This window comes from Neofelis nebulosa, chromosome 6 (genome assembly GCF_028018385.1).
Source record: "Neofelis nebulosa isolate mNeoNeb1 chromosome 6, mNeoNeb1.pri, whole genome shotgun sequence".
Taxonomy (NCBI): Eukaryota; Metazoa; Chordata; class Mammalia; order Carnivora; family Felidae; genus Neofelis; species Neofelis nebulosa.
Window position 1 is genome coordinate 106,307,540 of NC_080787.1, and position 576,716 is coordinate 106,884,255.

Genomic DNA, 576,716 nt, shown 5'->3' on the forward strand with positions numbered 1-576,716 from the left:
TTTTCTAGTCTGGCTGCTGGAAACAAAAACTATTTCTGGCTGTGTTGAGCTCCAAGTTGTATTCTCTCTGCTTCTTTTGGACAGCTCTTTCTGTCAGCTGTCAGAAATTTGTGAGAAAGTACCTGAGCTTCTATCTGAAGCTCTCTCTTTATACACATGTACATACGTATATATATTCTGTCCTGTGAACTCTAGCCATCTGAACTCCCCTTAACTGCCAGCTCTATCTTCTCAACTCAGGGAGACTGGTGAACTTCACTTGTGTTCTTCCTCACCTGTGCTGTGACCTAAAAACTCTAGGAAGTATGTGGGAGCAATTACAAATGGCTGCCTTCTCACTGTGACCTCGGATAGTCTTTTCTCTCTATTGTGCGTATGCATGACCCTGGTGTCTCTCTGTGTGTCCAAATGTACTCTTCTTATAAGGACAAATCAGATTAAATTAGGCTCTACTCTAATTGCTTCATTTTAACCTAACCACCCTTTTAAAGACCTTATCTTCAAATCCAGTCCTACAGGTTAAGACTTCCACATATGAATTTGTGGGGTGAATGGGCACAATTTAGCCCAGAACAACATTTGTTTTCTTTCTCTCATGGATCACTACTCTGTCTGATATCTCAAAACTATTATTTCATATGTTTTGCCCAAATTTTAAGTTGTTTCAGGAGAGAGGTTAAATCCAGTACCTGTTACATCATCTCAGCTAGAAGTAAAATTCTGAAACTATTAATTTTAAAATGGTACAATTTGTTAATTTTTTTCTTGCTTATCCCAAGTTGCTTTTTTCTTGAGTATCCCAAGATATTCTTTTATATCATTTTCTAAAAGGTTTATATCATGGCCTCTCCTGTTTAAGTAGTTAATCTACCTGGAATTGATTTTTGTTTATGGTGTAATATTGGAATCCAGTTGCATTTTTTTCCTCATAAGGATATCCAATTGTGTCAGCATTATTTTCTAAAAGGTCAATTCTATTTCCCCCTTTCTATGAAGAATATTCTTATCATGAATCAAGTGTTTATAAATGTGAGAATTTGATTCTTGCCCTCTATTCTGTTCCACTAGTATAATTTTTATTCCCGTAATATTATTCCAAATAATCCTATCTGCTCTTATTTACAAATAAAAGTTTGATAATATCAACTGCTAATGAGGATGTACAGGAAAAGAAATGTTATTGAGAATAGAATCCGTATGATCACTGTTTTTGTTTCTTAAGGATGCCATAACAAATTACCATAGCTGAGTGACTTGAAATAACATTATTTTCTCATAGTTCTGGAGGCCAGAAGTCCAAGATCAAGGTTTCAGCAGGGCCAGACCATTCCTGAAGGCTTTAGAGAAGAATCTTGCTATGCTTATGGTTGCCAGAAATGTAGCTACATCACTCCAATTTCTGCCTGTCTTCACTTGGCCATCCTTCCTCTGGGTATGTCTCCTGGTCTCTACATCACTCTCTCCTTATAAGGATCCTAGTCAGTGGATTCAGTATCTATCCTAATCTAGTATGACCTTATCTTAACTTGATTACATCTACAAAGACCCAATTTTCAAATGTGGTTATATTCACAGGTATCAGGTGTTAGCACTTCGACATATCTCTTTGGGGGACAAAATTCCAACCACAAAAATTACTTGGAAAAAATAATACGACATTTATTAATAGAGTTGAATGCATACATTGCTAAGACTAGCAAGCAATTCCCTTCTTAAATATATATCTTAGCGACACAATCCCTACGTGCACCAGACTGTAAGAATATGTTTAGCAATATCATATAAATATTATATAAATATTTATGTATATTTATATATTGTATAAATATATCATATAAAATATTATATAAAAATATTATAAATATTATATAAAAATATTATATAAAATATTATATAAAGGTGATAGGGATAAACAAATTCTGACATATTTGTGTAGTGAAATACTGCAATGCCATGAAAATGAACAAACTATACATATAGTCACCAACTTAAATGAATCTTATAAACATACTGTTCAGCAAAAAAATACTAGTCACAAAAGAACACATATAGTATAATTCTACTAAAATTAGCAATCTGTGCCGATATTTCAGGCCACAAGCTTCTACGTGTAATTTAAAGAAATTCATACAAGAAGTTGGACATGAAGATGTAATTATTAATTCTCTGCTAATTCAAGCTGTCTTGAAGAGAAAAGAGTTTTGCACTTTCCAAAGAGTCTGACAGGTTGGTTCATCCAAAGTAGAGGTCAGCAAACTTTTTCTGTAAAAAACCAGACAGTAAAAGCAACCATAGACATTACATAAGAGAATGAGCATGGCTGGATTCCAATACAGCTTTATTTACAACAATAGGCAGTGGGCTGCATTTGGCCCACAGACCATAATTAGTTTCCTCATGATCAAAAGCACAGATAAAAATTATGTTGTCAACAACCATGACACCCTGCTCAAAAGCCTTTATTTTATTTATTTGTTCTTTCTGCCAAATTAAGTCCAATCTCCTTACCTTCCATTCAAAGCACAGCAAGATTTTGGGTCCCGGCCTGTCTCCAACCTCATTTTTCTCCTCTACTCCTCAATCACAAATTTGAATTTGAATCAAGTTGGGGTCTTAGGCACTCTCTCAACATTTCCCCATGCTCTTCGTCCATGCTCATACTGTTCCCATCAGATGGAATATTCCCATAAGAACAAAACCATGTCTACATCCTGCTCATCCTTCCAGAGGTAGCTCACATATGCTGCTTCCTCAGCATATGATCCAACTTTCTCTTCTCGATTTTCATAACGCTTATTCCTTTCATATCTCCTTGAAGACTGTTTTGTCCCCTTCTTTTTTGTTGAGGTATAATTTACACATACTAAAATCCACCCATTGAAAGTGCATAGTTGATGAATTTTGGCAGCTGCATACAATTGTATAATCACCATCACAACCAAGATATAAAACACTTCTAGAATCCCCAAAAAGGTTTTTTGTGCCCCTTTGAAGTTGACCCCCTCCTCCAAACTCTGGGTAAACTCTGTTCCTTTTTGTCATTATAGTTTTGCCTTTTCTAGATTCTCCTATAAGTGGAACCATAGAGGATATGTCTTTTTTTTAATATATGACTTTCAATTAGGATAAAGTTTCTGAGGTTCATCCATGCTGTTTTTGAACATATTTTGTTCCTTTCTAAAGAGATATACCACAAAATTTATTAGTAGGCAGACATTTGAATTGCTCCTATTTTTGATTCCAATGAATAGTGCTGCTATGAACATTTGCAAACAGATCTTTGTGCGGACATGTGTTTTCATGTTACTTTGGCAAATACCTAGGAGTGAAATTGCTGGGTCGGATGAAAACACCAGACTGTTTCCCACCATCGTCACATGAGAGTTCCAGTTGCTCCCCATCCTCATTAGCCCTTGGTCGTCAGTCTTTAATTTTTTCATACTAGTCGCCGTTGTGGTGTCTCAGTACACTCTTCATTTGCGCTTCCCTAATGACTAATTGTGTTGAGTTACTTTTCATGGTGCTTAGTAGCCATCTGTATCTCTTCTTGGGTGAAATGCCTCAGCGTTTTGCCCAGGGTTAAAATCGGGTTGTTCTTGAGTTGTAAGAGTGCTTTATAAATTCCAGATAAAAGTCCTTTGTCGGATAGGTTTTGCACATATTTTCTCTTGCTCTGTGGCTTGCCTTTTTGTTTCCTTGGATGTTTTTCTCCACGAAAAAGAAATTAAATTGAATGAAGTCCATCCTTCCTGTTATTTGTAAACTCCATAAGGGTAGGGGTTGTGAGTTACACATCTTACGTGTCAATATATGATAATAAGACTGGAAACTAATTATGTAATGGGCACTAAGATTTCTTTTATATATTTCTTTGCATTTGATTGTCACCCACCTGTAAGTAGGTGTTCTTGTCCTCACTGTGGTGCTGTGGAGATGAAAGCACTGAGAGGTGTAGTAACTTCATCAGTTAAATGACTAGTAAGAAATGGGGCCAGAATTCAAACCAGGGTCTTCTGTTTGACCTTGAAGTCCATGCTTTTAGACACATTAGGATGCCTCCCTTTGTTGGATGACTAGGTATATGAATGAATGAATGCTGCCTTATTTGTTCTTAAAGATTATGTGTGTGTGTGCACGTGCATTAGTAGAGGCCTTTGCACGCATTAAAAACCCTGCAACAATTCAAAGGACTGAAAATAGTGATTAGCCATGATGGTAAGAGAAAGTTGGGGAAGCGAAAGTAGGAAAGAAAGGTACCATGTTTTACATCTTTCATTTTTGAACCAGATGAATGTATTATGTAGTATATCAACCTATTAAAAGAAAAATGAAGCCCCATATTTAGGACAATGGCGTGTATTAGAGATCAATAGAAAAATAGCTTATACATTTTATTAAGGGAATAGTTACTAATGATTCTGCAAGAGAGAGAGAGAGAGAGAAAGAAACCATTACATTGCAGTGTCTTCAGAGTAGAGGATTTCTTTTACAATATTTAATTTATTTTATTTATTTATTTTTTTTAACGTTTATTTATTTTTGAGACAGAGAGAGACAGAGCATGAACGGGGGAGGGGCAGAGAGAGAGGGAGACACAGAATCTGAAACAGGCTCCAGGCTCTGAGCGGTCAGCACAGAGCCCGACGCGGGGCTCGAACTTGCATACCGCGAGATCGTGACCTGAGCCGAAGTCGGACGCTTAACCGACTGAGCCACCCAGGCGCCCCCTCTTACAATATTTTAAATTTGAAGCTTCCACATGTGACTGTGGACATGCTTGTAAATTCAGGCCAAGGGCAAGAAGTCATACCTTCAAAATTCCCTTTTCATCCACCATGTTAGTTCTTTTTTTTTTCAACGTTTATTTTTTATTTTTTGAGACAGAGAGAGACAGAACATGAACGGAGGAGGGTCAGAGAGAGGGAGACACAGAATCTGAAACAGGCTCCAGGCTCTGAGCTGTCAGCACAGAGCCCGACGCGGGGCTCGAACTCACGGACCGTGAGATCATGACCTGAGCTGAAGTCGGACGCTTAACCGACTGAGCCACCAAGGCGCCCCAACACCACCATGTTAGTTCTAATGTGTGGTAGCCAAGCCCATCTTCCTGTGGGGCCCTCAACAAAGGAAGAGTCAATTACTGTTAAAAGCTTTGGGTTATTAACATAGAATTTGTACTTGTAGTTGCCTGCTCCCCAGATTCACAGAAGGACAAAATTACAATGAATTTTGAAAGACTCCCCTGCAACTAATGAAAATACAATTAATGAAAACATAAGACCTCACTGGCCTTAATGAGAAGGCCTGAGATGGATTTAATTGCTGGGCCTACCCCAAATGCTCTGTTAGATTCACACCGTGGAGGAGCCAACATGGATATAGTGGAGCGTGGACATGACATCAATAAGACATGTCAAAGCTATTCATCACTTTGACGTTTCATGAAAGCCCTGACAGAAACCACGCAGTCCCTCCTGACCGGTTGGATATCTTGCTATGTTCCTAAGGCAGCTTCTGCAGATCTGAAAGAGCAGGCCAAAGAGTGCCAGCGTGTCTTTGTCCTCTCGCTCCAGCTCCCTGGCTGCCTGGATCACAGCATGCATTATCTGGATCGAAGGGATGACCCTTGTCCAGAAGGCTGGATGCACAGGTGGAAGATGCCGCAGCCGGCACCAGTGACACCTGAAGAATGAGCCAGGTGGAGATGAGCTAAAAAGGAAAGGGAGCTTTAGGAGTGGGCCTAGGGAGAACGGTGGTTGGGGGTATTTATATAGAAGGGATGGATAGTGAAGTCATTAATGATTCTGAGAGAGACAGAGAGGGAGAGAGAAACCATCGCAAGCACCCCACGCCCAGGGCCTACATTGTAGAGAGTAAACACTGCACACAGAGTACATTTCCCTGATAGGAAGCTCTGTGCAAAGGTCCCAAAGCAATTCCTTAAAAGTCCTATGTCATGATGAGCTTAGAAAGATCTAGACATGGAAATGTAGCAATGGCCGCAATGGGTATAATAAACCCCATTGGCTGGCCTGAGTTTTAACTCCCTGCAAATGGTGGTTCTCTTCAGATAAGGAGCCCTGAGCAACCTTTTCCTTCCTTAGGTCTTTATAGGGGTATCTTATTATATAGTAATAATAGCCTGCACAGTGCAGAAAAGCACAGTGAAAGATAAGTGCTCATAAGCAGTATGGTGCAGTAATTAAGAGCCCAGGATCTGGTAAAAATCTCAGCTCTGTCACTTTCTACCCTTAAGGTGATAGGACAAGCTAATTAATCACTTTGCACCTCAATCTTCTCATCTCAAAAATAGAAATAATAATGAAAATAATAGTATTTGCCTAGATCAGTTGTTGTGGAAGAGAAACAAGGTAAGTATATAATGTGCTTAGCATGACCCTGGAAAACAGAAAGCTTCCAATAAACTCCAGCAGTCATTGTGATTACCATTGTTATTACCAATTTTATTACCAATAAATTACCAATACCAATTACCAATATTATTACCATTAATAATATGAATATTATTATGACTCCAGCTTGTCTTCTACTTCCCATATTTAATCTGTTAACAAATCATTCACTATAAAATCTGATGTCTACCTTGGCCCAGATTTTTGTCATTTTGACTGAAAATATATACGCCTGTTGGTCCCCAGTCTCATTCTTCTTCATCTCAAACTTTTGACCAAGCGTATATCCGGAGGTAAGGATATGGCGAATACACTTGTCATTTGCATTATCTGACAGTGTGAATATTTGCTTCCCAGAAGCCTGATATGGAAAACACATAGCACCGCTAAAAGCATTAAATAAAATGGAGTTGATATGGTTACACTAATCTGTACTTTCTAAATTTATTGATGGAGGCAAAGAAAATAGGCTGGCGTGGATTTCGTACAATTTTGGATCACACTAACCTAGATTCAAACAGTTTGTTCAGCTAAAAATATTGTTTCCTCCCACGAGGTTCCCAATTTTGCAGAGAAAGATGCCTCTGAGAAGTACAGTACTTGATACAGTGAGTGGTCTTGTATTCCGGAGGAGAAATTACACAAGGACATCACCACCACATTCTCCAGAAGTAGAGATTCTTTGGCACTGAGTCCCAACCGACGTAGGGTCCCCTGAAGTACAGAACAAATGATACCAGCAGTGCAGCCAGCCTCGGTGGAGTTGACGACAGAGGGTGTCTTTGTGTGGTCAATGTTGACTTCCTTTTGTGGCCAGGCCCACTGAGTTGGGTGTGACAGAAGGCAAGAAAGAAACCAGACCCACAATTAACAGATGGCTGGCCCAAGCCCAAGGGGGAAAGAAACCACCTCAGAAGCCTCACAGAAAATATTTGCCTGGGAGGCTCTTCCTTAGAAGGATGTTGAGGGTTGTTAAATGTATCCTGCTGTTAGGCAAGTGAGAATTTTACTTGTTTCTTACACAGAAAGAAACACCAGGAAGAAAAGCCCTGCTCTTAAGAACAGTCTTTTAATTATAAAAGTACAAAACATGTTTCTTTCTAACACTTAACATCGAACTTCCTTCATCATCCCATAAGCAACCTTGCGGATGTCAGGTGGCAAGTCCTCAGGATCACCTATACCCATCCCTGTCTGCTCCCTCTTCAGCAGGGAGACATCTCAAGCCACATTTCATTTCTGTAGTGTGGAGGCAAGTGTCACACATTTCGTAGGTAATTCAGTAGATACCAGTGGGATTAATGTTTTAAAATGAAACCATCAGGGGCATCAAGATGGCGTCTGCCAGCAGAGTTGTTCAGGTAGTCAAACCACATACTCCATGAATAAGGTTCCCTGACAGAAGAGACAATCCTAAACTCAATGTATCAAAAGTTTTGAGCTCAGTAGGACTCCCATCTCACTCTTCTTCAATTTCACAGCGTTCTAAGGGCAGGAAATCACCAGATTTGCTGATTCATCAGGGTCCACCAGACACTGCAGAAATAATAAAAACATTACGTCAGAAATACAGAAGGAAACTTGTGTCTCGAGAAGAAATTGAATTTATCCAACGTGGAGGTCCAGAATAATCACTGACAGTGTGGCTGCTGTTTGTAATCAGACAAAAGAATGGTCTTTACAATAAAGCACTTCCAAAATGGCACATGAGAAATTACACATTAAACAACTTGAATAAATATTCTGTAAGGAAAAAAAAAAGGAAATATAGAAGATTTAGATGGACATATCTCCTAATATATGTATCTTGGTCAGCTTCTCCACAAACTTACCTATTTGCTTATATTCTTATTAAAGTATACATTTATAAAAATTTTTAAAGAAATTATCAGCTCTGCTGTAACCATCATCCTTATTTAAATTCACTGACCTTTATACCAAGGCCAAATACATTTTCATCTTTATACTTTGCTAAAGCCATCTATGTAAAGTTGGCAGAAAAACCTATATAGTAACTTATAGTTAGTAATAGTCTCCACGTGTATTTTATTTTTTTAACCCCAAATCTCAAGGCATTTTAGAAAGAAACATTATTGCATCTTTTATTTTTAATGAAAAAAATAAAATAATGATAAAAAATGAATGTCAATCTAGGGGCGCCTGGGTGGCTCACTCGGTTAAGTGCCCGACTTCAGCTTAGGTCATGATCTTGTGGTCCGTGAGTTCGAGCCCTGCGTCGAGCTCTGTGCTGACAGCTCAGAGCCTGGAGCCTGCTTCAGAATCTGTCTCCCTTTCTCTGCCCCCTCCCCCCCCTCTCAAAAATAAATAAACATTAAAAAAAATTTTTTTTAAATGAATGCAATCTAAATAATAGTCAATAAAAAGTTAGCAAATTCTGGTAATTGATAAAAGAGTATACTATGCAGTCATTAAAATTATGATATAGCTTTACATTGACAGAACACTATCCTTGGAAATTTTATTAAAAAAAAGTAAAAGCAGTTTAAAATATGTATAATACAATACCCGATTTTGTAAAAATATGTGTGGATGTATGTGTAAAAATATGTATGGATATGTTTGTGTTTGTAAATAGTAAAGTAATTAAAAGGTATTTAACATTGGTTTTCTACCATGATGGGGAAGGGGACACAGTACAACTGATTCTTGTTTTTGTATTTTATGTATTACTATATTTTCTGTTTTTATAACAATGGAGAAGTATTACTTTATATATAGAGAAAAATACAGCCAATTTAAAAGAATACGTAGCAACAATCATTTTTTTTTAAGTTTTTTAATGTTTATTTTTGAGAGAGAGAGAGAGAGAGAGCGAGCACGAGTGGGGGAGGGGCAGAGAGAGAGAGGGAGACAGAATTTGAAGCAGGCTCCAGGCTCGGAGCTGTCAGCACATCTCAGACTCGGGAAATCATGACCTGAGCCGAAGTCTGACGCTTAACCAACTGAGCCACCTAGGTGACCCAACAATCTTAAAATATTTTTGATTTACCCCATATCTCATGACCAATAATTATTTAATTTTTTTTCATGCTAGTTGTACTGGTTAGCTAATTTTTTAAATGTATTTATTTATTTTTGAGAAAAAGAGAGAGAGAGAGAGAGAGAGAGAGAGAGAGAGAATGAGCGGGGGAGGGGCAGAGAGAGAGGGAGACAGAGGATTCAAGATGGGCTCTGCGCTGACTGCCAAGAGTCTGATGTGGGACTCAAACTCACAAACTGTGAGATCATGACCTGATCCAAAGTCGGACGCTCAACCAACTGAGTCACCCGGGCGCCCCTGATAAGCTAACATTTTGAAACAAAGCACACCAAAATTCACTGCCTTAAAATGCTAATCTATTATTATTATAGCTGATGAATCTCTTTGACACCTGAGGATTGCCTGATCTAGGCTGAGTTTGGTTGATGTCACGGGTTGACTTGCATCCCCCCAAAAATGATATGTCAAAGTCCCAACACCCAGTACCTCAGAATGTGATTGTATTTGGAGAAAGGCTCTTTAAAGAAGTAACTAAGTTAAAATTAGGTCATTATGGTGGGCCTAATCCAGTATGATTGGTGTTCTTACAAGAGGAATGCCTCGAAAGAGAATGCTAGGTGAACATAAAGACAAGCTACAAGCCAAGAAGAGAAGCCTCAGAAGAAACCAAACCTACCAGACTTCTAGCCTTGATCTCAGACTTCCAGGCTTCAGGGCTGTGAAAAACCGAATTTCTGTTGTTGAAGCCCCCTAGTCTATTATGGCAGTCCTGGAAAACTAACAGAGCTGATAAGGGCTGGGCTCCAGCTATAGGTTGGTTCGACTACTTTACTGGGGGCAACCCACTTCCATGTGTCTAAATTCCTTTTTCTGGCACCTGGCTAGCCCTGGGCTTATCTTTCTCATGGGTGGCAGGAACACAAGAGAGAAAGTGGAAATATGCAAGATCCCTTGAGGCTTAACTTTGGAGCTAGCACGCTATCCCTTCTGCCTCATTCTATTGACCAAGGCAATTCACATGACCAAACCAAAAGTAGAGATCAAACACAACTTAAGTAATAGTCCATAAGAAGTATGCCTACTGTGGGAGAGCACTGCCAAATGGCATGGCACAGAGGGAAAGTGGGGCGGGGGGGGGGGGGGGAATTGGGTCAAATAATGAAATCTATCATAATATCTTAGCTGGTCACATATATGTTTATATTGTCTTAGGTCACATACTATATCTATATATTTCCACTTTTATTTACCGTTTTAGTCTTATTCCCCACTTTTGCATCAGATTAATAATTTAAAATTGTATTGGATGCATAATACACCGTATTAAACCCACTCTTTTTTATCAATTGCGACGCCACAGGTACAGAGTCAATTGTAAAGTAGGTTAGTGAGGAACTAGAATAAAGAAAAGCTAATTGAAAATTTGCTTCTAAAATCAGTCTATGAAATTAACACATAAGTTAACCAATATAAAAGTTTAATTCAAATGGAAAGTTCAAAACAGCACAGTATAGTGTTTTGCACATAGCAAGCATTCAATATATATTTGTTGAATAGATTCTCTGTAAATTTATTTTGAATGTGAGGACTGTAGCTAAAACACCACATTAAAAATTTGAGAAATCTCATTTGGTAAATCAAGGAAAACAACAAAAAAACATATGGAAAATACTGATGACAATATTAACTGCAAAACATTACAACCTGATATCCACCATCAACTTTCTGGTTAGAAATATGTGGAAGCATTTTATGGACCTGCTAAAACTTTTTATTCACTTGGGTGGAAGATTGGCTAAAATTTAGCAGTCCTGAGAATAATTTTTTTTTAACTATGATCCTGTCTTGTACTCCCACGTTTATACCAAAGGAATGCAAGAAGTTATCGGAGAATTTTGTTTTCTGAAGAGTAATAAGCCTCGTTTTTCTAAAAGGATCAAAGAATGACAAAACTTTATTGAAGTTTCCTTTCTAAGAGAAAGTAAATCTTGGCTCCAAGTTCGTTTTCCAAATCAGGAAGCAGAAAATTTTTTCAGGAAAATATTGAACTTGAGAAGTAGAAAAAAAAGTTTTTCCACTGGCTAATTATTTTTATAATTTGGTTCTAAAAACATTACCACTATATGTATTCCTAAAAAAGATTTTAGTGTCTTATGTAATCAGTAATGCAGTCACGTAAAAAGCATGTGGAAACTGCAGAGCTAAATAGCAGACATATATTTATTACATTCGGTACATGCCCATACTCTAGGGATAGCTAAATGTGTGTATAGTACTCCTTTGTCTCCTCTTCGAAACCCTTCTAGAGCTCTGTTATGAATTATATTGTTTAAATATGTCCACATTCAGTTTTGGGAGAGTTATTCCCAAGTCAGTTTCAAACTGAACACATGTTGCATCTGTTTTCTGTTTGTGAATACTGAATGCTTGGCACTTTAATTGGGATATTTTTCTTTGGAATGAAATAATTTCAAATATTCGCTTAATCAAAACATCAGCTTCCCTTTCCAGTTTCCATCATGGATTGTTGGTACGTTTCCCAGACCTGGTCTCCTGTGCAGGGGAGAAGGACCTACCTCCCCATGGTGTGCAGCAGGCAAAGAGGGAAGTCAGGCAATGACCGGACCATTAGCTCATTCCTTCTCCATATCCTGCTCCTCTCTAGATGCTACCTGACTTGAGGGCACATATTCAAATGCTCTAGAAAGTTATAACTGTCTCACCTTCTTCTGATAATTTATAATCTTTTTTCTTTGAAAGTATTAATGGCAGCAGAAACATTTTTTCCATAGGTGAAGTTTCCATGAAGCCACTGGACCCTCACAGCTCCCTCCCCTGCCAGATTCAAATAAGAGCTTTTGGGGCCCTTGATCTTTGGGATACATGCATGTAAGAGAAATTAGGAATATAGCAGGAATATATGGCAGCAGGAATATAGCAGGGCTAGGCGGATCGAAACAGAAAGAGACTGCCGGGAAGGAAGACAAACTAAGGAGGCTGTTGCTGTGGTGCATGGTGAAAATAAGGAAGGTCATTGAAGTAGAATTAAAATGTGCTACTGGGGAAAGCATGTACTTCAAAGACTTGAATCAAAGCTCAATCACTTATGAGTCCCTTGACCCTGATCAAGGTACCCAATCTCTCTATACCTCAGTGTCTCTACTTAGAAAACAGAGGTGAAATTAGCATCCATAATTTTTCAAAAATTAAATGATAAAGGTTTTTAAATGCCTAGTATTTAATAGAAGCTCAATGTTAATATATGATTTTATTTATTTATTTATTTATTTATTTATTTATTTATTTATTGTGAGAGAGAGAGAGAGAGTGCAGGTTGGGGAGAAGGGTAGAGAAAGAGAGAGAGAGAGAATCTTGAGGCTCCTTGCCCATCATGGAGCCTGACATGGGGCACCATCTCACCATCGTGAATGAGATCATGACCTGAGCCTAAACCAGGAGTCGGATGCCTAACCAACTGAGCCACACAGGTGCCACAGCCAGCCAGGTGGCACCTAGGCATACATTAAAATAATATATGATTTTAAATGGACACATTCGAAAAATATTATGATGGAAGAAACAAATCAATGCCAGTGGGCTGAATACAGGAGATGAAAAAGAAAGATATTCAAAGATGAGAAGGTGTCTAGCCCATTGACACATATTTCTCTACTTTATGGACCATGGGACACTTTTTTTCCATGAGGAATCTCCAAGGACACTAGTTAGAGAAGTGTGAACGTGGTACCTCTGATGGGAGATCACCAAGCACAGCTTCACATTCGAGGTTCCGGTCAGGTGCTCCTGCAAATACATTTGTCAACATTTAATCTAAAAGCTTCCCCAAACTATTTGAGAAAGGAACATGCTTCTTATTTCATCAACTATGCATATACCATGGAACTAGTGTTTTGCAAAACAGACTATGGGAGACACAGGTTTAGATTTTGATCCTGTGCTTTGTTCTGGGTTTTCAGCTTGCTCTAAAGGAGATTCAGATTGACTAACCATAGGGCAATCCCTGAAGATTGCTCTGGAACCTCTCCGAAGGGCAGGTCAGTAACCCGCCATTTCCTTTTGTTCTGTGGCAAGTCTTCATCGGGCCCGCCCCACAACAGGTTCTAGATCTTCAGCACGTGTCCTTCTGGATTTCTTTAAGATTCTAGTCGAAAATAAAACACCGGGAATCTCAAAGTTTGCTTCTTTGTGGGGACTTTTTTTTTTACCTCGAGCTTTCCCTCCGTTATCTGAAAGTTATAAAATGTTAACAATGTAACCTGCTTTTCCCTCACGAATTAATATACCTAAATATGTTTCTATGTCAACAATATAGTTTTACACCATCATGTTTATGGAATAATTAATATTCCAGTGAGTTAATAAATAATAAACTATAATTCCTTACAGAAATTTGCAAGACTAACTATTTAGGTTGTTACTATAAATGATACTAGAATGAACGTCTGGGAACTAAGTCTTTTATGTTTGCCAATGATTTTTTTTTTTTAATCAGCCTCAAAAACACTATAAAAATTTACAGTTCCACACATTATTCACATTTCCAAGAACCATTCTCTCTTGGAGAGAATGACACAAGAAGATTAGTTAGTCTCCACACTCATGACCAAAGAAGGAGAAGGGATGGGACATTTCCTTCTCCTGGGCTGTGTTTGTCATGTATATTTAAGGTACGCTGGAGCCGGTATCCTTGGGAATGGTGATACCGAATGGCCAAAAGGTTGTCGTCAAAACCTCCCAGCTTGCTTTCAAAGCACTTTCATATCTTCATTCACTAACTCTTGTCTTCCATTCCCATGTATAGTTCTAGTTGTTTATTTTTGTACCTGGAAAGTGTTTGGAGACAAGGTTATTTTAACCTATCATGATATATTTCTGTGATATCAAATTTCCAAATCATGACATACTTAATTTTTTTTTTAATTTTTTTTAACGTTTTATTTATTTTTGGGACAGAGAGAGAGCATGAACGGGGGAGGGGCAGAGAGAGAGGGAGACACAGAATTGGAAGCAGGCTCCAGGCTCTGAGCCATCAGCCCAGAGCCTGACATGGGGCTCGAACTCACGGACCGCGAGATCGTGACCTGATCTGAAGTCGGATGCTTAACCGACTGAGCCACCCAGGCGCCCCATGACATACTTAATTTTTAAAAGTATTAGTTCTAGCAACAGTGAATCTTGACACTGGTATAATATTGAGAAATTAAGCCAACTCAAAAACCACGGAGTAGTCTCACTTGCCAGATTTTGTTCTGATCTATGGCATAGAATTTAGGCATTAATAATAAGTAATATATACTAGGCACTTAAAATATGCCAGGCACTCTTTGAGCACTTTGTATGCATTCTCTTCTGTCATTCTCTCAATGGACCCGTGAGATCAGCACCATTGTATCATCATCCCCATTTTATGAATTAGGTAACCAAGGAGTAATGAGGTTAAATAACATGCCTTAAATCAGGCATTACTAACAGTGGCAGCGATGAGACTCCAATTTTGGTTTTTTGCTCATCTTATTCTCTTCCTTCACCTTCTTTCTGAAGAGATTGATCCAAAAAACTATCAGGTAAGGTAGGCCGATGTGTGTCCCCCAGCCCCCATCTGGAGGAGCCTCAAAGTAGATTATCAGAATCTGAGAAGGGTCTGGGGGTGCCCATAGAGCTGAGCTGGGCCACTCTTCTCCTCAAGGAAACAACTGAAGTCACTGAATGGCATTCACTGGAACATGGGCTGGGCCAGAGGGTCCAAGATAGCTGGACTCCCCTCTCTGGTCCCTTGGGGGTGCAGAGGGTGCCTGGAAGACTGGGTTCAGCTAGGACTAGCAACAGAAGTGTCTACATAAGCCTCTCGAGCTGGGCAGTTACAGGACAGTCAGACATGGCAGCTGGGTTTCCCCACAGTGCATATCCCTAGAACATGAGGAAGAAGCTGAATGGTCTTTTATGACCCAGCCTTAAGAGTCCTCTAGGTGTCAGTTCTGTTGTATTTTGTTTGAAGCAGCCATGAGCCCACTCGGATCCAAGGGGGAGGACGGAGACACCACTTCTCGATGGGAGCAAGGTCACAAACTTGCAGGCTGTTTTGTAAAATGTCACATCCTCTAACTGATCTCGCTGCTTTCATTCCTGCCTCTCAACAATTTGTTCACCACACAGCAGCATTTTAAAATGTGAATCATGTCATGTTACTTCCTGTTTCTACCTTTCGGTTGATAATAGCGTTCAATTGCCCTTCTCTCCAGCTCCTTCCGGTGCCTTGCTCGGTGGGTTCCAACTCTTTCCTTTTCTCAAATGCACTGCTCTCTCTCTCTCGCTCTCGCTCTCTCTCTCTCTCTCTCTCGTCTCGGGACACTTGGCGTGCTGCTCCCAATGTCCGGGGTATGCGATACTCAGTTCCCCACTAGGCTAATTCTGATTCTTTAGATCCCGCTGAAAAGACATTTCCTCAGCTAGAACTTCCTGACACTGTCTCTCCCTTCACCCCTTCCCCCCACCGCCCAGTCTAATTCAATTTCCCTCCCTGTTCTCTTCCTACAACTCCTTCTTTTCCTCTGTATACACTCACCACAACTGTAACTGTATTTGCCTGCATACCTGCTTGTTGAATGTCTAGCTCCTTCCTTATATTGGAAGGCAGATTAGATTAGATTTGGGGCCAATGCTCTCAGCACCACCAGAAAAGCATCAAGTTAGGAGAGGGCCTAACATAAACACAAATATTTATTTTAGAGGTGAAATTCATAGAACACAAAATCGACCATTTTAAAGTGACCATTCAGTGGCGTTCAGTGCATCCACAGTTGTACAACCACCACCTCTATCTAGTTCCAAAACGTTTCCATCATCCCAAAGGAAATCTTGTACCCATTAGGCACTAGTTATTATTTTACCCCTCTGTGCTAGCCTCTGGCAACTGCCAATCTAAATTCTCTTGCTAAGAGTTGATCTGTTCTGAATATTCTGTATAAATGCAGTCATACAACAGGTGACATTTTGTGTCGGGCTTCTTTTAACTTAGTGTAATTTTTTAAAGTTTATTTATTTATTTACTGAGAGAGAGAGGGAGGGAGAGGGAGAGAGAAGCCCAGGCAGGCTCCACACTGTCAGCTGGCTCTGGTGCAGGGCTCAATCTTGCAAACCGTGTGATCATGACCTGAGCTGAAATCGAGTCATATGTTTGACTGAGCTCAGGCACCCTTGGTGTAATGTTTTCAAGGTTTGTCTGTGCTATAGCATGTATCAGTATTTCACTCTTCTTTATGGCTTAAATATATATCAGATATACATAAGAGACATGGGTCTTCAGTTGTTTCTGGTGGTGTCTTCATCTGGCTTTGGTACCAGGAAAAGACTGGCCTCATAAAATGAGTTGGGAAGTGTTCCTTCATCGTCTACTTTTTGTAAGAATTTGAGGACTGGTGTTAATCCTTTAAATGATTGATAGAATTCACCAGTGAAGCCATCTGGTCCTGGACTTTTCTTTATTGGGACTTTTTTTTTGGTTTTGGTTTTTTTAATTAAAGATTCAATCCCTGGGGTGCCTGGGTGGCTCAGGCGGTTGAGCGACCGACTTGAGCTCAGGTCATGATCTTCCAGTTCCTGAGTTCGAGCCCTGCATCGGGCTCTGTGCTGACAGCTCGGAGCCTGGAGCCTGCTTCCCATTCTGTGTGTGTCTCTCTCTCTGTCCCAACCCACTTGCATTCTGTCTCTCAAAAATAAATAAACATTAAAAAAATTTTAAAAAAATATTCAATCCCTTTACTTATAACAGGTCTATTGAGATTTTTCTTTTTTTGAGTCAGCTTTGATAATTTGTGTATTTCTAAGAATTTCTCCATGTCATCTAAGTTATCAAATTGTTGGCACACAATTCTTCATAGTATTCTCTTGAATACCTTTATTTCTGTAAGTTTGGCAGTAATGTCTCCACTTCCATTGCTGATTTTAGTTAATTTATGTATCCTGGTTTTCTTAGCTTAAAATAAAAGTTTGTCAATTTTAGTGATCTCTCCAAATAATTTCCCAAATTTGATTAAATATATCTACAAACGCATGAAGCTCAACGAACTCAAGAATTATGAGTTCACGTAATGCCTGGCTGGCTCGCTTGGTGGAGTGTGTAACTCTTGATCCTGGGGTTGTGTGTTTGAGCCCTGTGTTGGGTGTAGAGATTACTTAAAAATCAAATCTTAAAAAAAAAGAAAAAGAATTATGAGTTCACAAAGAGACCTATACTCAGTAGAATCTCACAGTTTGGTATGAAGGCTCATTTTCTCAATATGTCATCTCATCTTCTATGTCTCTGAGCCCAGAACCAATCTGGCTCAATTTCTGCAGAAGGCAAATCTCTCCTAATTGGGGCGGAAGGGTGTCTGCCAGGCTTCTCAGGGTAGGGAATGGTATTTAGGGATCTAATCGCTCCTCTTAAAGACATCAGCCAGTCTTCCCATTTTCACCTCCCATCAGCACTGCAGCCTTCCGTGAGGCATCCCGTTCTAAGCCTTTTCCAAGTTCTGGCAGGAAACTGACTGGTTCCTGACTTTTTATCATTGCAAGAGTAAGTTCCAGTTACCACCTGCCTATGACTTTCCAAAATGATCACTTCCCTTTCATGCTATTGTATCCTCTTACGTTCTCCTTCTGGATTTATTTTTGCTTCTTGTTAATATACTCGTACAGCTTTGGGAAGAACCAGAGATAAAGTCGTTTCTCATTTCATCTTTGTATCTATCTGAAATTGAGATCATCCTCATTTTGTAGATGATGAAACTGAGGCTCAGAGAGTTTAGGAAACTTGTCCAGGGGCGCCTGGGTGGCTCAGTCGGTTAAGCGTCCGACTTCGGCTCAGGTCACGATCTCACGTTATGTGCGTTCGAGCCCCGCGTCGGGCTCTGTGCTGACTGCTCAGAGCCTGGAGCCTGTTTCAGATTCTGTGTCTCCCTCTCTCTCTGACCCTCCCCCGTTCATGCTCTGTCTCTCTCTGTCTCAAAAATAAATAAACGTTAAAAAAAAAAAAAAAAAAAAAAACTTGTCCAAAGTCACAAAGATAGCAAATGGTGGAGCCCAGTTTCAGTGGCCTTTAGACTACCTTATATAGCTTCACTAAACATAGACACAGTTTGCTCCAATGCCATCTGGCTTCAGCAAGTGTCTCAAACAAGTGTTGTTTTAGAGTTTCCTATGTTGTCTGGAGTAAAACTCAACATTCAGTAAGTTTATCCTCCTAGTGCTCATACCCCAAGACTAGACAGCTTCATTATTTTTACCTTCACTTACACTCGATACTCCTAGTCACAGGAATTCTGTCAGGCAATTACCAGCAAAGGGTCAAAAGGCAGCAAAGAGGAAATCAGCTGGTGGTGCCAGTGGCCGAGAGACATGTTAGGTAGTTGGGCAGAAAGAAAAAAAAAAAAAAAAAAGGATTTACTTCTAAGGGCAAGGCAGAAGTGACCCAAGCCTAGCCAAGCTAAGTCCACAGAGAAAAGGGTTGAGAATTTACTTCTCCGTTGCACACAACAGCTAACACCAAAGAGTCCTTTGGAAAGAGGAATAGACCAGTTATCAGTTTGCCTCTCGGCTGCAAATGCATCTTCCATTGCCTGCACCGCGGCGTGGGAGTTCGATCTTTTAACTGTTTCTGTTTTGCCAGCTGCCACGATATTAAGCTGTCAGTAGAGGGTGCCAGAGGGTGAAGTGGCTCCTCCGGTCGTGGTGTGCTCTTAGCGGGTCGCCGCAGGTCCACGGCTTCCCTGGCACCTACTGCCTGGAGCATGGGCAGCTTCCCTAGCTCTTGGCCCCACTGGAGGGTGATCGGCAGTGTCCAGCAGTCGGGGTCTCACCTGTACCCCCATCAGGCAGCTCAAGCAGTTTCATGGCTGAGTCCCTTTCACAAGACACCTTTCTAGGAGTAGCTTTCCCCAGCCCCCTGGAGACAGGATTTCGGGCAGGGGTTAGAGGGTGGATTTCCAGCAAGTTCCACCAATGCGGTCCCCCAGTGACTTCTGTGCCATCCAGTGAGCCATCAGTGTGCCCTCTCCAGAAGCTTGGGTGGGGGACTTGGGCTCTTCTTTGGGTACGCTCACAGCCCTAGGGGTAGTGGCTGCTCCTTACATGTTATTCCTGTGGTTTTTAAAAATTTATTCTCTTCATTTTTACTAGGCAATCCCTCAATACTCTAATCCTATTATAATTAATGATTGTTATTAAAATTTCACATTCACATTACAGTACGGTTTCTCTTTCCTGATTTGACTCTGACGCAGGGAAACTCTGGTCTCTATGACCTTTATAGTTTTCCAATAGCACTTCTTGGTATAATGAACTGATTTAAAATTTTAAAAATGAATCTCTATGGGCAAATGTTTAGCTATGAGGAAAATATTGACAGTAAAAATAATTTCTAATATATCATATTCAACAACCAAGAAATATATTGCATGCTTATGCATAAAGACATGAAGGCTCGCTCTGTTGACTTTGGGCTTTAAACATCTCACAGCACAGGAACGGCAAAAGCATTTCATCTTTAATGCCAACTCTGATTCATTGTAGGGTTTTTCTGTGTGGAGAAGAATTTTAAGGCCAGCAAAGCACTTATCAGTTTGTGATATCTGCCACAGGTAACAGAGAGGACATGGTGGAAAAGCATGGTTATTTGCCAGCTGTTACTTACCCAGGTTTACAGATGAGTAGACTGAGGCATAGACAATTGAAGTGACTTGGCCAAAGCAGAACTATACAATGCAAAGGCTGGGACTAACTTCATATTTATGATTTCCAGACCACGGCTCTTTGTCTGTTGCTACTCTACGTGATGATGGTGTTTTGAGGAAGTCGGGTAAGAAGCCCAAGCAAGTTTAAGATAAGGCTGCTTACCTTACATAACCATTAGGGTCCAGCATGTGTATATGGGAAATCAGATTTATGCCCACCATGGTCATAAATCGATCTGAAGTAAATGAGCTTATAGAGTTTTCTGCTTAACTCTAGAAATAGGATGATAAAAGAGCTTTACTATGTGCTTAAAGATTTATGTTAATTTGATTTTAAAACAGATTTTGAAAGGGTATTCACCATTTAAGGGAATAGCATAGAAATTATACCTAAGTTTATTACATGTAAACATTAAACTACACAAATAAATGCATCTGAAAAGAGTATCTCCTTTCAGTGCACCAAAAAGAAGTTTCTTTTGCATTTGGTTGATAGGGAGCATAATAGCCAATGATGGTTTGGACTGTGGATCATAGAGAAAATCTTTTCCTGAAAAATACTGTATGTCCACTGCAGGCAGATCCTATGGAAATGAGAAATCCAGCCCATTTAGAAGAGTCTAACTTCTGAAATGCTGATGAGATTAGTGCTCCCATTCTTGCATCTGGAAGGCTCGTACCCACCCCTGGAGCACACAAGGGTGCCCTCAAGCATGTCGATCTCACCTGAAATCTGGTCAAAGGCAACAGAGTTTGAACTTTCCTGCTATCCTGCAGAATAATGAGATTTTTCAAGTGTTTTTCCCATTGAAAGACATAGTACAAGTGCAGGTGAAAAAGGCAAAAGGAGAAATTCTTGTCCCTTCAACTCAAACATTCAGCTTATTGGTTGCCAGACCATGATGACCTTTTGTTGGTATCGTTAAGCAGACGCAATTGTGATAATGTTTTCTCTTTTAACTTAGGAATGCCTGTCTATACTTGCCTGCTCATTGAAGTTTTACCTGTACATCAGCCTAGTGAGTATAGACCGCATGACTGGAGGTCACCCTTGAAATGTTGATTTCTGAAGAAACAAAAAAAAGTAATTTGTTGGACGATACACAAGAGAAGCTGGAAGCGTCACAACCCAAAGGGATTAGTTTTAGATTTCAATCATAACTGTTAAACTCACCCCTACACACATACCACTTGTCACAAGGTGAGCCCGCCAAAATTTTTTTTTTTTTTTTACCAGTTCAGAGCTCTATCAATAACACAATCTAACTGGGGCGCCTGGGTGGCTCAGTCAGTTGAGCGTCTGACTTCGGCCCGGGTCATAAACGGCTAGTTTGTGAGTTGGAGCCTCACATCAGGCTTGCTGCTCTCAGCGCAGAGCCCACTTCGGATCCTCTGTCATCTCTCTCTTTGTCCCTCCCTCCCTTGAGCTCTCTCAAAAACAAAAAGGATTTAAAAAAAAAAATAACAGAATCTAACCAAGGAATATGTTCTCCCTTGTCATTTATTCCACTAGAAAAGAATTTATTAATAATCCTAATCATGACTCTGTGAAGTGCCAAAGATCAAAGAGGTTAGGTACGTAGCTTAATGACAGAAGTTGTGGAGCAAGAATCCAACGCCCCTGCATATTACCTTCACTGTACTAAGCAACATATCCTAGAAATAAATCACAATTCTCCTGTTTAACTGTATATATTAAATGATTACAACTCCCAGCACAAATAGAAAATTCTTCTTCTTCTTGTATTAATTTATATTCGACTTTTTACTAGAAAAGTCTCAATTTATTACCAGATACACTCTATTTTATTTTAGGGATATAAACTCAGGAATTAGTGTTATAATTGTTTTACCTACAGAAAATCCCAACTAAGTACACCAAATTGTAGCTTAATTCAAATAGTATTGAATCCAAGCCTGCATCCAAAAGAACCTGTTAGTGTTACTCTGCTTGTTAAATAGACCAAGTGACTACAGAGGAAAAATGCAGCTAGAAAAATATTTAAACAATGGAATATATGCCATCTTGTGGTGAGGTGGGGAAATTGCAGCAATCGTTGAGCAGCTCCTAAATACTGGGAACTCTCCTGAGCATTAGTTCTTCGCATTAATATTGCTACTCAAATGACTAGCCAATAACAATGTTTTATTTTGTCCATAATCCATTCACAACAATCTTCCCTGACAGATTATTCTCAAATCAATCGCAACAGCATTAAGATCCTCCTAAATTTGCCAAATCTTACTAGACTGCTTGCTAAACTGAGTTCTCAAAAGATTGCTTCTCTAACCTCCATGACCTAGTAGTTTTAGTAGACACCAAATTGCAACAAAAGGCTCAAATGCAATCCATGTGACGTCTGAAGAACACGTGAAGCTTTCAGGCTTTCTCCCTGAAATCATTTTGGCCCCATCTATTACCCTTTACCTGACATGTTAACAAAACCAATGGCAGCAAACACTTACTGATCGCTGTATTTCTTTTCTTTCTTCTTCTTTTTTTTAAAATAGTAATCTCTACACCCACCATGGGGCTTGAACTCATAGCCTTGAGATCAAGTCACATACTCTACCGACTGAGCCAGCCAGAACCCCCTAACAATAGCAGCTAACACTTAACTGAACATTATTCAAACCTTGTGACAACCCTGTGAGGTAGGGATGATTATCACCTTCCTCATTTTAAACTAAAAACGAATGGAAGCACAGAGAAGTTAGTAATGTACACAGGATTATGGTGAAGAAAAAGGGATCTTACACTATTGAAACGTATACTTGTGAGAGCACACAAATCGAAGTTTTCATTTAAACCTTGAAAACCCATGTCATTTATATCACAATAGAAATGCAAAGTGTTATGAATCTCAGAGAACAGAGAAGCTTCAGCAATATTTTTACTGAAGGCAATGGAAGCAGATGCAAGTACATGACTTCAGTGTAAGAAAACTCTGAAAACTCTCCTATCGACAGGATGCTAAGTAGCTTTGGTAGAAGGGCGGGTTAGTTATATATCATTACGTTGTATTACCAATGCTGACTTGGAACAAGCATTCGCCCATGTCACGAAGAAATGTGAAAAACTAAGAACAAAGCAACATCTGGGGCGCCTGGGTGGCTCAGTCGGTTAAGCGTCCGACTTCGGCTCAGGTCATGATCTCACGGTTCATGGGTTCGAGCCCCACATCGGGCTCTGTGCTGACAGCTCAGAGCCTGGAGCCTGTTTCGGATTCTGTGTCTCCCTCTCTCTCTCTACCCTCCTCCGCTCATGCTCTGTCTCTGTCTCAAAAATAAATAAACGTTAAAAAAAATAAATAAACATTAAAAAAAAATTTTTTTTTTAAAAAAGAACAAAGCAACATCTTCATTAAAGGACCGTTGTTTCGTTTTGTTTTTCCCTGAGTTGAGGTCTTAGTTGTAAAGTGTCATTAAAAAAAAACAAAAAAAACTAATGATAGTTGATAGCTACTTTACCCTGATCAGGACATGATTCTTCCAGATGGTTTATATCTCATCTTAGGCATTGGGGCTTTTAGCCACATGGCACATGTTCCTCCTCCTGGGAAAAAGTAAAACTAAGTCACTACTGTCACAACAAATGGACTGCAAGAATCTGAAAGTCATCTCAAGAATTTAAGACGTGGAAAAGGAAGCTGTAACGCTGTGCAAAATTCCTATCCCTTCGACTGGAAATTATCTTCTTGCATTTTTTAATTACAATTTTTGTGTAATGGTCCAACCTTCAAATCCCCATGGAAGCAGCCGATGCTCCAATGCTCCATTTCATTATCACCTTTCCTAGATATTTTCTTAACACACAGAGTAGTATGTCATGTGATCCACATCTGCCTTTTCCCCCTTAATGGTAGCCCTTGAAGGTTTTTCCATATTCCGTATTTCCATATTCCATATTTGCTATGGCCATATTCTTTCATAACAATCATTCAACTCTGCCTCTACTGAACATGAAGTCATTTTTAATCTTTTTTTCAAACTCTGTTGCATAATGATCTCTGAAAGTCATCTGCACATCAAGTATGTTAAATTTTCCAAAAGTGGAATTTTGAATTAGATTATTTGTAATTTTGTTAAATTAAGCTCAAGGTTATAGTGACTCACACACCCTACTACAATATGACAATTTCCTCAAACTCTTGCCAACACTTTTCAAATTTATGATAGGTTTAAAAAAATCAGGCCAAAAAATCTTAACATGCATTTCAAAGTGGTTCAGGACCTTTTCATATTTAACAACTATGTGTATTTCTTTCCCAGTTAACTTCACATCCTTCATGCACTTTAGTCTTTCTCCACTAGCTTTAGATGTTAGCCTTTTGAACGTTGACAAGTTGTGGTTCTACAAACTCCCCCTGCCATGTCTTTTCCTCAACTTAGTTTTATTAGCCTGCAATTTTTTTTCCGCCCTTAGTCGAATGTATCAATTGTTTCTTCTACGGTTTGGAGTCAGAAAGATCTCTACTCCAATTATTTTCTTCTTAAAGTTTCTAGTACTTATGGGCTTCATTTCCCCTTTCCAACTTAAATTTTTCTGGTGGAAGGCGTAAAACTTCTTCCATTTGACTATCCATTATCCCACCAAAGCAGTTAACTCTCTTTTCCCTCACCATCTCAAGTATTTTTATCCAGTATTAATCTCCAAATGCATATTATTGATCTTGACATCCTGTTACATTGATCTTTCTCACTATAAGACCAGAACCGTGGTTTCTCTGCACTTTTATCTCTAGAAATTTTCAATTGTAAACAGGGTCTTCGTTCTTTCAGTAGTTCTGTCGTTTGGATGTTGTACCAAGTGACCTGGGCTGAATTTGTTTCATAACTCTCTTGAAGCTTCAATTATACATAAAATGAACTACACTTGCAACAGGGGTAAATCACAATATAAAAAGAACCAAGTTACAGAACACAAACACATTTCCTTACTCCTTTAATGAAGGACTGAGTTCTTTAATATCTAATGTCATACAGGCTTAGATGCTGACAGATTTGCAAGAGTAAAAATATGGGTAAAATATGCATGAACTTCAGACTAGTGGTTACCTCTAAAGAGTGGGAAAAGGGGAATTACATGGCAAAGTGTATAAAGTCTTCAAACTGTATAGAATCTACTTAAAGGGAAAAAAAAAAAAAACACTTGAAGCAAATATGGCAAAAGTGAAAAAACATGTTAAACCTGAATGGGTGCATGGCTGCTCATTACCTAAATCCAGGTGTTCCTGTGAACATCTGAAAGCAGGGGCTTACACAGAAACAAACATGTTTTATCTATCTTCTAGAATTTTAGGACTTTCATCTCAAAACCATCATGTTAGGCCTGGCAAGGTGATTTCACTGGTTTTGACAGGTTCCTAAAATGTATTTTCTCTTGCACATCCTCAAGTACAAACTGCCCACATGTCTGCCTCCTACCACCAGAATGTAAGCGGTGCTGCGGGCATTCTTCCACCATTATGTTCAGTTGCATACCCGAAGCATTAAAATGAATATACTCTATAAACTGAAAGATGAACTAATTCTTTAAATGTTTATTTCCTTGGTTTGGAAACTTAGGTGTAAGAGTGGAACCTGGATGTTACGTAAATGCAGCTTAGACCAGGTTTTGTCTAAATAGGTTTTATTTTAGACAGACTTAATATGAATACAGGAAAATTCTGGTCAGACACAACCATACAATTCCTTGTCTACTTGGTACATAGTGGGGGTTGGCAACAAAGTCACATATTGCTAGTATGGAAGACAGTTTCCTTCTCTGATTATGGTTTTCTTCCAATTCAGAATTTTCATTTTTTCCAATTTTTGGGAATCTTTGGTTCAGCTCAAATATAATTCCTGGATCTTAGTCGCATAGCTTATATTAATTCAGAGATTAAATTATTATAATAAGATGTCAATCTTCACTGACACTGACTGGCCAAAGTATAAAAAACAAGATGGTAGAATCCCTAGCGCATTAATAAATATTTACTGCAAAATACTTTCTTGAATAGTAAATGGATGTCCTTGAAGCTGTTATCAGTTCCTCTAGTGTATTCTAATTGTACAGAAAGTCATGTTATTTGCCTCTGAAAAAAGATTTCATGTAAGAAACAGACAAAAGGCAATCCAAGTACAATTTTTTAATAAAGATAATTACAAAAGATGGAAAAATCAGCTCAGAAAGGCCAATTACTTCTTTAATAGATCAGTTTTTTAACATAATAACTCACATCAATTTTAAATACTATCACATAAAGCATGGTGGAGAAAGAAATTTTGCTTCATAATTAGAAAACTCACAATAAAACTTGCCAAGAAAAACAAAAACAAAAAAAGCCATTTTGAAAATAAATACAGTCCATGCCAAAGTAGTATAAAATGAAGCCAGAAGTCTTCAAAAAGAAAAAATTTTTCTTCCCGATATTTTCTCACTCTTTTATGGTTTCTGAAATTGGTGAGACACTCAAATTCAAGGGTTGCTGAGCTGTTCTGATTTGGCTCTGTTAAAAGAGGCAACATAAAATATTAAAGTTCTGGAGGGTCATGCCAAGAAACACACACTGATGATGCCTTGAGTCAATTTTTAGAGTACTGACTACCTTAATCTTTCCAGTGATTTTACAATCTATTCAAGTTATCCTATAAAGGCTAGCACAAAATTACATGTGGTCAAATGTATGCTTTCTGATGATAAACACCTCAATTATGATTTTGCCAAACATAACTAAATTATGAATCATGTTATACCAGCCCAGTGTTTAATTTACCCATCTCGGGATGCCTGGGTGGCTCAGTCGGTTAAGTGTCCGACTTCTCAGGTCATGATCTCACGGTTCGTGGAGTTCAAGCCCCGTGTTGGGCTCTGTGCTGACAGCTCAGAGCCTGGAGCCTGCTTCAGATTCTGTGTCTTCCTCTCTCTGCCCCTCCCCAGCTTGCTCTCTGTCTCTTGGTCTCTCTCAAAAATAAATAAACATTAAAAAAATTTTTAAATTTACCCATCTGCCAACACCACACACACACAAAAAGTAATCATGTATACAGAAATAAGAGCACCATGAAAAGATCACATAAAGTTAATAGCAAAAGGTCTCAGATACATTACGTACAATACAAACTGATTTAACATTCAGTTACACAACATTACTAGTCTTCAGCATTTTTTAAGGCAAGCTACATAAGTAAAAAAGAAACAGATAACACATACACTGATAGTTAAGACGGCATATATTATCTTGTGCACCACCAATACAGAGTAAAATTTAGAACACCTCATTCAACTTACTGATGCTCTCAGTCAAGTTCGGTCCAGCACTTCTCAAAAGAATACACACATAACACACCTAAAGTAAATGTATTTATTATTTTTATAGTATATAGAAATTATTAGATAAAAAACACAATTTACCCTTTGGTATCTGTTTTTTCACCACTACTGTCCTTGGATTTATCTTCTTCCTTAACATCTAAAAACAAAAATTGGGAAGAGATTAAAACTTACTTTAAAATATAAAATGTATACCTTTTAAAATATACCTTTCTTAAAATATAAAAAGCTGTCTTAGGGGAACCTGGGTGGCTCAGCTGTTTTAGTGTTCAACTTTGGCTCAGGTCATGTCTCACAGTTTGAGATCCCACATCGGGCTTGCTGCAGTCAAGACTGTCCGTGCAGAGCCAACTTCGGATCCTCTGTCTCCTCTCTCTTCCCCTCCCTCACTTGGGCTCTCCCCCAAAATAAACAAATATTTAAAAAAATTAAAAAAAAAGCTGTCCTATACAGTTTTACTATTCATGAATTCAATAACCATACAAGCTTTGTTAGGTGCTGTGCTAAATGAGAGAGGTTCAAGGAGTTAATGTCACATAGACCCTGCCCTCTGAAGTTGTTTTCCTTGCACCACAGTATTACAGCTGAGATATGCACTGTGGAGAAGTTCAGCCTACAGACATGAGCACAGCAGCACTGAGGGAGGTTGGGAAAAACTACCACAAAGAAGTGACCTTTGAAGAGATGCCCTCAGAATTAAAGAAGATGTGGCACTTGGCAATGAGAAAGAATGAAATCCTGTCATATGCAGCAACGTGGATGGAACTAAAAGGCATTATGCTGAGTGAAATAAGTCAGAGAAGGACAGATATCATATGTTTTCACTCATATGTGGATCTTGAATAACTTAACAGAAGACCCTGGGGGAAGGGAAGGGGGAAAAATAGTTGCACTTGTTGGGATGAGCTCTGGGTGTTGTATGTAAGCCAATTTGATAATAAATTATATTCATACAATAAAATAAAATGAAAGAAAAGAAAATCTTTAAAAAAAGAATAGAGAACCATCCCATTATATAGCAGTACATACAGATCTTCCTCATTCTTTTTTCTTTTTTTTCCATTAAATTTACTTATTTATTTTGAGGGAGAGAGAGAAAGAGCACATGAGCAGGGGAGGGGCAGAGAGAAAGAGAGAGGGAGAATCCCATGTAGGCTCCATGCTGTCAGCACAGAGCCTAATGTGGGGTTCGAACCATGGGATCATGACCTGAGCCGAAATCAAGAGTTGGACGCTTAACCGACTGAGCCACCCAGGCACCCCAGATCTTCCTCATGCTTATGTACCATAATCCATTTAACTGGTCCTATGTTAATCAATATTTGCTTTTTTCCAAGTATTTTGCTTTATTAATAATTTCATAATAAATAACCTTGTATAGATAAAAAAAAAAAAAGAGAGAGAGAGAGAGAGATGTCTTAAGAATGAATAGCTTTTGGGTGGGAAAAGGGATGAAGTATCTTGAACGGAGGGAAACCTTAAAAGGACTTTGAGGCAAGATGGAATTAGCAGGTTTAGAAGGAAGAAATGAAAGACCACTGGGACTGAAGTATTCTGAGAAGAGAGAATCAGGTAAGATAAACCCAAGACACAACAGAGGCTAAATCTTACTGCTTATTCACTTTAACTCTCACTGTTTAAGTACTGAAACTCTACCATTTTAATAAAAATCAATAAAATAGTAACATTACCACTACAAACTCAAGATTACTAAAACAAATTAGCCTAAATGTGAATTTCTTCTTTAAAGAAGCATATGAGCCAAAGTTGTGATATAATGACCTAATAATAAAGATACAGCGATTATACACATCATCACTAAGCATTCTACATACACATTTCAGGAAACTGGTCTGCCTTACAATACAAACATGTGTGTGACAATAAGGATGACATTTCTTTCAACTTCTGGCTTAATTTTGGATATGTAAACTTAATAATTCAAATTGCTAAAATGGAACTGGGAAAGGGAGGAGGAAAAAGAAATGGCCCCCACTTTAGAGGTTTTGATTATAGATTTTTAAAAATGTTTTCTATGGTAATATTTCTTTATGTGTAGGACAAGGGATTTTAACAATTGGAAGGTCTTACAAGAAGAGCCCCACCACAAAAGAATTTTTTTTTTAAGTTATCATTATCAGCAACAAAAGTTTTGAGGAGCTAAATACTAAGAGATTAATCCACTACCAGGCTACTAAGCCAGAGCAAAAGGTACTCTCTTTTTAGCTAAAAAGGCAATTAAAGACAAGCAGCACCCTAGTAAATGTGTTTTCCCGTTTGGAAAACAAACAAACAAAAGCACAAAAAAGATAAAGATTTTAAAATGAGAAGAAACTTCAAAAATGACAAGAATATATAACAGTGAGAGAAATGAAAAATACTAGAACAATCTTACAGCTAAAGCAAAGTCCTCCTTACCTCAAAAATAGATGGAATTTCTGGATGTCAATCAGTACATAAGAGCAGACTGGAGCCATCATTGTGATACATTGCAAAGTTAAAATTATAAAATGGTAGAGAATGGTAGCCTACAGAGGAGTGAATCATGAGTAAAAGAACAGAACTAAAAGTGTCAGATATGCTGTGGAATCCTAACCTCTCTAGTAAAAAAGAAAAAAGAACACGATAGCCAGCTTATTCATGTAACTTCGATATAATAGATAAAAGGAAAAGGATGTTGGCCCAGTATCTCTATCAGTTTTCCGCATGCTACAGGGTTAAAATTAACAGCCAGCTAAACTCATGCTCATCACCATTACTTGTATACAGGCATCAGGTATCCAATCAAGAAATGCACCAAGTGTTGAGAGTACAGATATTTAAGATCTGGTGTTCCCTAGCCTCCGGCAGCCCAATCTAGCAAGGAGATACATAAAATCCTATAACGAGGCACTATAATACAATGTGTTAAACAAAATGACCAAGGTATGTGTAAGTGCTCTGGGAAATCAGATAAAAGATAACCAATTCTGGTACTAGAATTCACCACTTAGAGCATCATTTTGTCAAAAGACAAGCTACTAACACAGCATTTTTAAAGTTAAAGCATTGAAGTATTATACCTCCTCCCCAACCCAGCTTCCAAATCCCTTCTCTTTCCTCAAAGTTTTTATGTTTTCATTCAACAACTTCTGAGCAAAGTCTATTCTCCTAGCTTTTTCACAATGGTGAAAAACTGGTCTGAAGATAATATGACTCTTCTTTTGTGTTTAATTCCCATCAAGTAAACTTTAGGTAATTAAAGATTATCTTAGAATTTCAGTTCTGCCCACAGACTACAAATGGACCTATAACCACTTGGTCTTCTCACCCAGTCTGTATCATCATAGTGTAATGTTTGCTATTTTATGCCTATGTCAGCAAGAGACAGTAGGTAATAAGGTTTTCTACATTATAGAGCAAATGTGATCAGTAACATCAGCAGAGCCTTAAATAAAAGATTTTAGAGCTAAGCACCATTTACATTGGGAAAAAAAAGTCATCTACCTAGCACACAACCCCTTCTAATACTTACTTGTGTAATGGCCTTCAGGATCTCATAAAAACTGCAGTGAAGCTCATTTTTATTTTTATTTTTTTTTTTTGAAGCTCATTTTTAAAATTTAGAATTAAAACACCTTTACCAAAAAATAAACCTGACCTGCTTTTTTGTCCTCTGTTTCCTTCTTGTCTTCTTCAATTCTAGCTTTCTTTGCTCCTTTCTTATGATCAGCCACATTTCTACGCCCTCCTTCTCCTTCATCCTCAGAGTCTGAGAATTCTTCATCACAAGCTATCCGTTTGTCAGATGCTCGAACTAATTATACAAAGGTTTTAGATAGACAACATTAAAAATATCATTAATACCAAGTACGTTAGAATGTCTACACCACAAGAGCATACTATTATGCTATTGCTCTAGCAATCAATAATAAATAGAATGAGAAGCTGGAAAGTCAAACAGAAAGTGCTTAATGTTATTCAATCCATTCTACTTTGGACAATTGGTATTACTAATTAATTCCCAAATATACATAATTAAATTTGACCACCTATGTACAGTCACATGAACTGAAAAGGTTGACACTCAAATCAGGCTTTAAGGCATATGAAAGTAAAACTATGGAAGATGAGCAATGGAAAAAAAGGCCAGTAATAATGGTGTGCTCAGGAAACACGACCCAAAGTGAAGTTCTCAGGCCATTAAACCTTCAGTTTGTAGTGATGTTTTTAACAAATCAGAAAAATGTAACAGAATACACATCAAGGCATTATCTTACTAGAAATTCTCTTGTCTGGATCTTCTCCATCTTCATCTCCGCTGTCTTCATGAACAGCATCTTCTGGAATAGCTTGCATCTGGACGCCAGGTGCATGAGGTAACATGCGTAAATTTTCAAATAAGCGCTGTCTAAATTACACGTACAAATGTATTAGACAAAATTCATTTTCTTTCAAGTTCCTCTTAAATGTAACAGGAAACATTAAGCAAAAATTTCATCTTTATCTGACTTAACCTGTGAGTTAAATTAGTAACACATAAAAGCACTGATACCTCAGACTGTCATTAACCCATTCAATCCTCAAAATTTATAATGTAGGTACTCTTGCACCCCACATTTCACTAGTGAGAAAATACAAGCCTTCAAGGCAAATGAACCTGCCACATGTCACAAAACTAATGTGTGGCAAAGAAAGAGGACACAAACTCAGGCCAGTGTACTACAATAACCCTCTAAACACTTTGTTCTTAGAAATAAAGCTTTATCAAAATGTTTTCAAAAATGAAAATTTCACTTTCATGTAAGGCAAGGAAGTATACAATTTAGAGAACCTTTGCGATTTAAAAATATTTAATAGAAAATGGAAATATTTTTGAGCTATGAGGTCCATACATTTTCATTATCTCAGGAAAAAAAAAATCAGTAATCTTAAGGTTTCAATGCTTTTGAATAAGACAAAGGAAGTATCTGATATATAAAGCGAAAGATGAAATGTTTATCAAACCAATTCAATGATTTCTTACTTTATCTTTTCCATATATTCGGGAGTATTCTGGTTTGTCATGTTTGAAGGACTAATATGCAGTTTGAAGTCCGGGCCAAAATACTCAAAGTAATCATTATATGGCAATTCTATTAAAAACAATGAAATAAAGTGGCATATTAAAAGTTCAGTTTTCGCACAAATCCATGCACAAAATCCAGATTCAAGTTGTGAAATGTTCCCCAAGAAAATATTTAAAAGTGAACACAAAGGGAATTTATTAAGTGACTATTCTATTTACATGGTTTTGGAATCTACTCTAATCATCCATCCATCCATCCATCTGTATATATATAAACAGTTCCAACCAATAAAGATATCATAATAAGAATACTTACCATTGGGAATCTCACAATCAAGGGCAACTGCAGTCTCGTATGTCCAACATCGAGCAACATTACGAATTGTGTATCCACCTCCCCCAAGCATCAGTAACGGTAAATTGAAAGTTTTTACAACTTCTACACATTTAGCGTGACCTAAGACAAAGAAGATCTGAGTAACATACAAATCTAAATATTTTAGCAGTTTGAAAAGTTTTAAAAAGATAATAAATGCAAAGTTTTACTCAACCAAAATGGCTTTTCTAAGTATTTAAAAAACATGTAAAAATTTCAAGAAATCTCTAGTCTAAAATTTACTTTTCAATCATATGCCTTTCACACAATGATTTTTAAAACACTGGCTACTTTAGCAAGTATCCCTGATAGAAAAGTCAAATATACAACTAAGATTAAAATATGAATATTTTTTATTAACATATGAAAAAGTTCTGTGATATGAAGATTCTATGTTCTTGTGAGGTTATGCGGGGTGGGGGGAAAGGTTACAATGAAACATAATCTAAATTTTCCCTCTAGACTCATACAAATTATGGAAAGCTATGTAACAAAGTTTAACTGTGGGTTATCTTCAGGTAGCAATACTATGGATAATTTTTTTAACTTATCTAAGATTATAAAATTAGTATCTATTAGTATAAGAAATACTTCAACAAACTTCTGTGTGTAGAAATTTGAGGAAAAAGTAAACCCAATATAAAAACAAAGTATTTCTTTGGATACATGTACCAGTTCAATAATCAATTATAAGTTAATTACCAGTAATTTCTTGATATATTACTTAGGTATACAAATCCATCTTTAAAGAAAAAAACCCTTCAATTGTGAAAGAAAACCATGCTTACTGGAGATTATCAGGAAAAATCAAAACAGTGCAAAGGAAAACCTATCTAAAACACCATCATTCAAAGATAGTATTTGAAGTATTTATTTTTTTAAAGTTTACTTTATTGGGGGGAGGGAGAAAGAGAGTGCATGTGTAAGTGGGTGAGGGGCAGATAGAGAGGGAGAAAAGTCCTCAGTAGGCTCCATACTGTTAGTACAGAACCTGACATCGGGCTTGATCCCATGAACCGTGAGATCATGACCTGAGCTGAAAACAAGAGTCAGATGGATGCTTAACCAACTGAACCACCAGGTGCCCCTTAAACATTTCCCTACAAATTCTGAGTTAATAAGGTTTAATTAGTTTTTTCATGTAATTGTATATTGTGAGCATTTCTAATTAAGTATTCTTCAATAGTTGCACCATATGATTCATAACCCAATTTCTATTATCACTACTAGAAAAATGAGTGTTTCTTGTAACAGATAAAAATGAATGGCAGAGATCACAATAGTAACAACATAAAGGAGGGCAGAAAGGAGATGGACAAGAGGTGACTAATAGACTTAAGAAATACAAATTGAAGTTGGCAGTGCAGAAAGCTTAGAATCAAGTTTAAGATTTGGGATTGCAAATATCCTTATGCTTTATACCAGGGAAATTGTAACAGTTGGCTGAAATGTACATTAATGTAAGAATAAAACACTATAGTTTATGATTATGAATGCTATTACTTTTCAGTATGAAGGCATTAAAGCATTTTCAAACAGCTAAGACAGGAAAATGGTCTGTTAATACCCATTTTGTACTAATATTAGGTAGATCATTTTTAAAAGAACATGTCCATTTTGAGGCCAACATATGGTTATCAACACATTAAGTCCAACATATGAAACTATTATTTGGCCACTGCTGACCTACCAAGAAAAAGGGCAATCAAGTTTGTATGGTTCAACCTAATAAAAGCAAAATAGATTATACCATAATTCTAAAGCTAACTGGTATAGAAGCAATCGTAACATTAAGTAAAATAGCCTTTAATATCTGGATTTAGTTATTTAATTCCATTTAAGCCAACAGTAATTCTGGAAAAGCTCTATTGAGAATTCTTCACATCTTACGAAGGAATTCAAAGCATCCATTTGTTACCTAAAAGTTCAAAAGGAAAACAACTACAAAATCATGGACAATAGTCATCATTATTGATCCCCATATAACAAATTTTAAGACCTTATTAAATAAAGTTTCAGATTTATTCTTAAACTCTAGAGTTAATTCCATGATGGTGATCTTTTACTTTGGTCTGGACTTCTATCACAAGTTAATTTCAACACTTGATCAAATTTAAATTTCTGGTGTAGTACTAATCTCCCACATCTTTTCTCATTTCTCAGAAAGCTACTTGAGAATGTGCGCCACCCAAATGAGACAAAAGTGAGGAGGAAGACCGAGGAAAGAGCCATAGGGGAGGGGAAGCACACAAGAGAAGCAAAGAGCTCTTTGTTCTACCATATCTATAGGGGATACTCAACCAAACAGTAACAGATCAGAAGGCTATTCTTCAAGAAGGTAAAAATGATGGAATATTTGATGCATCTGAACATCTGAAGCTATTTAGACACTGGCAGTTTAATAATGAGTAAAGAGAAAGCTAAGTAATTGAAAAACTGGGCAAGAAAAACAAGTTATGCAAAAAAGAAAAATCTGGTAACTGAAAAGTGCTTTAACGTTAATGACACTGTAAACACTGAATGCCACAACCAAAATTCTAGTATACATACCCAGATTTAAATTGTAAAAATGAAGACACTGGAGGGGTGTGTGCATGTGTTGGGGACAAAGTGGTGAAAAAGAGCTAAATCCCTCTTCTTCCATGATAGGAAGTGAATACGCAAAGCTAAAATAGAAAGTAACAAAATTTGCATGTTATATTTCTAGAAAGATAAAAACCAGGGCTGCCTGGGTGGCTCAGTCGGTTGAGCATCTTGACTCTTGACTTCGGCTCAGGGCACGATCTTGTTCATGGGATGGAGCCCCCTCGGGCTCTGTGTTGGGGGCACAGAGCCTGCTTGGGGTCCTCCCTCTCCCTCACTCCTTGCATCCCCCCTGTGCACACACACACGTGTGCCCTCTCTTTCTCTCTCAAAATACACATAAACTTAAAAGAAAAAATAAAAGATAAACACCAAAGAGAGGAACCAAAAACACTGAAAATGGCTGCTTTGGTTGAGACTGCAAGAAACTTTATAGAAGTATTCACTGATGAATGTATCAACAAAAGAAAACCTAATTTACCGAAACAAGATTAATTATAGTTAATGCATACATACATTCAACAAAACCCATGAAAATTACAGAGCATGTAACTCTGTGTAAAAATTGTAATGAAAACTAGTATGGGAAGTTCTTGGAAGAAAAAAAAATTCTCCTGGGACTATCATCCATTAAATTGCTTACCTTTGACTGTCAAATTGAAGCAACCAAGCCTATCACCAGATAGTGAGTCAGCACCACACTGTAGCACCACAGCACTAGGTTGATACATTTCCATCACTTTCGAGATAATCTATGAAGATAACCAAAGTTATTATCTCTAAAAATACTTTTTAAATTCCATTTTGATTTTATGTTTTTTTTAAAGATTTTATTAAGTATCTTTATACCCATCATGGGGCTCGAACTCTTAACTCCAAGACCAAGAGTTACAGGCCCTAACTGTGCCAGCAAGGTGCCTCTCCATTTTGATTTTGAAATAGTAATACTTACAGGCTTAAAAATCTGCCCATAGGACTCATCATCTATACCATCTCTCATTGGAAAATTGACAGCATAGTATTTGCCTTTTCCAGCACCAATATCCTAAAATATATAATTAAACAGCTCTTAGGGAGTATTTCATAGTGAAAATATTTGACATGTTTATTAAAATATTTTTCTGCAAGATTGTAAAAACAGGTAACAATATCCAATTCTGAATTCAGCTTTTAGGTTAAGAAAGGAAATAATACAGAAGAAGTACATATTCCAATATTAATGGATTGCATTATTAGGCTGAAAAGAATGAGTTCCAATTAATCTGAAATGGTTATCTTGGGAGAACAGAAATTGAACATAAACAATTAAAGGCAATATTACAGGAGACCAAGAAATAATCATCAACAGAATATGTAAGACAACATTATGAATAAAGCTACAGAAAATAAATATTCTGGGCAGAAAAACCCTGTAGAACAATTGTCTCTATAATGCAGAATCCTCCTTGTGGCTCATAATCTGGTGTAAGTTTATTTATGATGAAAGATAAGCCCTGACTGTCCTGATGTCTTGACAACTGCAGACTAAAGCACCAAAATCTGCTCTTTAATTGCACTTGAAGTAAATGTTTCTACTTGTTGAATAAATACCACTCTAGGCATTAATACCTTCCAAATGAAGCAAAAGAAACAGAGAGCTGGGTTCAGCAATGTAGACACACTTAGGATACACACACACACACACACACACACAACATATACTTATTTGTATAAATAAGTATTGGAAATACTCATTTCACGCATAGATGCGTGAGTGTAAATGTACCTCTGCATGTGCACACATATATGTTCCTTGAAGAAACAGTACAGTATAAAAAATTGCTACAAAATACTTCTTTACCTGCCACACCAAAGGATTAGGGGTTACTGATAATCAGGTGTTTTAAATTATGATACAATATACTTGAATCCTTAGGATTACTAACACTTGTGTGTAAATTCTCCCCTGATCTCTCATATAATAATCTGAGCTTGATTCATTTTAAAAAAGCATAGTTTATCCTTCAGTATTAGAGTTATTATGAGCCAACTTCCAACGAAGACAAGTAGTGGGATTACACATCTCCTCCCAACCAAGTTTTTCTTAAGAACTCTAAATGTTTATATGTAACTAAATGCAAACCATACAGATGTGGATAAACTAAAAGCACTGTGAATTCCTAAACTCCTTCATTAAAAACCAAATTCCTGGAATATATCTTGACACCGAGATTTCAGAATAGAGAAAGTTCGTCAGCACTTCTCACTCCAGCCAAAGGCTGGCAACTCAGAGCTGCTCCCCTTGTAGCACCGGGCTATATCCCTTCCATTTCTAATTCCTCAACTACTACTGTATCATACCCCTTTTTCTTCTACTTATGCTCCTGATCTAATAAATGCATACAATTCTGAACAATGATCAACGCTCAAAGTATCCTTCTTTTCTAATTTAGAATAAATTGTCACGAAGGAAAAGGAATGTTCATCAAATTAACATCTAAAGATACACACAAGTTTTATGAAACTCCAAATATAACAACATGTATGATTGATCTTGAGTTCCTTGCAAAATTTTGGGGATACCTTTTATAATAACCAAAGGGAAAAAATATTATGAGGCTATTTCATATAGTGTGTGCAAAATCTTAAGTGAGTAGAAGATATTCAAAGTCATACTGAAATCTTTTAAAAACATTCATTCTCCAATATTTTCCACCAACTTCAATCATAAGAATACTGTCAGAAATTAAAACACAGACTGACTTTTGCCATTTCTGAGATTAATTAGGACCATACTGAAAAGAGACTTTAATTTTTTTAAACTTAAACTTAGGAAGGCTTTTGCTGAATTTCTAGTGCAATGGTTGTAGGCAAAGGAATTCTAGTGATTTAGAGCAGTGCAGCACAGAATCTGAATTTCTGAGGCCTGACAATATGTTCCCAGGAGACACTGATACTGCCAGTTTAAGGGTCATACTCTGAGAATCACTAGTATGTAAGTTAAGACCAAGTGAAGAAAGACACTGAACGAGCTAACAGGCAAGAAAGTGAAAATGTAAATTTTCAATTTTAAAAGCCACATAATTTAAACAGAAATAAACCACTGACGCTCTACCTATTTATAAGATTTCACCATCACAACTCTTACTGAAAGAGCACCACCTTGTGGTCAAATAAAGAAAACTCACATATTTGAAAAACATGGTTGCTAAAATAAACTCCATACCACAGATATGAAAAATAATCTTAATAAAATAATTTAGAACTAATGTTGAATGCCATGCTAAGATAAACTTCCTATATAATCCAGGCTGAATTAAAAACAGCTATTTAAATTTTTTAATAAATTTCAACATGCATATAGTTTGGTTCAAGAAAAACTAGTGTAGAAAAAGAAAAAAAAAAAAAAACTTCAGGAACTTTGTAGAAACAAGATTTGACCACTGGTTTTTACATTCATTAAAGACCACCAAATGGAAGAAGATAACAGAAATATAAAAGAAATAGTTGCATTTAATTTAACAAGCAGGCAGGATAAGCTATGGTATTCTTTCCCCAAAGGAAAAAGAGATTAAAATTAAACCTATTAAATCAAGACTAACCATAAAAAGAACAGTGTAAGAATCTAAAAAAGATTTTATTGTTTTCTTATTTTCTTCCACCAGTCTTTACAATCAAAGACAATGTTGACTACTATCAAGTAGGTTTTGAAGATTCAAATGAACATCAATCAAGAAGACTGCTTAGTGCTTCAGGGATGTTCAAAAACAATTATTCAATCAAAGAAAGTGACCGAGCCAAAGGAAGTCCTCTCAGAATTTTTGTATAGTCAACGAAAGTGAATTCTAGCATATGTTAGATAACATATAAAAAATGACTCTATTCTGCACACAAATTTCAAATTAATGACTCAAGAAGAGTATTAGTTTAGATATATAATTATTAGCTTCCTCAGTTTTCCTAATATTTATCTCGTAATTATTTATTCAGACCGAATTCAGTCTTACCCGCAAATCTCCTGTTCCGGGAAAGTATTCCCCATACTTATGGAATGATACAGTCATTACACGATCTGTGGTATAAAAAGCTTCTTCGACACCATCACCATGATGGATATCAATATCAATATATAAGACTCTTTGATGATACCTGAAAACAAAGCCGTATGTTTTCAAAGGGTTTTAAGATGGGGAAGAACCACATGGATTCAGAAAACCTATTTTTGAGCTCTTGCATTCCAGAATGTTTAATCCCTTTTCTTACTTTACTTCCAGCTTAAGAGACCATTCATACACCTGAAATTACAAGTTTGAGCCTTAGATCCTTAAATCTTCTCTTTAGCCCCAATCTAGGTAAGAAAATGTATTTACTCTCTGTGAAATCTGTCCTATTCTACAGGTTTTAAAAACATAGCACATGTTCCTATATATTAACAACTGAAGATTATACCATACTTAGAACTGTTACTTTAAAACATCTCTCTAGTACGTTTTCAGGGTTATACAACAGTGGTTAGCAATCTATGGTTCATAGTCCAAATTTGGCCAATGGGATCTTTTTTAAAGCTTTAATGTAAGAATAATTTTTACATTTTTAAATGGCTGAAAAATAAAATTAAAACAGGAACAGTTCAGGATATGTGACAATTAAGTGAAATTCAAATTTCAATGTCCATAAATAAAGTGTTACTGAAACATGGCCACGTTTATTTGTTTACATATTGTCTACGGCTTCTTTTGTGCTTCAACTGCAGAACAGAGCAGTTGTGACAGAAACCACATTCGGTACTCTCGTCACTTCACAGTGCTGATTGGAGCACTGCAAATTGCAGCGATACAGTTATAACTTGAATGCATTTTAAGAGCCATGTGTATCATCATGATGTGACATCTTATTACTAGCACGCACCCAGGTCAAAACAAGAGAAAAGGAAGGTGAACTTTGAATGTCATCCTTTTATGGCACTATAACGTGAGGATTGTTCTGTTATTGAGTTTAAGGGCAGCACGGTATTTATTACATGATGATACCACAGCTATGTTAAAAGAAAATAATGTAAACTGACCTTATCAAACTAAGCACTCTTAGGAATAGTCTCAACTCACAGGAAAGCACCATTCAGCAAAGTTATGAAATAAAAGTAGAATGTCTCATCATAGCAGAATCTCTTCACAAAAATAATAAAGCTGTGAGCAAAGCAAGTTTCTAAGTGGTTCATAAGTGGCTTATCAACTGTCGACTAATTAAATGATCACATCAGTTAAAGAAATATGTCTAGACAAATTAAGTTAAACTTGTTTAAGAATATAAGCATGTGGGGGGCGCCTGGGTGGCTCAGTCGGTTAAGTGTCCGACTTCGGCTCAGGTCATGATCTCGCAGTCAGTGAGTTCGAGCCCCGTGTCAGGCTCTGTGCTAACCGCTCAGAGCCTGGAGCCTGTTTCAGATTCTGTGTCTCCCTCTCTCTCTGACCCTTCCCCGTTCATGCTCTGTCTCTCTCTGTCTCAAAAATAAATAAATGTAAAAAAAAAAAAAAAAAAATTAAAAAAAAAAAAAGAATATAAGCATGTGGGCAAGAACTATTACTCAAGAGATGAAGACACAAGAACCAACATCAATAGTAAATTAAAAACCAAGGCAAATAATTTCAAATGGTTTTCCCTGGCTCTCAATGAGCTCACTGAAACATTTTAGTTGTTTATATGAGGAGTCAATTCCAAATTTTACATGACTGAAAAATCAGCTTCTATGAACCGTATGCATGGAATCAACTATAGACAACATTTTCAGTACTGAGAAAAAACTAATTCACTACAATCTCAAGTGGAATCTAAGACATGTTACAACCGATAATGGTTAAAAAAAAACAAAACTTTATAAATTTCCAAATTCTTAAGTACCTCCTCTATAGATACCGCTCTCAAACTGCCATCAAGGGTAACTTTAAAACTGTTCTAGTAATTTAGAGATAATTTTATCCATTAGTAGAGAACAAAGCCCCACTGCACGTAAAACTACACAAACTCATTCAAAAAACAAATTTCCTTTAACACAACGTTTCATATTTTTGCCTTCAAGAGTTAAAACTTACAAAATGTTAGAACATGAACTTCAGGGTCATGTCATTTCTCATTAGTTGAAACTATAACCCAAATCTAAATCACTACACTATTTCTAGTATTTTTTAAAAGGATATTTAATGGGAGTTTTAGATATACATAGGCATTTCTCATTCTCACTAATCCAAGGAATGGGAAAATGTCCTGCATTTCTACAATGGTTTATAAAAAATCCATAGAAGACTCACCATAACTACTTTTAACCTACTTGATATGTTTTTTAAAGCCATAGATTCATATTGTTTTAAACTTTTTACATAAGAAAAATAACACAAATTAACTTACTTTAGTAACTCAAGGATGGCAAGTACAATATCATTAACATAACAGAATCCTGATGCTTCTGATTTCTTAGCATGATGTAATCCTCCAGCCCAGTTAACAGCCATATCAGTTTGTTGTCGGTTTAACTTCACAGCTCCAGCTAAAAAACCAGACAGGGTAGACTTTGAAAGTGTTTAAAATAAAAAACAGTAGAACTAGACAAAAGCCCTATATAGAATATGCCATGTATAAAAGAACTTAAAATTACAAAAATATAAGGATCATTGTCTAGGGCACAAACAGCAATTTTTTCTTAGATAAATATATATATTTTTTAAGTTTATTTATTTTTGACAGAGACAAAGTGCAAGCATGAGCTGGGGAGGGGCAGAAAGAGAGAGGAAGACACAGAATCCGAAGCAGGCTCCAGGCTCCAAGGTGTCAGCACAGAGCCTGACGTGGGGCTCAAACTCACAAACTGTGAGATCATGACCTAGGCCAAAGTCAGACACTTAACCGACTGAGCCACCCAGGCGCCCCTCCTTAGATAAATATTATCCTATAGCTGTGATCTGATTAAATAAGGGTATATATGGAAATTGGTAACTAGCGAGGCAGAAGAGAGAAATCTCTAAGTGAAAATATAATAGCAGTAAGAAACTGAAAACTTCAAATCATTATGACCATAAAACATGGGGAATTCATTGACTGATTTTTAAAGAAAGAATTAACTACCTTTACTTATTTTTTTTTCAAAGTAAGCTCTACACCCAATGTGGGGCTTGAATTCATGATTCCTAGATCAAGAGTCACATGCTCTACCCAATGGGTCAGCCAGGTGCCCCAAACACAGGGGTTTTTAAAGACAACTGTACTCTATTATAAACATACAGACTACTTTTTTGTTATTAAAATCCACTACCATTAAAACTTTTGCTCTAAACAAATAACCCAAAAGATACATACTAAGTTTAAGTCATTTTTTTTAAGTTTGAGAGAGCGAGCACAAGCAGATGAGGGGGAAAAAGGATCCCAAGCAGGCTCTGTGATGCCAGCACAGAGCCTGACGCAAGGCTTCAACCCACAAACCGTGAGATCTTGACCTGAGCCAAAACCAAGAGTTGGACGCTTAACCAACTGAGCCACCCAGGTGCCCCTAAGCCAATTTTTAAATCTGAATCAGGACACTTACCAACTGAGCCACCAGTTGAGAGCTGACAAAACTCAAAGAGTCCATCAAACACTGGACAATCCTCTCCAACATTAACTGTGAAAGATGGATTTCAGTTACAAGCCCTTCTGTGAATTAATGAAACTTTTTCTTATAAAAACTTTATTTGATGCAATCATAAAACATCTTGGTAGAAAGCTAAAGTTTGTTACTTAAAAATATATCATTTATCCAAGGTAATTAAAGCATTATATGTGAAACACCACCATCAAATCTTACCAGGATTATTTGTAGAACATCTTTACTCTATTACCAAAAAATCAGTAGCAATCAAAATATAAAACGTATTTGATTTAATTAAAACACAGACTTAAATTTAGGCATTTCTCCTCAAATATTCAATAAATTAAGATTCTACAAAATTGAAGCAACTTTAATTCCTTTATAATTTACTCTCTCTACAATTCCTTACATGCACAGACTATCCATAACTTTGAACTATATTTTAGCGAGTACTAAAAAGATAAAGCAGCAGGTTGCCTACCCCATCTCAAAGGAGAAGAATTAACTAAGTTCATAACAGCCAGGGTGTAGAAGAAAGGAGTAAATAAAGCACGAGAAAACAACACCTACAGATACATGACACACTGCAATATATTTAGTTCCTTAGTACAGACAGGATAAAAGGGACATATATGTATATAACCCATTCTCAAGTCTCTCCCCACCTCTCAAATTACAACTTCTTCAAAAGTAAGGGTAATTATTTTACATAGCTTTGTATATATATCCTTAATCTAACACTACAATGAATAAATTTTAGTTTCTTACTGCTCAGATATAATCATAATCATAATATAATTCAGTACTATGTATTAATAAATCAATCCTGTTAATTCATCTGTCCCATCTACTCATGACTTTTAATCTTAAGCCTAAATCTCCATCAAAAAAAATGTATAAATAGTATGTTCTATTTACATTACAGCATTTTACTGAATAAATAATCGATAGTAGAAATGTATACAAAGTTCTATAAATGTATGAGATGTCTAACAACTACACTTAATTTAGCATTATTGAAATTGTTCATTAAAAAAAAATCATCACTAAAATTGATTAATAAAAACACTGATAAGAATGAACTCCAGTTAACAAGGTTTAAAAAACTCTGGCAATCATTCTAGGATGACACTTTGCATTACACTTTCAAGCCAACCGATCACTAATAAAATACTTTTTATCTATAAAATGCTTTATAGAAGAAAATCAAAAGTGTCACTAACAATGGGAAGGAACAGATTATATATTACAATCCAGATTAACTAAAGCACACAAAGAAAATGAGATATATATACTAGGCTAAGACCAATCAAAGTATAATTACTTTTTTTAAACAGCAAGGGAACAAAGTCTTCCCACTAATACCCATTCTCCCAAAGTTAACCAAAACAAAGAGTAGAGGAACACCAAATAGCTCTTTGGCAGTTTGGCAAATCAATAGGCTTCAAGTAGAGTTTGCTTTTGTTTTTTACAAAGTAGCTTTAATATTTTTACATTGACTTCTCAAACCAATAATTAAAATAATATTTAGATCAGGCAGAATACCTAGATTTGGATAACTCTAATTATAAGCTTCTAAAAATACTCATTTACACTTATCAATACTAGCATATATTTTTAGCACAGAAACGTACATCTCTGCATCTGCTTACTATACTCAGACATATTATCGGGTCTTATTGAACGTAGAAATTTGATGTACTCATCACTGTGGTATTTTGTCATTTCCTCAGCAGTGGCTTTATGGGGCCTCTGTGAAGAAAACCAAATGTCAGAATTGTGGAATTACAACTGGTTATATGAGAATTATCAAACACAAAATATACAATTTCCCCTAACCGTCCTCTAAAAGAAATTAGGCTGGCCAGAAGAAAATAAATTTCAAAGCTAATCCAAATTTATAAATGTGTGTTTTTAGGAAACCGTATCAATTCTGAAGCTAATTTCTACTCCTTTAAAAGCATTAGACAGGTCTGGCCCCAACTATAAATTAATCACTCCTTTTATTTTAGTAGAAATGGCTCAACACTTACCGAATCCATGTTCAGAAACACTTTCTTTCATTTTCCGTCACAAACCTTCTATCATAAACCTGCTCTGCATACAGTGAGAATGAGACTCAATCTCAATTTTAAGTCTTTGTTCAGAATCTCTCTTCCTTTCCTTTGCCTATCTTAATTATCCTTGTGCCCAAGAGCTCAATTTTATTTATGACACACTTCTCCCAGAAGCCCAGAAGGCTTCCAGATAGTCTTATCCAATCCTCTCCTCTAATGTTTATATTTCAAAGAAAATAACTCGTGTATATACATACATATATATATACACATATATACATACGTACATACATACATATACACGTATACACACACACACACACACACACACACATATATGTACACACATACATACACACACCCCCAACACTGTTAACTGCTTCAAGTCTTTCTTTTCTCCCCAGATAGACAAGAATTGTGTCTTACATTTGTTTATATATACTCCCATCAGTGCAAAAACATTTAAAGCAGTTGTATCTTAAATGTTATTTATATTCTGCACATCCACTAACACATTGTTCCATATGCCAATTTTCTAGAATTTTCTACATAATTCTTCCGTAATAGTCCCAGGTCAACTCTTCAGCAGCACAGCCAGGTCAACCACTACAGTAACAAAAATATTTAGTATGCTAAACTGAGTTGTTCTCCAGAATGTGAAAAGGTGGGATATGGGAAACTTTTTAAAAGTAGTGGAGGAGCAGGGAAAAGAGAGGCTACAGTTCCCACACTCCCAGTTTTCTCTGAAGAATAAAACAAAAAGGAGTTTCTGTTTTCTTCCAGACTTTTTCATCTGCTAAATGCCCTCCAAAGGGAGTAATAAAGTTTCAGGGCAGATTAAAAAATAAAATCACTGCTGAATATTTACCAAAAGGTATACTCACATATATTTCCATTTTTCTATATAAGCCATAATTTAGCAGCAAGTTGTGGGTCATGCGGATTCTATGAGGTTTCATGGGATGACCCTGTCCATAATAATAATTCCCAATATCACCTAAAATAGAAAAACAACATCAACTGAATAATACGAACAAGAGAATCTTCACAATCTAAATTTATGTAGGTTTATCAGTAGCAGGCATTTATCACCCAAATAAGATTTAAAACCTTAAATGATGATTTTGGATTTTTCAACTTTCAAATTATATTAGAAAACCAAGATACTATGTACACGTTTACATGTGATAACTCCATTAGTATATGTTATGCTTATTTATAGATTAAGGCAAGGAAGCTTTCTGATTTTCAGCTTACCAAAATGTCTTATTTAGGATTAGTCCAAATAAAATACTCTGTAATGACTTACAAAAGTGGTTTTTGTTACTTAAATTGATAATTACTTTTCATATTCACTGGCAAGTTCAGATGCCTAATGTAAATTCGCGGAGTTTCACTGTTATTATTTAAAGATTTTACAGCAATTACTTCCTGAATATTTACTGGCATTCCAGAAATCCTTTAGAGTTAGAATTATGTGGGTTAAAACATTCCACATACATCCTTATCACAGTTTATAAGAGAAATTTTTGGTAAATGAAATTTAGATCGTAAATAAAATTTTGCTCTGATGAGACACACATACTCATGACATTTTTTAAGGTAGAAAGGATATTCTGTCTCATTCTTAATGATTAAAAGTTGTAACTGCCAGCCTACCTTTCCATGACATCTTATATACCAACGTTTTAAAACTTATACATAAGGTCTATTTTAAAATGAGCAGGTAACACCAAAACCAGATTTTCATCTATCAAATTTCAATAAAATCAATACTTTTAGGTAAAGACCTAGTGGTTTTATAATAAAAATATTAAGGAAACCTCTAAAAATATACTATTTTTTTAATGTAACAAGCACTTTCTGCAACAGACTGTATTAAATTAGAAATTATTTTAGTATCAATTCTAGTCTTTAAATAAATAATTCCGAAATTTTGTTAGGACAGTCAAGCTGACTTTAATGGCTTGAAGTTAATCACTTCAACATGAGTTTATGTAAAAGCTAGGGATAAAGAATACCATTTCCCTCTCTATCTTCAGGATCAAAAAAATCTTCCAAAATCCTAATATACACATTTGGTTAAAAACTTTTTTTTAATGTTTATTATTTTTGATAGAGAGACACACACACAGAGCAAGCAGGGGAGGGGCAGAGAGAGAGAGAGAGAGAGAGAGAGAGAGAGAGAGACAGAATTGGAAGTAGGCTCCAGGTTCTGAGGACCTGAGCTGAAGACGGCCACTTAACTGACTGAGTCACCCAGGTGCCCCCACCTTTTTTGGTTTAATGTAAACTGAGAACTCAAAAACTTGCATTTCTCTCTTCCATGTATTTGATAATACTCCAGGACAAACATTCCTGTTTTATAATGGGCCTATTTTCATAACATACCTATTTCTAAATACTACTACTGTTTTATTTTGTTGGTATTGTAACACTAATTTACTTAACTCATTTTCAATACAAACTCTCTTCCGAAAACAACATATACACAGTCATTTAAAGGGAAAGCCACCTTTCTTAAACCAAGAGCCAACAACAAAGCTAAGACAATACAGACAAGTAGCTAAGGAAGACTATGGGGATATGTAACATTCCTCTGCATATATATATCACAATTCAGAGGCCATGTATGAAATAAACTACCTTTACAAGGATATACTATAAAGCTCAGTTCTACATGGTTGGCACCACACATACTTCCTTGAAAGCAACCTGGTCTCAAGAAATTGAGGTATGGAAAGCCCGCTAGAATCACAAAGCACCACGTACCCAAATTAATGCAAGGGAGGTTACTTCTAAGTTATCACTACCAAGAGACCATGAGAATAAGAATAAAGAAACTCGTCTTCAGAGAACTTCCAAACACTTGGTTAGATTTACTAAGATGAGATGTCTCTAACATCTATTATATTTTAAGACCAAATAACTCTAGTTATAGACATACTGAGAGTCCAATGGAAAGCCACTAATAATCTAATAATAGGAAAGATGCCAATAACCTACAGAAGGGTGACTACAGTAGCAATTTCTCAGCAAGCATGTTTGAAAAAAAAATGATGGCAGCAATGAACATTTATTGAGTGCTTACTAGGAGGTACAATTCTAAGCACTTCACATTATTATCTGTTAATCTTGTCAATTAACCCTATGATGTAGCTATTTATTATTACTATTGTTCCTATAGTGAAGTAATGTGAGATGCAGCTGAGTCCAGTAATATTGCCAAGCTAGAAGAGCTAGAGTCAAATGTGGGCAGAACAACGCAGACCATCTTTAAGCAGTAGCTAGTAGGAGAGCAATGACATTTACAGTCAGTAGAAATGGTAGGGGAAAGCCTGGCTAGGAAAGGATATAATATGGTAAAGGTTTAGGGTCTTCACTAATTTCAAGAAAATGAATATAAGAAACTACCTATCTAATCCATCGCTTTTTTACCAATATAGGGTCCTCCAATTTTGTATGAATATACGTAGCTTTCAACAAGTTTTCTCTGCTACAATTTAGGCGCCCCAGACCCATCAAAAATATGTGCCCCCTACCTAAATGACACATGTCCACAAGGGCAACCAAGCCAAAGATAAGTATTAACTGGTTTATCAAGAATTCCCCCAAAATGTAAGGGGTTAATAAAAGAACCATCTCCCAATTCTTTCTGGTTTAATCCCATATCTCAAAATTCTCTCAAGGCTGCTTTGTAGCCATCCACTTTTCAATAAACATAAAATGTCTTTTCTTAGTTTTAAGAACCTACAAATTCCACTCATCTAAGTGGTGAAGTAATGCAACTTGGACATTTTATTTTAACGTTTATTTATTTTTGGGACAGAGAGAGACAGACCATGAATGGGGGAGGGGCAGAGAGAGAGGGAGACACAGAATCGGAAGCAGGCTCCAGGCTCTGAGCCATCAGCCCAGAGCCCGACGCGGGGCTCGAACTCACAAACCGTGAGATCGTGACCTGAGCTGAAGTCGGATGCTTAACCAACCCAGACACCCAGGTGCCCCGCAATTTGGACATTTTAAATGTTATCTTGATTTTCATCAAAATACATAAAAATGCTTTACCAATGAAGCAAACATCAGAAAAATTAGCTCAAGGTGGTTCCCTGAATACAATAAATTTTAATCGTCAACATGAAGAAATCCTCACAAAGAATTCATTTTATCTGCAAAATTTTAGCAACTGTTCACTCTTCAAAAGAAGCTATCAGAACAAAATGGCTACTAAGATCTACACTCTCACCTAAACTACTTGAGACTAGATGTATTTAAGATTTTTTTTCAGGTTTTATAAATGTAGTTGTTACATCTGTTGTATATTATGTGATATCCTGGGATCTACACAGCAGCCTATAATCAAACATTAATACTTTTGCAGCAAAAAAATGTGTGAAGATTCACAATATGCAGAATAATGATTATAAATATTAATTTTTTCATCTTCCACATACTGCTTAGTCCACTATCTTTAACACACTGGCCACTGGCTTCCATAAACTGCTCTCTTGGACTTTACTCCTACCCCATAACCACTCCTCCACCAACCTTTAAGTATCAGGAGCTTCTCAAGTTCATTCATTCATTTAACAAAATCAAGAGACTACCATGTGCCAGGCACTTTTCTAGGTGCTTGGACAAGTCAGTGAACAAGAGGACTGCTCTAAAAATCTTCTTCTCTTAGGAATGAGTCACCTAATCTGTACCATCTAGATAGAAACTTAGGAATCATCCTTTATTCTGTATCACCATTAACCAGTTCCAGCTCCATTTCCAATCCACCAACAAGTTTTTTTTACTCTCAAAACCTCTCTTAAATGTGTCCATTTCTGTCAGCCACAACCATGATATTTTATGTGGACCAACATACATTCAATTCTTGCTTTCAGTCTTCAATTCATCACTCTTTACCATCCTTTTTCCACTTAAAGAGTTCTATTTAGGGGCGCCTGGGTGGCTCAGTCGGTTAAGCGTCCGACTTCGGCTCAGGTCATGATCTCACGGTCCATGGGTTCGAGCCCCGCGTCGGGCTCTGGGCTGACAGCTCAGAGCCTGGAGCCTGTTTCAGATTCTGTATCTCCTTCTCTCTGTGACCCTCCCCTGTTCATGCTCTGTCTCTCTCTGTCTCAAAAATAAAATAAACGTTAAAAAAAATAAAATAAAATAAATAAAGTTCTATTTAAAAACCTTCAGTGGTTTTCTATTCCCTGAACAAAGTTAAAATCTCTTAGTACATGTCTTGCGTGGTCTGGCCCTTTACTACCTTGCCTTGGCATCCCATGGTTCCCCTACATCTTCCCTTTTGTTTAGTGTGCCAAATCCTAACTTACTTGGCCTTTGTAGTTTGCAATGTACTACATAGGAAAACTTTTTTCCTTAATTTTTTTTTTTTTAATGTTTATTTTTTAAAGAGTGGGACAGAGCATGAACAGGGAAGGGCAGAGAGAGAGAGGGAGACACAGAATCTGAAGCAGGCTCCAGAGCTCAGCACAGAGCCCGACGGGGGGCTCAATACCACAAACCAAGAGATCATGACCTGAGCTGAAGTCAGATGCTTAAGCCACTAAGCCACCCATGTGTCCTCATAGGAAAACTCTTAAAACTGGCCCATTCTCTTCCTTCAGGCCTTCCTTGTCTGAACAGCCTGCAAAGGTCCACACTTAGGTATACAGCTTTTATTTCCTTCTTAGGACTTAAATAATCTTTTGTCTACCTGGCACACAAATATTAAACCCATTTGATATGTCTATGGGCTTTCATAAACAAGTATAAGCCAACTGCTATGGAAATAGAGAGGAACAGGACTTATTAACCAGTACAAATATCCTTATTAAACTTTTAAATCTGATCTCATTCATATTTCAATGCTATTATCATTCTCTAAGAGATTACCAATTCCAACTATCTCCTTAAATACTTATCAACCGAAGCATTTACAAGTTTTTGTTAAGAAAAATAATTACTAATACTTTGTTTTGTAAGAGGAAGCCCCCGGCCCACCCTTTTTTTTGTAGGAGCCTAAGGAGGTCCACTGTTGCGTCACCAAAGGAAAAAAGAAAAATCTTTTAGGTACCAGGTTTTGACCTCTTCTTGGACATTAAAACCAGTCAATGTGGTAAAGGATAAGGAGTGGACTGAGTCAAACAGGGATACGAATCTATGTTCAAATGTAATATAGACAAAATGCCACTCATTTTACCTGTCTATAACTCAGAATGGTTTTAAGAAGCAAAGAAAATGTTATATGAAAGCGCTCTATCCACAAAAATAAGGTACTGATCATTTATTCATCAATAATTTAAAAAACCTTTAACTTTTACTTACATGATGGAGGCATAGACATAAGCAAAACAGACAAGACTCTGTCCTCACAAAGCTTGTATTCAGTGAGGTGGACAAAATTCAGGTGATATAAACAGCATGAGTATAATAGGGAAAAAATCAGTAATGAGGATTAAGGTAATAGGGAAAAGTCTCATAAGGTGAAATTTTAAAGAAATGAGTAGTAAAGAATAGCTGGGGGAAGAGGACCCAAGTATAAGAAAAACTGTTTTATTTAAATATTACACAGTACTAGGTCTAAATAGTGATGTGCAATTAGGACTACTGGCATTTATGAACTGCTGTTGTAATTCATTCAGTACTCTGATTTGCTGATAACCTGTTTTAGAAAAAATAATTACCTATTTTACAGATAATATTTATACTACAGCAAAGAACCCATGCCGTTTTATTAAAGGCTATCTATCTAACAAAAGGCTTTGGCACCACTGTTACAAATAAAAGTCTAAACAAATCTGTGAATAGTTGGCTGCCAAACAGAATTCTTATGAGTATCCTGGGAGGTGCAATCTTGATAACTTTTATATTCTATCTTTGTATAGTGGCGCATGCTTTTCATTGAACCACTTGTCTCCAAAAATTCTGATGCACACTATCAAGAGGAAAAAACAGAGCACAGAGCACTATACAGACAATTATGTAAATGACATATATATACAACCCTATTATATCACATACATTGTAAAATAGGCACTAACTGTGATTGGCCTAAAGCTTGATTCAAAACAAAGCACATTTAACATTTCTAGATAAAGTGTTATAAATGCATTGTGGGGCACCTGGTTGGCTCAGTGGTTAGGTGTCTGACTCTTGATTTGGCCATGATCTGGCCCACATATGGCTCTGTAGAAGGGACCCTGCTTGGGATTCTCCCTCTCCCTCTCTCTCTGCCCCACCACTGCTTGCGTGGGCTCTCTCTCACAAGATAAATAAGTAAACTTAAAAAAATAAAATAAATGTGAGTATCACAGACAAGGCCGTTAACACAGCTTGGTTTGCTAATTACATTTAAGTACAGAAATCACATCATTTTAAAGTCAGAAGGGATCTCAGCAACCAGTTATGTCACTTTACATAGTATTGATAATCTTGTAGTACATACAAGAATACCAAGATTTAGAAGGGAGTTTTTGGAAACTTTGGAGGCATGGGTCAACAATTGCTGCAGTTTCCTCAAAGGTTTAAGGATACCTCATCCATCAATGCCTGAAGGTTCACCTGGAACCAGCGTTCCAGCCATCTAAAGGGTATAATACTGAACACTATAAAGCATACAGAGAAAAATACATGTCTTCAAGAAGTCTCTTTCATTTGCTAGATATTCTCTCTGTGTTGCAAAGAGTGTGCCTAATGGTCCCACTAAGCCTAAACATAGGATTCCTATGGTTTAGAATTCGCTTCACTCCTGTCTTCTACTCTCTTTACCAACACATTAAAAGCAGCTAATTTAGGCGAGCAGATTTTTCGTTTCAATCCAATCCATGTTGTATACCTCCAAGTCTCCCCATTCTTTGGTGCAGAAGCTACTTTACCTTTCTCTTTCCTCACAATTAGAAAAAGAAAAATTACCACTACCTTTATAAGCTGACAAAATAGGATTTGGGGGACAATGAAAATGTAAGCTTTTTGAATTAATTGTTCAAAGCTTAGTATATATGCTATCACGTACTAATAATTAGCATAATGATACCCAGCCAACTTAATAGTTTCTCCAAAACATTTTATTAGCTCCCCCCACCCCCGACAAAAATCCAAAGAAAATTCCAAATGAAAGCAACCAAAAATTCCATTCTAAAAATGAGGCAAGAGCCTTAGATTTCCAAAAACTCAGTTACACAACTGGTGTTGGTCATCAGGTAAAGCAGTTGAATGGTATACAGTAAATAAGTGATACTCATGAGACTTGATTATTTCCACTCTACCTATCAAGCCCCGCATCCTGCCCTTGGCATCCCATTCCCTCAGCAAAGGCTCATCACAAATGGACCCAGAAACAAACAGCTGTTCTGAAAACTGCTCCTTAAGTGTACTTCCTGCTTCTACAATTCAAGTCTGATGACAAGAAGTTATAAGCAGCTTCATTAGAGCCTATCACTGTCAATAGCAACTAAGCTGCAGGAAGAGCCTTAGCACTAGTTTCCCCTGCTTTTTAAACCTTAGAAACAATATCATTTTAAAAATTAATTTACATATGGTTATTTACTTTCCAATTTGATCAGGGAATGGAGAGCAAGGGCTCTGCCAGTGACTCAAAATATGCATCAATTTTTAAAGACTGATCATTAAGAAATATAGTTCATATTAAAATTAAAATGTACTCCTATCTCTACCCCTCCAGGATGGCATAATTTCAATTTGTATTACACATATATGCAATACTCTCAAAAAATGTTTTATATCACAGCTGTTAACTACTTAGTACTAGCCATCAAACATCAAACAATTTAGATTTCTTCTGTATGATCTGAAGTTTTCCCCCAAAGACACATTTTATATGGTCATTTTATATGATCAGGCATTAAAAGATTCATCTTTGCTAAATGAAGTAATATGGTATGGCCATTTTCAAATTAAAATCAGCTTCATTCTGAACCAGATCTCTAAGGTCTGGTTCCACCTAAGATTTTGTAATACAAACAATACACCACTTGTAGGAAACAACTTTCAAGATTTGTACTGCTTGAGACACATCAAATAGCAGGTCACGGAGCCTAGCTTCTTTGTTAACTTTTCAAAATCCTTCTGTGGAGAATAATCCAGGAGAAACTATTTGCCATTAATGTCTTTGTGTAACGTCTCTGCTCAAATTTCAAATGGGAGAACCCCTAAAATTTAAGCTATCTGATTTTCGTATTTTACTGTGCCGCAAGCTCAAGCTTACCTGATTATTCAGCACTTTCCGCACGACTCCTCAAAGTTTTCCTACACCCAAACTCCCACCACCTAGTAACAGCTTTCACAAGCAAGATGCCAATGCTCTCCTAAACCTCCAAAGCAGGGTGTATTTCCTGATCGAACAAAGAGCAACAAAGAAGTGGGTGGTAACCGCCTCTCACAGAGGCAAGCCAGGACCCATCGAGTCTGATCCACGAACACAAGCAGTAACAGTTCCACGTCTCCCTAGCACCGTCATATTTCCCGCGAAGACTAACTACCTCAAACTCGAAAAACCCCGATTTTTTTCGAGGAAGTGAAGCCTTTTCGTTTGAATCCTGAGAAAGTGGCGCTGAAAGCACCGGGCGAACAAAGGAGAGGGATGGAGCCCCGGCGAAACGGAGGAGTGAGTGTGCCCCAAGGCGTCCATGGGCCCCCACCCTCAGTAACTACTCGCCAGCCGCGACCCGGTCGAGGGGTCCGGGGTGAAGCTGGAGGCGGAGAAAGGAGCAGACACTGCGGCCCGCCAGAGACGAAGAGGAAGGGAGGGGCGGGGCGGGAGCGAGCCGCGACCGGGGGGGGGGGGGGGGGGGGGAGGGACGGGGACTGGGGGCGGGGCTCTCGCGGCCGCGGGGCTTTGTGTGAAGTCTGGGCCGGGGTAGATATTTTGACCCGGGGGGGGAGGGGTCGGGGGCCGGAGCAGGGTCCCCCAACACCTCCGTTCCCGCGAGTGGCGGTCAAGAGAGGCGAGAGGCCGGACCATCCCCTTGGCCACCTCCACCGAGGCAGGGTAGGCCGGCGCCGTCCTACAGGCGGCCGCCTTCAGGGCGGCGGACCTTACAGCCGGAGGGAGAGCGGCAAGAGGGAAAAGGGGGGCGTCCACCTGGCACCCGCCGCAGAGCCGGCGGGGGCCGCTCGCCGCGGAGGGGCTCCCCCTGACGGCGTCGGGTCGGGAATGGGTTAAGATGCGGCCAGACGTCGGTCCCTCCTCCTTCCCACCCCTCAGCACCGGCGCCCACTCGCTTCGGCGGCCGCGGAGTCCGGCTCGGCTCCCGGCCTGGCTCCCCAGCCCTGCCCGCCCACCCTGCCGCCGTCCCGGCCTCTCACCATCGTAGTAGTAGCAGACTTTCTTCTTGCCGCCTCCCTGACTGTACGCCATGGGCTCCCCGGCCACCGCCGCCTCCGGGCTCCGGCTCCTCCTCCTGCTGCTGCTGCTGCCGCCGCGGCTCGGCGGGGAAAGAAAAGGGCTGGGGCGAAGGTGGGGGTGGCAGTCCCGCGGGGAAGGGCCAGCCGAAGGGAGGAGAGGAGGGGGTGCCGGGAGGACTCGGTACCGCCCGGCCAAGGGGCCGAGAGCGCGGAGCGGGGGGTGGCAGCGGCGCCAACTCGCGACACTGGGGAGGGGGAGGGGGCAGCCAAACCACCTCCGGAGGCCGAGGGGAGGTGGGACGCGCCCACTGTGGCCTTCACGGGGGGGAAAGAGGGATCCGACTAGAAAAAGAAACCTTGTCAGCCTTGAGATAAGAGGCCTGCTAATGATGAATAACTTGTGGAGAGCGGCGCCAAATGCAGTCGTGAAACGAGAAAAATAGTCAGGCTATCACTCCACAAGTAGCTAAAGGGAGTGTCGCGCCGGGTGAGCGCTCCCCCCCTCACAATCTTCGCACAGTGGTTGCGCCTATTCGGAGTCTGCGCAGTCGCGCCTCCCCAACCATAGTCTTGGCCGCCTAGACCCCCTCCGCGTCGTCCCACGCCGCTCCCCTCCCCCCACTGTCGCGAAGCTCCCGCCCGAGCGGACCACGTGCCGGGAACCGGGCGGGGAGAGACCACTCTTGCACCCCTTCCGGCCTCTTCGAACACGCCGGGCTGCAGCCCATGGTCCCTGGGCCGGGTCGCCTCAGGTTTCTCGTTTGTTCATTTATTCTTTATTTTTTGTTGATAATTGCTCCGAGGTTGCGACCTGTTAAGGGGACCTAATACAGACAATAAGTAGTACAGTACTGCCTGGTTTTGAATGAGTATTTATAGAATGCATTTACATCAGGGCGTAAAGCACAGTGCTAAGCATTTGCACTTATAATATTTTCATTGAAACCTATTTATAAAAGCTACCTGTTAGGCCATTTAAGACTCCCCCAAACGCTGAGATGTAAGTATTATTCCTATTTCTTCTTTAGTAAGGTACTTGGTCGTCTCCACTGTTGATGATCCAGGGTTTGAATTCATTCAGTCTCCCCCCCCCCCCCCCCCCCCAATCCACATATCCATACTGCTGCTGCTGTTTGGACCCTAGAAGATTGGAGCAGAATGCTAAAACACTTTCAAAACTCATGGAAGCGATAAATACCTGTGTCTGATCAATAGGTCAACAAACATTTGTCAAGCACCTATTGTAAGCCAACCACATTGCATTGTAAGGGGTGGGGGCTTCTGACAGTCTACAGTGTAGCACTCTTATTCCAACTATATCTTGTACAATTTTCTCCCAAATACCCGAATACACGAATACACACTCTTCCATAGCCTCACCAAAAAAAAAAAGGCCTTATTGAAGCAGGAGCCATTTGGAGCCACTACCAAAAATATCTTCTTGATTTTGCTATTGACTTCAAAATCCTCAAGGTATTTATACTTAAAAAAGCAATTTTCCTGGATCTCACCCCAAGAAGTTTAAGAAAAGTCCAGAGTAACCCCTTTTCCCAAGTCTGTATTTTTAACAAGCATACCAGGTAACTGATGCATTTGGTACAAGAACCACAGTGTGAGAAACATTGGCTTAAGGTTAATTACAAGGTATTGACTTTAAAGTTTTACTCTATCAAGTCCAAAATCAACTTGGTAGATTCTGAGCAAAAACTAATATTCTTCTCAGATTCAGCATAGTGAAGTCTGAAATGAGACTTTATTTACTTCAGGAAAATTTCCCTGACTCTACCTACCTCCTTGACCCCAAGTCTTTCTTTGTAGTTCTTGGGACTAGTACTGCTCTAGCTCAACACCACGTTAAGATAGCTCACAACTTCTTTTAACTTCTGATTAGAATAGAGGTTAGCCAGAGGAAGGACTATGTCTGCTTTGCATGCAATGTTATCTCTGTGCCTATGACATGGGGCAAGTCACTTAAACTTTTTTTGGTCTGAATTGCCTTATCTGTAAAATGAGGCAGGATCACTTAAAGAATACTTCCTCATATGAATACTGAGTGGCTCAAATAAGAAAGTTAATATGGGATAGTTTTTAAACAGTGAGGACTTGGTAAATATAAGGGATTATTATGATTGTTATTACAATACTGGTAATAATAATCATTGTTTGCATCCACAGCATTTAGCTTTGAATGTGTGAGATGAGCCTGGGCATATATCTTAACTGTTGAGGAACTTGTTATGTTATTTATTATTTAATAATTTTAAACTAATTGAAGCAAATTATTTTACCCTTAGAAACTAGCATTGGAGAAGGATATCTTTCTTACCCAGTGGCAAGAGCTGACCAAGTGAATTATGTGCCTAAACGTCATAATGAACTATAGATTATCAAACATTCTATCAGAATTGACAAACTCTAATTTCATTTACTGTATTCAAACTCATCTCTCACAAACCTTTTTTACCATCAGAGAAAAGAAAGTCTTTTGGGTGCCTGGGTGGCTCAGTTGGTTGGGCATCCATCTTTGGCTCGGGTCATGAACTTGCGGTCTGTGAGTTCAAGCCCCATGTCCAGCTGTGTGCTAACAGCTCAGAGGCTGGAGCCTGCTTCGGATTCTCTGTCTCCCTCTCTCTCTCTCTCTCTGCCCCTCCACCTCTCACACTCTGTCTCTGTCTCTTTTTCTCAAAAATAAATAAAAAGTTTTAGACAATATATAGGAGAAGGAAACAAGTTGAGAACAAGGTTAATTCATAGAATGTGTAATTGAGGATTGTCTTTATTCTTTTTTTTTTTTACATTATTTTTTAAATGTTCATTTATTTGCAGGGGGAGGGGCAGGGAGAGAGGGGGAGAGAGGATCCAAAGTAGGCTCCTCACTGACAGCAGGGAGCCCAATGTGGGGTTGAATTCAGAACCACGAGATCCTGACCTGAGCCACAGCTGGACACTCAACCAACTGAGCCACCCAAGGGCCTGGAGGATTGTCTTTATTCTTAAACTATTTTTCTTTGGTTTCTACTTCGTCTCCATGGACATATCTTTATAATCTTGAAGATGTTTAGTACTTTGAGATTATTCAATGAAAGGATCTGTTAAACGTAATTGGATTATTTTGACTATTTAGAACTGATTGACTAGAAACTATTTAGATTATTTAGAAACCGATTGTTTAAAAAAAACCCAGAAAACAATTGTCTCAGTTTATGCTAAAAATGAAACCCTGCTACCAACTGCAGCAGATAGTTTAATTTTTAGTTACTATAAAAGAATTGTTCATATAAGCTTGTTTCTACTCTAAGGGAAATTTAGATTTCTTGGTGTTAAATTCTATGTAGCAATTCCATAAGGTAGTACAGAAGGTAGAGAAGTAGAATTACTAACATGAGGGTGCTGTCACAAACTAAACCAGCCTCAAGCTGAATTTTGATTTCCCTAGAAACATGGTTCCTATTTTTACCCAGTACTATAAGCTATAACTCATTAATCTGAACAGTAGCACCAAATAATGAAACATTATTGTGCTATTTGAGCTGTGCATTTGTGTAATAAAATTTTAAATTTCCCATTTTTATTAAAAATAGATTTTTGAATCATAGCTTATCTACTAAATTATTCTGTTGCATTACACTTTCCATGTCACCCCTCTTAGCTTCTTAGCTGATGGGTGCTTTGCTTCTGTCCCTTAAAACATAGTATTACTTTCATCCAGCCCATCTACTTACACACATTTTCTAGAAAAATTCTATACCCATGCTTTATCTGGGAAAATGTATTTGCTAGTGTCTCCCAATCACCCAACACTTGTATCTTAATTCTTCATCTTTCCTCTCAAATTTTTTAACTTTCCTTCAAATCTGATAATTATTTCTCTCTACTCAGCACAGAACTGTACGAAGGGAGGTAGAGTATGTGTGTTGGGACCATTGAGTGAAAAGCCCAATAATGAGGATCATGGAGCAGAATGGTGGGACCTGGGTCCTTGAAGACCTCATTTATATCTGTACCAGACCTGGACTGTCCACCTCCTGACTTCTGGTTACATGCAGGGAAAAAAGGCATATCAAAACAAATATTTGGGTAAACCACTGTAGTCAGGACTTTGTTAAATGCAGTTGGATACAATCCTACTTCATGTAAAATATGCATTAGGAGTTAGTGGCTTTTGGTGATTTCCAGTTAGAAATTACAGATTTCTGTGGAGAGACAACTTTCCTTGGGTTTTGAACATCTTGAGAGTGGATGCCCTTTCTTCCAAATGCCCTTTCCAAAATGCCCTTTTTTCCAAACAATCCATTCAAAGATGTTTGTATAATGAACAGCTTTGGAAGATAAGAGAAAGTGACTCCCTCTGGGGCAAAGGCAGGGCACGCATACTACCCATTATAAAAGATTCAGGTTCTCTAAGTTCAGGGTTCATCTCCTATAACGCAACACGCTACAAGTGTGTCATCTGGTCCTCTTCCTCATGACCTGTAGGAATTGGGGCTTGGCCACAGCACAAAACATAATACTTATACTCTGGTCACTGCTATTGCTTTGAATAATAAATTACCTTTGCCTTAGGCACAGGAGTCTTGTGTCTATGAAACTGTGGTTGTCTAGCTTGTTAGCTTGCAAATAGTGTAAAATCTCAGACCCTTCACATTTCTTGACAGTTTTTAGTGATGAGACTGGGGGGCTGATAAAGACATGGCTTACTAAAAAGGAAGGATGAGAGCCTTGTCAACCAGCAGAATTTGAGGGAAGTCCATGGAAATTGGTAGCAAACATTTGACCAGATTGTACAGTCAACTGGGAATTAAATGGCCCTCCACTGTATTGCCTGTTAATGAAGAGGAACTGGGGGGCTTGCAGGCTGAATACCAACCAGTAGGTTTAAAGACAGGTGGCTGCACAGTATCCTGCTTGTGTAGCTTTCCTCCAGGTGGGGGCACTTCTTCACCATGTTGGAGACACAGCCAACCTGTGTTTTCAGACTTAGGTTGATCCCACTAGCGATCCCCAACAGTTGTAATAAATAATACTTGATTTCTGGGGATACCCTGTCCACTCCCAGAACTATACTTCTTGTATGGAAGTCAGGTATTAATTTTACCGCTTCCAAGATCACAGTAATGTGCACCCTAGCTATGGTCATAAGAGACTTTGAAGTGTTTAAGGACCCACCAGTAGATTGCATAGGTTTCAGATGACAGTGGAGATCTCTTTGAAACAGGGCCACCCTTAGTTATTTGGAGGAACTTCCCAGAAGGATAACTGACTCCTTTATGTGCACTCTGTGGTTGATTATCTTGATGATGTCAGGCAATTAGAAAAGATGGTAAGAAATTTGTCCCTGAGTTTAGCTCAAGTGATCAGTGATGCCACCGAAGCCTTAGAAAGCAGTGAGGTCTGCCTCAACTCACCAGCCAGGGTTGTTATAGATGATAGAATTACCCTAGGTGGCAGGTTTTGAACCATCCTTAATACATCAGCTGAACTGGATTAATGCCTCAGACCAGGTAGAAAGGTCAAATCAGAATCATAAGGGAAAAAGCCAGTGGCTTTCTAAGGTAGACCCGATGGTTTATGGGATTTCAGGAACCTTGGGGCATGCCTGAGGTCAATACTACAGATTGGTCTCCTCCTGCTGCTTGGCTGTCAGTGACAGGGCCTTAATTAAACGCTATATGAGACAAATTGAATGAAGCCTCTGCTAGTCAGATTAATCAGAGTAGTTAGGGGCGCCTGGGTGGCGCAGTCGGTTAAGCGTCCGACTTCAGCCAGGTCACGATCTCGCGGTCCGGTCCGTGAGTTCGAGCCCCGCGTCGGGCTCTGGGCTGACGGCTCGGAGCCTGGAGCCTGTTTCCGATTCTGTGTCTCCCTCTCTCTCTGCCCCTCCCCCGTTCATGCTCTGTCTCTCTCTGTCCCAAAAATAAATAAAAAAAAAAAAAAAAAAAAAAAAAAACGTTGAAAAGAAAAAAAAAAAAATCAGAGTAGTTAATGGTAATCTATCCATGTGAAAGTTTGAGTTCTGTCAAGAACACGTAGGGTGGATTGTTAGAAGAGGCCTGCACATTCTTGCTGAGTGTCCTGTACATTCTTGCTGAGTATGCCAGGTTGCAAGACTTCTCTGTCTCCTGAGACTAAGCAGTTTCTGTAGCTAGTCACATAGATATCTAAGTAGGAAGGTGACATATCATGACTAATGTGTAAGTGCTCACTCTCAGGGTCAGGGAGACTGGCTTGCTTGCTGCTTGCTCGGAAATCTGGGCCCTTGGTCCCGGGTTTCTCTTTTGCAGTACAACCCACTCTGTGTGCAGGTGTCATCTGGGTCGTTACGTATTCTTTCTGGGACTTAGGAGACAAGAGAAACTGAAAAAAATGGGTTGATGCTCATTCAGTTTTTCTATGCTGTGAGCAGTAAAGTACTTTGTCTCTGATCCAGGAATCTCCTGACTTCAGCCAGAGTCCATGAAACTTTAACAGGTTAACTTAACTCACTTGCAAGATGTGATAAAATCTCAAGGGCTTGACAGTTCATGACCATGTAATGCCAAAGCATTGTTAGCAATGAGAAATTTTTCCTTATACTGTGAACCCACAGATATATCCAGCCTACAGTGAATTCTAGATTCTTCTTTCCAGTCATGGGTGGAGCAGGGGGGAACATGTAAAAATTCCTAGCACATTACCTCTGGATGAGTTTTATTGGAAAACTATCAGATCGTTAGTTAGGAGAGGAAAATTGAGATGCTTTTATCCCATTTGTGCTAATGTGAATACAAAGATGTTGAAGTATTCATCAAAAGCACTTAAATAGAATCACAAATTGTTGAAGATTCAGTATCTTTTTTGTGTGAACACGGACAGGGAATGCTGACAATCTAGAATAGATATTGTTCAGCAGCAGTGAAGGTTACCTTCTCTTGCTCTCTTTTAACCATTTTTTTCTTTTTTCTAATTTTATTGAGATATAATGCACCTGTGACCTTGTTTTCTTTTTCATCCAAATTTTGCATTGCCATGCTCCAAGACATTACCACACCTTCCTTTATGTAACAATGACCAACACCCGAGTGCGCATAATGGTACAGACTGCATTATTTAGTGCTGTCCTTTTTTCTATAGTAATGTCTTCTCATTTTGTAAAGCATTAAACTTTTACTGTAGACTCCGGTCTTAGTTGAGCTAGTGGCAAATGTGCTTCACTGGATGTTCATGGCTGATGGCCTGGTATCATAATTTTGCCTCCTTGCTTTACGGGGATAATTTGATGCTAGTTTTTATAGTCTGTTGATACAATAAATGCTTACATTTGTTGGTATATTAGTCTGTTAAAAGCATCTTTCAGGCAAAACTTTTAAAAACAGTCTGTTGAGGCTTGGATTTTTTTTTTTTCTTTCCCCTCCATCACTTGCTTTCCCCTCCAATACACTTTTATTGTATTTCATTTATGATGGTAGGTTAATTACCCAAATACATTTTCATTTCTTCTTAAGCTTAAATAATAAGTATTTGTATGAGGTTTGACTCAAGAAAAGATCTCACTTAAAAATAAGACAAATAATACCTAAATTCATATAGCATTGTCCTAACCCTTCTTCCCTAACTCTCCACCTTTATCCTCCAGCATCCTATGTGCAGTTTATATGTTAGCATCTATATTTTTTTCTTATTCATACTTATTTACCTTTACAAAATTATAAGATCCTTGAGGGCATATGTATTAGTTTACTCGGGCTGCAATAACACAATACCATAAATTAAGTGGCTTAAACAATAGAAATTTATTTTCTCACAATTTTGGAGGCTAGAAGCCTAAGATAAGGGTATTGGCAGGTTTAGTTTCTTCTGAGTCCTCTTTCTTTGGCTTGCAGATGGCTGGCTTTTCTCTGTGTCCTCACATGGTCATCCCTTTGTGTTGTCTGTGACCTAACCTTCTCTTTTGTAAGGGCACCATACAAAAAGTCTTATTGGGGGTGCCTGGGTGGCTCAGTTGGTTAAGCATCTGACTTCAGCTCAGGTCATGACTCACAGTTTGTCAGTTTGAGCTCCACATCAGGTTCTGTGCTAACAGCTCAGACCCTGGAGCCTGCTCCAGTCTCAGTCTCTCTCTCTGTCTCTCTCTCTCTGCCTCTCCCCTGCTCCCACTCTCTCTCTCTCAAAAATAAACACTGAAAAAAAAAAGTCTTATTGAATTAGTACCAGACCTCACAGCCCCATTTTAACTCACCTCTTTAAAGGTCCTAACTCCAAATACATCACATTCAGAGGTTCTAGGGGTTAGGACTTCGACATATGAACTTTAATGGAACACAAGTCAGTCCATAACAGGAGGGAAACTTGTCTTATAAGTCTTCAAATTTCGGATGACTGATGTAAATGTACACATCATAATGTTCTAAAATTAATTCAGGCTTTGTAATGTATTAAAATAGCCCCACTTATGCTACAACTACTCTATAAAATACATCAAAATAATCCCTTGAAGCCTCCTAGATAAGAGTATTATATTGGTCAAGGTTCTTGGTTGCCAGTTCTGGTGATGATAAGCAAAACAGAATGTATTAGAAGGGTATAGATGGCTCAAGAAGTTGATGGGAAAGCAAGAGGAACAGGCTTGGAAAATTGAGAAGAATCAACCTGTAAGACAGATGATAAAACACAGCTAAATATCTTCATATGCGGGGTCTGGTTATGAGGGTGCTTTCTCCGTGGACATTGGAAACTGTCACTGCTAACAATCACCAAACCCAGCTTAAGACCCTGGAGTTAGCTGCCACTTTGTGCACTGTCCCTGCCTTCTCTGTGTGTTAACTTCAGCACAAAAGTCCTGGGCAGGAGCACCCAATAAATGGTTCTTAGGTTATATGCTCTAGCTGTCAGGAATCAATGGAAGTGAAGTGTGTGGTCTTTTGGTAGAAGATGGGAGCATGGCTCCCACTAAAATACATCAATGACAGACTGCCCAAACATAAGAAGAGGGTCAAAATGCTGGTCAGCCCAAAAGTGTCCACCTCAGCTATTAGCCTCTTGATAGCAAATGACATATAATTAACTCTGATGGTTTTTTTTTATCTTGTATTGAAGGTCTCATCTTTCTCTTTATAAAATAACTTTGAAAACTTAATTTTTATTATAATGTATTCAACTAGAAAATGAGCCATTTGTGTAGAAAATAAAGAAAAATTACTGGTAATCTCATAGACATCAGATCTAACATAGTCCATTTTGGTGGTTAATTTTATGTGTCACCTTGCTGGGGCCACAGTTCTGAGATATTCAGACATTCTGGATGTTTCTGAGTGATGGTTAGTTTCACCTGTCAACTTAATTGAGCCACGGAATGCTGAGATACTTGGTTAACCATTATTCTGGGTCTTTCTGTGAGGATGTTTCTAGGTGGGATTAAGATTTGAACCAGTAGGTTGAGTAAAGCAGACTGCCTTCCATAATGTGGTTGGGCCCCATCCAGTTAGTTAAAGTTCTAATTGGAACAAAAGACTGACTTCCTCCCGAGCAAGAGGGAATTCTGCCAGCAGATGGCCTTCAGACTTGAACTGCAATATTGACTCCTGGGTCTCTAGCCTTTGGACTTGAAATTCAGCATCACCTTCCCTGGGTCTCCAGCCTGCTGACCCACCCTGCAGATTTTGGGCGTGCCCATCTCCATAATTGTAGGAGCTAATGCCTTAAAATATATCTTTTTAAAGATACACACATCTTATTGATTCTGTTTCTTTAGAGAACCTGACTAATAAAATCATGAAGATAGAATGAGTACTGTGTCACTGAAGAGTAAGCTGTATACTGCATGACTGAAATCTGGTGCAGTTCAGCTCTCTTATGTTAATGCTTTCTTTAAGCTATTAGCATACCACAGAAACTAAAGAAGAAAAGAACTGCATAGGTTATGCAGTTTTTATATTTTGCTGAGTTTCCCTCTACACTGTATTTCCAAGTACTTTAAAAGTACCTATAACAGGCAATAAAGATTTTCGCTACACCCACCGGAAAATTATTCAGTGTCTTTATAATAAAAATCTACCAGAATTTAGCTTAGCTTATTTTATTCTATTAAATAAATACTTCCCGTTAAATTATTTCCCTTATTAGTTACTGCTTTCAGTTACATTACTTGCAAATACTCATTGGCTAGGTAGGATGGAATCAGCGTTAATTATTCATCTTGCTTTTACTTCCTCAATTATTTTTCTACTAAAATTTTAAGATAATAGGAAATACCTAAAATTGTAGATTCCCTAAAAATTTATTTATAAATTGAACTTTTGGTATCTTAAAGTTGCATATTAAATAATTTAAAAAGTAACCTTGCTGGAATTTTCTAATTATAAAAATGCTTGCCCTAAGTACTTAGTTGGTGCCTGGCAAAATTTCCTTCCCTTTTTCTCCCTTCCTCCTTTCTTTCCTTTTCTGTTTCTTTCTGAACTATCTATCCTTTCAAGTCTATTTTGCTAACATCATAGTTATCATCCTAGAATGGTTTCTATAATGTGAATTTTTGTGCGTTTTATCAATTTTGATCCCCAAATATTTGGAACTTATTCTGGGAAAAAATGTTGATGCCCTTAATGTAATGTGATTATTACAAAGATGTTTAATAACAACTTTATAATTTTTGATCAGTGTTCATGTTAGACAAAAGAACTGTGCTATTTTTTTTTTTTTTTTTTTTAATATGGAACGTTTCAGGATTGTGTGTCACTCTTATGCAGAGGACATGCTGGTATTCTCTGTATCATTCCAATTTTTTTTTTTTAATTTTTTTTTTTAACGTTTATTTATTTTTGAGACAGAGAGAGACAGAGCATGAACGGGGGAGGGGCAGAGAGAGAGGGAGACACAGAATCGGAAGCAGGCTCCAGGCTCCGAGCCATCAGCCCAGAGCCCGATGCGGGGCTCAAACTCACGGACCGCGAGATCGTGACCTGAGCTGAAGTCGGACGCTTAACCGACTGAGCCACCCAGGCGCCCCTCATTCCAATTTTAATGTTTTATTTTTTTTATTTTTGAGAGAGAGAGAGAACGGGGGAGGGGCAGAGAAAGAGGGAGGCACAGAATCTGAAGCAGGCTCCAGGCTCTGGCTTCCAGCACAGAGCCCCACACAGGGCTCGAATTCATGAACCATGACCTGAGCCAAAGTCGGATGCTTAACCAATTGAGCCCCCCCAGACGCGCCCCACAGTGGTCCTCTTTTGACAGCACAATTATCATTTCTTACCGAATCGCTGAGTCCAAGTTAACTAAGTAAGCTAGTGAGGCCTGACACAGACCTGTCGCCACCATCTTGAAACTGACTGCCTCCAGGCCTCATGCTAGTCTGAAATGGATTAGTACTTGCAACTAAAGTTGATGCATAAAACTTCGGATTATATAGTATTTGAGTTTTGTTTTATATGTGGTTCTATAGAAAAATAAAAAAATGTAAACAGGCCAAAGAAAATCATCTATCATTCATCTCTTTCTAGCCTGAAATAACATTTTGTTGCATGTACTGCCCTACTTTTTAAATGCATACTAAGCTATGTAAGCACATAAGAAAATACATTATAAAACAAAAGTGGTTTTATCCAACAAACCTATTGGTATACTGTTTGATAAGTGCGTAATGTTTTAAATTTATGTTTTCCCTATCAATAATACATTTCTATATAAATAAATGCAAAACTATTTCATGAATAAAGTAGGATTTGTTTAACCAAACCTCTATTAGATTTTTAAAAATCTTGGGCTCTTATAAAACCGTACCTTCTTTAAATGTATTATAATAGATCTTTGTGCATTTGTCCAATATTTACCTTAAAGAGCTTCTGATATATCGCTATGTTTAGGTCCATTAGAATTATATTATAAAAAGCTGCCTTTATCAAGTATGGGGGAGAATAGCTGTGGTTTTTGTACCACATTTTCCCCTTTTTTTCTGGTTCTTTAGGGGAACTACACCTTGTAACATCTTACTCTGCCTCCCACCTTGGGCCATGATCCTGGAAGGGTTGAATCACATGGCCTCCCTCCTTCCCTCCCAGGCATCTGCTTGTGATCCAAATTGGACCAGAGTATTTCCCCAGACATTGCTGATAGAGCAAATTGAGAGACTTGTCTATCTGCTCTTGGCTGTCTTCCCTGGCACGAAGGAGGAGGCTGTTTGTACAAGGAGCAACTGAGAGAATTAAAGAGGGAAGTAGAAAAGTGATAGATGACAGGAGGGAAGGAAGGAATGAAGGAAAGAAGGAAGGGAGGAAGGGAAGAATGAAGGAAGGAAAGGAAAGGGAAGGAAGGAAAGGAAGGAAGGAAAAAAGGAAAGAAGAAAGGAGGGAAGGATGGAAGGAAGGAAGGAAATATTTGAGCTTCTATATCTAGCTATGCCTGAGAGTTAGAACTACCTCTGGACTCTTCAGTTGTATGAGCCGATAAATTCACTTTATAATTTTTTTTTGTTTTTTGTTTATACTTCAGTTGTATAAGCCGATAAATTCACTTTATTATTTTTTTATTTTTTGCTTATACTAGTTGATTTGGATCTCTGTCTCTTATAACCAAAACAGTCTTGATAATACATGAAGCAATATAAAAAATAAAAGTAATAAAGATTTGTCTGTCTTACCAATAAATTATCTGAGTAGCTATACACACATTTTTTCTATCATGTTGTCCACTATTTTAAAACACAGAATTTCTGCTCTCATGCTTACATGACTTATCACTAGTCTCTACCTATTTAAACATCCAACTTTGAAGGAATGCTGCCCTTTACAGGAACATGACTTTTTCAGAGACTGAAAATTTGGATTAAAAAATTTTTTAAAGTCTGTAAGTATTCACATTTCAAAATGTTGTGCTATAATATATAATGGTCTTTTAAATGCTTCTCATTACAATGGAAATATGATTTCAATTATAACAATTCAGGTTACTAGCAACTTTTCAAGAACACGAATGATGCAAAAGGACTGTTACATAGCTTTGTTTTGAATTTTTCCCATTCATGAGAACTTACCGAGTTGTATTTCCATCATCTTTTCTTGGCACTTGCTTAGTTTTTGACACAGTTGTTGCACAGGAGCATACAAAGCTTAGGAAGTATGACTGGCATCACCTGGTAAACTCAGGATACAAACACTCTTACATGTCTTTTTTTTTTTCCTATGGTCTAGTTTGAAAACTCACCTGCCATATTTAATAGGAAGCGTAATGTCTCCTTAAAATCTTTCCCCCCAAATTGTTCAAGAACTCTGGGAGATGACTGAGCTCAAAGGTTAATCCTGGCAAATAGAGAAGTCTGTAGTAGCTCTTTTTTGCCACAAGGTGTCACAAAAGGAAGAGCTTGCACAGGCTGATCGCTATGCTGTGGGAGTCCCTTGCTGGTCCAGACCCCTGTCCAGAATCCATGACATCCTCTGTACTTGATGCCCCTTCTCTGAGGGTCACCCATTGTTCCCTAAAGCACAACCAGCCTGTAAGCTTGTTGGATTCAGAGAAGCCTCTAGGAGCAAGTATTGCCTTGTGCCCAAACCAGCCCCATCCCATAAACACGTATGTCCTTTTCTTCTTTTGGGGGGTTTCCCTGGGAAGAGCTTTTTATTTTGACATAATTTGAAACTTTCAGAATATTTGCGAGGATGGGATGAGAAACTTCGGTATACCGTTTCTCCAGATTTGCTAGTTACTCCCACATACATTTTTCTTTCTCTGAACCATTTAAAAGGAGGTTGGAAACATTCCTGTGTGTATTTCCTGAGGGCTAAGACATTCCCCTACATAATTAGAGTAGAATTATCAAAGTTAGGAGATATAATAGTTATGTAATGCTATTGTCTAATTCAGAGTGTATGTTAAGATTTCTACAATTATCCCAGTAATATTTTTATAGTTATTCTCCTCCCCCCCCTGCCCCAGTTTAAGATCCGGTCCAGGACCATATATAACATTTAGCTGAAATGCCTGTTTAATCTCCTTTAATCGGAAACCGGTTTTGGGTTGTTGTTGTTGTATTTTTTTTTTTTTTTTTGTCTGTCTTCATCTTGCCATTTTTGAGGAGTACAGGCCAATTATTTTATAGAACGTCTTTCTCTTTGTGTTTATCTGATATTTCTTGTTGCTAGATTTCATTGTTTGCAGAAATGCCTCTGAAGTGTTGTGTCTTTCTCAGTGTGTTATGCCTGGTGACACATGGTGTCTGTTTCCCTCATTACTGATCATGTTAACTGGCTTATGAACTTGGTTAAGGTAATGCCCACCAGGTTTCTCCACTATATAGCTTTTATTTTTCCCCTTGTGAGGAAGTTATTTCTGAGAAGATGGTTTGAGATTCTCCCTGTGGCTGCTTAGTGTTTTTCCCAGCATAGTGGCTGAGTTCTGTGAATGAGCATGCCAAAAGAACATAGTAAAAAAAAAAGAAAATGACATTTTTGTGATCTTGTCTCAGAAGTCATACATCTTCACTTCTACAGAACTTTCTTAGATAAGACAACCACAAAGACGCACCCCGGTTCAAGGCCAGGGGACACAGAGCTCATTACGCAATGGGTAAGACGCAAGGTTGCCTTTGGGAAAAAACGGATCGAGAGTGTTGGCAGCTGTTTTTGAAAGATGCTGTGTGACATACTAGGCAACCTCATGCCTACGGACTCGTGGCCCTTTTCTCCGAGCGGTGCCTCCCCTCCCGCTGTGTGTTCAATCTGTTTAATTTTAGGCCTCTGAGAACCCTGGACTGAGACTCTACCGCCAGTGGATTGGTTGGGGACCCCATCATCTTGTGTGACCCTTGCTGCCCCCCAGTGCAGCCATCCAGACGAGAGGTGGCACCTTCCTATGGACCGTGTTGGCAAAGAAGAGAATACAGATGAAAAAGGACCCTCCTCTTGCCTACTGTCCCAGAGCCGCTTACAGAGAATGGTAGATTTTATGGTCTCCTTGCTCTTCAGGTCCCTCCGGATGTCACTTTTATGCTCTGATGCTGGGATCTGTGCATATATAACAGTTGACTTCTTCCCCCTCCCTGCCCCGAGACCTAAGTGCCATACGGTGAGATTCCCAAGGCAGTAGAAACTTTCCGAGGAAATTCAACAAGTCTCATCCCATTCAAGGAATAGAACATAGGTCAAAACTCATCAAGTTGTATACTTTGACTACGTACAGTTTGTTGTACCTCAATTAATATCACCCTCAGGTGGAAACTAGAGTACCGTGTACTCTATGTATCCATCATACATGCTTATAATATGAATAGGTTTTAATTCACTGGTTGGAGGATAAAAACGATTTCACATTTCTTTTTAAGGGACTCTCATTCCCTCTTTACTTTGTTCTCTTTAGAATCCTTATTGTGATAAATTTAAGACACTGAGGGTACTTTGTCCACAAGGGCCACACCTACCATTGTGAAGAAGTCTAATGATCCATTAGAAGTGGACCCTTTGCAGCTCTTCCCGCCACTGGGCCCTCAAGGTGCTGGGTAAGGAAGGCTCTGGCATCAATCACAAATCATGGCCAGGATGAGCCTTCTCTCAGTTTATTCTGAAGCGTGCACATAATCTGTTTCCTTTAACTCTATGCAGATTATTTGTTCCATGGAAACAACCAAGGACACTAATGGGCTAGAAAAGCATTGCTGCTAGTTAATAATATAATGCAATATCAAATAACCCTAAAGGAGGGTCACCACCTAAATTTCCTTGAACTAAAAACTTTTCTCTCTCTCTCTCTCTTTTTTAAATATTTTTGAGGGAAGGACCTGACTAACTCTATACTTGATGTTTATTGTTCTCTATGATCCTTAAAACCCTAGGCTGTAGCATCTGTCACAGATTTAAGGCGACCTCAAACTAATCTCTGAGGACAGTGGACAGTTACTAGCTAGCCCTATCTTTGTACAAATAATTCCCTTAAGTTTCCCAAAATGAATGGCAGCCAACCCAAATGGCATGGTGTCTTCATCTCTAGGAACTAACACTGCCATCATTCCCTTGCTGAAAAGTAAATATTTTAAGAACTGTTCTGTAAATAAGCATCACACACAGCAGAGTTAGAAATTGGGAAGTGGCCTTGGGATTGGCAGAGCTCTCTGTACCTTCAAGGGACAGAATTCAGAGGTCCTCATGAAGAGTTTCCCAGAACCTGTCCCATCCCAGTCGTCCTTCCCCAGGGGAAGTCGCTGCATGGATGCCAAATTCGAAGTGCTGAGCCAGAAGTGGAGAGGAACCTAGTTAATGAGTAAGGGGAGTCCAGTGGTCAGCAGCCAAAGTTCTTCAGCTCCTTAATGTTTCCAGTATTAAAAATAAAAACAAAGGCAGTAGGGAGACTTGTCAGGTTGAAGTAGCCGTTGCAGGGAGTCCTGCTCGTGCCTCGGTGGGCTGCTTCCAGATGAGTTCAGTTGGCTGATAAGAGGAAGGAGTTCCTCTGAAGTGATTGCAGGGCTGAAAATGTGTGTGTGCCACCATTTGTCATCCGAAGTTGCCTAAAAATAAAGGGACCATGTGAATTCTGCTTCAAAACTGCTTTGTTATTGTTCCAGTCACTCTTCAGTGTCCTGTGTAAACTAAGTCCACTCCTCTTCTGTGACACACGTTCACCTGCTGTGACACGGGGACGTGCTGGAGCCACCTGTCACTTGTCCTCTGTCATTTATGAAAGGCTTTGAAGTGGTGGTGATAAAGGGGGTTCTCAGGAGCTCCCAGGCTGCCTGTTCCATGGATCCATCTTCCGTTTCTGCCAGTACATTTGAGGATGATGCCAGGCAGCAGCCTGAAGAAGAGTTGGGAGAGCAGTGAGCAGCTTATGAAGATGGTCCCATGTGCCTGCCCTGGCTTCTTCCTGTCCGCTGCAGCTGTGTGCCTTTGACACCTTCAGGATGGCCACATCATTCGAGGAACACAGCCGGTCATGGATCACCTAGAGGGCGTGGTCTCCCATGTCCTCATAGTTACTGAGTTCCATGAACTTAAATCTCTTTTCACAGCAGGTATGGGATTTCCATGAGAGAGCTCCCCATAGGCTACCCAAAGAAACAGTTACACAGATGGCGGCACCGTGGCTTCTAGTGGTTTACACCCTGAGGTTATCCAGACCCATGAAAGTACACTGAATCCACCAAAAAGGAAAAAAAAAATCTAAATGAGGTAGAGATGGAGCAGTCTTCATTTAGCAGGAATCTTTGCCATGGAAGGGTTAATGAGGATCTGAGAAGAACTTGAAAACCCAAATGTAAACACTTGCAATTATCTGAGTTCTATGGCCCATGACACCGATTACTTAAGTCACGTGTAATACTTTGCATTTCACAGTACAGCATTCATGCATTACAGTGTTGGAAAATCTATAGAATAGAACAAGACACTGAATCAGTTAGGATGCTGTGTGTTGGATGTAATTGAAATCCTAACTCAAAAATGGCTTAAACAATAAACACATTTATTATCCCTCCCTAAACGGGGAGTCTAGAACAGGGGGCTGTTCTTCAGGGCCGGTTGATTGAGCAGCTCAGACATTTTGTGAGAGACCAGGTTACTTAGATCACGTTTTCTGCCATCCGCAGAGTCAGCCTCCTTCTAAGGCTGGCATCACTTTTTTTTTCATCCAGTGGGAGCGAGAATGACACAGTGGGGTGTAAATCTTTCTCATCAGTTTCCTTGGCCAGACTTGATCACAGGCCCACCCTGAATTGGTAACAGTGGCCATGGGAAAGATATATATATATCTCTCGGTTTAGAGTCCAGAGCTTCCCACTTTGTGCTGGGGATGGGTCAAATGTAGAGATATTGATCCCTTCGGGCCCCAGGGCTGCCATTTGTTTCGGTCCAGAAGCTGCAGTCACATCTGAGCAGTCATCTCCAGCCAGAGTGGGATATTCCCTTTATCCCACAGCAGCAAACACTGTCATTTTCCATATTTGTCACATCATGAAAAAAATGAAACCTGATGAATTTGTCTATTTCCACATTATATGAAATAGGCCTAAATGTGGATATCTCTTATGTATTTCCATAATTTTAATACCTTTAATAAAATATTTAGATTTTCATTAAGAGTAGTTAAAAAACACTCATCCATGTCAAACAATAGCTACATTAATTCATGTAATCTTCACAATGGCCCCATAAGGAGCTATTATTTTTATACCCATTTTGCAGATGAAAAAAATCAAGAAGTACAGAAGTTAAGTAATTTGTCCAAGAAAACACACTAGTCAGGATAGGAGCTTGTGACTGAACTCAGGTAATTCCCAAATCTTTCCTCTTATGTTTGATTTGGGATTCTCTGGAAGAGATCGTGGTTTAATCCAGTGGGTATTTAACTTTTGTCTATGACATAGACTCGTAAAAAAAAATAATTTTTTATTGTGACCCAATGTATGCACACTGTAAACAAAATATCTTAAAGCAATACTTGCTCTTACTAGGGAAGCTAGCATTCTGCTATTTCTATTCCATTCCATTCTATGTTCTATTCTTGAAGAAGCTAGTTGTGACTCTCAAAATTAATTCTAGTCTTTTTTTTTTTTAAGTTTATGTATTTGAGAGAAAGAGAGTGCACATGCACTAGCAGGGGCACAGAGAGGGAGAGAAAGAATCTCAAGTAGGCTCCACACTGTGAGCTTGGAGCCCTACATAGGGCTCAATCTCAAGAACCATGAGATCATGACCTGAGCCAAAATCAAGAGTCAGACACTTAACTGAGGAGCATCTGGGTGGCTCAGTCTATGGACTGTCCAACTTTGGCTCAGGTCATGATCTTGGGGTTCGTGAGTTCAAGCCCCACACTGGGCTCTGTGCTGACAGCTTGGAGCCTGGATCTTGTTTTGGATTCTGTGTCTCCTCTCTCTGCCCCTCCCCGCCCTGTTCTATTTCTCTATGTCTCTCAAAAATAAGTAAACATTAAAAAAAAAAAAAAAAGATGCTTAACTAACTGAGCCACCGAGGTGCCCCTAATTCTAGTTTTTTTTTTTTTTTTTTTTTTATGTTTATTTAGTTTTGAGAAAGAGAAAAACAGCTCTAGCAGGGAAGGGGCAGAGAGAGAGAGGCAGACACAGAATCTGAAACAGGCTCCAGGCTCTGAGCTGTCAGCAAAGAGCCCAATATGGGGCTCCAAATCACGAGCTGCAAGATGAGGACCTGAGCCAAAGTCAGATGCTTAACCCACTGAGCCACCCAGGCGCCCCCATAATTCTAGTCTTAATGATGGGTCATAATCCATAATGGGATTGATTACAGTGAGGAATTTAGATGTTGATGAGCCAAAGCCCCAGTTTTTCAGGAGAAGCAGGGGGACACAAGAAGAAAGGTAAAGGGACAACTAGCTCAATACAAATTAATCTCAAGGTTTTCAGAGACCCTCGAAGGGTTTTGAGTTGTGACTGAATAGCTGAAGGTGCAGATCTGGGAGTCGGCAGCCAATAGTTGAAAGCCAACCAAAGCCACAAGGATGAGCTTACAGGGGAAGAACATGAAAGTGAGAAGACGAGGCCAGGGATAGAACTGCAAGGAGCACCAATACTGCTGAGGGGCAAAGAAGCACCCGCAAGAGCAGCTGGGTAAACACGAAGCCACAGGCCAGGGTGGTCTTGGAGGATCTGTATGTATGGTTCAGTGGCTGGTGAGGAATGCCATGCGTCTTCTGACTGCAGTGTTCTGTTTGAGTTTCTAACCCTGGCTAGCAGCCTTGATTGCTGTCCTAATCTCCGATTCTTCCACCAGGCGGGCTCTGCCAGGAATCCGGCATAGACTCACACACACATGCCACCAAGCCCGTGCTTGTGATGGAGATGAGTACGTATACTCAGCATCAACTATGGACCAGGCGTACATTCGCCCCTTCAGGTCATCTCACAATAGTCCTGTGAAAAGCAGGAGTCTTTCCCCTCATTTTACGGATAAGAAAACCGAGGTTCACAGAAGCAAAATCACTTGGGCCACATTTGACAGGAAGTGAATGGTAGAGCCGAGACAAGAACCCCAGTCTTTCTGGCTCCAAAGCTAGAGCTTCTACCTTACTTGTCTGCTTGCTGAGCCCCAAAGTCCCATCATGCCTTTAACAGCCATTCTCAGGCGGTCAGGCCCGACGCTCCTTCCCCAGACTCTGTTGGCTGCTGGCTAGGTGTTTCTTCCACTTTAATGGACCCTTGGACCAGAGTGGTTAGCTAAGTGACTCCAGCTGTTGTAGCTTTCCGGAATTACCTGCTGTACTTTTTCTAGGTCAGTTCAATGTTAATGCCGCTACACTGGTACCAAGTCTCCTGCGCTGTGCTCCTGTGCCTGCTGTCATTTGGCCCCTCCCTTCCACTCTCTCACCAGCCTGGCAATGGCATCCAGCATATTCCGGGCTAAATCCTCAAGGATAATGACATCTAGGGTCTAAATTGACCACAGGACTTAATGTGATGAAATTATAAACTAGCTACCGGAAAAGTGAATTACAGACTGAATTCTAAAAAATTGTGTCTGGTTAAGGTTTTGGAGTATTGAACTTATGAGACATTCGTAAATAATTCTAAAACAATGTAAACTGTGTACTCAAAGAGTCACAAAGTAAAATGGGAGGAGAAAGTGGAGAGAGACAGATTACTCTAAAAGAATAGGAGGGGATGACCTTTGAAATGGGTCCTAAAATAATGGTAGAACCCATAGATGGAGATGGAGGTCAGATATTTCCGCTGAGTTAATGGTCAGAGCAAAGACATAGAGGAAAAATACATGGCACATGTGTGCCACAGAAAGTAGGATACATGGGAGGAAATCAAAGCTTCATAAAAAAAAAAAAAAAAAAAAAAAATGAGGCCAGGTCATTACAGACCAAATACCACCACTATTTACCAAACAGGCAATATAGAAGTTGGCATTCTTGCTTATCAATCAGTCATTTGTGAGTTTGCAAGATTGTCTCAGTCCTCAGAGCCTGGATGAGCTGTAAGGATCAACACTCCCATGTGTTGAGGCTGAGAGATCCAGGATTTGTGGTGACCTCAGGGACATGCTGTGAGCCTGCCTCGGGTGTTCTCCCACCAGATGTTAGCGGGGACAGATGGAGCATCTACATAGCTAGCCAACCCCCTCCTTTTCTACCTGGTGGTCGGCTTCACTCATGGAGTGCTTTCCCCAAGCCTTTCTTAGTAGTTAAGGCTTCTTTACTACAGGTAACAGGAGCTTCTGGAAAAGAGGAATGTGTTAAAAGAATTCAGGGATGTGTCACAAAGCAAAGGGCCGGCTGCAATCCTGTTTTAGGAATACATCAGAATCAGAGGCTGGAACAGGGGCCAGGATTAGGGCTTTCTCCCTCATCTTGTTTTCTTCAAGTCTGCCTCATTTATCTCTCTCTGAAGTCTGACCTCCTCTGCTTCTCCCATCCCCATGCAGAAAACATGGCCAGCAGCAGCTCCCGAATCCACCTGGAGACAGACTGATTCTCTGTCATTCACCCAGCATCTGAGAAAGGACTCCGACCGGCTAATTTTGGTAGAGCTCACCCCAAGTTTAATCAGCCATAGCCAGTAAGGAGGAAAACTTGGATGAGCCTGGCTTTGCAGAGCCACCTGAGTAAGCTCGTGGAGGAAGAAAGGCGAAGCCAGTGAAGGCAACATAAGAACCACCCGTCACCCACCTCTAGAGCCATGCTGTCCAGTATGTGGGCACTGGCCACATGTGGTTAACTGTAAATGTAAATTTCTCAGAATTAAATAAAATTAAACATTTAGGTTTGCAGTTACATTGGCCTCATTTCAAGTGCTGGATAGTGTCACGTGGCTAGTGGCTACTGTGTTGGGCAGCACACATGTGGAACACTTCGATCATTGCAGACATTTCTGTTGCTTACCTCTAATCTAGAATTCAGCCATTGCTAGTTCTACCAGCGAAAGCCTTAGGCATTCCAGCTACTGCAAGCAGCAGACTTTTTCAGCACTTGAACAATTCAAAAGCAGTTAATTCTCTCCTCTAATAACCTGGAAAGAAATTCTTTGGAGATAACCCACGCTAGTTCTTGATTACAGTCCATTTGAACACCCCGCAGTACCTCCTAAACCTCATCGTACCGGAATTCTTAGTCTGTCTTACCCCAAAACGTCAACGGCAGTTAATTTAATCGTGCATCCCATCTTTGTTATAAAAAGTCACCAAGGAAATGGTGTACCATCCTGTCTTGCCGAGCTCCCGCAATATTCTCTGCTTCTTTGGTGGCTAGTTTCCTGCTCAGTCCTGTCTATTGTGCCCTCTCAACCTTTGTGTGGTAGATAGAGATGACCAACTGCTCCCCAACACTCAGCTCCCTTTCATAAGGTAGAGATGGCACTGGGAGGTGGCTATCCCGCCAGGAGACTGTGTCCCCCAGCCCTTCCTGCATCCAGATGTGGCCATCTGCATCCAAAGGCCATGTGATTCGTCCTCACCAACGGAATAAGATTTATGTCCCCTCCCAGATGGTTTTTAAAAAAATTTTTTTTTAACGTTTATTTATTTTTGAGACAGAGAGACAGAGCATGAACGGGGGAGGGTCAGAGAGAGGGAGACACAGAATCTGAAGCAGGCTCCAGGCTCTGAGCTGTCAGCACAGAGCCCGACGCGGGGCTCGAACTCACGGATCGCGAGATCATGACCTGAGCCGAAGTCGGCCGCCCAACTGACTGAGCCACCCAGGCGCCCCCCAGATGGTTTTTTTTAAAAAAAAACAATCTCCACCTCCCCTGTTCTCTTACTCTCAGTTGAATGGGAAGGATTCCATAGCTGTTAGGGATTGGCAGAGCCACAAGATGCAGGGAGCCTGGCTATCTGAACTACTGCGTGAAGAAAAGTTACGCCAGTGAAGATCAATCTGCAATGGACTGGCTATGAGAAAACTAGCCACTGAAAATTTGGAGTGTATTTGTTACAACACTTGTCTAGCATTACTCGAATAGATACCTAGTGGACTTCTTCACATCCTCAGCCTTCTTGCCTTAAATTCGGTCTCCTGCAACTCTCTTATGGGTCCAATTCTGTAGCTTCTGGAAGAGGCGGCTCATCCACCCGCAGTCCAGAGACCACGGGGCTGAGAGATGGTATTGACATTTTCTTAACTCTCCATTGTATCTTCCGGACCACTTCACCTTTGAAATTAATGCCATCCAACTTTTCCTAGCCAGTGCTTAACACATAGGTTTGGCATTGACCTTGTTGAATAGTTGGCCTGTGCTCAGGGAGAGACTTTGAGGAAGACAGTGACTATCAGTACCGGATGGGGTCTATGGCAACCATAAGAAATGTATGAAAATGGTGCACATCAAATGCTCTGATTACCAAGAAGAAAAACACTAATTCTCTCCCAGACTGATCCCTCTTGTCAGTCTCATGACTTTTCTCCATTTTCTCCACACATTTTCTCTCCAGTTGCCTCAGCTCAGCCATCCCATTGCCACAGAGGGTAGCCAAGGGAAATGCAGCAGAAGACATCAGTGTTGAAAAGCCCACCCTAGAAGGACCAAAGACCCAGTGAGATCCTGTAGCAGAATCTCTAATGTGTACACATATCCAAGGTATAATGTTTCTGCTTAAGCCGCTCAATTAGGTGATAATTTACTGATGATTCGCTTTAGAGCTATGAGAAAAAGATAACTTTCATGTTTTTGCATTTGTGTTTCTGAAAAGTCCTTCTTCTCGCATATCTCAAGTATTATTCTGTAATTGCTGATTTTAGGTCAGCACATTTTTGCAGGCTGTCTTAAAAAAAAACCTTACTTTTCTATAAAGCCGTCTAAGTTTCTTTGCCATTTATTAGATTTATAGCTGATTCTTTCAGAGCCGACTTTCACCTTGACCCGCAGACAATAGCAGAATATGAATTTTTTGGAAGGCAGTAGCGCTGTCTTTCATGGACAAAGTTGAGCTATTCCACCAAGAACGACTCTAAAAAATGTTGCAAATCTAATGCATCTGGTTAAAGTAACCCCCTACAACCTTTTCTCCTTTCTTCTGATTTCTCTAGATTTTAGTGCACTTGCCTCTAGCGGTTGTTAAATCTTGTGCCACCCCATCCTCCGTCTGATCACAAAAAGTGTGCATCACAAGATGGTGTTCTTGTGCTGTGGAGAAACCCATAATAAAGATGAGCATTCCTGAGAGGCAGAAACCGTGTGGGAAATGGCAGTCATTACATGTAGCGGATCCTTTGGAGAACAATTATTCCTTCAAGGTCCTGTGCAGGCATTTCCAACAGTGGCTACTAGGCAGGCTCATCATAGCCTAAGCTCAATTACAGCCCAGATTGTTGTATCTCTATGTAACAGAGAGAGGCAGGAATTTGGTATCTCCCCTCATGTGAATTTTATTTATTTATTTATTTATTTTTCAGAATGGAACAGCCTCACATATAAGTAACTGCTGGAACAGCAGAAAGCATGGTTTCTTCTAAACTGAGGATCGTATTTAGAGCACCCCAAATCAAGACACAGTGCCTTACAGAATACCAGAAAATGGAAGTGTCTTCATTAAATAGCCCCTAAGTAATTTAATTTCATGCGTAAGCGCTATTTTTTTAAAGGGTTCAAAGGAAGCCAGATCCCTGTGTAGAAATACGTAGTCCTGTTGCTCGCATACTTGTCACAGTCTTGTGCTTTATAGCCCTAGATGCTGTACCCCCGTCGGGGAATCTTTAAAAGTGTGGCTCCTGGCACAGCTGCATCAGAATCACGTGTGTTGATGACTAAAGATTCCCAGGTCCCAGGAGTCTGGAGGTGTGGGACTGGGGATCTGACTTTTTAAGCAGTTGACCTGCTTCTTCTGCTCACGACTGTCTGAGAACAGCCGCCCTCTGCTCTTTCTGGAAAGGCAACAGTAGTTATAAGAGTGCTACACCACAGCTCTCCACTGGAGAGACTTCTCATTTCTTCCCAGCCGAGGTCCCCCTCGGCCTGCTGCTTTTAACTGCTGGCTCCCCACCTGCTATCTGCCTGCAGCTCTGCTCTCTCTCTCACACAGTGGGGACCAGCTGGGAGCTCCTGGGGGCTCCAGCCCCTCCACTCCAGGGCCAGGTTTTGGTCCTGCGTTCGCATTTTTACAAGCACACCCTCTTTTTCTTGCAGAGGGCAACCATTTCAAATCTCACATTAAAACAAAAAATCACTACCACTAAACTACACCAAAGCAGGTTGTAAGCAGCTTTTTTACTCACTGATTCAGGCAACAAAAAGGGCAGTGGCAGGTGGATGCTGTGACCGTGGCCTTTCTTGCCTTTTCCTGCTTAAAGAGAAACACCGTTGAGCTGACATGCCAATTTTACTTTTGTTATTTAAAAAAAAAAAAAAAAAAGAACTGTCTTATTAACAAAATTAAACTACCTTTGTTCTCGGAGTTTTATTCTTACAGCATTTACAGAAATCTGTTGAGAGCGTCTTACTCAGTTATAAGGTTTATCAATTGGTTATCATCGCAGATCAATTTGCTTTGTAATAAATTTATAATTGAGAAACCTGATTGGATTTTAGCTCCAAAAAATAACTAAGGGTACTTGGATTTTGGGTCTCCGCCCATATCTCATGTGGTTCACTAAAAATAGACCCAAATCTAGGAGTTAGGATTTCTGGACCAGCTTCCACTGATTACCTAGGTCTTGATATTTATGGACCTAGTCATTTCCCAAATATTTTAGCTCCACTCTTCCAGTCTTCAGAAGAAAAAAGACAATAACAATAACAATGATAGAATCTCATCCCCTACAGAGAATTAGCAGGGAAATGAGAGAGGGAAAAAAGTAAATGGAAATGCTCAAATTGGGGGAAATGTAATAAAAAGCCAAATGTGAATCGGAATAGCAGTTGGCAAGAGGGGGAAAGGTGGGTAGAGGACAATTGTATCACTAGGAAACATGTAAACTGAACAGCACGCAGCCTTTTAAGAAATGTTTTAAGTCGGTTTCGATAGTAGATAAGACAAGAATATTGACACATTACAGAAAGGGACATGCCAAGACTAGGAACACATTTTAATGAAAATGGAAATGGGTTACCATCCATTATCACATCAGAGGCCACAAAACTACAGGAAGCAGATTGTTCACTAGAAGGATATTCTTCACCGCCTCTTTAAAGATGAAATACATAAAAAACATTGAAAAAAAAATTAAAAAGAAAACATTTAAAGATGAAATACACATACTTCATTCTATATTAAATTTCAAACACAAAAATAAATTAGAGTGAAATTCGTTTCTATACTCACAACCTGACACCCTTAGAAATCTGAATCTTATGCCAGCCTAGAGCAAAAAGCAAAAGTGGGAAATTGTAGCATAAGAAAAGACCATGAGGAAAGAAGATCCAATTGAGTCCACAGAAGGACAGAGAGACTTCTGGTGTATATATGGCAACACAGATTAATCCATAGTCTATGTTAATCACCATCTATAAGTGGAGACCCCGGTCTAGTTGACTTGGTGATAGAAGTTCTTTTCACTGGCAGCAGCTTTTTTCCCCCCCAGAAGTTTCATCTCTTTCTTTTCTAGTTACAGAGTGAAACGGAAGCCTGCTAGCAGAACACATCCATCCACATGACTCTGACATAGTAGCCCACATTTCCCACATTATACCACCTTCCTTTACGAGAGTTATTTTTCATTGCATTCTGGAGACAAAAGACCCTTGGTGATAATCAGTAAAGATCCTAACACGGTGGCAGGCAGTCTAACAGGTGACTTGCCGTTCCGCCTCCTATAACCCACAGGGTAGTTCCAACAAAACACTTGGCAGCATTTGGGAGAGACCCTGTGGGCATATCTTTTTCTCTTTTCCTGTGCATTTCATTGCCTGTTGTCACTTACCGAATGCATGTTGCAAGACGAAGACACCACCGGCTGCTGCTGCTGCCAGCAGGGAAGATGTCGGGTCTTGAGCCCAGATCCCCAATTCATATCACAGTACACTCCTCTACTGTGATCACAGCTTTGCTGCCTGGGGGCAGGGGTGGGGTGGGGAAAGAAGTGTTTGCCCAGGAGGAAGTGGCTGTTGCAACCATGTGGATGTAACCTGGGGCCATTAGGAATATATCCATCTGTCAAGCCCGCCGAAGGAAGGAGGGTGAATCAAGGTAGCAGTTCTGCTGGGGTGTGCCTTGGAACAGATGTTCGAATTGCCGAGTCTTCTCGGCAGTGTAATATAGACCTGAACGGTGTTGGCATCGAGTGGAAGAGTGGGGCTTTGTCTTGGCAGCCTTTTCTGTTGTGGCCCCTTGCAGGGGTGTGAATAGCACGGGTTTTATTTATTTTTTTTAAGGGAATTTAGCAATTTGTGGAATTTCTCCAGTATCGAGCACTTTGATAACAGCTCATCTACAAAGGGAGCGTTCCATTGTTTTGTTGTGTAAGAAAGCCGAGCGGGCATCGGTGTATTATTTTGCTCTCTTTGAGGGATACTCCCTCCCTAGAGATTCGTTTTTAGGTGTCACGCTTTCTCTCTCACTCCCTGTCTGTCTCGTGTGAGGGAAGCTTTGCAATATGTTTCTGTGAGACTTCTCAAAAGTGATAAATGAGATTCTCAATCTTCTCATTCAAATGGTAACTGCCTGAAAAGCCAAGAAGTAGAGTGCGGGGGTGGAGCTGAAGGTGACAGATTGATGAAGATAAGGAGAGATGCATTTGGAAAGGGAGGGAGGAGCAAACCCAGCAAGAGTTGTAAGAACTAGAAAAGCAGTTCTAAATTGGATTTGGAAATGGCAGAATGACAAAGTGAAGTTTTCTATGGGGAGCAAGTTGCTAGGCTGCCACATTTGAGGCAGCCTGGAGATTTTGAAAAGTGAGAATTCAGAAAAGCCAGAGAAGGGTGATGATTTCCTAAGAGGCAGGAATTGATCAGAGTATCTGAACAGGCAAGGCTGGGCTGGCTGCTCTGGAGACGTTTACTGGATTCCCTGTTGCGATTTGATCAAAATAGCTTGTTTGTTTATACAGAATTAATTGCACATCAATTTTGTGAGTAATACTTAGTCATAGCTGATCACAGGAGCCCTGGCGTGAGTCCGTGATTTCCAAAGGCCCCTCACTCTTGTTTCCTCAGGATGCCTTACTTCTGCCTCTGTGGCTTGTGTTATTTCAATCTCCACTGGTTCCTGAAGTTTGCCTAGAAATGAATGATCCACATGATCTACCCCCTTCAAGTCTCACTGCCTCACAAATACGTCCTGCTCTTCACCCTAACCCAGGTGGAGTTAAAGGAAAATCCATTGCAAATCTCCACTGGGACGTAAAGGAGAACACGGGTGTCCAGGTTCATTGACTCTCTGGGTTTCCATGGGGCCTCTCCTTTTGTCTCCAGCAGGAAACTGGCCGTGCACCTATTTGCCCACCGCCAGCCCTGTTGTCCTCTGGATAGTCGGACTGCCTTTGAATCCTACAGTACTCAGGACAACAGAGTTAGATGCACCGAGCTCCAAGATTTCTAGTGAGAACCAAATGAAATACTGTATACTATATGCTTTGTAAAGCAGTATGAGCATAGCCCATATGCAGGTGTGATTATAGTATTAATTCTTCAAAGTCTCACCCCAAAGCTCCTTTTCTTGCTTTTGTGCATCTCTTTCTCACATGTGTATATTTAACTGCATAAGCACATGAGTGCATCTAGCCAAGCATATTTGCATAGTTGCTGGTGCCTTATTTTTTAAAAAGTTCTTTCTATGCCACCATGACATTTTTATAGGGGTCCGCTTCCGATTAGTACCATTGTGCATTTACAAGTGATGGTCAACTCTTCACCAGTCACGAAAGTTAAGAGGAGCGCATATTGAGCAGAACAGGAAGTGAAGAAAGTGTTTTTATAATGAGCATCTTTTCCATCAGCCTCAGCATTCTCAAGACAAATTGAATCCAGTAATCCCCAGAAGGCCTAAAGATGAACTATCTTATTTTTAAAGACAAAGATGAACTCAGTGTCAGGGTTGTGCAAGAATATTATTGCTATTTCTTTTATTATCATATATAGTACCTTTCCGTTGAAAAGCCAAAAGGCATTTTACAAAATCTGACAGTGATCCTCACAATGTCCCTCTGGGCTGAGTAGGCTTCATTACAAACAATAAATAATAACTGCCCTTTATTTTGAAATGTCTCCTACAGAATTTATTAACAATGGAGTGGATAGGCATGATTCATGGATTCTAAAGGGAGTTTATTTCATGGGAGTTAAGAGAAGATAGTAGATTTCTATGGGTCTCTATCTGCTGGAGTTGTTTTGACTCAAAATGCTGGATGCATCGGAACAACACGAGTGCGCTTGAGAAGCAGCTTCATAATTACTGACATTTACTTCTAGACTGAAAGAAGTATAGACTGTGATTGTATTTGCATAAATATGGGATGATTATTCAATTTGCTTACTCACTGAAGACCTGCCAACCAGATAACAGAGCTACCTGCGGGCATGTCTTCCGACTAAGTTCTCCTGAACTTAGTCCGACTAAGTTTTGTTTTTATTTTATTTTTTTTTTATTTTTGTTTTTGTTTTTGTTTTTTGTTAGAGATGCCAGTCACACTGCCTGTCTAACTTTCAGATATTCCTGAGGGAATCACCTCATCCTCAGGCCATGGGCAGTCATATTTGATTCCATGTGTCCTTATCTATCCTGGACATAAATGGTTATATACGAGAATGGGCACTTGACCCAAAGGCAGTCAATGTGAGTTAGTTAGTGACCTGGGCACAGAAAGGTAATCTGAGCCAATTAGATGGTCTCTCTTGAGCATTTCATGTGGAATGTGCCAAGAGAATAAGGGGGTTAGCAATAGGGAGAGAAAGTGAAAGGAGTTGAGATAGAGCTGGGTCACGAGTGACGTAGACTTATATATGAGCTATAGTTATGAATGGGCAAATGCTTCAAGATGGAGTAAAGAATCAGAGATGAGAGAGTGAAGAAGCCAGTTCGTAGGAAGAGAAAACAGAGAAGGCAAGTGGAGAAGAGCTGGTGCTCTGTAGACTGTGGAGCTCTGTGGCAAAGATATACCACTTCTGAGGACTCCAGAGAAATCTTGGGTTAAGACCTGCCCTTCAGTTTATTCTCCAAGGCTTGAGCTTGAACCTTAGTCTGGCTCTTCTTTCTGTCTATCTGTGGCATTCCTTTCCTGTATCCTGTTTGTATGTTCCTAATACCTGGACCAGAAAGTTCCTTAGGACAGTGGCCTTTCCACTCCGACATGGAAAATCAGCTATGTTCATTGCTGTGTCCACTTCACCAGAATATGAATACAAACCATAGCCATTCGCTTAAAAACAAACAAACAAAAAAACCCCAAAAACCAAAAACAAACCTTCTTTCCAGGTTATCATTCAACAATCTTTGAGATCAAAGTCTGCTCTGTAGATAACTCCTAAGCAGGCTAATTGCATCTTTTTGGCTGCCAGGCAAGCTTAGGTGCAAGCCTGATAAAGGCATAAGGATGGGGGTGTTTGTGCAATCTTAATGCATTCTCTTTTCTAACCAATTGTTTTGTCCTACCCAATTACATTAGCATCAGAACCCATACTCAAAACACATGACAATTTTTGTCACACTTTGCTCTTCTCCCCAGACACCACTTCCAGAATTAGCGTTTTCTTTGGCCATCTAATATTCAAGAGCCATACAACTATCTCTCACCATTCTCTGGCTTTCATTAATGCTCTTTTAGAAATTGCTGAGTATCATTCTCGCTATCGAGAAATAAAACTAGAAGGACTCCCATAAAATGTTCACCATTTCATTAATGTTTATTCTCCTTGGGTTTATTTATTAAACAATTAAATTACTATTAGCGAGTGGTAATTGCAGGGAATAAAACGCAAATGTCTATGATATCAAATAAGTATATTTTGCTGATAGAATTTAATTTAAATACTTTTTGTTGATTGGTCCTTTTCTCATAGAAAAAAAGACAATAAGGGTGTCTATTATATTATACTTAGCTTAATTAATGCATTTATTCAAGAAATTCTAGTGGTGTCATGAGTTCATGATATAGAAAGATAGTGATTTTTGAGCATATGGTCAGTGTGAAAGATAACTTATCCAGGCACAGAACAGGCTAAGATTGAATGGCTTGAGGTCTGTAAATCATTACTTCTTGTCTCTTTAGAGAGGATAGCACTCTTGAGTCATGAGTAGCTGAAATCCTTTACATTTCCTTAAGGAAAGGAATAGTTTGGGCATCAGTGATCTCTCATGTTATTCTCAACAATAACCTTTTAAAAATTATTTTTCCTCCATGGATTCCTTGTTTCAAAAGTGTCTAGTTTTAATTTTTTTTAAGTTTATTTATTTTTAGAGAGAGCACAAGCAGGGGAGGGGCAGAGAGAGAGGGAGAGAGAGGATCTCAAGCAGGCTTGTGCTGTCAGCACAGAATCCAACATGGGGCTCGAACCCTGAACTGTGAGATCATGGCCTGAGCCAAAATCAAGAGTCAGATGTTTAACCAACTGAGCCAGCGGGGACCCCAAAGAGAGCCTTTTTTTTTCTTTCTTATTTTAGAAAGAGAGAGGGCGCATGGCATGAGTAGGGGGAGAGGGGCAGAAGGCGAGAGAGAGAATCTTAAGAAGGCTCCCCACTCAGCACAGAGCCCAAGGCAGGGCTCGATCCCACGACCCTGGGATCATGACCTGAGCCAAAATCAAGAGTCAGACACTCCATCGCCTGAGCCAAAGAGGTTTCCCCTATTTTTCAAATATGTTTCAAGTATTAATTTATTGAAAACTTTTATTAAATACATACTTAATAGGCAATATGAGTTCCCAATTGGAGAATAACGCTTGGTATACAGACTTTACAGAATTTCAGTTAGTTTCAAAAAAAATTTAACATTTTAGCCATTTTGTACAAACTTTTCTCCTAGGGTGGTTGAGATCTTGAAAACAGCTCAGAAATTCTGTCAGTATCTTCTGCTGTTTCTAGGGATCACCAGAGTGGGAACAACCACAGGTCAGTCTCTGTGGTCTTTCAGATTTCCCAGGGCAATCTGGATATCAAATATGCATTTCCACAGTCAGCTCTCACATGGGATTGTAGCAGTGTGTCTGTTATATCCTAGATCTTCTTGTCCTTCCTTGCTAACAGAATCTTGATTTGGTCAATTCTTCTCCAGGGGAGATTTGTTTCAGCCAAAGCAGACTCCTCATCAACCCTAAGGAAGGCTCATAATCGGTTTAGGTCTTTTCCCCCTTTGCTTTGGAAAAAAAATTTTTTTAAGTTCATTTATTTATTTTTAGTAATCTCGATACCCAATGTGAGGCTTGAACCCACAGCCCCAAGATCAAGAATCACACATTCCTCTGACTAAGCCAGCCAGGTGCCCCCCTCTCCACTTTGCTTTTGAATGATTTGGTATATATGCTACCTAGTTCTATCAATGAGAAATGAGGGGAGTTGGCCAATTTAAACCACTCATGGTAGGTATGTGACAAAAGTCTGCCCAGCAAGAAGCCTAATGGGGAACCTTTATGGAATTCTTTCTTCATTCCTAAAAAAAAAAAAAAAAGGGGAAAGAAGGGAAGTTTTTTTCCTTTCCCTTTGTCTTGCTTGTGGAGGTGGTATATAGTGATGTGACACCTGGAGCCACTGCAGTCATTTTGTGACCATGGGGGTGGTGTCACTAACTGACAACTGGCAGGCTGGAAAGATGGAAAGAATCTTGGCCCTCCTGATAATTTGTTAAGCAACTTTATTAACTAATTCTGGAACTTCTCTGCCTCTGGATTTCTTTTTATATGATGTGGCTTAAATTACTTTTAGCTGCATTTTTCTGGATATTTCTGTTCCTTGAAGCTGAAAGTACTTCAACTAATATATAACCATGATTATAACTTTGAAAATATTAGCAATAGACAAATATACTCATGGAATTTCAGACTTGGGAGGGACTTGAAAAGTAACATATCCAATTATACAAATTAAAAATGTGATGAGCAGCCTATAATTACTCTTAGATGTTGTGATAGTAGACTTTAACTGACACTCTGAAATTGTCACAATGACCTAAGAAGTGGCATATTATCTGTAACAGGAGACCTGTTATGAACCAAATTGTGCCTCCCCCCATTTATATATTGAGGCCCTAACCCCAAACGTGATTACATTTGGCGATAGGACGTTTAAGAGGTAATTACAGTTAAATGAAGTCATAAAGATAGGGCTTTAATTTGATATGACTCCTTTCTTGTTTTTTGGAAAGAGAGAGTGCATGCACACACATGCACATGTGAGCAGGGCAGGGGCACAGGGAGAGAGAAAGAGAATCTTAAGCAGACTCTGCACCCAGTGTGGAGCTGATGTCAAGCTTGATCCCATGACTCTGAGATCATGACCTGAGCTGAAACCAAGAGTCAGACACTTAAGCAACTGAACCACCCAGGCACCCCGTGACTGATGTCCTTATAAGAAAAGGAAGAGACACCAGGGTTGCACATACTGAGGAACGACAGTGTGAGGGCACAGAGGAAGGTGGTCATCTACAAGCTAAGGAGAGAGGCCTCAAACATGCTGACATCTCAGAGTTGGACTTCTAGGCTCCAGAACTGTGAAAAAAAAAAAAAATAATAAATTTCAATTGTTTAAGTCACCTGGTCTGTGGTATATTATTACGACAGCCATAGCATACTAATATAACATCCAAACAAGATTGCTTTAAATATAAGCAAATTCGGGGCGCCTGGGTGGCTTAGTTGGTTAAGTGTCTGACTTCGGCTCAGGTCGTGATCTCACGGTTCCTGAGTTTGGGCCCTGCGTTGGGCTCCCTACTGTCAGCACAGAGCCCACTTTAGATCCTCTGTCCCTGTCTCGCTCTCATCCAAAAATAAATAAACATTAAAAAAAAACAAAAGGTATAAGCAAATCTGCCATCCCACATAATATTGAGAGTTCCAGAGTTAAGACATTTCCAAGGCCGGCTAATTAACAGCTCAATTGTGTGAACAAGTACCTAAGCTCTTTCCATTTTCCTGTTCGGTCATCCTCAGCGTGTTGACTTTTAACCCCTAGGCTTGCCCGTGCGTGGATGTAAGAGAGCTGTTTCAGCACGAGGGTTACGTCCACTCCTAGCTATTTAAGAAGTGGAAAAGCCAGCTTCTCTCATGCAAATCTGTTTGAGTGAAAAACTTCTTCAGAAGCCCCCCCACCCCAACCCCATAGTCGTTTGCTTAGGTCTCATTAGTCAGAGTTGTGTCATAGGCTTTTGCCTAAATCATCCCTTCAAGGAGAATGGGATTACTATGATTGCTTTAGAGCAGCTGTGATTCACTCCCTGGGGCTGTGAGGGGTTTCAGGTGGCCCCTTGGTACCTGCTGAGTAGGGACTACAGGATAGGGAGAGGGAAGGAGTCTTGTATAGGCAACCAACAAGGTCCCTACTGTGTGTTCAGTCCATTTCCTGCTTTGATTCAACGCAGTCACAGTCGCCTGACTTATCTTCTGATATGTAAAATTGCCAGAGCTGGGAAGACAGGATTACAAGTAACATCCCTCAAGATTCCCCAGCTTTCTTTGACCCTGTTCCACGCTCATTAAGCAGTTTTCTCTTGATTAATTAGTCTACCTAACTGCCTTGATATCTGGTCAGAAGTGCCCTGGATCGCAGACTGACATAATTAGTACAAGAGAGAGGTGTGTCACATGTTATAAATTGATAACTTCATGTTCTGACCTCACATCACAGTCCCGCGTGTGCAATTAGAGTAAACACCTTGTTCACCATTCGTTCAATGCTTCCTTTGCGCAGGGTACTACTGGAGGTGTAAGAAATTCAGAGGGGGACAGGATGGCACTCCAAAGGCCTCTCTCTCTCTCTCTCTCTCTCTCTCCGGAGCTCACAGTCCCATGGGTAGCTGCTAGAGTTACCATTTAGGGAATGTGTGTCAGCCACTGGGGTATGTGTTTGCCATGTTGCACAGTCTTGCTTGCTGTTCCTTTCCGATCTCATTTCTGAGAGTTCTTCGCCTCGCTCGCTCTGCTCCTGCCTACTCCGGCCCATCAACTCTCGAAGTAACACTTTTGGGAATAATTCATAACCCGGAATACCTTTCCCCCGGGGATCCTTGTGGTTAATTCTCTCATTCCCTTCAAAAATGAACTTACGTGTTGTATTCACAGAGAGACTTTCCGTAACCATTCTACTGAAGCTTCCAACTTCCCAACCCTTCCCATCCCCCCTCCCTGCCTAGCCTTTTGCCATACTATCGATGACCATATAGCACGCTGTGTGTTTCATACGTTGCTTTTATTTATTGCCAGTCTTCCCCTACCAGAATATAAGCTCCTTGAGGGCAGGGATTTTTGTCTGAATCCCTAATGCCTACAATAGTACCTGACACATAGTTGGATTTCTGCAAACACATTTATTGAATAAATGCATCATCTCCTATAAGTAGAATTGTAACTTATATAAGTTGCTCTTGATTATGAAGCTAGGAAGTGGTGGAACTGAGATTCGAACCCATGTCTTTCCAGTGACAAAGTACATCTGAAATTCTCCATCGTCTTTTGAGTTCAGGAATCTGCAAAGACAAGTACCAAACCCTGGATCATGGTAACCCTTGGAGACACTATTTCCAGGAGACCTCTTGGAGACAGAAATTACACCAGCAATTTGAAGAGGGAAAATTTAATATGAAGAATTGTTACCTTGCAAAAAGTAACTCACAACTACAAGAGGTGAAAAAGGGAGTCCAAGAGGTAAAGAAGTAGCAACGACAGAAAGCAGCACCTATCTCTAGGCTGAGAGAGCGAGCGAACAAAGATTGAACTTAGACACTGAGACACTCTTCCCTCAGCTCCAGGCTGAAATTTCAGAACCTCTGAAGAGAGGGTACATGTGACCCACTAGTGCTAGAGAACCTTGCTGGAGGGCATGGTTTGAGGTTGACCACTATTGACCACACGTGCCAAATCTGCCGATTGCCTAGTGGAAACTTCACACCAGGGGGAAAAACAAGGAAAATCCCTGCCTCCTGTTCTGTCTTTGCAGAGTCTCTCTAGTACCTTCTGTTGGTAAAGCCCCTATAATCCGGCCAGCAAAGAAGATATGTTTATAGGGACCTGCTTTGGCATTGCAACGCAGAGCAAAGAAGGGTAGATTTGGAACCTCAAGGCCATCAGTTAATAATTGGCTCACCAGCTCAGGAATTGCCCATGAAGCCATATGTAGGCAGGTAATAGTGTTGGCTATTAGCACATCTGCCCCTTCTGTCTCTCCTCTCCACAGATGGACAGTTCATTGTCTTACAGCCTGCCTTAGCTGTTCTTGTACGTGATCTATCCACCTCCGATTGGCTAATAGTCGCTCTAGTCTTTTTGTCTTCTGGTCAGGACTTTCATGTAACCGGGCAGGGTGGCTGACGACTCAGCTGAGGAAAGCGATCTTTTGGTTAATATTGTCCTCCTCCATTTTTTCCCATAACCCATGTCTTCCCAGTCTTAGCACATACTTGAAGAAAGGATCCTAGAGTTACTCTTTCTGCTGTTCACACGCACTGCAACTTCAGTTTGATTTTCTAGGCCCTGGGAATCATGGGTCGTCCCAATATATCCATATCTCCTGTGGGGAATCCTTCTGTGCATGGATGTACAGACATTTGTGCTTTCCTCCTGAATGGGGCTCTAAAATGTCCCTGAAACTCCTCATTATTATTTTAATAAATATCAATTTACTAAAGTTTCTCTGTCCTCACTTCTTCAGATTGTCTGCCTGAAAATACAGTGGCCATGCTTCTTCCGTATCTGTGGTTTCATCTTGCCCAGAGTAGGAGATTCAGTCTGTGGTTCTGATGTCTGCTCTTTTAGGTGGGCCAGTCATAGTTTTCCTGCATGGGCATCACTGTAACCTTTTCGAAAGCAGCAGAGCTCATTTCAGGGGGGAGGTGACATACATGAAAGACAATAGCCTCTCTCATAATCTGAACTGAGCTACAGTTTGGGTCAGACAGCTTTCTAATTGGTTTGGATTTTCAGTCCATTAAAGGAAAGCTCTGATTACCTCTTACAGCAGGCCACTAAGCACAAATCTGCTTTATCTGCACAATGATTGTGGTTCCGTTTCATTTGACTGTGTCATTGAAAGACACTTACTCTGTGCTTGGAAGCAGATGCATCCTATGGGGGGGCCCCATCAGGGCACTGCGTCTGAGCATTCTGCACACCACAAAGCCCTGAGGGAGGACACTTAGGTGCACTGTCTGATGTTCACTTATCCGTTTCGATGCCTTCAACATCGGCCTGAGAACTTGCAAACACCAGGGTGGTCTCTGCGTTAAGAAGGCAGTACTTCCAGACCCCAGACTTCGAAGTGAGGTGGATCCTCGAGAAATCCCCGGCCCATGTGAGAAAAGGCAGCTCTCTCAACTCTAATAGCTAGCTGAGGAATAAGAAGGGAAATATTAGTCTGAGAACATTGCAATGCCCATTAGAGAGAAAGCATGCTTGCTAGTATCTGTGATTTGTTATCTGAAATGGTTAGAATGACAAAAAAATTTACGGGGAGAGGAGGAAAATAACTAGGATTTTTTTAATGTTTATTTTTGAGAGAGAGCGCACGTGTGTGTGTGTGTGTGTGTGTGTGTGTGTGTGTGTATATATATATATATATATATATATATGTATATATATATATGTACGAGTGTGGGAGGGGCAAAGAGTGAGACAGAGGATCCAAAGAGGGTTCTGTGCTGACAGGAGACAGGTGGACACGGGGCTCAAACTCAGGAATTGTGAGATCATGACCTGAGCCAAAGTCAGATCTTCAACCGACTGAGCCACCCAGGTGCCCCAATAACTGGGGTTTTAGAATGACAATCTGAAATGTTTCCTGTATGCATCAGTATTGCTACAATAATTATATTGAAAAACCACTTCTAGCCCTGGGAAAACATCATCCAAAAGTAGAGCAGACTTTCTGTGCCTTTCAATCCTTTGTGAGAGGGATTTATCTACTAGAAGACCAGTCCAAGAAAGCGTTTGTTTTTAAGTTGCCAATTTATCAGTTTTATGATTTCAAAAAATATTGATAGTTTCCTGGTCAAACTAAAGAGTCCACATGCTTTGTGAGCCCAAAAATGTATAAAAGGCATGCCTTTTCCTTGATTCAAATGCAAGTTTCTTACTAAACTCTGATCGCCTCCAGGGCTGGCGCCCTGACCTGCTTATGTTGGTTTCCCTTAATGCCAGCTCAGTACGACCCACAGCCAGCGATCAGCAAATGGCATGGAGGAAAGGAAGAGAAGAGGAAAGGAAAGGAGGGAAGTAGAGGCAAGGAGAGGGAAGGGAAGAAAGGAAGCTTGGTACAGGCGCAGAGAATGAATGTAGCGGAGAGCAAGCCCCTCAAACAAGAGTGAAAGTCCATGGCAGAGAGTAACCAAAGGTTAGTGCCTGTTTTGCACTTTCTTCCTCCAATGTGTTTCTTTCTTCTCTGAGGTTGTTTTTCTCATCCTCCGACACATTGTAGGGAGTCCCATGTGCTTTTCATAGCTTTATAGAATACATTTTTCCTGTAGTAAAGGGAGCAACATGGGATACCGAGAAGTGTCTCCTGGCTTATCCCTTTCTGTCTGAGCCGCTTTGTCTATCATGGTGTGACTGCAGAGAAAGGCGGGCATCTCTTTGTGTTGATTCTTTCAGGAAATTATCCTCATGAGGTACGTGGGAGCTGGATAAATACTTGTAAAGAAATTAAAGCTTTTTGGATTAAAAAAGAGTCAAGTAAGGATGAAGTCTTAGAGATGACAAACTCGATGCACATTTCTGAGCAAAGGATCTTTTGTGGGCAATGCAAATGATTTTTGTCCTAATAACGTTTTCATGATGCTAATTTAAAACATTCTTAAAGTCTCCATTAAAAACTAATGCATTTCTTTGACTTGTATGTTTTAAAAGAAGCCTAATTTTAAGAATGTAATTGGGGATTAATTACATGCCCCTTTTCCATAGACCTAATAATAAAATACTGTGCACTGTTTTCCACACTTTCAAAAAGAATTACAGAACTTGAGGGGCGCCTGGGTGGCTCAGTCGGTTGGGCAGCCGACTTCGGCTCAGGTCACGATCTTGTGGTCTGTGAGTTCAATCCCGCATCGGGCTCCATGCTGACAGCTTGGAACCTGGAGCCTGCTTCAAATTCTGTGTCTCCCTCTCTCTCTGCCCCTTCCCCATTCGCACTCTGTCTCCCTCTGTCTTTCAAAAATGAATAAATGTAAAGAAAAAATTGAAGAATTACAGAACTTGATTTTGGAGTGATTGTTCCTAGACTCTCTCAAAAGTAAATGATACTTTTAGTGTAATCATAAGTGTATAACAGTAATAAGTCAGGATTCCTTCTTAGGAGTGATGCTTCCTTATGTGCCTTCAGAAAATAATAGATGAATTAGTTTTAGGTGTTGACTAAAAAACAGGGGGTTATGGTTGTGGATCAAAATAAAAATAGTGCACCTTTCATATTCTAAATGCATCTTCTTCACACCCATTGCCGTCCTGGGTTTCCTGTCTTGGTGCAGGGCATTATCAACCTCTCAGAGCCCACGTGGAAGCCCTCACGGAAACCTGGGACTCTTCTTCCCTTTACACATCGCACAACCCCACCAGTTATCAGTCCTGTAGATTCTCTCTTGTCATTTCTTCTCCCCATTCCCTCCCCTCATCCCCAGTGCACTGGGGGTCCGGACTCTTATCAACCTGTGCGTGGTCTGGTGAGATTCTTTCTGGCACATCCCCATCAGTAAACCAATGCATTCAATCTCCCCAATGTATTATTGTTTATATTCGATGAAATGGGATCTATGCACTATTTGTCTAACATTTCATATATGACAGAGACACATTTTAGATACAGATGAATGAAACAGTGTATTTTTTAAGTTTATTTATTTTGAGAGAGAGAGAGAAAGCACGAATGGGGGGCGGGCAGAGAGAGAGAGAGAGAGAGAGAGAGAGAATCCCAAGCAGGCTTCACACTATCAGCACAGAGCCCGACGCGGGACCCAAACTCACAAACTGAGATAATAACCTGAGTTGAAGTCAGATGCTTAACCAACTGAGCCACTCAGGCACCCTGAAACAATAATTTTTAAAAGTTGAGTTTATTAACAGCACAAAAGGAGTTTTCTCACAAATTACGGACATGTGTTTATGTTTAGTAAGCATCTTAAAAAAATTTGCAAGTAAACTTTTTATCTAATTTTGTTTAATGTACATGGAGAAAAGAGGACACATTTTTAAGTTTCTAGCTTGATGAATGTTTGCAAAGTAAACATCAGTGTGTAACCATGTAATTTAAATTAGGTCCAGGACATTGGACATTACCAGTACCCAGAAGTTCCCCTGTGTCCTCTCCTAGTCACTACATCCCCAATCCCCTGCTGCCACGGATAACTACTAGCCTGACCTCTGCCACCACGGACAACGTTTACTTGTTTTGAACTTTATATAATAATCAAATAGTACCTCCTGCTTCCGTCTGGTCTCTTTGCTCAACGTGAGGTTTCTGAGATTTATTCATGTTTTGAGTAACAGTATACTTTTTCATTCTCGTTGCTTAAACATCTTACTAGTTTTGATGACTTCCTACTGTCAGTAGCTAGCATCTCAAAGCACAACATACAGTTCAGGTAAGGTTTTCTTTATTGATTAGGATATAATGCAGTATGGCAAGTATTATGGATAATTTAAATGATTTTGGTCATCGTCTTATCAGATCTATGCCTACAATGTGGTTGAGGAAGAGTTTGGGCCGGGAGAAGAAGCTGGAACTCTACCATTTCCTCATGCTTGAATTCGTCACATCATCTACCAATCTAATGTTCCTTTGCAGGAATCTTTTACAAACCATGTGTTCATTTTGTAAGGGCTAGTTGAGCTTAAATTAGATACCATGGGCCATAAAACGATCTGTCCGGCACACGTCAGGTGAAATACCCAATCTAAAGTGTGTGGGATGAGAAATTCCCTGCCAGCTCATCACAGAAATCTTTCTACTCTCCTGTCCCAGTAACACACAGCCCTCTGGCGCACGGAAAAAGCGAAGGTCTTCACATTAATTTATATATTAAAATGCGAGTAAACCTTAATTGGTTTAGATGACAATATATTAGATACATGTCAACAAGTTCCGGTATTCCCTTTCCATACCGTAGTGGATCAATTTACACCCCTTCTAGGCACATTCTTCCCACTTTGGGAACCGCTGATGAAATGGCTGTAAGAGCGTCTTCAGCCTCTTATCCCACTGAGGTCCACCATCCAAATAGCTGCTAAATTATATTTTTTAAATGCATATCTAATTAAGGTATTTCCATGCTTGAAACTCTTCACCCCCAACCCCCACGCCTCCTTCATTAGTTCTACAAACTGCCTCCAGCCCACGCGGCCAAGCTCTTCATTGCCGCCCTTCAGACTGAGCCGTCTCCCCTACCATCGCTTGCCCCGCCTATCCTCTAGTCAATGCTAAACTGCTTATTGTCATTTCAACATTAGCCATGCTGATACAGGTTTCTTTAACTGCTGCTGGCTTGGCTTCGTTGCCTAGAAGGCACTGTTGGAACTGGCGCGCGGGGCAAATGCTTTTTCCTCGTTGCAACTCGTCTTAAGAATCATCTCTTCCATGGAGTTTCTCTGCTTCAGCGGTGGGATTCTTCACAGCCACCTCATGTAACAGGGATCTGCCCCCCACTTCTGCCCCAGTTTCTGGCACCAGCACCTTCTCAAAAAGTACACTCTCAGCAGGCAGTGATGGTTTTCAAATGACCAAATTCATCAGACTCAAAAAAAAAAAAAAATTACTGGTTCTCAAACTTTACAGTGTAACACGATCATCTGGAAGGATTTTTATTTTTTTATTTTTTTTATTTTTGGGACAGAGAGAGACAGAGCATGAACGGGGGAGGGGCAGAGAGAGAGGGAGACACAGAATCGGAAGCAGGCTCCAGGCTCCGAGCCATCAGCCCAGAGCCTGACGCGGGGCTTGAACTCACAGACCGCGAGATCGTGACCTGGCTGAAGTCGGCCGCTTAACCGACTGCGCCACCCAGGCGCCCCATCTGGAAGGATTTTAAAAGCACAGATAGTCGGGCCTTTCTCCCAGAGTGTCTAAATCAGTCTTGTGTACTACACAGAAAACATATTCTAGAAACTTCCATCAAAGCTCCCTTACTCTAACGTAGTGGAGCAACCTGTTGAGTGTGGATAGAGTGGTGTTGTGGGAAGATTATACACCATATTTCAAAGACTAGATGCTAAATAAGGTTTCTCAGTAGCAGCACTATCGATATTTGGGGCCAGATAATTCTTTGTTGTTGGGGGGGGGTGCTGTTCTCTGTCCTGTGATTGTAGGATGTTTAGCACCATCCCTGGCCTCGATCCATTAGTTGCAAGTAGCAATTCCACACTCATCCCCTCTCTGATCTTTCCCCACAACCCTCCCCCCCAGGCTGTAAAGACCCCAAATTTTTTCAGACCGTGCCAACTGCTTCGTGGGGGACAAAAATCCCCCCCGCCCCGCGGTGGGAAACATTGAGCTAGATTTGGGGCTGTGTAGTTTGGGGGCTAATTAGGAAATTTCTCTGTATTTGGTATTATCTGTCCATTGGGTATAATGACCCATCTTGAAATGCTGCCATATAGGTTTAATAAGCTAATGTGTATGAACGTGCCTCACTGGTCTGGGCTCAGAGTTGAGCTCGCCCTGAAACTCAGTATTCTCCCGGCCTCCAAACCGTAGAATATTATTTTGTTTCATTTGCCTTTTTCTCCCTTTCATTGGCTCTTCGGTCTCCTTCAGCCTGCTAATCCTCATGTTCTTCAAGGTTTGTGTTTAATAAGTCCAGGGGTTGCTTGTATGTAGATGACTGTAAAAGCTAAATCTCTTTCAAGCTCCCATTGTGTGTCACGAATGGACTATTGGATATTTTGACTTTGACTTTCCTGCCGAAAGCTCAAATTCAGCACATATAAAAATGATTCATTCTATTCATTTTTTTTTTTCTTTCTGATTTTCCGACTTAAATGCATCATTACTCTTTCCTAAGTCAAATCCATTCAGGGGTCCACGGCGCCTGGGACAGGGATTGCACCACGTTTGAGGAAACAGAGCTGAGCAGTTAAACTGTAGCTCCTGAACTTTGTTTTCCCAAGTGTTTGGAGGTGCAAAGGAGGTAGGGCGAGGAGAGCACCTTCAGGCACACCTAGCATCTTCATAATCTTCCTTCCCACTTCCTGTTTCTCTGTGTTCCCATTGCCTCTGCCTTCTCCGCTCCCTCTTTTCTCCTCTCTCAGATGCCCTTGGGGGTGCTTTCCCTTCTTCTCCTTTCCTGCCACCACAGCACCTCATTCATCCTTAAAGTGAGGGGGTTGGGCTCCTGCCAGCCACCCCACAGCTCCTGGAAAGTGGGTGCTCCCCGCAGTTCTTTGCCCTTCCACACCCCGAACTGAAACACTGTTTCATTGAAACCCAGCATCTCCTTTTCCTTTTACGAAATATCTTCATTCACTCTGCCCCCTTTACTAGTGAAAAATCCTTAACGGAGATATTCTGGCAAGTAAAATTTCCCATCTTGCGCACAAGTTAAAAGAACATGGGTTCAAGTTTCTTGTCACCCTTGAACCTTGTCTTTCTCCATCTCTCCGCTCCAAGCGGTCATTAAATTCTACTGATCTCTCCCTTGCAGGTATTTATATATTCAGCTCTGTATTTTCCTTCCCCCTATTACTGTCCTGGTTTAAGAAACCATCGTCTGAACAGTGGCTCTCACACGTTAGTGTTCCTTGGCATCATCCGGAAGGCTTTTTAATACACAGACTCCTGGGTCCCCATCCCAGAGTTTCTAATTTAGTAGATCTTGGGTGAAACTTGAGAATTTACACCTCCCGGGTGAAGTTGATGCTTCCAGTTGGGGGGACCATACATTGATCAAAACAGTGCTTGCAAACTTTAATGTTTGTAGGATATCAAAATGGTTCATCACATGCTAAATTGAAGGCCCACAGTGGGGTATGCAATTCTGCATTTCTGTCCAGCTCTCAAATGATATGAATTCTACAGGCGTGCAGACCACATTCTAAGCGGTAGGAATCTAAAGCAAAGGTCCCAAATGCCTGGGGTCACAGGGTCCAGGCAGGTAATGTGAAGAGTGACACATTCTGATGGTACCTCGTTGAGCACAGGGCCCATCTAATGGGGATGTTAGTTTTATACAAATGTGGACCCAGTGCTGCCATGAGTTTTTTTCAGGAGAATAGTATTATTTTATCTGTTAGTCATCATAGGCATGGTACCTGCAGTTTTTCAGAAACTGATGACATATATATAACCTAGAATAAAAAAAAAAAAAAGGTTTTGACTGCTTTAAAAACAAAACTGCAAACTACAATTAATAAACATTTTAATTAAATGTCTGCAAAACCTAACATGTTGTCAACTAATCACATGCAAATCAATTTGTAGCCAGGTATAAATTATATTTAACGTGAGACTTGGGTTCACTTGGATATGTTTGGAAGAAAATGGGATTGGGTCACCAGATTCAGTGCCTAGGCCCTAAGGATTATGAAGGGTCTTGAACAGTCCTTCTGGAGAAGTAGAAAATTCAGGTTTTCATGGGAAATATGCTCATTTTAGATGTTGGCAATTTATTTCAAATTGTTTAAAAAGTATGTAGGCATTCTTTCATACGGAGAGACCTTGACAATACGGTCTTGGTAGGGTCTTGATAACACCCTTGAAGGCGTTATGCTAAGGGAGATAAGTCAGAGGGGAATGACAATGAGTCAGACAATGACTGTATAATGTCACTTATATGAGGAATCTAAAAACGCTGAACTCGGAAACAGAGAGTAGAAAGGTGGTAATCAGGGACTGGGGGTGAGGGCGTTGGGGAGATTTTGGTCCAAGACTACAAACTTGGAACCAGGAGATGAGCAATTTCTGGAGAACTAATGCACACTATACTGATTATAGTCGACAATATTGTATTCTTTAGTGTAAAGTTGCTAAGAGACTAGATCATAAACATTCTCACCTCAAAAGAGAAATGATAATTATGTGACGTGATAGATACTAACACTAATGTAGTAATCATACTGCAGTAAAGAAATGTACCAAGTCAAGCTTTATACATCTTAGACTTCTACAGTGTTATATGCCAATAATATCTCAGGCTAAATAAAGTCTGCGTGGGCCAGACTGGAGGCCCTTGGGCTACCAATGTATTAATTTGGTTTGATTGGCTTGGATTATTGAAATAGTCTTAACTGATTTCTCCACCTTCATTCTTTTGGCCCATCTTGTTCACAGATATACCTTCAAACTTTCTAAATCATCCATCCACGTATCTGCAGATTAAGTACAAATTGCCAAACCTGACTTTCCAAAGACTACATCATTTTACTTTTAATTACCTTTCCCACTTTATTTTTCATTACATCTGCACTAGGAGTCCCACACTGTATTCAAATTGGACAAGCCAAGAGAATTCGAATCAGAATTTTTGCTCACATCTTTTCCTTACCCTGGGTGCCTTTCTTGACCTTTCCAAACCACTGTTACCTTTGGTATTTGTTGTCTTTAGCATTCGTTTGGTAGATAGCTGATGCCACTTTGTTCTTTTAATTCATGTTCATATGCATTTAGGTTTTGTCTCCTCCATAAATGTTCGGAGATGGTGACAAATCTAGAGTAGTGTGTGCTGCTTCAAAGTCTAGAAAATTAAAAAGTTAACCTATCCATCAACGAACCTACCCTCTTAAGAAGTAACTTATGTCCTTGAGTAATAATATCATGATGCCAGAATGGAGAGTCAATACCTAAAAAAGGTCATTAATCCGGCCACCTGGGAGCATTCCTGACTGATGGAACTTTGGACCGAATTGGCCAGATGTTCTGCTCAAAGTAAAATGTATTTCATTTTTTGTTTTGTTTTGTTTTGTTTTTGTTTTTGTTTTTTTAGGATGAAAATCTATGACCAGAAACATCGGACATTTTTTTTTCCTCGAAAGCGTCTCTGTATGTAGTTTTGTCTGCTTTTACTCACTCCAGAAAGCCGTACAGATGAGATATAGCCCCGATTTACCAAGTTTTGTACTGGATTGAATTTTCATCACTCAGTCATGGTTCTTAGTGTCATATAGTCCATCACGTTATAAGATGGTTCTTAGTATCATATTGTCTACAACATCGTAACATGCTTTAAGGCAAGTTGTAATCTATTATTTATATTTAATAAAAACTACTCCTCAGTACATAACAAGTTCACGTGTAAGGTACTGCCACCCAGACCATCTAAGAATCTGAGGTTACAGAATCTTTTCATCTTGCTTCGGAGGGTTAACACCAGAGTGCTGACAGTGTTATCACTAGCCGTTCAGTGACTTTGACATTTGGACCTTTTACTCTAAGTGTGAAATGCTCTCATACTCTTCCTGGAAATCTAATTATGATGTTGGCTTTTCCTTTTTGTCTTCCTCAGCTCTGCTATCTTCAAATGACATCTCTTATCACTTCTGTTAGTGAGAGTGGCCATATTTTTCTGCAACCAGGTTAGCTTCCCCTAGACGGAGGGAAAGCTTCGTCCATTAGTATTCTTAATTGGTTTCTAAAAATAAAGCCTTAATACTTCCTTTAGGACAGAAGTTAAACCAGCCCATCTACAGTTTCCCGAACCTAGAGCAGCCCCAGATCTTTATTATTATTACCTAATTTCAATTTCTCAAGAATTTCTTTTGGATTCTTTAGTAATGTGACTCCACTTAAATCACCTTGGGGTTTAAATGTTGTGCTATAAGTGTGGCCAATCAGGACCTCTTAAGATGAATTAACACGAATCTTTGCCGTGTGATCAGTAAGTGTGGATGCTGCGGTCTTGTTCATTCTCTTGTTTTATGAGCAAATGAGCCTTGTGAGGAACACAAAGATGGTTTCCACTGCCTGCTCGCAGAAGCTGATGTACTTCTGATCCCCTAAAGAGTGGTTTGAAATAAAAATCAGGCAGAATACTTTGAAAGTTAGCTAGCTTGTTTATTTCTTTTGTTTTGAGTTAAACTTTTTTTTTTTTTTTTTTTTTTTTTTTCTTTTCTGTCTCATCCTTAGCCTAATGGTCCATTTCCAAACTGGAGTTAAGTAGCTATGTGTGTGTTCACTGCCATCTTCCACCCATCTGCTCTTTGTCTGCATGGGGCAAGTTTTCTAAAACAATTCCATTTTGTCAGTTTCCACCTCATTTAAATACATTCAAAAAGCTGTGAATTACCGTCCTGAAAAGTCTTCCAAACTTCGAATTAATCTGCCGTTTAAAATTCCTTTTTTTCTTCGTTTTAACTTTTGCAACTTTTCTTTCTTTGAAGCTATTCAAAAATAACTCTGGTAGAGTCTGACGCGGTACTTCTCTTACACTTGCCTTCCCTCTGGTCTTGTGCATTATTAAAAGAAAATGTATTTAACTTCTTGTTTCTTGCCTAAGCTGTGAGTTTTTCCAATGTTACTTTAACCAGTTTGCCTAACGTGGTAAGTTTTTTTGAATATTCTATTTTTTTATAGCATATAAAAATAAAGTGGAAACAATATGAGTTGAGGGTAGCAAATATCTTGATTAATGTAAAATTGTCACCAGTTCTTTTTACCAGAATACATGCAACCTTCAAGCATATAACTGTTTTTCATGCTGAAGATGTATGAGGTGTGGGTCCAAGAACAGAGTGCATTTCTGATGAAAAGAGTAACTTCTGCATAAGCCGTAGAATACTTTGATGAAAACAGCACTGAAGGGGTGTGCCTGGCTGGCTCAGTCAGTAGAGCATTGATCTCAGGGTCGTGAGTTCAAACCCCAAGTTGGGCCTAGAGCTTACTTAAAAAAAATAAAATAAAAGGCATTGAAGAAAATTGTGTACTTAGAACAGTACTAGGCACTGTGGAAGTATGATTTAGAGCAAGTCAACATTGTAGTTGGAGAATAAGACTTTGATATGGACTAATATAGGCATTTAAATGACAATATGCCTCCATGGAAAAGCCAACACTAGAGCAGCGTTTTGTGTGATAGGGAGGTTCCAGGTACCCAAAGGGCAAGGAAGAGGGTGTCTTGGGTGGGGACAGTAGTGAGACTGAGGCTTACAGGCAAAAAGCGCAGAATACATGGCAGGTCCTAAGGAGTAGTGTTGTCAGGAGTGAGGTCTAATTTTGAAAGGGCATTTGGAGCCAGATTATGGAGGGCCTTGATTGAAAATGTAAGGAATCTGGAGCTTATCTTTAGACCAGTAAGATGTTATTGAATAAATTATTAGCCTCTTTGGATTTCAATTTACCAGCACCTTAGGATAATAATAATTCCTATTGCATAGGACTCTTGTGAGAAATCACTGAATTCATGTTTTAAAACTATTTTGTTTCTAGGGACTCCTCTTGTAACTGAACAGTGACGTGGCTTATTAAAAAGTACACACCCTCACGTCTGGAGAAGAAAAAAACAACAGAATCGCAAATGTTGTAAATTAGTTGAAGACCCCGGTTGAAGCGTTACTGGATACTCATCTTTAGGTTCATTGGGGAAGACGTTGACTTGATTAACAAGGAATTAATTTTGTGAGCTGGAATTAATTTAGGGAAAAGAAAGGAAAACGAGAGGAGACCCAGAGGGGATTCCCACCGCTTCGGGAAGGGCTTCTTGCCATCCTCCTCTGAACGACTACACAGGTTAGGCTCTGCCATTTTATCTAGCTTAATGGCACTTTCAGAAAGGAAACCGACTCAGTGCCGACAACCTTACACACACGTCCGCGTTCGCAGATTCGCCGCATTCAGCGGACGTACATGGGACACAGTCTACTCTCTTAAAGAATAAAACACTTCGAGATCAAATGTTTGCAACACGAGCGACAGGGCGGTATGCTAGAATGCAGGGATGTGGAGGGTGATTAACTCATAGGTTAACTGTGTGATTCCAGGCAAGTTATTCAGCCTTTCTGTCATCCTTTTATTCATCAGTAAAATAGTCATTATTTCCGAAGATCACCGTGAGGATTAATGAAACAATGGGTCTCTCAGGACAGTCATGGCCTCCGATAGGCAGTAAGTAATAGTCAGTAGCGTGTTACGGGTGCCCCGTACCAGCTCTCAAGAACTGATTGACAAATTATCAGAAATTTTGAGAGCTGGTTGTTAAACATGTCCCAACACACCAAAAAGCATTTGTTTTCTTCCCTTTAATGTATGTAAAGGGACTGGCAGAGTGCATGCATGGCACACAAAACGAGCCGCTGACACAGAAGTCCTCATTGCTCTTGAGTGGATTAATTAATTAGACGCTTAGCAGTGGAAGGGATCTGAGACACAACCTCATTCAAGTCCTGAGGACATTGGCTAGGAGGGACTTAGGAGGCCTCGCCTGACATTTGGGCTTCAGCCAGAATCCCACTTAGTCCTTGTCCGGCTCTGCCCTGAGCTCCGGGTTTGGTAACTCATCTGGGACCTCACTCTCTTCCTCAGGTACTTAGCAGTGCCACCAAGGGGATCTCTTCCAGGGTCCCCTGTCTCGGGACCCTGGACCTCTCCCGTTAGGCCTTTGCCTTGTCCTTGCCAGGCCAGCCTTCCTCTGCCCGGAGCGGCCCCTTGCTGCCTGCTGTCACCCAGCATGAACGAGTCTCAGGATTTCACTTACACCTGGATTCACTGCCACCAGAGTCCTTCATCACGGTTAGCCTCAGCCTCCCGGACCAGACGTGCCAGGACCCACGGTCATAACAGTGCCATACTCAAGCCGCTAGCTCCCACACGTGGCCTGCCTCACTGAGCTTCTTCCTCCCAGCCCCGGTCCCTGTGGGCAAGTTCTGCCTCTGGGTCACGTTTCCTTCTAGTCTTCTCTGTCTTTCTGTGGTTGGTTGGGGCAGGGAAGACCCTGGGATGAAACCTGAAAGGAGTCGAACTCCCAAGAGAAACTAGCTCTACCAGACATTAAAATGCACTATAAAGCCTGTATAACTAAGAGAGCTTGACATGGGCTCCTCGGACAAGTGGGTCATCCCAGACCTGGGGCAGGGAAAATATGAGACGGACCTGCAAAGTCTTATGATCTTACTTAATGGGGAAACACCAGAGTCTTTTCCACTGAGATCAGGTGCAGGGGCATTTCTACCAAACTCTCAAAGACCGCATGGGTCACGTGCTCTATAAATTATTCTGGAACAGGTGTCAACAAGCCAAGGCCCACAGATCAAATCTGGCTCATTGCCACCTGGTTTTATTTTTTTTTTAATCATTTTTACTGTTTATTTTTGACAGAGAGAAAGAGAGAGGCAGAGCATGAGCAGGGGAGGGGCAGAGAGAGAGGGAGACACAGAATCCGAAGCAGGGTCCAGGCCCTGAGGCATCAGCACAGAGCCCGACGTGGGGCTTGAACTCACAGACTGCAGGATCATGACCTGAGCTAAAGTCAGACGCTCAACCCACTGAGCCACCCAAGCGCCCCTGCCACCTGGTTTTAGATTTGAAGTTGAATTGGATGGTCACACATGGTCACAGCTGCTTGTTTCCTAATTGTCTGTGGCTGCTTTGGGGAAAAGTCAAAGAGTTGCCACACAGACTGTGTGGACCACAAAGCCTAAAATACTTACTGCCACTTACTATCAACCTATTATGGCAAAGTGTGCTGACATCTATGCTAGAACACTGAAGAGAAAGGAAAATTCTCTAACGCCTTTTATGAAACAAGTTTAACATTTGACGCTGGTACGTAAGCCCGATCAAGGCAGTGCAAAGAAAGAGAATTACAGACCCGTATCACTCATGAATATTGGTGCATAAATACTAACTAAAATATCCCAAAGAAAAGGTTTTTCTGAAACCTCTTTGACACTGTTTGGAGGAGAAATTTATTAGCACTTTTGCTCAGTGCCACGCACATCTGTGCTGTCACTGGTGGTAGTGGTTTTGGATTTTTGAGGTCCCTGTGCTTCGTGTTGGAGATATGAACACAAATAAATTATAAATGATGCCGTCGATGCACTTACTGTCCATGGGGGGTGGGGTGGGGTGGGGAATAGACCCTGAAAATATTTTGCTCAGAAGCAATGATGTTGGGGCACCTGGGTGACTCAGTTGGTTAAGCATCAACTCTTGATTTTATTTTTAATTTTTTTTTAATGTTTATTTATTTCTGAGACAGAGAGAGACAGAGCATGAACGGGAGAGGGTCAGAGAGAGGGAGACACAGAATCTGAAACAGGCTCCAGGCTCCGAGCTGTCAGCACAGAGCCCGACGCGGGGCTCGAACTCACGGACCGCGAGATCATGACCTGAGCCGAAGCCGGCTGCCTAACAGACTGAGCCACCCAGGCACCCCTCAACTCTTGATTTTAGCTCAGGTCACTATCTCACAGTTTATGGGATTGAGCCCCACTGTCAGTGCGGAGCCTGTTTTGGGATTCTCTCTCTCCCTTTCTCTGCTCTCTCTCTCTCTCTTTCTCTCTCAAAATAAACAAACTTGAAAAAAGTGATGATGTTTGTCAGGAGGTATAAAAGCAAGTACCATGTCAAGGGGTTCCGGGAAGGCAGTTCCTCGAGGGTAGGCACATTGCATTGGACATTACCTTGTTCGTTTGCCCATATTGAAACTGGCACACATCGACTATGAGTAGGAACCTTGGGCTGTGTGCTGCCACATTCCTTGTGTCCAGCACAGAGCCTGGACTCCAGTCCCCTCCAGGTGACTATATTTCATTCTGCACTGTTGTGTTTCCTGTGTCTAGCCCTGAGTCTGGTGCTCAGCTCCTTGTCGGTAGGTATCTTGTGCTGTGCACCGTTCTATTCTTTGTGGCAAAAGAGTGAGCTTAGAATAACTGCTTTCTTTGTACATTGTTCTTGGTGCCCACTTGTGAGCCTGGCACACAGCTCTTTGAGGGTCAGTATTTTGCTGTGTACTTTCCGGTTCCTTGTGCCTAGTACGGAGCCTGGCACATACTAGGAATTGGAATGATTCTCAGTTGAATCTTGGAGGGTCCCCGGAGGTTCCCGAGGGTAAATGCAGGACAACAGGGTTCTGGGTAAAAGAAGTAGCCGGAAAGAGGCAGGAATGTAAGTGCTGAGCTGTGTATTTGCCACCTTCTATTTTTATTCCTTCCTCCTTTCTTTTTCCCTTTGGGTTTTTGTTGTTGTTGTTATCGTCTGTTTGTTTGGCAGTCACTAGCCAATGGCCAGTGGCCAGCGGGTCATGGAGACACGTTTCTGGCAACGTGCCGCGCCCTGTGCTTACTGTTGGGAGTCACACATTCGGGGCCTTGGTTTCACTCGTAATCAAATGTGCTTCTTTGCAATGAGATAAGCAAGGCTCAGGCAGCTTTCTTGGAGATGGCTGTGAGGCTCAAGAATAAGTAGAACAGCAACAACAAAATAAGCAGCACAAGGGGCAACTGACTTTACCTGATTCTGACTTCCACATTCCCCCTGCTCTACCTCGAAAGAGAGTTTTGTCATTTCATGCTTTTCTGATGAAAGACATCACGGGTGGGAAAATCTTCAGCAACTCTCAAAGTGTCGGAAACTTTCAAAGAGGAGGGAGAACAAGCTTTGAAAGCTGAGTTAAAACCCTTCTCTCTTCTGAATGCACTTCACAGCCTCAGGTCTGGTCTTTTCTATTTGGCTTTTGAAGTTCTGTTATCTTTCAAGCCTAATTCCTCTTGGAGTGTGACCAATTTACTCGAGAAGTTAGGTTTTTCAAAAAGAATACTGAAACCAGAGCATTTCCGTCGGAATATGGATTAGCATTCCCACACTACTTTTTCCGTTAGCATTTGCTGTTCACAAGTGCATTCTCACGCGCACCTGCGGGTCCCACACCGTTTCCCAAACTGACAAGGACAAGCGACGTGAGCCTGCTAGACGGATCCTCTCCTCCGTCCTGCCAATCCTGTTGTGAACGAGTTTAGGTCCAGATGCATGAGGTTGTTGCCTCTCGGATGTCACGGGGCCTACCACCATTTTCTGAGGTTAGAATGTATTAGAAAATGAAATATGTCAGAAAGTGTGATATGTGCCAGAGTTTTCCAGGGACGGCAGTTTGGTGTCATTTGGAGGCAGTGCCACTAGTCCAGCTTTGGCCCCTTTGCCAATGTTAGGCTTGGAGCCAAGACCGTTCTTGTACCTCCTGATGCAAGTGATGAGCCATACACGAAACGCGTGCATCCAAGAGCATCCGTAGTTGGTGGTGCCCTGGGTGGCATTGGGCCTCAGAAGCTACTTTTCGGCCAACAGTGACCTTTTGCGATTCTTGATATTATTTAAATGGTTAAGTGTTTTCATTCACAATTAAAAAAAAAAAATCATTCACTGTGGTGTAAGGAGGGAGTCTTGTGCCTGCATGGGATGGGGACGTAGAGATGACATAATACTTGTCCTAAAGTTGCTTGTGAGACAGAAGAAATGTCAAATAAAGACACCATTCTCTTAATTATGCTGCACTTATTATGACAATAAAAGCAACATTTTAGAATAGAGAATAGTGGCTTTTCACCTGGGCCGCCTATCTGTAATACGACGGATAGGAAGTGACGTGCACATTTCTTTTGGGTCTCTGCCAGAACTACTTGTGAGGCACTGAAATAAGCAGCCCAGTGGGTAGACGTTGGCTATATTATCCATCGTGCCCTGACAGGTGTAGTTCTATTGACCTAGATGGATATTTGAGTCAAGAGTTTTCATCTATTCACAGCTGCTGCCTCTTCATTTAGTGAATTTTCCAAAATCATTCGTTCACCGAATACATTCCTAAAAGGTTTGCCGGTGTCTGAATGATGTGAGCAATCAACCAAGTTGCAATTTCAATTTGCAGGTATTTCTACCATTAGTAGAAATAAATGGATCATCTGTGGTTTGGTTGTTTTACTTACACGTAGAGAGCCTTAGTCAAATAATTAGTTCAGTTAACGTAGTTCTTTCATTAAGATCTTCTAATGACTTTCTACACGTGTCAAAGTGACCGAAAGTGGGTGTTTCTCCGACTCTGTGATGCGGGAGTTATTGTGTAGATGTCGATCTGTTATTCTCCGGTGTTCTGGTGGCTTGTGAACCATCTCCTTCTCTTTGAGTCCATCATATTGTGTCCACGCTTGCCCGGGCTCAGATGCATTAACATGCAAGAAGGTAGAAGTCAAGTGTAATTAAAAACACCAACAAGAAGCCCTACTTCTATCCTATCAGTGAACTAAGCTGCTCACCTTTAGTGTTATAATCCCCTAAACAATGATATTCAGAACACGGTTTACTGGGATGAACGTGCCAATGCGTCTATTGTTTTGGCGATTCATAATTTTAATTCGTGCCTAATGAAATGTGACACTTAACTGTAATAGAGAAAATTCAGAGATCCACATTTATTGAGGAGCTAGGTCTCTTACATGAATAGAACGCCCTCACCGTTTGTTTGGGAGGAGGGCGTAAAGAAGTGGAGCGACTTGAACTGCCACGCTGCTACTTGGCATAAGAAGGAAGAGAGCAGAGTTTGAAGGGAGCCCTCGGTTCTTAGCATTTGTATCTTACAACGTGTTAAAAGCATAGCGGGCATTTGGCTCCGTGTTGGGCTCTGCGCTGACAGTGTGGAGCCTGCTTGGAATTCTCTCTCCCTCTCTTTCTGCCCCTACCCCATTTGTGTTCTCTCTTTCTCTCTCAAAATAAATTAAAAAAAAAAAAAAGCACTTAAAAATACAGTAAGTATAATGGGCATTTGGGAGCCCAGCAAAAGCCTACACTATATCCACTGGTCGGGGGCAAGTCTGGTTGTTTGGTGGGTTGACCACCTGAGGTCTATTTGCATAGAGGACCTTGGACTCTCCTGGCAGAGAACCCGCTCTAAAGGAAGGATAAGACAGGCAAACAAATTTAAGCCAGCAGCAAAGCCTCCACCATCACAATGAAAGAGGACTTATTCATTTAATCCACGCATGTTTATTGAACACTTATGAGATTCTGAATTCAACATGGTGTCTGTTACCCAGATTTGTCTTCTGCTCTTGCCTGAGATTTACAGGGGGTAGATTCGGAACACAGGGGTGGAAAGAGCTGCTTTGTTCATACTCCATAGGGAGGTTTTGGTATTTTTTGAAAGGGAGTATAACAATAAGAATAGAAGGACACCCCCTCACATGCATTCACACATTGACACACATTGAGTCTTGAGGACTCCCGGGAAGGCTTTGTGAGCATGCTGCAGAGGCTGGGACCCATAGGGGGCACGAGCCAGCCAAAGGGATCGAAAGAGAATTAATTTCACGTAAAGAATTTTTAAGTGATTTCTCCAAATCTTTCAAAAGGCATTGTCTGAAGGAGAACTTGAAAAGGTGGAAGTCACTTTTTTGAAGATGGTCCCCTAGTAACCAATAATTCGACCAATTTAACAGACTGTTTAAAACAAGGGTTTGTGTGGCTGAATTCAGTTGGGGAGTCCGTGTGTATAAACACAGATAACACTGGGTGTCTACTCCCTTTTTGGTCTTTCCCCGGAGACGGCTGTGGGTGAAAAACCAGGCATTGGGCCTATTCTGTCCGTCTGATTCTGACCATTCACCTCAAACACCTTTTGTTTTCAGTGATGTTTACGTCTTTAGCATGGAGTTTCCGAAGACATTTCGGGATCCCAGAGGGTGTTATCAATTCCATGCTGTCAGAGCTTGAGGCCCAGGCCTGTGCACCTACTAATGTCACTAATTTGTTTACCTCAGTGCCTCAGGCACAGCAGATACAGATAATAATGCCAAGTAAACATGTTGTTCTTAAATTTATCTTTAAATTTAATTGTGCTTTCCGAGAAACTTGATACAATTCCAAGGTGAAAAACTCTTGGTGGTGGTCAAGCCAAAGCAATGTAATAATCACATGGGGATGAGACACTGTTACCGAATTGCTGAAAATCACACATGCACACGTATCCACACGCACGCAACGGTGGCCATGTATAATACCTCCTGTGTGAGCACTTTCAGCATCCTTGAATTAACAAGACTTATGTGTTTTTTACCATTGCAACCTTTTATACTAGATGTAGCGACACTTTAATTGGTCAAGTTGTGTTCTTTCATAGAAGTGTTTGTTTCCAGATAAGTCGATGGGCTTTTGAAATATTAATTTATCGAGTTTTTCTTTTCTTTACGTATTCACTTTGTTTGGCTGGACTGTGACACCTTTGGAATGTCATTTTTAAAAGGCAGCTATGCAGATTTGATAGAGAATCGCTAACAAGAGAATAGATTTGATTAGTCCCACAAGGAACCATTATCATTAGCTTCTTTCAGCAGGCTTACAAATACAAATATGCCCCTACATATTGCATGTGTATTAAATGTGTGTACATTTTAATTTTAATGCTAGTTCATGGGTTTATACAGACTCAATACACGTTACTATTCAAGGTTGATTAAGTACAAAGGGTTGAAATGCAGCCAATAAGACGCGATTAGAAAGAGATTAGAAAAAAATTTTAATTAAAAAATTGCCACTGCAAATCCTTTTAAGACGTAGGCAGACATAAATAATAAATAGAACCATTTAGCGACTTCTTGACAAGCAGCCCTGGGCTGGAATTCTGGAGGCCTGTATTCTGGTCACACCTCTAATACTGGCTTTTTCTAGTGACCTTTAGTAATTGTTTACTGGATCCTTCACATATTAGGTGATCAATAAATGTCTCTGACTTTCATTAATCCCTGGAGGAAGAATCTCAGGTCTTTGTTTTCCTTACAGGACAATTTTTGAGGCCATTTGGAGGAGATCCTGGGACCAATTTGAAAAAGAGCCAGATCCTGGCTCTGATCTTTGGAGACTTCAGATATTCTGGATTGTCTAGACTCTATGAACATGTAACAAGACCAGACCGGAAATACTTTCTGTTTTCTGTGTAAAAACCTTAATGTTAGAGATATTTAAAAATGTCACATAATCTATATACCTTGTCATAAACTTATCTGTAAGTTACCATTAAATTGTTTTTTTGGTTTTGTTTTGTTTTTTTGTTTTTGTAACCTCTGAGCTTCAGCGGAGGTGTCCCAGAAGAAATGAGACCTGCTCTGTTTTTAATCACCAGGAAATTGTCTCCTTGAGGGTCATTCTGCCTGCAGTTGCCTTTGGGAACTTGCAAGGGTACATTGGTCCTTCAGGGCTTCTGCTTGCTTTGTTTGGAAGTGCCCTTTGTGACTGATGGCTATGGCCCCATCACCCTGTGGAGATGACAAAGGAGAAGCTGATTAAAAATGCCAGCACTCAGCACTCCATTTTTCCTTCTTTCTCTTACTTTTATCTATTTATTTTGGAAGAGAGAGAGAAAGAGAGCATAAGCAGAGAAGGGGCAGAGAGAGAGAGAGAGAGAGAGGGAGAGAGAGAATCCCCAGCAGGCTTCATGCTGTCAGTGCAGAGCCTGATATGGGGCTTGATCTCCCAAAATGATTCACTGTGAGACCTACAGTAACTGTGAGATCACGACCCAAGCCATGATCGAGAGCTGGATGCTTAACTGAGCCACACAGGCACCCCTCTCCTTGTTTCTTATGATCATTTTCTATGGCTGCTGTAGCAAATTACCACAAAGTTAGCAGCTTAAAAACAATGCACACCTACTTGCACATTTCTGTAGGTTTAGAAATCCAACACAAGTTCTGGAGGTTCTAGGCCTTGCCTTTTCCAGTTTCTAAACACTGGCATATTTCTTGGCTTGTGGCTCCCTCCCTCCATCTTCAAAGCCAGCAATGCTGCATCTGTCTGAAAAGGACAGGTAAAGCAGAAATCTGTGTATTCAGAATTTTGGAGGTGAGCTGCATCTTTGTAAAATTACCAGTCTACTGGTAGCCACTCCCCCTTGTGGTGGACTGCTTTTTTTTTTTTAAGTTTATTTATTTTGAGAGAGAGAGAGCACATGCGGGGGGGGGGGGGGGGTGGGCAGAGAGAGAAAGAGAGAGTCCCAAGAAAGCTCTGCATTGCCAGAGTGGAGCCCAACACAGGGGCCCAAACTCACTAACTGTGAGATAATGACCTGAGCCCAAACCAAGCACCTGCCGTTTAACCGACTGAGCCCCCCAGACACCCCTTTACTGAGCTGCCTTTGAATAACAGACACTTGTTCTTGGAATACCAGTCAGGTGCTTTCTATGGGAATGCATGTTGCTCTCAGTTCAGTTCTTCCTCTTCAATTCCCCAGTTCATTTGGCATCATTAAGAAGCAGCACTCTTATGCCTAAAAGTTACAATAAGATGTAATCGTTAAGAAATCTTTGAAAGTGCAAAGTGTAAAAACAAAACAAAACTGATTTTGTAGGATGTATAGTAAGGCACCCTTTATTAGAACCTTACCAAAGAATCCTAGTTTGGCCTAAATTTCATCCTTAGTCTAGCTATAAAGGAAAGGTTTGCTATGAAAATTGATAAACAGATGCTCGAGGGCCTGAGGAACCTACTTAGGAGAACAGACTGTTTTGAAATACTTGAGTAACACCGATTTGGGGAAAAAAAAGCCAATTAAGAGGCTTTTATTTAGTAAAGCAGGTGCAATTAGATATTTTTCAGTACGTTAGTATAGTTTTGCACCTTATCCATTTGGGAATCATTGCAATGAATTTGCTTGAAAATATTCTGTACTTTCACCTTGTTAGTCCGAATTGCTAAGATTTGGCTGTATTTAGTCATTTTTAGGGGAAATGTTTTCTGTGAACTTTTCTTTTTTTGCTTATACTGTAGACCATTCTCCTGAGTGGAAAATGGCTGCTCGGTGTGCCAAGAGAATACAAAAGTCTTTGGTGGGAAGACACTATTTATGATCGTTTGAAATTGTCCATCCCCAGAAGTTTCTCAAATTAGGCTCATGAAGAGCCTCAAATTAGGCTCATCCAATCTAGCTCACTGCTAATCGGAGAAAGCAAAAGCTATTGGCAGGGCTGGAGTTTGGGCTTCCCTTACCCTTGATTCCCTGGGCTTCCCTTTGCAGCAACATGCCTCCAGTGTCCCAGGTAAGGCTCCTCAAAGGGCCTTGCGGGCCCAATAGGGCTCTTGTACGAGGTGTGGCACCACGAACAGTGCTCTCGTGAGGCCCTATCAGCCTTAGTGGCAATTAGTGACTGTTCTTGCTGGTCCTTCAACATAAAAGGTGCCAAATCTAAGATCAGATGTGATTATGCTGGTTTACATGCCATTGCTTTATCATCCATGAGCACAGGCCCTAATGTCTTACAGGTTTCCTATACAACAGTGCAGTTAATAGGAAAAGTGCTTCTGTGAGGTGATTTCAGGTGACTAGGTGATGGACTTGAACTGGGGCTGTGTGTCCAGGGGGTTACTGTAGGTCTCTTTTTCTCTCTGATCTCTCAGGACTCCAGTTCCAGTTTATATACTTGTAATTGCAATTTCTTAGCTTCCAAAATGGTGTTATTTCAGCCTTTCAGTCCATCAGAAACTTTACCGTTGCTTAAATTTTTTTTTTTTGCTCTTTGCAGTTAGAACTGTTTCACAACGCTGTATGGTGCCACCAAGCCTCCAGGAGGAATGCAAAGATTTCACGATGTAAAAGGAGTAACTTATTAAAGAGAACCCTGGTGGAGCCAACATAAATCTAGAGGATTTCTCTAGAGGTCTGTTGCCTGTTTGATGACAACAGGAAACATTTTCCTAAACAAGGAGGTTTAAAGCCTCCAGCGGAAGTATGCGATGAAGTTATAGGATTTTTACTTCTATGTTGCTCAACCAGCAGTGGCTGTGGCTGTTTTTTTTCTTTTTTTCAGGGACATGGACATGAAACCTACCTCCAAAACATCTTCCCAGGCCAGGCCTCCTGCTTTAGGTCTCTGCGGGGAGGCTCCAAGGTTGAAAACAATTCTCAAAGTTACTTAGAAAGCGAAACAATTGGAAATCACAGAACTTTTTTTTGTTGAGAGTGAAGAAGAAACAATGGCTTATGGAGCCAAAAATAACAAATTAGCAAAGTCAGTATAAGCCAAATAGAATCTCAGAATAAACTCTAATATATATTATTGGTAGCATTAGCAAAAATTAAGAAAAACTTGGGGGACTCCTGGGTGGCTCAGTTAAGCATCCGACTTTGACTCAGGTCATGATGTCACGGTTTGTGAGTTCCAGCCCCGCATCGGGCTCTGTGCTGACAGCTCGGAGCCTGGAGCCTGCTTCAGATTCTGTGTCTCCCTCTCCCTCTGCCCCTCCCCTGCTTGTACACTCTCTCTCCCTCAAAAATAAATAAACATTAAAAACATTTTAATAAAAAAAATTATCACTGATAAATTTCTATTCCTTATTTTTAAAAAATTCCTCTGTTTATCTAGGAAAAAATTGCTGTTTTTCTCTTAACTTTTTTTAAAGTTTATTTATTTATTTGGGCTCAAACCCACAAACCGTGAGACCATGGCCTGAGCTGAAACTAAGAGTCAGACCCTTAACCAACTGAGCCACTCAGGTACCCCAAGATTGCCATTTTTCAATTTTATTGGTGGAATACCTTGGCTAAGATTTTGAAACATCACTGTTCCACTGGGGTATACTTTGATAGTTCTGGTATAAAACTGTATTAGCTGCGGTATTCTAGAAAGAGTTACAATAGAATTAATGATAGCATGTAATTATGACCTTGAACGTATCATTCGGAGTTTACTCTGATGGTTAGTTGAGAGTTGAGGCACAAGGAAATCAAATGCTACATTCCGTATGTTTGATTTCATTCACGGCTTGAGGGAGAAGGGATTGGAATTGAGACCCGAGACGCTCTCCAGAGTCGCTGGGCAGTGAGTGGGAAGCTGGCCTGTCAGCGTGGGCTGGAGTCACGTCCATCCCATGCTGAGAGAACGGCATCATTGCTAATTGAAACAGTAGAGATGATTACTAAGGCTGTAGCTTGAGAAGCAATATATACCAACACCAGAGGGGAAAGGGCTATTTATTTAGGTAAGTTCACCATCAAATCACTGGACAGAATAAACAACTCATGGAGAAAATCAACGCTTATTACAATCCAAAGGGAACCCATGGTAATTTGCTGATTTCTCTAGGCACTCTCAACGTGGTGTGGAGTAAAACTCCCCTAAACATTTTCTACTGGATGAGCAGCTATGATCGTGAAAAATCCCTCTTTTTGTTCTTGTGGTTGATACCTCTTTCCATGGTTTTCTGAATTATATTTAAGCATGGTACAGTGTATCTGATGTTAGCAAGCACCCAATTTAGCATTAATTTCTCTGGCTGGAAGTATGAGCCATATGTTTATGTTAGTAAGAGCAACAGTACGCATTTGATCGTTTCTGAGGAGACTGATATATTTTCATCTCAAAGAGGGAGTTCTGAGAGTTTGTATTCCTTTTTGGGGGGGGGGGAGTTTGTATTCATTTTTGAAGCATCAGCAGCTTTCAGTACAGAGGCCACACAAGTTTTCTGATCTTATTTTATTTAATTTCTCTACTGGCCTGACTCTGATTAGAGGTTCAAATGAAATTGTGATTCTTCTATGCCTTGATTCTGTTAAAGTATTTCTGTCTCTCTCCCCCGCACAGTGGTGAAATTGCAAGTAAATTAATTGTTACAAAGTTGCAGCAGGAGTAGCGGCTACTATTCTTTGACGTGGCTGTATTACTAGATTTCCAGATGGCTGAGATGTTTTCTTTAAGATCCTCAACCCCACTCCATAAAAGCATTTTCACAAGGGTACGGAAATCTAACTGAGCAGCGCATCTTTCCAAGCCCTTTGGCGTGCACACAAACAGCCTTGATTTGGGGAGCCAGCAGGGGGCACGTAAAACAAAAGGAGGGGGGGAATAAAAAGGTTGCACATAGAGTAATTTTAATCCATTCCATTTTTAAATACCACAATAAATTTAATTTTCACAATAAATTAAATAGCCATATTCAGTTTACAAAATAGAATTACTTAGTGTGAAACCAGTATTTACAACAATATACAGTATGTACATGACATTTCTCTTTGTGGACGTAGGACATGGAAGTGAAAGGACTTAACTTTCAAATGTGTGATTGACATGCCACGTGTGACAGACACCATGGGTCTCTACGAGAAAACAACAGTGCAAAATCACCACAGGAACTTTGGAACAGTGTCAAGTTCATGAGACAAGACATTCTTTGAAATAATAAGAAAATAGTATTTTCTGTTTTCATGGCACCAATTCAGTCTCTGAATTAGAGAGCCAGCTTTCCCTTAGAAAAGAATGCATAACTGAATCCTCTACCCCCTGACGCTTCGCAGCCATCGGTGCGTTTTCACACATAATCTTTTGGCTTAAATCTATGAAGATGGCGGGCGACAAATTCTGACTCAAAGGAAGACTAACTCTTTGAGGAGAAGCTGCAGTCACTTTCCCCCAATACCACCATCTTTTCTTTTCGTCAATAGCTTAAAAGATGCAACTACTCAGACGGCAAACTTTCGTTTTTTTTGTTTGTTTTTTTTGTCAATTTTCAATAGAAAAAGAATTGATCTTATATTTGGTCACACACTGTGTATGTACAAGTATACATGGAAAAATGACTCGGATAGCTGTGTCTAAGAAAAGTGCATATTTTTAATCGAGGGGAGACATTGTGAGTCTCCAGCCACAACACATAGTGTTATATGACTTATTATCTTAGGGCCAGTTCAATGTCCTCCCAGTGATCTGGTAAAATTTTTGATTGAAAGGGTGAAAAAATTTGCGCAATTTGGTAATGACAGAGGGGTCCACCTCTGGATGAATGCGTCCCTTGCTGCCCGCCAGGCACTTATTAAAGATAATGTTAAATCGCAAGCAGTAAAACCCTCTGGTAGCATTGAAATATAAATTGTATTGACTTATCCTCGGGGGAAGATTTAGGAACTTCTCCACAAGCTGAAGTTCTGGCAGAGGTTCCGTGATGAGGCGATCTCCGTCCACAATGTGAAATTGCTCGATCGGAAAGTATTTTAACCACCTTTCCAGATGTTTGGTGTAGATGCTGGTTCTTACCGCCTTGTATTTTGTGTTCACTTCGCAGGTATTTGGGTCTATTGCCAGCTTCTCAAACTTGTAGTAAGTTTTATTCTTCCTCTCCTTCCCCTCTAGCACCTGAGTGTAATCAGAAATAGCTCTTGTGGTTGGCTCCCTGACAATGATCAACAACTTGATGGATGAGTTCATTTTGTAAATCCTTTCCGGAACCTCCTCCGTGATAAAATATGCTGGGCTCTTTTCAATTGTGATTTGCTGTGGGTAGGAAAAAGGCATCTTTTTCCTATACCACTCAATTCCCTTGGCATAATTCTCATCATTGTCAAAAAAGTGGATTTCTTGAGAGGCTTTGACCACCGCTGGATGGAGGTTCAGCATCTCAAGCAGGGCCCTTGTGCCTCCTTTCCTCACCCCGATGATAATGGCCTTGGGGAGCTGCTGGACCAGGTCATGAAGGCGAACTTGCTCCTTGGAAGTATTGCCCTTCCGGAACTCGTGCAGCAGGCCCCGCTTAAACTGCAGGGCGCGGAGAGGGAATTCGGCCTGGCTGCGGGCTCCGAATCGTCCTTCGATGGGGCAAATGGGTTGTAGCCTGAAAGCAACAGAAAGAGGCTCTTAGAAGCTCATTGCAACTAACTTGTCACTTTTCTGCTTCCCTAGTCAGAGTAGGACTGTAAATGCATACATAAGACTACTGGTTCCCAGCCCGCTGCAATCCATAATGAACATATGTTTGGGAAATTTTATTTTAAGCAACCCTGTATTAAATGGAGCACACATAATTGATGGGATTATTTTTATTAGTGCTCCTTAAAATTTTTATTCACCAAGCACTTAATTGACTACAGCGTGTACTTATGTTCACAGTACAGGACAGACAAGCGACACCAGCCATACTAATAGCCTTTTCACAGCCCACGAGTTAGCATCATTTAGAAGACGTGAGAGGCAGGAGATTATAATCTTCAGCTGCGAGGTGGAAGGGTGGCTAGGAAGCCGCGTCTTTTGGGTTTCATGTGGTATTATTTTCTTGCAGCTCAGCAGCCTTCATGTGGCTCGTAAAAATCCCTGAGATGTAATCTGGATAGAGGTCCCAGGCTCTGCCCGTGGCTATCTGTATCATCAACCTGCAAAAATCCAATCCTGGCATTTGCTGAGCTTTTTCATTCTATGAGAATTTCTGCCGTTGGCCTTGGGGACAGCTAGACAAGTACTATATTTCTTCTGCTTCTCTTTCTCTTTCTATCTAAAGGGGCCAAGATTATGTTTCTGCTTTGCTGAATGTAGGAACAAACCCCATGCCATCAACAAGTGCTAGCTATCACCTACCCCCTCGCCCCCCCGCCCTGGACCAGAAATCAACAAGACTTTGGCAGGGCAGGAAGCCTCAGGTCCTCACCGCCAAACCCATGTAAATTATAGCGCTCAAGCTCGTGAAGGAAGGAATGCGATGGATGGAACCAGAAAGGAGGATTTCCACTTCAACATTGCCCTAAATAATGAACAACCACCACTGCTTTTTACAGAGAGAAAGCTGTGGTAACGATCATAATGATACCAGACTAGAGTCCCGGCTTGATTTGGCATGGCCAATAAATATGGGTGGCAAATTGAGTTTCCTTTTGGGTAACAGTCTGGAATCTAGCTGAAACTCATTATAACATCCCTGAGTTTATCTGAGAAGGCATTTTAGCCTTCTTGTTAAAGGGTATAGTATTAGTCAGGACGGCTGTTAAGCCAATCCTCCAACTGAAGCTTCTAGTTACCCTAATTATTTGGAGTCTATGTTCCCCTCTCTGTGGCAATGAGGCTGTCTCTTGCCTTTCCCCAGAGACCCTATTATACCGTTCTTATCTTCTCTGATGTTTATAATTAAAGGGTGAAGAGAAAAACTTCACCAACACATTCCGAAGAGTTGAGGGAAAAGGGTTTGGCCTGTCCAAACGTCTGTCATAATGCGTATGGAAAATTACACTCACATATTATTTGTGATGCTTGTTTTTTCTGATTTTAGAAACAACCCACACTCATTGTGGAAAACGTGAAAATATGGGATATGACAAAAAATAATGGGGTGTGCTATATTACATATTTTAGGGAAGCGTGAATTTTGTGTTTATAGATTCGTTAACAGGATTAATACGCTAGAGTTCTAAATGGAAGATATGAAAGTAGCAACACATACAACGATATTTTTTATTGTCACATTCACTGGGATATTGCAAATTCATCTTTTAGCTCGTCTTGGGTTCTGGTTCAAAATTAAGCCCTAATTCCCTAAGGCATCCATTGAATGTAATGGATGGACTTCTCGCCTGCGCATCCAAAATGAGGCTTGTGCCTTCCTTGGGAGAAATGAAGAGATAGTCAATCCACGCCTTTTCTGTAAGGACTTAATTCTCTTGCGAAACTCTGGCTGAGAGGCTGAAACAGGGCCATTTTCCTTCTTTCCTCCTGTCCTCTTTCTATCTTCCACCTTGGGAGCTCATACCCTGCAGAACAGTTGCTTTTTTGACTTCCTGACTCACAATAGGAGACAATATACTATTTCCCTTTCCTGAAGAGTAGGTTCTGTGCATGGGCCTCAGACATGGGAAAAACATGGAATCTTAGGACCAGGAGGAGCAGAAGTATTGGAGCTCAGCCTCCCTCCCAAAGAGCAGGGTCCTCAGTTACTAAAGGATAGGCCTAAGTAAGTGCGTGTCAATTTTAGGCATCATCTGTTCAAACTCTCAAATGAGAGGTTTCGGGAAAGCCCACCAAACAGTTCAATTCCTTGTAAAAGCTACCCCATTGGAGACTAGAGACCAAGTTAAAAATGAAAAAGTCATCAACTAAGTAACTAATATGTTAATGATCATTAGATCAATTACTCAATAAAAGGAAAATGGTTGGAAGCTAACTAAAGGTATTGAAAGACCTGGGCATAAAAATTCCAGGAGGGACCTAGGACAATGGTGCCCACCTCCAAGCTTTTCACTAATAACTAAGTACTACTTTAGAAAACTACTTGAAGTCAGTGATAAGCCTGGATACTACCATTTCTCATAGTCAGCAAACCACTGGGCGGGAAGTTTACTTAGGAATTTTGAATTGAAAAGCATCAGAGGGGTTCACTTTCCCCAAATTGACACTGGCTGAAGGAAAATAAAAACCACTGCAACATTATTTGTTAAATAACCAATTGATAAGCTCTAGAGATTAGAAAAGGAGAACTGTAAGGAAGGTAGTTTTAAGTGTGGCTGCATTTTCATGAAAAATGGGAATTGAATTCCTCAGTCTTTCCGGTGCAAGACTTGATTTTAAAGGGCAAAGAAGGAAACTTTGCATTTCAGAAATTAACTTCTCTGTCCTTTCCAATCATACCAAATGTGGGACAGTCCAGAGCCACTCAATGTCAAGCCAGCTGATATTGCTGGGACTTCTGTAAGACTAGTATCATCTCTCAACTGTTTGCTTATTTACAGCCAAAATGCTGTAAATTTCCTCTCCATGGATTTTCCATTGTTTTCTGGGCAATTACTCTGAGCGACAGCCTCCTCATCTGATGCTTTCAGCTCCCTGAAACCAGACCTAATTAACATGGTTAAAACTCCCCAAGCCTACAGCCATCTTTCCAAGGCAATGGATTCCAAACTTGATGAGCTACTTTACAGGCTCATACATAATCTTAACTCTTGTGGTAGCACACTAATTGCTCACTCATAAATTTCAAAATGAAGATAAATAAATACAACATCACCATTTTGCTATGGCTAGAGGTCAACAACCAGATGCACACAGACCACACCGAGCTCTCGTAAATGACATTTTTACTGCTTTATCCCTTCTCTGAAAACAAATGTCAACGCACACAGAATACAAATGGATCTTGACGAACACCTTGGCTTGAGCAACTTGGATCTCTTTTTTTCAAAGGCTCAATAAATCAAAATCAATACTGCAGAAAAGTGTGTTTCCTGGGAATTTTGAGAGAGGAAAACAAATGGATGGATTTAAGATTATGTCCTAGGGAAGGGTAAATCAAGAGACACTTGAAGTCACATGGGCATGAGTATGTGTTTAATTACCTACCTATCCAAGCTCCCAACTCTGGCGACTAGATACAGGAGACTCCCAACGGCAAGGCTTCCCAGCACCAGGAGCTTCTGTCTCAGCCACGCCTGCTGTTTGAATAGCATGGCCCTCCATCAACCTTCAGGACTTCTGCAGCCTGAGAGACAAGGGATAGAAGGGGACTCATCAGCAGTCATCTCTAATAGGCTCTGTGGATTGTCACAAAGCCTTGGAGGGGTGGGAGTACAGGCTGTATGGGAAGTGATGCTTCATGAAGAAAAGATCCCATACCAAACTTAACTATGTTCATGATATAACAGGTATTTACCAAAACTTGTCTTCCTTTTCCTGGCCCATGTTATAAGAGCAAATACTAAACTAGGGGGAAGAGGGGCACCTGGGTGGCTCAGTTGGTTGAGCGACCGACTTCGGCTCAGGTCATGATCTCACGGTCTGTGAGTTCAACCCCCACGTCAGGCTGTGTGCCAATTGGTCAGAGCCTGGAGCCTCGTCCAGATTCTGTGTCTCCCTTGCTCTACCCCTCCCCCACGCATGCTCTGTCTGTGGAATGTAGTGCATGATCTGGTGAGGAGGCTGGAGAAAGGAATCCCAAAAGAGGGAGGGAGGTAAGAGCCATATTCATCCAACACACAGTGAATAAATATTTATGGAACATGTCCTATGTGCTATATTGTGTACCAGGTGCTAAAGAGATAGTGGGCAACATGGGAGTCTATGGTCTAGTGGAGAAGAGAGATACTGACTAGCAAACGTAGGATTCACATATATTCACAGGCGGTAATAACAAAGGAACAGGATCCACTGAGAGAGAATAACAGGAGGAACCTATTCAGTCTTTGCTGAAGAAGTGACAGTTGGCCTGACACCCGAGGATGAGAAGCAAGGAGGACAGGGCAACGGCAGAGGAACCAGCATGCACGAAAATAGTGCGGAGGAAAAATGCTTGGCCAGTTTGAGAAGCGAAGGAAGGCTGGCCTGGATGGACACAGGAGCTGAGGGTGGGGAGAGAAAGGGCTGAGGACAAAAGCAGAGAGGAGGCAGTAAGAAGGGTCTTTGCAGGGACTCGATGAGCCTGTGGTTACCACTTCGAACATCTTTCCTTGTGTGTAGGTAAGATGGGGAAGAGAAGGGAAAGAGGTAGTTCAGGAAATTCTCAGATAAACCCTGAGTACAGCAGTGGGCTAGACCTGCTCACTGACATACAAGAAGAAAAGGCGCTGAGCCCAGAATCTATCTGCTTTGCTCTCTAGGCTGGGGGTTCTCTATCGGGAGCTTGCAGGAACTTTAGGAAATGCACACCTGCTACCACCTTCAGAGATTCCATTTTAACGTGTCTGAATTAATCTTGCATCGTGTGTGTGTGTGTGTGTGTGTGTGTGTGTGTTACAGTGGAGTGAATGACACACAAAACTTAGCCATTTTTTACTGTCTTGTTTTCCTCTTCAGATACGAAGTTTAGAAAACTCCCTCCTTAATTTCTTCCTACTTTGCCTTCTGAGGCACAGGATGGCTCCCTTGTTTCTTAACATCTGGGGATATTCTCCTGGCGCATTTCCTATGGTCCATATAGTCTGATTATTCTTCCTCACCCAAGTTATTCTGCCCTCCCGTTTTTGGTTATTTGCTGACCCAGTCCAATCTCTTCTTGAAAGTGCGGGCCCCTCCTTCCGAGGTTCCAGCTTGGAGACTCAGCTTCTGTCCGTATTATTATTACTCCCCAGCAGCAGCCTCTGTGCCCTTCAGGCCAGCGTCCTTGCTGTCTCTCATCCCTCTTCGCTCTCATCTCTCTGCTTTTGTCAGCTTTCCTCACTGGCCTGGAATGGGTTTCCTACATTTCCTCCAAGACTTTCAGATCCTGTGAATACCTTCCCACGGAGGGTGATCCTGGTGGGTGCCGATTTTGGAGGAGGAAATCCCAATATACTGCCCATTAGTGAGGACGAGTGGGTCAGGCCCATCGTGTCGGTAAGTATGGGAACAGAGGGTAACTGCTGGGCTTAGAGCTAACACGGGAGAGACATTTGCGTGTAGGGGGAGTAAGGCTGTGGAGCTACCTCACGGCTTCACTCTGCTCAAGGTTGGCAGGCAGGAAAGAAAAGGACTGAGGAATAATGGAGGCCGCTGAGGAATTAGCCCAAGATTCAGGAGAATGCCACAGCGAAGCTCTCAAAGCTCTCTACTGCAATGCACGTGCCATCTGGTAAACAGTAGGTTATGAAACCAGACTGAGTAGGAGCTACAATTTTTTCTACCGCCACTGAGGACCTTTCATTCTCAAAGGCTCCAATACTCCATCTATAGACTGTCCTTTTATGATAAGTCCAGGTGTTACCATGGAGGTTTTGCTCTGTGGGATAAGCTGTTCCGGCCAGGGCAGCTTATGTCTGAGATGCCTTAAATAGACCCCCTGGGGGTTTCTCTCTCCTTGGGAAACCTCATTCTTGACACATGTGTTTACACTGCCTCCTCTCCTTGTGGCAGGCCCATTACACGCCCTCAAGTCTACCCGGGTGCTGAGGAGAACTAAAATTTTAATTCGAGCGCTCAGCTAATATGAATGAGTCATCCATGATGCAGTGCAAAGACCATTGGATTGGGAGTCAAAGACCCCCGAGTAACACTTTGGTTTAGTTTGATAACTGCAACTCTCTGGGTTTGGGTATCCTCATCTGTACGATGAAGATAATGATGTCTATCTCACGGGGTTGTTATGACATGAGCCTTCAGTAAGATAACGCGGGACAGAACTTAATGAATGTCTGGGCACTTGACAAAAATGAAGCATAACAAATACCTTCGGGAGATTGATGTAGTTGTTCTTACAGTGCATTTTATTTTTTTATTTTTTTTTCAACGTTTTTTATTTATTTTTGGGACAGAGAGAGACAGAGCATGAACGGGGGAGGGGCAGAGAGAGAGGGAGACACAGAATCGGAAACAGGCTCCAGGCTCCGAGCCATCAGCCCAGAGCCTGACGCGGGGCTCGAACTCACGGACCGCGAGATCGTGACCTGGCTGAAGTCGGACGCTTAACCGACTGCGCCACCCAGGCGCCCCGCTTACAATGCATTTTAAAGAAGAAGAGAATGCAGTAAGTGCAGTTCTCATTAATAGTAGAATTGGATTGTGGAAAATGTAAGCCTATTTCTAATATAAATAACTTTCAATGGAAATTACTGTGAAATATGAGAATGGTAACACTATATTCTCTCCTCAAAGCAAGATGGCAAAGCAAAGAATTACCAAAAAGAGAGACAAAAAATGAAGGCTTATTGTGTTAGGTGGAAATCCCTTGGAATTCTTGAGAAATGCAGAAGCCAAATCAGTAGTTCTGAATAAGCGTCTCCAGGACACGGGAAGTGAAATCGCATTTTGTTCTGTAATCAGTCTCAGACTATATATAAACTAAGAGACAGACCCCTAGCCTCCCCTGAGTCAACCCTGCTCAGGGAACCAAAGGTCCTTGGTGAATTTCACTTTCGAGATGCCTCTTTGGTTTCCATCATGAAGTGCTTCAGGGTCTGCCTGAGTCTTAAAAGCTGGGAGTTGTTGCTCTTGGTCTGAGGATTCAAACCAAAGAGAAGCCACACCATCTAAAGTTTTACCAAAAACAGTATTAAACGGGGAAGAAGGTTAAATGATCCAAAGTTCCTTCTTTTGGCTATGCCAACTTTAATGGATATTTTAAAAATCTTACATCACAGCAGTCATACTGGTAATAGGCACTTTTTTATTATTTCTTTTTATGTATAGAGAAAGGTTAAAGACCTATAGTGACACAGAAGGCCCCCTTCATCTCCAGTTTTTAATCTCTCAGTGTTTTTCATTTGGTGTGCCAAGAACGGCACAACTATAGTTTCTCCAGACGACTAAAGCTTTAATAGACACGGTATCTTAGCTGAACAAAGCAGAGTATCTAAAGAACAGAGTACATGGCCAGAAACGACAAATTGCATAGACATCTGGCTGTTTCTTCAAAGCAGCACTAAGCAAAGAAAAGAAATGATTCCCAAGCTGAAACAAAGAAATAAGGGAACTCAGAAATAATAATAATAAAGATATGTTCAAGCGCTGCTCAAAAGCTTGTAGACATGGTTGCCACAAGCCCCCGGTAGCAGTAAAAACAATAACAGAAACAATAGCAGCGAAGTTCATTAAAAACAACCAAACTCGCAGAGCAGAATTATTCCAAGGAAAGCATAACTGTCTCCTGAGCATTAGCTCGTTTAGTAACAGCCTTATGAAGTGGACGGGAACTACATCTATTGAGCATATGCTCTCTGTTACTTTCTCCCACATTTATCATCTCATGTTATACAACGGCACTGTGAAGTATTATCTATTTTATTTTTTCTGATGGAAGCCGAAGAGCAGAGGGATGAGCAGATTATTTACCCAAGGGCATGTAGCTGGTAAATGCAAAAGGAGAATTTAAATGCAGAATTATCTGACCCCAAAGAATGTGGCCCCTTGATTGCAATGCCACTCATAGAACTCTGGATGCTCACCTGGGAGACTCTTAATAAATACTTGTTCATTGATTGATGAGAGCAGACAAAACCACTTAACTCCACCCAAATTACCTGCCATTGAACTTGAAGTGGAAGATGGGGAGGTGAAAAAAAGTAAAAGAGGAAAAGAGTTTCCATGGAGGGGCAGGCAACAGGGGCATTTGGGATGGTTTGTACCTGATAAAACAAAGGAAAAATATTAGTAAGCGATGATAATGATGATGAAAATGAAAGGTGCTGTTCTTACAGAAAAGTAATGTTTTCAATACTTTACAAAGCGGTTTTCATACTCACTGTATCATTTCTTTTTCTTTTCTTCTGCTGGGTTTTTTTTTTTTTTTTTTGGTTGCTATGTTACTTACAACTTTTTTTTTTCCCTTATAGTCCGTTTAGGTTTTTTTCTTGCATTGATGGAGAAGTGAGGTCATTTCTAACGTATAATGTCCTTCATTGATTATTTATTTTAAAATATGTACGTATGTATGTATTTCTGGTATAATTAACATACCGTGTTATATTAGTTACAGGTGTACAATATAGTGATTTAACGATCCCATACATTTCTCAGTGCTCGTCCTGAAAAGTGTACTCTTTTTTTTTTTTTTATTTTTTAATGTTTATTTATTTTTGAGAGAGAGAAAGAGAGAGAGTGCGCACGGATGAGCAGGGGAGGGGCAGAGAGGGAGACACAGAATCCAAAACAGGTTCCAGGCTCCGAGCTGTCAGCACAGAGCCCGACATGGGGCCCGAACCCACGGACTGCGAGATCATGACCTGAGCCAAAGTCGGATGCCCAACCGACTGGGCCACCCAGGCACCCCCTGATATGTGTACTCTTAAAACCCTGTACCTATTTCACCCACTTCCCCCTACCCCACCTCTCCTCTGGTAACCATCAGTCTGTTCTCTATATTTAAGAATCTGGTTTTTTTATTTGACTCTTTGTTTCTTTGTTTTGTTTCTTAAATTCCACATATGAGTGAACTCATATGGTATTTATCTTTCTCCGACTTAGTATTATAGCCTCTAGATCCATCCATGTTGCACATGGCAAGAATTCATTCTTTTTTTATGGATAATATTCCATTGTGTATCTACACCACATCTTTTTTTTTAAGCTTATTTATTTTTGAGAGAGAGAGAGAGAGAGAGAGAGACAGAACACGAGTGTGGGAGGAGCAGAGAAAGAGGGAGGGAGACACAGAATCCAAAGCAGGCTCCAGGCTCCGAGCTGTCAGCACAGAGCCCGACGTGGGGCTTGAACTCACCAACCACAGGATCATGACCTGAGCCGAAGTTGGAGGCTTAACCAACTGAGCCACCCAGGCGCCCCTACACCACATCTTTTCTTTAAAAAAAGGTTTATTTATTTTGAGAGAGAGGGCGTGTGCAAGAGCAGGGGAGGAGCAAAATGAGAGGGAGAGAGAGAAAACCCAAGCAAGCTGCATGCTCAGTGGAGAGCCCAAAGCCGGGCTTGATCTCACAACTGTGAGAGCATGACGTGAGCCAAAAGCAAGAGTTGGATGCTTAACTGAATGAGCCACCCAGGCACCCCAAAACCAGGCAAGTTCAAACTAACCTGCTACTCACCTGCTATGTGATCATGGGTAAATCATTTAACCTCCCAGATCTTTTTTTTTTTTTTTCCACCCAAGAAACAAAGGGATTTCAAGGGATGACCCTTTCAGACCTTCTGGGTCTAAAGTTCTCTCAACCTAAGGGATTCCACCAGAAGACCACTAAATGAGTGTTCTTATAATGACAGATTAATGTCTGAGGAAGTAAAGACAATTGCAGCGTGGGGAAGTTAGTGCCTGAGGTAAATCTCAATTTTTCTTATCACCCCCCAGTTTTAAACAGTTGGACCCCCTTCAAGATGGCTCTATCACATTACATTGCCGATCACCATGAACACCAATCCTCTCGTTCTAAGACATGAAATTTCTTTGGAAAGATACAGACACTTCAGAAAGATTCTGCTGATTAGCTTTCAATTTGCCCAGCTGTCAGAGAACCCATAGGAATCACATTTTGAAAAAAATTAACCAAGGGCAGCTGAGGAAAATTGTCATAAAGAATTCGCTTTTCTCCTATTATAATGATCACATAAGAGAGCTGTAATGACAAAGAAACAAATGAAGAGGGGCGCAAGAACAAGGGCATGGAAAGGAGCGTTCTGCACGTGTCAAGTCGAATGTGGAGACAGGGTGTAGATTAAGAGGAAAATGGACACCATTTGTTAGTAGATTAGGCAGAAAATGTATCAGTCAGGATGCTCATAATTGCTCTATCAAATGGCTGAGGAAGCTATTTAGCTCTTTGTTTCTTCAGTTAACCATGAAGGGTCAATGTTAGAAATGAAAAGGAAAAAAGTTGATAAATTATACAGAACTGTAGAGCTTATGACCGCGCTGTGCTTAGCACTTACGCTCCTGGGAAATACTGCAGGAGTGGTGTTGAGCAAATTCCAAATTTTCAAATGGGTTCTCCATTTCTCCCCGCCATTCAGCTTTTGATATCATGCATACATAATTTATCACACACAGCTACCATTATTGTGTTAGCTTGAGTAGTCCTCTGGCTCTCTGTCTGCAGGAAGATACTCATTTTGCATTTGTAATTATCGAACTTAAAAGGAGCCAGTTAATTCTGCTTCTGTTCAGGGGTCTCATTTAGTAGGATGATGTCTTAAGGAAAGAGATGGGAACTGAATTTTATTTTGGCATAGAATTCCAATTAGTCTTAATCTCAGTATCTCATTGCTATATGTAACTAATGTTTATAGAAGAAGGGTGTTTTTCCCACTAAAGTTTCTTTTGGCTTCATTAAATGGTTGTTGGAGTTTAATAAATCGTCCTGTTGGCGAGTTTAGAAGTAGAATCTTTCCTTCTCTCATCTTGTGTTTATATAGGAAAGTGTAAGTGGGAGAGGTGACAAGTATACAGGTATTTTAAGTTAATATACATCGTCCAAGCAGGTCATTCCAGTACTTTAGGCTCATGCTGTTAAAAAGGTCAAGTTAACTGGATAAGCTCTGCCTTGTATAGCCAAAGTCAATTTTATAGTAATATTAGTTCTACTTGTCACACCCAGTAAAATCAAGTGTAATATTCTGTACCCGACAGAAAGTCAATTTCCAAATCTTATTTCCTTTCTCACAAATGTCTTGTTTTTGGTGAGGATCAAAGAAATAACGTACATAAAATGTCTTTTAGTGCCATAACTAAATTAAAATATGGTGGTATTTTTATCATTAATTTTTATTTGATTGGAGTGCTGATTAAATGTTCTGTGCAGTGACTTTTCCTCTCTTTTAATCTCCATAATACTGAGCTATATATTTCTTTTATAATGACTGAAAATGATACTGATTTAACATTAAACATTAAAAAAATTTTTTTTAATATTTATTTTTGAGAGAGAGAGAGAGAGAGCACAAGTCGGGGAGGGACAGAGAGAGGGAGACACAGAATCCGAAGCAGGCTCCAGGCTCCAAGCTGTCAGCACAGAGCCCGACGCGGGGCTCGAATTCACAGACCGTGAGATCATGACCTGAGCCGAAGTCGGACGCTCAACCGACTGAGCACCCAGGCGCCCCGGTACCCACTTTATTGAGACATAATTCACATACCATGCAACCCACGCATGTAAAAGTATACATTCAATGGATTTTAGCATACTCAGTGTTGTGCAACCACCACTTGTCAATTGTAGAACATGTTTCCCACCCTGGAAAGAAACACTGTCCTGGAGTGGCCCCCACCTCCCCTGCATCCCCATCTCTCCCCTTAGCCCTAGGCAACCACTGATCCACTTTTTGCCTCATTCTGCCTTCTTGCATCTCATTTTCCTTTTGCCAGAAGTACAATTTCCTCCCATTCCAAAAACACAGGTTGTGATATTTCGTATCGAAGGAGGAAATATTTTCCTCAATTTTTTTTCTTCCCGGAGGGAAAAAGAGGTCGTGCTTCTTTCTTTTTGCTGTTTTCTCCACTAAGGTGATCTAATTTCTGAAGGATTTGTTAGCTGTTGAGCCCACGAGTGACTTGAAACTTAGTTTAAAAGAGTACATTACTAAAATGTTCTCTTCCAAAATCCGTCCTTTTTCAAAACAGGTTTTAGGATGTTTAGTGTTCAGTAAAGAGCTCTTGAGCTAGTAATCACCTCCAGAACAAAAGAACACAGGCGCTGGTAAAGCAGTCAGCACCAGGAGGCACCAGGGCCATGTGCTCCGATGTCATCATAAAGCTCGCGTTTATGGAGTGGTGTTGAAGAACAAAATTGGACACTAGCTAACGGTGGTAAAGACAGATTTTATTCAATGCTATTACTGCAGCAGGGGAGACACCTCAGTATAGACCTGAGCTCCACTCTGATTGGTAGAGGTGACTGGGAGTTTAAAGGGGGGGATGAGGGAGTGGGGACGGAAGGGCCCTAGCAGAGTCAGGAGAGTGAAAAATTACGGAGTGGGAAGGGGTTGGTCACTTTGACGAAGTCATCTGGGTTTGTTAATTGGTGCTTTTACCGGGAGGCAAAACAAGCTTCTTGTATCTTCAGGACAGGAGGTAGTTTTGCAAATGGGAACAAGGCACCCACCGTACTCACCCCAGGGACTGAGAGGCACAAGGGTGAGAGCTATCCCTCTCTGAAGGTCTGCATTTCTGGGTCCTTAAGGAGACAGGTGTGGGTGGTAGATGTATATCTCAAAGGGTCAAGAGAAAGTCTTTATAATGATAAGTTTTCTAAAGTAACTGCTTTAAGAGGGAGTTCATGGGCACATGGCAGGTTTGGGCAGGAATAAACAGTAAATTCCACTGACAGCCCCGAGCTGTTGCGGGCAGGCAATTTTAGGAGGGCTGGGGTCACCTTAGGCATATGGCCTTAGGCTGCCAGAAGCCTTGCTAGAGTTTGTGCAAGTCTTTTAGTGTGTGTGTGTGTGTGTGTGTGTGTGTGTGTGTGTGTGTGTTTGTGGTCGAGGGGATGGGAGTGGAGGGTAGACCAAGTCATTAGGGCTGTGTGTCTGCAATTCTTACAGACTAAGGTTGAGGCCTCAATGACAAGAGGGCTCCAGGGAACCTGACTGGAGTTTAGTCAAGGAGAGAGTCTTTGTCCGTGCCTACATGTGGTAGGTAATGGGTCACGTGCTAAGCACTTGTATGAATCCTATGGAGTTTTTGTTTCAAAATTCTCTCAGATAATCATTAAGAGTAACAGTGGTGGACATTACATATTGGGCACTTAGTATCCAGTCACACTAAGTTAATATTTAAGTATTAAGTACTTAACCTACATGATCGCTTTCAATGGCTCTGTGAAGTTGGTTACTGTCATACTCATTTGCCATTTAAAGAAATTTGCCTGGGGCGCCTGGGTGGCTTAGTTGGTTAAGCAACTGACTTCGGCTCAGGTCATGATCTCACGGTTTGTGGGTTCAAGCCCTGCGTCGGGCCCTGTGCTGATAGCTCAGAGCCTGGAGCCTGCTTCAGATTCTGTCTCTCCCTCTCTCTCTGCCCCTCCCCAACTTGTGCTCTGTCTCTCTCTCAAAAATAAATAAACATAAAAAAATAAAAAAAAAAAAAAAGAAACTTGACCAAGTGGCAGAGTCAAGAATCTTATTGTTTCTAAGCCTGGGCTCTTAACAGCTATATTATTTTAGTTTCAGCTTGATTATCATCTTAGCCTGAATTTTCCCCTTACTAATTAGAGACAGTTTTACTATTGTTATTGTTTATACAATAAACATTTGGATCATTACCTTTCATTTAAAATAGAATTGCCTTTAGGAAAAGTCTTTAGGTGAAAATTCACTGGCTTTGTGTTTAAATATGAACATCTTTTTTCACGCTTATTTTTACAAGGAAGACTGGGTATAGAATTCAAGGGAGGTGGTTATTCTCTTGAAGCACGTTCTATTAAATATATTAATACCGCTGTCTTCAGTTTCCATTGGTGCTGATTCAAAATTCACAATCAAGCTGTTCTTCTTTTTTAAAATTTTTTAAAAATGTTTTTATTTATTTTTGAGAGAGACAGAGAGACAGCATGAGTGGGGAAAGAGGCAGAGAGAAAGAGAGAGACGCAGGCTCCAGGCTCTGAGCTGTCAGCACAGAGTCTGACACGGGGATCGAACTCATGACTGTGAGATCATGACCTGAGCCGAAGTTGGACACTTAACCAACTTTTCACTCTGCTTTTAAGATCTTCTCTTTCACTTTGGTGATCTGTAGCTTTACTGTAGGTCTTAGTGTAGAAGAAACCTTTTCATTTATCCTAATTGGGATTTACTAGGTTTCCTGGTTCTCAGAATTCGTATATTTCAATAAATTTGGAAAAAAAAAATAGGAATCGTTATCACATTGAGTATTCCTCTTTTATGTTATTTCTACTACCTTCTGAAACTCTTGATAAGATTTATGTTAAACCTTCTCATTCTATTCTCTATAACTCTTAACTTACGTTTTATATTTTCTACCCGTTTGGACAGAATTCTAGTTCATTTCTTTTTCTTTTTTCTTTTCTAGTTCATTTCTTAAGATTTATCTCCCAGTTCACTATCTTCATTGTATCTAATCTTTTGGATAGTACATTCACTGCATTTTAAATTTCAATGATTGCATATTACTTTCTAGAATCTAATATTGTTCAAGTAGGGTTGGTTATTTTTTATGGTCTCATGTTCCCTGCTCTTATTTCCAAGCTTTTGGTAGATTTCATTAAACATAGCTATGTTATACTCTGTGTCGACAATCTCATTATCTGAGACCTTTGGGTTTGTTGTTTTACTCATAACGTCTTATTTCCTTGTTTGTTCTGTGATTCTCATTCTGGGTTGTTCATTTTCCAAGGAATTTTATTTTTTGGTACTCTTTGAAGCCCGGGGTGAGGTTGAGTTTTCCGAAGGAATTACAAATTTGCTTCTGCAGTTGCCAGAAGGCATGGTCCTCTGGGATCCTGCTTGGGGATATTGGGACCACACATGTAGGATGAACTAGAACCCCACACTCAAGAGAGAACCAGTTTGTGATTGTCAATCTTCAGGGAGTTCTGTCCTTTTATACTGTGCCAAAATTGATTTCCTTGTGGAATATTCGGGCTTACTTCTAATTCATTCTTACGATGGCAGTACAATCCTCTAGAATACTATTTTTATGACTGTCTTGGTTTAGACTCCTTGCACTGATCAGCTCCTGTGATTTTTCTCACAGCTGAGCCTGCAAAACCATCAAAGTGGAAGAAAAAGGATTCTAGAGTTTGGCAGAAATTCTCAGCGTAATCCTCACTTTGGAACTCACTCGCCAATCAGGTTTCCCAATTTTATCTCACTCTGGGGCTCTGGTCCTTCCTTACTTTCAAGTAGCCGTATAGATATAATTATATACTTACAGGATAGACATATCCTTTAGCTATTTCAGCATACATTTTAGTTATTTCAGTAGCAAGTGTGATACAGAGTATCTGTTTGACCATCCTGTCAGAAATGAAAGTGTCTTTTATTTTATTCCTTTTCCCTTAAACTCACATACAGTTTTAGCCCACCTACTTAATCACCCAGCCAGGAGAAAATCGGTCCCTTCACAGACATTCACAGAAATTTTATTTGTTTCATCAGGTAAAGTGGCCCAAACAGCTTCTTTCAATTAACAAAGAAAAGAAAATGGATCTATCTGAAATGTACTCTGACGAGATGGTAAAGGGCACTGTAGGCAGGGAAGGATTTTTCCCATCCCCCATGACCTTTGCCCCGATGTTATTCCTGAGATTATGTTTTGCAGACTGCAATTAAGGTTGCTAATCAGTTGACCGCAGGATAAGGAAATCATTTAGGTGGGCCTAATGCAATTAGGCGAGCTCTTGAAAAGCAGGAAGTTCTCTTCAGCTGGTAGCTTAGAGTGCAAGCAAGACAAGGATTCAACATGCTGTTGCAAGCTGGAAGATGTAAGGATTTGGAGAGCAGCCCCCAGGAACTGAGAGTGACTTCTGGCCAGCAGCCAGAAAGAACAGGTGACCTCATGCCTACAACCACAAGGAACTAGATTCTGCCAACCACAACAATGAACTTGGAAGCATATTCCTCCCCACCGTCTCCAGATAAGGGCCCAGTCAGGCTGACTTCAAGGCTTGATTTCAGCCTTGCGAGATGCCCCACAGACAATGCAGTTGAACCACCTGGACTTCTGACCTACAGACCTGTGAGCTAATAAATGGGTGCTGTGTTATGTTACCGTGTTGGAAGTCTTTTGTCATGCAGCATTAGAAAACTAATACAGGCATATTTCTCCATCATCTGTAGCTTTTAGGAAAAAAAAAAAAAACAAAAAAAACAGCAGTGGTGATTTTCCCCTGAAGCTTTCTTCTCACTGCCAAATAGCAAAAGCTCACCTCCAAGAGATACATTGTACCCCTAACAATGATAGCTCCTATGCTCAAACTTTGAACCCAGACGATAATGCGACTGCGTTCGCTATTGGCCAGAAAAGGTCAGTTTAGCAAAGTGTCGACTACTTTTCAGCGAAAAGGCAGATCATGACATCTGACACCAAGTCAGTACTCTGAGTTATAATGTGCAAGCTACTGTCTCCATATGACTCTCCTCGAAGCCGACCCCTTTGCGTTTGTTTTTCAAGCTAAAGCCTTGTTGCCCAACACACCTGTAGGCTCTGGAAGTGACTTCTCTCCCCTATGATGCTCGAGGTCTCTGTAGCACAGTGAACACTACATTTAGCTAGAGGTTGACCTTCCCCCACCCCCAATTTCTCTTTCACCTTTCCATCTTCATTAAAAAAAAAATTATTTATTTATTTAAATATTCATTTATTTTGAGAGACAGCGTGCACGCACCAGCAGGGAAGGGACCGGGAGGCAGGGAGAGGGAATCCCAAGCAGGCTCCTCACTCAGTGCGGAGCCTAATGCGGGGCTTGATCCCACTAACCATGAGATCATGACCTGAGCCGAAGTCAAGAGTTCGATGCGCACCTGACTGGGCCACCCAGGCGCCCCTCCAGCTACATTTCCTGTGATACGCCCCCACAGACCCTAACTTTGGCAAATATTCGTTGTTTCCAAGGCATGCCAGGTAGTTTCCTAATTTTTCTCATGCTCTTCCTTCTGCTCTCCTCTTTGTACTTGCAGACACTGTGCTTATCTTTCAATATTCAGCTCAGGTGACACTTCCCCCAAGAATCTTTTCTAGATTCTTCCAGGCAGAATTGTATATTCTCTCTTTTGTGTTCCCAAAGCATTCAAAAACACTTTTTGCGCTTTGTTGTGTAAATGTCCACTTTCCCCATGTTATTGCTAAATTACTGTCTTACAACTGTGTGTGTGTGTATATATATATATATATATATACACACATACACGCGTGTGTATTTATATATATGTGTGTGTGTATATATATATACACACACACATATATATATGCCATCTTTGGGGGTATATATATATATATACACACGTGTGTGTTTATATATATATGTGTGTATATATATGTGTGTGTGTGTGTGTGTGTGTGTGTATACACACACACACACACACACACACACACATATATATATAGACCCCCAAAGATGGCACAGTTCAGTATTAGATGTTTGATCCACATCTGTTAAATTGAGGATCAAGTCTAGTGAGATAAGCAAGATAATCAGGAACACTGCTTTTTCTTTAACTGTGTGCATTGGCCTATGGCTCGCTACTTTCTGCTTCAGTTGGATTGTGTAGGCTTGACATTTCTCTCAACCGTGTGTAATCGGTGAGTTGACCACCACAGTCTCTTCAAACCCAGATAATTTCAACAAGATCAATCTCCCTGTCTCCTACATACATGCATACGTACTCCCTCCATTCCTACATCCTAAAACTTTATTCAGCTGCCAGAGAAATTGCTTTCACCGAGCCACCCTCCATCTCAAAACCCAGCGGCAACTCTCTGTAGCCTGAAGCTGCACTGCACAGTATGAGTCACTAGTCAGAAGCCATAAACACAACTTGAGACGTGATGAAAGGGTTAAACATCAATGGGTTTCAAAGGCATAATATAAAAAGAATACAAAATATCTCATTAAAAATGCTTTATTTTGTGTATGTGTTAAGAAGATACTTTGCTTATACTGGGTAAAAGGAAATGTGTCACTAAAATTAATTTCATCTGTTCTTTTCATCTTTTTTAATGAGGCCACTGAAGTTTCAAAACTATATATATATATATATGGCTTGCATTATATGCTTTTAGGCAGTACTAGCCAAGGGCATAATGTTCTAGCACCTGAACTTGGCATTTTGATTCACATATGGCCTCATCTCTCCTGTCTCACACGTGAAATGTCCATCATAGCCAGTATTTTTTCAGAAACCCTATCTTTATTCTTTTCCTCTGCCCATACCTTATTCTTTTCTTTCATTTTGCTTACCAAAATTCTATTCCCTCTTCCAGGCTCATATTAGCTCCACTGTCTATGAGAAACCTTCTCTGGTCCTATTAACTGAAGATTTTTCTTTTTCCTTCTAAAGGTAGGATTCTGATATGTTATAATTTGTGAATTTATTTTGTCTCTTAGGACAGGGGCTGTTTAACATGCCTATCTGTGTATATATGCCTCCACAAACAGCATAGTGTCTTCCCTCAGTGACTCTCAAAAAATGTGTGATGCATACATCGAATGGGGGAATTTTATTTAGGAGATAGATTTTTGTCTATCTACATATATATGTGTATATATGTACTGACGTGTTTATGTGTATGTGTGTGTATACTCACAAATTATTTCAAATTTAATGAAGAGGGAAAGATCACCATGAAGACTCTGAGTCTTTGGAGAAGAATAAAGAATTGAAAATCCACAGGGAAAAAAGACTCAGCACATGCCAACTGGAAGAGACTGCAGAGAGCATGACGCCCATTTCCTTTGTTTCACAGACGACAGAGTTCCAGCTGGAGAAGTTGAGAGACCCTGCTAGATATAAGACATGTGCGAGGTAGACTGCGGTGTCTTTGTGCTCAGTGCAGGACCTGACACTTAGGAGTCAATAAACATTGGCCCAACGAATGAATGAATGAACAATGCAAGGTAAGTGCACCCAGTGAACTGAAACGAGACTCCACATCTGATTCAGAGTAGCAAGATTTCCACTCTACCACACAGAGAGGGGAAGGCAAGTTGGCAAGCCATAGGGAGCCTTGCTTCAAACATTCTTCTTAGCCAACCATTAAATTAGCCACTTAACAGGTTTTCTGACCATAGCATCTAGGCATATGTGGGTTTAGAAGAGTAAATGATATCTTCCCTTCCTGTTCAGATGACCCTTCCAAGTGGGTGGTGTTTATCTTGCTGCTCTTGAGACTATGTGCTTTCAGCAATTTTCAAAATAGCAGTGGTGGGTTTTCATTGATTTCCCTCATCCTTTCTTGTCCTGATCCCTTTGGTGCATTTGTGACTTGGTATTTTACACAGCACTCCTCTCACATATATCATATCCTAAAATTCTCAAAGCGAACTTACTAGGTGTCATTAGCACCCACACTTTGAAACGTGGAACTCAGAGGAGTTAAACTGATCAAACATCACACAGCTAAGAAGTGACAGAGGTGTATGTGTCTTCTATATCGTTTGCAAATATTCCTATTGCTTCCCCTATTATTTTCCATTATTACTTACGAAGAAGAATGCCTGTCCTCTATAGCTGGGGCAAGACGTATTATCTGAGGCACAAACAGAAAGAGGCAGTTGGTCAACATCATGACTTTAGCTTTACCAGTTAATTTCTTATTCTTCAGAATATTCTCTTTAAAACACAGCAGCTGGGGTTTAGTATGAATGGAAAGAAAATAACCTTTCTCTTAATCTTAATTTATCTAATATAATAGTAACCAGAATAACTGCTAAATTGACTCCCCCAAACTATACTGGGGGCAGGGTCCTCCTGCTATATTTCTGAAACTCCAGTGATGGGGAGACAGTTATTGACATTTTTTTGGGAACCCTGTACTTGTGGAATTTCCCTTTTGCTGAAGATTAGGAGACTTGTGAGAGCTTGCAGCTTTTGAACTGTGGGGCTTAGGCTTTAATGATTTTTCTTTTTCGAAAAAGAAGGTGAAAAGAATGTGGGCTCTGATTTCAAACAGAATAGATAAGTAGGACAAAATTAATCAATAGATCTTAGTTGAGGTTGTTTACACAGGATATCTGTGCATCTTACACATTTTCCATCTGTGTAAGGCAATTTGCTTGTTGTTGTTTAGATGTGACTGACACAATCTGACAATCTGGTTTATGAGCGTATTTTGTAAGTAATTGTATGTAAAATGCCAACAACATGTTTCCCACCTAGATCACAGCAAGGGGACTTATTCTAAAGCTGTAAATGAATGGCCCCAAGGTTCCTCCTCCCCTCTGCTCTCCATCTCTCCCGCCTTTTCTTCCTTTCTATTCTTATCTTGGACCTACTCATGAAAACAAAATTTAGAATATCATATATTATGGGAAAACTTGTACTCATGCATATTACCATAGGTATGCTGTGTTCTACCATTTTGTTTGGGAAGCTGGAGTAAATGTCAACTGTACCCTGATGGTGCAGCCCCTGCTCTTCCCACCACCCCCCCCCTTCCCTTTTGGGTATGATAGAAAGATTAAAATAAGTGCCAACGAAGTAAAATGAAGCAGTTCCAAAACACGTGGACGTACACTATGAAACCTTAGGGTCTCTTTATAGGAAGACACTACGAAATGAACAAGAAGTAAATAATGAGGCATCTTGCTAATTAAACTGGACATGATGAACATCGCTGCACCTGAAACTCAGCTTCTTTGTGGAGTCCTGTTGCATCATAATCTACTAGTTCCCTAGTGTCCACGTGTCTTGCTATTTCAAGAATGTTTGTGTCAAGTTTTTGTTACAAATGCCGATACTGAGTTATTTAGGGGAAACAAGTCACAAATACTTTCCATGTGGGAGAAAATAAGTATTGCTTCCATTTCAGGGGGCCTGGTTATAGCACCACTTTCTATTTCAGTCCTTATTTATTTTCCAATTCTTCAGGGATTGGGTAGTATTTAACAATGAAATAAGCAGTGCTCCAATGTCTAATTAAGATTTTCTTGTAGGATTAATAAGTCGTGTTTCATTAGCTCTGCTGCACTAGAGGTGTTAATCTTCACCTTGGCATTCTAATCTTGAAATAAGTTTGTGGATCAAGTATTGAAGTATTGAAAGGAGTTGAACAAACAGTTTGATTAAAGCCACCAAATGTTGTGATGCCAGTCCCATATTATTGATTCAAATGCATCTCTCTACATAAAATGCTTAACGTCTTTTCAAACGTAGAAGCAATGGTCTAGATTGACCATTGGAGGAAGCCACCACCTTGGCCTTCCCCAGCAAAGAATGTAGTAAGTATCTGCGTATTTCTGGAATCGCCTTTGTTTCTATGATGGATTCTTGTTTTTTTTTTTTTTTCTTCTTTTTTGCACATGGGGGCAAAGGCAAAGAAGGCAGAGCACAGCTGCCTTGAAGAGCTTTTGTCGGTTTTCCGGTGGAGCCGTGCAGGTCATGCCGCAGATTTTGCCACGCACATTTGCTGGCAACGTTCTGAGACGAGTGGGCTCATCGACACAGAGACATGGCGGATGGCAAAACGATTTACCTGCAAAGTCTAACTCAGTTAAAACCATCCTGGAGTTTTCTCTCTATTTTCCAAAACTGCAGTGACTGAATAGGCAGAGAAGTGGTTAGCGGAGAAGAACTTAAAAGCCAAGTGTACTCTCCTTGATCCTCAGTTGTACCTTTGTAAAATTACAGAGTTGGGCTAGACCATCTCATAGGTCCTTCCATTTTCAAGATTTATAGGGCTCTTCCTTTGGTGATACAATCCATGCCTCGCTCCAGGAAGCCAAGCCTTTGTTCTTAGTAGTGAATCACACACGGTGCATCACAGATAGTGGGTGCTCGATAAATAGTTGTTGAATGAGTGAATAAATGAAGTGGGGCCTTGAGATGCATTGTAAAAGCAACTGCTGTCTGACTCTTTATAATGAGCTTAGCAGTGGGAAGCTTGTCCTCAAGGAATTCATAATATCATTGGGGAAATTAGCTTAAATAATTGAAACTTAGCAAACCCACAGAGTAGTCTGTGACAAATGGCACAATGTGTGAAGCTGACTGAAAGGATGGCAAGAGCTTAGAGAAGGTCCTGCAGATCGCAGATACAATTCGGTAGCCATTTTGGTTTTGGCAGAGGGCAAAAAAATAAATAAATAAATAAATGATAAAAATGAACCAGTATACACTTGCTAGATGTCAGGTATTTCAAATATATATATTTCATGTAAATTAAATTAAAAGCATTTAATTTATACGTTTAATCATTATGAAGCCATAAGATTGGTATGATCACCCACATTTTGTAGATAAGTGAACTAAGGCTTGAGGAAGCTGAATAACTTGCCCAAGGTCACACAGCTAACAAATGATGGAAAAGGGATTTGAATCCAGGACTGACTGGCTGTCAAGACCATGATCCTCCACATGCATCTAGCTGTCTGGATAGGAAGTACATGGGGCACATGGGAAGCTGGGTTTCTTGCAGAATGCTGCCTCTCTTATCAAGCTATTGTCTTACCAAGTAGGTGAATATGCATCTGGCTTACCCTCTTTGCTTACCCCATCCCTATCGAGTCCAAGAAAACCCTCACACGTGAGCTCTCTTGACCCCTGGGATTTTGTTTTCTTGGATACTTTCTGCCTGCCCCTTTCTGCTTGTCTTGACTCTTGGTATTTACATTTGTCCAGGCTCACCAACCTGGCTTGGCTTTGGGGATTGGTTTTAACTTCTTGGAAGTGATAACATCACTGCTCATTATGCCTACCTTTTTCTAACCTTCTGGCTCTGCCTTGTCCACTGTCTTTTGAGTTATTTTATGCATTTGCTGTGTCTTTTTTTCCTATCGTATACATCTGGCTTTCCCCTCATTCTTTACCTGGGGTCCCCATCGTTCAATGTCTATTCATTGTACTTAGGGCAGGCATGACGACAGGGTTTGAACAGTCCCAGCTGAGGGTACAACAAAAGCAGTGACACGGAAACAGGAACAAGCCTGCCTTGTGCAGTGAGCAGGAGGGCATTATTTGGAGGGGTAAAGATGGTCTGTACTGAAGAACGTAAGTAAGATCGAATGGAAGGCATATTAGATGACAGATCTTTTAAAAGCCAGATAGGAGTGTACATAGGTGCTAGTGTAGGAAACAGAGCAGCAGCACAAATGATTGAAAAAAACTTCTTATTACAAGTTGTTTATACAGAAGAAGGATCCAGTCTGGAAAGTACTGACTGAGAGGGGAGGAAATATTCGAGTAAGGACACCAGAAAGGAGGCTGATGCTGATTTATCCAGACATGATGCAGTAGTGACTCCCTCCCAGGGAGGGGTGTGAATGGAGAAAAAGGGGTGAGAAGAACAGGTATCTTGAAGACAAGGTAATTAGAAACTGGAAAAAGACTGGATATAATATACGGCATTTTAGGATTGTCTCTAGTTTTCAAAAAATCTTGGTTTTTTGAGAAGTTCAAGAAGAGGTGCCCCCCAAAAGGATTTAAAGTCAGTTCTAATGCTTCCCTAAATATTCATGTCAGTCAAACTTCAGCATGGACAGGAAGCAACTATCAACCCTATTTAATGTCATTTAGCAAGAAGTGTTCTTGGATTTTGCTCATTTAGATTTTCCAAACCATGACCTGAGGTTTTTCAGAGGCATATGAAGACCAAGTTTTTATAGATGTATAATATAGCACCTTCTGAATGGGTGCTAAAGATCAGAAAGAATGGAGTTATACCTTCCCCCCGCCCCCCTTTCTATTGCACATACTTTCAGGACACATATGCTTATTCTCATAATCCTAAACCACTGTATTCATGGCCAAAGTTCAAATATAATGGAATTTCCTTGAGTGGACAGCTGGAAGTAAAGAGACCCAGAAATTTCCCATTTTTAAACTTTATAAAAGGGCTCATGTGATGGACTTATTGGGGTGGCTCCCAAGGTCTTTGGTGCCTGATGTTCATGCCATTGTATAGTCCCTTGCACTTGAGTACGGGTGGGACCAAGGACTTGCTTCTAATCACAAGAATATAGCAAAGAGGATGGGATATCATTCGTGTGATTTTGTTACATTATGTAAGACTGTCTTGCTATCAGACTTGCTCTAAGTCTCTTCTGCCGGCTTTGAAGGAGGAATCTTCCACGAACCCTCGGCTGCAAGAAACTGCATGCTGGCAACAACCACACTGGCAAGGAAGCACACACTTTCCTAGATGAGTCTCCAGTGGAGAGGCAAGCTCTCGCTGGCACCTTGACTGCAGCCTTGGGAGACCTGGAAGCAGAGAGCTCAGCCAAGCTGTGCTCAGGCTCCTGACCCAAAGGAAAGATGAGATAATACATGTGTGTTGTTTTGAGCTGCTAAATTTGTGGCAATTTGTTACACAGCCGATTAGACCGATAGAGTTCACTTGTGCTCCTTGTCCCTTCCTGGCTCAACAAACCAGTGATTAGAACTTCCATCTTCCCAGTCACCCTGCCGGAGGCTGAGGAGTCATTCTGGACTACTTTTCCTCTTGTATGCCCAACATGTCACATCTGGCCATGATGCACAATCTGTGGTCCCACCTCTTCCTCAGCTCTTTTCCATGCTTCACACTCTCCAAAGTTGTACAATGTCAACTATGCAACCCATGTCTGTGTTAGGGCTGAAGGCTGTGAGATGCTCACTTGAGCTCTTTCTCAGAGAGAGAACAGCAGGCAGTAGTAAGTATTGCCAAGGTCAAGGGGTGAGTAACCAAAGACAGACCTGATGGGGTGCCGAGCTGAGGCAGGGAGGTGCCAGGGCCTTAGCTCAGATCCCAGTTAATTCCACTGTTGCCTGGGGCATCAGTGGCCCAGAAAATGACCTCACGTTATTGCAGAAGCACTTTTACAACTTACAGTACCAGCTCTCATCATTTCCTGCCTGGACCAAATATTCATTCTGACTTAGATCTTACTCCTCCTCAAATTTATCCTCTGCTATGTTCCTAGACTCCTTTCCTAAAACAAATCTGACAAACTCACAACACTTTCCACTGTGTTCAGGATAAATTCCAACCTTTTAGTGTAGCCCACAAACCCTTTCATAATCCGGTTGGCCGTGCTCCATCTCTGGAATGCCCCCTATGATCCCACTTCTCACTCTGTGTTTCAAGGATATTGGTCATTTATAGTACAATTTCCAGGGCAAATGCATTCTATTTTCATCTCTATATTCCTGTTGAAGTTGTCCTCACTGTGAGGAATGCTCTCTATAATTCTGAGGGTAATTTCACCTTATCCTTTAAGATTCTGTGGAAATATAACCCCCAGGAAGCCTTCACTTGCCTATCAAGAAGGATCAGGCTAGGCTAGGCTACAGGCTCTGTGGGGATCTGGTAGGAAAGGCATCTTTTGATCCAAGGGGATGCCACCCTTCAGCCCATCACCAAGACTTCACCATAATTAATAGTAATATCAGAAAGCTCTAAACATGTTATGTGGCTGTCCCGATGACAATTCAATCTAGGTGTCATTTTGTATATCTTTTTCTTTGGCTAGATGAAAGTATTATGAAGATACAGCTCTGTACTACCATAATATTAGAACATACATCTATTTGGGGGTATGTGTGTGTTTTTATCATTTAGTATAGGAATTTTATTTCTCTATGAAAATGTTTTTCATCTTGAATCTCTAAATGGCTTCCGAGATGACTGGAAAGGTTACAAGATGAGAAAAAATGAGAAAAGATTTTAGCAGTTGCGCATTTGAATAACTGGAGATGAGAATTATTATGATTACATTTTTGACGCCAGAAATGTACACAACATATGTAGGACGTAAGAAGTAATCCACTTGGGTTTCAAAACTGGGAAAAAAAAGTCAGCAAAATACGTGTAGCTACCAGAACTGGTCCAAGTAGTCAAGAAAAGAACTAACTTTTATTCTTTAGTTTGGAAATTTACTAGGAATACAGGTACCACTAGGGGGACCCCTAATATTCCAAACTTGCTGGGAGACCTGACTATCCCAGCCGGGGCAATAGAATAATGAATAAAAATGCTCCGTAATTTAAAGTATATTCCTTAGTAACATTAACATTTGCATGTTTGTATAAAGCCTGAAAATGGAACTTTATGATTTTAAGGTTTGCCAGAGTTAAAAATGTATTTATGGTAAATAATTTAGCAATGCGAATGTAAACATGCACCTGACAGAGAAAGGCATAATGTGCTTCACCGAACTCAATTTCTTTGGTGTAATAAGAGGGGGGAAGAAGAACTTCATCTAGCTTCCTGATTACTTTTCTGAGTAATACAGAGTAAAAAGATTAAAATTTTTATCACCTGAATTAGTCTACCGTATGGATAGATCAGTATTCACTGATATGAAATAAATATCTGTCTGTAGATATAAATATATATGTAACTGGGTATTAGATTGTTGAACTCTATTTAACCAAATATGCAGAATAAAAATTTTAAATTAAGTATACTACTATATTACCAGTTAAATGAATCTATGAAAGCCTTGATCCTCTCTATGTAGACGTACTTAAGACAATTATTAGGATATACTTGATTTACTGTTCTAAGGCATGTAAAATGCAAAACTCACGTAAAACTTTCCCCCAGTAATATTAAATCATATTTATGACACAAAGTATTACTACTAGGAAAGGAAATATTGTATAGTTAGCATCCTTCATGGAGAATATTGTGATTCATGTTTGTGTCCACAGACTTTCAAATGTGTTCAAATTATGAGTACTGCATTACATATTGTTTGTTTCTATTGTCAAATGGTGTGGCATGAATATCTGAAAATGCCACATAGAACTATATTTGGAGTCTATTTTGTGCTTTGGAACGTATGTACCCTTCGAATTGAAGGAATCAGAAATACTTTGGGGGAGGTAGATGAGGGGGATGGGGGGTGGTGGTGGTGGTGAATGTCCCTAGTTCTCCTTCCTTATTTGGTTTCTTTTTATCAGAGTACAACATACATTCTCATTCTTTTGTGTTTCCCACCTCAGGTTTTTAATTCCCCACTAAAAATATAAATTCAGATTTTTAAACTAACTCTATCCCTAGTGGGCCAAAAAAAGAGCAGTGACAAAATTTTAGGGCTGGCAAAGAACTCATTATTATTTTTAGGTTTATATGTGTGTATTGTTTGCTATTTCTTCTCTACAGACAAAAACAAATGCATGACTTCTGTATAAACATTTACTTGTCTGCCTCCTTCACTAAGACTTGAAAAAGCAAAGACAGACTCTGAAAGGAAAGGATAGGACTCAAATATCAGCATATGCTTTCCAACTCTGATTCTTTTCCAAGTGAAGAACATTCAAGGTAGTAAAGTTATGATACCTGTTTAACCTGGAAGTTTTTGGCTGTGGCAATCTTGTTAAATTTTTTTTTCACGAAACTTAAAAATCAACCAAACAAAAACCTTCAATTTAGTAACTGAAGTCAAAAATCAGAAGATCAATTAGTTTATGGGGCACCTAGGTGGCTCAGTTGGTTAAGCGTCTGACTTTGGCTGAGGTCATGATCTCACGGTTTGTGAGTTTGAGCCCCGTGTTGGGCAGCTCAGAGCCTGGAGCCTGCTTTGGATTCTGTGTCTCCCTCTCTCTCTTCCCCTTCCCTGCTCACACTCTGTCTCTGTCTCTCTCTCAAAAACAAAAACAAAAACAAAAACACTGAAAACAATTTTTTTAAAAAAGATCAGTTTGTTAAACGCATACTTTTAGGCAACCTATTTGAAAATATTGGGTGGCCACTAAATCTGGAAGCAGACAAACATAAAATAAATGATTTACTGATATTGTATCACATGTAGATAATAAATATTATCTATGTTTCCAGACTTTACAGCCACTCTCAAATCATTTTACCTCATTGTCTCAAGTATATATATTTGAAAATGATATTTATATGCCTAAGCATGAGAGAAAGGCAACTAGGAATTACTTGGTGAATGTGTATATTAAGCAGCTGTATAAGCCACAAGAAAGGAAACACACTTTTCATTCTGAATAACATTTTCTGAGTTGATGTGAGCTCATCCGAGAACGAATAACTGTGTAAGGTTATTGGTATGTATATAGCTTTTTTATTTCTGCATAACTAGTGGCTAGGTAATTTGACATCATAGGGATGGCTAGCTCTTCCTGCAGTTAAATATATACATATCTAAATAAAGATATGCAGATATACACATATGTGTCTGTATATGTATGTATGTATGTGTTTATATTTGTAGATTTTTTCCTTGAGCAGTTATGAAGTTATGCACTGCTGGTAATACAACCAACTATAATGCACGATCTCTGTCTTTTTTGAGCTTACTATGCTGCCGGAGATACTTAATAAACATATATCCAAAGTTATGCCAAGGAATGGGGGGGTGGCACAGAACAGTCATGAGCTGATCTAGAACCACCACAGGCAAAGATCTCTGGGTCTGCACTGCTTTTTCCCAGCTACAGGAAGGACTGCTCTTTTAGCCTCTTTGGGGAAACTCTGGAGGATCAGCCCAAAGCCTCAGTTTGTTAATCAGACTATAGGTCTAGGAAGCCACACCTGTTTTAAGAGCTGTAGATCAATTTTAACTGTTTTAGGACAGTGGTCCTAAATAGAAAAGTCCCATCTACTTCGATCATTTCTTATTAGCAAAGTAATTGTCTTCTGAAGATTTCTGCTACATATTCCTAAATTTTAATGCAGGACGTTCAGTACAGAATGATCTCATCCTAGTAAGTCCCACTCTCTTAAGGTCTATTTCAGATGATCGTTTTTCCTTTATTCTCAAAGGCAAAGTGTATAGATCACAAAATCTAGAATATTTCAAAGGTCACTGAGCAATCAACAAAAGTTAAGCAATCTGCAATGTGGAGTTTTTAATCACATGTCCATGCCTAAGTGAATCAAACTAAATGGATTTAGCTCTTTAAGCTACCATGGAGGGAATGGCCTTTCCCTTATCAGTTTATTAGGGTTTTCTCTAATCCCAATAGTGGATTCCAAATAATCCACATATATTGGCAGACGATGACCTCTCTCCTCTTCCATACTAATTTTCCATTTTAATTGCCCAATATTAGAGTCCATGCCTTACCCCAGCTGAATCCTGAAGTGCAGCCTTAGCTAGGCAGCTGAAACCCCCACAGATCTGACCCAAAGCTGCATGATGATTATGACTCTTGGCCTTTTCTTATATTGTTCATCAATATTTACAAGCAGTGTGGTCTATGAATAAAGCACAGCTCAGGAAGTTATTCCTACACGGGGGAAATGTGGTTAGTTTTCCTATAGGCTGGAGGAGAAGAAAGCCCTGAACTTCATGTTTCTGTTTCCCCACAGATTTCAGTTCCTACCCTATATTATGGTTATCTTTGAATAGAATTTTCTAAAAATAAACATACGCTTCTGAAATGATTTCTTTTGGGACACACGGGGTAAAACTTCCTAGCTTAAGCATGTCTGTGTGGTACAAGCCACATACAAACAGGCCAACTGGTAGGTCCAGGTGCATGGATTCCCCCAATTTTGCCACACACACATCCCTCTTAAACTGTACACTCTCTTTCTTATTTTATTCCTGGATATAGGGACTCTGCGCTATTTTTTTCCAAGCAGAGATTGCAGACGGTGGACTGGCATCCTACCCTACCTCAGTTAAAGAGGAAAATTTGATGTCTGGACATGTGTAGTCTTGTGGAAAGGAACCTTATTTCACTCAGACACAAGAGCAGTAGTATGGCTAGCAGTATTTCCCCAGAGATGGTCTGATTTAAAAAAAAAAATCGATATCAACTCTTGACACATTTTCATTTACATCAGCGCATGGCTTTCAGTCGGGGCACAAATCAATAGGCAGCTTTTAACACTGCCCAACTATTTCTTCCTATTGGGCTTTAGGCAGGCCATTTGCCGTTAACATCCCATGTTTCTTGGGGAGGAAGTTTAACTGTTTTTCCCGTGACTAATCACAACAGCCTAAACTGTAGCATTAATCACATGACATTTTCTTCATCACCACTTACAGCCAATTGACTTTGTACTTAGTGAAAGTGTTTGAAGGAGGCGACAGTTGTTCTAAGGGGGTCAAGAGTCAAGTGGAAGGAGAAATATTTAGTTCCAAAACATATACAGTATATGGCAGCTAAAGCTGACATCATGCCAGACAGTCATTACGGGCCTTATCACTTGTAGGTAGGGTCTTGGAGACCAGATGGAGAATGAGATTTGTTTAAAATTAAAGTGCTAGCTAAGAGTCTTGGCGTTTGGATTGAAAACAATTAATCTGCGCCTTTCCATAAACTGAAAGTCGCATCCAGGGTCATTAGCGATTGGCAAAGTGTTTTCCCTAACTTTTGGATGTGAATCTTCTCTCTCTCTTTTTTTTTAAGCCGGCATGAAAATTCAGCGAGTTTTGCTACCACGTGAGATTAGCAGCCTCTGCAGTCTGGCGGTCTCGATTAAATGTAATATCTACTTCATTACTGCAGCTACCTCAGATTTCTAAATAATGAATCAAATTCTTACATTATTCAGAGGCCACAAAGAAAGAGGTTATTGGGCTGAATAAGCAGAGACTCACAAAGGTTTACAATATACTTATCTAGCTCAATTCCAAAGCACAAAAGTAACGGCTTTTAAGAAGATACGAAAAGGTAACCGCCTAAATTACATTGCATTATTTTTGTATTACCCCAAAGAGCAACGATAACTTTTTAGAGCAGTGCTCCCTCGGGACACTAGTCTCCTCAGACACTCCTTATAAAAGAACTGTGTGGCAAAATCAGTTTGAGGGATGATGCATATGGAGTCCCCATCTTGGTGATTTACAGTGACTAATGGCAGATCAAAGGCTCCAAAAATACCTTCAGTAGAAAAGACTGTGTATTTACTGTAGCATTTCCTTGGTTGCCTAACCATCCTGGTATCTATCATTGAACTCCCAGCATAGAAATGGTTGCACATAACCCATTATATCGCAGGACATCAGGCATTCTTGGCACATCAACTGGTTCTGGAATCTCTACATTTGGCGCTGAAATGGGAGATCTGGAGCTCTTGAGGACCCGCTGCTCGTTCTCCTCTCCCCTACCCCACGGAGCATGATGACTGGTATTCCAGACATTTTGGGTACGGTGGCGATGGGCCCTGTAGGCCTTAGGTACCCAGGAAGGACCTTTGAGTGATGGAGGAGGGTGCAGACCTGGGTAACTTGAACGGTGGTAATAAACCTTGATGGCAGTAATTATACCCTAAGAAGGAAGAGGAGTTAGGCACTCTGGCCTGAATGGATTTACACGGTCTTTGTTTCCCCTTTCATTTTATTGGATTGAATGCTTACGCCAAACAGTCACACGATATAACCCTATTTCAAATTCGGTCATTAAAATTACATCACAATGCCAGCACGCTGAAGTACAGCTAGGCCCACGTGAAGAAGTTTAAAATCTGGCTTTGCAAGCATGCATTTCAGAAAAGCCCACCCTTCTGAATGGCAGAATGTGACAGGGTGCCCTTCTGGTGAACAGAAGTTGCTGGACCAAGACAGAATTTTAAAGCCCCAAATAAAACTTTTTCTTGGAAGTCGACATTTCCAGATGACTTAGTTATTGTAAAGACAGTTCAAAATAAAATTCCAACTCACGGCAAGTTAAAAATCAATACTGCACTTTTTAGGAGGAGAGTGATTATATTTGAAAAAGGATCAAATAACAATCGCCAAAACCTTTGATAGCTTCCATTTTTTACTTTGCACACTCTCAGCCTCTGGCCTGAATTTTAAGGCCTTTTTCTCTAGCAATGTTTATTAAAGCATCATATAGAGAACTTTACTTTTTTTTTTTAGTAAGTATGCATTTATTTTAATACGTATTGCAATTATATAAGAAGCACACCAACCTCTGACTTTATGAAAATTGCTTTTAGGGTGAGACTTAAGTAAGCACAAAAGAAACAGAAAAGTGATCTGATTTATGGAAATAATGTCAGGTAAATAACAGGATAGGTGGTAGGAGGATGAAAACAGACTGCAAATGGTGTCCGTGTTGGAGAACTGTAATTCCACAGTACCGAACTGGCTTCAGAAAACAGTTGGCAGCTCATTACTGGTTGGTTGACTATATTCTTAGCCTCTTACCTAGTGTTCTAATTTCCCAAGCCCTCCTACATATTATATCCTTTTTGATATTTAGAATAATCCTGAGATCCACAGGAGAGAAGCATTTGACTTGCATTTTAAAAATGCTTAAGCCACAGAGATTTTTAGAAGTTCTAAAAATCCTATGCTAAGCAAGGGACAAAGCTTTGGAATTGCACCCAGTTCCTCTGATACCTCGTCTATGTGGGTATTTGGAGAAAATACTAACAGCTAAAAGACTACGTGCATTCAGATTTCTAGACAGATAAACTTGCCTTTTACCTCTGTAGACTAATTACAGGTTGAAGTTACGTCTTTCGAGCTACAAGTTCACGCCCATCGTCTCCTTTTCTGAGCATCAGTTAAGTGTTTAACTCTGTAGTGCTGGGTCGGTCGAGTCCACGTTCCCTGCAGCCATTTTACTCTTTGCATTTTCTCAAATTTATTCAGTTTGGGTTTTTTCCAGGATTGGTCCTAGTTCCCTAGACTCTCTCAGACCCTGCAGAATTCTACACTTCACGTCCTCTCCACAAAAGCCACTCTTGGCACCACTTAGAGGTGATTTTATCCCACTGCTTTGCTTGGTTTTGTTCAGCTCTCTCTTAGGCATGAACTATGCAGGTGGTGGTCTTGAGAAGTTAATAGATCTCTCCCAAAGGCTGGCCTGACTAATTTATGCTTCCTTAGAAAGTTTTGAAGAACTAGGATGTGGGACCGATGCAATGGAAAAGGACAATACCTTTGTCCAGATTACCCAAGGATTAAGGGTACATCACAAGACATTTTTGTGACTTTGAATATCCTCCTCCTTCATTCAGGCCTAACTAAAACCTCAGCTTTTGGCACCCCTTTTCCATTCACTTAAAACTCTGACAGATTTTGGAGCCAGTACTTAAGCTCTGGGATACCTCTCACCTTCTCAGTCCCTAAGAGAACTCGCAAAGCCCCAAAAACCTCCATAGAAAAAGTATAAAAAGTTTGTGCTTCAGACCTGCTGGATTTTTTTTATGGCCTTCCAGAGAAGTGGGAACCACTCTCCTAGCTGTCAACAGTGGCTACATTATGTTGAGGCGATTTTAAGTCAACGGAATAATTGTGAATGAAGAGTTTGGCTTACGGAGGGAAAAACACATTAGGGAAAAGAAGGCAGCCACTCAAATGTCTATGGGGACGTTTAGGAGAGTTGAAAAAGCCACATGATGCCTCAAAAGTCTTCCCAAATTCTAAGTCAAAGAAATTTTAGTAAAATTTTAATTGAAGTATTGCATTAGCTGGCACGCGACTTTCGGTGACTACGTAGTAGAGTGGTAGTGTTTGGTATTGTGAGGTCTGTCATCATCCATGAGGAACTGGTAAGTTGCCCATCTGTTTCATCGTATACAAAGGGCAGCATATTTTACTATTTGACCTGATCAAAGTTTCTCTTTCTTGCCTCTTTGCTATTGTCATATAATACTGATTATATTTTTAATTTACATGCATTTGGTCAGGAAATGTAACCAGAATGACATTTTCCCCTTGAAGAAATATTATTGTCAGCTTGGAAATAATTTTCAAGAATTAAATTGGGTGAAAAGTGTGGACTCTTTGTTCTTCTGATCACTGTTGCCCCCGTTTTCCTTAGGATGAATATATATCAATCTGCTGTTTTAACTCCTGACAGTTTTATATTAAAAAATAGCTCTGGCAGTTTTCCATGTCAACAAATGTTTCTATACAATCCTGCACACGTCTCCTCCCTTATCTGGACACATCTCATGTTATACAGCTAGAATATTTTCAGAAAATATGCCTATTTGTCTTACCAAACTACCTGAGTAAGATCAGATTAACATTGCATAGACGACACAGATTCATGAAACAGGTTATACACGTATTCTTTAATAAATGGACTTGAGTCCTTATGGCATTAGCAAAATTTACATTGATTAACCAGTAAGCTGTAATGTTGTTTTTGATCTGAACTGAACAAATCAATTTTACTTAACACTCTAAGTTTTCTTGACTTTGGGGTGTTTAGGGTAACTAGATATTGTAATGCCTGTGGGAAAACACTACCCTTGTAATTAAGCTAAGGAGGTAATTTCATGAAAAGAAGAAGAAAATAGGGCGAAGTTTTAAGGATAATGGGATTTCCAGAAAGCCAAGAACTGTCCCTACTTGAATGAAATAAATTACATTATCATCCATCATATGCCTAATCTAAAAGTAGCCATTTCTCTGTTAAAATAGGCCTATCAAATGAAAAGATAAAATACCATCATTTAGGAGAGGGATAACAAATTAAGAAATACTATTAACAAAAGAACCCTGTGTGGAGTTGGCATTCTCTAAATGTTTCTTGAATTGAATAAACAAAAAAGACTTGCATAAAAGACACTCATCCTTCTCCATCTGTAGTATGTTCTGTCTGTGTTTCTCCAGGAGTAAAAGCACGAAGTCAAAACTACACATAATGGACATATATCTGCATTTATAAAAATGTTTACTTATTTTTGAAAGAGAGAGAGAGAGAAAGTGAAGGACAGAGAGAGGGAGACAGAGGATCCAAAGCAGGCTCCACACTGACAGCAAAGAGCCAGATGTGGGGCTTGAATTCATGAACTGTGAGATCATGACCTGAGCCAAAGTCAAATGCTTAACTGACTGAGCCACGCAAGTGCCCTGATAATATATCTGCATTTTAAGCATTATCTACAACTACTTCTTTTTTTAAAGAAATTTTTTTTTAACGTTTATTTATTTTTGAGACAGAGAGAGACAGAGCATGAATGGGGGAGGGTCAGAGAGAGGGAGACACAGAATCTGAAACAGGCTCCAGGCTCTGAGCTGTCAGCACAGAGCCTGACGTGGGACTTGAACTCATGGACCACAAGATTATGACCTGAGCTGAAGTCGGCTGCTTAACCGACTGAGCCACCCAGGTGCCCCAACTACTTCTTTTATTCAATACAAAATATGTTGTCCTGATATATGACAACGATAGGTAAAATGAGTGCCCAGAAGTGGTGCCCAAATAGTATGGGAGAATATTTAGAATGAAATTAAAACTTTTTACAAAAATTCCTTGCTACTTTAGGGCTGACGCATATACCTGAGTGTAGTTGAAGTTGATACAAGAATTCACTTGTTCATGATGATTATGAAATGCCACCTACATTGTAAAAGTGGAAAATGAAGATAAGGTTCTGAGAAAGTATACAATCATCTATTCTTAGAAAATAACATAGAAAAGTGACAAACATTATTTCTGTTGTAGAAAAGTTGCAAGTAAGATACAAATTCTCTACGTTACGTACGTTGTTACGTATTTTACCAAATCTTCGTTTCTGTTACTGGTGCTAAAATTAGAAGACAAGCAGATGGCATATTAAAAATAATTCCATTAACCACATCTCAGAAACTGCACAAAAATTCTTGTGTTCAAAATCATATTGAGAAGTAACTGGCAGCAAGCATAAATTATAGTCTTCCCCAATTTCCAAATTACTGACTAAAATTGAGTAAGGAATCAAAAAGAAAACACCATATTTTCCTGGCTGGTTTTTTTTTTTTTTTTTTTTTTCTTCTCATGAGTTTCAGTTCCTGCCTTTTTGAGAAGAAAAATAGCGCAATATTAAAAAAAAACTCATCGTGACCAAGTGGGGTTTATCCAAAGAATGAAAAACTTTGAACATCTGAAAATCAAATAATGTAACTCATCATAGTAGTAGATTAAAAAAGAAAAAAACATATGTTCACCTCAATAGATACTATAAAAGCATTTGACAAAATCCAACATCCATTCCCTATGACAACTCTCAGTCAATGAGGAATTTAAGGGAAGTTTCCCAGCCCGATAAAGCTCATCTATGAAAAACCCACAGTAAACATCATACTTAATGATGAAAGATTTAATGCTTTCCCCCTAAAACCAAGAACAAGACAAGGATGTCTGTTTTCACCCTTCCTGTTCATTAGTGTTTTGAAAGTTTTAGTCATGAAAACAGAGGAAGGAAAAGAAAAGATATATTGAAAAGGCAAAGGTAAAATTGTCTGAATTCACAGACGGCACGATTACGGAGACTGACGGAATCTATAAAGATGCCACTAGAATAAGTGAATTTACTAAGGTTGCAGAATATAAGTTTAATATATAAAAATCCATTATATTTCTATATCTTAGCAATGATTGATGTGAAATGCAATATTAGAAGAGCACACAAATATGGAATATTTAGTAAATAAATGTGATAAAATGTATGCAAATATGTGAATCAAAAATTATAACATTTTTATAAAAAATTTTTTATAAAAATTGTAAAATTCCTGAGAGAATTTAAAGAAGATCCAATAATACATGGAGATATATTACCTTGTTCATGTGTTGGAAAACCCAATATTGCCAAGCTGCCAAGTTGATTTATAAATTCAACATAATCCCAATCAAAATCTCAGTTGTTTTTTTTTTTTTTTTTGGATAGAAATTGCCAAGAAGATTCTACAGTCCATATGGAAATTCATTGACTTAAAATAACCAAAGCACATTTAAAAAGTAAGAACGGGGGCGCCTGGGTGGCTCAGTCGGTTGAGCGTCCAACTTCGGCTCAGGTCATGATCTCACAGTCTGTGAGTTCGAGCCCCGCATCAGGCTCTGTGCTGATGGCTCAGAGCCTGGAGCCTGCTTCCGATTCTGTGTCTCCCTCTCTCTCTGCCCCTTCCCTGCTCATGCTCTGTCTCTCTCTGTCTCAAAAATAAATAAAAACATTAAGGAAAAAAAAATTAAAAAAAAAAAAAAGTAAGGACGAAGTTGGAGGACTAATACTACCTGATTTCAAGACTTACTATAAAGCTACATTAACTAATACAGTGTGGCATTGGTATAAGGATGGACATATAGATCAGTGGAACAGAGAGAGTCCAGAAATAAACCCACATGTATATGGATAACTACTTTTTGACAAAGGTACAAAGGCAATTTAGTGGGGAAATGATCATCTTGTAAATAAGCTGTGCTACGCAACTGGATATCTATATGCAAAAAAGAACTTGGATCCGTACCTTGCACCATATACAAATACCAACTCAACATAGATCATAGACTTAATGTGTGACCTAAAGTTATAAAACTTGTAGGCAAAACCAGAAAATTTTGGGGTTCCATCTATATAAAATTCTAGAAAGTGAATTCTGATCTATTGTGACAGAAAGCACATCAGTGTCTGCTCGAAGAGGAACAACAGAAAGGGATGGTTAGGAGATTATATAGATACGTAAAGGTATAGGAGGGCAGATCGATAATAGATAGATGGATGGATAGATAGATAGATAATAGTCCAGTTTCAGTCAAGAGAGGGAAATAACACAGTAAGTCAAACAAAGAAAGTTTAACGCACCACATTATTAAGCATACCAGGGGACTGGAGTGACCAGAGATGTCTAGTAAGAGGTAAAGAGAACCCTACAGGAATAGCAGATACAAGGAGCAATTATCACCCTGTATGGCTAAGATCAAGTATCTGGGGACAGCCCCACTGCCAACTCCCCTCCTCCTAACATTGAGATACAGCTGGCTCCCTGGATAAAAAGAGAGCTGCTGTGGTGTGGCCCGATGCAACTTGACTGAGATCTATCTCCTGGGGTGCCTGGGGAGCTGTCCATGGGCAATGTGTCTTACTGGAGGCACTCAGCTAAGAACATGCCCACGGGAGTGCTGGGGGAAGCTTCTGACCACCCGGTGAAGCTGGCTGCTGCTGGGCACTGCAGGAGCCCAGCCTGGTGCGTAGACTGGAATCCAGGAGCAACCCTCCCCTTTCCTCCTGTGATAGCTCGCCAGCACCCTCTACTGACAAAGCTAAACGCGGTGCCAGCTGCGAAAATGGCCCAGGTTCCTTTTCATGGAGCAGGCAAAGGAGACGCATTTGGAGCTGAGAGTTAAATCAATAAGGGCACAAAGGGGTTGTAAAGAAGCATGAGGAAATTTTTTTTGGGGGGGAGGTGATAGATACGTTCATTTTCTTGATTGTGGTGATGGTTTCACAGCTACAAACATACGTCAAAACTAATCAAACTGTACATTAAACTATGTGCAGTTCTTTGTATGTTGATGAGACATCAATAACGCTATTACAGAAAATGTATACAGCATTTCTCTACTTCTCTCCCAAAAGAACCTTTGAATCTGTTAGAAGTTTAGGTGGAAGGTGTTTATATGTATGTATGTTTTTTTTTGTCTTGGTTTTTTTTTTTTTTTTTTTACCACGAGACAGAATTGCTGACTATTAAGGGCCCCTTGCTTCACTCAGAGTGAAATTCTCTGCAGGCTTTACCTCTGACTTGAGTTCAGGAGCCAACTTGGACTGAGGAAACTCACCTCCACTTGCCTGTCCAGTGGGGCCAGGGATTAAATAAGTCTCCTCTGCAAAACTTCAGGGCCAGCTTTAACTGAGATTTGGTTCTCATGAGCACAGCCTCTGCCTCCAATCCCTCCTGAGCCAGGTCTCGCTTCCTGGCTTGAATGGATATCCCTGGACCCATGAAGCCCCACCCTCTCTTGGAGGACAGTGTCCACGGTTGTTGCTCATTCAGAGATTTAGACAACACACTGAGTTACATACAGTCTTAGAACGTACTGCTGCCCTTCCCCTCACTCCCTGTCTCCTGTATGGTAAAAAGCAATTTTGCATTAATTTAATTTTATTTAGTGACTACTATATGCAGGTATTGTGTTCATTGTCAGGGCTAACACAATGAACAATACAAATACAGTCTTTGCTGTGCTGGACCTTACGTTTTAGTAGAAACTGTAGAAAGCATTAGCAGACATCTCTCTCTTGACATGCCATTCCTCAAATTGAGATTATTGTAAGCTTCTTAAAGGCAGGGACTCAGAAATGATGAGTGATGGCATTTACATTTATACCACCTACATACAGAATATTTGACTTTTTGGATGGCCTCTTGCGAGATGGCTGCTTTCTGAGGAGCTGGGTTGTTTTCTCCTTAGTCTACCTTACCTTATCCTGTCTAAAAGCACTTAAAATTGTTTGAAATAGACAACTGTGGCCCAGAGTCTATACCTTGTTTTATTTCCCTGCCACTATAACCACAGCCATCACGGAATGAATCTCAAGTTAGTGGCTCTGGGGGGGGAGGGCGGGGGCTGTGGTGCAGTGGGGAGTTGAGTTGTGCAATCTAAATCAAAAAATAAAACATGCTTTTGAGCTTGACACGGTGCCTGGGGCTGGGATGGTTTGATTTGTCTTCACAGACGTTACGTTGTTAAATGCTAAAACTGGTCAACAGAGACCATTTGACTGGAGAACAGGCGTACTCACCCCAGGCCAAAAGCAAGTCTGGGAGGAGTCGTGTGTGGGTCTTAACAGTCAAAGAAGTCTCTGTGGGAAAGCTGGGCTTCGCGAGATGTTCAGAAAATTAAAAAGTTGAAAGAAGGTAGGATGGATGTGAGTGTGTGGACGAATGCGTGATGTGGGATGAGACATGTGAGGCTATTAGAGGTGTCAGAGAAATAATCAGATGAATTTTTTTAACACTGCAACTTGTATTTGCATATTCCATAATGTAGTGGCATTTGTTATTTTAGTAACATTCAAAAGATGTAGTTTCTAGTGAAAACAGCCATTTGTTTCTAAATCCTCTGCAAAAGGCATAAGGCAAATCCTTATTTTCTAATAAAATTGTTGTAATCATTACACTTAATTAAGTATTGACCTCGGAACACATAATGTGCCGTTCCATTTATTCTCTAATTTTATTCAGTAGCTTTTTCCTCCAACTCATATCCACCTCCAAATTATAGAGAACATACAGATCTGGCCTCTCGTATTCAGCAAGCTGTCATTTTGTACTGCCTGGGAAAAAGTATATGCATAGACCTGGAAGAAATTAATGATATTTTAATAATGTGACACGGAAACCATGCACTCCACAGACAATCTTGTACTGGTTTCAGTAGAGCAGAACTAATTCAGTGCTTTCTGGGCATAGTACACGAGAGAGAAATCTTTCAATGAACACTGCAATGAGATGACCCATATTTGTATTGCAAAATAAAGCATGAAACAGTTTGAAGTTCCAAATAGAAACATCCTTAGCAATTTAGACACAAAATGTTCCCTAGGTACCACAGAAGGCATCCTGAATAACTCTGCCACCCTTTAGTGGAAGCAGTTACACGTCATTTTCTGAGCCATTTACTAGTCCCCGAATAGAATGGCTCTCCTTCTCACACAGAGCACCGCTCTTCTGGTCTCTGCTTCCCTGGGTGACAAATCCCTCTCCGTAGGCATGGCTCACCCTGCCCCCTCCCAGCTGAGGCTGGAAGAGGGGCCTTCTCCTGACAGGTCCAGAGGCCAGGAACAGGATGTGAAACGAGGTTTACTTTCTCCTTGGGTCCGTACTAGGTACTTGACTTACTGAGAGGAAAATGACTCTTGATTAGTTTGTTTGGGTCCTTCAGTTTCAAAACTCATAAACTTTGCCATTTCCAATAACTGTAAGTCTCTGAAACCCCATTTTAAAATCTGTTGCCCTCTGACCATCACTTTCTGTTCTTCCAGCTTACTGATTCCAGTACTCTTCTCCAGAAATTTCCTGATCTCATTGAGATCCACCATATCTGGATATTACTAGTTTGTCCCCTTCTAAACATCCTTTTGAAACCCCCACTACTCTCCACTTACAGCTTGGATTTGATGGTTCAGCTGTATAACCACTCCTTGAAAACACTCTTAAATTTCTCACTCTCTTTCCTTCTCTTCGTCATATATCACCTATTGGCTGGCAAAACCCCAACCACTGTGTATGCTATGGACTGAATTGTGTCCCCTCCTAATTTGGTTGAAATATTAACCTCCAGTGCAACTGTATTTGGAGATGGAGCTTATAAGGAGGTAACCACAGTTAAATGAGGGCACAAGGGTGGGGCCCTGATCCCATTCAATTAGTGTCCTTATAAGAACAGACACAGAGAGAGCACTACCCCCAATCCCCACCACATAAGCAAGAAGGCAGCTGTCTAGAAAGAGACAAGACAGAGAAGCTAGAAAGAGAGTTTTCACCAGAAATTGACCATGCTGACACCCTGATCTCAGACTTCCAGCTTCCAGAATTATAAGAAAATAAATTGCTATTGTTTAAGACACCTAGTTTATGCTATTTTGTTATGGCAGAGCAGACAGACAGTGTTCGGCAGAACAATGGTTCCACAAAGATGTCCACAGTGTAATCCCTGAAAGTGTGAATATGTTAAACATATGGCAAAGGGGAACTAAAGTTGCAGACATGATTAATGTTGCTAATTAGTGAGCCTTGAGATGGAAAGATTATCTTGCATTATCTGAGTGGGGCCCAGGTAATCACACTGGAGGCAGAAGAAGGAGAAGTAGAGGGCTGGGAGCATGAGAAGGACTCAGCCACTTATCGCTGGTTTTGAAGACGGAAGGGAGCCATGAGACCGGAAATGCACTTGGGAAGCTGGAAAGGCAAAGAGATGGATTTTTCCCTAGGGTCTCCAGACGAAACGCAGCCCTACTGACATTTTGAACTTAGCCCAGTGAGACTCATTTTTGAATTCTGACCTCTGGCAACTAGGTGTTGTTTAAAGCCATTAAGTTTGTGGTATGTTTTAGCAGCAATAGCAAACCAATACCCATGGTTAAATCCCACTGTCTACTTACAATCTGCCGGCACCCACAGAGAGCTGATCGTTGGAAAAATTACACAACCATGCTAACTGGCCTCACTGCAAATACGACTACATATCAAAAAGGACCTCTCGACATTTCCAGACAATCTGATCACACTTTTCTATAAATTCACTTTCTCTCCAAGATGATTACTTCACACCTTTTCTTTCATCACGCCTCCAACACTGTCTTTCCTCAACTTACGCCCCGTTTGTGCTTGTTTCTTCACAGAAAAAATAATTATAAATAGTTGAGAAACAGAGCATCTTCCCACCATTTCCTTAACCTGCTTCCATGGCTACATATATGTTCTGTCTTCCACATGTTATAGGGGATGAAGAAGAGTGTCCACAAGGCAATCGAAAGCCAGTCTCTTCTACTGAGTCCTGGATTCCAACCTTCTTAACTTCTCAGGGGGCTCCCTACCGGTAGTAACACTCAATAACTCAGGCAAAACATGTAGAAGTCTTAATTCCACTTTCCCCCTCACACACCACATCCCGAAGTGTAAGTAATTTCTGTGTGCCCCGAGCCCCATGACTTCTCACATCCCTACTGAGGGGGCCTACTCTAGTTCACCTCCACCCCTCGCCTGGACAGATGCACTAACCTCCCTGTCTTTGCTTCCCACTCTATAGACTTAGTGATTTTTCTAAAGACTAAATTGGACTATTTCCCCACTTATCATCCTCAAAAGTCTCTCCACTGCACCCAATAAAAAAACCCAGACACTACCTTGGGCTACAAAAATCTGTGTAATCAGACACCTGTGGACTTTCCCATCTCATTTTTTTACAACTCTTCTCTTCACTTATTGCGGTCATGCTGACATTCTTTCTTCTGTCCCTCAACGAAAACAAGCTTATTTCCACCTCAGGGCTCTTGCATTTGCTGTTTCTTCTGCTTGGAACAATCTTCCTCCACCTCATTGGAGGCTGCCTTCTCCTCACTGATGTCTTGATTCAAAGGTCACCCTGTTCAGGAGGCTTCATTGGCCCTATCCAAACAAACCTGAAGTTGTTCTGTCGCATCATACATAAGAAAACTCTTCATAGCATATATCAGTACCCAAACTCCTATTCTTTCTTTCTTTCTTTCTTTCTTTTATTCATTTATTGTCTGTGTGCTCTCATCAGAATGTATGCATGGCACATATTCTTTCAATGAATGTTTATGACTCTTATGTACTAAATTCCACTCCAGAGTTAACTTCGTTGAAGCAAAATTTGGGCAGGTCAAAGTCTTTGTCATGTGATCATTTTCTTGTCCTTAGAAGTTGTGTGAACAGAGCATTCCTGTAACTCCTGCCAGTTCTGGCCAAAGTTGGCATCATTAGACATCAGGCTGGGCAGCTGCAGCACTCATTGACGTCTTGTTTCTATGTTGATTCTGTGACAGGATTATTGTCAAGGATTTCAAATGAAAGCTTATACCTAACTAAGAGCATCTGCATTTTAATTTTTTTTCTGCCATTGCAGTGGTAAGTACTGGGCTGTCTCTGTTTTTGTTGCTCATGCATTGATTTGGCTTCTCAGATTAGAACAGAATATAATCTAGGGGCACCTGGGTGGCTCAGTCGGTTGAGCGTCCGACTTCGGCTCAGGTCATGATCTCACAGCCCGTGAGTTCGAGTCCCGTGTCGGACTCTATGCTGACAGTTTAGAGCCTCGAGCCTGCTTCAGATTCTGTGCCTCCCTCTCTCTCTCTGCCCCTCCCTGCTCATGCTCTCTCTGTCGAAAATAAATAAGCATTAAAAAAAAAAAAAAAGAACAGAATAGTCTTGATGGTAGAATCAATTTACAGCTTTTTAAATCACTATAGAACCAAGTATGGACTAGATTCTCTATCAATAGTTTGATTCGTTGGTGGGTTTTCAATGTAGTCAGGAAAACTGCTTGCCTTACTGGGGCTTTCCTTTCCTCCACACCTAACAACAAACCCATATTTTACTTCATTCATCGTACTGCTATTCTTAAGTATTAGTCATGAGCCCCGGAATAATCATTCCTATTCGTGACTTACGGAAAAGAAGGTTCCTGATGTTTATTTGAGGGTAATGACAACAACTCTTAATGGCTTTTCAACAAAGGCATAGCTATTGAAAATCCAATGAGACCATGCAAAGGCTTAGCTCTTGAAGACCCAATGGGACTCCATAATAAAGTGATGTCTCAAAGAATGGGGCGCAAAAGCTGGAATGCTGTGAGACTTCATTATGTCTTTGGCATTATATGAAGTCACATATATTCACACTTAGAAAACTTTAAATCCTTTAAAATCTGGGGCGCCTGGGTGGCGCAGTCGGTTAAGCGTCCGACTTCAGCCAGGTCACGATCTCGCGGTCCGTGAGTTCGAGCCCCGCGTCAGGCTCTGGGCTGATAGCTCGGAGCCTGGAGCCTGTTTCCGATTCTGTGTCTCCCTCTCTCTGACCCTCCCCCGTTCATGCTCTGTCTCTCTCTGTCCCAAAAATAAATAAAAAACGTTGAAAAAAAAATTAAAAAAAAAAAATCCTTTAAAATCTGACTATGTCCAGGTAATAAGATCATTTTGTTATTATACATGAGTTTTTCTGATTGGTACAATATTCATACTTTGATTTTTCTTCTTTTTGACTAAATTAATCATAGAATAATATATAAAAGAATGGTAAATATTATTAAGGAGATGACAAAAAGCTTTAAAGGAAAAGCAGAAGTTAAAAGTACAACAGATCGTTGTTTTTTAAAAAAATTCTATTGACCAGTTTTTTTTGCTGTAACTTAGACTCAGCCATAGACAAATATAGCCTTTTTTTGTGTGTTAAAATGAACACACAAACAACAACAACAACAAAAAGAAATAGAAACAGATTCATAAATAAAGAAAACAAACTAGTGGTTGCCAGTGGACGGGGGTTGCTGATGGAGGGGAGAGGAGAAGTAGGTGAAGGGGATTAAGAGGTACAAACTTTCAGTTACAAAGCAAATAAGTGATGTGATGAAAAGCTCAGCATAGGAAATACAGTCAATAATATTATAATGACATTGTATGGTGACAGATGGTAACTAGACTTACTGTGGTCAGCATTTCATGATGTATATGATTGTTGAATCACTATATACAATATCGTATACCTAAAACTGACATATTATATGTCACCTATGCTTCAATTGAAAAGGTTATATGAAGGCAAAGGCCATGTATTCATTCAGCAAATCATCTTTGCTATTATCCTTGTAAGCTTTATAAATGCAGGGACATTGTTGACATGGTTCAGTATTGTTTCTGCAATTAGCCACAGTGCCTGTCCCAAAGTCAAACGCATAAATGCTATATATAATATGAAATCTCAATTATTACTCATTGACAAACTATGAAGTTCAACCACGTATATGAAGGTACATTTTTTTTTTTAATTTTTTTTTTTCAATGTTTATTTATTTTTGGGACAGAGAGAGACAGAGCATGAACGGGGGAGGGACAGAGAGAGAGGGAGACACAGAATCGGAAACAGGTTCCAGGCTCTGAGCCATCAGCCCAGAGCCTGACGCGGGGCTCGAACTCACGGACCGTGAGATCGTGACCTGGCTGAAGTCGGACGCTTAACCGACTGCGCCACCCAGGCACCCCGAAGGTACATTTTAATTTTTATGCTTTCCCAAATATTTCTCCCTTGCACAAAAAATGTATGAAAATAACACACGAACACTAGGGTGGTTAAAGAGTGTATTTATTTCCCTGAAGATAATTTATTTGAAGTCCTGATTTTCCAAATAGACTGGAAAAGTCGCTTATGGACACATTCAGAACAAGGAGCAGTGACGTTTATTTGACGATGGGGATGAAGTGTGCGCAGCAAGTATGTGTAACATGAACCTGGCAGTCTTAGAACCGCTTGGTTGAATCCCACTATTCTCTTAAAAAGCTTAACGAAGGCTTAATAGTTGGGTCCAGTTCTGCTGTTAAGAAAAGAGTAATGTCATATATCCATCCTAGCGTTAGAGCAATGATACGACATTAACCTCTTACGGAAGAGGTAACCGCTGACTCTAAAACCCTATTTTTTCCCTTATACCTCAATCCCTCTACAAATGCAAAAAGCCTAGTGTAACTAGCTGTGATCTTTCCCTACGTTGTTTCAGAGTTCAGAGAGATGCTAAATAAAATCAGAAGTTGAACTATTTGAAGGAAGTTGTCTCTCCTTTTATTTTGTGTTGGAAATTCTGTTCAGCATTGACGCAGGCTTCTGTGATTGAAGGTGGTAAATGATAGATAGGGTTCAATAGAGCTCTGTGGTGAAGGGTAAGTATTTTAGTGTGCCCGTGACCTGATCCAAAGGCTATTTCTAGCAGTTTGTCATCTAGTACAGAGAAGGTTAGTGAGGTCATGCTGATATATGATCTTTTATGCTCTGAACTTATCATGGCAGTTGAGCTGGCCCTATAATTCTCATTAACATTGAACAGTTATCTTTTGATACTAAAGAATAAAATAAAACAATTGCTTTGCTTTATCCTCAAGCTGTAATAGAAAGACAAGTCACAGCTTAAAGTTTAAAGTATGTAGTTACAAAAATTTAGAGAGTCTTTATTTTTACCCATAGAAGTAAAGATAGCCCTGGCATTCTCAGAAGAAAACCAAATACGATCACATGGATGGGTCTGCTGGTGGGAAGTGTCTAAACGTTATCATCACCACGATAAACATTTAGTTCTAGTAGAGCATGAGATTACCTTAAAAATGTTCTAGCATCTCTGTACACATTCCAAAAGGAATAGAGTTCTCTAAAGAAAGAAAATACCGAAGAGATGGGTAGTCACTGTGGGATGAGAGAGAAAACTGCCAGCCAAGGAATTAGAGAACCTGAGTTCTAGCTTCCGATTTGCCCAAGTATGAGGTAAATGGCATGCAGGAAGGACCATAAGCTCTTTTCACCTGGTCATTTCTTGCTTGAACTTCATGAGCCACCTGGTCATTTCTTGCTTGCATTTCATGAACCACCTCCTTGAATGTTTCTGAGTCAGCTGGCAGACCTATTACCAAGTCCCCAAATCCATCTCCCCCACAGATCTTTCTAACTTGGTCAGATTCATCAGTGGCTCTAAGAGCATTAAGAATAAAGTTAAAAAACTGCAGCAGGCTATACCAGGTCTTTTAAGGTCCAACCCTTGCTTACCTCTTTAGCCCATCTCCCTCCACTTCCCAACTCCTTCCCATCCTCCCACCCCTGCAGAGCCACTTAAGCTTCTGCTCTTAAAGCTAGAGCTCCATTTCCCCTACTGTTGACCCAGTAACTCTCTCTCACTTCAAGAGATTAAGTAAGTAATGGCTTAATTCACCTTAATGGCTGGCTTTTCTAAGTTTTCTTGACCTTTCCTTCTGGGTTTGGTGCCATCCTTTGTTCTATTCTAGCGCTTACTGTATTATAAGCATTCATTTACTTATCTGTTCTCCCCCTCCCTCCACCCGTTAGGCCAAAACTTCTTGGCAAATGGTGGTAAATAAATGCATAACAAATGAATAAAAATCAACTCTCCTTATTGCTATTATTTTTGGAGGGGGAAACTGGGGAATGGAGTTGAGTCGTTGGCTGATTCCATCATGAAGAAATCAAGTCATCAGGGGTGCAGGCGGTGGGGGGGGGGCTGGCTCAGTTAGTCAAGATCTCACGGTTCGTGGGTTTGAGCCCCGTGTTGGACTTTGTGCTGACAGCTCGGAGCCTGGACCCTGCTTCAGATTCTGTATCTCCCTCTCTGTGTCTCTCCCCTGCTCACATTCCATTTCTCTCTCTGTCTCCCTCCCTCAAAAATAAGTAAACATTAAAAAAATTAAAAAAAAAAAAGAAATCAACTCACCATTTTTACTGGGGATTAAAAATATCTCTCCCCATTCTGGCTGAATGTTCTGGTGGAAAAAAACTTACTAGTTAACTAAATTAATTTTATCTCATTAGAGTACTAAAATTAGTCTTGAAGAAATGCTTAGCTCCTTTTACTTCCTAAGCAAAAGAATGCTAAATTTGGATTCGAATGATTAGTCCCTTTCCATTTGTTTCTTTAATCAGTTCCCTCCTTTCCTAATGTTGGTTCCAGCTGATCATGGTTTAAAGCTGGATTGTCACCTGTTTCTGCCAGAAAACACAGAGGCAGCCCAGAACAATGGAGCAAAAAATCAGAAGCAAAAGCAGAAAAATCTAATATTGAGTTTGTCATTTCTTACTGTGGTGACTTTGGCCACACACTGAATCCTTTACGTCTCTATGTCCTCTTCTGTAAATAAGGATGATGCCCACCTTACAGAGTAACTAACAGTAAGTCTCCAATAAGATCATATGTGCTGTGAATGTACTTTGCAAACACTTAAAAGACAAACAGATATGTCATTACTCCAACTCTAAACCCAAAGCATCAATATCATTTATAACCAGCTCTCCAATCCAACTCTTTTCCTAGAGTTACTATGCCAGGCAAAAAATAAATAAATTAAATTAAATAAAAAAAAAAAAGGGACTAATTTGAGTTTGATCTCTTCTGCCAAGTGGTTAGGACAGAAACCAGAAAAACGCCTAAAGAAAGGAGGAAGATCAGTACATCAAACAGCCCAGATACAATCCACAACATAGATAAATGACCCTGCCTAATTGGGAATTCAGAACAGACATCTCTGTCCTATAGAAATACCCCTTGCCTCAGACATTCTTCTCTCTGGCCAGACATCCTCCTCGAGGAGGGGCAATGTACAGAATTCAGAGCGCATCAAATGTCTGCAGTGTCTCATATTCTGAAAATGCCTTTGGTCTCAATTCTGTACATTATGCCTCGGAAGGACCGAGAGAAGTATGTTAATATTATCCTTGGGCCAGAAAAGGAAGACAGCTAGCAACTAAGTGATTTGCTTCAGGTTTCAGAGGGAATTAAAGCTGCTATGTCAACATTCACAGGGCCTTCTCTCTGTGGCAAGGGGGATTCCTTTATTCTTGTACTTGTGGGTTTTTGGTACTATGACCAGATTTACCAATCTTTAAGCAGGTGATTTTGAGGTACCAGTGAGGGTTTGATGGAGCAAGTATACAATTCTTACTGGCTTGGCCATTCCCACATGTAGGAGGCAGGCACAATTTTCAGTGGAAAAATGATGTACCGAAAGAAGTTGATCTATAGTTAGGCAGGAAATACAAGGAAAAAAAGGACAGCAACTCTGTATTTTGTCTTCAGTGTTTGATATTCTGTCTTGGAGATTCGTGATTCTCAAACTATCGATTCTTAAGGATGAGAATTAATTATATGAAAAACAGCCTGTATATAATAAAACAATTAAATGGGGCTATTACCATTATTTACCATTGTCTTGACTACTGGTTTCCATTTTTCTTTTTTTTCTCTTAATGTTTTTATTTATTTTTGAGACAGAGAGAGACAGAGCATGAACAGGGAAGGGGCAGAGAGAGAAGGAGACACAGAATCGGAAGCAGGCTCCAGGCTCTGAGCCGTCAGCACAGAGCCCAATGCGGGGCTTGAACTCACAGACTGTGAGATCATGACCTGAGCCGAAGTTGGACACTCAACCGACTGAGCCACCCAGGCGCCCCTCCATTTTTCTATTCAAAGAAAAATTTCTATTCTGGTGAATAAATTAAGTGAACTTGAGATTTTAAAATGTGGAAGTAAATATGAGTTCCCACGGGTGGAAGAGGACTCACAATCAGAATGAATTGGTAGAAAGTTGTATGTCTCAGGCATTAATCTCTTCAGCAGTTATTTCTGTTTTTTCTTGTAGACAGGTGGTAGGAGGGTACTGCCCCATCTGCTTTTAAGACAGGCACGGTAGGGGCGCCTGGGTGGCTCAGTCGGTTAAGCGTCTGACTTTGGCTCAGGTCATGATCTCGCGGTTCGTGAGTTCAAGCCCCGTGTCGGGCTCTGTGCTGACAGCTCAGAGTCTGGAGCCTGTTTCAGATTCTGTGTCTCCCTCTCTCTCTGACCCTCCCCTGTTCATGCTCTGTCTCTCTCTGTCTCAAAAATAAATAAACATTAAAAACAAAATTAAAAAAAAAAAAAGACAGGCACGGTATAGGGCTATAGGGCTCACTCAGGCTATTGAAATATGAGCATAAATGACACGTGAAAGCTTTAAGGATTTGTGTGATATACGCCATAGGTCTTTTCCCTTCTGCCATACTGCCTAGTGTTTGACTATGTTCCAGATAGTAGCTGGTCTCTTTGTCTGAGACCTAAACTGAGGTCTAAACTGAGACCAAATGGAACAGAGGAGCACCCGACCCCGATTTGTGGGTCATTTGTAATCAAAAGATAATTGATACTGTCATGACTGATAACAGTTGACCTTATTCAAAAGGAATGGATATACTAAGGGATAAGAGTTTAGCAGAGCATAGGCAAAGGTATACAGTGAATGGATACTCACAAACCTAAGGGGAAAGGTGGAAGGCAAAGTGTCTGAGGGAAGATAAATGGAGCAGCAGAGAAGTGACTTCATAGGGATGGGATCAGCCAAATGCTTTCCTAACACAGACGGTGAAACCGGGATGGTGGTCAGACCACCACCGGGAGACTTTATCCACTTGGTCTATGTCAGAACCGTTGTTCTGACAAAAAAAAAAAAAAGGCAGAATCTGATAGATTCTTGACTTACCCAGAAAATAAAGTGATCTTTCAAAAGCAACACTGTGGGATTTTCAAAAGCCGAGGAGGCAGTCGGGGGAATTGCAAATTGGCATTAAATTGGCTCAGTAAAGAGCTACTTAATGTTAAGGAAGTAATGAAAACCATGGGAGATTACATAGCAACCCAGATAGGGAACACTGGACATAAAAAGGTACTCCAGCTTATTAGAGAAGTGAATCTTAAAGATTCAGAAAAAAGATACTAATGATACTAAAATCATAATATTTAAAAGGGACCGGAAAGCTGACAAGATCTAGGATATTACATTATGATGAGGTCACAAATAATCCTAGTGAGGAACCCTCAGTCCTTGGAGGATACGATACCGCTCCATTAACTTAGCCAACAAATGTTTACTGAGTGACTACTAGGAATTAGAAATTGTGCAAAAATGTTGGGGGGACCAAAGAGGGTATAGTTCCTGCCCTCAAGGAGCTTGCGGTAGAGTCAAATAAACAGACAATAAACCAACAAGCCCCCAGCTAGCATTGATTAAATACCTAGTATTTGTTAGTGAGGTTGAATTGGCTTTTACGTAATTTTTCCCCTGATTTTTACAAGCTTGCTGTGTAGGCGAAGGTCTTGTTGAAACTCAGAGAGATGAAGTAATCGAGTCTTATATTCATACAATAATAGGCAAAACTGGGACTTGAAATCAATTTTCTGTGATTTCAATATCTGTATTCTTTCAAACATACGCTGATGCCTTTCACGTCTAACTTTAAGATTATGCGATTTTGGGGGGCGCCTGAGTGGCTCAGTCGGTGAAGTATCTGACTTCGGCTCAGGTCATGATCTCACGGCTCGTGAGTTCGAGCCCCATGTTGGGCTTTGTGCTGATAGCTCAGAGCCCGGAGTCTGCTTCGGATTCTGTGTCTCCCTCTCTCTCTCTGCCCCTCCCCTGCTCACGCTCTTTCTCTCTCTCAAAAATAAATAAACGTTAAAAAAATAATAACAGCCATGCTATTAGCATACCTCACAAAATTAACAATAAACGGGGAGACTGCTTCAGATTCTGTGTCTTCCTCTCTCTCTGCCCCCCATCCTTGCTCATGCTCTCTCTCTCAAAAGTAAATAAATATTAAAAAAAAATTTTAAAGATTATCTGATTATTTAAAGTAGTTTTGAAATGTTAGTGTGCCTGTGTGAGGGTGTGTGCTTTAAACGGACAATGGGCTTATCAAAAAGAAAAAAAATTATCTTTTTATGTAATTTCATTTTGGTTATTTTTTTTTTTCAGTTCAAGAAACTCCAGGGACAGAGGCACCTGGGTGGCTTAGTCAGTTAAGCCTCTGGCCCTTGATTTTGGCTCAGGCTGTGATCAGGTTCATGAGTTTGAGCCCCATCTTGGGCTCTGCACTGACAGCCTGCTTGGGATTGTTTCCCTCCCCTCTTTCTCTGCCCTTACCCTGCTTGCACGCTCTCGCTCTCTCATTCTCTCTCTTTCAAAAGAAGTAAACTTAAGAAAAAAAAAACTTAAACAAACCCCAAAAGTCCAAGGACATTAATGATTTATAAGCTATATTTTGAGACTCTTTCTAGTCAGACATATGCAAAATGCTAAGTTGGTTTTCAGCAAAGAGTCTAGAAATCATATTTAACACAGCAAAAAAGATAGCCTTAGATAAAATACAAAATCTCTAAAGAGAGAAGCAGTGATCAAACTGTTTTTACAAATTTATAGCTGGAGGTTGTAATTTTCTTCTGTGACTGATTAGTTCTTTTTCTTTGAGATCGAATCCTCAGAATTAAAAAGGGAGGCCTTAATATATATGTATATACATATATACATATATATATATATACATATACATATATGTATATATATATATTTGTTTTCTTTTTTTCCAGACGTCCCGGTACCACACACCCATCATTGGAGGAAAACTTGGCATCAGAAACTACTCACCATTTAGTACAAGCCAAACGGTTAAATTGATTTTAGCATTCTGGAAGAAAAATTGCACCTTTGGTGCTGAATTGCTTCCCTATGAGTGTTGAGCCAAATATTAATGTATATTTGAAAGGAAACAAAAAGCGTTCAAACTCTAATGTACCTCAGGCTTATAAATTGGAATTCAGTCACTTTAAATTAAGTTGGGTTTCTTGAAGCAAAACTACTCTCATTATTTTTGTATTACTGCTCTGACCAACAGTTTATATACCACATAACAACGTTCTAAGTTCTCCAGATATAATGGAAATGGAAACATCTATTCTGGAGGCTTCTCTGGTAACGCTCACTCGAGAGAACACAGACACGCACTACAGTGTCAGGATATTTCTTAGGACTTGTAAAGACACACGACATTCCATTCAGATGCCTTTCTGTAATCAAGGACAAATTGACCGCTTGTTGAGTTTTTAAAAATTTTTGCTGCTCTTTTTATTTTTTTTTATTGTTAAAAAAAAATTTTTTTTTAACGTTTATTTATTTTTGAGACAGAGAGAGACAGAGCATGAACGGGGGAGGGGCAGAGAGAGAGGGAAACACAGAATCGGAAGCAGGCTCCAGGCTCTGAGCCATCAGCCCAGAGCCCGACGCAGGGCTCGAACTCACGGAAGGTGAGATCGTGACCTGAGCTGAAGTCGAATGCTTAACCCACTGAGCCACCCAGGCGCCCCTTGCTGCTCTTTTTAAAGTTTTAAAAGTAATATACGTTCATTGTATAAAAATTAAGAATTACATAAATGTAATCCAGTTACTGAACAAACACCACTAGAAATACGTTGGCCTATATCTTTCTAAACTCTTTGCTTTGTAAATGAATTACGTTTTTTTTTTTAATAAAAAAATACAATACTAGTTATGACCTTATTTTTTCATTTAAATGTTTATTTATTTTTGAGAGAGAGAGAGAGAGAGAGAGCACATGAGTAGGGAGGGGCGGGGGAGGGGGGTTAGAGAATCCCAAGCAGACTCTGTGAAGTCAGTAGAAAGCCTGACAAAGGACTCAAACTCACAAACTCTAAGATCACGACGTGAGCCGAAATCAAGGGTTAGACACTTAATCGACTGAGCCACCCAGGTGTCCCACCTTATGTTTTCATTTAATAACATGGTAAAAGAATAATACATAAATCGTTTTACATAGTTTCATAGTATTAGTGCATGATTGTCCCATGTTTTCTTGAACGCACCCCTGTAACTGAATACTAAACTTGTCTCCGGTATTGAGTTATTATAATATCATTCCTTAATGATACTTGTCACAGTCTTTGGAAACAAACTGAATGTCTATTTTTTTAAAGTTGTTATTATTGGGGTGCCTGGGTGGCTCAGTCGGTTGGGCATCTGACTTTAGCTCAGGTCTTGATCTTGCAGTCTGTAAGTTTGAGCCCCACGTCGGGCTCTGTGCTGACAGCTCGGAGCCTGAAGCCTGCTTTGGATTCTGTGTCTCCTTCTCTCTCTGCCCCTCCCGCACTCACGCTCTTTCTCAAAAATAAACATTTAAAAAAAATAAAAAATAAAGTTGTTATTATCTATTTATCTGTACATTTGTTTATGTTTAGCGTATGTTAAAAATAGCACTTTGGAGGTGGGAATACGGTTATGGATGATGACGGTTGATAAGTTAGTGACAGATCTTAGCTCTAACAATTTATCCTACCTTCTTCCTACTGCAAGTCCTGTCCCAGGCCCAACCCGGGAGCTCGATGCCAGGGCTTGCTTCCTTTTCTGTCCTTGCTTCCCCTCTTAATGAGACCGTTCTTCCTTGGCCCAGCCCAAACACCAATCCCTGCCCCTGAGGTTGAGTGTGGTTTGGGTAATGCTGAAAGGCCCACCTGGGATCCTCTGCTTAGCCAGCCTTGCTACTGACCATTTCCAGAATGTCTGACGAGCCCTCAGAGTCATGCCTTGACTGCCTGGATCCCTCAGGAGTCACCTTGGCAGGGTCCATGACATCCTTTGAGGCTGTGCTTAAACATTTTGCCGTTTTACATAAACGTTCTTTCTTTCACCCATTGCACAATTCAGTGAGCCCCTACTTTTTGGAAGATCGTCTGGGCCTGGGGATATTCTTCATGGAGTGGGTCTATGTTTCAAAAGTTCTGAGGAATTATGAGAAGAGAGGGAGAGAGGGAGAGAGAGGGAGAGAGACACAGAGCAAGCCCATTAATTGCACCCCATTGGAAAATCTCTGAAATTCATCTTCCTCTTCAATAGGGGGATAGAGCATGTCTAGTTGGGAATGATTGTGACATCAGGTATTTCTAGTATCTTTAGCCCTATCTGCTTTCTTTCTATGGTTTTCCCTTTTAAACTCATGACAATCCTTGCTAACATAAGCTTGGAAGGAAATAAATCATGTAGGATATTTAAACCACACTTCTGCTAACATATGTTGCAAATATATTACCATCACATGCAGCCAACTGGGCCTCCATCACCTACACATCCCCTACCTTTGGAGGAGCGTGTGGCCAACAGTAAAGTGTGGGGCACAGAAGCTAAGACACAGGGATGACTCATGGATCATATTATCATCATTTACATGAGATTAGAACATTTGGTCCATCAAACTCCCAATCGGCAGATACTTATTTTTAGAAATTAAATCATTAAGCAGGTGAAAACAACTTTTTCCCATTTCAGCATCAAGTGTGTACAGCGTTTTTAAAAACACTGTCTAGGCTCGCAACTGTAAATTGAAAGGGATCTCAGAAATATTCTAGGCCAAGACTTTCACTGTGGAAATGAGGAAACTCAGCCAAGGCTAAATGGCTTGAGCTTACTTCCCTCATTTCAGAGTTTGGATATCCAACAGCAATTAAAAGTTTGTCTTTAAAAAGTGAAGAGAGCAAGATCTATACCCAAGAGAAAAATTCTTCAAAACGTGCCAAGGAAATGAAAATAAAGATTAATTAATAGTTGTCCAATTAAATTAAATCCAAATTCTTCAGCTTGACAGTCAAGGTCCATTTCCTGTTTCTAACTAACACAGGTTCGTCTCTCCAGCCAAGTCAATTTTTTTTTTAACACAATTAACATTTTACCATAAGCACATACATACATTATGGCATTCAGCATGCTAATCCATGACCTTGACCTTCTTCAAACCTAGTTTAGAAATCCAGCCCTCATTTTCTCTAGACAAATGGGTCTTTCTCTCTCTTTGGCTGTGAATCCTTGGTTCACATGTACTCTGTAAGGGACACATTTACTTGCAAGTATAAAATGTTACTTTAGAAATGTAATAACTCTTTGCATATGTTGACATTTGATTTCTCTAAATGCTTTGTTCCCCCTCCCAAATTTTTTTTACAACTTGCTAGAATGCACCAGGGAGAATGTGTTGCCGTGGTCTCGATTTCTTTTTCGGGCATTACGCAAGGATACCAGCTGCCTCCCTTCTCTTTACAAGGTCACCATCACATCCACTCTCTAAGGTAGAGGTCAAAGCTGGCCTTAACAGCTCCCTCCCACCAAGAGGAAGCTTGCCACAAATAGCTCCCTCCCCTGGCTTCAAGTCACCTCCAGAAGGCTTTCTGAACTCCCCAGCTTTGATTTTCCAATTGCTGTCCCTGCTTTTTTTTGTCCAGTTCTCCCTATGACTGAAATGGACTTAATATTTCAGACTCCTGTTCTTTTTGGTGTTGCACAGAAATTTTAGGGCTACTATCCTTTTTTGAATTGTATAGAACAGGACAGGACTGCCTCCAGCCTGGAGGGAAAGGGGAACCTGGGAATGCAGGTTACTCCAAAAATGCATGCTGGGCCAGGCTGTAAGCCCTGGGGTTGAGTCAACAATTTCTTACTGTCCTTATTCTATAAGTGTTTCAACTAATCCTACCCACTTTCTGTGCCCACCCACACCTAAGGCTAAAAGAATGGATAGGTTTTTTTTTTTTTTTTTTTTTTTCCTATATGAGACTGATATTTTCATTTATGTAAACGAGTTTTGAAAATGTTTTGGCTCATACTTTTCCACTCCTATGGCTCAGTTGTCTGGTAAGCAAATCTGCCCAAGATTGTCCTTTTTAAAGAAGATCTAATGGTACTGGCCGATGAAAAATATACTCTGATAATGGCAAAAAAAAAAAAAAAAAAAGCCCACAACAACACCACAAAGGATTTAATTTTGTCATCCTTCTTTCTTGGTATCTTTGAAACAATGTAATTGAAATGCCTCTCTTTCAGAAGACAAAGGAACCGTATTATTAACAATCAACTATCGATTTTCAGATTTACATTGTTTTGGGTCATTTAGTGTATTTCTCTCCAGCAACTTGCTTGATGGTGGTAAGTATGATGTTCTATAAAACAAGCAAGCAAGCAAGCAAGACGCAGTATTTCAAAGCCTGGTCCATGGGGCGATTCTAGGTGTGGTGTAAGCAATTTGCCGGGGTGGCTGCTTTTGCTTGAAATTCCTTAAGAGAGGCAGCCAAGATATAGGTTTATTTATCTCTGATTGGCATTAAAGTCTGTCTGGAGAAAGTAAATAAAAGGTAATTGATTTTTCTCTGGAAGATATGATATTCTACTGAAATATGTAAAGTGGAATATGGCCAATAAATTAAATGATTTTATTTTTCTTTTTTAAAAAACAGAAGACTACTGAAGTTGAAGTATCTTTACAGAGAATTAGTATCTTAGCTTTTCTAGGGTCATATCAAGAACAATCTAACATATCCCTTTCAACTAAGAATAATACATACCCTCTGGAAGCTTCATGTTTTTCCGCAGAAATTCCCTTACCAATGCCTACAATTTTAAAGATGCATTCTAAAGTTCATTTAAAAATGTTTGAGCATTCTGAGAAAACTGGCTCTAAAATTCAGGGCCATCTTATCAAAAATAGTTTTTAACATATAAACCTTGATTTTAGTTCAGCAGAAAAGATTCATGAAATTCTAGAAAGCCAGCTTTCTAACATTTCATGAAAGTTGTTCAATATTGAGCAAGATCAGAATCCACTCTATTTCTGGCATCATTGATATCAAAGATGATTCTCAAGAAATTGGTAAATTAGGTATAATTTTATTTCAGTATGGAGGCTTAGATCACATATTCCTGGGAAAGGGACTAATGCAATAAACCGCGTACGTGGGACTTAAAGAGAACTCCTCCCGATTAATTGATTCCCAGGGAACCCAGAGAATATTTAGTGGAAGCAAAACCGGAATGATTTCGCAGCGTCTCAAATACACCAACTTGATGATTAGCTGACTAGCCTTTCCTGCTGACTTCTTGTCAACACACGATAGCCTAGTTGGTATTGTTTGACTGGCTCCAAAATGCAGAAATAGGCAAATTACCCAGGCTCTCCTTTGAAGTAAAATACATGCGGCATGGAAGCTGCCAGGCGTTGCCAGGAGGAACCAGGAAACAAAGCCCTCAGAGACCTCTCAGAAAAATACCTATAGGAGGCCATTAAAACAACACAGCTCTGAGGTCCAATTCTATCTAAGAAGCTTTAATCAAAGAGCAGCATGAATCTTATATTCTTGTTCTTTCTTCATCGCGATTAATATCATCAGTTCCTTAGGGCACTCAGTAAGAAAGAACATTTCAAAAACACTCCCTGGATACATCAAGAAAAAAAGTGTCAAAAACACATTCTGCACAAGCAAAGAATTTAGTGTGGAGGGAGATGTTTAAAAAAAAAAAAAAGAGCAACAAGAAAAGATAACAAAGGGGCCTTTATAAGTTTTTCATAGCAAAGGATTCCTAAGTAGTAATTCAAGCCAGCCCTAGACAAACTTTTGCAAGAAGTTCATCTCGACTCCTTTTTTCAGCCCCTTGACTCCAGGACTCCTCTCTTGCATCCCCGCTGGTTCAGTGCCTCATTAGAGGAAAGGCTTGGAAGAGGCAGTGAACTCTAGTGATTAAAGGCGCTGTCTACACAGCCATGCAGTCTTGGCATTAACAGGTTCCTCCAGTTACCTGCTGTGTAACAGTTTGTTCATCTGTAATATGGGGGTGAGAATATCAACCTCCCGAATTATTCTGAGAATGAAGTGAGGTATCTGATGAACACAGGATCCTAGCACAGAGTCAGGGATGTGGTCCAGGTTGAATCAATGGCAGTTACTTTTATTATTGTGAACTGATTCTTACTGGGTGAACTGGATGTAAATGTAGCTCATCCCAGGGCATTTCATTTGCAAAGGCATTTCTAGAAGATTGCAGAACTCTAGGGACTCAAAGATGCCCATTTACTTGAGGAATTTCAGGCACCCCAATAGACCGATGGGTGAGTTAATTTTTGTCACAGAGCCTGCCTTGTGCCCCTCAGATAAATGCTCAGGCAGCTGTGAGCACTGAACCTAGATCAGAAGAATTAGGTTCAGAGGACAGTATTGCCACTTGACAGTTGTGTGACCTTGGGCACATCGTTCCTTTATCTTTCATGGCATTGGCTTTCTCTTTGATAAGGTGGGGATCATGATATATCACAGGGTTATTAAGAGGATTTCATGACACAAGGCATGAAAATAAGTGCTGTCGATGGTCAGTGCTAAACAACTGTAAATTACTACCACAGTCCAGTCTGTGACTTTGCCCTGGGACATGCCCTAGGAGTAATAGAAATTTCCTACCGTTGAGACACATAATAATCTGACTGGCTAAAGAAAAAAAAAAACACAAAAACCCACATGTTCTAGCATTCATTTGGTTAGCAGAATTTGAGAACCATCAAAATCACCTGCGGAAACAACTATAGACAGAAGCAAATGCAAATCCATGAATCTGAAAGCATTATGCTAAATGAAAGCAGCCAGGCACACAAGCATGTACCTCCATGGAATAGCAAACTGTGACCCATACATGCAGTTGAATGTCATTTGCCTTAAAAAGAAGGAAATCGACACATGCTACAACGTGGATGAAACTTGAAGACATTATGGTAAGTGAAATAAGCCAGTCACAAAAGGACAAATATTGTAGAATTCCACTTGTATGAGTACCTAGGGTAGTCAAAGTCACAGAGACTTTGAATGGTGAATGCCAGGGACTAGAGAGAGGGCAAAATGGGGAGTTAGTGTTCAGTGGGGGCAGAGTTTCAGCCTACAGGGCTCAATTTACAGAAAATTCTAGAACAGACCAACTTAATCCATCATGATAGAAAGCAGATGGTTGCAAAGGGCCAAGAGGTGACTTTCTGGAGTGAACGAAATGTCCTATATCTTCGTTCTGGCGGCAGATATAGGGCATGCATACATTTTCAAAACTCATCTACCTGGATACTTAACATGGATGCATTTAATTGTATGTAAATTTTACTTCGTGGTGATGGTTACTTTTGTGATGGTGACTGGGCTACAGTTCCCAGCTGTTGGCTCAAACAGTGTTAAGAAGCGTTAAGATGTTGCTGTGAGGTATTTTTCAGATGTGATTAACATTCAAGTCGGTAGACTCTGAGTAAAGCAGATTACCCAGTAATCTGGGTTTCATGCAATCAGTTGAAGGCCTTAAGAGAAAAGACTGAGGCCCTCAGGAGACGAAGGCTTTCTGCCTCCAGACCTAACTTTTGACTCAAGACAGCAGCATTGACTCTTGCTAGAATTTCCAGCCTGCTGGCCTACTCTGCAGATTTTAGCCTTCCCAGCCCCCACACTTACGTGAGCCAGCTCCCTAAATTAAATCAATCTCTCTGTATCCTTCTCCTTGGTTCTGCTTCTCAGGAGAACCCTCACGAACGCACCCATAAAGATATTTTTAAAAGAAAAAAAAAATCACCTTGGATTAACTATAAAGATAAAAATTCTCAAATTCCACCCTGGATTCACTGAATCAGAATCTCTAGGGTTAAGACCTGTGCCTTATATATGGAGTTTTAAAAAGCTCTTGCAGTTTTTAAAAGCTCTTAATTCTGATACATACCTCTGGTTAAGTATTGGAAATGTTCTGCAACTGCATCTAAATCTAACTCAATAATTGACGTTGTAAGAATTTTTAAACCCATCACATTTTAGGTGCGTGCCTTTTTATTATGTTTCTGAGTATTATGTATAGATACTAAAACATTTTTAAAAGGAGGCAAAAATTGCCACCCTTTCCCCACCCCCACTCCAAATTGGGTAGAGGAACACTGCGCAGCTCTATGAATACTTTGAACACTGGTCATCATTCATCTCACAGACAGGGATCGAGAGGACCTGTTATATGTGAGGCACTGTTGTAAGGCCTGCAGATCTATGCAGAGATGAGAGAGCCAGGCCAAATCCCTGCCCTCATGGAACTGAAATTACAGCAGGGGGAGCCTTGAAGAGAAGTCAATTATACCCTGTATACAGGTCTTCATTAAAAAAAAATAAAAACTCTCCTGGGCCGCCTGGGTGGCTCACTCGGTTAAGTGTCTGACTTCTGCTCAGGTCACGATCTCACGGTTCGTGGGTTCAAGCCCCGCGTAGGGCTCTGTGCTGACAGCTCGGAGCCTGGAGCCTGCTTCGGATTCTGTGTCTCCCTCTCTCTCTGCCCCTCCCCTGCTCGTGCTCTCTCTCTTTTTTCTCTCTCTCTCTCAAAAAATAAACAAGCATTAAAAATATTAGAAAAAAGTTAAAAATAAAAACTTCAACAGGCAACACATTGGACTGACAGTAGAGTAAAAAACAAGAAAGAGAAAACAAACCTGTCGATCTTACAACTTGTATTGTCATCATTTAGTTGAGAGTGCCGAACCAAGATTAGCAGCACCCTGGAGTCATGAAGACAACTCGCTAAGAGTAAGAAGTACCGGAAAATAGAGTCAGCTCCAGTCCGGTGTGAATGCCAGCGAGTGAATCGGGCTCTTTACAGCTCGCCAGCACTGCTCTTTCAACTCCTAGCTGCTACAAATGTTAGGTAGTCACATGTGCTTTGCAGTGAAGAAAAACTGCGGCTAAGGTCTGGTCATTGCAGAAAAGGCTGCTGACAAATTCTTTTTTTTTTTTTTTTCCTGTAATGGGCAGGGGTAAACTCCAGGAAAAGGAAAAGCCAAGCTTCTGGCTTGTTTCTATGTCCGTTCATCACACATTTATTAAGGAGAGATCGTAGTAGTGTGTGCCTCGTAGATTTTGTGAGGGCAAATGAGAATGTAAATCCTGTAGCACAATGTCTGGTCACAGCAAGCTCTCGGTAAATGCTAACTATCATCACTGGTATATTGCTCTTATTACTGGCGAGGCACCCCTCCAGGAGCTGGGGATGCAAAGACAATTGAGACACGCCCCTGCAACAAGAATCGTACATCTATCAGAGGGAGGGATGCCAAACAAATGAAGCGTTCTAATTGCTATCCTAGGGTTCAGTGGTGTCGCTGAAAAGCAGTTCTCCGCAGGGGTGGGTAGGGAGGAGGGAGAATCAGGTGAGCCTTGCAGGAAGAGGTTTGGCCAGTGTTGGCTTCGGATGTAACTGGCAATTGTTCCAAGGCTGTTTCCAGAAGAAGAAGGAAAAAAAAACTTTCTGCCATTTGTGTGAAAAGTGGTGATGACACTGATCATCAAAGTTTTGTTTGAAACTCGCGTGTAAGGTCATCCTCACCGATGCTATTAAAGGCTCTTATTATTACATTTGATGTTAAGGCTGTGGTAAAATTAAAGCTGGGTGTAAAGGCTGTGATATTTTGAGGTAGAGAGGGGAGTCAGACGAGTTTGAACTGCAGGGAACATCAGAGATCACACAGTCAATGCTCTCACTGCACTAAAGAGAAAATCGAGGGGCACCCAGGGTAAAATGAAAACACAGACACGGGTTTGGTCTCAGTGGAACAAGGTATACAATGGGACACCTGCTTGCTCCGTCCTGCCCGCAGTACTAACCACCCTAGTCACATGTGGCTACTTAAAAATAATGACGATCAAATAAAATTAAACATTCTGTTCCTCAGTTGAACTAAGTACATTTCAAGCGCCCAATGTGACAAGTAAACTCTCATGTCAAACAGCATCTATGAAGATGATTTTCCTCATCCTAAAACATTCTATTAGACACCACTGTGTTAGTTTCAGGCGGTGAGAGAGAAAAGCAACGTTTCGTCACTATTAAAAGCATTCCACGATGGATAGAGAGTTGAACACCACGACCAAATTTTCCAAATGCGCTTCTAAAATTACTTACGTAATTGCCAGCCTATAGACAAATCTACCCCAGCGCAGAGATATTTCACAGGAAAAACTGGGCAGGCATCATCAGAGAATGCATAGCTTTCCAGCTGCATCAAAGTTGCACATGCAATTTTGGAAATGGGGTGGAAACCACTTTAATGTTCCAATTGTCATACATTTAGGAGCAATCTAATGCAAATATCTACTACATAGATGATCAAAAGGAAAAGAAGGGGGAGGTAAATGAAATTTAAGTAGACCGTATTTGAAGAGATAATTTCTTAAATAGGAAACAAAGTAGCAAATATTCATTTTGTTCTTAAAATGTTGCAAAAGTGAACTTTGAAAAAGTTAGTGACTTTTCCTATACATTCAGGAAGCAAAAAAAAAATTATAAAGCATTTTTCTTCTTTTGGCAATAATTTTTCAAGTATAAAAATACATAAGTTATTAGGCTCTTGAGAGATGTGCTTTATGAGTATGTTGAAAGGGGAGAAAATGTTCTTAAAGTTCTTAGGGAACATAATTTTTATATGATGATTGCAAATGGAGGGGGGCTAATTTGAGATTAAAAAAATTAAATCTTTCAGGAAATGCACTTTTGGAAGACTTTACTATATTCTACTTTAAAGTTTGCCAGAAAGCCTAAGAAGTCAAAAAGCTATCAAACAGCGTTGTCCAATTCAGTTTCTTTTCATGTACAAAAATCCATAAACTTCACTTCTGCAAAAGTAGTCTGCATTTTCCCCTCTATAGTGCTCTTTCTGACTAGTAAAATTTACTACCAGTGCTCACCAACAGCTGTGGCCTCAGTCCTTCAAGGATTTGATATTCGAGCATGTGCCCTTTTTTCGATGCCAAGGGAGGGAGTCGTGCGGCTTCCATTTGGAAATTTCTTCCATTACCATTTAGTGTGTTTGTACCTTCAGCCTAATTTTCCTTTTATACCTTATAAGTTTTCTATCTTCTAAGTATTTTGGATCTTTATCTTCTTTGTGCCCTGCCTTTTAAATTTCCTTCTGCACACTAATGAGTCACTTCTTTTCAACATTCTCTCATAGCTCATGTCCCAATGTAAAGGTTCTCAGATGCCAGTCCTCTAACTGTGCCAAGAGAAAATGAGAAAAATAAAGATGTGCAATGATCATATATGCACATGGGATAGTACAAGACAGTTGACCTGTAACCGGTAGACTTGTATGACCTTATGAATTCCTAGCGAAACTTTGCAAAAATGTCCTTCATTCTACGGCTCCCTCCTACAATGAATTAAAATGCGTTGGCAAATGTGATTTTGTTTTCAGAAGCCCCAACAGATCAGTTTTTGATACCAATTTATACATAGTGTTTACCGTTAAGTTTGCTATGTTTTATTGTGGCACGTAAATGCTGGAAATGAATAAAGATCACCCTTATGTTCTCATAGGAGCTGGCTGGCCAAGGTAGTTAGAAAGAGAGCTATTCAGAATTCGGCTAAATACCAGGCATTTTCGAAGAAGGTGCTAGTGGTCACAGACAGAGCGTTTTCCAAGCTGTGCACCTATATAATATAAGAGCAACAAGAAACAGAGCAGTGTTATGGCCTGAAGCAATGAAGACAGCCTGGCCCAATTTAAATAAGAGTTTTGGCCAAGATCCAAGGACAGAAGGCAGGTTTGTAAATGGTTATAGGCGCTGTAAATATTAAATAAGGTCTGCACCAAAGTAGGCCTGTGTACCCAGGGTGAACCAAGGCTAGTTTCGGTAGTTCTGAAAGACAGGCTACGGGCTGGACTTTCGGGCTCCTGCCCCCTTCAGAGCCCGGGCTGAAACCCACGCTCCCCTTTCAGGCTAGTCAGCTTTCAGAGGACTTGAGTTTTGACTTGTTCTTGGAGATTTCCAGGGCTGAGAAGACTGTGAATTAAATGCTGTCTTCTCTGTTCTGTCCTCCTTGTTCTTATCTTCATTATGCTTCTGTCACCTGAATGTCCAGCCAACCCTCCCAATCTCCTCTCTCTACCCCAAGCCCTTTCCTTGTGCTTGCTCCCGAGAGTCTCCTCCTTCTAGTTACCTCTATTTTTTATCCCCCCCCCCCCCCCCCCATTTCTCAGCCCCTTCTCCAATTTCTTCTCGAGCCTGCATCCAGACCTACCCTTCCTGGATTATTCTTCCCACATAGATTTTATCATTTCCTATCCTGTCTTCTGTCCACCAGGGCATGACAGTGGGGCGGCTTTTCACGGCCCCGTCCATTACGCTAACTCCCTCAGGGTCAGCTCCTCTGAACTGCCCCAAGATCTAAGCCTAGACTCTTGGGGTTCTAAATATGGAGGGAACCTGAGAGCTTCTCCCGCCCATGACCCTTTTATTCATCTGAGGACACTAAGGCATAGGGAGGGCAGGAGGCTGCCTGCAGAGGATAGTCCTTGCCCCTCTGTAGCATTGTATGCGTGTGTGTGCACACGAATGTGTAAGCACAGTTGCATTTTAATCAGATTTCTGTCCATATCGTTGGTGATTTTTGTTGTTGTTGTTGTTTAACCCAATAAATGATTCCAATGGTAGAGATTTCAGGCTGGAAAGAGGTTAGTAGGGATCTTAATAAGGCCATTGGAAAAGTATTTTAGAGTACTCATGCAGGCAATGCTTACTGAGTACTTCCACACTTGCCGCTGTTTTAAGCACCAAAAAGACAAGGTAAATACAACACTTTGAGTAGCTCAGTTCTAGTGGGGCCAGGAAATATGTACATAATTACAGTGTACTATGGTAAATGCAGAGTTAGAGCCATGTAGGGATGTTTCAGCAGCACAGAGGCGAGGACTCTGGTTCTTCTGGAAAGACAGGGAGAGGCCAGACCAGGCAGAGGGAACAGACCGGGATGTGTATGTGGGAATGCATGTGTACACCTGTGTGTGTGTGTGTGTGTGTGTGTGTGTGTGTGTGTGTGCGCGCGCATGCGTGCGTGAGGGAGGGAGTGAGGAAGGGCAAGAGAAAGAAGAGAAAGAGAGAGAAATGTAAAAATTCAAGTTTGAAGACGCAACGAAGCTGGAGGCTTGGCTAGAGACTTGCATGGGCCAGGTCAAGACGCACAACGAAGGCAGCAAATAGCGACCATCTACCGTGTGCCAGGGGCTGTGTGAGGAGCTTTAAATTTATGAAAACATGGAATCATCACAACCCCTTGAGGTGGGTATTATTATCATCATGTATCTATAAGCAAAGGAACTGAGACCGAGAGAGCTTCAACAACTCGCCCAAGGGTGGGTGCGTTGCTGGCCTGGACCCAAGTTCTGCCCCAAGGTTCTTACACAAACGCTCTGTCACTTAGCCGTCTCTTTACCTCTCTAGTGCTGTCTGGTTGGAGCCCCGTATGGGAGGCTCATGTGCCAAAGGGAGGACCAAGAGGAAGTCTGTCCCAGGCAGGCAGGCAGGCAGTCCCTTTGCACACAGCTTCATGGAAGGCTGGATCCTCAGTGAGAAGAAGGCCTTTGCTGCAGCTCCGATTCTAGCTCAGGGGTCCTCAGCCCCAGCTGCACAGCGGAGTCATCAAGGAAATTCCTGCCTCACCCCTCGGATTCTCATTTAATGGGGGCTCAACATGAGTTTTTGAAAGGTCCTCAGGTGATTCTCATGTGCAGCCAGGGCTGCTGGAAACCACTGCCTGGACGCAGGGTCTGTCAGGGCTCAGGGTCGGTCTCCTTACATAAGCCCTGTATGCATTCCCCTTTCTCCCTGGCCTCTGCCAATCGCTTTCTTTTCCTCGGGCATCCTGAATTTCTGTGTGCATTCGGGTCCCCCCCCCTTTTTTTTTTTTTTTTAAATTTTTTTTGTCAACGTTTTTTTTTTTTATTATTTATTTTTGGGACAGAGAGAGATCGGGTCCCCTTTAAGATGATCTGCAGTCCAGACCACTCCAACATGCGTGCTTACTTTCAACTGGGTTAACCACCTGGCTGTAACAGCACCAGGGACGTACAGGGGGAGAAAGCTCAGAGACCCCGTGGGGGTCACATCCACGTCTGAACGCGGGGACATATTAGTTTTCTGTTTAAGTGACTGCTAGATTGGGGGTGGGGGACAGGCTGGGTGGGGCATGAGAGATCAGAGCTCAAGACGAGGGAACACCATGACCTCTTTCTTCAGAGCCACCCCAGAAACCCGGGGGCTGTGGTGGCCCAGCCCTTCCCAGATGCTCTTCCTACAGAGTGGCTGCAAATGTCCCCTATCCCCTCCTATTCCTTCACTCATTCACAGCGTTACAGATTCTAGATTAGACCACGACACAGATGCTAACCTGAGAGAAAGCCTATTTCATTCATTCGATTTTTTTTTTTTTTTTTTTTTTAGATGTCGGAAAAGTTAAGTCAGGTGAGAAAAGAGATGGGTGATCTGGGGGGGGAGACATGTGCCCCAGAGTCAGGGGGAGCACGACCACAGCACTCCCCAGGGACGGAAAAACCAAGAAATGGATAGGATGCCAAGGGGAACGAGAGGCAGCAGGGCACTGTTTATGAGGTAATGAACACCAGTAATCCATGGACCCCGAGCTGGGACAGATGGGTCAGATGCCAGAAAACCTGACCTGCTTACACGTTCTCCTGGTACACCTTGCTCATGCTGAGCCCTCTGCGCATCCACCTTCCCCCCATACCCCTTACTTTGCCCTTGTTCTCCCCTATCTGGAATGATCTCCCCCAGATATCCTGGAGGTTCACTCATCTACCTCCTCCGTGTCTTTATTCAAATGCCATCTTCTCCTTATTTCTCACCGAAAACCAACATTATATCCCTTCTCTGTTTCGTTTGTCTCCACATCGGTCATGATTAGTCTAGCATACGATTCGTTAAAATCGCTTATCGTGAGGGCAGAGACGTGTGCGTTTGCTTTATCTGCAGCACCTAGAATCGAGGCTGACGTAGTCAGTGTCTAGGGTCTGTTGGTTGAATGTATGATTGAATCCTGCCCTGCGCTGTGACTGCCGGAGTAGCTGTCTGTCTACGAACCTCTAAGAGGAGAACTGCTCTGTATGCCCCTCATCCCTCTCACGATACCTCACACACAAAAGGTCACCTGTACCTGCTGTATTGAACTGAACTGGGCATTCACTTGAAACCCTTCAGTTCCTCCTTAACGGGCCAGTTTGTTTTGTTGTTGGCCACTGTGATGCACTGGCCTTATTATATGGTTTTGGCACTGACTCACTCACTCACTCGAAAAAACAATCCAAGGAATTTATGGCAATTTAAAAGCCTCCTTTAGTTCAAGAGGAGGTCGTTGTAGCAAATTCATTTCATTTGCATAATCCAAGTACTTAAAATCACTCTGGACACTTTCATGGAGTAAGACATGGGGGCATTTTTTATATTGAGGTCCACACGTTTCTGGCCTCATTTATGGTGCTTTTAATGATAATAATTACAAAAATGGTATTTATGGAGTGCCAAAAGTCCTGGTCTTTTTATGAAGAACTATTTTTGGAGAGAATATCGTTCTTTAATATTTTGCCTTCTCAATCGGATTATTCAGAAAACAGTAGATTCTGCTGCGGAATTGTTACCAAAGTATTTTTCCTCCTAAATGGATATGTGGATATGACAGTATAATGCATCATAGCAATCTGATTTCAGTGACTTTCTGGATAATGGCTGTATCCAAAGTAGAAACTGGAGAATGATCTCTTCTTCAGGAAGCTATCTGGAAAAGATATTTTCTCTCTTAATGAAAACCATTCCCATTTCTCCCTTTCTTCTCACACATACCGTTTGTAATTTCAAAGTACCAAAGTAACAGCATGCTGGTTTTAACTCTTGGATATGAGAAAATTATCATTGGCTGTGAGAAACTCACTTCTTTTTTGTTAAAGTGATAAGAGAAATGCACACCTATGGATGTCTCAGAGATAAGACTGTCTGTCGTCCTAGGTTAAAAATCTTGAGTATCTCATTGCTGAAGTGCCATCTACCAGGTTTTGGGCTTTGTAGTGCTCCATAAGCATCCGCTAAATTGATGTACTAAGCAAATATTTAGTTGGTCATACCAGAAAGTGAAACACGAAAGGGTGGGCAAAAAATAAGACTTTTTCCAGCTGACCACTCAAAATCCCCAAGTTGTGTCTCTCCTGTAGTCCGAGTGGATGTTCTAAGGAAAGGAGAAGTGAGAGAGGTAAGTCCCTCTGTCCCAAGTGCTAATGAGGCAGGCATTGTTGGCAAGCCACTCTGTTCCTCAACTTGACTTCCTTTCCTTGTCTGCCTTTTTTATTCGATTCTTCTATGCCTATGGCATCTCTCCCTTATTTCTTCTTATTTCCCGCTGCTTATGACTCCTTTTGGCATCCAACACTGTGTCCTCTTGGTGGCACTGACTATAAAAAGGTAGTCAGTGAATCTTTGAAGGAAAAGGCATTTTTAGACTTCCTTAAAGCTCCCAAATAATAAACACACAGCACAGATGCACTTAGCTACCATCACGTTCTTCCTCTGGACCAGGTACTGTGATAGACTCTCTACACACTTTATACCTAATCTTAAAAGTACCACTGATAATTTATAGATGAGAAAATGGAGGCTCAGAGAGCTGGGTATCTTGCCTAAAGTCACACTAGTAGTAAATGGCAGTAAAAGAAAGACAGCCAACATCCACATCTAATTCCTAAGCTCATTATATGTCCAAATGTACATTCTTTCATTTGACAAGTACCTATCAAACATCTATTATAATCCAGAGCAGATAGTATGTATTGGGGACAGGATAGTCATTGACTTCACAAAATGAAGGGCATATTGCCTCCAGCTATTGAACTTAAAAAATTATTCTTTTCACAAATCCACTTTTCAGACTTTCCCTTCTTCTCCAAAAAGGGGGACTTGTACGGCAGCAGCGCAGTTAGAAGTAGAAGGTATTTGGGTTAGTCTGATCTTGTCTGTAATTGCTGTTAGAGCAATGGCTGCTTAAAATGATGGAATGTTGGAGAGGGCCAAAGGTCTTGACATTGGGAGAGGTCAGATGAACTTCAAAACAGAAGCCAGGGTTAGGAGATACTGGGTTGGAATAAGCAAGTGACGATTTAGGGACATCCTTTACATACTCAAACTTCTTTCCTAGCCTTCCCCCCACCACCCCACCTGCCCCATGCATATGAGGTCATATGGCTGAAAATAGCACAATTCACAGTCCCTCCGTGATCCATCTACGTGGCTCTTCTGGTAAACATCCAGAGTAGGTATTTAAAGGAAACCTTCCTGCCGGCTCCACACTTGGAACGTAGAGCCCGGCTGTGCAGGCCACCAAAGATGGCAGTAGGAGGAAGACTCTCCCAGGAGCAATACCATCCAGCCCAATAGGAACAGTTTTGCCCCACTGCCTGGATCTTCTCCCACTCTTCTCTCAAAAGCACACCTTTTGTCTCTGCTGCAGTGATTGAAACTTTTAGTTTCCAATTATCCCCGAGCTTTGGTGTTGAACAACCAGGCCATCTTGAATGAATTAACGTAACAGCTTATGGTGGCCACTCTTGGGCAAATGCGGTTGAGCAAGCTGAAGAAGGTAGGAAAAGGAGTTGGAAAAGTTTGTGAAGAGCTTAGGATTTAAAACTCTTTCCAATGGCATGGGTCATAAAGGGGAAAAAATGGGCAAGGAAGGCAGCGTAGGCCTCTGTAGGCCATTTCATCTTTTGGGTAACTCAGCACAAGTAATCCCATTTATCTTTAAGTCCGATCTCTATGGGTAAATATAGAAGATGTCCAATAAATTGAAGTTGAATTTAATTGTCGAATTCAGAATGAAGGATACAAGATTCCTATCCATCTAAAGATTCAAATACCATTGCTTATTTAATATACCTTAGATTCTCAACACCATGCTAGGTTCTCCTTTGTGGAACTTGGACCCGTTGCAGAATCCGTATCCTGTTCTTTCAACTTTATGTGTCTCTGTAACTTTTCAGAACTTTATTTATGTGTCATCTTCAACCTGTAAGGCAGTATGTAGCATTAACAAGAACACTTCTGGGAGTCAAGAGACCAACTGGGTTTTTGATCATACTGGTAATAAGTGACAGGATTGGAATCCACATTTGATCCTGAAGTCCAAACATGTCCAAATAGCTCATTCATCGTTCGCTGACATCTACTAAATGCCAGGTACCAGATACGTGAGCATGGAAAACCATTTGGACTTTCTGGACCTTAGTTTCTTTTTTTGGTAAAATGTGAGGAATAGACAAGGCCGGAGTTTTGCAAGTGATGGATACAAACGACTGGTTATGCTAGAGATGACTGTAAGTGATGCACAGACATAGCCTGAAGTAACACCCAACCACCTGAAGAAAGCGTTATTTCCTTCTAAATCCTTTTTTTTTTCATCCTATTTATTCAAGGAGAAAAGTCTCAGCATGATGCTGCAATATCTTTAATATCTCCCAACCACATTCTAATACATACCAGAAGAAAGACGTGGCTATCGATTTCAGAGTTTGGGCGATACGAGGCTAGAATTTAATAACGTTACTTTGTTCTGTCTGTGTATTTATGATTAATTTCAATTTGTGGAAAGCGATACTGGTTTTCCATTTATAACAGTGATGTAAAGATTCTTGTATAAAAAATACATTTAAGGTAAAAAAAAAAAAAGTTTATTTAAATGGTATACTATAGAGTGGTGAGCCAGTCTGGCTGGTCACGAAGGTAGTATATGATTGGCTGAAATCTGAGACACATTAGAGGTTTGAGTTGAATTAGAAGGTCTCCAAGGTCTGCCTACTCTTGCTTGTTATAATGGTCTAAAATTCCTGTGTAAAACAAACGCAGATTTGGAAAGCACTGGACACTGCTGATTCCACTGCATTCTCACCTTGGCTATGTATCTAACACAGGGCACTGATAAACACGTTCACATCTGCTCCAAGGGCGTACGGAGGAGCACCCTGGAAGGTGGAGACAACGAGGAGTACTGAAAGGGGTGCTCTGGGACTGAGCCACCAGAGTGAAGTTCGACTCTTCTGTGAGAAACGGCGAGTTTGCTATTTCCCAAACGGGAACCTGTCCAGGGCAGAGGTGAAGGCATAGGGTTGAGAGCCTGGTAGCTCTCTGCATGTACTAGCTGTGTGATTTTTAGTAAGTTACTTAGTGTCTCTGCTTCAATTTCCTCATCTGTAAAATGGAGAAAAATGCCCACACGGTCGTTATAAGGATTAAGACAAAACGAGCAACAATGTCTGAAATGGATCAAATAATAAATGGCCGCTGTTATTTTTATTCATATGGGAACCAAAATGGGATTCTGAAAATACATGACGTACATGATTCTAACATCAAAAGGACAGGGAATTGGGCATCAGGCTTTACTACCTCATCAAGATGTACTCATCTACTTTACCACTGGAAGCCCGTGTCTCTTCCTGCCTCCCCAGACTCAAAGAATCTCCATTTACCCGCAAACCAAGGACAGAAACCCGGGATCATTCCCAACTGATTCTTTTTTCTCCCTTTTCACCCAAGGATTAAAATGTAATCATAGCACTGCCATGGATGGCTAAAAACAGCCCGTGTATTAACTGAAAATTTTTATCATGTAAATATAGATACTAAACTTGTTCTGCAGCATATCAGTAAATCAGCGATGGAGAAGTTATTTTTCAGATCTCAAAATTCCATGCAATATTTATAGCCTCTGAATATATTTAAAGCTAAGCATACCCCGGATAAGAAGAAGTTCCATAAGGGGAGAAATAAATATGCTAAATGTGTGCAGTATATCTGTCCTACGAGGCCCGAGCGTGCTTTATGCAGTGCTGAGAGTTTGCGAGTGAGGGCTAAGCTGCATTTCCCTGGTTGTCCTTTTTAACTATAAAGGAAGGTGATAAATTATAAATGTGCACCAGCCACCCAAGGATGACAGTTTTAATTTTCATTTTAACAATATGTACAATACCAAATGCATGAAACTCAGTTGGAATGTACGAAGGAAGCAGAGGATATTGGGAAGGCGAAGCTGGCAAGGTGAGTGTGACCTTCCCGCCCATTAGCCCCTGTCCCGCAGCCACTGGTTACAGACTTCAGGTGCTCCTAGAGCCGGGCCCTGCTGCTTTGCCACCCCTGTGCTCTCCCTGAGATGATCCTTCACCTGCCGCTTTGTACGCAGGCTTGTCATGCTAATGACTGCCAGAATATTCTGTTGGCTCTCAGATCCTTACATTATCTGAATAAAACGAATACTTCCCTGCTTCATTTTTTATTCCACGTTTTTAATCTTCATTGTCTACAGCCAGTTTTCTGAAATGTTCATGGTATTTCTGGGTTTCTGTGCTGTCTCCCCTTTCTCTCTCACAACGTAATGCCCTCCCCTTTAATGCTCCAGGTCCTGCACGTCGACTGGAATGCCATCAGAAAGAAACGCCGTCGACCTTTCTTTAGAGCCCATGCCACGTGGAAACGCTGGGTGTGGGTGGTCAGCACACGTGTCCTGGGAGAGGGGGGGCGGGGGTGGGGCAGTAACTGATAGTGGCTGAGGATAATGCAAGCCTTGGGAGGCAAACAGAATGTCAACGTGGCCATTTCTGAAAAACGTTTGTCAAGATGAATAAATTATATCACCGAGAAGTCTGATAAATTTTTTTGCCCTTACAGGTGAAACCACATCAGAGTACATGCCATTACAGAAAAATCTCCTCTATAATAAAACTATCTCAGAGTCTCATATGAGGAGCTAAGTTAACAGCAATGAGTGATCTAGTCTTATGAACTAGAATCATCCCAAGTCAAGGCTTGCCTAGATGGCTATCCATTTATAGGAGACTAGGAAGGGGGAGGGAAGAGGGCTGCACAGAACAGCATCATTTCCTCTGGATTGTTTTTAGGTAAAAGGTATGCTTTCACCTCACTCATCACTCCCCTGCCTCATTATCACAGATTCCTCCCCTAAATGTATTCTCAGAGAAAAACTCTTGGGCTTCTGGAGTCAGAAGAGAAGCAGGAGGTGGACAGTGGCCATTGGGAGCCACACAGGGACTTAAACAGTGCAGGCTAAGTGTGTGAGTTACCGAGATCGCTCTTCTCCCTGTATTAATTATTTAAAAAAATTTTTTTTCATGGTTATTTATTTGAGAGAGAGAGAGAGCAAGAGTGAGCGAGAGCGAGCGGGGGAGAGGCGGAGAGAGAATCCCAAGCAGGCTCTGCACTGTCAGCGCAGAGCCCGACGTGGGGCTCAATATCACAAACTGTGAGATGGTGACCTGAGTCGAAATCGAGACTCAGATGCTCAACCGACTGAGCCACCCAGGCGCCCCCTCCTTGCACTAATTCTAGAGCAGCTGTCAGTCAGTACACCTGTCTCATCCGTTTCTTCATACAAGGAACATCATTTTAGTAGCTGCTGAAAGGTGGCTAAAAAGTCAAAACTAGATATGCGGTCTTGGGCAAGTTGCTTAACAGTTCTACGCCTTAGTCTCCTCATCCTTAATGGTGGCATAATAACAGGACCTACTTAATAAGACTGTTGTAACCACTAAGGAGTTAATACCCATGAAGTGCACAGAACAGCACCTGGCAGAGAATAATCCGTACATCAATGTCTGATGGAACGATGCTGATTATCATTGTTACCACACATACGTTGTATTCCGTGGGAGGTCACTGTGGATAGTCATCGCCTTGCTCCTCTTCTAGATTTGTGTTTTTCTTAGGAACTGTTTCCATGTCCGAGGCAGAATAGGAGGGGATTCGGTATACGGGGTCGTTGCTGTTCCAATGTCAGAGTTGGGCAGGCAATGCGAATGCACTCGGAGTGTTCCCAGAGGCAGTGGGTTCACTACCCTCCGCTCCGTAGCTTGAGCCGACTGGCGCATAAGTGCCTCTGACAGGTTGGATGATTCGAGTGTCAGGAAAACTGCTGTCATGTATTTTGAGGCTGAAAGACATTCATTCTGTTCTGGCCTACCCAAAGACAAGCGTGCTGCGCTCCCAAACACTGGCGAGGTCCAAGAGCGGACTTCAGGCCACTTTTGGGTGACCTAAGCCCAATACATTTAATGGAGTGATTAGATTACTAACATGATTTCCCACCACTCACTGATCGAAGACTGAAAGTGCACAAATAAAATTAGAGCCTGACAAAGGCCTTCTTTCTTACATCACAAAGAAAGAAATCCGTTTCAGCTTTGGGACTGTCTTTGAAAAAAATCAGCCATAAGGACTGAACACCGAACTCTCCGGAAGTTCCTACGGTCTGACCAAACGTGACCATTTAATGATGGGAAAAATCCCTGAGCAGAAGACAGCCCTCACTTCAATGCATCTACAGCGTACAAGTGGAGACTGAACGTGGCAGGCCCAGAAAGTCCACGGAACACTTTAAACATGTTCTAACCCCTGCTGGGGGGAACACACAAAGCCTTTGGCATCGGGTAGACTTGGGTACAAATCTTAGCCTGGGCTTTTACTAGCTGTGTGACCTGACCCACGTTTCAGAGTGGTGTCAAAAGAATCAGAAGAATTCAGAAGAATCAAATGAGCAACCTTTGAATTCCTCCTATGACAGTGCCTGACATGTAACAGTAAATCTGAGTGTCCCTGGCTCACCACTCCGTTGTTCGTCGAGGCCTGAAGAGTGGGAGCCTCTAGCAGGTGAAATCTCACCTGTGCCCATGTGGTCCGTGCCCTTCACACATGCTCAGCTGATGCTCATGGACATTACCGTCCCTGCTCACCTCTTCCCCACCCCTCAAAGCAGCTCCTCTGCTCTCCAGAGGTTTTTGTCACTGACTTACCCTTCCCTTTTTGGCACCCCTCACTGTTTATACCCTGAGAATCTTGGCTTTGAAACTGATCTCGTACCTTTCATACTAGAACTATGTTCTAGTTCTCGTATTCTGTCCGTGTTCCTTCAAGTTCTAGACCCAGCGTTTGGTTTTGTGCTTCTAGGTTGTTCCTGAGAGCACATTCCAGTCCTGGCTCCCACACGGCCCAAGGACTGCCTCACTCAAACAAAACAAAACAGTACGACACAAAACAACACTTCCTATGGACCTTTTACCATCTTTTCAGGAATGGAGTTTGTTTGTAATGGAAGATTCTTTCTCAAAATGGCTTAGTGTGCTTCTGGTTTCATCTCCAGTGTTATTTATGGTGGTCCCAGCAGTAGGCCTGGGCTACGTGGACCCTGGTTTAAGGCAAGGATGAGATGAAATGACAATGTGCCTTTGGAAAGGCACGTTCCCAAATCAGAGGAGAGGAAACATAATGCTCACATGGAGACCCAGATCCTGCTTGATTAGAGGAGGAAACGAGAGAGTGGCCAGGGTGGTTTATGTGGATAAAACAACCACTGCCCAAATAGCAGAGGGTGAATGGGAGGGGCCTGGGTTCTCTTTGTCATAGCAAAGATATCCTCCTTCGTCCCAGTGCAGGACATCATCATTTCAGAATGCTTTGAGGTCAGAGCAAATAAAAGCATCACCTCTAGAGTAATTTGAATTTTTAGTTCTAGATACCATAAAGCCATTTTTCTAGGCAGTATAAATTCTCAGGTCAGCAGGAGTTTAGTATCTGGGGTATAGCACCACCCCGAAATTACATGTAAAAAAGTACAACACACACACACACACAAAAGGTTCAGTTTTTATCAAGTATTCAAAGGTAGTCCCAAATGAGTTCAAGCATGCTTCAAAATCCTGGTACTTCTGAACCCTCCAATATCAAACAGAGACAGGCTTAAAATACAGTTCTCCTTTGCTGGTTAGAGGGCCAGGTTGGCTAAAACAGGAGACTTCTCATGCCAGGAGGATGTTTTAGCCCTGCTGAGTCTCCACGAATTTGGAATAATCTGGTACGGTGGGCCTAGGTTACCTTTGGAGACTAGAATTTAGATTCTATAGGGAGTGGGCAATGGCTAATTATTATTATTATTATTTTTTTTTTGGCTGCCATCAAGCACTCTCGTTGAAAACCAGCCTTTGGCTCCTTGTTGTGAGCTAAATAGAATTAATTTAACAATAACTCCAATACAATGAGCTGCTATGGATGTCCCTGCACATTATGGGACGCGCACAGATCTAGATGCCACACAGCCGACATCCACACAATTAACATAAAAATACCAGTCAGTTCCATTCGGCTCCAGGTGTTCAGGGCACAGCATGACTGTTGTTCCCCTTTGCCTTCTTAAAGTTTTCTAAGACAGCAAATCTCATAAGCAAATGTACATAGGCCTAGGTGCCCTCCTGACTGTGTACGTCAAAATAAGTGTTTACTTCTTATATCAGAAATTATACAAGGGGCCTTTACAGAGTAGAGAACCTGGGGAACGCTGGGACCTGTATGGAGGACCGGAGCAGAAAGTCCATTTCATGTTGACTCAGGAAGCGTTTTATAAAGAATACGGGGGTTAACAACCATTCGGATTTGCTAGAAGGCGGTGAGAAAGCTTGCATTCTACAGTTTACAGTGCACTACAAAAAAAAAAAAAAAAAAAAAGAAAAGAAAGAAAAGAAAAAAAGAAAAAAAAAGACCCACAAGGGAGGTAATACCTGAGTATAGGAGGTGTATTCAGTATTACATTAAAACCCTGGAAGAAAGCATTGCTATTTGTGGTCAGATTCATTTATTCCTCATAAGCACAGAGGAAAAAGTACCCAGAAGGGACAATCAAGGTGTCTTCTGTGAATTACACCAGAAAACTTGTGTTCGGGATGTTTTCAAAGCTCAAAGTGTTTTGTTTGTTTTTGAAAGTGGAGATTCTAGTGCAACCGGGAAGATAAACATCCTTAACAGGTTTTCATCTTGAATTTTTTACTGTTTTTTTTTTTAAGCAGAAAACACATTCTCTTGCCCCTGTAAATTCTAAATGACCATTTTTCAAGTCATTCAAATGAAGGCTGAGGTGGATGGCACAAAGCTCCTAAAAAGGTTGATGATGAGGTATAGGCCTTACAAATTAGCCATGTCGAGGTAGGATTTTTTGGTACGGTTTATTTTGGGTACTATAATTTGACCCACAGAATAGCTACCTGAAACCATGTAATAAAAACCCTTTCCAAAATGGGGTTCCACTGTATTGGTTTTAAGATCAGATGTCAGTGTTCTTTGATCTTTGTTGCTCAGATGTTCTCATTAAGTGCAGCAGAATTCAGCAGGTGTTTGGTTGTTTATCCAGTAAAGGGGAAGGTGAGCTGGGATTAAATTGTTATGACATAGCTTTGTTTTAGCCCTGCTGAGTCTCACTGAATTTGGAATAATCGTGTTGCTGCAATAGCAATTTTGCTAAGTACAATAGGACACGGAAAAGCTTGGCTCACAAACTAATGGACTGCAGCTACCATCTGTGGGATTGAAACGAAATGCCTCCAAAAGAAATACTCATGAATGTAACCGGCCATCTTGTTGATTAGCTTTCTGGTGGACAGGATTCCAGTTGCCTAAATGAACCAGCACAACCTCTCTCTGGAAGCCAATAAGTAGATGAATAACCATTTGCCCCCGAATAAGCATTTGCCCAATAAATTCCAATATACTCAAAGCCCCTTTGAAAGGAGACTCTTATAATCAAATTATGTAGAATGTAGAAAATTGTATCAACACTTCGCAAACTGTAAATTAAAACAGAAAAACATAAGTTCTTGTGCCAGTGTTTATAAGGTCATTCTGTTCCAATTCAACACATTCCGCTCTGCTCTTATATCCTACTGTCTGTGGCTGGGTTAATTGTAAGCTGGCAAGTTCAGATTTATGTTGCTTAATTTATTCAGGGGAAAACTTTGGTCTCACTGTCAATATTAGCACACAAGTTTCCATTTTTTTTTTTTTTTTTTTTAGCATTTATTTATTTTCGAGACAGAGAGAGACAAAGCATGAACGGGGGAGAGTCAGAGAGAGGGAGACACAGAATCTGAAACAGGCTCCAGGCTCCGAGCTGTCAGCACAGAGCCCGACGCGGGGCTCGAACTCACAGACCGCGAGATCATGACCCGGGCCGAAGCCGGCCGCTTAACCGACTGAGCCACCCAGGCGCCCCAAGTTTCCATTTTTAAAGAAAAAGAATCGGTCTCTGCAAGTGCCTAATTGTGTTTCTCTCACTATATGTATCTGCGTGGCACACATCACTCTAAGACTTCATGGACTGTTATTAGCACACCTACAGTCTCTATTTCTTTACTTGGAACTCCAGAATTTTAAGGTTTTTGAAAAAAATTAAAAAATTTTTAATTCTTTTCTTAATGTTTCTTTTGAGAGAAAGAGAGAGAAAGAGAGAGAGAGAGCGCGCACACACGAGCAGGGGAGGGAAAAGAAAGAGGGGGACAGAGGGTCCAAAGCATGGTCTACACTGACAGCAGCAAGCCCAACGGAGGGCTTGAACTCATGAACCGTGAGATCATGACCTAAGCGGAAGTCGGATGGCTAACCAACTGAGCTACCCAGGCGCCCCCAGAATTTTAAGTTTTTAAGGACATCATTCTTCACTAAAGTCCAGTTAAAGTCAACATTTTTGATACTGAAAAAGAATTCTGTAACTACGTGAGCTAAGGAAAAAATGATTTTTAGAAAGAAGGTAGCACTTGGAACTCCCAAACAACTTACAGATTTACTTTCCTCAACTTCCTTCTCAGAATTTCCATCTTGCAACCCAAGGAAATCCAGAGACTGAAATGGATTTTTCTGAGACTTGGTCAGGTGAGAAGGGTTAGCACTAGTTCATTTCCTCATCTCTACACACTTTCTTCCTGTGGCTCAACTCCCCAATGCAAGTGCAATCTCAAGTGGCTTGCCCCTTGGTCAGTGGGTCCCCATCTCAGCCAGGAGGGATGTAGGGGCTCAGCATCATGTGGCCTTTGCTGAGAAGTGCTTTGGCCTGTGTTTTGGATTCAGATTCCAAAACTCCTGCCTTGTTTAGATGTATTGGATCTCAGTATTATCAACTGAATCTGCCTGGGAACCTGCCTCATAATTTCCATGCTCTTTAGTTGGCCCCATATTAGTTCTAGTCTCCCTCAAGCCCTCTCGTTCCATTTTACAAGGAGTAGAAGCCTTGCCTCTGAGCCCCAGCCGATGGTTGAGGTTCTATGCATTTGCTTGAATATTTCCAGTTGCTCTATTTAACTTGTCCATCAAAACTTATTGCCCAATGTCTATGGTAGTGGTAACATGGTGACTCTCATGGCTATCGTTCAAATACTGGGATCTGGCTCCTAGTCTAGACTTCCTAAGAGTACTTACAGCTGGTATGTCCCCTCTTGTATGTTCCTTGGTGATGGGGGAGTGCCAGGCCCGGCCCGAGTCTGCCCTGCTTCAGTATGGCTAACTAAACAATGTTCAACAGCCTCCCACGAAGTGACGATAGGTTGGAATACTTACGTATTCTATTAGAATTCTGTTGCATTTCCTAATTTTCTAAATGTTGTCTATCTCTGTATTTTCATTGATATACTCATCCTTCCCACCCACCAGTTGAAAACTCTGTCCTCTCTCCATGGCAGGAATTATCTGATGATCATCTTCATGTTCTCCACTGGGCGGACTCCCATGACATCATATTGATGGAGACCTCAAGCTTTTGTCCTGGACAATATATTCTGTCTTATCTCATTCTTGGTAATTCTGTGCTCAGCCAGATATGATAGAAGTGGCAGATATGATAGAAGGCCAGTACAAAACGTACGTCATTTTCACCTCTGTTCCTTCTTCTTTTCCTTTTTTAAAGTTTATTTATTTATTTTAGGAGAGAGAAAGAGAGTACGAGTAGGAGAGGGGCACAGGGAGAAGGAGAGAGGGAGAATCCCAAGCAGTCTCTGTTGTCAGTGCAGAGCCTGATTTGAGGCTCAAACTCAGCAACTGTGAGATCATGACCTGAGCGAAATCAAGAGTCAGACACTCAGCTGACTGAGCCACCCAGGCACCCCTCACCTCTGTTTCTTCTATTTCAAGTTTCTATGACCCATTTTCTCCTTGCTTTTTCTTCTATCAGATCAAGGACTCAGCTAGAATCAGGCACACTCACTTTATTAATAGCTGCTACTTCCTACTCACAACAATTCTGCAGGCTGGGCGAGATGAGCCATTTTGCCAGTGAGGAAGCTAAGACCTAGAAAGGTCAAGGTTATTTTGCTTTCAGCTGTTCGCTGTTCAGGTCCCAAGAGGGCAACAGTGAGCGGTGGGGAGCTACCTAGGGGACTGAAAGGGACTGAGTGCACACAGGGTCAGGAGGTGCTCAGTGTGAAGTAGAAAGGATCAGAGGGCATTTTAGTTTCTGGGTCAGGCAGCTGGACTGAAGCAAAGGCAAGTCAGCTGCTGGAGGCTGGGATCTTGGACCTTAATCTATTAATGAAGCAGGGTGAGGTGAAGGGCAGGGATGGAAACATATGCATATTAAAGGCTATATCTGGAATGGCTCATCTCTTGGCTGGCTCTGACCTTTTGCAGTGGACTAGAGAACTCTATGATCAGTTACTGCTTCCTGCCCTGAGGGAGGAGAAGGGAGTGGCCGGCTGCTTATTTTCTGATCCGCTCTTTTTGGATTCAGGACAAATCATCCAATTGGAACTACTTATAAGTGAAAAGAAAAACGAAAAGAAGGGCAAACTGGTAAAATTTGGATGAGGTGTACCACAGCAAGATGACTTGTAAATGTGACTTGCTTACTACATTTGACTGAAGTGGTTTACAGGGCCCTACAAAATAGGCCACCCTGCCCCACCGCTTGGCCTCTCTGATTTAGTAGCTATGCCATGCATCCTCCCTCTGGCCTACTCTATTCTGGGCTACACTGGTCTCCTTGCTGGCGGAAGGCAGCGGTAAGGACACACAAACACTTAGAGAGTTCTTGTCTCAGTGTATTCCCTGCTAAGGCTTCCTCGTCCTCAGATGCCCTCCACCCATCTGTGGCCAGGGTTTGCTCCCTGTGGCCCCTGTCAAACATCATCTCGCGTGAAAAGTCTCCCCTGACTGCGATGCCTAAGAACACACCCTCTTCCTCTCACCCCCTTGGTGCCCACACCTACTGAACTTTGCTTCCTCTCACCAAAGGCAAACGTATGCCCTTGTTACATATGTGTTAACTGCCTGCCTCCCTCATCCACCCCCCCGCCCCCCGCCACCAGAATGACAGCTTCTGGAGGACAGGCCATCTGTTTTGTCCACCGTTGTTGACCCAGCACAGAGGAGGGCCTCTAGAGAGAAGCAGGTGCTTAAGAAGTATTTGTTGAATGAATTTATGCTAATTATTTCATGGAATAATATCTCTCTTGCTTAACACTAATAGATTTGACTTGATTTGTTACGCTTTATTTTATTATGATACTAAATTTTAACAAGGCTTTATCTTGTGACTTAATAAAGTATCTCCTTCGTCATCTTCTTTTCGATTTTAAGTGGCCCACAGAGAAGTAAATAGGATATAAATATATATAAAGAATAAAGAAAAAAAAGAATAGGACTGTAAAGGGAAACTTGTGGTAGCATGGGAAGACAAAATAATTAGTCTTCTGTTAATCAAGCCAGTGGACTCTCTTCAGCAACCTGAAAAAAAAAAATACAAACCCAAAGCAAAAAAGTACACATATACAAACCTACTACTCTTGCGTTCCACTGGGCCATTGTGGAACAATCTGGGTTTGAATCCAGCTCTTACTACTTAGTCGTGGTGTACTTAGGCCAAGTATGTAATTTCTCAGGCTCTGACTTTCCTCTTTGTGAAATGGACCTCATTCTGGTGTCACCTCCCAGGGTTGGCTCTGCTGGTGAGTAAGTGAGAACAGGGTGCCCTGAGGCCCTCAGTCCGGGCCCGGCTCCACGTGCTCAGTCCTGAGAGGGGCCACTCACCCGGGATGGGGGACACAGGGATGGGGGTGCCCTTCACGGCCCTGCCACTCCCCAAGCCAACGGCTCCATGAGGCAGCCGGCTCCTCAGCTCTACCCTCAACGCGACAGAGCCCCTGTGAGAAGATGCCGTGTCCATGAAAGGACCCGTTATATCACACACCTGAGTGACCTTATATATTTTTAAAAGGAAAATCTCCCAAACATGATCCTTTCCAAAGCTCTCTTAAACACGAATCTCAAGTACTAACCTGGGCTTGGGCTTGGGCCTGGTGTGAAATGTGAAGATGGAACACACCCTGCATTTATAGATTGAACTGGAAACAGTGCTTCCTCGTAGAGCTCCTATAACCCCCTAACCTAATTTGCTGTGCTTTACCCTGGTGCACCAACAGGGACGGCCTGTGTAAATGAACGAGCGGGGCTGGGTGGACAATACTGTAAATAACAGCCACCAGGAAAAAAAAATCCTGGGGAAAATTAATTTTCAACAGTGGAACAGAGCAGGGAGAACAGCACTGGGCTTTTCCTGCTTGTGATTTATAGCATGTCCCCTCTTAACTCACAATAATGAATCACTGGCTTTTCCTCCCGGAGTTTATCCTTTCTCTGAGTTTGATTCTGCATATGTGTACATGCAAGGGCAGGAACTGTTTTTCCATTTGGAATTCCTCTATGGTATGCTTTCATTTCCTACCTCTTTCCCACATTAACAAAAAGTGTTCGGGGCGCCTGGGTGGCGCAGTCGGTTAAGCGTCCGACTTCAGCCAGGTCACGATCTCGCGGTCCGTGAGTTCGAGCCCCGCGTCAGGCTCTGGGCTGATGGCTCGGAGCCTGGAGCCTGTTTCCGATTCTGTGTCTCCCTCTCTCTCTGCCCCTCCCCCGTTCATGCTCTGTCTCTCTCTGTCCCAAAAATAAATAAAAAACGTTGAAAAAAAAAAAAAGTGTTCAAAAGGAACTTAACCCAAGAGAATTTCCTCCCCGCCCCGTTCATTCCTTGTTTCTTCAGAATTCACAGCTGAGTTTCATTAAGAGGCAAATTTCTAACAATTCAACGAGGGCATAAGATTCGTATTCTTTTACAGAACATTTCTATGATTCAAAGGTACATGTCAAACCAGTGATGCGAACCCATTAAGAAAAAAAAAATGATCAAAAGTGGTACGTATTTTGTAGTTCTGGTATTTAAGTTGTAAAAATCTGGATTCAGCAGGTCTTAGTGCAACCGTCTTACTAATGTAGTCATGTGACGTGCTTTTTAATAATATACTCATCTGGAAGGCCATCAGCTGTTAGGTAGTTTCCATTTGTTATTTGCACCCTCACTGGCTCAAAGCTAGCCTCTTCTTAAGAGAGGCTTAAGAAGAGCCTTATCTTGTGACTTAATAAAGTATCTCCTTCGTCATCTTCTTTTCGATTTTAAGTGGCCCACTTAAATCCTTGTTTAAGCACTCCTTGTTGCTAAATCTGGTGGTTACGCTCCTCAGTACCCTGCTTATTTCACACCTCCACAGCATCTGACACCTACTTCCCCTTCTTCTGGAAACGTTTTATCCTACTGGTCATCATGATACCTCCACTCTTCGCATTTTCCCACCACCTCTGTGGCTGTTCTTTCTCGGTGTCCCTTGAGGTTCTCCCATCTATATCTTGTATATGGCTTTTCCTCAGGTCTCTGTTCTCGGTCACTCTCTTCAGCCTGCTTCAGCCACCTGCCCTATGTCTATGGCTGCTGCAATGACCATGTTAGCGACATCTTCATTTAAGCTTTCTCTCCTGAACTCAAAGCTATTTATTCAACACTTACGGGCCTTCGGTATTTAGACAACACAGGCACTTCCATCTTAACATGCCCCGGTGCAACGCATCTGCTTTCTGCCTCCACCTTCTCCTCCTTCTGCATTGCTTCCTTTGCTCACTACCATGACGATCCATCCCGTTGTCCAAGCGAGGATATGGGTACCGTTCTACATTTCCAAGTGTGATACTTTGTATCACACATCCTCCTGCGGAGACCTGCAGACCACTGTTGCCCACTACCCTGTTCACTGTCTTGATGTCCTAACTGGTCTTCCTGCCCCCTGTTATGTTCCTGTCCAATCCATTCTTCACTGTGCACCAAGTGTCTGATCCTGATACTCAAATCGAAAATCTGATCGGACACTCAAAACCTCAATAGCTTCTCATTACCTTCAGGATAACGTCCAAAGTCCAAAGACCGGTTCATATGGCCTTAATGGGCTGGTCCCTCTTGCCTTTTTAGCCTTCCCTCTTTCTTCCTGACACTTTTCCTTTCCTTTTCCCCATACGTAGTCTTATGAGTTCAGTCTTTCTGAAGATCTTTCAGTCCTCTGCCTGGTATGCTCTTGTCCCCGTATATTTATTACTCTTCCCTCACCTGGTCAGCTCCTGTGCCTCCGTCAGGTATCAGTGCAGCGTCACTTCCTCCAGGCTGCCTTCATGGATTGAAGTGCCCTGCTGTGCAATCTCTACTGTGTGAACCTCCCCATCATGCCTTGTCCTACTGCCCTTTAACTGCCTGAGGACTCGCAAGCCACGTCAGCTTTGTGTGCCCAGGGGCGGTGTCTGACCTGTCTTGTGTAGTACATAACACATACTAGGTACTCAAACACATTTGTGGAAACATTAATAAAAGAGGGAATAAAATCCAGTTGTCAAGTTCTAATTGATTTTAGAGCATGTCTGCCTATCAGAAAGTATGAACAACAGAAACGTTACTATCTTTAGACAGAAGTTGGAAGAATACCCGTCTTAAAGTTAAAACAACAACAATACCCAATAGTTCCTGGGTTATCTACTGTGGACGGGCACTGTGAAAAGTGCTTCACATGTGCAGTCATTTTGTTCACATAGTGATCTGTGAGGCAGGAACTCTTATCTTCTTCACATTACAGATGAAGAAAATAAGGCAAAGAGAGATAAGCAATTTGGCCAGAGTCAGTTGTCAGAGCCAAGATTATATGAAACCCCCAATGTCTGCTCCCCCCCCCACTAAAAAAAACCCCATCCAACAAAATAGACAAATGGGTTCAACAAAATGTACTGAATACTTGTTTTGTGTGAAATACCACAAGGGATGCATCCACACAACCCGTGCGCTCTTTACTCCAGTGAAAATAACCAGGGACGTTGAAGAGAGGTACTGTTTTGCATTTGGCTAGTCATTACCATCAGCCTGGCAAGAGATATTCTATATTCCATGGAAAAATATGATTGGGCACACCAGAAAACTTTCCAGCTTTTCTGCACCAGATACTGTAATTTCATTATTTAGCATAAAATGTGAATGCTCAGGTTCATTAACAGTCAAATCCAGATGCAAATGCAAATGGAGAAATATAATGGAAAACCAAATAGCAGATTCTCATTATCTGCTTTTTGTTAAAATCAATGCCAAAGCTCTCCTCTGTAAACAAGTACTGAATTACAGTATTTTAGGCCTCATACAAACCTGGACATTATTTACTCCAATTCTCTACAATTATTTTTTAAGTTTAAGGTCTAAAGGAAAATAACTAATAAGCATAAGAGATTCCCAGGACTCGGGAAAAGTGGTCAGCAGTATCTATGAAAGCTGAACCTATACCCATCCTGAGACCCAGCTCCTCTACCCCTAGAAATATACCCAATAGAAGTGCTTTTATTTGTCACCAAATGATATATATATGATATATATCTTATATATGATATATCTTATATATGATATATACATAAGCATTTTTTTCTTTTGTAATACCCCCAACTGCCATTGATCCAATGATCATCAATAGTAGACTGGGCAAACAAAATACGGTATATTTAAGCAATGGAATATACCATGCAGTGATGAAACCAAGGTACAACTACATACAACCATGTGGATGAATCACAAAATTATGAGGAGCAAAAGAAGTTATCATTTTATCATGATTTTTATTGACGCAAATTTCAAAAAACAGTCTAACCTAATCTCTGATGTCAGAAGTAAGAAGAACGGTTACTTAGAGGACACAGCGGTGTTTGTTGAAATGCTGGTGATTTCTGCCTCTCGCTTTGAGTGCTGATTGCACAGGAATGCTCATTCTGGGCCAATCCATTGAGCTGTATACTTATTATTTGTGCATCTTTTTCTGTATACATGTTATACTTCAACAAAAATCACATCCCTTCCCCCCCAAAAAGAAGAAAGCTGGCACTCTCTTTTACCTATCTCCTCCATTATGAAGAAATTCTCAGGCACAAGTTCTCAGGGAATAACTCACGAATGTTGGGAATCTTAATTCTGCTAAAACTAACATTTGCTTCAGTCGTGTCAACAAAAATAAATACTTCAATATTGAAAACGTTTGCTAAAGAAACAAATGTGTTTGATGAGAAAACAAAAACCAGTATTTCCTTTGGCAAACATTTGTTGGATTGGAGGTAGCAAATGTAAAACTTCCAAGTTGTTACTGAATTTGCTTAGATGTTCGGTTTACTCAAGATTCAGAATTTTTGTGGAGTTGTATTTTTTAAAAACTGTAGGGATAAAAATAATTGTAATAGAAATAAAAAAGACTGAATGTCTAAAACGCTGCTCTGGCTTTGTCCCAACTACACACAGTTGTGTAATGCCTGGCAAATAATAAGCATTTGAAAAATATTTGCTTTAGGAATAAAAATATAGTACAACGTGCACTCGTGAGATACTTCTCCTCAATCTTTGTCACATAGAGATACAATGGGTATTTTTTAAATACCTGGTAAACAGGAAATGAACTATACTTCTTTGCTATTTTAGCAAGCATATAATAGAGAATAATGACTGAAAAAAATAAATATCATAGTGCTAATTATTATATAACAGTGCTGTTTTAATATTATTTATAAGACACCTGTAAATGATAGAACATCATTAAATGATTTATAGCTTCATAAATCATTTATCTTAAATCATTTATAAGAGAAAGATACTTTATTAAAAAAAACTTGAAAGTCATGAAGACCTTGGAAAAATGAACAAAAAAGTATCCTCCCACCAACTACATTTTAGAGAAAAAATGGAGAGTAGTATCACTCTCCCTGGAAGTAATCATATATTAAATTGGTGTCAAGAAAACCTTAGAAAATATTAGCTTTCAGGAAAAAACACTTACAATTTATATTTTCTACTTTTAAGTAATATATTCTTACTATGACTCTAAAATCTGTCCAAACCCCCATTAACATTTTAAAAGAAAGTTCTCCAGTTCTTACCAAACAGAAATAAATAATACCTGACAACAGCATTAGGGAGCATAAACATAAAATTACCTGTTATTAAAAACTGAGCACATTTTTTCTCAAAGAAATATATTACTCAGCTGTAAAATAGTATGTTTGCCATTCACACTAATGTTTCAACATTATGGTTCAATCTTCTAAAAAGCTGACATGGAAAATAATGGCGTAATAAACTAATTCATCATAATGTGCAAAAGAAACCGCTGGAATAAATTGTAATAACCTTTCAAAAACTAGCAGCTTTTAAAAGTATTAATTTCTACTCCAGATAATTGGAAAGGACACCTGGGTGGGTAGGCAATATTTTTTATGGGATTGCTCTGTCAGGAGCTCAGATTGTCTCTGGACTCAGCAATGATCATTTAGCACTAAATGACAGTGAATCTTGCAAATAGGTCTTCCTAGATGGGGTTTGCCATAAATTACCAAACTCAACTCCCCTCAAGGTCAGCCATATGAGAGGGCAGGTATCAAACGGCCTTCGTGGAGACCCGGAGTGGTCCTCGGGTTTCTCATAAATGGACAATAGTTGTGTTGGCTGCCATAAAATCAACTTAATGGACTGACAACATAAATTACCATCAAACTCTGACGACATTCGTCCCTAGAAGACAGCTGAAGAATGCTTTTATATCAAAGCTGAAGAAAATGGATAACAATATGCTTTGCTCTATACCAGATCATAAATATTTTTAACAATTCTAAGTGGGGAATGAATTAATATTAGAAGCTACGATATGGTTTACTTGAGGCATTAAAAACAGCATCTAAGTAATATTAAAATGGCACTTGCTTTTTGAACTATTATATATCATCGTAACGCAATGGAGTGTGTGTGTGTGTGTGTGTGCGTGCGTGTGCGAGCGCGCGCGCGCGTGTGTGTGTGTGTGTGTGTGTGTGTGTGTTCTAGGTAAGAAGGTTACATTTGCCCGGCACTGGGTATTTCCTTAAATCTAAATAACTACAAAGAGTACTGATGGCTTTCTGGTTTTATTTTATCTCTGTAGCCCACTCTGGACCCACAGAAAGATAGATTCTTGAGTTCTCCTGCTACCTGGGATAAATCATTAATTCACTTTCTCTATGGCTCAGTTTTTCCATTTGTAAAGTAAAACTGTTATTACAGAAGGATATTTTGAAGACACTGGAATTAATCCTGGCAGGAAGGTACTAAATAAACACCAAACTACTGGAGAATCGTATCAATACATTTATGAAAATAATGCACTCTGGACAATCAATTAACAGCTTTTACAAGTCAACGCGGTAAAAATATATAACAGCAGCTGAACAAGGAAACTGGAATTTTGGGGGCATATTAAACATCACTGGCTGAATTTTCATTACTCATCTAATTATGCTTCCATCTTCTTACTTCAACATAGAGCTACAATTATTCTCCCAGGCATTTTTATAATAGTATTTATTATCTCGTGGAAATCAGGACTTCACTGTAGGTTTGCTAAAAGAAACGCTACAGTAAATAAAAGCAAGATGTTCCTGGAATCCAATGGCATCTGAGACCATGAATATTATGCATAATGTCAATGAACTCGATACACTTTGCAAACTATACAAGTTCCCAAACAGAATGTGAAGTTAGTAAGTTTTGTGTCTGTCTCCCGCATCTGGTCATCACCTCTGTCGTGCCTTCCTTTGCACTATCTCTTGCATTTATTCTTTCCTTCTACCCCACCGTCACTTCTGTCTAGAACCTCATCACCTTAGAACTGAGTTATTGCAGTAGTTTCTCTGCTCCTGTTCTCTTTCTACCAATCCATCCTGCCTACTCCTGCCAAATGAATCTTTTTTAAAACACTATTTTAATTATGTCATTCCTCTGCTCAAAATTGTCAATGAGTCCCCCTCCCCTGGGGGCCAGAGGCCAGTCTTTATCTAGAATCAAAGCTTTGGGCTCTCTGGCCTCCCCTGCTTTTCTAATCTTGTCTTTTCCAGTTCTCCTGCACAAGCCTGCAGGATAATAAATACACCTGCTGCTTGGTTACTTTCACCGTAGGGCCTGCCTGGTGGGTACCATCCATCCTCCCTGCCTAGCCCGTCGCCTTCCATCTGTGAGGCCTTTTTCACTACTTCAAGCCATAGTTAGCACCTCTAGTCATGAAACTGGAACAGTCTTTTTTTTCTTTTTTGTATTAAAATGATTTATTTCACTGTTGTAATATGGCTGAACTTCAGTTTTCATTGTTTAACGGTTTCCACGTCTTTTCTCCCTAATTAATTTGTAAAGCTCTTTAAGGGTAGGGGTGTTTGTGTTCTTATTATCTGCCAATCTCCCTAGCACAGAGTTTATGAAAATAGTTAGCAATCAGTAGACACTTGTTTAATGAATGAACGCAAAAATGCTGCTCTAGGCTTCTTGCAAGATTAGGATGAAAGCTATTCAGTTGTGTTTGTAACTTGTGGTATTCCAGAGCAGTAATTTATGCATGCGAGGCAGTTTTCCCGAACCTAATAAATCTGTTTTAATTTTTAAGTTCTTAGTGAAATTCTGGATTATGAAATATAAGCTGAGCACATGAGATTTATAATGTTGAAATCTGACTTCAGTGTAAACTTGGGCACCATTACGATAAACACAAAGCAGTGCATATTCACAGAATTAATAATAATTTTCTGAAAGCTCCTTACAAACCGAAAGCTCAGTAATTTCTAAACAAAACTAAAATCAGTCTAAGAATAAACTCAGAGAAAAAAAAAAAGATAAGCATGCAGCAGTCCAGAGTCTTTATTTTATGAATCAGAAATATACTTTAGCTTGTAATATTCTGCAGAAAGAATATGGATTTTGCAACTCATCAGGATGGTCCTGCCACTTGCTGGGTGTGCCATCTTGGGTCAGTAACTCAATGTCTTTGAACTTTAAAGTTCTCACAAGGCAAGTGAAAATATTAATATCCAATTTACTTCAAAAACCAGAGATGAATGAACCCCTTTGGAGCTGTTAATTAGGTTCATGAATTAAAGGGCACCCTGTGGCACCTACCTCAGTACGTGGCACATTAATAAATGGTAGCTACTATTACTGTTTTTGTTTTACGACTTTTTCTTTTTCACTCCTTCCTTCCTATTGTTTATGGAGAAAAATGGCTTCCCTAATAGCTAAAAAGCATGAGCATAGGAGTCTAAAACATCTGGGTTTAAACTATGACACTACCATTTACTAGTTTACTAATCTGTTTATTAATGAATCTGAGCCCCAATTGTGTAAGAGGATCTATGAAGAAAACAAAATCTTGCACGGACATTCTGAAGACTAAAAATGATCTATTTAAATTTTTTTTTTTAACGTTTATTTATTTTTGAGACAGGGAGAGACAGAGCATGAACAAGGGAGGGTCAGAGAGAGGGAGACACAGAATATGAAGTAGGCTCCAGGCTCTGAGCTGTCAGCACAGAGCCCGACGCGGGGCTAGAACTCACGGACCGCAAGATCATGACCTGAGCTGAAGTCGGCCGCCCAACCGACTGAGCCACCCAGGCGCCCCTAAAAATGATCTATTTAAAAATGTCTAGCCTAAAACAAGTACTCTGTAACAGCAGGTATTATAATTTTTATGAATCTTCTCTCAGCTACTATTCTGTTCTGTATTAAAGAACCCATGTTCATGAATATTTTTTAAATAAAAGTAGTAGGAAAATTTTCCTCCTTATATTTCAGTGCTTTGCAGAAAAACATAATTTAGTATTATAAAAATTATTCTTATAAATAATATTTGTGTAGTGACTTAGAGTTTACAAAATACCTTTACAATTTAGGACTATGCTCTAAAAATATTCCCCCATTTAGCCACTCATTGCTGTATTACTCCAATCATTATTCCGGCAATCCATTCTACCATCAAGACGTTTAATAATAAACAATAATGATAAACTACAAATATTAAGAAAGCTACTTAAAAAGTAAGTTAAATGTGTTATTGGCCTAGGTCTATATCTTTAGAAATAGTTGACAGTTGAAATTCGTCAGATGAAATTAAGCAATTGATCACGGATTCTCAATCTCAGCAGTAGAGGCCTCCTCTAGGCAGGCTTTAACAAGCACACTTACAGAGTGGTTTCTTTTCTTTCTTTCTTTTTTTTTTTAAGACTACTTATTTTTTTAAATGTTTACTTGAGAGAGAGCAAGCAAGCACGAGTGAGGGGTGGGGCACGCAGAGAGAGAGGGAGACAGAGAATCCCAAACAGGCTCCTCACTGTCGGTGCAGAGCCCGATGCAGGGCTCAATCTCACAATCTCACATGATCTCACTGTGAGATCATGACCTGAGCCAAAATCAAGAGTCTAAACTGTTTCAGTGTTTATTTTTTCCAAACCCATTAACTATAACTTAATGTTTATAGCATCAATGATAATTCCAAAGCTATTTTACAAATAAAACGTTTTGATCTTCAGGGGCACCTGGGTGGCTCAGTCGGTTAAGTGTCTGACTTCGGCCTCAAGTCACGATCTCACGGTTCACGGGTGCGAGCCCCGTGTCGGGCTCTGTGCTGACAGCTCGGAGCCTGGAGCCTACTTCGGATTCTGTGTCTCCCTCTCTCTCTGCCCCTCCCCTGCTCATACTCTGTCTCCCTCTGTCTCTCAAAAATGAATAAACGTGGGGCGCCTGGGTGGCGCAGTCGGTTAAGCGTCCGACTTCAGCCAGGTCACGGTCTCGCGGTCCGTGAGTTCGAGCCCCGCGTCAGGCTCTGGGCCAATGGCTCGGAGCCTCGATCCTGTTTCCGATTCTGTGTCTCCCTCTCTCTCTGTCCCTCCCCCATTCATGCTCTGTCTCTCTCTGTCCCAAAAATGAATAAACGTTGAAAAAAAAAATTTAATAAAAAATGAATAAACGTGTACAAGATAAATAAATAAATAAATAAATAAATAAATAAATTTTAAAACATTTTGATCCTCATAATAACATCACATGAGATGAGAAAACCAAGGCATGAGGAGATTATGGGACGTGCCTGAGTCACTTGTTTCGACAGAGTTCCTCCTTCCTGACTAAATGGAGGCTCAATTCGTCCCCGTTACTGCCTCGTCATTTGCTGGTCTTTGGGGGCGCCTGGATGGCTCAGTCGGTTAAGCAGCCGACTTCGGCTCAGGTCATGATCTCGCGGTCGGTGAGTTCAAGCCCCGCGTCGGGCTCTGTGCTGACAGCTCAGAGCCCGGAGCCTGTTTCAGATTCTGTTTCTCCCTCTCTCTTACCCTCCCCCGTTCATGCTCTGTCTCTCTCTGTCTCAAAAATAAATAAATGTTAAAAAAAAAATTAAAAAAAAAAAAAGAACTTAGAATAAGGTAAGTATGTTCAAAAATGTTAGTCCTTCTAATCCCATCTCTTGGGAAGTCTTCACCTAAAGGTAGTTCCTTCAGGTATACAGAGGATCTCTGAAGTTATTCTGTAATTCAGTGGTGGGCTGGGAGAGCAGAGTATATTTAACGTATCAGTAACAACATTGCATTGAACCAAGGATTTATCCATCATCTACTATATCCCAGCTCAGTACTAAGTGCTACAGATACACAAACGGACTGGCTGCAGCCAAGGAATGTTGGCAGCGACATGAACCAGACTTGATGATTTCCTAGAAAATAAAGATATTCCAAGAGGGGCTGGTCTGCCAAGTTTAACGGGACTTCTTGAAAATTCTCCCAAATAACTTCAAATAGAATAAAATGATTTGAAAACTTCTACTTTTTATACTTTCCTCTTGAATGGCACATTCTGCCAAACCCCAAAGTGTTATTTTTGTACAGAGTGGTACTGTATCCAGACCATATTATGACAGGGGGCGAGGAAGGAAATGTGGAAGAACCAATCTCAAGGGGACCTAGGAATGTAAGTTTTACAAACGTGCGAGGTGTTTCCACTTTGTTTCTAGGACTCGAGTCACATAGGTTAAAAACCCTGTGGCAAAACTACCCATTTGGTATTTTCTCTACCCTGCGCCTGCAGTGCCTGGGAACAGAAATACTTGCTGAGCTGAATTTCAGCCTCTAAGTCAAACTAAACAGACAAAAAAAAAAAAAAAAAAAAAAAAAAGAAGGCAATTACCATCCCACCGCATTTGGATTAGCCCATAAGAAAAGTATTTACAGTCAACTAAAACTTTTCACATTGAGAAGATCTTTCAAGGTCACGTCTAGTGAAATCTCAGTATAATTTGGTTTAAACTCTACATTTCATTTTTAGCAGCAGTAACTAGGGTGTGAGGCAACGTGCAATGTGTGAAAATGTGCAGAGTGAAATAGCCCAGGATTTAAGGTCAGACATATTGGTTGTCATTCTCCCTCTTCTTGTGATTTTAGGCAATGGCCTGATGTCTCAGGGCCATGGATTTCCTCTTTTTAGAATAGGAATGATGTGTTATTATAACATTATTGAAAAAATTAATTGAGATGGACTATTCCATGTATACACAGTACTACACAGGTTAACAGTTTTTGAGTGTGATTCAATATGGATTACACTATTCTAAGCACTTTTTCTTTAGCTGATTTAAACTTTACCATAACTCAAGGGGATGGATATATTATCATACCCATTTTAGAGATAAGGAAATTAAGGCACAGAAACCTTGCCATGGTTGGGGTGCCTGGGTGGCTCAGTCAGTTAAGCATCTGACTTCTACTCCGGTCATGATCTCATGGTTCTTGAGTTTGAGCCCCGTATTGGGCTTTCTGCTGTCAACACGGAGCCTATTTTGGATCCTCTCTTTCCCTCTCTCTCTGCCTCTCCCCCACTTACTCTCTCTCTCTCTCTCTCTCTCTCTCTCTCTCTCAGAAATAAACATTAAAAAAACAGAACCCTTGCCATGGTCAGTTACTAGCTGGCTGAGCAAGAACTCAAACTCAAACTCTGGCAGTCTAACTCCAGAGTCTGTGTTCTTAACCATCTCGCTTTGTCCCCTTGTTTGTCATGGCAGCTCATGACATGCCCACTTCTCCTCACCCTGGATTCTGGTAAAAAAAAAAAAAAAATACAACAGTTCCCACCTTTCCAGAAATAAATAGGCACACTGAGGACACAGGGCACACGCATTAGGAGAGACAAAGTAACACACGGTACAAGCTGTCAAATGTCAGAGAGGGGGTATAACCTCAAGTTCTATGGCAGTTTGGAAGGAAGGACATAATTGGGATGGAAAATCAGCACAATTTTGTAATGGAGGTGAAGGTTGACTTAGGTCTTGGAGGAAAATCAGAACTGAAACCAGCAAAGAGGATTTGGGGAAGGTTTTTCAGATAATCAGAAGGCTTTCTGTGTTTGGGCAATAAGGCTCGGTGTCAGTGGGGAAGGTTTCTCTACAGGAATTCTGAGACTGGGGAACAGGAGGCAGTTTAAAGTCATTTTGTAGAACGTTTGAAAAGCCGGGAGAGGAGGGAGGATCTCCTGTGGGAGAGCCACCAAGGGTGTCTGGGTGCACATGCGTGGTGTCACTCCAAGCAGTGCTTTCAAAAGGCTGAGGAGATGGCAGATGGATAACACACGGGGTAGGGGTACGGAAAGTTCGAGAACGGAGAGCACAGAAGTCTTCAGCGCACATACCTACATTCAGACACTTCTCAATGATCCAGCGATGCTTATCTGGTTGGTGGACATTCCATGGTGTCTTCTCACCTACTGTCTGTCCTTTTGGCTTGTTCCCTGCTTGATGGCACCTGGGGGTGGAGACACAGACGAGTGATTTCCCAGTTAGTCTTTTATTTTGTTGTAGTATTTGTTTGTTTGTTTGTTTAATTTCTGCTCCTTAGTAGCTGTGGTTAAAAATGTGTTGTGCTAAGAAGAAGAAGAGGTGTAGTTTGGATGATCAGACCATTTCTTTCCTTCTTTTTTTAAAAATGATACCTTCGGTTCTTTATGAAACAATTTGCTGATGAACAGCAGCAGGGCTCATATTTGAGCCTAACCCTGGGAGAGGTCATTGTCAATTCCCTTTGATTAGAGATGGTCTCACAAACTGGGGGCTACCCAACATGCCTTTTCAGATAATGTTCCTGCAGCAGAACCTTGCTTCTGATCTGGCTGCTGAGGTTTTTTAGGTGAGAGAGGTTCAGCATACGCTTCTTTTTTTTTTTTTTTTTTTAATTTTTTTTAAATTTATTTTATTTTTGAGACAGAGAGAGACAGAGCATGAAGGGGGGAGGGTCAGAGAGAGGGAGACACAGAACCTGAAACAGGCTCCAGGCTCTGAGCTGTCAGCACAGAGCCCGACGCGGGGCTCGAACTCGCGGACCGTGAGATCATGACCTGAGCCGAAGTTGGACACTTAACCGACTGAGCCACCCAGGCGCCCCAACGTACGCTTCTTAAGACTGCTACCCATGGTGTATCTCCAGACTGCCTTTTACCACCAACATGATGATTATCCATATCGATCACTTTCACCTTTGCAGCTACTTGAAGATATTAAGCAATTGCTGCTTCCTCCTAAGTTGAATAGAGAATACCAGGCGACCTGAGTAATTCTCTAGCTGCAGAGTGCATGTTTGGCTCTAGAACTAAAGTGCTGTATTTAAGAGATTAGAAGAAGAAGAAGAAGAAGAAGAAGAAGAAGAAGAAGAAGAAGGAGGAGGAGGAGGAGGAGGAGGAGGAGGAGGAGGAGAAAGAGATGAGAAAATGAAACAGACTGCAATGAAAACAGGTTGTCAGTGCCAAACTCTTTTTGTTAAAGTAATATTTCCTTGTTTTTCCAGGCTATTATAAGAGTGTATATAACATCTAAAGAGATTGTAGGAGCCCAGTCCCAGTACATCATTCTTACTAATGTTTATTTGCAAATAGTAGACATGAAGATTAGTGTTGTCCAAAATGGCTAGAATATTCATCTTTACCTGGGTCCCTTGTATGCAAATGTATTTAGGGTGCAACACACGCACACACACACACACACACACACACGCTTTTTCAAGAAAAAGAAAAGACCTTAAAATTGTATACATTTGGTTAATAGCCAGCTACCGAATCTCTTGTATTCTCTTCTCTGATTAACACACTTTCATACATATTTTTTCTAGTTCTTCTGCTAGAATCCTTGCTCGCTCTTCACCTCACAATCCCATTATCAGCCAAACAGTCCTAGAGAAACCAGAGAGCTGGTAGAAAAAAGTACATTCGGTTACTTCAGAACATGGCACACATCAATAGTGTCCACTTATTAGCCAGAAAACTGGATTCCGTTGCTTCTGAGAACTTCTCACATGCTCACAGGCCTGCTGACCTCAACAGAAGACAAAACAAAACAAAGCTCCACCACAGAAACTAGAATTATTTCCAAAGTTCTCAAATAAACAGAAATCACTGTAATTATGAATAATTAAAATGCTAAACTCAAGAGGGCACTCAACATTCGTTACACTGCAGAACTCATCCCCTAAGGGTGGTGCCTTCAATTAGCTCAGTTTTTGCAACAGAAGAAAAATGTGACAATCAGTAATTGCAGGTATTTAAGCACAAGGAACAAAACAAGCCAACTTGCCTTTAAATCACTCCTTCTCAGCCAGCAGAGGCATTGCTCTCTTTCAGATTCTCAATGTCTATACTAATTCCAGAATACAGAAAAGCAATTGATCGCAGGACAGCGGAAAAGCATACCGCCCTCAGAAGGTTAAGTCGATGCGCTTCATCTTTATCTGCTATTTGGAGTACGCAGGAGGCATGATATAACGATTTCAAAGGTATTTTGTAAAATGTATCAATATATTTACACAATCTAAAAATGTTTATTAAGATCTACCACGTGTCAGGGTTTATGCTAAGTGACAGTGACGTTGCGCCATTAAAAAGTAGCCGCTGTTTTTTTCTTTAAACATATACAAATTACTATAGACAAATTTGAACATAGCAAGATATTTTTATGTTCTTACAAATATATAGTTTGGAGTATATAGCTACTATATATAAAATGAAACTTTTTAAAGCATTATTTCTCATTATTTATTTCTCATTATTCTTGAATTGTTATACATTATTATTATAAAATTAAATCACAAATTATTCAGATTTTTCTTCCTCAGAGCCTCCTCTATTAAAAGTATAATTTTTTTCTGCAGCGCCTGGGTGGCTCTGTCGGTTAAGCGTCCGACTTCAGCTCATGATCTCACAGTTTGTGGGTTCGAGTCCCACATTGGACTCTGTACTGACACCTCAGAGCCTGGAACCTGCTTGGGATTCTGTGTTTCCTTCTCTCTCTGCTCCCCCTCCACCCCCCCAATCATGCTTTGTCTGTCTCTGTCTCTCAGAAATTAATAAATGTTAAAAAAATTTTTGATACAATTTTTTCTTACAAAATATATCCATTTTTTTGCAGTAACAAATGCCATTGCAGATATTATGTTTTTTCTTAGATGTTTATAGGACTAAAATATAAGTCAAGCTGGAAATGGTTTAGCAAATAGTAACTACAGTTTTGAATCTAAGAGACTGTAGCAAAGTAAAAATTTTTTTTTTCTTTTGCTTGGATTCAATTTCAAACAGACAACGACTCAAGAAAGGGTTACCTTTTACTAGCTGCCACTTTGGGGAGATGCATTTTGTCTTTCGTTTAAGTTAGAGGAAAGAATTCATTAGAAATGTGGTGCAAGTAAGTTTCAGAATGATAAATCTCAAGTTACCAATTCCACTTTTAATGATTAGTTGCCTGAGTCTTGTATTTAATTAAAATGGTTATTTTAAATGCTTATATTTAATTCACACATAATTAGCTAAACCTCAGTGTTACTGCTTCATCCATTTTGAAATTAATTAATTTATAAAATAGCTCAAAAAGTGCTGTACAAATTGAATATTAAGATAAATCAGGATTCGTTTGCATCGTTTGTTGGTTTCGGTTGTAACTGCCAGTGAGCCATTTATATTAGGGTATTGAGGATGACTACTATGTAGGAGAATCCACGGTCGATAGGTCATCGGCGTTACCTTTGTGCAGATGATAAGCACTTTCACCTCTTAGGTAATAATAGCTTATAGTCGAGGATACGAGTGTCTTAACTTAAAAAGGGATCTAAATTTTATAAATGACTTTTGGCTTTAATACATTTAGGAGAAACCACTGTGTTTAGCAAATGATTCAAAAGTGTGTTAACGATCTGTGTTAAAAAAAAAAAGAAGAAAAGAAAACCTTCTTTGAGTCAGTCTGATATTGTAACCAGAAAGTGTTTTCAAGGAAATGTTCTGATTTTAACTTCTGTTTAAACACACAACATGATTTATATACCTAGGAACCAAGAGAACAGGTGGTAACGTAGAACAGTTTTTCCCGGCTCCAAGAATATGAGGGAATTTTAGCCACCCACAATAACTATCGAGCTGGGTTTCCTGGTGAAGTGAAAAACTACATCCATGAATATTCTCCTCTGGGGTGTGGTTGCTGGAAACACTGCTAAACTGTGCAAAATCCATTAATGATATCGCTACAGTTTATTAGTTACTCAATACGTGTCGGCACTGGCTTAGCTTAAATGCCTCACGAGGCGGTATCATCAGGCCCCTTTTACAGGTGAACAAAGTGAGGCCTGGGGAGTCTAAGGCACTGCCAAGGGCAGCGTAATCAGTAGAGATGGAGGCAGGATGCAGAACTTCACGCTGTAGCTCTGCACCTCACTGTCCCGACTTGCCATCGCAGAGCTCTAAGGAAGGCATCGTCAGTTGCTCATAACAGTATACACAGAATTTTCTAGTATTTTATTAAAACCTGGACCTCCTACTCTCCAGTGAACCCTTCCGGCGGGGGCATCTGTTCCTGCCATGCTCTGATACGAGCTCAAACCTTTTGCGTCTCCTTCCACCCTTGAGGAATTTTCATTCTGAGCAGGCTCAGCTTACATGTGAAATGAAGTTGTGCAGAATATTTCTCTTCTTTTCACGCTAGTACTATTAGGGGGCATTCCAGGATGCCTTCAAGCTATACCGTATCTCAATTACCTCAACTGCCATCTGTTTCTATTTCTTTCAGCCCTTCTCCATGGTACCCTAAACAATGAACGATAGTCCCACTCAAGAGCTAGACTTAGTGTATTTCTCCGCCAAGGACGTGCGTTAACATAGACAGCCATCCCTGCTCTTTAGATAAGATGATACGAGGTTGTGATCAAAGCCAATTATCTATTGATTTTCAGTTTAACATTCCAACTATCACCCATTATCTGACTTGCGGAAATCGTCAGAAGATCCAAAGAAGGGGCTCCGTCACCAATCAATCATAACGGGGAAGTACTATTTGAGACATGAGTAGGGGTAAACGTATAGGCACGTCTGCTTGGTTAATCTTGCTAAGGCCTTTAAAAAAAAATTTTTTTTTTTAACCTTTGTTTTATTTTTGAGACAGAGAGAGACAGAGCATGAACGGGGGAGGGTCAGAGAGAGGGAGACACAGAATCTGAAACAGGCTCCAGGCTCCGAGCTGTCAGCACAGAGCCCGACGCGGGGCTCGAACTCACGGACCGCGAGATCGTGACCTGAGCCGAAGTCGGACGCTTAACCGACTGAGCCACCCAGGCGCCCGGCTAAGGCCTTTAAATACCATCTGTTTTCCATTCATTCCTGGCTACCATCTTCCCTAGGTTAAAAGATTTTAAAATGACTGGGGGGCGAAAAAAACCTTGAAAAGGAGTGTGAGATTTTAATTCTGTATTTCATCTGCCAAACAGTGAACTACAGTTAGCCTCAGCGAGTGTTCCTAATAGATAAGGGAATTGTTGCTTCGCATATAATTACATAGAGTCTAACGGTAGACATAGCCAACCATATCATCTTCATGCCATTAGAAGTGCTAGGAAGTCTGAAAAGAATCCATTTCGAGGAGGGTCTAAGCTACTTTTATTTTACTTCAAACCAGGGTTATCATGGAATAAAACTGATAATTCTTTGGAGGAACCGTTTTTTGGAATGTGAAAAAAAAAAGTATGAAAGGGGAAATGAAACTGACAGTCGTGACTGGCAGTAGGTTCAGGCATTATGTGTTCTTTTGTGTTTGCTTTGGAATGTTAAACAGGTCGGGTTCTTTTCAAAAGAAAACATTTTATTCAGAACATTCTCCCATGAAAGCCCTCTTTGACAAAGTGTCATTTTTTGATATATTAGTACATGTCTGCCCACATTTTACATTCAAAAAAGGCAAGCAATGTTTTAACAACTTTTGACAAGCGCAGGGGATTAAACTTGCACAGAATCAACTCTAGGTGTGATGCTATAAGCTGTTATATTTGCCATTTTGTACTTCTTCATGGCAGACCACAGCATTTTTAAACATACTAATTTCTGGTTGCAAAAACGTGGGGAAATTCAAGATGAGTAGTTAGAATAGGAAACATTTAATTCAGCAACAAAACGTTTTAGGCATGGAACTCTAAGATGTGTTGAGGAAAAGAGCTACGGCAACAGTATTCGGCGAATTGTAAATATGTAACAGGAACCAAGTCAAAGAATTTTCTAGAAAACTAGCTAAGGAATCCTAAGAGATTTAGCTACCTCTGAATTATAAGTTCCCTACTAAGTCATAAATTTCAAAATCAAATCATCCTTCGTTTTTTGCCAATGCAGGCCCTGCCTACTGAAAACCTCAGTTGCACACCCAAGGGTACCTCGAGGCAATAAACTGCCCTTCATCCTGTGTCCCTCGGACTGGGAACCTGCGCGACTGCTTTCTAGCCTCTTCTGTCTCTACTCCACCCTGCGCCTGCTCATTCATTCCTCTAGAGCCTTTTCCATTTCCCTGCACAGGCCAGATTCTCTTTTGCCTAGATCACTATCCCAGTCAACTCAGCTAATTTCTCTTCTTTTAAATCTCAGCTTAGATGTCACCTTCCTCCAGAAGATTCTTCTGACAATTCGCTCTCTCGGCATCCTTTCTCTAGATCCTGTAGAACCCTCTTCTCTCCAATCTGAGTCCCTGTGATACAGGGGTGTCACTGCCTCCTTACTTGTCAGTATCGTCAACAGACCATAAGTTCCAGGTCAGTCTTGTTTACTGTTAAATCTCCACTGCTTAGACAAGTGTTTGGAATATTCTAGATGCTCTCAAACCCTTTGTTAAACAGATTAATGAATTATTTGAGCGAAAAGTTCCTATGTGACCAATACATATATTTTTTTTTCCTCTTGGTGATAACACACGTTGTTAAATATAACTACTTTAAAAGATATATTCATTTACTTGCGTTGGCATGTGTTACCATGAATGTTCCCATTTTACTATTTCATCTAGCTGGAATGACAAGTTTCACATTTTGGCTCAAGGGTTTCTCATAACATTTCTCCCTACACAGAAAGTCCAAGGTGGGTAATAGGAGCCACTCAAGAAGGGTAAGATCTGGAATGCCATGCTTGGTTTTGAGTTTAAGATACAGAATTCTAATGGCAAACATGAGGGTAGATTGAAAGGGGACAGAAAGGATTTATGGAGAGTAATGAACGACCTCTGAAAGAACTGAAGGTCTTGCTTTATATCGCTGTGTCATTATGAGCCGGCAACTTCTCGGGGGATGCTGTGCCTGGAAAAGGAGAACGGTGGAAACCAGTACCTATTAGTGAGTCAGGCGGAATGGAGCTGGAGAAGAGGGCATCTTATGAATATTGTTATTAGATAATCGAGAGCTGTAATAATCAATATTCTCTTGAAAGGACCTTAAATCTAATGAAGGAGCTGCGGATGACTAAATTATGATTATGTGACAAATTCAGGGAATTGGTTCAGGGTTCTTTGCATCCAAAATTCAAATAAGTAATCAAAGTGAAATTGCACTAGCTGACCTCCTCAAACCACCTCTAAATACAGGAGGCATTTATTAAGAATACCCCAACCAAATAACAGCACGACGTAAGTGCCTCCATATTTCACAAATGCCTTTGGCTAACGGGGAGGGTGGATGGAGTTGGGTGTGGGAGGGCGGCTATGAGGGGAAGGACACAGAAGGAAGAGAAGGAGTTCTTGCAAAGAGATAAGTGGAACTCTTATTTTTAAAATGGCCATAGCAGTTCTTTTCTTAAGTCAAGATTAAAAACATGATGAACTTATGGAATGCTACCTTCCACAGCAAAAGTTACATAAAACAATTTTTATTCCCACATAAATTACTTAACACAGGTGTCACGGGTTTTACAGAATAACACTGGCACCTATGGACCATCATATATAAAAGAGATCCTTTCTCTGTATTTTTTAGCCTTCAGCTTGCAGTATTTGTCTCTTTAGTAAGTTCTTATTTCTTACTTTGAAATATATTCAAATATATTGAAATAGTTCACCAGGAGCACAGGTGGAATTGTTTCCCTTGGCTCTCTGCTGGGCTTCCTGGGGCCATCATGTGGACGGTAGCAGAAAACAATTTCAAGGACAATAACAGTGATGAATAAATTAAAGTACAGTGTATATAGTCCCCATCAAAGAAGTAAAATTGTTTTACTGAATTGTATTTTCATCTCAAGGACTGTTTCCCCCCACCTTCACCTCTTTCCAAAACACTTCTTTACAGCAATTCTCATTTCAAAAGGGTGCTTCAAAATTGATTCTGAGGAATTTAAGTTCTCCACACTCTTTTCTGGCAATATGCTTTTTATCAGATCAGCAAAAACAATGCGAAAACACCTGTCACAGTAATTTCAAATGTCTGTCATCTACCAAATTATCCATAAATGATCTACGGTTGCAGTGTGGTCCTTGAATGAAGGACATTTTCAAGAAAGCCCAACCAGCGTTGTTGAAAATATAAATGGGTACATTGCAAGAAAAAACACTTGTAGCGTTTGTGGAAACTTACAGCTTTTATTTTTATCTTTAATCAGAACCAGGAGAACATTTCTGAAAGAACTAATTTTGCTTCTCATTCACACAGAGCATTATATACATGCACACCTACTCTCAGGTATAGACATCGTTCAGCTAAACTCCATAGGGCTGTGGCTGGAAATGGAGTCAGATTGGCAACAAAGCACTTCTTGAATGCCTACCTGGGGTAAATGGTAAAAAATGTAGACCTTACCTGCCCCCTACCCCCCCAAAAAGCCAAGAAAGGTATAATTGTTGAATATGGACAGGCTTTTTAAAAAACATAGAGAAAGGCTCTGGGTTATAAATCTATTTTTATTTCTATGTGCCAATTCTTTAACTTACGTGCTACCCCCTCTCAAGAACTGGTGTGCTCCAAGATGATTCTATTGTGCAGCCAGAGCTGAGAATCTTGGTCTCATGCCTTCTGCTCGACAATGTGGCGACAAACCCCCTTCCCATTTTTCGTTCCAGTCATCTGTGCACATCTGCCTTCTCACAGCCAAGTAGGCCCTATACCATGGCTTGAAGGTTCTATCTTCCTATCCCATCGTGCCTTCTGTGCTCAGAACCATAATGCAAATCTACTGTGGTCTGAATGGGAAGCATTACACATTTTAACATCCAGACTTAAAGAAACAGGTATAGATCAAAACCGTGTTTACATTCATTATCTAAAAAAAAAATCACAATTGAAATAGCTGGGTCTTTTGAAATGGGGTTGCAATTTTATAGGAAATAATATGGTATGAAAGGCAATGGAAAAACATACCCTTTTACTCTTTTAGATTCAGTATGTTTCAGACTTAAACCAATGGGAACATAATGGCAGTGTATTATAATCACTCCAATATCCTTAAAGGTCTGACATTTTTAAAGAGTGTATATAGTATTCAGGTGGGGCTCGAATGAATGTAACCATCCTGCTGCTGTTTTGTAAAGTGGTAGCCTGGCTAAGGGCAGCAATAAAGAACACTCTTAAATGTGACTTATTTCTAACTAGGGTGACACATTATAGTACTCTTTGTCAGCACTTTATTGCTTTCACAAGAATAAAAACAAATACTGAGGTCTTTATTCTGAAATCCACTTCTAGAGTTTATCTGACTAACAAAGGACTTAGTCCTGTGAAAGGTGTTCTAGTTATAAAAGAATTTTTCTTTGTAAGAGTTTATTTGCTATTTGAAAGGCTATCTTTATTTGGCACTACTCATTTATTAATTAGAGGCAACAAACTCTAAAATCCTACCTTTCCATGATCTATGTGATAAACCAGAAGAAGGAGACTTCCTAAAATAGCAATACTTTTCGGTAGTGGGCAAAACTGTACATGTATGCATTTACGTGGGAAGAAAAGAAATCCCAAATTTGTTTAAACATGAAAAGAATTTTCGACTCAGTCCAATTATTTTCAGCATTGTTCCTAGTGGTTATTTATTTACTACAATTGGGTATTCACTGAAGTTTTGCAAAAACACTCGTACTTTTCCCTTTCTTTTATTTAGGCATAAAATGATGAGCAGCTGATCTCAGTACTTCCCTAAGCTCTTTTGATTTTGGATTGTAAATATGTGAACTCAGGTTGCCGCAAAAGAATGAAAGAGAATAAGACACATTTCCAAAGCAACAAAGGAACAACTTGTTTTACTACACTGTTACTGCAGAGAAGCATCTTGGAGAATGGGTTTTTGTTTATTTACTTATTTTTTATTTATTTTGAGTGAGTGAGAGAGAGAGAGAGAGAGAGAGAGAGAAAGTGAGTGGGGGAGGGGCAGAGAGGGAGAGAGAGAGGCAGAGAGAGAATCCCAAGCAGGCTCTCTGGGCTGTCAGTGCAGAGTCCAATGAGGGGCTCGAACTTATGAACCTGGAGATCATGACCTGAGCCACAATCAAGAGTCAGATGCTTAACCAACTGAGCCACTCAGGTGCCCCGAGAATGGGTTTTTAGATACAAAAAAAATGGTTTATTTATTTATTTATTTTATTTTTATTATTATTTTTTTAATCTTTATTTATTTTTGAGAAAGAGAGAGAGACAGCGTGTGAGCAGGGGAGGAGCAGAGAGAGAAAGGGAGACACAGAATCCGAAGCAGGCTCCAGGCTCTGAGCTGTCAGCACAGAGCCTGACGCGGGGCTCGAACTCATGAACTGTGAGATCATGACCTGAGCCGAAGTCAGACATTCAACCAACTGAGCCACCCAGGTGCCCCCCACAAAATGGTTTATTTATCATAACCAAATCCATTTTCCGATTAGCTCTGCATATGGATGACAAAAGAGTGAAACACCCACAAATAAAACAAAATCTACTCTGCAAGTATTTATGCAGCAAAGTCCACATGTTTTAGCTTGCCTTCTGAATCGAGAGGGAAAGATGAATGGAAAAGGTAGATCGCACATACACCCCAACACTGGGAGGTTCCCCAAACTGTCTTACACAGACTTCCACAAACATTAAGAAAGGGAGCTGTCAGCATGAAGGAGCCCCTTTCAGAAAGTATCATTGCAAAGCTTTAATTTCCCAAACTGTTTTAAAATATGTTTTCCTTTTTGCCAAGCTAAAATTTCTTAGAAACAAGATTCAGGAAAGCAAATGAAACATTATGGGACAATGGATAGATCAAAGTATACTTCTTTCTGGTACAAGAACACCGTGTTTATATAAAGCCTGTCTTTTTTGAGGGAAGAGAGAAGGAGAAGAAAAGCTTTTAGAGAATGAGGGTGATGATAGCTTTCTACAAGATGCCGTGTCGAACAAGAGTCCTTCATGTGGTTTTGAAAAAGAAATTAGCAATATTTATCACATGTGTGACAAGCTATTTGGCAACATACATTTTGTCTCTTTTTACATGTATTAAGCCATTCCCAGGGACTGTGTGAGTTGCCCAGAACAAGACCTTTTTGCACATGGGACATGGCTGGGGACTCAGGAGCCTGCCAACTTCAGGTTCTGGCCATTAGACTCATTAACTCTCCAGAATGTAAGCACCATGAAGGTAGATTTTTTTTGTCCCTCACTGCTCTTTCTCTGGCACCTATAATATTGCCTGGAAGATAGTAAGTATGCAGTAAATATCTGGAGTAGGAACACACGAATACAGACCAGTTTAGACCCCCAAATTCTCGGACTTTGGCTACTATATGTGGTTACCAATTCAAAGAGATGTGAGTTAGCCTGGGCCAGACACTGCTAGATACTAATCATCTAATTCTCACAATGGCTATGTGATAAAGGCATTATTATCCCCACTGTAGGATTAGTGGTGAAGTCCCAGAGTGAGAACGAGGTAGTTACATAACTTAAAGTCCTGCAACTTGTGGATGGTAGAGGAAAAAAAAAAAAAAGTTTTGAACTAGTTAAGTTCAAAGCCGAAGCTCTTACTCAACTACGCCAAATCTTGGTTCAGTGCCTCTTGGTCGGAGACTCTGCTCCATGCACAGCCCCTGTCTTGTCTTTATTCTGTTCCCTGGTCTTATCTAAACTCTGCCCTGACTCTGGTCTGGGATCCTGCACTGTACCTGATGCACACTTTGCTTCAACATTCCCATCTCCCTGGTTCGCTTTTGTGGTGTTGTCTTAGTCAGCTCGGGCTGCCACAACAAAATCTCATAGACTGAGTGGCTTAACAAGTTATCTCACAGTTGTGGATGCTGCAAGTCTGAGGTCATGATGGCAGAACAGTCAGGTCCTGGTGAGACCTCTCTTCCTGGCTTGTAGAGGGTTGCCTTCTTACCGTGCACTCACGTGGTCTTTCCTGGGTGTGTGTACGTGGAGAGAGAGAGAGATCTTTCTTGCTCTTCTTGTAAGGCCACCAATCCTATTGGATTAGGACCCTCATCCTTATAACATCATTTAACCTTACTTAACTCGTGAAAGTTCTATCTTCAGATACTGTCACACTGGGGGCAAATTGTGAATTTGTAGAGGATACAATCCAGTCCATAGCAAGTGCCCTGAGCTAAACTATCTGGGACAGTAACAAACAAATACATTTCATTTCCTTACTTGCAATCACAGGATTCACTCTCCCACTTACAGAAATAACTTTTCTGTCACCTTTTCTGTTCTTGCCATATTTGCCTCAGTAATCTAGAGATTAAGTATGCATATCTCAGTCAAATATGTATTGGATTTGAAGAACTGTTCAAATTCAAGTTATCCTGCTGATGCAATCTTCCAACAATAATCCTTCGGGGGCTCCTTGAACTTTCCAGAGCCTTCTAGAGCATTACAGACGAAAACACAGATGAGGGATCATACACCTGAGTGCTAACCTTCTTTCTAACTGATTGACAAAGAGAACATGGTAAAATTCTCAAATATATATATATATTTTAAAATTATTGTCCAAGTGTACCCAATCATAGGTACTTCCTGATTCCCAAAGGGAAATTTCATAGATATCATGCGGTCCAGTTGATCATTTCTAATGGTCATCACATCGATGTGCTACTTCCCTATATATCATTGAGAATCTCTGTTCTGAATGGACAGTGATCACAGGGTCAATACAACCGTAAACTATTCTTTGGGACACCCTGAGTATTTCTTGGAATTTTCCAGTCAGATCTTAGAATCAGAAATCATATCCAGGCCTAATTATTACAAAGCTTCCTTACTGCATGAAAGAAAAAAAATTAAGCCTACAACAGTCTCTCTTTGATAACCATAGTCTTGTTCTCTGAACTTGTAGTAAGCTTCTACTGGGCGGGGGGTGATAGTGAATCCTGTATTAGAGTACAAGTACGTGATATCACGATCCACACCAAGATTTCAAAATGCTGTTGTAGATTTGACTAGCGTAGACATGACTAAAATGTCAGGGTTCTGGTGCAGCCATGTGAACATTTTAAAAAAGAGCTTTCTTTTGGTGAAAATGGATCTCCTGACTCTGATCGTTCTTTTTTTCAGGGAACTCCAGGGTCTGATTATGTGTGTGTGTGTGTGTGTGTGTGTGTGTGTGTGTGTGTGCGTGCATGTTATGCACATGCTGTCTTGAATTATAAGGTTCCTCTGGAGGGGAGATACTTTTTTATATGTTTCATTAACATAATTAAAATTTAAGATACATAGTATGTTTTCTACATATGATCAGCTACAGTAAATGCAAAGCCATTATTTAAGACTGAATGAGAACGTGTTCAAGTCATATGTATTGCAGTTTTTATAGGCATTTCTTGGAACTATTGTAACAAGTTATCGCCATTAGATTTTCACCTCATTACTGATGAATATAAAGTTTACATTTTTTATTTTACAAAGAAGAGATTGATCATCCCTAAGCTGCTATCAGGTACTAAATTTAGACAATAATGAAAAATTCAAATAGAGAAAGTAATTATTTTTTGTAATGTTTTCTTTCATCATTGAACAAAGAATATGAAGTTTTCTGTTGTTGGGCAACACTATGATAATTAGTTTCATTTAATTTCAGCTTCTCTAACAGGTCAATCTATATGTTTTTCTATAATTGTAGAGAAGAGTTCTAGATAAGGTACTTGGAGATCCGAATTCTTGCTTTGGCTCTGGAATTAAGTGGGTTTTGAGGCTGGGGCAGACTGCTAAACCTTCTGGGGCCTGAGTCTTCCTGGCTGCAAAAGGAGAGGATAAAGTTAAGAACAGATGAGCTCTGATGTCCTAACAGGTTCTCCTGGTCGGTGACCCCAGGTGGTTATTTCCATTACTAGGGTCCTAAAGTTAACCTCCATGAACAGAGCAACTAGGGAAGGTTATTCCAGGCGAATATGATCCTTCACATGGTCACAGTGGCTGACCTTGCCATTATTAAATAGAGCGCTCCAGGTAGCATCTCACAGTTAGTTACCCCAGCCCAACAGAAGCCACATTTGATGGTTCCCTACTCTTCTCTGAAGTTCATTACTCATAATGATCTTTCACCAACTACTGGGGTTGGTACATTCCTCATTAAGAATGGGCGCCTTCTCATTCTTTCAGTGTTCACACAAGATTAAACAAGACATTTCAGTCACAGCATTTAGCACAACTGGTAGTTATAGTTATATATCTATGTAATTATACCATATCCCTCTTTAGGCTGTAAATCCCAAGAAAATTCTACGACTAGCCTTTTTTTTTTTTTTTTTTTTTTTAATTTGCTCTTTATTTTTTCAAGGTAACAATGAACCTATCTTAAAGAGGCCACTTTATGGGGCTTGTTAGGGAAAACAGCTGCTCCTTGCACACTCCAATGCCATTTTCATCTCCCCTGAAACAACTACTTTCAATTCTTCCAGCTGAATATTTTGGCATTTCTGACTATTTTTGTAAATATCATGCTCATATTACTTTCTCTCGAGTTTTCAGTTTTAGACATTGAATACTGAGTTCCCTCTTGGAAGAGAAGTTCCCCCTTCACACTCCCCTGCTAGCTACGCTTACTACACAAACTCTTAACACATGAAGTCTGTCTGTGAGCCCATTCTCCCAACACAGACCAACGGTGATTGTTATGAGAATTACCAATGAATCGTTATTATGTATTATTATATATTCTCAGCTGAGTCATGGAGTATACAATTTTCGTGCCCGCCATTTGCACTAATCCCCACTCTGAGTTCATAATTATCTTGTTCAGTTGGTTTCAAATAATTTATCACTCTTTCAATCCTCTTTTCTAGTTGTTTAAATCTCTCCATATGTTTAAATATATTAGGTTTTCTGTAAATTTTCCTCTTTTTGGAGAAATGGCTTGGAGCCTTCTGCCTGGTTGCATTCTAAACTAGTTGCTGCACAGATGTTACCCTGGAATTTCCAAAGCTCTCTTTTGGATTATAGTTTATGTTTCCTGATTCTCTAAATCCTTTATATCCTACTTTCTTGGTTTCTCTCTTTTTTGGTGAAGTACACCCTCCATAGGTTTATTGTGAAAGCTAGAGTTTTCTGAATCTTATATATTTAAAAAGTATGCTATTGTGAGGTATGTCTATCCTAACAAATAATCAGTAGGGCCACTGGGTATAGATTCTAGATTAGAAATGATTCTCCTCATTTTTGAAGGCACTTACTCTCCTCTAGCTGCCCAGTATTGCTGTTGAGAGAGGTCTGATACTATTCGGGTACATTCTCCAATCTATGAAATTTGTAGTTTTGCTACAGAATTTCTTAGGTATTTTCTTTGTCCCCAGTGTTGTAAAATGTCTCAATGAGTGTGGTTTATTTTTATTTACCGTCCTGGGCATTCCATGACCCTCTCAGTAGGGAAACTCATGTGAATTCTGAGAACATTCTTTTGATGATTTTTTCCTTCATGTAATTTTTTTTCTCATACTGAGGAATTCTTGTTATTCAGAAGTAGAATCCTTAGACTAATTTTAAAAAACCTTCTCACCTATTATTCATCTCTTTAACCTTTTTGCTGTCTTTGCTGGGAAAATGCCTCAATGTTATCTTCCAATCTTTTATTTTAATCATGTCTGCTATTATATTTTTAACTTCCAGGCATATTTTTTGTTGTTCTCTGAATGTGCCTGTCTTTTAAATTTTTTTTTTTTTCAACGTTTTTTATTTATTTTTGGGACAGAGAGAGACATAGCATGAACGGGGGAGGGGCAGAGAGAGAGGGAGACACAGAACCGGAAACAGGCTCCAGGCTCCGAGCCATCAGCCCAGAGCCTGACGCGGGGCTCGAACTCACAGACCGCGAGATCGTGACCTGGCTGAAGTCGGACGCTTAACCGACTGCGCCACCCAGGCGCCCCTGAATGTGCCTGTCTTATAAGCACACTCTCCTCATTACAATGAAGCAAAATCTTGTCTTTCTCTTAGTCTCTGCTTCCTGCCAGGTATTACCATCTGTTTTTGGTCTGTATGTCAAAGTAGATACCTTCCATAAAACATGCATCGATCCACCGTTGTCTACTCACAATTATGAGTAAAGAGCTTGTGAGCATACGGAAATTGGTCAAATATGCTCATTATTCTAGGGTGACCCAGCTAGGCTGTTCCCTTAAGGAGTCCCTGATCCCTAATCTTTTTATCCTTTGGTTTTTCATTTCTGGACTGACCAAATTCCCCCAATACTCTTCAAATATCTCTCCTGCAGAAATCTGATTGCCAGGATTCTCTGAGTCCAGTGAGGAAGAAGGCTGTGGATCTCAACATTCCATATGTGAACTCTCACTTAAATCCATTATTTGTAGCGTGGTACCACTGTTCTCCCTTCCCCCTGATGGTCCCAAGTCCACTGACTCTCTGTTTTGTCCTAATCATGGAATAAAACTTCCGGGTTCCGAATGTATGGATAAATGAAGGACTCCGGAGGGTGTCCAGGATTGCTTTTTAGTCAATCTTCTAATGGTTAGGCTCATGTTCACTTCCTAGTTCCAGACAGAGATACACACAGAGGCCATTTCCTGAGCCTTTGGGAGTGCTTTGGTGGAAACGGCATTGCTTCCAGACTTTGCCCACTGCTGGTTTTAGGATTCAGCAATTTGGGGGTTTGCTTAATCAGTTTCTACATCTACATCCCCTTTCCAGCTTAAACGATTTGTTGCTATTGTCCGCTATCCCATGCTTTTATCCTTATACACGTGTGCCTTTAAAAGAATTCTTTTTCAGTTGTTTCATTAGGGCTTGGAAGGTAGTTAATACACTGTAACTACTTTGGTCACCATGGCATCCTCATCAGAGAGTGCCGTGCTTGGCACTTAGAAAGTCCTTTATAAATATCTGCCAAGGGAAGGAATCATCACCATGTATAATTCTTTTCAACCTCTTCACATACATAAGCCTCTACCAATCGTACCAATTTTCTGTATTTGTCCCATGCAGATGTCTCCAAATATTGTGAGATATTAAATATTCTTTGATATTCTAAGAGAAAACCATGTATGGAGCTCCTTGGTCTCCTAGAACATTGATTATTACAGTGAAGAGATTTTTTTGGAGCTAATGCACCATCTAGACTAGAACTGAATACCAGTCTCCAAAAATGACAAAGAACTCTGGGGCTGATATTGCCATCTGTCCTGGTTTCCACTTAACATGTATATTAGTTGTTTGAATAGATTCTTGGATGGTGAAGGTCACTTTATTGCTGCCCTTTGAGTACGGGGTCATCATGAATAACTTCAAACTGCAGCTGTGGCCAAAGAGAAAATGACTTCAACTGTTGACAAATGCTCTTGGTCCAGACTTAATGGTGGTCTAATAACATTAAATATAGAAAATATGAGACAAAGGAAAACATGGACTTACAAAAGGATCCCACCGCATCCATCCCGATAGGTTTTCTTCCCCGCTGAGAAGAAGTTCTTCAAAATGTATTGTCCATGTATTTCCGTGTTCTTTCTTTGGCTCCCCCTCCCTATGTTATTTTCAGTTACAACGTAATCATTATTATAAAATGAAAATATATTTAAGATTGACCATTACTGTCATTCAATCCTGCCTTACGGTTTATTAACACACATACTCTACACATGAAGGTGAGTTCTTTGTTTTTGTTAGGGTGATATTTAATAGGCAGCCTCAAGCTGCATTTATTTATGCTGAAATAAATGTCAGGTGAAGGGCAGGGAAAGAGAATATGAGAATCAAATTCTGTGAGAATCAGTTTTGAGGCAGGTAGCTGCTAGGCTGTGAAAATAAAACAATGGATGTTGGCTAATGGCAGAGGCGTTATCTCCATTTTTCATGCCAGCCCTGGGATGCATGTGGGGGCTCCTCAGCCTACAGCCCTGCACCATCAAACACCCTCTCGCTCAATGACTTGCCGCATCAAAAGTGGGGGCTTCACAGTTACTCCGTGTGGAAGGGACTATTTTCTGAGGAAAAGCTCGCCCCCATCTTCTGCGGTTCCCTGGCCCACCTCCACTCTCAGCTCCAGTCGGCCATCTTTGAGGCATGCTTTCTGAATAGACTCCTTAATTTCTGTGAGCAAAATGGAACTCCATTTTCATCGGGTTATCACAAAAGCAGATGTATCGTGGCAACACAGGCACTTACATTTAAGTTTTCTCCAAAGGTTGAAATGTTGGATTCTGTTGGCAAATTCTTCCCCACAGCTAAAGGGGGCGTATAATTTTCAACCTCATATAGAAAAGGTATCTGTTCTTCAAGAGGGAAAATATTTTTCTGGTACTAAATTCAACACTGAAGTTTGCCATGTATTCCTTGTATTAGAAATAACGTGGGGCGCCTGGGTGGCTCAGCAGGTTGAGCGTCCGACTTTGGCTCAGGTCATGATCTCACAGCTCGTGAGTTCGAGCCCCACATCAGGCTCTGTGCTGACAGCTCAGAGCCTGGTGCCTGCTTCGGATTCTGTACCTCCCTCTCCCTCTGCCCCAACCCACTCGCATTCTATCTCTGTCTCTCTCAAAAATAAATAAACATTAGAAATTGCGTAATGAATATTAAATAACATAATGAATATTATTTTGGACAAGGAGTTTAAGACTTAGAGAAATGTTTTTCACAGGGTTATTTGTATCGCCATCAGCAAGTGCAGGGCATAGTATTATAACAATTTTTGAAGGCATTTTTGTTGAGACCTAATGTATATGCATAGATTTCTCAATGGCTTGATGATAATGACCACAAATATTCCCAAGGTACTTACCATGTGCCACACACTGTTCTAAGCACTTACATGAGCTCATTAATCTTCTGAGTAACCTTAAGAGATAGACACCTATTATGATCCCATTCTACACATGAAGGGACTATTTCACAGAGAGGTGAACATCTTGCTCAACATTACACCGTTCAGTGGCAAGAACACAAGGCTAAAACCTGTCCGTCAAGGTAAATTCCACTTCTTTTGGCCTACACTTTAAAAAAATATATATCACTTCTTTCAGCTAGGATTTTTTTTTTTTTTTGAAGAAGCTGAATAGTGAAAAATTCAAAATTACACTCCAAGGCCAGAGCCTACTTCCTTGTAATTCTAAAGTGTCAATTAAAAGAACAATACCCAGGAGCAAGGGTGACATTCCATTTCTGAAAATTTAAGAGACTGCCTGTAGTCTCAGAGGGAAGACCACAGGTTATTCTGCTAGAAACCAAAGTTATATAATTTGGGGGGGGAATTGGGCCTGGGGTAGAGCTTTTACCCTAGGGTTATAAAGAGAAATAAATCACTACAATGTTAATAAAATAAAAAATGCTATCACAGTTTCTCTTAAAAAGTTATATCATGAGGGGCGTCAGGGTGGTTCAGTTGGGTAAGCGTCTGGCTTCAGCTCAGGTCATGATCTTACAGTTTATGAGTTTGAGTCCCGTGATGGGCTCTGTGCTGACAGCTCAGAGCCTGGAGCCTACTTTAGATTCTGTCTCTCTCTCTCTCTCTCTGCCCCTCTCCAGCTCATGCTCTGTGTCTCTCTCTCTAAAATAAACATTAAAAAAAATAAAAAGTTATATCATGAGCTTCTATGCCACAGAATATGATTTGATTATTTTTTATTCAATGGCTATATCCATAGTTTCCACGTAAGATTATTATACTCAAAATTGTCGTTTCTTCTTCTTCTTCTTCTTCTTCTTCTTCTTCTTCTTCTTCTTCTTCTTCTCCTCCTCCTCCTCCTCCTCCTCCTCCTCCTCCTTTTTTAATTTAACCTGATAGCATGGATGTGACTGCTTTTTTCTTTTCTTTTCTTCCTTTCAGATTCTATCTGATAGTTCCGCAGCAGTATTAATGGAACCAGGAATAAGTGGTTAATGCCCTGTTTGCCCATTCATGAAACACATTAAATCAGCAAGCTCCTATTAATCACTAATGTGTAGGACAGTGGAGATCAAAGCTACCCACTTCCTGATTTAATCAGCTTCGTTGGAAGAGCAGACATATAAACAAATGATGTCTGTTTAAAATGGTGCAGGCCCAAAGAAAAATATACATGTCCGGGTGGGGGGAAGGCAGAGTACGTGTGTGTGCATGTGTGTGTCATAGGAGCTTAGATAAGGAAGGAAAACTAACTCTCCTTGGAAAAGTCAGAGAAGCCCTCATAGATGGGGTGATATCCGAATCACGTTTTGAAGGATAAATAGTCACAATGGGGCGCCTGAGTGGCTCAGTTACTTAAACGTCCAACTTCAGCTCAGGTCATTCTCTCACGGTTCGTGGGTTCGAGCCCTGCATCGGGCTCTGTTGCTGACAGCTTGGAGCCTGGAGCCTGCTTTGGGATTCTGTGTCTCCCTCTCTCTCTCTCTTCCCCTCCTCCACTTGTGCCCTGTCTCTGTGTCTCTCAAAAATAAATAAATGTTAAAAAAATTTAAATAGTAAGTCACAAGATGGACATGGTGAGTAAAGGTATAATCGACAAAAGGAAAACCTCATGGAACCAAAGAGCTTGGTGTTTTGGGGGACTGGCATGGCTGGGGAATAGCATGTACATGAGGTAGTGTCACATGGAGGTAAGAAGGCACATTCTGGCATCATTCTGCTGCATGTGAACCCTGGTGCTGACCTTGGACAAGTTCCTTATTGACTTCTCTGTGCCATAATTTCCTTATCTAGATAATAGGAAACATAACAATACCTAAACTGTAGGGTTTGGGGAGGCTAAATGGAGTAGTATTGTGCCTGGCACATAATAAACACTCGATAAACATTAATTATTATTATTATTACCCCCCAAGAGACAACTAATTCCTAAACAATCAATATCACTGTTAAGGGTAAAATTTCCTCCATATGTGTCCGCACACTAACAATAAGCAATATTAGATTATGCTTCTAGATTCCTCTCTACTATTAATTAGAAAGCTATTCCTGGAAGGCAGCTTCCCAACTCAGGAATTCTGAGAGGTGCCTGAATAGCTATTTCATAGCTCACCTAGGCATTCAGATCTCCTATTATGAAGTCAAATGACAAGTGGGCACACACACACAAAATAATTGCGAGACACTCATACTGTCCCTAGATACCGCATGTATATACTTTAGAAAGAGAAATGTGTTTGTTGACACATAGAAGGTTTACCTTTTTGGGGGAGATAAATCATACTGAGAAGAACAAGTTCTCATTGGAGGCAGATAACTCAGAAATCCATTCTCCGATTTTACTTGAATTTGGTTTAGACATCTTACCCTTACGTTGACTAAATCTGGGCATTTGAATGGAAGAAAGACTTGACCAAATTCATTTTCTAAAAGCTGGCTCCTTCTATCTGAATAATATTAAATGATTATGATCACTTCAATAGACACCACTGAGAGACACAAGAAAAGTTAACAGGACACATAACATTTACATTTAGATCTCATATCTCATCGCTTTCCATGTGAGTTTCAAGTCATTGTAAGTCTAGAAAACCACTACGGAATGGCTGTTTGGATGACATCAACAGGTTTAAACGGACCTACTCCTCCAAGCCCAAATTTAGTAGAACAAAGTTCAATAGTTAGGGAGATCTTTTCTCGTTTCCTAGATCAGGCCAGTTTGTTGTTAGGATCTCCTATGTTTAGTCTGTGAGTTGGGGTTAAGGTGGGGTGAACAAAGGAATATAAATATCTTTCCCCCAACTGTCCTTCCACTGAATGGGGCTTTTGTGACAGAATAAGACGTTACATCCTTTAAGTAACTTTTCTTTTAGTATTTACTAAAAATAAATACTTTTAGTATTTTTACTTTTTAGTATTTTTTTTTGTATTTACTTTTTACTCTAAAATGGCAAATAGAAAATGTATTGCCCAAATTCCAATGACAAAGCCAAAGAATTGGGGAGTGGCCCTTTTGAAAATCTCACTTCTTGGCCCACAACTGAAATATCAGCATCTTTCCTAGTACCATTTGGCCAGGCTGAGGCACCATAAAAAGATCCCAAATTCTATGGAATTGAGTATCAGTCTATAAAGTGGCAGTCACTAGATATGGATTTTAGTACATGAGATGACATCACAACTAATACACGAATACACTACTAAAAGAGTATTTTTTCAAGTTGTTTGTTTAATGATAGTTTGAAAGATATTTAAAAAAAGTATTTTTTAACGTTTATCAATTTTTGAGAGAGAGACAGAGCATGAGTGGGGTCGGGGCAGAGAGAGAGGGAGACACAGAATCTGAAGCAGGCTCCAGGCTCTGAGCTGTCAGCACAGAGCCCGACGCAGGGCTCGAACTCACAAACCATGAGATCATGACCTGAGCTGAAGCCAGATGCTTAAGGGACTGAACCACCCGGGTGCCCTGAAAGATATTTTTTTAAGGAGAGGGTTTGTTATCATTAGAAAGGAGAGAGTAAAGTCCTGGAAACTTTGTAAATGAAAAGGAGCATTTAACAAGAGGTAAGAGAGGACTAACTGAGGAAGGACAATTAGTTTCCTTGAAGGGCAAAGAAGTGAAGCAGGTAAAGTTCTTTTTTTAGTGGCTGTTGCCTTGAAAAGACAAGATAATTTTAGCTGCAGGAGACAGCAGGGAAACCCCAGGGCTCCAACCAGCTGGCCAAGAAACAGCCGTTTTTGGATGAAATGAGTCAGGACTTCTCTATTCTACAGAACAATCAGAGTTAAAGGGAAAGGTAGGAGGTGAGTTTAAGGGGCAATTAGCACCTTCTTTCCCACACACCAGCAGGGCTGACACAGCAAGTGATCGGTCAGGTTGCAAGAAGAAATCGGGGGAAGGTCCTGACAGTGCACAAAATTCAATGCACAATCAAGCAAATTAAAGAAATGACCGAGTTTACTTGGAAGCATTCTGTATTTACTGTAGACTTTGCTTTGCAAATCATGTGGATTTAGAAAGAAGTTTAGTAGAAATTAGAGATTAATGAAAATAGCAGCTAATTAGTACAAGTTCTTGTTTAAAAAAAAAAATAAACGCATGAATGAGATAATTATGGGTTGTATGCCTCATTCTCACAGGTGGCCTGTGCCTGAAGACAGCTCAACACATGTCTATACACACCTATGCCTCCATTCTCCAGGAGCAGTTGCCCAGTGTCCTCAAGCTGTAAACTGGCCTATAAAGGGTTGCTTTCAGAATAACAACTATTTTACAGACTTGAAACGTCACAAGTGATTTTAAATAGATATCTAGGTGCTTCCAAGATACCAAGCAATTTTCCAGAACTAGAATTGAGGTAGTGCTAGGGGAAAAAAACATTAAAATAATAAAATATTAATGCCATTACTACCAGAGAGATAAAATGGGAATATAGAATGTTCGTAGTTTAGCCAAATGCATATATAGGAACATAAAAATAGCACAGCATGCACCAAAATAGGGGAAAAGAGCAACATACCACATATCAAAATAAATAGGGGGAAAAAGCAACAAATTAAAAAAAACTCAAGTGCAAAAATGACCTAAGTTTGGTGACTACGGCCATGAAAGATACAGGCATGGGACAAGGTATTAGAACAAAATAAATGCACCCAGTCTTTATGGAATTGGTCAGGTTGTGTTAGGTCAGCATGGCATTTTCCAGTGTCTTAATTTGAGGAATACTGGTCCTATGAGATACTCCATTAAAAAAAAAAAGTTCTGGGGCACCTGGATAGCTCAGTTGGTTAAGTGTCCGACATTGGCTCAGGTCATGATCTCGCGGTTTGTAAGTTTGAGTCCCACATTGGGATCCTTGCTGTCAGCGTGGAGCCCACTTCGGATCCTCTGTCTCCCTCTCTCAAAAATAAACATTGGAAAAAAGTTCTATGGTCAAATACATTTGAGAAATAACGCAAACCATATTTCTCCCTTGGAGTTTTATAATTCATGCAAGCAAATTAAAAGCGCTGAGAAGTCCTACAGGAAAGAAATGTTTATCTTCATTTTATACCTAGAGCTCACCATTATAAGGGCAAAGAAAAATGAACAATGAGATGTTTAATTCTCTCTGTTGAAAATTAGCAAAGAGACTCTCTCCCATCCTTTTTTTTTTTTTTTTTTTTTTTTTAAGAGTATTTATTTTAGAAGAGAAACTTAACCGAAGACCATGGGGGAAGGAAAGGGGAAAAATAGTTTCAAACAGAGAGAGAGGTAAACCATAAGAGACTTTTAAATACAGAGAACAAAGTAAAGGTTGATGGGCAGGGGAGAGGGGAAAATGGGTGATGGGCATTGAGGAGGGCACTTGTTGGGATGAGCACTGGGCATTGTATGTAAGGCATGAATCACAGGAATCTACCCCTTTTACCAAGAGCACACTGTATACACTGTATGTTAGCCAACTTGATAATAAATTATATTAAAAAAAGAGAGAATTTATAATTATAAATACTTTCTTTTCTCTTTAAAATGTATATAAATCCTCTTGAAAACTAGATGGGACTTCTATCAGCATTACGACCCAGGGCTGGGAGCCATCTTTTTGAAAAGCAAAGTTGAAATAAAAAAGCCCCCCTATGTCCCAGCTTTTGTGGGAGGGTGGAACCTTTAACTTCAGTGGGTGACTTGCTCCATTTTCTCGAATTTGCAAAGCTACCTTCGGTCATAAGACATGAGGTATGTTTTTCCCATGAATGAAGCCACGACTCAGACGGTCACCCCAATTGCTAACGTGAGGATAAACCCTATGTGAAAAATGGTGCTGTCGAGTCCTCTGATTTGAGGACTACTTATCACTTATCTCGAAAACGTTTATGTAAGAGGTTGTATCTTCTTGTCTACATAAGGGGGTACGATTCCTCTCTGTCTTTGCAATCTCTCAGTGGATCGCCCACGATGCACATCACAGTTTGGTTTAATGTTTACTCAGAAACAAACGTGTTTTCTTCTCCCACTCCCCTTGCAGAGAGGATTTCTGGGTTGAAATAAATTTTAATGAATTTTCTTCAACACCATACATATCTGAATTATCACTGCCTCCCCCCCCCCCCCCACCACCACACACACACCTTTTATGAACACCAATTACAACTGGATACATTTTGGGAAACTTTGGTTGATGATATTACATTTAAGTTTTTATAAAATAACTCCAAATATCTCAAGATTCCAATTACCTTAAGAATGAGAATTAAGATGGGACACCTGGGTGGCTCAGTCAGTTAAGTGTTCGACTTCGGCTCAGGTCATGATCTCATGGCTCGTGAGTTCGAGCCCCATGTTGGGCTCTGTACTGACATCTCAGAGCCTGGACCCTGCTTCAGATTCTTTCTCCATCTCTCTGCCCATACTCTGCTCATACTCTGTCTCTCTCTCTCATGTATAAACAAACATTAAAAAAAAAAAGAACAGAGAATTAAGAAAATTTGTCTGAAAAAGAGACAACTTAAGTTTCTTTAGGTACCCCAAACAGCCTTTCTTAACTGGGCATTTTCATCTGAACCACAGAAACACAAAACAATGATTTCTCAATTCTTTCAAGGATGCTACGTAGCCAGTACGATTCTAGATATGCAGGAGAGAATTTATTTACATACAAGGGATCTTTGAGGCTCGAAGGCTTACTTCTCTTGTGAAACTCTGGTTGAGAAAGGCTGGCTCATCTTCACCTCCTCTAAGAGCAGAGCAGTTTACATGCTGATGACTCTTTCTCCAAGCTTTAGATCCATAAAGGTCATTCTGGACTGGACGTTTCTACTCAGAGTCCAATAAACATCTCAACTCAGTATGGCCAGTACTAAATTGTATCTTTTTTTAAAAAAGTTTATTCATTTATTTTGAGAGAGAGAAAGAGAGAGGGAGAGACAGGGAGAGAGAGGGCGAGAGGGAAACAGCAGGGGAGGGGCAGAGAGAGAGGGAGGGAAAGAATCCCAAGCAGGCTCCGCACTGTCACCGCAGAGCTGGACGCAGGGCCCAAACCCACAAACTGTGAGATCACGATCTGAGCCAAAGTCAAGAGTTGGACGCTTAACCGACTGAGTCATCTAGGCACCCCCTAAATTGTATCTGTCATCCTAACCCTGCTCCTCAAAATAGCTCCTCTGTCTCAGTTGATGGCAACTTCATTCTTCCTGTTGTCAGGTGGAAAAAAACCTTGGAGTCATCTTTGAGCCCTCTCTTCCATTTAAGCTAAGGGAATCTTGTTGGTTCTACCTTCTAAATATGCCTAGAACTGGCCACCCCTCACTGTCTCTACTGCGTCACTTAGGAGTGAGAAACAATCATCTCTTGCCTGGTTGTTCCAACAGCCTTTTACTAGTCTCTCTGTTTTTACCGCTGGCATTTTCGCTGTCCAGTTATTTTCAGCATGGCACACAGACTGATGTTTTTAACAGTTATCTCTCTGAACTCATCCAGGCACTTTCTTCCTTACCATTCAAACATGCTGAGTACCTCCCACCTGAAAGTCTCTGCAATGACTGTTCCCTTTCCCGCATGGCCACATTCCTCACTTTCTTCAAGTCTTTATTCAATGAATCTACCTTGACCACCCCACTTAAAATTGCAATCCATTCCCCAATTCATGGTTGCTCCTGATCCCCCATATCCTGTGGTTTCTCAGACCCCCCCCCCACCCATAGTACTTATTTCCTTCTAATATACTAGGCAATTTCCTTCTCCTTTATGATTATTGATATTTTCTGACTCTCCCCTCCCAGCTCTCATATAGAAGTACCACAGGTAGGCGTCTTTGTATCCCAAGTGCCTACAAAATTCCTGGCACATAGGAGGTAGTCAGTGAGTATCTGAACAAATTAAAAATATAGAGTTTGAAGCCAGCAGTAGATGAGATTAAGATTGGATGCACAGAATAAAAGAAATCTCAATAGGCTGGTTGTCAGGTTCATTTATAGGTTAATGAACAAAATCACAAAATCATCTCCTAGGAAATCATACGTCTAGAGTACCTTTCTAAACAGTCTAGCACAATGAGGGGAAGCTGGCCTGGAGGCAGGGTAATGAAGCTGACTTTGGTGGATTCAGGATAGCTCCACTATTTTATAAATTATTTTAGGGAAGGGAAGGGAAGGGAAGGGAAGGAAAAAACTTGAGGGCTATGCTTTTCTTTCAAAGTCAATCTGAGAGTACATCTACTGACTAGGAGCTTATTAACTCTCCCTAAATGAAAACCAGGGTCATAAATCCCTGACAAAATGGTATTGCAAATAATTTAAATTTTGACATTACCTTCTAGGCTCACAGGTGATAACTTCAATTTCTTAACCAAAAACAGAAGGAAGAGTTGAGTTATGAAGGTGAGGTATGCTCAGTTCTCTCATTTTAGAATCAAAACCAACGGTTGGTAGATTAATTGGCAAAAAATGGCTAAGGTGGGAATTTGACAATGAACACACACATTATACATTTAATTTCAACTTAAAACACATAAATCACCTTTTGAAGGAGAAGAAAGGCCTGATGGGTCTGATGATTGGTGTTCCTTATTTTCTTCCTTGCTGGTCACAAGCCAGGTTTTGTCTACAAATTCATTTCATTTCTTTAAAGTAAAACCTTAAAGATGCTTGTGAGAAATTCTGAGTAGAGTTTTTATACTATAATTTGTATTTACACAACTGGTATTTAAAAAGTGATTCTGAAAAAAAATAAAAAGTGACTCTGTAAGTATATTCTGAAGTAATTTCTTGGGTAATTTTTTACTCTAGGAATTGATACATTTTATTTTTAATCTTTTTAGATTTTTAATGTTTTCATCAGTCTTTTGGAGTTGTCTTGTCCATGCCCACTTTGATAGAATTTTCTGCAACTTATCTTTTTCGAATCTTTCCAGAGTGAACTAAGTTTTAGTTCAACTAGAAATTACTTTTGAATTTCACATGTGTATTTCTAAGATTACTAAATACTCAATTAAAGTACATATCTACACAGAATACTATTAGCACAAACAGTTTGGGGGCAAACAATACCAATTAATGATAAGTACACAGCACAAATGGTGGAAACAAAAATGCAAAGAGAGAGAATACCACACTGGCCACAGGTACTCTGAATGCCTGAGTCACATTGGGCATTTTGTGCAGGGCATGGTGAGCAGTGGTGTTTGGGTTTTGCAAACAATCATCAATTCTCTAACTCTCTGACACCAGGCAGGTTTCCTACAATTCAATTCAATTTTGACATTAACTACCCAGAATTAGCACTGACAACCTGCCCCGCCCCCCAACCCTCCGCCCCGCCCCGGGCCACAAGTTAAGGGCTCAGTCCCACAAGACTACCTTCACTTCAGATGCTAGTCTTGAGTCCTGGGTCCCCAGGCTACCCACATTTCTAAATGACTCTTTAACAAATTCAAGAGTCCCCCCCCCCCCCCACTACCCCCAGGTTCAATATTCACCACAATGACTCATAGAACTTGAAAGCCTTATGAGTTCAGAAGACTCCATGCAGTCTCCTCTCAGTACATCATTGTGTCCCCAACCCAGAAGTTCTCTTAGCTTCATTGTTTCAGAGTTTTTAACTGAAATTTCATACAAAGGCATACTTAATTTAAATCACTGGTCGCTGGTAACTGAACTCAGTCTCCAGCCCCTCTCCCTTCCCTGGACATTGGGTGATGGGGCTGAAAGCTCTAACCATCGAATCACATGGTTCGTTCTTCTAGTCCCCTGTTCCCCCACGAGTCATTATTAGCAGACAGTGAGACGCTCCTATCACTTCAGAAAATTCCAACAGTTTTAAGAGCTTTGTTCCAGAATGGCAGGGAGGGGGACAAAGACTAAATATATTTTTTACTGTATTACACAAATGATTTTGGCATTGTGGTGAGCATGTATGTTTATCTGCTTTCCCTTTGGACGCATACTCTTTGAGGGCAATCTCTTATGTCTGTTTTTCTTTTCTCCCCCCACCTAATACACAAAGCAGATACTCAAAAATTTTTAATAAAGGAGCAAGCAACTGCCTGAATAAAGCAAGCAAACTGCCCTTTAGTAGTCTATGATATTGCTCAGTAATAAAAATACGATAGAACTAGGCATTTCAGCAGAAATGCAACTATCATATAAATTGTAATAAGTCAAATGATAAAATTCTTATTAACCAAATATTGGGACGCAGAAACCCTCATATTGAGCCCCAGACTGGCCATCTACTCAGCGTATATGATTGGGAAGTCACATAAGCACTCTAGGTCTGAATGTTCTCAACTATAACACACAGGAGAAACAATACCCTCTCTAAACACACGGCAATATTGTGAGGGTTAAATAAGCTTATGGACAAAAGTGCTTGTAACTTTAAAACATTAGTCAAAGAAAACAAATTAAGATGTTATTAAACATACAACATTAATAAACATAGAAGACTGACTTCTGAATAGCACAAGAATATTAATGAAAAAACATAGAAAAAAAACATTAGTTATAAAATTTACTTAATCCTGAAAGAGGCTGAGATTTCCGGAGTTGCATACACAGTTCAACTAACCTCCCAACTCATAAAGTTTGAGGAGGTTGTGGCACAGGAGAAGAAGGGACATTGTGAAGTATATTAAAAATGATCTCACCTTCAGTGCACTTTGGGTCTGATGCTCTAATCAATGGGAAATTTTCCTGCATAAAGGCTGGAGGATACAGTATATCACCTTCAACTCTTTCTAATAAGGTTATTTATTACTGTTCAATTCACATTTCCCTCAGGTTTTGGCAAGATTATAGAATTTATTCTCCTACATAGTAGCTGGCCAAGTAAATCACGTTTCATACTCTCATTGTCATGCATTTTTCTTACCCAGCACTGGTGGCTTATATATTTTTCTTTTTGTTCCTCAGAGTATCTTAAAATTTAGCTGTACAAGCTTCTCTTTTATAATTCTGCAATTTACTAGTATTGTTCCTTCCTAATATTTTCTTAATAAAAAGTGTTGGAAAAAAACCCAAAACTACGCAGGTAGTTTTCGACAACAAAACCAGAGACAAGGTGATAAAAATTATAGAGGAAACACTTTCCCTTGTAGACAAAAGGTACCAGTTGATATTAAAACAAAAATAACATCTCTGCTACAGGGTCTCAAAACACTTCATTAGAAATACACGAGCACAAAGAGCTGCATTAGAGCAGCCTAGTGGGCTCCCTTAAGGACAGTGGTAGTGGGGCGCCTGGGTGGCTCAGTCGGTTAAGCGGCTGACTTTGGCTCAGGTCATGATCTCACGGTCCATGAGTTTGAGCCCCGCATCGGGCTCTGTGCTGCCGGCTCAGAGCCTGGAGCCTGTTTCGGACTCTGTGTCTCCCTCTCTCTGACCCTCCCCCGTTCATGCTCTGTCTCTCTCTGTCTCAAAAATAAATAAACGTTACCAAAAAAAATTTAAAAAGGACAGTGGTAGTGAAGGTAACTCACTCCCCCTGCCTGATGCCAACCATTCTGAGTAAGAAGTCCAAGCCCCTGACACCTGCTCAGCTCATGCTGCACTATATCACTCAGAGGCTCCCAATTCTTTGTTTAAACAACTCTGGTAGGAAAAAAGACCCCATCGCTCATTTAGGTCACCTGTTTCCACTTTACAATGGACAAGGCACTCTTGGTGATAATAATACTATACTGCACCATATTATATGACACTATTATACTATATTGTACTGGTCTATATCGGTATAATTATACGATAGTAAACTATATTATCAGTACAGTATACTAGTATTATATAGTTTTCCATTCTATATCATATATGCTCTGTTGTACAATACTGCATATGTAGCTTTTGAAGAGGAGTTTGTGCAAATATCCACTTTAGCAGTAGGTTGCAGGAATAACCCATCTTTGCAGTGCAGCATATAGCATGTCCTAAGGTATAGTTACTATAAGTAATAGGCCAAAAATACTATTCGTAAAAGGATTACCAAACGCTTCAGAGTTAACTAAATACCTAATAATGAACAAAGAGATAATGATGACTGAAAAGCTACCAGTAACGTTTAACAAGGAATAGCAGCCATTGAAAACCTGACCAACTCAAAACTACATTGTCGAGGCACTGATGACATGTTCTTTCTGAAAACTAAGGAAACTCCGATGTTGTACGTGCATTTGCAGGAAGCCTCTGAGCGCTGGCCAGGGGTCAGGTTCTTGGTCAATTGATAAATTCCGATAATCATCAAATTTAGGTTAGGAGTGCCAGGCTTAAAAAAAAATCTATGAATAACTCACTATTAGTAACTAACCCCCAACCTGCTTTTCAACAGGGGCATTGCCCTGGTTAGGGTTGAAGATCTTCTCATTGTGGGTGTTGGTTACTTTCCTAGACATTATCCCTTGCTCCTCAAGACTAAATGCCAATGGCATCATTCAGTCTTTGTGACTATCAAAAAGACCGAGGCCAGATGCTTCTTGGTGGAGGGAGGATAGCACTGAGAATCATACCGCTCGGAAGAATTAAAGAAAGTTATCAGTGCAAGGGCCCAGCCTGTGTCCCACCAAGAGAACCCGACCTCTCATTGCCTAGGTGACTGCAAATCTGACCAGTCCACGTTCTTTCATGTTTATTTATTTTGAGACAGAGCATGAGCAGGGGAGGGGCAGAGAAAGAGGGGGAGAGACAGAATCCCCAGCAGGCCCCGCACTGTCAGCGCAGAACCTGATGCTGGGCTTGAACTCACAAACTGTGAGATCATGACCTGAGCCGAGATCAAGAGTTGGACGCTCAACCGACTGAGCCACCCAGATACCCTGACCAGGTCACACTTTAAGACAAGCTATAGTTATGTTTCTTTTTGAAAAATGTTTTTATTTTAAGTGTTTGTTTGTCTGCTTGTTTATTTATTTATGTATTTATTATGAGAGTGGGGGTGGGGAGAGGGGCAGAGAGAGAAAGAGGGAGAGAGAGAATCCCAAGCAGGTTCCATGTCAACACAGAGCCCGAAGTGAGGCTCAATTTCATGAACGATGAGATCATGACCTGAGCTGAAATCAAGAGTCCAACCTTAAACCAACTGAGCTACCTAGGCACCCCCCTATAGATATGTTTCTTAGATCTGCACTGTAGGAATAAATAGAGTGGCCCCCTTTACTTATTCAGTGACCCTAGGTAAGATTTTTTTTTTTTTTTAACTTCTCTGAGATTTAGCTTTTTCAATTTTGAGAAGGGGATAATAATGCCCGTTTCAGCTACTTTATAAGATTTTATGCAAAGTGCTCTGTAAATTGTAAATCATGATGCAAAGAGATACCATTAATTTTATCAGTTTCTAAAGACCAGAGATTGCCTTGAATTACAATATGTTCAATTCTCATATATGGTGGTTATAGAACTACACGAAGCTCAATAAATATTCCTGGGCAATGAATACATTGGATCTAGCTAAAGGCAAACAGGGAGAATAGGGTTAAAACCCACAAAAGAGCACAGCAATGAGCCCAGTTACAGTACATTGGAATTGTGGGTGGGGGAATCATGCGGGCTGTACCCATTTTCAGAATCATTTCATTATTGCCAAATTGAAATGTGTATAAGGCTCTTTCTTCCATTCTGTATTTTCGGTGAAACCATACATTCTCTGCAGTTGATTCAATTCAGTTAAGCAACGTTTTATTAAACATATGCTAAATTTGGGCACTGTTTTGCCTTGAGAATTATTAATTATATACTTTAAATCTTTAAAAAGATATTCATTCGGAGTTTTTTTTTTTTTTTTTTACTATGGAAGGGAAAAAACCTTGTCTATCTTCTCTTTCATAACTTTCTTTTAAAAAATATGTTCCCTGTGTACAATTCTCAAGCATTTAATTATTCTGACCCAATTTTCTCCTTTTTTATGTTTCCTCTTCCTACATTTTCTCTTCCTGTATACTCTCAGCTTTTCTACTGAGTATTGTCTTTCTTTTTACCAACTCACTAAATGGTCCTAGAATAAACAATTTGGTATTCAAATTCTGGGTACTCATTGTAATTAAAAAGCTGCTTAAGCAGAAGATGAAAAGTACTTGTTCTCGTTCCAATTTTTATTTTGAAATCCTTTATGCTAGGAATTGGTGTGCAAGTTTGAATTTAAGTTGGTTAGAAATATCAATTGAAGGATGTAACTTCAAATACTGATCGATTGGGCATCAGGAGGGAAAAAGTGAAAGAAAGGCAAGAAGTGGGAGAAGGAAGGGATGAAGAGAAAATAGGAACAAAGATGATTAATTGTGTGTTTTGGCGAGCAGTGGCGTAAAGGTCAAGGTCTTCCTCCTTTCAAGGCAATTCTCAAGTAATAGCATAATTTACTTTCAACTTATCTTTAAAACCCATGGAACCTATCATTCGAACAGAATTTTGACATCGTGCCCAGGTTGTTCATGGTCTCTGGTTTTTCTGTCAAGGACCAAGGTGGCAAAATTGATACATCATCCGTGGCAAAAATGTCAAGATGGGATTGTGAAGACACCAGATGGAGTCAAATGGAAAGGGTGCTAAAACGCGTAGATAAAATATTCATTACTAGTAGTAATTACAAACTGGAATTAGGAAATAAAAGTTCCATGTGAGCAGAAGTGATTTTGTAGCCTCACTCATCTGTATGCCCCTCTAGGTATATCCCACATTTTCACTGCATAATTTGAAAGCAAAAGCCTTTCGTAGTCTTGGACCTTCAATTAAATGAACAACAACAAAATGCATTAAAAAAAAAAATCTGTGATCACAATTCATGTCGTAAGGGATTTTAGCTTATTTTAGCCTCTTAGCAGCTGCTTTTATCGCTGAGAAAATGATGGACAAGAAAAACTATTAGCACTTCTCCAGCTTAAGCAGTGGCAACGCGAACACCAACTACGATGACCGGAAGTGGCTTAGGGGCTGCGTTCAATGGCTTAGTGTAGAAAAACTGATGTTTCCTTACATTTCCAGAAGGCAAATGGACCCTCTGGTGTATTCCTAAGAAGATGAACCATGCTCCTTTAAGGCTTGAGCCATTTCTCAGATCTAGGCCACAAAAAACTGTGGCCCTTCAGAGAGACCAGCAGCCAAGATCACACAGGCCAGGCACATTTAGGAAGAGCTCCCTCGGCACTGGTGGCACGTCGATGGGCTTTGCCAGATCAGGGACAACTTGCCGCCTGTGGGCATCTCGGCCGGCCGTAATGACTCTACAATTTGCACATAAATTGAGACGCGGTTTACATACTTGTGTCGGCTACTCTTTTCCCCTTGTTCTGTCTTGTGCTTCTCCTCCGTGCTCCCCATGGCGGCCTGCCAATATTGAAGACGGTTTTCAGTCCTCTGCTATACTTCACTCTATCTTATTTTCTCCCAGTCAAACATTCTCATCCCTGCAGGGTGCTCCTTATTAGCCTTTTACAGTTGTAGGTGCCCTACTCCAAACACATATTGTCTCTGGTCCGGTTAGACTACACCTCTCATAGGATCCTGCGATATCTCAGCATGGCTGTGGGGATGCTCAACCTACAGCAGGAGAAACCGTCATCCTCTCTGCTCTGGAAATGTTCTTCCTTCAAATTGAATCTAAGGTCCTCTCAGATCCTTGGGGCAGTGACGTCATCTCACTAACTCATACTGTTAATAATTGAATGAATGCTAGAATCTTTTTTTTTTTTTTAATTTTTTAAATGTTTATTCGTTTTTTAGAGACAGGAAGAGACAGAGTGCAAGTGGGGGAGGGTCAGGAGAGAGGGAGACACAGAATCTGAAGCTCCAGGCTCTGATCTGTCAGCACAGAGCCCGACGCGGGGCTTGAACTCACGGACCGTGAGATCATGACCTGAGCCGAAGTCGGACGCTTAACCGACTGAGCCACCCAGGCGCCCCTAATGCTAGAATCTTTAATGTGTGATTCTTCCAGGTTCTTCCCAATGCACTTTTTTTTTCTTTTGACTGGAGGATGCAACTTTTCATTTATTCTCATTTCATTTTATTGCCCCAGATTTGGCTCAGCGTTGTAGCCAATGCAGATCTAAGTCTTGATGCTAGCTTCCACGGTATGTGGTATTCCTCAGATTTTCATAGCATCTGCAGATTTGATTTCCAGGATGTCACTGGTTTCTAAGACCAGTTGTAGAAGCAACTTTCACTATAATAAAATTACAGATAACATTTTACGAACATTTTATATGATGCCCATCTAAGTGAGCTTCCTTTCTATTAACTTTAGGAATTTTTTATGAGTCTCATGAATGTATTTCTTAATATTATGCCACATTCCATGAAAATAGAGACTTCATTTTCCAAGACAAGTGTTTAACTTTATATATGTCAGGAGGAAACGTGTTAAAAACTAGCTTCATTTCTGGATTACACAGAAGGACCAAAAAGCTATTTCCATTTATGACACTGTAGTGGCACAGAAAATACTTGGCAAAACAGGCCAAGCTAGAAGAATCAAATAGAATCCAAAATAGACTCGGAGTGCTCAGAGGCTTTGGGATTGTTGAAAGATCATGTCAGGTGATTGCTAATGTCTAAAACATAATGAATGGGAGGAAAAAGCACCCTCACGTGACATGTGCATAGGTTATATCCCCTGCACTGTTTTGCATCCTTAAGGGAAATACATTAGAGAGACATACTGTCAGGCTCGGGAGTGACTTGATGTGAGAACAGGCACCCGGAATTCTGTATTTCAGGCATGGCTGTGGGTATGGTCTGTAACTGCCTCTCACTGATCCCAGATCACACAGGTCTGTGTTGATGGAGGTTCAGCTTGCTAACAGGTGAGCTGTTTGCTTACCTGGGGCTCTGTACGAGTTAGACAGTTAGTAGGACCCTTGCCTCCAGGAACCACAGAGGTGATTTCAATGAGAGCAGGCCCGGCCTTCTGCAAAGTTGTGGTCACGGTCAGGGTGGATATTCCAAACCCCTACTGGCTCTTCCCTGTGGGGAGTCCTGGCATTGGGTTAGGATGTGAGGGGGTACATGGTGATGTTGATGTTTTAGGGCTCTTTTCCCATTTATTATACCAGAGCAATGAGCACTCCTCTCATCTACCACTCCTCCTCTTGAACCCTACAATCACAACACCAATATCTAAACGCTGTAAGTCCTGGTGGGAAAAACAAAAGCAGTGGTGGCACTTTAGGGTTTCCTATTAACAAGTATATTAACTGGATCAAAAATGCTTCCAAACATAGTTTCCAATATTATTCAACATTTCAGTAGACTTCTGATTAATTTAGACATGTTTACTTTTGCAATTCCATCAAAGAACTCTCACTCAATTTTCTCTCTATCCGAGCATTTAAGCAACAGTCGTTAACTCTAAATATATTGCCTTGTGTTTTTAACTCCCTTCACCTGCCCACCGCAGTGGGTCGTAGAGCCTTCACGTTAGTTGTTATGCCCTCTTTGCTCTTCTCCCAGGCATTTGTCTTCTGGCCTGCAGGTTCAGGCTCTCTGGGCAGCTTCCTCCCTTTCCTTTGCAACATTCCAACCTAGAATACTTCCTCTATACACTTGTCCCCAGATATCCCAATATAAGACACGGTTCCAGTTGTAAAGTACTTACAGTCTCTGGGGAACAAGCTGACACATGCCCAGGGCTACTTTGTGGCATGGGAGAGGCAGGTCAATACCAATGCTTGGCATTCAAAATCTTTCCCAATTTTACCTTGACGACCTCCCAATCCCTCTCTGCCCCCCACTTCACATGTGATGAACTCAAGCAAATCAAGTTCCTTGCTAATCTTCCATGTTCCATTCACCTTCTTGCCTCTTTCTTTGCCTGTAACTATATCCCAAGCCTTCCACGTGGGCTATAAATGCTTTCATTGTATATATATATATATATATTTTTCTTTCCCAGAAGAGCCCTCTCTTTTCCTGTTTTCATGCCTTGACCCATCCTGTTCTCTCCCTGGAAATATCCTTTTCCTATCATTGGATGTCCAGGTGCCCCTTCATGATCTTTTTATCTCATGTATGCATTTGCACCTTCCCTATAGGATGTATCAATTTTTAAACTTTTAATTTGAAATGAATCTAGGCTTATAGAAAAGTTGCAGCGAGTTGCCATTATATCCTTCAATCAGATTCCCCTAACATTAATATCTCACGTAACCACACTGGCAAAAGGAAGGAATTAGTCCTGGTACGATACTTAAAATTAAACTCTAGAGTTTATTTGGATGCCACCAGTTTTTCCAGTAATGTACTTTTTCTATTTGGGATCTCACACTGCATTGAGTTGTCATATGTCCTTAGCTTCCTCCAAACTGTGACTGTTCCTCAGCCTGTCTTTCTCCTTCATGACCTTGACAACTTTTTACCATATAATAACATTACATTTGTACATGGGTATTTCCTCACTCGGACAGAAGTTTTGTCAGCGGGACATGTTTTTATTCCCAGTAGCACGTGATAAGAACTCCATGATCACGACTTACCTGTATGTCAGAAACAATTAGAATAGTAACAACGTCTATATATCTACTTAGTGAACAGTCTGCCATGGCAACTTTAAGTTATTAGAAGGGCAAGACTGCAAAATTATAAGACACAAAGCTCTCTTTGCGGACACTGTATCCGAGCCCATTTTCTCCATGCCCCAAAGAACAGAAATCACTGGCGCTAATCAGGGCACGCGGATACTTGGTGGCCGGCAGGAAGGGCAGACACAGCCTCAGTCTCAGCATCCAACACGACTGTTGTCGGATCTCACTAAAAATAGACTTCATCTGTCCTGTGCCCTGTGCACAGATCGCTGAGCGAAAGTAATTACTCCCTAGCTCTCTTCACACCAGGGTTTCTGTCTTTTAGTTTTCTGTTAAGAAACTCCGGACAGAGAAATCCAATCTTCTTGCCTGGAACCCTGAATCCCAGTTGGCTCCTTTTCTGGTTCTCCCTACAAGTGACTGATGGTATGTTCTGACGTTTCATAGTATGATACCAGAACTCACCTACTCTTTGGTATCTCCAGTTGCCTGGATTTCCCCAATGCTATAACCTATCTGGCTCTGTTGAAACAGCTGCTCCATGAAACCAGGACAAGGCTCAGCTGATAGACCCATGTTTTTGTTTTTTGTCTTTTGGCTTTTTTTGCTGTCATACCCTTCGGTTGTTCTCCTTGGCCCTAGCAGTAGGAGCTTTTTCTCCTTTCCCACCAGCTCCTCGCGCAAAGTCCTAGCATAGTTTTAGAATTGTGCCCATTCCCCTTCTGGCTCAGATGTGGTTTGTTATTTCACTTTGTTACTAATCTCAAATTATTACGGTATCTGCCTAAATCCGTAGTTCCTCACTACTATTGTGGAGACTGAATCTGTGCTTCCCCCTCCTGCTGAACTTGTTAGCTTTGGCCTGCTAAAGAGTCCGCTCATTTCCTGGGGCCACAGAAACTTTGCTTTGATTTGAAGGGATTCTAATGACTGACATTCTCTAATTTCAGTTCTCCTCTGCATTCGCTTCAGATCTTTCCCAAAGATTCAGAAATAGCATCTGACAGGTTCAAGAGAAATTGAACTGATATCTGTTGGGTTTTAACTGGTGCATTGCTGCATAATTTTTCATTTTCTTTGGAAGGTCTTTTCCACAAAGGGAAAACATGCCTGCTAGGGTCCCACGGAGGTGTTTTGACATTAGGCTTAATAAAGCATGAAGAACTCATTACTAAATAATGTTCTGCCAGGTTAACAAATAAAGCTGAATGCGCTGGCTAGACCCTGGAGTAAATGAAATCATGCATGCAGCCATGCAAGCGACTTGTTAACTTGCAGTGGTCTCTTCACAACATCTGGCAAAGCGCGATGCAATGATGCACGAATAAAACCAGCATATCATAAACGCATGCACCTTCAGTTAGGATGCAGACTGTCAATTTTGTTTCACACTCTACGGGTCCAAAACAGTAAACAAACCTTCAGTGATGCAGATCAGGAGACATTCCACCGATATGTTTAATCTTTGCTAAAAGGAAGATTCCACTCATCAGCATGTCTACCTAACAGTAGCCACAGGTATATCCTGTCGTCTCACATCCTTTGTCTCATTATCTACAAATAGATAGGGAACTAGAGAGCGAGCTAATGGGTGCAGGCGAGCCAGTCTGTTCAGCCACAATGGTTATTGATGGACTCTTTAGTCTGACCCAGAAAATCTTCACGAGCGCCCAGAAACAGAAAAGAATCATCATCCTCCCTTGAAAAACGAAAGAGAAAGTGCAGTGCTCCTAACGAACTCTTTCCTGGATTCATAGAAGGTCATGTTTTTAGCTGAGAGAGATTCCAGAGTCACTGGAAGGTCTGGGAGCCGGGGCGAGTGCAAGGGAAGCTTTGCTGCTTCGGGCAGTTGCGTTTTCTCTTTGGGGTCTCTGGTTGCCGAAGGCAGCTGCTGCGTCACGAAGCTCTTCTCGTGATTAAAAGCTGATGGACAGCTGTCAAGTGTCAGTTAAGCATGACTCCCTCCAGCTGCTCCCCAATCTGGAGGGACAGAGTGTCCTGCCCCACGCTATTCTGACTGCACACACTCACCACTCACTGACGGGTTTAGCTGGAAAGCCAACCACCGCGCCACAAAATGCAAACATTTCCAGGCACTGTTTTGATGAAACAACTTGTTGGGTGGGTTCGATTTCAACTCAGAGGGCTTGCCAACTGTGCCCATATGCACAGATTTACACATCTTGCCAGACCTTTTATGTGGTTATGATGACAAAGCCATTAAGGTGTCATTTAAATTCTGTTCCAAAGCTGCAGATTTAAAGCAACCACTATCCTGAGGACAAAAATACTCTATTAGACAATCTTACTTGAATCTTTTCACAATTCCTATATGGTTATATATATACGTACACAGTGTATACATGGTTGTAATTATACAATTACATAAAGTTATGTATTTATGGTTTCTTCATTTCCACGTTAATGGAAACAATGGAAATGAAGGAAGAGTCAGGGTTCAAAGCGTTGCATGACAAGATTGCATTTTTGAGAAGAGAGAAGCCATGTGGAATAGTAGAAATGTGAGTGGTTTATATCTATTGAGCCCACAAAGTACTTTACGTGACTCATCTCCTTTAATCTCAACAGTCCTCTGATGTTGGCAACATTATTGTCTGCATTTTACGTATGAGGAAATTGAGACTTAGCAAGTTGAAGGTGTCCAAGGTCACACAGATAGTAAGTAGCAGAACTGGGGATTTGAATTTAGGCAATCTGACTCCAGAGGTCACGTTCTTAATTGCTATTCTTTAACACCTTGTTTAGTATCAGCAAATCCATTCACGGATGGCCCTCCCACTAACCAGGACAAAATGGGACTCCCCCCACATTTCCCATTAAAATGAGATGGTTTTCTATGCCAAGGTTAAACAAAACAAAAAAGCATATTTTCATTTTGTTACCTGAATAACTAAGCAGTTCAAGTTTCAGTGACAAATGTTCTTGACATTTACTCAAATATATATTGGTTTGAATAATTGTCTTTAGAAAATAAATAAGATTCAAAACCTCAGTGTTGGAAATTTTGATTCCTTTGGAAAGGAGGAAACTTGGTTGAAAGATACGGAGCCTTTCAATAGGTATGAAGGTTTGAAAGAATAATGTCATTTCCTGATGAGCTGGGAGTGAGCTGGAATCCACACAGACCACGCCGATGAAGCAGGGAATGGGATGCCTTGATCAGGCTTAGGGTGAGATGGTATTATCTGATTCCTGTTAAGAATCAACTATTGAACTTTCTTAAAAAATTTTTTTTAATGTTTATTTATTTTTGAGAGAGAAAGAGAGAGAGAGTGTGAGTGGGGAGGGGCAGAGAGAGAGGGAGACACTGAGTCTGAAGTAGGCTCCAGGCTCTGAGCTGTCTGTACAGAGCCCGACGCGGGGCTCAAACCCACAAACCGTGAGATCATGACCTGAGCTGAAGTTGGACGCTGAACCGACTGAGCCACCCAGGCGCCTCATGACTTTCTTATGTTGAGTCCATATTATTAGGAAATGCACCTGAGTGCCACTTTTGGATTAAGCTTTTCTATGTATTGCATTTATTTACATATAAAATACAGAAAGAGAATTTATAATGTCCATGGCAATCCATATAGAATTGCTATTATTATTAACTCTGTGTATTTACAACCTGACTTCTGTCTTATGTCTCTGTGCGTTACTTCCCCAAATAGACTGAAAGCGCTTTGCGGGAAGAAATGGCATTTGCTATTTCTTTGTTACCCTTTTGAAACCGGTTCTACTTTCTACAGTAAGTGATTTATTGTGCAAGTCTGAGCTCTAGACAAAAATGTATAAGTGCAAATGCTCATTCACAATAAATGTGGTGCCTCAAGGCACTATTTCTAGCTTATAAGTATTTGGATATTATATTACATGATATTGTCTGTCAAACCATACTTTCAATCACATTACTTTATTCTTACCAATTTACATAATGTGTGAAAAGACAATGAAAGGCAAAGGTATATTCAATTTTATTCACCTCAAGTGGCAAACTAAGACACTCTGATCACCTAGATTTACATAAAAGGGAAGTCTAGCCCACTAATTCCCTTGGTTATCAGAGAGCAATTCACCTATGAAGTGATTAAAAATGGGGAAAAAAATGTTCCTTTGGGAAAAGAATATGCAAAAAATGTGATGCCTTCTAAATCACATAAATATTCATGGAAGGGGGGAGAGGAAAAAAAGGGACAGAAATTTCCAAAGACATCACTAAGGGCTTCAGACAAAATGAATTCAATCAATCAAAAATAAGCATAAATCAGTTATTGTCAGTTTTCCTCCTCATTGGTAATCTGAAATATATTAGCCTTGTATTTTCTTAAACATCTTTTTTGTTATTGTTGAAAATAATAAACAATTAGCCTAAAATGCCTAATGTTAGAATGTTAATAATTTGCCATCACATAATAAGAACCAGATGTAGTTTTAAATTATAATTTTCAATTAACTTTACTTACTACAGAAGACTTTAGTTGAACTGTGTTTCGAATATTGGAATAGATAGAACGTCCAGTTTTTAGTGTCTTAGTCTTATAGGATTTACAAGTGCACAATAGCAAGTAAAAATTGGTCAGACTGTACAGTGAACTTCATTCACTATCAGACAAAACCATCAAAACCTTGGTAAGTTCACAAGTACTCATTAAGTCGGCTGGACCCCAGGTATTTACAGCTGTTTTCCATAATCATCATCATCAATCACTTAGAGCCACATACCTAATGTTACACATACTTTTTAATTCACTTAAGATTTAAATTATATTAGTTCAATAAATAATATGCCTGGAAATACATATTAAAATTCTCTTCTGTCAATGAGAAAGCCCAATTTTGTCATTATAAAGCCATGGTTATATCGTTCATTGCAAGCGAATTTAGAATCCATTTCTAAGCACAGAATGTACAACATTTTAAGCTGTATTGTAATGCTTAAACTAGAAGCTGTCTTAGGAAATTAATTGATACTGATTTAATTGTTTTTTTCTTTGTTTTTTTTTTTTTTTCTGGCATATAAAACTCCCTGGTCTTAGCAGTTTTTTACACTTTTCTTTTTGTGTTTTGAATATACTGCCTCTCTGCTCTATTAAATCTACTAAAATTATTTTCCAATGAGTTACATAATTTTCCCTTCTGAGGATTCAGAGAGCTCTCACAGGAGCCTGTATCATTTCCTAAGGACGCCAAGGGACCCAGGGCCCAGATGTTACTTAAGCTGCTTTCTAAACTCAGCATTTTACTATTTATAACTTTCTCCTTCCACAATTCCTTGAAAACTAATACAGTTGCATTTCATTTGTGCTGTATCTACTGATGAACGGGTAAGTTAATTTCATGGCTTCATAAATAATTTCATTTATTTTTCAAAGAAAGAAATCTCAAAAGATCATTCTAATTTTTTTTTTTTTTTTTTAAGGTAATTCTGGTAGTGCTGAAGAGGTTATCAAATAAGCAAGACCATTCTGGGAGCGCAGACACACTATTAAGATTACTTTGTGGAATTCAAAGGTATCAGCAAAACTCCTTGTTTTAAAAGAAACATTATTTTAATAATAAGCAGTGGAAAATCTCGGATAGAGGGATGTACCTGGAAACATACTCTACCGGGATTTTAAAGGATGTATTCCTGTCCCAGTGTTACCACTAACTGGCCTCCTAGAACTGCACATACTATTTAACCTGCACAAATTAAGTACCCTCTGTGGGACTCAGTTTTCACACCTGCAAAATATAAGCAGTTGGAAGACAATTTCTGGGATCACTTCCAGTTCCAGGAGGCTGTGATGCTATAGCATTGGAAGCACATGATGATCAACATGAAAATAATTCTTTTTTTTAATGTTTATTTATTTTGAGAGAGAGAAAGACACGGTGTGAGCTGGGGAGGGGCAGAGAAGGAGGGAGATACAGAATTTGAAGCAGGCCCCAGGCTCTGAGCTGTCAGCACAGAGCCTGACACTGGGCTTGAACTCACGAACCGAACTGTGAGATCATGAGCCGAACTGAAGTCGAATGCTTTACCGACTGAGCCACCCAGGTGCCCCATAAAAATAGTTCTTAAGGTGGCATCACAATATGAATAAATTCAAAATGACTCTAGGTTGTTTAAAAAAAAAATTAAACATTTATTTATTTTTGAGAGACAGAGCATGAGTGGGGGAGGGGCAGAGAAGGGGGGGAGCACAGAATCCAAAGCAGGCTCCAGGCTCTGAGCTGTGAGCACAGAGCCTGACGCAGGGCTCGAATTCACCGACCACAAGATCATGACCTGAGCCGAAGTTGAAGGCTTAACTGACTGAGCCACGCAGGCGCCCCAGGTTGTTGTTTTTTTGTTTTTTGTTTTTTTTCAATGCGTACTCAAATGTAGAGTTCAGTCTTCATTTTTCTGATAATCAAGAATCTTATCTCAAGGGTCCTAACTACTTTCAAAATCCAGATTAATTCTAAAAGTTAATATTTTCTTATGGGATGTTTAGACCTTTTTGAACTAATTTGGCATCGCTTAACATCACTGACAAGGATTATGGCTATAGTCATGCCATAATTTAAAACTACTCCATAAATTATAAAGTCTCAGGACAAAGGAAAACATTTAAATTTAAGATCATTTTTTATTCTTCACTGTTTGACCCCCCTGGAAATTCCACAGTACTACTTGGAGAGCACTTGTTAATTAGATCACCTGTAATAAAACCAAGCAAAGAACTCTAAAGCTAAAACTTAGAAAACACATGAAGTTGATTGCTTTAATTTGGGTAAACTCTAAGGTAATTATCTCAAGCATGAATGTCAATGTATGGGAGCTTGTCATTAAAATAAGAACATTTGGAAATGTCATGTAATAATGATTCCACCCTCCAAGTCCAATCCACATATTCTGATTTTAAGACAGCCAGACTGGGGGCTCCTGGGTGGCTCAGTGGGTTAAGCATCTGACTTTGGCTCAGATCATGATCTCATGGTTTGTGAGTTCAAGCCCCACATGGGGTGAGCTCGAGCCCCCCTTTGGTAAAACATGAGCCCCACCCCACCTGGGGTGAGCCCTGCTTCTCTCTCCTTCTCTCCATCTCTGCCCCCCACTCACTTGCACCCCACCCGCCCCCTCCCTCTCAAAATGAGCCAGACTGAACGTAGAAAAACATCTGCCAGAGGAGCGGGTCCTGGTACAACAGTATCAGATCGGCTCCTACTGCCCTGCATCCTATCACTCTCTCCCTGCCTGTCTTACTTCATTCTCTTTCTCTCATGCCTTTTTGTTGTCTATAGCATTATGTAATTTACTTACTTGTTATGATTAATTTTTATTGTCTGCATGTCCCCCGCCAAATGGCCACGTTTTGTTCGCGGACACATCTCAAGTCCTAGAACATCCTGGCACTTAGTAGTTACTACCCGTATACTTGTTGAATGAATGAAGAAATGAAGTTTACACTGGGTTATCACGTATCCAGGTATGGGTCTTGATTCTCGGCTGGAATCACACTACTATGCATAAAAAACAAATACATTTCAAGCCAGTACAGTTTATAAATTACCTATCGGGCTTAGATAGACCTTTACTTCCCTTGTTGTACAAATCGATCCTTACATTTGGCAATATTGAGCAGGCACAATGAAAATGGAGCTGTTGTGGCCTGGCATACATACCTTACTCATGAACGAAGATCAGTTAATGGAAGAGCAAACAGAATTACCTGAGCCAGCGCAGCTCGCGGTTGTAAAACATCGGCTCAGGCGCCATCTCACCTGACTTGATGAATGAAACTACCATCTAGAATGTTCTTACTCAAAGGATAAGACCAAAACCTTAGCAATCTACTTTATGGTAATGTGTGATTTCTGTAGTTTAGCTTGCATTTGTTACAGACTTGGTTTTTCTACCATCAGCAAAGGATGAGATTTGAGCCATGTTTACTTTTTCTTTCTTTTTTTTTTTTTTAAAGAAGGGATTATCTTGATATGCAGGTTTTTAATGTTTACTTATTTCTGCGACAGAGACAGGGCATGAGTGGGGGAGGGGCAGAGAGAGAGAGGGAGACACAGAATCGGAAGCAGGCTCCAGGCTCTATGCCTGTCAGCACAGAGCCTGACGCGGGGCTCGAACTCACAGACCGCGAGATCATGGCCTGAGCTGAAGTCGGTCGCTCAACCGACTGAGCCACCCAGGTGCCCCTACTTTTTCAAACAAAAGTGAGGGGATTCTGGCCCATGTGGTTGAGGCCTAGTAGGACTGAAAGAAATTAAACCAGAGAGAATTTGTGTAAATTAGAAAAACTGTGCTACCTAGGAATAAAATGCTATTCTGAAATATAATAGCTTCATTTAAATTTCTTTTTGCTGAAGTAATAGATCATAAAGGCCAATGTATTAAATTTTTAGTTTTGAATATTTTTCTCTTTTTATTTTAATAGGAGTGTCACCCACTAGCATACATGACATTTCTTCACAATTTTAGGTCAGAAAAAAAAAATAAGCTTTTTTCCCTCATAATTTCTCATGCTCTACCAAGTCTGCCATCATAAACCACTTTGCATTTATTATAAATAGGTATTACATTAGAAAAGCAATTCAACTGTATTCCATTTCACTTGTGAGGCTAAACGGCTTTGCATGATAACTAAGTTGAGTTGATGGGACTATGCTTGAAGGGTGTGGTAACTTAGAACTAAAGTTACCTAGTTGTTCCTTACTGAACATAGGAATCTGCAAAATGAGGGCAGCAACGATTACAATCTGCATTCCTAAGCAGAATGAAAATTTTGGCTCAGCAGAAACCTCTTAACTGCAGAAACTCTGAAATTATATCCCGCTGCTAAAAATACCTGTCAGTGGGGAGCACCTCGGTGGCTCAATTGGTTAAGAGTCCCACTTCAGTTCAGGTCATGGACTTAGGGTTCGTGGGTTCAAGCCCTGCGTCAGGCTCTGCGCTGACAGTTTGGAACCTGGAAGCCGCTTGGGATTCTGTGTCTCCTTCTGTCTCTGCCCTTTCCCGGCTCACACTGTCTCTCCCTCTCTCTCAAAAATAAATAAATGTTAAAAAAAAAAAACCCAAAAAACAACAGGGGCGTCTGGATAGCTCAGTTGGTTAAGCGTCCAATTCTTGATTTTGGCTCAGGTCATGATCTCAAGGTTCGTGAGTTTGAGCCCTGCATCAGGCTCTGGACTGACAGTGTGGAGCCTGCATGGTATTCTCTGTCTCTCTCTCTGTCTCTCTCTCTCTCGCCCCTCCCCTGCCGATGCTGTCTCTGTCTCTCTCAAAATAAAAATAAACTTAAAAGAAAATAAATAAATAAACTTAAAAAAAAAAAAAGAATGGCTGTCGTGGTTGGGGTGGGGGGGAGTCTGAACGGTCCATTTTCTTTCAAATCAAATAAGTTTAATGTATATGTTTAGTGGAATCTATGGTTTGTGTTTTCTTCCTATGAGAAGCAACTTGTAACTCCTTTGTGCTGATAATGAAAAAAAAATCATCCTCAGTCAAGTACTTAATTTTTTTTTTTTTTCCAACGTTTTTTATTTATTTTTGGGACAGAGAGAGACAGAGCATGAACGGGGGAGGGGCAGAGAGAGAGGGAGACACAGAATCGGAAACAGGCTCCAGGCTCCGAGCCGTCAGCCCAGAGCCTGATGCGGGGCTCGAACTCACGGACCGCGAGATCGTGACCTGGCTGAAGTCGGACGCTCAACCGACTGTGCCACCCAGGCGCCCCTATCAAGTACTTAATTTTTGGTTAATAGGTAGTTTTGTTTTGATACAGAAATATTTTCCCTTGAAAATAAATTTCAATATAAGTGTTTTGCTTTATAACAGAGAATATTACTTTTTGGACTAAAATATGGACTATGGCTATTTCTTGGGATGTTTTCAGAAGTTAGGTTCATTTGCCGAACAAACTTCTATGATAGCCCTTAAAGCTATTATTTATTTATGACTGTATACCTTCATTATATGAGTATCCACTATAAAGTCCCTCTTTTGCCTTAATTAATGTTTTTTGGCCCCAAATTTCACCTTTTCTGCTTTTTCTTTAAAATTTTTAAAGATTTTATTTTTAAGCCATCACTACACCCAACATGGGGCTCAAACCCACAACCCCAAGATCAAGAGCTGTGTGCTCCACCGACTGAACCAGCCAGGTGCCTCTAAATTTTACCTTTTCTGATGGTAAAATTCGAACTCCTAAAATATTTAGGCTGTATTCACCTACCCTTTCATTTTTAAAATTTTTAATAACTTTGTTTTGGTCTCATCCTTGTATACAAGCTTATAATTTGCTTCTGCACTGTGATCTAATCGAAAAGAATTTCTTTCGGGGTGCCTGGGCGGCTCAGTTGGTCGAGTGTCCGACATCAGCTCAGATCATGATCTCACACTTTGTGAGCTCGAGCCCTGCATCGGGCTTGCTGCTGTGAGCACAGAGCTTGCTTTGGATCTTCTGTTCCCCTCTCTCTCTATCCCTCCCCAGCTCCCATTCATGCTCTCTCTCTCAAAAATAAATAAAACATTAAAAAATGTCTAAAAAGAATTTCTGTTAAACAAATCAATGCGTTTCTTTACATTTATTAATATGAAAGATATGACAGGGACATTATTCCATAATATTTTAAGTTTTCTGCTAAAGGTTTTGAAAATCAGTCATTATATGGTCTGTTCACCTTGTTTGATATTTATATGTAGCTTCTTAAGCATATTTAATAGGGTACACATTTACTTCTAATTTATGACTTTGTTAAGTTCATGTAATAACATATATATGTGAAGTCAGTAACTTCATATAATAACTTTGATCTTCTGTATCTTTAGAATATTGACCATTTCTCTATTATGAGCACAGAAAAAGCATTTTTTCCCCTCTTTCTTCCCCCATTCTTTGTGACCTAATGTTGGACATCACTTTCTTAGTGCCTTTTTTTCCTACTCTGTAATACTTCTAGAACTTGCTTTGTCAGGTGGAAATGGTACCCACCAATCCCTAGATATTACGAGTAAAGCCAATATACCACTTACTCCTGTCACATCCTCCTAATTCTTGTTGGTTGCTTTAGATCTATAGGGAGTTTTGCTGGTATGATCTGTCTGCCACCCTCATCTACATACGTATTTCAGATTTAGTTTTAGGGTTAAACTGGGCAATGCTCACAATCAGTTCTTTTGCAGTTGTTGCCATGGCCACTTCTAGGTTTGATGGAATTTGTCCTCCAACAGTGACCTCCAGGAGGGCTCATTGATAACAGCACTTCCTGAGTGCCGCTCTGCTCAGTATATTTGCTTTTAGCTTTTATACCATGAAAGGCAGTTGGCAGGTCATATAACCCTTGGGATCCACTTTCTTTCCTATGATGACAGCGAATTCATGATCTCCCAAGGCATCTTTTTCCATTGTTAGATATCTCAACTGTTATTAGATGAGTTTTGTTTCCTTTTTTAACTTTTGCCAAAATTGGTCTCCTTGAATACTTCCGATGGAGCAAGCCTATAGTCTCTTCCACATAACCCCCCAGCGTAGGCCGAAAGTACCACATCGTTCATTGAAGGTGAGTTCTTAAGGCCAAAATGTCTCCAAAGTACCTTTTAGTAGACTTACTGATTTATTTACTTATTATTTTTTTAATGTTTTTTTGAAAGACAGAGAGAGAGACAGAGCATGAGCGGGGGAGGAGCAGAGAGAGAGGGAGACACAGAATTCGAAGCAGGCTCCAGGCTCTATGCTGTCAGCACAGTGCCCAACGCCGGGCTCGAACTCACGAACCGCGAGATCATGACCTGAGCCGAAGTCGGATGCTCAACCGACTGGGCCACCCAGGCACCCCAAGACTTAATGATTTGTTATTCGTTAAGCTCAAGTCATTGCATATTCCTTGCCGTCCTGTGCCTTCCCCATAGTGTTTTTTAAAGCACTGTGAGTTATCATTTCAGAGCTGGAAGGGGACACTAGGATCATCAACAACAAAGGCCTTATTTTAGGATGAAGAAACTGAAGCCCAAGGAGAGGAAAAGAGAGTTCTCCAAGGTCATACCACTACTAGGAAGCTGAGTCCGATCTTGAACCCCAGCGATCCCAGGCAAAGGTTCTTTTCATTTCACTGAGTCCTTAAAAAAATACAATGATCATTTTTTTGTGTGTGGTGAGAACATTTAAGATCTACTCTCTTAATCATGGGAGCTGATGGATATGTTAACTAACCTTATTGTGGTAATCATTTTGCAATACATATGTGTATCAAATCATCATACTGTACACCTTAAATTTATATAATGTTATATGTCAATTATATCTCAATAAAGCTGAAAAAAATACAATGACCAAAAGCATTTCATTGCACTTAAAGGACTCAACATGTGCCCATGACATAAGAGAATCTACCTAACGTCTGCTTGAAAATTATCATTTCTTTTCTTATTCTAACTATGTACGGAATGACTCATGCAGGATAGCTGTATTAGAGAATTTTCAGTGGGTCTGTTTTTCGTTTACATAAATTGTCACTTTCATTTTCTGTTTCTTGAAACTGAGAAACTTCAGATAAATGTAGATTCAGTTTTCCTACCCCAAACTCTCTAAACCATCATTTTGAAATCAAATTACACAGCTTATGCTTAAAACATAAGGGCCAGATTCTATCTTCAAATATACCACCCACTCTCTAACAGCAGAATTTGGCCCTAAAAACCCATTAACAAATATTGTCATTAAACTAAAGAGCTAATTACTTTGGATTCAGACAGAATGAACAAAAATCATAGGCCAACCACAGCTGGTAGTAATAATGGTGAGACTAAGCGTATGTTACGCTGGAGATTTAAAGAACAAAGACATATTAACACTAATGTAACCAAACATATAAAATTATCCTCCAAATGGAGCAAGCTATTATAGTTAGAAAATTCCTGAACCGCACATTGGAATTATCTGATTCAAGAAATAAAGGATATTTCTAAGGAATTAACTGTCATAATCTGAAGTTATCAGTGTTTAATGAAGAGGGAAAATTGAAAATTTTAGTTTAGTACAATATCCACAAATGAACAGTTATATCTAAAAATCATTTTGCTCTAATTGTAAGTAATATTCTCATATTTAAATCAGTTTAATACTATAAGATCGAGAGCCTTCCTTTAAGACTATTTTATTTTATTTTTTTTCTTCTTTTTAAAAAAAAAAAATTTTTTTAACGTTTATTTTATTTTTGAGACAGAGAGAGACAGAGCATGAATGGGGGAGGGTCAGAGAGAGAGGGAGACACAGAATCTGAAGCAGGCTCCAGGCTCTGAGCTGTCAGCACAGAGCCCGACACGGGGCTTGAACTCAACGACTGCGAGATCATGACCTGAGCCGAAGTCGGACGCTTAACCGACTGAGCCACCCAGGTGCCCCCCTTTAAGACTATTTTAAACAAACATTTTCAGGACTACCTTACAGTTCTACAAAAGTAAATTTCCAGATAACTGAACATTTTCCCATCCCTTGAAAAATATTTTTAAATTACATTAATAATCCATACTTAGAAACAGTTTTACATACCCTGAGAAGCAATAAAAATCAACCATAGTTTATCAGTTGAGCATAACCATTAAAAATATTTTGATATATATCATTCCAATTTTCTTCCTACTCATCTGTTGTTGTTTTTTTAATAAAAATGGGACCACATCATAATATGGTTTGTAACTTGTTGTTTTCATTTATAGCACATTATGAGCATTTCCCACACATCAAAAATTATACTTTACTACATAAATGTTCATGACTTTCCAACTTCTTAAATTGAGAATAATAAATACATTTTAATCTTTTTGGATATTTCACAAATATCATTATTATACTATTTCATAATAACACTAACACTCCCAGAGATTCTTACATAGCTAAATCTCCTTTCTCCTATATTGTGAATGGTCCCAGATGGCTCTACTATCCTAAGCTGTATCTTACTCTGAGCTCTTTTTCTCCTTCAACATCAGATTTCCATATAAAGCTGACCAAACCTGAGGTAGACCTCAATTGGCTATTTTCATTTTTAAATGAATGACATGAAAGATAATCTACTGACAACTAAAAGAATTGATGACTTTAAGTTCAATGACATAAGTACTCAGGTATTGTCTTTACGTCTTCAACCTTCATCTTGGATGAAAATTTCCTTCTAGCCTTCCTTACCCAAGAAATCATTACTGAAAAACACTTGCTTAGTTTCGCTCGTTGAAAAATCATAGCTCTCCAGATTGATGATTCCTGCTCTTTGTACTAACCTTCTATGCAGCAAGTTTGGAAGAGAAAAAATGTTATTATACATGAGGGGCCAGACTAGAAGATCTTAATGGTCCATTTCTGTTCTAAAACTTTATGCTTCTATGCTTCAATAAAGTTTCTAGGGGCGCCTGTGTGGCTCAGTCAGTTGAGCGTCTGACTTCAGCTCAGGTCATGATCTTGTGGTTGACGAGTTCAAGCCTCATGCCGGGCTCTGTGCTGACTGCTCGGAGCCTGGAGCCTGCTTCGGATTCTGTGTCTCCCTCTCTCTCTCTGCCCCTCCCCCGCTCATGCTCTATCTCTCTCTGTCTCAGAAATAAACATTAAAAAATTTTTTTAAAAAAGTTTCTATAATTTATCCTTTTGTTGTTATATTTTACTTCCTGTGTCTGGAGGTTGTCTCACTCAGGTTCCCTGAAACTACATTGTAAGTTTTCTTTAGGGAGCCACAACTTAAGACAAATATGCCAATGATAATGAACGTGACTCACTCGAGGACACAATTTCATTCTCTCTCCATCTGCTCTTCTGAGAAGGAAAAAAAGGAAAAGAACACAAAAAAGAAAAAGCAGAAGCGTAGTTTCTATATTTCTCTGAAATAAAAATATTACAGAAGATTGGCACTAAAAGCTTTATTAAATCTTATTTGAGAACTTCATTGAACTTGTATAGTACATATTTGAGGATTTTACAATTTGGGGACTATAGATTTTAGGATTTTATCATCAGATATGGCAATGAGAGCATTGCCTATTGAGAACAACACTGACAACAAATGTATGTAAAAATTCATGATTACAGTTGATCTAATTCTGTAAATCTTTAGATTACTTGAAAAAAGTGCTACCTTGTTTAACCACGTCTATATTCATTTTCTTTGTGTAATGCTAATAGCTAATATGTATAGCTAATTGCCACTACAGGGATATACTTTTTTTTTTTATTAAGGGTTTATTTTTGCCACTTGATATTTTACTGACAAGAAATTGTATACAATATGAACATGTGCACACAAAGACTTATAGGGTGAAAAAAAATGAAATTCAATCAAAGGATTTTATTTTTTTTCTTTTTTTATTTATTTTTTTTTTTTAATTTTTTTTTCAACGTTTTTTATTTATTTTTGGGACAGAGAGAGACAGAGCATGAACGGGGGAGGGGCAGAGAGAGAGGGAGACACAGAATCGGAAACAGGCTCCAGGCTCCGAGCCATCAGCCCAGAGCCTGACGCGGGGAGGGAGACACAGAATCGGAAACAGGCTCCAGGCTCCGAGCCATCAGCCCAGAGCCTGACGCGGGGCTCGAACTCACGGACCGTGAGATCGTGACCTGGCTGAAGTCGGATGCTTAACCGACTGCGCCACCCAGGCGCCCCTCAATCAAAGGATTTTAATTAAAAACTTCACTCTTCACTGTGAAAATAATATCATGTTGTACCTTTAAGGAATCATCACACTTTCTGTTCTGAATATGTCTCTACTAATCACTTTTATCACCGGAGTAAGAAAACCAAACTTTTCATTAACTTAAAATTGCACACAGTAAAGATGAAGTTGCTAAATGAGATTAAGAAATATAATAAAATGATATTCAATAAATGTGCGTATAACCTGTGTTAAGGTAGCACATGACTTAGAAGTTTTTATGTGCAAAGGAAAATGAGTAGCTGATGATGTGTTAAGCAAATCTGTTCTTTTGAAAAATCTAAAGCTGAGTTTCCCAAGTTAAGAGGAAAAGAAAATAAACTTCAAAAATAAAGAAATGCTCAGCCAATCCTGGTAATAACTCATTATTCCTATCTTCTCAGATGGTTCTTAGAATTGATCCACTAAGCATAAACATCTGAATAAATTAAAACATTACAGAGAACGGAGAACCGGTTAAAGACTGCAAGCTTACTCTGAAAGCAAGATAGGGAGCCCTGGGACCTAGCCCATCATGCTGAACTTGAAAAAGAAGTATTAAAAGAGAACTAACAATTCAATTTGGGGGTTGGGGGGGGGTCACAAAAAGAGCACTAATTGAGCACCTCTGTGCTAAATGTGCCTTCCTTATTTATTCTTGTAGCCAAAGGAAACGGCATAAAACCCAATTTAATATAAAGTTTGAAAATTAGAAGCATATATATTTTTTTAATATTCATTTTTGAGAGAGAGACAGAGCGTGAGTGGGGGAGCGGCAGAGAGAGAGGGAGACACAGAAGCCCAAACAGGCTCCAGGCTCTGAGCTGTCAGCCCAGAGCCCGACATGAGGCTCAAACCCACAAACCGCAAGATCATGACCTGAGCCGAAGTCTGATGCAAAACAGACTGAGCCACCCAGGCGCCCAGAAGCATATTATTTTGAGTGCCAACTTCAGCGTTTCCCAAAGGCCCAAGACGCACATTCATCAGGATCATTTTGACGTGAGTAAATAAAAATTCAGGTTGCTGGGTCACATCTGAGATCCAGTCAATCTAACTCTCTGTGAAGTATAACCAGGTATCAGAATTTTACTGACCCTCTCCCCACCCAGTGACTCTCACACACATTACAATTTGAGAACCACTGTGATTATCGTGATGTTTTTGTGTGAAACTGATTATCAGTTATCAAGAATACCACCTGTATTTACATTTACACGACATATACCAACTTTCAAACTTTGTATTTGATTTTCCTTTTTTTTGCTATGGAATTGCACATAGACGGCTATTTTCCTAATATTCAATAACTGCTATTACTTTTATATATTTTGTTAAATATAGTAAATATTCACTTTTGACATAATTAAGAGCTACACAGCCATGTGAGTGACTTCCAAAATTCACTTACCTTCAAATCCTTATGCTTATTCAGAAAAGTCTGAGCACGTACGGTGGAAAGTTTCAAGAATATATGCAGCGGACTCTCTAATCTCCACGTATTTCAAAGCTGGCCAGGGAGACTCCGGAAGTGGACACCAGAAACGCCATTGACAAGGTTAGGTACCAGTGCTGGAGCCTCCGGGTACCTGATTATCTCTGAACAGGACAGAAAAACAAGTAGTCGGTCACCTGGAATTCATAGAGAATCTGCTACGGAGAAGGTTATTTGCAGTAAACTGGCAGTGTTACTAAATTTAAACTTGGCCCGGGTTTGCGGCTCCCTGATTTAGCACAGTTGTCATTTAAAATTTCATGTCATTGTGAAGTCAGGATTGCATGATGCTGCTGTCTGCAGAGGATTCTGCTGGAATTCATACTGCTTTCATTGACTATTTCGTCTAAACGCTGCATCAAGTGGTATTACTAATTTTATCTTTGATGTGCAGATGCCAGATTTTGGCACTGGATTTCTTTCTAAGTCAAGGTTGATGAGTTCTGTTGGAAATATATCCTTACATGAGACTCTATCACACCCCACAAAAGATAAAATGTGATACTTATACAAAATCCCAATGGAATCATCTGGTGCTTCCGCTATATTTTCTTTCACATGGTAATGCTTGCCAAGATAACTAGACATAAACAAAAATAATATCCTTTCTAGTCAATCTGTGTTGCCTACTTAGGGAAACCAAAATTCTAGCATCTTTGCTGAGTAAGTTAAGCAGACATTGGTAGTGGCTAATGGAAAAAGGGAATAAAACATCTATTTTTAAAACTGGTAACAGATCATGAAAATATTCTCCTCAAGGGTAGAGAAAGCAACACACACAGAAATATACAAAGTCAAATACAAAATGACAAGAGTGTAATACACACGTAAGCACGGACTACACGGTAAAACAACAGTTTTTCATGGAAGATTCTCATGCTTGGCCACCCCAAAACCATGCTCAACTTTCTTCTTCCTTTCTATGTCTCATACATAGAGAACAGAAAATCAAATCAAATGTTCACTTTCCCAGTCTTCCAACTGCTAAGAATGGTTACGTGATTCCATTCTGGCCCATTAGCTATAAGAAGCATGCTGGGCAAGAAATGCAGGCAATATTTTATTGTATTGATGAATAGAAAGATTCCTGTCCCTCTTCTCTATTCCACACCACTGCCTGCCTGGAATGAGGATGTGCTACTTGGAGGTAAAGCAGTCATCTTGTCACCACGATGTAAAACACTACGAAAATCTAGAAAATCACAAAGATGTGGGTCCTGCTACTGATAAGCAGCTGAATCAACACTACTAACTGCTTCCTCTGGAATTCTACTTGTTTAACTCATTGGGTTTTCTGGTGCTTGCTAACGGAATCACTGCAGGTTGACAAAGTGTTCAAAAAACGTTTGCTAGAAAGTAAATGCCACAGATGTAACTGTAGAGATATCTATCTTTTTTACATTATAATCCGCAAGTTCTTATTCTGTGGAGTCAAAGACAGGCTTTATTCTGACAGAGGTTGGAACTTGGCTTCTTTTTCACTTCTAGGAAAGCTGTGCATGTGGGGAATAATGGGTCACAGGATGACGGCAACTAATTAAAACAAAATGAAATGGAAAGGCTCGTTTAGAAATGGGTTTGGAAGAAGAGGGTGCAGTATCATGGTTTAAAAAAGGATCTCATCTTTGCTATAAGCCAAAGCTATCACATTGGTTGAAATCTCAGTGTAAGAGTCTGAAATTCCATAGCAAAATTCGTTATTATCTTGTGAACTGTGGATTCTTTGAAATATTGTTCCATCCATCACTTCATGATATCTTCTCTATCAACATTTTTTTTTAATGTTTATCTATTTTTGAGAGAAAGAGACATCACGCCAGCCAGGATTGGCAGAGAGAGAGAAGGACAGAGGATCCAAAGTGAACTCTGTGCTAACAAGCAGAGAGCCCTATGAGGGTCTCGAACTCACAAACTGTGAGATCGTGACCTGAGCTGAAGTTGGACGCTTAACCAACTGAGCCACCCAGGTGCCCCTTTATCAACATTTCTTACTCGATCGCAGTTTAGGCTTTCACTATCTCTTTCCTAGACTGTTGTCGTAGACTTTTTTTTTTTTTAATTTTTTTTTTCAACGTTTTTTATTTATTTTTGGGACAGAGAGAGACAGAGCATGAACGGGGGAGGGGCAGAGAGAGAGGGAGACACAGAATCGGAAACAGGCTCCAGGCTCCGAGCCATCAGCCCAGAGCCTGACGCGGGGCTCGAACTCACGGACCGCGAGATCGTGACCTGGCTGAAGTCGGACGCTTAACCGACTGCGCCACCCAGGCGCCCCTGTTGTCGTAGACTTTTAACAGATTCTTGTTTTCCTTTTTCTTAAACATTCCAGTATGTCCTATAGTTGCTTTAAGACTTAACTTCTTAAAACATTTCATTAGATCCTTTTTCTGTTCAAAATATAAGAGCTCTTTTTGGTCTATTGGATTAAGTCCAAGGTCCTTAACTTGGCATTTCAGTCTCCCTATATACGTTCTTCTAGCCTATTCCCCTTCCCTAACACTCTACATGGCTTGGTGAGAGGATTTGTCTCCAGTCCAGAGATGCACCTTAAGTAGCTTAAGATAACCTATGTATCTCAATTTTTTACCTACAATATTAGGGATAAGCACATGGCCTTAAGACGTTAATGATCTCCATTCTGGGGTTTTCTTTGACCTTTACATGTAAAGGTTGTATGTAAAAGAACAACTTGTTTTTCTTGCTGGACATTGGCATGTGAACATATAACGTTTGGAACTACTGGCAACCATCTTGAGATCATGAGAGAACTTTCCAGAGCTTAAGTCAACACCAAGGAAATAGCTGAGAAACAGAAAAAGAGGAGCTGGGTCCTGAACATGTTGTTTCACCCCTGGGCAGAGTTTTGCTTGTAGGTGGAATACCCTGGGCTTTTCAGTTATGTGTGAATTTACAGACTTTTTTTTTTTTAAATTAAGTGAATCTGGGTTGATATCCTCTGTTATTTGCAACCAAAAAGAACTTTGCAATTTATTTATGTTTTAGTGTGTCTGCCATTTCATCCATTTCTACTTCTCTCCTCTTATATTCTTTTTATCCAAAAAAATTTTTAATGTTTATTTATTCTTGAGGAAAGAGCATGAGCAGGGGAGGGGCAGAGAGGGAGGAGACACAGAATCCGAAGCAGGCTCCAGGCTCCAAGCTGGAAGCACAGAGCCTGATGTGGGGCTCGAACCCACAAACCGTGAGACCATGACCTGAGCCGAAGTCCAATGCTTAGCCCCTGTATTCTTTTTTTTTTTTAGATCAAGTCCCCTTCCCCCATGATACATTTGCAGACCCTTCTAATTTATAATGAAAGAACCCTAAATTAAGCATCTTTATTTTTCATCGTACATACTAATAAAAGAGCTCACCAAGGTATATCATGCTATCATTTCATTATGACTCTCAAATCTCCAGTTTAACATTTTCTTCTTTTACCTCCAGACTTTTATTTCTAACTGAACAGTTGGTATCTCAACTTGGATATAATGAAGGCTCTGCAGCCTGAATTCATCCATAACCAAACTCATAAAGACTCATGTGTCTCAAACGTAGCTTTCCCCTAACGTTTCCGGTTTTTAAAAACAGCACCATTGATATCAGTTGGAGAAGCCAGAAACCAAGATTTTCAACGTCGTAAAACAAAGGCATCAGAGTGGATTTCATCCTTCTTTTCTCCTTCAGCCCCAGTATCTGATCACCAAATTCTTTAGATTTTATTTCCTAAATAGTTTGTAAATCTATCTGCTTTGTCCATCTTCTCTCCACTTCCTCCTTTTCCTTCTCCTGCTCCACTACCATTGCTACCACCCCTAAGACCTTGTCTGTTACTTGGAACGCTGTGTGGATTTTTTCTGTCTCCCATTTCACATTTTGTTTCTCTCCAGTATTTGCCTCGTGGCACGTAGAGTGATCTTTTAAAACTACACAGTGGATCGTGTCGATCCTTGTTTAAAAACCTTCAATGCCTTCCCGTTGTCTTAAGGGTAAAGAACAAGGCCTCACATCACCCAATCCCTGCCTGGCTCACCAGCCTCATTTCTCTGGAGGACAATGATCTTTCTGGTTTTTTTTTTTTGTTTTTTTTTTTTAAATTTTTTTTTTTCAACGTTTTTTATTTATTTTTTTGGGACAGAGAGAGACAGAGCATGAACGGGGGAGGGGCAGAGAGAGAGGGAGACACAGAGTCGGAAACAGGCTCCAGGCTCCGAGCCATCAGAGCCCCAGAGCCTGACGCGGGGCTCGAACTCACGGACCGTGAGATCGTGACCTGGCTGAAGTCGGACGCTTAACCGACTGCGCCATCCAGGCGCCCCGATCTTTCTGTTTTTAAATACACTCATGTTTTAAAAACTCAGCATGCAGAAGAGTGCTTAGCACATAGTAGGCACTCAGTAAATATTTGTTGAATGAATAATTGCCTTGCAATAACTCTTGAACCATGAGCCACATTGTGTTATTATTTTTTTTGTATGCTTTATTTCCTGAGTTACTTATAAGTACATTGTAGATAAAGAAAAGTCATATTTCTCTGTAACCTGTAGCAGAATGCTATGTGAGTAGGGGGCGCCTGGGTGGCGCAGTCGGTTAAGCGTCCGACTTCAGCCAGGTCACGATCTCGCGGTCCGTGAGTTCGAGCCCCGCGTCGGGCTCTGGGCTGATGGCTCGGAGCCTGGAGCCTGTTTCCGGTTCTGTGTCTCCCTCTCTCTCTGCCCCTCCCCCGTTCATGCTCTGTCTCTCTCTGTCCCAAAAATAAATAAAAAACATTAAAAAAAAAAAAAAAAAAAAAAAAAAAAGAATGCTATGTGAGTAGGAGGGGTTCAGAAGGTATTCAATTATATTACTATTGATATTTCTAGTCTGATTCCTTTTTAAAAGGTTGAAGTTCATTCTAACACAATGGATAGTTATCACTTGTCTACAGGTTAAAAATGAATAAGGGGAAATTTATTATGTCAAAATAATGGAAGTACAAAAAAATAGAAAATTTGTCTCTGATTGCAATTCTACGGAATTTGCAGATTAATTATACAGGAGTTGTTCTTCTGCATGACATGGAAAAACTTCAGATAAGCCCTGAATTATGTGGACAGACACTGAAACATCATGTTGGCAATTTTCACTGCCATTTTTTTCCAAACATACACAAGTTTTCTTTAGAAATCTTTACCTTTGAAACATGTAAGTAAGAATTTAATAGTTTAAATAACTGACAGCTAAAGTCTTTTTGGGTAGAGACTGATTATTTTGGAAAATAGTTACCCCAAGTGCAAATTAATTCTTAGTTATTGGATATTCACCTGAAAGTGTAAAAAGAATTTCAGAGATTCAAAGGTAGGTATGAAATTTTAGCCTATGCTATAAACTGACATTACCCAAAATAAGAAAAGTATTTCTTAGGGTAGCCTAAAATGAAAACACACATGTGCAGCCCCAAAGCAATGAAACAGTGGGGCTAGGGCACATTCTCTAAACTGGAGGACAAGGGAAGCAAGCTTCTCGAGGGCTTCTGACTGTTAGCTGTGGCCAGATAAAGTTTTCCAAGTTGGGGAATGGGAAACAAAAGTAGGATTAAGGGGATCAAGAAGGAGGAGAGGCCAAGAAATACAAGAGTAGATAATGCAAATTTCCTGTCTGAATAAAATTCTTGAGCAGGCTTAACCTTCTGCTTCATATATATTAGTTGAAGTTTGCCTAAGGGATATTTATACAAGAGATAATTGCCTTTGGGTTTCTATAGGCCTGTTGTTCAGTTATAAATATCTTCTAGTTTTTTTCAGGGTATTGGCTCTATTAGAGAGTTTGTAAAAATTAAAAAAAGAAAGGAAAGAAATAAAAAGAAAGGAACATTTCTTCAAGAAATGCATTTTGAGAATCACTACAAGTAGTTGTTCTCAAAATCAGAGAGAAGGCTATTTTACAATTTTCTCCCAGGGTATTGAAAGATATTTTAGGAAACCAGTGATTCATGATTTAATATTCAACTGCTTTTCAAGCAAAATAAGAAATTCTACCAGGGTATAGTCATGATTTCCTTTAACTTAAATTCCAAGGGGTAGGTTGAAGTGACGCTGTTCATTTTGCTCTTCTTTATATAAAATAAAAGATAAGTTTAACTACATGAAGGAAGGACAGATTCTTATGCTCCTCCTCTTTACACATGCTTCTTTCCTGTATGAGGGAAAAAAATGATTTTTAACTGTAAAGCACTTCACTTGTAAAACATTTCTGTTTTATTTGTTAATTTCTTGATCTGTGGATAAGATTAGGTTGGTCCTTTGGCATGAAAATTCATACATGTCCTATAATTATAGGACAACCATTTTGTATTCTTTAAAAATTGACTCTTTTGTTAAGAGTGTGAGATTGCTGATGGATGTCACTGCCATTCTGTAATGCTCTAGTACAGGTTTTTTAAAAACACATGGAATAAAGACATTTACAAGAGTGCTTAAAAAAAAAAGAATAGGAGATTGCCCATTTATGTATGCCTTATGTAGATTTTCCTCTCAATCGTGCATAAAAAACACAAAAGGTTTTATATACCTACCTCTAGCTCAAAGATTAGAACACCCTATAACAGCAATAAAAATTAAACAAGTAAAAGCCAAGTCCCACAAGACGTCTATGGCCATCTGAAGATGATCAACCTTCTGCAACGTTCTCAATAAAAGAGTGTCTGAAGAGTCTGGGAACTCCCCATTCTCCATTAAGGAGATCTGGAAATAATGTCATTACTAAGAGACAGGACTGGAATGTGATTAGAGAAGCTAAAATTGTACTATAATATGGAGGGGATGGTTAGATGACAGCAGTAGTTTACAATGTTGTTTTCCTTTTGAGAAGATCCATCTCCCAAAAAACAATTCTTACAAAGCACCCTAGAGTTCTGTGGAACACGCTTTCGGCACCTCTGGCTTTGAGAGTGAAGGACAGAAAATCCAGGAAACAGAAGTTGCCAGTGTTGATCAAGACCTCACCTCCTGATCTCCCTTGTAACTGCAGAAGTCACTTATTTAGAAGATTCCTCAGAGTTCCCTTTGGTCTGGATTGCACATCTCTCCCAACCCCCCATGTTTACTGGTCAGCTCCCCCAGTGACTTCCAGGTCAGAAAGAGGCACTCTAGGTAAAGGTCACAAAGGACACTGATGCTTTGGACACAGTAGTGGAGTGGTCCTCATTCATTGATCACCTAATTCAGGTAGTTCAGTCCTTTCTAAGTCTGACCATAATGATATCATCTCCTTGAATCTAACTCTCAGGCTGATAATACAGAAATTCAGATTTTGAGTAGTAGTAAATTCCACCAGTGGATTATGGGGTTCATAACAGGCTGCCATCTGTCCTGTTCCCTCTAACACACTTTCCTTCTTTACTTGGTAGTTCTACCATGGACAGTTTTTCAGGTCTTTTAAAAAAGTTATCATTAAAATACCTGCTATTCATGAATTCCTCTACTCTTTGCACTATAGTGATAGTTGGCACAAATCATACACAATTCAGATAAGACACTTACAGACATAAATGTTCAGTCCAACAATCTAATTAGGTAAAGACTGGACACTTATAAGAGGTTGAAAATTGTGTGAGCATATATAGCTCTATTCATAATTCATAGAATGTCTTTGTACTTAACGAGTTGTTTTCTGGGCTAAATGTTTGTTCTTTATGCCCTCCTATTTTTAACTGCATTTGTTTATTTATTTGCTTTTGATTAGTAAGAGTCGAGGGTACAGACTATGCCATCAACATTCCTCTGCCCATATAGTAGAATGTCTGGCTTACAGCAGATGCTTAATGCCTGATGATGATCACTGCACGCAAGATTTTGCACGAGTGCAAGGGAGAAAAATGTTTCTAGCCTTTATCTACTATCATTTTCATTTATTTCTGGAAGTGGCAAGACAGAAGATTTGCATTACTTCGGAGCATAGGCATGATGTATTTAGATATGCTTTTCCATCTCTCCACAAGATAAAATATATGCTATATAACAATTGGTACTGCAATCTTATGCTGAATTGAAATATTTTAGACTTTGATGGGCTCAACAGATATATACATACAGAAAGATAGATGTCAAAGAACAGGAAAATGTTTAACTATCTCTATCTTAACACTGCTAACTATGAGCCATGTTATCAGTGCTGTTTTCTTAGAATGTTTCTTAGGAAGTGAGTTACACATACTTCATGTGATAAATTTAAAAAAGGTTTGAGATATCTTCTGGACTTGTACAAAATGAAAGTTATAAATGTGTTCCAAAACGCTTCACAACAATCAAAGACTAACTTATTTTTTTTTTAATTTTTTTAATGCTTATTTTATTTTTGAGACAGAGAGAGACAGAGCATGAGCAGGACAGGCGCAGAGGGAGAGGGAGACACAGAATCTGAAGCAGGTTCCAGGCTCTGAGCTGTCAGCATAGAGCCCGATGCAGGGCTCAAACTCACAAACGATGAGATCATGACCTGAGCCGAAGTCGGATGCTTAACAGGCTAAGCCACCCAGGTGCCCCAAAGACTAACTTATTTTTGGTGGAAGGCAAGGTCAACGACACTGAGAAATGTAGGAAACTCACGCATTAATTTATACTATTGCAAGGTATGGTGGGCTTTTGTCTCAAGTCTATTTGACCAAAAAAAAAAAAAAAGAAATTAAGGAACTTGATTCTTTCTGTTAATGTTCTCAAGGGAAAGTTCAAACAAGTCCAAACTAAATAACAAAAGATATTAGTGCTGGATTGTCATGGAAATCACTCTGAAATTCGGGGTAGGTAATGTGGCTTCTAATTCAGACTCTAAAGGCCTGAGATACACAGTTTCTATCAAACAGTTGTTTTGTCTACCCATGTGAAAAGAGGCCCGCCCAAACCAGAGATGTTTAAACACTGGTTGCATATTAGAATATACATGGATTTAAAAAAATACTCATGCTCAGGCCCCATCCTCAAAGACGCTGGTTCAATTGGTCTGAAGTGGGAAAAAGGAGTCTTGTGGGTTCCCCAAGTGATTGTAATATGCAATTACAATTGCATATTATTGCATATATTATTGCATACAATTGAATATTACAATTGCATATTATTACATATACAATTGCATATTACAATGGCATATATTCAATGATTCTCAACTGAATATATTGAGAATCAATGAACATGTCTTCTAAGCATTTCCAGTGCCCCAAAGTCTATCATTCTGCAATTTCTGGGAAGGTCCCTTTCATATGCACACAGGCATACACACACACTTGGAAATTTGTTCATTAATCTGGACTCCTATTTGTAGTCTGATGGCAGTTTTCTATATTAGTGAGCTCCAGATTTTCAACTAACACCCTGCATGCAAATCAGACAAAGTATTAATTAACAGGGAGGGTAGTTAGAGGAAAGAGAAGCAGAAAAACAAAATATAAGTGCTGTCAGAATATAAATGTTCTAAAATTGTACCTGCTTATCATAGAATAAATATGCATATAGAATTACGTATAGACTTTTAGAATTCTAAGCTTTTTCCAATTCTTCTACTTTCAACATATCTTAGCAACTACAAAAACATAATCATGATAGAGGAAACAAAGTTCACTACTACAGAAATACTGAGGACTGGTTTAATTACAGGAGACAAATCTATTTCAAGGAAGAGATGCTTGATGATTGTTTACTGAATGAGTAAAACTCTCCCGGTCCTAAAAGTAGACCTTATATTTATCCAATGATTGGAAAAGATCTTTCCTAGGAAAATGTTAACGCCTTTGCTTTGCTAAAGGAAGATCCAGAATGTCTCTAAACCTAATCTTAAAATTGGCATGGAGTTTTCTTAGGGAGGGAGAGATATATAGTATAATTAATAAGGATAGTTGGATTCGACCTCCATTTCCTCTCTTTTGTATTTCTCTGTTTGGGCCACAGTTAAGGAGCTGGAGTTAGGGTTTGGAACCAGACGAGAATCGTGGCCCTATTTTGTCACCTACATTTAGCTCTGGCCTGTATTTCTGCAGTTGATGGGACTCCTCTGGTCTTTGAGAAATGGCACCAGGGACAGGGTACTAATGGCTGTATCTGAAAGACTGCCCAATTCTTAGATCCTCCTTTCTGTGCGTAGGGGCTCAATATCTAGAAAAAAGTAAAGCCATAATCGCTAAAATTTATCTAAGTAGATAACATTCATTCATTTGTTCATGCAATAGTTATGGTGTGCCTTCTTTGTTTTAAGCCATGGGGATACAAAGATTCTTAGATAATTTGCAAGCACACAACTTATTCATTGACTTTATTAAATTCTTTGAAGTCAATTCTCAAGCTTTTATATACACAGGCACACACACACACACACACACACACACACACACACACACACACAAACTCCTCTCATACTCTCCATTCCACCAGCAACTCTTTTTATTCTTTACTATATAGTGACTTTAGGAGCTGTTTAGGAGAACCTTTTCCATCTTCTGTGATTGAATTAATGAAGATGTCTCTGATGCCAACCTTCTTAGTCCTTCACTCTAATCCAACCCCCATACACTTCCTGACCCAGGGGAGGAGAGGCTTTCCACCTCATGATGTCCATCCCATTACAGCTGACTTTTTTTTTTTTTTCATTCATAAACCACCAATTCATAAATCACTAATTTGCCATCTAAGTTTACGAGGATTGACTCTTTTCAATTTATTTTAAATTCCTATCTGAAAATATCATAATGAAAGGAAATGACCCCAAATATTTCAATGCTAAAAGCAAGAATATTAGATGTGGGGGGGGGGAAGGGAGAGGGTATAGCTGGTGGACATCCATTGGTGGTGAAAAATAATTCTTGGAATTATTGAAATGATCCTTTGTCACTTATACATAAGACAATGTAGTTGTTCTGATTTAAATGCTTCATGAAAACCTGGGGTACGTGTACAAGTATATATTTGTAATTTCAAGTGTAACAAAGCCCACCATGTAATCTGGACTCCCTTTTCTATGTAATTATCATCATTTTCTGAAGTGTCGAGTACGGAAACATGGGCCACACTGTAGTTTTCAGTACTATCGTGTAAGCTTAAAATCTCGTGTACTATCTTGTGTACTATCTCAGACCTTAAAACCCAGTATGTCGTTCTCTGCACTGCATCATCCCAAACTATCGAAGATGTTTGCTATTTGGATGCAATGAGTGATGAAAGTCAAGGGTGCTCTGGGTTCCTCAAGGGGATGATTCCAAGTACCATCACCAGGACCTGTCATGTTGCCAGAGGAACAAAGAAGCATGAGGGCACATCCGTCCAAAGTGGTTTTGCTATCAATGGGTTACACAATCAAAGCAATGAATCACCACTGAGAAGAGAACAGGATTAAAAAATAAGCAGAACAGGATTAATAAGCAGAACAGGATTAAAAAAGAGAGAAGAAATCATGAGGTGATTCGTAGCATTTAAAAGAGACCTCTTTCAGTTCTTTAAGCTATGCCTAAATATTTAAAGAAACATGAGATTTTTTTTTAGACTACAAAGAAAATAGCTTATCTCCCTATTCTTGCCAGACCCTTTATCTGTAACTTCAAAAGACAATAATTGCTTTCTAAAAATTACCTTTTTTGATAAACCTTGCTTGGGCAGTTTAGTGTGGAAAAGTCAAAATGTTCTTTTAGGCAGTTATAAGCTTAATCAGGTCAAGAATAGATAAACACTGTCAATATTTCCTTTTTTTTTTCTTCTTCCCATTTTCTCCATTCTTTGCCTCTTATGTCTTGTACTGCTTCTGAAGCAGTATTTTCCTTTTTATCTACTTTTATTATACATTCTCTCTACAACCACCCAGTTTTTTTATTAATTTTTTTTTTTAAGAGCAGATAGCCACTGAGAAAGATAACTTTTGCATTCAACTTTTCTAACATGAAGGATTCTCAGCTCTTATCAGGGCAAATCATAATGTGGAAACTTATCCACCTAGTAATAAGATCTCAGGTAATATCCCTTTACTGTATTGATTTTGCAAAAAGCCACATCTTTTTTTTTTTTTTTTTTTTTTTTTTTTTTGCTGGCCTTCGAAGTGCAGGGATGGCTCTCCACAAGAGATTTTGTAAAGGCATGTTGAAATGTCTCCAACTAAACCAGGCTAGGGAGATTGTACGGGGATGCAGAATAGAAAACTATTAGAATAGGGAAAGAACTGCCACACAATGGCATGACCAGATCCCAGGGGTATAAATATAGTAATTTTCCCAAAAACGTCAAATATGAACTTCTCAGAAAGACATAAAGTGACCACATCATTTAAATGAATTCTTTCTAGATTGTTAAGATCCGTGGGGCGGGCATTTTGTATTGTCAGCACCAAGTTCAATACACAGTCTGTAACTTTACTACTCACTTGTGCTGTTTTGTACTTGAAATGTGACTCGTCCAAACTGAACTGCGCTGTTAAGTGAAGAATACACACTGGATTTTGAAGATTTAGTGCAAAAGGAAAAGAATATAAAATATCTTAATAACTTCAATGTTGATTACATGTCAAAATGATCATCTTTTAGATATATTTGATTAAAATATATTATTAAACATAATTTTGCCTGTTTATTCTTAGCTTCTTTTTTAAAAAAATTTTTTTAAGGTTTATTTATTTTTGAGAGAGAGAGAGAGACACAGAGAGAAACAGAATGAGAGCGGGGGAGGGGCAGAGAGAGACAGAGAGAGAGAGAGAGACAGAAAGAGAGAGACATAGAGAGGGAGACACAGAATCTGAAGCAGGCTCCAGGCTCTAGGCTGTGAACACAGAGCCCGACATGGGGCTCAAACTCACGGACCATGAAATCATGACCTCAGCTGAAGTCATCCGCTTAACCTACTGAGTCACCCAGACACCCCTATTCTTACTTTCTTTAGAGGTAGCTACAAGAAAATTGACTTGCAGTATATTTCTATTAAATAGTACTTGTTAAAGAACTCAATATTGTGTGTTAAATGCACAATGAGTGAATGCAGGCTTGAGTGAATGAAAGATAGCTTCGTCTGGAGCTAATACTACCAGAATGAACAAATCTAACTTTTGATAGGAGGATAGAACTGTAGTAGACCTTATCGATGTCACCAACTCTTCACTTCTTCCAGCATCCATGCTCATTGCTATATGTCTCCATGCTCATTGCTACATGTCTCCGTAATCTTTCCTGATGAGGAAGCAGAATGTCTTTCCCTCCTCCTTTGCTTTGGGTTGGGTCATGTGACTTGTTTTGGTCAATGAAACATTAGAGAGCACGATGCGATCAAAGGCTTGAATAATGCTTGCCCTATTGAGTTTGCTCTCTGGTGCTTCTGCTATCGTTGCGAGAACTGGCCCAGGCAGGAAGAGGATGGGAGACATATAGGACAGAAATCAGCTGCCCCAGTTGAGCCCAGGCTAATCCCCGGCTGGTTCCCAGCCACAGGAGCAAACAGCTGAGATCATCACAGCTACCCAACCCCGCCAACTGCAAAGGACACGGAGACCCATGATCTGGGTACATGCTTAGTTTTGCACGCTGCCAAGATTCTGTGGTTATTACCCGGTCTCTTCTGAAATACCTACCTGATACAGAAGTGTAATTTTCATAACTGAGTGTTCATTTTTTAATGTGACAATTCACACTGGGAACCTTAAGGTCATACTTGAAAATCCCGCTCTCTCTAACCTCTCAGACAAAATACTTTGGGCCATGATGACAAGCATGAGAACTATAGAAGATATCCTAGCAGAAGCCAGACAAATTCATCCCAGAGGTATAACCTAGTGGTTATCATGGAGAGTTTTAAGACAAGCATCAGCGGGAATGCTAAAAGTTAAATGGCGTGGAATAAGTAGCACAATGCGATTCTTACTTTTCCAAGCAAGTGGTGGACTGTTAAAAAGGCCCTTTCCTAGGGTTGTTCTTAGGTTTATTTGTTGTTGGAGAAAAGCTGTTAATATGTGAGTACTTCCCGGGGGCTTGAGTGGCTCAGTGAGTTGCGCGCCTGACTCTCGATTTTGGCTCAGGTCATGATCCCAGGGTGGGGGTATTGAGCCCTGCTTCAGGCTCCATGCTGAGCATAGAGCCTACTTAAGATTCTCCCTCCTCCCTCTCCCTCTACCGTTCTCCCCTGCTCACACACACACTCTTTGTCTAAAATTAAAAAAAAAAAAAAAAAAGAAAATATGAGTACTCCCAGCTTTGTTTTATCTCACTGCTTGTTGAAACTGGTACCGGCTATGCACTCGAGTCACTCCATACCCTCCCCTCAGCATGCTCCTGGGAAGGTCCTTCTAGTGCCTATGGGTTCTTTGGGCTTTTGTGACGCTCCATAAGAATGCTGAGAATGAGAGAAAACTGGAGTCATGGGCAGAAAAGTAGAAGGGCAGGATGAGAATAGTGTCTTTTTTTTTTTTTTTTAAAGATAAAAAGCTATAGAAATGGCAGAGGGTTTTGTGAGGAGGTTTTCAATGAGAGGACTCAGAGCAAGTGAGGTGGTAAGGGACCACGGTTACAAAAGGAAAGGAGGTTTTTAACAAATGCTCCTACAGGTGTTGTTGCTTAAATTCTCTTTACGTGATTTGAACACGTAAGTAGAAAACTTGTGTTGATTAATTAATTACTTCTTAAAAACAATACCTCTTCTCTGAGCCTGGCTTCTGAGGGTCACGGCTTCTGCCAGTGATGATCCTGTACAGAAAGTTGAACAAGGAATGGGGGAATAACATCGTGGCGAGAGTAGAAGAACACACAGGGCCCTTTAAGTAGTATTCACTTTCCATGTCACTTACTGGCTGCCTACCTGGGCAGGTACTAAGCCATTCCAAAACTCATTTAACTAGATTGATACCATAGAGAAAATAATATATTCCATAGGTTGCCTTCAAGATTAAATAAGACGGTGAATATAAAATGTCTATCACGTTGCACAGACATAAACGTCAGTCGAAATGTTGGAGCACGGTATTTTCTTTGTGAAAATTCCAAGTTCGGCCTAAAGGCACTGTAAAAGTTGGCCTGTGTACCCAAGCCTCGCTCCTGAGTCAGTAGCAGCAGCTGACGTCTTAACAGTTGCTAAGTGACCAAGACGCCTCTGTTTTCTTTACAGGTACTTCTGTGGAAGGCCAAAGAAACTATGCTTCTTTACCTGCCATAACTTGATGAGGGGCTTCCAAGGTAGAGCCGACTCAAATGCTTAGGAAGCTCAACAAACAACGTGAGCACTTTAGGGGGATTTTGGGGATTGAATTTTTGGAAGATCCCCTGAAATGCTATTCCATTCCTACCCTAAGCGACTCTACGGAGAAGAAAACAGAGATGCACTCTCTGCTTTCAGTGGTGAAATGTGAAACTATGGTGTTACTGGATGGGCACCGAGTCTGGTTTGACAGAATTCTAGTTTTCATTAGCAATACAACCGGCGAATCACCAGGTGGCACGTAGGTTTTAGATACTGTTCAGCGTAGAACTCCACAGAGCTGCATAGAAAAGGCGCCGGCAATCTATGGTTTCAAGTTACAACACAAAATTGATAGCTGATGCTGGGTAGGCAAAGCGTCTTGCCTGAGGTTGCAAGGAAGGAGGATAAGAATAAAATTAGATTACGGAGATAAATATGCTTTCCTGGAAACTGGAAGACATGAAGACAGCATCACGCCTCCGAGTTTACAAAATGAGGGTTTAGAGAGAACAGAAGTACTAATGTGCAGCCTCGTCCACAGCTGCGAGATGGGGATGAATTACAAAACCCCACCTGGTTCTTCTCGTGTACTTGGGAATAACGCTGAACAGTAAACGGCAAGTCAGGATCATCGGCAACAATAACGTGTTGGTATGCGGCCAGCCTCCTAGCGCAGATTGCCGCACCAGAGCCCCTCCCCCGCAGGTGAGAAGGACAGATGACAACAGGATTACTGAGCAGATGTGGTCTGGCGAGCTGCTGTGGGGACAGCCACAAGCTGTGAGGCCAGATACAGTCCTGCAAGGACACTGAAGCACAATGTTAAGGTATGCTGTGGAGAGCAGTGGACTGCTGGGAAGGAAGAGCGCCTGATAGATTGCTCTGGCACATAGCAATCAGGGAGAGTGGCCCTGTTTCTGAGACAAAACACCAAGCCAACCTGGCAGGAAGGATAGACCCTCCGAGCCCTAGGCTCTGCCCGTACTAGCAGAAGCCACAAACAAGAAATCATTTGCACGTACAGTTGGAAAAGGAAAGCTGCATATATGTGATGTGTAAACCTGGCCAGTTATGCTAGAGCTAAATCTCCTGGAAAATACTCTGTGCTTTGTAGTAATGCAAAGGTCAACGCTTTGGGGAAAGGGCCCAGGAAAGATTTACCCGGCAAGTCTCAGGACCCCCCTGAAGCTGCGGCATAAATGACAGAGCAGCATGAACCTTTTTATGCAGGCAGACAGAATAAGGATTTTTACAAACTGGCCTCGCCTGGGAATTCTCGGGGGCCATAACCGTACGCAGCAGTCTACACACATAATGCTTGATATAGGTGTTGTATTATATTCTCTGTTAATAAAATTTCTTCATATAAATATGTAGGAAAAGGCTTGCCCGGCGTTCGATTACTCTCACGATTACTGGCAAAGGGAAACGTGTCACCCAGCAATATTCCATGAACTAAATGACCAGCAGGGGGATTACTGAAAACTGGCAGGCATGGCCGAGCCAGGTGAGTTTTGTAATTTGTCCGATAGCATCTCTGTTTAGGTCACGGTGTTTTTTGTGTGGATCGAAAGTGACAGTAGATACAGACATGATGTGTAATCCATCGAGTACTATATACACATATTGCAGGCCTTAAAGCGTAATCAAGAGGGCTTCAACAACAGTGTTCAAAGCAGACCTACTATAATTTGCTCTTCTACTCATCTCTGGTTTAACAGACAATAATATAGTTTGCCTGCCAGTCACTTACGCTAAGGCAAACAACAAGTAGCTTTAACGATAGCTGCAGCGGCATTTATACGGCACTGCTCCTATTAAGAGAGAAAACGAACAAACTCTCCTCCTCATGTTGCCTTAATAGTTCTGGGAAAGCCATCTTCCCACTCAAAATCAAGTTTGCTTTTTTTCATATATTTTTTTAATGTTTATTTATTTTTGAGAGAGAGACAGAGTGCAACTGGGGGAGGGGCAGAGGGCGAGAGGGAGACACAGAATCCGAAGGAGGCTCCAGGCTCTGAGCTGTCAGCACAGAGCTTGACGTGGGGCTCGAACCCACAAGCCAGGAGATCATGACCTGAGCTGAAGTCGGATGCTTAATGACTGAGTCACCCAGGCACCCTTCAAAATCAAATTTTATATGGGCGGGTTTGTTTAGATTTTCCACACGCACTGAATGTAAGGCTCACGTTGTTTACCAATTTATAGTCATTGAAAGGCACATAGGTTTTTAACTTTTTTGTATCCTTTGGATAAATTCCTAGTAGTGCAATTGCTGGGTTGTAGGGTAGTTCTATTTTTAATTTTTGAGGAACCTCCATACTATTTTCCAGAGTGGCTGTACCAGTTTGCCTGATTCGAAGGGGCACATGCCCTCCAATGTTTATAGCAACACTGTCAACAATAGCCAAAGTATGCAAAGAGCCCAAATGTCCATCGATGGATGAATGGATGAAGAAGATGTGGTATAGATATACAATGGAATATTACTCAGTGATCAAAAAGAATGAAATCTTGCCATTTGCAACAACATGGTTGGAACCAGAAGGTATTATGCGAAGCGAAATAAGTCAGTCAGAGAAAGACAGATATCGTATGGTTTCACTTATATGTGGAATTTGAGAAACTCAACAGGCGAACATAGGGGAGGGGAAGCAAAAATAAGATAACAACAGAGAGGGAGGAAAACCGTTAGAGACCCTTAAATACAGAGAACAAACTGAGGGTTGAGGTGAGGTGGGTGGGCAGATGGTTTAAATGGGTGATGGGCATTAACAAGGGCACTTTTCCAGATGAGCACTGGGTGTTATATGTAAGAGATGATTCACTGGGTTCTACTCCTGAAGCTGACTACACTGTATGTTAACTAACTTGAATTTAAATTAAAAAACACACACACACACACACATTAGGCTGAATGAAAAAAGCCAGTCATAAAAGGCCATGTATTGTATGGTTTTATTTTTACGAGATGTGTAGAATAGGGAAATCTACAGGGAATAAAAATGGAGGAGTGGAGGAAAACAGAATGACTGCTAAAGGGTACATGGCTTCTTTTAGGGGTAATGAAAATATTGTTAAATTGATTACGGTGATGGCAGAACTCTGTGGATGTACTAAAAACATTTGTGCTGTTCACTTTAAATAAATGGCTTAGTTGTATGGTTAAAAAAAAAGAAGAAGGAAGAAAGAAAGAAAAGCACATAGGCTGTATTCTGTTCTACTCACCTAATAAAGGCACCTTCAAAGAGAAAGATTTCTTTTTTTAGCCTGACTATTAACATAGACAAAAACCCCCAAAGAAAACAAAAACAAAAGACTAACAAACGACTCTGCAGGAAAAACTAAACTCTAATCTACTACAACCTGCTTTCATTTATTGGGGTGATGGGAATAAGAATGGTTAAGAACAGATTTGACAACAATCTTTTTTCTTTCTTTTTCTTCAGGGTTCTTAACTAAAATCAAGTCATTTTCATCTATGTGTTCTCTTGTCTTGCTTCCTCTGCTTCCATTGTAGAATTGGCTATGCTCGCAACTGTGGATTCTTGTTCCTCATCTTTCCAAATGCCATCCTATGGTTAACCCTCTACTATTGCTAGTCTTGTTGCCAACACAGTAGCTCTTCAGCGTTCGTGAATTTATGACATGGGTCCTTGGGGGAGAATGCTCTGTCATTTTGTAATCGTGTCAATTTGAATTGGGAGTACCACCCACTCTGACACTGAGGGAGTTAGCCCAGGGGCCACCAATAGATTAGGCTGTTTCCTACTTGTACCCTAGTGATGAAAACAAGAAAACTGAGTATTTTCATGAGAAATGAGAGGGAGATAAACCAAGAGCGAGGGATAAATTTAAGAAAAGTGGAAAATGAGCTTGAGGGCTATTTGAGAAATAGGGGTGACTGAAAGAAGTACAATATTTTTTTTTTTTTTTAAATTTTTTTTTTTTTTTAACATTTATTTATTTTTGAGACAGAGAGAGACAGAGCATGAACGGGGAAGGGTCAGAGAGAGAGGGAGACACAGAATCCGAAACGGGCTCCAGGCTCCGAGCCATCAGCCCAGAGCCTGACGCGGGGCTCGAACTCACGGACCGCGAGATCGTGACCTGGCTGAAGTCGGACGCTTAACCGACTGCGCCACCCAGGCGCCCCTGAAAGAAGTACAATATTGAAGAAAGTACTGAAGATTCTATCATTTGTAATACACAAATTTGGCGATCCCAAAATATCGGAACATATTTTGTGAAGAAACCGCTGTCTCAGATTTAAAAGTTTGATAGTTAGGGGTGCCTGGGTGGCTCAGTCGGTTAAGCATCTGACTCTTGGTTTTGGATTAGGTCATGATCTCCTAGTTTGTGAGTTCGAGCCCGGCATGCAGTGCAGAGCCTGCTTGGGATTCTCTCTCTCTCTCTGTCTCTCTCTTCCCCTCCCCTGCTCATGCTCTCTCTCTCTCAAAATCAATAAGTAAACTTAAAAAGAAGTTTGATAGTTAAAAATAAATTTAAGAAACTCCTTGGGGTTAAGCACTTTGTTTTCTAGTCATTATTCAGCTTTCCCAGTGCCCTTGAACATCGCTCGCTCCATCCCCTATTTGAATTTCTATCCTTTATTTAATATCTGTGGTTTTTTTTCTATTTTGTATACTAGATTGCTTAGTCTGTGAACATGAAGCAGAGTTAGAAACTTTAATTTTAATTATTTGTTTTTGAAGTCAACAGAAAAATTATTTTTCGAACTGAATTTATTATTTTTTTAACTTTTTTTTTAATGTTTATTTTTGAGACAGAGAGAGAGAGAGAGAACAAGGGAGGGGCAGAAAGTGAGGGAGACACAGAATCAAGAGCAGGATCCAGGCTCTGAGCTGACGGCACAGAGCCTGATGCAGGGCTCAAACCCATGAACTGTGAGATCATGACCTGAGCTGAAGTCAGACGCCTAACCCACTGAGCCACCCAGGCGCCCCTCTAACTGAATTTAAAAGCCTAACCTTGGGCTCCCGGTTGGCTCAGCTCAGGGACCATGTAACTCTTGACCTTGGGGTTGTGAGTTCAAGCTCCACTTTGAGTGTAGAGTTTACTTAAAAACAACAACAACAACAACAACAACAACAACAACAACAACAACGACAACAACAACAACAGCAAAAACCCAAAACAGCCTAAAACAAAACTAAAAGCCTAAACTTGTTTCATTAACAAGAAATAATATATGAAATAGTCATTATGGGTTTCACCAATTATATACTTACATAGATAGTGATCTTTTTTTGGGGGAACCAGATTTATAGTGAATAGTTGAAAAGGAAAGAACAACTAATCTTTGATTAGAACACAACAGTATGAAAGACTGTTATAAAAACTGCATCTCTAAATAAGAAAGCAAGCACTAACAGGTTACTATAGAAAGTTCTGTTAGCTTTTCAAGATTCACCCAGCAAATAATTCAGATATTTTCTAGACAGTTTTAGAAAAGACTGTATGGTCACTAGATTGCTAAGCACTACTTCATTTGGTTGATGGTTCATGCATTCATTAAATATTTACTGAGTGCCTGCTATGGGGCCAGAAACTGTATTAGGTTGTAGGGATTAAATTAAAAAAAAAAAAAATTTTAACATTGATTCATTTTTGAGTGACAGAGAGAGACAGAGCATGAGTGGGGAAGGGGCAGAGAGAGAAGGAGACACAGAATCTAAAGCAGGCTCCAGGCTCCGAGCTGTCAGCACAGAGCCTGACCCGGGGCTCCAACTCACGAACTTGCGAGCTCATGACCGGAGCCGAAGTCGGACACTCAACCGACTGAGCCACCCAGGCGCCCCTGTAGGGATTAAATATTAACGGAAACTAGACAGTCTCTTCTTTCATGAGGCTAATGTCTAACAATTCAGACAATTTAAAATGTTTTGGGGCGCCTGGCTGGCTTAGTCGGAAGAGGATGCAACTCTTGATCTCAGGGTTGTGGGTTCAAGCCCCACTTTGGGTGTAGAGATGACTTAAATAAATACATAAACTTAAAAAAAAAAGTTTTAAAAAGAGGCAAATTTGTAGGATAATTGTAATAACTGAGGTGAAAGTAATGACAATCGTCACTTTTCCATGATTCCAATATGCACAAATATCAGTTAATATGGTACTGTGCAAAGATTGCCTGTAGCATATTATCAGCTGTTTTAGTCCAAAAGCAGAATTTTTAGGCTGAAGGTATTGTTTATTCAATCTTCTATCTACTCTGATTTGTTTTTGAATGTTTTTTTTGTGTATTTGTCCCTGCTGATACCAAGAGTGTTGCCCAGCTTGGTGTCTGGTCAAGATTAAAAGCCTAAACTTGTTTCATTAACAAGCAATAATATATGAAACAGTCATTATGGGTTTCACCAATCATATATTGATATAGATGGTGATCTTTTTTGGAGCATCACTCAAGACTAGCCCATGGAAGCAGGGAAATACATGATATATTTTCCTTGTGATTTCTTCTCTTTTCTTCCTGCTTAAGAAATACCAAAAAAGTCAACTTCTGGAAATTCACTGCCTTGTATCTCTGGATTTTTTTTATTAATATTCTTTCAGCACATACATGCTAATCAATAATTAACCTGTTAGGCCCAAGCGAACCTCTTACAAGTTTTTCTTTTCTTATCAACCATCTATTACTTACACTTTCACTGTATCAACAAATGTCTTTCACTTGAACCAACCGTGCATTCGAAGTTACAAGGAACAATTTGTTTGAGTGGCAAATAAGGTATAAAACAGAAACAGAAGTCCTCCTTAAATACGTTCTTGTCGTTCTACCCCTTAAACCTCCTTTCTGGTGGTGAGAGTGGCGGTGCCGTAAAGTAAGTGAATGCCCCCTTCAGAACTAAGGTATGCATTCCCCCAACTTCTAAGGGTGTTGATGCAGGCAGCTGACAGCTGCACTCCTCTCCTGGCATTGCCCTTGGCTGAAGATGCGAATGCCCTACCCAAGATGCCTCCTCCCCAGGGGTTAGTTTATATCCAGTGACTGGTCAACATGGGATGCCAGGACCCTTGCCTCAATGTAAGGCAACCCTAATTTGGGACCCATCTAGGTTAAGAGCTCTCATGATAACGTGGGGTCTGTGTTCTAACCCTCTGTCTAATCCTGCTTCTCTCAATTCCTTATTGCTGTTGTTTCCAAACACTTCCCCAAGTTCCATGTATACAAATTGCCTATGGCGTGTGTTTCCAGGAAATTCAAAGGAGGATAGTGCGCCAAATAAAAAGCAAAGATAACTAATATAAAAATGTATCAATATGAATCTGAAATATGTGTCTATCCTCACCTATTTTCATGATTCTTATTCAATTTTTAGGTGAGGAAATAATATTATTTATATAGAGGCACCTTCCACAAAAACTTATGATATGAATATTGCTCATTGTGTAAGACTAAAATTTAGGAAATATTTTGAATTCCCTAAGTGCTCCTCAGAAAATATTTTTTAGGGATAAAATTGTTTATAATTCAAATACATCATTAAGATGAAATGGACAGAAGTAAAGCAAATACAAATACATACAACGTTAAGATGTGAATCCTTTCAAAGCTAACAATGAATGTGATATGTTTTCAAATTTTACATTTCACGGACTAGACTAGGAAGGAGATAGCAATTTAGCAGAGAAAGAGAAGAATTCGCCAAGCACATGACCATAACAAACTTATTGTCAACTTTGACATGAAGGTAAGGGGCACTTTGTCTTCTCTTGGGTTAAAGTTTGGCTTGTTTTTACTTTCAGTGTTAATTTTCAAACTACACGGTATAAGAACTTCACTCCAGGTAAACAAGTGGATTATTGGAAGGACAGCCATAAAATACTCGCTTAGTGTCTACATTAGTGGAACTCATTGGCAGATTATCTTATCTGTTAAGAACTTCACTTGCTTACTCATGACCTTAAAGTTGAGTATTTAGAAGTATTAGAGATTTAGAAATCTGTCTCAAGTGTTTTGAGTGAGTAAATGGAACAGGGAATGGAAAGAACGTCTATGAAACGACTACTATCAGCAAAATATCAGAAGCATGAGATGAGAGCCTGTGAAATGGAATTTTCAGCATTAAGACCTAAGTTCCAAGAAGTGCCTTCATGACATTCTGATTCCATTCTGTTAGCATTAGCAGAGGAATATGGCAATAGGGATAAGTCTTTGGATCAGAAAAAAAGTAATGTATAAAAAGTATAAAATGTAGATAACTTTGCCACTGCCGTAGTATTGATGTGGGAGAGTGGTTTTAAAACTGCATTTCATCGGGGCACCTGAGTGACTGAGTCGGTTGAGCGTCCGACTTCGGCTCGGGTCATGATCTCACAATTCGTGGGTTTGATCCCCATGTGGTGGGGCTTTGTGCTGGCAGCTCAGAGCCTGGAGCCTGCTTCAGATTCTGTGTCTCCCTCTCTCTCTGCCCCTCCCCTGCTTGTGCTCTGTCTCTCTCTGTCTCTCAAAAATAAACGTTTAAAAAAATTTTTAAACTGCATTTCATCAGTGAAGCACTTTCTTCAAATTAAATCTTATATGTGAGCCCAATATGTACACCAAGCAACAAGAGGACTAGCTCTGATTGAAGTCTGAGGGAAGGGGCTGGGGATGACAGTTAGGGGGAAGGGACTGGGGATAACAGTCAGAGGGAAGGGGCTGGGGATGATAGAGAGAAGGGGCTGGGGATGATAATCAGAGGGAAGGGGCTGGGATGATACTCAGAGGGAAGGGGCTGGGGATGACAGTCAGAGGGAAGGGGCTGGGGATGAAAGTCAGAGGGAAGGGGCTGGGGAGGACAGTCAGAGGGAAGGGGCTGGGGATGATAGTAACACAGACTGCCTCACACCCTGAGATCCAACTAAAGAACTCCTAGGACTCCAGTGAACAGAGTGTACAAAACAACTGGGGTACTGGAAACCTCTCAGCTGTGAGACCTTGAGGGAACAGATTATTTACATTTTTTCATTGTCCCATTCCCCCTGCCTAACAGCACCTCAAAATTCTCAGCATGTATTTTGGATGGATTTGACACTGCTCTTGACTCAGGAAGTGGCCCCTGTGTGGCCTAAGTCAGTCCACACCACACTAATTGGTTCAGGGTTGAGTACACGATCCAACTTGATTAATCAGAGATGAGAGAATCAATTCCATGTGGTAGGTCTTCAGTTTTGGGCTGTTTTGTTTTTTAATCCTAAAAGCAAAGTGGACTCTCTTTTGTGCTAGATTTGTGCCTGAAAGCACTAACCCCAGAGGCTGCCAAATTATTATATTGTGACAATAATGGAAAAGACGCCCCAGCTGGAACAAACAATGAAGTGGCACTAAGAACTGGAGACAGTCACCCTCGTGAAATTCATCTGAGCTGCTGGTCAAGAGCCTCCTGAACTCGGCCTGACTTCTCAGTTCCGTGACAATAAGTTTCCTCTCGTTTAAGATTTTACTTTTAAGTAATCTTTACACCCAATGTGGGGCTTGAACCTACAACCCCAAGCTCAAGAGTCGCACACTCCACTGACTGAGCCAGTGGGGCGCCTTTCCTTTATTCTTTGAACCAACATTTGATTGGGTTTCCTGTTATAACAGGAAAACACTGTAACTGATCTCTGTTGTATCCCAGCACCTAGAGGAGTAGCTGGCAGGGAGTGAGCAGCTTGGCAAATATTTGTTGATTGACTGAGTTAAGAGCCATGGGTTCTGATCCCAGGTTTGCCCCTAACTGAGGCTTCATTTACTTATATCCTTTATTTGTAAAACAAAAGGGTTGCTCAGATTGTTCCGGGAAATCCATTCCTGCTCCAACACTATGAATCTCTCTGTGCCTTTGTGCAGATTACTTCTTATGGGTTTGCTTCTCCACCAACTTGCAGAGGTTTGAGAGTTAATGCATTGATTCAATTTTGTGCAAGTTGAGCCCTGAGGATTTTTCATTAGCTGTGGGTTAAGGTGGCCCTGGTTCCTCCCTCAGCTGACTGCCTGAGTGTGAAATTACAGTGACCCACAGAAAGGAAGCTGTACATCTGACACTGGGAATGTAGAATTCATGGGAGTCAAAGCTGGGTTATTACTATTTGTTTAAGAGTTTCTTGAACATGTGTGGAAGGGGATGAGTGTACATTCTAGATGATTGTAAGAGAAAACTGTATTAATTGAGGATAATTGCAGGGATAAGTAGAATTCTTGATCAAAATTTTAGAATGCTGTGAGTCTGTGAGGGGAATGTATTTAGAAATGGAAAGGAGGGTTTTCTTTTAGAAAAAATGCAATCCACCTATAAAGTCATTCCAACTTAAGGCTGACCCTGTCTGAAGCTATGTCAAAGCACCATCACCTTTGGATTTTCAGTGGATAAGATGGGAGCAGAATCTCTGCCTTTTCTTTATAAGCTTCCATATTTTAAGTTGTTCTCCAAAATGTCACAAACCAGAGCAATTCAATAGAAATATAATGCAAGTGCACCACATATGCAAATTTAAATTTTCCAATAGCCACATTAAAAACAAGTAAAAAGATGGGCGCCTGGGTGGCCCCGTCAGTTGAGCATCTGACTCTCGATTTCGGCTCAGATTGTGATCCCAGGGTTGTGGGATCAAACTTCGTATCAGCCTCCGTGCTGAGCATGGGAACTGCTTAGGATTTTTTCTCCCTTCCTCTTCCCCTCTCCCCAACTCATGTTCTCCCTCTCTCTCTAAACAAACAAACAAACAAACAAACAAAAACAAGTAAAAAGAAACAGGTAAAATTAATAATCTATTTTATTTAACCCAATATACCCAAGATATTATCATTTCAACACGTGCTCAATATAAAAAGTTATTAATGAGATATTTTGTATTTTTTTGGTACAATATCTTAAGAATATGAAATTAGAGCACATTTCAATTCAGACTATAGCATGCTTAAGTGCGTAATAGCCACATATGCTTGTTATCAGTCAACAAAGATCTAGAGAACAGTTGCTTCCTCCTGAGTTTTGTTTGGGGTGGGTGGACTTTTTTTTTTTTTTTTTACATTTATTTATTTATTTTTGAGAGACAGAGAGAGAGAGACAGAGCACAAGCGGGGGATAGGCAGAGAGAGAGAGGGAGACACAGAATCCGAAGCAGGCTCCAGGCTCTGAGCCATCAGCACAGAGCCCGACGCGGGGCTCGAACTCACGGACTGCGAGATCATGACCTGAGCCGAAGTCGGCCGCTCAACCGACTGAGCCACCCAGGCGGCCCGGGGTGGGTGGACTTTTTAAGCATCAACACAAACACTGCAGTTTAAACCTCAGGTGCCAGCATATCTCTTCTTACAAGGAACAGAAGTTTAATATGGGCTGACATTGGTGAAGAGGGAGGGAGTGACAGGAAAGGAAAAGTGGAGAAGGCTTGTGCTAATGTGTCCAAGCTGGAAAGCCAGGTCTGTAAGTTTAGAAGAAACACTCCACACAATTAGAAACCACTGGACATGTTCACACAGGGTAATGACATGACTGAATTGGTGCGTTAGCTCTTGCAGATAGTCCACTTGGCTTCTGTATGTTCAAAGTGTGGTGAGAGAATATTTCAGATCTTCGTCCATTTTCTCTCCCTGTTCTTTCCCCCTGTCTCCATTTAAGCAGACAGCAGACCCTCTGCTCATTGCCTCAAGGAAGGAACACGGCAAGGTGAAAATGAGCAATGTTCTCCTTGGCTTTTCTCATCCAAAATCGCGTTGGGGTAATTAAGAGAGGGTGTCATGGGGGCGCCTGGGTGGTTCAGTTGGTTAAGCATCTGACTTCGGCTCAGGTCATGATCTCACGGTTTGTGAGTTCGAGCCCCACGTCAGGCTCTGTGCTGACAGCTCAGAGCCTGGAGCCTGCTTTGGATGCTATGTCTCCCTCTCTCCATCCCCCCCACCCCCCGCGTGCTCTCTCTCTCTCTCTCTCTCTCTCTCTCTCTCAAAAATAAATAAAGATTCAATTTTTTTTAAAGTGTGTGATGTAGGTCACAGGAAGAGAATGTGGAGGCCTAGGGAAAATGTTTTGGATACAAATGTGAGGAAGGGCCATCCTGTGGGCAAGAGAGAGAGAAGCACAAGAGAACAAGGTGAACGGAAGACGGCTTTGAGCTCCACTTCATGGAAGACAGGTCCTCCTCACAAGACTAACGAGGGAAGGGGCAGCAGCTCAGGAAGAGAAAGTCTGCTTCAAGGAGGTGGATGGGCAAGACAGGCAGGCTGGGAAAGATTTCTATGCCCAGGCAGGGCGAGAACGAAGCAGAACAATGCGGGCCACCATGGTGGATGCCTCACAGACCCCAGGATGGGCCAAGGACACAATCCTTATTTGCCTCCGCCCCGCCAGATGGTATGACACTGTGGAAGACCCTGAACCTCCCCAACGAGTGTGTTTCAATTTCTTACCCTCCTGGCAGGTTCCATATGGTTTCAGAATGGTAATTAGACCGGGCTGTGGAAAACTGTGCAATCGTTACTGCGCGCCTGAGTTTGTGGACTGGGATGCATGCAGGCGGGGGGGGGGGGGGGGGCAGGCTGAGGGAACAGAGCCCAGGGAGAAAGCTACTGCAAGACAAGAGATGTTGAGCGGGATAGAAGCTCTTCCAGAGAGAGAAGTAGACAGTGTCAGGTTCTGCTGAGGAGGTAATTGGCAGGGTTTGTTGAACGGTGGCATTGGGCTGGGGAAAGAGAGGAGGCAGGGCATATAATAGGTTTCTGACTCAGGAAAAGAGAGAAATTTTGGCGGGGCGGGGGGAAGCCTTTCACCAAGTGCTAGCTATTATTCTAAGTTCTTGACAAATAACTCATTTACACAATATAAGGTAGGTAGTATTAATATCATCTCTATTGACAGATGATGACCCTGAGTCTTAAAGAGGGTAAGTAACTTACCCAGAGTCATAGCTTGTAAAGGGTAGAGGCAGGATTTGAACTCAGGCAGTCTGGGTTTACAGTCTGGCTCATACACCTCTACTCCTGTCAGGTTAACAGGCTACCCAAAACTCAGAAACTGACTAAAACTAACAGGTAACTTACAGGAATACCCTGGTTGAGGCAACCTAAAAGTCCTGGATACGAAGTAACGTGTCCACACTCGGGGCTGGTCTTTAATCCTTTTATTTCCGTATGTCTTGTATATGAATCTCTTTCTGATTAGGTACTAAGGACTTCAAATCCAAACACAATGCTCTTGAGTCTGTCTTCCAATGAATTTAACAACTGAGCCATTAAATGCAGAGGCTCCCAACTGCCTTTCCTTAGTCACAAATAAAAGATGGTGCCTTCATTGACTTGCACCCCCTCCCCTTTGGAGAGGTGATTTGACCCTAGGGGAATACATGATGATTCCTCTCCTGATTCAGATCTTGAAGACTCAAGATTCCTTGCTGAAATCCTGGGTCCTAACCAGTTCTCACAAAAATTTGATTGTAGATTTAAAAAAAAAAAAAAAAAAGATTCCATTTGAAGTACCAATCCCCTCTATCATCAACAGCATGATTAACAGCGTGGGACAAATACTAGCAGCCCAGCCCAAAGCTATACAAAGATTTTGAGGGGTGGCAGAGGTCAAAGGCAAGAAAGGAAAATGAGGGAGGTGTTGGAGCTGTGGCCATGGGCATGGGGGTGAGCTACAGTGTTTTGTCTTCAAGCTGTGGCATTATGGAGACATCTGGGGACAGGGAACCCTTTGGCAGTGCCCCCACAACTATAATTGAAGTCCCATTAGCCCAGTCTCTTTGCTCTGGCTCCTAATCCTTGCTGGGAGGCAATGTCCCCTAACTTGAAAACTGTTGGCTCTCCTGACCTTTTCCTATATTCCTCTAACTGCCTGGAGTCCCTAGTTTTGATCTTCCTAGCTCTGATCTATTCTACCCATGTTGATTTCTATTTGATAAGGCTCTAACTGAACTGCCAGATCCTTGCTATTTGAAATCATAGTGACAATAAAAAGTAATAAAGACTTAAGGTCTGGGGGCATCTGGGTGACTCAGTCAGTTAAGCGTCCTACTTCAGCTCAGGTCATAATCTCATGGCTCGTGGGTTCGAGCCCCACATCGGGCTCTGTGCTGCCAGCTCAGAGCCTGGAGCCTGCTTCAGATTCTGTATCTCCCTCTCTCTCTCCCCTTCCCCTGCTTGTGCTCTGTCTCTGTCTCTCAAAAATAAATAAATGTTAAATTTTTTTTTAAATAAAAAAAATAAAGACATAAGGTCTGAAGGAGAGATGATATGGGCAACCAGTATTCACAGTGAGGCTTTGGGCAAGAAACTTTATTACTCAATGGCTCAGATTCTCATCTGGAGATAATAAAAGTATGTTCTCATTGTATAATCCATGCATGGGCCACACCACACTGTCTGACCAGGAGTTAGGTTAATGTTAACTATTAATATTATTGTTGCTATTGTTATTATTGCTTTGAGCCTTCAAATTAGCCTCTGTCTTCTCAGATTCTCTTCCATATCCTTCACAAATTAACCACTACATGTTATCGACTGATTAGCAATCAGTTCTAGGTAAAATGGGGATCATTTCCTATAGCCAGTAGAAACATGTGCATTAATCATTTCACGTAACATTTTTGGGAAGATGTTTTTGTATCTATAATTGACAATATGGTTGCTTTCCCATCAATATCTACTTCTATACAGTAAATTTAATGACTGTTTATATAATTCTTTTAACGCTCACATGGCATCATTGTGATGCTGGCTTTTTATGAATATGCATGTGTTTCCCACAGACTGTAACTACATGAGGCAGAATTGTATATCTTGGTGTTTTGTGCTCTCACAGATCATCCTGTTTTACACATGGTAGGAATTCAATTAAAATCTGTTGACTGACTGGTCCTTTCATATAAGGGAGAAGATGAAGCTTCTCTCTCCCCTTCCCAGTGTCCCTAACCTTATCCAAACCCTTCAGGAAAGTGTTTCTGCCTCCACATGTATTCACTGGACCTGTGGCTAGACAGAACTTCAGTGTTGGCAGGATGTTAAAATGAGAAAACACTTTCTGTCCTCATAGAACTTACTATTACTGTATATTTTCTCCTCAGTAGTGCCTCTCCTCATATGCTTTCTCTACTAGAAATTTCTTTCTCTAGATAATGAATATTGCATCCAGTAAAATTCCATTAAATTAATATCATGCATTACTAATTGCTGTAAGAAAACAAAGCCTTAAAATCGCTGTTTTGCACCATCGTATTTTGCAGATTATTTCTAAGAATATGAGGCCACCGATCACCTACAGAATCTTTCCATGAGATGTGACCTATGAATCAAACTACAGAACTCTTCTCTAAGACTCAATAACTGTCTCTTGTCTCTGGAGAAGTTTACTATCATGTACTCTAAAAATATTTCATAACATGGGGCTCCTGGGTGGCTCAGTCGGTTAAGTATCTGACTTTGGTTCAGGTCATGGTCTCACAGTTCGTGGGTTCGAGCCCTGCATCGGGCTCTGGGCTGACAGCTCAGAGCCTGGAGCCTGCTTCGGATTCTGCGTCTCCCCCTCTCTCTGCCCCTCCCATGCTCACACTCTGTCTCTCTCTCTCTGTCTCTCAATAATAAATAAATGTTAAAAAAATACCTCATAACACATATTTTTTAAAGTTTATTTATCTATTTTGAGGAGTGGGGAGGGGCGGGGGAGATGGAGAGAGACAATCTCAAGCAGGTTCTGAACTGTCAGATCAGAGTCTGATGCGGGACTCAATCTCACCAACTGTGAGATCATGACCTGAGCTGAAATCAAGAATCGGACAATTAACCAACTGAGTCACCCAGGTGCCCCCCATAAAACATACTTTTGATTAAGTTGCTCCAACATATTTCCTCTAAGTTTTAAAATGAAATGGAAAGGTATTTGAATGTTGCAAATATGTTTCATTTTTTCATAACATTATATATATATTCACCTTAAGAAGGACAGAAATAGCAAAACAGCAGTTACTTAACAATGAAGATGGAAGTCAAAGGAATATAAAAAACTCCATTACTTGGAATGCATAGGAGACTGCGAAGTATTACATTTTCAGGTTTCTTAATAGTGATTCAGGAATCTCTTTTGGTTGAGTAAGCTTTCGTTGGAGAAATGCTACCAAAAATACCTTTTTGCCTTGAAAATATACTAAATATAAGTGAATCTTTCTTCGATAATTAAAGATTTTGCTCTGCTTATGAATATAAACAGAATACTTCTAGTAGCATTCTTGAAAATGTAGACAGTGTAGGAGATCAAATAAACATATATTGGTATCAGGTTGCTGTTGTATCCAGTCAATGCCTTATGTAAGTTTGCTTTCTTTCAATGATCACCAGTGGAAGTCTAGAAATAACGGTTTAAAGAATGGATATCTTTATTGGGCTCTAGGTAACTCAGATTTTTAAAAAATATTCAAACAATTTTTTTTCTAGTAGACAAGCATTAAAAAAAATTTTTTTTTGTTAATTTTATTTATTTTTGACAGAGACAGAGTGCGAGCATGAGCTGGGGAGGGGCAGAGAGAGAGGGAGACACAGAATCCGAAGCAGGCTCCAGGCTCCAGGCTGTCAGCACAGAGTCTGACATGGGGCTCAAACTCACAAACCATGAGATCATGACCTGAGCTGAAGTCAGACGCTTAACCGACTGAGCCACCCAGGCGCCTCAGATAAGCATTTAATAATTATCTAAATTAGAATCTTTTTTCAGGACTCTGGGCCTATTAGACATACTTCTTAGTAAAATACTTCAAGATCTTTATTAACCACTTTAATGCAGACAATTATAACCTCCATCTTAATATTCTAAAACAGAGAAAAAAGACTTGGAAAGAAAAAGATTTTCAGTATGCTCTGAACTGTTATATACTCTCCTTTGTCATTAAATCTAGTTAAAAAAAAAACAGCAACAAAAAAACGAAAAAAACAAAACTCTTCTTAGCTAGTTAAACAGTGAATTATCCAATTCTCCAGATAAGAAAAAAGCTATTTGAACTTCTAACTTATCTCCTAATCTTCAAAGCTTTGGATTTTGTTATTTTCAGGTAGCTTTCTGCCAACCTTGTTTTAGATGGAATCTCATCTCTTTGAAAGTTTCTACCACTGGTTTCTAACAGAAAAAGAAAAGCTAAAAAAACTTGCTGATAACCAAAGTCTCAAAATGAAGTCATGTGTAGTCGTGTTTTGTTTTGTTTTTTTCCCCTAAAGTGTTTATGGGCCACAATACTGACAGCACCCTGGGCATGTCAGGGAAGGACTAAAGGAGTGTGGCACCAGTCTCCTTGCAAAACTGGTCATAGGAGAACATGGATAATGAAGACATATTCTCCCCCTCGCCAACTCCATAGTCGTCAAGTGTCAGCAGTAATTAACTAAATGAAATAAGCCAGATGAGAAAGCCACATACTGCACAGTGTCACTTACATGTGGACCTAAAAAAAAAAAAAAAAAAAAAATCAAACCCATAGAAACAGAGTAGAAAAGCCAGCGTCTGCAGAGTAGAGAAAATATGGAGAAGCTGGTAAAAGGGTACAAGCTTTCCTCAGTAAGATAAATAAGGTCTGAGGATGTAATATAAAATGTGGTGACTACAGCTAATAACTCTGTATTGCATAATTGAAATTTGCTAAGAGAGTAGAATTAAATATATATATATATATGTAACACATTAAATTAAATATATATATATATTTAACACATACTACACACATATATTAGTGATGGACGTATTAATTAAATAGATGGGGGAATTCTTTCATAATATATACACATAACAAATCACAGTGATATGCATTTTAAATATCTTATAATTTTGTATGTTAGTTCTACCTCAATAAAGCTGAAATTTAAAAACCAGTAATTAAGAAGGATAACACACATATTCATTTCCAGGGAGACAGACCTTTTATAATTAAGGAGGTAAAAGTTAATAACATGGTTATAGTTAGCAATTTCTAGAGTATAGAAAAAAATCTGAAACACGTAAAGAAGACTATAAAGAGTTCTGTTAATAACACAACACAAATAGACTATCAACTCTTTCCAGACTCTTCTAGGAATGTCTAAACAAATACTTTCTTTAAAGGATTCGTAATATGAATATTATTTTGAAAACTGCTTTTTACTTAATATAGTATTGCTCTTGTGATAAAAATAAAAATAGAGCCACATTATTATATGCATGATAACCTCATATACAGATAATACATAATTTATTTAACTCATTCTTTATTGATTGGCATTTAGATTGCTTCCAGACCTTTGCTCTTATAAACTCTATGATGAAGAACACTGTCTGTACATCATGCATTTGTGGAATTATTTCAGGATGCATTTCTGGAAGTGGTCACGTATCAAAAAACATGTATAATCTGCATTTTGATACATATTTATAAACTGCACTTCTAAATGTACCATGTTATTCCCCACCAATGATATAAGAAAATGTCCATTTCACCAACATAACTCATTATAATAACTATTATAACTCACTCTGATTTGCCCAATGAAGGTTAGTTTTAACTTGATTTTTATTACTTGCAAAGTTGATGAACATGTTTCCATGTGTTTCTTGGACATTTTAACCTTTTTCTGTCTCTCAGTTTTCTAATGTGGTAATTCTTTTTCGTCCTTCTTTTTACTACAGATCTGTAAGAGTTTTTCATGGTTTTCATTCCATTGAGTAGGTGTGTGTGTGTGTGTGTGTGTGTGTGTGTGTGTTATCACATGCTTAGTGACAAGCATGGGCTGGTGATGTAAATCTGAGAGTCACAGCCTATGGGAGGCATTTAAAGTCCAGTAGCAAAGGTGAGCAACTATGAGGAGAGTTTAGAAAACAAGGAGAAATGGGTCCAGGACAGAATCTGGGGAAAATGTAATATTGGAAACTTGGGTAGAGCAAGAGAGGTCAGCAAAAGAAACATGGCAAGAACTGTTAATAAGGTGGAAAGAATGCCAAAAGAATGTGGTGTCACAGTAAGAGAAGATAATGTATCAAAATGGAGAAAACGGTTGATGACGTGTAATTCTGCTGAGAGGCCTAAAAAAATGTCTATAGGATCTGGCTTTCTTAAGATCACTGGTGAACTCAATCGAAGTAGTTCTTTCTAGTGGGAAGCTGGGGTGGTAATGTTGCCAAAGCCAACCTGGAGTGGGCTAATCAGTGAACTGGATTTTAAATGGCAGATGTAGCACATGTGGACACTTTTCTCAAGTACGACTGTGAGAGTGAAACAGGGAGACTGGGCAGTTGCTGGAGGGAGAGTCTGGGTGAAGTTTGGGGATATCAGCTCACTTTGATGGAGATGATCCAGTAGAAGAGAAGCTGAATTGCAGGAGAATGATGAGAAAGCCTAAGGAGGTAACTTTTTAAGGAAGTAGAAGGCAATGGGTTCTAGCAAAAGGATTGACTCTTCTGAATATCTCTGGCCAAGGTTCACCAATGTCCTTCAGACCAATTCTCATCGTACTAGACACAGTTAACACAATTGACCATTTATTCCCTCTGCTCCTCAACTTTCATGACACCTGTTTCTCCTGGTTCTTATCTATCCTTTCTGAGTGTATCTTCTAACCTCTTCCCTACTCACCTATTTTTAGGATTACATCTCTGGTTCATATTCCTTCTCATTTTACATGCTCTTCCTAGGTGATCTCTTTTATTCTCATGGGCAAACTATTATTCACAAGTCAATGGCACCTGCGTTGCAACCTAATTCTAAGCTTGGCAAACAGACTTTATATCTAGTCACTTGATGGATACCTTCACCTACATATCCCATGGGTACTTAAGATTCAAGGATCCCAATCTGAACTCAACATACTTCACTTTAAGATTTGCTTTTTATCTTCTATTCTTTCAGTTAATGACATTGTCAACTACCAGCTGCCATATCCACATATCTTGGTCATATCCTACTCCTTCCTCTCCCTCCCTACTCACATATAAGGCTTAGCCATATTTAATTGTTGATGTGGAGGAATCATTACTGAGGGAAGGATCACAGATAAAGGAAAATTTGACTTTCTTCTTGAAGGGAGAGGTAAGGTTGTCCACATAGATAGTGATGAAAAACATGTGTGGCATGTGATGGCTGGAGGTAAGTCAAGGAGACTGAAAAGAGAGCTGTGTAGGAAAATATAATAGAACTGACAATATTGACATCATGTTGGGACCAATATGTAAAGAGACTGCTTACTGATATTATTGTGATATTAGTAACAAAATTAAAAATGTGGGGCACCTGGGTGGTTCATCCATTGAGCATCCGACTTCGGCTCAGGTCATGATCTCGCGGTTGACGAGTTCAAGCCCAGCGTCGGGCTCTGTGCTGACAGCTCAGAGCCTGGAGCCTGCTTCGGATTCTATGTCTCCCTCTCTCTGCCCCTCCCCCATTCATGCTCTGTCCCTCGCTGTCTCAAAAATAAAATAAATATTGAAAAAAAATAAAAAATAAAAAAATGAGTATTCTCTTCCGGTAGTTTTGAAGTTCATTGGAAAACCTTCTGAGGATGGATTACGGGTGAAACCAATTATAGTTTTTGAACTCTGCCTTGTTATGTAGGTTGTCAATGTCAAACGCAGAAGGCAAGCTCAGAGGTGGCATCAGTGTTATCTATTGGAATGGCAACGAGTTTAATTTCTCAGGTATCCTGTGCGTTTACCTGCCTGACACATCCCTTCTCTCATGTTTGTTGATGCCCTCAATTTGCCTAAAGGAAAAATGCCTGAATTCAGAGATAGGGTTTACAAATTAGAGAGCGTTAGCAAGAGTTTGAACTTACAAAAGTGTAAAAGTTGTTTTTTGAAAACAATTGGAGTCAAATGTTTCCTAACTTTTAACTTGTTAAGTTAAATGGAGAAGCATTAGCTAGCTGTATCCAAATCAAGTCTGTTCAGGAGGGAGGCAAGAAAAACAGTTACTGGTTGTCATTTTCACTTAACAATGCAATGTGTGGGTTTCCTTTCCAAAAATTCTCAGAAGTGCAACAAATTATGAGGAATAGAAAACAACATTAATACTTCCCCTGCAGGTTTGAGAACAATAAAGAACACTGAGAACCTTATTCATGTCAGCATCTTCTGCATCGCAGACCTGTCACCAAGAACCTCTTGATAGGTCACAAGTACCAGCTTTTTTCAAAGAAAATGTTTGCTCCAATCTTTTTGATCAAAAGGTAGCAAAAGGATATACAAAACATCTATGTTTGAAATTATTGAAGTATTTGGTCAAGCTAAGTCTTTTGTCCATACTCAGTACTCAAATATCAGTTCAAAGTTCAAATATACTAGGGAAAATTTAGTTTCAGTTGCAAAAGATCATGTCTATTGCCTACTAGATGCGCTTTTTGGTACCTGTTGTTGTCACGCCTACAGAAAATAGTGCCTCCCATAGTTTACTGCATTTTCATTGTCTTGCCTCTACATAAAAGTGCCAGCCTGGGTCCAAAGCATAATCAGGTGTATCTTGACAGAAAATCTCAAAACTGGCAAATGTGATGCAGAATGAAAATAAATTAAGTAACTAAAGATTTGTTGGTGGATAATTTAATAATTATAAGACGCAAGTAATAAAAATGAGTAGGTATGATGAAATTATTCTTGCAATAATGATCCAGCTATCCACCTCAGTAAGAAAGGCACTGGCACGGTTTTTATTTTTACTTATCTATCTATCTATCTATCTATCTATCTATCTATCTATCTATCTATCTACTGTGCTATTTTTAAAGGGGATACATTTGCACTTCAGCTGGAAGCTTTGTTAGGAAGTTTAAAAACTTCAGACGTTGTCTGTAAAAAGTACAGTTGTCTGTACTTTTCCATGACAATAAGCACCAAAAAACAGAGGCTAATGTAGAAATAAGATGTATTTACCACCTACTCTTTCCCACCAGTATGCAGGATATTGAGAAGAGAGTGTCTGGAATGCTCTGGGTTCGGGGAGGGGGCCTGGGCCTTGAGGTGAGAGAGAGTGAAGCAGACACCAGATCCCAAAGGACAGAGAGAGATTCAGCCCTACAGACGACAAGGGACAGACCCTCTTCCTAGAAACAAGGCAACAGATGTACTTCTAGCTTCTGGAGCTGGGATATTTACTTATTTAATTTTTTTTTTTTTTCCTTATACTGTGGGCATTTGATCAAAGCAACAAATTGCTGAATCCAGGGGGCAAACAGAACCAACCAAACAGCCAGTTGAGCTGAGCCACCATTAGACCTGAGAATTCCCAAGGACCTGGGAGACAAGGTGGTGGGAAGCAGAAGCCAGGTAAAACAAGCAATTTCTTTTCTGGTCGGTGTCCATGTCAGTGTATTCCTTCACGAGTTCCAGGTCACCAGTTTCAGAAAATGTGGTTCCTTGAACATCTTTTCTGAAAATATGTCTGTTACCACCCTCCCCTTCTCCAGCTTTCATGATCCAGGTCTCTACTCACACGTTTATTTAATGGACAGGGGAAAAAAATATCTATTTCTAAAACTTCATCATCTCTCCTTGTGTAGACATACACAGCATTGAGTTTGTATACCACATGGGGGGGCCTGAGCTTTCTACCGGACAATCAATCATGAATGTCCACTTTCCTCAATCAGTCACTGGTTTTGGAGGCGCGAACCTTCCTCTCCTGGTTCTTTGACCTTGTGTGCTGTCTGTGGCAGATACTCATCCCACCTCCAAGTTCTCAGGTAGCCTCCGGTGTCGCTGTGTGCAGCTTTCCACTCCTTCACAATCCAGATGGGTGGGCTCGCTCAACTCTCTAGGCAAGGATTTGACATAGGATGTATTCTTATTCTTGGGGTGAGAAGTCCTCATAGAGAAAAGGATGAGGGGGAAGCCTGCTCAGACCGGCCTCGGTTTCCCTCCATCCTTGCTGCTTACTCCTCCTCGATGCTCCAGGGAATAGAAAATAAATAGGAAGGATGCAGGCAGTATACATTCCCTAACATTTTTTTAAAAAACATTTAAAAAAATTTTTCATCCTAGCCCAACAACAAGACGGAACATGTCTGAAACAACATAAGCTTTGCTCTGACCGATTATTTTCCTTTTCCCAAAGTATAAACTAAGGGATGCCCACAGGTAGTTGTTTGCCAAGTGACGATTCAGAAATGAGGGATCGGGCCATTTTATGCAATTATGGTTGACCCTTGGACAACATGGGTTTGAACTGCACAGATCTATTTATATGCAAATTCTTTTCAATACAGTACGGTACTGTAACTGGATTTTCCTTATGATTTTCTCAAGATTTTCTTTTCTCTAGCTTACTTTATTGTAAGAACACAGTTCATAATACATGTAATATACAGAATATACAGTTAACCAACTGTTTATGTTTTAGGTAAGGCTTCTGGTCATCAGCAGGCTATTAGTAGTTAAATGTCTAGAAAGTCAAGAGTTATGAGTGGATTTTTGACTGCACGGGAGTCAATGCCCTAAACCCCTGCATTGTTTAATGGTCAACTGTAGTCATTTCTTTGGGTAACAAGTACTGAAGGCAGTATTTAAAAAGTTATTAGTGAGGTAAGGATTATTTTATTCTCCACTATTAACACTTGAGCTCATATAAGGAGAGAGTAAGGCATTGAGGGTGGGAACACAGGCCAGATGGGTTTTGATGAGTAACAGTGATGATGTTGGTGCTCCAGGCAGTTCCTGGTCTGGATGAAGCCTACACTGGACAAAAACTGACCACAGAAGGTCCCTGAATATGCCAAAGAGGAGGTGTAGGGCTCTGAAGATGCCCCCAGGCCTCATTCGAGTTCTCCAGTATCCTGAGTTGCAAAATTTATAGCCTAAGGGTTAAGAATTTTATGGGTTATTAGATTGCTACCTTCCAACCCTTAACGTTATATGATTCTAAAATTTCACTAGCTACTTTCTAAAACTTTACCTAAATCATATAAATTAGTTATACTTTAGAAAGGAAACAGCAAATCGGTTTGTTGAAAGCTTATGCATCAAGCATGGTGTTAGTTAATGTTATTATTATCTTATATAACTCAAATCCTGTAAAGGAATTATCTTCCTATTTTATAGGTGAAAATAGACCCACTGTAATTAACCATCTTGCCTAATATCTCACAGCCCTGTATAACAAAGCATGGAGGTCTAACTCCAGAGCTCATCCTCTTCCTATCACATGATACTGCTCTAAAAAGCCCATTATTTATATATCACCCATCAAAACAGGGACATATCAAAGGAAACAGAGATGGCTCTAGAGAGGTCCATGAGCTCTCTAAGATTAAAGCAAAATTTAAATGGTTATATGATTTCTTGGAAGGGACAGTTTAGAATTTTCATCAAATTCCCAAAGGTTAAGCCATAAAATTAGAAAAACCATTGCACTCAATGTATTTAGAAAGTAATAGCCATATTCCCCTTCAGTTCCACCATATGGCATCCTGAGCTTATACCCAGCACACTCAATTTTCTCCAGTGATTAGAGCAAGGCTGGAAACCTTAGAAAGAAGAAGATTAAATAATAATGAAATACATGAGAATCCATTTAGCTATGTGTGCTGTTTGGCGGTTCTCCATATAATTTCTGGTTATCAGTACACCCGGGGGGGCTGCTATAGGTTCATTAATATAATTTTAGACTTGGAGATCCTTGGAGATCACAGAGTCCGATGCCCTCAGTTTACAGATGACAAAACCAAGACCCAGAGGGCTAGAGTGACTCATACATTGTCATATAACCTTTCATTGGCTTGATAATGAACTAAATATGTATTTACCTGGCAACCAGTCACTTTGGGCCATCATCTGTACCTCCGTGGTCAGTCAAGGGAAGGAGAAAACATTGGGCTCGTGCTCAAATTGCCCCTTCCAGTTCTAATGTTGATCTAGCATAACCAAATACTGTTTAGTTTTTGAGTTCTAATCAGATTTGCTATGGTGGCACCACAGCCGTCTGGCACCAGTGTGGTCTGCAGACAATGTCAGGAAAAGTTGATGTGACACTGAAGATTCTTGTATTCTGAATTAGTAAACCAAAAAAAAAAAAAAAAAGATGCACTTCTCAAATGCAACTTGATGAGGCAGACTGTGCCAATTTCGCTAATATAAGCCAAGTTGTAACGATAAAATCAGTAATTTAATTAGTCTGTTGCAAATGAAGACATTTTATCTACATCATTATTTGAAAGCATTGTGATTCTATTGGTTACTTTCTCGGTGAAAATGTTTGAAGGAACGTTTCTTAAATCTATTTAAAAATCTTTAGACTTTGTATTAAGAAGAAACTGTTGAGATAAATTGCATTTCTAGACTGTATTCCAAAATTTCATTTTGGTTCAATTTGATGCATGTTCTTGGTCATTTAACATGATCCTTTACTGAAATAAATCAGATATTTGAAATAAACACATGCAGAAAAATTCACTCAAATTAAAAAAAAAAAAAAAAAAACAGGCAAGAGACCGCATGTACAGCAGATGTGGGGTCCAAGAAATTCTACACACTATGAGCTTGGGCAAACCACTTAGCTTCTCTGTGCCTTAGTTTTCCTTCCTGCAAAATATTGACGTCTGTGTGATTTTTAAGGCTAGTCCCTGCTCGCAGATTTTAAGTCTAGGATCCTGTCATAACATTTTTATCCTTAAGTACGAAGTTAAGGAGCTTATACTCTTTATAAGGGAGGAAAAAAAGTTAATCATGTAAGTGACATTTAAACTAGATTAACAAGAATGAATTGTTAGGAATTAATGATCACAAAGAAAGTGAGGATTAAAAAAGTTAAATATATTTTAGTTGAAGTCTTACATTGAAAGGAAAAAGCTCCAAGTAGCCTTATTAATTTATCACAGAATCTTAGAATCAGAAGGGAATCTTAGAGGTCATCACTCAATACAATTCACAGTGGAAATTTCCTCACCAGTGCCTGTCAGTTCCTGGTCCCCTTCTCCTATGATTTCTGGAGTTCTTGAAACAAAATAGGTGAGATGTATATAGAGAATAAATTAGTAGCTAAACTGGTAAAAAGCTATAGAGTAGAAGCCAAATAGCTCTTAATATAATTTACCTGGATGAACAGATCATCTAAATTATAAATATAATGAATCAAGGTCATGGGGAGGCTTAACTTTAACATGCATATATGTTCCATCTAAAAAAAACAATGCTAACTTCAAATTAAAGCAAAAATTTAATTAACATATTGCTGATTCAGGATCTCTGTTCCTACAGTTGGATTCTAATTTTCTTTTTCAGTTTCACTAAATCTTGCACCCTCACGGTCTCCAAATAATATCCTCCTATATAAAAGGAGGCAATGTACACATTCAGTATGAGGTCCCTATTAGTGTTTCTGCCTTAAGCCGAACATGTATCTTAAGATAAACCTTTCTTCATTTTTCTCCTTTTCTCCTACTTCAGGGGAAGAATTCTCTCAACTTTCTAAAGTGAATCCTACACTTTTCACTCTCCATCTGATGCCCACCTGCCCACAGGAAGACCTTGCTCTGTTAAGTTCTCTCTCTTTTTTTTCAAATCTCCCACCTTTCCTATAAATACGTCCTCAACATATGAAAAAAGCAGGAAAATGTGAGTGTTAGAAAGCTCACGGATGACACTGGTGAGTCACTGAACCAACCGTATTTGGAATGAATACTAACGCTACATTTCTCTGAATATATTTTTGATTTTTTTGAACGTATTTATCACAGGTTCTTTATAGTCTTTGCCTGCTACAGTTTACATCTAGGTCATCTAGGAGTTAGTTTCTGTGGACTCTTTTTTTCTTTACCACAGGCCACATTTTCCTGTTTCTGTACACACACAGGAATTTTGAATGAATACTAAATGTGGTATGTGATATACGACAGAGGTTCTGGAGGCTGTTTTCTCCCTCTGAGGAGTGTTGAGCTTGTTCTAGCAGGCAGTTCAATTACTGGCCAGTCACCTTGACACTGGGTAGGCTTGGTTTATACTTTTAAGACAGTACAGAAAGCTCAAGGTGTTTCTCTATGCCCTCCAACCAGCCAGGACTTAACTTTGAAGCGTCTTCCTTTTGAATCTCATCACATCTGCTTTTAAGCTTTGAAGGGCAGGGTACGATCCTAACTCCAAAGGCATGGCTTTTCTAGTCTTGCTTCAGAAGTTGAGGATGATAACAGGATGTGAAGAAGGTGTTAACATGGCCAGAATGGAAAATCAAAGTCTCCACTGCGGTTACAGTCTCAACCCCACAGTGGTCACTCATGGCGAAACCTCAAGGGGGGTCTTGCCCTGAGCCCAGCTCTCAGCCAAGGATCCATGTGGGACTTTCACGGGGACCTCTGAGACTCCTTCTGGGAGCATGCGTAGGGCAGTGCAATTACTGAAATGACATTCGATCAATGAGATGAATAAAGTGAAGGAGACAGGCATGTAGATATCTACGCAAAGAACAGTCCAGGTATAGGAAACAGCAAGTGCAAAAGCCTTACGGCTGAATTTTAGGACTCGTAGGGTGGTATGAACTAAGAGTTGGAGAAGACACAGAGACTTACCAGGAGTTGGGGAGGGGTGAGAGAAGCCTTGCAGGGCTCAGCAAGGATGTGATGTTTACTCTGAGCAAAATGGCCAGCCACCGGAGGATTTCGAGTAGAATAGTGACACGGCCAAACTTAAGTTTTAAAGGGCTGCTGCACTGAGAATTAACTGTAGTGGAATAAGGGCCAAGGAAAGGAAAGAGTAGGAAAGATATTGAAATAGTGCAGGTGAGAGAATATCGTGGCAAGGGAAAGGGTAATAATGGCAGAGAAGGTGGGGAGTGGTTAAATGTACTTCGAAGATGGAGTCGACAAGTAATCCTGATGGATTACATGTTGAGTGTGAGAGAAAGAAGGTTCTGTCCTGAGCAGCTGGAAGGATGACAACAACCACCTACTAAAAAGGGAAAAAGGGGTGAAAAGAGAAGTAAAGGGAAAATCAGGATTGGTTTTGGATCTTTAAATCTGAGATGCTCATTAGAAGCTAAGTGATAGAATCTATTGTACCTGAGCCTGGAGCTCCAGGGCTAGGTTTGGGTGGGGATGATCAGCCTATTGATGGTATGTAAAGCCATAAGACTGCAATAAATCATCAAAGAAGTGAGAAAGGACTCGAGGTCTGACGTCTAAGCCCTTCAAAAGGAAGGGGTTGGAGACACGAAGGGGAATAAGCAAGACTGAGAAAGAGTGGAAACCTAGGCAGGTATGGTCTCCAGAAAGCCAAGCACAAACAAACAGTGTTTCAGATAAAAATGGAATAATTAGCTGTGTCAAATGCCAAAAGGTCAAATTGGATGAAGAATGAGAATTGACCACTGTATGTGCAACAGGGGGTTACTGGTGACCCTGAAAGAGCAGTTTCAGGAGAGTGATGGGGCAAAGGCTTGATTGGAGGGGGTCCAAGATAGGAGAGAAGAGCTGGAGACAGAGTTCTGACAACTGTTTAGAGAAGTTCTGCTCTCAAGGGGAGCAGAAAAACCAGAATGGAGCCGGAGGGGAAGGTAGGGCAAAGAAAAAATCAATTAAATATGGGAGAAATAACGTGTTTACATGCTGTGGGAATGATCTAGTAGAGGACATTCTCATGGTGCTGGATGAGGAGGGGAGAAGTGGTAAAGCGGTACTCCTGAGGGAGTACGAGGGAATGGGATCTAGTGACCAAAAAGTGGCCTCCGGATCATAGGGGTTCATCCAGAGTAATGGGAGGGACAGAGAAATGTGGGCATCGAGGCCGAGGCCAGATGGTTCTGATGGTGGACTCTTTGCAAGTCCTCTTCTGATTGCTACTATTTTTAATGAAATAGGAAGCAAGGAGAGCAGCTGAGAGACAATGTAGAGGAGATGTGGAGGTTTCAAAAGAGAGGGTGATGGATGGACCAGAAAAACACGGCACAGCTGCTGGGCAGTGCTAATGACCCCGGGAGGTTAATGACCATGAATTACAAGTGAGCCCCGTCAGCATGGCTGTGTGTTTGTCTCTAGAAATACTGGGCTGCAAGGGGGCAGTCCCTGCAAAGATGGAGAGTTGGGTTCAGTTACTGCCAGAATTGAGGGTATAAGCAAGGGAGTCCTTTTAATGAAGAACTAGATAATTTAGCTGGTGGGAGGGAAGTAAATCTGTGATAAGGGTGAAGTGCAGTGAGAAGGTAGTGGGATCAATGGATTGTAGACCCTGTGAATTGCCGGAAATGGAGCACTGAAGGAGGCAAGGTGGAAAGACAGGCCGTAGTTGCAAATGCAATGCTTGAAAACAGGATTGTGAAGGAGGTACAGCAATTGGCAATGAGAAGGTTTAGACTATGGTCTTGGGAGTGGTTGCAGCAAGGCGAAGGACAGGATCAGCTTAAATAGTTCCCTTTATGGATACCTTCCCTGACCTCACCTTTCCTCTCTTCTTGCCTTCTAGGTCTTACAACTCTTTATCTGCAATCCTTTATGACTCTCTTCTACTTTCTATCTATTGTTATTCGATAGCCATGTTTGAGAGTATAAGCTCCTGGAAAGTGTCGCACCTAGTGGCCCCCTGCCTACAGAACGACACATGGTGTATACATACACAATATACATATAAATAATTATAGAAATAAACCAACATTAGCAGCTTACGTTGTCTCTTTGTGCCTAGCGTTCTCTCGAATGCTTTATATAATGTTACTAAACTTTACACTGACGTCCTCTTGCAGATACTTGATGCTTATAAGAACAGCAACAAAAACTGTGATGAGAGAATTTCACCGACTCCCATGGAGGATAAGGCTTTAGTCAGCAGATGTGTAGGGGGAGCACGTGACAACCAGGTAGGTCCCAACGGAAGCAGAGCCAGGGTTTTTACAAAGTAGGGTAGGCATCAGCAAACATTTTCTGTAAAAGGCCAGATAGTAAATATTTTAGGTTTCTGTGGCCCAAAGGTCTCTATAGCAATTAGTCACCTCTGCCATAGCATAGCATGAAAGCAGCCCCAGCCACTACATCGACAACCAAGTATGGTTGTGTTCCAATAAAACTTGACTTATGGACACTAAAATTTGAATTTCATATAGTTTTCACATGTCACGATATGTGCCTTCTCTTTTGATTTTTTTTTTTTTCAGCCATTTAAAAGTGTAAACGCCCCAGGTTATTCAAAACCTGGTGCCAGGTCTTTGACTCAAAGGCTATATAGTTTGCTGACTTGTCGGATAGAGAAGAGTCCTTGTGGTTTTGGGTTAGGCATCAGTTTTTGACTTTAGTGGGAGCTCAGGCTGGGCATCCTTCTTGTTTTCATGGCCCTTGCCTCGGGGTCCATGGTATGATCCCCAAACCATATGAAAAATATTTTCTGTGAATTGTTTACTGACTAATCAGAAACTCACAGGGTTAAGAAGGTAGATCACCAAAGAGAAAGACAACGTAGCAAACAGAGAAGGCCACATTGGGGAACTGGCGACCCTCTATTATGGTTTCTTTAGTACTTTTACAAAAGCTATAAAAGCAAAAATTAGAGAAATTAAGTGATTTTCCAAAGACTACACATCTCAAAAGTGACAGAGCTGGGATTAGAACTGTAGACCTACTGGGTCCTCATTTCCTTGCCAATCCTACGTGATGCAAGTCACGCTAATAATTAATGCTTCGCACAGAGTGTTCTGTGTGTATTTACTACCTGAATGAATTGACTACTATTTAAATATTGGCATGGTGACAAAGTAAGTGTTAGTACCATCTTAACCAATGGGTAACACATGCTTTTTACACAAGAAGAGTACTCTTCTGACCAGCCACTAAAGAGCAAAAAGCACCCTTTCTGCACCAGCACCAACTCCATTTGGGTAAATGAGCCCATGATCTGCCACAGCTAAATCTCCAAAGGCTGTGAAAGTAGAGAGGGGGAAAAAAATCTCTCAGAGTGGTGTAAGTTTCCAGGTGAAATACACCAAATGACCTCAGCACTGCTTTTTCAAGTTTCTTCTATATAGCCCAAATTTCCTAAGATACAGGGCAATTTCTACAGCTAAGATTGGGGTCTAATGGGCACAAAATGACCTATTTTCTAGGCACATGCATTTGTTCCCTCCTTCTGACTTGATCCACTTAGTTCACTTTTGAGGAAGCACTTGCTCTTTCTATATCCCTCTATTTATTTAAGGAAGTGATGGAATGGATTGATGTTCAGTATGGGATTAGTTTAGATATTTCTGGAAGACATTATGAGCCTTTGACTGCATTAGGACAGATCTCCAGTTAAAGGAGCTACCCTATAACAAGCAGGGTCCATTTGGCAAAGAATGAACATCACTGAGACCTATTTCAGCTTTACCTTTTCCCCAGTTCGATTTTCCTTCACATTGGGGAAAGTACATAGTCAGAATGTTTTTGGTATTTTGCTTGTTTTCAGACCAAGTAAAGAAATCCACAAGAGTCACAGTTACTCAACTTGAAGTTGCAAATATTTGCAGCTTCCCTTCCACCCCTAGAAAGGATGATACCTTACTAATTTTTAATTCTTGATTTAATTCTTTCTAAAATTCTGTAACCAAGTGACTTGGTTAAAGCCAGTCGGTGGCTCGGTTGCTTAAGCATCCGACTCCTCATTTTGGGGCAGGTGGTGACTTCACGGTTGTCAGACCGTGAGAGGAAGCCTGGTGGTGGCAAGGTCCATGCTCAGCATCGAACCTGCTTGAGATTCTCTCCCTCCCTCCCCTTCTACCCCTCCCCCTCTCGCACACATGCACTCTCTCTCTCTCTCTCTCTCTTTCTCACTCTCTTGATCAAAAAATAATAAAAAAAAAAAAATACAAAAACATAAAATTCTGTAATGCAGAGGTGACTCTCCTCGGTTATGGTTTCAATGGTGTATTGACTGTCAATAGTAGATAAGTAATAAGCAGGACCAGAAAAAAGGGGAAATGAATCATGTTTCTTTTGCTTCATTCCAATAGGAAATACGGGCTGCTTACACCAGCAGTTACACAAACAGTAACAGTAATTAGAATAATAATAAAACCCAATTTGTATAAATGCAAATCTTAGGTTGTTTTTTTTTTTTTTTACCCCCCCTTTCCTTTTTGGTGTTGCAATTTTATCATTTCTATCTGCTGAATAAACAGATACGTTCCTGGATTATGATGTTTGCTGCACAAAATGTTTCACAGGCAACGGAAACATTGCCCTGTTCTTGATAAGGGAATTCATTCTAGACTGCTCCATGCTTGAGTACATATGTGGAAATTTTACTGACTTTAGGAAAAGCGATATGCAGATATGACTCAAGAATGTCTTAAAAGGGTTAGTTCCGGAAGTTTATTTTTGTATCCTTTGTTGAGCAAAGATACCCTCATTAAAGGCTGCCTCATCCAGGTAGCATTTTTAATTACAAAAGAACATAAAGATGACTTTTTTTTTTTTTTAATTCTCCTGTTTGAAAATATATTTTTAAATCCCCCAACCATAAAAAGGTCATCCTAATTATCAGTGACGAGAAAGCGTCGTGGCTCCCATCTCTCACTTTCGGTCAAGGCCACCTGGGATGGGCTTCCAGGCAGGCAGGTTAGCAGGAGAAACAAAAGATGATCAAACACAGCCACCCATGACTGACAGCTGCTTCCCGACACTGGGGTTAAGTCATGTGGGAGGAGACCCAGACGGGCAAGGGGGCAGGTCTACATGTACTCCTCAATTATTCTTATGAGATTTATATAGCTCCATAAATGCACACCACGCTGTAATAAAAAAAAAAAAATACATCAAAATCAATAGCAATCCTTGCTGTTCAGTTCTACTTCTTGAATTTGAACGTAGGCAGTTTACAGCATTATTCTTTTTCTTGTCATTCGTACTAATTTTCTCTGCCTAAGGGTTGCATTTTCTATATTAATTTTGCTTACAAATTCCACAGCCTTACAAAGTTTGAGCCAAAATGAACAGAAAAATTTCTCCCTGATATACAGTAAAATAAAACAAACTAAAATGAAAACTGAGACGAACTTAGGAATTTGGGAGGAATGTGAGGCCTTTTTTGTATTCATTTAAAAAGTACTGCTATTTCAGTATTCTTCAAAAATCCCACAAAGAGTGAGACCATACACTCTTACAACAAACGGCCGACAATTTTAATTGTTCATCAGCTGTATTCAGATTCCTGAATACCAGTTTCCACTAGAAGGCTAAAGGCTGTTGGCAGGGAGAGCAGAAAAAAAAACCCACACAGATGACGTGGAAATGAAATGGACAGGGAGTGATAAGAACCTCTGAGTGAATCTACATTTTAAAGGGTGAAGGCTAGAAAAACACACTTTTTCCCTTTGCATAAAATTTCATGCACACATGCAGATCTCAAAGGATTCCCTTTGAAAACCAGATGGAAATGAGTTCTCCACATCAAATGACAGAATGCAGCTAACAAGATCAGTGTATCAGTAATTCACCACTCAGGAAAGCCTCCAAAGCTCAATAAAGACTCAGGCCCTACAACAAGAATAACCTCTTTTTATTGTTTCTACTTTACCGCATCAATTCCTTTTAGAGAACGAGGCAGCGCGCCATAGCATTGCTAATCAATACCAGACGATTTCTAATGACAGGAAATCATCTATTTCTTTAGTTGCATAATTAGACAAAGAAATCTGGAGCTACGGAAGTACGTGAAAACTTCAGGATTATTCCAAGTCCATATTTCTTTACAAGAAAAATCAGCTCCTATGCCAATATTTAGATGTGTGTGCTGCGTTTATCAGCGCTGAATTGGAAATGGGAATGCACAGACAACGATACTGAAATGTGCAAGTACTGCTTCAGGAAAGGCCCAGTAAGTTGTGCTTGTTCTTAACACGGAAGAATAAGTAATGAGCAGCAAATCGCGCAAGGAGGTTCTGCAATGGAAGCATTGCATCTTTAACTATAACCTGTTCTTTCTATTTAGGGAAAAATAGGTGGAATCTGTGCCTGTGTGTTATACAAGTTTCTAAATGTAGACTACACGGTGATGGGAGTGTAACAAAGCTGTCCCAGATTTTTGTTGCAATTGCAGTGAGATTTAAATGATAGAAACATCAAAAAGGGACGATCTCCATTCTGGGCGGCTTCCACGTTTCTATTCACTCCTGAAGACTGTCCTCGTTTCATTGCTTTCTGAGAACCTCATTATGATCCAGACATGGCCTAGTGTGGCAGAATTTACCTTGAAGGGATGGGACAGAGTAGGACTCAGAAATAGGAAATGTCTCCTGTGGTGGGGCAGTGGTCTGGTGGTAGGGGGAAGGCCACCATGCGGAAGTTGGGAGACAGTTTGAACAAGCTGGCTCCAAACAGTTTGCACAATTATTCGACAAATATTTACGGAGAAGTTACTCTGGGGCAAGTGGTAGGAAGATCACAGTGAATAAATCCTGGTCCTTAGCCTCAGATAGCTTAGGGAGTAGCTAGGGAAGAGTTCCCACACAGTACAAGAGACAGCAGGAAACTGTCATTCAGAATGATACACAGGACCAACGCAGAAGTACATGGTCCTGAAAATAGGAAAGGATATAGAAGGACAACAAAACTGGTCCAGGAAGGCTTGTCAGAGAAATCATAACTATGTGAGCCCAGAGGAGAGTGGAAATTTTCTAGGGGGGAAAAATGTGTGTATGAGAGAGAGAGACAGACACAGAGACAGAAAGAGAACTAGAACGAGTTGTATAGTTGATTATCATGGAGTGTTCTGAATGTTAAATTACTAAATTATTTCTGACTACCTTTTCTGTCTTCCACATAGTAAATGGCGCATTTTTTTCAGTAATTTTCAGGAGTTTCAGAAGTATGGTATTTTTGAAGGCAGTAAATATTACACTCCACCTCTTGCCTTTTGGATGAGCCTTCAGAGATCTGATTTCGATTTGTATGTCTTTGAAGACAATCTGACCTGCTTATTCACAATTCAGCATCAAAACCAAAGTAGGACACTTCCGGCTGTAAACAGAGCCTTTAGGAATCATAAAAACTGGTAAGCAATAAAATCAGAAAACCTCTAATCATCATCAGACTAACAATGCAATCTGTAAATGTGAGAGTTTCAGGTCAGTGGGTTTGTGGTCACACGAGAGGCCATTTCTGTTTCTTAAAGTAAGGCAGTAGCCTTATAAGTTTAGCAAAGTTTTTATTAGGAACAGACTTCCAGCATGAAAATGAGAGTTCAGATATCATTTAATTTGGAAATTCAGAGTAAGAAATGTATTCTAAGATAAGGCAGACCATTTTGCAAGTAACAAATCACATCTTTGTCTCAGTGGTCCCTTCCAATGCAACTCTGTTTCACTTAGAGGGTAACATGGTCCCTTAATTAGAATATGAGCTATACTTGGGGCACCTAGGTGGCTCAGTCAGTTAAGCATCCGACTTCAGCTCAGGTCACGATCTCGCGGTCTGTGAGTTCGGGCCCCGCGTCGGGCTCTGGGCTGATGGCTCGGAGCCTGGAGCCTGCTTCCGATTCTGTGTCTCCCTCTCTCTCTGCCCCTCCCCCGTTCATGCTCTGTCTCTCTCTGTCTCAAAAATAAATAAAATGTTAAAAAAAAAAAATTAAAAAAAAAAAAAAGAATATGAGCTATACTTTACAAAGCATGCCAATACAGTCCTACAGGGTTGGACGCAATTCTTGGAATGACAGTCCTGTATAATGCAGTTTTATCATGAAGTTTTCAAAGTTGTCCAGAAAGTAATGAAGAGTTTCTCTGAAAGGCCACAGAAGCTTTCTGGCCAGCTTTTAAATTGCTTGATATAAATAAACTTCTTTTCTCCCTGGAGCAGTGGACTTCGGATTCCTTGCTTTTCATTTCTATTTTCCAATCCCCTGTGGCCACCTGGAAAACAGTTCACTGTTGTACTGACGTTCGGGATAGCGGGGGAGTGGGAAATCAAATGTGAAGAAAGAGGTAAGCTTTTAACTCTGCTGTCAGCAAAGGCAAGAGGAAATAGACGATATTGCTGTTCCCCTCTTTTTTCCACCTTCTTCAGCTGAGACACGGTGTGAAGTCCCCAAGGGAATGCCACAATATGTTAGCTTTTCTCAGTCTGGCAAGGCCTCCAGGATTACACTGAATTGTTTATTTCAACCCCCAGAACACAAGCATGACAATTAGCTTCCTTTGCTGAAGACACTGGAAGATGACAGGAAATTACAAATAGGAAGTGCACTAGAGGGGAAAAATAAGCACCTTCCAAAAAACAAACAAACAAAAACCAACAACAGCAACAAAAAAAACAAAGGTGCCGATGAAGCTTCTTGGCCTTTGAATAAATTAAAACCAAGTGAGACTTTTGAAAGCTTTAAATGAATAAGCTGAGGTAGAGGTTCAGATGTGTTATGGAAAGGAATGTATATAATAGAAACAATCTATTTTTAAAACAACATATTCAGAAACTGTATGAGTGTGTGTATGTACATGTGTGTACAAAATATTTTGAAACCCTTAAGCACCTTATGTGAAGACATTAAGCGGGGAAATACTCTTCCTAAAATAAATTGCATATTGATGTAAAAACTCCCATCTTCTTGTTTATTTTTCAAAGCTAGCTTTCGAAAACGTAATATGCAGCCACTGGCATCTTTGAACTCCCCTTCCTTTCTCAAGCAGTCTCCAGAGTTGAATCCTGCATTCTTGCCATATGCCAAGGGTTAGGCCATTAATATGTAAAAGAAGCTGGTATCCAGAGAATTGACTTTATAATTGGAGAACACCAAAATAAACCCAACACTTCTCAAACAACGCCTGCACCACAGCATCCCTGTTCTTAGGCTATTAGGCCTTGTCCAATTTTCTCAGTCTGTCGGAACATACAGCTGCCTCCATGTGCCAGGGAAGCTTTAATTATGGTGACTTTTCCTCCCACTGGAAAGCCTCTTCCTGTGGTTTGAAAGTCTGAATTATTCAAGCCCATGTTAATACACTGTACTGAATGCTCCGTTTGGCCCACTGAGGCGCACCTGGAACTCTTCTCTTTTTGCAGATTTGATTTCTTTCTTTCCCTCTCTCTCCTCTCCTCCCTCCTTTTCCTATCCTTTCTCTTTCCCGTTGCCCCCCTTATTAAAGACAAAAAACGGGGGGTGGCACTTAGCACTGAGAGACTCATGGAATTTGGTACGACTAATCTCTTAACGGCCTACTCATGTGAAGTCGCAAGAAAAATAACCTCGCAACTAAAAGTTTCACAAGTATAAAGGTTCATTCCTTAACCTTTTTTTTTTTTTTAAAGAAACAAGTAAGATAATTTATATAATTTGATAACCAGAATTCCAGGACCTTTCAATATACGTCTCCTCAATTTAAGCCGTTAATTTGGTTTTACTCCAAAAACAGAATCAGCAAGAGAATCCATGATCCTTTGAAGCTACAAAGAGTTAATATACATATGAATGCTGCTTAGATACTAAATTCTAGATTTCAGTCTTTGATTACTTTTTTAGGTTTTGCTTCAAATACCAACCCTACTTTCCCTCCATTCTAAGTTTTAGTCCAGTTTTGAGTTGTCACTATGAATTCTTCTTTACAGCCAGAGTCAGCATCAAGATTATATGTGGTATCCTTGGGTTAAGGGTTGCCATGATTTCCAGGCTTGGTTCATCATTCACCACCTGCAAGGCCTCTTGGAGGATTAATTTTTTCATCTGTGAAATGAGAGTAGCAATATCAACACTACTGAGAGCCTGCAAAACTTGAAGAGGATTATACTCAGGAAAGTTTTTCCAAAACTATAAAGTAACATAGAAATTCTTTGCTCTTATTTTTTTCATGTCATAAGATAAACACCATCTTTGGTTTATACTCCAATTCATTCAGTTAAATAAACACTTTGTTTTTTTATTTTTATTTAAAAAAATTTTTTTAATGTTTATTTATTTTTGAGAGAGACAGAGACAGAGTGTGAGCAGGGGAGGGGTAGAGAGAAAGGGAGACAGAATCCGGAACAGGCTCCAGGCTCCGAGCTGTCAGAACAGAGCCCGACGTGGGGCTCGAACTCACAAACTGTGAGATCATGACCTGAGCCTTAGTCGGATGCTCAACCGACTGAGCCACCCAGGCACCCCTAAATAAACACTTTCTAAAAGCCCTTCTCCTGTGTTTGTTTGCTCACAAAAAGACGTTACTGGGTTTACGATGCAGGCGGTGAGTTCTTCCCCTTTCCTACACATTGAATCTGTTGTTTTAGGGGAAAAGAAAAAAAAAAAAGGTATGAAGAAAAATATATTCCCTGAATATTTCTAAAGAGGCTACACAAGTCTGCCAGTTAATGAACCAGAGGATTGGTGAGCGTTCTTGCCTATACTGAGAAACACTTTCAGAAACTGTTTCAGGATATCAAAAAAAAAAAAAAAAAATGATACCTCTTCACAAAGAACCCCCAATTTTTTTCAGTAGCAGGTGGAATGTTTAGGCAGAAAATACAGACAGACAGAACCTACTCAAAATAATACTGCATGTGTTTCTGGGATTGGAAAAGCTGATGAAGGACTCAACCAATCCTACCAGTTGGGGATGATCTCTATCTCGGGGCACATCTAATCCCTGGATGTTAATTATGCCTGTACTGTTATTGACTGGGAATCTGGTCTTAAACACTCAATAGCTAGAAAAACAAAACTCTCAACCCTCCTTTAAAGGTGATAACAAATGATTCTGGGCTCATACAACATTACCTAGAAAATGCTTGGCCCATCATCTAAGAGGACATTAAAACTCATTAAAGAATTTTAAAGTTTAACACCAAATCTATATTAGCTCCATTTTTTTCACATTAACGATGGGTTCTTCATCGACAAATCCATTCATGATGTACATTCCTGGAGGCTTTATACTATGTTGAACTATTATTTTACAAAGGCAGTCAGTATTATTTAAATTTTTTTTTTTAATGTTTATTTATTTTTTGAAGGAGAGAGAGATAGAACATAAATGGGGGAAGGGCAGAGAGAGAGGGAGACACAGAATCCGAAGCAGGATCCAGACTCTGAGCTGTCTGCACAGTCTGATGTAGGGCTCGAATTCATGAGCTTTGAGATCATGACCTGAGCTGAAGTCAGACATTCAACCCACTGAGCCACCCAGGCGCCCCAGGCAGTCAGTATTTTTGGTCTTAATTGCAAAGTTGTTAAGTCATATATTTTTAATGTTTTTTTTTTTCTTCAAGTGTGTCTTTTCTTATGGTGAGAAATCAGTTGTGAAATCATTAATCATCAAAGAATTGTGCTAAAAGTTGAGAAGCTAGCCTGAGCCAAGAGATCTAGTCTTGGCCACAACTTAGCACCAGAAAATTCTGTGATCGCTTTCTGTATATCTCCTCAACAACCCAAGGAGCACTGAATATTCCAGTTCCTAAAAGCCTGGGCCTATGACTACCAGAGCAAGAGAAAAGAACTTTCAGTCTCTTTAATACCAGTGTTACAAAACTTCATAACATTTTCCTTAAGTGATAGCAAAATTACATACTAAGAGTTTACAGCCAGAATAAACTTATCTTGTAGAAGTAAAAAAAGTAAATCTTCAATGTGTTTTTTTGATATACACACACAGACACACACATTTGAACAGCAGATTTGAGGGAAAAAATACTAAATTTTATAAAATTAAATTTCTCTCTTAGTGGGAGAAAACATCCATAAGACTAAAATTCAAATTAGTCTGCAGCTCAAGTTAATCTATGTATGCTTTTATATGACTCATTCTCTAAAGTGTTAGAATATTCTATTTGCACACCACTTTCATACATATGCCAGTTTAACAAAGTATGAGAGATTGGCTGGTAAATATCTGAATGGCTATTAGCCAAGTACTTCATAGTGCATTGGGAAATTAGTGTAATAAAATAAGAAGAAAATAGGCATGTTAAAGTCTATTGGGAAGAAGCCTGGTTCTCTTCCCAATTAAATGTCTAGCTAAGTTGTTAATTTTCATCCTTCCCTTTTAGAAACTAACCTTGAATTTCAAACAATGACTTACTAAACTCTTTTTTTCTTCAAGCATACATTTATTTGGCTTTTCACATTTTCTTGTGATTCACTTTGAATTAGAAAAAGTAAGTAACTTTAGAAAGAAACTTAAAAAGTTATAACAAATGACAAAAAGTCTGTCTTAATATTTATTATTATAAATAACATATTGAGAAGAAAAACTACCCACATTTTTGTCCGCTACCCTTATTTCTGTGGAGCTGCTAAGATCTTAGTAACTTAGTAACATTCCAATTTTGATGCATTAAGAAGATAACAATTAAATGACAACCAGACTAGTTTCTGTTTAGGAGGTGTTAAAGATGCCTGGAGTCACGCTTAAAGATTTCTAATGTAAATCACAGTATCAGCCTTTTTTTTTTTTTTTTACTCTTTTTAAACAACATATTTAACCTCAATTCATGTACATTTTAGACAATTTAGAGAATACAATTAAAATGAAGAAATAAAAATGACTTTGCAGGGGCACCTGGGTTGCTCAGTCAGTTGAGCATCTGACTTCCTCTCAGGTCATGATCTCATGGCTCAGGAATTTGAGCCCCACATCAGGCTCTATGCTGACAGCTCAGAGCCTGGAGCCAGCTTCTGATTCTGTGTCTCCGTCTCTCTCTGCCCTCCCCCCGCCGCCCCTTGGTGCTCTGTCTCTCTTTCTCTCAAAAGTAAATAAACATTAAAAAAATTTTCTTAAATTACTTTTCAGCCCAATTATCTGGAGATAAGCACTATTAATACTATGCACTAATAATAATATAATTTTAACAATATTGAGCACTTACTCTGTATCAGGCTCATACATATATCGTGTATCTTAAATAAAATATATAATTTAGAACAGATGATATATATAAAATCATATGTATAGTCCCTCATTATCTCCATTCTGCAAGTGAGGAAATTAAGGCACAGAGATGTTTAATAACTTGCGCAGGGTCAAAGGTCACATATTTAATAGGTGGAGAAGCTGGGATTTTAAATTGGGCCCTTCCTCTGAACTATGCCAAAGACTGATCATAGCCACGACTCTGCTACACAGGGCTATACATACTCTGTGTATGAAGAAGGACTGTTAATTTATATATACTGTTTTATCTATTTTTTTGTCCATGTAACATTGTATGAACCCCTTCTCACATCATTATGTAATCACCTACCATGACACTTGAAAAAGAAGCACACTGATAAGTAAGAAATCTTGTAATACATCTGTTTCTAGCATGGTATGATTCAAGAAGCCTAAACAGAGAATGCTCTGTCTTCTGACATGTATTCAAATCAAGCACCCATCACCCTCCTTAGGCAAACAGAAATTACCATAGCAAAACTGACCAATGGTCTGATCAGTCCAATATCCTATTTCTGAAAATGTCCAATGCTGGCTATTTTAGTAGGAGACATAAAATCCCCCATAAAGTACCTAATTGCGTGATACACGGCAGTAAGATGAAAATTTCCCCTTCGCCCAGTTTCTCATCTTCTCCCACCTAAAAGCTTTAGAGGGAATAGTCCTTGAAATTTTATCCTACTGAAGCTAGTCATGTGTGAAGATGTTATTTTAACACGCACATATACACTCACATATGCACTATAAATATGAAGAAATGAGTTATTCCTGGGTAGCTTAACAAATTCAGAAATTACTGTACCTATTTTTATAAACACATAATATACCAAGTATACATACATACATACGTAATTAATCCATTACAATTATGGGAAAATGTCTGCCAGGTAATGTACAACACTAGTGAGAGAAACAAATAAACAGCATTCAATAAAATAATTTCCTTTCCTCCCTTAACAATGTATTGTAAAAATACCTCTTTAAGGGAAGTAACCAAAGGGCTACTATTGAGTGGCAAAATTCATTGGCTGTGTTTCTCCACAGTGCAAATCAGAAAATCAATGGAATCAGATATCTTATTTTGTTTCATATATACTGAAAGTCCCATCAACCACTGATACCATATTATATTTGGAATTTCATGTAGTTCTAAAATTATCACCAAGTATATTGGCAGGGTGGCCAAGCAGACAGGGACATTTAAGGGCTTTAAAAAAAATATATTCTTCTTTGAAATCTTGTCTTTTTCTAACAAAAAAAGGACATAAGAGACTGGTATCATCCACTCCCGTCTTTTGAAACACTTGCTCTTAGAGCCCTGAGCTGCCACGCAGAGGCAGGCAGACCGACAGATATGAGGACATACAGATACAGATACAAAGACATATGACACAAGACTCGAGAGCTTTGTGAGTTCAAGGGAATAATTACCTTTGGCTGGACAGATGGCTAAAGGTTTCATGGAGAAGGTATCCACATTATTTCTATTCTCACTCCTCTTCAGAATCTTTCACGTGTCTCTTGCTGCCATTCCCCAAAACAACCAGGATGTCAGATGTAGTCTGTGCCCAAGGATTTGAATAAAAAAATTTTGTCCAATAGTGATGGGGACCATTGCCCCATAACCTTGGGGCTTTTCTCTGACCTAGTCAGCTACAAATTAATCATCCCTACTTCTCATAAGAGCAACATCCTTAGTTCCCTAAGAACACACAGCACTTTATGAACTTTATATTCCAGATGCCTGGCACGGTTCCTGGGACAGAGAAGATGTTCAGTACATCTTTACTGCGACAGGGCCTGACGCACAGTAGACCCTTGGTAAATGTTGGCTGGTGGGACGTTTGAATGGATGAATGAATATATTGAATCACGGGTTGAGTTTCTCCATTTAATGCTATCTTATATGTTTCGGTCTGGAACGTACACATTTTAAAATCTATTTCATGGGAGATATCATAACACAACATTATAGTTTTTACAATAAAAATACACTCTCTATATAAAGACAATTCAGTCAGCATTTCATGAAATAGCACACAATGAACACCCATCGGTGCTATTTATAAATTCTTCCTCGAGTGGGAAAACAACACTCTGAATCAGCATGGTATACAGTCAGCAAGTCCAAGAAGCATGAACATATTATATGTCTACAAGAACAACTAATGCTGGGTATTTATTTTAAAAATTGAAGACACAAAATTGAAAGACATCCAATCACTTATCCTCCTCTTACTATTTTTTTGAACCGCTATTTTTTTTTTTTAAGACTTTATGTGTAAGTATACCCGACGCGGGACTTGAACTTACAAGAGATCAAGAGTCGCATGCGCCACGAACTGAGCCAGCCAGGCAACGCTTCCTCTTACTACATTTAAGTGGCCCCAAGTTAAGTAAACACTGATGGAGTTCATTCACTAAAATTCTCCCCTGCTTGTGGCATCTTGTTCTCCCTTAGGTAAGTGGAAGAGAAACCACTCCAGGAGGTTGGTTTCTTTATAGATCTGCAGATGATGAAAACTTGAGTCAATCATAACCTTGTTTCAGTTTGTCAGCTGAGGACATTAATATTTGTCCTGTATCTCATTCTCAGGACGACCCTGGAGAGCAATCCTTTCTAGCACTTGCCCCGATAAACTCCTTATACAAACATGTTCTACAAGTGCAAATTTTATACTTTGTATCATTACCTAAGTGATGGGCAGAATTGAAATCAGAGAGAATAAACAATATCTACTTTCAATCTTCCAAACTTCCTTTCTATGAACTTTGAAGTCAAAGTGAAACGTCTTACATTCAAGTACCTCTCGACCACATTGTTAATTAAGCACAAAATGTCTAGTGGGTAATAGGGTAGGGAGTATACTGTATGTCAAATGAAAAACAAGAATGAAAAATTTCCTTTATAACAATGACATATAAGCTCTGGAGAACCAAAAAGACGACATCAACTTATTATATAAGAATTCTCTGTCCTTTGTAGTCACTGAAACGCAGCACAATTACAGATGGCATTTCTGTCTAAGTTTCATACTTGTGTACTATTTGAAAATGATCAAATAAATACAGAGCGATTAAATTACATACAAGGGTGGGTTTTTTTTTTTTATTTCATCTGTAATTACATTTTTAGAATCTAATTAACATGTCAATGCAATCTTTTGAAAGACACACAAAACACTGTATGAGTGGCTTCTTAAAGTGTGCCCTGTACCAAAGGAAATAACTATTGCTCTCAGTAATGCAGGGTGAAGAAGCCAAAGGGTTCAATCCATTGTTCCTTTTTGGAATTTCAGAATAACCAGTAGTTGATTAGATTTAAAGGGAGAACTCAGAGTGCTTTAAAGAGAGCACAGAAAAAGAAAAAAAAAATTAAGTAGAAGAGGCCCCATTCTGAAATTTCTCCTATAAATTATGCCCTTCTGATCAAGATCAGACTAAACTTGGACTCCTGACAGAGGAGATCACACAGCAAGAAGTAATGCCAAGAGGGATTTTGTTTTCTTCAAGGTTGTTCAATTCCACAGTCTCTGGTTCCTCACCAGCCTCGTCCTAGGAGAATTCACACCACTATGAATACTTTTTTTCAAAGTGATTTGAATACCAGATGGTATATCAAAGTCGATGCTAAATTTTTCTTTTGAAACAGAGGCTCGCTTGGAAGGCATTTTTTATTTCTAAAGTTACAACTTGACAATTACTAGGTGCCATTTGTATTGGTTCTGTCACATCTGCTTAAGAAAGTTAAAAAAAAAAAAGTAGTATTTTTTGCAAGAGTTGTGTGATTCGTTCTTTTTTTTTTTTTTTAAGAGAAGCCATTAACCTCCAAGGGGGAAACCGTCAAGATTATTATGTTGACAATAATCTATTATTTAAAAAAATTCCTCCCACTGGTCCTCTTGATGAGACTATCAAGTAGCAAGTGGAAAATTGGGTTTGGGGACCTAACAGTGCCCAGTTCTGGGAGTTGGCCCTATGCAGCCTCTTTCAACGTGCAATTCTTTCTGTCCTGTCAAATAGGCTCCCTTCGGGCTGCTGTCCAAGGCAAGGCTGACTGACACCCTTTTCCTCGGGAAATGAAAGAAGTTTCGGTATACCTGGGTTCAGTCCCACCTGCCCAGCCTCTAAGCACTTCAGTGTAACTACTGGTTGGGAATGCATGCTTTTAGCGCTCTCTTCTTTGGAGCACGAGGCATGCTGATTAAAACAGGTATGCAACTGTGTACATTGTATGGGAGGGAGCCATCCAGTCTCTTAAGAGAGCTTTTGTTTTGTGTTTATACTGCCAGTGAGGTTGCACATCTGAGGACTTAAGGGGTAATTGCACTAAGCATTTATGTAGCTGCAAGTCATTAGTGGATGTAATGGAAAGAACAGGAAAGAAAGTCAAGTCAATCGTTCATTTGACAGATATTTATGAGACCTGGTGTTAGGCCCATTTCCCCATGTGATGAGGGCACTGGATTTATAGATAAAGGCAGTGCCATGGGTAAGGTGGATACCGATTTCTGCAAGGCATTAGTGAGCCCTTTGTAATGTCCTTGTGGACAGAATGAAGAAAGGTGGGCTGCCTAATAGGGAGATTGATAGGAATGTCTGATAAATGTATGGTGTCACCAGGAAGGAGATCTGTAATGTCAGCCCCGGGGCCTCAAAGTTCAGGTCTTTCTTACTCACCATTTGTTATCAGTGCTTTTAAGACACAAAGAGCCTCTTGATCAGTTTAGCATACAGTTCTTGGGCTTTAGGTTTGAAACTCTACTTTGACACAAGTCCAGGATTTAAACTCCACTAGCTTCTGTTTTCTTCCATGGGAACGGAGAATAACAGCACTGACAGTATATCTCAGAATTGCTTTGTGAATGAAAGTACATGCATGTTAGCAATAAGTACATGCCTAATACTCCAAGGCGTGTTCTAAAGAACAAATCTGCACAGGACATAGAGAGAAAGAATAGCTAATGTGGTTTATAGAAAGATCAAGATTTAAAATGATCTTGGCATATGGGAAGGAATGAATGAACAACCTTTAAAAGGAATGAAGAGGTTGTTTAGTGGTTTGTAAGTTTCATGAAGGCCAGTCCGTTATCACCTTGCTTATCAGTATATTCCAAGCATCTGTTAAAGAGTTTCGTAGATTCAAAAAAACAGTCACCAAGGGACTGAATGAACAAGGCCTAAACTGAGGTGCAAAAGTCATTCTATAAAGTGTTGAGAGCTATACACAAGCGAAGACATACTCTCTCAAGTCATTCATGCTTTGGTGGGGAGAGAGACAAGTACAAAAACAATCTCAGTGTGATAAGTGCTGAGTATATTGGGACTCCAAGAGCACATCAAAGAGGCACTTAACTGAGTTCTCGGAAGAATAAGCCATGGGGCAGGTGGACTGGGATCTCTGAACTGCATAAAAGGTAGCTGAATGAAAAGAGAGCAGACAGGGAAGGGAATTGGTTTCAGGCAGAAGAAGCTGTATAGGGTTCAGAGGTGCAAGAGAGCTTCAAGTGTTTAGGAAACAGAAGTGAATTCTCTAGGACCATAGCTGAGCATTTAAGATGGAAAATGGTTTTAGGTTACACTGGAGAAGTAACAGGTCATGAAGAGCCTCATACACTAAACTAAGGGGTTTGAAAGAACTCACGAGACAAAGAGGAGTCCTTGAAATCTTTTACTCGTGATAATGATTGATTTTTGTTTCAGAAAGCTCCCTCTTGCCACAGTGAAGACATCCATTGGACATAAAGACCAATCAGGAGACTGATGTGGTCAAACAAGCAGTAAATGAGAAGATCCTAATGAAAGCAGTTCATGGGGCAATTAAATTGTAAAAGTTAGAAGCAAGATCTAAATTGGTGACTTACTTTCGTGAACCTTCAAAATATGGCCTATGACACATCACAGCACATAGAACTGCTCAGTAAGCATGTGTACTATGCGAAAAGATGATGGATGCTACCTTGGAAAACAACTCCAAACTTTAAAAGGTGAACTCATGAAGGAGCTGGGGTGAAGCAGTCAGAACCAGGAGAAAATGGAGGAGGAAGTTTTAGGACGTCAAAAGAGGAAAGAGCCTCACGGAATCAACAGGGCTAGATGTTACAGAGAGACTAAAGTATTCAGGACTTGGTGCCCAGGAAGTCCTGAATAACCCCATGGAGGCACATTTCTGTAGAATTTAGCGCAAAGGAGAAACCAGACTGTGGTACTTTCTGGAGTGAATTAAAAGTGAGGAAGTAAGAACAAAGAGAGTAATTATCTCTTCTACGAGCTTGACACAAAATCATGGAGAAATGTTAAACTATGTAAAGAGTTGGATGGCAATCTTCAGAAAGGAGATCAGGCTGTCATTGGATCTCAATGGCATGTCATGAAGAAATAACTGAAGGAGAGATAGCCGTGGGAAATTTGGAATTTGGAAGTGTGACAAATTTTGCCTGTGTCCAGGAGATAAGCATTAGAAGAAAGAGAGCTGATACATGGAAGTGAACTTTAGCTCCAAACAGAAAAAAACTGCAGAATTAGAATTAGCCAACAACGCGGTGTTTCTGCTTCACCAGGTTACAAACTTGTCTTTGAAGATTTCAAGCACAGCCTTGCTACATTTGACCAGGATGTATAGAAACCATTCTACCTGTTGATAGAAAGTTGGACTGGACTGTTTTAGCTATGGCTCTTTGAACTCCTAAAATTCATCTTGCTAAGTTGAAGTTATAAAACTTTTCTACCACGTCTAATCTATTTAAAGAGCTACATTTCTGATATTGAAAGAACTTCCTTCAGGACTCTGAGACAGTTTTAAGATTATGTAATATTAAGTCACTGATTATGTTCCAATAATACTGACTGAAATAGGGGAAAAAGCCTTTTGGAAATTCTTGCAAAGATCAAATGTCTAATTCTTCTATTTATCTTTCTTTCTTTTCTTAATTTTGAACTAATACCTGAAGGTGAGCATGTTTGTGTATTCAAGGATTACAGTTCTCTCATTGGATGGAGAAACTTAATCTCACAGACAATTATTTAGATACTAATGGCAGACATAGATAATTATCTCACAAATAAGCATTTACATACTAATTAATAAGGCACTAGGAACTCTTTCTAAACCTAAGGGCCTGGAAACAGAACTAAATTACACCAAAGAACAAGATTTTATTCCCACTTGATCTCTCATTTCTTTTTTTCTTGTTTTCACACACACACATGCACACGTACTTCAGAAAATAATAAAGTTAAATGTATTACCAGAAGATGAATGGAAAATGGACATGAATCATAACTACCTTTTCTAGTGCCCCTTAATCAAATCTGAGAATGTTTGTATTAATAAAAAAAATTTTATCCATAAGGTATATGACAGGCACAGAATAAATCCTCAAAAACTTACGTTCCCTTCTCCAATAAGAGATTAAGTGCTTATTTGAGGGCAAGGGGGATTTGGCCAAATGTGGAGAATAACTGTATTGACTACTACAGTAGTTAACTTTGCTACATTTGCAGACATATTAGGTAAGTAAGACATCTCCAAAGTAAAAACATATTTTTAAAAATTGTTTAACGTGTTTATTTATTTTGAGAGAGAGAGCAGGGGAGGGGAAGAGAGGCAGAATCCCAAGCAGGCTCCACATGTCAGTGCAGAGCCCGACGTGGGACTCAAACTCACAAACTCATGAGATCATGACCTCAGCTGACATCAAGAGTCAGCCACTTAACCAACTGAGCTACCCAGGCGCCTCCCTGGAAGTACAATCATTTAATTCGAAGCTATCTATAGGAAACTGACATGTCTAGCTACTGCTACTTCAGACATCAAACTGTTACAGAATAAGGTCATTTTTAGCCAGTGACCGTAAATATCTTAACACCTGAGATAACTACGTTGAGAATAACAGTGGAGAGCGTGAAAAATATACAGAAGGGAAGGAACTACTCAGAACTCATGTATGAGCAATTATTTCCTTAATATTCTTAAGGACAGTGCTCCTTAGTGCTCTATAAACTAGGTCTACTGTGACGGACGCTAAAATGATTGCTTGGGGACCACCAGACCATATCCAAGTGGCTCCTTCACAGCTTGTACAATCTTCAGGCCTGCACCAAGTGGCAAATAAGATAGTCATAAGTGAAAGGGAGTTCAATTATTTGAACAGTCCCATGTGTATGTCCCACGGGTTTCTATTAGATTTGAAAGTTGCTTCTATTGTGAATCTAGGCTCCAAGTAACTAACCATGCAGAATGTTCTGAAATAGGCAGTAATAGTAGGCCAAACGGTCACATATTTCTCCACGTAATGGCTGCTCTCCTCAGTACAGAAAAGAATACTCACAATATTTAGATTTCTTACATATCTTTTGAGAGCAAAACTAAAAATAGCTCCTTTCACCATTTGTAAACTTCTCCGCTACATTAATGTTTTAACTCAGCAGGAGCCTGTTATGTTCCACTCGAAGGTTAGTAACTATGGGTACCTGTCAAATATATATCATTCTACTAAGCAGTGGCATTTATAGAGTGATACCTCTGTTAATCAGGCATCCTGCAATAGGTTCATTGAGGATTGTGTGAAGTTTTTATATTTGCTTTTGCCCTGCTGAAAAAAAATGACCTTAGGGGATGACAAATTACATGAAATTATTATTAAAATTATTTTTTACATAAAATTATCAATACTTCCATATGTTCCTACATACATACATTTACACATAATACTGTTAAGTTCAGAATCGAAATGCGTTCATACATCTCTATAACCAGCACAGAGATAGTGGCATAATCCATGGGAAAAATATATAACTAAATACATGTCAAATGAAGAACAGGGAACTTCTAAAATTCATAATCTATTCCTAAAGGTAATTTTCTTTTCACGGTAACATTATCACCACAATGATAATCCCCTTGCATGGTGCTATAAAAATATCCAGAGAGAAGACACAAATACGTATAATCACTTCTGTTGACGAACAGGGCAGAGCAGCAAGGATTTGTAAGCTTCGGAATCGATAAGAGTTGCCAGGTGGAAAGGGCCAAAACGAAAAGATACTCCAGAAAACAAACCAATGTAAATAAAAACTCCTTGTTGCAAGTGAATGCAGGCTGAAGCGTGAGATTGTATATTTCTCTTAAACATCATGGAATCAACATTTTAGAACTGAAAGTGACCATACAGATCACCCCTAGGTCAGGGGTGGCAACTTCAAAATACCTCAGGAGCTGGTCAGATAACATGAGCATAGGGGCGAGAGCTGAAATGCAAAGGGAAGTGTGGCCAAATGGGAGGGCATGCTTCCCTGAGACAAACAAATGAGAAGAGAAACAAAAATAAAAACACTCTTCTGGGTCAGAATTAGCAAATAGATTGGCTGATTTCAAACTCTGATCAAGCCCAACCACATCATTTTACAGGTAGATGCGCTGAGACCTGGAGAGGCTCCTGACTTCCCCAAGCCCACACAACCAGTTCGAGGCAGAGTCAGACACTGACATAATTCCTCCAGTCGTTTGGCAAGTACCCGAGGAATTCTGTACCAGGCACCGTCCCATGCTAGACTTGCATGAAGAATACAATGATCAGCGTAGGACAAGAATGGCTTCCATTGTCCCAGGACTCTAGTTTAAAGGGGGAAACAGGCAATTAAAGAAGCACTTACAAAACTGAGACTCTGTGCTACAATGAGGAAGGTCAAGGTCCTGTGGCAGCATGCTGGAGAGGCACTCAACTCAAGTGTGTCTTCAGGCATCTGTGTGTTAGCAACTCGAGAGGAGAAGGAAACAAACAAAAGCTGAAGAGGAAGGAATGATGTAGGGCTTATGGTGAAAAGTCTCTTTTAAGATTTTTACTGTTTCTTTCAGCACACAGTTAGCATAGTCTTTTTCAGAGATTCTAGTAATACTCTGTAAATTTCTCCATTAAAAAATTTTTTTTAATGCTTATTTATTTTTGAAAGAGAGTGAGACAGAGCACGAGTGGGGCAAAAGGAGAGAGAGAGAGAGAGAGAGAGAGAGACAGACAGACAGACAGAATCCAAAGTAGGCTCCATGCTCGAAGCTGGCAGCACAGAGCCTGATACACAATCTTGTCCTCGACAAGGTAACAGCTCGAACTCATGAGCTGTGAGATTGTGACCTGAGCCGAAGTCAGATGCTCAACTGACTGAACCACCCAGGCACCCATAAATTTATCCATTTTTAATGAAGACCCTTCTCTTGTAGCTTTAAAATTGTATGGGTCTGTAGGAATCTACAGAATACTTTTGATAAACAAAGCACCACGTTAGATGCTAGGAATACAGAACAAGTCTGGCTAGTGCCTTCCTTCAAGGAGTGGCAGTCTAATTGGGAGACAAGGCATCTACCCCAGTATTTATATTGGAAGATAGTCTGTTAATCTCATGAAATAGTGACAGTGTAATTGAAACTGCCAGAATGAGTAATAAAGATAATGAATACAAAAGGATCTGACACATTATTTTGGGAACAGTAACTGGAATGTGCTTTTATGAACCTTGACATTAATTTTTCTGTGAATTATCTTTCCTACAAAAGGAGTTAATACAATTGTTTTAAAAGGCTTTCCTCTTATTTGATGGTGGTATCCCCCAGCCTCCTTCCTCAGCGGTGATTGCCATATACAAAGTATTAGTATATTTGCAGGAACTGAAAGTAGTTGAGAAATCTTCGATTGCTATATATAAAATACTAGTTCAGCGTTTGAAAGTAACTGAGAAAACTGTGATTAATTAATGAGCTATTTTAATGCTCAGGATTCAAACAAATTAAACAACAAAGATTGATGGAGGCAATTTCCTGACTATTAGAAGATATAATTTATTCTTTTCAGACCAAAAAAAAAAAAAAAACTCTTAAAAAAACAGAAAATGTATGGATGATCATCAGACTTTCTGTTTCAGATCTGCATATCTAGTGCTGTTCATATTTCGGGGTTATATTTCATGTTGTCTGAAATACTTCAACAGCAAGACAGGAGATTCACCAGAATTCTCTGTGGTCAATTTTTCACAGATACACCAATTTTGTAACATCATCACTGCACTTGATGCTAATGGTCACGGATTATGTGCTGGACGCTTGTTCTAACTGGTTTACCTATATCTCAGTTAGCCCTCACAACTCTACGAGGTAGATGCTATTGTTACTACCACTTTATGGATGGAATTCAAACACCGAGCTGTAACTTGCCTGAACTCACACAGCTAATAAGTAAGAGAGTCAGGATTCCCCCTAGAAGCGTGACCTCAGAGCACACAATCTTGTCCTCTACAAGATAACAGAATCCAAAAATCTGATGTGGGGGGAGATAAGGCTGAATTTTCTGGCAATGGGTTTTGTAGGCATTCAAGGTATTAGGTATTAGCTAAAATCTATCAAGAATAGGGGCTCTTGCATGGCTCAGTCAGTTAAGTGTCTGACTCTTGATCTAGGCTCAGGTCTTGATCTCATGGTTGTGAGTTTGAGCCCTACATTGGGCTCTGTACTAGGTGTGAAACCTACTTAAAAAAAAAATAAATCTAGGGGCGCCTGGGTGGCTCAGTCGGTTAAGCATCCAACTTCAGCTCAGGTCACGATCTCGCGGTCTGTGAGTTCGAGCCCCGCGTCGGGCTCTGGGCTGATGCCTCAGAGCCTGGAGCCTGCTTCGGATTCTGTGTCTCCCTCTCCCTCTGCCCCTCCCCTGTTCATGCTCTGTCTCTCTCTGTCTCAAAAGTAAATAAACGTTAAGAAAAAATTAAAAAAAAAATAAATCTATCAAGAATAATTAGAAACATATTCTACCTACTGAAATTTCTAAATTTCCTTTATAGATGGAAATACATGTTTTGTGCTTTTACTCGCTTTTTCCCAAGTTCAGTGCTAGTGACCACTAGGCAGTGACTGATCACTAAAAAATGCACTTCTTGAATATTGTTCCCTCTCCCATGGCCTGACACCAGAAAAATGGTCCTTACCTGCAGGTAAAGATAGCCCACCCATGCAGGAAAACATAAAATAGTGCAAGTCTAAAAAACTATGGATTAAAATGCAAAATGACTTAATATCTACAAGTAACCAGTAACTTTAGGCCAAAGTTTCTGATTAATGACGGACACCAAAAGCACAAGTGACCAAAGAAAAAAAAATATATAAGTTGGACTTAATCAAAATTTAAAAAACTATTGTATTTAAAAGAACATCATCAAGAGAGTAAAAAGATAACTCACAGAAGAAAACTATATTTGTAAACCATACCTCTGAAAAGGAACTTGCACCAAGAATATATGAAAAACATTGTACAATACAGCACAAAGAAATATCCCAATTTAAAAATGGTCTAAGGATTTGAATAGACATTCCTCCAAAAAGACATATAAGTGACATATAAGTATATGGAAAGATGCCCGATATCAGTAGTAATTAAAGAAATGCAACTCAAAGCCATGAGATACTACTTTATTGTTAGCAGGATGGCTAAAACCAAAAATACAGTCGGCAAAAAGTATTTTCAAGGATGTATAGAAATTAGTGCCCTCATACATTGCTGGTGGAACTATAAAATAGCACAGCTACTTTGGAAAACAGTTTAGCAATTCCCCAATATATTAAATGTTATCAGTTATTAGTATTAGTTATTAGTTCTTAAATATTATTACTTATTATATGACCTAACAATTCCATTCCCAGGTATATACCCAAGAGAGTTTAAAACACGTGTCCATACACAAACCTGGACATGAATATTCACAGCAGCATTATTCATGATAGCCAGAAAGTGGAAACCTCCTTAATACCAATAAACTGATGAATGAATAAATAAAATGGTATCTTTATACAATGGACTATTATTCAGCAATAAAAACGAGTGAAATCCTGATACGTGCTACATGGATGAACTTTTTTTTTTTTTAACATTTTTATTCATTTTTGAGAGAAAGAGAGAGACAGGGTATGAGCAGGGAGGGGCAGAGAGAGAGAGAGGGAGACACAGAATCCGAAGCAGGCTCCAGGCTCTGAGCTGTCAGCACGGATCTGGGACACAGGGCTCAAAGCCATGAACCTTGAGATCATGACCTGAGCCAAATTCGGATGCTTAACTAAGCCACCAAGGCACCCCCACAACATGGATGAACTTTGAAACATTACATTGAGTGAAAGAAGCTAATCACAAAAGACCACATATTACATGTTGCCATTTGTATGAAATGTCTAGAAATAGACAAACAGAGAGAGACAGAAAATAGATTAGTGGTTGCCTAGGGCTGCTGGGTTAGGGAGAGGGGATGGGGATTGACTTTAACAGGCACAGAGCTCTGTGAATATACTAAAAACCACTTAACTGCACATTTTAAATGGATGGATTTTATGATAGAGGAATTATATACAGCCCAATAAAGCTGTTTTTTTTAAAAAAAATAATAAACAGGTTTCTTCAAAAATTGATTCTGCAAAAGAAAAAAAAATGTATCTCCATGTTAGTAAATTCATTTTTAGCACCATACATGTAAATACAAAGTATCCTGATAGATTCGTTGTTTTTCCATGAAAAGTTAACTGATTTCTAAAGGTCATGCACAGCACGCACCACACGCTAGCAATCCCTTGGGAAGTTCAAGTCTTGTCTGGGGGAAAGATGTCCTTGTTTTCTTGGTCATGGAGCTACTGTCAAAAACCTGCAATCCTAGCTCACCTGAGTCAATGCTGAACAAGGCATATATAATTTGAGATGCCCCATTCCCGGTAGTAAGTAGGGTCTAGAGTCAGCCTTGGCGTCCTAGATATGAGAGTACATTTAAGGGATCTATGTCCAAATAAGCCATAATTTTCTCCCTGTCCTATCAGCACCATGGCTCCCCACCCCACACTTTCTGAAATACGGTAAATCTTTGGCTTCCTGAGAAACCTTTACTTTCGCCTTTCCTAAAATTTACATCGGGATACCTGAAGATATTTCTTTACCTGTGACTGGACCCTTGACCTTAACTCCATTTCCGGGACACCGACACTCTCCTGAGCTCATATCATCCTTCCCCTGAACCTGGACATACGGCTCAGCTCTTAGCTACTCCAGAAGTTTCTCTTCAGAAGAAGACTGGTCTCCCAGGACCACGACACAGCCCTGCTACTAACCGCTTATCGTCACCGCTTAAATATGCCTGCCAAGCTTAGAAGAACGGAAGGGCAACCAAGGGCTTAAAAGGGCTTTTTAAGGAAAAAAAATAACCTTTTCGATAATTGACCGTTGATTTCCAGTGTTAAAACCGCAGCATGCATTCATTAGATCTTTGTTGGCTTTGGACATCATTGATGGCTCACTACGTTGGCTCTCCAAGCTGCAAATCATACTGTCTGCTGCTCTTCTCTCCAAGATTTGCAAATATTTGAAATTGCTCAGAAAGGTGTTGAATTATCCTTGCCAAAGTGGCAGCCTCCAAATTTTAGGTATGAAGGAGGTATGCATTAATTGTATGTGTGGTGACTCTGGATACCCCTACATGTATATGTTAGGATCAGCCGTCCATGACAAAGACAGAAAACTCACTTATTTCAATCAATACAACCTTCAAAAAGCAGAATGAAGCTAACAATAATCTAAACTTGCTGAAAGTCACAGAAAACTATTTCATGATTGCTGGAACATAGCAGCACATGTGAAATACTAAGGGAAGATCATGTTTAAGTTTATTAATGATAGGATGTACCTAGTTTTATTTCCTTACCATAGCTATATTCAAGCATATAAACAAAATTAAACTATCAATCATCTGCTACTTAATAAAACCAATGGCAATAATTCAGATATATAGATACGAGGTTCAAAGAAGTTAAGGCATCTGGAAAGCTATGTAGAACAATGAAAATTCCTTATAAAAATTTCAGGGAGCAGAGACTTAGCGTGTATTTGTCTTGAAAGAAAAAAAAGTATATTTCATTTTCTAGGTAAGCTTCAACTATCAACACCTGCCGGGAATTACTGAACGAAAGTAATTTTCTACTCTTTTCTCTCATCTTTTTCATTCTTATGGGATCCTTAGGGGGCATCTTTGATCCTACAATCCTTTATCTCCTAGTGTTATCAGTTATGTCTTCATTATTCACAGTTTAAATATATTATGCCAATCCCTTCTCAACAAAGAGTGAAAATGTTGCAGGGAGAATATGGATTAACAACTTTAATGTTACTATTTAGGTTTGCCTATATTTAAAATGCTCTTAGCTTACTTTATATAACTTAAACTTGTATGGTTTATTCCTGATTGATTCTTGAGACCAATTTAGTTCCTGGAAACTGTGTGCTCTAAATAACTCAAAAAGGTTTAATTCGTTAAAATCAAGATTTACTTAGAATGGCTTTTCTAAAGATGTCACTTTCTTAAACCTGTGACAAACACTCATGAGTGGACCTTCTGCATTGGGGAGTTACCAGGTGTCACTAGTTCTGGCCTCAATTCTACCAAAGCTTTCAGCTCTAGCTTTTATAACATTTGTAATGGAAATGAATTATGAAGCCTTTACTAAAAGCATTTCAGGATACCCAAAGATGTTTTTAGTGACTCTAAGATAAATAATTAACGCATATTAGTCCCAGATACTTATCTTCTCCCTCACTCCCAAACAAACAAAACCTATCACATTCTATCTTCACTGATTTTCTGTTGATTTAAACAAGAATTCTTAACCTGGGTTTCTTGCGGACTTCAGATCTAAAAACCTTTAAGATTATATGCAAAGATTAGCTTATTATGCTCACATATTTTTCTGGGCAGAGGGATCATAGCTTTCACCTGATTTTAAAGTTTTTTTTCTTTCTTTTCTTTCTTCCTTTTTTTTCAAATTTCAATATATTAAGAACCACGGGTTTGAAGGAACACAAGAAGATGTTCTGTAGGGAGAAGAGAGTACTCGATAAAAATAATTTTTCTAGCAGGGGACTTCCTCCCCTCTGTCCTTATCAGGGTACATTATATCTTACCTGAAAAAAGGAATCCTAAGTAATTTGAACAGCATGGCTTCTGCAGATGTGGATGTACTTAGCTTTAGTTTTACTGCACCACTGACTGCTGAAGATTGCTTATGAAATACAGGGAATAGTGTATGCAATTATTTCTAAAATACCTACAAAAGTAACCTAGCAGCTTTTCACTGAGCCTGTACCCATCTCTTAAGAATTAGGATATGGTTCTCCGTATCGAGGCTTCAGGAAGACAATGAAAAATAATAGATACTGTTATAAAAATAGATGTCACTGAGGGAGAGTTCATAACACCACAGGAATGACTGCTGTGATTCTCTGTGAACCCCAGAGAAGAGAAGAAATAAATCATTCAGAACTTAGTCATTGCTTCCATATGCACGGTCATTTCCCTGTAACTGATACAAACGTCTCTGGGAGAAATACAATGTCAGAAGTATTTCTGACTGACCTACACTCAACTAGCAATTACTCAAAGGTCAGTGAGAAGAACCATATCAAGATATATCAAGAAGAACCATATCAAGAACCTCTTGCTATTTATAAGAAATTAGTTAGAAAGGGGAAAAAAAATAATGACTTTTAACCATATGGCATCATATACTAAGACTTCATGATGTTTTCCTAAATGTCTACTTTAACGTAAACATAATTTTCTTAAGCATACCGGGCAAAGACAAACTTATGGCTATAGAAAAAAATCCTTCCATTTTGTTTAAAGGGCTGTTGTAGAAATAAAGCACAGAAGCTGGGGGTTCTCACAAAGCTCTGTGTTGTATATATTAAGTGCTGGAATTCTAGAATTTTTGCATTTATTTTTCATGTACATTTTTAATGCCTATACACTATACATTTATATAAAATAAAAGCTCCCTCTAGTGGCTAAAGTGATCATTTTAGCTCTATTTTAGATTTGAATAGCTTCCTCCCGACATCAGCCTTCTGGTTTATATTAACAATTCCCAAACTTTGTGGTCTCAGAACCTCTTATTTAGGTATGCTCTATCTATAACTATGTGCTATATTAGGAATCAAAACTGAGATTTAAGAAAATATTAATTCATTGAAAAGTAACAATAAACCCATTCATTACATGTTAACATAAATAACGTTTTTATTTAAAAAAAGGCTGTATGTTCAAGGAAATTATAAGAGATATATTGTTTCATATTTTTATAAATCTCACTAATTTCTGGCTTCAAACAGCTGGATTCCCATAAATGCTTTTGCATTAAATCTGCTGCAGTATGTCATTTTAGTTTAATTATATATATAATTAAATTACCCTTTCTTATTCCAACTATATTATCTGTAAGGCTTCACATAGATACACAGTTGGAATAGGAAGGAGTAATTTAACAGCATTTTCAGGTTATTGTGGTATTTTTAATACTACACCAAAACTTGACAAGTAATAGTTTCTTAAAGGTTATTGCACTGTGGAATCTGAAATCACATCAATGGATTTTTTTACTCTACTACAAAAAATAAGTCTATCTTTCACTTTGAATGTTCTGGGTCCTTTTGCCAAGCCTAAAATTTAACATTACACACTGGTCTTTGGGAAAATATTGCACTGAATTCTATTTATCTTCCAAATGTTGACATATCTCATTGTCAAAAAATCACCACCCATCTCATCAGAAACATCTTTACCAACTGGGAAGCTGTCACACTAATAGCATATACAAGTTTCCCAGTACTTTTATTTGAAAGCTTGAGTTTTATCATTGGCAGTAAGTATTGTCAATCGGTTTCCTTGAAGTGGCAGGCTAATCTGATCCTGCTAGTTTTTGAGAAAATACCCAAATAGGAATAACTGTAGTTTGCCATTCTTTCAAGTAAACTTGATGTTCCATGAAAAGTGTGGCTAGTTTAGCCCATCAAACAATCCACCTGAGGTTTTCCTCAAGACAATATTTGTACTCTGATGTACAGCAGAGTGCTTTATGCATCCTTCCCATTTCATCATGCAAGCTATTAAAAAGACCATACTCAAGGGTTGATATTTAATATAATTAATAGCTTTTACTGCTTCAAGGTAATTTTTTTTTTTTTTTGAGAGAGAGAGAGGGTGCAAGAGAGCAAGGGGCAGAGACAGAGGAAGGGGGAGGGGGCTCACCTGAAGCCGAGCTTCTGTTTACCCAATGTGGGGCTCCAAATCACCTGATGTGGGACTCACGTGATCATGACCTGAGCTGAAGTCAGATGCTTAATGCCTTAGCCACCCAGGTGCCCTCTCAAGGACATTCTTTTTTTGTTTTTTCCCTTTTTTTAAACAAACTACAAGAGACTCTTAATGATACAGAACAAACTATGGGTAGATGGAGGGAAGTGGGTGGGACATGGGCTAGATGGGTGATGGGTACTAAGGAGGGCACCTGTGATGAGCACTGGGTGTTGTATGTAAGGGATAAATCACTGAATTCTCATCCTGAAACCAATATTGCACTGTATGTTAACCAAATATTTAAAATAAATAAATAAAATAAATATTATAGAAATGTAAATTATATATAAATATATATAAATATAAATTATATATATATATATATATGAAAAGGACATTCTTAAGTAAAGCTGCTTCCCCCTCTTCCTCTCCCCTTTTCTACGCTCAATGTATGTGTGTGGCAGTGAAGAAGCTTCAGAAGTTGTACTCACCACTCATCAATTCAAATGTCAACAAGGGGAAAAGGACAAAGAACACCAATAATATTCTGGAAAGTTCTGGCCTCACAGACTCCCTGATAGTGACTCGAGGATCCCAGGAGTCCACCGATCACTGCTTGAGAACCAGGGTTTCTATGATACGTTGGACTATAATGTTGGAATGGAGAGACCAGATGGTTGGCTTACTCAGTTAACAGAAATAAACATTGAAGCTTAGGAAGTGAGTGACTCAAGGCCGCACAGTTCCTGTGCAGTTCCCACTACACTTTGTCTCCAAGAAAGTACTTTAAATTCTGAGATCCTTAGTCTAAATACATTTCCTGAACAATTATGACTATGAAAAAAAAATATTTAATATACCCTCTATTTTCTTTAAGAATCAAAATTTTGTTTTAGCATTTTTTTTCTTTTGGTTCATTCAGGAACTTTTTAAGGCAAAACTTCTGTCATGAATAATATATGGATCTTCCAGAAGCAAAGACTTTTATCATGTGATTACAAATAATAAATAGTTTTGACCTCAAATAAAACCCAGGGCCAAGTCTGTATGACATTATTGAAACGTATTGGTGTTTTAGTGCCTGACATGATGTCTATAATAATTTTTCAACAGACTGTTCTGTTTCTATATTTTAGCTGTGAATTGTTATCCATCAATATGATTATAGACTAAAAACATTCAACATTTCACAGGTTAGGAAAAAAAGGAGACACAGAGAGTGCTCCATTAGACACAGGTGTAGTTGCTATAAAAACAGCTATATTTGAGAGATGTACTTTGAGCACCCAAGTTAAACTAGTGGAAGAGTATTAAGTGCTTTGTAATCCTGGAACCCGACGAGTTTAAAAACTGAAGGGAGAAATGTAGCCAATCCTACCTATTCCTGATTTAGCTTAGACTCTCAATCACCAAGAGAAGTTCCAAGTGCTAAATACCTACAACCCTAGTTAAAGAACATACATTAGAACATACGATTGCTTCTTTGGGTCTATTTCCATTTCGGTGTATCCTTATTCCCCTTGAAGCTCTGTTATGACCATCCCACTACTGGTGGTAGCAGCAACCAGTGGAGGTTCATGGGGGAAATTCGTAGAACTGCATTAACAAGAGCCGTGTGAGCATCTTATTATATTCCTGTCAAACACGGACTCCCACGTCATTAGTAGAGACAGTGTGGATTGGACCTCCTTTATTGTGGATATAGAGAGTCCACAGCCTTTTGCTGTCAAACTGAAGTTTCCAGACTTTGCGAGCACCGAGAGGAAATTCCAAATTTTGATTCTTCAACTCTATTATGCTATGGTCCATGAGATTACCCGGGGGTAGGTGTGCTAGGGCATCCTCTGGGTCATTACACATTACACCAGTAGAATAATATAAAAAACATTTCTTTCTCTCTTGTGAGAACAACACAGGATGCCACATTTGAAATATGCCTATCACAAGTACCCTTACATTTTTTTCACGTAGTAATCTATTGAAAATTACATAGGGATTTCTAAGAACTATCATAAAGCTTCTCATAAATGTCTAAGAATTCTATTGTATTAAAATGTAATATAGAAACTAGGATAAAAATTGGATTCACTGATGTTAGTCTAAAATAAGTTTTTGGAGAATAGTGATAAAAATAATTTTGATATTGGGGCGCCTGGGTGGCGCAGTCGGTTAAGCGTCCGACTTCAGCCAGGTCACGATCTCGCGGTCCGTGAGTTCGAGCCCCGCGTCGGGCTCTGGGCCGATGGCTCAGAGCCTGGAGCCTGTTTCCGATTCTGTGTCTCCCTCTCTCTCTGCCCCTCCCCCGTTCATGCTCTGTCTCTCTCTGTCCCAAAAATAAATTAAAAACGTTGGAAAAAAAAAATAATAATTTTGATATTGAAGTCTGGGTAAGTAATGCGTAACGTATGCAATTTCTACTTTGACTTATCTCAATGTAAAGGTAAGGGGTGGAAATAATTTGCATTTAAATTTAAAAAGCAGATGAATTGGCATTTGCTAGTGAGATGTGATTTGCTTTCTTTTAATAGATAATAAAATATTAATAGCAACGTATCCAAGAAAATTTGGAATACTACTATTTTAATTAACGTCAATGTGAATTGAATTCAAATTTATTTTCAAAGATATTCTTAATTACCAATCTCATATTGGTTTTGATTGAAATGGTTTGAGAGTTCTATGTCAGTATATATCATATTACTCTAATTTATAAGTTCTTACTCAATGTGCAATATTAAGACTGATGTCAAAAATTCAGTGAGTTGAGTCATATAATGAACTTAGAAATGATTCCTTTAGAAAGCAGATACCTTAATTTGGAAAGAAAATTTTTATATATTGACATTGTTTGCAGAGAAGAAATAATTAATTGACAAAATATTCTATATTCCAAGAATAATGTCGGCAAAATGATCATAGTAAATGCCCACTACAAATTTTCAGTTGAAAATTTATATACTAATAAGCATAGGAATATCTTAAGAGTGTACTGCATTTTTTAAAATATTCTTTAAAGCATGAGTCTCTTACTCTCCTCATCCTTGTTTGACTCACTTGCATAGCAGGAAATAATCTAGTTTAACACTTACTGAACGTTTAAGTACAAGTATAGGAGATTATAGCTCTTTCACTGCTGACTAGAGCTATAGCTTTGTGCAATGCCTCAGAGTCTCTGAGCTCTCCCAGAACACGGTCCCGGGAGCAAGTAAGACGCGGTAAGAAGTGAGTGACCGAAATGGCTGGTGAAATGATTCTCTGACTGCTCCCCACGTACAACATAACCCTGAACCCTGTACCCCTGTTCCCCAACAGCTGAGACACACCTGATGTTGATGACCAGGTGTTCTCAGAGCCAGGCAGGTATGAAACCAGTAAAAGGGTGATTTTTCCTCCAGACTCAGAATCCTATTAACAGGCGACTAGGAGGCAGGAATGAGAACCGATTCCACAAAGCGTTGTCTTTGAAGTGCAGTTAATGTCACACTCACCCGGGATGTGGCTAACATTACAGAAGACGGAGTCCCACATCCGGAGATTCGGATTTAGAAAATGTAAAACCAAGGACGCTGGCTTTTTACAAGAAACCTAGGGGATGCTGTTGAAGATGATTTCTTTGACCACACTAAAGGAACCCTTTCACAGAGTATACACAAGCACCAGGGGCCGCGAAATCCCTGAAAGGGTGGTATGCTAAAAATAACTGAAACTTATAATAAAGTACAGTTACCCAAAACACAGACTTAAGCAGTGAAAACCTCTTACTATTTGGGTGACTTGCCAATAAACACATAAATACACTTTTCCTACTATACCACCTAATGTAATGAATTAAATAGTAACCTCAGTTTAAAAACACTGAAATAGCCTTTTTTGCGTTAAGCATTGTCATACGCGTTAAACATTTTTATATGAGACCTAAAACACTGAAAAACAGAGTCCTACCTCTGTCTTTGGGCCAAGATTGTTTCACATTTTGAGCAGAGAATTATGTTTGCACTAAATATTGACTGCCAGGGTTCTTTTCCAATTTCGACTTCATAAACACAAAGTAGATCTAAAGAAAAAGATCTTCTCTATACTTACTTATACTTTTGAACATGCCTTCCAACAAGGTCTTAAGGGTAATGTGCAGAGAACAAGACCTATGAGTCAACGGCAGACGGCAGTGAACTTGTTTCCTCTCACATATCACAGTGGACAAGGAAACAGCAAACCCATAATGGAATGGTGGGGAAAAACATTAAAGTCATAGTCTCTGCAGAAGTCTTAGATTTAAATCCAGGCTAACAATTTTACATGTAAAATATCTTTCAAGTTTGAAATTCCCAGGCAGGTGTCAAAGCTCCTCCAGGGTGCTCAGTACAACATCTATTATATAATAACTACTCAATAAATGAATGAAATATCTGCCTTCACTACATACTAATGCTCACTGAGAGGTAGTTGTATAAGAAGAACTGTGGGAATATAGATTTTTTTTCCCCCAGGGAGCTAAGAAATCAAATAATTAAACTTCAAGTTACTTAAGAACCCTAAAGTAAGGGTCTCTTCCTAAAATGGCATTTTAAACCGTCAAATTCAGTTGTATTATAAAAGGCAGAAACTTCAAAAATGCCTTTATGGAAAAGACCATTTTATTTACTCACTAAAGTCTTTTTCTCCCCCCTAGGCACCCAGGAAATCTTTTTTCTTTTTCCAACCCCCCTCCATCTAAACAGTGTCTTGTACACAATAAATAGTTGCTAAATACATAGCCATTTAATATTATATTCCCACAATTTTCAATGACAAGAATGTTTGATGAATTTTTCATCTATTTCCACATATATAAATTCTCCTAAGGCCTCAAAATCCCCATGAAAAATAAATACAGTTTGGCAACTTTCTGGTTTTAGTTCCAGTTGTAAATATTCCAGGAGGTTGAATATGCTGTTACCACTGAAGTCATCAAGATTAAATGCTCAGGGTCAAGAATAAATACATTAAACAAACAAAGAAACAGAACAACCAATTTTATTCATTGAAATAAGCACTGTCTTTTAAAATAATCAGACAAGAATGCAAATGTATACATACCAGACTATTTATAATACACAGCACTGTTTATAATAACAAAAATCAAAAACAACAAAACATTTATAAAGAAATAGTTAACAAAGATACATAACTTTCAAATAATAAAATCATATACAACGCTAATCTTCATTTACTAAGACATAAAGGGATTTGCAATATCTTAAGGAAAACAATGGTATCTAGACTATGTTTCCATTCCGATCTTTGTGGTTCTACATTTGTAAGGATATACAGCTATAGGTTAAGATCAGTTACTTCTGACTGGAAGAACTATGGTTTATTTGAGTTACTCTTTATGTTTTTCTACATTTTTAACAAACTTATGTTTCTATTAGAATATTAAAAAAAAAACAAAGCTATTTAAAAATTGCTACCACTTGATTTAAAACCTTAAGTAAAACATTTTGCTATGGCCATAAGTAAACCAATCAATAATTTACTAGGTATTTCATCATTTATGCCATTTTACTTTCAACTCAGCATTCTGCTTTGAAAATTTGTAGTATTTTAATTTTGCAACCTGAGTAATGTCCTCCATTAACATATTGTCTGCTACTTTTATATTCACCTTTCCAATGAGGTAGAGTTCTACATAGAGCATTTTTGTCTTTTCCTTCCTCTGGCTGAATATGAGCCAAACTAATATCTAGACTAATACTAAATTCCTCGGGAAGAGTTGGGTTTCTTATTAGTGTGTTTTCTTAAGTTTATTTATTTATTTATTTATTTTTAGTAATCTCTATACCCAACATGGGGCTCAAATTCATGACCCACAGATCAAGAGTCACATGCTCCTCCAACTGAGCCAGCCAAGCATCCCTCTTGTTAATATGTTTGCAAACTAACATCTAATGGAACCTCTGGGCAAAAATCTAAGAATAATGAAGAATCTTAAACTTTTAAGAGAAAGTTAAACTATCTTAGAGTTAAAAACACATATTTGTGGGGGTGCCTGGTGGCTCAGTCAGTTGAGCGTCCGACTTTGGCTCAGGTCATGATCTCACGGTTCGTGGGTTTGAGCCCCACATCAGGCTCTCTGCTGACAGTTCGGAGCCTGGAGCCTGCTTCAGATTCTGTGTGTGTCTCTTTCTGCCCCTCCCCAACTTGTTCCCTATCCATCTCTCTAAAAATAAATAAATAAGCATTAAAAAAACAAAACAAAACAGATATTTGTCTTTGTATCAAGTATCAACAAATGTGCTGAAACAACCAGATAGGTCAAACTGGGGGGAAAAGTAAAGAACCTTGGTCTGTATCTTATACCATACACAAAAGACATTTAGGAATTAGGTCTAAATTGAAAATGTAAGATATTTATAAATATAAAAGCTAAAAGTATGAAATGTCTACAATAAAACACAGGACAAGATCCTTGAGATAGACAAAGATTTCTTAGACTAGACACAATATATATAAAGTTAAAAAAAATAAAATTGATAAATTGATAAATCGGATAAATCCATTGATAAAATGGGTAAGTTTTTTCATTAAGAAAATAAGAAGGCAAGCCACAGACTGGAAGAAAATATTTCTAATACATGTAACAACAAATGACCTGTACCTAGAAGCAAAAAAATGAAAAGAAAAAAAAAGAAAAAAAATCTTAAAGCTAAATAATAAGGAAAAAAAATCAACCCACTTAAAAATGGCCAAAAGACGTCACTTCACCAAATAGGATACACTCATAGCCAAACACATGAAAAGATGCTCAACATTAGTCATCAGGAAAATGAAATTTAAAACCACGGTAAGAGACCACTTTACAGTCATTAGCAGGACAAACATTTAAAAAAAAAAAAGAAGGACAAAAAGCTGGCAACACCAACTACTGATGAAGATACAACAGTACAACTGAAACTCTTATGTTTCTGATGGGAGTGCAACCATGCTGGAAAACAGTTTGGCAGTCTTATAAAATTAACCGTACGCTGACCATGGGATCTAGCAATCCCATTTCTAGGTATTATTTGCCCATGATAAATAAAAATATGTTCACAGAGCTGTACAAAAATGTTTATAATATCTGTACTCATAATAACCCTAAAGTGGAAACAATCCAAATATCCAACAATAGATAAATGGAAAAACAACTGTGATCTATCCATACAACAAACGGAATACTATTTGGGGCGTCTGGGTAACTCAGTCGGCTGAGGGTCTGACTCTTGATGTCGGCTCAGGTCAAGATGCCAGGGTCATGGGATCGAGCCCCATGTTGGGTTCTGTGCTGAGCGTGAAGCCTACTCAGGATTCTCCCTCTCCTTCTCCCTCTGCCCCTCTCCCCCATGCTCTCTCGCTCTAAAATAAAAAAAAAATAAAAATTAAAAAAATTTTTAATTTTAAAAAAGAATACTACTCAGCAAAAAAAAAGGGGGGGGGAGAAATGAGCTGATATACACAGCAATTCAGATAAACTTCTTTTTAATTATGTGGAGGAAATAGAGATTGCATGATTTCATTAAATGAAGTTCTAGAACAGGCAACACTTATCCATAGTGGTAAAAATCAGATCAACAGTTTGCTGGGGAGAAGGTGACATGGATTACCCGTAAGGGCATATGGGGGAATTTGCTAGGGAGATGGAAAAAAAAATGTTCAACACCTTCATCGTGGGTACATGGATTTGTCAAAACTCACCAGCCGCATGTTTAAAATGCATGCATTGTATTGTATGTAAATTATATATCAACCAAGTGATTTAAAATAGATGCTTGGCTATGGGGATTAGAAATAAGGGAATTCCTTAGATTAGTGGTTTGTGAAACATTGGCTTCCATCGGAATTACCTGGAAGTAACTGCTGGATCCTACCTCAAGTTTCTGGCTGGATCCTACCTCAAGTTTCTGACTCCATGTGTCAGGGGTGAGGCCCAGGAATACGCATTTCTAACAAGGGATCAGGTGGGAAAGGGAGGAGATGGTGACACGGCTCCTCCAGGGAGCACAGCTGAAAAGCTAGTGCCTTAGAGGTAGACAAAAATGATTCCTAAAATGAATCAATTAGTGAGGTCAATTTCAGCAGGATGGCCTTGCTGCAGTCAGACACAGAGCAGTTTTACCAAGTTAAGTCCTTGCGTATGTGTCTCAATTTAATGGGAATAAAATTTAGTATTTTGAGTAATTTCCTGGAAAACTAAAGTAAGCTTTTTAATTGCTTTCACGGGTCCCAGAAGTCCCTGCAAATTCATAGAGGGAGCTGGCAAATCCTCTGAAATCCAACACAAATTTTTTGTGCACACTTTTTTTTCCCCCCTAGAGAGAAGGCCAAGTTTTCATCAAATTTTCAAGTGAATATGATCAAAAAAGATTAAGGCACACTAAAGTAACTCTGTGAGTATCCTTTCCATTTTTAATTTTCATATACATGAGTTTTCTTCAAAGATAAACAGTAAGTGAACATGAAAGCTTACAACTTCAATTTTTTTTTTTTTTTATTTGCACTGAGCACTCAGAAGTTTTAGATTGAAGGCTTGGCATAGATATTATGTAGGTCACTAGCAGTGAAGAGGAATGAATAAGTGTTCACCATTGAAAAGTAATGAGCAAAGAAAGCTTCTAAGTGCGACCAGACATTCTAGAAGTGTAATTTTTTCAAGACTGAATTAAAATTTTTCAAGATTAAAATTAAGATACTCTCTATTTCACCTTTCCCCACTTTCTGGTTCCAGTGTAATTAAGAAAATAAGAAATAATTATGTAAAGTTAATAACTACAGTATGTGGCTTGGACAATACATGAAACGATAGATTGTAGCTGTAAGAGCATTTTTATTTGTGCATATACATTTTCATGCGGAGAATATGCAAAGGTGGTTATGATTATTTCCTACCTATTTCACATTCCGTATAAACGTTAATGGAACTGCCACATATAATATTATAATACAGCACATCTGTCTATTCATTGTCCACTATACCTCTCTTTATTCCCTACAAATATGAAAGAATATATTTTCAGTCTTCCACTTTATCTGGTCTCTATCCTGGATACACATTTAGGGGGTTGATACAGTTTCTCAATAAGCTATCAGAAACCTTGTTACATTCAATTATTTTCATAAAATAGAAAAAAATTGCAAATAATCATAGAGCTTAGCCATGAACAGATTTAGTAAACTTATTTAGTATCCATATTTCATAATAAATATGTCAATTAGCCTCTACAAATATGTGGTCCACTGACATATTCTGTGACTTAGAAGTGCACAGAAAACAATTTGATTATGAAATAGTATGGCCACTACTAATTCTTTCATGTTCTATTTTATGAAAAGGTCTGACTTTTATTTTTCTGCATGCTTTTCAACAGGTTAGACTTATCTATGTCCATGGTCTCGATAATGTATGGACACTAAGCTCTTTAGGAGGCAAAAAAACAAACTTACTCTTATTTGAACTCCATTTTCTCCTCCATTTTTAAATCTCCACATAAAATCACCTTGCAGAATGATATTATTTTCTCCCTTTTCTTGTCTGAGCTGTTGCTAACAGCTTTTAATTTGGGAAGTCTATCTCTGAGTTTTCTGCGCCTCACTGGTTTCAGCTCAATTGTTTCTCTAGCCAGCAGAGCATTTCATTTCTCCTGAAGGTCACTGCAGGCTGCCAAGGCTTTGAAAACATACCATCTTTTCATTCATGCTGCAATCTAACCCTGCAGTGCCATCAAGAGAAATGGAAACAGGCATGTGACTTTTTCTATCAACAATTATTGAATTTATTGTCATATAAAGTGGATTAGGCCATCAGTGAACAAGGACCTTCCATAATTCCACCTTTCTTCAAGGCAGCAGACACTATTTTTTGTATTTTAGTAGTTTGCCTGTGTACAGATAATTATTTGTATAAATTACACCATAATGTCGTCTGCTTTTGGAAGTAACTCTTCCAACCATATCACTACCAGTTGCAATAAACCAATGATGCAGGAAGCAGCCCCGATCTAAGGACACTCATAAAACGAACACTGCATTGGCCATCTGTTGGAGGACGGATGGCATTAAATGTAATGTGGGCCTGGAACACATCCAGTATTGTTTATTCTGTCACATATCAGATGAGCACTGAAATCAAATTGATGATTTTTTAATTCCAAAGGGACAAGGAATGGAGAGCAGAAGAGGGAGAGGATTCCAGATTTATCCAAAAGTATTCAAGTGACAACTTGATTCAAAAAGAAAAAAATAATAATAAAAGCAGATGATCTCAGGAAGAGTAATCTACATTATACATGCCAAATATTTACATGTTTTGGCTAACAGAAATTCACTGTTAACTATTACGTACGTGTTCTGTAGTTAATGCTGCTAGAAAAAATAAAGCTCTCCTTGATGAACAAGTTCGTTGAATCATCAGCACAAATTTTTCATCTTTTAAAGGCAAGAATTTTTTTTATGCTTTAGATAAGATAAAAATGTTTTATTTTATATGCTAATATTTTAGATTACCTTATAAGAAAAGCTGATACTCTGAATCGTGAGTTGCTGGGGGTTTTGTTTGTTTAGTTCTAGGGCAATAAAATTGTGGCAGAGCAGTTACTACAATGAGATTTTTCCTGTAAAAGCAAGCTATTCCAGTGTGTTTCACGGGGAAACTCACCGAAGTTTCATTCAAAGATGTGATTTAATATCTCAGATGTTCCAATTATTAGTGAGGTGACTCTGTGCAAGTAATTTAATTTCCTTGAATCGTGGTTTCTTTAAAACGTAGAAATGACAAATGAGGAATTTATGGCTGGTATCTCTGTAAAAGCTAAGGCATTATAGGAATGTAAATAATGTTATTTTCATTTTGGTAAAACGTATAGGTCAATCTTGGAGGAATGCCCTTAGGATCTGTCTTGTTCTTATGTAGAAGTGACCTCTTCCTCTCCAAGTAATCTCTTCGACCTGCATTACTCACAAGGGTAACCTTCAACACACCAGTTGCTCATCTCCCTTCAGAATGAAAGTAATAACAGAAATGCAAAGGAATTCCATAATAGTCTTAATCCACAATTAGAAAAATATTGTTTCTTCAGGGTTTGGGGCAACATCTATGGATGTGATATTTGAATAGTATATGATAACATTTTTGATTATTCCAGGGACAATGGAAAAGACATTTCATGCATCCACCTGTTCACCGAACAGATATTCACTGAGTATCTACAGGGGTAGATCATGCATATACCTAGCTGGGAACAAAAGGGACATGGTGCCTGTCCTCACAGAGCTTGTTTTAACTGGGGAATGACATCAACACAGGTACACCGAAACATTCTCAAGGTGTCCAAACGCTATGAAGGAACGTCAGGGTAATAATGGGGGGGGCTATGGGTGGGCTGGAGGGTGGGGAAAAATCATGGAGAAAAGTGGCTTACTTTACACAGAGTGGTTAGTGCTCTGACTGCCACAGCATCGAAACGTATTAAAACACACACACCAACAAGACATTTTCAGAAAACGGGATGCCCTCATTAACATCACTGGTAAGGCAGATGCTGAAATTAGAATATAGCATTAGATGGAGGAAGTTTTTCTCTACTTGAAAGTCTGAGCGATCAGCTTACACATATAACTGGAGAGAGCTAAACCCACTGCCGGGAGAGCAGATGCCACCCAAGCTCCCCTACATTGACCTGCCAAGGCTCATTAATCTCCACCGTTTAACACCTCACTATTCATGGCTCCCCATCCCAGAGAGTGAACCACATTCTGTCCACTTCATGGCTGGCCCATAATATAAGGTGACCGATTAGGAAAAAAATGCAAAATCTATACTCACCAAAAGCATAGTGAATATTTTCTTCAAAAACTCTTAGCCATGCTTTAACTCAACTTCAGTCTCTTCATTGATCTCAAAATCCATGTGCATTACTTTTATAATTTATCTATCTACTCAGCACTGCATTCGTTGTTCAAATTTCTAGTTTTTTTCCCCCTCAGTCACTCATTCTCAGGAATCTAATCTCGGACTCTTTAAGCAGATTAAAAAAAATAACTGTCTGGCAATAAATAACTGTCCTGGGCATAATTTCAATAGTAAAATATAGGTCACTGAATCTGCCCACCATTATTTCCTGTTTCTGTACCCAAATCCAGTCTCTTGAATGGCTTCTCCTCTAGCTCTGTATGACTGACTAAATCCTACCCCATTTCCCTCTCGGGGGTTACACCCTAAGCCCAGAGTGTCCAGCATCTTGGTTACAAATAAGGGCTCTGGCGTCAGCCGACCCAGGTTCAAATGCCCACTTGACCTCTTATCACCTGCGGGATGTTGGGCACATAAATGAACCACTTGGGGAAACAAAAGCACTTACCTCATCAAGTCGTTATCAGGATGTAACTAATATGTAAATCAGTCAGCATCATGCTTGGACCCAGCAAGTGCTCGATACCTATCAGCTATTATAACTCCATAATCTTTTTCTAAGAATAACTAAAACATCACTTTTCTCAGCTCCTATGAACCCAAGGAGAAACAAGATTTAGGTACTTCCTATTATTTTGACAAGTCTTTTGTTTTGCTTTGTTATAGATGCTTGCAAAAGAAAAAAAAAAATCCCTAAATCAGTGACCATCCACTGTATGTAATTAAAATATGCATTTAATTTTGCGTATGCAGCTTCTGTTAAATATGATACATGTATACTTGTAGGTCTCTGAAGATGTTATATATTCCAAGCTCTTAGAGGAAGGAAGAACTCAATCTGTTCAATTTTCTTAAACTTAATACGTTTCTTTTGGATTATTCAATTTGCACGCACCATTACTAAACACTTAAGAGTTAGATCAACTCCTCTCCTTTGAGTTCAGAGATGTTAACTGCTGGGAGTGATTCCATAGACAAATAACGCTTAAGAGAATGATCTGAACCTTCAAGCTTTTTGTAAAATTGACTCCTATATACTATGGCCCCTGATTACCATCTGTCACTGTTAGTTTCATAGTCTATGCACGGGTATGACCATGTTGATGTTTTGTGAAGGCCACCTCAAAAGCCTTAGTTAAAAAACAATGTCATTTGCTCATTTTTTATTCTATTTTTTTCTCTTTTTCCGTATCCTAAATATAAATATCATGTGGGAAACCTTAACGTTATTCTTCCAGAGAGTATACATCCTCCTCCTTTTATACTTAAAAACTATGTTGGAAATCATTACACGTTTTTATTTAAATTTCTATCTCATTCTTTCTTTTAGTTGAATCGTGTTCTACTGTATGAATATAGCTTCACTTATTTTACAAGTTCTTACTGATGGAAATTTAGGTTTTTCTGGTCTTTTGCTGCTACAAACAATATTGCAGTAAACATACTTCAGTTCCTTTGCACACTCGTGTATGTCTGTAAGTACCTTACCCTAATTTTTTGTTAATGGCTCCACCATTACCCCAATCAGGTTTAGAATCTTCTGATATCTCTGACCCTTCATAATAATAGATGGTACATCGGATTCAATCAGTTCTTTATTACATCCGATCATTTTTAATTAAGTAAGTACTTATTTATTTATTTTGAGAGAGAGAGAGAGAGAAAGAGAGAGAGCACACAAGTGGATGAGAGGCAGAGAGAGAGGGAGAGAGAGAATCCCAAGCAGGCTCCACTTATCAGCATAGAGCCCAACACAGAGCCTGATCCCACGAAACTTTGAGATCATGACCTGATCAAGAGTCTGACAATTAACTGACTGAGCCACCCAGGCACCTCAGGATCCAATCTTTTACTAGAGAGGAAAAAATGGTGGTCGTGGTCGTGGTAATAATAATAACAACAACAACTAAGAGGACTTGTTTTTAACTACACAAAAGAAAATCTTATAAAAACTGGTGGTGATGGGGGGGCGCCTGGGTGGCTCAGCTGGTTCAGTGTCTGACTTCCTCTCAGGTCATGATCTCGCGGTCTGTGGGTTCGAGCCCCGCGTTGGGCTCTGTGCTGACAGCTTGAAGCCTGCAGCCTGCTTTGGATTCTGTCTCTCCCTCTCTCTCTGCCCCTTTCCTGCTTACACTCTGTCTCTCTCTCTCAAAGATAAATAAACATAAAAAAAATCTTTAAAAAAATTGGTGGCGATGGGAAGGTAGTTTGTAGGCAACTGTGCTGTTCTTGCGACTTCACATGCATTGTTTTTAATTCTCGCAATTAGATAGGTTTTTTAAGACCCATGATAAAATTTTCAGATGAGGAAACTGAGGCTCAAGTCAAATGAGGAATGTGACCGAAGTTACATTAAGTACTGAGGCCAGCCTATGTGCCTGGGTTCTCTTAATTCCTAAACCTATACTCTGCCCTCAAATCTACGTCTCTGTAGTAATGCATGATATCAGCCTTTATATGCTGATTCATTACAACTCTAAATCCTTCCGAATGTACTTGGTATCCACTGCCATCTCACTAGTTCAGGCAGACTAGTGAAACGGCCTCCTACGGACTCTTCTTGTCTTAAGTTACTTCCCTCAAATTTCTCCTGCTCGCCACTTGCCAATAACCTCACTCCAACACGAATTCAATTACATCATAAGATTACTCTTTCAGCCCGGTACTTACGCTTCCTCAGCATCTGGACCCACTTCCCCTGTCCCTCCCTGTCACCTCTCCTGCTGTGGCAGCAACCTCAGGGTGTGGACGCTTTTTAAGTAGGTATACGCGCGCAGTGAGGGCAGAGCCAGGGGAGGCACTGATTCAGTATGGCTCCCAGGCCCTTATCCTCACCTTCCACAGAGTAGCTCTATTTTCATCCGCTTTCTGTGTAAGGGAATGGGGTCAGGTAATACTTTATTTGAAAAGTATTTGAAAAAACCCATAACATTCCAACAGCTAAAAACAAAATAGGAAACTGTTAATATCGTGCAAATACCGGCTCCATGAGGATAGGCCAGTTTTTCTCTCGTGCACTACAGTATTCCCAGGGCCTAGAATAGTGCCTAGAAAGTGCTCAATAAGTATTGGTTGAAGGAATGAATAGATGTGTGGACTTAATTAACTTTGGCTCCATGGATGCACGAACAGAAACTTTGGGCAAGTTAGCTACCCAACTGCGATAAGCCCTTTTCCCTCTCCTGTGGAACCCCGCACTCCCACCCAGTAGCACTGTGGAGACTGGAAACGTTAAGTACCTAACCCAGGAACGGTAACAGCCTAACTTGCACATTTATTGCTCTAGGTCAAAATCTATTTGTGGTTTCATAAACACACCTGGAATTTCCTATTTTCTTCTCCTTCAAAATTTTTCTTCATCAGAGCCACTGAAGGTTTTTCCAAGACTCTTTCTCAATGAACCCAGCATCTTACTATTTACTTGATTTTTTTTTTTTTTTTTTTTTTTTTTTTTTGGCATTTATCTATTTCCCATGGTGATGGGAGGTGAAGAAAAACAAGGCTGGTCTGGTACTTGTTGGTCAACTGAATAATTTAATAAGTTCATGACTTGGTAGAACAATCTTTCAGATCAATAATTAAAATCAGACTTAGAGCAAATGAAAAAGGTACTTTTTTCTTGCAGTCACTATTGAATTTACTTTTGTCTATGCCATTTAGATTCATGTAATATAACTTTTCTCATTTATCCAGTGCTTGAGAGTATACAGACTATTCCCTCTTGTTCTTAGTTCAATTCTTATCAGTGGTATTAGCTACAAGTGATAGAACTGTTGGCCATTTCAAAATTTCTATCACCCAAGTCAGAGAAGGAAAGGTCTCTATACCAAATGTATTTCCTCTGCAAGCAAAAAATAAATGTGGTTTTAAAGTAGCAACGTAATGTGTCTTTGGGAATGTGTGTATTTTTTCAATGTGTTTTATCCTAACCCTCAAAATGAACAAATCTATTGTAGTCAATTGGTGTCAAAGCAACTTAACCTTAATTTTAAGACCATACCAAAAGTATTGTCGTCCCTAAGTAAGTATTGTACAACCTTCCCTAATCGAGTTTGAAAAAGACAGATGGGCCTGCTTTTTCCTTGCACTGTGTTTATAGTTACAATCTACATTTGCTCATATAACACATTAAAAAAATCAGCTGCAGAACTGACATCAGAGAAAATGACTCCAAATTCTAAATATACGTTCTAAATTCAAAAGGCAACAGTGAAGCATATAGATTCCCTGTCGATAAGGACTCAAATCCATTTTAGCAAAAGTAATAAATGGGAAGGTATCTGTTTGTGAAAGGATAGGAATCCTGGAGGTCACGTCTGCAGAAGCTGCTGAAGTAGCCTTTGAGAAAACACCTTGCAGACATTCATTTCTCTTCTTGCCTTCTATACTTCTCTCTCTCTCTCTCTCTGAAGTTTTCTTTGACTTACCCACTGCAAAGACTAGATGTATCGTACTTTTAGGAAATGGCAAGCATTCATATCTAATACCATAGACAGTGCTGAACTTCCCAAATATTTGTTCCTCCTCCCTGGGGGAGGGCTGTATTTCTTTGCCTCACTGATGTCAGAGTTGGCCATAGGAATCGATTTGGCTACTGACATGAATACAGGTCACTCCCAAGGCGATGCTTCTAGAGCCAGCATGTTCTCCATGGTAATCTCTTTTCCCCGCACCAAAAAGATCAGCAATGCTTTCCATGGATGGTGCTCTAACCATCCGGGTCCCAGAGTGCAGACTCCTTGAGTAGAGCCCTCCAGCCTGCGATGGAAATGTGGCAGGAGGGAGAAACGAACGTTTGAGATTGTGAAATCATTGAGATCAAGCCATTTGTTACCTCAGCACAACTTAGCCTCTTCCTGACTAACATCTGTGATAGGAAGTCATACGCCAGAATGAAGGGAAGCTCTTTTACCTAGGAGGTGCAAAGAAAAAAAAAAAAACCCAAAAAGCAGGACTGTTGTTGGAATTAAGAGAAAAATAGCATATTTAATGATTTGTACTTCTAAAGGGGGTTAAGGACTTCTGTGTGGATGACTATTAAGTGTGTATAGGGGGATACGGGTAAAACCATTAAATTGTTAGTAAATACCAATAGTACAGTCATATTTCAATTTTATCTTCAGAAATCAAAGCGTTTGTCATGGTAACCTGTAGTGGGCAGTATTACTGGTGGCAGGGGTCATGTATTTATGAAATCAGACAGCCTGAGTTCAATCCTTCAAACCTCTTCCCGGCTGCTCAACTCTGAGCAATTTAACTGAAGGTGCAATTGCTAATCTATAAAAGTGGCATATGGAAGCTAGCTTGCTGGGTTATTCTGAAGATAACAGAGAATGCATGTTAAGAGTCTAATATAAGGATGTGGCATGCAACGGCTGCTCGATCAACACAAATCTTATTACCTCTACGTATTTATACTTTCCCTCTCAATGAACAGAAAGCTAACGTATCCAAAATTATCTAGGGTCTAAAGCTATGGGTGAGCCTAGGGTGAATGTGAGTTAAGCAGAATTGGGTTTCAGGCTTTGGAGAAGCCTGGGACAGAGGACATTTTCAAAGGTTCTCAGAAGAACAAGACAGTTTTAACTTTAGGGCCAAAGAGATCTCGAGGGCTGTTTTGAAGGGATGTTGAATCAGGAGGTGAGGCTTAACAACGACATCCAGACAAGACTGCAGCAAGAGCACTGGGGGGCACGGACTTCTTCCTGTCCTGTCGTAGCTCCTGAGAGTGTGAGATTCAAAAAAGAAGAAGAAAACGGAGTGTAGGAGATAAGCCCAACCTAACAGTGCATTGCTGTAGCCATTATTGCACACAAAATGTACCTACTGGAAAATGCCTACCCATTCTGGTCCCCCTTAGACAACAGCTGCCAGCCATCACTGAGGCCCAGTATAATTCCTGGGTGAGAAAAATCGAAAAGCTTCAAAGATTCTGGATCAGGTGAAGAGAGTGACACTTGCGTTCCCTTGAATACCTCTTCTGAAAACTTTCATTTCTAACTTGGCCCTGGAGGGGCAAGTAGTTCTTGACATGGGTACGTTTCTGGTTTCAGCTCATCACTTTTATTCATAACTTACACATGGCTTTTGACATTCAATCACAGCACAACAGAACAAAATCCTTGGACCTAAAACATTTTGATGCAACATTAGTTTGATGGCTCTGACTCCACGTTTTAAAAAATGAACACCCTTCCCCCCATATTACTTAATCATTATGTAGGCTAAGATTTATTCTCCTGAGTTTCTTAGAGATATTTGCCCATCAAAATAGGTTCCCTTAAAAAAAGAACCAGGGTATTTCACAGCAAACTATGTCTCTTGGTGCACTTTAGGTTTTACCTGTCAGTCGCTGACTTATTTTTACGTCCTCTGCCTTCTCCATCCAAAGCCTGTTGCAATTTCTGAGACAACTGGACGCACAAAGTCTGCAATGGTCTCTCCTACGGTGACGTCCTAAAAGAAGACTTGCGGCCAGCATAGTCAAGTGCATTCAGATGGACCAGGAATAGGCCTGCACACTTAAGCAAACTCCTATTATAGCCTCCTTTCACTTATGCTAGTCTATGGGACCACCATTCTTATGCTTTCTAGTGATTCCGATTTTTGATAACGTGTCTCCTCCAGTTGAAGGGACATCACAGCAAAGTACAACGTTAGTCATATGGCTAGTCAGCGAAGTACTGCCAAACTAGGAAATGACTGTTACGCATTCAGGAAATGTCTACACTGGGCTCCAGGCTAATAATCCAGAGAAAGGAACATTTAAACAAGGATTTTTTTTAAAAAGGCCTTTATGTTGCCTTGCAGTAGGAAATGCACCTTGAATACATCAGCCTAATCCCCACTTTCTGAATGAACGGTTTGCTAAATTTAGCATCTGCAGATGATTCATGCATACGCTGCAGTAGATATAGCTTGGAGCAGAAAGAATTCTACAAGTCAACTTGATGGGGTTAGTTATCTAGGCACAACTCACCAAGGGTTAAAACAGGAATGCATTTAAACCACAGAGAGACCCAGGCTTTGTAACAAAGGCCGTTGCAGTTTAAAAATATGTACTGTAGACCAATTTTGATAGAAATCAGGGGACTGATGCAACAATATGGTGGGACAGAAACATGATAAAAGTGTTATTTCGCTAAGATGGGCTGGTTTCCTGATGATTTCATTAGGAGTTAGCAGAGAAGGAAGATAGCTTTAGGATCTAGCCGTCGTGCAAGCGAAACATGCGGAGAGATGGAGAGAAGTGTCTCAAGAAGGTTTGCTGCGTCCCAAGATTCAAAATGCTTGTTTGTTATTTTTGGCTGCCAGAGCAGTATTTCTGTGACTCAGTGTTAGGCATGTTTCAAGACAAACACACACACACACACACAACAACAACAACAACAACAACCAACAAAAATTAAGTGAAAAGAAAAAAAGCCCCACACAGCTTTAAGCAGGTATATAAGACCCCTCTAAGCTTTACTCAAATTATTTTCCATTTAGGCCTTCTAGATTCCGTTCAAGGCTTACCACCTCCTGGAAGTACTTCCTTACACCTTTTCCCTTACAGTCTCTCCTTTCTTCCTCTACTCTCCTTCTTTAATACCTCCTCTATGATTCCACTCAACCAGTATTTATACGCACTTGCCACGTGCCAGGGAATATTCTGACACACTTAGGACACACTGGTGAACAAAAAATTCTTGTTCTCAGTGGAGTTCACATTCTAGTTGGTAGGAGGGAAGAAAGGACAGTGAGGTAGTCCTTCTTTAATTGTAATGTAATAATTTACTTTATCATGTAACTCCACGAAGCCAGAGGACTGTGTTTGGTTCATCTCTGCAGCACAGAGCAGGCCCTCAATAAGTATCCGCTTAATGACTGAATATGGAATTCTCAGTAACGACAATATTAAAAATCAAAGATGTTCTTAAAAGAGAATATTTGGGCCTTTATTCGTCGGTACTAATTTATGAACTAGCACAGTAATTAGAGCTGCTGTGTACTAGTTTCCAATTTTATAGATCTAATTTTGGAAAGTTTTATAGTTGAAACATTGAGTTGTCAAACATATCCAATTTTGACGATCACAATACTTCTTTTCAGTCAATGTCCTTGAATCCCATAAACTGTTTTCAGTGAATAATCTTCTATTCCTGGTTGGTTTCTAAAGCACAAAATAAAAATAAACCTCCATTCTTAATAGGATTTAAATGACAATATATTACAAGATGCAGTAGGGCTTTAAATTTAGGATGTCAGTGAAGTTTTGCAGTTTGATAATCAAAATAACTCTTAATGGGTCTCATCTAAATGCTCACTTGGATACTTATATTTAGTATCCATACAAATGCTGTTTCTCAGAATTTACTTTTTGTAATATCTCCTTAAAACAGAGACATGCTCCTGAATTTTTTCCTTTTAAATACCTCTGTTGGAATGAGCAGCATTAGCGAACAAAGACAGTACAGTGCCCAGTCTGGGGTTGTGAACACAGTCTGTGGTCACAGCATACTTGTGGATATTGAGAAATATCAAACTAGTGTGTTGGCCATATTCCTCGTGGAATCTCTACTCTATACCCTGCTGCATACTGTCTTGGGCAGCCCCCTTGTTCTTTAGCTGTGTCCACTAGAGGGTAAGTGGGAGAGAGGAGGAAAAAAAAGAAAACAGTTTAAGTTTGGGAAATCTGCTGCCCAGTTTGAGGATGGAAATTTTTTTGAGGATCAATTCAGGATTCCTTGATTCATATTCATTTTGCCTCTTATTGCCATGGATACATAAGTTTTTATGAATATAGCATTTATAATGGCAAGTTACAAGATGGCAGTATATTACACTGAGTCTATTTTTACAACCTAAAAAATAAATGCCGTCCAGATAACTCAAAGCAGCGTTGTGGAAACGTACGAGGCTATCTCAGCAGAAGCACCTTCCAGACATGCAACGTCATACTTCTGACCTCCAGTAACTGTTTCAGAATTGGGTTCCATGAATGTGAGAAAACACACTCAGTTCTAGGACCGGTTCTACTGACAAACGCCACGACAAGCTGAGCTGTTGCCATGTCCTGAGTCACGTGTCTAAGTAACGAAAACAGCAAATGTCATGTAAGTCCAGGAGCGCTAGTTTTGGTGCTCTCCGTGTCGTTAAAGCTAGCAGCAGCCCGCTGTGCCCTGTGAACTGGTGAGGTGGGGAAGACGGTATTACACAAAATACTGACCACCTGTTGTGATGTCTGGACGCTCACCATTCTAAGTTCTCACTAAGAATTCCAGAGGAGAGCAAGACAGGGCAATGGCAATGGAATACCAGGGGTGGTAAAAGATAGGATAAGCCTACGTGATCAGAAGGAATAGATGGAAATTCCAATCAACTGTAAAACCCAGAGTGTATATAAAATCCAAAATTTGACTGCATGTATCCTTTTTTCCGAGGGGTGGGGATGGGGAGACCGAGAGCATGACAGAATGAGAATCTTAAGCAGGCACCACACTCAACACCGCCCGGATGCGGGGCTTGATCCCACGACCCTGGGATCACGGCCTGAGCCAAAATCAAGATGCTTAACCGACTAAGCCACCCAGGAGCCCCCATATACTTTTCAAATACTCTATAAGCTAGAGTTGCACACGGGGGAAAGAAGAAAAGAAAGACAATAGCATCTTCGCATAATCAGAAATGGCTAATTTACACGGGCCAATTGCATTTCTATCTCTGACATCCAAACTCTTTGACTCCCCCCAACCCTCAGACAAACTTACGCACAGACACAGACACAAAAACGATGACACGCAATTCCAGACTGGGAGCCAGTGGCTGGCATTGGACTTTTAGTCCTTGTACAGTCTGCCTGGTTTTTTGTTGTTGTTATTTTGTTGTTTTTTCAACCACTTTTGCAGTTACTGTTCTTCTTTCTCTTTGTAACCATAGACACTCCCACATAGCAGAAGCTCAATTCCAGGCAAAGTGTGCGTGCGTAGTTTTAAATAAAGAAAACAGGTCTTCTAGTTCTGTGTTAGCAAAGTCACCTCTTTTACTGTGGGTGCTAATGCTAAACACGCAATAATACTTTATTGTCATGAGCAGGAATCTGCTTTGCTAATTAAATGCAGCTGTCAGTAATTACCCCTTGTCAGTGTAATCTATTTTAGGGAGATCTACTTTAAATGATAAAAGATGGGCCTGATATTGAGAGGGTGGGAGAAGCAAGGTGACTGCTGACTTCCCCACATCAGAAACTCACTCTTTTTCTTTAATGACGAATGAGTAACTTTATTGTGAAGATACCTGAAGGGGGTTATCCGGTATTTCTTTAGCACGTGAGTAATCAAGTTTGCAATTAGTTCTTTTCATATCTGAAATCTAAATGTCACCCCTCCGTAATACCAACAAGTACTATGCCTTTCTGAGTTAAAAATACATCATGATGGTAATCGGTAAGAAAAGCATCAATAGTGAAGTCACTATAATCTCTACCATCAAGGGAAATTCAGTACAAATGAGCCTTCTAATTCTCATAAATGGATTAGACGGAGGAGGATACTTTGCAAGGTGAAGGGGTGGGGGGAGTAGTAACTATTTCCTCTATGCCTTATTTCACTGATACTCAACCAGGCTTTCTCTGGGAAAATGCTGGACTTCAGTTCAGGTCTTCGAAATTTGCAAGTGAAAAAAATGCATGGCTTTTGCTTGTAACACTAATTTATCTTAAGCGCTCTGAAAGAAGCCTAAAACTCTTTAAAGCTCTAAGTCTACCTGACTACAAGCAATGTCGGGGTGAAGGTACTGGCAGCCCGATTCTCTGCACAGGATAGGTGCAGGAAATGCCACAGACGCTGGCATTGAGGCCAGGGTCTGAGGGGAGCAGAGCTGCGGCCTTTGCCTCCCCTGACTTCCCCTGACATTTAAAATGAATGTGGTGGTTGGGGCGCCTGGGTGGCTCAGCCGGTTGGGCATCTGACTTCGGCTCAGGGCATCATCTCACAGTTTGCGGGTTCGAGCCCCACGTCCGGCTCCGTGCTGACAGCTCGGAGCCCGGAGTCTGCTTAGGATTCTGTGCCTCGCTCGCTCGCTCTCTGCCACTCTGCCGCTCACACACACTCTCTTTCTCGCTCTCTCTCTGTAAATAAACATTAAAAAGTTAAAAAATAAATAAATAAAATGAATGTGGCGGCAGTGGGAAGGGGAAGCCGGAGTCTCAACCAGTGAAGCCATGGGGTGGTGATAGGATTGGTGGGGAAAACAACAGCAGGGAGGACTTGGTGCACAAGTGGCTTTACCCTGCCCTCCCCACCCCCCCCACCCCCGCCCCGCCCCACCGCCCAGGCTCTAAGACTTATCACACCCCTCACAGCATCCTGACTGCCTCATCCTTCTTCTCCCACCAACACTCCAATAGTCCTTGTGTTCCTGGATACTTAATTATCTTGTTACAGGTCCCAACAAATTCGGCAGCTACTCTTTTGCATACAGCACATTATTTAAATACAATTAATAATTTGGTTGTTCATCTCAGACAGAAAAAAGAAAAAAAAAAAAGCTTTCCCGATGGAAAATAATGGAAAAAAAAAAAAAAAGTAGAACTACCTAAGTGTATTTTTGAACTACGGTAGGCAAAAGACACTAACTTGCATTCTTTTTCCGGGGACTCCTCTGTTGGGTAAGGGGTACAAGGTCCCGTGGGAATGGTGTAAGTTCTCCCTTTTCCATGGTATAAATTCTCACCTCCTTTATTGAGAATACATGGGCTATTCCAGATATTTCTAAAAAACCAAAATGTTAAACATTTCAAGTGATTGGCATCTCAACTGAAGAAAGAACACACTGAGTAGCTACTGAGCTCCTTACAGAGTAGGGTTTATTCAAAGGGAGAAACCAGTAAGACAAACACCGACTATAGAACCTCTGAAACGTCCTGGCTTTTTTTAGGTTCCTACGACAATTTCACCGCATTCTTGAATAGCTGTCATATGCCAAACTCAGGCTTTTGAATCACCTGAAACATTCCTGGAATACAGTAGGTGCTCAAGAAATAGCCATCAAGTGCATGAGATTTTGAGCTATTGTCACGGTATTGTTACTTGTTTCCCACTCTAGCTGGCTGAAGCCAGGGAGTGAAATTTGGTGGCAAGGGCAGAGACAGCAGAGCCAGACATACGCTTCCCACCTGCGGTCGGGTGCTGATGGGAGTGGGGAGCATAAGGGCCTTGTTTCCTCGCACGAACATCCAAACATCCACAGGCTCCCCAGGGCAACACAAACACCTTTCTTTGCGCCACGCTCCCTCCTACATCAGGCTCCCTTTTGCCAACTTGGGGAGGTAAGACCCACTTGACTGTCTTCTGGAACAAGGAAAAGGTCCTCCTCCTCGAGCCTACTTTTAGTATCAAAGGAGTCCTGGCACAAACCCTGTAACATGTGTAGTTGTCAGAAGGTCTGCCCCAGCCCTGAGCTGGGTGAGGGATGAAGGTGTGTGCCCAGCCTTCTAGGGCTGGTCTCCCCAGACGGTAGGATCACTGGACACAGGAAGGCAGCACTACAGTAACCACACTTAGGGATTTTAGAATGGTTCTCTCTCTCAGCGTAACGATTACTAGATATCCTTTTGCTTTCAAAAGTATCCCAGCTTGGCCGGTAAATTCTATGGTCATCTATTTAAAACAAACATAAGTCGGGGCGCCTGGGTGGCGCAGTCGGTTAAGCGTCCGACTTCAGCCAGGTCACGATCTCGCAGTCCGTGAGTTCGAGCCCCGCGTCAGGCTCTGGGCTGATGGCTCGGAGCCTGGAGCCTGTTTCCGATTCTGTGTCTCCCTCTCTCTCTGCCCCTCCCCCGTTCATGCTCTGTCTCTCTCTGTCCCAAAAATAAATAAATAAAAATAAATAAATAAATAAATAAATAAATAAAACAAACATAAGTCTTTTGTTCAGTTTTCTGACATTTTATCTTCAAATAGATTTTGGACATGTAATGTATGTAGGGAACCACCTGTAGATCAAAAATGGCTGATTATTATTGTGATGGAATTAGGTCACAGAGAGCTTCATGCTTATAAAAGTAAAACTATCCCCTTCATCAAGGCTACAGAATTATTTGGTAATCAAGAAGCTACTAAAAAAGAAAAAAAAAAAGAAGCAGCAGCTACTAAAGGTAGAGGAAAAATGTCATATATATGTATATAATTATATATATATGATTTAATATTAATATTATTATAGTATACATAATAGAATATACATGTATACACCCCTAAAATATATATTCCTCGCTAAGGTACCTTTAAAACAGGATATAGTTAAATTCTCACAACAGTATAAACATTTCCAAATAAATTTATGACTGAAAGCAAACAGGATTAACTTGGTTCTACTTATACATTACTGATGGTTTTGTCTGAGGCTTAAGGCATACAGTGGGAATATAACGTCTATACAACAAGGGAATATTAATGTTTTTAAGTACTTAAGAGGAAGCAGATAAACATAATATTGTTTTTGTTTTTAATTTTAGAAATAATATAGTAAAAGTCAGCTAAAATAGTTATAAATACCATACTACATGCATCAATATTTTTAGAGAATAGTATATTATAGTCTTTATGTTATACTTTTGAAGGTAGTATTTTTATTTTTGAAGGGAATTTATTATTTTATTTGTATGTTTGGTTACTCACCAGGGAATGGCCACACACATCTAAAAATATTTCCTATTAAATACATCTATCAACAGGACATTGATATTTTTTCAGAACCAGATAAGATGTTAATGTGATTATCATAGGTTATCAGCTAATCTTTTGCTTTTATGGAGTCTTCCATTTTGGTCATAGTGAAGGAATTTAATTTCATGTTTATTTCAATCTTAGAAGAAAAATTTTTATCTCACATGAAGTAAATAATTGGTTAAATATAACTATCTTGATTTATAGGGAAAAATCATAAATAAATCATATTATTATTAGATATATTTAATTTTTTTAAACGTTTATTTGTTTTTGAGACAAAGAGAGACAGGGTATGAGCAGGGAGGGACAGAGAGAGAGGGAGACACAGAATCCGAAACAGGCTCCAAGGTCTGAGCTGTCAGCACAGAGCCCGACGTGGGGCTCGAACTCACGGACCGCGAGATCGTGACCTGAGCCGAAGTGGGACACTTAACCGACTGAAACACCCAGGCGCCCCTATTGTTAGATATATTTAAAAGAATTTGAATAGAATAAAAAGTAAAAAATGAGCTTATGGACTATTATGGAACTTTCTTGTTTTATTTATTTTGAGAGAGAGTACACGCGTGCGTGCTCACGTGAGCAGGGGAGGGACAGAGAGAGAGGGAAAGAAAATCCCAAGCAGGCCCTGCACTGACAGCATGATACCCAAAGCAGGACTCGAAACCATGAACCCACAAACCATGAGATCATGACCTGTGCTGAAACCAAAAGTCAGACATGTAACCAACGGAGCCACTCAGGTGCCCCTATTATGGAACTTTCTGAAGCTTTCTTAGTCTTGTATATAGAATATAAAAATTAAAACTGCCTAGTTCTCTATAGACCTTACTAGAGAAATGGAGACTCCAATTTACTCTTAAAAAAAAAAAAATCTATCTAGTCTTGCTAGATGGATACCTACTGTGGACACTGAGAACACTGGAAAAGAAGGGAAAAGGACTGGGAGTGGGGAGCAAGTTTTCCCTAATCTCAGGCAGAACGGGACTTTCTTCCTCACCCCGTGTCCTCGTTGCATCTTCTCTCCCTCGTGTAACACACGAAGTACCACCTGTTCGTTTACCAGCTAAATTTATTCTTGGCTTGCAAATTCCTTGAGAGCAAGGAGTATGTCATCGACCTCCTCAGCACCTAACCCATTGCCCGTCACACACAGTAAGTGCTCAATAAATGTGTACTGAAACAAATTGAGCAAGTCAGTGAGTAAGAAAAAGCTGGAAAAAAAGTAAGGCAGAGGGAATGAGATCATGATTATGTCTCCAATAAAAATGTATTTAGTGCTTCCTATATTCCAGACACTATGGTAGGCACTGGAGATATAGGCATTGGCTGGGGTGGAGGCAGTGTGTGTATATGAATGCTGGGCGGCCACTACCCAATAAACCAATCATTCAAAAATACGATCTATACACAGAGTATATACAATAGAAGAGCAGAAAGCCAGCCCATCCTGGCTTGGGTGGGGGTGGGTAGGCTGCAAGAAGAAAAGGCATAAGAAAAAAAGAGAAGTGGGGAGAAAGAGGAAGAGAAGTCAGACGAGCAGAGAGCACTCGAGATGGGCAACATGTGCAAAGGCATGCTATGTGAAAGAGCACACTACTCCCTGCCCAGAACCTCCAAATTGCAGGGACCTCATTTTGGAGTCAACAGGAGATAAGTCCTAGGCTGGGTCTTTGGAACAGTAAGATCGTGGAATGCCGCACTAGTCTGAACTTCACCCTAGAAGCAAAGATGTTACAGGTTATTAAGCAGGGGAATTACATGATCAGGTTTGCATTTGCAAAAACAAAACAAAACAAAACAAAACTGCAGAAGCACTGACAAGGGTAGGCACTTGAAGCTGGTAAGGAGGCTAGCGTGATTCAGGCAAGAAGTTCTGACTGAACTAAAGCAGGTGCATTGAGGCTGACAGAACAGGTAGGAGTTCAGGAGGCTGGGTTGTCATGTCTTGGTGACAGACTGGAGGAGCAGAGGAGAAAATGCAAGAGGATACCAGGGTACCTGTATTCTGACTACGATCTTTGTAACTAACTATGCTTCTTGGTTTCTCACTTTCCTTGAGTGTCTAGATGGATGATGTTGCTAATAGAGAAGAACAAAATAATAGAAAGTATTCGATAAGACGTAACATTAAGAAAGTAATGGTGCATACAAAATTTCAAGCCCTTGCTCTTGTTGTCGTTAAGTACAAAGTTGGGGATTTCTTCTTCAAAGGGTGCTAGTATTTACAGAATTCAGCAACTCTAAAACTAAATGCTGCTTTCATAGCTGCTGAACGCCCAGGTGCCTATTTCAGAGTGGACAGGGTATGAGAATAACATAAACACCTGACTGAAAAAAAAAAATAGAGCTTTGTTGAACTCGTTTGAACTTTACCCTAAAGCTCTATAGAAAATTGGCCAATAATTATAGCTAATATTAAGATTTTCTGGTGTGCCAGATACCACAGTCCTGGCAATTGGCAATAACGTTCTTCACTTTGAAGAGTCAGGTATCAGGATTAAGTGGGCACCACACATCTAGTCTCGATGGGGGGAAAAACAATATAGCCAAATGTGAATAAAAAATAAAACGGAAACAAGTACTCCCACTAGCTACCAATCCATCTGCTGGCCCATCATTCCCTCAGGCACGCCCATATATGTCCTGTCTTCTGTCTCCGCCCCTCGCCTGGGTACCCCCAACCCCACCCTGCATCCCTCAGCTCTCCGTTTGCCAGGTTCCGAAGTGCGCAAAGGAAGAAGCCTCCTGTGTGCCCCATCTGACACCATGCACCAAATACCACGGAAATAAATAAAGGTAACCCAGCACAATCCCTGCCCTTCACAGTCACTCAGTCAGGTGGACAACAGAATGGTCTTTGGGCCTTTTCTGGCTTATTAGGAGGAAGGAACTCTGTGCATCTGCAAGAACCCATAGCTCCCTAGTGGGGAGTCTCTCCACTCTTCCGCAGTGCCCCTTTCCAGTGCCCTAGATCCTATACTATTTCATTCAGCGCAGAAAAAGCGAGGCGATTCGGAAGTTCGGCCCACAGGCAGCTGGCTCACTAGATGAAATTCCACTACACCGAGTGGCAGTTCCGTACCCCTGCACACGGAGCACGGGTGCAACTCTTTAGCAGGATCTTGGCAGATCTATTTAAATTTGTTTAAAAATAGATACCACAGTCTACTAAAAATTACTATGGTCTCATTCTTTAGCTTCAGCGGCTGTTGCATATACACTGGAAAATAGTGTGATATGACGAAGCCAAGAAATTAAACTTTATTAAAAATAAATCCCTCTCTTGTTGCAGGAAGGACACAGGGAAATAGGGAGGCCTGAGTTTCAAGGCCCGGAAATCCAGGGATGGCGCTCTGGGGCTAAAGGCTACTGAGAAGTCTGTTGGTGTGGGCATGTGTGGGCTCTAAGCTAGATGGCATGGGTTTAGATCATGGCTCCACCCTTCTAGCAACAGGGCTTCTCTGGGCCTCAGTTTCTTCACCTGTGAAATGGAAACGCTAATGACATGTCCCACTGAGTGTTTTGTGGGAATGCAATGTGCGATGACCTGTACAATGCTTGACACATAGTAAACATTAATTAAATGTTATCTATTATCATTTATTATTTTTCCAGAGACAAAGAGGTAAATAGGTATATTCATTAGGATGAAATAAACATGAAGGAATATTAGTTCCCAAGCTTTACAAATCTGTAAAGATAACCAGATATCTACCAGAATTAAATAAGTTACCAAAAAAAAAAAACAATAAAAAAACTAAGAATAAAGTTAAATTTAACCTTTTAAATTCTGTTACTCAAGTTTAATGACCAGAGTTAGAAAATAGCCTTTTACTTTACACTATGAACTCTATATGGTATAAAAATATTTAAAAAATAAATATACATATGGGGCACCTGGGTGGCTCAGTCGGGTGAGCGTCTGACTTCGGCTCGGGTCATGATCTCACAGTTTGTGGGTTCGAGCCCTGTGTCGGGCTCTGTGCTGACCGCTTGCTCAGAGCCTGGAGGCTGCTTCTGATTCTGTGTCTCCTTCTCTCTCTGCCCCTCCCCCGCTCACGCTTTGTCTCACTCTGTTTCTCAAAAATACATAAATGTAAAAAATTTTTTTTAAATAAATATACATAAAAGAGAAAGAAATTTCTATATATCCTAATACTTCAACTCATATTGGATATAAAGATAAACATAAATATTTCAATGCTTTTCAATGCCTTTTGTTCTTCCCCATTACCTATATCTATAGAAGAGGATTTATCTTACAAAGAATTTATGTGAACATGTACAGCCGGGGCCCGCAAGAACAAACAGTGAAGTAGCTATTCCAAAAGCCTCCTCTTAATTTCTATGCTTCACACAGGCCTTTAAATCCAGTCTGAAACACAGATTTCTTCTCTTTCGACCTTTCCCTCAACAGTAAAAGGATCCATAGAACCTATGCTTTTACAATGGGGCACAACGAACTCATATATACATATATACACATACATACAAATAGATAAAGAAGGAAAAATGTGCCCATTGTGCTTAACCATTTGTGAGGATGTTATGCTGATGTTCAAGGTGATGATGATTACAGCAATATCAATGACCACTTCCTAAACCTTAACCGTGTGTGACACTCTCTGCTAGTCATTTTACATGTATTCTTGTATGGAAGTCTAGAACTGGTATTCCCATAACCATATAAAAGATAATATTACTAAGAAACAGAAAGGCTAAGTAATTTGCCTGAGATCCCTCAGCTAAAAAACTGCGAAGCAGGGCTTCTAATTCAGCCAGCCCTCTCTGACTCCAGTACTTACACTATAATAAATACCTTACTTATGCTGAGACACATTCAGAAACACGGTGATTTTTTTCATTGACTTGAGTTAGCTATGGCAAAGAGATTACAGTGACACTGTAATAGGTTCATAAATAGTTTCCCAAACTATACATTTAATAAGATTATTAATATTTACGATAGGACGGTTAGGCGACTTCATTAGTAGTGTAAAGATGCTGTTACTTAGTGCTCATTATGTTTTATATGCTTTTTAAAAGTTTATTTACTTTTTACAGAGAGAGAGACTGACAGAATGCGAGTGGGAGGAGGGGCAGAGAGAGAGGGAGACCCAGAATCTGAAACAGGCTCCAGGCTCTTGAGCTGTCAGCACAGAGCCCGATGCGGGGCTCGAATCCATGAACCCCAAGACCATGACCTGAGCCGAAGTCGGACACTTAACCGACTGAGCCCCCCAAGTGCCCTATATGCTTTTTTAAAATAAAAGGAACAGTTACAGATGGTTTTCCTTTCGTCAACTTCTAAACTTAAACATTTTAATCAGTTTATTACTTTACCCTCCTTGTGCCATCCTCCTCCTGTCTCAGGCCATTCAGTCTCATAAAGATTATTATTCCACAGGGTTCCATAGACCGTAATGTCCTGAGATCATGACCAAGGAAACAGTCCATTCAATATTAAATCACAATCCTGCAACTATGCCCTATAAAGACTTTAACATTTTTTTTTTTTTTTTAAATTCTGGTCTAGCAACTTGTAGAATACCCTGTATCACTTCATGCAGTAAACATTAATTGGATGCCTACTGTATGTCCCATGCATCAGAACATATTGAGTCTCATTTCACATCTTCATAAGACAAAACAGAACATCTGGGATTCCTTTGGCAAGTACTGCATAGTAACACATAATACTGACCTCTGCACAAGATGTTCACATTATAAGGATATTATGGGAAGCATAAAACATTCAGAACCAGATCCTCCGAGCTATTAAAACTACTTAAATACGGCATCAGTTCTTAAGTTACCTAATTTAAAAGTAGCTGAACCTAAGAAAATGATTGAGTCCATTAAATATTACATTAAGTGATAGCACTGCTCTCCCACTGCTGTAGTTCAGGTTGTGTCCGTGCTTCATGACAACTGCCTTCTTTATGAATTCCTGAAGAATGCACTCCAAGTTGAAAATTGGCATACATCTCAGTTGCTAGAATCTATCTGCTTGACAACTTCACTTGCGCCCCACTTGGCCCCTTATTCAAGTAAGCTTTAAAAGAGTATCTGTTCAAGAGCAGTGGCGGCATGGTAAACAGCCTGGGCTCGAATACCAGCTCTGCCCTTAGCAGCTGTGGGGCCTGAGTCTTGTATTTAGGCCCACTTAGCCTCATTTTTTCCTCTTCCCCTAAATAGGGATAATAATAATACCCACTTTACCCACTTATTTTCCCTCTGAAACGGGGGGGTTGGGGGGGTGGGGAGAGGAGGGTGGCTACCAGAATTAAGTGAGTTAATAATAGGAGAGCTCTTTGGACAGTGTCAGGAACATCTTAAAGGTTATGATAAGAGCTTCTTAAACAAATTGTTCCAAAAAGTTGAATACGCTCCAATTTTTAACATCAAAGTATTTGAGTATTTATAAATACCATTCTTAAGGTCATGCTGACTTCACAAAACATATCTGCCACAAAGGAGAGTCTCTTCCCATTATTCAAAGCTATTGGACAAATCATAGATATATGCAGAAACATAAATATATAAAGATATACTCCATATGTACACTTATGAGTATATATGCATATATGTATACAGAAGCATAGGTACACATATGAAACTTAACCACCTCCCGTGCACAATCCAGGTGAAGTGGGCTAAAGGCAAAGCAAGTCTTCAACCATTAGTTAAACTGACATTAAAAAAAAACTGACACAGTTTTCCTTCATAAAACTTTTCAAAAAAATGGAAAATAATCCATTGCACCAAATGTTAATTAAGACATGATAATGGAGCTTGCAAAGAAGATCTATAGGGGTTCATTTATCCTGCCTATACATGATGTGATCTCCAGATATAATCTTTTGCTTCTACTTTTGTTAATGTTAGCTGCTCTGAAATGTTCTTGACTTAGATCAGTGGCTTTTAAATGCAGTTATAAATATCCTGCTTTAGTTGTATTTCTGCTCTAAAGGTTAGGATAACATCACGAGTCTCAGAAATAAATACTGATTCTAGAGTGAGCAAAATATATCAACAATTAAATGAGATCCTGGCGGGGGGCTGGGGGAGTTACTCTTTTGCTGGTTCTAATGAATTCATATTAACTTTGCAGAAAAATTAAAATGTAGGGTTTTTCTAAATAGTAGCAATTTAGGTCATAACAAAGTTTAACTAGCTACTTTGGTTTTGAAGGCCCCCTCCCTACCAAAACAGGACAAACCTTGAATGAAGATAAATCTGTCGTTTGAATAATTAGTCTCTGAACTTGACCTGTTCTCTTCTTTCAAGCTATTTATCTTTTCTGAAAACAAACTATAATTCTATTACCAAATAAGAGCTCCTCACTTAATTGCACCAACTGCAGAATATGAAAATACTTGAATAAAATATTACAAAGAAATCCAAAAAAAAATGTTAGGCATATAAGTGCCAATAAAATATACGAGTATTCACATATATAATTTCAGTGGCACAAATCTAGTGTTACTGCTAACACTCTATTCCCAGGGTTGTTAGCATCATTTTTAGCAAGCATGTTCTCCTCTGCCAGCTCCCTTTACTAGGAAGTTATCTTGAGAGTTATTTCATTCAGGAATGAACGTCCCTAAAATAAAAGACCATCCTGCCAGACATGTCAAGAGAGCCAAAGAAAATTCTCCTCGACTGAAATTTCCATAAGAGGTTTCCTTTTTTCTAAACACTCTTAAATAACCTTTTATTATTATTATTATTATTATTATTATTATTATTAACCTCTTTGACATGTTACTGCATTTTTGAGAGCTGTTACTGTTTCTGAGATTACACAAACAAAGAGGAGAAAAGGAGCAAATTGTTTGCTGTGTTGTAGGAATTTGAGTTCACTTTTTCAATGCAACAGGAACATTTGCATGTCCTCATAAATGAATACTAATGACATGCAGATCTGGCTGCTCCATAGAAATCACACACAGAAAGCTAGAGCAGTGCACAGGGAGTTACATTTCTCCAAAGTATTCACACAAAGAGCAAGAAGATTAAAGTCAGCACCAATTCTCTGAAGTTGAGTCATATCTAAATGATGTGGTGGGTTAAGAATGAGGGTGGGATTTATGGTGAAAGCAAAGTTGGCTAGTTAACATCTTGTATGATTTTTGAGTCAACAACTCTTTGTTGACCACCTACTTTGGGCAAGATGCCGCTTCCCTAAGTAAGCCACTGCTCTGCAGTTCCTTTACAGGGTGTAGGAGTAAGCATCCTGCTTCTACCGAAAATCCTTCCTTTTTATTTAAAATAACATCCAGCCCAGCTTTGCCTCTGTGTGTGTGCTCCTGTGCTCAATAAATACTTCTTGAATGAGTGGAAATTCGGTGAGTAAGAAGGTTATTCATTCAAAAACATCTGTGTCTGCCTGGAAAATGGTAAGGACAATGATGCAAGCATAATCAAAACACTGTAATGAACACCTTCTCAGAAAGGTCCAAAAGGGAGCAACTTCCAGTATTAAAATCTAAGCAGGAGGTCCAGCTTAACCTAGAAATCATGATCCTCGTACTTCTGTGAAACCCCATTAAATGCTATGCTCATAATTTCCCACGTAACCTGATTTAGGCATCTATTTGAAAATATTATTTCACATCATTAAATATGTTTCTATGCATTTTAGTAACTGAAAAAAGAATACTTTAAAAATACTCTGGAGTAATCTGGAAGGGGCGAGAGCAGTTTTCCATTTCACTGTTCAGACTCTGAGAGGCAGTTAAATTTAAACAACAGTTTCTGTCCATCATTAGGTTGTATGCAATATCTTCCTGCCTCTAGTTCACTGGTGGCTGACTTCACATTCCTAAAGAATCCCTCCCCATGCTCCTCCAGTCACTTTAAGCCAGGACCATTTGTAAACAAACAAAGGGAGTAAGGTTTGTAGTACTGTTTTCTTTCTCCTGTTAAGAGCTTCCCTGGGAGAAACCACTAAGGTAACTTTTAAAAATCTGCTACAACATCATTGAGCTCAATAAAAATCATTTTTAAAAACAGCTTTGATATCCAAATTTGTAATCTCTTTTCTTACCTTCATTTCAACTTTTTCCTTGGACTGGACACTGAATAAATTTGAAATAAATTGTCACGTGCAAACATTGGTTTAAAGCTTTGAAATACGTCAAAACTACTGAGCAAAAGCTTTCAGAAGAACCATAGTACTTGGAGCAAATCTGTTTAGAAAAGGGCACCTTTACAGAAAGGACGCTCACCCACTCTCGCTCACGCCCAACCTGACCCTGTATGCTATTTATCAGACTAAGTTTACATAAATCAGAGAAGAGTTACAGTGCAATTAAATGTAGCCACGAAGTAATATGATATAAAGCACTTTGCAAATATTAAACCTCCCCTTAAGGGATCAATGTTTTCCATGAAGAAGGTGGTATTGGGAGGAGGGAGGGAAAGAAGGAAGGGATGGAGAGGGAGAGACCGACCCACCGGGTGAGGACTGGGGAAACCACGGATCTGAGCAGCAGCCCCTTTGGGCGGGCACCCTGAAGCACGCCAAGAGAGAAGCTGGAGAACAGAGCCCAACAGGGTGAAGTGACTCCGGAGCTGAAGCGGAGGACTGCTCGCTGTGCACCGGGAACCGCCGGGTAGAGGCGTCCACAACAGTCTGCGCGCTCCTCGGGGCGCTCATTACCCGAGTCCCCAAACCAAGGCGACCACCCAAGTCTCAGGAGCAGGGGTCTCTGCACTCCAGTCAGAAGGCACAGCGACCTCGCGCACCCCTGAATAATGTGACCGCCCCCTCGATTGCATCCAGCGCGCGAGCGCGCGTGTGTTGGGGATTCGTGAGTGGGATGGGTGGCGGGGTCTGGGGCTGCGAGAGATGGGGGCCGGCTGGGGCGGAGATCGCACCCGACCCAAGTTAACTGAGCCTCTGCCTGCCCCCCGCTCCGGCCTTGCAGCCCCCCAGTCTTCCGAAGCCGTCTCGCGCTCCAAGCGACAGCCCCACAGCCACCCGGGGAAGTGGCTGGGCGCGAGGCCCCAAACTCTGCAGAGCGCAGTTTACCCGTGTTTCCTCCCTGGCTCCCTCAAAGAGAGCCCAGCGCGGGCTGAGACTGACCGACTGACACCTACGACCCTCTTAAATTTACCCCGGGAATCGCCCCGCCGGTTCCCCTCTCGCTCTAGTTTAGCCCCGAGCCCCAGGGAACGTCTCAAAAGTCTACCCCCGGCAGCACCCAGGAGAACCGCGCCCCCAAAGTGGTTTCGGCTGGCACCGCACGGACGTCGCCCTTGGGCGACTCCCCTCCCGAGTCCATTCCTCCCGAATCTACTTAGCTTTCAGCCCGCTGCGCCCGAGCCCCTCCCCGGCGCGAGGCGGGCAGCTCGCCCTGCTCACCTTCGTCCCGGGCGCGGCGGCGGGGGCGGGGGCGGGGGCGGGAGCCCAGGGCGCCGGCCACGGGTCGCGCCGGGCCACTGGTCGCTCCCGCAGTCTCCGCCGCAGTTGGTCCAGTAGTTTCGGAAGCCCGGGCTCCGGCTCCGCGGAGAGCGAGTCGGCGTGAATGGGAGCGAGCAACCGCGCTGTGCGTGCGCGCGTGAGAGTAAGAGGCGGGCGGGCCCCACACGCGGGCAGCGGCGGCGGCTGCTGGGTCCCGGGCGGGAGCCGGAAGGGGGAGGAAGCGGGCGAGAAGTAGTGGAGTTTAGGGCGCGTTTCCTGCACTTCGCAGGGAGGCTGGGGCCAGGTGCGGCAGGGCGCGCTCCCGCGGCGCAGGCACGGCACGGGAAGCCGCCGGAGCCCGAGTCCACGCAGTGCCCGGGCCCGCAGCCGCTCTGCGGGAGGAGGTGCGCATCCTCCTCGCCCCACGCAGGCACTGGCGCGGCCCCGGACTCTGAGCGCCAAGGGGAGAGCCTCCGGTGTCCTCGGTGACAGCTCCTTGGGCAGCCTGCTCCCTCCCGATCCGCCCAAAAGAGCAACAGTCAGGGCGGCTGGGATCTTCCCTTCCTGGGTCTCGGAGCCGCGGTGCCAAGCGGTGCCGGCGCCCCGCTCCCCGCGGCTGGCGCTGTCACGGCCGCCGCCCGAGCCGGCAGCTGCCTCCCGGAGACGTGCCCAGCTGTGTGCGCGTGTGTGTGTCTAAGCGAATCTCTTCCCCTCCATCACTCGGCGCGCGGGAGGGACCGGGTCCCCGGCGACCAGCTGCAGAGTGGCTGCCAGTCCACACCCTCCAGCTCTCTCCCCACCCACCCCGCCCCTACTCCTCGCCCTCCGCCTCCTCCCCGCTGCTCCTCCTCCAGCAGGCGCTCCCGAGCTCCCAAAGGCGGTGAGAAACCGCAGCGAAAGGGGCGGAGAAGGGTGGGGAAGGAAGCGCAGGTGTCTTCAGTCGAGAGAGGGGCGCTCACACCGGGGCGGCTTGCTGAAGGGGGAGGGCAGGGCTCAGGCGGAGAAGGGGGAGGAGGGGATTTACCCCGAGGCCGAGGTCCTGCGGCCGAGCCGCCGCCCATCCCACCCGGGCGCGGGAGCTGCGGGCCAGCGAGGCGATGGGGAGGGGGGCGCGCGGGCTCCCCCGCCGACTGAGGCCGAAGCTTGGGGAACCCGTAGAAGTCACCAGGGTGGCAGAACCTAGGAACTTAGAAGTCGGAAGGACCCAATGTCTGAGGAGCTGAGACCGGTGTCCCTAGGGTGAGGGCCCTAGACGCCGAGCTTGGGGCACACAGGTGTCCAGGGAGCTGGCCTGTGGCTCTAGGTTGCCTATCAGGAGAGCTGGAGGCTGGGAGAGGGGTCGGGCGGCGGCGGCGGCCGTTCTCAGACTGCTGTATGCATCCGGAGTCGCAGGGGGCGATCACCGCCAAGCTGGGAAGCAGAGATCGTCGCTCAGCCTTTTTCTTTCGAGTCCAAATCCCAAAGCCCGAGAGGCACACTCGCCTTCCCCACGCAGTCTGTCCTGTCCCTCTCCCCTTTGCTCCCGGCAACACAGCGGGCCACGGAACTCGAGGTGCTGTTTACTGTGCCCTTTGCTAGATCGAAGGGATCCTACCAGATCCAGGCTGGTGTGGTGCTGCTTCTCTCTCAACTCTAGTCCCCTCCCTTAGTATCTATGGCCACCCAACCAAAATTTCCTGAAAAACTAATACCTTTCTTATTGACAAAGTTTTCTCTCTCTCTCTCTCTCTCTCTCTCTCTCTGGATTTTCCTTTAAACAAACAAACAAACAAACAAATAAATACCCCTCCCCCCCCTTTGGCTGCTGAGGCATTAGGTCTCTCACTAATTCCATAGCACAAATGCAACACACACAAAAGTCTTAGTCGAGAATCACGCATTATTGCTTCTGACGGCTTGTCTGTTTTCAAATGACAGTCACAGAATGCAAAGTTGAGTCAACCTGGGGGTCGGTGGAGAGGATTGTGCGTTTAATTACAGGTCTGTTAGAATGATCACTGGCAACAACACCAGAAAGAACAGGGGTGCTTTCTCCCGTATCCCTTTCTTTTTATATGGTAATTTCACTCTGTTAATTCAGGCCATCTGAAAACGAAAGGTCGGATGCAATTGACAAGGCACAATATTTCTAGATTCTCCTTCAACAGCCAGCCCACCCCCCTTTCCTAGCCTTCCTCTTTTACCGTCACTTTGAAAGCTCAGGAGCTGGGATCTCAAACTGCACTTTATTTAAATTTCAGGAGACTGCCTGAAGGACAAAGCTGCTGAGTTCTAGAAAGAGATAACTTAAATGCAAGTAAACTTATTTACCAACTACTCACACAGAATCAGAAGCTCAGCAGCAACAACAGAATGTATATTGTTTAATATATTGAGCAGGAGGAAAAATGGCTGTTTGCCAGATATGTGATCCATTAACCTCTTTAGCTCATTGTTGGCAACAATAGCATACAATCACATTCTTATGTTTGAAAGACAAGGGATTGTTTTTTTCCCCCCATCTCCAAATCACAATGCCACATTATAGTCTAAAAGAAACCTCAAACAATAAAAGTAATAAGAAAGGAAGGAACACAATTGGCTTTTTTTTTTTTCTGAACAAACGTTGCTGTTCTGTTTTTCTTGAGGGGAAAAAATGCTGATAGGCAATAAACTCCACAAAGGCATGAAAATAGATTTTGAAGAATGCCTCCCTCCCTCTATCAGTCCTTTCAATTAGTAAACTTTATTTAAAATGTTTGTGTTATCTTTTTATTGGTATTCATTCTTTCTTTTGTGCTGGGAAGATTACTGAGAAGGATGATGGATTTGAGACAAATCTGGATTCTCATAATTCTGTCTTGCTTCAGGTTTATGTCTGGCAGAAGAGGAACATTCAGCAGCCTGTGCTTCTCAGCAGTCCTAACTTCTCGGAGGATCCTCGGCTGGGTAGCTGATGGACTGCAAGCTTGTCCAGTGGTTTTGCCTCTCTTGTGCAAGATCACAACTGGGGCTGGCAGCAGCTACAGACCCAGAAACTGAGAAGCAAAGCTCTGGAAAAGGTTTCTACCTTGCCTATGGTTGGAGCGTTAGATCGGGGTATTTGCACTTTTTTGTGCGCTGGTCTTCACTTCCCACAGATATCCTGGCCTGCCTGCTGTCTAGATAAAGTGCAGAGATGAGTGGTTGGGGTCTGTCATACTTAGTAGTAACATTTTGGTACCGTGTTAAATTAAAACTAAGCACTGGACAAAGTGGCATCCAAAAGATCTTTTTAAAATGCGGTTTTGAAAACAGTCCTAGAGTCTGGTTTGGTTTAGTTGCCAAAGCCAAATAAAGTGCACAGGAATGAAAACATTTGGTTAATTCGAGTGATCATTTGGTAAAGAACTTTTTTTTTCTGAGCATCATCACCCTCTCTTGTCTCATAAAGACGCAACCGTTAAATATTGTGCAGCTTATAGTTTCAGTGGAGGCAGAGCCTCTCAGTTAAAGCATGAAAGTGTTTGTCATTATTAGGCAAGAGGGGATAGCTGACTTTTTTCCCAATATCCATTTGGTTTTCTTTTTAACTAGCCAATCACTGACATCTAGATTCACTTGGATTAGCAAATATTCATTCAAAGGACCCCTCTCGGTGCCAACAACCAGAAACCGAAAGATGAATAAAAGCTCCCCCTCAGGGGGCAAACTCAGTAATCACTAGAGTTATCAGCTACACATCTGGTGGACGGGGGTCCTTCCCTTGTATGGAAATAAGCCCACGCACCCACATCTCCATACGCTATCACTGTGTTTGAGCATCTCTTCCGTGAAAGTTGTGGTTTTCGTATTATGCTATGGTATGTTTAAGTGGTTGGAAGGCTGAAATGATAAGGCCACGTGTGATTGTAAGGGAAGCATTTCTTATTGAAGAGGTGGGCCACAGGACAGGTGCATAAGCTATGAAGATGGTAAAGAGGATTCAACCTCTCTCAAGGTTTAGACCTGTGCCGGCCAAGAGAAGTATGATGCCAGGCAGGAATGTGGGCCATAGATGCAATTTTAAATATGCTATAGTTAAAAAAGTAAAAGAAACAGGTGACATTAATTTCAATAATGTGTTTTATTTAAGTTTACATATATTTTAGATATTTCAACATATGAGAAATATAAAAAGTATTAATGAATTTTTTTTTTAATTATGATAGGCAGAATAGCTCCCATATCCTAATCCCTGGAACCTGTGAATATGTTACATTACCATGGCAAATGGGACTTTGCAGAGGTAATTAAGCTTATAGACCTTCAAATAGGGAGATTATCCAGGATTGTCTGGATGGACCCAAACTAATCAGATGAGTTCTTAAAAAGCAGACAAGAGGTGAAAAAAGAAGTCAGAGAAATTTAAAACATGAGAAGGATTCAACATGCTGTGGATGGTTTAAGGGTGGAAGAACCAATATGACAAGGAATGCACGTGGCCTTCAGGATCTGAAAGAGGCTTCCTTCTGATAGCCAGGAAAGAAATGAGACCTGCCCTACAACAATAAGGAACTGAATGTGGCCAACCACATGAATGATTCTGGAAGCAGATTCATCTCCAGAGCTCCAGAGAAGAATATAGCCCAACCGATATTTTGTTTTGGCCTTCTGAGACTCTAGACAGAGGGATCAGCTGAGCCATGCCGCACAACTTCAGGACCACGGAAATGTGACATAATAAGTGGGTGTTTTACAAGCCACTTCGTTTATGGTGATTTTTTACAGCAGCAGTGGAAAACTCATACACATACTAAATCTCAAAATCTGGTATGTATTTTACACTTACGGTCCATCTCAATATGGATTGGCCATATTTCAACTATTCAGTGTGGTGAATGGCCAGTGTGGTGAATGGCTGCCATATTGGACAGTGTTAAGTCTAGACCAAGAGAAATCAAGATATCTACGAAGTGCTAGGTTTGTAATCTAGATATAGCATCACTGTGTGGAGAAAGAAAAGGAGCAAGGAAGGGAGGAACTTAGCAAGATCTCTCTTGAGTCCCCATCCTTGGCCCATGGGAACGAGGTGTTCTTGGTCTTAGAGAAAACAGGCTACATTTTACAAGTCAGATTGTCCAAATTCATTGTACTTGGATAAATTTGCTTTATTAGTAGAGACTGTTAATAAAGTCTTTTTTGAATATTTCATCTCTGTCTCAGTTAAGTTTTGGAGCAATGAAGAGGAGTTGTTGCCTCCATTTGAATTCATGCTTAAGGCAGAGCATCAGTCATTTAATTCTAGTAGTAGGGGTGGGGAAGGGCAGGTAAGAGTAACTGTAAAAGATCTCCAGGAGAAGAATTATGTGGATTGATTTAGCATGCCTAGGAAGGTTGTTCCTCCCTACCGAGAAATTGCTTTTCAATATCAAACTTCTGAGGATCTATATTTTGTTCTCATTAAGAAGGGCAGCATGTTTTCCAATTCTAATTGCATTCCATGTTTAATTTTCTTTCTTTCTTTTTTTTTTTTTTTAACGTTTATTTATTTTTGAGACAGAGAGAGACAGAGCATGAACGGGGGAGGGGCAGAGAGAGGGAGACACAGAATCGGAAGCAGGCTCCAGGCTCCGAGCCATCAGCCCAGAGCCTGACGCGGGGGCTCGAACTCACGGACCGCGAGATCGTGACCTGAGCCGAAGTCGGACGCCTAACCGACTGAGCCACCCAGGCCCCCCCCCCCCCCCCATGTTTAATTTTCTAAAAGCAGCTTTTACCACCTTCACTGACAGGTAAGCATGTAAAACGTAGAGCAGAAACTCTAGTATGAAATCTAGAGCAGAAACTAACCAATGTGATCTGGGGCCATTTTAGGAAGGTTTTGCTAAGGAGTGATATAGACCTAGACTGGGCTTAAAGAAAAAAAAAAATGGAGCCTAGAACAGAAGGGAGAAGAGGGAGGGCTTTCTGGGCTGTGAGGAGCAATGGGGACAGCCCTGCACAGACAGGAAAGTGACTGGGTGGATGGACTAGTGAAAACGCCCCTTGACTACAGTGAAAAGCTTTTATAAGGCGAGCCGTAGTTGGTGTCAGAGATGGCAAAGTGGATAAGCTCTCGATCTGCACTGTTCAATATGGTAGCTGTTAGCCACATGCGGCTCTGAAGCACTTGAAATGTGGCTGGACTGATTGGAGACACGCTATAAGTGGAAAATACACATTGGATTTCAAACCCTCGGGGGGGAAAAAGCCCTGTAAAATAGTTTACTGAAAATGTTATAGTAATTGTGGAAGTAATCATATTTTGGATACTTTGGGTTACCCAAAATATATTCTTAAAATTATTTTTGCCTTTTTAAAAGCTTTTCTTCAAGCGTTTTGTTTACATTTTTTTAGATGTTTATTTATTTTTGAGAGAGAGAGACAGAATGTGAGTGGGGGAGGGGCAGAGGGAGAGGAGACACAGAATCCCAAGTAGGCTTCAGGCTCTGAGCTGCCAGCACTGAACCTGATGAGGGGCTTGAACATCACACCAACAAACAATTCCCAGACACCAGCCGGGGGTCCTACAACCCAGCTCAACTCTGACACTATCTACTCAAAGGTAGCATCAGATTCCACAGGTGAAGGGCTCAGTCCCACAATTCTGGCTTGCTCCCCACCTGCTTCAGACGCCAGTCGCAAGCCCAGATTGTTACCTGTGCTTGACGGGCTGTAGATCAGAGGTCCCCCGCTTTCCCTTTCTTGGATTTGATTAATTTGTTAGGGTGTCTCACAGAATTCAGGAAACCCATTAACTCACGAGATTACTGATTGCGAGGGACATTGAAAGATACAAATCAATAGCGAGATGAAGAAATACGTATGAAGTCCTGAGCAAAGGAGCTTCTGTCCCTGTAGAGTTTGGAACCTGGTAGGGTCACACATTCTGGTTCTCCTACCTGAGAGTTCTCTGAACCCTCTCTCTTTGGGTTTTTATGATGGCTTTATTACATATGCATTTATTACACAGGTGTGATTGATGAAATCCTTGGCCAGTGGTGACTGATTCAACGTCCAGTCCCTCTCCCTTCCCTGGAAATCATCCAGTGGGACTGAAAGTTCTCCTGCAACCAAGGTCTATTCATAGGTGTTTTCCAAAGTCATCTCCCGAACATAAACACAGTTGTGCTGGAGAGGAGCTTATTATGAATAATAAGACACCCATGTCACCTTCATGGCTCTGAAGGGATTTCAGGAACTAAGGACAAGAGACCAAGTATTGTAACAAAAGATGCAGGTCAGGAAATTCCAAGGGTTTTGGGAGCTGTGAGCCAGGAACTATGGACAAAGACCAAATACATATATGAGAAATGTATTTTGGTCATTTGAATGACCGAATAGGTATTTCTTATAAATCACAGTATCTCAGGCTTGTGTTTCTATCGGCCATTTCTGCTCTAGACCAAGTGCTTCTCACATTTTAATGCATATATGAATCCTCTGGAAATCTGGGTAAAATGCACATTCTGAAGCTCCCAGGTGAACTGCTGGTTTTTGAATCACACTCTGAATATCACGATGATGATTCACAACCTTGCCTGTAACATAGACTCATTTAGGAACTTCTAAGAATCACAATGGCCAGGTTGCTGTACCCCCAAATCAATTACATAAGAATCTCTGAAGTTGTGACTTGAATGTAAGTATTCGTTACAATTTTCTAGGTGATTTTAAAATACTGCAAATTTGAGAACCATTGCTTTAGGACCTCTTAAATAGAGGTGAACGTATTTAGAGTTTATTAGAGAAAACAAAAAAAGGCTTACATATCAAGTGCGATTAAGGTGTCATTAGTGAATATTCATGTATTCCTACTGTTGCAGGATTTTGTTACCTCAATACCGAAGGTTTATTGTCTTGCTGCTTCAAAGAATGAAGAGGTGAGCACTAAAATGAGCAGCAAGGAAGTTTATTCGAGTATAAGATCAGAAGGTAAAAATTGTATGGAAGCTCTCTTTACAGAGAGGGGGCGTTCGAAAGTGAATGCCTGCCAGCTATAGGCCAGGGCCTTTGTTTTGCACCCCCTCTCCTTCCCCCTGGTTCCTTCTCAGGTTCTACCCTTATTGGCTAGGTAACTCTACCTGCCTACTCATTCCTTTTTGATTGGTTCCTTTCCATTGATGGCGTATGGCCATGCCTGTTCCTTGTGGGTAGTATGTTTTTATGGCCTACTTCTTTTTAGTCAGGTCTTTTGTTTGTCAGATTCCTGAGGGAAACCTGGCAGGTAGTAGGTGCTGTATGTTATTCTCAAGAGGAACTTTATGCCTGAGAGAGTTTGCTGGAGGTAGATATTCCCAGAAGAAATCGTTTAAAGTGTGTTTTTCCCTACCCAGGGACCTCAGGTCCTAGCCTGTCTCTCTCTGCCTACTGAATCCTATCTTTCCCTATCATACTCAGTCAGTTATTACTTTATGTAAGTCACTGTGACTTATATCCTGTCTTTTAGAAGCTTAGAAACTAGTTTTAGAAATAAGGTACCTGTTGGGGCACCTGGGTGGCTCAGTTGGTTGAGAGACTGACTCTTGGTTTCAGCTCAGGTCATGATCTCATAGTTCAGGTCAGAGTTCAAGCCCCATGTCAGGCTCTGTGCTAGCAGCACAGAGGCTGCTTGGGATCCTCTCTCTCTCTCTCTCTCTCTCTCTCTCTCTCTCTCTCTCTCTCTCTCTGTCCCTCTGTCTCTGCCCCTCCCCCAGTCATGCTGTCTCTCTCTCAAAATAAACTTTAAAAAAAAAAAGAGAGATAAAGAAGGTACCTGCTTAGCCAACAGCCAAACAACACAGCATAGGTTCAGCATATAGACAATGAGGATTATATGACTCTCCAAAAGGAAGAGTTGATCCTGGGTAGGATACTAATTACATTTTCCTGGGAGAGCTGATGTATAAGAAAGACCTGATGCAGTAGTCAGTTGTCAAACTTTAGAATACATTAGAGTCATCAGGGGTGAGTAGGACAAGGCCACTTGTGAAGGAACACTGCTGGCTTCACTGCTGCCACACGATGAGGGAATTGTAGCCATTCATATGTTTCTGTTCTGATAACTCAAGATTCAAAGTCCCCAACGGGAGGCTGACCGGCTGAGCCCAGACCACATGCTCAAGCCTAGACTGCCAGGAGCCACTGGTGGTGCATATTGTGTCACCAGCACTGTACAAAAAGGCACTTTCTACAAACGTAGGAATGAAAATAAAAAATAAAAAAAAAAGTGGGAATAAAGCTGCAAGGCCACCTCAGCCTGCCCCCAAACTCCCACCCCACCCCTTGCCAAAACCACACCAAAGCAAACCGAAACAAAGAAACAACCAACAAAGGAAATAAAATATCGAGTACAGGCAGGATGCCTCCCAAAATTGATATGCATGAGGGGAGACTCGACTTGGGACAAAGAAGCATATTCAAACTTCAGGTACGTAAGTTCAGGATCATAGAGTTTGAGATAATGATGTTCTATTCAATAGAGATGCCCGTTGAATTGGTGTGGGGAATGAGGTAAAGGCTGTCATCTCCTTGGAGAACAAATGTGGGGATCAGGAGGCTGAACGTAGAGGGAGGAGCTACGGATAGAGACTTTATAACATCTTCATATTTCTGGGACAAATGAAGCAGGGCAAAAGGGATGTTATATCAGCTATTAGCAGGTATTACCCTAGAACCGGTTCAGATTAGAAGAGTTAAATAGGAATTCCTATTGTAGAACTTCTTAGAGCTTTTAGTATGCTAATGTGCATTGTGAGGCTCTAATTATTCTGCACTTGCAAATATTATTTGACTATGGCACTTTCTTGAAGAACTAGTGATATATTGGAGACATTTTGGGAAACCACGGGCTAGAATATTCTGGAACCAGAAGAAGATAGAAAGAGACTTAGACAAATAACCAGTGTGAGAAGCAATAGTCCCAGAATCCAGACAATTCAGACTTCTATTACTCTACTGTAATAGGAGATGGGTTTAATAGTTTGAGGACTAATAATATTGAATTCCACTTTATCCCTGTGTCCCCCAAACGCATAGTGCTTGATACATGGAGTCACAACTCAAGAGAGTGAACAGTGACAAAAGTCCTTTATCAATACGAAGTCACTAGCAATCTCTACAAGGACAGTTTCAAAACAATCGTGAGGTGGGCTAAAGAAACACCCACCTGCCAAGGATTTCTCCAATGATTCCTCAAAACTCTCTAGCAGATACTGAATTGTCTACCCCATCATCTGTTTTTCTCCTTTTTTTCCTGGTAATGCAACAAGGGTGACCATATAATTTATCATCCAAACTAGGACACTCAAGAGAGAAAAAGGGGGAGCTATTAATAATTATGCCAGGACAACACACACAAAATAGACTTCCTGGCTAACTAGGACACATGGTCATCCTGAAAATAACTCCTGATTTTTAGCTGTGTACTTATTGTTAGGAATAAAGACTGTGTTGTCCAGCCTCCTTTGTATTTGTGGGTGACCTCACGACTAAAATGGTACCAGATCACAGTGACTAGTTTTTCCCCAAAGTTTAACAAGGGTGTCCATATCTTGACCAATGTGGGTTTTCACTTATCAGGGTACATGACAGAAAATGGTTTTAGAACGCTACACATAGAAGGTGTCTTTGCTGGGTTCCTTTCTCTTCCTGCTGGCTGGAATGTGGTTATTGTGGCAAGAGCTTTAGCAGCCATCTTGGACCATGAGGCAGCATGCTTCTCATATTCTATCATAAGGATGAAAGGAAGCCAAGTCTCTGATGAATATGGAGTGGCCCTCTCAGCCCTGTCTACCTCTGGTCTATTGTGTAAGGAATCAATACACATTTGTCCTGAGTAATCCCATGTTATTTTGGAGTTTTCTGTTACTTGCGGTTCAATCTAATCCCAGTAGATAAAACCTTATACAAATGCTGCCTAAAAACAATGTAATGTGAGCCACAAATGTAAGCCATATACATAACTTAAGTTTTTCCAGCCATTCTAAAAGGTAAAAAGAAACAGGTGAAATTAATGTTAATGATATATTTTATTTAAATTGATGTTTCCAAAATATTATCTTTTCAATATGCAAGCCAATGCAAAAAATATTAATGCAATAGTTTACATGCTTTTGTTTCCTGCCAAATCCTCAAAATCCCATGTGTATTTTACACTTTCAGCATATCTCAATTTAGATTAACCACATTTTAAGTGCTCAATAGCCACATGTGGCTAGTGGCTATCATATTGGACAAGACAATTTTATACCATAAATAACCTCCTCTCACCAATATATTTTCTATCTCTCCCTCTCTTCTTGCTTCTCTTCAATAGCTAAATATGGGTAAATAAAACTTTGTATCTTACATAACAACCACCACAACAAAATCACAACAGTAGAAACTGTCTCATTCTTACTTCCCAGAAGCTATTTATTTCTCTGTTGTTTTTCATTCCTTCACAATTCTATTTAATTAAACTTGCAATATCAGGTAACTCTGGTCTTGGAATAATGACACGAGAATGTCCATCAGGATACCACTTGATGCATTGCATCTCTGAGTGATGCTAAACCATCAGCAATCTTATTTTTAGGATGATTCTTCAGCAAATTGAGCTATCAGGAGTTGTTAATATTAGGACCAAAACCCACTGTGTTCTGCCACAAGGAATTTAGCAAATGATTTAAGAGGATCACTTTTAGTAGAATCAAGGTTATTCCTCTAATGGAGGACAATCTCCCTTACTTTGAGACATATGTTAAAGAGAGAGAGAGAAAGGGAGTTGTTAGAGAAGGCCACTTGGGAGTTGAGCTTACACTGGCCACCCCTTGGGTGGGGTTATGAATGCGTACATTGACTATCATGTGTGGAACAATGGAAAAGTGTCTTCAGCAGGTAGGCTTTATCAAGTGCGGCCTGATCTCACTTATCCAGAGTCCAGTGTTCAAGCATCAGGAATGGTGTCAGATACAAAAGGAAGAAAACAGAACTTGTATCTCACAAAAGAAGTAACTGTGAGTTTTGTGCATTCTGAACATGGTTAAGAAGAGCCAAAGGCATGAAGGTTACAGCAGATGAGCTGTGATCGATTAATTCTCCAACAGGAGGCAGAAATCTTGTGGCTTGATGATGATGTATATAAAAGGTCAGTCTTTTCAGGTAGAAACCAAGAAGCTCAGATGACATGACAGGGATCCAACTAGATAAGAAATAAGAAAGGCAGAGGGAAAGGGAAAGCAAGCGAAGGGGATTGTACGTGGAACAGTAGTGGTAACAAAGGCAGAAATGGTAGCAAAAGGGGCCGAGAAATACCATCAGCTCTTGTGGACTGTGGGGAAAAATGACGCAGGGGTGAAGTTCAGAGTTAATATCGGTGGTCCAATGGGTGTCAGGGTGCCACGTATAATTAAATCCTCACATACTTAATATTCCTGGAAAAACATCTCTTTTGCTAATTGTAATCATTTAGTTCTTGGTTAATGTACTTGCCTGTGGTTGTCTTAATCTACACCAGAGGTTTGTACTTTTTCAGCTTTATGTGCTTTCCATGACTTAGGTAAAGCGGGTGGGTGCTATGGGTGGTGGTGCCTCGCTGAAGACCTAAACCACGGAGCACGGGCCAAGAAAAATAAAATAAGGGACGAGAGAAAGAAAAAAGACCGTTGTAAACATTTTAGTTATACAGAAGTCATTTATCCAACTTCCTTAACTGTATATGCTCCAGTTAAGAACGAAGGAGTCAGCCAAAGCACATCAGAAAATGTAGATGGATGATGCCAAGACCACACAGTAACCTTCATGCAATTTACTCGTTGAAAAGTCCCCAGGTCCCAGAAGCATGGCACCACTTTCCCTTCTCTTAACTATGCCAGACATCGCTACTCCCTGTGGGTCCTCATTCCTGCAGAGCCTGGATGTTGCTTCAACCTGGCACTCCAGGCAACTGCTACTGTTCTGTTGGGGTCGGGCATGCAGCTTTAATCCCGTTTGTCATCCTTTCCTTATGTTGTTAGGAGAATGTTTTATTCTTATTTCCAAATAAGTCTAACAAGTATGGTTAGTGTTTTCTAGGCTGATTGCAGACTGGAACAGCAAAATACCGAATGGGAGAGCGTATGTAATAAATGATAGCCAAAGAGGTCACAAGTGACTTTGAGGGAGGGGAGGAAAACTTGTAAAAGCCTATGAACTTTAGCTCAAACCAAAAAGCAGGTGGGCCTATTCAGCGTCAGGGCACGCGTATGTGGTGTGGCAGGAAGAGGATGGACTTCGGCATAAAACAGGTTCAGATTCAAGTTACGGGACTTCTGCTGGTAGCTGTGTGATCTTGGGCAGGTTTTTGAGTTCTCTGAGCCCCACTCTTCTCATTTCTAAGATGGAGATGTTAATACTCTACTCTTTATCCAGTTGTTGTGAAGATTAAACATATGTGATGTAACACGTTTGTGAGAAGTACCCCTTTCCTTCCTTTCCTCCTGGAGATGAACAGGCTCATTGGTTATCAATGAATTTTATAAATTCAGATAGTGTTTATGAAACTCATGCTACGTGATGGATTGAATAATCCATACTGCTAGGAACTGTGACATACTGTCACATGAAAATCAGTCCACGCCATCAAGGGACTAAGAGTTCTTTGGGGAGAAAGACTGTAAAACATAAGTTAGACGGTGGGTAAAGGGACACGAGGAGATACAGGTACAAGTAATTGAGACGGTACTAGAAGCAGCATGGGGTGGGTGACAGTTTATTGGGGGTAGGGATCATATATTTATAGTGATAATAGTCCTGAATCATCAAGGAAATGGAAATTATACTTAACGAAAGATGTTTAAAGAGGCAGGATATGAATAATCCTGTTCTAAAAATGTTCCATTTAAAATGATTAAAGCTAACAAAATAAATGTCCATGGTCTAGTTTGGTGGAAACTTCATTAATTTCTAGTGGAACACATTATTTATTGGTGTGTCAAATAAATGCGGCATTGCTGAAACGGCAGATGAGAAAGTAAAAAAAAAAAAAAAAAAGTAGAAGGAGATGGAGAGGGAGGGGGTCAAGAAAGGGCCAGAAATATTCTGCTACCAGAACCACCTCATGAGCATCAGTCCTTGTAAGCGTAGTCATCCTGCTGTTTCATTTAATCTTTATAGACACCCTGTCCAGCTGGCGAAACAAGTATTGTTCTCTGTTGATGGACGATGAAGTTGAAAATGTTAAAAAGCTATTACATGTCTAAGGTCAAAAAGTTAGTAAGTCACACATCTAGAAAGTAGAATCCACATTCTCTGCTGGAGGCATGCAAAATGTAAAGAAACGAAAGCTACCCACGTAAGAATGTGCAGTTCTAAAAAAAATTTTCATTTAAAGATATGAAACTTTAAAACCAGGAGGCAAACGTCCAGGAAGTGATCTGAGCCCAGAAATATTCTACATATAAGATCAATACTGAGCGTGATCACTTCACCACACTTTGCTTCCTCGTTGTCTCTTCTTTCCTTCCTCTACTCCTTCCTCCTCCAAACAGGTGAGGGCACATGTGAGAAATACAAGAAGGGCACAGAGGAAAAGAAAAAGAAAATGGGAAGTGATGAGAAGAGAGAAACCATAAGAGAATAGGAGATCAATGTGTAGGGAAATCGGGTTCAGAGTCAAGTTACAGGACTTCTACTGGTAGCCCTGTGATCTTGGGCAGGTTTTTGAGTTATCTGAGCCCCACTTTATGAACATATAAGTCTCTGGTAGATTTAAACATTGGAAATAAGAACAGATTAAACCTTTTGTTCTAAAATTTCTCCTGAAAACAAAACAAAACAAAACAAAGTGAGATCAGGGAAGTGGTAAATGTGTCGAGGCATTTAGATGATGTCTTTGCTTCCAATAAATGAATAGGCTGTTTGGACAGAACCGGAAGCTTTCCCCATGGTCCCCAAGTTCGGGCGTCAGCTCTAAGGTCTGCCTCTCTCTCTCTATTACTCAAGGGCATCCACTGGCCAGGCACTGGTCCTCCCTACCAAGTCACTGTAAATACCACCGAGGGCCTGCTGTTGCTGGAGGGATGTGAATAAAGACCGAACGCTGATCATTCGGCACTTCTCAGGAAACAGCTTGTCAGTAGGGCAAAGTGATCAAGGACGTGGGCAAGGTTCCAACACTAGGGTTATCCCCTACTGCGTACCCTCTTGGGATGCCAGTGTCTGCTCACCTGGGGCACATCTCAGGAGTTACTGTGAAGTTAGAAGCAACAATTCATGTAAAGTACTTAATACAGGGATTGCTCATAGTAAGTTCTCAATAAGCATTAGCTTCTCCAACAAACTGACTTTCCTCCTCTCAAAAGTTAATGCCATTTGTCCCGTGTCAAGTTTCTGTGAGTTCTATGATCTATAATTACCATTTTTTTAAAAAATGATAAATAGGCCTCAGTCAAAACCAGCTGTTCATCATTTCCTATTGTTCGACATGGAAAGTTCCCTCCTAAAATTAAGTGACAAAAATCCGGTGGTGTTCAAAATGGCTATAATTTAAAAATCTTATGTGACTGCGGGCATTTGCCGGCTTCTTCCATCAATTTGAAAAGAATCGCTCATGAATCAACCACTGTAAATTTGTATCATTTACATTTTTATTTCTCTAAACAGTCTCCACAAAATTAAAAAGGACATAATTTTGAAAGTTGGTGCTTATTATTATTTTTATATGCAGTCCCATAAATATGAACAGTTTAAAACCTCATTCATTGGCAATAATGGAGGGAAAAGAGTAAGAAATCTGCCCGAGAAAATATTTGAGAAGAAATGGACTTTTAGTAATCTCGAGGAAAGTTAATATTTTAAGCTAAGATATAAATGGATATTAATTAACAAGTAATAAAACTAAGTTCATAAAAACCATACTTTACAAAAGGCCCTGATTGTTTTGTCCTGCCTCATAAGTATAAAATTCTTTGGTAACAAATTTAATTACTGACATCAGAAATAGATGACTCTTGGGGTGCATGGCTGGCTCAGGCAGTAGAGCCTGTGACTCTTGACCTTGGGATGGTAAGTTTGAGCCCTACGTTGGATGTGGAGATTACTTAAAAATAACATATTAAAAAAGAAAAGAAATGACTCTAAAAAAAAAAAAAGCCCTATGTTTTTCTAGCTTATAAAGAAGATTCTAAAGAATTCTTAGAAGAAACAGTAGTATTCAAACCCCCTTCCCCTTGCAGGCTCCGTGACGGTGGGGAAGTTAATGCAGGTCCCCACTTTGTGAAATGAGCGTGATGATGAAATCCATCTCACAGGGTTACTGAAAAATTCACACTTTAAGCAGCGTCTGGTACACAGAGAGCTCTCAATATATTCCACTATCAGTATAGCTGACCTGGTATTGAAGGAGATTTACCCACCCTACACCTCATGGCAACAAGTTAATCAAGTCCTAACATAGATTATCTATTAAAGTTCAGTTACAGTGTTATTAGTATTTCAATTCAGAGGTGGCTTTTCTGATACTAGAGTAAGTGTGGAATACTTTCATGGACTTATTCCAACTTCTGACTTATTCTTGTTGTTGTTCAAGTTTTATGGCAGTTGAAATATCACCAGGAGAGCTCTTGAATTTGCCCTCTCTCAGCCTGTTCTTTGGCAGCCATCACCCATTTATTCAAGCCCCAAAGCCTTGGTTTCTCCTTGATCCCTTTATTTTTGGCCTCATATCCCATATCTACTATATCACAAGAACTGAAGACACTGCCTCTAAAACATGTCTTGACTCCATCTGTTTTTCTGTCTCCACAGTTATCACCGTCTTCCAAACTACATCCACCTATCCTCTTGCCTAAACTACGGAAGTAGCCTCCTAAATAAGTGTGTTTGCTTTCACTCCTTACCCTATAAAATTCACTCTCCACTAAGAGCCTGGGCTGATCCTGGAAAAACAGCATCTAACCATGATGTTACTCTTATTTAAAATCTGTTCTCCATTGAGAACCCGGATGGATCCTGGTGAAACATACACTTAAGCATGATACGACTCTGACTTAAAAACTCCCAGGGGCACGTAGGTGGCTCAGTCGATTGAGCATCCAACTGTTGATTTCAGCTTAGGTAATGATCCCTGCCCTGGGCTCCACATTGAGCGTGGAGCCTGCTTAGGATTGTCTCTCTCTCCCTCTGCCCCTCTCCCCCATTGGCACTCTCTCTGATAACAAAACAAACAAACAAACAAACAAGCAAACAGCTTCCAGTGACTTCTCATCACTCTCAGAATAAAATCCAAACTCCTGACTCTGGAATACAAAGCTTTCTTCTGTGTGCTGACCGCTCCTATCTTTTTGTCCTCATGTCCCAACCCTTTGCCCTCACCCACTGTGCCTCAGTCACACTGGCCTTCTTCCTGTTTCTTGAACATGTCAAGGTTTCATCTTAGGACCTATGTACCAGCTGTGAACTTTGCCAGGAATGCCCTTACCCCCAAACTCTTCATGGCTGGCTCCTTCTTGCCCTTCCCATTTCAGCCTAGACGTCACTTTGGGGGAGATGCTCTCCTCTCCCATTCAGTTGAAAGCATCTGCTCAGTCGCTTGCTCTCACATCACCTTTTTAATGCCTTACATGGTATTTATCATGATTAGATGTTTTCTTATTCATTCATTTACTACTCATTTGTCTACTTTTTTATTATTAGCCTTGCTCCCACTAGAACATAAGTTACAACAGAGCAGGGACAACTTTCTCTGTCCCTTCTTACATCTCTGCCTGGTATTCTTTCTGTTTGGCAGAGAGCAAGTACTCAACAGACATGCTGAATGAACACATGGAAGAATTCTTGGGGTGCCCAAGGGAAGAAGCTCCCTGTACCCTGACCATGACCATTTCTAAATCTCCTCAATTCTTTTTTAAAAAAATCAACGTTTATTTTTGAGAGTGAGAGACAGAGCGTGAGTGAGGGAGGGACAGAGAGAGAGTGGGAATCACAGAATCTGAAGCAGGCTTCAGGCTCCCAGTTGTCAGCACAGAGCCCGATGATGCAGGGCTCAAACCCACGAATGGTGAGATCACGACCTGAGCCGAAGTCGGACATTTAATTGACTGAGCCACGCAGATGCCCTGAAATCTCCTCAATTCTTAATTTTCACCTAGGATAATTCTGTGCCATGGCCCAGAAATGTGTAATGACTTGACTTCCTCATCAGGAAAGTGGTATAATTGACTATTTCTTTTAGGACTGTATTACATAATTGTGATTTCTATACTACCACCCATTTAATCTCCTTTTTCTCAGTTTTTTTTTCTCTTGCCTTATATTAACATCTTCAACAAAACCATTAACAATCTGGGCAAGTATTATTACCTACTTGTTTTCTAAGGGAGAAAATTGAGGCTTAAAGAGACCACACACCTCAGAAATGACAGACTAGAGATTTGAACCTGGGTCTGTGTAATTCTAAAGACCGTGGATATTGCTTTGTCTGGAGACAGTATCCCATAAATTACTGTGGTCTCAAATTTCCCACAATAGCCATTAGTGAATTGACGAAATGGTTCCCAAACTTGGCTGCCCTTATAGAATCATTTAGGGATTCCTGAGTCCCCTTGGATTTGCAGAATACAAATCTGGATTGGGGCTTAAAAATCTGCATTTTTAAGGAGCTCTCCAGATTTAGGTGCTGCTGAGTTAGATAACAAAACTCGGGTTAGGCGGTGTTAAATATATGTTATTGCCAAGGCCTTTGAAACACCAGCTGAGATTAATTTATCTGATGAGGTTAGTGATCCAGTGAGCCTCAGAAACTGAGACTCTGAAAGATAGGAGTTGGAAACCCTCCAGCCCCTAGCTGCTGAGGAGGGACAGCGTGTGTTATTTATTCAGAAAAGAAACAGAAAGCATGAGACGAGGCCTGGGCTTGGGTGTGAAGGGCGCCCCAAAGGAAGTGCTGAGTGTAGAAAAGCATTCTTTCAATGGTTGGAAGTCCTCTAGTAAAACCCAATGGGATATTTGAGCTATTCCAACCGTCTCTAAGTTTCTTGAAGTCCTTGCCTAAGTCATGCAACAGGTTTGAGCCATTAAAAAAGGTCTACACGGAGTAGGTGAAAGGGGCATCGTATAGGAGTGTAAGATAATTTAAGCCATCAGAAATGGCTATACAAGCATCTCCATACTATTGCCTTAACACTGAGTGGTCTGCTTTATGATATAATCATGTTGTGATGAAAAGAAACAGCACATCTGGAGTGCTTTTCCTATTGGAGAACATACAATTTTGTCAAACCCACTAGCCCTTCTTGTGAGCATTGAGTCCTATCTAATAGAAGAGATAAATGTACCACGCTTCTTGTGAGCATTGAGTCCTATCTAATAGAAGAGATAAATGGCCTCCTGAGGCTTAGAAACCAGGGACAGTCACATCTGGTAGCTTGCACCTGGCTGACCTATTCATGGAAAAGGTCAGTTTAGTGCAAAAGGGCATTTAAAAAAAACCTCAGTGCTGCTGGAGGGAATTGAGCAGCTGTCAGGGGAGAAGGGTTTCATCTTTTCACACCCTTCCATTCTTTGAGTCCATTGCTTTAACTGTAGCTGGGAGGGCCATGACTGCATCTTCATAACATTATTGCAGGCTCATCTCGTCCCCTTTTGCTACTAGCGCAAAATTAGAAATGCAAGTGTTCCTATATTTCCTGTATTGATTCACTGTCCGCATAAAGACTCAGAGCATGTCGTTTCCTTACAACATGAGGTAGTGTTTTAGGACTGGGATCTACTGTTTTCCTAAATATGCCAACATTGCCTTTTGTATTTCAGGTCAGTTTGATTTGTTAAGCTGAGTTTGCTTCAACATTTGGTCAGAGTGTGTCGTAAAATACGATCTTTTTGCTGTTCCCAAATTTGAATCGAGACAATTTCGAGGAAACTACTTGAAGGAGAAGCCATGTTGGGGTCGGGTTATACAGGATACCATATTGATCTCAGTACTGTGAGCCTCCATAGTGTTCACCAATAGCTTTCCTAAAATGAAGGCAAGTAAGGGGTTGTCTTTTATAATGTTTAGAAGCTTCGGGGCACCTGGGTGGCTCAGTTGGTGAAGCGTCCAACTTCGGCTCAGGTCATGAATTCGCAGTCTGTGGGTTGGAGCCCCGCACTGGGCTCTGTGCTGACAGCTCAGGGCCTGGAACCTGCTTCGGATTCTGTGTCTCCCTCTCTCTCTGCCCCTCCCCCGCCCACACTCTGTCTCTGTCTCTCTCAAAAATAAATAAACATTAAAAAAAGAAGAAGAAGAAGTTTCAAAACGCCAGCTCTGGATGAAGGACTTGTCTGACTAGACTGGAGGACTGTCTCTTGGCTAGGTCCAGAAAGTTGCTGCTCAGAATTGGTGTGTGTCTATTGGTCTCTGGAAAGTTATATGGGCTCAATCTAAGGTTTAATATTGCAACTCTTCTCTCCTGCTCTTCAATTTCAGACGTCGATGGCATCTGAAAAATTATTTTTAATTATTTAAAAACCCTCTCCTTAAAAAAAAAAAAAAAAAACCTCACTACTTTATTTATTTTTTTTTTTCCACTGTCCTATTTCTCTATTCAATTTTAAGTGGCCTAAAAAGAAAGGCAGTATCTACCCAGATAATTCAGAGATTTGCCCTCTGGTATTTTTGTCTCCAAATCCTTTGTCACCGATGAACGAAATTTCTAGCCTACTTGATAAATGCTGACCTTTCACCTCACCTCATCCTGCGGAGACAAATTCATACAGAAATGATTTTCTCTTCATTGAAAGCGAAATAGCAATATCTCCAGAATAGTTCACCCTTACCAAAAAGGAAAGTCAGGAATCTTTGAGACTATTATGAATAATTATTTTATGTTTAGCTAAGATGTTTTGTAAAAAGTCTTCAAATACATACTTTAGATTTTTAATAAAGGTTTCATATAGAGTTTAAATATTTAGTTTCCCAGGTTTAAGTTTCAATGATTCATGTCAAAACAAAATTACACATTAGCCAAATGCCAAACAAGTTTGACATGGAGATAAATCAGATCCGGGCCAGTGGGGCTCCAGACTGCAAAGTGCTGCTAAGTATTCCAGAATTATGCATGCCATTTCCTGACCAAGCACCCTCCCTCAGCTTTCAGACCTTGAGGCTTAAGGGGAGTCATAGTAGAAAGATGGAAAAGACTCCATTTCTGTTAATTCATCATGGCTGAATTAGCACAATGAATGGTGACAAATTGGCCTTTTGCATCCACACAACAGTTACCAGTACATTTTCAATGGTTTCTGCTTGAGTGTCAAGAGTAGCATGTTTAATTACACAGGAGCTGGTGGAGGCCTGTGCTGTGAATGTATTGCCAGGAAGAGGAGAGAAGCTACTGGACATGACCTTTGACTCTGCAGAGGAAGACAGAAGCCACACGCAGGGAACAAGATACTGGAGATGACCAAAGTCATAAGAAAATCTACTTCTTCAGGTCAACGTTATATTTATCTAGAAAATTTGATGAATTGAAAGTGAACACAGCTACTAAATATGATTCCTCGCTTTCCTGCTGTCTCCAGAGTTGACTGTCACACTGAAATTCGAGCTACGTGTGAAATGTGAATTTTGCAAAACGTCTTCAGCCTAACTTCAAGAACTGTTCAGGCTTTGGTCATGGTATTTAATACGCTGTCATTAGTTAAAAGAGAAGAGCTTACTATAGCATTGTTGGTTGGATAGTAAAATTCTTACATATAGAATCAACTTGATAAAGTGTGGCCCCAAAATGTAATTGTTATCACTAGACAACCATTTAGAGTTACTTGAGATCTATTATATATCAATAAATCTAAATGGAGGTGGATCACAAGCACATTTTCCTTCTTAGCCCACACTGAATATATTTTTCTTATCTTATTTGATTGTTATGACTTAATTCTCTGTACAGTTTCACCTCTAGGAAATAAAGAAAATAATATTGATAATATAAAATAAGCCATCTTGGCAAATGTTTCAAAATTGAGAAAATGCAACTTGTATCTAAATATTAATGGCATACCTTATTTCAAGTGTATATTAATTTTTTTCTTATATAACTATGAAATTAGTTTTTTATAAGAATAACTATAATAACATTTAGAGAAATATATTCACTGATGCCTTACCTCAATATTTTTTAAGTATACAAGAATGTAATGACTATATGGCACAACTAAGTCAGGTATAAATAATGATAAAACAGGGGCGCCTGGGTGGCTCAGTAGGTTAAGCGTCTGACTTCGGCTCAGGTCATGATCTCACGGTCTGTGAGTTTGAGCCCTGCATCAGGCTCTGTGCTGACAGCTCAGAGCCTGGAGGCTGCTTCAGATTCTGTGTCTCCCTCTCTCTCTGACCGTCCCCCGTTCATGCTCTGTCTCTCTCTGTCTCAAAAATAAATAAACATTAAAAATAATTTTTAAAAAAATGATAAAACAATTAGTTACTGGGGCACATGAGTGGCTCAGTCAGTTAAGTGTCTGACTCTTGATTTCAGCCCAGGTCGTGATCTCCTGGTTCATGAGATCGAGCCCCACATGACAGGTTCTGCGCTGACAGCATAGAGCCTGCTTGGGATTCTCTCTCTGCCCCTCTCCTGCCTGCACTTTCTCCCTCTCTCGAAAAAAATAAAAATAAAAATAAAATAAAACAATTAGCTATCACAAATATTGCTTAACAACCCACTAGATGAATGTATAAAACTGCATGTTAGAGAATCATGCCAAGAAAACACAAACCCTCATATTTTGCTATTCGTTTGTCCTCTGCAGTTGCCGAGTAGTGTTTTTTAAATCGGAACAGAAGGGAAGACAGGTACACTCACACCTGTCCCAGAGGTTTTGATGACCCTTTATGGGTTTTGCTGAGTGGAAAACTGCATGGAATAGATCACTTTCCCTTCTAGACCTAAACTATATTCTTGCTATCTGCTGATTGAAGCGCAAATATCATTTTTAGGTTCTAGATAAATAATAGAACTCATTCTTCAGGTGTATTTTGGATTAACTTTATACCTCTATTCGTCTATCACAACTAGAGAGATAGTTGTTATGACTATACTTAAAATACAGTTAAATATAAACTTATCTAATACTTGCTATGTACCAGGCAGTGCGTCGAAGCTGGGAATATGAAGAGGCCTACGCAGTGGTGGGTTTTCTGGTGCATGTAAAAAGACACCATGTCCGGAGGGAGTTTAGAGTAGTGCTGGGGAGACAAGAAAACAATTGGACATGTGATCATATCTAAGCAACTTGGTGCATTGTTCAGTATAGACTATAAAGATAGGTGAACGTGAAAAGTAGTGGCCAGTGTATGCTCCAACATGAAGGAAAGCAGGGGTGAGGGTAATGACTCTACTCGAGCATGAATATACTCGGGTATATTAATATACTATTAATATGCTACCACTTAGAAAATGCTTTGGTTTGTGGCATCGCAATACGAACGAAGAATCCACGAAATGCTAAAAGTTGGGACTCAAACTTGTAATGAACCCCTCTTTAATCGTTACTTTCACAGAGATCCTAGGAAAGGGAACCTTCCTCCCGCCTCCCCTCCCCGACCACATCCTTCTTTGCCCTTTTCCCACTGGCACATCCATATTTACTTCCACATGTAGCTTAAACACTTTTTTTTTTTTTTACTTTAAACATCTTAGGAAGAGTCAATTTTGAAAAATTAAGAAAAACCTTAATTTTGGAAGGAAAGAGTATTAATATTATATATATATATATATATATGAATTCTTTAATAATGATATGGTGAGCTGAGAACAAAAGTAGGTTTAAGAAATTTTAATTAGATCAGAGATATTTGTTCTTTTGTGTATGTGTTTGTGAAGGGTCATTCCAAGTCTGTGGTCTCTCACATACTTCAACAGGGTGGTTAGCCAAAAAAAAAAAAAAAAAAAAAAAAAAAAAAAAAAAAAAATTCTGGAAAGGGAGGGTAATGATTAGTGATCACTGAAGAAGCAGCCCTCTTGCTGAGGAAAATACAGTTCTTTTAATTAGAATGGAAGACTCCAACTCTGAATAGGCCTCCTCTCACAGAATTACAATTATGGCAATAACTTTTGGATATTTTTATATGAAGCGCTTATATTCCTCTTAAAATTTTTCTCAACTCCTGTATGATTCAATTAATTTTTTACATTTAAAATTAAATGGACTCAATTTTTTTTTTTTATGGAAGTGAACACTCTTGGCCCCAAGATGGAAAGTTATTTGCTTTAATATTCATGATTCAGCAGGGTATTTTATGGCTAGCAAGAGTTGCAGCTTAAGTGCATATCTTCTGTACATACAGAGGTCAGAAATAATTTGCTTCATGATATAGAAATTAAAATCAATACTCTTACTTCCTTAAAAAAACAAACATAACATAATGTAAATGAGAAAGAAGTAAATTATTAATAGATGGGCTTATCTAAAATATAATACAAGCTAAGCAAGGTCAACCCAGAGAACTGAGTTGTAAAAAGCACCGCAAGTTACAGGAAGCATGAGGAAGTTAGATATATCGCGAGAGCTTTGTCTTACAAAGTTGCTTTCCTTTGAGGGTTTTAAAGCCGTATTACAAACACCCTGTTAACTGTTCGGGTGAATAAGTGCCTGCTATGATGATACTCAGCTTGAGGATGAGGAAATGGAGAGCAGAGAAGTCTTTCTCTAGCCCAGGTCTTGGACATGTACCTGGGGGACTCTTGAGTTTTCTCATTAACACAACCAGCACTCAGGCTAGAGGGAGTCCCACTGGATGCTGTTCTCCAGGGTGGTCAGGCTTCTCAATTTTCACTTCCAATGTCTTTGTGTTTGTCTTCTGCTTCAGATTTACACAAATCCCATATTCCAGATTATCTCTTCCTTTCTCTCTCTGCTTGATAGTTTTCACCTATTGAAAAATATGATGAGTCAAAGCTGGCTAGGTTAGTGAGAGAGGACTTTTTCTCCAACCTTATGAGAGAACAGAGTTTATCAGCTACCGTCTTTCAGCATCTGGCTCCTATCTTTCTACACAGGGTCTGGTTTTTTACTTCTTATTTCCCAAGTCAAGAATAGGCATTTCCATGCACCTAGAAAAATATTTCCCCTAAATGGAAGGAAAGTATCACAGGAGCCCGACCCCCATGAAAGATGGACAGATATGAAACTTACAATCAGCAAAGTCAGAATCAGATTTGATTCTGGCTTTCTTACCTTCTATGCATGTTATTTATATCTGTAAGATCCTTTCTTCTACCGTCGAATCGCTGCTTCCACAGCAATGCGTTCATTTACTGAAACAAACAAACAAATTTGGAACTTGAACCTCGGTGTAGATGTGGGGTCTCTAAATACAGACGAAGCGTTCCCTTACCTTAAAGCACGTCTAGTTTAATAGGAGGGACTTCTGCAAATGAATAAATCAACACAAAATAGTGTGTAATGAGCATATGCCTAAAGTACCGTGGAGACACCGAGGAGGATAAGATCATTGTTAACCAGTGGGAGGCAATGCTAGACGCATAATTTTGCCAGTGGAGGGATAACCGCGTGTTGCCTCCTTTTCAGCCTTCATGTGATACTTTAATGCCGCGGTGATTTTTTTAGCGGACAAATAGGCAATTCTTTAGATGCAAGTAAACAGGTACTGAGTAATTATATGGTCCCTGAGGTCTCCATTTGCTTTCAGCTGGTCATACCACTTTCTAAAAAGCCTCTGCTGGTGGACCAGTGAAGATAAAGTTAAAGCTAATTAGCAGAGAGAAACTGGGAGCTATGTGGACAGGGTCACTGAGGGTGGGAGCACGGACCGTTTCATCCCTTATGCTCAGCCCCTACCGTGAAAGATGGTTGTTGAACTTGCATACATGTACACATCCATATTCACTCTTCTAATGAATACTTCATAAAACACGAGGTCATTTGTAATAGTATCTTTCAAGCAGACCTTTCAGGAGGAATTTCATTGCTCTTTGTCGCAAATCAAATAGATCTCTGCCAGAGACCTCAGAGCCTCGCCTACAGACTCGAGTCAAAGTTCAGAACAGAGGGTCAGGTGAACGCAGGGCATTAAGGAAGGAGATTAAAGCACTGCAAAAAGGAAAGCCTTGCTCAGAGACCTCTTGTGGGCACAAAAGGTGGGAGATTATTTATTATAATGATTTATTCAACCATAAGGGAAAAAGTGAGTTAGAATGACAGTATTTTCATCACACCTTTTCCCTGAGGAATTCAAGAGACTCCCCAGTCTTATGTAACGGACAGCAATTCTCTTTATTTTGCTTTGTTCCTAACCCTACAGATATTGGTAATAAGGAATTCCTAAAGATGACCAACTTATTCTCTTCTCAGAAATGACCCTCCCACAGATCGCATGAGCTCATGAATACTTAAAGACCAGTTTATTTAGTTTGTTCTCTGCCATCATAGTTATCTGCTCGTTTCTCACCAGGCTAATCTCCTTATTTAGCCTCCTGATGCTCCGTCTGTCCAATTCTGAAACCCTTTTTGTCCTATCACTTTTGTGGAAGAAACTGTTCTTTCCTTCCTCATTACTTTCTCAACTTGAGGGAAACATTTAAACACAATTCAAAGAATCTGGCACAACGAGAAGGGGCTGAATTCTTGCTTTGCTTTGGTCACCAGCTGAGACGTATTTATTGTGCACATGTATATAAATGTGCTTATTTTTCTAGCAGTCTTTTTATTAAGTTTATTTATTTATTTATTTATTTTGAGAGAGAGAGAGGGAGAGAGAGAGTGAGCACGCGCCTGGGGGAGGGGTGGAGAGAGAGAGGGAGAAAGAGAATCCAAAGCAGGCTCTGAGCTGACAGCGCTGAGCCCGATACCGGGCCCTATCTGTCAACCGTGAGATCATGACCGGAGCTAAAATCAAGAGTCAGTTGCTTAACCAACTGAGCCACCCAGGCACCCCAAATGTGCCTATTTTTTTTAAATATCAGTAATAGCATGCTTTCAATGTGTGTTATTATTGTTCTAACATCCTAGCTTATACTGTTTCTTATAAACAAGAGAGAAGCGGAACAAATGTCAGGAGACCTACATTATATGTCCCTCTGTACCATGCAGATTTGTGATTTTGGACATGTCATACAGACTCCGTGGGCCTTCGTTTCATCTCCAAAAAGAAGAGATTGGGGGAAATAATCCCAGTCAGGTCTGTAATTACACAATGTTCACATTAATGAAGATAGGAAAGATGTTGCTGTGGCATAACAAGTTAAACCCCAAATCACGTGGCTTGAACTAACAAAAGTTTGTCCCACGAAAAGCCTGACTGCAAGGTGGGAGACATTTAATGATAACTGTCCTCCATACGGTGTCCCAGCAAACCAAACTGTTTGGATCTTGTCTCTCTACTGCCTTGACACATGAGGACCCCACTTTCACCAGGGCAGGGGGGCCTATCTCAGACCCTATTGCCTCTGCCGCTCATAGCTCCTTGTCCAGAACAAGAATCGTGGCCTTAACTTACTGAAAGGTAGCTAGCTGGATAGGTAGCAATTATCACACCCTTGAAACGTAAGTAGAAAATGGAATTTGGTGGACACATAATGTTACCTGTGCCACAGTGCTAAATCAGAATAGAACGGGGATGCCTCTACTAAAACCATTTCTTCTGTCTTCTTCTTTAACATCATGGCCTTCAAAATGTTTGTCACTCAGTGCCTTCTGAAAGAGCAGGAGACTTTTCTTCTTTACCGAATGACATTTGACATTGAGGGGTGGTTCTTAAAGTTCTCCTGGTCTTTTAAGAATTTCCCAACTTCATGTGTCTCAAGTTTAATGGTGAGAAATTTGCATTCCCTCTATTGAGAGCTTTGCTAGTGGGAAGGACCAAGTCAGACTTACATGCTACGTGTGCTGAAACCTGGAGGGCTCTTGGGATATCTTTTGGAATGAGAAATACAGATGGAAAAGTAGAGGAAGAGCTAAAAGAGATTAGTCTTTTTTTTTAACAAGAACTTTCAGGTTGGTTTAGAAGGTTTTGGTATCATATGACTTTTTCTGTTTTGGGGACCTTTTTGGAGGGGGAGGTCAAATAATGAATCTTCATGAGGACAGAGAGAGAGAGAAGAAAATTATGAAAAACCAGACATGAGAGCATAGAAGTCAATTCGGACAGAGCTTGGGGGTGGTACTAAATAGGCAACATCAGCTTTTTCCTTTGCTGTTTCTCTTCATCAAAGTGAGGAGGCTTTTGCCCTGATTGAGTGGTTTCCACAGAGGCGCTTGGGTGGTTTATGCTGTAGAGTAGATGATGACAGATAACACTCTCAGGTCAAGGCCTTTGGGATGGCAATGTGCATAGAAGAATTTTTCCAGGGAGATTTGCTTCTGCCCACTCATTGTGGTCATATATTTTATGGCTTTGGGAATACCATGGCTACTGGTATGCATCCCAGGGCTGCAAGAGGCAGTGTTTGTGTCTGATTCAGCAAAAGTTGTAGCTGCGTGGACTTCCCAGGGAGCTTCCGAAGCTACTGTTGAAAAAAAAATCACTAATGACATTAATTTGCATATTCAATCATGTGTTTCCTGGCCTTAGCCTGCGTAATCTGTTTACAGTTGTCACTGCTGACAATCTCTACTTTCTAAAAGTCTCTTTAATTTTTAGGCCCTACTTTTTATGTTTATCCTTTAATCTGGCTACTACTTTTCCTCAGCATCATCAGTAAACACTTTTTCTGCCAACTCTTTATTTTTAAAAAAATTTTTTTTAAATGTTTTATTTATTTTTGAGAGAGAGAGAGAGAGAGAGAGAGAGAGAGAGAGAGAATGTGTGCAGGGGAGGGGCAGAGAGAGAGCGAGACTCAGAATCTGAAGCAGGCTCCGGGCTCTGAGCTGTCAGCACAGAGCCCGATGTGGGGCTCACACTCGAGAACCGTGAGATCATGACCTGAGCTGAAGTTGGACGCTTAACCGACTGAGCCACCCAGGTGCCCCCTGCCAACTCTTTGAATATTAAACATTATCTGGAATTTTATCCTTGGTCCTTCTTGCTTCTCATTCAACATGTGCTTCTTAGGGGATCTTATCTACACTAGTCATCTTCAGCCACCACCTTTAAGATAACCTCTGGGTTAATTCAACCACCCAGGGCTGAGTTCGCTAGAGAAAATAAGACAAAGAAGCAGTTAGTGCTACTCTACGTTGGCGGTGTCCAAAATGACCCAGGCTCTCAACACTGCTTGGCTGTCTTTCTATTTTCTATAGACACTGTCCTCTCTTAATCTCCACCAGAGCAATTTTAGATCTTCTATACCTGTTGACAGATGACCTCACACCTTACTTCACAGATTTGGAATAGAAACCATTGGCCAGGATGAGTATCAAGAAGAAGAGGCTGGTCAATGGTGTTAAATGTTGCAGAGAGAAGGGTAAGATAAGGAAGATATCAACTATGGATTTAGAAATAAAGCCATGGTCGGCTATTAAGATTTTCAACAGGGAAGTTAAGAAAAATCACATTGCAGAGGCACCTGGGTGGCTCAGTCGGTTGAGCGTCTGACTTTGGCTCAGGTCATGATCTTGCCATGATCTTGTGAGTTCGAGCCCTACATCACACTTGCTGTTGTCAGCCTTTCAGTATAGAGCTACTTGGGATCCTCTGTCCCCCTGTCTCTGCCCCTCCTCTGCGTACACTCTTCCCAAAATAAATAAATTTAAAAAAAGAAAAAGAAAAAGAAAAATCACATTTCAGTCGGTTATCAAACCTGACCGGGATCATGGAAGGGGTCATGATGTTCCCCCAACCTTTTTAACTAACATCTTACCATGAAGGGGGAGAAAGAGAGGGAAATAATTGAGGGGGGTGAGAGGTCATGTGGGATTGAGAGAAGGTATTTAAGAGATTAGAGAAAATCAGCATGTTTTAGCCCTAATAGGAAAGGGGGCAGGGAAGACAAGAGTTTGAAAACAATCCCTTTGGTCTAGAAAGCTTCTCTTGGTTTTCCTCTGCTTGTCTGTCCATGTTTTCTTGGTCAGAGAGATATGCCCTCATTACCAGCTTAGGTGACTTGTCACATAATAGTACTGTTCGCTAAATTGCAGCAGTCAGTGTTTTTCAGATTCTCCGTGGTAAAGAATTCATTTTTTAAAAATTTCTTATTCATCGTCTACTTTTTGTAAAATACAATAAAAATGAATTACTAGAAGCATGCTCATGCAGTTAGATATTGCAGCATTGTCGGATTGCTGTGAAAGTTTTCAAATGCTTTACTTTCAGCTTCTGTACTTACTTCATGGACCAGTTCAAATAATCCCCAGACCATCACTGGTCCATAGCTCATGCTTTCAGTAGCGCTGACCCAGAGAACATGCATCCCTACCGGGATTAGCAATGTGGAGGATGGTGATAAATTTCATTTTGGACATGGTAATTGGGCAGAGCACAAGATAGATGCTTTAGAGAAAAGTTAAAGAACCCATAAAATAACATGCTGTCCATCAATTGTGGAATGGAAAACTAAAATGTGGTATATCTGTATCATGGTAAACTCTTTGGGAGTAAAGAATGACAGCAATGAAGCTAAGTGTCCTAATATTGAAAGAGCGCCAAGACATGTTATTAAGACCAGAAAAAATAGAAGCATAATATGACTTAAGATTACATATATTTATAAGATACAACGAAAAACTCTAGAAGGATATACATCTGTGAACAGTAGTTTTTTTTAGGGAAGAAGGTAGGGTTGATGGGCAGTACAACAGGTTACATCCACATGTTACTTTTTAAAGTTAACTTCCGTATTGGTTTTTCATAGATTTTTAAAAAATAGTATCCATGTATTATTTAGGTAATTTAAAGATGATAATTATGAAGTTTTATATATAAAATGTAATATATTGTTTTAAAAACATATGGAAATAGGGGTGCCTGAATAGCTCAGTTGGTTAAGCGTCCACCTCTTGATTTCAGGTCAGGGCATATTTCATGGGTTTGTGAGATCGAGCCCCGTGTCTAGCTCCATGCTGACAGTGTGGAGCTTGCTTGGGATTCTCTCTCTCCCTTTCTTTCTGTCCCTTCCCTGCTTGCTCTCTCTCTCTCAAAATAAATAAACTTTAAAAAATATGGAAATATAAAAGTAGCTTGTTATAGTTTAAGTTTGTAATAATTATGTAATTAAAGGAAGCAATTTCAGATACCCGGGTGGTCTTGAGCACATAATCTGTCTGAAACTCAATGTGCTTATCTGTAAAATGGAGCGGACACCCCTTCTGTCCTGGGACTGCTGTGAGATTGACAGATACAGCGTATGGAAAGGCTCTTGCAGAATTGATGCTCCGTAAACATGAGTTCTCTTTCCCTTCACTGAAAAAAAAAAAAAAAAAGTGGGTGTTTAGAAAAAACTCAGTGTTTAAAAATTTTACTTTCTGCAAATCTTCAGGATTAAATGAACAAGACATTCTGATATACTTCTAATTTTTTTTTTCTCAAAATCCTGGGAAGTCCTTCGAGAGTACTCATACCATGTAATCAATTAGGCAAATATTTTTGGCGCTTCCCCTCAACTTGTTCGATTCAAAATACACTGAAATATTTTCTCCTTGACCTGTTGTATTGAGAAGAGAAAGAACTTGACAGAAAGAGGGAGTTTTTAAAGTTCTTTTTGAATGATAATGGGAGAAATATATGGTGTGTGGAGAGGCAGGGAGCATCCCACATAATGTATCATATGCAGAACGTACAACAGAGAATTCAATACTGTGCTTCTAAAACCTCGATAGTGCTTCCTGTAAGTGATATTTTTGTGGCCTTTTCTTTGCCCAGATATTTGTCATTCTGGAGTTGATTTAGAAAGAGATTCATGGAAAGTCATAATTATTTAAAGAAGGGAACAGGCAAAGTGTTCCTTTGCCATGTCTATAAATCTTTCCTTATGCCCTGCTGAGAACTCTGCTCTAGCTGTCTGATTTAACCGTGTAACTGGAGTATATCATAATGTCGGGAGTTGTCAGACCCCCAGAACTCTCCATAATGTGAGATCACAAGCAGAGACAATTTCATTGTAACATTTCTGACTACAAAGCATAAATACCATTCTGTTGGCACATCGACATCACATCAGGGATTTTTTTTTTCTTCCTTATACTTTAAGTTTGTTGAGGTATTTACATCTGAAAAGTTATGCAGAGCTAGGATAAGAAAATTAAAATTCATACTCGAATGGCAATGTCAGAATAAAAGTATACATTTTGAAGGGAAACATAAAAAAGAGAATTTAAAATAAAGACTACAAAGATACTGGAAAACAATGGTGCCCTATATTGTCAGTTACGCTTTCGTTAGTTTTCTCCAGAGTACAAAAACATTTCTCAGAACAATTTAAAAATAGTGGATATTAAAAAGTCACTCAAACACAAGATTTAAAACTCTCATTGTGAGCCTTGAGAGAATATTTCTTTCACCTGATGAAGTTACCAACTGAGTATTTCGCAAATTCTTCCATTGTGTTCATCTGCCTTGCTGGGTACTGCTATGGCTCCCTTAACAGCCATTGCCATTGCTTTTAAATTGGAAAAAAATGTTAATGCTTGCATCAACTCTAATATGAAGAGTGAGTTTACAGATATCTTTTTTTTAGTGTGATTATGCATTTATAGTGCATGTGCTTCTTTTTTTTTTTTTTTTTTTTGCCATGTAAAAGCTATGGAATCAAGCATTTAAAAAATGAAATATATGGGAATGCAAGCTGGTGCAGCCACTCTGGAAAACAGTATGGAGGTTCCTCAAAAAATTAAAAATAGGTCTACCCTACGACCCAGCAATTGCACTATGAGGCATTTATCCAAGGGATACAGGTGTGCTGTTTCGAAGGGACACATGCACTCCAATGTTTATAACAGCACTATCAACAACAGCCAAAATATGGAAAGAGCCCAAATGTCCATTGATGGATGAATGGATAAAGAAGATGTGGTATATATATATATATACAATGGAGTATTACTTGGCAATCAAAAAGAATGAAATCTTGCCATTTGCAACTACGTGGATGGAACTGGAGGGTATTATGCTAAGTGAAATTAGTCAGAGAAAGACAAAAATCATATGACTTCACTCATATGAGGACTTTAAGAGACAAAACAGGTGAACACAAGGGAAGGGAAACAAAAATAATATAAAAAATAAAACAGGGAGGGGGACAAAACAGAAGAGACTCATAAATATTGAGAGCAAACTGAGGGTTGCTAGAGGGGTTGTGGGAGGGGGGATGGGCTAAATGGGTAAGGGGCATTAAGGAATCTACTCCTGAAATCATTGTTTTGCTATATGCTAACTAATTTGGATATAGATGTCAAAAAATAAAAAATAAAATTAAAAAAAATAAAATAAAATATTCATGAATTAAAAAAAAAAAAGAAATATAGAAAGAAAGCTAGAGGGGTGCCTTGGTGGCTCAGTCGGTTGAGGGTCCCACCTAAGCTCAGGTCATGATTTCCCGGTTTGTGGGTTTGTGGGTTCGAGCCCCACGTCCAGCTCTGTGCTGCTTCGGAATCCGTGTCTCCTTCTCTCTCTGCCCCTCCCCCACTTGTTCTCTCTCTCTCTCTCTCTCTCTCTCTCTCTCAAAAATAAATGTAAAAAAAATTTAAAAAAAGAAATAAAGCTAGAGATTTAGATTGTTTTATAGATAAATAAAATAAAGCTAAAGATTGTTTTCTTTCTAGTAATACCTTATAGATTCACCATTGTACTTCCAGGTTAACCTTAACTTCTTTTTTAGTGATTCACAAACAACATCCTAATTTTCCCCTACAGAATTAATATTACCTGATTGTCCCTAAGGAGGAAGACTGTTGAGAGATATGTACATGATTATATATGTTGTGCTCAGACAGGAGATACTATTCTCTTGTTCTATTACAGTGGGAACTCTCTCTCCTCTCTGGAAACCAAACATGCTCCCTAAACTCTATAGCACAGTCTCCCTCGCCCACGGAGTGTTGGAAGCCTGAACTTCATGTCTGACGTACATACATGGACAATTCATTTGGACCGCCAAATGCCAAAACAAATCTCATTTTATTTTAATTATTTTTTTATTTATAAATTTTATTTATTTATTTATAAATATTTTATCATTTGTTCTTGAGAGGGAGAGAGAGAATCCAAAGCAGGCTCTTCAGTGTCATCATGGAGCCAGACACAGAGCTCCAACCTTCAAACTGTGAGGTCACGATATAAGCCAAAACCAAGAGTTGGTCGCTTAACGGACTGAGCCACACAGGCACCCTTAAATGTTTTATTTTTAAGTAATCTCTACATCCAATGTGGGGCTTAAACATACAACCTTGAGATCAATAGTCACATGCTTTACCAACTGAGCAAGCCAGCTTCCTCTACTTTTTTATTTAATATTTTTAATTCCAGCATAGTTAATATACGATGTTACATTAGTTTCCTGTGTTCAGTGATTCAACAATTCTATACGTTACTAGGTGATCATCATGCTAAGTGTACTCAGTCCCCTTCACCTATTTTACCCACTCCCCCAACCCCCTCTCCTCTGGGAACCATTGGTTTGCTCTCTATAGTTAAGAGTCTGGTTTTTTTGTTTGTCTCTTTTTTCTTTGTTCATTTGTTTTTTTCGTTAAATTCGACGTATGAGTGAAATCATATGCTATTTGTCTTTCTCTGATTGATTATTTTACTTAGCATTATATACTCCATATCCATCCATGTTGTTGTAAATGGTGAGATTTCGTTCTTTTTAATGGCTTGGTAATATTCCATTTTATAAGATGCCACATATTCTTTATCCATTTATTTATGGATGGACACGAGCTGCTTCCATAATTTCGCTATTGTAAATAATGTTGCAATAAACATAGGAGGGCATGTATCTTTTGGAATTAGTGTTTTCATATTCTTTGGGTAAATTCCTAGCAGTGCTATTGCTGGGTCATAGGGTAGATCTATTTTTAATTTTTTGAGGAAACACCATACTATTTTCCACAGTGGCTTCACCAGTTTGCATTCCCACCAACAGTGCACAAGGGTTCCTTTTTCTCCACATTGTCACCAATATCCTCTTGTTTCTTGTGTTTTTGGTTTTAGCCATTCTGACAGGGTGAGGTAATATCTCATTGTGGTTTTGATGTATTTCCCTGGCGCTGAGTGATGTTGAGCATCTCTTCTTGTGTCTGTTGGACATCCGGATGTCTTCTTTGGAGAAATGTTTGTTCATGTCTTCTGCCCATTTTTAAATCAGGTTATTTGGGGGGGGGGGTTGGTATTGAGTTGTATAAGTTCTTTATGTATTCTGGATACTAACACGTTACCTTACATGTCATTTGCAAATATCTTCTCCCATTCAGAAGGCTGTCTTTTAGTTTTGTTGATTGTTTTCTTTGCTGTGCAGAAGCTTTTTATTTTGATGTAATCCTAATAGTTTATTTTTGGTTTTATTTTCCTTGCCTTACGAGACCTATCTAGAAAAATGTTGCTATGGCTGATGTCAGAGAAATTACTGCCTATTCTCTCTTCTAGGACTTTTATGGTCTCAGGTCTTACATTTAGGTCTTTAATCTATTTTGAGTTTACTTTTGCAGATGATGTAAGATAGGGTCCGGTTTCATTCTTTTGCATGTAGCTGTTCAGTTTTCCCAAGACCATGTATTGAAGAAACTTCCTTTTTCCCATTGCATATTCTTGCCTCCTTTGTTGAAGATTAATTGGCCATGTAATTGTGGATTTATTTCTGGCTTCTCTAATCGGTTCCATTGAAGTATATGTCTATTTTTGTGCCAGTTACATACTATTTTGATTACTACAACTTTGAGTATATCTTGATATGTAGGATTGTGATACCTCCTGTTTTATTCTCCTTTTTTAAGGTTGCTTTGACTATTCAGGGTCTTTTGTGGTTCCATACACATTTTAAGATTATTTGTTTTGGTTCTGTGAAAAATGCTGTTGGTATTTTGATACAGATTACATTAAATCTGTAGGTTGCTTTGGGTAGTACGGACATTTTAACAATATTTGTTCCTCCAATCCATGAGCATGGAATATCTTTCCATTTATTTGTGTTGTCTTCCATTTCTCTCATCAGTGTTTTTCAGTTTTCAGAGTTTGGATTTTTCACCTCCTTGGGTAAGTTTATTCCTAGGTCTTTTATTATTTTTGGTGCAATTGTAAATGAACTTGTTTTTGTTCTTTTTTTTAAGTTTATTTATTTATTTTGAGATAGAGTGTGAGTGGAGGAGGGGCAGAGAGAGGGAGAGAGAGAATCCGTGCCATCAGCACAGAGCCTGATGTGGGGCTCGATCTCACGAACTGTGAGATCATGACCTGGGTCAAAACCAGACACTTAACTAAATGAGCCAGTCAGGCACCCCAATGGGATTGTTTTCTCGATTTTTCTATCTGCTAAGCAAATCTTACTTTAAATGCTTGGAGAGAAATAAGTTTTCAATAGTTATAGGACAAGTACTTTGGTGAATGAAAACATCCTCCAGTAAGGTGAAAATCAGACCTTAATATATATTTTTGACTACTTGACTTTTTACAAAGTTTACTTAAGTCAGAGACCCCTACAAGCTGTCTTGCTCTTGATGTGTTTCCCTGACTTTTGAAATGATGATATTGGGGTATCCTGCTCTGTTTATTTGTTGTTTTCTGATTGCATCTTTTCAGATTAGGGCCAAGTCTGGTGAGAGCGAGGAGGGTGTGGCACACCCCTCTTCGTTAGACTTACTCGAATCTCATCCTAAGGTCTCTTCTTTCCTCCCTTTGTCCACTTTTTCCATGAAGTGCCACCCTGGCCCATGGCTTCGATGACTATCTCCATGCCTCCCATGTCTTGTCTATTTTCAACTTCAGCCCAGAACTCTCCTTGAAGGTCCAGACCAACCGGTTCATCGCCTACTTGGTATCTCCACATGGATATCTTCAAGTCATTTTCAGTTCTGCTCGTCCTTAACTGAACTTATTATTATTATCACCTTCTTGTCACAAACCGAGCAGAAGAAGATCTTTTTCCGGCATTGCTGTTTCAAAGGTGAGCAAGCCAGAAGCCCGGGTCATTCTGGAAGGCGTGCTTCCGTCATCCGCTGTGCCCCATCGGTCCATCTCTAGATCCTGCCGATTTCACTTTCTAAACAACTCTGGAGCCAACAACTTCTCTCTGTTTTCATCGCAGCCACCCTGGCTTGAGTGCCATCGTCTTCACCTGGAGCACTGTAAAAGCCTCTAAAAATCTTCTGCTTTATTACCTTCAAATCTGGCTGCATTACAGTGTGTGCTATATGCCAACGCTGGAATGATCTTTTTTTTTTTTTTTTTTTTCTTTTTTTGTAAAATGTAACTTCCCATGCCGGTCCCCTTTTCAGACAACTGCATGGTTTCTCACTAATTTTACAACGAAGACCAAAGTATTTAACGTGGCCTTTTCAGCTCTGCTGGGCTTCCCCTCCCTTCCTCCCTAGTGTCATCTATCACTACCCATCCTTCCTCAGGGCTTTTCAATCCCATCCCTTCTTGACCAACACCCTCTCCCCACCAGCAACATATGCCTCATCCTGTTAACTCCTCCTCTTTGTTCAGGTCTCAGCAAACTCCTTACTTCCTCAAGGATGTCCTGCATCATCTTTTGAGGTCAAGCCCCCCATTATAAACTCTCAGAGCCCCGTTGCACTTCCCTTTCCTAGGAAGGGTTTGCATTTACCTGAATATTTTATGGACATCTCCCTCACTGGACGATGAGCCATATGAGCAGGCACTGTGTCCGCTGTTTACTAAATAACCGTATCCCCAATATTCAGTTCAGTGACGGCACTTAGACGAGCTTTGCGGGTGATTCAGGCTTTTGCTTCTTGATGCAAAAGTCCAAAGTCTCCTGTCTTACCTGGTGACACTGGTTTTCTGCTTCTGTTACTTTAGCATCCTTCATCCCTCTCTGTCTCTTTTGCATTTTTATACATCTGTGGATTGTCCTGCTGAATAAGAGGTGTGTTCTCTACATGGATAGGAAGTGCATTCTTCTTCTTCTTCTTCTTCTTCTTCTTCTTCTTCTTCTTCTCATTATTATTACCTTATCATTTGGATACTGTTCTTTGCACCCAGATCAATTTTTTAGAGCAACCCTAATGCGCAGGTTCTAGTCATCTTTGTTCTCTTCATGTGTTCGTTTTGCCTCTGGTTCTCAAGGCTGTACTTTGTCATCAGCCATCTGCTTCTTAAGACAGGTCTCCATGTTCTCTAAGGATCTCAACTCCATCTGTTAAAACTTCCAGAGTATTTTGTTCATTGTCAACCCAACCAAATGAGTCTCACTCACATCCCTGGCCTAATTCTGATGATTACACCTTCCTGATAATTGTTGACTCTCAGGTTTCACTATTTACACAAATCCTCTAATCTCCCTCCAGGTCTCGAGGGTGCCCTCTGTCTCTGGTTTCCAACCCACAAGGGAGGTATTCACCTTGCCTCTGTGATTTCAGGAAGAAAGGACAGAGAGAGTTTGGAGCACAGGTCACTAAAAATACTGAACCCAATTGGGGCATTTGGGCGGTGCAGTTGGTTAAGCGTCTGACTCTTGATTTCAGCTCGGGTCATGATCTCAGGGTTCATGAGTTTGAGCCCCGTGTCAGACTCTGTGCTGAAGGTGCAGAGCCTGCTTGGGATTCTTTCTCTCTCTCTTTCTCTCTCTCTCTCTGCCCCTCCCCCACTTGCTCTTTCTCAAACAAACAAACAAACAAACCAAACACTGAACCCAATGAAATAATACATGTTATTTTGTATTTTGTTGGGTCATTCACCGTCACCCTTTTAAAAATTTTGACTACTTTCCTTTTGGACCACAACAACCGGGAAAGGGGCAAAATGACAATCTTAAATATCTATAAATTGTAGCTTAAAATTAAATGCTGTTATTCTAACAAAAAAGTCCTGTTCAGTACTTTGAACTCCTTTGGCATGTTGGGTCCACTCTGTGTGGATTGTATACGCATAAAGTGGTTGCTCCAGGGGCACCTGGGTGGTTCAGTCAGTTAAACATCCAGCTCTTGATTTTAAGGTCATGATCTCATCGTCATGAGATTGAGCCCTACGTTGGGTTCTGCACTGAGTATGGATCCTGCTTGGGATCTCTCTCTTTCTCTCTCTCTCTCCTTCCCTCTGCTCCTCCCCCAGGTTGTATGTGCTGTCTCTCTCTCTCTCTCTCTCTCTCTCAAATAAATAAATAAATAAATGAAAGAGGTTGCTCCATTTGTGATGCAATAGGTCAGATGCTTCATGCAAGACTTCTCTGGTGTTGCTTCAAACAAGATTTTTAAGGGGATCTATCTTTCTCATTAGTGCAAAGAAATATCTCTATGGAGAAAAATGAACATACAGCCATCGTTTTAACAATTCGAGTCTTCTGAGAACATAGCTTATAATTTGCTTCCAGTGCTTTCATCAGGTAGTTGGAAGAATGTACCATGTGCTGTGCACCATCCATATGCTGTACAAGCTTAAGGATTTGTAAGTGACAGTCCCTGCATTCAATAGCACATTCCAAGCAGAGTATGGAAATGTGGTGAATGCTTAGTAAAGTAATACAAAGTTAATTACACACACAAAAAGTTTCGAACTCAAAAATACTAAAATAGTCTAGTTTAAATTCTTCATTAAATTTTAATGTTTATTTATTTTTGAGAGAGAGAGAGACAGAGCATGAGTTGGGGAGGGGTAGAGAGAGAGGGAGACACAGAATCCAAAGCAGGCTCCAGGCTCAGAGCTGTCAGCACAGAGGCCGACGCGGGGCTCGGACCCACGAACCGAACTGTGGAGGATCGTGACCTGAGCTGAAGTCGGACGCTTAACTGACTGAGCCACCCAGGCACCCCTAAATTCTTTATTTTAAAAAGCAAGAAAAGTGGACACAAAGAAGTCATGGGGCCTTGCTGAAACTTCTTCAGAACTAGCTTTGGACCATTCCTGCTGCTTTTTTCCATTTGCTACACCTTATATGCTATATTGGGGAGTTTATGCTCTCATATCTATTACTACTAGAGAGATCTAAGAGTCCTTTTTTAAACACCAGAATATTGCCTTGAATGTAAATTGGTACTAGTGGTTGATGCAAATAAAAAAATATATATAGGGGCACCTGGGTGGCTCAGTCGATTAAGCACCTGACTCCTGATTTCCAATCAGATCATGATCTCACTGTCTCATGAGTTGGAGTCCCACATCAGGATCTGTGCTGACAGCGCAGAGCCTGTCTCCCTCTCTCTCTGCCCCTCCCCTGCTCACTCTCGATTTCTCTCTCTCAATATAAATAAATACACATCAAAAAAAAAAAATAGACTGGAAGCCAACTCTCCTCAGAGCATCCTCTGTGGACAGCATCAGCATCACCTGGAAGAAGCTTGTTAGGAATGCAGATTCTCAGGCTCCACCTAGACCCCTTGAATTACAATCTTCATTTTAACATTGATGCACTTTGATGTTTGAAAAGCATATCTCTGGAATCCTTGATCTAGAGCAGCCCCTCTCAAACCTTAACATGCGTCACAATCACCTGGAGGACTTGTTAAAGCAAGATTATTTTGTTAAAGCACAGACTTACACAAGTGGTCTGGGAGTCCAGAGACCTTCCGAGTTCCCAGGTGATGCGGATGCTGCTGACCAGGGGGATGCCCACTGGTCACAACAGTGATTCTCTGCTCTGGGCACCCATCGGATTCTCCCGGGGTAGCTTTTTACAAATACCAAGGTCAAGTCCTCATTCTCTGTTCATTGGCTTTGCATGAAGTCCTGCGATTCCTCAATGCGATTGGAACAGGAACCACTCTCCAGAAGATGGGAAAACGCTCTGTGATCTCTATGATTAGCATGAGACTGCCTTCCCAGCCACTCCAGCACTGTCTCTGTTCACACAGACCTCTGGATGTATCTGGGCCAGAGTTGTGCAGTGGTCAAGAATCCATCGGAACCGGGCTCCAAGGCCAGATCTGCTACTTCCTGGCTACGTGGCCTTGGGCAGGTTAGCTCACCTCTGAGCTTTAGGACAGTCTCTGTAGATGGAAATAATAATTTTAACCATGTGGCGTATTGTTGGAAATGTTGTAAAATATCAAATCACCTGATCATATTAGGAACTCAGTAGTTGATCGTTCATAAGTGATTTTATGTTCTATACGAGAGATGAGTATACCATATTACTTAATTAATTTTCCTAAACCTGAGAGATTTTAAAAGAATTCCTATATTAAAGCCATGTGGAATGAGTGAAATCCAGTGTCAGGAATAAGTCCCCAAGAGGTTCAAACAGGAAGTCTTGCTTTTACTATATAGTTTACTGCTTTCACATCCTTACGTGAATTCCGCTTAACATGCGCGATGTCTATTCAGCACCCCAAGGCAGTCATGTCTTTAGTAAATGATTTATTTTATGGTGCTATAGATGGTTTACTACTGATAACTCCTAAGTATCATCAGTCTCTCCCAACACTCATGTGGTCAAGGTCAATGGCAGATTGTCAAGCAACCAACCATTTCCCTGCTTAGTTAAGGCACACATTAAATGTCTCGTATGGAAAACTCTGTAATTTCTCTAGTCCTGAATATTCAGGTGTGTAGCAAATGTTTTAATAAAACGCTTTGGCAGTCCATTAAAGGTTAAGCAGTAAGGGTTCGTCACTCTCATTCCTACGCGAATCTAAGTGTATGTTCCTACAGTATGAGAGCGGGGGGATGCTAGTCCGGCACCCATATTTCACAAATGAGGAATCAGGGTGACTTGACTGAGGTGAGTCGCTTAGATTTTCTCCGAAACAGATGAGGAGCCATGTTCTCCTGCACGTGTAATTTTTTTATTGATTCCTTTTGTGACATTGTTATGTTGGCACATACTTGCATTGACCAAGCATCTGTCATTTTTGTAAGATGGTATTTTTCAATATGGTGACAAGACGATTTTGTAATAAAGAGGTAATTTCATTAGATTTCAGAGGACCAATGATGAATACAAGGAACACACTTCAAATTACAGTTCTCATGTCCTCTTTTTTTTTAAGTATATTTACTTTTTGTGTAAGAGAGATGGGGGGTGGGGGTAAAGAGAGGCAGAGAGAGACAATCCCAAGCAGGCTCTGTGTCGTCAGCACAGAGCTCCACACGGGGCTCAAACTCATGAGCTGTGAGATCATGACCTGAGCCGAGATCAAGACTCAGATGCTCAACAGATTGAGGCACCCAGGCGTCCCTCCTGTTTTCATTTCTGTAGTTACTTTGGGTATCTAATAATTCTTGTGTGCGTGTACATGTACATGTGTCCATGTGACTCCATAAGTGTTTCTCTGGGTCTGTTTATTTATATATTGGTGTATGTCTGGCTATGTGTATCTCTGAGTGTCTGTGTGACTGAGTATGTGTGTTTCTGAGTATGTGTACAGATGTGACATATATGTGTCTGAGAACGAGCATGTGTGTGCATGTGAGTGGGCAGGTGTGTATATACAAATGGGAGAAGGAAGCATCCTTATTCCATATTCCCTGTGGTGTAGTTTGTGCTCCTCAGCAAAGAGCTGAAGCCTTACCAACTGTTCATCCCACTGTCTGGGCTAATAGTCTGTCACATTTATGACTGCACACTGTTCAAACTGAAAAATTTCCCTCTTTACCTAGAGTATTTTTGGTATCAAAGACTCTTTAGTCACTTGTAGACTTAACATTCTTTAAAAATAAAACCTTTATTTCTTTTCTGAGGGATGCAGTGTAGTCTCTTTTGGTTCTAAATGAAAAACTGAGTTTGGAAGAAAGATGTACCAAAAAGAGAAATGTTATGATACTCACAGGATGACTTACTGAAGCTATTTTAAATTGCATTAGATACTATTTTATCTATCTGCTCCAAGTGTGAAAATTTAGAAGCTCATGTTTACTCATTTAGAAATAAAAATCACAGAGCTAAATGTTGAAAGGACCCACATAGCTCCCCTTTATCCCCCCACGTCTCAGGTCCTTTCTTTTCTAAAATAAAAGGGTTGAGGTTATTTTTCAGGTGTCATCCCTCTTATTTGGTTTTGTGGGTGTTGGGTTTTTTTTGTTTTTTTTTTCGTTTTAACCATCCCAGACAGTCAAACCTGCCTGACATGGGATGTGTTTCCTGTTCTGGATCTTGAAGTAAAACATCTAGTATGCTATTCAACTTTCTTGAAACATAATTATAAACTCATTGCTATGAAATAATTTAGAAAGGTGAATTCCAACATGCATATAGTCCAGAAAGGTATTTACTTACGTAGGTGCTAAAATATTGCTCATTTAAAGTTGAGTCATACAACTGGGCCATGGAAAAGGTCATTTTTATAGACAGAATTGTCCTTTCATAAAATATGACAACTTGCAGTTTAAGGAAGCTTTCCCAAAACTCCATGTCTGGGGCATCAGTAAAAAACTTAATCGACACTATCAAGTAAAATATGCATATCAGAAAACTCTGAGTGAACCAAACACATGTCTAAGTTGATAATTTGAACCAGGTATTCTCATGTTTTCATTTTATACAAATTTTATGCCCAGGTCCCCATCCAATGCTTAGACAAGGGGAAAATCCACCATCTTTTTTTTCTTTAAAACGTATTTTATGTTTATATTATTCATCAATTGCATCACCATCAGTCGCAACATTGTTTGAGTTTATAAGGTGGACAGCTGATAACATCACGGTCTCCGCTCCGCTTGTCTACAAATAGGTGGAATCTGTATTGTATTTATGTTCTTAAGAAACATGATGTTTCTGTCTGGAAGAAAAAACATATTGAAGAAATGGAGAGAAACAGAGTGCTGGAGTGACGATAAGAAGTTAACAAAATAAATGTGAATAGAAAGCAGGTGGGGAAGTAAACCAAAGCATTTCCCGGAAACACCTACCTCACACTCATTCACGTGCTTCTGTTTTCTGAGGGTAGTAGTTTCTGACTCCAGCGATCATGGTTGTCATAGAAAATGACAAGCCATTAAAATCACAAAAAAGCATTTTTAGCTTGTGGTCCATACAAAACAGGTGATAGGCTGGCTTCGTCTTTCATTAGGGAATTAGAATTTCAAAATTCTATCCTATAGCAGTTATACAGTTGGTGTTTTATAAAAATTAAATAGGTTAAAGCAGACTCCTTACATTTTTGGGGCGCCTGGGTGGCTCAGTCGGTTAAGCGTCCAACTCGGCTCAGGTCACGATCTCGCGGTCCGTGGGTTGGAGCCCCGCGTCGGGCTCTGTGCTGACAGCTCAGAGCCTGGAGCCTGTTTCGGTTTCTCTGTCTCCCTCTTTCTCTGACCGTCCCCTGTTCATGCTCTCTCTCTGTCTCTGTCTCAAAAATAAATAAATGTTAAAAAAAATTAAAAAAAATTTAAACATTTTTCCCCCCTCTGAACACCATTGCTACTTTCCATTAAAGGTACTGTCTTTGAATAAGAAAACGACGCTCAGCATTATACTTCCGGGAATTCTTCCTGCAGGAAATTTCCTTTGTTTTAACTTGGAGTCAGTGAGATACAAATAAAAAAAAAAAAAAAAAAAGGAAACCCTGAGTGAATAACAGCAACAAGGATGGTAGAACGTGATAAAAGAATTAGATTCGATGTCAATACTTTTATTTTTTTAAATGTTCATTTATTTTTGAGCAAGGGTGGGGGAGGGGCAGGGAGCGAGGGGGACAGAGGATCTGAAGTGGGCTCCGTAGAGAGCCAGATGCTGGGCTCTAACTCGCCAACCCATGAGATCATGACCAGAGTCAAAGTTGGACGCCTAACAACGGAGCCACCCAGGAGCCCCTCAGTGTCAATACTTTAAAATTTGATCCTCTGATAGGAGATTTCTTCAACGTTGTATTAAAAACTGGTGCAATTTTAAAAGTTTCAGAAGAGATAATAATCATTTAACACTCAATGTCCTAAAACTGCATGAAAACCTCTAGAGGTTGTGATTTGTGCTTTTGGAGCCAGGATGATGTATTTGCACCCCCAAATTCCTTGTGCACCACATCAACTGGGGCAAAGAAGTACATTCTCTTCAAGATTGGAACATATGGGAAGCAAAGACAATCTTGGCCCATCTTTTCCTGTGTTTTTATCTTAGAAGGAGCAAAACTTAACAATATTTTTCTCCATTGGCATTTATGGAATTATGCAGTTTGTCTTAATTAAGGAAATGAAAAGGAACTCGATATTTTTGTGTGAATCCATGTAGGTGGTAAAATATATAAACAAGACAGGAGAAGATGATATACAAGGAAAACACAGCCTTTTCAAGCAAATTGGAAGCAATAAAACATCATATGTCATAATTTTTTGGTGAAATGTGATATGCCAAGTTACTTAGATTTTTTTAAAAGTCAGCCATCAACTCATTAACCAGTGTCTGCAAGCAGATGGCTTAAGCTTTGGTGCTGTTTGGCGTGTTTAGGGAAGTGGAGACTGATACCAGCTTTTCAAGAAGAAAGTCGCTCTCCAATATAAAAAATGATTTCTTTCCTCAAATCTTACTTGTCATATTATGTTACATTAGATGATGAAACAGAACGTTAACTGTGTAATGAGACAGGCATACTAAAACGTAAAGGAGAATACACTGTTTCAGCTTAGATATGTGCCATCATTTTAGCTGGGGGTAGCCTTTCTGAAATGATGCCAAGATTTTTTTTAATGCAAATCAGCTGCTCCAGAGTGAGAAGAATGTGGAAGTTAAACAAGTTTGAAAACTTTTCAACGCCTCCCACTCCCCAAATCTCCCGAATGATATTTTGCTATGTATTATTTATTTATTTTTTATTTTTTTTAATGTTTATTTATTTTTAGAGAGACAGAGCATGAGCAGGGGAGGGGCAGAGAGAGAGGGAGACACAGAATACAAAGCAGGCTCCAGTCTCTGAGCTGTCAGCACAGAGCCCTACTCGGGGCTCAAACTCACTAATTACAAGACGGTGACCTGAGCCTAAGTCGGAAGTCCCGGATACTTCGCTCTTTTAAACAGAGATGAGAGGATGTTTGTAGTACACAGCAACTCTCTGCTTGCTTTTTTGTCAACTCTAATGTCCAGAGCCCCCCTACTGATGTGAGCACCCAAATTTTTAGATTGCTGCTGCTTTTAAATACTGTATGTGGTTCTTTTGACACTGGTGCATATAGATGAGTTTCTAGACCATCTTTAAAGTCATTGCAGTTTATTTCTCAAGAGGGAATATAATACAGATATTCTACAGAGCAAATAGATGGTATATTTTATTTATTTTGGTGAGAATGACTATATGAATTATTTCAAGGTGAGAAAAATTTACAAGAAAAAACAATGGAAAAATAAAAGGATGTTGGAAATATACAGAGATGGATTACTGGTGAAATCACTTTATGTTTTTAATAGGATTTGTACTTACTCTGTGCTGTTGAATCATTCTTATGTGCACACTCCTTGATTTAAAATTTTTTTTTAATTTTTTTTTTTTTTTTTTTTTTGAGAGAGAGATAGACAGAGTTGTGCAGGGGAGGGACAGAGAGACGGAGACACAGAATCTGAAGCAGGCTCCAGGCTCTGACCTGTCAGCACAGAGCCTGATGCAGGGCTTGAACCCCTTGACTGTGAGATCATGACCTGAGTAGAAGTTGGATGCTTCACCAACTGAGCCATCCAGGTGCCCCACACTCCTTGATTTTTTAAAACTATTTCTACACACTCTGCGATTAAATTATCAACATCAGTTAATCTAAAAAATTTCAGGCTGACTCAAACCTAAACGATTCCAAAAAGATAATCCCTTGTTTTATTTTTTAAAAAATTTTGTCCAGAAAAGGAAATCTCATAGACCCACTTGGGATACCTTCTTGTCTTTCTGAAACATTGGTCACAATTATGCTCCCTTATGCACAATTATGCTCAGCTGTCTCTAAGACTGACCTTACATGCAGGACTTTGTTAGGGATTGTTTCAGGACTGACAATCATGGGAGGAAAGAGAAGGGAGGAAAGGGAGAGGAGAAGAGGGAGGAGAGGGAAAGGAAAGCAGATTGAGAGTAGGAGTGAAGAGAGGGAATAGAGGGAGGGGGAGAGGAGAGAAGAAACAGGGAAACAGCAGGATTGGGCAGAGACAAGTTGGAGCCATGATACTGTCTCAATAACAGAGTTATTGCATGCTTTTGGCAAGGCTGTTGGATCTTTATACCATTCTAAATACTTTACACTTTAATAATAGTTTATATTGTAAACTGTATACTATGCTATATATTCCATGCTATATTTTATTTTAATTCTATATACTATAATAATATACTATATACTATTACATATGCTATACATTGTATATTGTTTTATTCTACATACTATATTATTAATACTATATTACATATAGTGTACACACTATATGTAATATAGTATATATTATATAATATATAGTATATATAGTATATATACTATATATATATATATACTATATATAGTATATATATATATATACTATATATAGTATATATATTACACTATATATAATATAGTATATATATTCTATAATATACTAATAGTTTATACTGTACAATTATATGTGCTTTATGTTATATATTATACTTTATAACTTACACCAGTCATTGGAGACTGCTGTCCCAGGAAAAAGGCTTGCAGTCAGGTGAGACAGCTCTCTTTAGTCCAGGGCATTTTCCAAAGGCAGTTTCTAGAGAAGACTGGCAGCTAAGGTCCCCTCTTCTAGCAGAGGGATCATAAATCCTGAGGTTCTGAAGGGAATATGGCCACTCATTATAGTATCTATTACAGCTTTAAAATGAGGAAGTTTAAGTCCTTACCCAACTTACTCCTACTAAAATAGTTTATATTTTTAAATATTTTTAAAATTTTTATTATTTATTTATTTTGAGAGAGAGAGAGAGACAGAGAGAGAGAGAGACAGAATCTCAAGCAGGCTCCACACTGTCAAAGCAGAACCTGATGCGGAGCTCTAACCCACAAACTTGAGATGGTGACCTGAAGTCCAGAGTCGGCACTTGAGTGACTGAGTCACTTAGGCGCCCCAGAATAGTTCATATTTTTAAATATGGGAGTACTGACCAACTACTTTTCAGTGCACAGACTACACATTTCAGTCATGACGCAGAATGAGTTTACTAATATTACTGAAAGCCAGATAAACAATCCCAGTGTACTCTTTTCTAAGGTTTGAAAGCATTTCTCTTGTGTTTCCTTGAATACATTGATTAAATCTGGAACAAAATGTATTGATTTTGTGTAACGTTGTTGCAGATATTATACCAAGAGGGCACTCTACATAACAATGCTTAGAAGACACTGTTAAAATTTTAACTATCTGGAGAAGGCTAGGTATTCAGAAGTACAATAGTTTTCATTTCATAGTGGACTGTGGACCAAAAAAAAAAAAAATGTGTAAGCACATTTTGGGAGCATGAAGTAGGATCTCAGGTTATATACCTAATTAGAAAAGACAGGTACTAGGCATTTAGGGAGGAAATAGAAAAATTAATTTATTTTAGTCGAATGAAGGAAACCATTTGGCAGTGTAAGAAGATACACGGGGCCATCGGTTCTCTACGGGATTATGCAAGCTCAGTGACCTCCATCAAATGGCCAACGGACACTTCATAAAGTCAAATGAAGCAAGGGTGTTTTGTTGACACATCCATTCACAAGACTGTTGAGAAATCACTGCTTGAACCCTGGACTGTTTTCCCCCAAACTGCAATGTGAATCGCATAGTAAGGATTGCCAGTCAATTCTGTGATGGAGACAGTTTCCTTTTTTTGGGGGGGGGGGAGGGGGTGTAACTAATTTGATAGGCCCTTCTGGATTTTATATGAGTTCGAATTAAATAAAGTCTTAAAAAATAGTTAACTCTGATAATCTGGGGAAAATATTTCAGATCTTGGGATATCTTAGATATACTGGGATACTTATGACCTTCAAAGTCTGCTTACATGAGAAATAGTAAAATTTTCCCTTTGGAGGAACCCAGGAAAATTTTTCCTGATCCATATTTTCAATCAATGTGTAAGGAACTGCCCTGGGTATTGCAAGGTCATGACACCAGCCATTCCTTAGAAGGCCAGTGATTTCAGGGGACCGTCCAGTAGCAGAGATGGGTAAACCAGAATTATAAAAGATGATTCATCAAGTTATGGGGAATTTTATTGCAAAGAAATAAAAGAGGCTCTAAATCTAGTTGGATGGATAAATGCCATTTAAAAGGGATACCTTCAAAAAGACTAGACAGCAAGTAATGACTTAAAGGTACAAGAGTAGTATAGTCTGCTGTTCATTGAACTTGCTCTGTGATTTATTATTTTTTTTCCAGTGTGAGATAAGAAAATGAGGCTTTGGTAAGGACTTGTAGAGGTTATGCTCACACTCCTCCGCCTCTAGAACAGTCTGATAGTATTTGAGTACGACTTTCTTTCATTCTCTAGGCAGAAATAAAATTGCCGAACTTTTATAGAAAGGCTGCCCTCTAAATAATACTTCCAGCCAAGATTACAAGTTCCATAAATCTTGTGCAAAAGTGTAAGCCGCTGCTTTTCCAGCTGCTGGAGTTACCTACGCCCAGTGGTGGCAAGTATTTTTAACCCGACATTCTTTGCATCTGTGTCTTTAATTATTTAATTTATTTTAAAGACATAAACTAATGTCCAAGTGGAGGAAATACACTTACTCTTTAAAGGTATTTTGTGCCAAAATGGCTAATAAACCATATGACCCCTGTGATTATAAATGAATACTAAAACTATTAATTGGTCTATTAATATGCCCCTGGGCCCACATACTACAGAACATACAGAATCTTCCTTCCTATTTTATATTTCTGTGTAAATAAGCAGCACACTTAAAAATTCTGGGATAAAAATTGTAATTTCTCTTTGTCCTTTATTGTCTAGCCTTTGACTAATTTCAGGTCTTAGAATCTGAGAAGTTGGAATGAATCATTAGGTTTTCAGTTGACCCGGATGGGAGAAAGAACCTAATTGTACATTTTTTGCAAGATTTAAAATAAATAACATCTGCTGTCTTAGGCATAGATGATTTAATTTTTTAACACGTGCTTCCAACCTTTAATTTTCTGCAAAGCAGCCGCATCCATTATTAATTCATCTATATTTCCTCAAAGCGAGTCAGACTTAAGATCCTTCATAAATATTTAAGAATAGTGCTGCAAAATAAACAAAAACTTTTACTTAACTTTTAATTGCAAGTTTGAGGACCAATGATTGCAAAAAAACAACAAAAAGCAAGACAAACATGATAAAGAATCCGGCGAAGTAAAAAAAAAAAAAAAAAAAAAAGACACTAAAAGAACAAGGAGGCCAGACTTCTGCCATAACCCTCATTGCTCAGTTTTACAATCTGAATCTCATTTACTGCACATTTAACTAATGGGATAAATGGATGTGGCCAAATTTAACCCAAGCCTGACTCATGATAGCACTTAATTTCTGAGAGCTCGCTTCTTCTCCTACTTTCTCTTTCTCTCTCACATTCACATTGCCATAACTGCTATGCATTCTTTACCATTCATACTGACCAAGTTCCTGAAGGAATAAATACATGAATATATGAAAATAGGCTTCACATAATTAAAATAATAGTAGCTCTCACTTTCCTTTCTCCCTGTCATTAACAACACTTTTGAGGTAGATGTTGTTATGGGTTGGATTGTGTCTTCCTAGCCCCGAAAGATATACAGTCCCGGCCCCTGGAGGTAGCTGTGAAGGTGACATGCTTTGAAAATAGGGTTTTTGCAGATGTGACATGTTACAATGAAATCATACTGAGTTAGGGTGGCCTCAAGTGCACTGTGACCAGTTTTCTTCCAGGAAGAGGCGAAGGAAAAACCACCCAAAGAGACAGAGGGAGAATGCCATGTGAGCACCGAGGCAGACATCGGGGTGAGGCACATATAAGCCAAGGACTGTCATAGACTGTAGGCAGCAACAGAAGCTAAGGAAGGGGAGGGAACAGATTTTCCCTAGAGCCTTCAGAGAAAGTATGTCCTGCCTGACACCTTGAGTTTAGACTCCCAGCCTCCAGGATGGTGAGGAAATGTATTTCTATCATTTCAAGCCACTCAGTTTGTAGCACTCTGTTACTGAAGCCCTAGGAAGTAATTCTTCCAGATACTATAAACACATTGATTTTCTTTCTTTTTAAAAAACGTTATGAAATAAAACATATGTACCAAGTGTAGAATATATGTACGGTTTAACAAGTAATTATAAAGCAAACATCCATCTGACCACTATCCAGGTCAGCAAACAAGATATTGCTGCTTTCCAAAAAAGCTCTAATAGACCCCTTTTCTTACCCAGTCTACTCGCTTCTCCCGGGATAACTGCCCCACAGTCCTTTATTCCATCACCCATATAATCATATTGTGAAAAACATGGCTTAATGTTTATTTCTTTGATAAGTCTTTAGATAAGGGTATATTTGGATAAACCAACCTGATTAAAATGAGTTTTAGAGCTCTGCTTAGGTAAATTCAGAAGGTACTAACCAATAAATATAAATTGAAACCAACACTCTCTAAAATCATATTTTAAATAGCCATACTCATTATTGAATCGTTCCTTGGACACTTAACTATTACTGGGGACATATTGAGTGAACTTAGTTTTTTAAGAATTTTCTAGAATAGAGATGAAAAATAATGTCAATAACTGTACTTTAACAAAGTGCATAATTCGAAGTAAAATTAAATTCTTTTACAGTCCTACTTAATTGTTATACACATACACACACTGAGAGTTTGTGAGATTTAGTATATTCTTGGTAATATGGAACACTTGGTCAGTACAATGGATTCTACCAACTTATAGGTAAACATGAGTGCATAGTTTTAGAGAGGCTACATTTTAATTTTTATCAAATCACTAGGCTTATTTGGATGTATCTGGTTACTGAACTTGCCCAGGATGTGCATACAAATTCCTTTTGTTATCTCCAGGTGTACTTATTGCTAAAAGAGCATAAACAAATCTTTGTTTTGATTTAATAGACTGCTTGCTGTACTATGTATTTAAGCATTACAACGTTCTATAAACGAGGGAATAAAAAAAATTCAAAGCAAGTTTACTATGTTTGGTACTAAAATGTTTGTCAATAGGATCTGCCAGATGTTTTGGAAATACAGCACAAGTGTCCCCTGCTTTCTGAGAAGCTCATTGTTCCCAGGAGAAAATAATGGGTTAGCTAATGATTATATAATAAAATGATGCATTCTTTAGTCCAGGAATTTCAAAGTGCACTTCCCGGTCCGGATAAGACACTGGTGAACTCTGCCTAGAGAGAAAGACATTGGTTCACATAGGGAATCATATGAAAAGCCATTCTTGTGTCTTGAAGAATAGGAATTTGGAAATGGGGAATTGGAAGGTCAAAGAAGGGCAAAAGTATATGGCATGTACTAAATATTTTAATGCCAGCAAATACACTGAAGTATTTATCTATAAATATAAATTATTAGTATTAGTATTAGTATTATCATTACCTTGGCACCAATTTTTAACTGGTCTTGGAAATTTTGAAAAGTTATTGGAAAGTCAACAACTTCTTCGATTATTTGTCGACAGAAAACATAACTGATGAATGTGATTTGGTTGACTTGCTCCCTATCGCAGGTATCACAGTGACTCCTCCCTTCATTTATAGTGACTTCCATTATTTATTTCAAGCAGGACAGTATTTTAAAATTTTTTTGTATGATATTTAATTTCTACAGTTTCATTGCCAAGGGCTGGGAGAGGGGAGGAAAGTGAAGGTGTGTTTAAGTTGTAAATTTTTAGAACTAGGATTGGGTGTTTTGGGTGGGAGTGCATCACAGTTTGGGGATCACCATGTCAGAGAAGGCTTTACAGAGTAAACAACCAAGATAAATGTCAAAGGGTGATAGCAGAAGAATGAGGGTAGATGTGATTTTCCTGGAAAGAGAGGAGAATTTGGGAACAAGGCAAAAGAAAGAGCCTTGCGGGTATGTGGATATGTAAGAACCAGTAGAGAAACATGTCGGTGAGTAAGATAGAGGGGGCAGCCAGAGAGAGGAGCAAGAAGCTCAGGAAACTGGCATCACCAAAATTGCAGGAGGAAGAGATTTCAAGAAAAACTGGTGTATTTAACAGTGGCAAGTATCATAACTGAGAAAAGCTCATTGGATTGGGTACCTATCTTGTCAGTTGCTCAGCCAAAAACCTTGGGGGCAGCCTTGACTTACGCTCTCTCTGACAAGATAGACATCCAATTCATCAGGAAATTCTACTGGCTTGGCCTTCAACATAGATCTGTACTTGGACCAGGTCTTACCACTACTCTATTTTAATTTTTTTTTTTTAACGTTTATTTTTTTTTGAGACAGAGAGAGGCAGAGTGTGAACAGGGGAGGGGCAGAGAGAGAGGGAGACACAGAATCTGAAACAGGCTCCAGGCTCTGAGCTGTCAGCACAGAGCCCGACGCGGGGCTCGAACTCATGGACTGTGAGATCATGACCTGAGCCGAAGTCGGACGCTCAACCGACCGAGCCACCCAGGCGTCCCACCACTACTCTATTTTAAATGCACACCACGTATCTCCCACCCCACCCATTCCCAAGAATTCCAATGTTACCTACCCTGCTCTATGATTTTTCCATAATACTGCTTGCCTCCAGCAAGCTAGATATTTTCCTCATTTATCAGTAGTTGCTTATGTCCATCTCCTCTCAGCATGAATACAAGTTCCATGAGGGCTGGGGTTCTCCGCTCTCAAGCCCTTGGAACACATCAGCACCTGGCACATGGCCACTCAATAAATGTTGAAGGAACATATTATAGTTTTGTTGTGTATTTAACTAAAATTTGGTTTGACTTTATGGTTGGAGCTGTATGTTTTAGACATATGAACCAAATTCAATTCTAGTATGAATTCAAGTAATATTTTAGTAAAAATAGGGGCGCCTGGGTGGCTCAGTCGGTTAAGCGTCTGAATTCGGCTCAGGTCACGATCTCGCGGTCTGTGACTTCGAGCCCCGCGTCAGGCTCTGGGCCGATGGCTCAGAGCCTGGAGCCTGCTTCCGATTCTGTGTCTCCTTCTCTCTCTGCCCCTCCCCCATTCATGCTCTGTCTCTCTCTGTCTCAAAAATAAATAAATGTTAAAAAAAAAAATTAAAAAAAAAAATAATCTTCTGTCGTGTTCAGTTCCAGGCTCGAGGATTCTGGCGCGTATCATATCCCAGATGTTAGAGTCCACACGCTACTGCCGGGGACGGTTTTTATGTTGTACTCTAACTGAAGACTTAACCAAATTTTTAAGTTATGACATTAAAAATATTTCTGAAACTCATACTTTATTTAGCCCTACTTGTGTACAAAGTGCTTACTTAGGAGACAAAGAATTTTCAGTCTACAAAAAAAGAGTGCATGTATTTCTTTTTTTCCAGTGTTCATTTTTATTTATTTGTTTATGTTTATTTTTTTACTTATTTATTTTTTTAGTATAATTTATTGTCAAGTTAGCTAACGTACAGTGCATACAAGAGAGCTCTTGATTTTGGGGGTAGATTCTGGTGATTCATCGCTTACCTACAACACCCAGTGCTCATCCCAACAAGTGTCCTCATCAATGCCCATCACCCATTTTCCCCTCTCCCCTGGCCCGCCCCCCCCATTAACCCTCAGTTTGTACTCTGTTTTGCCTCCCTCTCTGTTTGAAACTATTGTTTCCCCTTTCCTTCCCCTGTTTCTCAAGTTCCACATACGGGTGAAAACATATGAGATCTGTCTTTCTATGACTGACTTATTTCACTTAGCATAATACCCTCCAGTTCCTCCACATTGTTGCAAATGGCAGGATTTCATTCTTTCTCGTTGCCAAGTAGTATTCCATTGTATAGATAAACCACATCTTCTTTATCCATTCATCAGTTGATGGACATTTGGGCTCTTTCCATGATTTGGCTATTGTTGAAAGTGCTGCTATAAATACACATTGGGGTACACGTGCCCCTATGCATCAGCACTCCTGTATCCTTTGGATAGATTCCTAATAGTGTTATTGCTGGGTGGAGAGTGCATATATTTCAAGGGCTCACAATATATTCTTTGGGCAAGCTCATTCAACACACATTCTCATAAGTATGTAGATATTTAAATTATAAGGTTTTGACATGAATACAGAATTTTTCACTGACATAAAATGCAAATTTATTCCATTATATCAGCAATTCATATAGAATCTCTTGTCACAAGATATTTAAAATATTTTTTTTTGTCTGAAAAATCCTAATAAGAGCTTTTAGACTCTTTGTGAGCTAAGGAATTGACCTCACACTTTATTCCCTTTTTTTCCTCCCTCTCTCCCTCCCTCCATCGCTTCTTTTTTTTTATTTTTGATCATACTCCTCCACCCCTAGCCTTCATTCCACTGAGGAGTCGATGCCTACTTTAGAAATGAGCGAATGAAATGACAATGAACACATATGTTTAACTTGTCCTGCAGAGTTCACTGCATGTTTTCGTTCATCGTTATTTTTTGCATAGAGATTGTGTTTCTTCATTGACTATAATTGCGATGACCTCCTATTGAGCAGCATAATTCTCAACTCTCACACCTCTGTTTGTTACACATCTGGAAATTGTGCCCATATTCATTCTCTAATCATCAGAGCGGACATCCATTTGTTGTTCCCTCATCATTTAAATCATGTGTCTCTTAGGCCCTGGGGTCCATTTATTTTCTCTTGCTTGGTCACTTGAAACTCCAGTAATAGAGACCTGAGAAGGCTGTGAGCTGCTGCTTTTCCTATGGTTTGCACACGCTGAGTTTGCTGGGTGTATTAACATCACACCTGGGAGGCACAAACAAATGAAAACAAGATTCCGAGCTCCAAGGACATTACTGTTGATGCAAGCTAATAGAGAGTGGAAAATCAGCCCAGCTGAGCAGCGCTTGGTCTTTGCTCATTTAGGTATTGAATCGAAAAAGATTGAAGCTTAGTTTTCCTTTCCTTTCCTTTCCTTTCCTTTCCTTTCCTTTCCATTTTCCTTCCTTTTCTTTCTTTCTTTCTTTCTTTCTTTCTTTCTTTCTTTCTTTCTTTCTTTCTTTCTTTCTTTCCTTCTACAAGTTTTGCCACCTTTTTAAAGCTCCACAAGCCAATCTTGATAAATGTTGAATATTAAAATTGATCTTCAAATTAAAAAAAAACAACAGGAGGAAGATATTTTCTGTTTTTTTTTTTTAAAGTTTATTTATTTTGAGGGAAAGGAAGAGAGAGTGCATGAGAGAGAGGGAGAGAGAGAGAGAGAGAGAGAGAGAGAATCCCAAGCAGGCTTTGCACGATCAGTGCAGAGTCTGATGTGGGGCTCGAACCCACAAACTGTGAGATCATGGCCTGAGCTGAAACCAAGAGTCAGACACTTAAGTAACTGAACCACCCAGCTGCCTCACCTTCATATTAAAAAAAAAAAAAAAAGTTTATTTATTTATTTTGACAGAGAGAGAGAAAGAGAGAGCAAGAGAGAGAGAGAGAGAGAGAGAGAGGAGAGAGAGAGGGAGGGAGAGAATCCCAGGCAGGATCTCCACTGCCAGTGTAGAGCCTGACAGGGGCTCAAACTTACAAACCCTGAGATAACAACCTGACCTGAAATCAAGAGCTAGACACTTAACCAACGGAGCTATCCAGGCACCCCTGATCTTTGAATTTTTAAAGAAAAATATAGGATCCTTTTCTAGCTAGAAGCAAACAAAGTGACTGAGTTTGAAAATGACATTTTCTCCCCCTTTCCTTCTACTTTATTCCCCTCCTCGCTCCTTTCTTCCTCTCTCCCCAATTCCTTTTTCCTTGCCTTTTCCTTCTTTTATTTTTTCCCCTCAAAAGCAAATACTTCTGTGAATGAAGCAAACCGTATTCCATTTAGACAATTTGGCATTTTGAATGTTTTAATTTCATCTTTTCTCCATGACAACTTTAGAGTGAATTTAGCTTGCAAATAAAGATGAAACTGTCCCACTTTCTTGTAATATGGTGAAGGTTAACAGAATAAGCACATCTATGAAATTTTCAGCTGCTTTTAATATAATATGGTTACAGTGATAAACAAAGGTGCTAAAATCTATACTCAACATAGTGCCAAACACAATTCAAAGTAAATAGGACAACATATCTTTGTATGTATGTAGTCAATAAAAGTACATAGAAATACCTTTCAAACAGCATTTTCAAAATATAAATATAGAAAACACTTGTGAAATGTCATGTAATTATATGATAGCTTCTGGAATTTTGCTGTTTCTTCATGTATGGTGATTATGTTGTGGGAAATTGGTAATTTGATTAATGATCGCCAAATTATCTTATTTAATGAAACCAGAATAATGCCAACAATTATTGTTTGTTGTTGTCGTGCAATTTTTTCATAACTTAAAATTGTTATCTTTCTGCCAAACAACTAAAAAACCCAGTCTAAGGGGCACCTGGGTGGCTAAGTTGGTTGAGCATCCGACTCTTGATTTCAGCTCAGGTCATGATACCAGGGTCTTGGGATCGAGCCCCGCAATGGGTTCCATGCTGAGCATGGAACCTGCTTGGGAATCTTTCTCTCCTTCTGTCTCTCCCTCTGCCCCTCTCCCCTGCTCATGTGTGCTCTCTCTCTAAAGTAAAAAAAAATTAAAAAAAATAAATAGCCCAGTCTAAGAATATTTTATGAGAATGAGAAGATAAACGTTTTCTATTCTCCTCCATACCCTTTCTTTAGATCTTCTGAAACAGAGAAATAGAAATGAAGCTGAAAAAAACTAACTTTTGGAAATCTGTATTATTTTGAAAATCAAATTAATGAACATAAGTTATTTCAGATCATACCAGAATTTCACTAGTCCCCCAATAAATTACTTCTTAACCTAGAAAATCTCCTTTGTATGAGATAATAGTCATAAACCTACATACTCTAGATACTCGTTTGAACTTGCCTTCCTTTCATTGTATAAGAATTGTACGTAAAAGAGGGGAAAAAGGAACATGGTAAGGTCACGAGTCCTAACTTCAGTATCTGTGAAAATCTATTAAATACGATGCTTTTGTCCATAAGCAGTTTCTAATTTAGTCATCTGTATTATTTATCTTCTTATTGTTATAATATCTACATCTCTTATAGTATTTAGTTATTGAAAATAACAAATCTTGAGTTACGCTTAGAAGCTATACATGGGAAATAAAAACACACATCTCAGAAATAGAAAATATCTCTTGGGGAAGATATGGGATAAAAAAGGTATACAAAGTATTGTATTTTTTAATACTTTTAAAAAAATATCTTATTGCTTTAGTGTAGTTCTGTGTTTACGTTTTTTTTTCTTGTGACTTTATAAAAAAATAAACAGCTGGGGCGCCTGGGTGGCGCAGTCGGTTAAGCGTCCGACTTCAGCCAGGTCACGATCTCGCGGTCCGTGAGTTCGAGCCCCGCGTCAGGCTCTGGGGCTGATGGCTCGGAGCCTGGAGCCTGTTTCCGATTCTGTGTCTCCCTCTCTCTCTGCCCCTCCCCCGTTCATGCTCTGTCTCTCTCTGTCCCAAAAATAAATAAAAAAAAAAAAAAAAAAAAAAAAAAAAAAAAAACGTTGAAAAAAAAAAAAAAAAAAATAAACAGCTAGTGTGTTTTCTATTTTCCCATTTAATTGCCCCTTTAGGCTTTGCTACAAAAAGAATAATCTTAGAGAAGCAAAACCTCAGGCTTATCTAATTTCCTTTCATTCTCCCTCTGTGTAAATCCAAGTTACAACCCAGCAAATAGTACAAAATGATTTTATTTTCTGAACTTCATTATGGCGCATTCACTAAATGGCAAGTGTAATACCTCCTTATTATCTGCACTCTATATTTTGTTAATCAAAGATTTCACCGGTTCTATTTCCCAGTCGAAACGTTATTTGTTTAGCTTGCAAAACTCGAATCCAGACTTTGCATTTGAAAATGGTAATCGCGACTAGGGATATAGTGCATTTGCTAGGCTGCTTGGAGAGGGGTCCAGTGTAGCAGGTATGACTGCCCTTACATCTTGGGTTTCGAAAGTCTCCAAACTTCTTTAAAATGAACTTTCTTCTTGGAATAAGAAAGCAATGGGAGAAAATGAATCCACTCTTCAGGCTCTGTTCTTTAATCAGTGGCAACAATCAGGTAGAAAAAAAAAATGGAGACATTAATATAACCGTAATAGTATTTTGTCCTCTTGAGCACGGGCGATTGGTGTAACAAAAAGCATAATCTATCCAAGCATGCAATTGACCTTTTACTGAGACCCCTGTAATGTGGACATGAAGGCTAGTAAGGCAGGAGCTCTGCCCTCCAAGGGCCCCCCGGTCTAGCCGAGGTCTGGAAGAGGCACATGAACGACTACCAAACAGCAAAATAAGTGGTGTCAGTGAGAGAAAAGTGCACCAGCTCTGCGGTGACCATGCTGCCTGTTGGGGTGGTAAGTCTCAGAGGAAATTGCATAAAGATCGGAACATTTCAGAATCCACGTGAAGACAGGGGAGGGGGTGGCTGCTGGAGAAGGGTTGAGGAGAGGCATCCAGTCTCAAAAAGGGGGGCACGCTCGGGGTTAACCGCAAAGCTACGGAAGGTTCAGCTTGTGTGACCCCTGTGCTGGCATAGGCCCCTTCCAAGGCTTTGGACCTCGGGTTGTATTGGTAACTTTGTGTTTGTCAAACTCATTCCCTTCCCAATTGTCTAAGATTCATTTTCTACACAATTGGGATCAACCCGGAGGATGCGGGTTGGGTTGAAGCAAGAAAGGGCTTGGCACAGGGTCTCCACCTCAGGGCTTGCGTGGGGAGAAGAGGCTAGCAGCTCAGTCCCTAACTGAATAAAAAACACCCCAAGCTCACTCTTTGTTGTCCCCAGAGCAAATGCTAGAACTGCTTTCTTTGATTCTCATGGCTTGCTGTGGCCTGCTCAGAAATCGGGATGGCGGGGCTCACAAAGTCCACTAAGAAGAAGGGGCACGTTCAGGCCATTTCCAATCTTTCTTTGGTAAAAGAACAGTTGAATGCTTAGATGTAGGTATTATTTATTTACTGTTCTCATTTAGATATTCTTTCCATTTCAACCTCTCACAAACTCTGCTTATATTCATCCATTCATTCATTCTTCTAATACGTATTGAATGCCTATTAAACTCACTCTCACTATCTTATTGTACCTATAGTCCTTCAAGCTTCTCTGTTCTATGCACGTTTATCAGTATTTGCAGAGGGTCTAGTTTCGGGGGGAAAACCCCCCAAAATGTGTTTCACATCTTAAAATTTTATTTTATTTTATTTACTTAATTTTATTCTTTAGAGAGAGAGAGAGAGCATGAGAGGGGGTGAGGGGCAGAGGGAGAGAGAATCTTAAGCAGGCTGCACGCTCAGCATAGAGCTGGGCGTGGGTCTGGATCCCACAGTCTCAGGATCATGACCTGAGCTGAAATCAAGACAGACTGAGCCACTCAGGCATCCTAGTTCACTTTTTTAGAGAACACATGCCCTGCCTGCTTTGGCCTGTTGCTTGCATGACAATAACCCTTTCTCCCCACGCAGTACTTTATCAAGCATTTGAGAAGCTTGGGCTACACCTTGGAATCTCGGCATCTAGGAGAGCACAAAGGTTGAGGTTATCGGAGTGAAAACTTCAGGTAACATTTCATTTGTTTTGCCGAAACAAGAACATCAGAGGAGGTGTCACAGGGGAGCAAGTGACCAGTGAGCGATGTAAGAGAGCTGTGGGAATTTGAATCAAATCTTAGGTAAATCCTTTCATTTTTTTTTTTTTTTTTAATTAACATTTGTTTATTTTTGAGAGACAGAGAGCAAGAGCGGGGGAGGGGCAGAGAGAGAGGGAGACACAGAATCGGAAGCAGGCTCCAGGCTCTGAGCTGTCAGCACAGAGCCCTACGGGGGCTTGAACTCACAAACCGCAAGATCATGACCTGAGCTGAAGTCAGACACTCAACAGACTGAGCCGCCCAGGTGCCCCTCATTTAATCTTTTTATGCCCTGATTTTACCATCTTTGATAAAATCTTATGGTCTCTATCACGTTAACTCCCAAGGATCTGGCTGGAAAATTTCAACAATATTTAGCTGCTAAGTTGAATTTTTAGGGCTGCCTGACTACTGTGATTCTTTATATTGTGGCATTCGCCTGCTCCACCCTACTCTTAACCACCAGGTTACCTCGCAGCTCACAGCCCTGTTCCTTCTCTGAAAGAGCAAAATCATCTGTGATCGCAGTAGCTTTATCCCTGAGTTATTTATAGAACTGTTTCACCTTAACCACGATGTACAAGATGCTTACTTATTAAAAAATAAACTTTTTGCTCTTGTTTATTTTGAATTGGCAGAGGCATTAGTAAGAGCCTTGTCCCTCAAAGTCCTGTTTCTCACGACAATTCTGGAGCTTTCCACTCCTTTGTCTCCTTTTGGAAAAAACTGTTTTTAATTCAGAAACAACAGAAAAACTGTCCTCAAATGGTTCACAGGACATCCATAGAAAAAGTTGCCACTTGAAAGGAAATCGGAAGAAATAATATTAATCAAACCATATTTCATCCACTAAAGAATTGTTATTAATATTATCATTATTTTACAAAAGAGGCCATTTCATTGAAATTTCCTTTAGTTCTTGCTTTCGTATTAAGGCTACCTTTTCTCATCCCTCTGAGTATACTGCTCATTTACAGTCAGCTCAAAGAAAATAGGAGAGAGGTCTTAAAAGATGAATACTTACGGGTAGCTTCGTTGTGAGAAGGGAGGGTGTGTATGAAGGCGAAATTGATAATCTGATAATCTGTTAATGTACTGCTTTGGTACCACTTGCAATCCTATTATAGCATCCAATACCACGTGTGAATCCATGACAGAGTTTTACCCCAGTCTCAAGGTTGGCTGTGGGACACATGCTTTGAGCTAATGTCACACAGGAGATCGGCGATTTCTTATCGTGGTTCCCCAGCGGGCATCCTGCAGGAAGCTTGCTTACTACCCCACTGCAGAGTGGATTGGCTTATCGTCAGAAACTTGGCCTAACATAGAGCCTATATTCTGCTATATGTCATCAAATACTAGAAAATTCTACACTTACAGGTGGGATATCTGAAGAATGGAATCAATATCTAGATACAGGAGTAGAAATTAAAATGGATTTCGGCTTAGGTCATAACATAATGAGAAAACTCTCCTTCCAACATTTTGCAACTGAATGCAGTTATTTTAAGTATGTGGAAGAGAAGGAAAAAAATGTAACTGGGCTTTTGTGCTGATTTTTGTTCTGGAAACGTTGAAAATAGCTGATTTACCATTTTCTCTCTCTCTCTCTCTCTCTCTCTCTCTCTTTTTTTTTTTTTTTGGTAAAAGAAAAAAGGCCTTCATAGTTGAGGTACTGGTGACCTTTCCCAGGAATTATTCAGGCAGCTACGTGGGGCTATTTTAATGGCCATGATGTGGTACAGTCAGTTTTACTTGAAGAAGAGCCTTCTGTGCTGCAGGGTAACTAGCTTAATAGCTTTTCCAGAGGCCAAATCTGATACAAGTCCTTCGATGCACGGGAGGTATTTAAGTACGACATAGGCAGGTTGGGGAGCTCCTGTGGATGCACCGAGGTGGCTGAAGAACACATTGCGAACACAGGTGGCACAACCAGCCCCTGCCCTACCTGCTCGGAGGTGCTCGCCAGCCCGTGTGCGTTTGTGACAACCAGCAGTGTTTTCCTCCACACCCCCAAGTCCCAGACACTCTGTGTGAAGCTACTTGCCTTTGTTTTACATTTTGATCTTTCTCCCCTTTTGCCCACTTAACTTGTGGAAATACCCTTAACCACCACCATTAGGTTACGAGTGACACACTCCATCTGAAGCTTGGAGAGTTTGTTCCTATCCGCCGTTATCTCCGTTGGAAGGAGCCAGGAGGAAATGGTCTGAAACGTGCTCTGCCTGTGGCATGAGTTCAAAGTTATTCCCAGTCTCGGTGTAAGATGTTGATGTGTGCGCGTAAATTTGAGGGGGTTATTATAGTGCTTAAGGGCTCTGTCCTTAATTACCATGCCGTCTCTACCTCTCCATTTAACTTCTCCAAGCTCCATTTAACTTCTTCAAGCTTCAACGTCCTTATCTGGAACTTAGGAATCTGGATGATATGTACCTCAGAGTGTTGTGATGTTTAAATTAAATATTCTAAGTCAAGGTTAGCACAGAGCCTGGCACGTAATAAGTTCTCAACATATGATGGTTATTATTTTTTTTTTTTGCAAGATGTTTTCCATTTCTTAATTATTTTATTAGGCAATTGCATTATTGAACTTAATTCTCTCTCTTTTTTTTTTTTTTTTAATGCCAAGAGGAGCATTGCTTCTATTACTTGGTATGAACGTAGATTTATCGAAAAATAGAACAAAAAAGGTTTGATTTCTGGCATAGTGGAAGTGGAGACAGTGAAGTTGCATGAACCAGTAAAGGGTCCTGGAAAATTCAGAAGTTGCCTAGTCTTGGACCGGAACACTTGAAAGGAAAACGCCTACATCAAAAGCCACACAGAGAGCTCGGTATTGGAGGAGAGCTCTTGGTAAGGCGTGAAAGGCAGGAAAGGAAGAAAATTTCCAAACCCAAAGATAAATGCCAGATAACCATTCCGCTTATCACAAGTACTATTTTTTTTTTTTTTTCCTCCAGAACATAGGGCAAGTATAATAGTTGTTCACCCATTCAGCAAACATGTCGCAAGTGCTAATAAACACATACCAAGTTCTGTTGGAGATTCCATGCCGGGCTTTGTGCTACATGTGACAGATACAAGGGCAACTTATGGTCCCTGCCCACAAGAACAGCAGGATGTATAACTTCATTACATCTCGATTCATAGAGTTCTAAATAAATTCATAATTTTGTTGGTGGCAGGAAAGGAGGTATTGAGATCATGATTATATTATAATAGTAAGAATAACCAGTGAAGATCGCTAAAACGACTTTTTAAATGTTAATTACATGGGTTTTGATTGCTAGTTATCAAAGCACATTGTAGGGTTATAGTGATCCAAACAGTTTGGTAAGGTTGTGAGAACAAAGAGCCATGGAACAGAAAAGACAGCAGACAGAATTGTCAGGAAGTTCTGGCTTTGATGTCTGAAGAGGACAGTATTGTGCTATTACGTGTGTCAGTAGGAGATTCTAAAGCAACTACCTGGATGTAATTTTTTTTTAAAAAAATTTTAATGGTTATTTATTTTTGAGGGAAAGAGAGAGAGAGAGACACACAGAGTGCAAGCGGGGGAGGGGCAGAGAGAGAGGGAGACACAGGATCCGAAGCAGGCTCCAGGCTCCAGGCTCCAGGCTCCAGGCTCCAGGCTCCAGGCTCCAGGCTGTCAGCACAGGGCCCGAGGTGGGGCTCGAACTCACCAACTGTGAGATCACGACCTGAGCCGAAGTCAGACACTTAACTGACCGAGCCACCCAGGCGCCCCTGGTTGTAACTTTTTTTTACTGTCTTATTCCCTTCATCTGAAAACAGAGAGATACAAAAATGGAGCTATGTATTCAGAAATCTCACTCTGATGTCAACCAGTGAGTATTTTTAAGAAAAATTTAAGAGAAAGCTTTTGAGTACTTAGAGATGGTTGCAACTTTTTCTTTAAATGTACTTTGTATTGCAGCAAAATAACGCATGGACCACTCTTATCTAAACCGTCCCTCATTAACCTAAGTAAGTTTCCCACCCCATAAGTTTAGTTAGGAAGTTGGTTTTGCTTTTGAGAGAAGACATCATGATGTCCATTATTTTTTTTTTTTTTTCTCTTTGTCAGACATTTACCTTGTTTAGGAGAGGTCATTCACACGAATACCAATACTTCATGCTTAGAAAGTAAACAGGAGTGGAATAAATACCTATTTCGGAACAAAGATGTGTTGTCATACATATATACAGGGCTTGGGGAGGAGAAAACAGCCTTCTCTTAAGATCTCTCTCTTTAGAGATGCAGGGATGGCCTAGAAATAGACCACAGCTCCTCACTGAGTGCCCTTGTTTAAAATGCTAAACGAGTGGTTCCCAGAGTATTAAAACAAGCCAAAGTCTGGTTTAGTCTATTATTGTCTCCTGTCTTGAATTGATTGAGTAAATAATTAATTATCTGTTGAGTTATGCAGCAATTTATGTGTCCCATGTCTGGGGGAGGGGCTGGGGGGAACAGGGAGGAGAATACACAGAACCTTTCTCCAAGGAGCTGAGGGGCGTTTGATATACAAACAAAATCTGTTACCCTTCTACTTCCCAAAAAACGGGGGGGGGGGGGGGCGGGGGAAAGGCTATAAAATCTTTAAGAGGTGATGCTTTGCTAGGATTGGTTTTTCACAAGTTGGACATATAGCTAAAAAAGGCCCAGATAAGTTAAAAAAATCCCAGTATGAATCTTCCTGAGGCCTAGACTTAACTCATATCTGCTCTCCCGTTCCTTGATCTTATTAAACAACCTTTTCTTTGCCTATTGGATTTCACACAGGAGACCCTTTTAAATTGAAAGTTTAGGCTCCTAGGAGTTTGCTCTTTCTGGAGGACAATTTTTTTTTTTTTCTTCCTCTGCAGACCAATACCACTGGAAACAAATGTATTTGCCCCCACTTGTTGGCAGGGACGGCAGTGAACATGCACAGTTTTAATCTAGATGCGTGCGGTGTCTATTTTAAAATAGATATCATAAGTAGTTGGTTATTTTGTGGCAAAGCTACAGACACTAACACATTGTAAAATGAACAATATATAAAGGACAAGCTTATGGATGACCTAGAGAGGATTATGTAGCATGATATATGGCCTATGGCCTATGGCCACACTTTGAGGGCCAGAGTCAAGGAGATGCACTAAGAGGCTTAGCCCACGGGTGTGCCTGCTTCAGGATACAGATAGATTCTCCACTCAAGGAAGTTCAGTCCTTAACTGAACATCCTACCCAGGTCTTTGAATAGCTTTTTTTAAAATTGCTCATCTCAAAAAAAAAAAAAAAAAAATCGTCCTCTCTTCTTCTCCGTTTGACCTCAGAATCCCTTATGTAGAAATCATGATGGGTAATTTATAAGGGGTGTATCTATTGGCCAGCATCTTATCTTTCCTCTTGAGAATGTTAAAAACAAAAAAACAAAAAAACAAAAAAACCTCTTTTAAATTTTTTCAAATCCTTAGATATGTGGAAATTCCAAAAGTAGCGAATACTAAGGGCTCATTATGCACTGAGCACCAATTCTCCTGGGAGAATCAGTCCAGAAGACTCCTGCATTGCCAACAGGGAGCTGTTCACCTCTACTCTCATTAGTGGTCGAACCTAAAGACAGCTGCTGGGACTTAACAAGGTAAGTCTCCCCTCCCAGTTTTATGTTCGTCCCCACGGAATAAGCTGGGACCATTTGTTCTGGCTAACCATGCCTTTTTACCCTGACCCTACACCTGAGATCTGGGGACTGAGCTAGAGGGGCCAGAGTTCTAGAAATGGGGCTTCTGGTCTAATCTGATGTCCAGTTTTTGGACTCACACATGTCCTTGAGAGTCATCACAAAAGCGGGACTTTAACTTGAGAAGAAACAGGAGATCAAGTGGAGGGGATAGCCACTGTGGAATTTACTCACTGTAGCCTTGGACAGGACAGAGGAAAGCAAGGCGAAGGACACCCTAGTCTCTTCACTTATTACCATGTAAATGCGGGAGGAGGCTTCCCTTTGAGTGATAGGATGGATTTAGCCTGCTGATAACACCATGGTCGCCTTGGAGGGAGCTGGAACTTCATAGCGAGCAAGATAACTACTCAGGGCCGCTTGGTGACAGGAGGCCCTGATTTGTAGGACTTTTCCATTACTAATGTCTAGGTTGCTCTGGACTTATCACGGAAGAACTTGGGAAGCAGAAACCCCATGTTCTCAAATTTCACCTATTAACTCGGGCATGGCAAACCCCAGGTTTTCCAGCCATCTTCATTCCCCAGAACTAGTAAAGTCTTAGTAACTGCTTCCTGGTTTTCCTCAGATGAGGGTCCGATCACATCCTGAGGTCAGACTATAAGATAAAAAGTACATAGTATCAAATGCTTACATTCGAAGAACAAGGATTAATTGTTCTTGATTAATTATGAGCAACTCCTCAATATCTTCCCCTCACACTCTCCTTAGAATGCGTCGTTGTGACAAATTTGAAAATGTCAATGAATAATTTGGAGTGAAAAAAAAAAGGGAGAGAACAGGCAAAACTTGGAAAGGGCAGGTGATTATATCACAATTTGAGTATTTTTCAAAGCCAGCATTTCAATGTTTGTTTTTAAATTTTTTTTTTTTTAACGTTTATTTATTTTTGAGACAGAGAGAGACACAGCATGAACGGGGGAGGGGCAGAGAGAGAGGGAGACACAGAATCGGAAGCAGGCTCCAGGCTCTGAGCCATCGGCCCAGAGCCCGACGCGGGGCTCGAACTCGCGGACCGCGAGATCGTGACCTGAGCTGAAGTCAGACGCTTAACCGACTGAGCCACCCAGGCGCCCCTCAATGTTTATTTTTAATTTAGTGTGCACTAAATATACACTTTTGGCATATAGCTGTGTCCATTCTGACACACGGGTTTATACAGCCACCTCCATAATCACCATGAACTGTCAAACCCTGCCCCCACTCCTTGCCCTGGTAACCACAGATCTGTTCCCCTTCTTACAGTTTTTCCTTTTTCCAGAATGTCACGTAAATGACCTCATTCAGTACGTTTCCTTTGGAAACTGGCTTTTTAAGCTCAACATACAGCTTTTGAGATTCATCCATGTTATTGTGTCTCTCACATCCTTATTCCTTTAGATTGCTGACTAATATTCCTTTCTACGAATGAACTACAACTTGTTTATTCACTCATCCACTGAAACAGATGGTTGCTTCCATTTTAAGTGATAATGAGCAGAGCTGCTATAAAAACATTCATTTATGGGCTTTGCATGAACATAAGCTTTTAGTTTCCTAGGTAAATACCTAGCAGTGGGTTTGCTGAATCCTATGGCTACATGTCCACTTAAATATGAAACACTGCCAGTTTCCAAGAGTGGTGCACCTTTCTGCATGCCTGCTAGAATGCATGGGGTTGACAACAGCTTTAAATTTTTGCTGGTACATTATCAGGCATTTTAAAATTCAGCCATTCTCAAGGGTGTCTAGTAATAAATATCTCATTATGTTTTTATTTTTTAATTTTATTTAAAAAAATTTTTTTAAATCTTTATTTTTGAGAGGGAGAGACAGAATGTGAGTGGGGGAGAGGCAGAGAGAGACAGAGAGGGAGAGACAGAATCCGAAGCAGGCTCCCAGGCTCTGAGCTGTCAGCACAGAGCCTGATGCAGGGCTCGAACTCACGAATCGTGAGATCACGACCTGAACTGAAGTCGGACGCCCAACCGACTGTGCCACCCAGGCACCCCTCTCTTTCTGTTTTTATTTTTTTATTAAAAAAATATTTTTTAATGTTTATTTTTGAAGGAGAAAGAGACAGAGTGCGAGTGGGGGAGGGGCAGAGAGAGAGGGAGACAGAGAATCCGAAGCAGGCTCCAGGCTCTGAGCTGTCAGCACAGAGCCCGATGCAGGGCTCGAACTCACAAGCCATGAGATCATGACCTGAGCCAAAGTCGGCCGCTCAACTGACTGAGCCACCCAGGTGCCCCATCGTTATGTTTTTAATTTGCAACCCTTGATGGCCCAGGATCCCGAGCGTCATTTCATGCCCTTATCGGTCACTCATGAACTTCTCGGGCAAACCATCTGTTCACTTTCTCTGCTCATTTTTCACATGGGTTATTTATGTTGCTGAATTTGGGGGCTTCTTTATGTGCTGGGTACAGCTCTTTGGCACATAGGTAATTTGCAAACGTTTTGCCAGTCTGTAGCTTGTCTTTTTACTCCCTTGACAGTGACTTTCACAGAGCCAAAGTTTGGGTATGATCTAAGTTCCCGGTCTTTATTGCTTTTATCCTCTACCCTATAACTGAACGTACATCTTAAAGACACATGCCGGAGACTTCTTAAAAGTGTCAGGCAGAGCGACCCACACAATGTAAACCACGCCTCTAGGAACAGGCACTCTTTACTTCTAATGGCAAGAGGACAAAATCTGTGGCCAGAAGAGCAGAGTCTCCAGCAGTCTCTTTGATTGGAAAATACTGTTGCAGCCCAGTGCCCGACATGATGTAAGAGCTAAAGAAAAAGTTTTAAGAGCACCTTTTCCATTCCTGAAATTTGTTCTCAGGAGGCCCACGCATTAATCTTGAAATTGCTGTCACTTACGGAGACTGTTTTATAAATGCAAAATTCATGTTTGTCAGCATGCCTTTAGGTGGCTCTGGAGACTAAATGTAGGAGAAAAGGGCATTTTGTCAGGTCTTCACAGGCAAGGCTAAGTGGGAGAATTGAAGCAATTATCTGAATAATTCAATAAAACTTCCTCTTTTATTTAATTATTCAAATAAATCCTTATTTTTCTTTCTTGGCTCTGGCCATGGAGAATTCTTTGTCATCTAATTTACTTATGAAAAGTGACATGCTTTTTTTATAACCAGTAGAGGCTGAAAGCTTTTTAATGTTTAAGGTTATCAGACCTTTACAATAATTAGCAGAGATTCTAAAACTCTGCTCTGCAGAGTAGTGTCGAAGACGACTGGAAAGAGGATGTGATCTCATGTTTTCACACATTGAATTCTATCCCCTAAAGAAACTACTACTTGCTCCTAATTTCCAGCTGCCAACATCTGCAATTAGAAACTGGCAACACAATCACCCTCACAGCTGCGAGAAACGTATAGTTTGTAACAAAACGTCCAATGCGCTTTGGAATGCTGAATTAAAAAGCATCGCTTTCATTTCAGTTACCATCTAAACTTTCTCTCAATTAATTAATCATTCTGTTGAATCGTTTCCCAAAGAGATCACATTCTATTTAGCATTCGCCACGTTTATTTTCAGTGAAGAGATAACAGGAATACAAGGACCATCCAACTGTAAACACAAGATTGAATTACAAAGCCTGATATCTAGATGACCTCCATGGTTCCCTCTAACACTCAGGTCCTGGGAGTAAAGTCAAAGGAAGGTTTTTATCAGGTCAATACAAAAAAATTATCATCCTCAGCCCTTGGGGCTTTCAATTCTATTCAGCAAAGTTACAAATGCTTCCACATTCTCTCCTACTGAAGAACTTATTCAAAATGCATTATGCACATTCAGTTTAGAAATGTATTTGTCAAGCGTCTCTCCTAAAGTATTTCTAAAAGCAGAGTCATTTGATCATATTGGTTAAGACAGATGTATCGTTCCCCCACAAAATTGCAGATGAGGCAACATTGCAATGTTTTCTGTTAGTTCATTTGAGGTATGCAAATTAATGGAAAAAAAATCTGACTTTTTTTTTGACATTTATTTATTTTTGAAAGACAGAGATAGAGCACTAGTCAGGGAGGGGCAGAGAGAGAGAGTGAGAGGAGACACAGATCCGAAGCAGGCTCGAGGCTCTGACCCAGCAGCACAGAGACTGAAGCTGGGCTCGAACTCACAAACTGTGAGATCATGATCTGAGCGAAGTCTGACGCTTAACTGAGCCACCCAGGCACCCCTCTGACATTCTTATAGTAATTTGCTAATCCAGGAATTCTCTGTCTTAAAAAAATGATACAGTGAAATGGGACTATAAATTTTATTTCTTAATTCATTAGTTTTCTAAATTCATCTAACTGCCATTTTCCACAGCAGAAAATTGTTATAATGGGAAGAATGATCTAATTCTGTTTTTCTCTTTTAAGATAATTACACTTTGCTTAAGGATACTCTGAATACATTTTTCTCTAACAGTATTTGAAATTTAAGCAGACTGAATTATATGGAGTCAAATAGGGAGGCTAGCAGGGAATATAAAATTATGAGTTGCTCAAAGATGAATCTCAACCCACTCCCATAATAAACACACATACACACATGCCCACTTGGCCTGAGACAGCAAGTGGTCTCCTGAGCTTTCTTAACTTTATGAGAAATAAAATTTAACAAGCAAGGCTTACTGGTTTGATATTTGTAAACTATAAAATAAACATGACAATGAGATTATATGTATATGTATACACACACACATATTTTAAAGTTACAAAGTTGACCCATTTTAAATTGCTACATTGAGTACAGAATCATTTTAAAACAGGGGTGCCTGGGTGGCTCAGTCAGTTGAGAATTTGACTTCAGCCCAGGTCATGATCTCATGTCATGAGTTCGAGCCCCGTGTCAGGCTCAGTGCTGATAGCTCAGAGCCTGGAACCTGCTTTGGATTCTGTGTCTCCCTCTCTCTCTCTCTCTGTATGCCACTCCTCGGTTTGCACTCATTCTCACTCTGTCTCTCAAAAAACAATAAGTAAAGATTAAAAAAAAAAAAGAATTATTTTAAAACATTCAGTTAGATATGTCACTACCATGACTAAGAGCACGTACAGGTCATAAAGGCCATTTTATTTTCTTCCTTAATATATCTTCATTGGCATAACATTATACATTATTTTGTGACTCTGATTGGTTTTTTTAAAGTAAAGCTTATGCTGATTTTCCAACTAAATCTTAACGTGTCAATTAAAAAGAAATAAAATAATTGAAAATTTAAATATACTATCTGAAATTAGCACCTTTAATAAGGAAGCATTATTCTTCTGTATATATTCTACACCCATCAAAATGCATGGTGATATGAAGAGTTTGTTAAATACTTATTCCAAAGAGAATGACTGGAAAACATGTGATGTTTAGCATACCCTGGTTTAGCTCCCCCTGGAATTATCCAATAAAATAACCATAAACATATAAAGAAAAAGACGAAGGGTAAAGTAATATATAAAATTTAGGCATCTTAAGGGAGTGGGAGTGGTTGACTACCAAGAGGATGCACAGGGGAAATTTTAGAGTGAAGAAAAGAAAATGATCTGTATGGTCCTGGGGTGATGGTTACATCACTCAATTTGTCAAAATCCACAGAACTGAGCATAACAAAGAATGCAGTTTAATGGCTAAAAATTTTTAAAAGAAACTAAAAAAAGTGTGCAAACTAAAAAAGAAACTATTCATAAACACCGTGTTCTAGCCGGCAAATTTCTTTCTTGTGAAGGCACGGACTAACGATCCTGAAACTGCTTTATAAGTATACCCGGGTTGAACAGAGAAAATGGATGTTGGGTGGTGGGGGGGACACGTCTTTCATTGTTTGTGAGTGAAATTACAGATAAACAAGAAAGTCTAGATGAACCCTGCACTTCTTTTTTTTTTTTTTTAATTTTTTTTTTTTTTAATGTTTATTTATTTTTGGGACAGAGAGAGACAGAGCATGAACGGGGGAGGGCCAGAGAGAGAGGGAGACACAGAATCGGAAGCAGGCTCCAGGCTCTGAGCCATCAGCCCAGAGCCCGACGCGGGGCTCGAACTCACGAACCGTGAGATCTTGACCTGAGTCGAAGTTGGACGCTCAACCGACTGAGCCACCCAGGCGCCCCTGAACCCTGCACTTCTTGATGAGAGTTGGAGACATCAGTGTATGCTCATGTTTAGATTAATACAGATACTGCTGGATAAATATAGAAACAAAGATACACAGGTGGCTATGCTATAAGTATATATATTACATAGCACTGTCCTCTGAGAGGGCCTAGAAGCTATGACACCCCAGTAGCAACGGGCACACCACACACCCAGATCCTGGTTTCTAAATATTGTTCTCCGATAAAAGCAATGGGCTCCTTGGAGAAATAGCTGTTTCTAGGACAGTTCAGGGAGAATGCAAGATGAGTCTGGAGTATCTTTAAGTACCAGAAAGTAAGGAAGTGCTCAAAAAGCAACAGGTTGGTGGCATGTCAAAGAGACATGGGAACCAAACTGAAAGAGCTCTCAATGTCTAGAGCTGGAACAATTTGAACCACAAAATAGTGTAGTATAAATTGTAATCCAAGGTATGTACATGAATAATTGGGGACAAGAGACAAATGTTTATTACCAAAGAATTCAAATAGCATATGCAGATACTCCTCACTACAGGAGGAGAGGCTTAATTCTTCTACCCCACAGAATGTGCTAGATTTTGTGAACAACTTCCAAAGACTAGAGTAGGAAATGGGAAGAATGGTAGATTCTTGCCGGGTGAAGAAACCTGGCAAATGTCACCTTAACCAAGTGATGAAGGTCAATATCACCTGCAATGTTATACGGATATTTTGAAACTCCTCATATGATGAGATGTATGTACGTCCACTGCATATTTTCAAAACATTTATAGTTCAGTGTGATGGTCAGTTTTATGTGTCCACTTGGTAAGCAGGGGCACAGTTATTCAATCAAACACTAATCTAGGTGTTTCTGTGAAGGTATTTTATAAATGTGATTGGCCTCTACAATCAGTTGACTTTAAGCAAAGAAGACTATTCTCAATAATCCGAGGTGGGCCAGATCTGATTCAATCAATTAAACGGCTTTAAGACAAGAAGTGAGGTTTCCCTGCGGAAGAAGACTTTTTGGAATGCAGCAGCAATTCCAGCCTGAGACCTTCCAGCCTGTCCTTTCTGTTGGTTTGCATAACAGATTTTTGACTTATCTAGCCAGCCCCCATAAACACTAAGCCAATTCCTCTATCTATCATCTATCTATCTATCTATCATCTATCTATCTATATCTATCCACCCATAGATCCATCCATTCTAGTTCTGTTTCTCTGGTGGATACAAATCCAGATTGGGGGACATTCTACAGGTTACATGGCCAGTCCTCCTCAAGACGTTCAAAGTCATAACAAACAAACAAACAAACAAACAAACAACAACAAAAACAAGGGAGATCAGAAACTGTCAAAGCTGTTTCTGTGCCTGTTTTTATGTATGTTATAATATATATAAACACATATATACAAACAGGCACAGAAATAAGTGCCAATTATTTGGAAGAAGTTGACAATAATTACTAGGCAAATTAAGTTGGGTTGATACAAAATCTTCCCAGGTTTCAGGTCATTTCAAGCTTTGGTTTTATATCATAAAAGATATCACCTAACAAAAATGAACGATGACTTTATGCTTCCCCCTTGTCCCATAGCTATTCTTTAACTGTAAACCCAAGGTATGAACCAAACATTAGCCTGGGCCTCTCAGGTGATGCTCTGTGGGTCAGTTTCCCCAACCCAACCCTAGGCAGATAATGAAAAATCCCAGAAAACAAGTGGGCAGAAAATGGAAAAGAGGACTGCATGACACAGAGCTTTCTAGAAGATATGGTCTCTAGCATTCATTAGTGAAAGACAGGAGGTGAGAGTGATATAGGATGGTTCTTTTTTCAAAAAAAAAAAATTAATGTTATTTATTTTTGAGACAGAGAGAGAGAGAGAGAGAGAGACAGAGCACAGGCAGTGGAGGGGCAGAGAGAGATCGGGAGACACAGAATCCAAAGCAGGCTCCAGGCTCTGAGCTGTTAGCACAGAGTCTGGCACAGGGCTCAAACTCATGAGCCATGAGATCATGACCTGAGCCGAAGCCGGACACTTAACCAACTGAGCCGCCCAGGCACCCTGATACTGGATGCTTCTTGAGAGCAATGCAATCACGAAAATACTGCTCTGTATTATATTGCTTCTGAGAACTTGTGTATAGTCCAAGTCTAACAAAACCTGTGATTTGGCCAGGGAATTGAATACAGTAATATCTACTCTTAGGCCGTAGACTTGTTAAGTCGTGAAATATTTACTGAGCAACTATTTATGTGAGACAATATTGAAGGAACCAAGGATACAGAAATATAAAAGACAGATAGGCCTTTCTGTCACAGTACTAATATTCCATGTAGGAAGAGTAGAAAATAAGCAAATAGAAAAATAAATAAGAACAAAAATCATCTATTGATGAGATCTATGCAAAAGATGAAAATAAGATGATGTGAAGATCATTTGTATTGGGAAACTATTTTAGAAAGACCTCTCTAAGACAAAATTTGAGATTGAATATGAAAAGAAAGAAAAAATTTGCCACGCAACGTTCTGTGAGTAGGGGATGAATAACAGAGAAAAGAGTTTACAAACACAAGAATTACCTTAAGGTGTGCCCTTCATGAGAGTACATGAGTGGAGAGGTTTGAGCATGTAGGGTTTGGGGTATCTTTTAGAGGTAGGATCAATAGAAGTTGCTAATAGACTAAAGTGAAGCTGAAAGAAAGAGAAATTAGGACTGCTCTGAATTAAGGGCCTCAATGAAGGATTGGATAGTGTGACTCAATAGTAAGATAGAAAAAACCAGATGAGGATCAGCAAGGAAGAAATATTAATATTTTTACTTTGTTTATGTTAGATTTGCTTTGCCTATTAGATAACCAGAGAGAGAGAGAGATACTGAATAGACATTGAGACAAGTGAGTCTAGTATCCCAAGGAGAATGTATATGAATGAGTATTCAAATATAGACTTTAGGACCATCAGCATATGAATATGGAAAAAAATAGAATGAGGTCAAGACAGGGCCTTGAAACATTTCAATATTTAAAAATTGGAGGTAAAAAAAAAAAAAAGGCAGCAAAGCATACTGTGAAAGAATAGCCAGTGAGGTAGGTAAGAATCAGTGGGAAAAAGAGTTTCAAGGAGTGGACAGTCAACTGAATTGAGCTGAGATCTGAAAGAAGGATTTCAACAACCATACCAGTGGTTGGAAAAGGACATCAGGAAATGTCATCATTTTTATCTTTTGGTAACCACTAAATATAGACAATCCTGACTTACTCAAGGATAAGAAGGGTCACAAAGAGAAAAAGAAAGAAAGAAACAATCATAAGGCAAGGAATGAGTTTTCTCATTCCTTGGGTTGGGCAACAGCAATCCAGAACCTGTGACAAATGCTACCAGATAAAGGAAAAGATTGATGAGAATCACATGAATGAAATACTGTGCAGATTATGTACCAAAGAATTCAAAATAAACTTCAGAAAACTATTCAGAGCACTCAGAAAAGTGTCAAAGCAATGTCCACTATAAAGTAGGGACAGGGGACACATTCCATAAGAACAGACCATCCTGAAATAAATAAACATGACAATAGAGATTTAAAAATGGAAGTTTTAAAAATGGGAAAAATTAAAAGATTTTACACTTAGATTTATGTTGAAAGCACTAAAGAACAGAACTGATACTGCAGAAAGTTGATGTTGATGTGAAACAAAAACAATCTGATCTTTCAGAAGGCTGCAAAAAATGACAAGGAGTCAAAATACTCAAAATAATCAGGAAAGGAGTAGATGTGGAAGACAGAGATGGGTAGACAACATACCCGTAAGCATTAATCCTGAAGAAGAGCTGTGAACAAATGGGGGAAAACCCCATCCAATTCAGTCATATTTTCCTGAGCTGAAGAAAAACATGTGTGTGAGGTAAAAACTGAAACCTTCCACACCCACACTGCTGTTGTCTACATTAACATGGCTTTCTCCCCAGAAACTTGTTCAGGAACATAAAAGGGGCAAATAACTTTATTGATTAGTCCAGAAATGTGCAGGAAGACCAATCAACTCTTCAATAGGAAGTTTTGAAGGAAAGTTTACATCCCAAGACACATTTTTGCCCCCAGAATTTCTTAGACGATTTGGGGAATCTTGAGGGCTCGTATTTTAATATGATGTGCTACTAATATTTAGGCATATTGTGGTCCTATATACACCTCCCCCCACCAAGACAGTGTGAACCTCTTCTCTCAAAAGTCTCTCCTTGCTGTGTCTACCAATCCTATACTATTATATCATGATGCTTATCCTGTCCTAATCAAGTGTTCTCTCCTCCCCCCTATTGAAAAAACTACCTTAAGCCAGACTTCAAAGTCTCATAAAGTATCCTAACTTTGCCCTCTCCCCTCCAGAGATGCTATGAACAGAATAGAGGTAGTGTGTACCTTATCAAGGTAAACAATAGACTCAGCTTTGCCTTATTAACAGGTTGATCTGGTGATATTTTAGGGAGGCAGCCTTCAATAGTGAATTGAAAAACTTCATTATATTCTGGGAAAAAGTCAATGAAAATACATCCTCACCTGGTCATAGAATAACAAATATTGAACTGCATTGGTTAAAATATTTTATAAGTATCTGAGCAGACAAATATAATTTATCATCAGAGAAAGAAAATTCAGTTTGGTCTTAGGTTGTCTAATGCAAAACGAATGTTAACAATTAATACTGAAGGGATAAAAAAAATCTGTGACCCAAGAATATTTAAATAATCAACATGTCAATCAGATAACAGAAAGATAATTTCAGGTTTTGTTAAGGCTATGAAAATATGTTATCTGTCCACATTCTTGAAAAGTTACTTAGTGATCTATCTCAATAAAATGAGAGATGAAGCACAAAAGTGCTAAAAAGATTTTCACTAAAATCAGTTAGAGAAAAGTTGATAATATTTTGTTATAGAAACAATTCAAGTTTCAAAAATTGTTCTTGAAAGAAGATATGCTGAATGCAAATTTAACAATGCAATAATAGTTTAATGTAACAACAGTAATCTAAGTCAAAAACACTAAATTAAATTAACAAAGGCTGAGAATTGGGAACTGTATAAGGAAAGAGTAAAAATGTGAAAAATGAAATAGCTTATATGGATGAGACCTAAAATAAACTTTCCCTCTTGGGACCGGCGTGTAAACAAATACATGTTTTAAAGCTTCTGTAAAAACAAACATAATTAGAACCAAAAGCAAAAAAATTACTTCCCCAAATTATTATGACTAGAGCACAAAGTGGGGTGATAGAGGCGAACAACGTTAGAAAAGGGTTTGTTAAATGACAAGCAGAAGCCATCTCACGTAGGGTCACGCAAGCCATATTAATGTGCCTGGACCCTAGGGATGCGATCTTTGTTTAAGGGAGCTTGGGGCAAGAATAAAGGCAGTGTGACTAGTTAGAAAAGCATCGAAGTAATCCAGCTGAAAAGTTACAGTGGCCTGGACTAGGACATTGACAATGGTGACAGAAAGGAATTGAGAGTTTTGTTAAGATATCAGAAGATTGAAGTAGGTATGCTTACTAATTAATTGGACCAAGGCTGAGTGAGGTAGACGGGGAATCATATGTTATCAGTAGATGATGTAGCCATTCACTGAGATTGGGGCTTGGTAGGGACTACAGAATGAAATCTGGGCTGGAGATACAGACATGGGAGTCACCCACATACACATTCATTGGTTCTATGAATATTAGACACACATTTCTGTTAGATATCCTGCTAGGCTCTGAAAATATCATGATGAGTAAGACAGATCCAATATGTGACCTCGTAGAAATCACAGTTTAGCTCAGTGCTTAAAGGAAATCTGAATGTGATGACTGCTTTTCTCAGAATTGTCTGGAGGGCTAGATACTAAATTTGGCCCCAATTTACATTGACTGGATCAGATTTTACAGTTGATTCTTATGCATGCTAACATTTGAACTCTACTGGTTAAAATTACTGAAACCATTTCACTCTGGAGATCACCCAAGGGAGGTGAACAGAGTGAAAAGTGTTGAGGGTCTCGCACAGCATCAGCATTTACCAGAAGTCCAGAGGAGGAAGAGTTCATAAAGAAGACTGAGCATCGTGGCCAGAAATTTAAGAGGAAAACCAGCGTTTGTGTTGTGTTGGAAGCCTAAAAAGGGAATCTTTAGTATAGGAAAGGTTGCTTTAACATTTAAAATGCTACCAAGGGGTCAGCAAGATAAGACCTGAAAATTATTCATTGAATTTATTGACTCTAGTGTGAGCAGGTTTAGCAATTTCAGACTGGTAGGTGAGGAAGTGAATACTCCAAGACCAGCAGTATGTCCCTGAAACCTGTGAGGAAGATGGTTAAAGAAAGGGATCAGTAGACAGAATTTGAGGGAGGCCTTTTTAAAGAGAGCAGTGAGAGGAAAAAGAAACAGAAGATAAAGGAGAGGAGAGAATTTTAAAAACATCGCTGAGAAAGTCTTGTGGGATAAGAAGCGGAACCCAGGCTCTAACATAGATCTAATGAGACAGAGTAAGATCTGATGAAACAGATACGAGGAAGGCAAGAGTGAATGGGGTTACAGGTGGTTCTGTGTAGGCTAGTGAGCTGGGCGAGCGCAGGTACGTCACTTTTTGTTCATTTCTTTACAAATAGCACCAGCGACTGTATCTGGCACACAGCTAATCCTTAATCAATGTTTATGAAATGAATGGATGATTAAGGTAGAGGAAGGCATCAGCAGCTCACATTCAATTTCTCTGGGAAATATTAGGTAACATTTACTCCAAGTAAAAGGGAAGTGTGTGTGTGTGGGGGGTCACACGCTGACCACAATGAAGAAGCATTGACCAAGAAGGGTAACAAAGAGAGAAACAAGGATAGCAGTGAGTCGTTGAAGGCCAGTTGACAGCAGAGACCCTGGAGTCATAGTAGCATCTATTTGACCTCGGTTGATTTTCTCCATTGGTACCCATGGGGAGATAAAGGAGACAGATAATTAGGTTTGTCCATTCCTTCCAAGGATGACTTTACTGTTAAGACAGGTTTCGTTATCCTCTGTTGCCTCAGGAATGTCTCTATTAAACTCGGGATGTGACTTCAAATTTAGGATGAATAGTCTACTCGGTGATATACCTCACCAAGATGTGTTCCACTTCGTGGTCATTTTGGTCATAACTTGCTTGTTCCATCTGACCTTTCTTCCTGGCGATGACTTAGCACTGGGCGACATAAGCACAGTTCTGGTAGACCCTTCCCCTGAGGCACCACCATTTGTCCCCAAACACCTTCTCCAGTGGGACATACCCCATCTGAACACCTTCGGCCAGAATCCAAGAGTCTTCCCAATTTCACCTCTTGCTATCAACTGACTTCTTATGCGAGTAAATGACGTTCAAGGCAAGTGAATGCTAGATTAGCAGCACTGTGTGGTTTCTTTTTATTAGTCAAAACTGCCTAATCCTCATTGCATTCTATTTCCACTATTTATCTAGAAAAAGGCATCAGATCTGCAAGGCCAACCTGCAGCTTATGTGGTGTCTTTGTGCAAATTAGAGAAGATGCCCCTTCTATGCAGGTCTATTAGGGAAAACATAACCCCTCTTGGGCAATGCAGCACCAGGAGAAGTTTAATAGAGCACATGGCACCTTTGTGTTGAGTAAGAAGTGTCCTGTTTCTTAGGAAGGAGTAACTGCAAGTTAGGGCACCTACATTCAGTTATTGGAGTGGAAGGGCATGTCAGTCCCACTGATTGCTTTGGCTGGGGCCTTTGTGCAGAGTGGAGGCCCTAAGGATTCATGAACTGATTTGCATAAAGTTTTATTTTATGTTATTTTTTAAAGTTTATTTATTTATTTTGAGAGAGAGAGAAAGAGAGATTACAGGAGGGCCGGCGGGGGGTGGGGGGGAGAAAGAGAGAGAGAGAGAGAGAGAGAGAGAGAATGCCAAGCAGACTCCACACTCGCAGTGCAGAGTGCTCCCCGCCCCCCGCCCTTGCGGCTCAAACTCATGAACCATGAGATCATGACCGGAGCTGAAATCAAGAGTCAGCCACTCAACCGACTGAGCCACCCAAGTGCCCTTGTATAAAATTCTATACACACCCAAGTGTAACGAGGTAAAAATGACAATGCAGCCACTGAAGAGGTCACTTTAATGTACTGAATTCAGGTCCCTATTTGAATACCAAGGTGAGGGCTATTTTGCTTTCCCTTCTATACTTTTTATTTGAAGAAAGACAATGACAACATGGCAGTTTTGTAGTCTTAGTGCCATGCATCACTTCTGTTTCATTGTCGTTTAAGTTGCCACACTGAATGTTTTTGTTTATCAACGTGAAAGGAAAGGGAAAAGCCAAAATATTGCACAACTAAAACAGCCCATTGTTCTGAGTAATAAAACTGCCAGAGAAGGTAAATTGTGCGTCAGTGCATGAATTTATTTAAAGAAGATAAAAGACTTTGTTTCCTTAAACTCTCTGATAGAGACACTAAATCAAACCCCAAATCTGAAGCAGCAGATATTAGATGTCAGATGCATGGGTCACTCATTCATCTCCCCCTTTCCTTGATAGAACTGGGCTCAGGACAAGGGAAAAGGTGTCAGCGGTATTTAAGATGCAAAGAGCGACAGTCTTCCTGGCGTTTCTGGCAGCGCCTGAAGTAGGGGCCCCTGAAGGGTTGGTGTAGAGCAGGCTGGAAAAACTTGATGGTGGGAGGGGGGCAACGGATAAGGTACAATTTAATGTGGCTTTCTTCTCATCAGTCTCTTGTTCCCTCCAGATGCAGACCCAAAGTACCTTTGGAACATTTGGAAAACGTCATGAAAAGTGAGTCTACTTCTCTTCAACTTTGCTATTTTTGAAATTGTCACCATAAAGATTCAATGAATATTGCGATGAGCCTTTCAGTTCCGATGTTTTTCACTGATTCCAGGTTAAGGAAGTGAAACCCTTAGAGGCCCAAAATGATGGGGTTCTTTCGGGATTGTCCTGAAATCCAAATGTTCGTAGGTCCCCAACTGTATGAATTTCTTGCTTACGTCGTGGCCCCCGCTAGATGGGGAGAAACAATTTAGGCCAAAATCAAGCATTCTTTCTGCAGGGTGGTATCAATTCAATTTCAATCGTCTGAAAAATTATTCAGTTAAAGTCTATTTTCTGAACACAAGTGATTGCCCATCCTGGAATAGCTCTTCTACTCTGCGGCCTTTTCTGCAGGGGAGCTGATAAGGAGCCGGCTGGGCTGGCAAACGTGTGTACAAACATACACACTAAAGTAAAGCTCCTGGTGTGAATGCCTCTGTACTCACAAACTTTGTGTTGATATTTGATAATCCTTGGGTGCTTGAGGGTTTTTGTTGTTGTTGCTAATTACAGTGTTCGTGCATCCACTACGCGTTTAAGTCACACACAAAATGGCAAACATCCGAAACGACTTGTTTACAAAATAGCATTTTTAAAGCCAGAATTGGGAGAGGAGTTAGTGCATTTCAGTCTTCACTAAAAACTTAATAAATGCCTGCTATGTTAAGCAGCGATCCCATAGTGAGTCAGATACAGTCTTGCATGCAATCTAGTAGGAGGGCTGAGAAAAGATGCACATAATTACAATATAAAGCAGGTGAGATGAGTCATTCTGGAGTACAAAGACAAGAGGGTTCAAGGAAGGATGGCTTATATCCTTTTGCAACCATAAAAAGTTTTTTCTGAAACTTTGAAATGTAAGATTAGCTTGAAAGAAGGGTAAGATTTTGACAGGCAAAAATATTCCACACATGAGAAATAATATAAGCAAAGGCATAGAGAGGAAAGGACTGCAGGGCAAGTGGTTTATTATGACTGGAGAATGGGGTGCATATAGAAGAACATTAGGGATGCAGATCAGAATGCACGTGAACCTGGGAGCAGTGTAGACTAAATTGGAATGAAAAAAAAACAGTGAGCGGGAGGAAGGGTTGATAGAGAGGGAATAACTGGTTCATGAAGTCAACGAGGACAGCAGTCCAAGAGAGAGGTAAGGAGGAACTGTGTTTCAGTGGTAACAGCTGGAAAAGCAAGGAAATGGTGAATGTGAAGAACTTTCTAAAGAACTGCTCACTGAATGCTGGTAACACATTAGATGTGGTGAAAAGAACCAAGGAGGACTTGAGATGGAACCTGGGGCCAAGGAGTGTTGCCAAACAAGAAAGACAGGAAAGTCAAGAGAAGGAATTGGCTGTGGAGAAAAATAATCTTTTCATCTGGAGACTTGGTTCATTGGAATTCTTGGTGGGATGGCCAGGTGCAGAAGAGCTCTTTCTGTCAAACAAATCCTTGTATCGAAGCTGCCATATTGCAGCTATGGCTTTAAAATTGTGTATTTATGCTTAACGATGGAAGTTTAGACGGGAAAATGTAGGGCATTACTAAAGGAGAGAGAAAGGCAAGGGAAAAGTGAAGTCAAAGGGAATATCAGGTAATGAAACTGTTAAATAAGTCAGAGAACTCGGGGAGCAAGAGGACATTTTTTGGTACTTAAGGGACCACCCTGAGGAGAATTTTTAGTGCAGTTGGGAGCGGGGTTCAGAAGGAAAAGTCCTGAGTGAAAAAATAATGAAAGAGAGAGACAGAGGTCTCCACCTGGCATACAGCTTCTTTTATGACTCAATCCATGATGTGTCGTTAAGGTGACCAGAATTGTGTTCCCATGACCAACCATCCCGGTTTGGCCAGGACTGTCTTATTTTAGCACTGAAAGTCTGCATCCCAGGAAACTACTCAGTTCTGGGATGGTTGGTCACCCTGTTACTTTTGTGCGACATTTGGCACTTGGTAGGTTTTAGTATTTCTTGAATGAATGAAAAAAAATGCATATGGCACCTCAACGCCTCTGATGCTTTTGGTTCCTTAATTTTGTAAAATGAAGTTAGTAATATCTGTAGTAGCCAGCACGTGAGATTGTTAGGACAACTAAAGGAAGTAACACACATGAAAACATTAGGGAAAAAACCCAACGAAACATTATATAAATGTATACAGATGTGGGGTTATTTCCATGAATTTTGGCATATTCTTGGATCTATGCAAAAAGTGTAGTATTATTTGTTGAAATGCTCATTAATGTCAGACCTTTTTTGCCTCTTGTCAGCTAACCACTCATTGCCAGTGATCTGATATTGGCACTGAAATAAGTAATTAATTTTGTTTATATGGCACCCAATACCCAAGAGCCTCTAGGCATCTAGCCAAATCCTTTTTTAAATATAGTCATTAAATGGAGGAAAAGAGCCAAGCAAATTCTTAAACCAGCAAGTGAAAATAAAAAAGAGCAATTGGCAAAAGGCGCGGGGGGGGTGGGGGCGAGGAACTAAAAACAAGTGTCAATTTGGAGAATTTCATTTACTCTCTAGGTACAAACACTTCACCCCACACTTAACAGGAAATTGATTGTTTCAAGTTAGCCACCATTCTCTTGACCTCTGGATACCAGTCCCGGGAGCATGGAGTTTTAACAAAAATGTCCAACTTCTTAACTATTAAAAATACAATTAGGGCTTTTTCACTTATCATCAAATTCTTGTGCTAAAGCTGGAAGAGACCTTGGAGATCGTCTCATCCCACCTTCTTATTTAATATGGGCTTTTTGGAGGAAGAGGTCTGGGTAAGGTTTTATTAACATACAGAAAGCGTAATGAAATTTTATGAACATAGCTTGGCTAAGTGAAGGGACCAATTCTCCCATGAATGAGGAACTCTCTGCAGTTTTCTGCTGGGCTTATTTCAGAGTATAGATCCATCCAGGGATGGATCAGGGTCTGTGACCTGACTGTTTTCCATCCCCATTCCAATTCTCCCCTCTTTACTAGACAGAACTACAGTTTCATGGCTCTGGGCGTTTCAACTCAGTTTTATCTCCCAAAGGCTGCCCTGCAAAGAAGACTTTTGTTTTATTATCTGCTTTACTCTTCTTGTCTTTTCTCAACTCCCATTGCTTCTTTCCCCCTTTTTCTATTCATAGCTGTGTATATTTCTAGAAATGGTAGATGTGATCTGATTCTGAAGAATATTCAATGGCTTAACTTTTTTTTCCTCTAAGAAATCCAGCACACTTGCAACTTTTCCTGCATTATCGTACTGATACTGCCTTTGATGATTTCCCTGGGAGACACCCTATGTTTGGAGCGTCCCCTGCATCTCCAGTTCTATTTCCACCACAACAAAAGAGTTTCTGAGATGAGGACTTGTCCACAAATAAGTTATTGGATAATTTGAGGCGTGATTATTCATTTTAATACTCAAAATTCTCTAGTGCCACTGTGCTATCCTAACAAATTTCAATAAATTATACACCCAAATTTGACCTAGAAAAGCAAACTGTGAGAGGTTTCTTCTTTGTAAACCCTGTTATATAACGTCTGATTCTTTAATAGTACTGATCAAATTATCACTCTCATATATCAATGTATGATATTATGCGCAAGGACATCTTGTATACTACAGTATTTATTTCATGCAGATATAACTTGTCGCATAACTAGTGTGTGTGAAACCGTGACCTAAAGACCCCTGTCCTCACTTTCCCTGGTAAATTCTTTTTATTTTATTTTTTTAAATTTTAACATTTATTCATTTTTGAAAGAGAGAGATACAGCACTACTGCAGGCAGGGCAGAGAGAGAGCGGGAGACACAGAATCCGAAGCAGGCTCCAGGCTCCAAGCTGTCAGCACAGAGCCTGATGCGGGGCTCGAACCCATGAACCGTGAGCTCTTGACCCTGAGATGAAGTCCAATGCTTAGCCGACTGAGCCAGTCAGGCGCCCCACTCTGGTAAATTGTTAAATCCTTAATTTGTACAGTCTGTGGCTAAAAACAGTTTAAAATGTTACCAGTTTTAAAACATTTCCACCCAAAGATGGAAAACATGAGGGTAACTATATGGGATCGTGTATCCAACTCTGAAGATTGAAGCACTTGGTATCTTTGTCTAAGAACGAAGCCGCAAGGAGTTTCCTATCGGCCCGTCCTTCCCCCGCCCCCATGAAGGTACAAGGGGCCGCAATGTAGCATCAACGTAAGACCTATATTCCCTTCTGACTCTGTTATTAGCAATTCGACTGCAAGCAGGTGATTAACCCTGCTAAGCCTCGGCTTTCTTATCTGTAAAATAGAAAGATACGTTTTAGAGATAAAGCAGGTAAAAACATATTGTGAATAAATTATAAAGCAGTAGACAAATGCTGTGTGTTATTCTTTAGCTTTTTTTTTTTTTTAAACTTCCCATAATGCTTTTCTAGGTGCCCACTAAACATTTTTAAATAAATGGTGACATGAAATTTCTACAGCAGGTCAAATACAATTATTTTTTATAATTAGTTGCTTTTGGAGAACTAATATGTTTCCATTAAAATTTATTTCTTAGAAGAGTACTAGAAATTCAATTATATGGACATGGTTTTTACCCTTGGATATCTGGGATAAAACATTCCAGATAAATCTCACAAGCTAGGGACAAGACTGCATTGTAATATTGGCTATAGATTTCTGAAACAGGATGGTATTTCATTCTCAAAACCACTTTTACAGTTTAGTCACCTATTTTTTTTTTTCCTTTTACAAAGAAAAATTTGGTCACAGTCCAGCTGCGTTGTTCCTGTGCTATCCTCTCAGCCAAATTTCGGTCCATAGGGTTTGAATATTTTCCTCTTTCCGATAAACAAAACTAAATAAATGCACAGTTATTTGTAATTTTTTTCCTGCAGACCTTACAATTTATTATGCTCTTTTTTGTTTCTTTGGGAAAATATTGACCGTGCAGGCACTGTCTGGATGCATTTGAGGAGAGTTCTGTTTTTAAGCTTCTTAGAGAAATTACTTCTGTTATTTGGGAATCATCTTAAGGGATTTATCACAACAATTTTATTATGCAGAGTTAAAATATACACTGGGACGAATTCACGCTTGATAAAATATAGTACCAAAATAGATTTAGATATTTTCCTCAATATATATGTGTGTGTGTGTGTGTGTGTGTGTGTGTGTACATATATACATTCCCCCAAAGTCTGACTTCTTGCCACTTTCTTTCTCCAACCTCCCCCACCACCCTTGAAGGTATTATTTTTTTACAAATAAATTAACTGTATATAGGCAAGTTCTCCCTGTTTTAATCCTCGTCCCTGGGCCAAAAATCTTTTAAAATAGAAATTGCCTTAGGATCTTTGGCTTTTAGTTCATATCAAAGACTTTTTTCTAAACCAATATCAATAATCATGCTGAGTGAACTGCACGGCACGCAGAGTGCAGAGCCTACAGAAAAAGAGAGGAATTAGTTGATATTGTCTGACTTCGACTCCTGACTAGACGTAAGGAATCAGTACCAGGCCAGATCCAAATGGCACATGACGGACAACATTCTTACATTTGGTCACAATCTTCTGCCAGTCTTCTCTCTTTCTTCTCTTTCTCCTTTTTCTCCTTCTCCTTCTTCTTCTTCTACATTTTTTTTCTTTTTTTCTTTTTTTTTTTTTTGGTAATCACTATTGAATGTTGTGGCAGATGGCATATCTCTCAGTGAAATCAAAGGCATATGGCAAGCCGTTTTCAATAGTGTCGTGCCATCTAGGTTGCAGTATTTATATTTCAAAAAATAATAATTTAGCCTGTGATACCAAGCTTTGAATGTACTCACCAGGAGCACCTAATTCCCAGACACCATGCGTTTTGAAGTTTCTAGAAGATTATACAGAAATCCTCTCTTGAGGGTAGTGAGCACATAGTGAAGTTTAGAAATGTAGCAACTGACTCGTGGGTGGATCAGACCATTCTAAGAAAAAAGACCCAAAAGGAACTTAAAAAAAAAAATCATTGTAGTAAGGTCAATAGCCTGAGAGAGAATATGAACTTTTCAAAACAGTGTTACCTATTTGAAGTTAACAAAGCACTCATTTGAAAGGCAAAGTCTGTTGCCATTTCCTTTTTGTTTGTCTGTTTGTTTGTCCATTAAATTTTATATAAGGATCAGAAGCTAGGGGTTGAAAAATTCCTTAAGTTATTTGTATGTTCACTTCATGAATTCTACATAAATAATTCATTTCAGAGTATTAGCGGTTAAATAAAACTAGAACAACAACAATCAAAGTTCTAAGAACAGAGTGTCTGCTCAGTACTTTTTTTTTCCTCATAAACTAATAAACTTACGTCTTCCCAGAAGACTGGAATCAAACTTAATGTTAACGCACACCACCAAGTCTCAAGTCTCTCTGGAGTCCACGTTTTTGCATGCGGAAAATAGCACCGTGCGACAGGGGCAGCTGCTGTGATGGCAACCCTGTAGTTGTCGAGGCTGAGCTCCCAGGGGAGTAAAAGAGGTGGGGTAGTGAGGAGAAACAGCACCAGAGCTCAGAGACACTCCAATTTTATGAGTATCTTAATACTTCAAATCTGGGCAGTGCATGTGTCCGTATTCAGTGTTGATATTTGCTCTTTAATTAAGGAAAAGAATGTTGCAACTTTCTTCACTCTGCAGATACATGTTTTTTTTCTTTCTTTTCGTGCAATCACATGCTAACATTCTTCCTGCTCTTGTAGAGCAGATCTCTGAACTCAAGCTGTTACATCATGACCAGTTCCCAGGAGACAGACTGATAATAATCTCTTTTTCCTCCGCCTCACCTGCGACAAGCCCACCAGAAACGACTAAATGTTATAAACGTTATCCCTTCTTTTCCTTCTGAGATCTCGCCTCTTTTATGAAGTGCTATGCATTTATTTCCTATCAGATTTATTATGTTTGTCATTATGCATCACAACTGTGATTCTAAAGCTCAGAAAAGGCAGCTTGATGGAAGTTATATGTAAAGCATCACCTCCCCTGGTACTGCGGTGTTGTAACCCCTAATTCTTCCCATGTGCCGTTTGCTGTACCATTGGGATAGTCTAAGGGATTTGCAAAAACAAAAACAAACAAAAAAAAAACCAAGGCAAACCAAAACAACAACAATAACAAAAACCCCACCTTTATTTAGGATGAAATGTGTTTTAGACTGAAATTTCTTGACTGCTGGATAAGGCCCAGGAGTCATCTCATACAACACAATGTCTATGATGTCTTGTCGGTCTTCTCTGCCTATCGTGGGGCAGGTACAGAATTCAAGTCTTCCTTTTTAATCGAGTAGATTCCTCACATTGATGTTCTGTCTCGTTATGATAAATCCTGATGTCCATGGTTGGAGCATGTCGTTGTACATTTTAACAACGAAATTTAAAAAAGGGCTATTTGGAAACTATTAATATTCTTGCAGCATCATGGTTAAGGGCACATGATCTGATGCTGATTGCCTGGGTTAAATCATGGGTCCTCCAAGCATCAGCTTTGAGACTTTAGGCAAGTTACTTGACTTCTTGGTGCCTCAGTTTCAATCACTTGTAGAATGGGAATAATAGCAGTACTTTCCTCACGGAGTTAGTAGAAATGTTAAACTAGTGCATGAAAGTAATTAGAACAGTGCCTGACACACAGTAAACACCAAATAAACGGTAGCTGTTAACTTTTTAAATGCAGCACAGAATACAGAAACATGCCATTCAATGCTTATGGATCATTATTGTATCACATGTGTTTGGATGCCTTTGGTTTCAATCTGTCCTTGGACAAATCACTTAGCCTTTCTCAACCTTACTTTTCTCATCTGTCCAATGGGGGGTAATAAGTGTCACTTTAGAGGCATCGTGGATATAAGAAACAAAGCAGGTAAAACTGATAGTCTAGTCTCTGGCACAGAGCAAACACACAATAAATGCGTTAGCTGTTGTTGTTACTTCTATTTGCTAAGCTCAGTTCTCCCTAACGCACAGGGGACTGCTTTTGGAAATACAATGCACCTGAAAACTTTTTCTGTAATTCTACTGAAAGCAAACTTAAGAGGGACATAGTTAGAAAAATTCAGAAATACAGAGCAACTGCTTATGCTAATGGTGTACCTCTTTCCCTATCTGTCCTGGCTAAGAGAGAGGAAGTGCGGGCCAAATTCCTCAGCTCAAAACGCAGACGGGTGCCAAGGGAGCCATCATCCCTGATGTGGGCTAAGAGTGGTTAATGTTGATTCACATATGGTTTTCTTTTTACTAAATGAGATTATTCCACCGAAACTGCTGCGTTCTCAAGGTCAATGAGAACTTTGATCTTCTGCAGGTGTGCCTGTTCTAGGGCAGTAGGATTCAGACGGTTTAAAGCAGTTGAATTTCAAGGCTCCGCGTGGAAGAAGAGAATCAATGAATGAAAAGCTTGCTGGTAATCTTAAAATTAAAGACATTTAAAAGTACCGAGATGCATGTTTTGTTAACATCATTCGGGAAGCTTTGGTCTAAAAATGAAACAAAGATAAATATAGTGTATCCGTTATATATCAGCTAACATCGCTATGCATCGTACAGCATGGGGCCGTTTTTTCCTGTTTTGTGTTACATTTTACAAGTACATTGACATTTAATTTCCAAGTACTTACTGATGGGAAAAGTATATGTTTTGTGCATTTTCCCTGAGGGAGCTCTGTTTCTATTCTATTTTTGCTTATGTAAAGGTTCTATCTTCAGGAACAGACATGGTTTTCATAGGCTTCTTAGCAGTTATAAGTAAGACAATTTGACTACATTGAGCTAAAATGAACAACAGTCATAGAACTTTATGTTATGTGAACATCATTAGCTGAAAGCTTTGGTAATTTTAAAATAAAACTTTTAAGTTAGCTTTTGCTACTTCTTACTCATCCTACCCCCCAAAAACAAGAAAAGGAAAACACACACACAGTGACACATGCATGTACAATAACTAAAGAAAGCCCTTTTCTCGCTTTCCATTTTTCGTTCATATTTTCTCTATTTTTTTTTTTTTTTCAAAACAGTGATTCTCAACTGTTTAATTTTCTAAAGAAGTCATGATGGTGCCAAGGAAAAGATAATTCCAAAGTACTATAAACATCTCTCTAGCGATTATAAAACAAAACTGATTTTGGTAACTTATTTTACCTAGGAAGAATGTTATTGAGATAGGGGTGCCTGGCTGGCTCTGTTGGTAGAGTGTGTGACCCTTGATCTTGGGGTTGTGAATTCGAGCCCCACATTGGGCATAGAGATTGTTTCAAAGATAAATAAATAAATAAAAATAAAATAAAAAAGAGTATTAGTGAAATAGGGCAATACAAGGATATGAAAATATATTTATAAAATAAGTTTTTCAAGATACTCGTATTGATTTGTCGACTCTGAGCTACCGTATTATGATGTTAAGTGTCACCACTCCAGATCTGGATACTGACTGGATTTTGAGTGGGTTTCCTCAACGTGTGGTCTAATGGCCACTGCATCAACATCATCAAGGCCTCTTGTTGAAAAATGTGGGTTTGGGGTCCTACCTAGGGTGGCAGAAACTGAGTCTCTCGAGGCTAAGCCCCAGAGCCATGTTTGTTTAACAGAGCCCCAGATAATTCTCGTGAAGACTAAGGTTTGAGAAATGATGGGTGAGTATCTGGATCTTCAACCCTCTTGATCTCCTAAACAGCTGAAAGCTGGTTGTGAGTCAGGATGGAGACTTTCCAGCACAATAGATCTCATCCCTGGTTGCATATTAGAATAACCTAGAAAGCTTTCTATGAATGCTGGTGCCTGGACCCGGACATGTGGAGGTTAAGAACAGCTCCAGTTCTTGGTATTTGAAACACAACATTTAGGAATTAAATATGCAGTGGCTTATACTGTCCTCTTTTTAAGCCATAACTAAGTTTTTACCTTCTGTTTACTTACTTTTTTTTACGTTTACTTATTTATTTTGAGGGAGAGAACACAGCGGGGTAGGGGCACAGTGAACGAGAGACAAAATCCCAAGCAGGCTCTGCACCATCAGCACAGAGCCCGAGGCAGGGCTAGAACTCACAGACTGTGAGATCATGACCTGGGCCAAGATCAAGAGTCAGACGCTTAACCAGCTGCACCACCCAGGAGCCCCTAAACCAGCTGGTTTTAGCCACAGTAAGAGCCGAGATGCCTGAGTGTGAATAAATTTAAAATAAGAATGATTGGTGTTGACTAGAATGTGAGATAGCTACCTAATGGTAAACTAAAAAAATAAAAATAAAAATAAAAATAAATAAAACCAAAAAAAAAAAAAAAACTCCCAAAAACTTTGAAAAATATGAGCAAAGGATTAAATATCTGTTCTTGGATTCAGTTTTAGGATGAATTACTTATTAGTTTTTTGGCTACAGGATTTTTTTTTATGATGGTGGCATCTCTAAGACTGCCCTGGTACAAGTTGTGAATTGTGGGGGATGTGACTCAAGTGTTACGTAGTGAAAGAAGATAGGTTTTCTTTTTCCAGAGTTATTCAAATAGAGTGAAAGAAGAGGTATGATCTAGGGAACACATACACAGTCAAACATCAATATATACATGTAATATAGTTATACCGGGAGAAGAGCTATAAAATGCCTCCAGGAATTCTTTTTTGTTTGTTTGCTTATTTATTTATTTTGAGAGAGAGTGAGGAAGCATGTGCGTGCATGCACCCAAGAGCAGGGGAGGGGCAGACAGGGAGAGACAGAAGGCCAAGCAGCCTCTGTGCTGCCAGTGCAAGCCCAACACCGGGCATTATCTCACCAACCGTGAGATCATGACCGGAGCCAAAGTCAGGAGTCAGTCGCTCAACCGAGCCACCCAGGCACCCTGCCTCCAGGAATTCTTAATGAGAACTAACAGAGAAGTGAGGAAAAAATACTTCAGTTTTCATGTCTGTACATCCACACAGATCGAACGAGTGTGAGAATGTAAGAAGCAAATAGTGAACTTGAAGTTTTGCTACAAGTGGGTAAATTCATTCTGCTAAAAATTACTGAGCCCAGATGAGTTATAATCTATGATTTGAACAAGCAAAGAAAGGGGGTTCTTTCTCAAAAAAAAATTAAAACTACAAGGAAGAAAGCTATTTTCCAGAACACAACTGTATTTATATTGGCTTCCTTTTCTTCGTTTGCTCTCAGTTCAAAAATAAATATCCCTTGGAAATTTCTCTCTGTGCAAAGTGGGGATAAGCAATCAGAAATAGATGTACCTCTTTATGTAATTCCCTGCTAGGCATTAGCAAATTCAGCAGTTTATTGTGATCTTTATAAAACAAATAAATCGAAGTCTCCTCTGGTTATTTGTAATGTTCAACTATGTCGTCACACGGTATGCATAATTTTACATAAACTCTAAATGAAGAACATGTGGTCAATCTAGAGTCTGAAACTTTTAGCGTATACTTAATGTTTTATTAAAGCTTCAAAACAAAGGAGGTTGCATTTTAATTTAATTCACATAAAACCTTCCTGCCCTTTCTCTCCAGGTGTTCCAGTTTATGATACTTCTCATGGCTCCGTCCTTTTGGTATAAATGTCACATAGCTATTTTTTCTGTGTTAGGTAGGGATGAAAGTCCTGGCCAACCTCCATTTTAAGAAGAAAGAAGGAAACTGCAGCCAAGTCACCCATTTGCACCGAAGAGTGGGATCTGAGACTTAACTTACTTTCCAAGTAGAAAGGAGTAGTCCCGTGGTCAGGGAACTGGCATTTTAACGACATATCATCTGTATTTGTTACAGATGAAAATCAAATGGAAGTCTGGCTCCTTTCCTTCCCTGATTTCTCTCCTTTAATCTCTACTCCAAACACTAGTTGCCTCTGAAGTAAATATTATCTTAAGAAGGAGTGCTTTTTACTTCTCCCCACCCCCCCTTTTTTTTCTTTTTAAAGCAGGAGTTGGCATCTGGATGCTTCAAGCTGCCAGGTGTATCCCATGTAGAACCACAGCTGTTCTCTCTGATAACTGGAGAAATAAAGAGCAAGAAGAGGCTAGACATTTGGAGTCAGCAAGAGACAATGCACTGTCATTATTTTAATTACACGGAGCTACTGATTTGTATTATAATTGCAATTTAATATTTTTTTAAAAGTTCATAGTATTCATGGAAAAATACCGAATATGTCAGTTTCAATAGCCCTAAAGGTTACCAATAAAGCAATCCTTAGGCACATAAATCAGGGTAGAGAGAACAATGATGGTTGCCACAGTTTTTGAAGCTCTCTCCTAAAGTCAATTTAACTGAAAGATTAATGAAACAAGAAGTAAACATTGAATACTTTCCCTAATTAATCTGCCATGATATTGTTTCTTTTATGATCACTTTCTGTCATAAGAGATTTTTATCTGAATTTTTTTCCTACATAAGTATATTATTTTGAAATTGATGAGGTTTTTCAAAATATGTTTTTACTAGTAAGTTACCATTGCTTTGGGTTCATGTCTGTATTTACTTAAAAACTGATGATTGCAGACAATTGTATTAAGTTATACTTAAAAATCAAAGTCAAAGAAAGCATTTAAAAAAAATAACAAGTCCAGTTTATACAGATCAGTGACGATATACACCTAGATTTCACTAAGCCTCTACATATTATTACAGTTAATCTAGGCTAAGATATCATTAGCATAACAACATGAGCAAACAGATGGCTGATTTAGCAGATTGTCTTCAGGCAATACTTTGTTAATCAATATGATTACCAGTACGGATTTAGCAGAAGATTTTTAGATTCAGAGCTCACACACTGGCAAAATATTTTACTTAGGAACACACATACCATAATTTTAGAACAACAACTCATTACATTAGAATATGTAAACATTAAGTTTAATGCTTATGTTTTGAATTATGAAATATTAAACCAATATCTAAAACGAGTTGGAAGGTACTAGAAATGTGGAATTGAATGCATCCCCAGTTATACTGTTTACAATGTAAATATTTAATGATTGAATCATTTTTGAGAGCCTTTTATGTGCAGGCACCACTCTCAAGAAGCTTACATTCTAGTGAAAGTGACAGGGAATAGACCATCAACGTTGCAGTAGGTGATAGCTATTATCAAGAAGAATATACGAAAATGGAGGAAGAGCAATGAGGAAGCACAGTGTGTTAGGAACCCTCTGTTGGGAAAACTCTCAGGTAAAGTAGGGTCTTTTAAACAAAGATCTGAATAAAGTAAGAGACCAGGACAGGCAACTATCTTGGACAAGAGTATTCCAAATTAACTTGAAATAAGAGGTAGAATTCTCTTATTGGTAAATTACTATAAATATTTGTTTATCCAAAAGATGTTTATTGAGCATGTTCTATGTCCTAGAGACTGGGATCAGCAGAAGGGTTACAAGGGTAAGTAAGATATGGTGCCGGTCATTAAGATATTTGTGGAAAAACATAAAAAGGTGGTTATTACAAAAATTAATATTATGTATATGTATATTATTGTATATGTATATGTGTGCGTATATATATATGTGTGTATATATATATATATATATATATAATATTGTTATGTAATCAGAGGGATTGGATCTAATTCTGGCTCTAGTATTATCTTAGCCAGGACTTTCCGTGTTGCATTAACAGAAATCCAACTCTAGCCTATTTATTTATTTATTTTAATGTCTCTTTATTTTTGAGGGAGAGAGAGCTTGCGCCAGTGGGACAGGAGCAGAGAGAGGGAGACAGAGAATCCAAAGCAGGCTCTGACCTGACCCCCCAAAGGGTGGGAGGGCTCCAACTCACGAACCATGAGATCATGACCTGAACCATAGCCAGAGGCTCAACCAACTAAGTCACCCAGGCACCCCAATCCAACTCGAGTTTAAAGAAGGTATTTATTGGCTTTTGCTGCTGGCAAGCCTGAGGATTGGCGTTAGCATGAGCTACACCCAGTTCAGCAGGTGTCCTATGATTCACTTTCTTTTCAACTCTCAGGTCTGCTTTTCTCAATATTGGCTTCGCTTGCCAGGAGGCTGTGTTTGTACCATGATAAAGAAGGCCACTGGGTGCCCTAAATATATATGACTCCTAACACTCACTGTCATAAAAGAGAGATCATTTTTCTCTCAGCATCCATATCTACTGTCCTGGTTTCTGGCCCTGCAAGGATCTCATGGTCGGTCACTCTTAGACCAATCACTGTATTTACCCCGATCATCCATTCTGGTGACTCACCCACACTTGCTAGGTCAGGTCAAGAACAAGCAGGCCCGGGGGGCGCCTGGGTGGCTAAGTCGGTTAAGCCCCGGACTTCAGCTCAGGTCATGATCACACGGTTCATGGGTTCGAGCCCCGTGTTGGGCTCTGTGCTGACAGCTCAGAGCCTGGAGCCTGCTTCGGATTCTGTGTTTCTGTCTCTCTCTGGCCCTCCCCCACTCACACTCTTTCTCTCTCTCTCTCTCAAAAATGAATAAACATTAAAAAATAATAAGAACAAGCAGGCCCATATGATCTGAATGCAGAGCTACTAGAATCCTATCCTGTATGGAATGGGACACTAGCAAAATTAATTCTTCTACTGCCAGAAGAAAGGCAAAGAGGACTCTGCTGGCAAAAACAAAAAAATTCCACTGTAGATAGAATAATTCTGTGACCTTGGTCAAATCACATCCCCCTGCTGGCTCCCAGTTTCATCATCCATAAATGCACCAACTTCATAGTGTCAAAGTAGATAAGGTAATGTGTGTTACAAGGTTAAGCGCAAAGAAAAAAGTGTTTAAGAAGTAACTATATCATCATCACTGCTGATAATAAACAAATGACATGATTTGTGGTAAATTTTGGCTAATGGAGACCAAAGTTTCAGAGAAGATTATTCTGAAAATAAAGCATTTGATTTATGGCCCCGTGATAGGGCCAGCCAGAGGACAGATACGCTCTGTGCTCCACTAAGAACCCTTCGCCTTTGGCTACAAGGAGCTCCGTGTTGCAAGATGTGTCTCTAAATGGAATTTATGCCTGGAAGATCAGAAAGCTGCCTTCTCCTTGCTACTCTTCAAATGTACCAAGATACTTCACATTTTCCTCACTGAAAAAGAATGCAAATTCTCTCAGTAACATTGCTACTCAATTAAGTTGACAATTTAAATTGTAACAGTATACACATCCGACTGGCTGCGTATCACGCAGCAGAGCTTTGAGGGATCGCAGAGCAGGTGAGGAAGAGTAAAGGGACAGAGCCCCTGAGCGAATTTGGATCCTCCAGGAAGCAGACACACAAAAACATAAGGAGTCTGGAGGGGCTTTCAGATCATGACGCAGTTCTAGCCCCTGGCAAAGAAGGAGGGAAGGAGGGAAAGTTAGGCAGGAAAGGTCGTGGAGTGCAGGATCACACTAAGACAGATTTGGCAAGCCCATGCATAGTTCCTGAGCCAAAGACCCCCGTCAGAGGAGTTTGTATGCCTCAAAAATGAGCCTGCCTTAGTATCTCTGCTGTGCTCAGTCATTGCCTGGAAGCAGCCAGAGGGGAGCATGGGCTCAGCCAACACAATGGCGGATTCAGAGAATGGCAGCTGGGTCCCTTGGCCAATTTTCCTCCTGTGGCTGGAGAACTCCAAAGCATATTCTCATGTCTGCCACGGCCACCCTGGGTGATAAGGAAAAATAGGGCATCCAGCTGATAAAGCAGGTCTGGTTCATAGAAAGACAAGTGACGAAGACAGAAAGGAATTGGAAGGCAATATTTCTGTCACCAAATGCCTCAAGGATGGATTCTGCCTCAAGAACTGGCTGCCAGAAAGGAAGAAAGGAGATATGTTGCCCCTCGCCACTCCCAAGGTTGGGGTAGCCAGCCGTGCAAGGGAGCTGGCCAGAGTCTGGACCGGACCAGGGGTGTGGAAGAAGAAGTCTGGCTAGCACATGCACAGGAAAACTCTGCCTGTCTCTGTCCCACAGCTAGAGAATAGGGCTGTGCTTTGATGTCTGCCTTGACTTTTGCAATTTTCTTCTCAGAGGTTTTCCATCTCTAACTTGTCTTTTAGCCATCTGTTCGAGATGCTGCTGTTCAAATACTTTTTCTTGATGGCTGCCACAACAATGGAGAGAATGGTGAGCACGGCTGAGACGCAGTATGGTGTGGGGAGGTGGTGGGCGGGGTGGGGGGCTCTTCTTCTATCACTGCCAGGAGTGATGTGGCAACAGTCAGTTTACAGATCTGGTCAAGACAGTTGAAGGATGATGTCTAGTCTTATTAAAATAATGTCCTTCAGTGCATTAGTCCTTCAATTTGTTCAGTTTCCTTTAACGTGTTAATTAAAGGAAGAAAACCGAGAGTAGTGCATTCTTCAAAGAGGTGATATATGTGAGAGTTCGAACTTCTGCATTGCTCATTTTAAGGATCTCTCAGGAAGCCTGACACTGACCTGAACTTTTCAATATAAAATGGAAATATTTGGTATTCTGTGAGCTTTGGCTTTCTGTGTGTGTGTGTGTGTGTGTGTGTGTGTGCATGCTCACGTGTGTGTAGTACTACTTTTCTCAAGGGATAAGCAATTTAGCTCTTGTGTCCACTGTTTATTTGAAACCAACTTTATAGGTAATAAAGGTGAAGAGTATTTCTCAGTGTTTTGTTTTTCACTCATTTTGTAAAGATTTAGGAATGGTGAAACCTATACAAGCCATGCTATTTATTGTTTACAGCTCTTAAAAACTGAGAAGATAAAGTTAACTTTCTTCCCTTTTCATTTCCTGACTTCTTTCTACTTCTCTAGACTCTTCTAGGAGATACATATTTTCTCAGTTTCCTGATAATTGATTGTTGGACTTTCCTTTTTTGTATGCATAGTGGAGTAGTAATTTGGATTTATTAAGGTGTGAATGAGAAAAGGGAAGATAAGGGGCGCCTGGGTGGCTCAGTCGGTTAAACGACTGTCTTTCGCTCAGGTCATGATCTCATGGTTTGTGAGTTCAAGCCCCGCATCGGGCTGTGTGCTGACAGCTCAGAGCCTGGAGCCTGCTTCAGAGTCTGTGTCTTCCTCTCTCCCTGCTCCTCCCCCACTTGTGTGCGCGCTCTCTCTCTCTCTCTCTCTCTCTCTCTCTCTCAAAAACAAATAAATGTTAAAAAATTTTGAAAAAAGAAAAGAAAAAGTTAATTTAAAGATTTAAAGATTATGAGCTAATTTAAAGATTATGGACAATTTCCCAATGAATTTCCTTCCTGTTGGAGGACAGGAACTCTCTCTCTTGGTAGGATGCGTGATATACAGATGATTTCACTTCCATCTCTGTTTTGCCCTCCACTTGGGCGTTTTGATATGCGGAACTGGTTTTAGAGTAATTTTCAACTAATTTCTAGAAGAATGTGTCTTCTGTTAACAGACATTCCTACCCATTTGAATCATAGAACAAATTTCTAGCTTTGTGCCTCTTTCAAGTGACAGACATTGAAAAACCATACACCTAAAAGGGGTGACTTTTATACCACAATAAATATGAATTTACAAAGAAAGACTGAGTCACACTGAGTATTTTAAAAGAACCAATAAGTATTTTCTTAGGGAAAAACACTGACTTTTAAGGTGGCTACTGTTCCATTTTAATTCAGGGCGGTAGGACTGCAAGCATCTACATTTCTGCTTTTTATCATCAGTGATTCTGAAAAACATTTATATTGCCTAATATTAAAATTATTTTGATACTCAATAAATATGATGCTTGAGGTTATTTGTGCCATATTGGTTGGAATTAAAAATTCCAATTTCTGGTTATTGAGATTTTTTTTTTTTTGAGAGAGACAGTGTCAGAGGGGAAAAAGAGGGAGTCTGGGCTCAATCCCAGGGGTCATGATCTGAGCCAAAATCAAGAGTTGGAGGCTCAACTGACTGAGCCACACAGGCGCTCCTAACTAGTGAGAACTTTGATGAAAAGAGAAAAGTTTAAAGTTCATACAAGGAATAATTTCATATCGATTTCTCCTATATTATATAACACCTTGGTAATCTGAACAAGTTACAAATTAATAATAAAATAATAGTAATAAGAGATGATATTAATTTTTACTGTTTTAAAAAATTTCTCCTACTTTTGTTTACATGTTAACAATATAATTACTTTTTTATCACGAACATTAGCAATTATTAGTTATTAATAATAATTATTAATAATACTCTATTAATTATTTATAATACTCACTCATACGTAACGTCCATGTAATACACAGATCTTTCCATTTAAATAAGACTCCAGATTATTGCTTCTGGGTATTAAAAATAATTAAAGTATCCATGTTAATTTCACTCTTTGGTCTTAGTTTTAGTTTTGGTGTGGTGTTCAATACCCGTAGTATTGGTGAGGAAAATAAAAAACCTTATGGAAACCCAAGAACCTGGACATCAAAGAGGTTGAACTTCTCTACAGGGCTCCTTTACTCTCTGTTGGCATATGCTATTTTATTAACAAAATCAGAAATGTGATTATGTTTGTTTTTTAAGACGTCTTTCCTTTCTGGTCTCTGCAGCAGAGTGAAAAGACCAGTTTGAAAATATTATGATCCCATTTCAAAAACAAAACAAAAAGGAGTCTGTTTTTTGTATCTGTAGACAAAGAACTGTTAACAATGGTTGCCTTTGTGAAGCAAGTTTATAGAGAATTTTCACTTAGTCATTAAAATCTTTCTAACCAAAATCATATATGGCCTCTGTAGTCTGAAAGTGTTATACGTCAGTAATAAAAACAGCATTAATTTTTATGGTTTATATTCATTTCTTCTAGTACTTGTTTGCATTTGGGCAATTATTCTAATTATCTTTATCAGCAACATTAATAAAATTAAATATCTATAATAATGACTTATGGGTGACTTATGGATCACTTCTGGGCCTGGGCTTTTAAGGAGTTTTATGGGTGGCAAAGAAATTGAAATTTATTTTGAAAGCATAAACACTTTACTCTTTTAACATAAGCTTAACTATTTTGACAAAAAATGACTTGAAGTTCTATAACAAATGACATAAAAGTGATATATTTCGGAAATTACTTATAGAGTGGCCATATCATTTATCTTCTAAAACAGAACACTTTTGAGAATGAGATTCTATTAATGATTATTCCAGGCAACAGGCTTTGATTGGGACTATGCCAGGTAAACCAGGACCAATGGCATTAGTCACTCTCCTAACCAACTAAAAATAAAATATGAATAAAATAGGCACAGGGAAGCTTACTGAGAAATCAATGTGATAAGTATTCTTAGTGAAGAATTGTTCTGGTGGTAAGTCCAAGGCACCTTTTAAGTTTCCTGTTAATGTTTGAGGCTGATACACAAAAAAGGTGTTATTAGGCTAGGCAGAGTAATAGGCAGAACTCAGAATAATGTGTGGGCCCATCTCAGTTCTTTCCAATGGCTTCCTAACTGGGGTACCCCAAGAGCCTCAACAGGAGTCTATTTCCATTACATCAGCAAGGGCTCCAGGGGGCTCCTGAAGTGACAATTTCCTTCCATGAAGGTAGTTTTAGTGCATATGCTATACATCTATGCTGCCATTTCTCTCCCCCAAAATTGCTAATATTGTTCGTTGGTGTAGCAATTACTCATAATCCATTGAAACAGAGGGAGAGAGATGAAGCGGGTGATTGAGGTGAGAGTAAAGTTTAACTAAACTCGAGATAACTTTTAAAGCAAAAGATAATATATTGCATTTGAAAAGGCATTTCTTACTCATTATTCCTTGCTGTTAAGTAGTCCTACTTATCATGTATTAAAAGAGACAAGGCAATTTCCCACTGAATGTGGTGAAAATCAAAAGGCTATAAAGAGAAAATAATTTAGTGTCAAGGCCCCCTATTGGTTTTGCTTATGTGTTTGTATATCTGTCTACAATATCATTTCTCAAACAATAGCCCACTGCATCAGATACATGGAAGCCTTTCTAAGTGCAAAAGACATATTTTTAAGATGACAAATGCCATTTTCTATCTGACCAACTGCTGGGATCTGATTGGTCATTACCCTATTTCAAGAGAGGCTTCAAGAGCTAATCAGGGGTGTCATCAGCTATGACTTTTATTGCTGCTGCGCAGAAAACTTAGCAATAAAGAAAACTGTAAATTCAGGATTTATTCTTTGTAGGGGTGTGCCTCATGCTAGGAAGATTAATGAAGAATTCCTGGTCCATTGTTTATTAAAGATATTGCCATTCTATAGCATTTTAATTGTAAATCCACTCTTTGACATCCTAAGTAATGGTTCCCGCTAAATTAATAAAAGCAACATATTAAGTTTAAATCCCAGATAAGGTAAAGATTGCTGTTTTAATATCCCATCCATATCCTTTATCTTTCTACAGGGGCTTTCAGGCCAGTAGTTTTAATAACATGCATGAATGAAGATGCTCTTTTTTAACTCAAATGGTGGCGAAGAGTTTTTCCTTTATATTAGCAGGCAATCAATTCCAATAGCTTTTTAATGCTTTCTTAAAGAATCAATTTTAAAGTAGACGCTCTTCAGGGGACCCTCTTAAACTTCTTCACAGCCGGTCTCCTAATTTTCTATTACAATGCAATCTAAAGCAGCTACAAAAATAATGCAGATAATGTTTGCTGGGTAATGATTTCCAATTTCCCCATTCCGTGTACCCTGTTATTAGGAGGATCATCGTGGTTGTGTAAATTAATTTTCAATTCACTACAGGGGAACATTACAATGATTTATTCAGCACCAGTGTTGAAGAAAGTGTTGGGAGGATTTTAGCAATCTGAGAAACAAAATCAATTTGTTCTGATTATCACCATGTTAAAGGGGAAAAAAAGAGGGGGGGAGACAAAAGGGTTGCTAGAATGTGAGTCTTGACTGCTGCAAATACACTAGAACCATCATGTGATGTTGGGCTGAGACTTTGTAACTCACGAACTACGCGAAAGAACGGTGTTTCTGGAAACATCCCTACTTGTGAAGTAGCCAAGAACATTCTTTCATGTGATATTTCAGTTAGATTCCTTCAGACAGGAGAGCCCTTTATCCATACTTGCCGGGAAGAGAGAAGTAACATACAAGCTTATGATCAGGGAGCATTAGTTTTCCCAAACACAGGGTAACTGGCCAGTTTGTTTGATACAAAACTTAAAACAGGAACTGTCAAATCAAGGTCTCACAACCATAAGAAACACAAAGTTTTCTCTACTGTAATTTGTCTAACATAAAATGTCCCAGGATTTTGTATCAACTGTGGCCCTTGTAAAATTATAAAAGACATAGTTTGTAAAGGTTTTACAAACCTTTCACGTCAATGAACGTCTGGGCGTGTTGGTCAAGTTTAAGTGTGCCCAGGTGCGCGTGCAAATCGACATCCCCACTCACTTCACCAGATCACTTACCTTCCTTTGACACCTACTTGGGAGTCTCCATTCTGTACCATGCAGCAGAGGGGCAACTAGAGATAGGCTGAAAAATAAAAGCGAACTTCTGTGAATGTGAGACTGCAACCTGTACCTCGAACTACAAAGAAGAGCTTCATGGTGTTATAAGGACACATCGTATTTTGAATAATTTCTAAGTTTAATAATTTATTTATTAAATTTTTTTTTCAGTGTTTTTATTTATTTTTGAGACAGAGAGAGACAGAGCATGAGCAGGGGAGGGGCAGAGAGAGAGGGAGACACAGAATCTGAAGCAGGCTCCAGGCTCTGAGCTGTGAGCCCAGGGCCCGACGTGGGGTCAAAGTCACAGACTGTGAAATCATGACCTGAGCTGAAGTCAGACACTTAACCGACCAAGCCTCCCAGGCACCCCTCTAAGTTTAATAATTTAAAGAACGAGTTTTAAATTTAATCAGGGCAGGAGGCTGGCGGAGGTTTCTCCAAGAAGTGATGGTCTAGGATAAGAAACATTATCAGATTTGTGTCTTGAGAAAACACTGTGACTGCACTGTGGGAAAACACTGGAGGAGAGGCAGAAAAGACGCAAGGATTCAGATGGGAGACTGTTGCCACAGTCCAGAGAGAGACGAGGTATGCCCAGGTAGTTGTACTACGTTCTCAAACCTCGGCCTACCCATCTGAGGACGGCCAGGGTGGACATCCTTTTTTTTTTTTTTTTTTAAGTTTTAAAATTCATTTTGAGAGAGAGAGAAAGAGAGAATCCCAAGCAGGCTCCACACTGTCAGCACAGAGCCCAATGCGAGGCTCGAACTCACAAACCATGAGATCATGACCTGAGCTAAAATCAAGAGTCACTCAATCGACCAGGTGCCCCTGGACAATCCTTTTTTTTTTTTTTTTTAATTATTTTTTTTAATTTATTTTTGGGACAGAGAGAGACAGAGCATGAACGGGGGAGGGGCAGAGAGAGAGGGAGACACAGAATCGGAAACAGGCTCCAGGCTCCGAGCCATCAGCCCAGAGCCCGACGCGGGGCTCGACCTCACGGACCGCGAGATCGTGACCTGGCTGAAGTCGGACGCTTAACCGACTGCACCACCCAGGCGCCCCTGGACAATCCTTTTTTTGATTATCACGTAGCTGCTGATGAAAGCACAGACCCATGTGAAGTGACATGAAGTGGGCTTAATTTGATTCCTGAAACCAGGCACCTTCAGAATAAAGATGGTGCAGACAAGGGGAGTGGATTTAGAATCCTTGACAGAGCAGTGAAAAGTCACAGAGAGATCCAGAAACATGAGATTGACTTATGAAGATATATATTTTTTTTTTGGTTGTTAGTTCATATATATCATTTTGGGGCACTATTGAAAAATGTCTTGTTTCAATAGAATATGGTTGTTGGGATGCCTGGGTGCCTCAGTCAGTTGAGCGTCCGACTTGGGCTCAGGTCATGATCTCCGGGTCTGTGAGTTCGAGCCCCGCATCGGGCTCTGTGCTGACGGCTCGGAGCCTGCAGCCTGCTTCGGATTTGGTGTCTCCCTCTGCCTCTGTCCCTCCCCTGCTCGCACTCTGTCTCTCTCTCAAAGATAAATAAACATTAAAAAAATTTAAAAAAAAAGAATATTGTTGTTAATAGCATGCAAGTTTACTGCCTTGGCCTGCTTCTGTTTCTAGGTCAGAGCCCAGCTTGTGTGTCCAGTAAGAAGTGGCCTAGTGAAGTGATTGAATGCTCACCGTCCACAAGCAGCCTGACATGGGTGCAGAGCCTGGCTCTGTCACTACCAGCTCTGTGACCAGAAGCTATGTGGTTCCGGTGTCTCAAGTTTCCTTATCTGTAGGGTGAGGGCACTCAGCATCCACTTATAAGAGCTTGCGAGGAGAGGGGGTGAGACAGTGTTCGTGAAGCTCTAAGCGGAACCCCTGCCGTGTATGTAGTAAGCAGGCTGCCCCTTTTCGCTCTTGTTCCTCCACAGTTTTTGCCTAAGCAGTCAGGACAAGTAGATGTTTTGGTACCAGCTGGCAGTGGTGTTGGCTCAGGGTTACTGTTCACGAGAGTGTCCTCTTACCTTGGCACAGGCTGGGCAGTCACGTGCTACTCGGAATGGATGAGTCTCAGGAATCCAGGAACCGGGACAGCGGCACAGCAAGTGTGATGAAGCTTGGTAGTAAAGGACGCAGGAAGACTGTTGGAGAGCAGAATGGCACCAGAATCCTCCGATTAAGATGGGGCCCCTGGCAGTGTCACTGGGTCTGGAGCCTGTGGATTCTGCTCCCCGCCATCTTTTTAAAAAAATTTAATTATTTTTTAAACTTAACATCCAAATTAGTTAGCATATAGTGCAACAATGATTTCAGGAGTAGATTCCTTACCCATTTAGCCCATCCCCCCTCCCATAATCCCTCCAGTAACCCTCTGTTTGTTCTCCATAGTTATGAGTCTCTTCTGTTTTGTCCCCCTCCCTGTTTTTATATTATTTTTGCTTCCCTTCCGTTATGTTCATCTGTTTTGTCTCTTAAAGTCCTCATATGAGTGAAGTCATATGATACTTGTCTTTCTCTGACTGACTGATTTCACTTAGCATAATACCCTTCAGTTCCATCCACATAGTTGCAAAGGGCAAGATTTCATTCTTTTTGATTGCCGAGTAATACTCCATTGTATATATATACCACATCTTCTTTATCTATTCATCCATCGATGGACACTTGGGCTCTTTCCATACTTCAGCTGTTGTTGATAGTGCCGCTATAAACATTGGGGTGCATGTGCCCCTTCGAAACAGCACACCTGTATCCCTTGGATAAATGCCTAGTAGTGCAATTGCTGGGTCGTAGGGTAGTTCTATTTTTAATTTTTTGAGGAACCTCCATACTGTTTTCCAGTGTGGTTGGCCATCTGGATGTCTTCTTTGGAGAAGTGTCTACTCGTGTCTTTTGCCCGTTTCTTCATTGGATTATTTGTTTTTTGGGTGTTGAGTTTGATAAGTTCCTTACCGATTTTGGATACTAACCCTTTATCTCATATGTCATTTGCAAATATCTTCTCCCATTCTGTCGGTTGTCGGTTGCCTTTTAGTTTTGCTGATTGTTTCCTTCACTCTACAGAAGCTTTTTATTTTGATGAGGTCCCAATAGTTCATTTTTGCTTTTGTTTCCCTTGCCTCTGGAGACGTGTTGAGTAAGAAGTTGCTGCGGCCAAGATCAAAAAGGTTTTTGCCTGCTTTCTCCTCGAGGATTTTGATGGCTTCCTGTCTTACATTGAGGTCTCTCATCCATTTTGAGTTTATTTTTGTGTATGGTGTAAGAAAGTGGTCCAGGTTCATTCTTCTGCACGTCGCTGTCCAATTTTCCCAGCACCACTTGCTGAAGAGACTGTCTATTCCATCGGATATTCTTTCCTGCTTTGTCAAAGATTAGTTGGCCATACTTTTGTGGGTCCATTTCTGGGTTCTCTATTCTGTTCCCATTGATCTGAGTGTCTGTTCTTGTGCCAGTACCATACTGTCTTGATGATATCAGCTTTGTAGTATAGCTTGAAGTCTGGGATTGTAATGCCTCCTGCTTTGGTGACTATTCAGGGTCTTTTCTCGTTCCATACAAATTTTAGAATTGTTCGTTCTAGCTCTGTGAAGAACACTGGTGCTATTTTGGTAGGGATTGCACTGACTATGTAGATTGCTTTGGGTGGTATTGACATTTTAACAATATTTGTTCTTCCTATCCAGGAGCATGGAATCTTTTTCCATTTTTTTTGTGTTTTCTTCAATTTCTTTCATAAGCTTTCTATAGTTTTCAGTGTATAGATGTTTCACCTTTTTGGTTAGATTTATTCCTAGGTTTTATGGTTTTTGTTGCAGCTGTAAATGGGATCGATTCCTTGATTTCTCTTTCTGTCGCTTCATTGTTGGTGTATGGAATGCAACTGATTTCTGTGTGTTTTTTATATCCTGCAACTTTGCTGAATTCGTGAATCAGTTCTAGCAGGTTTTTGGTGGAATCTTTTGGGTTTTCTATATAGAGTATCATGTCATCTGCGAAGAGTGAAAGTTTAACCTCCTCCTGGCCGATTTGGATGCCTTTTATTTCTTTGTGTTGTCTGATTGCAGAGGCTAAGACTTCCAATACCATGTTGAATAACAGTGGCAAGAGTGGACATCCCTGTCTTGTCCCTGACCTTAGGGGGAAAGCTCTCAGTTTTTCCCCATTGAAGATGATATTAGCATTGGGTTGTTCATATATGGCTTTAATGATCTCGAGATATGCTCCTTCTATCCTTACTTTCTTGAGGGTTTTTATCAAGAAAGGATGCTGTATTTTGTCAAATGCTTTCTCTGCATCTAGTGAGATGATCATATGGTTCTTGTCCTTTCATTTATTGATGTGATGAATCACGTTAATTATTTTGCGGATATTGAACCAGCCCTGCATCCCAGGTTTAAATCCCACTTGGTCGTGGTGAATAATTTTTTAACGTATTGTTGGATCTGGTTGGCTAATATCTTGTTGAGGATTTTTGCATCCACGTTCATCAGGGAAATTGGTCTATAGTTCTCCTCTGCTTCCTTTATGTGAGCTCAATGCAGGCAAGTTTTAGGAGTCTTGTGCTCAGGATACACAGGGGCTCTCAGTCTTGCTTGATCAGACCTCTCCAACAGTGCTGCCTAAGGACCTCCAAGAGAGTGTGAACACCTGAGGACTTGCCACTACAATATGAACCTCTGTGCACTGTTTTCACTTCTAAGAACTGGGCAGGGGCCTGGCCATAGAAATCTGGAATGAGTCCTCTCTCCTTCACTGTTGAATGTACTCAGAACTATTGGTGTTGCTTTGGGCATTGGGTTAATGCTGGCGTCATGACCTCAAAAGAATTTAAGCATAGGGACATTACTTCTTACTCAGAGAAACGTAGGATCTTGCATCATCCCCTTTAGTCTTTTTCAAAGTCATAAAGCAAGGGTAGGGATGGATTAGGCTGTCTATGATATTGAAACATGAACTCATTGAAATTAAGGTGGAAACTCAAGATTCCACCCTCAGTGTGATTACCAGAATTTATTTATTTGTTTATTGTGTATACTCTTTTGGCAATGCAAACATAAATGAAGAATTAATGGGTATGTATGTATGTATGCATGTGTCTGTCTCCTAAGTTGGGCTGTTCAAAAAAAAAAAAAAAAGAGGAAGCTATTTTAATCTTTAAATTTTTATAAATGGTAAATGCTGTTGTGGCAGGTGGAACTATTGTATATTTGAAAACCGCATTATGAGAGTTAGTGGTATAGATTTTTTAGATGGCAGCAATTTTTCCCCATGCTTTCCAAATCCATTATCAATCCTTTCAAGAGAGAAATCTTTTCATGATTTCAAAGGACATGCAAACGACATTTATTAATTTCCTGATTCATTTTGAGTTTTAAGAATAAACTGACAGCTTGAGTTAGAAGTAATCATATCTAAACATTCTGTGTGTGGGGGAGACATTACCTCCATGTACTTAATCTTTCAAAACTATATAAAAGTCAAATCTGTCTGCAGGTTCATTAATGCATCATGAGAAAATGGATATGTGAATTGTCACCAAATTAATAGGGTGAGTTTTGCGCAGCCCGATGTAAAAATATAAGTCATACAACTTTCACAAAATTCACTTATGGGAGCTGTGGAGACCGTGTCAAGGAGAGAGATCATGAAGGCAGATACTTTTCAGTAAATATGAAGGGTATGTGGGAGATTTTCTTACTTTAAAAGTAAGCTATGACATAATTGAAATTCTTTTTTGAGGGGATCTGGGGACACATAAGGTAAAGAGAAATTCAACTTCTAGCGTTTGAAAACAGAACTAAATCAGGTCTATTTGCTGCTCACTACATTTGAAGACGATTTATTAGTGAAAACAGTGGTTTTAACAAATAGGACAGAGGCTCAGATTTCCAGTAACAGGTTTGCATTGGAACAGTTTCTCACATGGGCAACTATTTCTTAATCGAGGGTGAATTGTAGGATTGCAGCAAGGATTTAAAATGTGTGTGTTTTTTTTAACTGAATCATGGTTGGGTCACCTAGGTGGCTCCATTGGTTGAACATCTGGCTCTTGATTTCAGCTCAGGTCAAGATCTTACAGTTTGTGAGTTCGAATCCTGCATCGTGCTCTGCACTGACGGTGCGGAACCTGCTTGGGATTCTGTCTCTCTCTCTGCACCTCCCCTGCTTGTTCTCTATCTCTCTAAGTAAATCAAAATAAACCTAAAAACGTTGAATCATGGTTGATGAGTCTTCTAAGGAAACTAATAGGAAATATAAAAAAAAACTTTGTAAGTGAATTATCCAATAATCAGAAATAATGATGGAAATAAATTTTAAAAAATCGCATGAAGAACTTAAGAAGAGGAGGGAGGGAGAGGCAGAATTCAAGCAGTGTAAAGGGTAAGAGCAAGTCCTCTCCCTCCTTTTCTTCCTTTTCCTCCTAAGTTTCCCTTTATATTCTACTACCTTCCAAAGTGAATATGTAAGTGGGGCAGTGGAGGACAAAATTCAGCATAAAAATCTACCAAGAGTAGTGGATGAGTAGGTGTTGTGAGTTACGTTACAGCATGAGTTAGTTATTTTGAACCCGTGCTACATTTACTTCTATAGTTATATACTTTTTAAATGCACATGTATGGTTATGTGCATTTAAACAAACAAGAGATCAAATTATATTTGCTTTTCCACATTAAAACATTTTTTAAGTTTATTTACTTTGAAAGAAAGAGAGTGTGAGCAAGTTGGGGGGGGGAGCAGAGAGAGAGGGAGAGAGAATTCCAAGCAGGCTCCATGATGCCAGGGTATCACGAACCATGAACAGAAATTGGATGCTCAACCCACTGAATCACCAAGGTGCCCCTCATTTAACTCTTTATGAGCCTTTTGACCTATTTATTTTTTTATTTTATTTTATTTTTTTAATTTTTTTTTCAACGTTTTTTAATTTATTTTTGGGACAGAGAGAGACAGAGCATGAACGGGGGAGGGGCAGAGAGAGAGGGAGACACAGAATCGGAAACAGGCTCCAGGCTCCGAGCCATCAGCCCAGAGCCTGACGCGGAGCTCGAACTCACGGACCGCGAGATCGTGACCTGGCTGAAGTCGGACGCTTAACCGACTGCGCCACCCAGGCGCCCCGCCTTTTGACCTATTTAGATAAGCAGTGAGATTTTACTCTTACTCAAAATCTCACCTTTTTATTGAGGTGTTTGAAGTGTTTACTTTTGTTTCCATAAGCGAGGTAGACTATTAGGCCAAAGTCACCTCTTCACTTCTGCATCTGGCCCAGAACCCGAACATCCCAACTAAATAGTGCTCAAGTTCTTATCAGGCAATAAAAAAGAATTTTTTTGATGGGTTCCTTTCTCAGCATCCCCATAGCGCACCGCCATTTGATTGGAAAATTTCTGCGGCTGAGCTCAAATCCGGCTGTCACGTGTTCAAACTGGCATGTCAGATTTGTGCTCTGTGCAACTGTTATCTGAAGCCTGTGGTTTCTCTGGATTCCACAAGAATCCTGGCCCTACGGGCACTCATCAGAGAACTTCCCTACGAACTGACTTCCTTCCAGCATTTGCCAAAGACTCACTTAAGACAATGAATGCTTGATACAAATGGGATAAGGGACATTTTAATTATCCGCGAATCCTGTATACTGTAAACACAGTACCTTTATCACCAGCTACCCAGAAGCTTATCAAGAATTTACAGAAACAAGCACTTTTATGTTCTCTTGTTGGAAGTAAAAACTTATTCAAACTTTCTCTGGGGCATATAACAATATGAACTAAAATTGAAAATACACATTTGATTTGCCCGAAAAACTGCATGTTCAAGTATTCAGTCTGAGAAAATTATTAGACTTCACACAAAGTTGCACGGATGCTGACTGAAACACTTTTATAGTGTAGATAGTGTAGTATAGTGTAGATAAATGGAAAATTAATACTCATAGATGCAAGTTTAATTAACTGAGGTGTGACATAGCAATACAATGAAATACCAGGAAGCCATTGGAAAGATTAAGGTAGATCTCTCCCCGTATAGATCTGTAAAGATTTATTGACGAGTTTAAAAAAATGTGGAAAAGTAGCAGTGCTGGGTGGCTCAGCCAACCGCGTCTGATTCTTGATTGCAGTTCAGGTCATGATCTCACAGTTTGTGAGTTCGAGCCCTGCAAGGGGCTTTGCACTGAGCACACAGAACCTGCTTGGATCTGTCTTCCTCCCTCTCTGCCCCTCCCCCACCCTCAAAAATAAACATTAATTTTTTTTTTACTGGTCAAATGAGTAGAGCTCTTGGATGGAGTCATTTCATTTTAGTTGAATCTGTTGCAAAACCATGTTCTTGTTGATTGATGGCAACAAGAGGAAAGCAGGCAGTAGCTTTTTAAGACTATTTCATGGGAGCAAAATGGGAACATGGACCCAGAAAAAAGCAATAGTTTCCTTCTTGCTTGACTGAAGTGAAGGCACCCATTTCATCAAGACATGCAATCTAATAATTTAATGTAAATTAAAAGTGTAACAAGGGCTCAGGGCTGCTTTAGGCCATTTGAAATTGACAATTAATTTGCAAAATAAATAAATAAATAAATACATAAAAAACAATCCCTTCTCCCGCAATTTTGACAATAATATTATATGCAGCCTAGCCTGTGATCCCTGCTTCGTAAATTGTCTATCTAGAAAATCAGAGGCAGATGGAACGAAGGTTTTCTTATTAGTTTAACATAGTCAGACTTTTTATTTTATTTTATTTCATTTTGTCTATATACTTCTTTAACTGATTCTCCGTACATTCAATTAGGACAAAAACGGAGGCAAAATCTAATAAAAGAACTCTGGAATTGGAAGGATTTTGGACAAGATATTCTTAGTAGACTGATATTAATTTGACTTTCTCACCTTTCCACTAACATTAGTTTGAAGACTGTGGGTGTCAGGAATGGGCTATCAGAATAGGTTTTGCAAGAAGAATCTTGTCAGTTTTAATTTAGGACGTTTTGCAAAACTATAATGTACATGCTAGCAATGCATATTTAAAGAGACTACACTTCTGTAGAAAAGAGAGAACAATGAAAACTGATTTGCACAGACTCATAAATAAAAGTCATTTTTTAAAAGTTGTTTTTTTCATTTTTTATAACCTGAACGTTAACGTTTATTTTCAAGTGGAAGCTTGATAATAAATACAAATACACACTCACTTTGATTGAATGTTTTTCTATGAGATATTTGACAACAAGGAAAATTCATTATTATTAAAAATACCTTTACTTTCTTTTTTTAAAATTTATTTAATGTTTATTTTTTTTAATTTTTTTTTAATGTTTATTTATTTTTGAGACAGAGAGAGACAGAGCATGAATGGGAGAGGGTCAGAGAGAGGGAGACACAGAATCCGAAACAGGCTCCAGGCTCCAGGCTCCGAGCTGTCAGCACAGAGCCCGACGCGGGGCTCGAACTCACGGACCACGAGATCATGACCTGAGCCGAAGTCGGCCGCTTAACCGACTGAGCCACCCAGGAGCCCCTAATGTTTATTTTTGAAGGAGAGAGAGAGAGAGAGAGACAGAGAGACAGAGCATGAGTAGGGGAGGGGCAGAGAGAAAGGGAGACACAAAATCCAAAGCAGGCTCCAGGCTCTGAGCTGTCAGCGCAGAGCAAAACGCAAGGCTTGAACTCACAGACTGCAAGATCATGACCTGAACCGAGGTCGGACGCTCCACCAACTGAGCCACCCAGGTACCCCAGTACCTTAACTTTCTTTAGTCCTTTATCATTGTGTAGAATTTTGCACATATCAATTATGTACTGTTGGCAAAACTTTAGCATAGGATTTAGGCAGATAGAATTGTTTCCATTTTACAAGGGATACCTCTGAAAGTCTGAGAGGGTCACTGACTTCATTTCCCTGAGCTTCCTGAGGGTGGTGGCAGCCTTCTCCTTAGTATGTCCCCAGTGCAAGGTTCTTGGCAGGATGTAAATTCAGACTATTGTTCTCTAAGTGACTTGCCTGAGATCACATGGCTAATTTCTTTGGATTCACACTTAGTATTTCTAATATTTAGAAAGCCTGGAAGAAGCAAAACGATGTTTATTTTCTTATTTTATTTTATTTTATTTTATTTTTTAATAATTAATTAAATTTTTTTTAATTTTAATTTAATTTTTTTAAATTTACATCCAAATTAGTTAACATATAGTGCAACAATGATTTCAGGAGTAGATTGCTTAGTGCCCCTTACCCATTTAGCCCATCCCCCCTCCTACAACCCCTCTTGTAACCCTCTTTTTGTTCTCCATATTTAAGAGTCTCTTCTGTTTTGCCCCCTCCCTGTTTTTATATTATTTTTGCTTCCCTTTCCCTTAGGTTCCTCTGTTCTCTGTCTTAAAGTCCTCATATGAGTGAAGTCATATGCTGTTTGTCTTTCTCTAATTTCACTTAGCATAATACCCTCTAGTTCTATCCACATAGTTGCAAATGGCAAGATTTCATTCTTTTTGATCGCCGAGTAATACTCCATTGTGTATATCTATCTATCTATATAGATAGATAGATATATAGATATACCACATCTTCTTTATCCATTCATCCATCGATGGACATTTGGGCTCTTTCCATACTTCGGCTGTTGTTGATAGTGTTGCTATAAACACGGGGGTGCATGTGTCCCTTCGAAACGGCACACCTGTATCCCTTGGATAAATACCTAGTAGTGCAATTGCTGGGTCGTAGGGTAGTTCTATTTTTAATTTTTTGAGGAACCTCCATGCTGTTTTCCAGAGTGGCTGCACCAGTTTGCATTCCCACCAGCAGTGCAAAACAGATCCTCTTTCTCCGCATCCTCACTATCATCTGTGGTTGCCTGAGATGTTAATGTTAGCTATTCTGACAGGTGTAAGGTGGTACTCATTGTGGTTTTGATTTGTATTTCCCTGATGATGAGTGAAGTTGAGCATTTTTTCACGTGTCGGTTGGCCATCTGGATGTCTTCTTTGGAGAAATGTCTATTCATGTCTTTTGCCCGTTTCTTCATCGGATTCATTGTTTTTTGGGTGTTGAGTTTGATAAGTTCCTTACTGATTTTGGATACTAACCCTTTATCTCATATGTCATTTGCAAATATCTTCTCCCATTCTGTCGGTTGTCGGTTGCCTTTTAGTTTTGCTGATTGTTTCCTTCACTGTACAGAAGCTTTTTATTTTGATGAGGTCCCAATAGTTCATTTTTGCTTTTGTTTCCCTTGCCTCTGGAGGCGTGTTGAGTAAGAAAGAAGTTGCTGCGGCCAAGATCAAAAAGGTTTTTGCCTGCTTTCTCCTTGAGGATTTTGATGGCTTCCTGTCTTACATTGAGGTCTCTCATCCATTTTGAGTTTATTTTTGTGTATGGTGTAAGAAAGTGGTCCAGGTTCATTCTTCTGCACGTCGCTGTCCAATTTTCCCAGCACCACTTGCTGAAGAGACTGTCTTTATTCCATTGGCTATTCTTTCCTGCTTTGTCAAAGATTAGTTGGCCATACGTTTGTGGGTCCATTTCTGGGTTCTCTATTCTGTTCCCATTGATCTGAGTGTCTGTTCTTGTGCCAGTACCATACTGTCTTGATGATATCAGCTTTGTAGTATAGCTTGAAGTCTGGAATTGTAATGCCTCCTGCTTTGGTTTTCTTTTTCACTATTGCTTTGACTATTCGGGGTCTTTTCTTATTCCATACAAATTTTAGGATTGTTTGTTCCAGCTCCGTGAAGAACGCTGGTGTTATTTTGATAGGGATTGCACTGACTATGTAGATTGCTTTGGGTAGTATTGGCATTTTAACAATATTTGTTCTTCCTATCCAGGAGCATGGAATCTTTTTCCATTTGTGTGTGTGTGTGTGTGTGTGTGTGTGTGTGTCTTCTTCAATTTCTTTCATAAGCTTTCTGTAGTTTTCAGTGTATAGATGTTTCACCTCTTTGGTTAGATTTATTGCTAGGTATTTTATGGTTTTTGGTGCAACTATAAATGGGATAGATTCCTTGATTTCTCTTTCTGTCGCTTCATTGTTGGTGTATGGAATGCAACTGATTTCTGTGCGTTGATTTTATATCCTGCAACTTTGCTGAATTCGTGAATCAGTTCTAGCAGTTTTTTTGGTGGAATCTTTTGGGTTTTCCATATAGAGTATCATGTCATCTGCGAAGAGTGAAAGTTTGACATCTTCCTGGACGATTTGGATGCCTTTTATTTCTTTGTTGTCTGATAGCAGAAGCTAAGACTTCCAATACCATATTGAATAACAGTGGTGAGAGTGGACATCCCTGTCTTATTCTCGACCTTAGGGGGAAAGCTCTCAGTTTTTCCCCATTGAGGATGATATTAGCATTGGGTTATTCACACATGGCTTTTATGATCTCGAGGTATGCTTCTTCTATCCCTACTTTCTTGAGGGTTTTTATCAAGAAAGGATGCTGTATTTTGTCAAATGCTTTCTCTGCATCTAGTGAGATGATCATATGGTTTTTGTCCTTTATTTTACTGATGTGATGAATCACATTAATTGTTTTGTGGATATTGAGCCAGCCCTGCATCCCAGGTATAAAACCCACTTGGTCATGGTGAATAATTTTTTTAATGTATCGTTGGATCCAGTTGGCTAATATCTTGCTGAGGATTTTTGCATCCATGTTCATCAGGGAAATTGGTCTATAGTTCTCCTTTTTAGTGTGGTCTCTGTTTGGTTTTGGAATCAAGGTAATGGGGGCTTCATGGAAAGAGTTTGAAAAAAAACAATGTTTATTTTAACTTTTTTTTTTCTTTTGCAAAATTAAGCTCCTTTTTGTCTGATTTCTAGCTGAGTTAAAGGCTTATACCTTTTCTGCCAGAGCAGTTTTCTTGAGATTCCCATGAATTATAGTCAATCAATTGAAGAATGCTTTTCACTGGGACTCCATTTAGTGGATGCGGTGGTACATTGCCCAGAACTCTTCAGGACTGAGTGTTCTTGTCTAAGGGCACACCCCCTACTGCATGCATGGACATAGCCTGAATCTAAACACTCCTCCATGCTGAAGCATAAAAGTTCCACCTCTCTGGCTCAAGATACGACAACGTCAGGGGCCATCCTATTTCCATAGCTCAACTGTTGCAATTGTATCACCATTTAACTTCTCCCTCTGCCCAGCCTGCTTCGCTTATGCCTTACAGATGTTGTTCTTGGGAGAACTTCCCAATAGTCTCCTGCACATAAATTTCAGATCTCAGAATCCATTTCCCGGGAACATGATTTAAGAGACTCCCTGCCTGAAAACAGGTGGGAATAGGTGGAAGACTGGGTTCAGCTGAGTCCGTGTCTCCTTTTCACCTCAAGGCCTTTCCATGAAGTTTCTCTGGCAGGGTAGACTTCTCCCATTGTGTCTCAGGGCTTTAAGACAACAAGACAGATAAGCACCCAGTTCTCTTAAAGGCTGAGCCTAGAAATAGCATAACATGACTTTCTTCATGCTCTATTGATCAAAACAATAGGCCAGCCCAGATTCAAAAGAAGAGAAAGAAAATGGGACAAGTATGGAAGAATTTGAGTTTTGTTGTTGTTGTTGTTGTTGTTTTATCTGTTACATGCACCAACTGAAATATGCTTTAGCTTGACAGGAAGAAATGCTTTTCTCTTATCCCTCTCCAGGGGAGTGCAAAGTTAATGTCCTATGAATGTTAGCCTGATGAATTTTTTAGTGTAAATATAAAGAAATAAAGACATTCACAGGGGCAATGGCTGGAGCCATGGGTAAGATGGGGAGGGTAATGTGTACAAGAAAGTTAGACCAATTATTCCTCTTCTGTACAAACCATTAGAGGGAATATCCACCATGAGTGTATAATTTGAATCCCTATTTATATGTGTTGTCTTTATGTATATGATAACAAAGCAGAACCTCATTGGTTACAAGTTATAAGGCCTGTGATCTGAAATCAGACAGATCTGGATTTCAGATCCCACTCTGCCACCGAATGAATGTGTGACCTCTGATGAATGGCATCTTATTGTCTTAACTTTCCTACTTGCACAGTGGGAGTAATGATGCCTACTTAATGGTAAGTTAATGTCTTGACATAAGATAATGTCTATAAGGTATTCATATTGGGTGTGGAGTATAATAAATACTGAAGAAATTGTGACCTGTGGAAAGAAAACATTGATACGAAGCAAAACAAAATGATTAAAAAAAAAAAAAGATAGGGGAGAAAGAGTAATGCTAAAATCTAGGACTAATATTGAAGGACTCTACGTATGCTTGTTCATTTGTAAAATGAAGAAAGATAGACTTGAACAGCTCAATAATAATGAACTATGTGGAGTGCTTTTCCCAATGCCTGGCAGATCACAGACACTCAATAAACGCCACAGAATTTGAATTATCATAAAGATGTGAAGTGGGAAATGAGCTGCATTTGAAGGCAGTTGGTAAAGGACAAAGGAAAGGGTGGAGAATCAGACAGTGTCTTTCTTCCCCACTGCAGCCCAAATCAGCTGGCTTGTTTTTTAGTATTTGTGATTCTCGCACTATTCAGATGCAGGTTTCAGAGAGAAAACTTATCTATCCACATTTTTTAAAGTTACTGGAAATTCTCTCTCAGTTGTTCCTCATTCTTAGTGCTGAATAGCTACAGACCCCACTGGTGGTAAACATCTAGACTTGATGCTCTTCCTTATGTTTCAAAATTTATGCTTAATTCCCGGTCTTCTGGTCAGGGCAGGGCTAAAGAAGAAGAGAAGAGGAAAACCTAGGTCAAAGAAAATATGTGTGCCAGTCCACCTCAGCTATTAAATATTGATAATTTTAAATTACAGTTCTAAAACGGCAAGGAATTACTGCACCATATCACCCAGGCTGAAACAGAAGCAAGTCTGGCTTCCTTCCCCTGTGGTTAGCACAGTGTGTCTGGACAAACAGGCAATTAAGTTCTTAAAACATGAATTCAAATGAGACTGAGGCTGGGGTGGGGGTCTCATATTGTTCTACAGTCAAAGACATTTAATTCACTGGGGTGGCTTCACTTATTCTGACTTTTCTTGAGAAACATGCACATTATAATCAATGTTTATACACATTTTCAGCAAGTTTCAGGGGAAGGATTGCTCGTTTGTAAAACAAAAAAAAAACACCTTGTTTTTTACATCTCAGTGTTGATACGGTAGAAAGCAGAATTGTTCGTGGAAAAGGTCAGAACAGCTTGATGATATGTCAATTGCACCCGTTAGCTATTAGTGTGATCTCAGGAATGTCACCTCATCCATTTGACCTACAGGTGCTTCATCTCTAAAATATGACTGATGCTAATTCTTGATCAGCAGGGCTGTGAGGCTCAAATGAAATCATGAATGAAAGAAGGTGTTAAAGGGCTTTATAAAGCTCCTTTGCCTTAGGACTTTAACACTAATCCGTAAAACTTTTTATGGTATTATATTATCTACTTGCATACTCATGGCCGTAAATATTTTTCATATAAGCCTAAAAAAGTATCAACCAAAGCATCTGTATACTGTCTGCAAAATAATCTATTTGTTTGAAATCATATAGACACTTATAAAATAAAACACATGTAAACATATATATATATATATATATACACATAATTTTAGTGTCATTTAATTTTGTATATGTTAGACACACATATAGTATTTATTTATACTAAACTGAATGAATTAGTAAATTTGAACTTTTATTTTTTTTAATGCTTATTTATTTGTTTTGAAAGACAGAGAGAGAGAGAATGAGAGGAGGAGGGCAGCGAGAGAGAGAGGGAGAGGGGAAGGGGGAGAGAGAGAGAATTCCAAGCAGGCTCTGTGCTGACGTAGGGGTCATCTCAAGAACCATGAGATCATGATCTGAGCAGAAATCAAGAGTCATAAGCTTAACTGACTGAGCCACCCACGTGCCCTGGAAAATTTAACTTTTAAATTATGTTTGAAGTTGTGTTCTCAAGCCCTTATCTACTTTTCTATGTTCTTTCTTAAAAGTTGGTTTTAATATTCATCTTCTTCTGTAGTTTTCTCTCCCCTTTGCTTTCTTGTACCATTCTTTTTATGTAGTCTATTGATATGGACAATATTGTGTATGAAAAATGATTGGTTAAACAACCTTGCTATCTGTGTCTACTTCAGAAAACACACTATTTCATACTTTTATTTTATTAAATGTAGTGATGTTGATGGAGGGTTGAGGGAGAGCATATTTCAAACAAGTTCCATATAAGAGGTTGTTGGAGGTAGTTAACAAGGGTCAAGAATTCTAAGCATAAAAGTGTCAGGATTTTCCAAGAGAAAAAAAAATGGAATAAAATTTAGTCCTCCTTCAGCCAAATAGTCCCTTTGATCAGAGCAATTTTGATTACATTCTTTTAATTTCCTTGCTCCAATTTGCTTACGGATTCTGTCTATATCTCCACACAGTTAACAAATTGACTGATATTTCGGGCTATCTTCACGATCAATTAGGCATTGATCAACTGATTGACCACGTAGCATTTTGGTTTGGTTGTTAAGACAGCTGCAAATACTGGATTGACTTGGTTGCAATGGTTAATTCAGCTGAACAGACTTGATGTGGGAAAGAGAGCTTTTGGAACATGTATAAAATGCCCCACATTCTCAAATGGTCATTGAAATGGTAAGCCTGCATCCAAAATAAAGTTTAATTTAAGTAAATCTTGCTTTCACAGATTGCGCATTAAAAATAGAATCCCATACGGTACATAATTTAAGGTGCTGACATAACACGAAAACGTTTGCTTGGCTTTCTTCTGTCCAAAACTGGTGGTCCTAACTGCTAGGTTAACAATGAGGCGAATTTGTAAATATTGCTGTTTTACAACGTTGAAGAGAATGGTGACTCTTGCGATCCTGTCGTTCTTATTGTTGTGTTGATTTTGGTGGGATGATCAAAATACTGAGGTTCTACTCAATATCATTATTAATATTTTTTCTTTTCTGACATAGCACTACTTAAAATGGAGAGAACATAATTGTTATGAAACAGGAACTATGCAGCTTTAGTCTCTGCAGAGACGACTGTCTGTATGTCTAAAATATTTATTACCTGGCCCTTTAAGCAAAAGTTTGCTGAACCCTGCCAGAGCGACTACCAGCCTCTAGTAAGAGTTCAAGGCTATTTTCTACCCACACCAGTCATCCCTCCATCCCACCTAGAGGCCTGATTGCTTCAGATCAGGGACAACAGGAATTCCTTAGAGACGGCATGGTGCCAGGGGTACAAAGGACAGAACTTTGGGTGTGATGAGCAAAGGAGTTAGAATCTCAGATATTTGCAAATGCTTTCAAGTTTGTTGGGATTTGGGCTTCTCTCCTTCTATGTCAGTATCATACAGGGATCCAATGTCTTCTCTCCTTTGAAAACGTGTTTCCTTTTCTAATCTCCTCAGAAACCCACTAGTAATCAGAATGAAGTCTGCAGTCCAGGAATACTTGACGGGATGCGTTGGTTTGCTGTTCTAGGCCTTGAAATGATCTTTCTGGGCTTTATCGTACTATTAAGATGGACAGATATTAAACTTAGCTTGTGTGTTTAGGGAAAGGAGCAAAGGTAAATATTTGACACATATTTATCTAGGCCTGGGATTCACAAAGAGTTTTGTGACTCATTTGGGTTCCATTCTAGCTTACCGGACTTTGCGATTCCATTCCAAGGTTTGAGGTCAAACGCCAGCAATAAAATGTGTGTATTTGCTGGTCTTTTCCAAGGACCTTTTCCATCTTAGTATGGAAAAGCCAGGAGACTTTCTGTTAAAGACTCCAGATTCTGGGCCAAATCCCACCTCCCTGGCTATAATGAAATGTGGCGAACGAGGAGCTACTTCATCAGAGAAGGTAACAGGCCTTTGTGGTACGATCCAGGTGGATCTTCCCAGCTCCATGATTAAATATTCAGGAATCTTGACAGCTGGTTGTTAAACCTTTGGCAGCTTGAAATTGGCCATGGTGGGAATATCAACACCATGGTAATTGGCAAATCAGGACTTTCTTTTTTCCTCAGAGGACTGATTTACCAAAACAACACTGCAACTGAGCTGGAAAAAGGAGAGAAGGGGTGAAGTCATTACAAACAGAGGGGACAGACATGATGATTAAAATATAATGTATACAAATATCAGTAATAATATTGGAAAAGAGTTATTCTTTTCAATGTATAACTGTTAATTCAATTTTGTTTATTAAGATATGAAAATCATGTATTTTCTTATTCTTTTATATACTTACTTTGCACAGATAAGGCAAGCAAAATTTTCTCACCATAATTCTGTTTTGGTATATTTTCTCTTATTACTTTTCACAGATATGCACATATGTAGGCATCCCGCTCTGTTTTCCTGTGGTCTTTAGTATGATTCAGGAAGTCTAATGTCAGCCTGATTTTTAGTCCTTTGTAGGCAAATGATTCCTTTTCATTGATGCTTTCAGCATTCATATATTATTATATAATCTCAGATTTCCCCTATTTCCAGAATGAATCTTATTTTATTATTTTTAACCTGATATTTAGTGAAGCTTTTAGAGCTATAAATTTGGTTTTCTTTCTCACCTTAGGCAGATTTTTCTGTGTTAGTTTCTTTTAGTTATGTCAGAGTTGTCTTGCATTAGATCTTTATTTCCTTTCCTCCCAGGTCTATACATTTTCCTGTCACTTTGGTTTATGTGTTTTACCTTTGGATTTAAGGGTTCTCAAATCTGCTATCGTTATTACCAATTGGATTTGGTCATATCCATTTTTGCTGTTTGTAATGGGAACTTTAGTTCCACTCTCGCTCTGGGGTTTTTCTTGCATTTTTTTTTTTTTTCATTATTTTAGTCAGATTGCTTTGTGTCTGCCCTTACCTAATACCGTTTATCTTTGCTGTCTTACTCCAGAGGCCATTTCCTTCTTCATGTTTTTGAAGACATCAAGCCTAGTTTATTAAACATTACCTTTTCTTTTTCCTACTGGCTTTCTCTCTTTATCATTCTCACACAGAAGTAGATTCATCCAGACCTGGTATTTTCCAAAACATGTTTTCTTGTCTCCATTAACCTGGATTGCTCTTCCCCTAAGTCCAGACCCTGCCATCCTTTGGCTCTAGAACCAAAGGCAGATTGATTTGCACGGATCTTAGGATGTTTGTGTCTAACGGTGATTAGTCTGGAAAGGATGGGCTTAGTATTTTTTTTTTTTTAGGGGAAAAGCATCTCAGTCAGTGCTCCCCAACATATACCTCTGATAGCTTTGTGGGTAGAAGCCCTAGAACAGATAAATGGCGAGGCTCTGGCTGTCTTGAAAAATGACCTTTGGCAGCCTGGAAAAAAAAAGTCAGATGTTTTTTCTGATCTGTGTAATTTTTGTGGCCAGAGTTTGGATCAGACAAAGAAGAGTAAATCAAAGGCTTTTGCTACCCCGAATTTGGACTCATCCTTGTTGTTCTGTATGTGTGGCTGTGTTGTACACTGTGGAGCAGGATTTCTCCACTGCTGTGCCACAGACATTTTGTACTGGAATATTCATTGCTGTGGGGCTGTCCTGGCAGCATGTTTAGCAGTCTCCTGGTCTCTATCCAGTAGATGTAAGTAGAGTGTGGCAACCAAAAACGTCTTTAGAAGTTGCTAAGTGTTCTTTGGGGAGCAAAAATGCCCTCCCTTCTTTCTACTGAGAATCACGGCTATAGAGTCTAAGAACATGCTTCTATACTACGTGTATTTTATGAAACTTTCTTCAGATGGAATGATGTTCTTTTGTCTGAATTGTTTGTATAATTGCCATTTTTTCTCTATCTTTATAGGCATTTAGTAGAATGTTAAGTGGAATCGCATGAGGAATTACATGTTTTTATTCACTGGTTAATCTGCCAAATATTCATAAAATATGCCATGGTCTCTGCTGGGTCCTGGAACAACAAACTGAGCAAGACACTCTCTCTGCCAGTTCTTAACGTTTGGGACTTCCAGGATTGATACAAATGATCTTCATATCTATCTTCTTGCAATTTTTTGTTCTTTTGGCTTCCTTAATAAACATCTTCTGGTTCTCTTCCTCTATCCTGCCCAAATGTAGGAATTATCAGCACTTTTATTTATTTATTTATTTATAATTTTTTTTTTTTAGCGTTTATTTATTTTTGAGACAGAGACAGAGCATGAACAGGGGAGGGTCAGAGAGAGAGGGAGACACAGAATCCGAAACAGGCTCCAGGCTCTGAGCTGTCAGCACAGAGCCCGATGCGGGGCTCGAACTCACAGGACCGCGAGATCATGACCTGAGCTGAAGTCAGACGCTTAGCTGACTAAGCCACCCAGGCGCCCCATTATCAGCACTTTTAACATGTTAATGTCATTTACAAGTTTCCCAAGGAGGGAGTAATGCATATGGTATTCCTTTATTTTATCTAATCCTGGTTCCATTTTCTCCAAAGCATCTCACGAGACTATTAGTCCAAGTTATGGGCTTTGCAAAATACTCATCTACACATTTCTCCATTACCTAAGGGTGGATAACAATGACGTTTTTCAAAATAATGTCTTCAGCCCTCATGTTTTTATAGATCCCCAGACCCAACGTTCAGTTCCTTCTGAATATCTCTGGATAAAATCTCACAAATACTTCAACTCAACACTTTTTCCAAGGCATCCGTGACCCCAAAATAGAGAGTAAAATATCTCTGTTTTCTCTGTACCTTTCATACTATTCTGTCATAAGCTTAGCTCAGTGTAGGTTGGTCATTTGTTATAATTCTGTTTCCCCTGGTAGACTGTGAGAACCCAGGTACAGGGCATAGGTCTCTTCTTCACTTTTTCCAGAACTTGGAAAAGAATGGATGCTCTGGAGATGTTTTCTTTAAAATTGAATTTAAAATATGGGGCACCTGGGTGGGTCAGTCTGTTGAGCATCCAACTTCAGCTTAGGTCATGATCTCACAGTACGGGATTTTGAGCCCTGCGTCAGGCTCTGTGCTGACAGCGTGGAGCCTGGGGTCTGCTTCAGGTTCTGTCTTTCTCTCTCTTTCTCTGCCCCTCCCCCGCTCATGCTCTCGCGCGCTCTCTCTCTCTCTCTCTCTCTCTCAAAAATAAACATTAAAATAAACAAACAAATAAATAAATAAAATTGAATTTAAAATACAAAAACCCTGGAAAAAAGTAACACCATTAGTATTTCTTTGAAAAAGTTTTTTGCTTGTTTCTCTGCATATTTACATTGAGGTTCAAAGATAGATTTGATAGCTGTGGGCACTTAAGGGGAGATGAGTAATAGCAAGTGAAAAAGGGACAGAGAAGTAGAGTACTTGAATTTGCCAAAGACAAACTTGAATGATTTAATAATACTGGATAGCTAGCAGTATCTTTGAAAAAGTTTTTAAGTGTCTTTTGTTTTTATTTTTGCTTTTTTGCCAGTCCTAAGGATTTTGCAGGTTGGCTTGGGTCCAGTGTGATGATTAAACATTTGTTTCTTAAAAAGGGAATTGATTCTTTTGTTCTGTGTTGCTCAATTCAAGATTAAATCATGAGGGGATTTGGAAGGATAGACCGAAGTTTCATCTGGTTTGGTGAAAACAATATGTTACTACATAATTATTCCTTTGTAATAGCTCAAGAAAGTAAGAGTTCTTTTTTCCTTTTCTTTTCTTCGTCTTTTTTTTTTTTTTAATTAAAACTCCATACAGTGCTTCTGATTAAATCCAAATCAGAGTGAACATTATGGCTGGGTTTGAGGGAGCCCATCAAATCTTTCTGGCACAATTCTTTGTGGGGCCGAGAAATGACTTTTCTCCCTCTTTCCTTTTGAGATGGCAGTGTTATGGGTGCATTTATCTCTGCGTTCAGGTGCAGCAAGACAGAGATGAGGAAGAAAATCTGCCAAGCACTAGGAAACAATATTAAACAAGCACCTAGAGGAAATTGCAAAGTACTTTCTATTTTATCAGGATTTCTAATTCCAGGTATCTTACTTTGGAACTTTTGTATTACTTTGATATCACTCATAAAATGTTCCATTTCTGAAACCGCTAGATCCGCAGAAATCAGTAGTCTTTTTTGGCCAATGTACAGAAAGAAGACCATAGAATACAATTTGTTGATTGTAAAAATAAATGGGTTGATTTTCTTTTCTCACCTACCAATACAGATTTGTTCTTTGTCAAGAAAAAGTGAATGACACTTTTCTGTTCTTCTAAGTCTTTGTGGAAAAAAAAAAAAAAAAAACACCTCTGAGGATCAAATCTCCTAGTGTTGATATAATTACTTTACATTACTTTATCTGTTTTTTTATTTGTTATTATTATTATTATTTTTTCATCTGTTCTGTGTCTACAGTGACCATCATTCCAAATTTGGATACTACAGTCAATGAAACTGGGTAACTTATTTCTGTCTTATTGGTTTAGACACCCGAGATCACTTTGCATGTTTAAGAGTTTGACCAAACAAGACCTATATGCGCAATGTAATAAAGGGCTTTATAATGGAGTTATTTAAAAATGCTGAATGTACATTGAAACAGAACTCAGTGGTTGTGTTTAATTAAAGTGGATGGGCTAAGGATGATGACTTGTTTTTTATTTTTGTTTTTAATTTTCTCCCATTGCCTTCCCTCCCTCTTCTTGCCAAGCATGATGATTTATGAAAGCAAATGGAGGCTACAAAGAAAGGAGTGATAACGTGATATGTACACTTTAATATCCACCGTCTGTACCCTGATGGTGAAGTCAAGAGCACAGGACAGTACTTGGCTGAAGTTATATACATGGTATGTATGGCTTTTGTCACACGTGTTATTTAAACTACATAAGTTAAGCTTATTCAATAGTTCTTTGTCCCCCAAATACATTGGAGACATTTGGCAAAGTTTTAGGAAAATCAAAGGAGAAAATTTGTGAGTTAATATACATAAAGCTCTTCAAAGGTGTAAAGTAAGTAAGCTCTTTGCATTTGCTATTATTGTATACAGAAAATTTACTGTCAACTTAAGGATATTAGTTAATATTAAGTTAATATTAAGCATGTATTATGTATAATACACACACACACACACACACACACTATAAGATTCACAAATACCGTAGGCATAGTATATTTCTTTACCATTGCATTCAATGGCAAAGAAGGGTACTAAAAGGAAAATGAAGAATATAAAGCAGAATGGTAAGTGCCCTGTGACATCAGGAGTTCAGAGGAATGGAGAGGTCCTTGTGGCCCCAGGCAAGATATAGGTTTGTTGATTATATGGAGGAAGATTGGAAAAGGAGGTAAACATTTCAGGAAGATAAAGAAAAAAAGAAATGGAGATAGGCCTACATGAAATATTTATAGTCTGGCTGTACTGGATGCCAGGCTAAAAAAGATGAGATTAGAAAGAAATGCCAGAATCACAGGTCTGGACTTGGCTCCATTTAGTCATTGGAATTTTCTGAGCTGTGATAAGCCAGGTTAATATTTGTGTTTCAGGAGGCTAAAATGGCAGTTATGTGTAGAGAGGAATGCCGTGGGAGAGAAATGGAAGGCTAATAAATGACTAACTGGTAAATAGGAAAATAGGTAGCAGTGGAAGTGGGAAAAAAAAAAAAAAGAATGCAATGGACATTGCTGAAGAAGAATTATTATGCTTTATTGTTTTTATATGATGTTATTATTTGCACACTCTGCATGTTGGGGTAAATTTCTTTGCTTATAAAGAAATTATTTCAGAATTCTTAGGGATTAGGGCCAATTTTTCATAAACACTGATTTTGTTTCTATGACTGAAATAATTAACTAAATACGGTAAATGAAACAGCCATTTTAAAGTGTTTATAATTTAGTGAATATCTTGAAGGCTAGGGCTAGAACTTGGGGTTTCGATTAGGCTGACTGTAATTCAATTATAGGCTTTGTACTTATGTGAATTTGGGCGAGTTATTGAATTCTCTGAACCATTTGATTCTTATGTCTAAAATGTTGAATAATAAACCTGTCTCTTTGGTTGGATGAAATAACATATTTAGAATGCTCAAACATATCTGCAGCATGTAACAATTATGCAGTACATGTTAAGTATGCTTAATGCCAGGAAACTAAGTGTAAAAAGGTAGAAAGTCTACTTCTTATTGTAAAGTCTATCACAGGGTCTGGTATATTGTATACTTTATTTTTCAAGCTTCAAGGATTTTATAATCTTTGTTTTCCTATTACCTCACTGATCTCTCCCTTAACCTTATTTACTTTTTTTTTTTTTCTTCTCTTCGACCTCTTTCTGTTGGTATGATCTAGAGATCAGGTCTTGGATATCTGTATGTCATCCTCTCTCTTGGTGATCTCATCCAGTCCTGTGACTTTAAATATTTTTTTTTAAGTTTATTTATTCTGAGAGAGAGAGAGAAAGCTTATGAGTGGAGAGGGGCAGGGAGAGAGGGAGAGAGAAAGAATCCCAAGCTGGCTCTACACTGTCAACACAAAGCCCTAAATGGGGCTTGATCCCATGAACCATGCGACATTGTGACTTGAGCCGAGATCAAGAGGCAGATGCTTACTGGAGCGAGCCACCCAGGTGCCCCAGTCTTGTGACTTTAAATATCATCGATATACTGATAACTTACATGGCAGTTTTAAAGATGTGTTCTCAAATTCTTTGATCTTCCTCCCTCCAAAAGACTGAGCCTGCTTCTACTTCCCTGAGTATGGAGTATGGACCAGACATAGTGACTGTCATCTAATGGGTGGAATATAACCAGGTGCTGGAATGTCACTTTTGAGATTGGGGTCTCCAAGTTGGGTTTTCTCTCTCATCAAGTGCTCTGTGTGGAGACATGTCCTGAGAAGCATTATGGAGATGTCCATATAATGAGGAAAGAGCCTCCTGCCAACAGCCACATCATAAAACAGATCCTCTAGGCCCAATCAAGTCTTGAGACACTATAGCCTTAGCTATAACTTGATTACAACTTTATGAGAAACCCTGAGCCAGAACCACTCAGCTCAGTCATACCTGGCTTTCTAACATTGAAACTGGGTGAGACCATTATTATTATATATATATATTTTTGTTTTAAGACACTAAGTCTGGGGATAATTTATTGCAGAGCAATAGGTAACTGATGTAAGCCCTGAATTTTTACCTGCAGTCAGATCTCTCTCATGAACTCCAGACTGATATATCCAACTGCCTACTTGCTATCTCTACCCTGATGGCTCATGGACATCTTGACGTCGACATATTTAAAACTAAACTTATATTCTTTGCTCCCCTCTCCCCAAGGCCCCGGCATAACTTCCCCATGCCAGTTAATAGAAATTGTCAAGTTACTAAGTCTTCAGGATACCTTTGACGTCTATGTTCTATGCTTTCCCCCAAACTAGTAGAAAATTCTTTGGGCTCTATGTAAAAACTATCCTGATTCGACCCCTCACCACCTCCTTGCCACCACTCTGCAACAAACCAACCTCTTTCCTGGATTGTTGCAAGAAACTTCTTATTGTCTTTCAGCTTCTAACCTTGTATTTCTGCCCTACTATATCTTCTCAACACAGGAGACAGAGTTATCCTTCAACAATATAGCTTTATTCTTTAAAAATTTGAGTCAGTTTCCAGTTCTGTTAATGGTAGAGTTACTTGTATCAGACTAACTTTCTTGTAGATAGCAATTTTAAACTCTGGCATAATATTTTTTAAACATTTTTTTAAACTTTATTTATTTATTTATTTTGAGAGAGAGAGAGAGAGAGAGAGAATGAGCAGGGGAGGGGCAGAGAGAGAGGGGGACAGAGGATCTGAAGCAGGCTGTGTGTTGACAGCAGCAAGCCCCATGTGAGGTTCAAGCTCATGAACTGTGAGATCATGACCTGAGCCAAAGTCAGATGCTTAGCCCAGTGAGCCATCCAGGTGCCCTCAAGATATTTCTTTTAATGTTTATTTATTTTTGAAAGAGAGGGGTGGGGAGGGGCAGAGAGCAAGGGAAACAGAATCCAAAGCAGGCTCTAGGCTCTGAGCCTTCAGCACAGAGCCTGATGTGGGGCTTGAACTCAGGGGATCATGACCTGAGTCGAAGTTAGGCTTAACAGACTCAGCCACTCAGGCCCACTCCCAAAATATTTTTTAAACAGCTATTTGAAGGTACTAGAGAATAATGCAAACTAGGCAGACACAGAGAAGAATTTGACGTTGGAAAGAAGGGTGCCATACCAGGTCACAGGCATTCTTACAAAGCTTTTCTGCCTGAGGGCAATATCTAATTAAAATGTGGTGTCCTTGAATAAAACTGAGCGGAAACCAGTCTTCTTGACCTGTAATTTCAAAGAACGGAGTTAGGAGGTATTAAAGTGTCTAGAAGCTAGGAGAAGAAGGCCTGGAGATGGAGCCACTCATGCAAGACCCCCTCAAACCTGTGATTTCCTAAAATTCATATATAGAGAGCATATAACAAAAAGTCCAGAGGAAATCAATAACTTGATGGCTGAAAACATTGAGCGTGGGTTACAACTATTGACCTATACTAGGAAGACAGAGTTTGGTGGTTCTTGCCAAGTAAAAAGTAAACACCTTAGGCTTTCCTTTGGAACCTATGACATTCCTCATATTATATGCAAATACTGTGTTCCCTGATTTGCCCAAATGCAGGCATGAGCGCGCTCCTTGCTCTCTGTCTCTCCATATATTGCCTCCGCAAGGTATAAAATCAAGGCTTTAAAAATTCAGTATGATCAGCCAGTAATTTAACTGTTAGGAAAAAAAAAAATCACCCCTTCTCATAGGAAGATAACAGAATCAAGAATCTCCAAGCACAATAACAAATATAAAATAAAAATTTATTACATAAAGCAGAATATGAGCTACTATCAAAAATGAAAGCAATCAATATCAATAGATCATGAAAATAGTAGACAATTAATAGTCAAGGACATTCAAGTATCTATCGCAAGGACTTAATTTAAAAGATGGTCATAAAGAGAGTGAACAGATGGGAAATATCAGTAGAGAAATGGAAACTATAAAAAACCAAATAGAAATTCTTGAAACGGAAAATTCAGCACCTAAAAAAAGTTCTGTGGATGGATTTAGCAGCAGATTAGAGTTAGCAGATAAAAAGTTGTGGTAGGCAGAATACTGCCCCCCTAAAATGTCCACATCCTAATCCCTGGGACCTGTGAGTATGTTCTTGTGATGTTGTGATTCATAAAATAAATATATATGTGATCTTCATCCCAGTTTCTGGCTTGGGGTTCCAGAAGTCCTCGCAATTTCCTAAGTGGTAAGAGTGATAAAGGTGAAATGGCTGTCTTTTGTTATTCATAACAAGTCCCTTTCTACCACACCAGAGTTTATGTTAATGAGGTCACTTTTGAAAAACCCCTAGGTTACGGAAGGATGAGGGCTGTTGCCAGGGAAACCAACATGGAGGAGAGGGTTGGAATTTTCAGTTCCACCATTTGACCTCTGGGAAGGGGAAAGGGGATAGAGATTGAGTTAACGACCTGTGGCCACTGATTTAATCCATCATGCCTAAGTAATGAAGCCTCCATAAAAACCCTAAAGGACAGAATTTGGAGAGTTTCCAGATTGGTGGTTACATGGAAGGTGCTGGAAAACTTGTGGCCCAGAGACAGCATGGAAGCTCCCTGCCCCTTGCCACATACCTTACCCTATACATTTCTTTCATCTGGTTGTTCCTGAGTTGTATCTTTTTGTAATAAACCTGCAATCCAGTAAGAAAATGTTTTGCTGAGTTTTGCGAGGCACTCTAGCAAATCAGTCAAACACAAGGAGAGGGTCGGGGTGATGTGGTTTTGGATTGGTGGGGGGGGCGGGGGGGTCCAGAGCCTATGGCCAAGAAAGAATTCTTGAGACGTCTTTGGTTCAAAAAGGTGATTTTATTAAAGTACAGGGACAGGACCCACGGGCAGAATGAAGTGCACTGGGGTTGTGAGGAGTGACTCATTATATACTATGGAGTTGGGACAGGTAAAGACAAACGGGAAGTTTCTAAAAGGACTTTCATATACTAAAGAGGACTCATAAGATACTGGAGTCCTAGCTATTGTCAAACTAAGGTTGTCTTTCCCTCTAGCAACTCATTAACATTAAGATTGGGGTTTCCTGGAAGAATGTCATACTCTGCCTGCCTCAAGTATTTGCCAATGGGCCGCAGGTTATAAGGAAATTTAATTTTAACTACATTTCATTCTGTCTTTGTCTCCCACATGAAGAAGTATTAAGTGTAAATCATAAAGGAGTCACACAGGAGGAAGCAAATTTTTCCTTTCTAGTTACATGGCAAAATAATTTTTCACATGGAATTAAGCCAACAAACTTTAAAACAGGGAGGTTACTCTGGATTATCCAGGTGGTCCTTGTGTAATCACATCGGCCTCTAAAAGTGAAAGTAGATCAGAAATTTGAGACAATGGAAGAGGACGGAAAAGATACGAAGTAGGAGGGGCGCCTGGGTGGCGCAGTCGGTTAAGCGTCCGACTTCAGCCAGGTCACGATCTCACGGTCCGTGAGTTCGAGCCCCGCGTCGGGCTCTGGGCTGATGGCTCGGAGCCTGGAGCCTGTTTCCGATTCTGTGTCTCCCTCTCTCTCTGCCCCTCCCCCGTTCATGCTCTGTCTCTCTCTGTCCCCAAAATAAAAAAAAAACAAAAAAACAAAAAAAAAAACGTTGAAAAAAAAAGATACGAAGTAGGAGACACATATGACTCAATTTGTTGGCTTTGAAAACAGAGGAAGGAAATCACATATTGAGGCAAACAGGTAGCGTCTACAGTCTGGGAGTGACCCTTGACCAATGGTCAGCAAAAAAATAGCGACCTCAGTTTCACAACCGAACAACTGATCTCTGCATCTGCAGAGTAGACGCATCTGCCGACGCATCTGCAAAGTAACTTGTACAGGAATTTCACAGAAGCTCTATTCCTAATTGCCAAAAAACCAGATATAGCTCAAATGCCCATCAAAAGGATTGCCAACAGCAAATTGCGGTATCTGTACAATGAAATATCACTCAAGAACAACAACAACAACAGAAGAATCACCTACTGATACAAACACCATAGATAGATCACGTTGAGTGAATGAAGCTAGACACAAAAACCCACAGACAGTTCGAATCTATTTATATGAAGCTCAAGAACAGGTAAAATAATCTATGTTGAAAGAAATCAGAAAAACAGTTGCTCATGGAGGAGGAGATTGAAAGTTCCCAAAGGAAGTTTCTGGAGTTATAGAAATGTTCTGTATCATATTTGGGAACGGAGTTGAGTATTTACATTTATGTACAGCTTATTGAATTATACACTTAAATATGCATTTGTGTACCTTTACTTTAGCCGTAATCAACAACACAACAAAACAAAAAAATAAAAGCTAACATCCATCCTCTGTTAAAAATGCTGTGAGGGCTCCCCATTCCACTCAGACAAAAGTAGAATAAAATACAATGGACCAGAGAGACCTTGTCTAGCCTCATTACCTCCTGATCTCTTTCATGTACTTTCTTCCAGCCATGCTCCCCTCCCTGCTGTTTTCTGAAGATGATGCCTTAAGGACTTTGCTTTAACTGTTCCTCCTGCCTGGAATGTTCCTGTTATCAATATCTGCTTCGCTAATTCCCATTCTTTGAACTATTTTAAGTATTTGTTCATACCTTTTCTGAGGACTATCTTGATCATACTATTTAATGCTTCAACTTGTTCTCCATGCTTGATCCTCTTATTCCCTACTTTTTACTTTAATTCATAGCACGTATCACCTTCTACTATAATATGTCATTTACTTATTAATTACAATTATTGTTATTCTCTATTTGCCTGCTTATAATGTAAACTCCACAATGATTGAAATCTTTGTTGTTTTTTTTTTTTTATTCATTAATAGATTCCAGGTTCTTCTTCTTCCTTTTTTTTATTTTATATTTTATTTGAGAGAGAGAGAGAGAGCAGGAGAGGGGCAGAAGGAAACAAAGGGAGAAAGAGAATCTTAAGCAGGTTCCATGCTCGGCGCGGAGCCCGAAGCAGGGCTCGATCTCAAGATCTTGAGATCATGACCTGAGCCGAAATCGAGTCAGACTCTTAACTGACAGAGCCACCCAAGCACCCCTCCCCAGCTTCCTAAAAGTGTTTGACACATAAACAGTGCTCCATGACCACTTTCATATCCGGTGAATGTATGAATAGGAGGAAATAAAAACAGTATGAAGTCTTCACCATCACTCATTCAATGACTTTTTTTTTTTTTTTTTTAGCTCCTACTATGTTACTATGTGCATATTATTGAGAGCAGAGGAAAAACCTTCTATTTTCAGAATTTCAGGTTACTTTATGGGCATTCTGGGAGCCTGGGGCCTGAGAGGTTTTAGTTTGTTTGTTTTTGTTATTTTACATACTTATTCAGTCTTCATGCATTGGTTCTATTCCTTATAGCATTCTATATAAAAATCTCTGGTTAAATTAGTCCATTTACCTTTCATAATCTTATTCTTCTTGTCAAAACACCAATATTCTGTGCAGTAAGATAAAAGTAAAGCTGTGTTCTAAACAGGTTTTTTTTTTTTTCTTATTTCTTGTTAAAACACAGGTACTAAACAACTAAATACCAAAGGGAATGAACTGAAAGTTTCTTGCTATGAAAGGAATAAAACAAATTATTATATCAATTTTTCTAAGTTTTCCTTGGAATTTTATGTATGAAAATAGGACTTGATTGTATATTATCCACACAAACCTAATAACATACTTTTATAAGATTGCTAGATAGAGATTTAAAAAAAATTATTTTGGGGAGCCGGGGTGGCTCAGTCGGTTAAGCAGCTGACTGTGGCTCAGGTCATGATCTCATGGTTTGTGAGTTTGAGCCCCGTGTGGGACTCTGCACTGACAGCTCGGAACCAGGAGCCTGCTTCAGATTCTGTCTTCCTCCCTGCCCCACCCCCCAGCTCCTGCTCTGTCTTTCTCTGTCTCTCAAAAGTGAATCGAACGTTAAAAAATTTTTTTAAATCATCTTGATATTCTCTCTGGTATATTTATTGAAAATGGTAACAAGAAAACAACAACATCAACTCTTTTCTCCCAAAAGAATGTAATAGAAACTTTTTCATTCAATTATGTGTGCACATGAGTCTGATAGTACTTGGAATAAGAAAAGGAAGAATCAATAATACCATAATATTAACTTTATCATTTTGGAAGCAGGAGTGTCATAGGCAGATATATAAAGGTTCCTTGCATGTATCTTTCTTGATGGAAAACTGAAATTAGGAGATTTGAACATATGGTATTTAGTGCTTCATGGGTTTTGGTTTTGTACTTTTCACTCAAAATGGTGGTCAATATCAAGTGACTTTCAAGATAGATTCTCAGGAGGCACTCTTGGATTCAGGTCATTTTCTTTCAGTTCTGTAAATTACTCCACTTGCTCTTATGTACCAGCTTATATCCTTAGGGTTCTTTCCTTTTTCTCTCCCTTCCTTCACCAACATTAATCAGAAAATATAGTACTGGGGAAGAGTTGGAAATACATGTTTACTACTCAGGAGGAACTCACAGACCAGTGGACAAAATAGACATATAAAAATACACTGTAATCAGATATTTGGAAAGTAGACATAAATGTGCATATATTCCCATTGCAGTGCAATGACTAACTTTGAGGCCAGTAGGAATTTGTTGGGTAACTTAAAAAGGAATTCTGCTAGACATCATACCATGCACAGGACAGCCCCTGGCCCTCACGACAATAAATTCTTATGGCTAAAATATCAACCCTTAGACTCATGTGAGAAACCCTTAGATTCATGTGATCAAATTTGCTAGAATTATCTAATTTGTTTTTCTTTGGATATGCTCCCAACCTCTCTATTTCATTGTACTTTGTTATGCTGGTGAGTGTATTTTATCTTTGAATGTTTTACAGTGTGTACTTTATGATCAGGAGAGAGTTAGCTAGTTAGAGGTGAAAAAAATCACCTGGACAGTTGTTATTTATAAACCCTTTTACAATATACCCTCACCATGTGAGAGTGATCAACATTTTACCAGTAAGAAGTCTGTAGCTAAGAAAATTACTCTAGTTTAACCATCTAGGTACCTTAATTTTTTTGATTTAAAATCCCATTCTGTTTTGCACTATTGTCTATGAAATTCCAGGTGTTAAACAAATTTAGCACTAAGGAAAACAGAGTTGAGAGGATAAAATATACTTGGCTTTCATTCAGAAATTATTAATTTGTTAAGTAACTGTACTATTTATCTCGTTGACTGGAAAGGTTGCTATCAACCAACACCGAGATTATCGGCCAATTATAAACATGGACTACAGCAATGGTTTGTAACAGGACTTTAATATTTGTAATATGATTATATAACTTCCTTGCTTTTAGAAATGTACACTGAAGTATTCAAGGGTAATTGGCCACGATAATTATGACCTACTTCAAAAAGGCTTAGATGGGCAGAGTAAATGTGGTAACATGTCAACAACACACGAAACTAGTTCATAAAGGAGTACTATTTTTGCAAATTTTCCATTCAGATTTTCAAGTTACTTCATAATAATAAAGTTGAAGAGAAAAAAAAAAAAGACACTGAGGGTTTACCAAATGCCAAGAAGGCATTCTGATAGATATTTGGGATATAAAGATGAATGGGATGCAAAGACAGGTAATTTCAAGACTCTTTAATCTCCCCTGTGAAAACAGGAAATTAAACAGGAATTCTAAAATGTTGTCACAAGTGCTACAACCCAAGGAGCTCTATTCTGCCTTTTCCTAAGTAAGGTTCAGCCTATTCCCTGCCTCACCTGCCCTCCCAAAGGACAGTAGAGGAGTCTCCACCTTCACATGTTGCCTTAGGGCTAAGCCTTGTGATTATTCTTAGTCACAGTTTTTCCTATGGGATGGACCATCAAAATAATTATGCTTTCAGGCCATTGCTGATGGCCTGTGACCTACATTTGCTGCCGAAGAAGAATCTCAGAACACTCAACATATATGTGGGCAGATTAAGATTTTAACTACGGGGTGTAGTTTTCTGGACAGTCAACACCAACTAGCCTATAAGTCCCGGTGCCTGACTCTCAAAGAACTATTCTGGTCACCCAAGAAATTCTAGCATCTCACTCCAGGGTTTCCAATGGGGCAGGGAAAAGGAATGGCTCTGTAAAGGAGCATTCAGAATCACTGTCTGCAGGAGACAACCAATGTGGTCCCTCTACCACTGTACCCATTAGGAGTCACTGCGCATAGGAAGGCTGCTGTTCAGAGCAGTGTGTAGTGATGTGGAAGAGGACAGGGCAAAATACAGTTTGGCCCTCACTGATCTAGTCTAAAGTTCTCATTTTACAGCTAGGAAAAACTTTTCCCAAGAAAGGTAAAATGGCTTTACCAAGATTTTGCAATTAATACGCTGAACTATATGAAATTGACATTTTTTTAGGTTAGAAAGTGGCAAAGGAAGGGTCTTTCCAGCACACAATGCTTTTGGCTTGATATACAAAACAAAGTAGTTTCTGGAAGGTTCTCCAATGGCCGGTTCTCTATTTTATTTATTTTTTAATTTTTAAAAATGTTTTTATTTATTTTGGAGAGAGAGAAAGAGACAGAGTGAGAGTGGGGGAGGGGCAGAGAGCGAGGAAGACACAGAATCCGAAGCAGGCTCCGGGCTCTGAGCTGTCGGCACAGAGCCCGACGCAGGGCTCAAACTCACAAACCATGACTTCATGACCTGAGTGGAAGTTGGATGCTTAACCAACAGAGCCACCCAGGTGCTCCCGTCCTCTGTTTAAATTAAAACATTTTCTTGGCAGTCAGGGCCATCACATATGGTCATACTCATTGTGCAGGGCACAGTTTCAGGAGGCACTGTTTACATATTCTATAATGCAAAAGGCAGAATTTTCACATCTTACATTAAAAAACAAGTTAACGGCCATACTCTTTTAAAACTTGTTTCTTTTCTTAGATATCTGATATCAATATCCATTAATTATTTCTATCCCCATTTCTTGATACTGACTTACCTTCCACATCTCTTCAACTTCCTTCCTTTATGGCTTCTCTTTTCTACAGTTTCTCGTGGACTACTCATTGTCTTTGACCGCCAACTTATTCTCCTCACATAGCTCTATATTCCTTCTCTCCTTCTCTTTAATAAGGATCATCTCACTTTCCTTCATTCTCTTTTCTCTGTGAGCTATGCCATCCAAATGATTCTTTGTTCAACCTATATTTAAATTTACCCATCAATTTGTGATTGTAAGATAGCTCATATCCAAAGCAGAGAAACCAAAACACAAAACGAGTAACATTAAGAGTGGGCTCTCTTTTCTCCTCAAATATTTCTGAATATGTAGATGACTGGCTCTGGTTTGAATTATATTTTAAAAGCCTATTTCATTGTTTAAAAAGTAAGTGCAGTGGCAGGACTAAGATGTGCCAAGACAGTTTTCTAGAAGAAATGAGGGGAGAGGAAAACTGGGAAAAAATACTGTAGGGGCCAGAAGAAGAGACAGGATCTGGAACACATACTTAGTACTGAACAAGTTAATTATGTGAACGAGAGGTCAGCAAGCATGTAGGGACTTCAATTAATCCTACCAACAGTTTGCATCCGTAGCTATGATAAGCCAACATTAGCTTCAGCTTAGAGGTATCTATGCCTCTGTTATTCAAGAAAAAACCCCTACTGACTAATTCCAACATGCATTCTCATATGTAACTTATTTCGGTGCTCAAATGTTATTTGAAAAAAAAGTAATATTGAGTAAAACTTTGATCTTTTATCTTTTTTATTTCTGTATTTCACTCTACTTTTAAGTTAAACCACTAGAATTTTTTTTTTTCAGCAAAAGTAGGACCAACCAATTTGATGTTTTATTGATTTAGAAATACCATGCTTTCTCAGATTTTACATGCTATGCTTTGATGGCATGGCTGTGGGGTTCTATATTTCAGCATAAAGCCTTAGTAATACTCTTGGGGATGGAAGGTCTGCTGCTCTTTTGTTGTTGCTGTTTGTTTATCATTTTTTTCCTGACTAGGAGGAAGTCAATATAAATAGATATATGTATTTTATTACAAGTTACCTGCTACAGGAGGGAAATAGTATTGTCAGACACAGTTTATTTATTTTCCCTTTTTTCCCCCTTCCTTTCATCAAGATCCAGCATAGATACCAACATTTGGAAAGAATAAGCATTGGGGAAATAAAATAACCATGATATCCATATATATCCATATATATATCCATGTGTGTGTGTATATATATATATATCCATGTGTTTGTGTGTGTGTGTATATATACATATATATATAGCTGCAAAATTTCCCTTGTGCATTGCTGCAGAACTTTATGGCAGTTTTTGTTTAAGCTCATGGATTTATTAGAAGTTACTAATTGGATGTTCAGTTCCAATGCCCTATTTTGGTAAGAATTTTATCTGCATTCCATTGACTTATGAAAACCACATTTTCTTAGCGTATCTACTTTAGCAGCAGGACTCAAAATGTCATAGGAAAGAAAAAAGAGTGCTAGCAAGGACTTTGCCTACAAGGAGATTTCCTTTGGCATGCTGTTCAATAAGATACAGATTAAGATGGCCAGACATCCTGGATTGTCCATTCCAATTTTAATTGAATTCACTTTACAAATAGTGTTTTTTTTTAATTGAAGTGTAGTTGACACACAACGTTACATTAGCTACAAATGGTTTTTTAATGGTCTAAAAATTATGAGACAGTGAACTGGACTCAGCAGGAGATAAACAGATGGGATATACTTCTTCTCATAAGCAGTCTAGTTTGATTGGGTTTGGAGGTGGCAATAAAACTTGTACATATGTGACTATTACAGGAGACAAAGTGAATGAGTTTTGTAAAAGGGTTATCCGTTCAGTGCTATAATGTAAAGAGCCCAAGTGGGAGGAGATGGCATTCTTTAAGAACCACGGGGGTATTATTCAGTCTTCATGGAAGGAGTTATCTTTGAAATGAACATTGGAAGAAACGAAGTTTACACAAAGCGAGAAAGACAGGCATATCAGGAGGAGGGAAAAGTGTGAACCAAATGCAGGTCTAATTTTGCCAGCAATTGGGAGTTTATGAAGGCTTTTGAGAGAAATTGCAGTAGTGTTTTAGACAGAAATGTAACAAAGGCTTAATATAAATCCCTGTATAGTCTAGACCCAACCTACTTATTTACTCTGCCATTTTTCTTTCTCCACTAAGACAATAAGTAGAACCTTGAAAAATTCCAAAACTTAAGGCATGGACATAGGATTATAAGTAGAAAAAAAATGGCTGAGTAAAAACAAAACTATAAGAAAAATACTTAGGGAGTAAGCTAAGAGAAAATGATATAAGGAGCACCTCTCAGCTTCTGAGCTTAGCATACTCTTGATACCAAAACTTGAAAAGTACAGTAAGAAAGAACATTACAGGGCAATGTTCCTTATGAACATGAAGTAAAAATTACTGAATGAGTTAGATGTAACTGGAACCTAGGTACTTATAGAAAGAAAAATGACCAAGTAAGGTTTATTCCAACAATGCAAGGAGAGTTTAAAGTTTAAAAATTGAGTACTGTAACTCATCACAGTAATAAAGGTAAAAACCATAACGATATGATAGTATTAATAGATGCAAAAGAAATATTTGATAAAATTCAACACCCGCTTATAATAAAAACTCTCAGCAAACCGGAAATTGGAGGGAACTTTCTTAACACAACAAAGGATATCTATAGTTTAGAGGCTTTTGGACAGGCTTTCATGGAATGATGTGGTGGCTAAAACGAAGGAATGAAGAAGTGGGGGACTCCGTGTAAACTGGTTTTTTACAAGGCTTGGCTATGGTGGGAAAAGGACAACAAGCGAGATAGTTCCAAGATATTAGGAAGGTTATTTTTTTTTTAATTTTATTTATTTTTGTTACTTTGAAAATGGGGAAACAATTGACCTACTTACGATTTCCTAAATAGACCATGCCGTTTTACTTCTTGTGTTTTACCTGTTGTATATATTTGGGTGCTGAAAAGAAAGAAGTGCACACAAAATATTTAACTGGAGAGAGCTCAGTAGGGACTATTTACAAAAGGATGGGAAAGGTCAGGGAAACCAACCAAAGATATTGAGGTACATAAGGTACATACTGGAAGGTTGTTACCAGAAACCAGTGAGCATTATAGCCATGAGAATGAGGTGGCCTGACAAAATTACTACTCTGAGCTCTCTTTCTTCCCACCCTCCATTATCCTCCAGGAGTCACCATTGGCTGACCCCAGCAGAAGCCAGGAGGACGAGAAAGCCTGGGTAATGCAGGTCATAAAGAGATGGGCAGAAGGGAGATCTAGAAACGCAAATTAAAAATAACTAGCAAACACATGCTGTTCTCTAATTGTAATGCCCCTCCCTATTTTTTATCTGTCAAAATCCTGATCACTCAATTCATGAGGAACATTCTCTGTGGAATTACAGTGCTTCCCAACAAAGCACTTTGTTTTGTGCTAAGTCTTTTCTCTTATTTGAATGCATGCATCTGTGGAAAGAATATTTATTCATGCAAATATGTGACAGACACAGTAATAATATGTATTATTTGCCTACTTTATTTCTAAAATCTTTTAAGGTAGATAGTATATCTAGGCTTAGCAGGTTGAGCAAGCTGTCCACATGTACAGAGCTGGTGGTTGGCAATTTTGCTGATTCCGTACTGCCTCCATCACTCCATGCTCCCGTGGTGCTTTGTGTATGGATCAGATGGAGCACTTTAACATTGCATTTGTTAAAATTAAAGCAAGAAAAACATATATGTAGCAAATGATGATCTCAAAATGTCAACAGAAAGGCACCTCATCATGGTGCCTTTCATCACTGGGAAAGTGTGAGCTTGTCTGAGACAAGGAGCTTGGGCTAGGTTCGGACTTGGTATCTGTCCAGTGACAAATGGAATGACAGCAAAGCATGGAGCTCCTAGTTCCGTATATTAGGCAGGTCTGTTTTTGTTGCAAATGATAGAAATCCTCCTGAAAGTACTTCAAGCAATAAAAGACAAGGTATTAGTCCATATGGTTAGGAAGTTCAAAGTGAATCCAGCTTCGAGTACAGATAAATAAGAGTTCAATGATGTTTTCGGGGCTTCTCTTTCCCTATCTCTTTAGCTTTTCCTTGTCTATTGGCTCAATTTTCCCCTTCTGACAAGTTCTCTGTACTGTCATTGACAGCCTTAGGTTTATATGGCCCTGTCTTAGCACATCCAGTTGAATGATAACTACTTTCCAATATCCCCTTATCAATTTAAGAAGGCATCTGTTTTGCCTTGCTTATTTATTAAATGCTCACCCCAGGGCCAATTACTGTGATAGGAAAATTTGTCACAATAATTGGTCATGCATGGGTTACACGTTCACCACAAAGAATGAGGGAGTATCTGTAGGATGTTAGAAAACTAATGAGATTTAATGGGAAATGTGCTGGGTAGTCCCTAAAAATAGCTATCACAATCCTTACTGGCTCCCCTTATCAAATTTATTTTCAAATTAAATACATTCTTCTTTCAAAACATCGTTTGTTTGGTGGGTTTGGTTTGCATTCCAGATCCTCCATCAATCCTCTCAGGAAATAATTAGCGTGATTCCAATTATTACGATGATTAGAACTATGGTATTTTCACTCTTGTGAAAAATCCTTCTTACCATGGTTAATTTGGCTCAACGAATCTATATTACAGCTTACCCATGTGGTCACTCTAACAAGCATAGGAATGGCTTCATACAGAAAGATGTGTTAGATTAATCTTCACTTTTTTTCAGAGGACTCTCAGTCATTGATGTGCACCGACAACTTACACTACTTTTCTCCTCTGTCTACTGTATCGATATTGTTTACACGTTTTGGGTCAACAAGAATCTGATGAAAGCTGAGGACCTACTCCCTAGAAAAATGCACATATAAACATAACATGGATTTTTAAAATGGAATCCTGGGGTATTCACGAATTTCTGATGTGGAGAGCAACTTAGGATATGGGGGAGAGCAAAGTAGAGGTCCACCCAGAGAGTTGGTGCCTTAGCCAAGTAGTATGCAAATCTGTTGGCTTCATTCTGCAAGCTTTCAGAATGTTTTGCAGAGGTGACGCATACCGGATTTGCATTTTAATTGCATTACTTTGTTTATAGAGAAGAAATGAATTTGAGGTTATGGAAAAGGCAGGTACAAGAGAGATCAGTACAGAGACTGGCTGAACTTGATAATTTACAGCAAGTGGGTCTAGGGTAGAAGAACTCCATGATGCATCTCCATTTCCCAGATGGATTGTGGTGGCATTAACAGAGAACAGAAGTATCAGAGGGGGAGCCGCATTGGCAGGTTATGATGAGCTCTATCATAAATCCCTGCAATTTAAGGTGTACAAAGTAAGGTGGGACAGTTGGCTATGCAGGATATATGGTCACATTGATACTCTGGAATCATCATGTAGAACAATGCCTCTTAAACATTAGCATGTGTGAGAATCACTTGGAGGGCGTGTGGAAACGGGTGGCCGGACCCCATTTCTAGAGTTTTTGATTCAGTAGATCTGGAGGGAGGCTAGAGAATATGCATTTCTAATAGTTCCCCAGGTAATGCACATGCTGTTGGTCTGGAGACCACAGTGGGAAACCCCAATGAAGATGATTTCTATTGTTGGGAATTTCTGCCTGACTTTCTCTCTTCTTGTAAGAGCATCCTTTCAATCCCTCTCCCCTGCAAACTTCCTTTGGAAGATTGCTCTTCACTTATGCCAACCATTCTATTTTTGGTTTTCTGCTACTATTCATTCATGAGTGATTACACATGAAACTATCTATGTAGAAAACCAATTTCATTGAAACATTGACTAGAATGGTGGTTGCCAAGGGCTGGGGGCAGGGGGAAATAGGGAGATGTTGGTCGAAGGGAAAAAACTTCCAGTTATATTATGTGTAAGATCCGAGGATCTAATGTACAGCATGGTGACTTTAGTTAATGGTACGGTATTACTCATTGTATACGTGAATGTTGCTGAGAATAGATCTTAAGTGTTCCTACCACGTGTGCACGTGCACACACACAGACACATACACGTTAACTATGTGAGATGATGGTGTGCTAATTATCCTTACTTTGGTAATCCCACTCAATCTGTCTATCTCAAATCATTATTTTGTACACTTTAAGTATACACATTTATACTAGTCAATTATTCCTTAGTAAAGCTGGAAAAAATTGTAAAGAAAATGAGACCACCACACAGAGAGAAGAAAGAAAAAAGGAATAAAAGGAAGGAAAATGGAAGGAGAAAAAAAAAGAGAAGAGGAAACAAAAACAAGAAAAAGAGTAACAAGAATAACAATCTTTGAATCCTGTCTTTTCCTAAAGTTGGGTCCAACACTTGCTTTCTCAATTACTTGAGCAATAAATTCCCTTCCTCTCTTTAGCCAGATACAATGTGATTTTGTCACTTTCTATGAAAACAATCTTTATACACTTTATTTATTTATTCATTTATTTATTATTTATTTTGAGAGAGAGAGAAAGAAAAGGAGAGAGAGAGAGAATGCACATGAGCAGGGGAGGGGCAGAGAAAGAGGGGGAGAGAGAGAATCCCAAGTAGGCTCCACTGTCAGTGCAAAGCCTGACACGGGGCTCGATCACACGAACCGTGAGACTATGGCCTGAGCCTAAATCAAAAGTCAGATGCTTAACCAACGGAGCCATCCAGGCACCTCTAGCCTTCTTCTATTTTTTTCTGAAGACTTTTTGAGATTCTAATTCCCACGTTATATATATTCAGGTTAGTAAAGCAAATTGGTAAGTGTTCCTTCTCTAAAAAATTCAATATTATGTACATTAAAATAAAATCGACATAATACAAATTTTCTTTTCATACTTAAATTTGTGCTCTTGTTGCCACAACTTTCATGGAGACCACGGCTGTGTTGTAAGGCATTCTGTTGATTTGGTTATCTTGGCATAAACACGAATCTAGTTAGAAACGTAGATGTTGGTAGAATTAGCCTGTGGCATATGTGCTGGAACGGGCAGCGTTTAATAGCATCTTCTCTGATGGTGGTGTTGTTATTGCTATTGATTTAGAGGGAGACATTCAGACCTCTATCCTGTATTAACTTTGCAAGCAGCACTGATTAACATGTACAGTTGTTCTGACTATATTTTCCGGTAGTACAATGACATTAATAGGAATGAGATCACCTGAGGCGCATTAATTAATAGTTAAGGGAAAAAATTTAACCTATTTGCCCTCTTCATTCCCTCAACTGGATAGATGATAGGTTTCCATTAATAAAATTTGGCGTGCTGCTGTGCTGTACGCAATGTGAATTACCTTCTTCTCGGCGCCAAAGAAACTTAGTGAAACATGCAAAACCTTCAGATAGTACCAGATCTTATTTTTGTTTTCCTTGAATTCTTCCTCCGGTGTGCTTGTGGTGTTTAAAGGGATTTTAAAGCACTCGGCTTTTTGTGGAAAAGAAAACCTTAGATTGACAACGACCTGAAAAAGTTTCCCCTACTCCTTATACTACTGACTATGTAAAACTGTTAATACAGTTACAATTACTGTTAATTCCTCCTGGCTGTTATGGCCTCCCCAAGATCTTACTGACAGTTGAAGAAGAAAGATGAATGGTTAATATTTATCTTGTTCAGATAGAATATTTCCGATCCTAAGAAAAATACTGGAATATTACCTTTGGATGAAACCTACTATCCCAGTGACAAACAGGAACTTAATAATCTACCATTACTGAATGAAGATAACAAATGACATTTCACTTATTTTCAAGACACCATTTCACAGAAGCTCTGGAGGGAGGGGATGTTTTATGTCCACAGTAACAAAAAAACACAAAAAAATCAAGAGTTGGGTACAAACCCTGAAGCTGTTTTTCTCTGTAATACTTTATTAAGTTACAGATGGGTAAAGAACTACCAGGCTTGCTTAATTTGTGCCCCTGGCTTCTCGTTAGGAGTGAGGACAGACACCTCACCTTTCCATGATGTAGCACGAACAGGGACCTTACTTCATTTGTTAGCTGAGTAGAACTTGAACGGAGGTTTTTTTTTTTTTTTTTTGAAAATACAAAAGAGTCTCCCACTGAGCGAACCTCATTTTCTAAGATTCTACCATTGCCCTGACCATATGTCTCACTGCATTATGACAAAGACATCCAACTGCTGAGGTTCTTTCCATTTCCAGTAAATAGATGCTAGCGGTATTCCTAAAATTATCTCTTTGCAAGTTAACTTTCCCTATGAAAGAATGATCAGGGCTAATGTAGAACAGTTTTCATTACCTAAGTTCAATGACAAGAGATGACGTGTATAAAAGAGAAGGGTGGGGGTGTGTGGGGGGACTGGAAGGGTAGATTGGACTCAGAATATAAATGCTAGGCTTGGGAGCTTGGAATTAGTTTTGGTTCTGTGGAGAGCCCCTCAAGGAGTTGGCCTGGCTCTCTGGGCGTCATGAAAATTCGAACTAAGCCATATGTGAAGGCTTCTTTGAGAACTTCCACCGCCAGCACCATTGCCAGGCCTCACCCTTGATGTGAGAGGGGGGCTGCCTCCTCTTTAGCCAAAAGATATTGCATTTCATATCACATATTCTCGTTCCAATAGGCCCCCGTTCATGCCGCTGTCAGCCTCCCTCTGACACATGCAGAAACTGTGACCGTAAGCCAGCGTTCTCTTCCAGTAGACTCCCACAACTTTCCTTGTGACTATGCCACCTGGTTTGCAAGCTTCGAGCACGTGCAAAGGATCCATGAAGAATTGTGTTGAAGACCAGTGACGGAGAGCAGGAGTTCCAGAGCCAGATGCGTTGTTTCAATCCCACACTCTGATCATTACTTGCCGTTGACCCTGAGAAAGTTATTTAACATCTTTCAGTCTTTGTAAAATGACGATAGCATGTGAGCCTCATACAGTTATTTCAAGGAGTCACTGAGTTAATACCTGTAAAGCGCTTGTAACTGCAGAATACACAATAATGTCTCAATGAATGTCTGAAATATTTCTACAGGTTTTAAGCTGATGAGAATTTTAATCAGATAACACGGATTAGTGGGAAAAGCAAGGGCTTTGTAGTCAAGCAAACGCAGTTTCAAATCTAGGCTCTGCTGCAACCAGCCATGTAAACTTGGGGTTCTCTGAACCTGACTCCATATCATAAGACTACTCATCAGGCAGATTCAGGCTATACGTAATAGAATACTCCAAACGAATTTACAAATATGGAAACACGTTGTCTTGGGGAATCAGTAGTCCAGGGGCTTGGAGATACAATGTGTCACTCTCTGACTCTTTCTTTACTACTCTTTGGGTTCAGCCCTTGTCTGTCAATTTTATTCTCGGTCTGGCCCCTCCTGTGGTCCTAAGTTGGGGGCCGTGGCAAACTGGGTAAGATGCTCTCTTTTCCTGTCTCATGAGAGACAGAGACATTCTTAGCCAACCATGAAATACAAGCTCTTTCCTTACGCATCATTTTGGGACGTGTAATTAATTACCCTTAGACCAGTGATAGCAGTCAGAAAACAAGGACAGACTAATTAGAATCTTCCTGTGAGAGAGATGGAGATGGAAACCTCAATAAAATCAGGGCTCCCTTTCAAAGGTGGAAGGGGGAAATGGATATTGCATGGGCAGCCACGTATGTCTGTCACAATTTGTTTTGGATATTAAATATGGTAACATAGTAAAATATATGATGTGCTACCCGCTGCTGCCCCCAAATATCAATTCCTATTTTTTTTCTTTTGCAAGTTTCTTACTCATAAACACTTATTAAATTAAACTGAAGCTTTATCTGGCATTGATGATGGATTAGTTCAGAAATGAAGGTTAGGGCAAGGCTGAAAGGAGAGACTTAAGATGAGTTAGAACAAATTAGAAGGTTATTATAATAGTTCAGATAAGAAGTAATAAATCCCGAACCATGGAGGTGACAATTAAACTGGAAGACAGTGATGAATGTGAAAATATTATAGAGCTAGAATTTATGGGATTGGTGACTGATCCACGGTAGGAGATGGTAGGAGAGGAAGTAACTTGGAGATTTTGGCTCTGGTCGCCAAGGAGAATGCCAATATCTTTAATACTGTGTTAATAAGACCTGGTTTGGGTGCAATGGAATGACTTTGGTTCATGGGGTGTTTTGAGTTCAAAGGTTCACAGAACATCCAAACAGATAATTAATGAGATCCTTTTTTTTTTAATCTTAGAGAGAGAGAAAGAGAAAGAGAGAGACAGAGAGAGGGAACATGTGAGTGGGGGAGAGGGGCACAGGGAGAGAGAGAGAGAGAGAGAGAGAGAGAGGATCTTAAGCAGGCTCCTTGCTCAGCATGGAGTCCAATGTGGGGTTCCATCCCCTGATGCTGGGATCATCACTTGAGCCAAAATCAAGCAGTAGATGCTCAACCGACTGAGCCATCGAGGCACCCCTAATGAGATTTTTAATTCAGTATGGAGACGTTGGGTCATTCGGGCAGGGCTGCTAGATGTGGTGATATTTCAGAAGTATGGTGCACATCTAATCAGAGAGGGTGGAGGAAAGAAATGAAGAAACAGCTACATTTGGAGGTAGGAAGAGAAAGAATGATCAAAAATACACAGATACGGAACGATACTAGATGCTGAGAGAGAAATTATTTCAAACAAAGGGTTATCCAACAGTGTTGATGAGTGCAGCTATTTCAAGGAATTAAAAATAGAGAAGAGATACACGGCTCAGTGATTAGATTTGAGGACGCGAATTCAGTAGTGAAACTTAAGAAATTTGGAGTCAACAGGAAAAGACTACAGGAACACTACTCTTTCAAAAATTCAGTGCTAAAGGGAGAGACATGGTAGGGAGAGGATGCTACAGGGTGGAGGCGTGTTTTGTCTGAATTCAGGAAGAACTGAGATTTGTTGGAGAAGAAACAGAATCAAGATAAGAGAAAAGAGTAAGGATGCAAGAAAGTGAGAGAGGCAATGATAGAGCATCTCTCAGTCTTCCAGAATTTACCATGTGACAGGAGTTGTTACAATTCCATTAAAAAAAATTTTTTTTTAACGTTTATTTATTTTTGAGACAGAGAGGGACAGAGCATGAGTGGGGGAGGGTCAGAGAGAGGGAGACACAGAATCTGAAACAGGCTCCAGGCTCTGAGCTGTCAGCACAGAGCCTGATGCGGGGGCTCGAACTCACGGACCGTGAGATCATGACCTGAGCTGAACTCGGACGCTTAACGGACTGAGCCACCCAAGCGCCCCTACAATTCCATTTTTTAAATGCAGAACCTGAGGTTGTGGGATGTTAAATAATATGCAGAATTGTGCAACGAAAAGTGGCAGAGCCACACTAGGAGTCCATGTGTGGCTGCAGACTCCATGCTCTGTGCTGTGCTGTGAGGTGAGCTCTGGAGGAGAGGGGCTGACTGAGGTCATTACAGGTACCAGCGTGGAGAGACGGTCCCTGTGGCAGAGGAGGGGCACTTGGTTTTCAAATCTGTACTGAAGGGAGAAGGAGAACAGGAGCGTGGGGAAGAATTTGAGAAGGAGGAGGAGATGGGTAAGTGCAGGTGGAAGGGACTTAACTTGCTCGTCAGAGCCCCGCTTTCAGAGCACAGGCGCCTGGGTGACCTCTCAGCCTTAAGAAAACAGAAAAGGTTTCTGACGGGTAATGCATAGCTTGCACTTTCACCATCTGTTAGGCCAAATTTAACAGTTGTTATATAGAAAGTCTTTCCTTTGGTAAAGAGTAGTTTCTTCTACATCTTCAAAAACAATTTGAGGGGTGCCTGGGTGGCTCAGTCGGTTAAGCATCTGACTTCAGCTCAGGTCATGATCTCACAGTAGGTGGGGTCCAGCCCTGCGTCAGGCTCTGTGCTGACAGTTCAGAGCCTGGAGCCTGCTTCAGACTCTGTCTCTCTGTCTCTCTCTCTTCCCTTCCCCCACTCGTGCTCTGTCTCTCGAAAATAAATAAATGTTAAAAAAAAAATCAAGGGGCACCTGGGTGGCTCAGTCGGTTAAGCGTCCAACTTCAGCTCAGGTCATGATCTCACGGTCTGTGGGTTCAAGCCCCGCGTCGGGCTCTGTGCTGACAGCTCAGAGCCTGGATCCTATTTCAGGTTCTGTGTCTCCCTCTCTCTCTGCCCCTCCCCCACTCTCGCTCAGTCTCTCAAAAATAAGTAAATGTTAAAAAAAATCAAAAGCAATTTGAAACCTGTAAGAATGGCATATAAATGTAAAAGTTAAACACCTTATAAATATTCATAAAGTGACTGTTGGTCCCATTAAAATCTAAAGTTGGTGGATAGCTGTATACATTATTCCCCTCCTAGCTCTGGGGGATACATTCCAAGACCCCAACTGGGTACCTGAAACCACATAGAGTACCAAATCCTATATGTACTATGTTTTTTCCTATCCCTATGTACTTATGATAATGTTTAATTTCTAAATATTTTTTAATGTTTATTATTTATTTTTGGGAGAGACAGAGTGCAAGCGGGGGAGGGGCAGAGAGAGAGGGAGACACAGACTCTGAAGCAGGCTCCAGGCTCTGAGCTGTCAGCACAAAGCCTGATGCGGGGCTCGAACTCGCGAACTGTGAGATCATGACCTGAGCCAAAGTCAGACGCTTAACTGACTGAGCCACCCAGGTGCCCCGATAAAGTTTAATTTCTAAATTAGACACAGTAAGAAGTCAATACCAATAATAAAATAGAACAATTATAATATACTATAATCTAAAGTTATATGAGTGTGGACTCTCTCTCGAAATCTTGTACTGTACCCACCCTTCTTTTTTTTTTTTAATTTTCTTCATTTATTTTGAGAGAGAGAGAGAGAGAGAGAAAGCATGAGCAGGGGAGGAACAGAGGGAGAAGGAGACACAGAATCGGAAGCAGGCTCCAGGTTCTGAGCTGTCAGCACAGAGCCCGACTCGGGGCTCGAGCCCACGAACTGCGAGATGACGGCCTGAGCCGAACTTGGAGGCTTAACCAACTTAGCCACCCCAGCGCCCCTTGTATCCACCCTTCTTGTTGTGATGCTGTGAGATGGTAAAATGCCTATGTGATAACATGAAGTGAGGTGAATGACACAGGCATTGTGACATAATATTAGGCTACTGTTGCCCTCCTGACACTATGGCAGGGGAATCGTCTTGGAAGACCTGGGGCCACTTACACTGGGGTTATGTTCCAATGAACACATCATAAATTGAAAGTATCTTACATCAAAAATGCATTTTCTACTCCTAATGTAGAGAACCTCATAGCTTAGCCTAGCCTACCTTAAATGTGCCACTTCCATTCCCCTACAGTTGGGCAGAGCCATCTAACAAAGCTTATAACAAGTACTGAATACCTCATGCAATTTATTAAATACTGTACTGAAAGCGAAAAACAGAATGGTTGTAGCGTATCTCTGTTTACCTCAATGGTCACATGGCTGGCTGGGAGCTGCTACTCACTGCCACTGCCCGGGATCATAAGAGAGGATCGTATCTCATACTGCTAGCCTGGGGAAAGATACAGATTCAAAATTTGGAGGACCGTTTCTACTAAATGCATATCACTTTTGCATCATCATGAAGTCAAAAAGTCACACATTGGAGACCGTCTGTATATGATGTTGCCAGTGATGTAAACGAATGTTACGAGATTTGCTGCTTGTTTTTCATACTTTCTTTCACCTAATACTAGCCCTATATAGTCAGCAGGGCACTTTTTCATTATTGCCTCAGGAAAGAAGAACACAGTAGAAAGCAGAGGAAACAAGGGGTTATTTCTTAATTTTTGAGGCCTCAAACGTCCGGGCCCTAGAAAGTGAATATAAAATTTTGAAAATGCAAAATGATGAAAGGGTTAGGAAAAGCAATGAAGTTCTGCCTCAACTCGTCTGCCACCAGTGCCTGCCTCCAGACTGGATGACTGTTGTCTTTGACACTGGTAGAGACGTGGAAGAGAGACAAAAGGGAAACCAAGAGTGAGTGGTTGCTGTGGTCCCTAGAAAACCAGGCCTCGTGTACCTGAAAGGAACAGGGTCCCCACAGAGATCTGAAAATCGAAGCGCAGAAGATGCTTCTCATGGGCTCACCCAGAGAGAAAGTTCTGGCTTGGCATACCTATATGACATATCTGGACAGATGGATCTACAATTGATTTAGAGTTTTGTTTGCACTCCACTGACGTGAGAACACAGAGCTATTCCTCTGTGAAGGAAAGGAAGGTGGCTCTGGGAAACGCAGGTGGGTTTCCCCAAGTTCAGAATGAAGCATGAGACACAGATTGACTTCACGGAGGAGTTGCAGGAGTTAGCCAAAAGGGAGAGAGCCAGTTCTGAAGTATTCCAAGAACAAGAGATGATCCAGAATTCTGGCATGGATAGATGATGACCCAGGGCAGAAGTGCCTACCTCCTACCTACCCCTGGAGGACTTGGGACTGAGTAAATGGTTTCTACGCTGCTCCCCATCCAAATTCACCATGTGGGTATTAGTGAATATCCATGGTGACGTACTCACTGTGGCGATACTCACATGGTAACAGCAGATTCATAATTTTCATAAGAATCAGATTTGATAAGAATTTACATTTTATAATTTCAAAGGGCTAGAAAGAAGTACATGGCATCTTAATTCAAACGTCTAGTGCTACCTTGAAATTCAACAATATTATAAAGAACGGAGCAGTAAAAATGTTTCCAATGTATTTTTATTATTTGCCACACAGAGTCATAGAGGAAGTAGAAAATCTTCAGGTACCTGGACGGACAGCCCATTTTTGACCTCCAGTGAGAATTTTATAAGATTCTCCAAAGTGCTTTCCTTAAAAATTAGCTGTAATCGAGATTTAATGGGACCCTTCATTTCCTGCCATTTTGAATTATGTTTTAATTGTTTCGTGTGGATAATTATTTTATTTCTCAAGAGAATGCACATTCTTGAGGGCAGACTTTGGGTCCCACCCAGCAGTTCAGGCAAAGAAAAGGAGACCTGCATTCAAGGGGGGGTGCTCAGCTCCACAGCAGATCCTGGAGACCAGGCAGGAAAAGAACCCAGCACTGACCAAGTCGGCACTGACAGGTGAATTGCTTGACAGGACAGGGGCCAAGTTTGGCGCTAGAAAAGCAGTACAGGAAGTAAGAGCAAAGCGTTTGGGGATCATCAGCGGTGTGAGGGGGCTGGGGAATCTCTTTGGGGTGGTGCCGACCAGAGTGAGAGACGATACATCAACCGGTACTTCCTGTACGTGGTGTGCACACAGCTGTGATTCAAACCCAGAGGAGCCCAGTGTTGTATTTTTCAAACCTTTCCTTTAGAAAGGAATTTTTATTGGAAGGAAACAACTAGATTTTACATATAAGTTGACCTAGGTTGGTAGACACATCCCAGGGGCTGGAGGGAGGAGGGCACTGTTTGAAATCTGATCTGGCAGAAACAACCTCTTGACCTATTTTCCTCACGTGTAAAATGAAGTTAATCGTACTTTTTCTACTTTGCAGCAACACTTAGAAGATCGAATAAGGTGAATATATGAGACAGTATTTTTGAAAGCTGTAAAGCGTTACAAATATTACTTATTATTTTTGGAGTTATATAATCTTAAAACTATTAAACTCCCAATGGCCTTAAAAATGTAATGAAAGGAAAAGTATACATATGACAGAGAACTTTTCAAGAATCAATTATCCAATCGAATGATTGTATAATGCTTTCATTCCTTTCTTTCTCTTTTTTAGTTATTCTGTTAATTAGCATACTTTTATGAGAGCCTGGGGGAGAAAGATCCCCCAGTTTTTGGACCATGACCCACAGGCCCACTGGGGTTCTGTCCATATTTTCAGCCTTAGCTCCTGCCCTCCCTCCACTTGCTAATCAAATAGCGACTTAGTATCTGTGGAATGAAGGGGGTGGGGGTGGTTCATGCTTCCCTGCCTTTAGCAACTCCTTATTTTTCTGCTGGCAGTACATTTCTCTTGGATTCATATTCATTCTGCAAAACCTACTCAGGTGTCTCCTTCTCAGCATAGCCTTTCCTGACCATCTTTATATTTTCTTGTTACCTGTGATACCCTCCCTCCTCATGCCCATTCTTTCTGTCTCAGAAAAATAAGGTCTCAGGGACTCTTTCCCCACTCTATTGAGGGTCTGAGCCAGAACTCCTCCAGGGCAGAAACTGTATCTAGTAAGCTTGTCACCAGAATCCCAGGCCCCAAAGAGGTGGGGCTTGGTGTTGACTCATTGCTGTATCCTTGGAACCTGGAAGAATGCCTGGCGTATAGTAAGTGCTCAATAAGTACTTGTTGCTCAATAGATGGTCTTTTTAGCAGGCTATGGGGAAAATATAGACACATGAAACTCTTAACTCAAATTAAAATTTGCTGTTTTCTATTTAAAGAATTCAGTGCACTTCTATATGGGGTAAAAAAATAAATACGTTGCATTTCAGTGGAATTGTAGACTCTTGTATTTTTGTGCCAAGGAAATAACATCCACGTTCATCAGGAATAAAAAAGGATGGAAAAAATGTGATTTTGCTGAAAGAGGAATGATCGTCATAAGTTCTCCCTGCCGTGATGCTTTAAAAGCTGTAACAGTTGAGAACACAGATTATACCAAGAGTTTTCTATTGGCAAAGTGAAGTAAAACAATAAATAGAAAATCATCTTGATAGGGGCACCTGGGTGGCTCAGTCGGTTAAGCATCCAACTTCGGCTCAGGTCATGATCTCATGGTTCGTGAGTTCAAGCCCCGTGTCGGGCTCTGTGCTGACAGCTCAGAGCCTGGGGCCTACTTCTGATTCTGTGTCTCCCTCTCTCTCTGCCCCTCCCATGCTCATGCTCTGTCTCTCTCAAAAATAAATAAATGTTAAAAAAAAAAAAAAGAAAATCATCTTGATAATTGACATAAAATTTACATTGTAAGCTTATATAGAGAAATAGTCCTAGAAAAAAAAATACGCTTTCGTTCTACACTACCACAGATCATTTCCTTAAACTTTTTACTTTCTTTTGAATTTATACAAAAGTTTTAGGCTTGAGGTCATTAAAAAAAAAAAAAAAAAAAGCCGTGCTGATTTTTTTCAGAGAAGTGACTACGTGTCTTATGTGGGGTTTGAAAAGTTTGTTTTCCAGATGTACTACAACGTGCCATATCACTGGTGGCAGAACTGTTCGGGGCAGCGTTGATTTGATTTGAGTGTGAGGCCTGATAAACCCTTTTATCAAGTGCTGGCAATTCAGTCAAATAGCACCTGCTACAGCTCGAAGAGAAACTGCTAAACTGAAATTAATGCTTACGTTTCTTTTCCAAGCAACTAATTTCATTAACAAAATTAGATTTCTTAGAGGGGTAATTGACACAATCTGGTAATTCAGAGAGACCTGTCATTAAAAATTAAGCATATAGGGAAACGACACGAACTCAACTTCTGCTACCAATCCCCAGGCCGCAAAGCATCCAAAGCAGAAATGGCACAAAGAAATGTCAATAGCAGAACAGACATCAAAGGTGAATCTTCAGTGAGTATGGATTGAATCTTTTTGGTTTTAGCAGAGTAAAAAATACTGATTACTTTTCTCTCATTAAAAAAAAAAAATCTCCTTCTATTTGGAGAATGTGTAATTTTATTTAGAAAACTTATGAAGAGCTCTTTAGTTTCTCTGGAGAGGCAGAAATAAATTTAATTCTACCTTGCCTAATAATAAATGAAGACCTTTTCCAAGCTCCTCAGAAACCCAGTTAACTCCCAAATTCCAGGAGGTGGTATGACTTTTTCTTTGACCTCTAGAATTTTTCTCATAATAAGAATTGTCTTTTCTCATGTGAAGTTCTTAAGTATGATAGAAAGATATGTGCCAGAGGAGTGAAGGAAAATATTAATGGGTTCACAGGGAGGAAAATTAGTGCCTTGTTATTCTGTGCCTTAACTCTTTAAAAAAATTTTTTTTAACATTTTATTTGTTTTTGAGAGACAGAGCCTGAATGGGGGAGGGGCAGAGAGAGAGAGAGAGAGAGAGAGAGAGAGAGAGGAGAGTTTGAGACAGAATCTGAAGCAGGCTCCAGGCTCTGAGCTGTCAGCACAGAGCCCAACACGGGGATTGAACTCACAGACCGTGAGATCATGACCTGAGCCGAAGTCGGGACGCTCAACCGACTGAGCCCTCCCCCTCCCCGCCCCGTGCCCTTTGGTGCCTTAACTCTTGTTCTTCCTCTCCTCTGTGCACTAGCAACAAGATTGCTGTTTCTCAGAAGAGCTGTTCCACCACCCCAGCCTGACTGATTTCTCCCTTCGTAATGTCATTTTGCATTTCTTTTTGAAACCACTTATTTGGCACCTAATTTCATGCTGCATTTAATTTTTTTACTCGTATTACTGTTCCTTATCTATTTTCAGATTGTTCTCCAGAAATAGTGGCTCAATTTGTGGCACTAAACGTGCATGTATGTGTTTGCTTGCCTAGCTCTCTGCCAACATACAGTCTGTCCAAGGAACACTCAGACTTATAAACTTTCAGGAGAAGAAACAAAGAGTTGACCCACAAAGAAGGGCTAGTTCTCTAACCAACACAAGGCCAAGAATTTTAAAAAAATACCTTGCAAAAGTAGGAGGGTTTCTGAGTTCGTATCAACCTGCCCGGAGTCAAAAGCAGCAACTTTGCGACATGATTATTACATTCACAAAGGTCAAGTCACGGCTTCAACTGCAGAGAACAGTGAAGCCAAAATTGTTCCGTCAGGGCATCCAGGTTTATCGGAAATGTTCAAAGTTTTATTATTCGAGGGATCAAACCAGTTAAAATTCCTATTCCCTCCCCTCACCCCCCAGAGTACAAAGAGTTCTTTTTGACTTGACTAGATGAAGCATTGACTCTGTTGGAAGCAGCTTTCCTTCTACCATGACTCTCGTTACCATCAAGTGCTTGCTACGGTGGTGCCAACTTGCCAACTTCATTTGGTCAATGATTTTCTTCTAACGTAATCGATGCAATATTTTCTCTCATTTGACCAGTTTATTACAAAGATTTGACGTCTTTTTTGGTATGACTAAAACAATCGGGAGTCCCAAAGGTGATGTTTATCTGGAGGTGTTTCAAGGACTTGAGGCTATAGTTTACTTTTATGTCACTGAAGAATTTCATTGTTCTTAGCAATCGTACTGACATTAAATATAAGGAACCATCCTATTATTCTCCACCAGGTTTCTCCTGCAGAATCTGTAACTGTCAGGATGTGTCACCTCTTTCTGAGATCCCATTTCTTAAATCGGTGATCCCGGCCTCTGCCAGGAGCAACGTTCTTTATTACTTGTAGGGCTGGGACCTCATATGGAACAGGTATCAGGCAATTTCTCCGGGGAGGACTTTGAAGACATCATTTATCTGCACATGTGAAGTATGGTCCTTCCTTCTAAATACTGGGCTTATCTGACCCAGCTAAGCAAGATTTTGGGCTTGGTCAAAGTTACAAATGTGATTTATTCAATTATATTCTGGTAGGAACGAGGATGCATTTTAATGAAACTATGGAAATAATTACATGGTCATGAAATAAAGTAATCTAATAAAATTGCTGCTCATACAGTTCAACCATTATTATTGTTTTAATGAAGAAAGGTCAATCACCGTAGGTCATTATTTTCTTCAGAATTATTTTTTTAATTTCCTGATCATTTGTTAGCTTATAGTCAGTATTGCTACTTTTGGATTTTTTTTTCCTTTTGAATTCTGAAGATTTCATTGGGAGAAGATCCCACTGACAGAGTTTTTCCTTCAAATTTGTATAAATAAAATGTTACATTGAGGGTTAGACAAAGATTAAGAAGAAAAAAAATAGACTTTAAAAATGGGCACTGAAAATACAATATTTCTTCAGTTAAATCAGTTAATTTGGTTCATTGAGTCATGGGTAATTGATTCTTGTTTGGTTGAACTTGGTTAAGCAGTTCACTCCCATCGAGTCTGTGCTTCTAGACCAGAACAATCTTGGAGGTTCTGACTCAGTTTTCTGAATCAGTTTAAAAGGTCCCTTCTATGGTGATGGTCTGGGAAGTGTGATCAGAGTTTATTCCTTGTGACAACAAAGGTCAGGTCTAACTGCTATAGTCTTTTGCTGAGGTTTTTCTGATGTTTCTTCCGGGACACTTGATTTTTTTCTTTCTATAGCAGAACTTTAGACTAATGTAAGCAAAGAGAAGAAAGCTTTTTGTGGATAAGGCTAAATGGTTGTGGTCATTTTATTATAATAGCTAAAAATATTAGAGTGGAACAGAATGATCTATTATGTTGAAGTATAATATATAATCAATTTATAAAGTTTTAATAAACTATCCTGATAGGGTGAGGCCATTATTAAATCTTTAGTCTTTATATCATTAAGTACCTTATGAATGTCACCAATATTAATAGGCTATAATATAATAATATAATATGATAAGTGGTAATATAATAGGTTATAATACATCTATAATAGTATAAATAGGTATGTAAAGAAAACAGGACTTTCAGTTTCTGGTTCCTCATGTAAGGAGCTTGGAAGTTGCTACACCACCCTAACAAGTAAAAAGCTGAATAAACTGAAAAATCAATAACTCTTCCTAGATCTGTAAGAGAAATGAGGACACAGGGAAAACAACTACCCCCCAAAATTGGACAGGCAAATACACAAAATCACAACTTACTGGAGCAGAAGGCTCTGCGGGAACCAGTGCCAGGATACAAAACTGAATGGTAATTGATGAATTAATTGCTGGAGGCTCAGAGAAGACAAGTCTGAAACTTACAAACTCCAAGGGGACTCAGGCACAGGGGGTCCCCTACATTTTTGTGAGTTTTACCTCAGGTGCTAGATGGGGTTCTCCCAGTAAATTCCCTTGTGCTTCTTTCTGCAACGGTTTTGAAATTCATGAGAGCATTCTGTTCTTCTTAACAACGTCTGCCCTCAGGAGAAACTATTCAACTACAGTCTAGCTTGCTGGGTTTATTTATTTATTTTATTTCGACAGGGAGAGAGAGAAAGAGAGAGAGATAAGCAGAGAGAGAGGGGGAGAGAAAAATCCCAAGCAGGCTCCACACTGTCAGTGCAGGGCCCAACCTGGGGCTCGAACTCACAAACTATGAGATCATGACCTGAGCCGAAATCAAGAGCCTGAAGCTTAACTGACCAAGCCACCCAGAAGACCCTTGCTGGGGGTTTTAATCAGACCCTAATTGATCTAAGGGAAGGGAAATACCCACCTGGCTCTAGCCATCCCATCCCAGGTAAGAAGGGGAGGGATGGGAATGAGAAGCACAAAAGGAATTCATGGGCCAGAGGCACAGGCTCACTACAAGACTAATCACAGGACTAGAGAATACGTCCCCTCCCTCACACCTTATTGCCACATTACTAAAGCAATTCCTTTTACCCAGCACATCATGTCTATCAAGAAAAATTAAAAGGCCTGCTATAAAGCAAGAAACTTCACAGTTTGAAGGGGGAGCAGGAGTCAGAACCAGACATGGCAGACATGTTGGAATTATCAGATCGGGAATTTGAAACAACTTTAGCTAATATGCTAAGGTCTGTAATGGGTAATATAGACAGTATGCAGGGACAAACAGACAATGTAAGCAGAGAGATGGAAATCCTCAGGAAAAAAACAAAAACAAAAACAAACAAAAAGAGCTGCTAGAGATCAAAACACTGTAATGGAAATGAAGCATGCTTTTGATGGGCTTATTAGTAAACTGGTCGTGGCTGAGGAAAGAGTCTGTGCTTCAGGAAACCTCAATAGAAATCACCAAAACTGAAAAGTGAACACAGACTGAAATATAACAACACTCAAGAAACGTGGGGCAACTACGAAAGGTATAACATATGTGTAATGGGAACACCGAAATGGGAGAAAAAGAGAAAGAAACAGAAGAAATATTGGAAAGAATAGTGACTGAGAATTTCCCCAAATTAATGTCAGATACCGAATCACAGATCTAGGAAGCTCAGAGAACACCAAACGGGAAAAATGCCAAAAAATTACACATCTACATTTCATATTTAAACTACAGAAAACCAAAGTTAAAGGAAAAATCCTAAAAGAAGCCAGAGGGAAAATACACCCAACCTATTGAAGAACAAAGATAAGAATTACATCTGACTTCCCCTCAGAAACCACGCAAGCGAGAAGAAAGTGGAGTGAAAAACTTAATGTGATAAAAAGAAAAAACCACTGACCTAGAATTCTGTATCTTGAGAAATTAACCTTCAAAAGTAAAGAAGAAATGAAGACTTCCTCACACAAACAAAAATTGAGGGAATTTGTTTCCAATAGTTTTGAATTTCAAGAAATGTTAAAAGAAGTTCTGTGGAGAGAAGGAAGATAATATAGGTCAGAAACTGGGATCTAAGTAAAGTAGAGAAAAGCATCAAAGAAGGAATTAATGAAGGTAAAATAAAAACCTTTAATTTGCTTGTTTTTAGTTGATCTGACAATAGTTTGTTCAAAATAATACTAACTGTATTTGATTATGTTTGCTTATGTGTAAATACATATATAAATATACATATGATATACATATACAATTATATATACACATGATATACATATATAATGTAAATATATATAATATATACATATGATATACATATATAATTATATATATAATATAATGTACATACATAATTATATGTAATATGTACACATTATATATATATATACACATACTGTATATATAGTATATATGCTTCTGTATGCTGTATATAAGTGAAATGAATGACAGCAATGATATAAGAAACAGAAATAATTAAGGTTATTTGTTACAAGGTACTCATACTTCCTTAGAAGCAGTATAATGTTATTTGAAGGTTGACAGGATTACTTGTAAATGTAAAAAAAAAAAAAGAAAGCCAAAAAAAGTATAACGGATATGCTAAAAAAGAAAAAAAAAGAATCACATAAAATGCTCATTTAAAGTCACAAAAGGCTGAGGAATAAAAGGAAGATAAAAATGAATAAAAAATAAGGACAACAACAACAAAAAACAGCAATAAAATGGGAGATATGAATCTAACTATATCAGTAATCCCTTTGAATCTCAATGGTCTAAATGTACCAATTGAAAACCAGAGATTGTCAGAGTGGATCAAAAAACAAGACCCAACCATATGTTGTCTGTAAGAAACACATCTTAAATATAAAGACAGGGGTGCCTGGGTGGCTCAGTCGGTTAAGCGGCCGACTTCGGCTCAGGTCACGATCTCGCGGTCCGTGAATTCGAGCCTCGCGTCGGGCTCTGTGCTGACAGCTCGGAGCCTGGAGACTGTTTCCGATTCTGTGTCTCCCTCTCTCTGACCCTCCCCCGTTCATGCTCTGTCTCTCTCTGTCTCAAAAATACATAAACGTTAAAAAAAAATTAAATATAAAGACAAACATAGAGAAAAGTGGATGGATGGAGAAAGATAAACTATGCTCATATTAATCAGAAGAAAATAGGAGTAGGTATATTAATTTCAGACACAGCAAACCCCAAACCAAGGAAAGTTATCAGGGATGAAGGGAAGCATTATGTAATGAAAATAATTCTCCAAGGAGATAACAATCCTTAATGCGTATGTGTTTAACAGGAGAGCATCAAAATAAGTGAGGTCAATCTAAAAATGTATATGTATGTTAAAAATAAATTTGTTGGCAGTTACTTTGTCAGTTTTTGAACATGAACATAGTTATGGTTTCTTTTGAGGTGGGAAAAAACACAAAAACTGAAATATATGTATATTAATGCCCTTTACCTGTATATGATTCACCTAAGAAAACAGACTTTTTTCCTTTTGAAAACAAGAATATACAGGACAGTTCTCTTAACAGTATTGAGCTGCTCGAACATCTGGAGAAGGTCAAACATAGCTAATTATTTTTAACATGCTTCCTTTTAAAAATGAAGGGGATAAATCTCTGTGTTACTTAGTGGTCATTTAAGAAACATAAGCATTATTTACATGTAAAAAAAGTCTAAATAGTTTTATTGTTTTGAAATTGGAAACTGAATTTGCAAAAGACAAAGTTAAGTTGTCAGAAGAGATAATATATGAACATATATCACAGTATCTAATGACAGTAATTAACAGGCAATTTTTTAAAGCTGTAGTGACTAGCAGTTATTAGCATGAACTAAACATTTTCAAAGAATAAGACACTTTAGCTGGAATAATTTAAGAGTATGCCAAAAACCACAATTATTGTGAGAGAAACAGGACATTTGTTATTTCAGAAGAGTATAACTTGGCTCCTTTTCCAAAAAAAGGCACAGATTTTACTTATACTTTTAGGATATTATCCATATAACAGCATTCAATAAAGAGCTCATGAGTCTTTTTTTCTTTATAAATAAACTCATCACATTTCTACAAACTCATCAAAAATTTCAACACATTTCATTTTTTCCTTCAAGCTCATTATTTCTAAGTATTATAAACCCAGGCAGATGAGGTTGTACTCAGACCTTGTACATTTATGGTACAAGCCATCAGATTTGTATTTTATTACCTTTTACATTTTAGCATATTTTTACTTTAAGACTAAATTATTCCATAAAAAACCAATGTATGTTCAGTATCTTGTGTACATATCTCCTTATCATTCCATATTTGTGTATTTCTTTTTCTTAAGTTGTTTTTTAATGTTTATTAATTAGTTATTATTATTATTATTTTTTTTTTTTTTGAGAGAGAGAGAGAAAGAGAGAGAGAGCAAGCAGGGGAGAGGCAGAGAGAAAGGGAGACACAGAATCTGAAGCAGGCTCCAGGCTCTGAGCTGTCAGCACAGAGCCCGACATAGGGCTCGAACTCATGAACCAGGAGATCATGACCTGAACCCAAGTCGGGTTCTCAACTGACTGAGCCACCTAGGCGCCTCTAGGCACCATATTTTTACATTTCTTAAAAATGGACATGAACTCTAACATAACAGATTCATGTGCCCCTTTCACCTGTTAACTGGTGGCTAATCCATAATGTAGTAAATAAGAACACAGGTGTTTTAGAATTGAGCAATTTTGTAAGTGATGTTAGTTTATCTGATACACCAAACCAGTAGAGGAAATTTAAAGTTTAAAGTTTAAAATAGACTATTCATAAGAAAATACATCCATGATTTGCATAAAATAGAATATTGTGCTAACAGTATTTTTATACGGTGGCAAAATCAGGAGGAACGTATGGAACTGTTTTTAAACCAAAGTTATTAAATCAGTTTAATTAGTCTAGAGTATCTTGAGGAAAACTACATGACTTTTTTTTCTTATACAGTGATACATCAAGAATTAAAACTTTGAAGTTGTTTAAAAGTCATTTGTTTTTTCTTATAACCTACTAACTGACGGCATTGCTCAGGTCAAAGTTTTTTTTGTTTTTATTTGTTTTATTTTTTTAAGTTTATTTATTTTTAGGTAATCTCTACACTTAATATGAGGCTTGAACTCACGGCCATGAGATCAATAGTGGCATGCTCTTCTCGCTGAGCCAGCCAGGTGCCCAAGGTCAATGTTTTGTTTTGTTTTGTTTTTTAACAATTAAAATTATTATTTTGAAATAATTTTATATTCATATACACTTATAAGAAATAATTCAGAGAGATCCTGCGTACTCTCTTCCCGGTTTCCCCCAATGGTAATATCTTGCAAAACTATAATCCATTAATTTTATTTGGGTTTCCCCAATTATCTGGGGGTAGGTATATTTAGTTTCACACAATTCTATCACATATGAATTTGTATATCCACCACCATCGAGATACAAAATAATTTCATCACCAAGAAATTCCTAGTGGATGTAATTGATAACTACACCCCTTTCCCTCCTCCAATGCCTCAACTTCACTCCTAATCCCTGGTCACCTCTTCTTGCACCCCTACCATTTCTGACCCCTTACAACCACTAACCTGCTCTCCCTTTAGGTAATTTTGTCATTTCAAGAATGTCATATAAATGGAATCATGTAGTATGTAACCTCTGGGATTTTCTTTTTTTTTCACTGAGCAAAATTTCCTGGAGATTCACCCCACGGTGTCATGTGTATCAATAGTCCATTTCTTTTTATTACTGAGTAGTATTTCATGGTATGGATGTACCACAGTTTGTTTAACTGTTCATCTATTTAAAGTATCTGAGTTGGCTCCAGTTTTTTAACTGTTAGGAGAAAAGCTGCCATGAACATTCATGTACAGTGAAGGTGAACATAGTTTTCTTTTCTCTGGAATGAATGCCCAATAATTTATTGCTTGCTAGTGTGGTCATTGCATGTCAGGTTTTATAAAAAGCTGGCAAACTATTTTTCTCTCTATGTTCCCACGTACACGGTAGGAGTGACAGTTTCTCAGCATCTGCACCAGCACTTGGTGTTGTTACTATTTTAGCTGATCTGATGCATGTAAAGTGATTGCATTGAGATTTTAATTTGCATTTGCCTAATAATGATGCTGAACACTTTTCATGTGCTTAATTACCATCTTACACCCTCTTGGGTGAAAGGTTTACGTCTTTTGGCCATTTTATAAGTGGATTTTATTTTCCTATAAGTTTGAGAGTCCTGGATACTGAGACAAGATACTAGTCTCTGGATATGTGCTTTGCAAGGATTTTCTCTCAGTCTATAACTTGTCTTTTCATCCCTTTAAAAGTGCCTTTTTCAGAGGAAAAATTTTTAAATTTTGATGAAGTCCAACTGACCTACTTTTTTTTCTTTCACAGATCATGTTTTGATGTCAACTGTAAGAACTCCTTGCCTAGCCTTACATCCTGAGAATTTTCTCCAATTTTTCCCTGAAAGTTTAATGTTTAAAAATGACACATTTGGAATTATTTTTGTATGAGTTTGTGAGGCTTATGTCAAAGGTTAGTTTTTGCCCATGGAGGTCAAAGGCTTTTGTTTTTGTTTTTCTTCTTTTCAGGTGAAGCTATAATAAGAACATTTTTTAAAATTTATTTTAATGTTAATTTATTTTTGAGAGAGAGAGAGAGAGAGAGAGAGAGAACCAGCAGGAGAGGGGGCAGAGAGAGAGGGAGACAAAGAATCCAAAGCAGGCTCCAGGTTCTGAGCTGGCAGTACAAAGCCTGATGTGGGCTCGAACTCATGGACTGTGAGATCGTGACCTAAGCTGAAGTTGGACCCTTAACTGACTGAGCCACCAGGGCACCCAGAAAAAGAACCAACACATTTAAAGCCTAAATCTCTTCCTGGAAATATTGTAACTGTATAGTCTTGTCTTTCAAATGAATCCTACGGAAGTCATCACCTTCTCGTATCTACTTGCTGTCCTGGAATTGGATTCTGTCTATACCCAAAGCTGTCCCCCTTTGAATGTCACCTACCTCAACTTTGACTGTTGAAGAGCTACTAATGCCACCTGTCTGTCACTAATTTTCTCAAGACTAACTTCTCTCTGACAAGATAGCAGAGAAAATACATATACACACAGAGAGATGTATATGAGAGATTCCTTTTGACTATTTCCTCCTTATTCTACAGCAAAAAACATTGATCATTGAATGTTTTTTCCTATAACTCTCCATAATTGCTATTATTTTTCTTTCTTTTGTAGTTTTAAATTCTTCTTAGGTGCGCATCAAACTCCATGACGGTATTAGCAACAGTAATGATTGCATATCAAATGACGACTTCGCACCAAACCCATTATATAATTTTCCCCTGATCGTCATAATTATGTATTGAAGGTACATTTTATTTTACTCACTTTTCAGGTGAGAACATCAAAGCTCAGGAAGTTTTCTTATTCCAGTGCTTTCATTATTTCCACTAAGACCCTCTCCTTGTCTACAGACTTCCTTTATAAATTAGCTATTGCTATTATAGTGAAGTGTGATAATCTACCACAATTTAAAAATATTTATGAAATTCTTAGATTCCTTTCATAACTACCTTGCGTTCCAACTTCTTGAATTTATTACTTGTGTCTCATTCCACTACTACTCGCTGCTGCTTGAGTGTGGCCAACAATCACATTTTCATTTTCCTCCTTATGGCTCTGGAAGAATTAGGATTTGCCTTTCTTATTCTAGTCACTTTAAAATCTTCCGTGTTGCCTAAGTTCAAAGTTGTACCACACTGTGTAAAGGAAATAACACAATTCAGCCTTCAGAACTGAATAGATTCATTCCCTAAGTGAAGGATGAAAGTGAAAGGTTCTACTAGAGTTCTAGTTATTTTGTGATTTTTCTGGGTATGTTCGCAAGCAGCCCTTTGTACTTTTTTTATTTAAAACTTTGTCATCTTACATTATGTTTCAAAACAATGCTCTAGCTTAATGGATTATGAACAACATCCTGACAAAAGATTTTCATAAAACACGTCCATATTTCTCTCTAAATATGTAACATGTTTGTATGTTCAGTGGATACAAAATTGGACCTGATGGTTTTTTTTATAACAAAATCAAATACTTATCCTAAGGTTTTGCATAGGTATTTAAAAATGGAAGGAACACTTCTCGATGCCTTCGGCAGGGTTAACCGCAAACCAACCCATACAATCTTAGAAACAAATAACACCCTCTTCATGGCTCTTCATACTTAGCTGCATTCTCTGTATGCAAGTGTAATAGCTTGTTCTCCAGTGACCTCTGTCACCTCTCCCCGAATTACTTAAAGCATGACAGCAGTGTTTTTCTCCCCTCGTTCCTTCAACAATTTTAATAACTAGCTCTCTTTACTCTTCTCCTGTATAAGGACTTTACCCCAGATGAACTCGCTGTTGACACAAAACTTTCTCTCATTTCCCTCCTTCACCCTTCATCTGATTATTCTACCCATCTGGGATGTATTTTTCACTGCAGTCTTTTCCAATCCTTGCCAGGATTTCACACTGGGACTAAAACATATCTCTTTGGAAAGTTATTTGTTTTATTTATTTATTTATTTATTTATTTATTTATTTTTGTGATCATCCTCCCTCCAATGTCCATTCATCTGTCCTTCTGTCCGTCCATCCATGTATTCATGTATCCATTCATCCATTCATCAACAAGCATTCACAGGGTACATAATACGTGCTAGGCGTTGTGGTAGGCTCTTGAATTATAAGGGCAGCTATCAGATGGAGTGGGAATACAGGCATAACTTACCTTAAGGAAGCTGAGAGAAGCTCCGCTTGTGTGGCCACCGGGAGGATCAGGAAAGTTTGAGAACTGGAGTGTAAAGAGAACATTTAAGACAGAGGCATCATGTGCAAAGCTGTCAATGGAGGAGAGAGAAAGCGAGTTCCATCTGGGATTTACAAGAGATTCGGTGTTACTGGAACAGTAAGAGTAGTATGGGTCTTGTGGGAAATAAGGCTGAAGGGATCATAAAGAACATTATACACCAATCCAAAGAATTTGAGACCTGATGATAAAGTTATGTTCCTTTATTATTTTACTAAAAAAATAGAATTGTATATATTTAAGCTGCGCAACATGATGATTTGATACACATTTGCATAGTGTAATGGTTTCTATAGTTAAGCAAATTATTGTATCTTCTCCTCATGTAGTTACCACTTGTGTGTGTGATAAGTCTGTGTTCTTAGCAAATTTTAAGTATCCAATACAGTATTATTAACTATAGTAACATTTCTGTGCATTAGATCTTTAGACATTTTCATCTTACATAACTGCAACTTTGTACCCTTTGAACTTCTCGTTTCCCCTACCTCTCCAACCCTGATGAAGGTTATTCTACTCTCTGCTTTTATGTATTCAACTTTTTAGATTCCACGTATCAGTGAGATCACGCAGGTTTTCTTTTTACTTTTTGCATCTGGTTTCTTTCACTTCCCATAAAGTCTTCTAGGTTCATCCATGATGTTGCAGAAGGCAGGTTAACCTTTTAAAAGGTTAAAATATGGAATGATATTTCATTGTGTATATATACCCCAATTTCTTTATCCATTCATTTGCAAATGGATACTTAGGTTGTTTCTGTATCTTGACTATAGTGAATAATGCTGCAATGAGCACATGTAGATATCTCTTCAAAACATTGATTTTTATTTTCTTCCAGTATATACCAGGAAGAAGGATTGTTGAATCATATGGTATTTCTATTTTTTTTTAAGAACTGTGATAATGTTTTCCATAATGGCCATACATTTACATTTACAGTCCCACTAGTAGTGTCCAAAGTTCTCTTTTGTCCACACCCTAGCCACATTTGTTATTTTTAATTTTTTTTTCTATAATAGCCATCTCAACAGGTGTGAATTTCCTGGATGATTAGTGATATGGAATACTTTTTCATGTATCTGTGTCATTTATAGGTCTTTTTTTGAAAAAAGGCCTATTCAGGTTCTTTGCCCATTTCTCATGTAGGTTGTTTTGTTTTTCCTTTGTTTTGTTTTTTTGCTTTTCATTTGGATGACCTCCTTATATATTTTGGATATAAACTACTTATTAGATATGTCGATTCCAAATATTTTTTCCACTCCATAAAATGCTTCTTTAATTTTGTTTGCTGTGTAAAAGTTTTTTTTAGTTTGATATAGTCTCACTATGATTTTGTTTTTGTTGTCTGAGCATTTGGTATACTCTAAATTTATTGCCAAGGCCAATGTCAAGGAACTTTTCCTCTACGCTTATAAGAGTTTTATGTTTTTGGGTCTTATGTTTCTTTAGTTCATTTTGAGTTGATTTTTGTATGTGGTAAAAGATTCGGGCCCGATTCTGCTGATTATGGGCTTAGCTGGCGCTGTTACTCAGAGCACGGCAGACTTACCTTGGCTTGGACCTCTCTATTCGTGGCAGCTTGGTTCCAACATGAAGGTCCCAAAAGGGTATCCATAGGGTGTGCATTCCAAGAGCCCAAAGCAGAAGCTGCATGGCTTTTCATGACCTAGCTTGGAAGCCACATAGGATCACTTCCTCTGTAGTTTACATAGTACATTGGGTGAAGCAGTCACAGCCCCACCAAGTTCCAGGGGAGGGTAATCAACTCCAAAGCTCAATGAGGAGGATAAAGTCGCACTGTAGAAGAACAGAGAAGATGGGAGATTTGGGGAAGTACAAACTGCCCTAGGTACTGTAGCTGCTGGCACGTTGGGGAGGGATTTTAGTAAATACATTGTCTTGAAATGAAGTCTTCTAAGGTTATTTCTTCGGAAAAAAAAAAATCCAAGGAAATGTTAATAGTTAGAAACATCGAGAGGTAACATAATATACTCATACATCTTGGTGGAGATTATAGTATTGCAACTTTGTACTTACACATTTTTAATGAATACCATGTGTTGCTACTTTTTCAAATGACAAATTGGGTTGCTACAAATTTTCATTAAGGTGATTATTAATACCTACTATTACTGCAAGCTTCTAAGTACTTCATTTATAACATTACTGGTGGTTCCTTACTCACATTTTATCAGAGTGGCTGGCTAGAAAGATAGAACATTCGATACGCAATAGAGATAAATGATGGCAGAAAAATGGATTCTGAATGTTGCTTGAAAACCCACAATTCCCTTCACTGAGTTGAGACTCTAGAACTGGCCATACTTAATCATCAACTGTTCATTTTTTATGTTTTTTTTTTTTTTTTTTTTTTCCTATCTGGCCCACTGAATAGAAAACAAGATTGCTACTCCTTTGGAAATCTCAGTTAAAACCACTTCCTTTTCTAAGGTGAATGGGATACACATACACACACATACTCACATATAATTTTTTGGTATGTCTGTGTCTTTTTGCTCCTGTACTTGCTACCAAGATAACCTCATATTTTCTTAAGTCTCTCTTTTTTTTTTTTTCTTGAGAAGCTTTGTTGACAAGTTATTTTTATATCATTACTAATCATGGAAAAATTTACTTAGCTTAATCAACAATCCATTTCTTAACATAATTATGTGTGTGCAAAGAAACGGTTCCTGTATTCAAGGTAGTTTCCAATTTAGTTATGAAGGCAAATCACACACAAATAGTCCGTCACTGGAGACACAGAAAGGTGACGTTTAATAATTAACGTTTATCAATAACCCTCTTTTTTTTTTTATACTTTTCTGGGTCTTTTATGTGAGTGGAAGAAATAAAGAATGGAATTGTAGTAAATTTAAAAAATAAAAAGGGATGAATTATTATCAATTGCTACATTATACTTTAAAGGAATGTTCCTCCGCTTTTAAAAAAAAATTTTAAATGTGTATTTATTTTTCAGAGACAGAGAGACAGAGCGCGAGCCGTGGAGGGGAAGGGAGGGAGGGAGACACAGAATCAGAAGCAGGCTCCCGGCTCTGAACTGTCAGCACAGAGCCCAACTCGCGGTTTGAGGGTTTGAACCCACAACCGTGAGATCATGACCTGAGCCGAGGTTGCGCGCTTAATGGACCGAGCCAGCCAGGCACCCCATGTTCCTATGTTTTTATGATAAAAATAATACATGTTCATCATAGAAAATTTGGAAAACATAGAAAAGAAAGTAGGGGCACCTGGCTGGCTCAGTCCGTCTTCGTTTTGCTCACATCGTGATCTAATGATTCCTGAGTTTGAGCCTTGCATCGGGCTCTGCCCTGACAGCACGGAGCCTGCTTGGGATTCTCTCTCTCCTTCTTTCTCTGCCCCTTTTCTGCTCTCTCTCTCTCTCTCCCTCGATAGATAAACTTAAAAAAAAAAAAAAAAGAAAGTAAAATATGCCCATATTCTCCCATTTCAGGAAAAACCGTATTTAAATCGCAGCACATCTTTTTGTCCGCATGTGTGTGCTTTATGTGCCAGAACACTGAAGGCAGAAGGAAGCGGTGCTTATGGTGAATTATCACCCAGCCCCTTATCTCTCCTCCTGCCAGAGTCCTTTACAGTACTGCAGAGGCTAGAAAACTTAAGAAGTGTATTTTCTAGATGCTTTTGTAGAGAACAAGATGTCAGTGAGTTTTTTGGCAGTTAGAGGCTTCTTGTGAATTGGCGCAGGGTTGAGGTCGGCAGCCGCTTTCTGCCCTGGCTCCCGCTCCTGCCCAGCAAGCACAGCCAGAGAGATGGCTCTCGGCGGCCTTTGCATCACTGGTTTCACAGCTGTCTTGAGGCAGGCTGGTGATGGCAGCGGCTTCCAGATCCTTGGATGTCAATGGTTCCAAAGAGTCTCTTGATCCTTTAACTTGCCGATTGCAATGCTGATCGAAAGGCCATAGACGGGCAAGGTTGACGATTTTATTAATTAGAGTAATTCACTTGTCTGTAATAAATAAACCTTAAAATTGCACCGCCTTAGCCCATTCCATTTCTCCCTTTTAAAAATAGTTCAGTGCCAGTGTTCTTGTTGGCTGACACTTTCCTTCCATCTTGACACTTTCCTTCCTTACCACCCCCCCCCATCATCTTCTGTTTCCAACTAGCAGAAAAAGGAAGAGATTATGGGAAAAGTACACGTCCATCTTAAAATCTCTGGCCCACAAATGACACACATCACTTCTGATCAATCCCACTGGCCAGGGTGGCTTTTGCTACATGCAGGGTGCTTGGGAAATGTGTTCATTGGACAGTTGTTTCCCATAACAACTCTAAACAGAGTCACAGTGGCTTTTTCCGGGTGTCATTCCTAGAGTATCAGAGGGTGGAGCCCATCCCTGCATGTCTTGCAATGATTTTTAAGCCTCTATTTTCTTATATTCAAGTACTTTTTGTTTAATAGCTCAAATGGTTTCTGCTTTCTACAATGTGCATGTCATATCACTGGTTTTGTGTCTTTTGTAATCTTTATATTTCATCGAAATCAATTTCTAATATCATTAAAATTCACCCTTTAAGAGCTTCTCAAATGCTGCCTCCATGACTTCTACTCTTTTATATTGCAGAGCAGTATAAGTCTAAGTTGACTTTTCCCTTTAATTATGAACATATTTTCTACCTAGATTTAAATGTGTTATGCTAATTCAAAATTTTGACAAGATGTGTCTAGATATAATTTTCCCCGGGAATGCATCAACCCTTTTTCTTCTGTGGTGTCTGGGCTTTCTTCACTTCAGGAAAGTTTATGCCAGCTTTAAGCATAATGTTTTGTTTGTTTGTTTGTTTTGTTTTGTTTTGTTTTATATACATAAGACATAAATTCCTTTTGTGAGAACACCTATAGTCTGATGCTGAATTTCTGTCATATTTTAATTTTTAATTAAAGAAACTTGAAGAATAATGTTGCCTTTTCATTATATGCATGTATAATTTCAATGAAAATGGAATCTAAATATTATATAATAGTATTAATAAAATGCCCTCCAAAATCTGCTCCCCAAGTAGTAAGTCTTACTAGAAAGAACAGGCAGCTTTGTTGGAAACACCTTAAATACTTGGCAGGTGATGCATAAATACAATGGAACATCCTTACGATGGGATGTGGTATAACCCTTAAAAACAAACGAATTTTTAAAAAAACAAATGAACAAAAAGCATAAAAGCTGAGAAAACTCATGATATATCCATGTGAATGAACTTTAAGGGTTTGTTTTTATGGATAAACTCAAGTTTCACCACAGTGGGAGTCATGTTCTACAGTTTTGTAGAAAGGGTATGGAGGAAGAAAACAAATATATATTAGTGTGTGCATAAAATCCTTTATGAGGCTTATATTAATAATTGATACTTTTGGCTGTCCTTGTGGGGGTAGGGATGAGTGGGCGGCTCTCTCTTTGGAGAGAGATTTTTGCATTGCAAGCTCTTGTGTACCTCTTGAACTTTGAAATGTACATGAGTATAACTGCCTCCAAAATGAAAACAAATAAACAAACCTGATGATAACCCAGGGATTACATCATTCATGTTGAGCAGTCTTGATCTGCGGTCCCTTCGGTAAAACTCCCTGTTGAAAAATAGAAACATCCCAGATGCATATTAAGAATCAGCACTGTGGGGGCGCCTGGGTGGCGCAGTCGGTTAAGCGTCCGACTTCAGCCAGGTCACGATCTCGCGGTCTGTGAGTTCGAGCCCCGCGTCGGGCTCTGGGCTGATGGCTCGGAGCCTGGAGCCTGTTTCCAATTCTGTGTGTCTCCCTCTCTCTCTGCCCCTTCCCCGTTCATGCTCTGTCTCTCTCTGTCCCAAAAATAAATTAAAAAACGTTGAAAAAAAAAAAAAAAAAAAAGAATCAGCACTGTGTCTGCTATCCAGGAGACTAGCAAGAACTAAAACAATTGTAATTTCAAATACCTAAAAGTCTAGGAGGGGAGATTCCATGTAAACAAATCTTTGCAATATATGTGGTAAACATTATAATACAGACGGAAACATTGTTTTGCTGTCTATACCCAGTACAGGGAAACCTACACATAGCCCTAACACCCGGACAAACCTAGAACGGGAGGTTACTGCCAGATACAGACAGCCTATATAGCACCCTCATGAGACCCTAACTAATCTGTTCTAATTATTTGTTTATGTGTCAGGAAATTAGTGGGCAGAGACTTCTCCAGATTTCTAGGGCTGCAATTTTCTTTCTTGTTCTGGAAGAATACCTTAGACTTTTTCCACTGCAGTGCTAAATGTTCCTCCAGCAACTTTCCGAATAATTGTTATTCCAACATTTGCCTCCACTGATGGGAAATGAGGCAACCCATTCTAACAGCTTCTGTCTCTTCCTCTGCTTTGCCCCTCCATTCCTACAAAAAACTTACTGAGTCAACAGAAGCAAACCTCCTGAGAATCAATCTAGCTTAGTGGTTGGGGGCCAAGACAGGCTGCTTAATTTTGATGATTGGTTTCAGAAATTACCAATATGTGAATTTGAATAAGTTATGTAACCTCTCTTTGTCTCATTTTTTTTTTTCATTTGTATCAACGGTATAATAAAGTGCTTACTTTATAAACTTGGCATGAAGATAAAGTGGGACAATTATACAAAGTTCAGAGCAAAGTGACTAGAACACATAGTAAATGCCTAATAGATGTTGTTTATTGTAATTATCCTCATTGTCTTCAGGGTTGGTCCCATCCTGATCTCAGGATTTTTCTGGTGACAATCCTAACTGGGGAATTAAAACTACAATAACTTCAGTCTCCATCCATCCCCATCACCACTCTTTGTATCCAGGGTCAATAGAAAATATTTTACGTGGTGGCATTATGAGTCAAGAGAGGGGAAACACAAGGGGAAAATAAAGATATAGTAATGAAAAAAAAAGTTTATTTCTAGACTAGCTGTGCCTAGGATGTCAGACAGGATTGGGGTCTATCTCCACGGGTAGAGTCTGGTGAAGCTGTGGTCAGATGATGGAGAAGCAGTGCTGAGCAGTGATTAAGAACTCAGTCTCTGGAGTCAGTCAGAACCTGGTTCAAATCTCCGCTCTGCCTCTTTCTGCCTGCTTCACTTTGGGGTAAGTTGATTAACTGATCCAAGTCCTGGTCCTCTCAGTGATAAAATAAAGGAAAACAATAAAATGTATATCATGTGGTTGCTTGAAATTTAGATAAGATGATGAGCTTAAGTGGTTTAGCAGAGCATAGAGCATGGGTAAAGCACAGATCCACATTGACCAAATGGGCAGAGTCCATCGGGAGAGACCTCCAGAAAAGAGGGAGCCATGGGGAGGGGGAGGGGGAGGGGTGGGGTTCCTTGCCAGAATCGACCCATTGGAACTGTGGCCCACTGTGGTTCCTGGGTTCAGGAAAACCTGTTGAATGGAGAGCAAAAGGCTGTATGAGCAGGAGAAATAGTAGGTAATCTAAATCTGAGTTGGCTCCTGCCCCAGAGGCTTCCTTCTCTTACAGATTCAAAGTGTAAGTAGAAATGTCCCATCTATGATTCAAGCCTTTCAAAAAGTTGCAGGCAGACTGACATCCTTGACCTGCTTCCCTTATAAGCTCTTACAAAGATGATGAGATTACCTTATTATGGTGATCTTATTGTATGGCACTTAAGATTTCTAGTGGCCTTTCTCATTTGTTATTTCATAGCACAAATACATTTCTCCCACAAGCATTATTTGCGACAGCTAAATCCCTGTGGTACAAATGAAGAAAGAGGCGGGGGGCACGATTTTCTCAGAATAGCTTAGAGTCCACTGGGGGAAAACTGCCCAAAAAAACCACTACCTCTAACAAAACATGGAGGGGAGTCATGTGGGAGAAACACAGGGGAATTTAGGAACACGGTCAAATCCAGGTTTGGGGTGGGGAAAGGAAAAGGGAATACCAATTCCCAGACAGGTGAGTCTCCAGATGAGTCAAAAAAAAGGGATGGTATTCCATGGCGGTGGGGTGGGGCGGAGACCTGGCTGAGTGTGAGAACATGGTGTTTGAGGAAACTGCCAGGATTTGACCAGGTTGAGCAGAAAGCACATAGGAAAACTGTGAGGAACAACCCAAGGAATCAGCAGGGGCAGATATCATAGATCCCGAAACTCTACGGAAGGAGCTACGCTGTCCATCTGGGGAGGGTCAGGATTCACTGACCATTTTAATCTAACTAGGACAAGGAAGTGTTATCCGCTTTTGGATTTAGAAAGCCCACACTGACACATCTGACCTGAGCAAAAGTAACTTAATTTTATAGCAATCGCTTCACTTACTTGCTGCCTATGGAAAAGATGACAGTTCAAATCAGTGAGAGCATAAAGTGAAGTCAAAATTATATGTACAGACTTTCTCTGTCCTTGCTTCCTAGCTGAGAAAGAAGTGCATAATGGAACTAAGAGGAAAAAGACTAATGGTAAATGGAAGCCATTTGGAAAAAAAGAAACAGATCATTCTTGGGTGCTTAACGAGAGAAAACACAGGGCTATAAGAAAAATAGGTTTGGGGGTGATAATAGAGAGCGTTGAAGAAAATGACACGTTTGAACAAGAAAAGTGTAGAAAACAGAATAAAAGCCTAAAGCAAGAAGAAAAAGGTGGTTTTCTGAGAAATGGACGAGGAGCAAGAAGAAACTGGACAATCCTAACACATGGAATCTGCCCTTACTTGGAGCAAAGAAGAAGGGGTACAAAAGGACGTTGCCGATTCATAGGGACTCTCAGTTTTTAATTTGTCTTTTCCTACATACTGCAATGCGTGACGCAATCTCGTTAGAATAAACATATTTGTTACAGTCAGTATAATTTTCCTACAAACAAAAATGTTTCCTTCAATGTGTTAAATGTGCTACAAAATATTGAGCTTTCTTAAGAATTCATATGTACTTTGCTGTGCAGCATCTAGTAATGGGTAGAATTCTAAAAGGATTTACTCCTGATGAGCGGCCATATGTTTAAAGCTCATCTTTAAGGCTTAGACATTTCATTGGAAACCTAAAAGAGAACAATTTTCCACGAACCTGTCAGTGTTTTCTGATTTGATCCACTTAGGAGTTCTCTGGGCTTTCCAAAAGCATTCTGGATAGTACAACATCTAAGCATAGCAGATGTGAGTAGGTGGGGGCATTGAGGGGCATATTCTTTGTGCAGTCTGAAGAATTCTAGAAAGGCTCCAAGTTCTCTCTCCTGCCCGGGTTGTCAGGGCTTGAAATTTTATCCTGAGGACACTTTTTTTTTTTCTTTTTTGAACTAAGATTTTCTGGTCTTTGCTAACCTGAAATTCAAATATCCTCTGTTGTGGTCAAGGCCTTTATTAACTCCTGAGGGTTTGATTATTGTGGAAGCATGGAATTATGGAACTAAAAATAAGTTAATGTTCCAAATTCACCTGTCTCATCCCAGTTTAGGCAACTTGTCCAAAATCACAACTACAGTCATCGACCTACCTCAGTTTGTATACATCCTGTTTCATTATTTTTACTTAGCGATGGTGGATCGTTTTTCTCTGAGAAGTAAGAGCCAAGAGTCAGAAAGTCCTGGCCCGCATGTGGGGACAGACGGGAAAGAATGGCTGAAGGTGGAAGGCAGAAATAAATGAGATTTCACCTCCTTCTTGCCTGGGTTGGTTGCCATTGGCTTGTGAACACGCAGACGAAGAAGGTAGTTTGGCCTTAAGTCTACGCAGGTTTTGAACCATTTCTTCCCAAACAGGAAGCCTTTACAGTTTTTAACTTGGGATGTTATCCATTTTAAAAGGGAGAAGCTAACTCGTTTGGGGCGTCTCAGGCAACAAACTTTCTCCGCGGTAGAGTTGCGACACTAAGTACAAGACTCGGGTGATGAGATTCAAGTGTTTTCCCAGTATTTCCTTCTCCAGCTGTGTTCTCTGATTAGAGAGTTAGCATTTGGAACTCTTACTCTCTGAATGACTCATATATATTCCAGTGACCAGGAAGCCTGCGGCTGTCTCCCCTTACCCTTTTAAAGTGCCATTTCAGTGCTTAGAAAACATTTCATCCATCAGTGGTATCAATACTTGTCATGCTGTGAAAGTTGACTGTCCTGGCCACTTGCACAAATAGTGAGCATGCAGAGCTGACCCAAATTCTACTCAAGAATGGAATAAGATAAGCTAATCATTATATAAAAAGTGCACTATAATAAAAAGTGGCTCTATAATCAATTCTGAGAGATCTACAAAAGAAAATGCACACCATGTCAGCTCTTTAATATGCCTCGTCAGTATTAGGAAAAACATATTTTCTTTTAATCCTTGCCTATTCTCCCTCAATTCTCTCCTAAAGTAGACTTTCAGTGCTTAGTGTAAAAAAAATGTAAACAGTAGGTATAAAAGTACAAAAAAGAGTCTCTTTTTTGGGAGCAGCGCTCCCCAAAGAGTTCCCATCAGAAGAAGTGATTGCTCAAGCTCTGGTATATTTCTTTACCTGTAGATATTCATAGAGGATATGTACACACACACGCATACCCATTTGTACAGTGGGACCATGGCAAACGTTGTATTCTATGACCTGCATTTCCTTACAAGAAGACGCCATGGAAATCTTTCTGTTCCATAAAAAAGAAAACCATGTCATCATTTAAAATGGAAGTTTAGGGGCGCCTGGGTGGCTCGATCGGTTAAGCGTCCGACTTCGGCTCAGGTCATGATCTTGCAGTCCATGAGTTCAAGCCCCGCATCGGGCTCTGTGCTGACAGCTCAGGGCCTGGAGCCTGTTTCAGATTCTGTGTCTCCCTCTCTCTGACCCTCCCCCGTTCATGCTCTGTCTCTCTCTGTCTCAAAAATAAATAAACGTTAAAAAAAAAAAAAAATAAAATGGAAGTTTGCCCCATGATATGTTTAACTAGACACATATCGGTGAACACGTCAATTGGTGTTTCAAATTTTTAAGTGTCTTTTTTTTAAGTTTATTTATTGATTTTGAGAGAGGCAGAGACAGTGCGAGTGGGGGAGGGATAGAGAGAGAGGGAGAGAGCAGGTTCCGTGTTGCCAGCGTAGAGCCTGACATGGGGCTGGAACTCACGAAAGGGCAAAGCTGTGACCTGAGCCAAAACCAAGAGTTGATGCTTAACCGAGGTGCCATCCAGGCGCCCCTCCGATTTTTTGTTATTACAAACTATGAGGCACCCATGTGTACAAGATCCACCATTGTAGCACCCCCAATACATTGCCACCACCTCTCTTGTTTGCCTCCCTGGTCCTTCCTGTCTGTGCCACGCAGTAGCTGGTTCTTTCATATGCTCCTTGTTGTACGTGGTGCTCTTAGTATCTACTTTAATCCATGTTTAACTTTTTCTATGTGGCGTATGAGCCCCCTGGAGAATGGAATTTACTGCCCCTCCCTTAATGTATAACAAAGACCATTGATATAATAGGAGCTCCTCAAATATTAATACTTCCAAATTGATTTTTATTTCAGTTTGATTTGTGGTCTCTGGGCAATTTTCCCTGTTGGAGGCTTTTGCTGATTTATTTTATTCTATCCAAATGTATCTAATCTTTGATTTATCCCCCTTTAAATATATGTACCTAGACACAAGCTGGTTAATACAGCTAGATTTTTTTATGAACTAACAATGAAAATACAAAACAGATACAGTACTTACGATCCACGTTCTAGGACCTGTTCTCACATAGGTTAATTTGGATTCACGTGTGGGAACTCATTTGTTCCTCACAACAACCAAATAGCGGGCTTAGTTAGTAGCTTCGTTTTGCAAGTGGGGACACTGAAACATGGAAAAATTCAATTGCTCAAACCAACAGTGGCAGAATGAGAATTCTAGCCCCGATCCTCTGGCTCCAAGTCTATGCACTTATCTGTACGTAAATTGCTTCTCAACTCTCTGATGACCTTTCTTGGGCTCAGTGAACTCTTCTGGCTCAATGTGTTTGCACAGTTACTATTACAGAGACCTGAGGAGACAGGACTTAAGAGTAGGAGCTTCAAGCATTGTGGCAAGAGGAGGGAAGTGGCTTCCCCTTAGAGCCCGTGGGAGGGGTGCCTGCTCCTTCCGCCTGCATTAGAGATTCCCTCAGCACATTGTACGACCATTTGTCTGAAAGGCAAATGCCACTAATAGTTTAAAAGCAAAAAGAGACTTCAAAACTGTTGTCGTCAGTAAGACTATAGATATAATATCCCATCGTGGCGGCTCCAAATATATATAGCTCTGATTTTATGCCACCTTCTGCCCTAAAATCCACAGAAAGCAGTCTATTTACAGGGTAGGTTTGAGAGCAGGATGCTGAGTCAAACATTTGGAAAGGGTCTTCCTTTTTTTTTGTTTACCACCAGTGAACAAGCTTTGGGTGTGCCCCTGGACATGTCTCATCACTTACAACTCAGTTTCTCCTGGAAAGTGAGCTGTTTTATGAGTGATCTCCAGGCCATCCTAAAGAAGGCATTTGGGGATGATCGGATATTAAATCCTCTGGAATGAAGGTGTCAGGTAGAAAGTTCTGGAACAGGTAGAGAGAGAAATAAATCAGTTGACTGTGGCAGGGTTCTCTTTGTTCCCCATCTTGCTCTGCAGTGTCGTGGGGCACAAGAAAATAGTTCTGCTCTGCACAAAGGCAATAACCTCACCAAACCCATGCTTCTCCTGAATGCCAAGGATTTGCCTGAGCTGTAGATTTTAGGTGCAAAGAATCTCAAGGTGATTTTTACACGGATGGGAAATTAACTCTTCTATGTCTTTGTGGGAGTAGGTAAGGTAATTTCTGGGATGGCGTTTGAGGTCCTTTTCAGCGGCTGGTTCTTATAGAAATCATGTATCTGAAGACGATAATACTGCCTCTTTGATGACAGCTTGCTCTGTGCTTGCAAATAGTGGTTTGCAAGGGACAGTTGGCAACATCGTGAGGCATTTTCAATTGTCACAACTGGGAATGGGCTGGGGGAACAGTGTGCCACTGGCATCTAGTATGTGGAGGCCAGAGACGGTGCTAAATGTTGCACGCTAAAATGCACAGGGCAACCTCCTCAGTGAAGAATTATCCAGCCCCAAATGTCAGTCGTGCTGCCCTGAGAAAGCCCTGACCAGCTAATGCATGGCGAAGGCCTAGGCTGAGAAGAAGGTAATGATATGTGAGTCCTTACTTTGGTTGCCATGCAATCTCATTTCGTGAAGTCAGAAACCTGTGTAATGACAACCGAATGAGCTTAGAGAATATATTGCTACAAAGCTTTTTAAACTAGCAAGATAATTTAGGATTAATGAGCCCTACTACCTTCATAAATATCTCCCCCAAAACTTTCTTTTAAAATATAAATTGAATTATGAACCTCATCTGTTTAGAACACTTTAATCGATTGCTCTCAGGAAAAATTCGTACTCCTTAAGTGGCCCATAAGGCCCTGCACGATCTGGTCCTGGCTCATTCTCCAGCCTCTCTTCAGCCTCTTTGGCTGCTGTTCTCTCGCCATACCAGCCCTTTACTTCCTCAAATGTGAGGCTCATTTCTGCTCCAGGCCTCCTCCTCTACTCTTCCCTTCTTCCCTCTGCTTAGAACATCCCGTCTGAACCAAAGAACATCTCTCTCTACCTACTTGTCCCCAGCTCAAACGTTGGCATTTCTGTGAATGTTCACTGAAGCTCTCCCTAATCTAAGGTAGGTTCTGTGTATTATTGTAACACTTGTTACATTTCTAATCATGTATTTTTGTGTGCTTATGTGTTCATGTTTGGTTCCCTGATGGCTCTCGATCTACCATGTGGGGCAAAGTTGATGCTGTCCTTTTTTTCTTTTTTAACTCACCAGAGAGTATTGATTGCTTAATTTGTTCATACATAGTTACTGGGGTGACAAATATAAGATATATCCTTTTTTTTTTAAATTTTTTTTGAACGTTTATTTATTTTTGAGACAGAGAGAGACAGAGCATGAACGGGGGAGGGGCAGAGAGACAGGGAGACACAGAATCAGAAGCAGGCTCCGGGCTCTGAGCCATCAGCCCAGAGCCCAACGCGGGGCTCGAACTCACGGACCACGAGATTGTGACCTGAGCTGAAGTCGGACGCTTAACCGACTGAGCCACCCAGGCGCCCCAATTTTTTTTTTTAATGTGGCAAGGACAGATAACATGAGTTACACCCTCTTAACAAATTGTAATTGTACAGTACTATATTGTTAACTCTAAGCACTCTGTCCTACAGCCGATCTCTAGAACTTATTCTGACAGTGCTTTGTCACCACATATCTCCAGTGTCTCTACCTTAATGTCTCTACAGACTAGGTTTTCTTTTTTTTTTTTTTTAAATCTTCTTTTAACGTTTATTAGGTTTTTTGAGAGACAGAGCGTGACTAGGGGAGAGGCAGAGAGAGAGAGGGAGACACAGAATCTGAAGCGGGCTCCAAGCTCTGAACTGACAGCACAGGGCCCAACGCGGGGCTCGGACTCACAGACCGTGAGACCATGACCTGAGTCGGAGTCGGGCGCTTAACCAACTGAGCCACCCAGGCGCCCCAACTAGGTTCTCAATAAATATTTTTTGGAGGAAAGAAACTAGCTTTGAGTCATGGAGGAAGATGATGCCTCTGCCCTCCCCTGCTTTTCTCATTCTCTCAGCTACAACCACAATATACCGTCACTCTAAGGCAGGAACTTTCTCTGTTGGGTACAGGGCTCCAAGCTTTCGCTGAAGCAGAGACAGGCAGCTGTCCAAAAGCAGAGAACATTTGTTCAATGCAGCTTGTTGTGACACAGAGTTGATGCCTCTCTGCTGCACGATTCCATCTAGCGAGAGGCGCTGCCTCTCTCTGGAATAACAAGAATGAGAAGGGCAGGACAATTTTTTCCCCAAAGTTTTAGGTTATAACAACAGAGCATCATCTCTGCTTGAAGGATGCACTGAGCTGAAGAAAAGAGTCCTAAATGTTATCCACCCTTCAGCTGGTCTTTTACAGACAGAATCTTGTAAGTTTCACACCCAGGTAAGTTCAGGGTTTGGACCAACAAGGATAAGGAGAGCTCAGGACCTCAGGAAATTGTCTGGTCTATGCACATCACTTTTAAGGCAAGTCGAGCTTTATTGGCCTAATCTGGTTAGCATCATGATATTCTGATTGCTAGCAGCCTGGTCTGCCTTAGTGTTTATCACCAGCACACCATCATTCTGTTCCAAAGAACTGGGACTGACCTGGTACAGTTAGTTCTTTTGAATAAAGAGATAAAGATGTGTTTTCCTTTTTTATTTCTCTGAATGTCTGACCTACATTTTACCTTTCTGATATCATGTAAAAGAACATTGTATTCTACTTATGGTTTATTATAAGGGGAGATTATGTTTCTGTGTGTAGGAATATATGATCCTCAGCTTGTGTTGGGTCAAGGTAGCCTACATATAATGAAGTATATTCACATAGTGAAAATCTTTTTATATATTTTGGTTCAGATACAGCATTTGCTTTTCTAAAATGAATAAACTAAACACAGAGGTCAAAAACTTTTTGAAGCCTTATGATTCCTTCCATTTGAGGTTAGAGATAAGGTTATCCTAATGCTTTGAGCTCCCCAAGCCAAGTAGTTAGAAATTGGCTTTTTAAAGGAAAAAAGATAAATGTTAATTTGCAGTTATTTTCAAATATGAATTCCTGTGAAAATGCTTCTACTTTGTTTTGGTTCAAAACTTCACTATCTGATGTTTTGAATTCAGATCACGTGTTTTACATGTTGATTATTACCTAGTGAATAACACAACAATGTCTGACTCGAAAATGATATTTCCTTTACTGATGACAAGAACATTTTCTTGGCTCTCTGCTACCCATGGAAATAAATACAGGCTATAATCTCGATGGTCATACTAATTATTTGTCATCAGCATCACCGCCATCAACGCTTTATAAACACTATTTTACTGTCATCACCTATTGCCATCATTGTCATGGGGTTTTCCTTTCTTCCATCTAGTCCTCCTCTTCCAATTCACAAAGGTCTGGCCAACAAAATTTGGCAAAGAACTACTTTAAAATCCACTTTAAGAAACAGTTAATAATAGAAAACTTTATCTTCTTAACTGATGTATTCTGCTGAAAGTTTTCAAAAAGCATGTTCCCTTAAACAGGCTAAGCAAGCATAAATGCTCTGCATTAATTTTGTGTTGCTGCATAACAGGTACCACAGACGTTGTGCCTTAAACCCACACAAATGTTTTTCTCGCCATTTCTGTGAGTTAGGAGCCCAGGCCTGGTTTAACTTCATCCTCTGTCTGGAGTCTCCCAAGGCAGTGGTCACGGTGCTGACGGGGCTGCGATATCCTACGAGGCTCAGGGTCACCCTCCAAGCTTATTCAGGCTGGCGGCAGAATTCTGTTTCTTACAACTGTAGACGGAGGCCTTTTTTCCTTGTGGCTGCTGGCTGGGGGTTACTTTCAGCTCTTAGAGGTTACCAGCTCTTCTTTGCCCCATGGCCCTCCCTATAACATGACAGTATGCCTCTTCCACCTCTCTCATGCTCAAATTTCTTTCTACAAGGGACATGTGGGTGGCTCAGTCGGTTAAGCATCCGACTTTGGCTCAGGTCATGATCTCATGATTCACAAGTTCGAGCCCCACGTCAGGCTCTGTGCTGACAGCTCAGAGCCTAGAGCCTGTTTCAGATTCTGTGTCTCCTTCTCTCTCTGCCCCTTTCCTGCTCTCTCTCTCTCTCTCTCTCCCAAAAAATAGATAAACATTGAAAAAAGAATCTGTTTCTACAAGAAGAACATGGTCCCTTGTAAGGACTCGCCTGAGGAGGTCAGGCCCATCTAGGATAATCTATCTTTCGACAAACTCAAAGTTAACTGAATACTAACTTAGTCCTGAGAGTGAAATCCCATCACAATCTCACATCTTGCCTTCTCTCAGGGTGAAGGATTATACAGGGTTTGTGTGTATCAGAGGTCATGTTTTTTTTTTTTTTTAAGTTTATCCATTTATTTTGAGAAAGAGAGAGCTAGCAGGGGAGGGGCAGAGAGAGAGGGAGAGAGAATTCCAAACAAGCTCTGCACTGACAGTGCAGGATTCCATCTCACAAACCTGACTTCATGACCTGAGCAAAAGTCAAGCGTTGGATGCTCAACTGATTAAGCCACCCAGGCGCCCGAGGAAAACCATCTTTAATTCCTTCTACCACATTCTCTAACGCGCTTAGTACTTTCTTCAGCTCTTTCCTATAAACCTGTGCTATCTAATACAATAGCAAGGAGCAACCTTGATCCTTTGATTGGAATGAATTAACTTGAAATGAATTAAAATCACACAAAATTGAGAATTCAGTTTCTTAGTCCCACTAGTCACCTTTTCCACCCTCAGTAGTCATATGCCATCATCGCAGAAAGTTCTGTTTGGTGTTAAGGTGTTATGGTTCTTCTAGGTTATTGCTTCTATACAACATAACTGGTAAGACTTTCATTGTCTTCATGCAGAACATCGACTAAGACTGGAAATTTTTAGACTTTGTGTAGGCAGGCAAGAGGAGACATATTTTAAAAGAGTATATGAATATGTGTTAAGTCATATCACAGAGGTGGTATGTTTTGCTCTAGTCATAGTCTGAACCTCGGGGACAATTTCTTGCTATTGTCTTTTTGTTGTAGCTAATTGCAACAATGGAACAGTTCCATCCCCACAGACCATCCTGTTGGAGAGTGCTTCGCAGAAGCCCATAAAAAAGATACACTTCAGCCTTATGCACAGCTGTGCACTACAGTGTTGTCCAGTGGTACGTTCTCTGATGATGGACATGTTTTATATCTATGCCATCCAATAGAGTAGTCAGTAGCCATAGCAGTCAGTGGTTATTGAACACTTGAAGAGAGACTAGAGAGGAACTCAAATCTAAATGTTATTTGATTTTAATTAAAAATTCATAAACTAATTTAACATTTTGAATAGATACATGTGGCTACTGGGTTACCAGATGGGGCAGCCTAGGTCTGGAAAATGACACATTTACAATGACCCGCATCCCTCAGAGGATGGGGATACTATTTTGCCATTTTCCGGAATACAAAATCTGGGAGCTCTTACGAGTGCAGTGGGAAGATGGCTGGGCAGGTGAGGAAGAAACAATGCAATGCTCTTAGCTTTTCATTATATTGTAGACAGTTTTGAAAGTCTAAGAAAAGAGGTTGAAAAGTAAAATCTCCCCGTTTTAAATCTTACTTTAGATTCAAGTTAGCTTCTCATCTGTAGCAATTTGTCTGCCTCGAGAACCTTACAGCTTTATTCAGCTGGAAGAAATTTTCTCACAATGTTTCTCCTTGCATTCACTTGCCTCTTGCTTTGTTACATTTAATTATATCTCCCCTTAAGGCAGATGGGAGGGAAAACATCAAGTAAACACGTTCCACTTCGGAACTTGTTCTTCCCCCAAAAGGTATAATTCGTAACTTAATAAACATAACCACACTGTGATTTAATTAACAAGTCACAGCAACAAACAAAATAGTAAATCTGTGATGTATTTTGGCATGGGGAGAATGGCAGATCTCTTTTAGATGAGAATTTAAAGTGAGGTAAAGTCAAATTTAGCTCAGTGTATCATCCCTTGATGTGCTGATGGCCCGTCACAAAGACACACACTGCCTGTCTCCGTGAAATGTACACCTATTTTTAGGGATGACAATTTCCAGCATGCCAATGTATTTAGGTATCATTTCCAGATGCTCAACTTCTCAGGAACTGGACCAAATGTTGAAACCGCATGATACTCATAAGGATAACTATCTCTGCATTAACGACCACATGTAAAGTCCAAGTCAAAAATACAGTTAGGCAGGCAGATTTTATGGTTAAATTATACCATAGCTAAAGTTGGGCATTTCTACCATGTATAGTTTGAGAAAAGAAAATCCCTAAAGTCCTTCTGTTTGTATAGGAATAAGAGGAGATTGGCTACTCCACTTTTTTTTTTTTTTTTTTTTTAATGGATCAGGATGTCACAGTTTCAAATGAAGTGTCACGGGCTGTGAATTTCTTTTCTTTTCTTTTTTTTTAATTTTTTTTAACGTTTATTTATTTTTGAGACAGAGAGAGACAGAGCATGAACAGGGGAGGGGCAGAGAGAGAGGGAGACACAGAATCGGAAACAGGCTCCAGGCTCTGAGCTGTCAGCACAGAGCCCGACGCGGGGCTCGAACTCACGGACCGTGAGATCATGACCTGAGCCGAAGTCCGACGCCCAGCCGACCAAGCCACCCAGGCGCCCCAACGGCTGTGAATTTCTAAGACAAGGAGCCATCACAGACCTTGGCCTCCATATGCACCAGAGAAGTTAGAGAAGGCCACTCCGGGCACTGGCTTTGGTACAGTTACAAGTTCCAGCTCCAGTTACCAAGTAGAGCTACAAGGAATAAACTTAGGGAACAGAACTCTGACAATTTCTTTTTTTTTTCCTATTATTTTAGAAAATTTCTGTACCTCCCCTTGTACCCAAGAGCCCAGGAATATTTCTACTCACTCTATTCTCTATGTCTTGGTGCCTCATTATTATTGTTATTTCCTTGAGCTACAGAATGATAAATAAGATTGGCTGTCAAGAGTTGGATGCTCAACTGATTAAGATTACGTAACTAAGTAATGCGCAGCAGGATAATGATACTTTGAAATATCACCTAAATCGTCTTCTTTCTTAGGTAATTCATTTCATATTCACTTCCTTGCAAATTTCCACCACTCACTTTAGGCTGTGAAGTTGAGACTTACTGCCATGGAAAAGAAGAAGCAGAGGATAGATACAGCTGAAAACAAAGTCTTTGACGAAGTCAACGGAGGGATTTTATTTAATCGCCCAGCAGACCTAACGGTCTGAAAACAAGATGCATTCGATTTGTAATAAAGCAGAAACTTGAGAGAAAAGTAGTTTTGTAGTTGACTCACCTTGGTAGATTCAGAGCTGTGTTGGAACCACGCAGGGGGAGGCGACAGGATATGACATCATAATGTCATGAAAGGTTGTTTTTTGTTTTGGTTTGTTCGTTTTTTTTTCATTTTAGCTATGAAGGAAGGAAGATATTAAAATATATCCTATTCAGAGGTGAGGAACTTATGCAGAATTGGGCCAGGAAAACAACAAACTGGGGGTTAGCATAGCCTATGCTCCACCCACCTCTGCTTTGTGGGTCAGAGCTCCTATAGGTGAAGAGAACAGAGACTGATAGTTTGAGGAATGTGAAAGAGGGTCCTGCACAAACGTAGGGCTGTAGTTGATTTGTTCATTCATTCCACTGTGGTTTGCATGTGTTAGACACTACACGCTTGTAACTGGAGCGGGCCCAAGAGAGCATGAGGGCAAAGAATTAAACACAGTGAATCTAAAGAACTTTTGAGGAATGTTCTTACAGGGGATGGACAATATGGGCCAGTATTGGAGGGAAGTAGAGTCGGGAGACAGTATTTTTTGTGTTAAGTACTTTGAAAATTTGTTTTTAAGATGAAATGGAAAATAGCATGTTGTAATCAGATAAGAATGACTCAGTAGGGAGGGGGAACTTGTCAGTGCAGGAGAAAGGGACCAAGTCACTGCAACAATGTGCTTGAATAAGTCACAGAGGATAGGAATGAGAGTTTGGTTTTGCTGGAAATAATAACAGGGACACCAGAAGTGCGGGCAAATTTAATAGTAGGATCAGAAAAGAGAGCAAGCAGAATGTAACACGATGTGAAGGTTGTAATGATATAGATACAATGCATTAAAAATTTAGGAAGCTCAGTTCTGGATGGAAGAGATTCCAGCTATGAAAGATACAGATGACTTATTATAACCCTCCTGACTTTAAAGGCAGTAGAAAAGTCCAGTGGCTTGCATCTGGGTATGATGGCCTCCCTCATTGCCCAGGGAGATTTGGTGACATATGGAGATGGTTTTTGTCACAGCTGGAAGAGGGGTTGCTATGGGCATCTCGTGGGTAGAGGTGAGGGAGGCTGCTAAAAAGTAAGCAGGGAATTCTTCCATCTGAAAGCGTGTGACCTTTGGCTTAACTAGGTGGTCCAGTCAACCACCCACAAAGTAGCTGGCGTTGAAGTGACTCATTCGGGTTCTAGCTAGCCACCTTAATCTAACTAAACAAGTTCGATGGGAAACAAATGTCCACGGGTATCCCAGGTCAACTGAGAACATGAAAATGGGGTTTACTGGCCAATTAGTCATGGGGGAAAATAAACTTCTTATAACTTTATCTTTTGAAGTCACGTTTTGATGCTTAGTATGGATCTTCTCAACTCAAATGAGAACACTGAAGATGCAGTTTCATAAGCTTTATAATCTTATGGCCATGTAAAAATATTATTATTTAATAATGAACAAACTAAGCCTCAGAAAAAAATAAGGATTTGAAAATTTGCCTATTCCTGACGCAAAGGTCACATTATCTGGTACATGTTTCCATAGGATTAGAAGTGGATTTTGTATAACCATCAGCAGAGTGGAGGGAATGGGAACGACAAAGAGGTTTGAAAGACCAGAACATTTTAATTAAAACATTTTTAATGTTTATTTATTTTTGAGAGACAGGGATATGGCACGAGTGACGGAGGGGCAGAGAGAGAGGGAGACACAGAATCCGAAGCAGGCTCCAGGCTCTGAGCTGTCAGCTCAGAGCCCAACTGCGGGGCTTGAACTTACAAGCTGTGAGACCATGATCTGGGCTGAAGTCGGTCGCTCAGCCGACTGAGCCACCCAGGTGCCCCTGAAAGACCAGAACATTTTAATATTCACTAACTTGAAGACAGATGTGAAACATCATCTAGTGCTTAGGCAAGATTTGATGGAATGTTTTCTAAAAGTAATCTAAGTACTAGGCCCTATGTGAATGCTCCTATCTTGTTTGACAACCTGTCTTATTTTCCAAATTCACCGAATTATAGTACCTGCAAGAAGGAATAAACAAGACCAATCAACTCTTACAACCTAATATTAACGTTACCGAGTTACACAGAGGAACATAGATAAACAGCATGAAAAAAACAATCAACTGGCTTGAAAAAATATCATAAGTATGTAGATTGTAATCTACCTCAAAATCTTTCAAAAGAAGGCAAGGCATAAACTCTACATAAACATAAAAAAAGCTAGTGGTATATATATATGTCTTAATATTGAACAATGAATTGGGCTTCTCTTACATTCGTTCCTTTACTTTCGAATGCTTTTAAAAGAGTTTTCTTTGTTATGTCACCTTGGGCTATAAACTGATCTATAATGCATCTGTCTGTATTTGACTGTCCACTATACACAGAACACTGACTTGGCTCTGGGGATTCAGTGATAAGTAAGATGTTCTGGTAGCTCTCAGGGGCTTGCAGTCCAGCAGGCTAGAGAGAGAGAAATATGCAGGCAACAGCAACATAGTGTGATAAGTTCGATGGCAAAGGTAACCATGACTATGCAACGTAAGGTCAAAGCGGGAGTACTTGACAGGACTTGGGAGATTTCTGGGGACGAGGTAGTGGCATTCTAAGCTGCCCTCTGAAGGATGAGCAGTAGTGTGTGAGAGAGAGCAGAACATTTCAGGGAGAGGGAACAACCTATTCAGATGTGCAAAGATGAGATACAGCGTAGGGCAAAAACCACCGGCAGAAATGTCAGTGGTTCAATATGACATTGGTCTAGAAAATAGGAGAGGCCAATGGGATTGTGCTGTGGTCTGAATGTTTGCTTCCCCCCGAAGTCCGTATATTGAAATCCTAACCCCCAAAGGTGATGACATCAGGAGGCGGAGCCTTAGGAGGCGATTAGGTGATGAAGGTGGAACCCTCATAAATGGGATTAGTGATTTTATCAAAGAGATTTTATAAAATTGCAAGTCCCCTCCACTATGGAGGACACAGTGAGAAGGTGCCAGCTATGAACCAGGATGAGGACTCTCACCCTGCCGTGCTGGCTCCCTGATCCTGGACCGTTAACCCCCAGAACTGTGAGAAATAAATTTCTGTCATTTATAAGCTACCCAGACTGTGATATTTTTGTTATAGCAGCCCAAACAGATGAACAGACTGCTGAAAATAGGTAATCAGGGGCCGGATCACGAAGGGCACTTTATCCTGAGAACACTGGATAATCACTAGGACTCATTAGTCAGTGAAACAACATGCTCGAGTTTCTAAAATGCAGAATCTATGGTTACAATGTGGAGAACATACCAGAGAAGGATGAACTGGGAGACGATGAGCCCAGTTAAATGGCAGTTTTGCAAACCATGTGGCCTGGACAAAGGTAATTAGATCTTGATAAGAAGAGCGGGGGGTAAAGTGGACACAATTTTGTGATTGTTTAGATATAAGAGGCAAGGGAAATAAAGGCAATTGAGAGCGATCCCCATCTCTTTGGTTTAGGAAACTGAGCTAACGGTGATACCATTGCCATGGGGAGGCCATCCAGGGGTTTGTAGGGAAGATAAGGTTTTTTTTTTTTTTTTTAATATAATTTATTGTCAAATTGGCTAACATACAGTGTGTACAGTATGCTCTTGGTTTTGGGGGTAGATTCCCATGGTTTATCGCTTACATACAACACCCAGTGCTCATTCCAACAAGTGCCCTCCTCAGTGCCCATCACCCATTTCTGCCTCTCCCCCATCTCCTTCCCCATCAACCCTCAGTTTGTTCTCTGTATTTAAGAGTCTCTTATGGTTTGCCTCCCTCCCTCTCAGCAACTATTTTTCCCCCTTCCCTTCCCCCATGGTCTTCTGTTAAGTTTCTCAAGTTCCACATATGAGTGAGAGCATATATCTGTTTTTCTCTGACTGACTTATTCCACTTAGCATAATACCTTCCAGTTCCATCCACAGTGCTGCAAATGGCAGGATTTCATTCTTTCTCATTGCCAAGTAGTAGTCCATTGTATATATAAACCACATCTTTATCCCTTCTTCAGTTGACGGACATTTAGGCTCTTCCCATAATTTGGCTATTGTTGAAAGTGCTGCTATAAACATTGGGGTACATGTGCCCCTATGAACCAGCACCCCTGCATCCTTTGGATGAATTCCCAGTAGTGCTATTGCTGGGTCATAGGGTTTTTAATTTTAATTTTGAATTTTTTTGAGGAAGCTCCACACTGTTTTCCACAGAGGCTGCACCAGTTTGCATTCCCACCAACAGCGCAAGAGGCTTCCCATTTTTCCACATCCTCGCCAGCATCTGTTGGTTCCCGAGTTGCTAATTTTAGCCACTTTGACCAGTGTGAAGTGGTCTCTCAGTGCTGTTTTGATTTCTATTTTGCAGAGAAGATAAGGTCTATCCGCTATTGCACTCAAAGGCACCCACTGACTACAGTGAGCATGGAGGTGCACGATGATGTTTTCTCCCCTGCAGCTGCCCTACTTCCCATTCACAGGGCTCTAAATGCGACTGTTGGTAGTGTATATTTCTGAAGACAACTAGTAGGCTTTGCAAACAAATCCCTCTGGCAACATTTCAGAGGTATCAATTCAACAATTCTATTCTGACTGGTTTCTCAAGTCAGCTGGCTCACTAATAAATGCATCCTAACTATTTGCAGAAATGGCCACTAAAGAATGGGCATGTTACAATATCTAGCACTCAAGTTGGGAAAAAAATAGAATATTCTGAAACTAGTCTGAGGTGCTATCAAGAAATGGTATAACTGAGAAATGTATAGAATTGTTGAATTGAATCATTCACTGTATTGTACACCAGAAACTAATAAAATGCTTTATGTGAATTATATTTTAAGAAAAATAAAAAGGAAATGATGTAACAAGAAGAAACATTTATTTATTTATTTATTTTTTAAAATTTTATTTAACGTTTATTTATTTTTGAGACAGGGAGAGACAGCATGAATAGGGGAGGGGCAGAGAGAGGGAGACACAGAATCTGAAACAGGCTCCAGGCTCTGAGCTGTCAGCACAGAGCCTGACGCGGGGCTCGAACTCACGGGCCGTGAGATCATGACCTGAGCCGAAGTCGGCCGCTTAACCAACCGAGCCACCCAGGCGCCCCTAGGCACATATTTCTAATGTCGAGATCATGACCTGAGCTGGAGTCAGATGCCCAACCGACTGAGCCGCCCAGGTGCCCCGAAACAGTACACATTTAAATTATATCTTACACAATTCAGTAACAATACTATTAGACAGAGTCGTGGGTGAGAATATTCACTGGTAAATATATACTGAACTCAAAACATTTTATTTGATTGCAGAGAATGAAGAACAAATTATGGGGATTAAGCAAATTTTATTTTCAGACAGATTTTGAAATTCTTTTTCTGGGTATAGTTAAAAATAAAGTATTAATAAATTGTTCCTTAGTAAATTGTTTGTTGCTAGTTTAGCGTATTTGGGAGAAATGACTTATGTGTGACATGCCTTATCCTTAACAGTTTATTGTTTATGTTAAAGATGACAAAAATTATATTTTGTTTCTTTATGGAATCCAAGATCTTAACAGAATTTGTGACAAGGAACATCTTATCCTAAAATGTTAATACTTTGTCTTTTTTCTTTTTGAAAGAGGAAGAAGGAATGCACAGAAGCTGTTTTCTGGTCTTAGGTGTAAATTTTGATTTTTCTTAGGTTCTATCTTGTTGTTCTGGCAAACCAAATTACAATTGTTGTCTCTAATAGAGTGAATCACAAAATCATATTGAAGGTGATTTTAATGTTTCGTCATGGCCCTGTTATAATGAAAATTTCAGAAATATTGTTCTTTAAGCATGCTGACATTTTTCAAACATTCTCTTTTTTAAATGTTATAGCTCAGAGAGGGGAACGGGCTACTTTTAGAATAACATGCTATATGCATACGTCTGCCTTTTTAATTTCAATTGGAAGAAAGTGCAAAGATCTTCAAACACAGCAGAAATTGTGAATTAATGGGACCTGCAATTAAATCTTTTTGCGGCATAAACTGTGCCTACGCCTTAACAAAACAAGATGTCAGCATTGTGAAGGTCAAAGTTGCATAGCGTCAAATAGATCAAATGCTGAATTGTTTATAAACATGTTAGAAAAGCGCACCGCTGTAAAAATATTCTTATAATCTTCAGAACTTGACACTGACAATAACATTTGCTATTTAATTAAATGTTGAGAAGGCATTTATAGATAGACACCAATATACAGCAGTTTTCTTAGATTGTGTCTAGAACAACCTTTATTCTCCTTTGCAATAATTCTGTACCACCCGAAATACTTGACAAAGGAAGATATTTGTCAGTATCTACATTTCTTAGAATTTCATCTTGGCTTTGAACTTTGTGATCCAAGTGAGGTTTTTTTGGTTTTTTTTTAATTTTTTTTTTATAAGTGAGACTTATTTTTCACAGATTTTATGATTATTCTTCCTGGTGAATGTTTTCTACCCTTTTCTCACCCCAAATATGATTCAGGTTATAGGTAAAAGCTTTTCCTCTGGGAAAGAATAGGATATCAGACATGGACACACACACACACACACACACACACACACACACAAATGAACAAGGTAGCACATGAGGCTCCTTTGCCAAAAATATCCCAGTATCTCCCATGCTTTGTGGATAAATATTTAAATTCATTGGCTTTCCTTCCCATCAGCCAGCTTTTCCGGTTCTGTTAAAGTGTTAACATTAGCTGAAATGGCTTACTATGTATCTCTTAGGGACATATTGTATTGTCTCTGCTTTATGTTTGTTTTGTCTATTTATGTTGTTTTATCCGAAAGAAATGCCTTCCCTTCTCTGTGTGTGTTTGTGAGTTCCAGTGAAAAGATATTTACGTCAAGATAGTTGTCTCTACTGCTTTCCATTTGGGACTCGTTGCTTTTTTTCTGCCACAGAATTAAAAGACATATGCAGAACAGATACTCGAGAGAAACCACTGCTCGTTTTTATAAAACTGTGTCTCCAAGCTTCTGCGAAGAAACTAGAGTCCTGGTCAACTGAATCAGACCACAGGATGCTTCTTGCTTTTCTGGTCTTGGTCTTTGCCCTTGATTTCCTTAAATTACAATAACTTGGTGCTCTAGATCTTAAAATTCCAAGGAAAATACACACATTCATCTATCCTCTATCTGAAATGTCACCCTACGCATCTTGGTTCAACAATAACTAGTAATGAAATTTAGTATCCTTTTAGTGTCAGTCATGAGACAAAAAAGCAGACAATGGAGCTTGTCTTTGAGCAGTTGTCAAATTCTGAAGAGCATTTAGAGTTTGGGGATGCTAAGGACTGAGAGGGGTTGCTGAAGGAAAGAGAAGCTTCCACTCTTTAAATTTTTTAACATTTATTTATTATCGAGAGACAGAGAGAGACAGAGCATGAGCAGGGGAGGGGCAGAGAGAGGAGACACAGAATCTGTAGCAGGCTCCAGGGTCTGAGCGGTCAGCACAGAGCCTGATGCAGGGGTCAAACTCACAAACTGGGAGATCATGACCTGAGCCAAAGTCGGATGCTTAACGGACTGAGCCACCCAGGCACCCGGAGAAGCTTCCACTCTTGTGTTCAGAACTGCTCTTCTTTCATGGGTGTTGTGATTTTTTTCCCATAATATTTCATCTAAACAGATTACAATGGGCTAAAGAAAAAATAATATGTTCTAGAGGTTGAGGTGAATCACTAACTCACTTTGTTTCTTCAAACTCAACTTTCTCTGTAAAGCAGAAAGCACAGCTTTCCATGAAATTTGTCCTGACCTCTCCACCATGATATCACTTCTTGGAACTCCTACAGCAGTTACTGCCTGGGCTCTGGAGTCTGACAGTCTAAACTCTGTGCCTTGCTTTCTCCCATGATTATCCTATAATATGAGGCTAATAATAGCATCTACCTTAAGGATCTGTGGTGAGGATTGAATGAATTAAGTTACCAGTACTTAGTATGCAAATTACACTGTTACCCATTACTATCATTATTGGCTATTTAATTCTATTCTACCTTATGATATATATATATATATATATATATATATATATATATATATGTTGTGTATCATAAAAGATATCAAAAGTGATCTAAAATTGCTTTTTCATTTTACTATGAAATATTATATACATTCAAATAATTGACATATATATGTATTATAGAATATATATAAGTAAGTATACACTTAGGCAATAGAACTTCCCCACCGTCACTATGTCCTTTTTCCGGGTGCATACCTCCTACAGTCTGCCGGAAATTTTATAACATATGTATCTCTAAAAATTATAGTTTTTTTAGTTTAGTATTTTTTTTAACATTTGTACATGGTGTCATTTATTTTTCAAAAGCAAGCGGTTTTTATTCCTCAACATTTTCTTTGTAAAGGTCATATAACATGCAGCATGTACAGCTGTTAATTCATTTTTGCTACTGAAGAATGCTGCATTTGATGAATATTCTACAGTTTGTTTTTCTGATTTTCAACCGAGGCACACTTTGGTTTTCTTCAGTTCTTTGTTAAATTAGCACTATTGCTATGAACATTCTCATACATGGTTCCTGGTATTAAGTAGTACTTTAAATATTTTACTATTTAATTTTCCTCTGCCCTCCTTCCCATCCCACCTAGGTTGAAAATGTCTCTTAAAGTCTTATCTTCATAGCATTTACCACAGCTTCTTGACCACAATAGGGGTACTCCACATACGATGGTTCATTTTATGTGTCAGCTTGACTGGGCTGAGGGATGCCCAGAGAGCTGGTACAATATTATTTCTGGATGTGTCTGTGAGGGTGTCTTAAGAAGAACTTAGCTCTTGAATCAGTAGACTGAGTAAAGAAGATCTGCTCTCACTCGTGTGGGAGGGCACTATCCACACTGAATAGAACACAAAGGCAGAGAAAGGGTAATGTCTCTCTCCTTTTAGGCTGAGATGTCTATTTTCCCCTGTACTTGGACATTGAAGCTCCTGGTTCTCTAGCTATTGGATGACAGGCCCTCTACCAGCAGCCCCTCCCTCCAGGTTCTCAGCGCTGTGAGCTCAATTGAATGACACCTCTAGCTTTCCTTGTTCCCTAACTTGCAGGTAACAGATCATGGGACTGTTTGGCCTCCATAACCGTTTGAGCCTGTTCCCATAATAAATCTCTCACATATAACCTATGCATTCTGTTTCTCTGGAGAATCCTCAGACACCACAAAAAATGTGCATATTTGATGTAATCAAGATAGATGTATCCATTGACCAATATATCAATGAATTCAATTGGCCTTTTTCCTTTTTCGGTCTCTTAGCCTTCTTCTCTTTCATATGTTGTCTCCTCATTTGGCTCTTTATTCTGTGCATGGGAGCCCTTTAGAATATCAATGGTATGTGCACTCATCTATAAAGTCATGTTCACAGTTAATGTACTCTTCAATATTACACACCCTCATACAACAGAAAAGCTACTTAACCTGTCCAAATTCATTTCTTCCACTCTAAAGTGAGTGTAAAAACTATCTACTTCGTAAGTGTGTTGTAGGGATTGCACATAGCACATTTAGAATGGCTAGTAGAGCAAAAGCTCAAAATATGCATTATTATTGTTATTATTATTATTCCCTAACTGATTTATGTGGTTAACTCTAATCTCTGTAGCCAGATGGTGTGTCCCTAGAGCACGAAGAACATTCTTATAATTACGCCCATCCACAGTGCTTGACATAATTCATGCGTGTTGAATTGAACAGAATAGTCAGAGGTTATTAAGTAACCATTGATTGGCTGAATCCCTGTTGAGCAACTCTTCTTCCTCCTTTCTCTCACTTAACTCTTGAGGGTAATTTATGGTCCTGTAAGATTGCCAGCTACGACTGGAATAGAGAGGGGAGCCACAGGCTGTAACAAAATGAAGGAGAAATAATAAGAAGAAATTGTTCCTGGCAAACTTGGGTTCGCTGGAGGGTTGTTGGGGGGCGGGGGATGGGAAAAATGGGTAATAGGCTTTAAGGAGGGCACTTGTTGGGATGAGCACTGGGTGTTATTTGTAAATGATGAATCACTAAATTCTACTCCTGAAATTATCATTCCACTATATGTTAACTAGCTTGGGTTTAAATTAAAAAAAAAAAAAGAAATTGTTCCTGAGGCTGAGACCATGAGTAGACAAATTAGGTGGTCACCTCTGTAGTACGGCTTGACATATGTTAAATATTAATTTCAAAAATATCCCCTCTTACCTCCTGTCGCATCGTCACAAATCTCCACTTTCAGTCACTATTTTGGATAGAGACTTTTAGTAAAAGTCATGTTAACTATACTACATGTAAATATGGAAGGGAGGAAGCAGAATGGTCCATGGAACGCCTGAGGGTGCCAAACAGATTATGCTAATGTCAGAATGTTTCTTCGCAACACCTTATTATAATACAAATTATTTACCTTGTGTTTCTCATGTGCCAAGCATTTTACTTACAGCATTTACAATGTTCACAAACCTCTTCAGTTTTTATTTATGTCTTTATCACAGATGAGGAAATTGAGACCTACCAAAGTTATTTACTCAGTTTATCCAATCACAGCTCCCCATGCCTAGGAATTAGAATTTAGAGTTCTATGATCCTAAACTCTCCTGTACTGTGAAGCTTTCATCTCCTACCGTGGTCTGTGTTCTGCACCAGCCACAGTGAATGCTAGCATGATGGGATCACTAGAGAAGAAGTTCTTGACTTTAGCCAACAACACTAACAACCCTGTAGCCCCATTGCCTGCATCTAGCTGCCTTCTAGTCACACAATAGCAAAGCCTAGTGTTCGGCTTCATTTCAGGGATAAGTGGGCTTTCTCAGGTTTTGGGGAAGGAGAGCTGCGTGCTTCTCCTGGATGATTTCACGTTGCAGCTTGTTCCTACCCAGTAACATGGCTGCTGATCATTGCCTGAACGGCTCTCTCCCACCTTCCCTTCCACACCTGTGGCTGCCGGCTTCCCTGCACACCGTTTTGTCCGACAGGTGATTGTTGTCTTTTACCCTTTCATTCTTCCAAAGCACTAATATTATCAGATAATTACCAAATGTGCAGATAACAATTTTAACTGCATCTTGGCTAGGCTTGAGTTGTACACCCTAAGCCTTCGCCAATGGTTTCTTTACCTGCGGCTCAAGAATTCCCTGGATGTTCACCTGGTTTGCTCTCTCACTTCTTTCAGATCTTTTGTTACTTGCTCGGTGCCATTTTTCCCAACCATCCTATTTAAAATTGCAAGCTTGCATCCCATCCCTTTTCCCTCAAGTTCTAAACTTTCTATCTCACTTTGTTTCTCAGTTTTTATTCATAGGACTTCTCATCATTTTACTGATATAAATTTTACTCATTTTTTGTCTCTCTTCCCTCAATATAATTAAGCTTCAAGAGTAGGGGACTTTTGCTATCTTTGTTAACTACTGTATCTTTGGTCTTAAACAATGTTGATTATAGAGTGGATACCAAGCAAATGGTTACTTAAGAAATTCATAATTTTGCTGGATTACTTGGACACCAGGGGTGGTATAGACTGTGATGGCTGAAGCTAATGAGGAAGGGGGCCTGGGTTCTCGTAGGTCATTTCTTTAGGAATAGGGACTTTATCAACATGCAAATGTTCTTATAAAATTTATTTATTAAAAAACTTTGATAGAGACACATGAACTTATTTAGGATATTTTATTCCCTTTTCTGTCTCAATTCAAATCCATAAAGCTTGGTACAGGCAGTCTCTATTCGGTACACCAGCGTCCTAATCTGGACATTCTGGATGTTGCAGATAGTGACCATTTTCTCCTTCAGTTTAATCTGGACTACTTGGCAGAGATATTCCAGGGTCAGTCTGCTCTCGCGGCAGGAATGGAGACAAGAGGTATAAGGGATGAGAAAATAGAAGGAGTTGAAGGACTTGTAGTCTGGTACCAACCTTTAGCCATCTGAGATTATTACCTATAATGTTGTCAAAAATTGCTGATAAGTGAGTAGCAGTTTTCTTAGCCCAATACTTAGGTTCATTCTCTTAGTGCCTGATTTGACATGGATTGCCAGGTAAGAGGGAAGACAAAACAAAACAAAACACCCTGGCAAGGGTAGTAAAGACATCGTTTGTGAATTTTAGAGTTCAAATCTAATTCTACATTTCTCATTATTGAGCTGCTCAAGCAAATTAGTAATAAGAAAGATTCTGAGATGTTCATAAATACCTCAAAGCTGGAT

At 39.9% G+C, this 576,716-nt stretch overlaps 2 protein-coding genes, 2 long non-coding RNA genes and 2 pseudogenes across 6 annotated transcripts; 3 read left to right on the forward strand and 3 right to left on the reverse strand.

Moving 5' to 3' along the window:
- Positions 1-5,441: 5,441 nt before the first annotated feature.
- LOC131515467 (alpha-ketoglutarate dehydrogenase component 4-like) lies at positions 5,442-8,069 on the forward strand (annotated as a pseudogene).
- Positions 8,070-26,263: 18,194 nt separating this feature from the next.
- On the reverse strand, positions 26,264-55,745 carry HDAC2 (histone deacetylase 2). 2 transcript variants are annotated; one of them, XM_058735021.1, is made up of 14 exons: positions 55,443-55,745; positions 46,004-46,116; positions 44,697-44,814; positions 43,021-43,095; positions 41,850-41,988; positions 39,455-39,596; positions 36,421-36,513; positions 36,112-36,220; positions 32,826-32,966; positions 32,468-32,576; positions 31,722-31,852; positions 31,103-31,258; positions 27,544-27,601; positions 26,264-26,638 (listed from the first exon to the last, which is right to left on the reverse strand). In XM_058735021.1, exons 1-14 carry the CDS (start codon positions 55,492-55,494, stop codon positions 26,608-26,610), a joined length of 1,467 nt encoding a protein of 488 aa, XP_058591004.1. In that variant the 5' UTR covers positions 55,495-55,745; the 3' UTR covers positions 26,264-26,607. The 2 variants fall into 2 exon arrangements, with proteins under 2 accessions (XP_058591004.1, XP_058591005.1); XM_058735022.1 differs by lacking the exon at positions 55,443-55,745 and adding an exon at positions 54,343-54,477.
- Positions 55,746-66,156: 10,411 nt separating this feature from the next.
- On the reverse strand, positions 66,157-66,245 carry LOC131515600 (U6 spliceosomal RNA; annotated as a pseudogene).
- A 50,959-nt stretch (positions 66,246-117,204) lies between these two features.
- HS3ST5 (heparan sulfate-glucosamine 3-sulfotransferase 5) lies at positions 117,205-378,839 on the reverse strand. Of its 2 annotated transcripts, none has more exons than XM_058735024.1 (5): positions 378,726-378,839; positions 268,587-268,774; positions 214,146-214,254; positions 122,437-122,575; positions 117,205-118,954 (listed from the first exon to the last, which is right to left on the reverse strand). In XM_058735024.1, the coding sequence occupies exons 4-5, from the start codon at positions 122,541-122,543 to the stop codon at positions 118,024-118,026; spliced, it is 1,038 nt and encodes a 345-aa protein (XP_058591007.1). In that variant the 5' UTR covers positions 122,544-122,575; positions 214,146-214,254; positions 268,587-268,774; positions 378,726-378,839; the 3' UTR covers positions 117,205-118,023. The 2 variants fall into 2 exon arrangements, with proteins under 2 accessions (XP_058591007.1, XP_058591006.1); XM_058735023.1 differs by having other exon boundaries at positions 214,142-214,254.
- Positions 378,815-382,100, forward strand: LOC131514725 (uncharacterized). Its single transcript, XR_009263245.1, has 2 exons — positions 378,815-378,927; positions 381,614-382,100. It is a non-coding gene; the product is annotated as an uncharacterized LOC131514725 (long non-coding RNA).
- Positions 382,101-503,934: 121,834 nt separating this feature from the next.
- On the forward strand, positions 503,935-518,868 carry LOC131513494 (uncharacterized). The gene is made up of 2 exons (XR_009262608.1): positions 503,935-504,168; positions 518,638-518,868. It is a non-coding gene; the product is annotated as an uncharacterized LOC131513494 (long non-coding RNA).
- The last annotated feature ends 57,848 nt before the right edge of the window (positions 518,869-576,716 follow it).

What these genes read in the sequence shown, in the direction of transcription:
- HDAC2 (XM_058735021.1), bottom strand. Translation starts at nt 55,494, where the DNA reads ATGGCGTACAGTCAGGGAGGCGGCAAGAAGAAAGTCTGCTACTACTAC. An exon ending in ATAGAAAAATGGAAATATAT is followed by an intron (nt 44,815 to 46,003) that starts GTGAGTATACCT and finishes TTTTCTTCACAG; the next exon opens with AGGCCCCATAAAGCCACTGC. An exon ending in AACAGAGGACAAAAAAGCAG is followed by an intron (nt 27,602 to 31,102) that starts GTCAGGTTTATT and finishes TTTTGTTTTTAG; the next exon opens with ATGTTAAGGAAGAAGATAAA.
- HS3ST5 (XM_058735024.1), bottom strand. Translation starts at nt 122,543, where the DNA reads ATGCTATTCAAACAGCAGGCGTGGCTGAGACAGAAGCTCCTGGTGCTG. An exon ending in AGAGTTGGGAGCTTGGATAG is followed by an intron (nt 118,955 to 122,436) that starts GTAGGTAATTAA and finishes TGTTGCTTTCAG; the next exon opens with GCTACAACCCATTTGCCCCA.